Source organism: Bos mutus, chromosome 19, assembly GCF_027580195.1.
Source record: "Bos mutus isolate GX-2022 chromosome 19, NWIPB_WYAK_1.1, whole genome shotgun sequence".
NCBI lineage: Eukaryota > Metazoa > Chordata > Mammalia > Artiodactyla > Bovidae > Bos > Bos mutus.
In genome coordinates, this window is record NC_091635.1 from 17,154,794 (window position 1) to 17,731,509 (window position 576,716).

Consider the following 576,716-nt stretch of genomic DNA (forward strand, 5'->3'; position numbering starts at 1 on the left):
AAATATATTCTTTCTTTCATTTAGGTTGAAACTTCTAATAAATATACTCTAATATACTCATCTGTAACTTGCTTTTTTTTGTTCAACATCAGGCTTTTGAGGTTCATCCTGTTCATGCGTGCAGCTATAGTCCATTCATTTTTACTGCTGTGTAGTACTTTATTCTATGAATAGGGTGTGTGTGCTCAGTCGCTTCAGTTGTGTCTGACTCTTTGCGATCCCATGGACTATAGCACACTAGGCTCCTCTGTCCATGGAGATTCTCCAGGCAAAAATACTGCAGTAGGTTGCCATGCCCCCCTTCCTGAGGATCTTCCTGAGTGAGGATCAAACCCACATCTCCTGTGTCTTCTGTACTGAGCCATAGGGGAAGCCCCTATGAACAGTACACCATAACTTATTTATACATTCTATCATGGATGAACACTTGGTTTGTTTCCCCTAATTTTGCTATTATGCACAGTATAACAATCAATAGTCTTATATGTATCTCCAGCGTGGAGCCCCAAGTAGTCTGGACTCTCCTTCTGTATGTATCTAATATATCTGGCCTATGACTATCTGACATCTTCACTTAGGGCATTCAAGGTGGCTGGGAGGAGACCATTCTAACAAGTCACGCATGTTCTTTGAATGAAAACGGAATCATTACTTTCAAATATTTGATACAGAAAGGTTGATTTAGATTCAGTATCCACTAGCAGCACACAAGAAATCTCAATATAACATTTGTCAACAAAGAAAAGGAAGAGCTGTTAGATTATGTAAATATAATGTCACCTGTTCACTTTCGAATAACTCTAAAAGGCTTTAAATTTTGCATTACTTGCTTGCATGAAGAAACCTTGTCAATGATGACTATCCAGAATGTACAGAGATCATTATTTAAAAGCGTTACACAGGAATTGCGCCCAGCCATTTCAAGCAAAATATCTGATATACAAAATGCAATGCCTACTGAAGCAAGTTCAAGCCTCTTAAAGAAATGACAATTATTTCATGTGAACAATTACACAGATTCAACATCTTCCTTAATACCTTCATAGTGTCCAGCCTCTCAGAGAGCACCCAGTGGTTCTTATGCCCTGGTATTCACATCCTGGTGTGGTTCTCTTTCACGGGGAATAGGGTGAAAGTCTGTAACTAATGGGATTATTGTAGAAATGACAGTGTGGGACCTTCAAAGCGAATCATTAAGAGACACTGGGACTTGTCTTGCTCTCAGATCACCAGGGCTAGGGGAAGGCAGCCAAGGTGTTATGAAGACATTCAAGCATCCAGGGGAGAGCGCCACATGCTGAGAAACTGCAGCCTCCTGCAGAGAGTTAGCACTGACTTGCCAGTCATGGGCATGAGCCATCTTGGAAGTGGTTCCTCCAGCCCCAGTCAAGCTTTCAGATGATGTAGCCCCTGATGTCATCTTGTCTGAAACACTATGAGACATCCTGAGCCAGAACTATCCAGCCAAACTGATCCCATATTCTTGACCCACTATAAACTGTGTGAGATAATACAATAGTCTATGGCTATTTTAAGATGCTACCTTTGGGGGTAATCTGTTACATAGCAACAGATAACTAACACACTTGTAACTTTTACTTTTCATACCATAATTCCACAATAGAAAGACAATGTTGATTGTTTTCAATAAGTCCCATACAGACATCCCCCTCAATCTCTTTCTAAAATGGAGACAATGTAATGTTCAACAGAAAAAAAAAAAAAAAAAACCTGACATCGCCAGTGTCCTGGAGCCTTCACTCTCAGACACTTTTGAGTCATCACCACAGGCTTCTGTGTCTATTATTTTATATACTGGGGCAAAGGGACATAGAGAATGAAGGATAAAATGGGTCATGAAGGGGGAGGGGGAAGCAGGAATTTTGTCTGAAGAGTTTATAAGAACTTAATGGCCCTAAATTCTCTCTACACACAAAGCATGAGCAGGACTCACATCTGGAGTTGCCAAGCATGAAAACAATAAGGATGCCTTTCTATCTGAAAAATTAAAACCCAACTAAACTATGATATGTGTAAGAAGCCCCCAACATTTCTATTTTTCCCTAATGCTTTTTTCAGAAATGTCAACTATCAAATCCATTTTAAAAATTGTTTCAGTGCTTCTGCTTTGTCCATTCACTCCTGGTTGGTCTGCCTACTGTTTAATCCAGCACTGAGAAAACACACTCTACAAACTTAAAGATTCATGGTGTAAAGTGGACACTCTTAATCACAGCACCTTCCAATCAATCATTTTACTTTCCGGCCACTGGCTTTTCCTGAGGGGCTCTTATTAGCCAAGCCTCCTTGAATAAGTGCTTCTTCTGCTAATATTCCTTGGAAGCCCATTATAAATGTTCTTTTTACCCAGAAAGTCTGCATTCTCAGATTGGTGACTAAAGTTAGGCTGGTGGGACAGAGAGGGACTCATTTCAGACCTGCAGGCCTCCAGCTGCACAGGTTGTCCCCTTCCTTGTCCCATTCTCACCTAACAGGCACACAACAGGCCAAGCTCTTTATATCCCGATCATGGAGGACTTGGCAGGTGACAAATGCTAATTTCTGAGGTCAGGGGAGGTGCTTCACATTATATCTTTCTGAAGACAAGATCCAGACATAGACAAGATCCCCATAGGATGGGGAGGCCTTGAAGACACTACATATTTAATAGTGCTTTGCTGCATTTACTGATTGCTGGGACTTGCCTAGAGGTCTGGTGGTTAAGACTGCACGTCCCCCAGTGCAGGGGGACTGGGTTCAATCCCTGGCCAGGGAACTAAGATCCCACATGCTGCACAGTGCAGTAAAAAAAAAATTTTTTTAAAGAACTAACTGCTGCCATACTCACGGAAATTAATGTGATGTCAGAGTTCGAGGCCCCATTTGTCAGATTAAGCACACACTTAAGAAAAGAACAAAGCAGGACAGTAAAACTATTTTACTTTTTCATAATTGGTATTAGAATTCTAAAGCTAAGCTGCCTAATATGACAGCTCCTAGCCACATGTGATTATTTCATTTTAAATTAATTAAAGTTAACTAAAATGAAACATCCAGTTCCCCAGTAACACTGCTGCTGCTGCTAAGTCGCTTCAGTCGTGTCTGACTCTGTGCTACCCCATGGACGGCAGCCCATCAGGCTCCCCCGTCCCTGGGATTCTCCAGGCAAGAACACTGGAGTGGGTTGCCATTTCCTTCTCCACCCCAGTAACACAGCACATTCTAAATGCTCAGTAGCCACACAAGCACTGTTATAAAACATTTCAGTTATCATGGAAAAGCTATAAAAACTTGGCTGAATTCCCTTACATTTGACATTGTTTTACCTTTGCATTACACATTTTGGGAGCAGGTGGGAGAACCATAATACTTTCAGTGACTGAAGACCTCTAAAGAATTTAATGTGACTTTAGCCAGCAGCCTCCTTTACCAGCATTTATACCTTTGATCGCGGCTCCACGTACCTCATCAAAAAGCCATTGCCCTGGACAGTCACAGGCGAGCACCTCGAATCCGCTAGATTAGACTGGAAACCAGCCCCCTCAGATGGTCTCCTAGCAACAGAGACGCGACCCCGCCCCTTCCCTTGCCGAGCCTCTCCTACCTTATTGGCCTTGAGGGGGCGGGACCGGGAGTCAAGTGTCCAATAGGAGGGGAACGGAGGAAGGAGTCCTGGCCGCGTCCCCGTCGCCCGGGAAACCGCGGCATCCTGGTTTGCGCGCGATGCCGAGCGCGGAGGAGCGGGCCTCGCAGGCTGAGGACAACGCGGACGGGGAGCCCGGCGCCGACCCAAGGCTGCGACTCCTGGGGGCCTACGTGGCCCGGAGCCTGCGGCCGCCCGCGGGCGCCTGGGAGCGCTGCGCGGGCTCGGCCGATGCGGGGCAGCTGCTGCACGCCTTCCTGGGACAGGGGGCCGCGGAGGGGCCGCGACCGCTGCTGGTGGTGCGGCCCGGGCCTGGGGGCCTGGCTGTGCGCATGGGACTGGACGCGGGACCCGAGGCCGGCCCGCCTAGGGCTAAGGGGCTTTTTTTCCTGCGCACCAGGCCTGAGCCGCCAGGCCCCCGCAGCCTCCGCGGGGCAGTGCTGTGCGGGGACCTGCCCGCCGCGCCGCTGGAGCATCTGGCCGCGCTCTTCTCAGAGGTGAGAGTAGGCCCACCGCCCCGCGCTGGCGCCGCTGGGGAGGGGGACGGGAGCAGGGGGCGGGGCCGGAGAACCGGGGCGGGGCCTCGACAGCCGATGGGAGCTGAGTTTGAGGAGCCGCGAGTAAAATGAGATGGGCGGGGCGATGTTGGAGGGGCGGAGCTGGCGGGAAACTAGGACCCTGGGCTGAGCTTGAAATGGAAGCTAGGGGAAATCTGAGCCGGGGTCCTGTGGGAGTCTGGACGTCAGGGAGCTTGCTTCATTCCTGGTCTGTATTCAGGCCAAAGTCAAGGGGAGGCTAGAGTCGGAAGAGGGCCTGGATCCTGACCTCTTTTGGAGGCTCTATCTCTGAATCCCCCCTATATAAACTGGCATCGCAAATGATAGGGAATATTAGACCCAGGGGCATCTCCTATGGATGAAGGAAAAGAGTTAAAAAGAAGAGGTGGTTTGGTTTTGATTTTCATTTCATTCATGAACCGGAGGTCAGCCCTGTGCCCAGGTAAGCAGCTGGGACATCCAGTATATGAAATGCCCAGCAGGCATTTGGACGGGTCCGCCTGGAGCACAGGGAAGGAAGAGGTCTAGGGATTGGGTTACGGGGGCTTTGGTGGCACCACAGCAGAAGACTCGAGAGGGCAGGGGTGCCTGGGAAAGACTTTGGGACATTTAGAACTTTCTGGAATGTGAATAAAAACTTTTCTGAAAGTGAAGTGGATGTGCCTCTGGAGGCTTGATCCCCTGTTGTATCATGTTCCCTGTGATAGGTACTGTGGGGAGCACCAAAGAAATATGACAAGATCCCACCTGTGGACGTCATCATATATATCAAGTATTTAAAGCTAGTAGACTTCCCAGGTGACACAGTGGTAAAGAAGCCAACTGCCATTGTAGGAGTTGTGGGTTCAGTCTTGATCAGGACGATCCCCTGGAGAAGGAAATGGCAATCCACTCCAGTATTCTTGCCTAGAAAATCCCATGGACAGAGGAGCCTGCCGGACTGCAGTCCATGGGATGGAAAAGAGTCGGACACAACTGAGCAACTAAGCGCATGCATGCACGAGTATACACACACACACACAAGGTTGGCCTCAGTGCTTGAACTGGGTACTAGAGGCTCTCTGCTACATCAGGTGTTGGGCCTTTGGTTGCTCCATTAGGAAGCTGTGGGGAGCAGGAGTTCCAGAAAAGGGTCACGGATGACCGAGGAACTCAAGGGGACTTGGGGAAACTAGATTGTTCAGTAGATATGGGAGTATTTCAATATTTTCTTAACCCAATGGCTTTATTGCTGTTTGTTTTCTGAACATTATCCATCCCTGTAGGAATCCAAGCTTGGTTCACAACCCTTCTTAAACAGTGATGATGGGAAGAAGTGCATGAAAATGAATTCACCGTTACCAAATGGGAAAGGGAGGAGGGATAAATTAGGAGTTTGGGATTAAGAGATTAACTATATATAAAATAGATAACCACCAGGGACCTAATGTATGGCACATCGAACTATACTCAGTATCTTATAATAACCTATAATGGAGAAGAATCTAAAAAAGAATATATATATATATAGGCTTCCCAGGTGGTGCTAGTGGTAAAGAACCTGCTAGCCAATGCAGGAGACGTCAGAGACCCGGGTTCAATCCCTGGGTCAGAAAGATCCCCTGGAGGAGAGCATGGCAACCCACTCTAGTATTCTTGCCTGGAGAATTCCCATGGACAGGGGAGCCTGGCAGACTACAGTCCATAGTGTCACAGAGTCTGACATGACTGAAGCAACTTAGCATACACACATGCATATATATATATATCTCATTTTGCTGTGTACCAGAACAGAAACTAAAACAATATTGCAAGTCAACTATTCTTCAACAAAAAGAAAAAAAAGAAGATAAACAAAATGCAAAATAGATGAATAGATTTTAAATTTACAGAATAAAAAAGGTTTACTGATATGGAAAAAGAAGTGCTGTTGGGTTCGTATGACAGACAGATGCATGTGGTCTGAGAGCCCTTCGTGTTCACCTCCATTGCTGAACTGGCTCCTGAACAAGGAAATGGATTAGGATAAACAGAGAGCAGGGTAACTTGAACAAAGGTTCAGAGATGGAGCTACACCTAATGTATGTAGAGGACAGCGGGTCATGGCCAAGGAAATGCAGTCCAACCGGAAAAAGTAATTTTAAGATACTTCAGACTCTTAGGGACTTGCCTGGTGGTCCAGTGGTTAAGACACCATGCTTCCAGTGCAGGCAGCATGGGCTCCATCCCTGCTTGGTGAACAAAGATCTCCCATGCCATGTAGCGTGGCCAAAAAGTAAAAAAAAAAATAAAATACTTCAGACTTTTAAATGTTTGAGAATTTTTGTTGGTGAATTGAAAGAGGCTGGAAACAAACAATGTTCATCCGTGAGGTACTGGGTGAACAAATTAAGGTCCATCTATAATTAAAGGGAACGACTGATATGAGACAGCCCTTAATTTTCTCTTTATTGTGAAAACATTAAATTCACTCTCACAACAATTTCCAACCTCTTACCCATCACCGTGCAACAAATCTCCATCACCCACCGATTGTGCATGGCTAAAAATCTCCAATCATGAGTAACTCCCACCTCCCCCACCCTCAACCCCTGGCATTCTATTTTCTGTGTCTGTTAACTCAACCTCTCCAGGTGCCTGACAGAAGTGGAATCAAGTAGTATTTGTCCTTATCTGACTGGCTCATTTCACTCAGCAGACTGTCGTCAAGGAGGTTCATTCTCAAGGTAGCACTGTGATGGACTTGCTTTCCTTTTTAAAGCTGAGTAGTATCCCATTGTATGTATATATATATTTTCTTTATCCCACTAATCCAGGTTTGGACAGTTAGGTTCCTTTCACCTCCTGGCTATTGTGGATAATGCTAAGATTTAAGATAAGTTTTTAAAGGTGCAGAAAGGTATGCTACCATTTCTGCTAAAAAGAAAAGGGAGGGAGGGAAGAAAAAAACTTTATTTAGAGAGTAATCCCTAGGCGGGAGGAAATGGGCAACTCAGGGAGGTACAGGGATAGACTGAAGACTTGATTTCTACTGTAAAGCTTTTGTACTTAAAAAAATTTGCACCATGTAAATGTGTTATCTGTTTTAAAAAATCGAAATAAAATATTTTTAAAAATATCTCAGGCCTTTACTTGAATTTCTCAAAACCTCTCAACAGCAGTCCCTGGGCCACACAACCCACCCCCTCCAGTCCACTTCTTTCACACTCCCCAAAGAGGATCCAGGGCTAATTCAGGATCTTGCTCATCTCAGTCTCCCGAGCCCCTTCTCCCCTCCCAGCTGTCCTGCCCAGTCTCATCTCCACCTTTGGCTATGAGCTCCCCTCTCCTAATACCTTCCCATAAAACTGCACTAAAGCCAAAATGTCCCCAAGCCATAAACTATAACTTTGTTTTTGCCCCATTACACCAATACAAGGTAAAAAACAAATAACATCCAGGAAGCGTTTGGAGAAAGAAGTTAGGGAATATGGTAACCAGCCCTCCTGCTCCCTTTCTTGTTCCTCTCTGTCCCTTTTTTTCACTGCAGCCAGCCAGGTTTCCTTTCCTAGGGCTCTGGAGCTCGGATACTGTGTTGGAAGTTTGCGGTTTGGGAGAGGGAGTGTTACACATCCTTTCCAATCAGGTGTCCAGTCGGGGGGACCTCCATCTGGGTCCTTCCCTTGTCCAGTGCCGGCTAGTGCCAAGTAAAGGAAAACAGGTTCAGCAGAAGTGGGAGAGGTACGGCTCTGACACAGCCCACGTTCTATCCAGGTGGGCAGTGGGGTGTCCCGCACGGCGCACGGTGGACAGCGAGGGCGGGGCTGAGTGGGAGGAGCAGGCATGCGCAGAGTCTCGTGCGTGGTGGACGCATTGTGGGTGGCGGCCCTCGGCCATTTTGGACTTTTCTTGGTTCCAGTAGTTTCTGTACTTTTTTCCCTGGCTATTTCTGAAGATTCTGCCTTAGTTCCTGTTAACTCATTGTTGACTGGGGGATTTTTGAAGAAACTAATGCCCGTGGCCGGCAATTTTATTTCAGCAGGCCAAAAATTAATTCTGTCATTTTCCTAACTCTCTGTGGGTTACTATATTCAGTATAGGCACACGTGTAAAGTCTTCTAATTTTTCATGTTGTCTTCAGTCCACTGTTCTGTAGAAGCAAAGGAGTGTCCTCCAGCACCGTGAGTTTCATTGTTACTTTCAGTATCAGAATCAATCACTTAAGGTTTTTTTGTTGGTCTAATATTCACATCGTGTGAATCAGAACTATATTCTGAAGAACTGCTATTTTCAGAGACACTATTATATATGTCGTTCAGATAGGAAGCGTATATGCATAAAATTCACCGAAAAAATTACTCTTCATTCAAAATTTCGCCATGCGCCACCTTTGAAAATTTCACATTTAGAATATACACAAGATTGGAACAAAGCACTAACGGAGCAAAATGTGAATGATAACGACATTCATAAGTTGTATCATGAACGCTTAATCAATTTTAAGCTCTTAACAAGTCCACTTGGTGATGTTAATTGTATCACTCTCTAAAAACATACTGATAGGTTTTCAGTCAATAACGTTGGGGTAACAAAAGACATGTTAATACGTCTCTAGTCAGTAATGTGTTAAGCAAGTACAGCTGTAGATGAATGGGTTGGGAGCCAGAAAGGGGAGGCTGTAGGTTGGTTTTCTGTAGAAGTGTGGGTCTCCCGTGGTCTCAGCCTGCTATGATTTGGAGCAGGGCTTGCGTTTCCCGCCAGAGCCTGGGCTGGGTGGTGGCAGTGAAAGCCCCAGTGGTCAGTGACAAAGGGCCCTGGCCCTCTGACTTTGCAGAAAAGAATTCCCCAAAGACCGTAAGTAGTGAAGCAAGTAAAGTATTTACTAAGAGGAAAAGAGTACAGTACATGTGGATAGACACACTGATGGACTCAGGGAGAGAGTCACTGAATCACACCCTCGTGGCAGTTTGGAATAACTTTCATGGGATATTTCTTCCAGGTTTCCCTTGGCCAGTCATTTTGATTTGACTGGTTCACTGCCCATATTTGGTTTATCTCAGGATCCTCTCACGTGTGTCCAAGCATCCGTTAGCCAAGATGGATTTTACCAAAAAGGCATGTGGGTAGAACATCCCTAGGCATAACTCCTCTTTGGGCTTGAAGGAGCCTTTTCTGCGCACATGAGGTCTGGGAAGTTGCCTGACTTCTGGAAGAAGAAACATATAATCTGTGCAGGGTCCAGCCTCCTCCCTTAATTGCCCTGCTGTTCTCATCTTGGAGTTTCAGTCCACAGGAAATGAATCTCCAATAGATTTACCCCCACTCCCCCAGGGCAGGGGGTGGGGGGCATCTGCCTTCTGCCTCAGGTCCTTTTCCCCAGACAGGAGCGTGGATTAGGAGTCTGGGGGATCCAGGTTCCAATCCCTTGTTCTGTCAGATTTCTGCAGTGTGATGTGAACTCCCCTCAGTCAGAATCAACACACCTTGCAGGCTTTTCATGAAATTCAAAATAATTTATCAAGATACTTGAAACAGAGTATGTTAGCATCCCCAAATCCAAACTCATACTCCTTGCCACACAGCAGGCTGATAAATCAAGAGAGAAGACACTGGGGCAAGGAATAGTGACTCTATTAGAAAGCTGGCAGTTTGAGATGATGGACTGGCAGAACCCTTTTCCAAGGGAGAATTTAGGCTTCTTTCTACTAAAAGGGGAGGGAGTGTGGCTGTTCATTGCAAATTCTTGGTGCCTGAATCCTTTATTCTTGCAGATGTCCAAGTGGGTCTGGTCACATTGTAAGCCTCCAACTGGACAATTATTATTCTCTGTTCTGCAATTTTTTATTATACCTTGAAAGGTCAGGCTTGGGAGGCAGAGCCTTGTGAACGGACTGTCATGTGTATTTCTGGCTGTGGGCAACTTCCTTTTATTAATACAAAGAGGCAGAGCCAACATGACTAAGACAGGCAAGAGAGTACAAAGATAGAGTAAAAGGAACTGAACCCACGTAGAGTCAGGTTTCTTCTCTGTTACGTTGGGCTTCCCAGGTGGTGCTAGTGGTAAAGAATCCGCCTGCCAGTGCGAGAGAGGCAAGAGATGTGCATTCAGTCCTTGGGTCAGGAAAATCCCCTGAAGAAGGAAATGGCAACCCACTCCAGGATTCTTGCCTAGGAAATCCTCTGTCCAAGGGATTTTCCTCCGTGGGAAAGACTGGTGTCTCAAAGAGTTAGATGTGACTGAAAACAAGTTGTTACATTAGTTGTAGGTTTTCCTTACAAATGACAAGAATTATTGTCACTCTACATCCCACTTAAAAGCTTTCTTACTTCTCTGACCCCTCCTTGTCACCTGCTCTAACCCAAACTCATCTCTTCCCAAGGATTCATCCCTTCTACCTCTGAGCCTGGAGGTGGGACAGGTAACCTTGCTCCTACTTGCTGCTTCTAGATTCAAGTCAAAAAATATCCAGCTTGAAGCTGATGCCATTAGACAAAGCTACCCTCTCCCCCCATTGCTGTGTCATAAACTAATGGCACTGCCTTCATTTCTCCATGATTGGGCTCCCACACACTGTGACTTTCCTCAGCTTTGCTCCTGTATTAACATGTGGCTATATCAATGGATAGCGGGCTTCCCTGGTGGCTCAGTGGTAAGGAATCTGCCTGCCAATGCAGAAGATGAGGGTTTGATCCCTGGTCCAGGAAGAACACCTGGAGAAGGAAATAGCAACCCACTCCAGTATTCTTGCCTGGAAAGTCCCATGGACAGAGGAGCCTGGTGGGCTACAGTCTATGGGTCAAAAGAAGAGTTGGACATGACTTAGCAACTGAGCTCAAGTGTGTGTGCACACACACACACACACACGTACACACACATATTACCCAAATACTGATATAACAAAATATAGTAATAAAGTCTAAACTGGCAATAAAATAAGTAGATAAAATAAATACATAAATAAAATGGCCTCTGAGATCATGCTTACCTGCATTTGTCCTGCTTTTTTTTTTTTTTTTTTTTTGCCTCTTGGCCTTTGTGACAATTTCAGTTGCTTATATTCACCCTGTGATGAGGAAGGGATTCTTGCCCTAGGGTTCTGGACATGGCTGAACACACAACACTGGACAGATGACACTGCTCACAGGTTATTATCAGAGATACAGTCCAGAGGAGGAGGACCCTGTGCCAGGCAGGGCCACATAGGGATTGCATGTGGGAACAGAGTGAACGACCAGGAAGTGTGGGAGACAAGCTTTGTACTCTCCAGAGGGTATGGGGCCCACAGGTTCCTGGAGGAGGATGGGATTGGCTTGGGGGAATATTCTGTTGGCTGGCAAGGAACCGAAGCCCACTCCCCAGGGATGAGAAGCAGATGTGCCTGGTGCCCTTGATAAACAGGGATGTTGGATGAGGGACCTTCTCTGCGGGAGCAGAATGGGTAGGGAAACTTGTGACGACTGGTTATTGCAGCTGCCCCCCACCCCCAATTTTACCAGATGTCAAGGCAGTACATGATGTTTATTTCATAATGTTAGGTATTAGCTGTTAGGTCTTAGCAGACAGGGAGACCTGCAAAAGGTCGTGCATAGCTCTCTCGACCTTTCTCAGAATAGTCTTCCTTTTAAAAAAAAAAAAATTTTGTATTGGGGTATTATAGCTAATTAGGGCTTCCCTGATAGCTCAGTTGGTAAAGAAACCACCTGCAATGCAGGAGACCCCAGTTCCATTCCTGGATCAGGAAAATCCACTGGAGAAGGGAAAGGCTACCCACTCCAGTATTCTTGGACTTCCCTTGTGGCTCAGCTGGTAAAGAAACCTCCTGCAATGGAGGAGACCTGGATTGGGAAGAACTCCTAGAGAAGGGAAAGGCTACCCACTCCAGTATTCTGGCTTAAAGAGTTCCATGGACTGTATAGTCCATGGGGTTGAAAAAAGTCAGGCATGACTGAGCAACTTTCACTTCATAACTGATTAACTGCTGAAGCTTCAATACTCTGACCACCTGATGTGAAGAACCAACTCATTGGAAAAGACCCTGATCCTGGGAAATATTGAAGGAAAAAGGAGAAGGGGGTGGTAGAGGATGAGATGGTTGGATGGCATCACTGACTCAATGGGTGTGAATCTGACCAAACTCTGAGAGCTAGTGAAGGACTGGTTAACAATGCTGTGATAGTTTCAGGTGGACGGCAAAGGGACTCAGCCATACATATACATGTATCCATGCTCCCTCAAGCTCCCCTCCCATCCAGGCTGCCACGTAACATTGAGCAGAGTTCCCTGTGCTGCACAGTAGGTCCTTGTCGGTGGTTATTGTTTAGTTGCTAAGTTGTGTCCAGCTCTTTTGACCCCATGGACTGTAGCCTGCCAGTCTCCTCTATACATAGGATTTCCCAGGCAAGAATACTGTAGTGAGTTGCCATTTCCTTCTCCAGGGGATCTTCCTGATGCAGGGATCAAACCTGTGTCTCCTACTTGGCAGGCAGATTCTTTACCACTGAGCCACCTGGGAAGCCCCCTTGTTGATTATCCCTTCTAAATATAGGAGTGGGTACACATTGATCCCAAACTGCCTAACTTCCCCCGCCCCAGATAGTCCTTCTTTAGGGTTTCAGAAGTTGCCCACCTTTGTTTCCCGTGCACATCTGTTCCAGGTTGTCATCCCTGTCTTGGCCAATGAGAAGAACCACCTAGACTGGCCCCACGTGGTTTGTCAAGATGTCCAGCGGCATGCCTACAGCCTCCAGGGTGACCTTCTGGTTCTCCTTGAGCAAGCGAAGGGAAAAACCCTGCTGCCCCTTCCAGTCGGCTCAGAAAACATGGGCTCTGAGGGTTCTGAAATCGAGGCCACGTAAGTACCGCCAGGCTGGCCATATGGGTCTCGGAGATAGGGGAGATGCCGGTTTATCTGAATGTTTTCTCTACGACTTTTCTGTCCCTGACTCTGCACGTCTCCTTCTTCTCCACACAAGCCCACTGTTGGCCAGCATCCTCAGACTGTGTGTTCCGTGCTGATTACCACCCTCACCAGTACCCCCACCCAAGTCTCTCAAGGCTATCACGGCAACGTGGCCTTCTTTCTGCTCAGAACTATCTGAGAACTGAGAGCAGCCACACTGATTCCAGTGTTTCCCTTATCAGGACCGTGTCTCATCGTTGGCAGAGACCCAGGTCCAGTCTGGGAGACAGCACGCCTCTTCCCAGCATTTACTCAGCACATCATGTCACTGTCCAGACCCTCTACCAGCAGCAGCTGGAGAGTGTTTTCAGATCCTGGGGACATTTTTTTTTTTCCCCAAGTAGAAACAAATCAGCTTTGTCGAAGTTTGAGGTCCTTGCCTTCTGTGACCAGAGAGGCATTAAACCCCATGGCCCTTCTCCTTATAGGAGTGATACCCACTGTCAGCTTCCACTTACCATTCCAGCCCTGAGCTATCTTTGCTTCTGTTCTGTGGGGATTTCCTTTTTTTTTCTTTAGAGTCAGGCTATGTACCTAAAATAATATGTATATTTTTAATTGTCTTCTAGTAAGCATTCTGTATGTTTGTGGCAACAGTCCACTTTCCTTAACGCGTTCAGTCTGCCACATTGCTGGGACTTTGCAAACGTATTGTCTGTTCAGGGCCCATGATTTGATCTGCAGAATGAGTAATGCATGGGATAGAAATATACTTTACAGTGAGTTTTTTCATATTGGAAGTAATTTGCTATGTATATAATTTGAAGCAATCCCAGTTAACTGGAAAACTTATAGGGGCTTCATAAAAATATACAATTTTCGAAATAAACACCTTCAAACGACCCTTCTTCTGTTCCTTCTCTCTTTGAACATAACAACATTCAGTGTGAATGTATAATCATTGTGGTGTTTGTCTCCCTTTGTTCAAATTTGATAATTTCCCAAGAGGCTGGATCGTATTACTGGGAGGTGAGTATCTTCTACCTTTAATATCATCCATAATCACTTGTGCCATATCATTGCTCAGCAAATATGAACTTAATTAAATGAAGCGAAGGTGGATTTCTGGCATGAAAAATGCAAATGACAGATTCTCTGTCACCTGTGTCCTGTGTTCTCGGCATGCCTGTGTGTGTGCTAAGCCACTTCAGTCGTGTCCAACTTTTGCGACGCCATGGACTGTAGCCCTCCAGGCTCCTCTGTCCATGGGAGGCTCCAGGCAAGAATACTGGAGTAGGGTTGCTGTGCCCTCCTCCAGGGGATCTTCCCCACCCGGGGATTGAACCCCTGTCTCTTGCATCTCCTGCATTGGCGGTGGGTTCTTTACCACTAGTGCCATGAACCGCTGTCAGTTCAGACTGTATGAAAAGGCAAACCAGAATGTATTTTTGATTTTTAATCCTTTCCAAACATCCCTAGTTAGTTTATTTTAAAGATGTATGAGGGACAACACATGGGAATTCCATCTTCACTGGAAAAGTGAGGACAATAGTAATGTTCAGACATCTGACAACTTGCCTGATGGAGGAGGAAGTAACCTGTTTCTTCTTGCTGAGGCGGTCAGAACTGAGACCAGATGAGGGACTAGCAGGGAGATGAACCTGGTCCTGGGTAGAGACAAACTCTTTCCCAAGGACAGCTGATCTTCCCAAAGAATGCACTGCCTCATCAAGCAGGGAGCTGGCTGGCATTGGTGGGACTCAAGCGTTGGGGCTTCCCTGGTGGCTCAGATGGTAAAGAATCCACCTGCAGTATGAGAGACCTGCATTAGTCCCTGGGTCCCGAAGATCCTATAGAGAAGGGAATGGCTACTCAATCTAGTATTCTTGCCTGGATAATTCCACGGACAGAGGAGCCTGGCGAGCTACAGCCCATGGGGTCACAAAGAGTCGAACACAACTGAAGTGACATAGCCCATAGAGTTAAGCTCTTCCCTGCATCCCAGGAGACTTGTCTCTTTCGCAGCTTGGATTCTACGGACAAGTCCATCATCTACGCCATTGAGTCTGCAGTGATCCAGTGGAGCCACCAAATCCAGCTGGTGCTCAAGAGAGAGTCTTCGCAGCCGCTCCTCCAGGGGGAGAACCCTACCCCACAGGTGGAGCTGGAGTTCTGGAGGACCAGGTGGGCACAGAAACGCCTCAAGAAACGAGGCATGACCGTTGAACCTTGGCGAGAGTGTCACCTCCCAGTACACAGAAGAGCTGCCTTGACTCAGATGACACTAAGCTGTTGGCTCTAGGGCTGATGAGAGAAGCCTGGGGGTGGGACCGGACTCAGTAGCCACCTCCCCCAGCCCATTTCCACAAACGGCTCCAGCCCCGTTTGTGTCCCATGCCAAGATGCCCCATCCTCTTGCCTGGTTTCCTGACCACTCTGCTGACCTACTGTGGGGCCCTTCTCCAGCAGCCTTTCTCTGACAACACCTCTCTCACCCCACCCAAAACCTCACTGTGAGAGCTAATGACCTCCAGCTGCTGAGCTTCTGAGCTACCAGATGGTCAGCAGTGTTCCCTGCTGTTACCTCCTACAACTGCTCCTTTGAACCTGTGTCCAGACTGAGGCTCTTGCCCTTGCTATTCTGGGAACAGAGGCCCTGGCTCTTTGGACTAGAGCATGGCCTCTGCGGAAGCACCCCAAGGCAGACCTCCTCTCTCCGTCTATCTGAAAGCCAGTCATGGCAGCATGACTGTGTTCCCTGACGTTGTTCTGGACTGATGCTTCTCCTTGTGTTGCAGGTGTGAAGATCTGGAATACATTTATAATCAGCTGAGAATGATAAAGAGGAGGGGCATGGTGGGACTTCTGGATAAGCTTCAGAGCAGCTACTTTCCAGCTTTCCAAGCCATGTTCCGAGACATTGGAGCAGGTGAGGATCCACAAGTATTTTCATACACGGACTCAACTTTCTTATTTAGTGCCGGATTATCTTCCTCTCTGATTTCAGCAGCTTCTAGTCCTCACAGCCCTCCGACCTGAGATGGTTTAGCACATTGGCAAGAATACCAAACCTAGAAACAGGAAAGTAGCCACCCTGTTCTATATTTGCATTTCTAGAGCTCTGAGACCCTGGCAGAGTCACCTAACCTCTCTGAGCTTTTGCGTGTAATGCATACGCTTGCCGCCTGCTTCCCTGGGCTGCTGGGAGAGGATGTAAGTGTGAGTTCTTTGCTGACTGTAAATCATAATCCCTCACCTCTGGAGTTCATGTCCTTCCACCCCCAGCTCCTTGGAAAGTCTCTGTTCCATTTCTACCTCCATTCTGCTTTTTCTTTTCCTACTTGTGTCAGATGGGACTGCAGTTTCCTGGTCATCTGAGCACCAGAAAAGATTGGCCCTTGTCAAAACTGCAAATCCAGCAGAGTCTATACTTAGAAGTAGGTAAATCCTTTCAGGGCTCCCTCTCCCCTCATCAGTGCACTTCACTTCTTTCTCCTCTCAAACCTCCTCCGGGCTCTTGGGTATTGTAGGTTGAAATGTGCTTCTAAAGGTGTTTGCAATTTCATGCTATTTAAGATTAATCTCCGGAGAAGGCTCTGGCACCCCACTCTAGTACTCTTGCCTGGAAAATCCCGTGGATGGGGGAGCCTGGTAGGCTGCAGTTCATGGGGTCGTTAAGAGTCGGACATGACTGAACGACTTCACTTTCACTTTTCACTTTCATGCTTTGGAGAAGGAAATGGCAACCCACTCCAGTGTTCTTGCCTGGAGAATCCCAGGGACGGGGGAGTCTGGTGGGCTGCCGTCTCTGGGGTTGCACAGAGTCGGACACGACTGAAGCAACTTAGCAGCAGCAGCAGCAGCAAGGTTAATCTCAGCAGTGATTCTCAAGTGCTTTTTCTCTATCAGAACTCTTTCTTTAAATGCAACCTCTTGTGTCAATCCAGAATGTAAAACTTGCCAAGGTGTATTTGCTGTGCTAAAGAGGGAGTGTCCTGTGTCCAGAGCCCACTGGTGGAACCCTGTCACACCTTCTCTTCCTTATGGTGTGGGGTTTGGAAACCATGCAGATGAAGGAATAAAAGCACCGGTGGTGGAGTTTCTGACTTGTGCTTTATAACAGAGAATAGCTGGCTTAAGGAGCTGGTCTCTGGGGTCCTTCCGGACCCTAATTTCTCATCCCAGAGGCCCTCTGCCAGCACCTAGAGCTGGCTTAGAATGGGGTTCCTACTGGGGCCCCAGTCTGTTGCTTCTCTGAGAGGTTTTGTGTCTCAGAGCAATCAAATGTTGTTCCCAATTTATACTCCATTTCAAATGAGGTAGTGTCCCCAGAAGTGATCTGTGTACCACTGTTAGTATGAGAGAGAGCTGGGGTAGATGTCTGGGCAGGTGTATTTTATTTTTTATGTTTTAAATTTAATTTAGTTAATTTATTTTTTAAATTGGAAGATAATTTCTTTACAGCGTTGTGTTAGTTTCTGCTGTTCAACATGCATCAGCTGTATGTATACATATATCTCCTCCCTCTTGAGCCTCCCTCCTAACCTCCTCCCCATCACACCCCTCTAGGTCATCACAGAGCACCCAGCTGAGCTCCCTGTGCCGGACAGCAGCTTCCCACTAGCTGTCTGTTTTACACATGGCAGTGGATATATGCCAATGCTACTCTCAATTCATCCCACCTTCTCCCTCCCCCACTGTGTCCACAAATCCATTCTCTGTATCTGCATCTGTATTTCCTGCCCTACAAACAGGTTCATCAATGCCATTTTTCTAGATTCCATTATATATACATTAATATACGATATCTGTTTTTCTTTTTCTGACTTTCATTCTGTATGACAAGCTCTAGGTTCATCCATATTTTAAAATATGCAAAAGGGTAACTCCTTTTTTTGGCATGTGATGAGAGTTTTCCATTTATGGTTTTATAGAGATTTAATGGTTTCGTTTTATATGATTTTATTTAGGTTAAAATTAGAGTCAAATTAGGGAAAGGTATGAGGTAATACTACAGGTTGTAGGCAGTCATGACAACTGTCATAAAGGGGGTATGCCAAGGATGGAAATTTGAGGCTCTGGAATAAAACATGTAATAAAAGCGTATTTATGAATTTATTATTTAGAGCCCCAAGTACATTTTTCACAGTAAAAGATTAATAGAGTACAATCATTCACATTGATTAATAGTAATAAAAGATTTGGTTCCCCAGACCGCCTTCTAAAAGTTTTTTGCAAAAGAATAGATTATGGCAATGGAAAGAAATTAGAAAAAAAAGACAATATCATCATAACTGTTTCAGAGAAATACCACTGTAAAAACAGAAATCCTTGAAATATATAACTCAGTCCACATAATGGAAGAGGAGGCATTTTGATCATAGTTGCCGGGTACAGACTTGGTCAGAAATTTTACTGGGATCTTCAGAGAATAAAAATATTTTAGCTGGCACCTGATTTTCCTCATTTCTAATTTAATTTCAGAGTTGTTGTCCTTATTCTGCAGATAGTATGTGCTTTGCACATACTGTATGTCCTGATCAGGGTAGTTCTTTGGCTCACAGATGGACAGAAGAGAAGGGGAGGAAAAGATACAGTCCTGGATTGGTGGGCACATGGGGAGTAAAGAAGGAGGTTAAAAGAACGTAGAAAAATGTGTGTGAACGAGATTTTCTGAAGTGCAATTGATTGGGCAGCAAAGAACCTTGGGAACAGTAAGGGTACCTTGGAAAGAAAAGACCAGGGGAGTAAAGACCAAGTAGGGAGTTCCTGCCTCTGGCCGCTAGGAGGCAAGGTTGGCACAGTGCGGCCCAGTTGCCAGTCCAGCATATTTGTGGGTAGAAGCGTGTGGAGAAAAGGGCTTCCCAGGTGGTACTAGTGGTAAAGAACCTGTTTACCAATGCAGGAGACATAAGAGACATGGGTTCTATCCCTGGGTCAGGAAGATCCCTTAGAGGAGGTCATGGCAACCTATTCCAGTATTGCCTGGAGAATCCCATGGGCAGAAGAGCCTGGTGTGCTATGGTCCATGGGCTTGCAAAGAGTTGGACACGACTGAAGCTACTTAGCATGTGTATGTGGGGAGAGAAGTAAAGTCCAGAGGTTTTCTGGAGCTGCCATGGAACTGGCTCTCAGGTTCCCATGAGAGCCCATCGCATGCAACCCTTGTCAACACGGACTCCCCAGCACTCAGTGACATCAAGTTAGTAGCTTGAGATCAGACACGGTGGGAAGATTAGGAGTATTTACATCCCAGAAATTGGCAAATGCTAAAGGCTTTTGGGATCAAGGCTTTTGTCCCAGAAGAGCTGTGGTTAAAGATTTACCAGCAAACCACATATATTTCTGTGCAACTGGGGTTTATATTTGAACCTGTTTGGTTTGGTTTTTTTGGCCACATTGCCCGGCCTATGGGATTTTAGTTCCCCAACCAGGGATCAAACCCAGGCACTGCGCAGTGGAAACACAGAGTCCTAACCACTAGGCAACCAGGATATTCCCTATATTTGCATTTTTTAAAAGCTGTTAGCCTAACTCTGTATCTTTCTTCATCTGCCTTGTGAGCCAAGATGACTGCACCCTGGAGTAGATGAGCCAGCCCTCAAGTGTTGAGCTCTTGAAAATCAGGGGAGTGCGTATTTGTATGATTAAAGGAGATTTTTCTTATTAAAAAGTACAACATGAAAAGGAGGCTCCCGTGGTGTGATGCTCTGTTTCTCTTTCCTCAAGGCACAGATGAAAGCCTGAGCATGTGCTCATTGGAATGACTGTTGGATTCTGACACCCCCAACCCTACAGTGGTTCTGATACTTCCATCAAACCCTCCCATTTAAGAATTGCTGTTCTAGTTGATTTACCATGACATCTGTCTTTTAAAAATTGGGTTCACATAGTCCTTCCCACAACTCCATTTGGGGTATAAAGCTTGATATACATCCCAAACCTTGATGTACACACCCCAAACTCCCATGTGTAGTGAGCCCCACAACCATCAAGCCAGGGGTTCAATGTAATAAACTCGGGTATAATCCTGCTTTTGCTCAGCTGGGCAGGGCTGACCAATTAACTGGTAGACTCAAGGCAGGTTATTTAGGTCTTAGTGTTATTGTTTTTTTTTTTTTTAATTTTCAGCAATTTTTATCGGATGGTACAGTGGTTTTATTTACTTATCTATTTATTGGGCTTCTCTGCTAGCTCAAGTGGTAAGGAATCCACCTGCCAATGCAGGAGATGCAGGTTCTATCCCTGGGTCAGGAAGATAGATCCCCTGGAGGAGGAAATGGCAACCCACTCCAGTATTCTTGCTTGGAGAATCTCATGGACAGAGGAACCTGAAGGGCTATAGTTCTTGTGGGGTCCTGCAGAGTCGGACACAACTGAGCATGCAACAAATTACAAAAAATTAGAAAAAGAAATTTATTTGTTATTTTTTGGCTGTACCACACAGCATGCAGGATCATACTTCCCTGACCAGGGATTGAACCCATGCCTCTTTCATCAAAAGTGTGGAGTCTTAATCACAGGACAACCGGAGAAGTTCCTAGGTCCTAATTCCTTTGCTTACAAAGTGGAAATAATGAAGCTACCTCATATGAATTTCTATGAGTTTTTCTATGAGTGGGATGGTGTTTGGTATATTGAAACTGTTTACTAAACAGTGTATATATTTTGAGTTTCTTTTAGGATGAATACAGAGCTTCATCCACATAAAATAACCCAAGACCATGTGCTGTCACACGACAGTGCCAGGTTACCTACCCAGGAAAGAACCAGCCTTCCTAAACACCCGTTTCTGGGTCTTTGCATCCCCTCTAAGTGGCTCTGCAGAATTAGCACCCAGAGCTACGGTTTTCCTCCTTTCCCCTCTCGGCCACCACAGGACGGCAGATGGAAAGTGCTGTTTTTCCTCAGCTTCATTCAGTGGAAATGGCAGGAGGTTTTCCTGGCTTTGAAGACCGGCAGAGCCTTGCCATAATCAGCCTGAGCTATTTCTCTATTCCCTGTGACTTGTCCTCCGTAAGAGCTCAATGAGATTCTTTATTGGCAAATATTTATTAGAGATGTGATCGTGCACGCAACACCTCCTTTGGTATAAGCACTGAGCTAGCCGTCTTTGCTGCCTTCACAAGAACCCTTTACATGAGTGACTGTTCAGCCTGTTGTTGAGATTCAGACAGGATAGTCATGCCTGAGGTCACACATTTGATGTATCAGCATTTGAAGGCAGATCTTTCTGACTCTTAAAACCCCTCCTCTGTCATCCATCCCATATTACCTCAGAGGTAATACCAGCAAACAGTCACCAAGCATTTTCTACACACACAGCACCAGAGGGCCTGGGCTTGGGAGGGCCAGGAGGCCGTCCAGATACAAGAATTCTGTAAGAGAGGCTCCTCAGACCCCTCTCCCAGCTGCCCAGGGCTCTTCTGATTTCAGTGTTTCCTTGCAAGAGCTGGCCAGCCCTCTCTGCTCCCTCAGCCCAGGAAGAGATCACAACCCTTGTTTTCTTATCCTTCATGCCCAGGCCCCAGGGCTCTGCTGGGCGGGTGTGAGCCTCAAGCTGGTACTGTGATGGGTTGTCTCCCGTTCCTTCCAGCTCTGACGGAGGCGCGGGACATCTACACCCACCTGGCGCCACTGCGTCGTCACCTGGAGGACCTCGAGAGCCTGGAGTTTCCTGACGTGAAGCCCCGGCTGCGGCCCCTGCTGCACGTGGTCTGCCTGATCTGGGCCACGTGTGAGTCTTACCGCTGCCCAGGGCGGCTCACAGTGCTGCTGCAAGAGATCTGCAACCTTCTGGTCCAGCAGGTGGGCACCCAGCAGTTCCCAGCCTCACCCCGGGGGCTGGATGGTCCAAGTCACAAGAAGAGTAGAGTGTGCATCTTTTTTTTTTCAGAGCAATAATGAGGGCCCAAAGGGTTCTCCTCTGGTGGCTCAGATGGTAAAGAATCTACCTGCAATGCAGGAGACCCAGGTTCAATCCTTGGATCTGGAAGATCCCCTGGAGAAGGGCATAGCTACCCACTCCAGTATTCTTGCCTGGAGAATTCCATGGACAGAGGAGCCTGGCAGGCTACAGTCCATGGGGTCGCAAAGCATCAGACACGACTGAAGAGACTTAGCAGAGGATTCTCAGACTTGAATTGCTTTATCATCATAGCCAGTAACTCCCAAAACTGTTCTCAGTCCTGCTGGGGTACTTTGGAGGACCTGGGTTTGGGCACAGGGTAGAGATGGTGAATTTCAACCTCCTTAAGGATCTTTATGTATGTATATATGATTTTGTTTATATATTTATCTGGCAGCACTGGGTCTTGGCTGCTGCATTCAGGCTTTTTTCTCTACTTGCAGCAAGGAGGGGCTACTCTCTAGTTGCAGTGCACGGGCTTCTCACTGTGGTGACTTCTCTTGCTGTGGAGCACAGGCTCTAGGGCACGCCGCTTCAATAGTTGCGGCTCCTGGGCTCTAGAGCACAGGCTCAATAGTTGGGATGCACTGACTTAGTTGCTTCTCACCATGTGGCATCTTCCCAGATCAGGGATGGAACCCGTGTTTCCTGCATTGGCAGGTAGATTCTTACCATCTGAGCCACTAGGGGAGCCCAGAAAGCCAGTGAGTCACAACAAAAACCTGGAAAGGATACCTGTCCAGCCCCAGCTGTCCCAAGAGAAGTCTCACTGTGTTTCCTTGTCTCTGACTGGTCACTCGCCATCCCTGAGCCAGTCACTGACCGTGGCTAGAACCCAGGTCCCAGTCCCTCTGTGGGACTACAGAATGGGGTCTGACGTTTCCTGTATTAGGCTTCTGGTAAGTTTTGCATGGGCAGTGGCTCAGTGAAGAGCTGTAGGCTGGGCAGAGTTGAGGACCATCCTGCACCTGCAGCCAGGCTTAGTACCACTCACCTGTCTGCCCTCCAGGCCTCTGTTTATCTCTGCCCAGAAGACCTCCTGAGAGGTGAGGTGGAAGAAAGTCAGAGGAAACTGCATGTGGTCGTGGACACCCTGAGCTTCTTCAAGCAGCTGTTTCAGGACAGAAGGGAGAATCTCCATTCTTACTTCAGAGAGAACCAGGAGGTCCGCGAGTGGGATTTCCAGTCCTCTTTGGTCTTTGTGCGACTGGATGGCTTCCTAGGGCGACTGGGCGTGGTGCAGGTGAGTGTTCTCCTCCCGTCAGGCCCCGCTTCCTTGTAGGAGGGAGCAACCGAGGGATCCAAAAAGTAGCAGCAGTAGCAAAGAATGAAATATCATCATGTGCAGCATCATGAAGGGATCTAGAGAGTGTCATATCGAGTGAAGTAAGTCAGGCAGAGAAGGAGAAGTACCATATGATATCACTTATATGTGGAATCTAAATAAATAATACCAGTGAACTTATTTACTACACAAAAACAGACTCACAGACATAAAAAACAAACATGATTGCCAAAGGGGAAAGAGAGGTGGGGCGGGATAAGTTAGGAGTTTGGGGAGTAACAGTACACACCATTATATGTAAAATAGATAATCAGCAAGGTCCTACTGTATAGCACAAGGAACTATACTCAATATTCTGTAATAACCTATATGGGACAAGAATCTGAAAAGTACATGTGTGTGTATAGAAGCCACCAGGACTTACCTGGTGGCTCAGTTGGTAAAGAATCTGCCTGCAATGCAGGAGACCTAGGTTTGATCCCTGGGTCAGAAAATTCCCCTGGAGAAGAGAATGGCTACCACTCCAGTATTCTTGCCTGGAGAATCCCATGGACAGAGGAAGCTGGTGGGCTACAATCCATGGGTTGCAAAGAATCAGATATGACTGAGCAGCTAAACTACCACTACCATATATGTGTGTATGTATATATATGTGTATGTAGATACGTGTATATATATGTGTGAGTGTGTATATATATATATGCATATATATCTGAATCACTTAGCTGTACACCTGAAACTAACACAACATTGTAAAATAATTTTTAAAATAAAGTGTAGTATTTAAGATTTCAAAAAAAGAAAAAAATGAGGAAGAAACAAATATTTATCAAATTAATTAATTTTTAAGCATAGCTGCCTTTCAAGGTATGTGGAAATCCTATTTTATTCTCTAATGGAAATTAAGTTTTCTCTTATATGTAATTTTCATTACATTTTATGTATGGAGAATGCAGTAAGAGAATTATAGTGTATCTGCAATTCCCAGGCTATGTCATTAGGTCAGCATTTGGCCTTTTCTTTATTTCACGTCTGTCTGCCTAAAGGTAGGATGACCAAATAAAAAGTGAACAAGTGAAAAACAGCAAAGCGCAGAGTAAGAAGAGGTCCGAGACAACAGGGTGATCAGCCTCGCGTTGGCTGGAAGAACCCGTGATTCAGTAACTTTCTTAGAATAGTCATCATGTGATGGTAGTTCTACTAGAAGTTTAGGAAATTCTGATCATAGTCTCAGGAAGGAGTCTCAAGGAATCAATTGACAAATTCAGTTGGTTTTCAAATTACGCATAATCTTCTTGCTAGAGGTCTCATAGGAAATGGCCAGTGAGCTGACCTGGATGCAGCTGGCCATGCCCACAAAGCCACTACCTTGAACTTCTCCACTTTCCCACCATCAAGGTGGCTCCAAAAACTACATGACTAGCATGAGAGCTAAGTTGCTTTAGTTGTGTCTGACTCTGTAACCCTGTGCATGGATGGTAGCCTGCCAGGCTCCTCTGTCCGTGGGATTCTCCAGACAAGAATACTGGAGTGGGTTGCCATTTCCTCCTCTAGGGGATCTTCCCAACCCAGGGATCAAACCCGAGTCTCCTGTGTCTCCTGCGTTGGTATGTGGGTTGTTTACCGCTCGCACCACCGGGGGAGCCCAAGACGAGAACGAATCCCTGTACAAATGAAATACGACTTTTCCTCTTCTCCCCCGGTTGTTTAAAAGTCAATGCAAACATTAGTGTAAGGACCAAGGTAAGAAAACAAGGGCCTTTCTCTTTTGACTGTTTTCCATTTCAGGATTTAGTGTGATTACCACGTGTTTGCATGCTTTGCAGCTCTGTATTCACTGATGAAACTTTGCAGGGAGAGTAGTGGGTATGACAAAACAAAATACATACTTATCCTAAAATTAATTTGGGAGATGCAGGGTCAAATTCAAGATTAGGACAATAGCCAAGGAGACTGAGAAGGAATCAGAAGCCAGGAGACTGAGAAGGAATCAGAAGCATGTTTCTATCCACGATCAGCAGAGATTTTGGGTGAAGAGAAGGGCTGTGTTGAGAGGAGGTAGTGATAATTGCATGGCAGAGACCATGCGATTATGAGGATTAGAGAAGATGAGACGGAATCTCTTCACTTCAGGCCCCAAAGCATAGTTCCAGCACTGCCATGCTTTAGGCACCATGCACCAGGCTCTGAGCTGGGGCCCCGGGGGCAGGACGGTGCCTAGGGTACAGTTTTGCCTGTAAGAAGCCCACGGACCAGAAGACATGAAGAAGGCAGAGATTGATGGAGGAGATCCAGGGATGGGAAGACAATAAAATCTTGAAGCTTCACTGAGGTGTATTAAGTGCCATGATAAAAGCAAAGTGTGTGTGTGTGTTAGTCACTTAGTCATGTCTAGCTCTTTTTGACCCCATGGACTGCAGCCCACCAGGCTCCTCTGTCCATGGGATTCTCCAGGCAAGAATACTGGAGTGGGTTGCCATGCCCTTCTCCAGGGGATCTTCCTGACCCAGGAATCGAACCCAGGTCTTCTGCATGGCAAGCAGATTCTTTACCATCTGAGCCACAGGGAAGCCCAATAAAAGCAAAATTGGTGTGATATTGGGAGCAAGAAAGAGGGGTTCCTAACCCAGAGGGCCTCTGAGAAAGTGGGGAGTACAAGAGGAAATAAATTTAGAAACTGGAGTAGGAATGCTCTGGGGAAACGAAGACTGGTGAAGGTGGGAACAGAGACAGAGAAAATGTATGAGCCAGAAGGCCAGACCCTAGATCTTATGAAAGATGCACCTTAAATCCTTCTCTGGGATCACAGAGAATATAAATAATTGATGCCTAGCTTTTTCCTAAATGCTTTGTTTTGGGTACCATTTCCACTACAGCCCTTGAGGAGCAGCCTCTCTTCCCCTTCTTCTCCATTCCATCCCTCTCCTCTCCAGCACCAACCTGTTCACTCTCTTTTAACTGGAGATGACAGAGACTCTCTCGCTCCTGCCTGCCCCTGGCCACTGTGGGGACCAGGGCAGACAACCGCCTTCACAGTCTCCCTAGCCCCGAGGATGGTCCTCGGAGTGGAAGCCAGGGAGCAACGCTCAGCTCTGCAAGGCTGTTGGGCTGTGGCCTGGGGCCCTGCACACACGTTAATGATGTGACTTTGCATATAGACAGCTATCCTGAAGTTGGGCACCTAATCTGCTGGGTTTATTCAGTAACCACAAGTGGCCCTGGCCACTAGCCTCCCCAGAGTCATTACCCTTGCAAGAATCCACTCTCTGGTTGCTTTTTCCTTCTAAATCAATGCACAGATGCATAAAAAGCAAAAAGCAGTTGCCCCAGTTTAATTAGAAGGTGAGTTGAATGTCACCTGGTCCTGCTCCTGTTCCTCTCGTAAGTTTTCTGTCCCTGGCTCTGGTTCACTTGTCTGCTCTTAGGCCAAATGCCTCCACTTCTTTTGTCCACTCATTTTCCCTCTTCCTCCCTCTTCCCTCTTCCTTTTCTGCTGGTCTCGCTCCCCTTCTCTGTTTTCTTCTTTCTCTTGTTTAGTTTCTCTTAGCTCTGTTCACCCTGTGTTTCCCTGACTCTGCCTTTTCCTGTGGCTGTTCCTTTCCTTCGTCCGGGCATTTCTCCTTCTTTCATCTTTCATCTCCTAAACATTTGCTCAGATATGCCCCCTGGCCCCTGTCTTCCCTGTCTCTTCCCCACTCAGCTCAGTGCAGCAAGACACAGGCTATCGATCGGCTCTGGGCATATTTCACATCGCCCTTTAGTTAACATTCTGTGTATCCCTGTGATCGATGCCTGTTTGAGATGGGGTTAATCTGTTTCTCTCCAGCAAGAATTAGCATGAACCCAGCCTTATTCATCTTGCCGTTCTGTATACTTTGTGGCCCCTAAAACATGGGCAGCTGCAATTAATAAATACATGAAGCCAAGTTAATAAAATGATTTCAGTGCGTTTCCCTCTCTGCCTGCTCACAAGAGTGAGGTTGTTTAGGGCTGGTTTTTAATCTCCATTGTTCTGTTTTCCCTTCTGATTTGCCTGGCCTTTTTTTTTCTCTTCGCTCTTTGAAACAGGAAAGTTTTATTGTGCATATGGATGTTTCTCCTCTTTTGCTATTCAGTCGCTCAGTCATGTCCGACTCTGCGACATGGACTGCATGCGGCACGCCAGGCTTCCCTGTCCTTCACCATGCCCGGAGCTTACTCAAACTCATGTCCATTGAGTCGGTGATGCCATCCAACCATCTCATCCTCTGTCGTCCCCTTCCCCTGCCTTCAATCTCTCCCAGCATCAGGGTCTTTTCCAATGAGTCAACTCTTTGCATCCGGTGGCCAAAGTATTGGAGCTTCAGCTTCAGCATCAGTGCTCTGGGCACCTGCTAAATGAAGGTGAGGGCAGGACTGCTTGGCCAGAGGTCCTGACTTGCTGAGCCATCCTGCAGGTCTGTCTGCAGAGGCATGTGGAGTAATTGCATTCTCTGCAAACCTTGTCCTCCTCCTCCCCTTCCTCCTCCTCACCATCCCCATGATGCAGCTAATCTCTTAGAGAGCCAACCCCTGGGAGGGAAAGGAAGAATAGACCAAGAAAGAATTAACATCTTTCAAGAGCCAATCTCGTGTCAGAGCTGCAGCCTTACAACCTTGGAAAGAGCTGGGTATCAGTACCTCTAACAAATGAGCACCGTTACGTGTGACACAAAAATGAACTTGCCCAGAGTCATAGGCTCAGCAAGGCTTAGCTGGGATTCATACCCCAGGGTACAGGGTTCCAAGCACTGCCTTTCCACCAAACGCAGACATCTCCCAGCAATTATAAAGATCTGTTCCCCTGCCTCCCTCCCTGCCTCCCTCTCTCCCTCCCTTTTGAGAGTCCCACATTGGTTTTGTGGTTTTCTTCTGCCCTGACACACTCTATTCTGTATTTGCACACACTATTTTTACCACATGATTTCTCGGTCTTTTTTTTCCTGAATAAGTCATTTGGGTAAAATTATAATTCCCACTCCACGAAAGGGCCTTACTAAGGAAATCCCGAAAGTATATACAGTCTTTGCAATTTAAAGGAACAGTCAGAAATCAAATGGAAAAGTCTTCCGCTGCCTCTGGATTTGTTTTCCCACCCTGCCTTCCTGCAGTGTGCTTCAGTGTGCACCTGTGCACCCACACACGACACACACCATTCTTACAGACACACACTGCACACACACACACACCACACTACACATGCATACACACACATACACACCACACTCACATACAGACACACTGCTCATAGACACACAACACTACACATACAGACACACACTGCACATAAGCACAGCACACTACACACATACAAACCACACTCACACATGCAGACACACACTGCACATATGCACAGCACACTATACACATACAGACCACACTCACACATGCAGACACACACTGCACATATGCACAGCACACTATACACATACAGACCACACTCACACATGCAGACACACACTGCACATATGCACAGCACACTACACACATACACACCACACTCACACATGCAGACACACTGCTCATAGACACACAACACTACACATACAGACACACTGCACATAAGCACAGCACACTACACACATACACATCACACTCACACATGCAGACACACACTGCACTTGTGCACACAGTACTACCCGCACATTACATGCACCACACACACATTGCGCATACACACCACGCACACATGTGTGCATACACACACTGTGTACACGACGCTGCGGGCAATACGTGCACGCACACACACATACAGTTTGTTGTGCCGTAACATTGCAGATTCTGCAGCTGCCCTGTTTGTGTTTCCACCCCCAGCCTCTCCCCTCCAACAATGCAGTAAGTAAGCAGCTTGGGGAGAACCCCCATCTCTTTCACTATGAAATTGCTGTAAAGCTGTGATTCTCTTAAAGATGGGATGCTTTCCTGCTGAGGCTCCATGCGCAGTGATTAGCAGGCAGTTAGGTAATAAGCTGACCTAATCTACCACATTTCCCTTGCTCTTTCCATGTCTCCAGCCCCTCTGCCAGCTCCTTTCATTCGGTCTAATTGGGCCGCTTCCCTTTCAGCCAGGCCTGAGCGCTCGGTCGCGTAGGAGACCATTAGCTGCATAAGGTCGACCGCCTTCAGAAGGTAAAGAAAACAGTCTTTTTCCCAATGACCTTTTGAGATTCTCGTCTGTGAATGTCTGCTTTGTGTTTGCCCATAATGAATTCTGAAGACATTTCTTTTAAGATGCGTGGCCTTTCCTGAGAACAGGCTTGCTGTTTGTGGGGCCACATCACCCCATTAAAGGTTGCACAGTTTTCAGAAGAATAGGGCCCAATCAATCCAGCCAGCTGCCCAGGACCCCTCGCTCTTTGTGGCTTCCACCTGGAAAGGAGCACCTGAGTATCAGCTACTGTGCACATCTCGTAGCCACCAATCTGATCTAATGACATTGAGGTGATGCTAATTAATTACAGTGCCTACCGTTCATTGAGGGCTTCCCTGGTGGCTCAGATGGTCTGCCCACAATGCAAGAGACCCAGGTTGGATCCCTGGGTTGGGAAAATCCCTTGGAGAAGGAAATGGCAATCCACTCCAGTATTCTTGCCTAGAGAATTGCATGGACAGAGGAGCCTGGCAGACTACAGTCCATGGCATCACAGAGAGTCAGACATGACTGACTACACTTTACTTTTTTTTTTTTCCCACCATTTATTGAGGGCTTCCCAAGTGGCTCAGTAGGTAAAGAATCTTCCTGCAATACAGAAGTCACAGGGGATGCGAGTTCAGTCCCTGGGTAGGAAAGATCCCCTGGAGGAGGAAATGGCAACCCACTTCAGTATTCTTGCCTGGAGGATTCCATGGACAGAGGAGCCTAGTGGGCTACAGTCCATAGGGTCCCAAAGAGTTGGACATGACTGAAGTGACTTAGCGTGTACACACACCATTTATTGAAGTTGTACAAAGGCACTTCCCATGTAACTCTGTAACTCATCTGCAGATCAGGAAAAGGAGGATTAGAAAAATTAAGTGTCTTGCTTTAAGTCACGTAGCTGGTGAACGGTAGAACAGGGCTGTGTGAACCCAGGGATCTGTGCCCCAGCACTCCTCCCATGATGCCCTGTGTCCTACCCCTGACCTTGACATTTTCAGCCTGAATACAGTATCATGGATTTTGTGTGTTTACAGCAGTGATGGATAAAAATGAATATTTTAAAAATTTAATCTAAACCTCTCATGGGTTTAAATGGCCTTTTATCTGTTTTGTGAGGACTTCTAAATAAACAATGGCAAGAGCTCACATTTAAATATTTTAAGAATCAAAGATATAGTCACCACGATTTCTGTAAGTCTGTTTCTACGATTGTGATTCAGCTTCCTGCCTGATGCAGGAATCTTCTTTATGATACCTCCGTGACATGACATCAGACTTTCAAAATCCACCCAGAGGGACTTCCCTGGCAGTCCAGTGATTAAGACTGTGATCTCCCAGTGCAGGGGGCATGGGTTCAGTCCCTGCTTGGGGAACTAAGATCCCACATGCTGCATGCTAAGTCACTTCAGCCGTGTCCAGCTCTGTGCAGCCCTATGGACTGCAGCCCTCCAGGCTCCTCTGTCCATGGGATTCTCCAGGTAAGAATACTGGAGTGGGTTGCCATTTCCTCCTCCAGGGGATCTTCCCAACCCAGGGATCGAACCCACGTCTCTTACATCTACCTGGGTTGTCAGGCAGGTTCTTTACCACTGGTACCACCTGGGAAGCCCCCATGCTTCATGGTGCAGCAGAAGAGAAAAGAGCTGTGAAATCCCCCCAGATATGGGGGGCTTAGCACCTCTCTTAGCAGCCCAGTGTATGGCTGGACCTTTCCAGGCATGAAATGATTGTGTTTCATGGAGTAGAACCACACGAAACTGCCATTTCTTGTAGGTCAATATGGTCAAAAATCAGAAATTTTGTAAGTTCAACCTACAGGTTGACCCCAAATCTTCTGCTTTGTCCTTTTCACTTACTTTCCTTAATTCTGCCCTCACCTCAGGGCCATGCAAGGTTCTGCCTCGCACTTGACCACAGCTCATCAAACGTTCAAAGGCACAGTTTTGCCTTGCTTCCTAATTCTCTGTTCTTGTCTTAATTCTCTTTATTTTATCCAATTGCTCTGAGTCCAATGTTTCTAGAGTCTCTACCACCCTGTCACCTCTCCTGGAGGTCCTGTTGCTAAGTCCAAGGTCAAAGATGATGTCTTCCTTCATTCAACAAGTATTTCTTCAGCATCCAGGACTCTTCCAGGGATGGAAAATACAGTGGGATCTCTAGGGTGTTTACAACCTACTGAGAAAGGTGGATAGGAAATAAACAATATGATGTAATCCAAGATAGTATATTATAATGGCAGAGAGTGATTAAGAGTTCCGAAGAAAAGCTTATGCAGGAGAAGGGCATACAGAGTGTAGGAGAAAAGTAGGGTAAGAGTCTCTTTTATTTGGGGAAGGGGTAAGGAAAGGATTAAGACCTTGAACTGAACCCTAAATAAATGTATTGCCCATCATGTGTTTGTTAAGCAACATAAATATCCATTGTTTCTAGTGACCAGAGTTTCTCCAAAAATAGAATGATTATGTAAGTATTCTTTGGGGGCTTGCCTGGTCTCTCAGTGGTAAAGAACCTGCTTGCCTGCAGGAGATGCAGGTTTGAACCCTGGGTCTGGAAGATCCCCTCAAAAAGGAATTGGCAACCCACTCCAGTATTCTTGCCTGGGAAATCTCATGGACAGAGGAGATTGGCAGGCTACAGTCCATGGTGTCACAGAAGAGTCAGACATGACTTAGTGACTAAACAACAGTATCTATGATTTACCTGTTAGATTGAAAATGAAGCAGCTTTCAGTGACCACCCAGGACTGTGCTTCAAGAATTCTTGAGAAATAAAATATAACAAAATTATCATTTAGTTTTCTGACATAATCAAACACATTGAAATGCATCTGTCTTTTAAAATGGTTAGAAGGTACCTCCTAAAAATTGAAATTAGCATCCACAAACTTATGAAAAATGGGTACCCACATGACATTCCACAGCACAAACACAGTACATTTCTTCTATCAGAATGACTCAAATTACTACTAAAGTCCATTTCATTTGAATCAAGGTGATTGCTATTTCCTCCCTGCATACAAAGTCAAATATGTGTTTAAATAAAGCCTACCCCCTTTCCCCATCTTTGGCAGGATCTCCTGGTTTGGGTATACATCTTCCTTCAGTTGGCTGTTTCTTCCTCCTCCTTTCTCCCAGTTCAGTCCTGGCTCATCAGTTCAGTTCAGTCACTCAGTTGTGCCCAACTCTTTTCGACCCCATGGACTGTAGCATGCCAGGCCTCCCTGTCCATCACTGGAGTCTACCAAAACTCATATCCATTGAATCGGTGATGCCATCCAACCATCTTATCCTCTGTCATCCCCTTCTCCTCCTGCCTTCAGTCTTTCCCAGCATCAGAGTCTTTTCATATGAATCAGTTCTTTATCAGGTGACCAAAGTATTGGAGCTTCAGCATCAGTCCTTCCAATGAACATTCAGGACTGATTTCCTTTAAGATGGACTGGTTGGATCTCCTTGAAGTCCAAGGGACTCTCAGGAGTCTTCTCCAACACTACAGTTCAAAAGCATCAATTCTTCAGTGCTCAGCTTTCTTTTTAGTCCTACTCTCACATCCATACATGACTACTGGAAAAACCATAGCTTTGACTAGATGGACCTTTGTTGTCAAAGTAATGTCTCTACTTTTTAATATGCTGTCTAGGTTGGTCATAGCTTTTCTTCCAAGGAGCAAGCCTCTTTTAATTTCATGGCTGCAGTCACCATCTGCAGTGATTTTGGAGCCTCCCAAAATAAAGTCTGTCACTGTTTCCATTGTTTCCCTATTTATTTGCCATGAAGTGATGGGACCAGATGCCATGGTCTTAGGTTTCTGAATGTTGAGTTTTAAGCCAAATTTTTCACTCTCCTCTTTCACTTTCATCAAGAGGCCCTTTAGTTCTTCGCTTTCTGCCATTAAGTTTGGTATCATCTGCATATCTGAGTTTATTGCCTTTTCTCTGGCAATCTTGATTCCAGCTTGTGCTTCATCCAGCCCAGCGTTTCTCATGATGTACTCAGCCTAGCTGAGCAAAAAGGGGACTTAGACAGCTGTCTATGGCTGTAAGGATGGGTACCCACTTGAAAATGCAGGAAAAGTCAACCACTTCTTAAAATTTCCCAGTGCCTCTGTCTCTGCTGCTGGGCTTGGTGTCTTGGTGAGAAGCAAGAGATGGGCTGCCCTGTTCTATCCTGATGGGTTAGCCCAGAGCAATGGCCAGTGATATGGGCATTCCCTGGAATGACATCAGGACCTGCTGGGTTTCCAGTCTTGGGACACCTTTCCCTCTTCTTGCCGTTTAAATCTCCTCAGGGTGGAGGACTGCCTCCCAGGGATCCCTGTCACATGTTTGCCAAAATGACACGAAGGTACCCCAGTCTCCCTCTTTGCTACTGAAGAGCTAAGCACACAGACTGGAAGGTACAGCAGGAAGCATGCCTTGATTTAGAGACTTTGTGATTTTCAGTGGGTAGTTGTGATAGATCAGTTAGATGCAGAGTTAGATGTGTTCTGAAGGCTCCTATCCTATCAGAAGTGAAGCATCCTCGATGGACTCAAGCAGCATCACCGCCCCTGCCCCTCCACCAGGGCTCTAGGTTGTATTGTCACCTGTCACTTGATCCAGAGCCCTGCTGGGAACTGCCAAGTCAATGGTGACGGTAACACATACTCACTGCCTATTTACTGGGTGCCATCCTGAGCCTACACTGACTTGATTCACTCTCACTGTTGTTATCCCAATACAAAGATGTCAGGTCATCACCCACCAACACCCAGCCGGCCACAGGGTCTACAGTCCCAGGTACGCTCAGCAAGGGGACCCCGCAGATGTCTTTTCTTGGCAGAAGTCGTTGCTGAGAATGTTGGCGCCATCTCTGAGCTTGTCCTTAGGACTACTCAGAGGATCCACTTTCCTGTCAGTTCCTTCCAAGACAGCCGTCATTCTGGAACCACACAACATGGTCCATTTAAAATTGGTTTCTTAAATGGGAATAAAGCCACCGGCCATGTAAATAGTGTTATTATTGTATTTTATTATTTATGAGAGAACACAGAAAGAGGTTGAAGCATGAATTTGGTTTTTGTGTGCGAGTAAATTTTATTTATTGGAATTTTCTCTTTGTTATCACATGTCACCAAGAGTTATTTATATCAGCCCAATCTAATAAAAAGGTTACAAAACTAACCAAGCTTCACATTTTCCTAAGCAACCGCCACCCCCATATAATTTCTAAGCAACCGCCACCCCCATATAATTTCCAGCCCTTCCTGGACCAGTTTGTGCATCATCCACTGTTGTTGTCATCCTCGTTATCTTAATTCCATTGCAAATTGTCTTCACAGGATCTTCTGAAGACAACTTCGGATTTCCACAAACTGGAAAAGCTTGAGTTCAGTGGTATCAGAGGAAGTGCCTTGAGCCAGCAGGCCCAGCAGATGTACACCGAATTTCAAGAGATGTACAGGGTCTTCTCAGACTCTTCCTACGACTGCTTGGATCTCCAGAGCGTGGTAGGGCTTGGAAGGGCTACCTTGCAAGCTTTGTCTCTTTTTCTCAGATGCCTGCAGCCTCTAGCCTGGGTATTTACTTGCATTTCCCCTGTGCGTTTTCTTTGGCTCTGTGGTCCCCATGGTTTTATTGGCAGAGACCACAATTAATTATCTTTTGTGTCAGGAGAGAAGTCAGGGGAGGGAGTTTTCCAACTGCTGACTTCTTCGGAGTGAAGATACCCAGGGTTTCAGAGATGCTGAGATGGAGATGGGGTGATGGTGGAGGCTGCAGCCACTCTGCAGCTCCCAAAGCTTTAAGCTTTGAGCAGCACCTGCTGTGTGAAGGCCAGGCACACCCAGGCAGAATTTCATTAGTGGCCCGCAGAGGGGTAAGTGACGCAGTAGCCCAGTTTTCTGATCAGATTCTAGTTCCCTAGAGAGACCTCAGGATGAGGCAAGGGCCAACATTGCATTTTCCAGGATCAGGACACGGGAGTCCACATCCCACCTGTAGTGCAGGAGAGCTGAGACCAGTGAGTGCAAGACTGCAGGAACCAAAAAAAGCAAAAGGGTCGGTACAGAAACAGGGAATGGAGTTCCCGGGAAGGGAATGGCTGGATTACTGGAAAAGGAATTTTAGAGCATTTGAGGGAAAAGGAAAAAGCAATTAAACATCTGCTCTGAGCACCCTCCACTGTCTGCGTTCGTGCTCAGTCATCACTTGTGTCTGACTGTGGTCCCGTGCACTGTAGCCCACGAGGTTCCTCTGTCCTTGGAATTCTCCAGGCAAGAATACTGGAGTGGGTTGCCGTTTTCTCCTCCAGTGGACCTTCCTGACCAAGGACGGAACCCGCATCTCCTGCATTGGCAGGTGGATTCTTTACCACTGAACCACCTGGGAGCCCCCTTCCATTGTCTAGGGGGATCTTAGCTGGCCAAACCCAGGAAATGGAATTTAAAGTTCCATTTAGTTTAAAGTAGAAAAAAAGTTGGCTTACAAAGCAGGATCTATACTGTATGTTTTCTACCATGTGATAAAACAATACAAAACAAAATCCTGTACATAGAGAAGTGTGCTCCAGTGTTAGTATGGTTGGGTTTGGGAAGTAGAGAAATACTACTGTGTTTTCCCACTTTTCTTTATCTTTTCATAAAAGTATGCATAGCTATTGTAAAGCAATAATAGATAATAATTTCACAAATTAGAGATGTTTCTCTGAAAATCAATGTTCTCTGAAAATTGCTACATTCGAAGAAAGAGCATGCTCTGTGTTGCTGAATAAAATACAGTTAATTGGGACAGGCTTATACTAAAAAAAAAAAAAATTCTTTGTTGATCTGAAATTTAAATTTAACGGGCGTCCTGTAATTTTATTTGCTAAATTTGGCAACCATGGGGACAATGGCTAGCTGCTGTCTTAAGCAATTAAGTGTAGTTAGAAGAAATAGTGTATAGTTGTTAAATTAGCTTACTTTTCTCCTAATAGCCATATCAATTTGTTTACACTGAAAAGAACAGGATTTTCACTTGAGGGAGGAAGGGAAGTCGGGGGTAGTGATGAAGTAGCCCCATTGTTGGGGCTGTTGCTGCCAAGGTGGCTTTCAGGGTGGCCTGAGCTGGTGCCGCAGGTGAGAGAGAAGGGGCTGCAGGAGCTGGAAGTGGGGACACAGAAGAGAGGGACAGGGGGCTAGCCTCACCTCCGACTCTTTACCATTTTGCCTCGAGTGACTCAGACAGTAAAGAATCCACCTGCAATGCAGGAGATGTGGGTTCAATTGATCCCTGGGTCGGGAAGATCCCCTGGAGAAGGGAATGGCTAACCCACTCTGGTATTCTTTCCTGGAGAATTCCGTGAACAGAGGAGCCTGGAAGACTACAGTCCATGGGGGTCACAAAGGGTCGGACACAACTGAGTGACTAGCACACGCTAATACTAGAGAATCTAGGAGAAAAATGCTTAAATAATAGGGCAGCTATTAAATATCCCTATTTAATAGGGATAAACACTGAGGCACACCATAGTGAACTATAGAAAATCAAAATATATCCTTGGTGTGACAGATTAATAGGAAAAAGCATTCCGGGATTGTCCTTCAGAAAATCATGTTTTCTTATGTCCATTTGCTGTCTCTTCAGGAATTTGAAAATGACATCTCTGACTTTAATCAGAGAGTAGAAGACCTTGACAGGAGGCTGGGGACTGTCTTTATTCAGGCCTTCGATGACGCCCCTGGCTTGGAGCATGCCTTCAAGGTTTGTACGGGAGAGGGAAATACCCCCTCCTTCCCCACCAGTGCTGCACTCTCCCTGCCCTCTCAGACAGGGATAAGCATACACTTCCAGCTGTTTTGTTCCTGCAGAGAGGAATTGTTGCTGTTGGTCTAGTAGAAGCAGTACTGTGTGTGTCCCAGGGTGAGGGAGCCTGGAGCCTGCAAAACTGGTCTTCTCAAGTTGACAGCTCAGGCTTTTCTGCAAACTTGATGATATAAAAATACCTTGTAATTTAATTTCTTCTTGATTGCTGTCTTTGGGCCTTACCTATAACCTGGGTGCCTATTAAAAGTGAAGAAGTCTGCTGTGGTCACCAGGGCTGTTTTGACGGCTGCTATCAGGTCAATTCAGGCTGGAGCAAACCACTGAAGCATGAGTAACTAGAATAAGATAATGTGGACCCTTGCCCTGTGTTGCCCAGATCAGATGGTTTAGGAATGTGCAGGAAGAAGTTCAGGATGATGAGTAGATAAATGACTACAGAAATGAGCAGTCTAGGTCCTGAGACCTGAAAGCTTAGGGAGACAGAGCAGGGTTTCCATAAACTATGAAGAAACTTACTCTGTAAAGCCTGAAGGATTAGAACAAGGACTAATCAGGTTACAAGGAGGCAGAGTTTGGCTCAAAAGAAGAAACAGATCTCTGCTAATGCTATTTAAAGATGGAATAAACTTCCTTGAGAGGTAGTTAAGTTTTCAGGTGCTGAACATGTCCAAACATAGACTGGATAACTGATGGGACAGTCATCAGATCAGATCAGATCAGTCGCTCAGTTGTGTCCGACTCTTTGCGACCCCATGAATCGCAGCACACCAGGCCTCCCTGTCCATCACCAACTCCCGGAGTTCACTCAGACTCACGTCCATCGAGTCAGTGATGCCATCCAGCCATCTCATTCTCTGTCGTCCCCTTCTCCTCCTGCCCCCAATCCCTCCCAGCATCAGAGTCTTTTCCAATGAGTCAAATCTTCATCATAGAAGAGGCTTAAACCCAAGATAGTGAGTCCATGATGTTCTAGAACACTGGATACATGTATATTTAATTCACTCAAGAATATACATATGTATTACATACCTGCTACTCCATAACTCACATAGGAAGCATTTTAGATAATTTCAAGAGAAGGGCTTATATGAAATAATAATAATAATATTTGCCATTATGTCATAATCATTACTCCCATGGACTTCCCATTTAGTGTTAGTGGTAAAGAACCCGCCTGCCAATGCAGGAAATGTAAGAGACACAGGTTCAATCCCTGGGTCAGGAAGATACCTTGGAGGAGGGCATGGCAACCCATTCCAACATTCTTGCCTGGAGAATCCCATGGACGGAGGAGCCTGGTGGGCTATGGTCCATAGGGTCGCAGAGAGTTACACACGACTGAAGTGACTTAGCGCTAATTGGGCTAATTGGGTTGTTACCACTCAGGTAACTGGTGATTCCGGAACCCCATTTCTACCTTGAGGATGTCCAGCTCCATCTCTTTGGTAAATCCCTGTGCACCATGAATTTCAAGATGTCTTCAAGGGTCTCGCATATACTCTCAAGTTGCTCTGTCTTTGACATCATCTTTGTCTACAGTCTGCCTTAAAAATGTCCTCTGCCCAGGAAGGTGCTTTCGGGATCTTATTGTTGCTGTCCTGATGATCCCCACCATGGCAGCATTTCTGTTTATGCCAAGGGCATGTTTCTCTGGGTTCCCCAAACTCCAGTCCTTGCCCATCGTGATGGAGCAAGATTCTGGGCAGAAACAGAGAAAAGCCTTTCCGACTTTGCATACCCTTTACTACCAGGTCCTGAAGCAGCACTGCTCACACCCTGAGTCTCAAAGGACTCTCACAGAAGCAGACCCTTTTTCTTTGGGCTCTGACTCCTCTTCTCAACAAACTCCCCGCCCAGCCTATGGACCTTGTAGGAGAACTGTAGCCATTCAGTCCCTTCTGCCTGCTTGGTTTTTCTCTTTGGAGTCATCTCACCAACAAGAAACCAAAGCCCTTCCTTCCTCCTTTAGTCCAGACAAGAGCTCCTGTGTTCATAGCTTCATGCAAAGAAGTGTGTTTTCGGGTTGTGTAGGGACTGAGAGATCCCCTGAGTCCAGATACCCCGTTACTGCTGTAAGACCATCTGACCACTAGGTGTGCCTCAGTGGATGTGACCTGAAGCAGTATGTCAGGGTCAGAGAACCCGAGCTGGACGGTGCAGGCTGGCTGCAGTGGTCCCTCAGCCCACCCCTCCCAACAGGATGTTTGAGCCAGAACTCGGTGAAAACTGCTTGCTTATGCCTCCATGGAGGGAGAGCTCTTTTCTGCTGTCTCCTGGGATTTGGGTGATTTGGGGTTGGAAAACAGGGTGGTCCTAGAAGTCATGTATTGTTGTATCCTAAACACAACTGAACTCATCCACTTTGCCCTGACCTTGTCTCAGGGCAGCATCACAATCAGAGAAACAGTCTAGCAACCAGGAGAAGACGAAAAACACTTCAGCATTTTGATCCCGCTGTTCCCACCAAGGGGGCAGGGCAGTCATGATGCACAGAAAACATCTTCAGAGTGTCCTCGAAACCACTGCCTTCTGGGGGCAACTGCTCTCTGAAACTCTTTTCTTGCCCCTACTCTCAAATTTTAGCCCTCCTAATTCTCCCCAACAGCCAGCACACTTAGCTTCTTGTTTCTTCTCCATCATCACCCTCCATCTCTGCATCGGGTCTTTATGATGTATGTCAGCTTACTCTTTCTGACACCTTTAATTTTCTCTTTGTGTTACCCTCTACCCAGCTTCTCACAACACAAGAGGAGGGTCCAGTAGGTCATTCAGCACACAGGGATCCCTCCTTCAGAAACAAAGGTGAGATGGACAGGCTATGAATATCTGCCAATTCTTTTTTTTTTCTTCTGCTGATTCTTAATTGTCCATCCATGACCCTCTTACCTTGGAGGACAGACGTATGAAGGAAAAAACTGGGCTAGAGGATTAATGTAACGATGGAAAGGTGGGGTCTGTGACATTTCCCCATCTTCCTCTGCCTCTTTTGCAGCTGCTGGACATAGCAGGAAGCCTCCTGGAGAGACCAGTGGTAGCACAGGATGCCTCTGAAAGATACCTGGTGCTCATCCGCATGTTTAGCGAGGATCTGGATGCTGTGAGGCTGATCCACAGTCAGCGTGTCCAGGAGGAGGCAGAGCATGGTAAGCTTGCTGCCAGGAGACTTGGATGGGGGCGTCTATTAGCAGAAAGGGCACAGGTCCTCTGGTTACACGTCTGCTGTGGCTCTAGGACATTCTCCAAAAGCACAATCTTCTTGCATGAAGATCCAGACCATCTCGCGCGATAGTTGAGCTCACTGAACTGTGCATTTCCCCGTGTCTGGGGCAGGTTTGGCAGACTTCACCCAGACCGGTGAAGTCCTGACTGCTGCCTCTGGTCAGTGGAAACCTCAGCGTAATATATAAGCTGAACCTCGATCCATGCCGCCACACTGATTAATCTTCAACATACCTCAATTCCATGGTATATTTGCACATGTTTGAGAAACGGTTCTCATCCCTTTCAGTGCCGTACCAACCATGCTTTCGGAGGGAGGAGCCATCAGGAGTCTGACAGTGGGCAATTACACACCTAGGTGTGGCATCTTTGCTGTTATTGCAATTCTTAGATGCCCTGCCTTGTCTGTTTGAAAGTCAACCAGTTCAGTTCAGCTTTGCAAACATTTCTTAAGGCCATGCTATATGCAAGGTCCATTTGTGGGCACTGCATGCAGAGGCCGACCAGGATAAGGGAGAGAACAATTAATCCTAAAAGGTGGTTCTTCAAGGAACACAATTGGCATAAATGGAGTTATAAAGAACTGTAGCAAGGGACTTGCCTGGCAATGCAGTGGTTAAAACTGTGTCCTTCCACTGCAGGGGACATGAGTTCAATCTCAGGTGTGGGAACTAAGATCCCACGTGCCAAGGGGCACAGCCAAAAAAAGAAAAAGAAAAACAACAAGAAAAAAAGATAAGGTAGCAAAACAGGATGAATTGGGCTGGGAGGTGGGAGGAGAGTTAATGGAGATGGTGGCCTTGTGCTGGACCCTGAAAGATGGGGAGATGGACAGCCAGAGAGAAGAGGCCATGCCTTGGAAGCAAAGGCATGACAGGATGTGGAAGGTGACTAGTCGGACCTGCCTGTAGCCAATCGAGGTGTATACAGGGAGATCAGGTCAGCCATTGAGTTTGGGACCAGGTCATGAAGTTCTCTGAACACCCTATTAGGGAATCCAGAATTCATTATTCAGGCAATTGGAAATTTTCAGAAGTTTTAAATGCTGGAGTAACAGGACCACTCTTTCTATAAACAGGTTTCACAGTAAGGTCATTAAGGATGGAGTTCCCCGAGGAAGTCATCCAGAAATTCTGTTGGCCTCAGCTTTACATGGGGCTATCCCCAGAACGTTTGGGACCATCCCTATGGTGTATGGGACCACCTTCATGATACAGGGGTTGTTCGTGGGCAGAGCAGGGCTCAGGGCGAGAGCCACGCTTCAGTCTGCTGTGCCCTGTCCCCAGGGTTCTCCTCCGTGCACAAGAACATGCCCACTGTGGCCGGGGGCCTCCGCTGGGCACAGGAGCTGAGGCAGCGCATCCAGGGTCCCTTCGACAACTTTAGACGCGTGACACACCCGTGAGTACCCTGTTCCTGAAACGCAGGTTCATTTCACACTTCCGCTATCTCTCTGAATTTCGAGCATCATAGCAGCTCGACTCACTTCCTTGAGGCACAAAGATCATCTTCTTTCCTTCCCAACAATCAGCCAGTGTCTTAGTCCATTAAGAAATACCATAGATGGGGGGGAGGGGGTGGAGCTTATAAACATCAGCAATCTCACTTTCTCAGTTCTGAAGGCTGGGGAGTCCATGGTCCAGGTCCCAGCAGATTCGGTGTCTGTTCAGGAGGACCTGCTTCCTGACTCACAGATGGCCGTCTTCCCACTGTGTCCTCAGACTTGGCAGGAGGGACTCAAGAGCTGTCTGAATTCTCCTCATACAGGCACTCATCCCATTTGTGAGGGATTTGCCCTGTGACCTAATCTCCTCCCAAAGGCCTCCCTTAGGCTTCAACATTTGAATGTGGGGAGGACACAAACATTCAGTTCATAGCAGCCAGGTAGCTACTGGCCAAGGGCTTCCCTGGTGGGTCAGTGATAAAGAATCCACCTGCACCACGGGAGATGTGGGTTCAGTCCTGGGTCAGGAGGATTACCTGGAGAAGGAAATGGCAGCCCACTCCAGTATTCTTGACTGGGAAATCCCATGGGCAGAGGAGCCTGGCAGGCTACAGTCCATGGGGTCACAAAGAGTCAGACAGGACTTAGCGACTAAATGACAATAAACAAACCAGGCTGGGGTCTGAAGGGAGCCTCCACAACACCATCTAATGCCAAGGAGAAACAATGCAATGTGAGAAATCTCCCAACTGTTGGAAAGAAGCCGAAAGCCTGGAGGTCCCTGTAGATTCTACTTCACTTCATGGTGAGGAGTCCAAACCACTTTCAGTAGCCAGTTCATAAATATATTACAGAGTATACACACAAATGTGAGTTCATGATCAAAACAAATGGGAATTTTGTCTCACAAGTGTGAGACACCCAGCTTTAGAACCAGCAAGTATTCCTCTTTTTTTTCAAACTCAATACTAGTCAAGCCATCGTGCCTGTGGCTCACATCTGCCCACTGGGAGATGCATCTACTTCATCTACACTGTCTGAGGGAGCGCTTCATTTTGCAGACGGAGACACTGAGGCAGATAGAAATGAGGTGACCTGCCTGGAGTCCAGAAAGAACAAAGACAGAAATGGAACAGGCATCTGGGACTCAGGGGTCCTTGCCCAGAGCTCTCCCCGGGGGCTCCCTCAGCCACAGGGAGCTCCAGAGTCCAGCTGAGCCCCCATCTTCTCCAATATGCTCCCCGCTCTGAGGTGGGAGGGAGAAGATATGAGAATGGCCAGGGAGGGTGGCAGGGCTTTGTCTGGGAATGTGTCCTGAGGGAGCTGTCCTGGTCTAGTTCGCTGGGGCAGACTCCGAGGCGTGTGTGCAGGAGTTAACAGGGATGCTTTAGGGACCAGTGTCTGGGGCAGGGTGTCAGGGGGATACGAGGAGAGGCGGGAACCAGGCAGAGGAGGAGTTGAGCTGTAGCACAGCTGCAGGCAGGCTTCAGCCTGCCCAGTGGGGAAGTCTGTACAGTTGCCTGGCCTTTGTCCCCCTACATCAGCTGGTAATTGGAAGTGGCTGTGGGGTGTGAGGGGGTGTGGCCCTGGGAGAGGAGGCAGTTCTGTCTGGTCGGCTGAGACTGTTCCCAAAGAGGGAGGTGTCATCAGCATCCCGAATTCTTGGTGAAGGGAGATTGGGGGTGGCGGGTGGTCCCCATGAGGGCATCTGAGTGGCACCCCACCATATCCTCCATGCCTCCCATGAAAATATCCACTTATTTTAATCATGAACTCACATTTGTGTATATACTCTGTCATATGTTTATGAACTCGTTTGTCAACTCTTCACCATGAAGTAAAGCAGAATCTACAGGGAGTTTGATGCGCTTATTTCTGTGGCTTCTCCAGCCTGCTAGGGGAGTCACAGGGGCTGAGGTGTGAGAAGCCACTCTCGCCTCTAAACTTGTTCCTTTTATTTTTTCTAAATTGGTGGCTTTACACTGCTGTGTCAGGTTCTGCTGTATAGCACAGTAAATCAGCTATGGATATCCATATATCCCCCTTTTTTAGAAAATTTCCTTCCCGTTTCCCATACAGAGCACTGAGTAAGGTTCCCTGTGCTACACGGTAGGTTCTCACAAGTTCTCTATTTTATACACAGTATCAATAGTGTATGTATGTCAATCCCGACTTCCCAACTCATCACACCACCACCCCTGCCCCCTTGGTATCCATACGTTTGTTCTCTATATCTGTGTCTCTATTTCTGCTTTGCAAATAAGGTTATCTTTACTATTTTTCTAGATTGTGCATATGTGCATTAGTATTCAATATTTTTCTCTTCCTGACTTCATTCACTCTGGGTGACAGTCTGTAGGTCCCTCCACATCTCTGCAAATGACTCCATTTCGTTCCTTTTTATGGCTGAGTAATATTCCATTGTGTCTTTGTACTACATCTTCTTCATCTGTTCTGTTGATGGACATTTAAGTTTCTTCCACGTCCTGGCTATTGTAAATAGTGTTGCAATAAACAATGGGGTGAATATATCTTTTTTTGAATTATAGTTTTCTCTGGGTATATGCCCAGTAGTGGGATTGCTGGGTCATATGTAGCTTCATTCTTTTTCAGGTAGAAACTGAGATCTGGGGTCAGGAGACTTGTGGAAACCCCAGGGCTCGTGAGGGGAGGGCTGGTCCGAACCCACCCCCTGTTCCTCGCTGCCCTGCAGACGCCTCTGCTCCTTCACCAGGAAAGGGAATCGAGTGACTGGGAAAAAAGCCAGGAAATCCAGTGCTTTCTCTGCAGGCATGAGGGCATTTATCGAAGCTCAGGGGAGCTTGTGAAGAAATCCTATGTTGGCTTAAAGAGCAAATGGGTTTTAAAGAATCTTTGCAATAAGCTGCCTCGTTTTGCCAGCAGAACAAACAAGATCCTCCAACACAGTTCGTGTGAAGGTTTCTGAAAATTATGGACACTTCAGCTTTCCTCGGAGCTGGACTCTCTTTTTGTGTTGTAAAGAAGCGTCAGAACCAGGGAGCAGGTGTGGGTAATAATAGCACCTCTGTGGTCCTCAGTGGACCTGGAGAAGCTTCTGAGCGTGTGTCTGCCCATGTGAGCATACGAGTGTATGCACGTGTGTGTCTGTGCGCATGTATGTGTGTGGTGTGTGCTCAAGTTTGGGGATGCAGGAGGTGGAAGGGGCCCTCATAGAACATGGCAGGGCTTCCCTGGTGGCCAGTGGTAAAGAATCTGCCTGCCAATGCAGGAGACACAGGTTCGATACCTTGTCCAGGAAGATCCCACGTGCCTCCGAGCAGCTAAAGCCTCTGCACCACAGCTGTTGAGCCTGTGCTCTAGAGCCTGCGAGCCACAGCTGCCGAAGCCCACGTGCCCTAGAGTCTGTGCTCCGCAACAGGAGAAGCCACTGCAAGGAGAAGCCTGTGCGCTGCAACTAGAGAAAGCCCGTGCAAAGCAACGAAGATCCAGTGCAACCGAAAATAAATAAATAAGTTAATAAAATAAAGAACTCACAAATCACCTGCGCTCACCACCGCCCCCCCCCAAAAAAAACCATGGCAATGAGTAATGAGCAGAATTTCCCATTACATGTCCTAGATGGATTTCAGAGAACAGAAAATAAGTATATATTCAGTTATGTGTATAACAATGCTTAAATATGTGGGGATGTGTATATAAATAGTTTTTTATATATGCATTGTTATATGCATATACACATACAGGTATATAATGTTATATAGTTTTTGTTATAATGTATAATGTATAATGTTATATACAATTTTGTTCTTAAATTCAGGAAACTGCAGCACCTAGAATTTTTCTTTCGTGTCTCAGTGTCCTGTTAAGTTTTTGAAGGACTTCATTTTCCCGGGGCACGACTGACTGGCCAGCCAGGGCAAGGGGGCTGGTGGAGCCCTGGAGGAGAGGGGCTGTCCTGTCCCCTGACCGCTGCCTGTACTGGGGGAAGCACACCTGCCCTCTAGTGGCCAATGGAGGATGTTCAGGAGGAAAAGCGGCAGGCTCATTCAGGGGCCTTTGCCTTTGGAAACTGGACCAGAAGGCTAGTCAATCTCTACTTTACAGGCTGGCTGCAGTTGGTCACTCAGATCATTATTTCAACTTCTAACTCGATGTCATTTTTTTCTCCCTCTTTTGTACGGGTAGTTGCATGGAATCTGCCGAAGCAACGCGTATGATACAAAAATATGAAGACACGCTTTCATTGCTGGAAAAGTAAGCCGCTTCTGCGGTTGCATCTTTTTGTAAACTGAAGCCCCCTCCCAACACCCGTACCCCTCTTCCCCCCGCCCCCCGCCCCGCTCTACCATGCCCCGTGCAGTCCCGAGTGTGTCCATGTTCCCCAGCAGCAGTGAAGCGTCACTCCATGTTTTATGTTATAATCACGATACCTGTGAATACAGTTCTTCTGGGTCGCAAACACCAGGTCTCTGGGGGGACGCGGCTCTAGTCTAGAAACAGCTGCTTTTCCAGTGTAGTTTCGAGGGGAGTGAGTTTCCTAACTCGGCAGAACTAGAGGTGCAGTGCTCCCCGTGTCTCCCCGAGATCAGGGTCCCAGGAAGTCAGTCGCTGCTCACTAAGCAGAAGGTGACAGTTGGCACTGCACGAAGAGACAGTAGGTTAGAAAAAAATACTGCCCGAGTCCTTTTATGGAGGAAGTACAAGAATGAAGCTTTTACATGGGCTCACAATTGTCTGGTCTCTTGAGGGGACAGGGTCCAGATACAACCCACGTCTTGCTGCTTCTCTCTGATGCTGGCTCATCTCCTGATTCAGGAGAGGAGGGCTGCAGACATGACAGTTATGATTATAGTTGTGGTCACACTTAGCATTGTGGAGACTTAGCGTTAGCTGGGCCATCCCCACCTACCAGGTCACCCACGTTCTGTCCCTTCGACTTCCTGAATTCTAGCTTCCAATCTGCCCCCTCCTCTGTGTCCCCACCCCCTACATCTTCAGCAAAGACCAGAGCGTTTTGGGCCCGAGCTGCTGCAGCAGCTCCTCCGAGCCTCCCTGCTCTGAACCTGTCCCTCAGTGCCCACGTCGTCATCGGATCCCCTGTCCCCACACCCCGTGTCCCCACACGCACCCATCTGGGAAGCCTCTCAGTACCTCCATCATCTCCTTAATGTGAAATGAGAAGTGCTCCCTGGGGACGTCCCTGGTGGTCCAGTGGCTGGGACTCCACACTCCCAATGCAGGGAGCCCCAGTCCCATCTCTAGTCCGGAAACTAGATCCCCCATGCCAAAACCAAGAGTTCATATGCCTCAACTAAAGATCCTGCATGCCACAACTAAGACTTGGTGCAGCCCAGTAAATGTTTAACAAGAAGGCAGAAGTGCTCGCTGATGTAGCCTCCCTCTCCCGTCCTGGCCCTCGCCCGCTCCTCCCTCTGACCTACCGTCTACTCACTGTCCCCAGCACACAGCACACAGCCTGCTGCTCCTGCTGTGAACACTCACTCCCCCATCGCTGCCCAGCCACCATTCATCCTCTGAGACTCAGCAGACCGTCACTTTGGCCCCTCCTGTGTGAGGCCCTCCCCAGCATCCTCTTTATCACCCCTACCCACTCACCTTCTTCTGCCACTTGAAGCCTGCTGCCCTGTATACTCCCTGTGTCCTCCATTGACCTGGGGTTGTAGCACTAGCTACATTTGTCGTGGGGTATTTATTCATCATTTCCCCTCCCAAGCCCAATACATCAGTGTGAAATGACTGAATAGTGCATGTCCATGAGCTATGTGAAGATTAGTATCAGAGGAAACCTTACTCAATAACTTCTTCCAATGTTTCCTAAGTCTAATGGCCACTTCCCTTATCCCCCCAAGGTCACATGGAGCCTCTCTTTCCACTCTCCCATGATTTAAGTTATGCCACCTTTAGAAACAAGGGGTTACATGTAGAAGCTGCCGTGCCTGGCCGAGTCAATGACTCTGACTTCATAACGTACTCAAATGTTTTACAAATTAGCATCTTCAATTCATGAGACGTACATCTTAAAAGATAGATATAGAGAGGTTGGCGTCCCTGGTGGTTCAGTGGTAAAGAATCCTCCTGCCAATGCAGGAAATGCTGGAGATGCAGGTTTGATCCCTGGGCCAGGAAGATCTCCTGGAGAAGGGCATGGCAACCCACTCCAGTATTCTTGCCTGGAGGTGGGCTGTAGTCCATGGGGTCACGAAAGAGTAGGACATGGCTTAGTGACTAAACAGCAATGATAGAGATGCTATTTTATGTATACATCTATCTATGTAGATATATCTTCATTTAATCATTGCCAGATGTTGGGAAGCTGGGAGGGTGCGTGTGAGGTGCCCATTGTCTCTGATCTCACAGGTATGAAACAAGACTTTATGGGGACTGGTGTCAAACAGTAGCAGAGAAGTCCCAGTACAACCTTTCACGGCCACTTCTGAGACGTGACCCGGAGACAAAGCAGATCACTGTCAACTTTAGTCCACAGGTAAGTCGATGGAAGGAACTTCCTTTTGGTCTCTAAGAGTTGCATTTTTGACTCTGCTGATTTCAAAGGCCAACAGGCTGGCTTTTTATAAGAATATGCAAAAGGTGGTCCAAAGAACTTGCACCCTGCATTTCATTTTTGGGAGGAGTGAATCCTAGGGTGTAGTGTTTTCTTAAGATGTCTACTCTTCATGTTTTCCTCCAGGGTCCCCCAGTGAATTTGCTCTGATGTCACACAACAGAAAGTACTGCAAAATACCACTGATCTTTTGGTATCAGAGTCAACTGGGCCCACCTTATCTTTTATTTTGTGGTTGTACATTTGAAACGGCCCTCTCTACTGCCACATTATATAAACAGTCTACGCTTTTATTCTTTTATTTTTTTTCATTTTTTACATTTAAAATTTTAATATCTATCTTGAGCTTATTTCAGTATAAACTAGGAGGCTGAGGTCATTTCCCGGCTAAAGGATGAGCCTTTGTCTCAGTGTTGTCAGGACAGCAATGAGAGCTGACCCAGAACCACTGGAAGGAGAACTGGGAGCTCAGGAGTCTTGATATGGAGGTGGGGCTGGGGCTGGGGGGAATCTGGCTAGCTCTGTGTTTTGTCATCTGTCCTTATATGTATCAATCCTCAATCAACTCCGAGATAACACAATAAATTAGCAAGGGATGAAGAATGGGATGTCTGGAAACCCTGCCGGAGGCCTCTGTCTTTTGCACGGGACCACATCAGCTTGGCTTTTCCCTTCTGCACTTCCCACTAAACTCAATGCCTCCCCTAAAGAAGTTCAGAGAGGCCTGTGTGACATCTATTTCCTGACCCCCTAGTATATTAAACCTTTAGAATAAGGCTTCCCTGGTGGCTCAGATGGTCAAGAATTCACCTGCAATGTGGGAGACCCAAGTTTGATCTCTGGGTCAGGAAGATCCCCTGGAGTAGGAAATGGCAAACCCACTCCAGTATTCTTCCCTGGAGAATTCCATGGACAGAAGAGCCTGGTGGGCTACAATCCGTGGGGTCGCAAAACAGTCAGATGTGACTGAGCAGCCCTCGCTTTCACTTTAGTATATTAAAGCACAAAGCATGCCAGGAAGGAGTTACAGAAACTAAGGGATATTTCCAATAATTATATTTCACAACTAAAGTTGTAAAACGTGCACCTCCTCTCAACTCTGCCAGTGTCTGTGACCTTGTGGGGAGGGGGCAGATGGTCTTCATGCATGTGGGTGATCCTAGTCCTTCCCCTGACCACCCCCCAGCCCCCAACCCCCGCCACAGAGCATGGCTCCGCAACCAGGGACCGACTGTTCTCATCATGGAAAGTGATAATTGCTCAGTTGAGTCCGACTGTTTGCAACCCATGGGACTATAGCCCACCAGGCTCCTCTGTCCATGGGATTCTCCAGGCAAGAATACTGAAGTGGGTTGCCATGCCCTTCTCCAGGAGATCTTCCTGGCTCAAGCATCAAACCCAGTTCTCATGCATTGCAGGCAGATTCTTTACTGTTGGAGCCACCGTGGAAGCCCCTGTTTTCATCATCCACATGCCCAAAAGCATCAAGCTAGAGCCCTCCTTGGCTATGGCTGGCGTCTTCTTTCTCAGGTTTTCCTCTTCTTACTCTTTGTAATTTACAGATTCGGTAAGTCTTAGTGCTTCCTGATCATCTTCCTCTTGCCTAATACTCAATTTTCCCTTGCAGAGAAGATTTAAGGAACTAGTAGAAGTAAAAAAGAGACCCAGAAGGCCCTCTGGGGTTTCCCGGTCCTGACCTATGTTGCTGCTATTCGATACCACTGAACCGCAGGAACTCATGTCGACTCTTTCCTCCAGCTGGTCTCCGTGCTGAAAGAAATGAGTTATCTTCAACCCCAGCAAATGACGCACATCCCCGAGACAGCAGCAGCCATGTTCTCCTCCAGAGAGTTCTACCGGCAGCTCGTGGCTAATTTGGAGTTGACGGCAACTTGGTACAACAAGGTTATGAAAACTCTGCTCGAGGTGGAATTTCCATTAGTTCAGGAAGAGCTGCAAGATATCGATCTTTGCCTGAGAGCTGCAGAGGAGACTCTGAACTGGAAGACAGAAGGTAATAGGCCTCCACCAGGAGTCTGGGGAAAAGGCTGAGAGTCAAGATTCTAATAAAGTTGGTAGAACCTCAGTTTGCTCCCTGGTTAACCTGATTCGGGTTTGAAGCATGGCTCCGTGCTCTCGGATATGCATCCAAAGCAGAGAGGACATGGAGGAATGGTGTCCCTCTTCTGCCTCCTCTGTGTGGCTAGGAGGTTTGGACATCTTTGCTACCACAGTCTGGGGAGTTTGCGTGAACTCACCCGTAGTCTCCAGCATATACCAGGCACTCCATGGGGGAGGAATTACACTGTATTAGGTGGCACAGTGATAAAGAATCAGCCTGCCAATGCAGGAGATGCAAGACATGTGGGTTTGATCTCTGGGTCAGGAAGACTCCCCTGGAGAAGAAAATGGCAACCTACTCCAGTATTCTTGGGAAAATCCTGGGAAATCCCAGGGACAGAGGAACCTGCCGGGCTACAGTCCATGGAGTCACAAAAGAGTCGGACTTGATTGAGCGACTGAGTGCAACAAAGTACACATCATTGTAACCCTCTTTCTCTCTCTCTCTCTTTTTTTTTCCAAGTAGTAGAATTCTGGGTGATTTATTTTTTTCTTCTTTCTACTTTCATTACTTTTTCTTAGAAAGTGAAAGTGAAAGTCACTCAGTCGTGTCCGACTCTTTGCAACCCCATGGAATTCTCCAGGCCAGAATACTGGAGTGGGTGGCCTTTCCCTTCTCAAGGGGATCTTCCCAACCCAGGGATCGAACCCAGGTCTCCCACATTGCAGGTAGATTCTTTACCAACTGAGCCACAAGGAAAGCCCAAGGGAAGACTTTTTCTTAACTGGACCATAAGTATCTTAAATAAGGGAACTATGCACTTACTTTTCTTATATCCTCCAGTTCAATTCCATAAACTTTCATTGACTGATTAATACATGCAGAGTTCCATGTGCAGGACTGTGGGGGAGACTATGATCTGTGAGTTATAGGGGAACACCACCCCACCCTCAAAGAACATGTAACCAGGGTTAGCGTCAGGGGTGGCTTAATGATATTAACTAGGATGGGAAAAGCTCTGATGATAACAAACTAGCCTGTTCAGAAAAGTCTTATAAAACCCACAAGTATGAAATCCCTATCTTTCAGAGCAATCACACCTTTTGCTCTGCCACTATAAGCTATTTCAATTAATGCTGTTTCTTTTGGGGAGCAGGTATTTGGGATTATGTCATTCAGATCACCAATAGTATTCATGATCTCGAACAAAGAATTCAGAAAACTAAAGACAATGTGGAAGAGATTCAGAGCATCATGAAAACATGGATGTCACCAATGTTTAAGAGAAAAGATGGGAAAAAGGAATGCCTTCTCTCTATGGATGATCAGCATGATCGAGTGGAAAAATATTACTGTCACATCAAAGAATCTGGCCTGAAGATCCATGCCCTTGTGCAGGTAATAACTCGCCTCTCAGGCACACATCCCACCAGTCCAGGAAAAGTGCCAAGGAGAGTGTTTGGGTGCTAGAAGTGATTTGGGAATTAGAACAACCAGTAGATGCTGTGTCTTCTGCAGTCATTGATAGAAGTTAAAACTGATAGCAAAAGAGCTAAAACTAATGGATGGAGAGAGTGCCAAGTCACATTCTGGTATCAGTGTGTCAGTGTTAAAACTATCTTAATAGTGACACCGCTTAGTTGCCACATACCTTAACATCACACACAAAACCCCAACAGGTAGAAGGAGATGCCAAGTGCAGAATCCTAAATCATCTACTGCACTAACCACCCCGAACTCATCCCCACAACGTAGTGTGGCCCTCCGGCATTGTCTTCATGACCTAGCCCTACTGAGCCTGGAGAGACACGAGATGCACTCGATAAAGAGAAGGACAAACGCAGAGCACTGCTCTTCCCCGGTGGCTCAGAGGTGAAGAACCCAGCTGCCGATGCAGGAGACAGAGGTTCCATCCCTGGGTCAGGAAGAGCCCCTGGAGGAGGAAATAGCAACCCACTCCAGTGTTCGTGCCTGGGAAATTCCTTGGACCGAGGAGCCTGGTGGGCTACAGTCCACGGGGTCACAAAAGTGTCGGACATGACTTGGCAACTGAGCGTGCAGTAAGGCTTCATGCAGTAAGGCTCTGCCCTGCATTGTGAGCAGGGAATCCTTGTGTCTTATCACCCAAAATGGACAAAGGAAAAGAGCTGTAAGTCATAAATGGCCACCAGCTCCAGTCAGTCCTGCTGAGGCGGTGGGGCAGTTCTCATGCACAGTCAGTAGTGAATCACAGTTGTTATCTTTGGGTTTTCTGTGGTTTTTGAAGACCAATCAAATGTTGTACTTTTGACCTTTTATATTTTCTTTGTCTGTTTTCTAGTTTACTAATCTATTCTTTATCATTTCTTTCTTTCTAGTCGATTTGGAACTACTTGCTCAATCCTTCTTTTCTAGCCTATGAGAGTAGAAACTTAAGCATATTGATTCCAAGCCTGTCTTCCTTTCTAATACAAACTTTTGACGATATAAATTTCCTTCATACTACTTCTTCAGTTGCATTCCCCAAATTTGTTCTGCCTCATTCTCATTTCAATTTTAAACTGTTTTTCTTGTGATTTGTTCTTTAACTCAGTGGTCACTTAGGAGTATATTGTTTAATTTCCACGTATTTGGAACTTCCCTGGATAGGTTAGGCTTCCCAGGTGGTTCAGTGGTAAAGAATTGGCCTGCAATGCAGGAGATGCAGGTTTGATCTCTGGGTCAGGAAGATCCCCTGGAGAATGAAATGGCAACCCGCTCCAGTATTCTTGCCTGGGAAATCCCATGGACAGAGGAAGCTGGTGGGCTACAGTCCATGGGGTCTCGAAGAGTCAGAGACAATTCAGCGATTAAATCACCTCCACCACCTGGGTTCAGTTCACATCATTGAGCGACTGCTCAGTCTTGTCTCACTCTTTGCGACCCCATGGACTGCAGCACGCTGGGCTTCCCTGTCTATCACCAACTGCCGGAGCTTACTCAAACTCATATTCATTGAGTCGGTAGTGCCATCCAACCATCTCATTCTCTGCGTCCCCTTCTTCTCCTGCCTTCAATCTTTCTCAACATCAGGGTCTTTTCAAATGAGTCAGTTCTTTGCATCAGGTGACCAAATTATTGGAGTTTCAGCTTCAGCATTAGTCCTTCCAATGAATATTCAGAACTGATCTCCTTTAGGATGGACTGGTTGGATCTCCTTGCAATCCAAGGGACTCTGAAGAGTCTTCTCCAACACCGCAGTTCAAAAACATCAATTCTTCTGCGCTCAGCTTTCTTTATAGTCCAACTCTCACATCCATTGACCATTGGAAAAACCATAGCTTTGACCAGATGGACCTTTGTCGGCAAAGTAACGTCTCTGCTTTTTAATATGCTGTCTAGGTTGGAAGTGATTTTGGAGCCCCCAGAAATAAAGTCTCACTGTTTCCTTTGTTTCCCCATCTATTTGCCATGAAGTGATGGGACCAGATGCCATGATCTTAGTTTTCTGAATGTTGAGTTTTAAGCTAACTTTTTCAGTCTCCTCTTTCACTTTCATCAAGAGGCTCTTTAGTTCTTCGCTTTCTGCCACAAGTTTGGGTCATCTGCATATCTGAGGTTATTGATATTTTTCCCAGCAATCTTGATTCCAGCTTGTGCTTCATCCAGTGCAGCATTTCTCATGATGTACTCTGCATGTAAGTTAAATAAGCAGGGTGACAATATACAGCCTTGACGTACTCCTTTCCCAATTTGGAACCAGTCTGTTGTTCCATGGCCAGTTTTAACTGTAGCTTCTTGACCTGCATACAGATTTCTCAGGAGGCAGGTCAGGTGGTCTGTTATTCCCATCTCTTTAGAATTTTCCACAGTTTGTTGTGATCCACACAGTTAAAGTCTTTGGCATAGTCAATAAAGCAGAAGTCGATGTTTTTCTAGAACTCTTTCTCTTTTTCAATGATCCAATGGATGTTGGCAATTTGGTCTCTGGTTCCTCTGCCTTTTCTAAATCCAGTTTGAACATCTGGAAGTTCACTGTTCACATACTGTTGTAGCATGGCTTAGAGAATTTTGAGCATTACTTTGCTCAAAGTAAGCTACCACCTGGGTAGCTTAATGAAATTGATACTGTGTAATTCCATTGTGGGCAGAGGAAATAAACAGCACACATGGGAACCTGGCAACAATTCAAACTGCCCAGCCATCTTTTGTAGTGTTGCTGTATATATGCATGTGTGTGTATAAGATATACCCCACAATAGAATATTATGATTTTGTTTTAAACTGTTAAATTTCAGTTATTAGGAATTCATCAATTCTTGTTTTATGATTTAGACTATAGTCTATCTTGGGCTTCCCTGATGGCTCAGACAGTGAAAAGTCTACCTACAATGCGGGAGACTGAGGTTTGATCCCTGGGTTGGGAAGATCCCTTGGAGAAGGGAATTGCTACCCACTCCAGTATTCTTACCTGGAGAATTCTTTGGACAGAGGACTCTGGCAGGCTTCAGTCCATGGGGTCACAGAGAGTCAGACAACTGAAAAAGTAACACTTTCACTTTTCTTCATGGTCTATCTTACTGGATGTTCCTTATGCAATGGACAATATGTTTATTCTTTAAATGTTGGGTGTAGTGTTCTATAAGCTATCAGCTAGTTCAAAGTGGTCGATAGTATTGTTCAGATCATCTGTGTGACTCCTCAGGTTTTTTCTCTGTTTGTTCTACCAATTACTGAAGCTAGAATGAATAATGAATGGGCAAAGAGTCGGACATGACTGAAGTGACCTGTCACAGCACACAGCACACATGGGAACCTGGCATCAATTTAAACTGCCCAGCCATCTTTTGTAGTGTTGCTGTGTATGTGCATGTGTGTGTATAAGATATACCCCACAATAGAATATTATGATTTTGTGTTTTAAAAACTTTTGGGGAAAATCTTTATAGTGTTTTGTATTTACCCACATAGTCACCATTTCCAGGCTTGTTTTCCACTTCTGCAGAATTGAGTTAACATCTATGGTCATTTCTCTTGGGCTCAAAGAACTTCCTTTAGTATTTCTTGCAGTTCAGATATGCTGATGACACGATCTCTCAGTTTTTGTTTATCTGAAAGTGTCCTTCTTTCACCTTTGTTTTTCAAGAAGAGTTTCACTGAATATAATATTCTGTGTAGACAATTCTATTTTCCTTTCGGAAGTCATTTCATAATCTTCTATCCTTCAAACTTTATGAGGAGAAGCCAGCAAAATGTATATCTTTGTCCCTTTATATGTAATGTATTGCTTTTCTCAGGTTACTTTCAATAGATTCTAAATGGATTTTTTTAAAATAAATTCTTTGTGTTTTTTTTTTTTTTTCATTTAACCATGATGTGCAGAAATAAGTTTTCTTTGTATTCAGGCTGCTTGAAGTTTGTGATATTTTTATCTGTTTTTCACCAAGTTTGACAAGTTTTTAATCAAATTATAACATTCTCATCTACTAATTCCAACATCTATTTTATTTTCTGAGTCTTTTTTAATGTGAAAGAAGTTTATTTTTTTCTCATAAAATAAGTCTAAGAAATAAACATCCCAGGATTGGTATGACAGTTATTTTCTAAGTCTGTTTTTACTGATTATTTTCTCTCTTGGTTAAATGTCACATTTTCCTGCTTCTCAGCATGTCTAGTAATTTTTTATTATGTTCTAGACATGTTGGATGCCACTTTGTAATCTGGGTGTTATATTTCCCTTAAAGAATTGGTGGTTTTGTTTCAGTAGGCAGTTAGCTCACTAGTGGTCAGCTTGATCCTGTTGAAGCCTTATTTTAAGCTTCCTTGGGGAAAATCTAAAGAAGCCTTACTCTAGAATAGAGCTCTAATCCTAAAGCATTGCATTTCTGGGGTCTCAACTGAAGTCCTGGGTTATCTGTTATCTTTTCATTATTTCTGATAAAACACTAACATTTTCCAGCACTATATGACCTTCACAAACCCATTCAACTTAGAGTCTCCAGTAACTGTTCTCTGCCTAGCCTTGCAGAATCTTGCCCTAAATACATACAGCTTAATGCTCAGTCAGAGACCCAAGAGGACTCAGCAGCCTCAGCAAATCCCAATTTCTGTCTTTTTCTGTCCAGCAGGAAGGGTGCTCTAATTGACATCCACTTCTCTATGCCATGCTTTGGAAAGTGCCTCCAGGTAGAAAGTCAAGTGATTGTGAGGCTCACCTTGAATTTTCCTTTCTCTTAGAGATCATATCCCAATACTATTATCCAGTTACCCAAATAATTATTTCTTGTATCCAGTTCTATAGTTGTTTGTAGCAGAAGGTAAAGTCTGAGCTCATTCTTCTGTCTTAGCTAGTATCAGAAACTTGAGCTATTTCTTCCTGGTTTGTAGAAAATTCCAACATGTTTGCTCCTTGTACCATAGTAGACTTGATGTAGGAAGGTACAGTTAGCCATCTTGATATGGTGACAGTAGAAAAGATATAGAACAGCTCTACAAGGCAGTTATAACAACTATGAGTTTTTAACTGTAGAAGCAAACAGACGTGAGCATGTTAGTAAGACCTAAGAACAAGCCTGCATTGTCACTGTGCTGTCATTTGCAGATGATGGACTCCCACTAAATCTTTAAACTTCTTAGGAAGCAAAGGGGTAGGTAATGCATTTTAGAAAATTTTAGAGTTTTGACATTTAAAAGCAGAAAAATGAGATTTACAATCTGGCAGTGTTTCCTAAAGGGGTAAGTGTGAGTCACCTAGAAAATTTACTTTTGCAAAGTGGTAGCCACTTTCTTTGAAGATATAAGATAAATGGAAAGTTGCTGTAAAAAAGGCTGAATAATGAAAATGATGGTGAGTAAATGGGACACTTAGACTTGCCATACTGCCAGGTCGGAGACTGTACCATGTAAAAAGAAGGAGAGAGAGCCTGTGTGTTTGTTTCTGTGTGTGCGTTTTCCAAGTCACTCAGTATGATAAAAGTTTTTACTTAAATGCCAACAATACTCTCCAACTCATTTCTCTATTTATTTTATTGAAGTATGATTGATTTACAATGTGGTAGTTTCTGCTTATAGCAGGGTGATGCAGTTATATGTACACATTCTATTTCATACTCTTTTCCATTATGGTTTATTACAGGATACTAAGTTCCCTGTGCTGTACAGTAGGACCTGTTGCTCATCCATCCTGTATGTAGTAGTTTGCACCTGCTAACCCTGAACTCCAATTCATCCTTCCCCACCCACTGCCCCTTGGCACACACACATCTCTTCTCTGTGTCTGTGAGTCTGTTTCTGTTTGGTAGATAAGTTCGTTTGTGTCATGTTTTAGGTTCCACATACAAGTGATATCATATGGTATTTGTCTTTCTCTTTCTGACTTATTTCACTTAGTATGATAATCTCTAGGCTCATCCATGTTGCTGCAAATGGCATGATTTCATTCTTTTTTATGACTGAGTAGTATTCCATTATAAATATGCACCACATCTTCTTTATCTATTCATCTATCAATGGACATGTAGGTTGCTTCCTGTCTTGGCTATTGTGAATAGTGGCCCTATGAACATCGAGGTGCCTGGATCATTTCGAATTAGAGCTTTGTCTGGATATATACCCAGGGTGGGATTCACTCCAGTTTATTTCTCCTTAGAAAGAAATATTTCTCCTTTTCTAGGAAATGCTTTACTTGCTTGAACCTAGATTTCTTATGTCTTGAACTGTAATGCTCTTTACCTTTAGTATTCATTCTTCTGCCCACCCTGCCTTCTGCTCTGATGCAGTTTCCTCTGCAATGTCAGTCAGCATCTATGAGGCACGCGCTGCATCCGTCAGCATCCCTCCTGAGAAGCTGGCCTGACCCCATCCTCCTTTCTCAGGGAGAGGTTGCAACATCATATTACCATCATGGATTAACTTTGTGTTCCTTTCAAGCAAGGGTTACACGCATTAGATAGGAATGGATCTGATACACATATACAGGCATCTCTCATTTCATTGTGCTTAGCTTTATTGTGCTTCACAGATACTGCATTTTTTTTTTCAATTGATGGTTTATTGCAACCTTGCAATGAGAAAAGTCTAGCCACGCAATTTTTCTCTTGTCAAATTTTTGGCAATTCTTACAATATTTCAAACTTTTTCATTATCATCATACTTTGTATCTGTGATCTTAGATACTATTGTGAAAAGATAATGATTTCCTGAAGGCTCAGGTGATAGGTAGCATTTTTTAGCAATAAAGTATTTTTAATTAAGATATGAATATTCTTTTGTAGACATAATATTGCACACTTAATAGACTAAAGTATAGTGTAAACATAACTGGGAAACCAAAAACTTTGTGTGACTGACTTTATTGCAATATTGGCTTTATTACAGTGGACTGGAGCCAAACCTGCAGTATAGCCAAGGCCTGCCTATAATAGAAGACTCTTCACAACAGGGCAGTTTTTCTCTGTGTGTTGTCTTCATTCCCATTCATGATGATAAGAGCAGTCCTTGCATATTATTAAACATGGTTTATATCTGCTCTTCTTTATTTTGTAGGAAAACCTGGGTCTTTTTTCAGCAGATTCAACTTCTGATATCTGGAAAATGTATGTTAACTACATTGATGATATGTTGCTGGATGGATTCTTCCTTGCCATTGAGTGTTCCCTCAAGTACCTCCTGGAAAATACTGGTATTTAGTGGCTTATGGATGTGGGTTATTACTGGGAAGATAACAGCCATAGCATCTGTTGAGTTACAGTGAAGTGCCATTGAGTGCTCGGTGACTTTTCCCAAAAGGTGTGAACACTTTGTGAAGTGTACACAGTAAAATAGAAAAGGCATTGTGTCTCTGTAATTGTTCAAAGGTAAAACACTTCTCCCTCTCCAAAACCCAGATGACAAACCAGGCTCTAACACAGTGAAACCCGTAGCCAGGGTGAAAACGTAAAAGCCAATTTACTCTAGGGACCTCCCTGGAAGTCAGTAGCTAACACTTTGCACTTCCAGCATTGGGGGGCATGGGTTTGATCCCTGGTTGGGGAACTGAGACCCACACACCTTATGGCATGGCCAAAATAAATAAATAAATTTCATGGTTTAAGCCAAATGTACTCTATCTCTGTGGCCTTTTGAGAACACAGGGAGTTTGTAGCAGCTGGCTTATGTAGAAGAAACAGATGTTTTTCTGTGTAAAAAAAAAGAGAGACAAGAAGCTGGGGATGAGATAGCTTTCAGAAGGGAAAGGTATATTAAGGAGGCAGCGGGCATTCTTTGAAGCTGTTAAAAGATAGCTAAGGGCTTCAAATTTATGGTTGATACACAGGGCCAAAGATTTTATAGTAAAGGCTAACCTTGGTTAGTAAATGATGGGATGGAAAGGGGAGAAGAGTTCAAAAATAAAGTTGAATTAAACCTTTCACATTCTGGTAGATTCTGACATGCTCAGCAAGACTGAAGGAAGAGGTGAGGATGAGGCAAGATGAGAGCTTAAGGCACTGAGTAGAACCCAAGTTAAATGCAGAGTTAGAATAGGTGGGCTGAGACCAGATCTGGGTATCCAGCCCCTGTAAGAAGCTGATGATGCAGAGAGGAGCAAGGCCAGCGCTGGGGTAACTCCACCCCATGGTCCTGGTAGGTGAAGTGACTGAGGTCAGAGGCAAGGTCTCTGCTTTCACAGTACAAGGAGACACAGAAGCAGGAAATGGGCTCAGGCCTAGTCAACAAGGTGGGAGATCACCTTCTAGAACCTCGGGCAGTGAACACAGGTGCCGAGACTGGGGAGCTGGTTCCTAGGGACCAGTGTCAATGGTGCTCATCTTAGTGAACTGACCCAACCTCGTCTGATAGTGGAGCTCGGAGACTCGCCACTCAGCTCTCCTCTAGAAGTTCCAGGAAGATGCTGCAGCCACACTTGAGTGCAGGCACTGCACGGGGGACTTGCCCCGGGTCAGTGTCTGTCCAGCCTTCCGGATCTGGGCTGTCTGATGTGTCACGTGTCCTCCTCTCATGGGAAGGAGAGCCAGGGAGCAAGAGGGTGAGGACAGGGGATGGTAGCCAAAGTCATCTTCCCTCCATGGAAGTAGGAGGAAGGGAACCCACGCCCTCCACAATGTATTGGCAGTTAAGGGGCAGGAGCTGGCCTTAGTAGCCACCTGAGCTATGGTTGAAATGAAAAGGCGCTGGTTATCAAGGGGAGGTGAAGGAGCCTGAAGAGAACGGCATCTAAGAGGAAAGCCACCGTGACCCTTCACCATAGCCCAGCTGGACAACTTCAGTCACCTGGTCCACCTTATTGTCTCCACCTCTCACAGTACCAGTACCATTTCCATGGCTTGGTCTGGTTTCCCAGCCACCTCTCAGAATCCAGACCTTGCCTGAGTTAACTGCTACCCACTCCGTCTGGAAACATTCTTCCTCTTCTCAACTCTTAAAGAGATTCACTTGTGCCAAGGATGTGGAACCACCAGGCCATCCAGTTTGCACGGTAATTGTGTTGGTATTGCATCTGACATAGGGATTATGGTTTCCTGTGGAGTTTCCCAGGTGGCGCTAGTGGTCAAGAACCCGCTTGCCAAGCAGGAGACGTAACAGATGTGGGTTCAATCCCTGGATCAGGAAGATCCCCTGGAGGAGGGCGTGGCAACCCACTCCGGTATTCTTGCCTGGAGAATCCCGTGGACAGAGCAGCCTGGTGGGCTACAGTTCATAGGGTGACAAAGAGATACAGCTGAAGCGACTCAGCACACACAGGCCTCGCCTTCTGCAAAGGTCCAAACTCTGTGGACTGTATTTCTCTCTAAATAGATCTACTTCTTGAGAAGAGGGAGGCTCATGAGGGAGGGGAGATATAATTATATATAATTTATATATATATATATAATTATGACTGATTTGTGTTGTTGTACGGCAGAAGCCAACACAGCATTGTAAAATGATTATCCTCCAATTAAAAAATTAAAGAAATAAATCCACTTCTTACCTAAAATATATATGTATAAGAAAATAAGTGGTTATTAATAAGAGTCTAAGCATTTATCTTGTACTTGGAACATCTTATTCCATATTATATTTTGATTTAAATTTAGCAAGGCAGTTTAGTCTAGCAAGTAATCAGGAATTTGTTAATTATTTATACTGTTTTTAAAAATTTTATCACTACAGGACTACAGAATTAAAACAAGTCCTGTTTTTACAGAAAAGGAGCAGATGGGGAGGGATTGTGACTGCCCTTTTTTTCCAAGCCTACACGACCTTGGACAAGCACACCCTTGTTCCCCTAGTGGCTGCCGATGGAGTTGCCTGGTTTGTGCTCAGGATGATGTCCTCCGCTTCCAAGAAACTGGCTTTGCAAAACCAACACCTTCTCAACCAGAGGCCGTATTGCCCCACGGGAAGCTTTGAGAATGTGGAAGCATTCTGACTTGGGTTGATCAGTCACAGGACGCGCTCTCTAAGGACAAGGAGAGTAAATGCCCTGCCATGCTCTGATGCCGGAGCTCCAGTATTTTAGCCACCTGATGTGAAGAGCCAACTCATTGGAAAAGACCTTGATGTGGGAAAGATCGAGAGCAGGAGGAGAAGGGGACGACAGAGGATGAGATGGTTGGATGGCATCGTCGACTCAGTGAACATGAATTTGAGCAAACTTCAGGAGACAGTAGAGGACAGGGGAGCCTGGGGTGCTGCAGTCCATGGGGTCACAGAGTGGGACACGACTGAGCAACTGAACAACAGCAGCAGTTCCAGGACAGCCACGCACAGGGAACTGGCCTGTTCAGAATGCCAGCGGTCCGTCCCTGTGTTGATCAACGCTGCAGGACTGCCACCTTCACCTTTACTGGGGTTTTAGCAAAGTTTATATTTCTATTTGCTCAGACCGGAACAGCAGCTCTAAAGGGAAGAAACGCTCGGAGTGCTTTCAAATCAGTGTTGCATTTTTGCCACTTACCCACTGTTTCCTGTTTGTTTTCTTTGTATTTCAGAAGGTAAGGCAGGACTCACCCCGATATTTGAAGCCCAGCTGAGCTTAGCCATCCCAGAACTGGTTTTCCATCCGTCACTGGAGCGTGGCGTGAAGGGCGGCTTCTACGACCTGGTGGAGGGTCTCGTCACCAGCATCTTCAGCATGGCGTCCTTGGTGCCCCGGCTTTCTCCTGAGAGTGGCTCTCCCCACTATCAGGTACTGGCTCTGCGTGCATCTCCCCCGCCCTCCCACCAGCCTGGAGGCCCCTGTGAAATGCTAATGTTACCCATCCACTGCCATCTTGCTCCCCCAGGGGGACTTGGAGGCCAGGGCTGACCTGTCGGGCCTGCGGGCCGAACTGATGGGGCGGGTGCAGGCCATGATGGCCCTCTGTGGCGACTACCGCAGCACCCTCAGCCAGTACTCCTGCCTCTACACGGAGGACCGGAAGGAGGCTCTGGGCCAGTTTCTGTTGTACGGTCGCGTGCTCACAGCCGAGGAGGTGGAAGCCCACGCCGAGGACGGCATCCCAGAGAATCCTCCCCTCCTGCATCAGTTCAGGGCACAGATCGACTCCTACGAGAAGCTCCATGACGATGTGTGCAAGCTGGAGCCTGTCCGGGTCTTTGACAGCTGGATGAAGATCGATGTGCGGCCCTTTAAAGCATCTCTGCTAAATATAATAAAAAAGTGGAGCCTCATGTTCAAACAGCATCTCGTGGACCATGTCACTCACAGGTAACAGGGTCCTTCTAGCTTTCCTTCCAGCTTCCTGGGCTGTCGGGAACACCATGTTTTCAATCGATTTGACATTTCCCCCCATAGGTTCACTGGTTAAATGAGAAGTTAGAACAGCTAGATGGAGGTTCCAAGCTTTTGGACACCAGCAGTAACTTTAGTCCTGTCCTCTCGTTTGTCCATCAGACCTGGCCTCTTCCTGTTTTGTTTTCTCTCCGGCGCCCAGTGTCCAAAAGGCGCTCAGTACACAGTAAATACTGTTCGAGACAATAATAGCCGGTCAACCCTCCCTGCGCAACTCTGGCTGCGAAATCTCTTTAAGCCTGAGAAGCAGAGGGTGTCTAATGGGCCTCTTAGATTTTATTTCTCCCATTTACTCCTTGTCTTAGATTATCCAGCTGTGCAGCATGGAAGTCCCTAAACCTACAGGCCCCTGATGCAATTTTTTTTCCTTATAATTTTATTTATTTATGGCAGTGCTGGGTCTTCATTGCTGTACGGGGTTTTTCTCTAGTTGCAGAGAGTGGGGGCTGCTCTCTGGCTGCATATGAGGGCTTCTCACTGCAGTGGCTTCTCTTGTTGCAGACCATGGGCTCTAGGGTGTGCAGGCATTAGTAGCTTTGGCTCTGGGGCTTGGTACATCTGGGTGATGAGCTGCTTCACCCCATGCAGGGTGGGGTGGGCACACGGAGAGGGATCCAGCCAGTGATGGTTTAGGTCGAACCCCATCAGAGAGCCCCTGTAATTGCCCAGGTAGACACCATCAGGGTTGAGCATGGGTGTGACCTTGAAGACCAGGTGCTCCCACAGAACATGAGCAATAGAGTGCTGGCTTATGAGGAAGTCAGTGATCCCCTGACAGACAAATGAAGAGGGTGTTTCTCCTGGGTGGACTTGTCCTGTGATGAATACTACCTTCTGCTCCCTCCCAAACATTGTCCTTCTCGGAACTCTGGCTGTGCAGCTGACTGGATCTGAAACTCTGCCTGTTCCCCCGTGGACTTGGACCCTCTCCCAACTCCACCAGCCCAGCACTAGACTCTCAAAGCCTACCGCTGGAGCTAAAGGTAGATGAGATAACACTTGCCCTTCAGTGTGGCCTCCAGACTCTTCCACCCCGTTCTCTCTCAAAATCACCATCTCCACTGAGTTCTTCCAGACGGTACTGACTGCCACCTGTCTCGGCTGCAGTCACTGGCCAAGCTCTTAGTCATGCCTCCCCTTCGTTGTCCGGCTCAGTCTCCCTCTCCCATCCTTCTGCTGATAATCATGCTCAGTGACTCAGCATCCACAGGGTGTCTTCATCACACCTGCCTCTTGTTTTCTCGACCTCTCTCTCCAATGCCTTTCCCTCCCCACCCTTCTGTTCTGTGCTGTGCTCTCGGTGGAGTGGAGGGAAAGGTGAGCAAATTCATGCTTCCCCTTCAAACTCTCAGGATGAAGCGTTCTGTCCCCTGACCACCACCTGGTGTCTTTCCAGCTCTCCTACTTGGCAGCGCTGCTGTGCAGAGTTCTTCAGACCCATCAGTGTTCCCAATCCAGTGTTCCCGACACTTGATCAGGACAGCTCAGTGTTTATCACCCGTGCTCCCCAGCCCTGTCCCACCTTGTAAAACCCCGACTGTCTGAACTCAGCACTCCACGTCTGTACCCGAGCAATTCATCCTGATGAAGGAAAAACACGCCAGTATTCTGACCAATCTCAGGTTAAATTTATGAACATAAACTTCAAGCAAGCCCTGAACATTTTCACGTATGCTTCCTCACTCCTCCAGATGCTTTTTTTCCTCTCTTGCCTTAAACCTCAAATATCTTTTCTGCCCTTTTAGCCTCGCCTCTCATTTCCCTGGAAAATGAGAACCAATCACCAGAGATCTAACTCAGCTTTTCACCAATAAATCTACCAACCTACCTGCATTTGAAGCCGTACGTTCAACTACCTCTTCTTTTACAGTGAATGAGCTGCTTTTCGAACTGTAGCCTCCTCCTTATCTACTTGAAGACTGACCTCCTTAAACACTGCCTTCATTCATTCTCCCCATCATGCAAATATATTGTCTTATCTGGCCTCTTAAAAAAAAAAAAAGAAGAAAGAAAGGAACACAGTCCCAGGAGTGCTCCGCTATGGCACCCTTTCTGTGCACCCTACTTCACAGCACAGTTCCTCAAAAGGTGTCTCTATACTTGATCCCTGAACTCTTTTTGTCTTCCGTCCTCTCTCTTCAAGAAGTTTTATTATAAAATGTAATATACATAAGATTTAGAGAAAAATATTAAACAAATACTCAGATTTTCCTTATCCAGTGAAGAAACAGGACATTAGCTATATTTTAATATTCCCTTATGGAAGGACTTGTATGCACTGCTGTATTTAAAATGGATAACCAGCAAGGACCTACTGTGTAGGAACTCTGCTCAGTGTTATGTGGCAGCCTGGATGGGAGGGGAGTTTGAGGAAGAATGGATACATGTATACGTGCAGCTGAGCCCCTTTGTTGTTCACTGAAGCGATCACAGCATTATCAGTTGACTATAGTGTGTGTTAGTCGCTCGGTCGCGTCCGACTATTTGTGACCCCATGGACTGTAGCCTGTCAGGCTCCTCTGTCCATGGGATTCTACAGGCAAGAATACTGGAGTGGGTTGCCATTTCCTATGCTCCAATACAAAATTAAAAGTATTAAAAAAAATAAAAATTAAGTTTTAAACAGTGTGAAAAATAAAATTCCCTTATGGACTCTTCCCTGATTAAATCCCTCTTCCTCCCTGCCAGTTGTTAGCCCTGCCCTAAATGTAACCTAATTTTTTTTTCATGACACATATATGCATATATATGTATATATATTTGTACACACAGACACACATATATTGAGATTTGCATTTTAAGGCTATAAAAATGAAACAATGTTGTATGACTGTATATCTCTCTGTGTCCTGTCTCTCTCACTCAGCCTTGATGCTTGAGATTCATCCATGTTGAGAGCGTAGCAGTAGTTCCTTCATTTTCACGGCTACAGAGTATCGCATCATCTGAATATGCCACAGTTTATCTATCCATGCAGTGGTTGACATGGCTGGTTCAGATGGTTTCATTGCAACAGGATTGCGATGAGTTCTCGTCTACAGATATCGCAGTGTACTCAAGCCAACATCCCTCTAGGGTGTGTGCCTGAGAGTGGAATTGCCGGGTCAATGCGTGTGATGCCCACTTCTGCCAGGTGCCTCAGCCATGTGTGAAGGTGCCTGCAGCCCCACACCCTTGGCACCTTTTGATACAAACTGTTTAGTGCTGGCCCTTCTGGTGGGAGCTTAGTGGTATCTCATAGTGATAAATATCTTACATTACTCTATGAATAAAGTAGCTCATCTTTCTGTGTTTTGGGATGAGTCATTATGTTTCCTCTTTGGTTATTCATAGCTCTTGACCATTTTTTATTGGACTATATCTTTTCCTTTTTCATATTTGGAAGTAAAACATATTTTAATTCTTTGGTAGTTGTATACATCGCAGATTTAGTCTCCCATTTTGCAGCCTGTCTTCCCTCTGCATTTATGGTATATTTTGACGAAGGGTTCATTTTTATGTAACCAGATGTGTTCATCTTTTCCCATGTTGTCATCTTTTCTCTTGTTAAATCAACCCTTTCTTGTCCTGAGATCCTAGTGATACTCTCCTGTGCTGCTGCTGCTGCTAAGTCGCTTCAGTCGTGTCCGACTCTGTGCAACCCCATAGACGGCAGCTCACCAGGCTCCCCAGCCCCTGGGATTCTCCAGGCAAGAACACTGGAGTGGGTTGCCATTTCCTTCTCCAATGCATGAAAGTGAAAGTGAAGTCACTCGGACTCTTCGCAACCCTATGGACTACAGCCTACCAGGCTCCTCCGTCCATGGGATTTTCCAGGCAAGAGTACTGGAGTGGGGGTGCATCGCCTTCTCCGATACTCTCCTATATCCTTACCTAAAAGTTTTACTTTTTGTGTTAAGTAGCTCTTTGTCTGTCCCTGCCTTAATATGAAACTGTCCTAATTATCATAGCTCTGTAATAAATCTTAGCTTCTCAGGTGGCTCAGTGGCAAAGAATCTGCCTGCCAATGCAGGAGATTCGGGTTTGATCCCTGGGTCAGGAAGATCCCCTGGAGAAGGAAATGGTAACCCACTCCAGTATTCTTGACTGGGAAATCCCATGGATGGAGGAGCCTGGAAGGCTATATAGTCCATGGGGTGGAAAAGAGTCAGATACCACTTAGCGACTGAACTACAACAATAAATCTTGACATCTGGCAGTGGAGTCCCCACCTTTTTCAGTTCATTAGGGATGTCTCAACTTGGCCCTTACTATTTTACATACATTAAAAATCAGTTTGTAGAAGAAAAGGTTCCATTGAGATTTTGATTATATTTGCTGTGACTGTAGATCATTTTGAGTAGAATTTTCTTCTTTATAGTACTGAGTATTCCTAAGAACGTATTATCTCACCATTTATCTTCTTTAATGTCTCTCAATGAAATCTTATAATCATTACCTTTAAAAGTATTTTCACATCTTAAGATTTATTCCTTAATATTTTATTTTTTGTTTCCTAGTATAAATCATATTTTCCACAGAAATGAATTGATTTTTGTATATTGATTTTGTATCAAGCAGCTCTACTAAGTAGCTTGTTACTTCTAATAATGTTTGTGTGTACTTTTCAGGATTTGCCGTGTACATAATCATCATCTACAAATTTATGGAAATTTTATTTTTTCCTTCCCTTTTGTTTTTAATGTATTTATCACTATTTATCTGATCACCCTGATTAGGATTGTCAGTATAATATCGGATAAAGTGATAATAAGTCCTTGTCTTGTTCCTGTTCTTAAAGGGGATGCTTTCAACATTTCATTACATGGTATAATATTCTGTGAGTTTTTTTTATGGATTCTCTTTATCTGATTAAAGATGTAAACTTATAGTCCTAATTTGTTAAGAAGATTTAGCATAAATGGTTGTAACATTTTCTCGAGTGCCTTTTCTAACTCCATTAACATAATTCTGTTTTTTTTCCCTCAATATGTTAAAGTTGTGAATATATTTTTTGGTTTCTAATACTGAACCAATCTATCGTTACTAAGATAAGCCAAACACAACATATTGTCTTTTTCAATATATCCATTGGTTGGTTTTGTTTGCAGATATTTTATATAGCACTGACATGTCTGTGTTTGCTGAAACTGGCTTTCAGTTTTTCCTTTCTGTATTGTCTTTGATCTTGCTCCATGGTTTTGCTAGCTTCCTAAAATGTGTTAGGAAGTAATCCTTCTTGTTTATTCTCTGTAAGAGTTGGTGTAAGATTGAAATTCGCTGATCCTTGAAAGTTTGATTTAAATCTCCTAGTGAACCATCTGGCTTGGTGTTTTCTTTGTGGCAGGATTGTTACCTGTAATTTTTCTAATGTTTATAGAAATATTAAGTTCTATTCCTAAGTCATATTTTTCTAGGGTTGTATCCATTTCATGTAAATCTTCATATTATTGTCATGAAATTTGTATTATTCTCTTACCTGTTTATGTATTAGGGATGCTCCTCTTTAGATTTCTATTCATTTCTATTGTGCTTTCTGGCTTCTTAATTAATCTTCCAAGTGATTTACAAAGAGTTACCTAATGAACCCATTGATCTTACTTATTATAATTTGATTTTTATTTTGATAAGTTTTTCTTATGTGTTTATTATTTCCTTCTACTTTCTTTGGGTTTATTTTCTGTCCTTTGACTAACTTAAGATGTGTGCTTTGCTTATTCATCTTGAGTCTTCATCTTTTTTCATATAACACTTAAAGTTATAAATTCCCTTCTAAGTACAATTTTATCTACATCTCACAGGTCTTAGTTATGTAGATTTTCTTTATAATAAAGCTCTAAACATTTTTAGTATCCATTAAGATGTGCTTATACTTTTTTAATCTTAAAACATGGATTCTTCTAGTTACATTTCTGTTATTAATTTCTAACAATTTCATTGCAGTCAGATAAAGTGATATACTTAATAGAAAGCTTCTGAAATTTGTTGAATTTGGTTAGTTTTTATCAATATTCTGTGTACGTTTTAAAAGAATATGTATTCTAGAACTGTTGGGTATAATGTTCCGTGCATGCTTATTGGATCAAACTTGTTCTCTTCAAATCCACTACAAACTCACTGCCATTTTTTTGGTCTGGTTAATTTATCAATTACTGAGATAACTGTTAAAAATCTCCACTTTGATGGTAGAGTGTCAACTGCTTGTACTTCTGCCTCTTTGTGTCTCATTTATTTTATGTTATATGATCACACAGAGCTTGACTTTTTTATCTTCCTGAAAATTGAATATTTTTAGCCACACATTAAAAATCTTTTATCACTAGCTATATTTCTTGTGTTAAAGTGTGTTTTGTCTTGGGTATTAATAAAAGGAAACCAGTTTCCTTTGAATGACATTTGCCTGGTGTCTCTTACCTTACCCTCTGGCTTTCGATCTTTCTGTGCCTTTGTATTAGAGGAGATCTTCATAATTGGCGTGGAACTGAATGTTTTATCTACCTTAATATCTTTCTTTTAACTGGAGGGTTTTCCTCATTAATGTCTATTATGCTGTATTTGAATTCATTTGTACCATTTTATTGTGAGCTTTTGTTCTTTTTATTTTTCTTTCTTGCCTGCTTTTGGATTGAATTTTTTTTCATGTTTTCTTTTCTTTTTCCTTTTTTCCTATTCCATTTTCCCCCTTCTGCTAATTTGGATGTTGTGCTATCTAAGTCTTCTGTTCCAATAGTTAACCATAGCTATTCGTAAAAATATTCTTAAAAGAAATAAACTAATCAGTACCGTTACTCTTTTCACAACCAATACAAGGACTTCAGAATAGCTTGATCTCTCCTGTTTATCCATCAAATTATATCCTATAATTCTAAGTAATTTCAGTTGTACTCTATTACTTATCTAAATTCCACAAATTATACTTTATTTTTATACACTCACTGTTTATTTAAATTTACCAACATCTTTGCTCATTCCATCTTCCTACATTACTGACTTGCTCTCTGAAGTACAGCCATCAGAAGGCTCATTAAAAGGTTCTTTTGGTGAAACTCTCATTCTTTCTTTGTCTGAAAATGCATGTATTTTGCCTTCATTCTTTAAAAAAAAATCAATTTGTGGGAGAGAGAATTCTAGGATAACATATTTTCTGTAAATTTATTGAAAATATTATTCCATTGTGTCCTGGGTTCATTTTTGGTCTTGAATGGTCAGCCACCAGCCTAGACTTTTTTTTTTTAGTAAAATTCTGTCTTTGCTCTTCAGCTAATTTAAATATTTTCTTTTTCATTTTTGGTAATCTGCAGTTTCATACTGAAGTACTTATGCAGGGTTTTTAAAAAATATTAATTTCACCTTGAGTTGGTTGGGCTTCCTTGGTATTATATTCGGTGTCTTTCATTAATTCTAGGAAATTCTCAGTCAGGATCTCTTCAAAGATTGCTTCTTGCCCATTCTCTCTATTAATATCCGTTTGGCCTTCTTATTGCACTTTTAAATATCCCCCATGTCTTTGAACAATTTTCAAAGTTTTCATTTTTTTTTTGTCTTTCTTCACTGCAGTTGAATAACTTCCCCACTTTTTTCAAACAGCAGTCTGATTCTCTCTTTTAGTTTTGTCTGAATCTCCTGTTTAATCCATTCATTGAGCTTTAAATTTTCATTATACTTACCGGTTTAGATCTTATATTTGGTTATTTTGCAGTTTTGCTTACTCATTTTAATACCCTCTCATTCTTTGCTCAAATTCATTTTTAAAAATTATTCATTTTTCAAGTTTCAGAATACATTTACTAGATTCGTGGTAAGGAGTCTACCTGCCAATGCAGGAGATGCAAGAGACATGGGTTTGATCCCTGGGTTGGAAAGATACCCTGGAGTAGGAAATGGCAACCCACTTCAGTATTCTTGCCTGGAGAAACCCCATGGCCAGAGGAGACTAGTGGGCTACAGTCAATAGGGTTGCAAGGAGTCAGTCTATGACTTATTGATTAAACAACAACAAGATCTTAAGATAACTTTTGATTTGTCAATGAATAATGGTTTGTTTCTTCTTGCCATAGATCAGAGTTAACATAAAAGCCTATGTAAAATTATGTGCTTCTTTCTCCTGTAATTGTCCACTAACATAACATGATGTGATCATTTTTGCATTGCTAGAACACATATTAAAAGCTTCTCTTCATGAAATAATGCCATCATAGGCCATAATTTTCATGTTATCTGCTTCAGTAAGTTTTGTCACTTCTTGAATCCATCAATCAATACAAAGGTCCACATGTTATCTCAGATTCTGGGCATATTTGAAAAGCCACTGAAATTGTTTCCATTCCTGACCCTGAGACAATGCTGAATTTATGCTTGAACTTAAAAGGCAGGTTGGGGCTGGGGTAAGGGTATGGTGACCTGTGGAGAATGTAAGAGTTTATCTAGGCTTCTGAAGGGCAATTCCTAAAGAAATCATTTCTGTACTGACTGATACATTATGCTTAAAAGGAAGAAATTGTTTTTCTTGGTCAATCTAGAATAGATACCTGAGAAATAGGAGGAAAAGCACTTGTTCCTGGTACGTGGGTGAGAAACAATAAAGCAATCACCTAAATAAGAACTCTTTTGTCCTTTGACATATCAAATGTCACTATTTATATTATGCACCCGAATTGCAATATCTAAAATCTTCAGAGGTTTAATACAGCCGTTTCTGCTGGTTCCCACTCATGGTGACCTCTTTCCTTGGGCATAATGTAGCTTTCAGTTATAAAATCATGTTCCTTGGAGCTTTGTCCTTTGAGGACTGGATTCTTGCTTCATTCCTCCAGAAAGGATGTTCGTTTTTTAATTAAATCATGAGTCCCATCTAACTTTCACAATAACCAGTGAGAAAGAAGTGATCTTTCTAATCTTACAGATAAAGAATCTGAGGCTCAGAGATATTAAATGACTTGGCCACACATCTAGTAAGTGTCAAAATCAAACCCAAGTATGTATGATCCTATAGGCCATACTATTTATTTTCCACTTTTTAAAAAAAAACTTCAGATTCACAAAATAATTTGTAATACATTCGCTGTGAGATTATTTCACTTTGAAATGATTTCACTCTGAAATAATTTCAGACTTACCAAAAAAGCTGTAAAAGCAGTACAAAGACTTCTCTTTTAGCTTCACTCTACTTTCCAAAGATGTTACCTCGGTAACATCCAAGGTAACCATAGTATAGTCATTAACACTAGGAAGTTAGTATTGATGTAGAAGGTGTAACTAGTTTGCAGTTATTCGCATTTCACCAGTTGTCGCAATAATTCTCCTTGTCTCCTGCGTCTCCTCCATCATGGAAGGCTCAGTCTTTGTCCTCTGTGACCTTGACACAACTGAAGAGGGTTGTATCTCATCATCAGGCTATGGAGAGCTTTCCATAATAATAGCTATTATGTTGGGGAAATATAAATTCTTTTGAGGAGTGGAAGGGGAATGGCCACTCACATTCTGTTTGTTCTCCATAGCTTGGCCGACCTTGAAGCATTTATTAAAAACAGCGAGAATGGCTTGCTCAAGAAAGTCGAAAAAGGAGATTTCCAAGGACTGGTTGAGATCATGGGGCACCTGGTGGCTCTTAAAGAACGACAGAGCAGCACCGATGATATGTTTGAGCCTTTAAAGCAAACGATTGAATTGCTGAAGACCTATGGACAAGAATTGCCAGAAACAGTGTTTGAGCAGCTGAAGGTCAGTGCAAAGTCTATGTTTTCTAATAAAGGAAATAGAGGGAAAGTTTGGGGATTTCAAAGTGAGATGAACACGGTGAAGTCAATGAAAAACAGGGCTTATGAGAACTCAAGATCCATGTTTTGGAAGTAAATGTGTACCACTTTCTTAACACTCACTAAATATGAAACACTTTAACACTGGAGAAATATGCGAAAACTGATGTGGATGAAGTGTGTGTGGTCTTTTTCCAGAGTTAGGGATGAGCCAAATTTTGATTCAGAGAGGGGGAAAAAAAGGAGGTTTGAGGAATGTTATGATGATCTAAGAGGAAATGTGGGGCATACAAGAAAATAACCAGGCACTGCTGGAAAATACAGAAGAGGGTAAGGCTTCCTGAGGCTTCCTGGGTGACTCAGGAGTAAAGGATCTGCCTGCAGTGCAGGAGATGCAGGTTCGCTCCCTGGGTCAGGAAGATCCCCTGGAGGAGGAAATGGCAACTCCCTCCCCCTCCAGTATTCTTGCCTGGGAAAGCCCGTGGAAAGAGGAGCCTAGTGGGCTGCAGTCCACGGGCTCGCAAAGAGGCAGACGTGACTCGGCAACTAAACAACAACAACTAAGTTTACTGAGGAGAAGTCGAGAGCGAGGAGGATTGTGCTGGGTCAGAAGCAGGTGACCGTCGGGAGAGCGGGCAGCCGGGGAGCCCCGTCAAGGAAGGGGGCCGTTGTAGACGACGGCAAAGAGTGCTACCACGTTTGTGGGCCAGAGACTAAGATGTCTGAACGTGTCCAGCCTCGGTCTGACCACGCCGGGTCTCCTTGGCAGGAGCTGCCCGAGAAGTGGAACAACATTAAAAAGACGGCGGTTACCGTGAGGCAGCAGGTGGCCCCCCTGCAGGCAAATGAAGTGACCCTCCTGCGCCAGCGGTGCACGGCCTTCGAGGCGGAGCAGCAGGCCTTCTGGGAGCGATTCCGTAGAGAAGCGCCCTTCAGGTATGGACCCAGGTCGCCACCACGGCCCCCTGTCCTGGAAACGCAGCAGCATCTTAAGTCACGGGTGACCTCCCCATGGAGCCTGTGTATTTTCTTAACAGAAGACTGGTTACTCTTCCTCCCTCCCGTTTAGGTCCGCTGGTTAGACCCGGTGCTCATGTTCACAGAGTCCTGTTGTGGCCCGTGTGGGATGAACAAAGGCTGTACAAATACTTAAAAAAATATATCTAGAAGCTTCTATGTCTCCAGGTCTATAAAGGGATTGTGTGTGGTAAAATTACTCATCTTTTACTAAACTGTTAGTATTCTGATTTCTCCCAGACTCCTATTCACTGAGGGAATTTGAAAATAATTTGGGGGGACTTAGGTAGTGGTCCAGTGGTTAAGACTCCACACTTTCAATGCAAGAGGGGTGGGTTCAATCCGTGATCAGGGAATTAAGATCCCACATGCTGCACAGTGCGGCCAAAAAAAAAAGAATTTAAAAATAATTTTGGAAGGCATTTCAGTAGCCTAACGGCAGGATGCAAGGTGACAGATTTACTTTAAGGTGTCCTTTCTCTGCTTAGCAGTTAGTGCTCAGACTGCCCCCTGCTGTGGTCAGGGATCTTTACATAAACAAAGAAGGGGTGGGGTAGACACCGCAACACCATTCACCATTCACGTGGGCCCGCGTGCACACACACAGTCCTTCTTTCAGGGGCTCCCTCCCCTTGTAGGGAAGCCTACAGGGTCTGCTTCTGGTCTGCTGCTCAGCGTCAGACGCTCCAGCCAGGGGCCAGTTCTGGTGGCCCTGTGTCTACTGACAGGCCAGCTGAAGCGGACCCTCTCCCCTCAGTCCAGCTCCGGAGTTTGCTTTCTGTTTCCCCAGCTGGGCTTCCTGCTGCATCTCCTCTCTGTAGTTTTGTGTAGACATGCCTGGAAGTCTCCAGACTGAAACACGCCATGTGTAAGGAACCAGGAAGCTTTTTATTTTCAGATTACTTACAGAAATATGACCTTAGGTGATAAAGTGACCAATGAAGCAAGGAAGGAAAATCCCACAACTTTATCAGGAGTTAAGGCGACATAATGGTTAAGCACACGGACCCTGGATTTAGCAAGCCCTCTTAGCAAGCCCACTACTCACTTGCTGTGTCAGGGAAGTCACTTACTCCAGGGCTGTCACTCCGTGCTGTGTGTCCTCATCTGTAAAGTGGGGGTATTAATAGTATCCACCTCGGAAAGCTGTTGATAGGATTAAGTAACACATCTTCACAAGCTTTTAGCACAAGACCCAGCACCCTGGTAACCAGCCATCTTGGTTTACCTGGCCCTGTTTTTGGTTTTGGCACCAAAAGTCATACATCTAGGGAAGCCCCTCTGTGTCAGGCAGACTGAGACCCTTGGTCACCCTACCTGGCACACAGTAAGGGCCTAACTTTTTATTATTCATCATCAAACATATATGAAGCAGCTGGCCTCCAAAGCATCATACTTGGGGCTAGACAGAATGAGATGAGTGTGTCAAGAGACAGGGAAAGGGACTTCTCTGGCGGTCCAGTGGTTAAGACTCCATGCTTCCAGTGCAGGGAGCATGGGTTTGATCCCTGGTCAGGGGACTAAGATCCCACATGCTTTGCGGCCAAAAAATTTTTTAAAATTAAAAAAAAAAAAATGAAGTACAGAACTTGAAAAGCCTCATACAGATTTATTTTTAAAAAAGAAGACAAGAGAAAGGAAAAATGCATAAACTGTATTTAGGCTAAATGTACAACATACCACTCTAAAGCATTAAAACCACCTGGGAGATTTTAAAACTTCCACTGTCCAGCCTCTCCTGCAGACCAACTAAATCAGACACTGGGGATTAGACCGGGCATCAGTAGTTTTTAATGTTCCCTAGGTGACTCTGATGTGCAGCCAAGTTAGAGACAGCCACCCTAAGGGAAGAAACTGGGCCCCTTTTAAGCAATCACACCAGGGCGCATAACTCCAGATGACTCTGCATCCCTTTAGATTCACAGCAGTCCACAAGCTTTTTGGCACCGGGGACCGATTTCTTGGAAGACAGTTTTTCCGCAGACCGGAGCTGGGGAGAATGGTTTCGGGATGGTTCAAGCACATTACCTGTATTACTTTATTTCCAATCTAATGCCATCAGTGACCTGGTAAGAGGTACTAGTCCCCAGTCTGGATGTTGGGGACCCCTGCTTTTAGAATAAGCACCTTGGGAGCTATGCCCTTGTTCCGAAGAAGCATCTATTGTGCAAAAACATTTGTGGAACTCCTTTGGGGACTATTCCTTCCAATTCTGAAGCACATCCCTTTGACTCTCCTTTGGATGTGCAATTGAGCACAGGATCAAAGCTGGTAAGGCAGGCGGGATGTGAAGCTGGGTATTTCTGGGCAGTGCTGACAGTATCCACACTAGGGCAGCAGCCGTGAAGGTAATGACACTGATATCTTTACATCATCTGTCTCTTTTTAAAAAAATTTCAAGAAAGGAATTCCAAATATGTGTGGTGAGATATCTTTCCAAACAGGCTCCCAAGACTGCCTGAACAGAGCAGCACTCTTTTTGCTGCTGTGTTTCTGTGTGTCTGTCGGAAACCTTGATCTCCCCTTCCTAGTTATATCACACTTGTGTATTGATCAGCTCTTGTTTTTTTTTAATGTGATAGCTGCTTTGGTTTTTCTTTCTTTGCATTTGTATCTGTCTGCTGGCTATGAGGATATTACTACCCTTAACCGAGTCTTTCAAATTCACATTTTTTTTTAAATTGGAGGACAGTTGTGTTACAATATTGTGTTGGCTTCTGCCATACAACAGCATGAATCAGCCCCAAGTACACATATGGCCCCTTCCTCCTGAACCTTCCCCCACCCCCAACCCCATCCCACCCTCTAGATTGTCACAGAGCACTGAGTTGAGCTCCAGGTGCTGTACAGCAGCTCCCACTGGCTATCTATATTATACATGGTGATGTATGTACGTCAGTGCTACTCTCTCAGGTCATCCCACCCTCTCCTTCCCCTGCTGTGTCCAAAGTCTGTTCTGTATGTCTGCATCCCTACTCCTGCCCTGCAAATAGGTTAGTGAGTACCATTTTTTCTAGATTCCGTTTATATGTGTTAATATACAAAATTTGTTTTTCTCTTTCTGACTTCCATCACTCTGTATAACAGACTCTAGGTTTATCCACCTCACTAGAATTGATTCAAATACATTCCTTTTTATGGCTCAGTAATATTCCATTATATATCTGTGTGTATATATATATGCCACAATATCTTTATCCATTCATCTGCTGGTGGACATCTAGGTTGCTTCCATGTCCTGGCTATTGTAAATGGTGCTGCTATGAATATTGGGATACATGTGTCTTTTTTAATTATGGTTGTTTGTTTTTCTGGTATTGAGCTGCATAAGCTGCTTGTATACCAAATTCACATCTGTTAATTTAACATGCAGATGAATCTTTGCAAGAGACTTCTTTGAAAAGAACTGCTCAGAGCAGTGCAGAAAGTCAAACATGACTGCAATCTTGATGTATTCCTCTTCTTGTCAAGAAGCCTATCAAGACCAGAGCAGAATCATGGATTTATTACTGAGGGCAATCTTTGTGGGTGTCAACACATGGGTTTACTTCTTAAGTTTCGTGTGCACGAATGTGTGTGTTTAAAGTGTTTTAGACGTGTGTGGCAAATGAGTTCTGGTTCCTTTGCCTTCAGATCACTCACAAAATTCTAAAATGCATCTTGCTGAAGGCAGGTCTCACTTCCTGATTAGATTACAGGAGAAACTCACGTTGATCTTGTCTTTGGGAAGAAAAGGAAAAGTGTGGGTCTTTATGGGTACAGGATGAAGTCAGGTCCCTAGGGGTGAAGTTCTTTCTCCGTGTTTAAGTTGAGTTTTTCTTCCTCCTTCTATTCTTAACTTGAAGCTATGTCAGCATATTCCTAGCTGAGCTCTCTCAGTAATCAGCTAGATCACTGTAGCCAGATTCAAGCACTTCTCACGACTCTTGAAATTGGAGACTCATTCTCCACGGTTGAGTGACAGGGATGCTCCAGGCTTCTAGCAGCTCTCTTGTTCAGACTTCCTGGCTTTAAGAAATGGTACCATGTCATCCAGTTGGCATACCCATATCAAGACCAGGATAATCCAGGTCTTGATAAAAGAATTTGCTCCCTCTGAGCTCCAGCTCATTGGAGACCTTCAGTGTTTCTAGCTGGCCAGTCCCCAGATTCTATGAATGGTGGGAAGGACTGTCTTGAAGACACTCTCCCATTGGGTGCTGCATGACAAGCAGCAAATCAAGGCTTTCCAGACAGTGTAGCAAATCTGCCTTCATCTTGCTCTTGAAGGGTCTCCCATCCCTTCAAAAGCTGAAGGAAAGGGCAGTATTAATCACTGAATCTCACAGGGATGTATCAGTATCCTCAGACACATCATTAATTCAGTTTGACCCTGTTCTTGCAGTTGATCTGACTCACTCACATGGTTCAGGCTTCCATAGAGCAGAAGAGATGTGTTCTCAGCATGAAGTCAGCAAAAAATAACATGTGCTAGGATATTCAGATAATATGGATTCCCTGATCTCAAGGACTGACAGACTCAGGGTCAGTTTCAAAAATGAGTAACTGAGGACTTCCCTGGTAGTTCAGTGCATAAGACTCTGTGCTTCCAAGGCAGGGGATGCAGGTTCCGTCCCTGGATGAGGAACTAGGATCCCACGTGCTGGAAGGTGCAGGCAAAAAGAAATTAATAATAAGGCATGTCCATTGGGCCCAACTTTGATGCCCACTGGGAAGGCAGTTCACAAACTCCACAGAAGCTGGTGCTTCAGCCAATGGGCAAAGGAGAATTAGCCATTTGGAAAAAGAGAAGTGGAAGTGATGGTATTCCAGGCAAGGGAAGCAGAACATGGAGAGAGACAGGGGGATGAAAACATAACACACAGCTGGAGGACTGCACATGTGTGTGAGTGGAATGCAGGATGCGGGAGGTGAGGAGGGAGAGGTCCAGATGACCAGGCTTAGACCATGAATGAGCACTGCGGAGTCCAGGCCTGAGAACAGCGTCATGTAGACACTACTCTTGTGACTGCAGAGAACCAAGCGGATCAAGGTAGACTCAAGGCAGGGGCTCCATGGCGATGGGGGGCAGAGTGATTGCAACAGCCCAGGTGAGAAGCAGGAGGCCTGAACTGAAGCCATTGCGGTGAGCATGGAGAGAGGAGGATGGATGTGAGGGACCCTCAGGAGGGAGAATCAGGAGGATTTAGTGAATTATGGGAGCTGGAAGAATCGTCACTCAGTGGTGTCCGACTCTTTGCAACCCCATGGACTGTGACCTGTCAGGCTCTTATGTCTATGGAATTCTCCAGGCAAGAATACTGGAGTGGGTAGCCATTCCCTTCTCCAGGGGTTCTTCCCAATGCAGGGATCAAACCTGGGTCTCTTGCATTGCAGATTCTTTTACTGTCTGATCCACCAGGGACAGATCCAAGCGTAATTCTCTGTCTTCTGTCTGGACCAGTAAGTGAAAGGGCGTATGTTTTGCTGCCCCTAAGATGGGACCATGGGATGGGAAAGGTCACCAGGTCAGAAGGAACAGGCCGAGTTACAATACCCTTAGGGTTTCAAGCACAGGTGTGTCACTGCTCCTTATATGTGCAGTTAGGGGCCTGAGGTTGATGGTTTGCCAGCTGCTCACGTCCCAAGAAATCATTTAAGTCACTTATTCCTCTTTCTGTCTGTGCCCACATCTAGGGCAGGCCCAAATCCTCTTTTCCAAGATCACACACATGAGCACCCTATTTCCATTTCTCTTAATTATAGCTTTGCTCATCCAGACTTTCTAGGCATTTCTCTTTTAGATTAAAATACTTGTGCATTATTATTTCAATTTCAAAGACTAACTACACCCTTTTCCCTCCTATTACTTTCTTGTTCTCACATTGTATTGTTCCCCCAGGCTTTGGAGAAGTGCTTCAAGTTTATTAGGTGCATTAATCAGGTCTGTGAATATCCTGACAGTTTGCACCAGAACTTTGAAATGGGAAGCGGGCTATTTGCTCCCCTGTCTGGAGGTTCCTTTCACTACTTAGGTCAAATTAACTTTTATATGCGCTCAGCTATAGGGAATGAATGTCAGCAGATTCAAACCATAAACAAAAATTATGCCACAGGGCAAATGAAGTTTGGAATAGGTTTGACAAATGATCACCTCTTACAAATATTTGAGGATCCAATATTGATTCAAGGATGTTCGTAGGCACTGTGGAAAGAAACATTAGGAAGATCATTTATTATCTTCTGTGCCTACCCCCCGACACTCTGATAACTCCTGTCTTACCTACTATTTCTGAACCATACTCTGTTAATAAATTAAACAGAATGTGGGCTCTTAGAATCTGTCTGATATATACTAACACCAAGAAGCCAAGTTCACTTTCCACATTCACTCTAGTCAAGATAAAAGGTAGAACCAACACGTTCCAACAGTTAGTCTTCCAAAGAATGTGCGGAAGGAACCTTCATGCTGGGTAACCTTTCCTGATGGCTCACTTGCCGTGAGGATGTTACCTTCCTTTCCTTCTAATTCTTTCTCCACTGCTCTCATAGAGGAGAAAGCTCCTTGGTGATACAGACAGAGGGCCCTCTTCAACTCTGAGAACTCCAGGCCCTTCTGAAGCCCTCGCTGGCTGGACAACAGTGAAGACACACGATGGTATTCAGTCTTAAGATGAAAATCCACCACCAGAGCATGCCAGCCAAAACTATTTAGATGGAACAAGCAGGAATCAAACATAGCAAGCATCAAAGTTAATCTGACACTAATTTAATGGTATGCATAACTGTTATTGTGTTGCATGGCAATTAGGCTTAAGTGGTGAGCAGTTCAGGTAAATGACTTTAATTAGGATTACTTTCCATCCGTCAAGTCAAATATTTCCAGAGACAGTTGAGAGAAGAGGCAGTTCAAGGAAAGGTTCTTGCACGTCATCATCTTCCCACCAAACAACACACGCACACACTCACACACACACTCACACACACACAATTGCAAGAAATGGCCAATTCTCTAGTCATTCCTTTTCCCTGTCAACTTCTTTATATTGGACTCCACAATTCCTTATTCTACTTTTAGAGAAAGATGGTGTTCACACTTAAGTCATGGTATCCCCAATATCTGGGGCTTCTCAGGTGGCACTAGTGGTAAAGAACCTGCCTGCCAATGCAGGTGATAAAAGAGATGCAGTTTCGAACCCTTGGTTGGGAAGATCCCCTGGAGGAGGGCATGGCAACCCACTCCAGTATTCTTGCCTGGAGAATCCCATGGACCGAGGAGCCTGGCTGGCTACAGTCCATGGGGTTGTGTGGAGTCAGGCACAACTGAAGTGTCTTAGCATGCACATATGCATCCCCAATATCTAGCTACCCCTCAAGCACACAGAAACAGGAAGACCTAAGACTGGTGATGAGAAGAAAGGAGGGAGGCTAGGGAAAAAAAACAAGAGGCTCCTTGAAGGTTGTTCTGGGTGCTCCTGACCCACATGGGAACCTGTGAATGAGCAGTTCCTACATCAGAGAAGAGGTTCTGCCAGAAATGTGGGTTGAAGGGGCCAGAACATAAAGGGGGTTCATGGGGTGAGGACCAGGAGCAGCAGTGGGAGTCCTGAACATGGGGAAAAGAAGAGGAAGGATGAACTTGAACGTAAAGTTTGATGTAGTGTTTACAGGAGTCAAGTGCAGAGCCAGAGGTCACTGCAGGACACAAGAGGAGACGAGGCCACTTGAAGGAGGAACTTGAGAGACGTGGGGCCTGACGGGAAGCACACAGTTCGGGAAAGCCATGCAGCGCAGGCCTGTGGTCAGGACTTTGTGCTCCTGCTTCAGGGTCCCTCTCAGTGGTTCTCCCACCCAGAGGCACTGCTTCCTGAAGGTGATGCAGGCCATTAGCGTGAACCTCACCACAGAGAAGGAAGCCAGCCCAGGGAATCTGAAAAATGCTGGTACCTGCTATTTACAATAGCCAGGACATGGAAGCAACCTAGACATCCATCAACAGATGAATGGATAAAGAAGCTATGGTACATATAAGTGTTATTCACTCAGTCATGTCTGACTCTTTGTGAACCCACGGACTGTAGCCTGCCAGGCTCTTCTATCCATGGAATTCTCCAGGCAAGAATACTGGAGTGGGTAGCTGTTCCCTTCTCCTGGGGATCTTCCTGACCCAGGGATCAAACCCATGCCTCTTGTGCCTCCTGCTTTGCAGGCAGATTCTTCACCACCTGAGCCCCCAGGGAAGCCCCAATGGAATAATACTCAGCCGTAAAAAGGAATGCATTTGAATCAGTTCTGGTGAGGTCAGTGAACATAGACCCTGTTATACAAAGTGGAATAAGTCAGAAAGAGAAAAACAGATATTGTATATCAACGCATATATATGGAATCTAGGAAAATGGTGCTGATGAACCTATTTGCAAGGCAGGAATAGAGACTCAGAGAGAATAGATTGATGGACACAGCCAGGGAAGGAGAGGGTGGGATGAACTGAGGGAGTAGCATTGAAATACATACATTAACTGTGTGTAAAACAGATGCCTCCTGGTGTGACCTTTGCCTTCACAGCCTCTGCAGTAACAGGACAATGCTCTTTTGTGTCAAGTGGGCTGGACACCAACAAGTGAAACAGAGTCTAAAGGGGGCTCAAACCAAGGGTTATTCCCCCACTGGACCTAGGGAGGTGAGGAGTATTTTTATTACCCTCTCGGATGTAGAGGGCTTCTCTGATGGTTCAGTGGGTAAAGGATCTGCCTGCAATGCAGGAGACACGGGAGATGCAGGTTCAGTCCCTGATTCCCTGGAGTAGGAAAGGGCAACCCACTCTGGTATTCTTGCCTGAAAAATCCCGTCGACAGAGGAGCCTGGTGGGCTGCAGTCCAAAGCGTTGCAAAGCCTCGGACACGACTGAGCACACATGGGTGTAGAATACATCCAGACAGGACGTTCCTCTTGAGTCCTCCTTCCTCCTGCTGGTTACGCTCATCCTGCTCCGACCTACCTGCCTATCTTTCCTGCACAAGCTTTGCTGAAAGTCCCTGCTCTTTGCTAAAACACTGAGGATTTAAAGGTTCGAGCTGCTGTGGCTCTGGTGATTCTAGGAGATGGTCCCTGAGTTCTCCACTGATAAAGGGGAAACATTCTGTCTTGTCTTGCAGGTTTGATAGCATTGACCCTCACCAGACGCTGGATGCCTGGCACTTGGAGACCCAGCAGATGGAGTCCACCATGGCCTCCATTTCCGCGTCCGCCAGCTTGTTTGAAGTCACCGTCCCTGACTATAAGCAGCTGCGGCAGTGCAGGAAGGAGGCGTGCCGGCTGAAGGAGCTCTGGGACACGATTGGGTTGGTGACCTCCAGCATTCATGCCTGGGAGGCCACCAGGTGGAAGGATATCGACGTGGAGGCCATGGACTTGGAGTGCAAAAGGTTTGCCAGGAACATCCGGAACCTCGACAAGGAGGTCAGGGCCTGGGAGGCCTTCACAGGCCTGGAGAGCACCGTGCTGGACACCCTGACCTCCCTGAGGGCCGTGGCCGAGCTGCAGAACCCAGCCATCCGGGAGCGGCACTGGAGGCAGCTGATGCAGGCCACGGGCGTGACCTTCACCATGGATGAGGGCACCACCCTGGCCCACCTCCTGCAGCTGCAGCTGCACCACTTTGAGGACGAGGTCCGGGGCATTGTGGACAGAGCTGTGAAAGAGCTGAGCATGGAGAAGGTGCTGAAGGAGCTGCAGACCACCTGGGCTGGCATGGAATTCCAGTACGAGCCCCACCCACGGACCTGTGTGCCCCTGCTGCAGTCCGACGAGGACCTCATCGAGGTTCTGGAGGATAACCAGGTCCAGCTTCAGAACCTGATGGTGTCCAAGCACATTGCCTTCTTCCTGGAGGACGTGTCGGGCTGGCAGAAGAAGCTGTCCACCGCCGATGCCGTCATCTCCATCTGGTATGACGTGCAGCGCACATGGTCTCACCTAGAAAGCATATTCATCGGATCTGAAGATATCCGGGCTCAGCTGCCCCAGGTACCTGCTACAGAAACCCTGCTCCCTCTGTTCCCAACTCCCAGTCGAGGGACAGTCCCCCAGCCCCTGCATCCTCTACACCATTCCTTATCTGCCTCCCTGCCTTGGCTTCACCCAGGGGCATCTCCAACAATCATAGACCTTTCAAAACACCAAAAGCCAGGCATAGGAAAAGAGAGAAGGTAAAACGCCTGCCAGTCAGCTTGTTCTTGGGCTTCCCTGGTGGCTCAGTGGTAAAGAACCCGCCAGCCAAAGCAGGAGTCCCAGGAGATCTGGCTTCAATCCCTGGGTTGGGAAGATCCCCTGGAGGAGGAAATGGCAACCCACTCCAGTATTCTCACCTGGGAAATCCCATGGACAGAGAAGACTGGTGGGCTACAGTCCATGGGGTCTCAGAGTGGGACTCGACTTAGCAACTAAACAACAACAAACAGTTTGTTCTTAGATGGGTAGGAAAAAGAAAGGAGAACCTGGTTTAAAAAACAAAAGAAGTGTACCAGAGAAAGGAGGTCAGAAACAGGAGCTGCTCTTGTGTTGCTCTACACGTAATGACGGTGCGGGTACCGACTGGGAAGCCAGCATCATTTCCAGGCAAGCTGAGTTCCTGCTCTGCAGCAAGTATTCTGTAAACCTCCGGCCTGTGCCAGCAGGCTCAAACACTAGTCTTCAGCTAAGTGCTAAATGAGGAATTTCTCTAAGATATGCATTCTTCTCATTACTACCGTTCTAATTTGTTTGCCCCTTCTAATTGTCCTAATTAACGTACCCCCTCTCTCAGTGGACTCTAATTCATTTTAAAAAAGCATTTTAAAAAAGATGTTTGCAGACTTATTCCGTATCCCACTCCAGTATTCTGGCCTGGAAAATCCCATGGACAGAGGAGCCTGATGGGCTACAGTCCATGGGGTCGCAAAGAGTCAGACACGACTGAGCGAATAACGCTTCTATATCCCTCAGCACAGTGAGTTCTTTGCTTGCAAATTAGTTTGATTCCAAAATGTCACATGTTATCCAGACCTTGTTTCAGAGTTAAAGCACATTCTATCAAATCATTTTTCCAGCTCATCCCACAAAAACACATTTAGTATAATGATGCAGATTAAAGTTTGTACATCTGCAATGAAAAATAATAAAATAATTCCACTAAAGCTACTGTCATGAAACAAAATCAAATAAGCCAGATTTTATTCGTCTCCAACGCTAATGATTGAAGAAGGGCAGGTTTGATGAGAAGCAGGGGAGAATGTAGGTGGAGACTTTTGCAGGCATTTTAAAAGAGGCATTTGAGAATTTACAATAAAAAATAATAAATAATTCATATCATTAACTCCTCAGGTTTATGTGTAAAATGTGTAAATACATTTGTCTTCTTTGTAGTGACAATATGGTAACATAGACAACTCTGAAATACAACAAATCATCATGTTACACCCTAACTAGTAAATATTTTCATTCACTCTGAATATTTTCCACCTTTTGTTCACATATATACATGTTTTTACACAATTGCTCTCAGGGTAATTACAATTTTCCAGTCAGTTCTTTGCATTTCAAACATTTATGTCAGATATTTCTGATGCGTGTGCATGCTCAGTCCCTCAGTAATGTTCTGACTGTTTGTGACCCTATAGACTGTAGCCCGCCAGGTTGCTTTGTCCATGGGGTTCTCCAGGCAAGAATACCGGAGTGGATTGCCATTTCCTACTCCAGGGAATGTTCTTGAACCAGGGGTTGAATCCGTGTCTCTTATGTCAATTGCATTGGCAGATAGATTCTTCACCAGGAGTCACCTGGGAAGTCCCTTATCTCTGACCCTTCCTTTCTATTTGTTTATCTTATTTTTGGCTGTGCTGCGCCTTCACTGCTTTGCTTGTGCTTCCTCCAGTTGTGGTGCACAGGTCTCTCATTGTGGTGGCTTCTCTGGTTGCACACTATGGGCTCTAGGCATTTGGGCTCACAGGCTTGGTTGCCCCGAGGCACGTGGAATCTTCCTGGACCAGGGTTGAAACCCGTGTCCCCTGCAATGGCAGGCAGACTCCTATCCCACTGTACCACCAGGGAAATCTTCTGATGAGTCTATAATCTTAATAATTTTTCATTTTTGACTGGTGAAAGATACCTCACTTAAGGAATCGTAATTTGAGTCTTGATAGGAGAGAGGCATGGGTCACAGAGGTCCCAGCAGACTGGGGCCAGCAGCCCAGGCTTGAGTCCACCCTCTCAAGGACCTGAGGGAAGTTACTTGAACTCTCGGTGCCCTGGTTTTCTCATCTGTAAATTGAGACTAAGCCCAGTCCCTACATCCAGAAGTTCATTAAAGCTGAATGTTCAGCACATACCACTATGATTGTTGTTATGTAATCATAACCACACAAGCTCTCACCAGGTATCAGGTGTTGGGGTGAGGTGCTTTGCATTTAGTATTGTCTCAGTCATTTCAACAACACTGTGAGAGTGTGTGTATTTGGGGAAAATGATAATATTTAATTACTTTTGACATCACGGGCTTTCCCAGTGACTCAGATGGTCAAGTGTCCACCTGCCAATGCAGGAGACGTGAGTTTGATCCCTGAGTCAAGAAGATCCCTTGGAGAAGGGAATGGCTACCCATGCCAGTATTCTTGCCTGGAGGGTGCCTTGGACATAGAAACCTGGCAGGCCACAGTCCTTGGGGTCACAGAGATTTGGACATGACTGAGAAACTGATACTTTCACTTTCACTTTGACATCATAATAGCACCTTTGCTGCCAAAATGCTTACTTTGGTTATAGAAATTTTGCTTGGGCCCAGAAAGCACATAGGATCCACCATCTGCCTGACTTAGGAATTATGTAGTTTATGCCAACAATTCTCAAAGTGTGGTCTGATGACTTCTGGCAAGGGGTCCCTGAGACCTTTCCAGGGGATCCTCAAGGTCAAAGCTATATTAATAATAATACTAAAATGGCATTTGCTGTTTTCACTTGTTCTTCTATTAGCACACAGTGGAATTTTCCAGAGGCTACATGGTGTGATATCACAACACACTGGATGCAGAAGCTGGGAAGAGAATCTGTCTATCTTCTAAGTCAGGCATTAAAGAGATTTGGAAAAAAAAAAAAAAAATGCAATGATGCCACTTTTTCCTCTAAGTTATATTGTTTTGGAAAATATACTTATTTTGAATTAAAATATGTGTTATATTAACATAATGTGCTTATTACTGTAATTTTAAATGAATTGACAAATATTTTTTAACGTTTCTCAACTTTAGCTTCTAATGTAGAATATGCATTGATAGATATAATATTACCGAATAAATGAAAGCTCTTTGCACTCCCCAGTAAGTTTTACAAACATAAAGGGATTTTAAGACCAAAATGTGTGAGAACCACTGATTCAATCTAAAGGTATTTCCTCCTTTGGGCCTAATCTCTGTGTTATACAACCTAGGAGCGGTTTTCAAAAGCAGGCTTGGTACATGAGGGTAGCTTCTTGGAGTTGAAAGGAGTGGGGGTTAATTTTTTCCACACTTTAATTTGCAGGATTCTAAAAGATTTGAAGGCATCGACATAGACTTTAAAGAGTTAGCTTATGATGCTCGGAAAACGCCAAATGTAGTGGAAGCCACCAACAAGCCAGGTCTTTACGAAAAGCTGGAAGATATTCAGAGCAGGTGATGGCCGGTGTGCAGTTGCCTTTGTAATGGAGAGGCTTTGTCTCTCTTCGTCTCTCAAGTCCTTACCTTAGTTAACTGCCCGAGTGAGAGAGTGAACATGTGTATCTGGTCGGGTACCTTGATTTGCCTGTGTGCTTGGGTAATATGGGATATTGTTAGAGGTGTTTATTCTGATTGAAATGTACTAGTAGGGGTATACGCACATGCCCACAGATGTCCCATGTATACATCACTCCTGAGGGTAATCCACAAGTCACACTCGTTTGCATTTAGGTAACAGCCACATGCCTCTGGATCCTGGCAAACCTAACAAGGAAATTCTGTGTGCCCTCAGGCTGTGCCTGTGTGAGAAGGCCCTGGTGGAGTACCTGGACACCAAAAGGCTTGCCTTCCCCAGGTTTTACTTCCTCTCCTCTTCTGATCTTCTAGACATTCTTTCCAATGGCACAGCCCCTCAACAGGTAAGCAGGGAAGTGCTTGTAGAAAGTCAGAAGGATTGAGATGCTCCAGCAGGAGAGTTTCAAGTTCCCCATTATGCCCCATTAAGCAATGTATCCATTTGACCTATGTTGCCATCAGCACGGTCCCTAAGCTCATCTCTGGCTACCTGCTTTTTTTTTTTCCCCTTAAACCTTTCTAGGTAGCCCAGTTTCTTTCCAGTTGGATCTCTGTAGAGATTTGATTTTGATCTGTAGAGATCAAATTTTGATCTGTAGAGATCAAAATTTAAATTAAATTTTTGAAAATTTCTGTATGCTTGGATGCTTGCTTTATCTTTCTCTAACACATGATGAGGTTTTTGTTCCCTTTCTAAAAACTGGGGCTTTCACTATCTTGGAAATGTTTTCTTTCAGTATACTTTTGCATAATATTTCTTTTTTTTCTTAGTTTTTTTTTTTATGTGGACCATTTTAAAAGTCTTTATTGAATTTGTTATGATATCGCTTCTGTTTTACGTTTTGGTTTCTTGGCCATGAGGCATGTGGGATCTCAGCTCCCTGACCAGGGGTTGAACCCATACCACCTGCATTGGAAGGTAAAGTCTTAACCACTGGACCGCCTGAGGAGTCTCTACATGGTATTTCTATCCCGGTTATGTGGATAATTTTTTCCCTCTGATTCATCATATTTCCGTAGGTTGAGATTATTATCTTCATCTGTTCATACATTTTTGTACATACTTATACACTTCTTTCTCTCTCAGTCCTCTTCCTTGGCATTCTTCCATGTCCCTCAGATTTATCCACGTCCCTCAGATTTATCCACCATATTTAAGTTGTGTGTTTTTATTTGGTCCTTTTGTGTTGCTAACACTGTTAAAAACTACACTGTACCATTTATTTTCTTTATTTTTCTACCTCTACCAATTCTTCTTATCTTCTACCTCAAATTTTATAGAGTTCATGTTTCTTTCATTTAATTGAAAGCAAAACAAGGTGATATTTTTTCAACACTACTTCTGTTTCCTGTATTAAGCTTCTAATATATACAGATGCTTTTATTCTATTTCTTGAGTCTGGCTTTCTCCTTCTTTTAAGTTGTGGGATAATTTCACGGGTCTTGTGTTAATTGTTTGTTCTTGTATAAAGAAAAGTCTTTCTCTATCATTTGTTCCAAGTCCCTGGGTGGGGTCTCCTCCAGCACCTTCAGTTTACTTCAATACTCTTAGAATTTCTCCCGCCATCTCATAAGTGAGAGAGCTCATTGCCGTAAACGTAAGGGTTAAAACTCACAGTTTTCAGGAGGCCCCTGTATTTCAAAAAAGCTCTACCTGAGGCAGCTTCCTGTTTGTCATTTCTTCTCCACCTGCTGTTCTTCTCACTGCAGGACCACAGTATGGTTCTGTCTGGCACCCTCCTAGGATTACTGCCCAAGGCATCACTGCCTCCGTATCATGAGATGCCATGCTTGGGAGAAGCTCTGGCACAACCAGGCTTTCTGCCTGGTGTGAGTTTGCTGGCCCTTGATGTGGACCCTCCAGAGGCTGGTCTCCTGCCTCAAAGTGGTTCCTACATCTGAGTGACTTCTTCCACAGGCCATGGTCACCACTGCCCTTGATCCTCCAGATTTAGGCATGTTAGCAGCAGCAGCAGCATTCATCTGTAGACTCTCCTGTGCCTACCCTCCTGCAGCACAGTAGTGTTTTCTTAGGAAGAGGGCTTATGAATTAGTTATTGCTCCAGTCTGTTCCCATCCGTAGTAGATTAGGCAGAAATTACTCAAACCTTTGTGGCTTTGTTGGTTTGTAGTTAACGCGTGTTGCCCACTAGATCTATATTCCCTTTTATCCAGTCCAGCTAAATTCCATCTTCACATCTTCATCATTCCCTAGCTTCCTTCTAAACGTTTGGTACCCAACACTTTAATGGTTGTCACAGGGTAGCCCTTTAAGCAATACAATAATAATAAGTAGCTTCTAAGCAATAATCATAAGTGACTTCCTGGACATGCTCTCCACTTATAGGTTCAACGCCACCTTTCCAAACTCTTTGACAATATGGCCAAGATGCAGTTCCAACTGGACGCCAGTGAGAAGCCAACCAAGACCAGCCTTGGCATGTACAGCAAGGAAGGAGAATATGTGGCCTTCAGCGAGCCCTGTGACTGCAGTGGGCAGGTAACGCATGCCTTGCTCTCTCAAGTGTCTGCAGTCAAGCATCAGCCTTCAGAATGGCGATTGTGACCTTGGACCAGAACTGCTGTCTGTGCCTGGGGCCTGCCCAGTCCTCTGACTTGAACCGACATCAGAGCAGCTTCCAGCGCCCACTTTCCTCTCCCTGGGAAGGACACATGTCAATACCTGTATATCTTCCTCACTCAAAGTCCTGTGCAGAGAGCAATAAAATGCACATAAACAACTCCCTGAGTCAACAAGAAAAGGGTTTGGAAATGATTAGCGGCACCAGGAGACTTTAACATGACAAGCCCTGGGGCACCCCACTGGGGAATCTGGGTCACTGACACCTTCCCCGGGAGAAAATGTCCTTTGAAATCAACCATAAACCTGAGCGTTCACTTCTCTGTACACATACACCTCCTGCAGCCCTACCCTGTGGAGAGCCCACTGCCACCCTGCTCCAGAAGCTCCACATCTCCCCGGCACAGTTCAGGAAACACACAACACGACACCCTTCTCTTCTGAACCCCCCGACCCGTCTTTCACCATCTTCACTAAAGTAGACAAGTCTTTGTTCATTATCCTACTGCATTTTCCTCCTCTGCTTCTTTTTTCTCTTCTCTTTCTTTCCCTTCCATTTTCTCTGTGCTGTTCTCAGTCATGTCCCACTCTTCGCAACCCCAAGGACTGCAGCCCACCAGGCTTCTCTGTCCATGGGATTTCCCAGGTAAGAATACTGGAGTGGGTTGCCATTTCCTACTCCAGGGGATCTTCCTGACCCAGGGATCCAGCTCAAGCCTTTTGAGTCTCCTGCATTGGCAGGTCGGAGAAAGCAATGGCACCCTACTCCAGTACTCTTGCCTGGAAAATCCCATGGACGGAGGAGCCTGGTGGGCTGCAGTCCATGGGGTCACTAAGAGTCAGACACGACTAAGTGACTTCACTTTCACTTTTCACTTTCATGCATTGGAGAAGGAAATGGCAACCCACTCCATTGTTCTTGCCTGGAGAATCCCAGGGACAGGGGAGCCTGGTGGACTGCCATCTATGGGGTCACACAGAGTCGGACACAACTGAAGCGACTTAGCAGCAGCAGCAGCATTGGCAGGTGTACTCTTTACCATTAGTGCCACCTGGGAAGCCCCCGTTATCCTAAATATCCAAAGAAACATGGTCCCTGGGGTGCTAATCCAGTCCAGAGTAAAGCCTGGAGAAAAGATCTTCTTCAGAGTTCCACCTTCATCCAAATCCAAATAAAAAATCTCATTTTTATGAAAGGGACATTGGGGTTTGAGTCAAACCTTGGGTGTTCTTTCTGTAGACTCAGAAAGCATTTAGTTGGAAAATATAATCCATATGTACCGTGGACAAGGTCATGAGAATCCACTGACTTATTTACACCCCTGGGTCAGGAAGATCCCTTGTAGTAGGAAATGGCAACCCACTCCAGTTTTCTTGCTTGGGAAATCCCATGGACAGAGGAGCCTGGTGGGCTGCAGTCTTTGGGGTTATAGTCAGACAGTTCTGAGCATGCAAGCACAATCCAGATGAAGATTTCCCCCTAATCTCTGGTCAGTAGTCTTGTCTTCCCTAAACCTGCTCCTCTGCTCTGTGGGTCCCAGTGGGCACACCGCCCCCTCCCCCGTTGTTAATTGAGCTTCGGTCTCAACTACCATTGCCCTGCATTGCACAAACGAACAGTTTCTCTGTGCCTTCGGGCAACCATGTGGGGTTGCACATCTTGCCTGGGCTCATCTTCTTCAGTGCCTCTGTCTGAGTGGAAGAAAACGTGTGTCACTGAGCACATCTTCTTAGGAGCCCCAAGTCTAACCCCAAGCTCTTCTTCCAGGTAGAAATATGGCTGAACCACGTGCTGGCTCACATGAAGGCCACGGTGAGGCACGAGATGACAGAAGGTATAACCGCCTACGAAGAAAAGCCCAGGGAACAGTGGCTCTTTGACTACCCAGCTCAGGTATCCTCTGATCCATCCTCAGGCGCTCTCCTCCTCCATGGCCTCTGTCGGCCTCCTGGGGCTGCCAGGCTCACCCATGCTTCAGGGTCAGGAGAGGCTGGTCAGGAAGGGGTCAGCAGGAGGGACCAGGGAATTGTTAGCCACAATGCAATTCAGCGGTTACCTCGGGGCATTAAGGGTTGTCCATTTGACTCCATTAGCTGCATACAGCAGGGAGAAAACAGACAATTTAACTCACTGAGCCAGCTCTCTTTGTATATGCCAAGCTCCCTGCTGAGCACAGGAGACACCAGCAGGAAACAAGACAATGTAATCCCACTCTGATGGAGTTTACAGACTGGCGTGGAAGTCAGCCACCTAAAGATGAGACCTGGTGTGATGGTAAAGGAAAGTCGGGGTCCTCTGGGAGCTGGTTAATGGAGTCTGGGGATGACCCTCCTGAAGACATGATTCTAGGCTGAGGTTTGAAATAGGAGTTGGCAGGTGAAAGATAGAGGGAAGAGCACCCAAGTGTGGGAAAGAATGTGGACAAAGGCTCAGATGCAAGCAAGAGTCAATGTGTTCGAGGCATGAGTAACAGGTGGAGGGAGCAAGGGGCAGCAGATGGATTCAGGGGAGGAAACTGGGACACAGTTCTTATAGACCATGCATGGGAGTGATGTGATTCCAAGATATATCTAAGTCCTGTCCCAGGATCTCAGGAGGGTAATAAAAGAAAGAGGGGGAGCTAATGAGGTTACTTTTTAATGACCTTGGCTGCAATACACCACCCCTCCCTTCCCTGTTAATGTCTAGTATTGGGCTGGCCGAGAAGTTCCTTTGGGTTTTTCTGTAACATCCTACAGAAAAACCCAAACAAACTCTTTGGCCAACCCAATACTACTGCTGGTACATTTGGGGGTTACAGATATCTGGTGGTGATTGAAGCCATAGGAGTTAGGTAAGAGTGTGTAGACCAAGCTGAGGCTGCAGATCAAACCCACGAGCATCATCCAAAGGCTGCATAGGCAGAGAAACCAGGGCAGCAGAATGAGGAACAGTCCCTTTTCTGATGGAAGGAATACCTGGGAATGGCAATCACGGAAACTAAAACAGAAGGCGTTGATAGCAGGTAAGAGGTCAGTTATGCCACACACGTCTAAGAGGTCAAGCCAAGTAAAGAGGCTAAGGAACATCCATGACCATGGTGAGGCCATCTCAGTGAAGTGGTAGTGAAGAGATCACACTGCCGGTAGTTGAGAAGGGAGGAGAAGGCGGGAAATGTTGACAGTGAGTGTAGACAGAGCAGAGAAATAAGCCAGTGCTGCAGAAGGAAAGGAGCCTCCCAGGTGGCGCTAGTGGTAAAGAACCCACCTGCCAATGCAGGAGACATGAGTTCACTCCCTGGTCGGGAGGATCCCCTGGAGAAGGAGATGACAGCCCACTCCAGTATTCTTGCCTGGGAAATCCCACGGACAGAGGAACCTGGTGGGCTACAGGAGTCGCAAGTACAATTGCACATCACGTTCAGACCATTCTGACAAGATTACACTGCAGGAGGAACCTCTAAAAAAATCCAAACATGTCTAAATCCAAAGGCAAAAAGGAACAGGTAAATTCAAGAATAGAGCTTTTTACTACAACAGAATTCTCTGCTCCACGAAGTGAATAATTCCCACCAGGATTCCTTGTTTGCCTGAATCAGAATTTTGAGGCAAGAAAATGTGTTTCTTCCTGCATTCTGACAGATTCATCTAGAGCAGTGTCTCCTGAGCCAAGTGGGACCACAGAGGATCCATGTCTCTAAATTCTTCACCATGCAGAATCGAAATTATGCATTTTCCGTATTAAATCTTCTGTTTCTCAGCAAGCAGAAGAAAGGTTCATTTAAATCACTTTTTCCATTTATTTATTTTGAATCTCTGAAGAATACAAATCAAAGTGTTGTTGTTGTTTGGTTGCTCAGTCATGTCCAACTCTCTGCGACCCGATGGACCATAAGCCCACCAGGGTCCTTTGTCCATGGGATTTTTTAGGCAAGAACACTGGAGTGGATTGCCATTTCCTTCTCCAACAAATCAAAGTGACCACACTGAATTTCAGTGTCATCCTTCCTGAGCTGTGAAGAGTGGACCTTTTAAAGTTAGAGACACAGATGTAAGAATGGACATGTGGACACAGGGCAGGAAGGGGAGAGTGGGATGAATGGGGAGATGGGATTGCCATGGATACACTACCATGTGTGAAATAGGTAGCTAGTGGGAAGCTGCTGAATAGCACACGGAGCTCAGCCCTGTGCCCTGTGATGACCAAGATGGGTGGGACGTGGGGTCCAAGATGGAGGAGACATATGTATACATATAAACTGATGAATCACTTCGTTGTACAGCAGAGACCAACATGTGTTGTAAAGTAATCAGACTCCAATTTAAAGAAAGAGCAGGCTTTTCAAAGTTAAAAATTTGAAGAGATTTTTAAAGATATAGTGTAAGTACTATGGTCAAGAAAAAAATCTGCCACACATAATCAGCAGTGGCTCACTCAGCTAGAATACTCACTCAACTGTAAGGGTTTCCAGAAGAACAGAGCAAAGACTATCATTGAGATGTCCAATCAAGACTTTGTTATCCTCCCAGGCACAGGAAAGGTGCTGTGGCCTGAGAAGCAAAAACAGAAAGGTCAGTGTAGCAATTTCTAAAAGCTACTAACATTGACCTGAATGAGCCTTTAGCTGTTCTGAACCACATGGTGCATTTTTCAAGAGCAGAAAGGACTCTCCCCACTTGTGTTGTACCCACTTTTTATCTCCGAGGACTTAGAAGCACATGTTCAAGGGAACAGTGCTGGTGGAAGAGGGAGGGAAGGGATGTCCATCACCCACACAATTATATTCTCAGCCCCTGCTGTGTGACAGTGGGCTGGTTTGAGGGACAGTCCTGGTAATGGCTTTCCTAAGCAACTCTTGGTGCCATAGGTGGCTCTGACCTGCACCCAGATCTGGTGGACCACAGAGGTGGGCATGGCATTTGCAAGGCTGGAGGAAGGCTATGAGAATGCCATGAAGGACTATTACAAGAAGCAAGTGGCCCAGCTCAAAACCCTCATCACCATGCTCATTGGCCAGCTCTCCAAGGGGGACCGGCAGAAGATCATGACCATATGCACCATCGATGTCCATGCCCGGGACGTGGTGGCCAAGATGATTGCTCAGAAGGTGAGTCCCGGACTCTCAAGAGTACCACTCTTTGTGGGTAGCTATACCACAAGTATTGGGATTTGGGAGAAGCTCACATGTGGCCAAAACACAGGGCCTCCAAACTCTGCCCCAGTCGGGGATCTGGGAGAAGATCAAGGTGGCTGCTCCTACCTTAAAAACCCCAGCAAAACAGCATCATCCAAGTGGCTCGTGCTTTCTGTGCCATACCAGGCAGTGTGCTGCTCTCCTGAATTGTGCACAACACCTGAGCCCTGTGAATTCTGCAGCCATGGGGCCACCTCCTACCTGTTGAATCTTGTGATTTACCAACCTACTCTGCCACTCCCTCTCTAGGTAGATAACGCCCAGGCCTTCCTCTGGCTGTCCCAGCTAAGGCACCGATGGGATGACGAGGCCAAACACTGCTTCGCCAACATCTGTGATGCCCAGTTTCTATACTCCTATGAGTACCTGGGAAATACCCCTCGCCTGGTGATCACGCCCTTGACAGACAGGTGAGCACTAGCATCAGCCACTGACACAGGAGCCTTCTGCTGTCTGGCTCTCACCATCCACGGTCACTTGCCATTTGTCCGCAAGGCTGCAGGGCGAGGGCCAGACTTAACCCAACAGTTGTAACATAAACTGAAATGGCATAGGACAGAAGCCTGATCAGAGCAAACCCCAGAGCAAATCAGTGAGCCACGTTTGTTTGTTTTTAATTTATTTATTTGGCTGTCTTGGGTCTTAGTTGTGGCATGCAGGATCTCTCATTGTGGTGCACAGATTCTCTAGTTTTGGCACACAGGCTCTGGAGCACATGGGTTCAGTGGTTACGCCAGGCGGACCAATAGTCACTGGAAATGCAGAGATCACTAAAACTTAAACTCCAGTTTTGTTGAGGGAAATAAGACACATGTAGATAAAACTTTCAGAAGTATAAGGGGAAGGATTTCCCCGGTGGTCAAGTGGTTGGAACTCTGTGCTGTCAATGAAGGGGGCTCAGGTTTGACCCCTGATTGGGGAACTATGATGTTGCATGTTGCACTGCACGACCAAGAAAAACAAAAGTTTAAAAAAATCATGCTGAAGAAATGATGCTTTTGAACTGTGGTGTTGGAGAAGACTCTTGAGGATCCCTTGGACAGCAAAGTGATCAAATCAGTCAATCCTGAAGGAAATCAGTCCTGAATATTCATTTTAGGGACTGATGCCTCAGCTGAAGCTTTAATACTCTGCCACCTGATGATAAGAACTGACTCACTGGAAAAGACCCCAACGCTGGGAAAGATTGAAGGCGGGAGGAGAAGGGGATGACAGAGGATGAGATGGTTGGATGGCATCACTGACTCGATGGACATGAATTTAAACAAACTCAGGAAAACAGTGAAGGACAGGGAAGCCCGGCGTGCTGCAGTCCATGGGGTCACAAAGAGTTGGACGTGACTGAGCAACTGAACTTACTAAAATAAATAGCACAGGGAAATGTGCAAGGTCATAGTACAGAATAGGGCACGGAGCCACTCACTACAGACTTCCAAGTAAGTGACCTCTGAGCACAGAGGATCTCAGCCACTGCAGGAAGAAGAGGACCAGGAACACTCCAAGGAACACAGTATCTGATTTGGACCCTGAGGGGTGCGTAGGACTCTAGTAGGATTTCAGTTGGTTTTAGGATGACAGACAGGCTATCCATGAAATTGTACAGAAAGCTGTGCGTGTGTCACCTTTTCAATTGAAAAGGTACACTGTTGTTGTTCAGTCTCTCAGTCGTGTCTGACTCATTGTGACCCCAAGGACTGCAGCATGACAGGCTCCCCTGTCCTCCCCCATTCCCCGCAGTTTGCTCAAATTCATGTCCATTGAGTTGGTGATGCTATCTAACCAGCTCATCTTCTGTCACCCCCTTCTCCTTTTGCCATGAGTTGGATCTATAGCATCCATTAATTGTTAAAGTGGTCTGGGATGCCCCAAAGTTGAAGAGCTACGGATTAGCATTCCGGTTGGAATTTTGTGGGCAAAGATGTGGATGTGGGAAAATTTAAAGCATGTTCTTGGAAGAGGGACTTTGGGGGAAGTAGTCAGGAATGAGCCTGGTAAGATAGGAAAGAGTCTAACTGTGAAATGTGAAAATCATATTCTTTATCCAGTAAGGAGTGATCAACTATTGAAACTTTTTCATCAGAGGAGTAAAAAAGGATGAAAACTTGTAAAGATTCATCTGACAAAAGAATGTGGGCAAAGGACAGAAAGGACAGGGAGATAAGGTCATGATCCGTGTCAGAAATGGTATATTAATTCTGCAGAGATTTCTATAAATTCTGTTAAATGCTGGTGCCCTTTCCCCTTATAATTCCACTGAACATTAAATCTCTTCTTCTGCAAAAAGACCTGTGTATGTGAGTGACTGGCTCACCCAGAATAAGCAACCCGTAGGTAATGAAGACACGGTCGTAAATTGTGATGGTTAAAGTGGCCAAATAGAATCCGAGCCATCTTCTACTTAATTTTCTCTCTGCCTATTTTAAGTATTATCACCTGTATTCTGGCTAAATCCTCAGATATATTTCCAAATAACAATTAGTGAAATTGTAATCACTCTGCTCGCAGAACGAATAGGGGTGTGGGAACTTCAAAGTCACTGGAGGTCCCAGCATCATCCATAGAGGAAGACCTCCTGGTCCCTCTCCCCCCATGCTTTTCATTTTTGTAATTCATCTTCCACCCAGAGTCCCGCTCAAACCACTCATTTGTTTACTCTTGCATCTCTCTGTTTCATGGGAGCTTGTAGAGGTCACATCACTGTCTCCAGCTGCTCCCCACTACATTTAGACTAAAATATGAATTCCTTTTGGAACATCGTAATTCCTGCCAACCACCCTGAGGCCTCACAGCCTGCAGTCCAGCCACACTGGCCTCTTCTGTGTTCCTCGATCCCTTTAAGTTCATTTCAAGGTACAACCTTGAATATGTGTGGTCCCTTCTGTCTGGACTGCTCTTCCCCATGCTTTCTGCTCCGCTGTCGTCCTCTCATCCTTTCTTGTTCTGCTCTTCACTCTGAGAAGACCTTCCATGACCACTCTTTCTAAAAGACAACCTCTCCCACCTCTCAAACACAGACACACACACACACACACATACCCGTACACACACAAATAACATTAAGGATCCCCCCATTTATCCTCTCCCTAAGAGCTTCCCTACCTGCCATGCAGGAGACCCGGTTTGATTCCTGGGTCGGGAAGGTCCACTGGAGAAGGGATAGACTACCCACTCCAGTATTCTTGGGCTTCCCTTGTGGCTCAGCTGGTGAAGAATCCGCCTGCAGTGCAGCAGACCTGGGTTTGATCCCTAGGTTGGGAAGATCCCCTGGAGAAGGGAACGGCTACCCACTCCAGTGTTCTGGCCTGGAGAATTCCATGGACTGCATAGTGCATGGGGTCACAAAGAGTCAGACACTACTGAATGACTTTCACTTTCACTTTTCAGCATCTCCCACATTCTGAAATGAACTTACCTTCTGGCTTCTTGGCAACAGTACCCTTTGGAATGTAAACTTTTTCCTCTCAGAGATCTTTGTCTGTCTCATCTGTTGCTATTTTTACCAATATCTAGTAGATATTGAAGAGAAGGCGATGGCACCCCACTCCAGTACTCTTGCCTGGAAAATCCCATGGATGGAGGAGCCTGGTAGGCTGCAGTCCGTGGGGTCGCTAAGAGTCGGACACGACTGAGCGACTTCACTTTCACTTTTTACTTTCATGCATTGGAGAAGGAAATGGCAACCCACTCCAGTGTTCTTGCCTGGAGAATCCCAGGGATGGGGGAGCCTGGTGGGCTGCCGTCTATGGGGTCGCACAGAGTCGAACATGACTGAAGCAACTTAGCAGCAGCAGCAGCAGTAAATGAATGATAGTTCATTGTTGAAAACCCAGGCTGTAAGAATGACAGAATTGGGAAGAGGGGATTGACTCAAAGGAGGGGTCCACATGGGACTCCGTCTATGCCTTGGCTCCCAAAGAAGAAGCAGGTCCTATGCTCTCTCCTGCTCTCAGCTGGGCACCCACTCTGCTCCCTGCCCCAGCTGAAGACAGAAGGCAGACAGCGTCAGTTCAGGGGGAGAGGCAGATTTCTCTGTAGCTAGAACAGTAAAGGCAGCAGCAACTCTGAGGGTTCGGGTGTCTCAGGGGTTTTACTAGGGCTTCACTGGATCACAATCAGTTGGAGGGGCTCATTCGCTGTGGGTACAGGGAAAAGCTTTCCCACCTGGAGTTTCATTCACAGGGGACCCTCTCACATGTCTTTGCCTTTGTGGTGATTCTCAGCAAGACACCTGTTCTAAACAGGAAGGGCATCCGGAAGGGTGTTCTCTCTGACAGTGAGGTTTTTTTTGCCTGCCTTGGACTATGAGCTAATAGTTTGGGAATTTATATCACTCAGAGCAGAGAAATGAAGCTATTATATGTTTGAGCAACTTGATTAATGTCTGTCTCTAGCTTTGGACTCTATGTTCCACAAAAGCATTGACTTTGATTGGCTCACTGCTCCATAGTGCCCCAGGACTCAACATCATGTCCAGCAAATAACAGGCATTTGAGAAATATTCCTTGTGTAAAAGCAGTGAAATGATTTCTGAGACCTGGGTTGACGCATTCAGCTTCCCATACCAGAGTATTTCCTTCCTCTCCCCTGGCACATCAGACGTTATTCCAAGTAATAAAAAGTACACGACTTTCCTTTTTCCTGGGTCTTCACACCTGCCCATGAGTTGAAGGCGATGATTGCCTCTTTTGGAGTTAGAGATCTCTAGTACTCTAATGCTGAAGGAAATGGCAACCCACTCCAGTGTTCTTGCCTGGAGAATCCCAGGGACAGGGGAGCCTGGTGGGTTGCTGTCTATGGGGTCGCACAGCGACACGACTGAAGCGACTTAGCACAGCAGCAGTAGCAGTACTCTAATGCTGAATACCTCCTAGAGGGACGGGGTAAAGTTTGGACAATGAATTATTACCAAAATAGGCATTATTACCTCTCCTATGGAAGAATGCAAATAGGAACTTGATTTGCTGCAAAGATCAGTGAATACTGTACAGAGCTTGACCTTGTTCTGCACATGAGATGCTCTTCTACTGTGGAGTGCATACTTATACGGCAAATTCTATTTTCTCATTGACTTCCATTATTATCTCAAGAAATGTCTTGGCCAGAAAAAAAAAAAAATTGGCTTCCACCCAGAAAATCACATTTTAAAGAGCATTGAGTTTTTGCTGGTGTACTGCTTAAGTACATTTAATTCTCTCCTGCCAGAGGAATTAATCAAATGGACAATTGATCTGCACAGCCTCTGCACATTCATTAAAGGCACAACCACATTACTGTATGTCCGACTGATTATGCCTGTTTCTTCGGAACGTCCCACTGCCTGGATGGGACCAGAATGTATAAGTAGGTACAATGGCTCAGCCACTGTCCCAGGACTTGAACACAATGCTAAGTTGAAGGGCTAAATGGAGATCCTTTTTTATGCTGAACAAAAGCTGTTCTCCTAGGTTGCCTCTTCATCTTTGGAGGATCTCCCCCCGCTTCACTCCCCTTCCCTCACCTTCACACACAGCCCCCTACTGGAAGGATTGTCTTAGTCAACTGCTTATCCATTTGCAGAACCTCTTAATTTCTTAGGCACTAAGGCAAGTGGGTGAGATATAATTGATGCAAGAGTCTGAGGGTGATTTTCTGAATAGGCCACAATTACCAAAGTCATGGTCTTCCCAGATTGCACTAGTGGTAAAGAATCCATCTGCCAATGCAGGAGAAGCAAGAGACACAGTTTCCATCCCTGGGTCAGGAAGATCCCCTGGAGAAGGAAATGGCAACCCACTCCAGTATTCTTGCCTGGAAAATTCCATGGACAGAAGAACCTGGCAGGCTACAGTCCATAGGGTTGCAAAGAGTCAGACACGACTGAGCACACACACCCATAGCAAAATGATACCCTCTGTTTTCAAGTTTTTATTGAAACATAGTTGATTTACAGTGTAATATTAGTTTTGGGTATACAGCATAGTGATTCAATGTTTTTATAGATGATACTCCATTTAAAGTTATTGTAAAATATTGGGGGTGGGGTGGGAGGGAGGCTTAAGAGAGAGGGGATATATATACACATATAGCCGATTCATTTTGTTGTACAGCAGAAACTAACACAACGTTGTAAAGCAATTAGACTCCCATAAAGTAAATAAATAAATGTACTGTGGTTAGTCCCGCATTGCAGGCAGACTCTTTACCATCTGAGCCACCAGGGAAGCCCAAATAAATAAATACATTTTAAAAAAGTTGTTATGCAATATTGGTTCTATTCCCTTTGCTGTACATCACATCCTTGTATCTTATTTATTTTGTACATACCAGAGAGACACGTCTTAATCCCCTTCCACTATATTATTCCTCTCTTCAACCCTCTTCCCACTGATATCTGCTAGTTTGTTGTGTGTATCTGTCTGTTTTGTTATATTCATTCACTTTATTTTTTTGGATTCTACATAGAAGTGAAAATGTACAGTATTTGTCTTTCTCTGTTTGACTTAACTTCACTTAGCATTATACCCTCCAGTGCCATCCATGCTGTTGCAAATGGCAAAATTTCATTCTTTTGAAAACCTCTGCACCATGAAGGAAACCATCAGCAAAATGAAAAGACAGTGTACTGAGTGGGAAAAGATACTTCTAACCATCACCCTGTTCAAAGCTTTGAGTCTATCAAATTGCCTCAGCCTATCTGTTCTTCCTCTGTTTCCTCATTATGTTAACCCATCTATATGCTGTACTCTTTAAGGACTGCAGCTGTATTGCCAGTTGTAATATTTTTATAGCAAGGTATTATCTATTTGCATTTTCCTTTTTTTTTAAGCTCTTCCTTTCTTCTTTCAAATGAGCTTTAATCATTTTGTCAAGTCCCAAAATATAAATGATTAGGGTTTTAATTGGTGAGCCTTAAAACCTTCAAATTAATTTTGAAAAAATGGCCTCACATATTTACAACATGTGCTCTCTTTCTCTTTGTTCATACCTTTGTTAGGGGAAGCACACTGACGGAAACTGCCCACCCTGGCTAGGTACCATAGTAACCATTTGCATGAGTTGTTTTATGACAGGAAGTCCTGGCAAGGAACACAGAACTAATAAGCTACCACCAACCAAAAGTGTCCGGGAAAGGTCAAAAAGAGACACCACATGTCTGACCACCTCCCAGAATCCTCCTCACTGGCCTCCGTCTTGGCTGAACAAGGTGAGCACCACCAGGAAGGAACTCTGAGTGAGAATGACTGGCTAAGGACAACCCGGAAACTAATCCCATCACCATAAAACCCAAGGTTGTGAGTTGTGGCAGAGCAGTTCTCCTGGGTTCCCTCACCCTACTGCTCTCCACCTGGGTGCCCTTTCCCAATAAAATCTCTTGCTTTGTCAGCACATGTGTCTCCTCAGACAATTCATTTCCGAGTATTAGACAAGAGCCCAGTTTCGGGCCTGGAAGGGGTCCCCCTTCCTGCAACACCTTCAGCTGTGTTTCTTAGAAAAGTTTATAAATATCTTCGTATAGATTTGAGTGTTTCTTATGGTTACCTCTGCTGCTGCTGCTGCTGCTGCTGCTGTGTATCATTACCTCTAGGGAGTTTTAAATTTTTTATTCCTATATAAGGTTTTTTTTATTATATATATGTATATATAATGAAATATATATATTTAAAACAACTTATTGAGCTTTATTTTATGTCAAAAATTTTGCCCACCCAAGTGTATAATTCAATGATTGTTAGTAACTTTATCAAGTACTGTAAACATCACCATAAATCAATTGCAACATTTTTATGCTCCTCAATAAGATCCCTCATGGCCATTTATAGTTAATCCTCATTCCCACCCACAGTCCTGTGCAGTCACTAATCTATTTCTATCTCTATAAATTTGCCTATTTTGTACATTTCTTATAAATGGAATCTTACAGTGTGTTGTCTCTTGTGTCTGGCTTGTTTCATTTTATGTGATGTTTGGGGGTTTTTCCTTATAAAATATGTGTCAGTAATTTGTTACTTATTATCTCTGAACAATAATCCATTTTACAGATAATGACATATTTTGCCTATCCAGTTATCTTAGGTAATTTTTAGTTTGGGGCCATTACAAACAGTGTTTCTGTGAACATTTGCTTGCAAGTTTTTGCATGGACATATGTTTTAATTTCTCTTGGGTTAATACCTAGGAGAGGCGTTGTTGGGTGGTATGGCAGTTTTATGTTTAACTTTTTGATAAATTATTTTCTGAACTAACTTGATTGTCTTATATCCCCACCAGCAATGTGTGAGGCTTCCCATTTCTCCACATCCTTGACAACATTTATTATTATGTCTTATTATTGTAGCCATTCTAGTGGATGTGAAGTAGGATCTCATTTGAGTTTTAATTTGTATTTCTGTAATAATGATATTGAGCATATTTTCATGTGCTCATTGGCCATTTGTATATATTCTTTGGCATAATTTCTGTTCATATCTTTTGTCTATTGTTTGAGCTGTTTGTACTCTTACTAAGTTCTCAGACTTTTTTGTATATTCTGGATATATTGCATATGTGTTTGCAAGCATTTTATCCCAGCCTGTTGCTTATCTTTTCATTTTCTTCATGGCATCTTTTGAAGTGCAAATGTTGTTAATTTTGATGAATGAAATTAAGCAAAGATGTCTTAGTTATAACAGCAAAAGTATAGTCCATAAAAGAAAAACCTGAAAAACAGAATCTCATCAAAATTCAGTTGTGTATAGGAAAAAGTTGGTCTTTGTAAATTTATCTCCTATTCTACCCATCTACTGCCTTGCAGTAAAAATTCTTTAAAATTTTCCACCAAGGACCTCAGTCCTACAACTAGTAAAGCTTAATTCGGCCAAGAATTCAAAGGAGACTGGAAGCAGGTTCTTCCCCAAGAGGGTCCAGATAAGAGTCCAGTCAACTGGTTCCTTGATTTTGACCCTGTGAGACCATCAGTAGAGGAGCCACCTGGATTCCTATGTATAGAAATGAGATTATAAATGGGTGTTTTTTAAAAAGCCTCTTTGTGTGTGTGTATAGCAATAGGAAATGAATAAAATCAGCTGTGATTTCACCAACTCTAAGATTAGCCAAACCACATGGCTAGAATAGCCTCAAATCTATTCATAGCTGAAATCAAGATATAGCACCTTTGATAGTTTCTTTAATCTGCCATTTGAATGACTGTATCAAAAAAAAAAAAAAGGGAAAGCTACCTTTCCTGTATTTATTATCTTAACAGATAATACCTTGAAAGTGGATCAGCTTTCTACTTTCCAAGGCAATATCTTATCTCTTATCTCATCTTGTCCTCACAAGAGCCTGGTGGGTCAGATAAAAACAAAGCCGGTAGACATCACTTGCCCGAAGAAAGTAAAACCGACTTTAGCTCAGTACTAGGAAGGCCTTTCAAACAATTAGAACCAACCCACGGTGGAAGGGGCCAGCTTCTAAAATAATAAACCATGTCTTACTGGAAGACAAAGCTGCATGACAGTATTTGAAGGGTTTAATGGGACACAGAGTGGCATGGTTAAAGAGCCAAGCCTCTGAGATCTCTTCTAACATTAAAAATCTGTCTTCCAGATAAGCAATCAAACTAAATTAATGCATATTCATGTTGGGGTTAGTCAGTGATTCCTTGCCATTTTCATAATTGCAGTTGTTTTATTTTTGTTTATTTTTAAAGTTTGTTTTTCAACTGTGGACCATTTTTAAAGTCTTTATTGAATTTCTTACAATATCACTTCTGGTCTTTTTATGTTTCGGTGTTTTGGCCAAGAAACATGTAGGATCTCAACTCCCTGACCAGGGAACAAACTCACACCTTCTTGCTTTGAAAGGCAAAGTCTTAATCTACTGGACCACCAGGGAAGTCTCTGCAGTTGTTTTTGAGGCAGCAGATCTATCTAAATTCCTTTGTGCAAAGAAAATCCTGTATGATAGACCCCCAATGACACATTTTTTCAAAGGCACCAAAGTTTATTAACCTGGGTGGATTTCACAAAGGCTTTGTAGTAGAGGCAAGCTTTGAAGTTAGTATGTCTGACTCCTGAGTCCTTGCCTCGAACCACAACAGCGTGACCTACCCTCTCAGTAGGAAACAGGAGCAGATTGAAGCAGCGACTTAGACATTTAAAGAGATGGACAGTCTAATGAGACTGCAGACAGAATCTTGGAGGAGGAGTGTGTGTCCCAAAGAATAGGACATCCTGCTGGCTCAGTGGCCCAACTGTAATGCCAGTGCCCCCAACCCCTCCCAACACATACAGAGGAGAGGAATACTCTTTCCTTTCTTTGTGTTTTCCTCATGGCCCAAGCTAAAGGCCCACTGCCCCTGCCTTGGTTACTAGAACTCCTTAGACAGCCCACCTTCCCTCCCTTAACCTCAGTCTCTTTGCGTTGTGCGTGCCTGCTCAGTCATGTCCGACTCTTTGTGACCCCACAGACTGCAGCCCACCAGGTTCCTCTGTCCATGGGATTCTCCAGGCAAGAATACTGGAGTGGGTTGCCATTTCCTCCTCTAGGGGAATCTTCCCTACCCAGGGATCAAACCCATGTCTCCTATGTTTCCTGCATTGGTAGGTGGATTCTTTACCACTGAGCCATCTGGGAAACCCACAAATCTCAATCTATCCATCTGTGATTTAAGGGGTTTGGATTAGTTGATCTCAGAAATTCCTTCCAGCTCCAGAGTTCCTGTTATTATGGGCAATTATATATATAATTGCCCATAATATATATGAGCAATTGCATATATATATATATATATATATATATACATGCTGCTGCTAAGTTGCGTCAGTCGTGTCCAACTCTGTGCGACCCCATAGATGGCAGCCCACCAGGCTCCCCCGTCCCTGGGATTCTCCAGGCAAGAACACTGGAGTGGGTTGCCATTTCCTTCTCCAATGCATGAAAGTGAAAAGTGAAAGTGAAGTCACTCAGTTGTGTCCCATTGCCTTCTCTGATATATATATACACACATACACACACACATGTATGTATGTATTTTGGCATTTCCCCCCAAGTGCTTCTTCTAGAGATACTCAGAAGCTCAGTAGATGCTCAAAAGGAGATTGACACCCAGATCTGAGTATTTCTTTTGGGAGATTCTTGAGTTTCCTTGAGAATTCTGTTTTTGTGGAACCTTGTTCTTCTGGGCTCTCAGATTCCTTGAGAGCTTTGCTGCTGCAGCGAGATGAGGTCTGAGTTGCCCCCTAGCTGAGAAGAAGAGGCAGCCGTGGGACAGTAAAAGGTTGGGAGAGTTGGCTGGGGGCCAGGATTCCCCTGTCCAGGCAGTTGCCTTTCATCGTGGGGATACTCAGGGCTACAGCAGGCCCTCAAAGGTCTGGGTGAAGCCTCAGGAAGAAGCCTGAGACTGGCGAGATGGAAGGCCTTGGGGTCAGTGTGGAGGCAGAGCTCAGCCTGAGAGCACAGGTTTGGTTAAGGCTGCACATAGAACTCTGAGGATGTAGCTATCAGTGTTGGAGAGAAGCGTTGCCAAGTGATCACAGTGACTGAGGAAGGTGAGGTGGGACCTAGCTTTTCACCTTAACCCTGACTTGCCTTCCCTTGTGGCTCAGTAAAGAATCTGCCTGCAGTGCAGGAGGCTTGGGTTGGACCCCTGGGTCGGGAAGATTCCCTGGAGGGGAGAGCATGGCAACCCACTCCAGTACTCTTACCTGGAGAATCCCATGGGCAGAGGAGCCTGGCAGGCCACAGTCCATGGGGTCACAACGGGTCAGATATGACTCAGAAATGAACACTTTCACTTTCTGACTCACCTCACCTTCTGGCCCACCTCACAGATCAGGAGCTGTAGGGCTTCCCCCAAGGCTCAGTGGTAAAAAAAAATCTGCAGTGCTGAGGACATGAGCTCGACTCCTGGGTCGGGAAGATCCTCTGGAGAAAGAAATGACAACCCACTCCTGTATTCTTGCCTGGGGAATCCCGTGGACAGAGGAACCTGGAGGGCTACGGTCTATGAATTCACAAAGAGTTGGATGTGACTTGGTGACTAAACAACAACAGAATAACAACGTGATTCAGTTGCATGAGCCCAGGTCCCCAGGGGTTAAAGGCAGCCCGCCCATCCCCTCCTCACCCCATTACACAGGAGAACTCCAGGTAGAATAGCAATTCTGCATATTCTCTCCACCTGGGCAGACTGCCTTCCTGGGTTTCTTTGTCAAAGGCTGAAGTAGCTATGGGAATTTCACACTGAATTAAAGGAGAATTCAGGAACTTCAAAGCTTTTCAAAGCAATTTTGGTGGCAGTGGAGGTGCAGTCACCATCTGGTGAGAAAAGTGTTAAGTCAGAGATTCTGGTCAACTCTAGCATCAGATTCAGAACCAAAGAGTTCATTTCAGAGACACCCCTTTCCTCAGACAGCCCCACCCCCCATCTACACTGCAGGTTGAGAGCTTCTGTATTGATTTTCTAGGTATTAAAAAAGCCAATGCCACAGTTTTAAAAGCTCTGTTGAGATACAATTTACATGTCTTAAAGTAAGACACCCATTACAAGTGTACAAATCAATGACTTCTAGTGAATTCTTAGACTTGTGCAGCCGAGATCACAATTTAGCTTTAGAATATTGCTGCCACCCTGTTTGCAATCAGAGCTCACTCCCATCACCCTCCCTAGGCAGCCCCTGATGTGCTATCTCTGTGTCTTGTAGACATTTCGTAAATGGAATAGTATGGGATCTTTTGCATCTGACTTCCTTCATTTTAATGTTTTTAAGGTTCATGCATGTTGTATGTGTCAGTACTTGATTCCACTACTTTGTTAAATAGCATTCCATTGTGCAGATATATTGCATTTTGTTTATCCATTCATGGTTGATGGACACCTGAGTTATTTCCAGTTTCTTATTGTTACAAATATTGCTGCTTTGAACATTCCTGTGTAAGTCTTTGCAGGATCTTTTAGTTTGGGCATTTGAACTCTTAGGTGCAGCATGTGGGATCTAGCTCCCTGACCAGGGATGGAACTCGGGCGCCCTGCTTTGGGAGCATGGAGTCTTAGCCACTGGACCACCAGGGAATTCCCTTGTCATTAACTCTTGAGTCAGCTCTTTGAGGCTCAGGGGAGACCTGGGAGACTAAAGCAAAAGCCATTTATCTTAAAGGACAGGGACACAGGGACTTGTATGCACACGGTAGAAGGGACAAAGGATTGTTCGGGATCTCTTTATTAAGGCACGAAGTCCATTCATGAGGACTTCACCTTCATGACCTAATCATCTCCTGAAAACCCTGCCTCCTAATACCACAATCTTTGGGGAGTTAAGATATGGTCTCAACATATGGATTTAGCAGAGACACTAACATTCAGACCATAGTGCTAAGCAAGTGAGAATACCTCTTCACAAATGAACTTAAGAGTACTTGGGGTGGGGCAGTGGGAAGGACGGTGAGAAGTGAGCTAGAGAAATAAGCGAGGGGAAGGTCAAGACAGTCAGGAAGGTGCCATTTAGAAACCTCCTCCCACAGCACAGAGGGGAGCAGACTGGTGGGGTCTGGGCTTTCCTTTACAGAAGCTGTGTCAAGCCTCTTGTGGCCTTGAACCTCAGTCCTGTCTCACTAGGACCAACCTCCTCCACCTTTCTGTGTTTGGCAGGTGTTACATCACCCTCACCCAGGCCCTGCACCTGACCATGAGCGGGGCTCCAGCAGGACCTGCAGGCACAGGCAAGACAGAGACCACCAAGGACCTGGGCCGGGCTCTGGGCGTCATGGTCTACGTGTTTAACTGCTCCGAGCAGATGGATTACAAGGTACAGGCCCAGCCTTGGAGGGGCTGGGGCTAGGTGGTGGCCCAAACCATTGATCAGTTTTATCCATGCCGCTCTGGCCAAGCTCAGAGACGCAGACCAGGAGGTCTCTGCTTCTCCACAGGAGACATGGGGACCCTTGGCCCTGGGAGCTGAGTGACCTCCTGTTAAACCTCACCACCGTGGAATCCACTTCCTCTAATGAGCTCTGCAGCCACAGATGGGTGACTTACCCTCTGGGACCTTCCTTCCATCATTTGTAAAATGAGGAAGCTGAACATATGTCCAAAGGCCTAAATTCACTACTTGACCCAGAAGCACAGAAAGGCTCATAAGTGGTTGATATGAAAGTCTTCACTTAAAAGCCATAGATGTGCTCTTCTGTAAAAGTGGGCATTTTTCCAGAATTTCTCAAGGGCACAATACTCTACAAGGGCAGATTTGGCTTCTGAAGACAGACTAGAGTAACCTCTATTCTTTTTTTTTTTTAATTTTTGGCTGCACTGGGTCTTAGTTGCAGCACGCGGGCTTTTCTTGCTGTGGTTGCATGCAGCGTGTGGGATCTTAGTTCCCTGACTAGAGATGGAGCTCGCGTCCCCTGCACTGGAAAGCAGAATCTTAACCCCTGGACCACCAGGGAAGTCACAGTAACCTCTGTTCTTAGCAAGAGATACATAAAAGACAAGAGCAAGGCTAATATTCTTCATTCAGGCACGCTTCATTTTTACATTATTTTAATATCAAATATATCCCAGGTGCTGTGTCATAAAGAAAGGCAAGGGAAACAAGACAACAGTTAGGTCACCTCTTAGCAACATTCTGCTTACAGCTAGACCTTATATAGATTCTTTGTTATAAAAGCATAATAATAGGTTATCTCACTGTCTCATTTTTTTTTCATTGTGTGTATTTTTGTAGACTGCCATAAGTCCCTTTTGAAAATAGGATGGCATTTAAATAAATTTAGGGCAGAAAAAGAAAATAATTACATTAAATAGATCAAATATTTATAGGTATAAATGATGTGATACGTTGATTGCAAAATAAATTCAATTTTAAAATAGTTTTAGAGACTGAAAGATAGCACTTGCAGTTACCCCATACAGAACTCTTTAAATGAGATTGATCTGCTGCAACTTTAATCATTTCTCTTGTATATAAAATTTTGCTGCACAGAGTTGCAGAATCCTGTAGCACCATGTTTTCTCACAGAAAGCAGACAAAATGAGGATTCAGGCCCAAAATAGCTGTGCTCCCATAGTCTATGCACTAAATTTTAATATGGTTGCTTTTATTGATGAACTCATAAAGATAACATTTCTCTTTAAGCCAGGCTGGAAGAAGAAATATTTTTCCCCCTTTAAAGAAACAAGCTAAGCTTTAGGAATAAACTTTCTAGATTCTTCTAGAGTTAAGCAATGGCAGCAGTTCTGAGATAAACATACTCTCCGAAGAGGAACATTCTGGAGGACACACTTATTTAGATATGGAAGACCTTGGATATTGACTGAAGAAGGAAAGGCATATTTCTTAAAGTCACACCTAACATGGGAAACAGGAAGAGATGAGTTGGCTCCATGGTCCTAGGTCACTAAGGTCATTTTACTCAATCCTTTCAAAACTTGATTACTGAACTCTGACCCCACCAATTCCTCTAAGAGTACGGGATGAAAGGACGAGTCTGCCCTCAATTTGTTTGAACCATGAGAAAGTTCAGCCATGTGTGTCTAGTCCAGACACAGATCAGAGCAAGAACAGTAAGTATAGCTGTAGTGGGACACAGCAAAGGTAAGGTGACCACTTCCTGGACACCAGACATCCTTTGTAACCAAGCAGCCTCACTAAGCAGAGTCAAACCCCCTCTTCCCTTTCTTGTTCAGCTATTCAGATAGAGGAATGGAGTGATGGGCAGATGGATAAATGGAGATGGAGTGATAGATGCTTGATTGATCAATAAATAAATGATAGAGAGATTAGTGCTTCCCAGCTGGCACTACTGGTAAAGAACCCACCTGCCAATGCAGAGATGTAAGAGACGTGGGTTCCATCCCTGGTAGGGAAGATCCCTGGAGGAGGTCATGCAACACACTCCAGTATGCTTGCTTGGAGAATCCCGTGGACAGAGAAGCCTGGCAGGCTACAGTCCATGGAGTCGCAAAGAGTTGGACATAACTGAAGTGACTTAGCATGCATGCAGAGAGATATATAGATTAGATGTATGCAATAGTTGTTGTTCAGTTGCTGGTCATGTCCGACTCTTTGCGACCCCATCGACTGCAGCACGCCAGGCTTCCCTGTCCTTCACCATCTCCTGGAGTTTGCTCAAACTCATGTCCATTGAGTCAACAATGCCATCCAGCCATCTCATCCTCTGTTGTCCCCTTCTCCTCCTGCCTTCAATCTTTCCCAGCATCAGAGTCTTTTCCAATGAGTTGGCTCTTCCCATAAGATGGCCAAAGTATTGGAGCTTCAGCTTCAACATCAGTCCTTCCAATGAATACTAAAGATTGATTTTTTTTTAGGATTGACCAGTTTCTAACCAGTGGTCTTTAAGGAACCTGGAGTTCTATAATAAAGGGGATAGAAAATTATCAATACTTAGACATGTAATGGTAAGCCTAGCACGGATGGTAATTTAATCTCTGTACATCTCTTTGCAGTCTTGCGGCAACATCTACAAGGGCCTTGCTCAGACTGGTGCCTGGGGCTGTTTTGATGAGTTTAATCGAATCTCTGTGGAGGTCTTGTCAGTGGTGGCGGTGCAGGTACGGGGGCAAAAGTTGATGGGAACATGTGGTCTTCATGCCAAGCACTGAGGACTTCTGCATCCTCTTGATTTCACCCTCTCCTCACCCTTCCCCCTGTTGCATTTCTTCTATCCGCTTAAATCAGGCATGGGTGCAGCACACGGTATCCACAGGGCCCTACCAATACATTTACTGGCCTTGATTCTCCATTTCCTTTTCTGTAAAATGGGAAGAAAGAACATCCATGCACCTGTTTCTTGGGGATGAGGAAAGGCTCAGCAAGATGGCAGAGCCCAGCTCCTTAGAAAAGGCACGGAACTGTCTGTCATGAATACTCAGACCTGTGGTGGCCCAACGCAGCACCTAGTACTAGAGGTTACCAACAGGCTGTCTCCATGTGTCCCTGCAAGGAGTCAGGGGACAAAAGGGGAGCAGTGAGAGACAGATAGACCAAAGTCAGCAGAGGGTTTGCCTTGGGCTCCAGAGATTATATGACCAAGTTCCACATATAGCTGGGATTGTGAAAGAAGCAGGTTCTTGTAGAGTTAGCCAGACAAGGCGGGGAGAAGTGGTTATGTGTGTCGGCTCTGAAACCACACTGCCAGTGTTCACTTCTTGTCCTGCCACTTAATAGCCATGTGCCCTTGGGCAAGTCAATATCTCAAACTCCACATCTGTAAAGGGAGTTAATAATAGTACCTACTCGATCTGGTTGTAATAATTATGGAATGAGTTAACTTAAAGCCCTACACATAGTGGGCACACAATAAATGTCAGTCTCTGACATGATGGTGATGGTGGTGATAGTCATGGTGATAATGGTGGTTGTGGTCATGGTGATGATGATGGTGATGGTGGTGATGATGGTGATGGTGGTGGCGATGATAAGGGTGATGATGGATGATAGTGGTGATGCTGCTGCTGATGATAATGGTGATGATGGTGGTGGTGGCGGTCGAGGTGATGGTGGTGACAATAAGGGTGGTGACGACCATGGTGGTGGTGGTGATGGTGGAGTGGTGGTGATGATGATTACTCTCATTATTACTTGAACCCTGAAGGAAATGGGTTGAAGAAAGTAGAAGGTTGGAACACACAGGACAGGGAAGAAGGGTCTACTCCCTAGTCTCTCTGGTCTCCTCTACACCCTTCACTCCTTCTCAGCTGGCCCAGGTCCGGCTGCCTTAGCAAACTTAGCATCCTAACTAATGAGGCAGTGCCCAGCAGCCACTGTCCCCAGTGTAGAACAGACAGATACTGAATTTGCCTAATTTTGAAACTGCCCAACACAAGGGCAGTAATGAGGTCTCCAAGATCAGTTGCCTTTTGCTTCTGGAGTTAAATGAAATCAATTCAGCCTGGAATTCCCTGATGCTTTCACATTCTCATCCAGGAATATATCTAAGGACACATTCTCAAGAAAGTGGTCTGACAACCACCTGGGCAAAAGCTGAGTTGCTACTGTTTAAAATCATAGACCCCAGAGGGGAAAATTGCACTGTGTTCACGCCGAAATCCAGGTTGGCATGTTGGTGCAGGAGCCACAGCAGCTGTGACAGTTCCCCCGCCCTCCCCTCTCCTCCTCTCCGCCTCTCACATGTCCATGTCCCTCTTCCCAGTAACTTCTACAAAAGTGAGCATGCCTCAGTGTCCTCATGGGTGGAAATTTTCATTTCTCTGTCAGATTGGTTAAGCAGAATTACGTATCCAACTGGGAAAGGTAAAGCAATTCCAAGAACAATTATTTTTTAAACATATAAGATACTACTTTCCTTTTTTCTGGAATTTTGCCACTACTGTTGCAATCAGCTCCCAAGGCTTTGGGTTATATGGGCCAGCCATTACCCTGCGCCTCCAGCCTGGGTCCCCTCCATGCTCCCTGATCAGATTCAAGCCCTGACTGTGTGCTGGGCTGTGGCTGGAAGCGGTTAGACACAGCAGAGCAGCTAGCAGGGGCTCTAGAACCCAGCACAGCAGTGTTTCAAAAATTAACGCTGAACAAATAGATGCTAGTGTCTCAGAGCTAGGGGAGCTCCCATGAAACACCGTTTATAGAGGAGCCTGCTACTGCTGCTAAGTCGCTTCAGTCGTGTCCGACTCTGTGCGACCCCATAGACAGCAGCCCACCAGGTTCCCCCGTCTCTGGGATTCTCCAGGCAAGAACACTGGAGTGGGCCTAAGGTCTAAAGTAAAAACACAGAAACATTTTTTAAAATGTAAAATGTGATGAATGGGTTGCATTTCCCAAAGAAAGCAGACTTCAATCTGCCCCTACAGAGAGAAGCATGGAGTGAGCCAGGCAGGGTTTTTGATTTTGATTTTTTAATTTTGTATTGGGGTATAGCTGGTTCACATTGTTGTGATAGTTTCACCCCACATCCCTCACTGGGCAATGAGGGCGGTGAGGGGCCCCAGGGCAGAGTGGTGCTGTGAGCGCCATGGGAACCAGCAGAGTCTGGGCTGTTGGGCCAGCGTGCCGGGCTCTGGAGGCCACCTCGGCCAGGATGCATGGACATTCTGTGCATGGAGAAGAAGTTTCAGTCTCAAGCTAATTGCTGTAAGCTCAGCAATTCTGTCATTAGATCTTCACTTGGGAAAGAAGCTGAATCCCAGTTGTGGAACCGCTGGGTGTTCTGGCAGAAACCGCCCTTCTGGACACTAACATCCTCACCTGTGGGGGATGGTCCGCTTCCTCCAGCCCCTCTTCCTGTCTCTGTCTCTGTCTGTCTGTGTGTCTGTCTCTCTGGTCCAGCTGTCTCTCTCTTTCATAAGTGTTCCAGTTCTGATTCTCTCTCCGCCTCTCCTCTGTCTCTGTCTCTGTCTTGTTTATGATCCAGCTGTTCCTCTCTCCTGTCTTATACACACTCCAGTTATTTCACTCTGAGCCTCTTTCTCTCTCTCTCTCTCCTTTGTTTCTGATCAGCTCTGTTTCTCTCCCTCTGCTTCTCCCTCTGGTATATGGCCCAGCTCTCTGTCTCTCTGTTATTTATAGTCCAACTCTTCCCCTCTCCTTCTCTCTTATATACACTCCAGCTGTTTTGCTCTCTGTCTCTCTCTTTCGCACACATATTCAGACACACATCCCTGCAGCCCAACCTCCACAGAACCCTTGACTGTTCTAAACACCTGAGCACAGCTCATACACATGAGGTTCACTCAAAACCTTTCACTGGCCCCGACTTCCCAGTTCTGCAGATGTCCTAGGGCCTGGCTGGACAAGAGAGGCCCTTTTGCCTTCCCTCCTTCTGCTGCTGATCATTTTCGCACACATTTTCCCAAAGCAGCAGGTGTGGAAATAAATAGGTGAATTTCATTTCTGTCTCTGCTTCACTGCTCTAAGAATGATCTAGAATCTACATCTGACCAGGTCAAGCTTCAGCGTAAATCCCCTCTGGCTCCAGACCACATTTAAGAAAAACTCTAATCTCTTTAGAAAGACATGACTGGCCCCTGGGCATCTGGCCCAGCCTCCCTTTCCACTGTGGCTCTTTCCTCTCCTCACCAGACACTCCAGCCCTGCTGGACTCACCTGTGCTTTCCAGGTCTGTTGTAGAAATGTAGATGGGGGAGGAGCTGAGAGAGTTAAGACCAGATAAGGGCCACACTGCAGCGATGGAGGACAGGTTAACAGTTTCCATGTTAGTTGCTGTTGTTGAGCATTTTTGTGTGTGTGCTAAACTCCTTGTGGACTTTATTTCACTTATTCCTTAGAGCAAGCCTGGGCAGTAGGTCCTGGTGTTCCTTCTTTCCATCTTGTAGTAGCTGAGAGCCCAGGCTCCAGAATCCACAGATCTGGATTCTGATGCAGATACCAGCACTGAGCAGCTGTGGAGGGCTCAGCAAACTACTCCCCTTTCGGTGCATCCAATTCTTTACAGAGAAAGAGGATGATGATAGTAAAGAGCTCCCCTCAAAGGATGCTGGTGGGGATCCCACGACTTAATCCAAAACTGTGCTCAGGACAGCAGTCAGTATGGGGGGAGGGAACCAGTGTTCAGAGCTGTCCATCTCCAACCTTTTAGGCACCACGTGATAGGCATGGGCATGGGGCTAGGGGCAGCCAGATCCTTTAGACACGCACTCAGTGCCCATTAGTAAAGGGTCCAGGGCTCAGGCCTTAGGCCTGTCCTTCAGTGTGACCCTGGGATCCCAGCCTTAGCCACCATCCGACCCCTGGAACACAGAGGGGGCGTTTTCCCATGACTTGTTCACCAGGTAAAAAGCATTCAAGATGCAATTCGAGACAAGAAGCAGCGGTTCAACTTCCTTGGAGAGGAGATTAGCTTGAACCCATCTGTGGGCATCTTCATCACCATGAACCCAGGCTACGCTGGTCGTACAGAGCTGCCCGAAAACCTCAAGGCTCTGTTCAGGTGAGCATTCACTCTGCCCTGGGCATACAAGGACCCCAGAGACAAGCTTCTTTATTCTTTCCACTGAAAACATATGACATATATGCTAGAAGAAATGTAGAACATATATTAAAAAGTAGATTATATAAAACACATTTAATGCCATCAGCAGTACAATGATTTTTTTGCCGAATTGTGTTCTGTTCTTCTTTACAGGCATAGAATTTATGCATTTGTAGTGTATGTTTGTGGTCTACACACAGTTTGGCATTGTTCTTTAATTTCATAGTTTGTCACAATCCTATCATAAATAGTTTCTTCTTCTGTTAAATATTCTTAAGAAATCTCATTTCATGACTGTGTTTTATTCTATCAAGTGCATGGTCCGCAATATAGCTAGCAAGTCCCCTGTAGTTAAACGTTAAGACTGTTTCTGACATTTAAAATAAATTTATTCATCATGGTAAAATATACATAAGTAGTTTTTTTGTATGCATGATTATTTTCTTTGGCTAGGTTCCCAGAAATGGAATCACTGAGTTAACAGGGAGAAACATTTTTAAGGCTCTCGACACACATTGCCAAGTTGCTTTCCACAAACAGTAGTGCCGAGTGACACTCCTGGAAATGATGCATGGTTGTTGTTCAGTCGCTCAGTCGTGTCCAACTCTTTGCAACCCCACGGACTGCAGCGTGCCAAGCTTCTCTGTCCTCCGCTATCTCCGGGAGTTTGCTCAAATCCATGTCCATTGAATCAGTGATGCCGTCCAACCATCTCACATTCTGCTGCCCTCTCCTCATTTTGCCTTCAGTCTTTCCCAGCATCAGGGTCTTTTCTAATGAGTTAGTTCTTCCCATCAGGTGACCAAAGTACTGGAATTTCAACTTCAGCATCAATCCTTCCAATGAATATTCAGGACTGATTTCCTTTAGGATTGACTGGTTGGATCTCCTTGCAGTCCAAGGGACTCTCAAGAGTGTTTTCCTGCACCACAGTTCAAAAGCATCAGTTCTTCACCAATCACTCTTCTTTATGGTCCAACTCTCACATACATACGTGACTACAAAAAACCAGAGCTTTGACCATACAGACCCTTGTCAGCAAAGTCAAGTCTCTCCTTTTTCATACACCATCTAGGTTTGTCGTAGCTTTCCTTATAGAGAAATGCAATAAAGACACATAACTACTCTAAGCTCCTATTACATACCTCATAATTTTAAAATTAAGTAATTGTAGGGGCTTCTCTGGACTTCCCAGGTGGCATTAATGGTAAAGAACCCCCACCAATGCAGGAGATGTAAGAAACATGGGTTTGATCCCTGAGTCAAGAAGATCCCCTGGAAGGGGGTATGACAACCCACTCCAGTGTTCTTGCCTGGAGAATCTCATGGACAGAGGAGCCTGACAGGCCACAGTCCATAGTGTTGCAGAGTCGGATGCAACTGAAGCGACCAAGCACAGCACAGCGCAGGGACTTGTCCAGCAGTCCAGTGGTTGAGACTTCGCCTTCTAATGCAGTAGGTGGGATTCAATCCCTGGTCAGGGAGCTGAGATTCCATGTGCCTCATGGCCAAAAAACCAAAGCATAAAACAGAAGCAATGTTGTAACAAATTCAATACAGACTTTAAAAAAAAGAAAAGAAATACAAGGGAAAGATATTCTTTAAAAATGAAATAACCATAAAATAAAATGTTACTAGAAGTAGAAGGAAAAGTCACAGTAAGTTCTTATATACAGATAAAAATTCCCTTCGGTATTCTATTTCTCATTTTGTGGCAAGGTGGGGTTAACAGGTACTGACTTCAGCTCTTGGCATTGGGCGTTGGCATTTGTATGCAAATAAGTGTAGAATAATCTCTGAGGGTCTGGACTTGGAGAAGACAAGTTTCAGGATGAAAACTAGACAGATTAGAGAGACTCGGTTCCTCAACAGTAGCCCCAAATCTGTGATAACTTGGGGCTAATTACTAACCTGTAATCTGCTAATTACTCAGGCTTCACTAATCTGTGCCTTGTGTAAGGCACACTAAACTTAGCTTTAAGACTTGAGTCATAGCTCCAACTCTGTTCCCATCTGATCACATCATCCATCACCTTGAGTGGGCAAGTCCACTCCCTGTTTACCCTTATTAATTCATTTTAACATTGAAAATCTTCGATGAAATCATTGGCAAGGTCTCAGTTTCCACCCTCACACATGCCTTCATCTATGATCTCAGCCAGTGTCTCTTGTCTCACAAGCTCCTGTCCAGGCGTGGCTGGGGACCCAGTCAGCCCTATGTCTCCCTCTCACAGGCCTTGTGCAATGGTTGTCCCGGACTTTGAGTTGATCTGTGAAATCATGCTGGTGGCCGAAGGATTCATCGAGGCACGGTTATTAGCCAGGAAGTTCATCACCCTTTACCAGCTGTGCAAAGAGCTTCTCTCTAAACAGGTAACCCTCCCTGGTTACACCAGGTGACCACTCAAGTGTGATATTCCCAGCTCTGGATAGATTCTGGAGCTGGGGTATTAGGGAGACATAGCACCTTCTCATAATAGATTCTTTACTGTCTGAGCCACTTATCAGACTTCCCTCTATGGGCTTCCCTCATAGCTCAGTTGGTAAAGAATCCGCCTGCAATGCAGGAGACCCCAGTTCAATTCCTGGGTCGGGAAGATCTGCTGGCAAAGGGATAGGCTACCCACTCCAGTATTCTTGGGCTTTCCTTGTGGCTCAGCTGGTAAAGAATCCGCCTGCAATACGGGAGACCTGGGTTTGATCCCTGGTTTGGGAAGGATCCCCTGGATAAGGGAAAGGCTGCCCACTCCAGGATTCTGGCCTGGAGAATTCCATGGACTATACAGTCCATGGGGTTGCAAAGAGTCAGACGCGACTGAGGGACTTTCAGTTTTTCAGTTTCATAGTAGATAGTCACTGTGCCTATCTAAGCATATTCAAAGCTCTGCAGACTTCTATAATAAAGATACTTCTATAAATAAACTATAACAAGGAAACTTCTGTAATAAAGATACATGTTTATTATCTTAGCTAAGATAATAAAGATACATGTTTTTTATTAACTAAAAATTTAGCTTAGCTTAGCCCAGCATTTAAAAAATAAACCTGTTTGGCCGTAGCGCTCCATTTTTAATACAATGCTTAGTAACACCTCGTAGACTACCAGTGTCCCATAAGAAACATTGCATGGCCAGTGAAAGCCCTTGGAGGGAGCGGTCTCTGCCTGAAGGAACATGAAGAAAACTGGGGAGAGAGAGTCAGACATCAAATGGCACCCCAGTGCTCTTTGTTTCTGGCCCTTAAATGTGGCTTCTTTCCAGGCCAGACCAGGAACTAGGAACCCAGAATCTTCATCTGCTATGTCGTAGATCTTTTCTTTTGCCCCCAACCTTGACCTCCCAAGCGACCTAGTAGTGACATGATATCTCATTCTGCTGACACGAGCCTGAGCCTGTGGGTCCCGAGTTCCAGCATCTCTAGTCTCAGCAGCCCCCTTCCCCCAGGATCACTACGACTGGGGCCTGAGGGCCATCAAGTCTGTGCTGGTGGTGGCTGGATCCCTGAAGCGAGGAGACCCTGACCGGCCTGAGGACCAAGTCCTGATGCGCTCGCTGCGAGATTTCAACGTCCCCAAGATCGTGACTGACGACATGCCAGTGTTCCTGGGCCTGATCGGGGACCTGTTCCCTGCCCTGGATGTCCCTCGGAGGAGAGATCTCCACTTCGAAGCTCTGGTTAGGAAGGCGGTGATGGAGCTGAAACTCCAGGCTGAGGACAACTTTGTTCTCAAGGTACATGGGGTTTTTCCTCCCTCTCGAGATTTGTCTCTTAATTCTTTTCTTTGACAATGGGTTACACTTCGTCCTTAACCCAAAGGGCTGCTCTCAATGTACAGATATTCATCGACTTTGCAAAAACTCAGTTGACTTCACTAGCTCTTTACAGGGGCTTCCCTGGTGGCTCAGGGGTAAAGAATCTGCCTACAATGCAAGAGATGCGGGTTTGATCCCTGGGTCAGGAAGATCCCCTGAAAGAGGAAATAGAAATTCTCTCCAACATTCTTGCCTGGGAAATCCCCTGGACAGAGGAGCCTGGCGGACTACAGTCCATGGGATCTCAAAGAGTCGGACGTGACTGAGCAACTAAACAACAGCAACAGCTCTTTAGAGGGACACCCACAGTGTGGAATGTGTCATAGGAATGCAAGAGAGGGACAGAGCCCCTACCATCGGGGGTTCACATTCTCACAGAGGAATGAGACACAGGCTCTGTTATATCGTGTTCCTTTCCCGTGAATTACTTCATGCACCATAATAACATTGATGCATCTCAGAAACGTTACTTTCTGCAAAAGTATTCAGCAAAAATAACACTTAGGGCAAAGAAGGCTTCCCTGGTGGCTCAGATGGTAAAGAATTTGCCTGCAGTGCAGGAGGCCCAGGTTTGATCCCTGGATCGGGAAGAACCCCTGGAGAAGGGAGTGGCTGCCCAGTCCAGTATTCTTGCCTGGAGAATCCCATGGACAGAAGGGCCTGCAGGGCTACGTCCACGGGCTCCAGGGTCATAAAGAGTTGGACACGACTGAGTGACTACCACTTTCACTCAAAATGTACAGAGTATTGTACCCAAAGCCCTAAAAACTCAGCAATGTGTTATTTCATCAAAAAGCTCTGGTTTGAGAAGGCATCCTGCAGTCTTTTAAAAGCGATAATATTAACTTGGGAAGAAAAGGAATAGTCCCATGGAAGTGTGAAAACTGGGAAGGAGATATAACAGTAAATTTCTGGAAAGATGGAGAGAGGATGGAAGAAGACTGACAAATCAAGCAGAGCAGAGGGGGTTGCAGGTGTAGAAAGGGCTCAGGGGACGAGGAGCCAGGAGGCCTCCAGTCTGCCAAGCAGAACCTCGGAGCAGCTCTGGGCTCAGAGCAGGTAGTGAAGGAGGGCAGGGAATGAGGAAGAGAAGTGAAAACAGCCAGGAGGGGGGAACGTTAAGACACATCATAATGGGATTTCAGAAATCAAGGGTCAAGAGGTAAAAATGAAGGTTTTGTGGCTGGGTGATGGATTGAGGTGTACAGGTGACCCACGAAGGAATGAAATTCAGGATGATGTCAGAACCTCTCACCAACAATATCAGATAGTACTGGACAAGGAAACCATTCCTTCAGATTCTGAGCGGAAACGATCTCAAAACTCCATTATGTGCCAGATTATCAGATATTTTCAAGGAGTTACAGATTTTATTAATATTACACAGGCATCCTATTCGATTAAGCTATTTGAGAACATACTACAACAAAACATGGATGAAAAACAAATGTCATGGGATTCAAAAATTCAAGAATCAAATAAGGGAAGTCTTTGAATTATCGCTGTCAGCAGACCTAGAAAGCAGTTAACCCAAATCAAGGCATTTCCATGGTCTCTAAGGAAAAGGACCTCAAAAGTAGACAAGGCATATAAATGGGAAAGAGAATCACTGAAGAGCTTCAGGCAGTCATCTACCTGGTATGTGTGTGTGTTGAGGGATGAGAGACAAAATTAGAAGCTGATTTGGGCCAGATTGCAACAGGGCCTTGTAAACCAGTGTAAGGATTTGGGATTTCATCACTGAAACTTAGGAGAACCACTGAAAGGACAACCTGATGACAGTGACAGGATCACATTTTCATTCCAGTAAGCATACAAGAGTGTAAAAAGGTGAGCCTGAAGGCAAACTACATCAAGAGTGATGATGCCTCCCATGTGACCACTGTCCCCCAAGGAGCTCCTTGACACCAGCCTCATCAAGTCATCTGGTCAACCACATCATGCTCTGTCACACCACAAGCCTTTGTGCTGTTTCCTCTGCCTGGAATATCCTTCCCATTCATCTTCTTGGCAAACTCCTACCCACCCTTGAAGCCCCAGTTCAAATGCCCCATCCCCTGTGAAGCCTTTCATATTCCCTTTATCTATATAAAATCTACTGTTTCTTTCTATCTGTTGCCATAATGTCCATGTTCACGGGGTTCTCATGGCAAGAATACTGCAGTGTGTTGCCATTCCCTCTTCCAGGGGTGGGCTGATGCTTTCAAATTGTAGTGCTAGAGAAGACTCTTGACAGTCCCTTGGACAGCAAGGAGATCAACCAGTCAATCCTAAAGGAAATCAACCCTGAATATTCATTGGAAAGACTGATGCTGAAGCTCCAATACTTAGGCCACCTAATGTGAAAAGCCAACTCATTGGAAAAGATCCTGATGCTGGGAAAGATTGAAGGCAGGAGGAGAAGAGGGAGGCAGAAGACGAGCTGGTTGGATGGCATCACCAATGCAAAGGATGTGAATTTGGGCAAGCTCCAGGAGATGGTGAGGGACAGGGAAGCCTGGTGTGCTGCAGTTCTTGGGGTTGCAAAAAGTCAGACGTGACTTGGCTACTGAACAGCAACAACAGTCTCTTTTCACAGCATTTAGTAAATACATCAGCTGTAGCAGTTATGCCCTTCTTGCATGTGTGCATGTACTCAGTTATGTTGGACTCTTTGCAACCCGTAGACTGCAGCCCACCAGGCTCTTCTGTCCATGGGATTCTCCAGGCAAGAATGTTGGAGTGGGTTGCCATTTTCTCCTCCAAGGGATCTTCCTGACACAGGGATTGAACCCACATCTCAATTATCTCCTTACATTATAGCAGTTTGTCAATATGACTTGCTTCTCTATCAGACTATGAGATCAGGGAGGGCTGGAGAGTCATCTCTGAATCTCTCTCACCAGACACACTCTCTAGCACTTAGTGGTTACTAATAATTACTCACATGATGAATAAGTGAATAAACGAATCATGTTGCCCCACATTTAGGACCCCATTTTATCCTGGGGGGAGTAACCCTTCCTGTGTTGACCTCAGGTCTCACTTCAGGCATCAGACGGGCTCACAGGGGAGTGGTGGGGATGTGGGTGAGTGACAAGCGGTCCCTCTGGCCGGATTCTGTGTCTCCCAGGTGGTCCAGCTGGAGGAGCTCTTGGCAGTGCGGCACTCCGTGTTCGTGGTGGGCAGTGCAGGAACTGGCAAGTCGCAGGTGCTGAGGTCCTTGCACAAGACCTACCAGATCATGAAACGCCGCCCTGTCTGGACTGACCTCAACCCCAAAGCGGTCACCAACGATGAGCTCTTTGGCATCATCAATCCAGCCACACGAGAATGGAAGGACGGTAAGGGCAGGATGCTTCTGTCTTAGCTACTTGGGCTGATGAGAAGGCAGTGGGGAGGGTGCGGAGGAGGGAAAGCCGAGCTGATCAGTTTGGGGTGGGAGGAGGTGAAAAGAATCAAAGAAACTGATTTTGGCTTGGAGAGGAGCATCATCCATTGGGGTATTTTCTGTCCTTGGGGATTTTTCAGCTCATAGAGAGAATAAACCAGGCAGGCCTTCTCAGCTGCAGTTCCGTGATTGTGGACTGCAAGTCATGGGGTTCCCACATTGCCTGGCAGAGGGTGTGACATGGGTCAGGCAGGGAAGCCCACCTCTCATTCCCAAAGGAGCAGGCAGTCTAGCGTCCCACAGAGGGTACCTCCCTGTCAGTACCACCCCAGGAGTGATGGGGAGGCTGCTACAGAAGACTCATCTCAGAAGCATCCTGGGACCACAGGAAGATGTGTATAGGATGGGGCGTCCCAGGTGGCTCCGTGATAAAGAATCCGCCTGCACTGCAGGAGGCATGGGTTCAATCCTTGTGTCGGGAAAATCATCTGAAAAAGGAAATGGCAGCCCACTCCAGTATTCTCGCCTGGAGTGCCCCATGGACAGAGGAGCCTTGCTGGCTGCAGTCCATGGGGTCGCAAAGAGTGGGACAGGACTTAGCGACTGAGCACATATGCATGTGTGCAAGTGTATAGGATAATACAAACACTGCTCCCTTTTATATGAGATCTTGAACATCCATGGATTTTTAGTGTCTGCAAGAGTTCCTGGAGCCAAGGAGCTGGTCCCTTCTACAGTGATTCAGATTGTCCCAAACCCATGCTCACTTGGGGCTGACCCCAGCGTCGCCTTCTGAGAATTGAAAATTGTGACAGGTGTTGAAAGGGTATCCTGTCACTGGGAGAGAGCAGAAAAGAAAATGGAGAAAACTCTCCACAAGCTGATCAGATCTCTTTCCAAAAGCAGTGTGGCTTCCTGAATGTGGTCATCTCAGGTCCCGCCTAACATCCCAGTGACTACATCAGGGTATACTGCCTGTTGTTGTTGTTCACTGGCTCAGTTGTGTCCGACTCTTTGCAACCCCATGGACTATATAGCACGCCAGGCTTCCTGTCCTTCACTATCTCCCAGAGTTTGCTCAAACTCTTGTCCATTGAGTCAATGATGCCATCCAACTGTCTCATCCTCTGTCGCCCCCTTCTCCTCCTGCTCTCAATCTTTCCCAGAATCAGGGTCTTTTCCAATGAGTCAGCTCTTTGCTTCAGGTGACCAAAGTATTATAGCTTCAGCTTCAGCATCAGTCCTTCCAATGAGTATTCAGGGTTGATTTATTTTAGGATCGACTGGTTTTATCTCCTTGATGGCCAAAGGACTCTTAAGAGTCTTCTCCAGCACCACAATTCGAAAGCATCGAATCTTTGGCACTCAGCTTTCTTTATAGTCCAACTCTCACATCCATATTTAACTACTGGAAAGACCATAACTTTGACTATACAGACCTGTGTCAGCAAAGTGATATGCCTGGATTCCTCTAATTTAGGGTCTTCCATCAGAGGCCTTGAAAAATGGGACTTAATGAGTAGCCTCTCTAATTTTTATTTCACTATTAATGAGGCTTAGCATCTTTTCCTTCTTAGCGGTCTTAGTAATTGGCTCTTTTGTAATTTTATTCCTCCTTATTATATTCTTATCAGTGTATAAGGTTTTTTTTAATACATCAAAGACATTAAACTTTTATCTGTTATATGCACCAATAATGGTTTTGATCTGTCTTCCATTTGCCTACAGATACTTCATGACATGTTTACCATGTACTTTATAAAAGGAAATTATGTCTGTCTAGTCTTTTTAGCATCTGGGATTCCTATTTAGTTTATGACTCTAATTTTAGAGCATAATATCATAAATTTGGACTTAAAGATTCTTTTCACATTAACATTTTTTACTCATCTGAAGTTTATTTTGGGGCTTATCTGGGCTTCCCAGGTGGCACAGCGGTAAAGAACCCACTTGCCAATGCAGGAGATGCAGGTTTGACCCCTGGGTCAGGAAGATCCCCTGGAATAGGAAATGGCAACCTACTCTAGTATTCTTGCCTGGAAAATCCCACAGACAGAGGAGTCTGGTGGGCTACAGTCCATGGGGCTGCACATAGTCAGACCCGAATGATCACAAAGTATGAGGTGAGGTAGAGAATCAGCTTTATTTCCTCCCAGATGGATAATTGACTGTGAAATCTCCATTTATTAAGTAAAGTATCCTTTATCTCTGAATCTAAATTCCAGCTTTTCACATGTGCAGTTTTCCTTTGGTATCCCTGGGATATTGGTTCCAGGAACTCCTGCAGACACTAAAATCCACAGATGCTCAAGATCTCATATAAAATGGAGTAGTATTTGCTTTATCCTATACATATTCCTCCTGTAAACTTTAAATTATCTCTAGACTATTTATAACACCTGACACAATGTAAATGCTGTGTAAATAGTTGCAAAAACAGTGTAAATGCTGTGTAAATAGTTGCTGCTGCTGCTAAGTCGCTTCAGTCATGTCCGACTCTGTGCGACCCCATGGACTGCAGCCTACCAGGCTTCTCCGTCCCTGGGATTCTCTAGGTAAGAACACTGGAGTGGGTTGCCATTACTATTGTTGCTAGAATATGCATGTTGCTAGACTATGCTAGAAATAGTTGCTAGAGTATGGCAAATTCAAGTTTTGGTTTGGGGAAATTTCTAGAATTGTTTTTTTTTTCCCGAATATTTTCAATCTATGGCTGGTTGAATGCACAGACTTGAAATTCGCATATTGAAAGGGAAAATTGTATTGACATCTGATTCTGGGTTTTCTATTCTGTTCCATCACCTATATCTAATCCTGTACTAATGTCATTCTATCTTAATTATTATCATTTTCTATCATTTTCCTGTCTGATGAGGTAAATCCCTCCTTAATACTTTTCTGTAATTTCTTTGCTAGTCTTAGATACTTCTTCCATCTTAAATTTAAGCTCACATAATATAATTCAAATTTTAAAATGTGAGAATTTTAAAGTTTTATTAAATATACTCATTAAATATGGAGAAATATACAAAAGTTTATAATAATCATAAATCTATGTTCCCTAAACAAGAGATCTTCCAAGTAAATGGAATATAACTTTTCAAAAATTTTAAGAATTTGATAAAAATAGAAATACAGTGGTTTATATTAATACTTGGAGAAGGCAATGGCAACCCACTCCAGTACTCTTGCCTGGAAAATCCCATGGATGGGGGAGCCTGGTAGGTTGCAGTCAACGGGGTCACTAAGAGTCGGACACGACTGAGCGACTTCACTTTCACTTTCACGCATTGGAGAAGGAAATGGCAACCCACTCCAGTGTTCTTGCCTGGAGAATCCCAGGGACAGCAGAGCCTGGTGGGCTGCTGTCTATAGGGTCGCACAGAGTCGGACACGATTGAAGCAACTTAGCAGCAGCAGCAGCAGCATATTAATACATATTTTTCAATATTAGAAAGATTCAATAGACAGAAAAATAAGTATAGGAAAAAAAGAATTAGGAAATGCATCATCAAACACAATGTAACACAAAGATATAGAACTTTGCATCTTGTAAATAGAAAATATTCCTTTCTTGATAGGTTCGTGGAACATTTCCAAAAATTTAAAGTTTAGCTGGGCACAGAAGAAATTGTAATAAATTCAAAAGTATCCATTTTTCAGGCCACTTTGTTGGATACTAATATAATAGAATTAGAAACAAATAGCAAGAAAATGACCAAAAATAATTTTATTACTTGCTGTCAAGAAATACCGAGCTCCTGGATTAATGGGAAAATTTAATTGTAATCCTTCTTGGAAGCAAAATAAAGAATGTTTATACAGAGACCTCTAGGACACATCTAAAGCCAATAATGAAAATTTCTAAACTCTCATTATTACAGAAGATAGGCCAGAAAAAAAGGAAATCAGTATCCATTTTAATAAATTATTCAAAAAGTAATAAACTAAACCTGAAGAAAGATGGGAAGAAACTAATGCAAATAAAAGCTGAAATTAGTGGGAAGGAACAAAAAAGTATAGGAAGGATAAATAAATATAAATATCGGTTCTTTGTAAAGACCGATAAGTCCATTGTGAGCATGATTAATGGGGGTAAGAGAGAGTAAAAGTAGACAAGATAAGGAGTTAGAAAGAAGATATAACAGTAGATATAGACAAGATTAAAAGAGACACAATTAGATCATACATATTTGAAAAACTGAAATAGATGATTCCCTAACCAAATATAATTTTAACAAAATTTACTCAATGAGAAGTAGAAAAAGTAAACTAATGAAATGAAAAGTTTTTAAATAGTAGCTGAGTTAAGAAAAGATAATTCCAAAATCATAAAAAGCACACCTCTTATTTCATTTTGTGAAGCCAAAACAATTTTGATACCAACTTTTGTGCAGAACCAAAAAGAATAGCCCAACTTCCATTAAAATTAAGAATAAACCAAAGAGATCTATTACCAACATTATTATTCTGTTTTGCCTGTGGAAGTCTAGAAAATGCAGTTAAAACAATAAAATGGAATCCGTGGTATAAACTGGAAGAAAAAGACAATTATTAGTTTGGTGATTGTACAGCTTTATATCTAGAAAATTCAAGACATTATTGAAAAATCATTAGAATCAGTAAGAAAAAGCATTAAAGATAACTCAGTATAAAGTGAAGTACACCAAAACTGAAAATACAGGGGAAAAAATTCCATTCACAATAACAATAAAAACAAATGCTTAGGAATACCTTTAGCCAAAGAGATACATTGAAAATGCTGTAAAAATTTATTAAGGAACATAAAACAATATTTGAACAAATGAAAAGACATACCATATTATTGACTGGGAAGGCTTAGTATTATAAAAAATCAATTCGATCCAAATTAAGATATAAATTTCATGTAATGCCAACTAAAATCACATCAGGCCTCCTCTCAAAGCCTGGGTTTGGCAAGATTTTCCTGGCCGCAGTTTCAAAGAATGAAACTTACCTAAGAAGGTTTCATGTAATTCCATCATGTCGCAGTTGCCTGTTGAAATGATTTGCTCAGTCCCTTGTCACTTTAAAACCTTGGACCATTTCCTTCTCCAGGGGATCTTCCTGACCCAGGGATTGAACCTGTGGCTCCTGCATTGACAGGTGGATTCTTTACCATTGGGCCACCAGGTAGAAGGGGATAAATATATGTAATTATAGTTGATTTGCATTGTAGTATGACAGAAACCAACACAACATTGTAAAGCAATTTTTCTCCAATGAAAAAGAAAACAAACTGGGACCATCATGTTTTCTTCTAGTTTTGTTGATGTCATTGTTGCTTTTGCTGATGACATCTGTTGTTGTCATTCTCATAAAAATTCAGATTGGAGCACAGAAAGAGCAGAACCTTGGGCATGATCAGATTTTTGGTAGAGTAGGAGAAAAGCCCAGTTCTGACCTGAATTTCCCGTGTACACCTCCTTCTGAAGGTTGTAGCTGATAGGGAAAGTTTGTGTTAAGAGAAAGAAGATTGATGGTGACCTGGAAATGGAGACATCTGTGGTTCCTCTTAGGACTGTTGTCTTCTATCATGTTGAGACATCTGTGGTTCCTCTTAGGACTGTTCTCTTCTATCATGCGGGAGCTTGCCAACATCACCCATGATGGGCCCAAATGGATTTTACTGGATGGTGACATTGACCCGATGTGGATCGAGTCTCTGAACACTGTCATGGATGATAACAAGGTACCAAGGGGGAAGAGGAGCCCCATGTCATCCCCAATCATGAGTGAAACCAGCTCCCCAGGCACATTTGAAAGCCTGGATTGCACAGTAGGGCTGGCTCTGAGTAAGGAATTATTACTGGTGTCTTTTAAAATTTGGGGTGGCGCTTTATTGAGATAGAGTCAACATATAACATTGTTATAATTGATATAAAACATTGTGTACATTTAAGGTATACAACCTGATGATTTGAAATACTTGTATATTGCAAAATGATTACCACAATAAGGTTAGTTGACAATTCCATCACCTCCCATAATTACCTTTGTGTGTGCCTGGTGAGAACTTCTAATATCTATTCTTTTTAAATTTTCTTAAATTGAAGTACAGTATAGAAATTCCTTAAAAAAAAAAAAAACTAGAAGTAGAACTACCCTATGACCCAACAATCCCACTACTGGGCATATACCCTGAGAAAACCATAATTGAAAGAGATGCATATACACCAGTGTTCACTGCAGCACTTTTTACAATAGCTGGGACCTGGAAGCAATCTAGATGTCCACTGACAAGATGAAAGGAAACAGAAACTGTGATACATATATGCAATGGAATATTACTTGGCTATAAAAAAGAATGCATTTGAGTCAGTCCTAATGAGGTAGATGGACCTAGAGCCTATTACACAGAGTAAAGTAAGTCAGAAAGAGAAAGACAAATATCGTATATTAACTCATGCATATGAAATCTAGAAAGATGGTACTAAGATCTATTCTTTCAGCAGCTTTCAAGTACACAGTACAATATTGTTAACTACAGTCACCATGTCTTACATTACTTATTCATCTTATAACTGGGATGTTTATAATTGCCCACCCAATACTCCCATCCCTGGCAACCACCAGTTTACTCTCTGAGTTGTTGTTTTTTTTAAGATTCCATAAATAAGTGAGATTATCTATTGTTTGCCTTTCTCTGTCTGACATTTCATGTGCCATAATGCTCTCCAGGCCATCCATGCTGTCACAGACAACAGGATTTCCTTCTTCTTATGGCTGAATAGCGTTCCATTCTGTGTGTGTGTGTGTGGCATCTTCTTTATCCATTCATCCACTGACAGACACGTAGGTTGCTTCCACCTCTTGGCTGTTGTAAATAGCACTCCGGTGAGGACAGGATGCAGATAACTCTTCAAGATCCTGATTTCAGCTACCCGTAAATGGCAACCCACTCCAGTATTCTTGCCTGGAAAATCCCATGGACAGAGGAGCCTGGCAGGCCACAGTCCATGGGGTCGCAGGAGTTGGACACGACTGAGTGACTTTCACTCTCACTTCATCTTTAACAGGTGTCTCAGAACTGATTCATCCCATACAATAACTTACAGTTATCTTAGAGCCATGCCATCACTCCCGTGTTTTTAGCATTGTTGTAATTTCCTTTAGAATCTTCCACATGTAGATCAATTCAGTATTTAGAGCTGCAAAGAATCTTAAATCATTTATTCAAATCTTTTTTCTAAAAGGGATTTTTGTTTGTTTATAAATAAAGGAAACTGATGATCAGAAACATTCTGAGCCTGTCAAGTGTCCTCAGTGGTGGTCAATCTTTATTTTATTTTTTTATAAACATTGAAAACTGACTGCCAATAAAGAGGCTGTAAAGTTGGGAGCACTTAACTTGTTTGGAAAGCACACCCAGATTAGAGGTTTTACGGTGGCTTGAACATGTACGGAACATACTCTTCCAGAGGGAGCCCTTTAAAAGAAACAGTAGTTACATGAAACCTGAGCTCTTTTCCTTTAATTATCAATTTTTTTTAATATGGTCTGTTGTTGTTATTGTTCATTCACTAAGTCATGTGTGACTCTTTGAGACCCCATGAACCGGAGTATGCCAGGCTTCCCTGTCCTTCACTATCTCCTAGAGCTTGCTCAAACTCATGTCCATTGAGTCAGTGATGCCATCTGACCATCTCATCCTCTGTCACCTCCTTCTCCTCCTGCCCTCAATCTTTCCCAGGATCAGGGTATTCTCCAATGAGTAGGCTCTTCACCGGAGAAGGCAATGGCACCCCACTCCAGTACTCTTGCCTGGAAAATCCCATGGACGGAGGAGCCTGGTAGGCTGCAGTCCATGGGGTTGCTAGGAGTCGGACACGACTGAGTGACTTCACTTTCACTTTTCACTTTCACGCATTGGAGAAGGAAATGGCAACCCACTCCAGTGTTCTTGTCTGGAGAATCCCAGGGACAGGGGAGCCTGGTGGGCTGCCGTCTCTGGGGTCGCACAGAGTCGGACACAACTGAAGCGACTTAGCAGCAGCAGCAGCAGGCTTTTCACATCAGGTGGCCAAAGTACTGGAGTTTCAGCTTCAGCATCAGTCCTTCCAATGAATATTCAGAACTGATTTCCTTTAGAATTGACTGGTTTGATCTCCTTGCTGTCCAAGGGACTCTCAAGAGTCTTCTCCAGCACCTCAGTTCAAAAGCATCAATATGGTCCAGTTCATTCAAATCACTGACATCACTTAAACTTTTCAGACAGCTTATTTCCTGACTCAGTACACAGGGATGGTGATCAAGAAGCTACCGAAGGAGAGACAGAGGACTTTGTAGAAACTTTCAAAGATACTTATAATTGTAATGCCTATCAGGAATAAAAGCCAAACTCCCCTGAGCTGGTCTCACACCCTAACTCCTCCCTGCCTGCTGCACCCCTCCCCCGTGTCCAGGTGCTGACCCTGGCAAGCAACGAGAGGATCCCTCTGAATCCCACCATGAGGCTTCTCTTTGAGATCAGCCACCTGCACACGGCCACGCCAGCCACTGTCTCCAGAGCAGGTATGGACCACGAGAGGGAACAGCCGCATGCCTACTCAGCTGAAAACAGGTGCCTCTAGTGATACCTGTTTCGCTGGCTCTGACCAAAGCTCCAAGCAGGAGTCAGACATTGACCATCCAAAACTCTGGCCTAATCCTCAGCCCTAATCCATACCCATGAAAGTGAGCCAGTGCTCTACAGCTGGGATCATGTGAGTTTCTCAATTCAGAAATGTTTACAGTGACAGAAAGAGGAATAGCCCCTGAGCTGGACAACTGCTGTCTTCTGCACAGAAATGCCTCGAATTAGGCTACTTTCAGGCCAGTTCTAGCTTCCATGGAGGCTAGTGAAGATGATTGAGCATTACAAGTTCTCACTATATCTTGATGCAAAATGACTTTATACCTAAACTTTCCTGGTTAGGACATGGACTTGTCCTTTTGACGGGCTTCTCTGGTGGCTCAGTGATAAAGATTCTGCTTGCCAATGCAGGAGACATGGGTTTGATCCTTGGATCAGGAAGATCCATTGGAGGAGGAAATGGCAACCCACTGCAGTATTCTTGTCTGGAGAATGCCATGGACAGAGGAGCTTGGCAGGATACAGTCCATGGGGTCACAAAAGAGCCAGACACGACTGAGCAACTAAACAATATCCTTTTGGGGGCCACCATGAATGTGCACACTTCCTCACCATGACAAGTATTGCTGATCAATCACAGTCTTCTTTCCTCCTGAGCCTGGATTTGGCCTCAGGATCCTTCTCAACACTGCTGTCCATCAGCAATTATCAGGGCATCAGAGCTGACCCCAATAGCAAACCCTCTCAGATCTCAGCCAGATCTCTGTTATTTTCTTTTTCAAGATTTTTTTTTTTTTTTGCTGTGGACCATTTTTAAAGTCTTTATTGAATTTGTTACAATATTGCTTCTGTTTTATGTTTCGGCTTTTTGGCCACAAGACATATAGGATCTTAGTTCCCCGACCAGGGATCGAACCTGCACCCCTGCACTGGAAGACAAAGTCTCAATCACTGGACTCCCAGGGAAGCCCCTCTGTTCTTTTCAAGGCCAGTCTTCTGTACATTTTTTTTAACAGAGAAAATAACTCTGGGGTGAAGAATATCCTGAGCTCTATGAACATGTCACTAAGCTATATTCTCTGTGCTCTCAGGGATCCTGTACATTAACCCGGCAGACCTGGGCTGGAATCCTCCTGTGAGCAGCTGGATCGACAGGAGAGAGATCCAGACAGAGAGAGCCAACCTAACCATCCTATTTGACAAGTACCTTCCGACCTGCTTAGATGCACTCAGAACAAGGTAGGCCAAGCAGTGAAGAAGGCGAAGAATTAAAGCAGCAACAAAGAGCCTGTTGGCTCATACCTGGTGTCCTGCTGATGTTCTATCCTGTCCCCAAAGTCAGACATCCCCAGGCAGTCCCCTCCAGGTGTGGCAGATGGCAGAGGGAACATACATTAGGATGGAGTTGAGATGCCTGTTGTCAGTCCAGGCAGGAAGAGAGGGGAGTGAAGAGAGGGAGATTTACAGAGCCTTCTGTGAGTGCTCTGCAGGTGTTTCTGGAGGAAATGCAAGTTGTAGTTGTTGTTCAGTTGCTAAGTCATGTCCGATTCTTTGCAACCCCGTGGACTGTAGCCCACCAGGCTTCTCTGTCCATGGGATTTCCCAAACAAGAATAGAGTGGGTAGCCATGCCCTCCTCCAGGGGATCTTCCCAACCCAGGAATCGAACCCATCTCTCCTGCATTGGCAGACAGGTTCTTTAACCCTGATCCATCTGGGAACCTAGATGGCTTGCTTATCAGCCACCCTGCGCCTCTATAATACCAAAGCTTTTGCTGCTACAAAGCTGCATGGAGTTGTCGGATCCACAGACACCAGCAAATTTCCATAGTCGTCCAACAGCACCACTAGGATGGAATAGTCCAGTGTTTTAGAACATATCTGGATCTCTCTTTCTTCAGATTTAAGAAAATAATTCCAGTCCCAGAGCAGAGCACAGTTCAGATGCTGTGCCACCTTCTTGAGTGTCTGCTGACCGAGGAGGACATCCCCTCAGACTGCCCCAAAGACACCTACGAGCTTTACTTTGTGTTTGCTGCCATCTGGGCTTTTGGTGGAGCACTGGTCCAGGACCAGGTAAGAGGGTGTGTGCTGAGGCTAACACCCACGCTAGCCAGCCGAGATTTGGTAGACGGAACAGCTAAATGTCAGAATTAACATGGGGGCATCAAACCATTTAGTTATGTCTCCCTGATCCTGCTGAAGACGTCAGCCCCCTTAGGAGAGCTTCCTGTAGTGAGACAGATGAGACTGAGCTGCGTTTTGTTGCTTTTTGATTCAGTGAATGTGTCCCTAATTTCTTGGACAGTTGTTGATTGAATTTGAAAAACTAGAGGTGTGAATACCTTACTTAGAAAGATGTGTGTTTTAGGTGGGATGGTGCTGTGCTGTAGAGGCTTGAGTAGGAGGATTCCCTTCCTAAAAACCTTCTAGAACAAGCATGCACCACTCTATACCAACCATCACATCTTCATCAGCCCTGAAACACAGAGCTGTCCATAGAAGGCTTCTGCTGTTGTTCAGTTGCTATGTCATTTTTGACTCTTGATGACTCCATGGACTGCAGGAGGACACTATGCCCCCCTGTCCTCCACTATCTCCAGGAGTTTGCTCAAATTCATGTCCATTGAGTCAATGATGCCATCCAACCATCTCATCATCTGTCACTTACTTGGCTTCCTGCCCTCAATCTTTCCCAGCATCATGGTCTTCTCCAGTGAGTGGACTCTTCCCATCAGGTGGCCAAAATATTGGAGCTTCAGCTTCAACATCAGTCCTTCCAGTGAATATTCAGGGTTGATTTCCTTTAGGATTGACTAGTTTGGTCTCCCTGCAGTCCAAGAGACTCTCAAGAGTCTTATCCAGAACCACAGTTTGAAGGCATCAACTCTTCATTACTCAGCCTTCTTTGTGGAAGAAGAACCATAGAAAGTTAGACCAAAGGTTAATCGACATCGAGTAGAAAAATGAAGTAGTATTTATCTCATGGTGTTTACTGCTGTGGTTTAAGGCTGTTTGGCATCCTGTCCTCTAAGCTTTGTGTATTCTCAGCCTTTTACTTTACTGCTAAGTCGCTTCAGTCGTGTCCGACTCTGTGTGACCCCATAGACAGCGGCCCACCAGGCTCCCCTGTCCCTGGGATCCTCCAGGCAAGAACACTGGAGTAGGTTGCCATTTCCTTCTCCAATGCATGAAAAGGAAAAATGAAAATGAAGTCGCTCAGTCGTGTTGGACTCTTGGCGACCCCATGGTCTGCAGGCTACCAGGCTCCTCCGTCCATGGGATTTTCCAGGCAAGAGTACTGGAGTGGGGTACCATTGCCTTCTCCAGTTTTCTCCAAATAAAAGGTACTTTACTTGGAAACAACGTAATTGAGGTTAGGCAGACCAGTCTTTTACAACTGACTCTAGCTACCAGGGTAGCTTAGCAGTAAAGAATGCTATGCTATGCTATGCTATGCTATGCTATGCTAAGTCACTTCAGTCGTGTCCGACTCTGTGTGACCCCATAGATGGTAGCCTACCAGGCTCCCCCGTCCCTGGGATTCTCCAGGCAAGAACACTGGAGTGGGTTGCCATTTCCTTCTCCAATGCATGAAAGTGAAAAGTGAAAGTGAAGTCACCTAGTCGTGTCCGACTCTTAGCGACCCCATGGTCTGAAGCCTACCAGGCTCCTCGGTCCATGAGATTTTCCAGGCAAGAGTACTGCAGTGGGATGCCATTGCCTTCTCCGGCAGTAAAGAATACACCTGCCAATTCTGGAGACATGAGATTGGCCTCTGGGCTGGGAGGATCCCCTGGAGAAGGAAATGGCTATCCACTCCGGTATTCTTGGCTGGAGAATTCCATGGACAGAGGAGCCTGGTGGGCTACAGTGGCGGGGTCGCAAAGAGTCAGACATGACTTAGTGACTGAGCATGCAGCAGCTACCAGGCAACATCATGTAGAGGCTGAGAATGTGGACTGTGGATTTGAATTCTAACTCTGCTACTTGTTACCTGGGAACCTGGACAAGTAATTTAACATCTCTCTACCTTAATCTCATTACTGGTACAAAGAGCTAGAAAAGTTGCCCAAGTGTCTTTATCCTGATCCCCAAAGCTTTGGGTACAAGGCAGTGAAAGCGACAGTAGTGGTGCCCATTTCCCAGGACAGAAGTAAGGGTTAAACGGAGGGGTGCTGTTCTAACCGTCCACGTGTAAAACTCCTACAGTACTGCTTACTATTAATGTTCTCCTACTTAGGGCTTCCCGGGTGGTGCTAGTGGTAACCGCCTGTCAGTGCAGGAGGCTCATGAGACACGGGTTTGATCCCTGGGTCAGGAAGATCCCCTGGAAGAGAGCACAGCAACCACTCTAGTACTGTTGCCTGGAGAATCCCATGGATAGAGAAGCCTGGCAGGCTACAATCCGTAGGGTTGTAGAGAGTCAGACGTGATTGAAGCGACTTAGCACGCGTGCACCGTAAATATTCAATTTTATAGTAAGTATCTGATGCTTTTCTCACAACAGGGGATTAAGCCAAGCTGCAGTTTCTGGAAAGTTATGATTTACTCTTTCTGGTCTGGGTTGATTATGGGCTCTTCCAAAGAAAAAGGTAGGGGCTTCCCTGGTGACACAGTGGGTAAAAATCCACCTGCCAAGGCAGGGGACTTGGGTTCGATTCCTGATGCAGAAAGATCCCGACCAACCCCCTACACCATGACTACTGAGTCTGTATTCAGCGCCCGCGCGCGGCAACCACTGAGCCCACGTTCCTGGAGCCCACGCTCTGCAACAAGAGAAGGCACCACAATGAGAAGCCCGCACACCAGAACTAAAGAGTAACTCCCACTCACCACAACTAGAGAAAAGCCCACGTGCAGCAACGAAGACCCAGCACAGCCACAATTAAAGAAATAAATAACTTTTAAAAGATGCAGCCCCTGACGTTTCAGCTACTGAAATGTCAGCAACCACTGCTGGTTTCCTCTCTTACACTGGTGCCGAGCAGGCTGTGAGGTATCAGGATAAAGACACGTGGTCAATTTTTTCTGTCTCCATGTAGAAAAATTTAAATCCACTCAGCTCTTTTTAAAAGCGAAAGAGAAAGCCTCCCTCCAGGCGTCCCGGGCTCTGAAGCACTTGGAGCTGTTGGCGGCCGTGCTGGCCCTGGTGGGTGGAGGGGGGCAGAGCACACGGGAGAAAGCTTTCAGCAGCAGGGACTGTCCGAGACCCCCTCACAGCCTGCATTCAAGCCAAACACGAAATAGCGCTGTAAATAGAAAAGTATGAAGGTAGCCAGAGTATTCACATCAGGAACACCCATGGTGCTTATATTGAAAAAGCTGTTATTAACGAAAAGCAGAATATAATACAAGCCCAGCCCATACCTGGGTAGACATTCCAATAAAAAGAGGGAGTGGGCAGGTGGATCCTGGCTAAATACTTTGCAGCAATCACAGGAAATTCTCTCTCAGAAGCAAATGCTTCTCAGCACGCTCTTGGGCACCTGGGTTCAACTCCCGATTCTTCTCTTTAAAAATAAATAAATAAATGAACTTTTTATTTTATATTGGAGTACAGCTAATTAACAATGTTGTGATAGTTTCAGGCTGAGCAAAGGGACTCAGCCATACATACACATGTACCCATTCTCCCCCAAACTCCCCTCCCATCCAGTCTGCCCCATAACACTGAGCACAGTTCTCTGTGCTATACAGTAGGCCCTTGTGGGTTATCCATCTTAAATATAGCAGTGTGGACATGTCCATTCCAAACTCCCTAACTGTCCCTTCCCCCGCCACCATTCTTTCCCTGACTCCCAATTCTGCCATCTGCTGCTAGGATGTAACCGTTGGGCTTTTGCTTTTTCATGCATAAAATAGGAGTAATTTTCAGTAGCCAGGCTGACTTAGAGCATCATGAAGATCAAACGAGGTGATTCCGTGTTTCCAAACTCAGCTCCATTGCACCACACTGTATGTCAGCCCTCCTGTTGTCCAGTTCAAAGGGCAGGAAGAGGACCAGAGACTTGTCGGAATCTAAAGGAGCTGGAGTTCAAAAGGAGCCCCTTCACTGAGGTCGCTCAAAGAGCAGAGACACTCAAAGAGTCAAACTGAGAAAAGGCCGCTGGATGGCCCAGCAGAGGTGACCTTGTCTTTCTAGCGTCTAGTCAGAGTAGAAGGTTAGGTGCAGTGCCAGGCTTCAGGAAGCCAGACAGAGCAGTCCAGGGAATGGCTTGGCTGAGAAACTGACCGGGTAGCTCAAAGTGGAATTGAGAGTGAGGAAAGAGGGTCCCCCACCAACCTCCTTCTTTCTAGAGTTGGTCTGTGTCTTGGGTTCTCCATATAAACCTAAAATCTGGTTTTCATTAGGAAGCCAAAGGTCTTTAAGAATTTTTTTATTCCAAGGTAGACAACTGTTACGTTTCCATGAATAAACACTGTCAGCCAGAAAACAGTTGCTGTCAGGTAAGACATTTTTTAAGCTTTGTTTTGTATTTTCTTTTCATTTAGTTTTCATTGGGAATGGTTTTTCAGTAGCACTCTTAGTTCTGCTTAGGTGTTTTAGGGGGAAGCCCTCTTTTCCATAGTGTGATTCCATTTAAGAGGTTGTCTAAAAATGTTTTTTAATTCATAGAAAGATTTTAATATCTGAGAGTACTCAAACTAAGGATGTAAAATTCCTGTGTGTGCGTGTGTTACTTGCTCAGTCGTGTCTGATTCTGTGACCTCATGGACTGCAGCTTGCCAGGATCTTCTGTCCATGGGATTCTGCAGGCAAGAATACTGGAGTGGATAGCCATTCTCTTCTCCAGGGGATCTTCTCAACCCAGGGACCAAACCTGGGTCTCCCTCATTGCAGGCAGATTTTTTACCATCTGAGCCACAGCGGAAGCTCATAAACTTCCCATATCTTCCTATTATGGTGAAAAAGCACAGAAAGCACAACCCTTGAAATCATATAACATTGGTTATTTCTATTTTTTGCACCTATTTTAAATTCTGTTAGTGTATTTAAGTAAGTAAGTGTTAGTCACTCAGTCGTGCCCGACTCTTTGCAACCCCATGGACTGCAGCCCACCAGGCTCCTGTGTCCGTGAGATTTTCCAGGCAAGAATACTGGAGTGGGTTGCCATTTCCTTCTCCAGGGTATCTTCCCAACCCAGGGATTGAACCCAGGTCTCCTGTACTGCGGGCAGATTCTTTACTGACTGAGCTAGTGTATTTACTTCATTGTAAATATTCTTGAGGGTACCTTTGCATTTTGCTTTTGACCTTGGATCTACAATTTGGATGTCAACAACTTCCCTAAAAAGCACCAGTATGTTAAGTTCTGATGTCATGATCCCGATCTGGGTTATTCATCTTTAATCTCGTTTTCAGTATCTGTTCAGCAGTATTTTTAATAAAGAATTACAGAGGAAAAAAAGAATTTCATCCAAGGGTCAAACATTGGGATTTGTTGCCCCTAACATTTCTTATTGCAGAGGACAGATATTAGGAAGATATTTTGTCCCTTTAATCTGAATTCACATCAGAATAAGAAGAGCAAACAAACCTGTCCTTAGAGCCTATTTCCATTCTCTTTTTAAGGTGCAAGAATTCAATCCTATTTACCAAGTAGGCAGCAAGTTCAGTTCACTTCAGTTCAGACCCTCAGTCGTGTCCGACTCTTTGCGACCCCATGAATCACAGCACGCCAGGCCTCCCTGTCCATGACCAACTCCCGGAGTTCACTCAGACTCATGTCCATCGAGTCAGTGATGCCACCCAGCCATCTCATCCTCTGTCGTCCCCTTCTCCTCCTGCCCCCATTCCTTCCTAGCATCAGTCTTTTCCAGTGAGTCAACTCTTTGCATGAGGTGGCCAAAGTACTGCAGTTTCAGCTTCAGCATCATTCCCTTCAAAGAAATCCCAGGGCTGATCTCCTTCAGAATGGACTGGTTGGATCTCCTTGCAGTCCAAGGGACTCTCAAGAGTCTTCTCCAACACCACAGTTCAAAAGCATCAATTCTTCAGCCCTCAGCCTTCTTCACAGTCCAACTCTCATCCATACATGACCACAGGAAAAACCAAAGCCTTGACTAGACGGACCTTTGTTGGCAAAGTAATGTCTCTGCTTTTGAATATGCTATCTAGGTTAGTCATAACTTTCCTTCCAAGGAGTAAACATCTTTTAATTTCATGGCTGCAGTCACCATCTGCAGTGATTTTGGAGCCCCAAAAAATAAAGTCTGACACTGTTTCCACTGTTTCCCCATCTATTTGCCATGAAGTGATGGAACCGGATGCCATGATCTTCATTTTCTGAATGTTGAACTTTAAGCCAACTTTTTCACTCTCCACTTTCACTTTCATCAAGAGGCTTTTGAGTTCCTCTTCAAAAGGTGGAAGATGACACCACCTCTTCATAAGGGTGGTGTCATCTGCATATCTTAGGTTATTGATATTTCTCCTGGCAATCTTGATTCCAGCTTGTGTTTCTTCCAGTCCAGCGTTTCTTATGACGTACTCTGCATATAAGTTAAATAAGCAGGGTGATAATATACAGCCTTGACGTACTACTTTTCCGATTTGGAACCAGTCTGTTGTTCCATGTCCAGTTCTAACTGTTGCTTCCTGACCTGCATATAGGTTTCTCAAGAGGCAGGTCAAGTGGTCTGGTATTCCCATCTCTTTCAGAATTTTCCACAGTTTATTGTGATCCACACAGTCAAAGGCTTTGGCATAGTCAATAAAGCAGAAATAGATGTTTTTCTGGAACTCTCTTGCTTTTTCCATGATCCAGTGGATGTTGGCAATTTGATCTCTGGTTCCTCTGCCTTTTCTAAAACCAGCTTGAACATCTGAAGTTCACAGTTCACGTATTGCTGAAGCCTGGCTTGGAGAATTTTGAGCATTACTTTGCTAGCATGTGAGATGAGTGCAATTGTGTGGTAGTTTGAGCATTCTTTGGCATTGCCTTTCTTTGGGATTGGAATGAAAACTGACCTTTTCCAGTCCTGTGGCCACTGCTGAGTTTTCCAAATTTGCTGGCATATTGAGTGCAGCACTTTCACAACATCATCTTTCAGGATTTGAAATAGCTCAACTGGAATTCCATCACCTCCACTAGCTTTGTTTGTAGTGATGCTGTCTAAGGCCCACTTGACTTCACATTCCAGGATGTCTGGCTCTAGGTGAGTGATCACACCATCGTGATTATCTGGGTCGTGAAGATCTTTTTTGTACAGTTCTTCTGTGTATTCTTGCCACCTGTTCTTAATATCTTCTGCTTCTGTTAGGTCCATACCATTTCTGTCCTTTATTGAGCCTATCTTTGCATGAAATGTCCCCTTGGAATCTCTAATTTTCTTGAAGAGATCTCTAGTCTTTCCCATTCTGTTGTTTTCCTCTATTTCTTTGCATTGATCGCTGAGGAAGGCTTTCTTATCTCTTCTTGCTATTCTTTGGAACTCTGCATTCAGATGCTTATATCTTTCCTTTTCTCCTTTGCTTTTCGCTTTTCTTCTTTTCACAGCTATTTGTAAGGCCTCCCCAGACAGCCATTTTGCTTTTTTACATTTCTTTTCCATGGGGATGGTCTTGATCCCTGTCTCCTATACAGTGTCACGAACCTCATTCCATAGTTCATCAGGCACTCTATCTATCAGATCTAGGCCCTTAAATCTATTTCTCACTTCCACTGTATAATCATAAGGGATTTGATTTAGGTCATACCTGAATGGTCTAGTGGTTTTCCCTACTTTCTTCAATTTAAGTCTGAATTTGGCAATAAGGAGTTCATGATCTAAGCCACAGTCAGCTCCTGGTCTTGTTTTGGTTGACTGTATAGAGCTTCTCCATCTTTGGCTGCAAAGAATATAATCAATCTGATTTCAGTGTTGACCATCTGGTGATGTCCATGTGTAGAGTCTTCTCTTGTATTGTTGGAAGAGGGTGTTTGCTATGACCAGTGCATTTTCTTGGCAAAACTCTATTAGTCTTTGCCCTGCTTCGTTCCATATTCCAAGGCCAAATTTGCCTGTTACTCCAGGTGTTTCTTGAGTTCCTACTTTTACATTCCAGTCCCCTATAATGAAAAGGACATCTTTTTTGGGTGTTAGTTCTAAAAGGTCTTGTAGGTCTTCATAGAACCGTTCAACTTCAGCTTCTTCAGCGTTACTGGTTGGGGCATAGACTTGGATTACTGTGATATTGAATGGTTTGCCTTGGAAATGAACAGAGATCATTCTGTCGTTTTTGAGATTGCATCCAAGTACTGCATTTTGTACTCTTTTGTTGACCATGATGGCTACTCCCATTTCTTCTGAGGGATTCCTGCCCACAGTAGTGGATATAATGGCCATCTAAGTTAAATTCACCCATTCCAGTCCATTTCAGTTCGCTGATTCCTAGAATGTCGACATTCACTCTTGCCATCTCTTGTTTGACCACTTCCAATTTGCCTTGATTCGTGGACCTGACATTCCAGGTTCCTATGCAATATTGCTCTTTACAGCATGGGACCTTGCTTCTATCACCAGTCACATCCAACTGGGTATTCTTTTTGCTTTGGCTCCATCCCTTCATTCTTTGTGGAGTTATTTCTCCACTGATCTCCAGTAGCATATTGGGCCCCTACTGACCTGGGGAGTTCCTCTTTCAGTATCCTATCATTTTGCCTTTTCATAGGGTTCATGGGGTTCTCAAGGCAAGAATACTGAAGTGGTTTGCCATTCCCTTCTCCAGTGCACCACATTCTGTCAGATCTCTCCACCATGACCCTCCCGTCTTGGGTTGCCCCACAGGCATGGCTTAGTTTCATTGAGTTAGACAAGGGTGTGGTCCTAGTGTGATTAGATTGACTAGTTTTCTGTGAGTATGGTTTCAGTGTGTCTGCCCTCTGATGTCCTCTTGCAACACGTACCATCTTACTTGGGTTTCTCTTACTTTGGGCGTGGGGTATCTCTTCATGGCTGCTCCAGCAAAGCGCAGCCCCTGCTCCTTACCTTGGACGAGGGGTATCTCCTCACCGCCACCCTTCCTGACCTTGAACGTGGGATAGTGCCTCTAGGCCCCCCTGCGCCCACGCAGCCACAGCAAAGTCAGTGCCATTTCTTCCAAGTTCAGATTCATTGTCGTGCACCCAGCTCCCTGGTCTGTCCTGCTCTGCAGAAAACATTTCCTAAATTGCCCATTCTGAACCTCCTGAGGACTTTTCCTAGGTCTGTGTGTTCAAAGCGTGGGTTGGCTCCCCAGGAGGGGAGCCAGTAGCAGTGGGCGTCTGTGTGTACCTGTGTGGGGTATGCTGTGGGCGGCGTGGGTGTTACGTTTCGGTCTGAAAGAAATAGCCTTGAGTCCTCAGGTGCTCAGCCCTGTCTTAGGGGCTCATGCTCTAATATGGGTGCATGTAAATACCGTGTCTCTGTCTATTCCTTCTGTCAGAAAGGCCTGTATAGCTTGTCTCCAATGCCCCTAGATTTGACGATTTTTGCTCTGAAAGGAAATTCAGAAATACTCTTTTCTAGAACCCTCATTTTATAGATGAGGAAACTGCGGCATGAAAAGGCGTGACTTGCTGCTGGATATGTACTCCACTCCCCGCTGAGATTCTTATCGCTGTTTCTTCCTGTGCTCCCCAGGTGTCTACAGTCACATTTTATTTTTTAAAGATTTTTTTTTAACGTTGATCATTTATAAAGTCTTTATTGAAGGTGTTACCATATTGTTTCTGTTTTATACTTGGAGTTTTTTGGCTAAGAGGTGTGTGGGGTCTTAGCTGCAGGACCAAGGGTCAAACCCACACCCCCTGTATTGAAAGGTGACGTCTGAACCACTGGACCACCAGGGAAGTCCAACAGGCACCATTTTATTCCTTCCGTCCCCGACTGCCGTCCTGGACATGGCTCAGAGTCTCGGGAGTCTAGGGGGATGTGGTGGATCGGTCTCTGAAAGTTCCTGGCTGCACTTGCCCTTCTTGGGGTTTCAGGATCCCTCTCTCCTCTGTGTTCGTACACCTCCTTCCCTCCCTCCCCTCCACCTGCCAGGGCTCTGAGATGCACCAGGCCGGGGTGACCCAGCCCCGTGGTCAAGCAGGTGCACACATATGCACTCCAGAGCAGCCCCCGCTTAGCTGGGCCTTGTCCGGGCTGGTCTCGGGGGACAAGGAGGAGCCGGCTGTGCTCCCGGCCCTGACCTTCTGCCTGATGCAGGGCAGCCTCTCCAGGCTTCTCGTGCTCTGCTGAGCCTTGACTCCTGACTTGCTTTGTTTGGGCAGCTCGTGGACCACCGGGCAGAGTTCAGCAAATGGTGGCTCAGTGAGTTCAAGACCATCAAGTTTCCCTCCCAAGGAACCATCTTTGACTATTACATAGACCCAGAGACCAAGAAATTCGAGCCTTGGTCCAGGCTCATCCCGCAGTTTGAATTTGACCCTGAGACACCTCTGCAGGTGAGTGTGGCTGAGTGGCAACCAGGGATATGTAATGTCCCCAGAATCTGCGGTGGCTCTCGTGGCGCCCCTAACGGATTCCCAAAAGGTTTGACCTCATTAAGAATTAGCTCCTTTTCTTTTCAGAGGAAATTAGAGGTTCAGTATAGTGATGCATGTGTGCATGCTGAGTTACTTCAGTCCGACTCTTTGCGACCCTATGGACTATAGCCTGCTAGACTCCTCTGACTATGGGGATTGTCCAGGCAAGCATACTGGAGTGGGTTGCCATGCCCTTCTCCAGGGGATCTTCCTGACCCAGGGATCGAACCTGTATCTCTTATGTCTCCTTCATTGCAGGCAGGTTCTTTACTGCTGAACCACCTGGGAAGCCCTCAGCATAGTCATAAGATCTCCCCAAGCCTAGCTATCTTAATTAGCAGGCCCCCCTGCAGGCATGCTGAGACAAGGCAAGTCGGGGTTGACCAGGCAGAAGGCTTTAAAATGCAATCCAGAGGCCGCAGGGAGGCAAACATCGCTAATAGAGGGGGATGGGCGTGCCCTCTAACCACAGCATGAGTTACCGGGAGGGTCTCTGTGGGTAACGGGGGCCCTCCTGCCTGCAGTAGTGAGCCCCCCAACCCCAGCTCGATTCCCTCTCCTGAAATGCCCCAGGGTGCTCTGACAGCATGTGAGTCTCCCACTAGCCCGCAGTTCGCTCCTCCTGTCTCCCGCCACACCCGCCCTGTCTCCCCCGACCCCAGGCCTGCCTGGTGCACACCAGTGAGACCATATGCCTCTGCTACTTCCTGGAGCGGCTCCTGGCGCGGCGGCGGCCTGTCATGCTGGTGGGAACTGCGGGCACTGGCAAGTCGGTGCTGGTGGGGGCGAAGCTGGCCAGCCTGGACCCTGAGGCGTACCTGGTGAAAAACGTGCCCTTCAACTACTACACCACATCAGCCATGCTGCAGGGTGAGTGTCAACACCTCAATAACCAAGTGAATCGGCCTGCTCCTCACTGCTTACAAAGTCAGGTACTCACTCACCAACGAGGGAAGAGACATGGGCCTTTAATCAAAGTGCCAGCAATCTGGGGAGACGGTGGATTCAGTGTCTCCCAAAAACTACTTCCCAAGACTGCTCCATGGTTAAAACGTTTGAACAGAAACAAGTCATCTCAGTTAATCACTGAGATGAGGATGGCGGAGGTCAGAGTCATGGCCATCTCCCCACTGCATGCAGGCTTGTCAGCTCCAGAGATCTTCTAGACCAGGGTCTAATGCCTGATGATCTGAGGTGGAACTGATGTAATAATAATAGAAATAAAGTGCACAGTACATGTAACACGCTTGAATCATCCCGAAACCATCCCTCATCCCTCAGTCTGTGGAAAAATCGTCTTCCAGACCGGTTCCTGGTGCCAAAAAGGTTGAGGACCGCTGCTCTAAATGTCATCTTGTTCACACAGTTTGATTTGTTTGCAAGATGACTGAAGAGGAGTCTTGGGAGAGGTCTGGTCATCTGTTAATTCGGTTCAGTTCAGTCTCTCGGTCATGTCTGACTCTTTGCGACCCCATGGACGGCAGCACGCCAGGCTTCCCTGTCCTTCACCAACTCCCGGACTTTGCTCAAACTCATGTCCATCGAGTCAGTGATGCCATCCCACCATCTCTTCTTCTGTTGTCCCCTTCTCCTCCTGCCTTCAATCTTTCCCAGCATCAGGGTCTTTTGCAATGAGCCAGTTCTTTGCATCCTTTGGCCAAAGTATTGGAGCTTCAGCCTCAGCATCAGTCCTTCCAATGAATATTCAGGGTAGATTTCCTTTAAGATTGACTGGTTTGATATTGCAGTCCAAGGGGCTCTCAAGAGTCTTCTCTAACACCACAGTTCAAAAGCATCAATTTTCGGCACTCAGCTTTCTTTATGGTCCAATTCTCACATCCGTACCTGACTACAGGAAAAACCATAGCTTTGACAATATGGACCTTTATCGGCAAAGTAATGTCTCTGCTTTTTAATATGCTAAGTTGGTCATAGCTTTTCTTCCAAGGAGCAATCAATCTATTAATTGCTTATTTGCCATTTCAGGCAAGTAGAGCATGGGGGTGCCTGGTTTAAAAAGTGAGTTACAGTATGTGTTTGTGTGTGAGTTGCTCATCATGTCCAACTCTTTGTGACCCCATGGACTGTAGTGCTCCAGGCTAGTTACACTATAGCTTCGCTAAAGAGACAAGAAAAGGGGCTTCCTGCTGAGGGCGATTTCCTGCAAGGAGCTGCTCTCATAAAGGGCCCAGGGGCATGGAGCGGGGGACCTGATGTCCTCCACTCTGAGCTTTAACGGAATTCAGGCACCTCCCCGGCTGACTCCCCTCCCACTCCTCTCTTGCCTGTCCCCTCCCCTATCTGTCCCTCTCTCCAGCACCTTAGCAAGGCTCCCCTTTCCCATCCTTTCTCCCGAAGTGCCTCCCTGGCTGCTGAACTCCTCCAGGGCAGGAGTTCCACACAGAGCAGGTCAGTGCCTCGATGACAAAGAAAACAGAAAACCCACTGAAAGATTTCCACGAGCTTACAGACTCCTGGCACCAGAAGGGTCTCTAGAGGTCATTTCATGCACCCCTCACACCTTATACGTGGGGGAGCTGAGGCTCCGGTTCAAGTATGTGGCTGCCTAAGGTCACCATGATGCAACAAGGCTGGTGTGGCCCTCCAGCCTGCTGAGCACGAAGAGTGTGCGTGTCACAGGCATTTACGGGCTGGGCTCCCGAGCAGACGGGGGCCTCAGGGATCCCAAGGGTCACTTCATGTGCCTCCCCCACCCCAGCCACTTTCTCCTTGACCTTCACTGATTGTTAAGTCTCCTTTTGTTTAGAAACACTCCTCACATTGACCCTAGAAGCAGCCTCCTTTTGAAGAAGTGCTGAAGCCAGTCTCCCCACAAGAGGAGGGTAGTAGCCGGGCTGGGGAGAAACCCCCCTCTCACTCCTCACACTGGAACAGCCTCGCCTCACCCTCTGGAGTCTTAGCCACTGGATCACCAGGGAAGTCCCCAAATCATTTAATCTTGTACAAACCTGTGAAGTAAGTCCTTTTATCATCCCCATGTCATAGATGAGAAAAACCAAGGCACAGGGAAGTTAAATAAGCTCCTTGAGGCTACACAGTGAGTGGGTGGAACCAGGGTTTGAATCCAGAGAGTCTGACTTCACTGCCTGTGCCCTTAAGCCACTAGGCTATACCTCCTCCCCTGAAAATAAAATGCTTTGGAAATTGAAATAAATATTTGATAATATTACTCTTAACACTAGCGACACTATTTGAGTCTAGAAAGATTATTTTCTAGAATCCTATTGTAATGATTCTATAACGTAAAAAGTACTTTGACTAGAGAGTAAACATTCATTGCCAAGAAAAAAGAGATGAGTTTCATATCCTTGATTCTGAAAAATGCCAGATTCCCTTACTTGAAAATTCCCATCCATCACTTTAGTCACAGTCCAAACAAGTTTGTTCATTTGGCTTCTTAGCTGAAAACATTTCAGAAGTAACAAAATGGCAAGAGGAAGGGTGCTTAGCAATTATAAAAGTTGGAACAAGAAAGCTGGTATCCAAGGGGAAATAGAAAACGGTAAAAAGGAGATGCAGGAACCCACAGGGTGGCTTCTCTGACATCAGACAAGAAGCAAATTGCCCCCCCACAGCAAGAGTCCATGTCTCTGTTCTGGTTTTGGCCATGGGGCATGCAGGATCTTAATTCTCTGACCAGAGATCGAACCCATGCCCACTGCAGGGTAAGCACGGAATCTTAACCACTGGACCTCCAGGGTTGCCCTCCATCACTCTTTCTGAAGCCCAGCATTTTTACTGCGGTTTGTGGTTAAGACCCTATGGAATTATGTTTAATGTGATGTGGTACAGTCTGCTTTAAAAGGCAGGCAGTAAACCCAGACAGATGTGCAGAATGAGTGTTTATAAGGTAATGAATGTAATGATGGCAAAAGACAGGAAATAGCCCAGTTATCCATATGATAGAATGCTAAGCGTTATTACAAAGAATGAGGACATTCTGTATGAATTAAGCTGGCTCCATTTCCAAAATCTTTGTCAAGTGAGAAAAGCACAATACAGAACAGTGTGTATAGTATGCTCCAAATTATGTCTTGTTTAAAAAGAGACATACAAAACGTTGCATACACATACACTTGCACATCTATGCTTATACATCCTAAGAATATCTCCGGAGGGACACGCGAGTAACAGCATTTGCCCTTGGCAAGGGGAACTGGATGCTAAGAGTGGGGATGGAGAATGACTCAAACTTTTTTAAAATTATGAAATATTTCGAGCATTCGGAAAAGTACAGACAAGAGTATAACAGATGCCCGTGTACCCACCACCCAGACTTCACAGATGTTAACATTTCTGTCATCTTGCCATGGATCTTAGCATTTTAAGTACAGCTAACACACCACCCCTCCCCCAGCCCTTCCCCCATCATGCCCTTGGAGACCAGACTAGGACCACTACAGCTGATGTGCCGTCATTCCCAAGGTACGCTTTTGATATATGTATGTAGCCATGAAATACACGATGTTTTTGCGTGTATTTAAATTTTAAGTATGTATCATATTATAACTTCCTTTGGTAACTTGCTTTTCTCATCCTTGTCTGTTTTAATGTGTGTGGAGTGCTTCTTCACTGGTTTTCACTGCTGCATAGAATTCCCTTGTGTGACTAAATCACAGCTCATTTACCCATTCTCCTACTAAAATGCAACATAATTTTTCAACATTTTCCATTTATAAAATTTTTTTTTAGTTATAATTGACATATAATACATGGTATGGATTAAAGCACATGATCCAATAAGTTTTTAAATATTTACCCACCATGAAACCATCACTATGATTGAAATAATGTACACATTCATCACCTCGAGAGTCCCTCACCTCCCTGGTAATCCCTCCCACCCTCCCAGCCGAGCCCCCCCCCAACCCTGCTCTATGTCTAAGGCAACCACTGATCTGTTTCTGTCACTACAGGTTAGTTTGCAATTTCTAGAATTTTATATAATGGAATTGTCATACAATAGCCCTCCTTTTTTTCTGTCTGGCTCCTTTCACCCAGCTTGATTTTGAGATTTACCCATGTTGTTGAGGGCACGACAGTTCATTCTTTTCATTCCTGAATAGCAAGACAAAATATGTAAAACACTCAGAATGATTCCTAGCATACAATAAGTGCTCAGTAAATGGAAGCTGTTATTCTAACAATATTAAAATCCTTCTCAAATTTAAGTTATAAATACTATACAAAAATCCCAGAGCTGCAACTGCCAAAACAAAAGGAGCATGAGCAAACCCCTTTTGCTTGAAGAAAAGACGTTTAGCATAAGCTGTGCTAAAGCAAAAATAATGTTTTTGGAAAAAATGTTCCAGCTTACAAATGGGCAATAACTTCACCCAACAGGTCAATTCACTGAGGTCTCCAGAGGAGTGTTTTACAGCTCACTCATCCTGCTAGTCCATCGGATGCCATTTTTCTCAAATCAGATGTTCTTTTATAGAGAAGGCAGCTGCTTGATATTCCCTGCATCTTTCCTCTCTTATCACTTCCAGCTCTGGGGTCTCCATTGAGTACTTTTCTAAACAGATTCAAAACTCCTTCAAATGCAAACAGGGCTTGTGTTTCAAGGCATTCATATTGCTTATCAGTGTGGATAGCACATGCTTCATTTGAAGTTTTTACTATGCCAAGCCCCTGTATTATCAGTAATGCTTTTGACTTCAAGCAGCAGACAGCGTATTAAAAAGCAGAGACATCAGTCTGCCTACAATGGTCCATATAGTCAAAACTATGCTTTTTTAGTAGTCATGTGGATATGAGAGTTGGACCATAAAGAAGGCTGAGTGCCCAAGAATTGATGCTTTCATCTTGTGCTGGGGAAGACCCTTGAAAGTCTCAATGCTGCTGCTGCTAAGTCGTTCAGTTCTGTCCGACTCTGTGCAACCCCATAGACGGCAGCCCACCAGGCTTCCCCGTCCTTGGGATTCTCCAGGCAAGAACACTGGCGTGGGTTGCCATTTCCTTCTCTAGTGCATGAAAGTGAAAAGTGAAAGTGAAGTCGCTCAGTCCTGTCCGACTCTGTGCGACCCCATGGAATGTAGCCCACCAGGCTCCTCCATCCATGGGATTTTCCAGGCAAGAGTACTGGAGTGGGGTGCCATTGCCTTCTCCGGTTCAATGCTATTGAGGCTATAATATCTATTATTCTCTTACATGCTCCCTCAGGGTAGCGGAGTCTCTGCTGCTCCAGCCATCACATCCACATTCCAAATGGAAAAAAAAAAAAAAAAAGATAAAGGTAAGAGTTAGTGCCCTTGTCAGGAAACGATAGCTCTCCAGGAATCCCACTGATTTATGTGTCTGTTCAAAATTGTGTCACATGGCCAGGCTAGCTGGAACACAACTAAGGAGAAGGAAGACGGAAATGATGTCCATCACGGATCTGATGACAGTCTCTCTTTTTACAGAATGAGAAAATGAGGCTTAGAGGTCATAAGTGACTTCCCTCAAAGCTGCATAGTGATTTAATAGCCAAGCTGTCTTATTTCATTGAGCTACTGTGTCCATCCACTTTGATTAAGTCGTGCGTCTACATTTCCATAAGAGAATGCCAACTTTGCTTCCACTTGTCTAATATCTGGAGCACATGGGTGTCTCTGCCTTTGACAGTAAGTGAAAGAGGCGCTTCACTTGTTCAGTGAAACTCTCAGGCTTAACCTGACCACTTGCTGCACCAATCGCAGGTTAATAACCCTGGCATCTTGGCTAAGGAGGTGGATCTGTGTCCCTCCAGCTGCTCTGAACACCACAGACCCAGGCCCACTACTTCCTTTCCCTTCACTGAGTTATCATCTAATGATCCACTCTTGGATGTTGTTGAAGGTTAGGATGATCAAAGATAATTTAAATGTTTAAAAAATACCTGCTGTAAAAACCTAGGCTGAAGACCATGCCCATTTTGCAGCCCGATACACCTTTTATAAGTTTCCAGGATACATGCCTTTTAGAATTGAGTGCCTAAAATTTGTTTTCCTACGAAAGTAGAGATGGGTTTGTATCAGTGATCTGGGATGGCATGGCTACTGTAATTAAACACAGATTGAGTTCTAAGCTTTCAAAAAGCCAGTTCATAAAGGACAATGTGGCCATTCTTATTTCATTACAGTAACTATATCACCCATGATTAGTGGCTCAAATAAGTTTCTTCTACTATATAGTTTGGAATCTCTTTTAATCTTTTTCAGTTGGCCTGTTTTATGTCTATTGAAATAGCTTAAGTCTTTTCTCATTCATTTTGGAAATACAAGTGATTTTTAAGAACTAAAGGAATTTGCAATGACCCATCACCAGGACAGTTGAGAAAGGGAAAAAGAGGAGTAAAGAACTGGGTCATGGCATTGATGGGGTTATATTTGCAGTGCAGTGAGAGTGAGCCAAAGCAATGCTCATCACAGTCCCAAATTCTGACATCCAACTGCGACTTGAAGTATTAGCTCAACAAATATTTGAGTGTGTAATTACACTAATTAGATGGGAGCTCGGGTGTCTGAGTCTTTGTGTAAAACAAATCCATCACCTGTTCATTAAAAGTTAAATCTGGACAAGACCTTGAAAGATCTGATCAAGCTCTCAACCTCAAAGGAGCGCTACATTATCAGATAGATAGCTTTCAGCACTTGCCTGAATATCTTCCAAAAAGGAGATGCTGTGCTGTCCTTAGTGTCTCAGTTGTGTCCAACTCTTTGCAATCCCATGGACTGTAGCCTGCCAGGCTCCTCTGTCCATGGGGATTCTCCAAGCAAGAATACTGGAGTGGGTTGCCGTGCCCTTCTCCAGGGGATCTTCCCAACCCAGGGGTCGAACCCAGTTCTCTTGCATTGCAGGCAGATTCTTTAACATCTGAGCCACCAGGGAAGTGCAAGAATGGATGGGCTACTTAAATGGGTAGCCTAGCCTTTCTCCAGGGGATCTACCTGACCCAGGAATCAAACCAGGGTCTCCCACATTGCAAGTGAATTCTTTACCAGCTGAGCCACCAGGGAAGTCCAAAAGGAGATGACACAGAATTAAATCATCAAAGACTTACCTTCTAGTAGACAAGATGCTCTACTTCAAATGGGGATTCAAAACATAAAGAAATTGAAAACAACACGTTTAAGACTATAGGGAAATCATCCCATAAATTTTAGCACCTCCAAATTATGGAATGCAATGCAGCAATTAAAAATCATGTTCTAGTAGGCTAGGTATTATCATATAAAAAGGTTTATAATATATGAAATGAAAAACAACATACACAGGCAGAATATACAGTATAATTCTTATTTTGTAAAGGAAAAAAACCTAACAGAGGAAATACACTAGAGTGAAATAGAACAAAATATTGAAAGTTATGCTTACTGCTAGGTGATAGAATTATGGGCAATTTTCATTTTCATCATTATGATTCTCTATGCTTTCCAATCTTTATATAATGAGTATGTATTATTTTATAATCATGCAAAACATGTTTTTCTTTGAAAGAAAAAATGAAGAGCCCTTACAATATAACTAAAATGTCTTAACATGTGAAAATTTGGATAATACTAAGGAAAAAGAGTTCAAACACAGAAACACAAATCAGGCCAATGCAAAGTGAAGACATGATTAATTATTAACCATCTCTGTCAAAAAACTTGGTCAGGCAGCGTGTTAACTAAACCAGGGGTTTTTGAAGGACAGGAGCCAGGTCGTAGTAACGTTTCAGAAGCAGTGTGCTATGGTGGGTACATAAGTTTCCATAGTCAAGCAGAGCTGGGTTAGAATCCTGACTTTGTCCTCAGTAGCTGGATGACCTTGAATAAAGTCCCTTTATTTCCCTAAAGCTCAGTTTTCTCTTTTGTTGAGAGATTTTTTTTTTTGTGAGATGTTTTTAAAGGTGATAATAATACATGCTAGGGCTGCTCTGAAGGCTCAGTGATATGGTGCATGTCACTTCCTCCATACAGACCCAGGTCCCTAGTGATGCCCAGCAAATGAATGACTGCAGGGCTCTGGTGCTCAGAGCCTGGAGGAATCCTGGGATGAGTGAGAAGGGCTCACAAGGTCTCTCTTCCCCAGCCATGTGAAAGAAGCATCGGGATCAGTATCAAGAGCCCTGGGTTCTAATTCCAGCATCGCATTTAGCCTGTGTCAGCCTCTGATTCTTTAGTTACAAAGAGGATATGATAAACCTTTCTTTACTTATTCATGGAGTTTGCCATCATATTAAGCCATGTATTCATTCATTCTTTAATCAGTTTTTGAATACCTTCCTTCGTGATAAATAATATCCTAGGTGCTGGGGTCATGACAATGAGGAAAAAAGAGAAAGATTCCTGGCCTTTTAGAGTTTATAATGTGGAGGCACTGAGATAATAAACAAGATGAATAAGTAAGATATACAGGATATTAAGTGGTAATAAGTGTTAATGGAGGAAAACGAAGTCAGGGCCAGAAATAGGAGGTTGCCGGGGGTGGGGGGGGTGCTTTAATTTGTGCTCAAGTGCTAGGGAAGGGCTTCCTAAAAAGATGGCATTTGAGTAAGTAAATGCCTGATGTAAGTGAGGGAGCAAACTTCTGGCATTTAGGAGAAAAGATTGCAGACAAAGGAAGCAGCCAGAGCAAAGACACCATGGCCATGGGTGACTAGTGAGCCAGAAACAGGATGGTTGGAGCAGAGGGAGTGAAGGCAGGAGCAGTGGGAGAGAAAAACCAACATGGGAGGTTTGCCCACGTAACCAGACAGGCTTTTGCTCCAAGTGAGATGGGACGCCACTGGGGGGTTTAAGCATGGGACTGGCACAGTGTGATTTACATCTTACAAGGATACCTCTGCCTGCTGTCTTGAGAACAGCGTAGGAATCTAAGGGCAAAAGCAGGAAGATCATTTGGGAGGATGTCATGGACACCAGGTGTGAGAATGAGTGGACAAGGATGGTAGCAGTGTTGTTGTTCAGCCACTCAGTTGTGTCTGACTCTTTGTGACCCCATGGACTATAGCAGGCCAGGCTTCCCTGTCCTTCACCATCTCCTGGAGCTTGCTCCAACTCATGTCCATTGAGTCACTGATACCATCCAACCATCTCATCCTCTGTCACCCCCTTCTCCTCCTGCTCTCAATCTTTCCCAGCATCATGGTCTTTTCCATGAGTCAGCTCTTTCCATCAGGTGGCCAAAGGATTGAACTTCAGCTTCAGCATCAGTCCTTCCAATGAATATTCAGGATTGATTTCCTTTAGGATTGACTTGTTTGATCTCCTTGCAGTCCTAAGGACTCTCAAGAGTCTTGTCCAGCATCACAGTTCAAAAGCATCAATTCTTTGGCACTCAGCCTTCTTTATGGTCCAACTCTCTCATCCATACAATACTGGAAAAACCATAGCTTCGACTATACTGACCTTTGTAAGCAAAGTGATGTTTCTGCTTTTGAATGCTCTGTCTAGGTTTGTCATAGCTTTCCTTCCAAGGAGCAGATGTCTTATGTAAACCCACTTCTGTTCTTCCAGTTCTGCCTGGAAGCAGAACTCACTACTGTTTCATTCTAGATAAGACTTGGAGCAGAGGTCAGCCAAGAAGGGATCCAGTGTGTGTGCCTTTTCTGGGGAGGCCTCTCTTTTCTTAATCATCATTTTGAGATAATCTGATGTATTCCAAGCCCACTTCTTCCTAACTGACATGCTTTTCTCCTCAACCATCCTCAAGTAGCATAAAAAGCGTAATCAACCCAAATTACAGGGTCTGCTTAATTCCAGGAGTTGATTTGAATATCATTGCTTCAGGAGGAGGAGAAACAAGTCTTCCTAAGGAGAGAATTTCCTATTAGAAGGACTGTTCACAAAAGCGTGTCCTTGGCAGCCCATTAATTATATTTCATTTTGACAGATCTCGTATATAGTTGTTATGTCTTAAGGGGGGTAGGAAGGTGTTGGGTGATTAATTGGTCGATAGTATATGTTAATTGCATGCTAATTAAATTTAAATTTAATTCCTATTTGGAACACTTAATTTAACTCAGGACCAGAAAATTAGAATATTCAAGCTTTTTTAAAGGAACATGTCTTTCTATCTGTCACCTTCATATGTCTGTTGACACTTCCTCCTTGTTTACAAACTTGTTTTTCGAGAAAAGGGATGAGACGGTTCTTAGAGCCTCTAGCTGTAATAGTATTGGTTCTTGCAGTACATAAATATCTAATTGGTTTATTGAAAAAATATATATATATATACCCTGTTCTTAGATTTGCTCTGAACAAGTTCTTTCAGGCTGGGAAAATGTACTCTTTGATTCCTTCCCTCTGGCTGGATAATTGAAGATGCAGCTCCAGGACAGAGTCTGTACTTAGTTTCTAGAAAAGCACTGAGATGCTCTGCTACCCCAAGGCAGGGGGCAGGGCATCCATGACACTGGGGGCTTCTGGGAAATTCCCTGGGGCTGTTGTTTCTTCTCTCCCTCAGGGAAAACCCCAGGAGGGGAACACTCTGAGAACACTGTTGACAAAATATCCAGGATTTCCTCTTTTACAGTCCAGGGGTGGAAGGGGAACCACATCCTTCCTCTCCTCCTCTGTCCTAGGTAGAGAAGGTGTGTGTATGTGTGTGTGTGCACGCGTGTGTGCTAAGTCACTTTAGTCATGTCCAACTCTTTGTGACCCCATGGACTATAGCCCCCCAGGCTCCTCTGTCCATGGGGTTTCCCAGGCAAGAATACTGGAGTGAACTGCATGCCCTCTTCCACGGGAGGCCACACAGGTGCCACTTGGGAAGTCCACTTAGGATCTGGTTGTTTGCAGATTTCCTTGAGGGTAGAGTACTAGGCCTTGGGACTTCTGTTTTTAGCCTGCAAAGAAAGCCGTGGACCTCAAGTATGGTAGAAGGAACATGGGTTTTGAAGTTTAACTGATTTGGATCTGTACCCTGGCACTACCTTAGACAAGTTAATTCATTCTTCTGAGTCTCAGTTCTGTCATCTGTGAAAGGGGTGATGGTTCTAATCTTACTGCACTGTTTTAAGGCTTGGTGAGACCATAAATGTCTGTGCAAACCTAACACGTGCACAGTCAGATGGCCAAGGCCTGGGCGCTGCTGTCGCCACCCCTGGCTGGTCATCACCCGCCTCCCCTCTGGTCCCGTGGAGCTGCCTGCCCCTGGATGCAGCTCTCGCGTGCACACTGCACTGTGGCTCATCCTTGACACTGGACTGTCTTAGAACTGGCCTCTGAGCTTTGACCCTCCTTCCCTCACTAACTGGCTCTCTCCTCAGCTGTCCTGGAGAAGCCTCTGGAAAAGAAAGCCGGCAGAAACTACGGTCCCCCAGGCAACAAGAAGCTCGTCTATTTCATTGACGACATGAACATGCCCGAGGTGGACGCCTACGGGACTGTGCAGCCTCACACGGTCCTCAGGCAGCACCTGGACTATGGCCACTGGTAAGCGAGCACACGGAGGGACTCGGCTGGGCGGGGGACAGGTCCAAGGCCGGTTCGTCCTGCTGGAGCTGCAGATCTGAGCTCAGCTCTGGCACCAGAGAAGGCGCTGGTCAGAGAAGCTACGGAGCTCTTATTTAAGGGAAAATGCCTATTCTTTCTTTACCACTTATCTCTAAAGTTACCTTCTTCAAGCTTCCAAAGCATGATTAACCAAGACCCCCCTACCCTCCCACCCACACCCCGGACCTCCCGCTGTGGTTCTGTCGCACTGAGCAGGGCCTTTGATGAGAATACCTAACATATGCCTTAAATCAGTTAATTAATTAAAAATTTTTTTTAATTGGAGGATAATTGCTTTACCATATTGTGTTGGTTTCTGCCATACATCAACATGAATCAGCCATAGATATACATATGTCTCCTTCGTCTTGAACCTCCCTCCCACCTCCCACCCCATCATACCCCTCTAGGTTGTCACAGAGCATCTGATTTGAGCTCTCTGCATCATGCAGCAAATTCCCACTGGCTATTTTATACACAGCAGTGTGTATGTTTCCCTGCTGCTCTCTCACTTTGCCCCACCCTCTCTTTCACCCACTGTGTCCATAAGTCTATTCTCTATATCAGCCTTTGTCTCTCAGAGCATCTCACAAGCTCCATTGTTATCTCCTCCAAGTGTATCATTTTTAATGGCAAAAGGTCTAAACTTACCAGAGAGAAAAAAAAAAAAAGTCGGTGATTTGAGGCAACTCTGGCTTACCATCCTACCTCACACTGAATCCAGTAAGACCTTCCTGGAAATTCTACTGCATGGCCTTCATATGGTCACCTTTCCGCTCCCAGAAATACCCGCTTCATGCTTCTCCTCTCTCTCCAAGCTTGCCACCCAGCCTCCGTGGATGACCACGCTCACTACCTGCATCTCTAACTTCCACGTCTATACAACTTACCTGCCTCCCTGTGCCTCCCCCCACCACATCTTCCCTGAGGCTTAACCACCCACCAGCATCTTTGCATCTATTCTTTCCGCCTCAGAAATCTCACTTCACCTGTTAATCCCTCCTGATCACTTCCTTCACATCAATATTTAAATTTGCATGAATTTACCTAGTGATAGTGAAAGTCGCTGAGTCATGTCCGACTCTTTGCGGCCCCATGGACTATACAGTTCATGAAATTCTCCAGGCCAGAATACTGGAGTGGGTAGCCTTTCCTTTCTCCAGGGGATCTTCCCAACCCAGGGATCGAACCCAGGTCTCCCTCGTTGCAGGTGGATTCTTTACCAGCTGAGCCACCAGGGAAGCCCAAGAATACTGGAGAGGGTAGCCTATCCCTTTTCCAGAGGATCTACCCGGCCCAGGAATAGAACCGGAGTCTCTTGCATTGCAGGCGGATTCTTTACCAACTAAGCTATCTGTGTTCAAAAATACCATTTTCTGACTGCTGCTCTGTCTCCCTCTGTGTTACTAGATTCTCTCCCCAGTTTCCAGTTCCCCATCTCCCACTCACTCCTCCAGCCACAGTGATTAGGTTTCTGTCTCCCCCACTTTACTGTTCTTACTCAAACAGCTGTATCTTTACTGTGACGTCCTGCAGACCCCATTGGGTCACCATCTTTCTTCTTCTCCGTACACACTTGATGTGGTTGCCTGCTCTGTCCTGGAAGTCCTGGCTTTCTAGGTACCATGCAGCCTTGATTTCCTCCTACCTGTTTGACCATCTCTGTGGTCTCTCCTTCCTGTTCTACTTCCACAGACATGGTATCCCTTAGGGATTTGTCCTCAGCTCTTTTATCTTCTCAGTTTCTACCAGTGGGTCTAATATTTTTTTAACCTCTCAAACACATGAGTGATTGGGCACATCCCAGCTCAGCTTCACAACACGCTCCCCTGCCTGAGCCCTCTCTCACCTGTGGCTTCTGATTGTCCCAGGTATGATCGAAACAAACTGTCCCTGAAGGAGGTCATGAACGTCCAGTATGTTTCCTGCATGAACCCCACCGCGGGCAGCTTCACCATCAACCCCCGGCTTCAGGTATGGGGGGAACTGTGACCTTGAAGTCCTAAACATCACCTTCCAGACCAGATGTTACTGGTCTCTGTGGGAAAATTGGCTCTCCACCCATCCAGCCTCTTTACATGGTAAATCATACAGGATGTGGACTTGCGTTTCCAGGAAGACAAAAAAACGCCTCAACCCAGACCCCCTGAAGCTTTGTTTTCTTTTTTTTATAATTAACGTTCATTGGAGCATAGTCGATTTGCAGTGTTGTGTTTCTGCTGTACAGCAAAGTGAATCAGTTATATGTGTATATACACACACACACACACACACACACACATACACCCATCCTTTTTAAAATTCTTTTCCCATATAGGTCATTACAGAGTATTGAGTAGATTTCCCTGTGCTATACAGTAGGTTCTTATTATCTGCTTTATATATTGGAGTGTGTGTATGTCAGTCCCAGTCTTCCAATTTATACCTCCCTCCCGTTCCCCCTCGGTAACCATGAGTTTGTTTTCTACATCTGTGACTCTTATTTCTGTTTTGTAAATAAGTTCGTTTGTACCACTTTTTAAAGAAGCTTTTCGAGCCAGATGGAATCATAGGGTTAGTCTAATTCAACTTGGCCTTCAGAATGAGAGAACGTCAGAGGGGTGAATGACCCTGCCAAGGTCACATGCATTCTCAGTATCACGATCAGATTTGGACCCGGAGTCCAGGTTCCCTTCTCTTTCTGCTATGCCACACTGACATCTTTGACCAGAGGTCCAAAGCCCTTCATTCATTCTAGGCTCAACTAAGTTTGGGTTTAATGTGAGAAGTGTGGCCAGAATGTAGAATTCAAAGCCCTTCTAAGAATTCTTGACCACCGTATCCAAATCCAGAAGAGGTGATTTCTGTTCTTTGACCACAGAGGGTAACTCGTGGCCTCCTCCCTGTGGCTCTATTTTCCCGAGCAGCGTCACTTCAGCGTGCTCACCCTCTCCTTCCCGGGAGCAGACGCCCTGTCCTCCATCTACAGCGCCATCCTGACTCAGCACCTCAAGCTGGGGAGCTTCCCGGCAGCGCTGCACAAGAGCGTCCCCCAGCTGCTCCATCTGGCCCTCACCTTCCACCAGAAAATCGCCACCACGTTCCTTTCCACAGCGATCAAATTCCACTACATCTTCAACCTCAGGGACTTCGCCAACATTTTCCAGGTGAGTCCGACCTCTCCGAGACACCTTTGGAGGCTTGACAATGACCCTGTTCCCTCCATCCTTGGCCAAACTCTTTGACGAAGGCAGGGTTCTTATGGGGTGATGAACATATAAGTATACAGAGTACCGTGGGATCTGTGTGGGTCTATTCAAGAGAACAGAGTTCCGGGGCTTCCCTGGTGACTCAGTGGTAAAGAAGCCACCTACCAATGCAGGAGACACATCGATCCCTGGTCTGGGAAGATCCCACATGCCTCAGAGCAGCTAAGCCCATGCACCACAACTGTTGAGCCCAGGTGCCACAGCTACTGAAGGCTGAGTGCCCTACAGCCTGTGCTCCAAAGCCCAAGCACCTCTACTAGAGAGTAGCCTCTACTCTCTGCAACTAAAGAAAAAGCCCTTGTAGTGACCAACACCCAGCACAGCCAACATTTTTTAAAATATAGAATTCTATTAGTCGATCGAGTTACTTCTCAGTAAGCCGGATGCATTTTTTGAGTTGGTTCCTTCAAGCTGAATGTGGCTCAGCATTTCAAAGATAATGTTATATAATGATTTCAGCCTAGGAAAAGAGAGTGGCACGGAAGAAAGATAAAAATATTTTGCACGCCCTGTTGGTCCACCCATCTTTCTTGAGTTGCAAGAGAACGTCCCCCAAACCATGCAGGAGGGCTCTGCCTCCTATAGAAGCCATGTGGTGCTACTCCTAAGACACCATCCTCCAGCCTCTGGGGTGCCTCAGTCCTAAAAACTCTGGGTTATTTCCCAGGTCAAAACCATTTCAAAATAGTGATGCTCTTCTAACTAGGGATGGCCTGTGTCTGCCTGGTGCTTCCAATCGCTCGGCTCCTCACTATCGAAACCTCCAGAGGGCAGTGCAGCAAACCCGGCCCCTTCTTCCCCTTGCTCAGGTAACCCGTCCTCACATCATGGGTCCATAACCCTCCCATCCTGGAGGAGAATCTGCAGAAACTACTCAGAGGGACCCCTCTCCAGGACAGCTCTGAGCCATTTTTGAGGGAAAGTGCCTTTTATACCAAGCAGAGGCCACACCTGTAGGGAAATGTCAACTTGACCAGGGAGCAAGGCTTGACCCTCCATGGGGAGCACATTGATAATTACCCAGGGTGAAGAGCCGACTCATTGGAAAAGACCCTGATGCTGGAAAGGACTGAAGGCAGAAGGAGCAGTGGGTGGCAGAGGATAAGATGGTCAGATAGCATCACCAACTCAATGGACATGAATTTGAGCAAACTCCAGGAGACAGTGGAGGACAGGAGAGCCTGGTGGGTTATAGTCTACGAGGTTGCAAAGAGATGGACGTGACTTAGTGACTGAGCAATGGCAACACTCAGGGCACTACCTGTGCAGGTAGGACTCTGGGAAACCTCAGACTAGCAAAAGTCCAGGCACTGAGGCCATAGGGCTTGCGGGTTCCGTGGTCGTAAGGAGCAGAAACCCACTGAACATTAGTTCAGTGATCTGAGAGCAGCGTTCCCAAAAGGCTCACCCAGAGGGTGGACCACTGAGCCCCACAGCCAGGCCAAGTCTCTGAGAGCACATGTGACCTGACCCAGGATGGCGCTCCTGGGTCAGGTGCCTCCAAACATTCACTTATTAACTTATAAATGAGGAAACAGGCCCACAGAGCTTACACTGATTTGCCTAAGAGCACACAGCCAGCCAGGGAAGGAACTGGACTAGAACCTAGGTCTTCAGGTCCCCCTTCCAATATGCCATTCTGTCCTCATCCATCCTTTTGATGAAACAGCCTAAGACAGTTAAGGCAACAAGAAGGACCCAGCCCCGTGTCCCTCAGACCTGGACAGTGGCAATGTCTGTGCATCTCCACCCTCACCTCCCATTTATCAAGTATTCATTGAGAAAGACTTTTAAAAATTTTATTTATGTATGTATTTATTTTTGGCTGCTCTGGGTCTTCATGGCTGCACTCGGGCTTCCTCTAGTGGTGGCAAGCGGGGGCTACTCTCTGGTTGCGGCACACAGGCTTCTTGTTGCGGTGGCTTCTCTTGTTGCTGAGCACAGGCTCTGAGCACAGGCTCAGTTGTTGTGGTGCACAGGCTTAGTTGCCCCATAGCACAGGGGGTCTTCCTGGACCAAGGATTGAACTTGTGTCTTCTGCTTTGGCAGGTGGATTCTTAACCACTGGACTACCAGGGAAGGCACTTTTTTATTTTTTAATCACACCAGCCATCTCTTAAATCTCACTGGAGTGGGATGAGACACAGGTGTCACCGTCTGCATTTTCCAAATGAACAAAAAGGAGTTAAGTCGTTAGATCAAATTCCCACTGCTCATAGTGGCAGAATGAAAGGGAAAAGAGGCATCAGGTCTCCCTCACACGATGCCCTGAGCCGGCTCCTGCCTGGACAGCAGCTTGTCACTTGTGCAACCTGAAATTCATACTCACGACAGCCCTTTGGGATACACATTATTATCCCAATTTAACAGAGGCTGGGAGACGTTGCCAGCTCATAGATGACAGCGTGAATGCTCGGGGAGGTAGAAGAGTATGCACGGTGTCGGTGGAATAACAAGTAGGTGGGAGCAGGCCTTGTAGGTGTCACCAAGCCACAAGATCGGGGAGGGAACTTTGAGATCAGAGAGGATCTTTGTAAAAGGTCCAGCTTCAGTCTGTAATAAAGCTGGCATTTATTGAGCCAGTCCTATGCCCTCTGCATCTGTTAGCTGATGATTTAATCCTCAAGACAACCATTTCAGGTACAACACTGATCACTTCCAATTTGGAAATGACAAAACTGTGTCACAGACAAGTCAGTAGCTCGAGTATGTTCGCATAACTGCCAAGCAGAAGCCTCGTACCCCAGATGAGTGGGGAGGTCAGCTCTCTTGTGTGGGGATTCAGGCTGCCAAGGTGTCCTGAGGAAGGAGGGTCCCAGTCCAGCCTGTGTTAGCTCCTCCCTAGTCAGGGAGGAACTAGGAGGAGAGGTATGGTGTGGGGCTAAGTCTGGTTCTTTTCCAGACTCAGCCAGCCTGCGTAGCAACCCCCGGGTCTGTGTCCCAGCCCGACCTCTGCAGCCTGCCAGCTGTCAGCTCCCAGCCCCAAATGTGGGAAGTGCACCCCCACTGGAGAACCTGCCTCCGTCCATCGACACAGCCCCTCACCCTCCTCCTCCAGAACAGAATTTTGAGCCCACAGCTTGGCTACAGCCTCCCCCTCCCTCCCCTTTCCCAGCCTGCTTGCCTAAAGGCCTGACAGGAGAGCTGTAAGGAGGGTTGAATGCCCGCAAGGAGACAGGTGCTGTCTGGAGAACACGCCAGTTTTCCTCCATCCAGCTTGATCCAAGCTTCCATCATTCAGCCCTTCTCTGCGCTTCACTCACTCTGTCCAGGATCCGGACATCGGGACAGAACTTGATCGTGCTCTGAGCAGAAATCATTAAGCATTCCCATCTCAGTGCTACACAAAACTGTCTGAGTTGGTGCAAAGTTTGCCCTTGACACACTCTCATCGACTCAGCCCTTAATTGTCAGTCAGCCTGAGCATCTGGCTGTAATGGGGCTTGTAAACTTCAGCTGATGGCTCTCCTCACTCCCAGGGTCAGCACTGGTGGTGGGGCTCCTTCTCCGCTGTCCACACCTCACACAGGGCTGGTACCCAGGAAATCCAGGAAGCAGGCAGGGGCCAAACAGACCCACTGAGATTTCTGTCTTTCTCTAAAATAAACTTTTTTAAAAGTCTCACATCCAAGCCGAAAAGCGCCAAAGTCATGAACACACGTCTCAGTTAATTGTCACAAAATCATCACAGCTACATAACCATAACTCAAGTCAAGAACTACTTTCCCAATAAATACATTTTTTAAAAAAGAAGTACATTGCCAGCATCCCTGAAACCCCTTGTTTTTCTTTCTTCTATTCACTCTTTAAAAAAAAAATGAAGCTTTTCTTTTCATTGTACTTCCCTATTTATTTGGCTGCATTGGGTCTTTGTTGCTGCGTGCAGGCTTTCTCTAGTTGAAGTGCCGCGACTTCCCATTGTGGTGGCTTCTCTTGTTGTGGTTCGTGAGCTCCAAGTTGCACGGGCTTCAGTAGTTGTGGCTCCTGAACTCTAGAGCATGGGGTCTGTAGTTGTGGCAAACCAGCTTAGTTGACCCGTGGCATGTGGGCTCTTCCCAGACCAGAGACAGAACCTGTGACTCCTGCTTTGGCAGATGGATTCTTAACCACTGGGCCACCAGGGAAGTCCTCCACTCACTCCTTCTTCTCCTCTCAGAGCTCAAGTACTGTCTGGACTTCTAGCCCCATATGTTATTTCAGCCTGTTTTGGGACTTTATATGCAAATTGTATGGAAAATACGCTTGTGTACTTTTGTTCAATATTATGTTTGCACCTATATACACAATCATGCCATTGGTAAAAATGAATCATAGTAACAATTCCTTTCTTTCTGACCCTTAAGTCTTCCCATTGCTTTTTCTTACCTGCCGCCTCAAGGAAGAGACATAGTGAGAGTGGCCTTGCACAGCATTCCTAATTTTAAGGGCAAGTGTTTACAATAGTTGGCTGTTAAGTGTGATGCTTACTATAGATTTTCATGGATGCTCTTTACCAGTTTAAGAAAATTTCTTTCCGTTTATAGTTTACTAAGAGTTTTTTTTTATCATGAATATATGTTGAAACTTAAATGATTTTTCTATATCTGTTGAAATCACTGTATCTATCTTTTTCTCTTTTTTTTTTGTGGAAATGGGATAAATTACATTGATTATTTTTTAGTAATCAACCCAACTGAGTTGTTAACATGGTGAACTTACTTTATTTTCTGGATTCCATTCATTATTTTTTCTCTATAATGTTTGCACCTATATTAATATGATTTTCTTATCATTTTTCTTTCTTCCAGTGTTCTAAGGCTATGAAGTCCTCATAAAATGCATTGGGAACCGTTTCCTCTATTTCTACTCTCAGGAAGATTTTTTAAGACACTGTATTGTACCTTCATTAAATGTCAGAAGAGTTTAGTGATGAAACCATCTGGAGTTTTTCTGTGAAAGATTTTCCATTATAAATTCCATTTTTTAAATACAAATTAGGCAATTCACATTTTCTCCTTCTTTTTGCATCAGTTGTGGTCAGATGTCAGTGTCATCAGCTTCTAATTTATTAGCATAAAATTGTTTACAGTATCCTGTTGTTATCTTTTAAGTATCTGTTTTGTCTGACATGTGCTCCTTTTTTTTTGTTCTGGCTATTGATTATGTGTACCTTCTCTGTTTTTCTCTTTTTATCTTCAATCAGCCCTGCTAGAGAGTAGGGCTAATTGTGCTAGTCTTTTCCAAAGAAACTGAAAAAGAGACGTGTGTCAATATTATGTGTTTGATTTTATTGGTTATCTCTATTTGATACATTTTTGTATACAAATTTATTAAAATTTGCTCTTTTCTTTATAATCTCTTTCTTCCTACTTACTCTAGGATCGAGATGAGTTTGTTCTTGTTCTTCTATCTTCTTGACATGGCTACTTAGATCATTAATCGTCAGCCTTTCACCTCTTGTTATGACCCGATCTTCATGCCATGCAGGTGAATCTGAGCATCATTCTGTCTGTAGCGAAAGTGTTAGTTGCTCAGTTGTGTCTTGACTCTGTGACCCCATGGACTGTAGTCCACCAGGCTCCTCTGTCCATGCATTTCTTCAGGCAAGAATACTGGAGTGAGTAGCCATTCCCTTCTCCAGGGGAGTCTTCCCAACCCAGGGATCGAACCCAAGTTTCCCTCGTTGCAGGCAGATTCTTTATTATCTGAGCCACCGGGGAAGCCCATTCTGTCTGTAATGACGTACAATTAAAGGACTCCTTTTCTTGTAAGATAAGACAGAAGTCAGTGAGGGCAAAGAAGGCATCGATGAGCTTTAAGTTATAGGATTTGAAATTGTCAAGAGGCTCTGACCTCAGTGGTGTCCATTTTTCCATAAAGGAGGTTGGAGCACTGGCTAATAGTAACAGGGAAGTGATGGACATTTGAAAAGAATAGTAAATATTTAGAATGATCCCTGAGGTGTATAGGAAGGAGAACTTACTAGAGGTGAATAACTAGATTGCTGACCTGTAAAAGTTAGCTATGTTCCTTCCAGCCCTCTGTTGTCCTTCTGATTTGAATTAACAGTCATCACCCAGATTAGCTTTCAAAATGGCACTTGTAGAGTTGAAATACAGCCAAGAAGCCACCTCACCCATTTCTGTGGTGATCTGGAAAGTAGTGGTTGAAATTCCAGGATCTCAGGTCAGGCAGACCTGGCTTCAAAGCTGTGTGGTTTTGAACTAAGGCCACTTATTACCCTATACCGTAGAGCACGCTTGCTTTCTTTCTGAATCTCACCCTTCACCTTATGCTGAATAACTATTGTAAAAATTACTTTGTAGGTTCATCACTGTGGTTAAGTGAGCTTTGTCTGGCAGAACATCTAGTTCAGTGCCTATTGCATAACTGGCTTCCATCAGTAGTAACTGTTGAAGTTTTAAGTTGCTATTCATGTTATTTTTTTTTGCTGTTTATTCTCCTTACAGGGTATTCTCTTCTCCTCCGTGGAATGTGTCAAGTCCACACAGGACCTAGTAAATCTCTATCTGCACGAATCGAATCGGGTTTATCGGGATAAGATGGTGGAAGAGAAGGACCTTGATCTTTTTGATAAGATCCAGGTAGACGTGGTCAAGAAAATTTTTGATGTGAGTATTGCCCTGTGAATTTCTGCTTACATCTGAAAAAGAATGGTGATTATGCAAGGATCACCAAAATGATAAAAATCCAGCCCTTAAATTGAAGAAAATCATATTTAGATAAAGAAAGTCTGTCCTTAGTGTGACAAAGTGGAAAATTCTGGGGCAAGAAGAGATACAAATTAACCATAGAATCTCGGTCTTGTGAGGTCTGTGAAGACCATCTGACCGTATCCTTGTCCTTTCCCCAAATTGGTCATCCCAGCTGACACACCAGCATCCTTGGAAATTCAGAGTCTCGTCTCTGCAGAGCCAGCCACTTTGGAACTGCTATTGGCTGGAAATTTGGAACAAGTCTGAAACTTGGAACATTTGGAACAACTCTAGAGACTGAAGATTTATTTGAATAGTGATTTAAAATTTATTTCCTGGGTTATGCCCCTGCTGTTGAACAGCATGCTGATCACCCTCTTCCCAAGTGAGTCCTCCAGTCTGAACCTTAGAAGGAAAGAGTGGCAGGTGGGAACAATTGCTCAAGCTGACATAAACTCCTCCTGATGCATTAGAAAGCCTGTTCTTTCTTGGACTCACTTTCATAACAATCTCCACCTCTCAAAATCTCAAGTATTTGGGTTTTGATAAGTAAACAATTCCTTTCTGGATTTAAAAAAGAATAGCTGTCCCTTTGAAACTTCAAGAATGGCTTGGTAGTGAGGAGACAAAGACCCCCTGTCTTTTAAGTCAGGTGAGTGGTACTGGGTATTTTATTTTCTTATGCATAATAAGGTTTGTCTCCACTCTGTGTGGAACCAGACCCAAGAGTCGGTCAGGAGGGTCCTTGCCCCTGTGTCTCATCACCAGGACCTCGGAGAGACTGTGGAGCAGACCCAAAGCCTGAACGTGTATTGCCATTTTGCACACGGTATCGGGGAGCCCAAGTACATGCCTGTCCAGTCGTGGGAACTTCTGACCCAGACGCTGGTGGAGGCCCTGGAGAGCCACAACGAAGTCAACACGGTGATGGACCTGGTGCTCTTCGAGGACGCCGTGCGCCATGTGTAAGCGTGCTTCTCTCCTTGCCTTTCTTCAGCTGTCTCCCCTTCCCAGTGTCAGGTCTCACTGGGGCATTTGAGGACACCTAGATAAAATCGGGAAAGCAGTGACTGCTTCTGCCGTGAAGGTCGAGATGGCAGCCGGTAGAGCAGCTTCTGCCACTGACCTTGGGGGGCAGTGTCGTGTTAGACTCTGGAGGAACAGGATTTGTGCACATGGTTGCCATTCACAATCCTGGTCCTGACCACAGTGACACCAGGGGAGAATGGGAGGTCATCAAATAAGGCAGCAGAAGGGCTGAGGACCTGTATTCCCAACCCACCCTAGTCCAGTGAGATCGAAAGTTTTAAGTGCACACGTTTCAAAAATTAACTGTCCTTTTAAGTCTTGCTCCTGTCAAGTGAATGGGCTTCCCAGGTGGCTCAGTGGTAAAGAATCACCTGCCAATGCAGGAGACACAGGCTCCATCCCTGGGTTGAGAAGATCCCCTGGAGAAGGAAATGCAACCCACTCCAGTATCCTTGCCTGGGAAATTCCATGAACAGAGGAGCCTGGTGGGCTACAGTCCGTGGGGTCACAAAGAATCAGACATGACTTAGTGACTGAGCATGCCCTAAGCACACAGGCTATCAAGTGAACCATGGAGAATGGTCTCCAAACCTCCCAGACAGTATGTACTGACACCTGAGCTGCATTTACCACCCTTCCTGCCTTCTACAATCACTCCACCCTGCCCCCCTGCTGCCCAGGGTCTCCAACAGCAAAATCCACTTGGTCTTCCACTTCCGAATTCTTACTGAAACCTAACTGATCCCTGGGTTAAGGAAAGTGTGTTTTTTCTTCCCCCTTCTATATGCCCCAGGGCCTAGAAAGAGGTAGGGACCCTCCTTCTCCCCTCATTCCATGCCGGTGACATTTCTCTGCACCAAACAATATAGTGAGAAGCACAGGTAACTAAGCTTACGGGCACCACTGCACACAGCGCCCAGGATGGAGTCTGTACAGACTTTCCCAGGAACCCACAGGCCCGGCTGAGAGCCAGGCCCCAATTCAGGTCCTCATCCTGCCACTGACGGGTAGTAGTACTGTGCAAAGGACACAACTGCCCCAAGCCTCGGTTTGCTCCTCCAGAAAGTAAGGATTTTTGAGGGTCCTGCCTGTCGAGGGCTTTACGCTGCATTAGAGTCCCTGAGATTAGAGTCTTTGTCTTTTTGATGTTGTTTTCTTTCCGTCAAAGCACCTTTTCTCTCCTACCAACTTCCTTCACCATTCCAGCACATTCTCATTCTGCTTCTTTGGAAAGCTTTGCACTAGATTGTTCCTCCTGCTTTTGGCATAATCTTTGTCTTTTTCTTTGTTCGTTTGCTCCAATGTATGTTTTTCTGCCTCCTCCTCTTCCTCTTAGAATCACTTCATGTTTATTAACAAAAAAAAGGAAATTCTCTCATGCCCCTTCTTTTGTACATCTTATTGGTTCTCTCTCTCTCTCTCTCTCTCTCTCTCTCTCTCTCTCTCTCTCTCGTGTGTGTGTGTGTGTGTGTGTGTGTGTCCAGTCTTCAATAAGCCAGTTTCCTCCAGCTGTGCTGCGGTACATCTTCAGCTTTTGTTTTTAATCTCCCAGAAGCTCAGTAATGGGCTTAACTCAGACTGCCTTGGTTTTCTAGCCCAGGCACCCTTTAGAATATTGATCTTCCTTTCAGACTTTGTGATTTAAATGCAGAGTCCTTTGCCCTCATCAGAGGTTGTTAATGAATCCCCCAGCTGGCGTCCGATGCTGACAGTTGCAGACTTCACCATTCTTCTTTGAAAGCTTCAGCTCTAATGATGCATTTCCATTTAGCTATAGAATAGCATGGACCATGCTGAACTGACTTCAGGCCTTCCAGAATAGAGCTGGGTGTTGGGCGGCCCACAGAACCTACTTGAGTTTTTCCTTCCCCTTGCCTGCCTCTCTCCTCATCAGTTCATCCCTTGTTGCTGTTCAGTTGCTCAGTTGTGTCCGACTGTTTGTGACCCCATGGACTGCAGCACTCCAGGCCTCCCTGTCCATCACCGTCATCCTGAGTTTGTTCAAATTCATGTCCATAGAGTCAGTGATGCCATCCAACCATGGCATCGTCCATGGTTGTCATCCCCTTCTCCTCCTGCCCTCAGTCTTTCCCAGCATCAAGGTCTTTTCCAATGAGCTGGCCCTTTGCATCAGGCGGCCAAAGTATTAGAGCCTCAGCATCAGTCCTTCTAATGAATATTCAGCATAGATTTCCTTTAAGATTGACTGGTTTAATCTCCTTACTGTCTTAAGAGTCTCTCAAGAGTCTTTTCCAGCATCACAGTTTGAAAGCATCGATTCTTCGAAGCTCAGTCTTCTTTAAGGTCCAACTCTCACATCCATACATAACTTCTGGAAAAACCATGGCTTTGACTATGCAGACCTTCATTGGCAAAGTGATGTCTCTGCTTTTGAATATGCTGTCTAGGTTTGTCATATCTTTTCTTCCAAGGAGCAAGCGTCTTTTAATTTCATAGCTGCAATCACCATCTGCAGTGATTTTGGAACCCAAGAAAATGAAGTCTGTCACTGTTTCCATTTTTCACCATCTATTTACCATGAAGTGATGGGATCAGATGCCATGATCTTTGTTTTTTGAATGTTGAGTTTTAAGCCAGCTTTTTCACTCTCCTCTTTCACCTTCATCAGTTCATCCCCGCACTCCGCCCCTCTTTTTTTGAATCTGAAGAGAGGGCCTGGACATTTTTGCACCACCATCTCTCCTTTTGTCACCGTAGGCAACCCTTTCTCATATAGACACAAAGCAGATGATTCCTTGCAACTTCTTCACCCCCAAATGTGATGCTTAGGATAAGGTCTTGGGTGTTCTGCTTCAATTTAACAAAAACTTCTTGAATCCCTTCAATGCGCTAGCACCATAGAGAAAGTAAGCTGAGAATACACACTCTTCAGATGTCTAGAAACTCTGGTTTAATAACGGATCTGGAGAAGTATACATCTGTCTGATACAAGACAGAATATCAAAACTGAGTAATTATAAATGCAAAAGTAAAATCATAAAATGAGCTAAAGTAGGTCAGTGAAAATCTCCTGAATATTTGTTGTATTGTGTGCTCAGTCATGCCCAGCTCTTTGCAACCCCATGGACTGCAGCATGTGAGGCTCTTCTGTCCGTGTGTGTGTGTGTGTCCAGTCTTCAGTAAGCCAGACTCCTCCAGCTGTACTGTGGTACATCTTCAGCTTTCGTTTACTTGCCTGCAATTTTCCAGGCAAGAATAGTGGAATGGATTGCCATTTCCTTCTCTAGGGGATCTTCCCGATCCAGGGATTGAACTCCAGTCTCTTTCCTCTTCTGCACTGGCACACAGATTCTTTACCACTGGGGCACCTGGAAAGAATATTTAGGGGAATAAAATGTCACTAGATAAATTTAGTGACATACGACCTGTTCACAGTGGCTGCATCACTGTGCTATCCATCCCCAAATATATGGGCTTAACTTCCAAATTCAACTCATACAATCTGACATATTCTTATGCTCCAATATAGTAGACTCAACTTTTGACTACTTCTACCTAAGAAGAAATTAGTGCCACCATAATGGGGTGGTGGAGAAGGCAATGGCACCCCACTCCAGTACTCTTGCCTGGAAAATCCCACGGATGGAGGAGCCTGGTGGGCTGCAGTCCATGGGGTCGATAAGAGTCGGACACGACTGAGCGACTTCACTTTCACTTTTCACTTTCATGCATTGGAGAAGGAAATGGCAACCCACTCCAGTGTTCTTGCCTGGAGAATCCCAGGGACGGGGGAGCCTGGTGGGCTGCCGTCTATGGGGTCGCACAGAGTTGGACACGACTGAAGCAACTTAGCAGCAGCAGCAGCATAATGGGGTGGGGGAGTGCAGTTTTTCAGCATTTATCAAAAGCCGTGAAAACTGTCTCACTAGGAATTCATCCTGTGGACATAATTAGAGATATAACCCCAGGCCCTTCCTGTTGCCATCACAAACCCCTCCTGGCTGCCTTGGGCTCTTCCTCCACCACCTGTGCTTCACCAGAGGCTTTGGCTTAAAGCAGAGTAGGGAGACTTTAGTCCACTCGGGCCAGAGGCGAGGCCAAGCTTGGGGACCATTGTCAACTACAAATTGGCGCTTGCCAAGGGCATTTGCTCTCTGCCTTTGCAGAGATTGAACCCTGTTCTGCTACAACTGTGGACCTTCAACACCCCCTGAAGAGAGTCCAGGTTGGAGAGTGAGGCACTCTGTGCTCCAGGAAACTGGTGGAACAGGTCTTTAGATAAATATTTTCAGAAACTGATTTCATGATCCCAATCCTTGCATCACCTCATATCTAGAAAAGCACTGAATCCCTTCACGGTGACATCAGCTCCTCAAGACTAGCAGAAAACCTTGGATTGCTCTGAACTCCCTCTTTACCAAAATCTTATCTAGCGATCTTTCCCCACGACCTCTTTGGAGCAGCCTCTCAGAGGTCTCTGCACCGCTGTCTCCTGAGCTGCAGTCCTCATTTTGCCCCAAATAAAACTTAACTTGCAACTCTCACCTTGTGCATCTTTTCTTAGTTGACCTCTTAACTGAGTCTTCCCAAGCTCAGCCCAGGATGTGCCTGCAAGGGTTCCAGGTCCCCCCAGACCATTCCACCTGCTCCTGACGGAGGGGAATCTGATCGAAGCCCTGTGTCTCTGCTTCTCTCTCAGCTGCCACATTAATCGCATCCTGGAGTCCCCCCGGGGAAATGCTCTGCTAGTCGGCGTTGGGGGGAGTGGCAAGCAGAGCCTGACCCGGCTGGCGGCTTTTGTCAGCTCCATGGACATATTCCAGATCACGTTGCGGAGAGGCTACCAGATCCCGGACTTCAAGGTAGGAGGGTCGGCGGCTGCAGGAGGAGACCTAGCCTCTCCCGAGCTGCCCAGCTCCCTGTCACCCTGCGTTAGCTCTTCAGCTCCCTCTCCCAGAATCTCCTCTTCACAGTCTGTCCACCTTCTTCTTAGACTCTGGGCTGGTGGCTGGAGGGGCTCATTAGACCCTGCCTGAGAACCTGGCCTTCCCAAGCTCTGTATCTGGGAGACCTCCGCTGCTTTAGTGACATCTGTAGAGCCTCAGCTCTCACCCAAATAGGAAGCACATCTATTAATACATCAAAGTCAACAACAACAAATTTTCTACCAAATGATTGTGTGTGCATATGTATGAGTGTGTTTGTGTGTTCCCCCATGTACATATATTTTTTACAATACAAGTCTTTTCCTGGAGCTAGTCATAAAAAACACAAAACTCTGCTATCATAAGATATAGTCATCTACCCAGGCCTGGAGGCCCAAGTACGTGGTGACTCTTCTGTCAGAACTAAGAGCGTTTGCTTTCCTCCTGGGGCAAGTCATTCACTTGTGTGATGATATAAGTTAACACAGGTGAACAGGGGACCATCCTTGTCTTTGGAAAGCTCATGTCTCTTTGCACAAGGCAGGAGTCCTAGAAACTCGTTCAGGAGCCACGGTGGTTGTGTGAATTAAAGATCACCACTGTTTTTTCTACTTTTCCATCTATGGGATCAAGGCCTGGGAATGAGGCATATTTTTCTGCCTGTGAGTTCAAAGTCACACTCCTCCTTCCCTCCCATTGCCGTCTTTCCTTATTTCCTGTGAGAACAGACAAGAAAATGGTCCCATTCCTAAAAAGTGGGTGGGGGTCTCTTTTCAAGGAGGCCCTCTTCTCAGAGATCTCTGCCGTGGTTTCTGCAGGCGGACCTGGCAGGCTTGTGCCTGAAAGCCGGGGTCAAGAACCTCAGCACCGTGTTTCTCATGACCGATGCCCAAGTGGCTGACGAGAAGTTCCTCGTGTTCATCAACGACCTCTTGGCATCTGGTAAGAGACTCTTTGTACTTGAATATCTCTAATGAATTCCTGCTGGAGTCAGAGACATTCCCAGGTGGAGGCTTGGTTCAAGGTCAGAAGAGCAGGGCCACAGAAATGAGGGAGAAAACCAATACAGGGGAGACTTGATTCATGAAGGTCCTTCGAGGACTGGTGCTGGGCCTGCTGGCTTTCACTGTCCTTACACTCCAAACAGACAGTATTCTTGGGGCTTCCTTAGGTGGGACCGGATATGACAATAGGAAGAAGAGCAGCTGAAGGGCCGGCTGACCTGCTGAGTCCAGAGAGAAGGTGGTGTTCCCTCCTACACCCAAGACAGAGGAGATGGAACGTGTGCAGTATTTCAGGGAGGTTAGGTGTTAGCTGCAAGATACACAGAAAATGTGCACCCACAAAACTTAGACAATAGGGCAAGGTTAGGTTGCCAGTTTAATTAACCAAGGACTCAGAACTTGATGCAAACAAAGTAGAAGCAAAACAGACAGAGGATGGTTTTCTTAGATTACAAAGAACTTGACAAAGGCTGTCTCAATGTCCCTGTGACAATGTGAATGCAAAATAGGACTTCACTGGGAAGTTCAATTCTTTTTTTTTTTTTTTTGGAAGTTCAATTCTTGATACTTTGCTGTCCTTATTTCTTTAGGGATTCAGGACTTATGTCAGCCATTCAAGAAAAAAAAATGTTTATGTATACATATATATGTATCTATAAACATATACTAATATATAAAAATATATGTATATATGCATACACAAGATATATATATATGTGTGTATCTATATATTTAAGGACTTCTGTAGTCTAGTAAGAATCTGCCTTACAAAGCAAGGGATATAGGTTCAATCCCTGGTTGGGAGCTAAGATCGCACATGCCTTGGAGCAATTGATGGCAACTAAGTCCAGATGCAGCCAAATAAACAAATATTAAATGTTAGGGAAAAAAATTTAAGGTATATGTATTTATATATGCATACCCAAGAAGATAAGACAATATAGTACAAAAATTATGCATTTTCAGAAATTTGGGGGGAGATGTATATATTTATATTAATTAAAAAGAGAATATTATTTCTTGACTCAGTCCAAATTTCACATCTACAAAGCCACCTCTTCATCTGGGCTGATAAAATAGTCTGTGCACAGGTGTTCTGAACACAATTTCTGCCTCCAGATTTCCAGCGTTTCAGAAAACCTGTTTCTCCCCACCTCTGACTAAATCTTCCTTAGTCTGTAATGTCCAAGGACCAAGATCACAGTGTGATTCTCCAAAGTCTGTTCCATGTCATATAAAATACCTTTCAGGATGGCTCCTCCCATGCGGTCTCTAGGAACTTCACAGCTTCACAATCGTTGACTGCTTCGCATTTTGTTCCCTTGTACCCAGGGCCGTTTTACTGTCACTTCCACGATGAGCCCCTGTCCCTGGTTTGGACCATGCACTAGCAGGCTCTGTGAGAAGACTTTGGCTTCTCCCTGACGAGGACCAGAGTCCCAGGTTCCTTGCTGTGCTGGTTCCAACCATTACACCGACTCCACATTCTCATTTCTTTCCCAACCTGCCTAATTCAAATTACCTTTCAGTCCAGGAATTTGCTTATTAACTCTTACACCTTTCCTCCCCCAATCCAATAAGTGGTTCTTTTCTCTTTTTTATAATTTATTTTATTTATTTTTAGCTGTGCTGGGTCTTTGTTGCTGCTCGGGTTTTTCTCTAGTTGCAGTGCACAGGTTTCTCCTTGTGATGCGTCTCTTGCTGTGAAGCACGGACTCTAGGGCTCTGGGCTTCAATAGTTGCAGCATGTGGGCTCAATAGCTGTGGCTCCCAGGCTCTAGAGCATAGGTTCAATAGTTATGGTGCATGGGCTTAGTTGCTCCCAGGCATGTGGGATCTTCCCAGACCAGGGATCGAACCTGTGTCTCCTGCATTGGCAGGCAGATTCTTTACCACAGAACTACCAGAGAAAGTGAAAGGGAAAGTCACTCAGCCGTGTCTGATTCTGTGCAACCCCATGGACTGTATCAGTTCAGTTCAGTTGCTCAGTCGTGTCTGACTCTTTGCAACCCCACGAACTGCATTCTGCCAGGCCTCTCTGTCCATCACCAACTACCAGAGTTTACCCAAACTCATGTCCTTTGAGTCGGTGATGCCCCAACCATCTCATCCTCTGTCGTCCTCTTCTCCTCCTGCCCTCAATCTTACCCAGCATCAGGGTCTTTTCAAAGGAGTCAGCTCTTTGCATCAGGTGGCCAAAGTACTGGAGTTTCAGCTTCAACATCAGTCCTTCCAATGAACACCCAGGATTAATCTCCTTTAGGATGGACTGGTTGGATCTCCTTGAAGTCCAAGGGACTCTCAAGAGTCTTCTCCAGCACCACAGTTCAAAAGCATCAATTCTTCAGTGCTCAGCTGTGTTTATAGTCCAACTCTCACATCCATACATGACCACTGGAAAAACCATAGCCTTGACTAGATGGACCTTTGTTGACAAAGTGATGTCTCTGCTCTTTAATATGCTATCTAGGTTGGTCATAACTTTCCTTCCAAGGAGTAAGTGTCTTTTAATTTCATGGCTGCAATCACCATCTGTAGTGATTTTGGAGCCCGCCAAAATAAAGTCAGCCACTCTTGCCACTGTTTCCCCATCTATTTGCCATGAAGTGATGGGACCAGATGCCATGATCTTCGTTTTCTGAATGTTGAGCTTTAAGCCAACTTTTTCACTCTCCTCTTTCACTTTCATCAAGAGGCTCTTTAGTTCTTCTTCACTTTCTGCCATAAGGGTGGTGTTATCTGCATATCTGAGGTTACTAATGTTTCTCCCGGCAATGTTGATTCCAGCTTGTGCTTCCTCCAGCCCAGTGTTTCTTATGATGTACTCTGCATATAAGTTAAATAAGCAGGATAACAATATACAGCCTTGACATACTCCTTTTCCTATTTGGAACCAGTCCGTTGTTCCATATCCAGTTCTAACTGTTGCTTCCTGACCTGCATACAGGTTTCTCAAGAGACAGGTCAGGTGATCTGGTATTCCCATCTCTTTCAGAATTTTCCACAGTTTATTGTGAGCCACACAGTCAAAGGCTTTGGCAGAGTCAATAAAGCAGAAATAGATGTTTTTCTGGAACTCTCTTGCTTTTTTGATGATTCAGCAGATGTTGGCAATTTGATCTCTGATTCCTCTGCCTTTTCTAAAACCAGCTTGAACATCTGGAAATTCACAGTTCATGTATTGCTGAAGCCTGGCTTGGAGAATTTTGAGCATTACATTACTAGTGTGTGAGATGAGTGCAATTGTGTGGTAGTTTGAACATACTTTGGCATTGCCTTTCTTTGGGATTGGAATGAAAACTGCCCTTTTCCAGTCCTGTGGCCACTGCTGAGTTTTCCAAATTTGCTGACATATTGAGTACAGCACTCTTGCAGCATCATCTTTTAGGATTTGAAATAGCTCAACTGGAATTCCATCACCTCCACTAGCTTTGTTAGTCCATGGAATTCTCCAAACTAGAATACTAGAGTGGGTAGCCTTTCCCTTCTCCAGGGGATCTTCCAGTTAGGTCTCCCACATTGCAGGCAGATTCTTTACCAGCTGAGCCACAAGGGAAACCCAAGAATACTGGAATCGGTAGCCTATCCCTTCTCCAGTGGATCTTCCTGGCCCTGGAATCAAACTGGGGTCTCCTGCATAGCAGGCGCATTCTTTACCAACTGAACTATGAGGGAAGCCCTTGAAGCCCTGTCCTTTTCTTAAATACTGTCTTCTTAACATCCCACCACCTTCTACAATAGTACTTCAGCTCCAACACTGCCTCACCTTTTATTATTTTACCAAATAATGAGATACGGGTCTAACTGCCCTTCCACCCTGAAGCTGTGCCCTAAAGTCTAATTTCTAAAACGATCAAAAAGGTTGAATTGTGCTTCTCAAGACTTACAGCTTTGAAGATGCCAGGCAAGTTGCAGACTCACTCTGTATCTCATTTGGCTCCAGTCCAGCCGGGTCACCTTCTCCTATAATAACGTCTGAGACAGGAGACTTTTACTAATTGAAATTTTATTCCTCAATGAAATATTTTTAATTTTGCATTTGGAAGACAACTTGGTTCAAGTCAAATGAATTTCTGAAACCCTGCCCAGTGAAAACTTACTGCAGTCAATCTGCTCCAAAGTCATGGAATTTCAAGCTCATATTTCTTTTGTATGGCTTTTAGACAAAAACAGGATTTGCATTAAAGATGTCTATATGGAGATACAGTGAAAAGTAATACTTTTCTAATCTTCCTCCCTTTTTTCTTACTGTTTTGACAGGGAGAATTGAGCATATCTGAGTTGTAATTTTCCCTGTCAGATAATTTCTGACTAGAAATTAGCTTACTGCCAATCCAGGCAGAGTTACAGAGGTTCCTCAGGGCCTTGTCATCCCCTTAGTTTTTAGTTTTATGGGATTGTGCAGCCACTCCATTCTTGGATAACACAGTGCCTGTGTGTACATGCTCAGTCATCAAGTAGTGTCTGACTTTTTGTGACCCTATGGACTGTAGCCCACCGGACTCCTCTGTCCATGGGATTTGTCCAGTAAGGATACTGAAGTGGGTTGCCATTTCCTAATCCAGGGTATCTTTCCGACCCAGGGATCAAACCCAAGTCTTCTGCATCTCTGCCCTGGCAGGTGGGTTCTTCATCACTGAGCCACCTGGGAAGCCCAGATAGCATAGTGTTGTTTCTCAGTCGTTCAGTCGTGTCCAGCTGTTTGCAACCCCGTGGACCGCAGCACGCCAGGCGTCCCTGTCCTTCACCATCTCCTGGAGCTTGCTCAAACTCACGTCCCTTGAGTCATAATGCCATCCAACCGTCTCATCCTCTGCCGTCCCCCTTCTCTTCCTGCCTTCGATCTTTCCCAGCATCAAGGTCTTTTCTAATGAGTCAGCTCTTCACATCAGGTGGCCAACGTATTGGCGCTTCAGCTTCAACATCAGTCCTTCAAATGAATACTCAGGATTGATTTCCTATAGGATTGACTGGTTTGGTCTCCTTGCTGTATCTCAAGCAAGGGACTCTCAAGGGACTTGAAACTCTAAAGAGGGACTCTCAAGAGTCTTCTCCAACACCACAGTTCAAAAGCATCAATTTTTCACCACTCAGCCTTCTTTATGGTCTAACTCTCACATCCATACATGACTACTGGAAAAGCCATAGCTTTGACAATACAGACCATTGTGGGCAAACTAATACCTCTGCTTTTTAATATGCTGTCTAGGTTTGTCATAGCTTTTCTTCCAAAAGATAACAAGTAGAGGCAAGGAAACTACTAGAAAACTATGCATTGGGCTATCTTGTCATCAGCTCATCTCTCTCTAGTTATCTATAAATCCTGTTAGACTGAGGATAAGGTACAGTGAGTGAATTCCACTGATTTAACACTCCAGTGATTCATCTTCTTCAGTGACTTAAAGTGGGCTCAGTGGGCTATCTGCTTTCCTCCCACACTTCTTTAGCTCACTCTTTCATCCCTTGAATTCCTGACACCATTTCCAAGATCAAACTGTATTTTTAATTCAGCACTTGATTGGTAAACCCCACTTCTGACACTAGCCAAACATTTCAGAACCCATCATTACGCCACTTGCATCTCAGATTGGTTGCAGACTGACAGTAAGAAATCCTATGCTCAAAGTTAAAGTTTAAATCAAATTTCTGATTCAATTAGCAAAAGCCATATAATTGTATAAGAAGCAGGGTGGCGACACAAATCCGACTGAATGAAGCCTTTCAGTTTCTTTCTTTGGCTGCCAGAGTCCTTAACGGGGCTCTTGAAGCTGCTGGTGAAACGATGCGTGAAATATTGGCCCTTGCCGAATCTGAAAAGTTCAATTCCTACTATGTCCTTGTTGTCCTATATAATAATTCCTGAATAATGTACATGGACCATCAAATCCAGATATTTTAAAAGTCTACAAAATTTGTTCTCTCTTGGCCCTTGAACCAAACTCAGCATCAGCAAAGCCCCTGCTGCTGCTGCTAAGTCACTTCAGGTGTGTCCGACTCTGTGTGACCCTATAGATGGCAGCCCACCAGGCTCCTCCGTCCATGGGATTCTCCAGGCAAGAACACCGGAGTGGGTTGCCATTTCCTTCTCCAATGCATGAAAGTGAAAAGTGAAAGGGAAGTCACTCAGTCGTGTCTGACTCTTCTTGACCCCATGGACTGCAGCCCACCAGGCTCCTCCATCCATGAGACTCTCCAGGCAAGAGTACTGGAGTAGAGTGCCATTGCCTCCTCCACAGCAAGGCCCCATCTTAATCTAAATGGAGAAAATAGAATCTTTTCCTGGCTTTTTGGGAGCGTACCTCTGCCTCCAGGTTCCAGCAGTCCAGAAAGCCCATTCTACTGCAGCCCCAGCTGAGAGACCTGGTCTGCACCAGGTGTGGTGTCTTTTCCTCTCCTCACTTTCCCAGATTTCGGACTTCATTTTACTTCAGGATCTTGTTTTGGAATTTTCCTTTTGCTTTTCAAAAGGTTTAATTGTTCACTCAAAAATTAATGCTCCTCTTCCGTGGCTCAAATTAAATCACTTTGCATCTACTCACATATTCAAAAATCATTTTTTAAGCGTCCATGTTCTAGTCAGTAGCCCCTATGTGGTCTATTGAAATAGTTTATGAACAATTGAGTCCCCTCTCTTGCAAAGCCACGTGCCTCTTCATCCCTGTCCTTTGTACATGTGGGCCAAATCTCCTCTTGGAATATATTGAGTAGGTCAAAAAGTTAGTTTGGGTATTTCTGTAATATCATATGCAAAACCCAAATGAACTTTTTGGCCAACCTATTAAAACATGAAGAGATTCCCCTGGTCTTCCGGGTGGTCTAGGATTAGATGCCGGGTTGATGCATTAGTGATCTGCACACATCCCATGAGAATGTGGAGTCTGGAGGTTTTTGTAATGATATTGGCATTGAGTTCTTCTTCTCCCATGAGCAGTTGGAACTGGATTTCCTGATGGACCATCTGTGTTTTATACAAATCGTATTTGACCCAATTTCCCTGGAAGGAACAAAGACAAAGTATAGGGCAAAAGAGAAGCTGTCAAACACGCACCAGGTCTTCTAAACATCCTTTCTGCTCTCAGTGGATCTATTTATAAGGTACATCCACCCCATAAGCCATGGAAATCTAAACCAGCACCTGGTTGGCTCCAGCTGCCAAACAAAAATGCCCAAAGGATAATGCAAAAAGATGCTTGAGTAACCAACCTGTCTTTAATTCATGTAGTACTAAATCCTCATACACATTGAGACCAGGTCTCTGTGCATTCTCCTACATTACTATATTCTCCCTCACCACCTGTACCCAACAGGTAAGCAGTTGCCACCAATTTCAACCTCTGTTTCTGAATCCATCCTTCTCTGTCATGGCTACCACTGGTTTTTTTCATCTCTTTCTTCAACAAATGCCGACACATCTTTTTCTTTTTAATTTATTTTATTGAAGTATAGCTGGGCTTCCCTGGTGGCTCTATGGTAAAGAATCTGCCTGCCAATGCAGGGGATCCTTCCTGGGTTGGGAAGATGCCCTGGAGGGAGAAAGGGCTACCCACTCCAGTATTCTTGCCTGGGAAACCCCACGGACAGAGGAGCCTGGCAGGCTACAGTCCACGGGGTCTCAAAAAAGTCAGACACGAGTTACCAACTCAACAACAAACAACAGAATAGTTGATTTACGATGTTGTGTTAGTAACCACTGTACAGCGGTAATTAGCGATCTAGATATATATACATTTTTTCATATATATATATATTATATTCTTCCATTATCATTAATCACAGGATACTGAATACAGTTCTCTGTGCTACACAGTGAGTGTGTGTGTGCATGCTCAGTCATGTCTGACTCTTTGCAACCCCATGAACTGTAGCCCACTAGGCTCCTCTATCCCTGCATTTTTCCTGCTAGAATATTGGAGTGGGTTGCCATTTTCTCTTCCTGACCCGGGGATTGAACCAGTGTCTCCTGCACCTCCTGCAGTGGCAGGCAGTTTCTTTACCACTGAGCCACCTGGGAATCGCCTGTGCTATACAACAGGACCTTATTTATCCATCCTATATATAAAAGCTTACATTGAAGACACTTCTTAACTCACCTCCCTTCATCCCAGGGAGCTCCACTACAATTCATTCTCCTTGCTGCTTCCAAAAAGGTCTGTTTAAACCATAATTCCTTCATTAATTCCTAAGTGAATGCAGGATAAGCTGTCTTGTACAGAAAGGCAAAACAAAACAAATCTGCCTTTGACCTGCTTCCTTCCTTCCTTGCTGGCTTACCTGCCCCTTATAATGTAGCAGTTCCTACCTCCTTGAAATAACATACTCTACTGTACCCTGACATCCTTACTGACCCACACTGTTCCTTTTGAACCTCGTGCCCTTCTCCTTCTTTGTCTAGATTAACTTCTACCCATAGTACAAGACTTACCTTGGGCGTTCTAATATCTCTCTGGGAAATCTTCACTAATCCACTGTCACCTCGAGGACGAGAAACACCCTTGTGTGTTTCCCTGGCCCTCGGTGCTTGCACACACCACCGCTGTATTGCACCGACATTGCAAACTTATGAAAGGCAGAGACTGTGATGTCTGCTATTGGTGCATTTTTTGTTATGAAATAATCCAGAGATACAAAATATAAGGATTAAATACTTACCACTCAACTTAGGAAGTAAAAGATGGCTGGTGTAATTATAACCCTCTGTAAAGATTGTTATTGTCATCATTTATATTGTCAGTTCTGAACAGAACTCCTGGCCCATGATTAGCATTCAAGGGGTATTTGTTGAACGACAGTGTATAATATGAGAAGGATGGTGTGCCGTGTTATGTATGACTTTTTATTTTTTGGCTCTGCTAAATTTTAGTTGTCCTGTAGCATGTAGAATCTTAGTTCCCCATCCAACATGTCTTCTGCATTGGAAGCACAGATTCTTAACCACTGGACCACCAGGGAAATCCCTAGGTATTATTTTTGGACATGTGCTTTGAGAAAGTTTCCAGCCACGTAGAACAGAGGGCCAAGGGTCCTGAGACAGTCACCACACCCCCTATTTTTTCTCTCTTGAAACCAGGGAAATGTTTTGAAAAATATTATTCCTGGGTGGGGTCAAAGACCTTAAGCCAGTGCAAAGTTGACTGGTTCACAGAGAATAACCCTCAGCTTTGCCCTTTTTTTATCACCAAGCTCCAGACAAGATCCATCTTAAACTATCAGGATCTCCTCCCCCCAGAGCAGTTGTGGGCTCTCTAGACCACACAAAAATGATGATGAGTCTGACTTGCAAAATATCAGGACATGTTAATGACCGCATGGAGCCTTTCTGCACTTGGCGGCAGAAATAAGGCTTCCCAACTTTAGGTCTCAGGAGGAAACTTTTCAAATATTTAAATAGCCTCTGCCTCTGTTGACATCACAAAATCCCCTCTGGCAGTTCAGTCTCCTGCTTTCAGCATGACTACCTACATCGCACAGTAAGTGACAGGAATGTTGTCAGGAGAAATTGGAGGAACAAGCCTGAAAACGCAAACTTTGCTCCCAATTCAGAGGTGCTCGATTCCATCTGGTGCTCTTCTTAAGGGATTTTGGGAATCACGTGACAATGGCCTGAGTGTTTTCAATATTTTGGCACTTAAAGGTATCACAGAATACAAATGAACTTAATCTCCGAAACAAAACCAGACCCACAGACATAGAGAACAGACTGGCTGTCAGGGGGGAGGCAAGGGGAGGGATGGACTAGGAATTTGGAATTAGCAGATGGAAACTATTATACACAGAATCGATAACAAGATCCTACTGTACAGCGCAGAGAACCATATTCAATATCCTGAAATAAGCCATAATTGAAGAGAATATGAAAAAGAAAGTATGTATATATATAGCTGAACACTTTGCTATACAACAGAAACTAACACAGCATTGTGAATCAACTACAGGTCAATAAAATAAATTTTTAAAAAAACGTATCACATAAACCTGGGTGAGCCTTAGAGAAACACGTTTTCTATAAAGGGTCAGAAGGTTAACATTTTCAGCTTTGCAGACCACATGGCCTCTGTCACAAATACTCGGCTCTGTCATTGTAGTGGGAAAATAGCCATAGACAATATATGAATGAAGGAGTATGGCTGTGACCAATAAAACTTTATTTATGGACAGTAAAATTTGAACATCATGTAATTTTCATGTCATTAAACATTATTATTTTAATTTTATCAACCATTAAAAATTGTAAAAACCAGGCCCAGCTTGAGGGCAGAGACAGAGGGTCAGATCTGGCCTATAAATCATAGTTTACCGCCTCAATACCCAACGTGAAGGGCTTTCCTAATGGCTCAGTGGCTAAGAATCCACCTTGCAATGCAGGGGACACAGGTTTGATCCCTGCTCAGGGAAGATCCCACATGCTGAAGGGTAGCTAAGCCCATGCACCACAGCTACTGCAGCCCATGCACCTAGAGCTCCACAGCAAGAGAAGCCACTGCAGTGAGAAGCCTGGGCACTGAAACTGGAGAGGAGCCCCTGCTCCCTGTACCTAGAGAAAGCCCGTGCGCTGCAGTGAAGACCCAGCATAGCCAAAAATAAATAACTTTTTAAAATACGCAGCATGTTATCCACAAAACACCAAAGGACATAAATTTTACCTATGTTAAATAATAGAAAGGTGAAGAATGCACACCAAAGGGAATCCAAGTTCTCACTGGAGGACTATATAACACATTTACAGATAAGAAAATGCAGACTCTCAGAGGAACAAAGGAGAAAGAAATCCAGACCACTGCAGGCAGTCAGCCCCGAAAGTAGGAGTACACTCACATCGTTTCCATTGAAGTATTTCTCTTTTTAAAACTTTCCTGGGCTCCTCAGCTCTCGCACGTGTGTGCTCGGTCCCTTCAGTTGTATCCAATCCTTTGAGACCCCATGGACTGTAGCCTACCAGGCTCCTCCGTCCGTGGGATTCTCCAGGCAAGAATGGTGGAATGAGTTGCCATGTCCTCCTCCAGGGGATCTTCCTGACCCAGGGATCGAACCTGAGTCTCTTAATGTCTCCTGTATCGCACATCTTGGGAAGTCCCCTTAACTCCCAACACATGCAAAGTATCATTTCATTTCTCTAGCAGTTTTCTCTCACCCCATATTTTTATCAAATCAGGCTGAAATGGATTATTCCACTAATAAGACCTCGATTTTGACAAGTTATAGCACTGGTTATTTTATATGCATGCTATGAAATATCTTAATGAATGGAAATTAAATCAAATTTGTCCAATTAAGGGAAGAAAGTAAATGATCATTTTCATGATAATTTTTTTTTTCATTTTTCCCATTTAAATAATTAAGCTTAATTAGTATAAACTACTACCCAACTCCTGGCTGGATTCGTGTTGTCAGACTCTAAAGACCAGAAATTTGTTAAAAAGTTGGCATGAGTTCCCTCCAGATACATCAGTTCAAGGAAGTGCAGCTGCATCGGTGGCAAATATTCATAATTTCCATCACTTAGAGAGGCTTCCCTGGTGACTCTTTGGTAAAGAATCCCCCTGTTCCCCTGCCGATTCAGGAGACAGTAAGAGACACGGGTTTGATCCCTGGTCTGGGAAGATCCCCTGGAGAAGGAAATGGAAATCCCACTCCAGTATTCTTGCCTGGGAAATCCCATGGACTGAGGCGCCTGGTGGGCTACAGTCCCTGGGGTTGTAGAGTCTGACAGGACTTAGCAATTCAACAACAGCGGGGAACTAGAGTCCTACATGCTCGGAGGTGAGGCTGAGAAAAGTAAAAAAAAAAAAAAAAAATTGCCAGCTGCCCTCCAGTGTAGTTGTACAAATTTACTTTCCACACAGATAGCTGTTTCTTCCCAACCTCGCGGAAAGTTGGTTCATCTGACACACCAGTTTTTGCCCGGGAGTATGAAGTGGAATCTCAGTCTTGTCCTTTCACTTCCCACGTGTGACACTGGAGCATCTTTTCAAGTATCTATTGGCCATTCATCTTGTTCCTTGCCTTTTTATGTAGTGTGCTCTTTGGGGCTTTCTTTTTCTCATGGATTTGTGGGAGGCCTCTGTATTTTCTGGATACCTTTGTTCATTATACAGTTGGTAAATATCTTTTCGAAGTCTGCTCCTGACCTTTGTCATGCTGATTTAGTTTTAAATGTTGCAAAACAGTCTTTTTATGTTTCATGCTTTTCGTACTGCTTCAGAAATCGCATCCTAGCCAACACCATAAAAATAATCTTTTGTGTTTCATCTTTAAAATACTACTACTTCATATTCATGTCTTTAATCCACCCAGCATGTATTTTTGCACAGTATTCTAATTTTATTTTTTGTTATTAGTATTGAGTTATCCTAACATGCTTATGGATCTGCTCATCCATTTTCAGCATACTGATTTTGAATATAAATTTCCTGTTTACATCTGGGTCCATTTCTAAGTGATTCACTCACAGTTCTATTTATTTACCCAAGAACCAATTTCACGTTTTTAACTAACATTACTTTGCTGCTGCTTCAGTCGTGTCTGACTCTGTATGACCCCATGAACTGTAGCCTGCCAGGCTTCTCTGTCCATGGGATTCTCTAGGCAGTAGGACTAGAGTGGGTTGCCATGGCCTCCTCCAGGACATCTTCCCAACCCAGGGATCAAACCTGGGTCTCCTGCGTTGCAGGCAGTCTTTACTGCTGAGTCACCAGGGAAGGCCTAACATAGCTTTATAAGGAAACAATTTCTGATAGAACAAATAAATCCCTCCATCCTGTTCTTCACAACTATCTTTGCTGCTCTTTACCCTTTGCTCTTCCATATAAATTTTAGAATATGATTGTCAGGATGATAAGAAACCCATTTATTTATTTTGGAATTGCATCTTTATGATATTGGTAATACTGAGTCATCCACTCATTAACACTACGTTTGTTTTGGGTTTTATTTATGCCCTTGAGTAGTATGTTACAGTTTTCACATCAAGATTTTGCATACTTTATTTATTATTGCCTGTCTTATGATTGTTGTTGGTATTCTAAAGTAACTTTTAAAATAACTTTTTTATATGCTAAAGCACAGAAGTGCCGTTTTATTTCCAATGTTGATTTTGTATCCAGCAAGCTTTTGTTTAACACACTAATGAGTTCTGTTATGTGTATATTCTCTTCGATTTTCTATATGGAAACTTATATTTTGATGATAATAGCTTTATTGTTTCCTTAACTATCTGTATACAGTTTATTTGTTTTCCTTGACCTTTAGCCTTTGATGTTCAGTTGCTCAGTCGTGTCCTACTCTTTGTGATCCCAGGGACTGCAGCATGCCAGGCTTCCCTGTCCTTCACCATGTCAAACTCATGTCCATTGAATCCATGATGCCATCCAACCATCTCATCCTCTATCACCTCCTTCTCCTCTTGCCCTCAATCTTTCCCAGCATCAGGGTCTTTTCTAATGAGTCAGCTCTTCGCATCAGGTAGCCAAAGTATTGGAGTTTCAGTTTCAGCATCAGTCCTTCCAATGAATATTCAGGATTGATTTCCTCTAGGATGGACTGGCTGGATCTCCTTGCAGTCCAAGGGGCTCTCAAGAGTCTTCTCCAACACCACAGTTCAAAAGCATCAATTCTTCAGCATTCAGCCTTCTTTATGGTCCAACTCTCACATCCAGAGATGACTACTGGAAAAACCATAGCTTTGGCTATATGGACCTTTGTGGGCAAAGTAAGGTCTCTGTTTTTTAATATGCTGTCTAAGTTTGTCATAGCTTTTCTTCCAAGGGCAAGCGTCTTTTCATTTCATGACTACAGTCCCCATTTGCAGTGATTTTGGAGCCCAAGAAGACAAAACCTAGGACCTTTGTATAATGTTGATTAGAAAACATGAATAGCTTAGAAAACAAGACAAGTCATGCTTGTCTTGTTTTCTCTTTTTTTAAACTATCTACTTTATAGGACTATAGTGAGAATTTATTTATTTATTTACTGCACTGAATGGCGTGTGGAATCTTAGTTCTCTGACCAGGGATCAAGCCTGGGCTTGATCTTTGCAATCACAGAGTGTTAATCACTGGACTACCAGGAAGTCCTCCTTGTCTTGTTCTTGATTCAAAAAAATATATTTTAGTATTTCTCTAGTAGACAGATGTGATGTTTGCTTTGGTTCTGCTATAGATACCTATGATCCAGTTAAAAGAAATTTCATTTATTTATAGTTTGCTAACAAACTAAGTTTTCAGAAATTTTGTGCAACTTTTTTGATGATTGTATTATTTTACTTCTTTAATCCATTAATGCAGTAAATTTTTCTCACAGATTTTTCTTAACCATCCTGGCATTTCAAAGATAAACATTTCTAATTGATTGAAATTCTAATTGAAACAATTCTAATTGCATTTCTAATTGATCATCATACATTTATCTTTATATATTAAGTTCAGATTCTTTAAAAATATTTGTCCATTATATACTGCCTCACTAATAACACTAGTTTATCTACTTTTCAGAACTTAGCCAACCCGGTAAAAAAAAAATAACAATAATAATAATAATTAGGCATCTGTGCTCCGACTCTTCCTAGGAGAGATCCCAGATCTCTACTCTGACGATGAGGTTGAAAACATCATAAGCAACGTGAGAAATGAGGTCAAGAGCCAAGGTCTGGTTGACAATAGAGAAAATTGCTGGAAGTTTTTCATAGAGCGAGTCCGACGGCAGCTGAAGGTACGAGGGTCTGCTGCTCAGGGTGCAGAGGACAAGAGATGACTCCCAGGAGCCTCTGTGGACATGTTGGACTCAGCAGTCCTTATTGGCCACCTTGGGAGTGGGGGGATGGGGATGCAGTTCCCTCTGATCCCAAGCACCTGTGTGAGGATGCCCTTCTCACCTGCTGCTTCCCAGCATTCCTTTTTGCTAAATAATTTTAGATTGGAGTGTAATTGCTTTCCAATGTTAGTTCCTGCTGTACAATGAAGTGAACCAACTGTATGTATACATATACCTCTCCCTTCTTGAGCGTCCCTCCCACTCCACCCCCCATTGCAGCCCTCGATCATCACAGAGCACAGAGCTGAGCTCCCTGTGCTAGACAGCAGCTTCCTCCAGCTCTCCGTTTTATGCATGGTGTGGATATGTATCAGTGCTACTCTCCCGTTCTGTCGCCTCCTCTCCTTCCCCTGCTGGCTCCATGTGTCCATTCTCTATGTCTGCATCTCTCTTCCTGCCCAGCACACAGGCTCCTCAGTACCATTTTTTTAGATTCCACATATATGCTTTAATACACAATATTTGTTTTTCTCTTTCTGACTTACTTCACTCTGAATGACAGACTCTAGTAGGTCCACCCACATCACTATAAATGACTCAATTTCCTTTTTTATGGCTGAGCAACGTCCCATTGTATATGTGTACCGCATCTTCTTTATCCATTCATCTGTTGATGGATGTCTAGGTTGCTTCCATGTCCTGGTTATTATAAATATTGCTTCAGTGAATATTGGAGTGCATGTGTCTTTTTCAATTACAGTTTGCTCAGGTTATGTACCCAGGAATGGGGATTGCTGAGTCCCAATATTCCTAATCCCTTGGCTAGAAAGGCTGGCTGAGAGTTTACAGATATTGTCTCTGTTGATATAGCTCCTAATGTCCTGGGAAATAAACAATCCAAGGCTGTGTGGATATCTCTCTAAGTACCTTCTGGGTTCTCCCCATCTTTCTGCCTTCTCAGGTGACTCTCTGCTTCTCCCCAGTGGGGCCCAACCTGAGGGTCCGCAGCAGGAAGTTCCCCGCCATCGTGAACTGCACGGCCATCGTCTGGTTCCACGAGTGGCCAAAACAGGCCCTGGAGTCTGTCAGCCTCCGCTTCCTGCAGAACACGGAAGGCGTTGAGGTGAGAGGGCAGAGGAGACACCCCTCATGCTCCTCTCCATCTCAGGGAGTGAGGGGTCCCCCATCTGGCCCATTGAGCCAAGTGGGCAGTCTCCTGCCATCAGCATGGCCAGGTGACCTCTTTATTCCCTGCCATTTGATTCTAGGCCACAGTCAAGCCATCAGTTAGTGAGTTCATGGCTTTCGTCCACACAAGTGTCAACCACACCTCCCAGTCCTATCTGAGCAACGAGCAGCGCTACAACTACACAACGCCCAAATCATTCCTAGAGTTCATCAGACTCTACCAGAGCCTGCTGCGCAGGAACGGGAGGGAGCTCAGGTCCAAGATGGAGCGGCTGGAGAACGGGTTGCTGAAGCTCCACAGCACCTCTGCCCAGGTAAGCAGCGTCCTTCCAGTCCTCCTGTCCACAGTGGGCTTGGAGGGAAGGAAGGGCAGCCCCTTCCCAGAGGACGGAGACCACAGTCACGCTCTGAAGACCACACACGGTTCTCCAGAGGCTCCAGTGTCACCAGAACAGTGCCTGTGGTGCCCGAAAAGCTTTATCAAAAGTCCAAGCTCTTGTTCTGTGTGCTAAGTCTCTTCAGTTGTGTCTGACTCTTTGCGACCCTATGGACTGTAGCCTGCCAGGCTCCTCTGTCCATGGGATTCTCCAGGCAAGAATCCTGGAGTGAGTAGCTTGCTGTACCCTCCTCCAGGGGATCTTCCTGACCCAGGGAGCAAACCTGCGTCCCTTATGTTTCCTGCATTGGCAAGCAGGTTCTGTACCACTAGCACCACGTGGGAAGCCCCAAACTCTGGTTCAACTCATCCAAAAGAATCTGGTCTAGGAACACAAAGGCAGAACACGTACACACACTGAGGAGCAAAGAGAACGAAGAAGCAGTTTGTTCAGGGCAGAAGCAGAAGCTACACACTCAAATAAGAGTTCAGGCATGCTCAGAGTGAGGGGTACACCGCAGGGTTTGTTGATCCCCCTTTTATTTTTAACCCTTTGACTAAGTGGGGTCTCTCTGATTAGGGGTGGAACAGTCGTTGGGGGAAGGTCGAGGAGTGGCCTGGATTGCACCAGGTGGCATCAGCTACCATGGTCCTGTCCATTCATCTCCTGAAGTCACTATGCCTGCATTCAAAGAGATGCTTTCCCTTCACTTCTACGTACTAGTCAAGCACCACACATAGAAGGTCGTACAGGGTCATCAGCAACCTGTGTGTGTTTTTATTGGAATATAATTGCTTTACAATGTCATGTTAGTTCTTGCTGTACAATGATGTGAATCAGCTGTATGTATACATATACCTCCTCCTTCTTGAACTTCCCTCCCACTCCAGCCCCCATCCCAGCCCTCAGATCATCAGGGGGCACCGAACTGAGCCCCCTGTGCTAGACAGCAGCTTCCCACTAGCTATCTGTTTCACACGTGGTAGTGGTTACACGTCAATGCTACTCTCTCAATTCGTCCCAGACTCTCCTGTGTCCCCCACTGTGTCCACAAATTCATCCCCTACTGAGTCCACAAATCCATTCTCCATGTCTGCTTCTTTATTCTTGTCCTACATTTTTATTTGCATGTGTTCCACAGTTTTCAGGAGAATGCAATGGCACCCCACTCCAGTACTCTTGCCTGGAAAATCCCATGGACGGAGAAGCCTGGTAGGCTGCAGTCCATGGGGTCGCTGAGGGTCGGACATGACTGAGCGACTTCACTTTCACTTTTCACTTTCATGCATTGGAGAAGGAAATGGCAACCCACTCCAGTGTTCTTGCCTGGAGAATCCCAGGGACCAGGGAAACCTGATGGGCTGCCGTCTATGGGGTCACACAGAGTCGGACACGACTGAAGTGACTTAGCAGCAGCCACAGTTTTCATGGTCGATTTCCTTGCTCAGATGCTCCAAGGTTTCTGTTTTAGATGCCACTTCTCCAAGCATCATGGCCTCATTAAAAGCAAAACAAAGAGGTGACGTTGTTGTTGTTCAGTCGCTAGGCTGTGCCCGACTCTTTGTGACCCCATGGACCGCAGCACACCAGGCTTCCCTGTCCTTCACTATCTCCCGGAGTTTGCTCAAACTCATGTCCACTGAGTCAGTGATGCCATCCAACCATCTCATCCTCTGCCATCCCCTTCTCCTCCTGCCCTCAATCTTTCCCAGCATCAGGGTCTTTTCCAATGAGCTGGTTCTTCACATCAGGTCACCAAAGTGTTGGAGTTTCAGCTTCAGCATCAGTCCTTCCAGTGAGTATTCAGGGTTGATTTCCTTTGGGATTGACTGGTTTGATCTCCTTGCAGCCCGAGGGACTCTCAAGAGTCTTCTCCAGGTGACACTGACTCTGCCTAAATGCCTGGTCCTGTCTTTCCTGCCTCACCATGAGCCCGGGCTGAGCTCGCTCTTGGTGGAAGTACACACCCTCAGCTTCAGTTTGGGAGGTTCCCTCTCACAGATACCAAAATCCCTGGAAATACTCCCTTTTTTTCTTTATCACATGTTCGTTTTCCTCTACTTTCTTTTAGTCTCCTACCCACAGTCTCTTCATCTTCAAAAATCCAAACAGTTGAATGGCTGGGAGCAGTGGTTGCAGGGTTGGGCCAGTTTTCTTTGATTTCTTGCATCTTACGATGTTCTCTATCAAAGAGCCTTTGGAACCGAATTCCTTAAACAAACCCTGTCTCATGTCATGCGTGTTCCTCTACGATCCTAAGTGGTTACACCTCGGAAGAAGGCCCCTGTCATCCTGTCCTTGTTTTATTTTTCTACTTACTCTTCCAAATGGAACAAGTCCATTTCAGTTACTTTACTGTTGGAGAACTGTGGACGACTCGGGCACCTCCTCTGCCCTGCTCATACCCATCAGATACTGCTGGGCCCTTGATGGCCCTTCTTTGTTCTCTGTTTACCAGCAGCAGACCCAGCCTCTCATTAAGGTGGTGGAATTTCACGCATTTGCACAATTAAACTAGCATTGTAATCAATTTAATTCTTGAGCATGGCATGTTTCTGCAGATTTCTGAGTCTTTCATTTACTGTCATTTTTTTTAGAACTCTGCCTTCAGAATAGCTCTGTTGAACTTCCTCCTGACTTGTCCTTTTTCTCCACTTTTTTTTTTCTTTACTTAATTTTTTTTTAACTTTTTTAATTTTTATTTTTAAATTTGTACTTATTTATCTATTTATTTTTGGTTGCACTGGGTCTTCACTGCTGTGCACAGGCTTTCTCTAATTGTGATGCACGGGCTTCTCACTGCCATGGCTTCTCTTGTTGCAGAGCGAGGGCTCCAGAGCTCAGGCTCAGTAGTTGTGTCGCACGGGCTTAGTTGCTCTAAGGCACATGAGATCTTCTCAGACCAGGGATCAAACCTGTGTCCCCTGCATTTTCAGGTGGATTCTTAACCACTGAGCCACCAGGGAAGCCCTCCACTTCACTTTCTCGATTCATATACACAATACATCTAAAGGATTGCAGTTTATTCAGTGGGATGCAGTCAGCCCTTGCAATCTATACACACAGGATTTTTCCGCTCAGGAAGTTTTCCTCCTGTGATGAGGTTTCGCTCATCTGGTCGGGCCTTTCCTGCAGGAGCAGTGATGAAGTGGATGGGTTCTTTGCACTTCATGTCTATTGGCTTCTCCCTCATTGCTTTCCTTCCCTTTGGCCTTTTCCTCTACATTCTAGGAAGTTTATCCTCAATGATACTAATCTAATTGTGGGCAATATTGCTTCTGCTTCTTACGCCTCCAGTGAAGACTTTAATTATGCTACTACATTTTCAGTATCCCCACAGACCTTCCTCATCTCATCCTTTCCCCTTTCTAACATTGCTTTTGTATTTCAGCCTATTTTTCTGCAACCGTCTATCACAGGAACCATTCTACTGAGGATGCCAAACAGCTTTCTTGATGTCTTCTCTAAATCCAGTCATGGGTCGTTTTTCAGTTGCATTGTTCCTCTTAGTCTTCTAGATACTATTCCTTCCCTTGTTCTGTATTTACGTGAAGACCTTCTTACCCCTTTGTTTACCTCCAGGCATGATGAGATCTATTCAAACTCAGTGTTTGTCAACAAATGGTATGTGACAATTATCTGCGATGCTACTCTTTTTCTACTATGTTCTTGTAACCAAAACTCCTTCTTAGAGCTACAGTTCAAAGCAGCTTGAGGTACACAGTGTCCCCAGCAGCTTACTTGGTCATACCTTTGTTGCAGTAAGGTAGTGTCTTCTCACCCCAGTTACTTTGTTATTCTCTCCATCTCAGAGCCTCTAGAAAACAGAGTAAGATAGACTCCCAGAATGCAGTACTACCAGATTTGTTTCACCATGTCTCACCTCTTCCTCTTCCTGTCTCCCCCCGCCCCACCTACAGTGCCCTCAGAACATCCTGTATCCCCACTCACCCCTGTTCTGCAAAACACCCATCTCTCCTCTGGGAATTGCTGATCATCCTACACAGAAGACCGTTGCTGGGGAACCATCAATGGGACGTTCACAGAGCAGCACCCAGTGTTCTGTCTTGTACCAACCCTGGGTGTCTGAGCAGACGATAAAGACAGTCTGTTCTCCTGCTTTAAGCAGTCTCTTTAATATGAAGAGGCCTGATTATACCATTAGGTGAATCCAGCTCTCTCTGCCCACCATCAGTGGGGAGTCCTCCCATGTCCTGGCATCCTCCCATGTCCTCCCCTGTCTGTTCTTCTCCTTCTATTTTCTCTGCTTCAATGAATAATATGTCTATCTACCCAGTTACCTAGCCCAGAAACTGCAGTGTTATTTTATACACCTCCTCTTCCCTCACTGCCCACATTTAAGCCTTAACAGCTTCTGCAGATTTTCCAAGTACCTCTCAGGGGCATGCCTTTCACTGTGTCCCCTATTTAGACACGTCTTACCTGGATTATTTCAATAAACTGAACCTTCAGGTGTCTTACCCACCCCAAACCCACTTCACCCACATCCTCTCGTTTCAGCCAAAGTCTTCAAAGTCACCCCCGACCCTGCTCACGTCTCTCTTTCTCTCACTATCCACATCTGGCGCATCAGAAAATCACAGTTGGCTCTAGCTGCAGAGATGCCCAGAATGCCGTTGCCTTGCACCTCTTGCTACCACCCTGCTCTGAGCCACTGACACCTTTTCTCCTGGGCAGCCACGATACCCTTTCACTAGTTTGTCTGCTTCCCTCTAATAGTCTGTCATCAGCTGAGCAGCCAGAGTGATCGATTTATTTATTTGTTTATTTTTGGCTGCATTGGGTCTTCGTTGCTGCATGCGAGCTTTTTCTAGTTTCAGTGAGTAGAGGCGACTCTCTAGTTGGGGTGCTTGGCCCCTCATTGTGGTGTCTTCTCTTATCATGGAACACGGGCTCTTGGGCGAGCTTTCTCTAGTTGAAGTGAGTAGGGGCGACTCTCTAGTTGGGGTGCTTGGCCCCTCACTGCGGTGTCTTCTCTCATCGTGGGACACGGGCTCTCGGGCATGCAGGCTCGGTAGCTGCAGCTCCTAGGCTCTAGAATGCATGCTCATTAGTTGTGGCACCTTGGCTTAGCTGCCCTGCGGCATGTGGAATCTTCCTAGACCAGGGATCGAACCCGTGTCACCTGCATTAGCAGACAGATTCTCAGCCACTGGACCACCAAGGAAGTCCCAGCGCGATCAATTTAAAGCATAGATATGTCACTTTTTTGCTCCACAGCCTGAAGTAGCCCCTACTTCCCTCTTTACACTGAGTCTCCTTCCCAGCCCTGTCCTGTTAACTCTTCAGATCTCATCTCCTACTGCCCCGTCCCCGAGGCATGCCCCCTTAAACCTCGCTGCATCTCTGTCCTTTCCTCAGACATTCCAGGCCGTGGCACCAGCTGTTCCCCTCCCTGGAATGTTCTTCCCTCTAACATCCCCAAGGCTTCGTCTCTCATCTGCTTCAGTTCTTTATTTCAATGTCACCTTCTCAAGGAGTCCTACCCTATGATCTCATTTAAAATTGCAGCCCCCACACCATTCCTGAGCCCCTTATTCTGCTCTACTGTACCTTTCCCCCATAGGATTTACCCAAACGGCAACCCACTCCAGTATCTTGCCTGGGAAATCCCATGGACGCAGAAGCCTGGTGGGTTAGAGTCCATGGGGTCGCAAATAAACAGACACAACTTAGCGACTAAACAACAACAAACATGTTCCATGGGCTTCCCTGGTGGCTCAGTGGTAAAGAATCTCCCCGCCAATGCAAGAGACACAGATTTAATCCCTGGGTCAGGAAGATCCCCTGGAAAAGGAAATGGCAGGATTCTTACCTGGGAAATTATGGAAAGAGGAGCCTGGCAGGCTGCAGTCTATGGGGTCACAAAGAGTCGGATACAACTTAGTGACTAAACAACGGCAACAACATATTATATGATTTACTTATGTTTATATTTTGCTGTCTGTCTCCACCTGTTGGATTCAAGCTCTATAAGAAAAGGGATCCTTGTCTGTTTTGTTTGCTGATGTATTCCAAGCACCTAAAACAGTGCCTGGATGGAGCAGGTACTCAGTAAATATTTGTTTAATGAATTAATAGCATTCTACCTAGTCTCCCTAACTGCATTCTGGCAGCACTCTATACCAGCACTACCCAATAGAAATAGCCTGCAAGTCATAGTCACAAACCTAAATTTTCTAGGGAATTCCCTGGTGGTCCAGTGGTTAAGACTCAGTGCTTTCACTGTTGTGGGCCCAGGGTCCAACTCCTGGTTGGGGAACTAAGATCCCACAAGCTGTGCAATACAGCCCCCCAAAGAAGTCCAAATTTGAATTTTCTAGTAGCTGCATCAAAAAAAGTATAAAAGAAGTGGATTTTATTTTATTTTAATCATATATTTAATAGTATATAATATCACATAATTTAATAGCATTTTATTTAACCCAGTATATTCAAAATATTATCATTTTAACATGTAATCAATGTAAGAAAAATGTTGTTTAAAAAAATTGCTCATAAAATATTTTCCCCTTTTTTTCTATAAGGCTTTAAAAGTTCATGTATACAATTACACTTACAGGGCATCTCAGTTGAGACAAGCCATGTTTTAAATGCTTTCTGCCTGGAATGCTGCAAGAATACAGTCAGAGAGACTAAGCAGAGAGACCAAGTAGAATGTTATATTTTAAAGTACGTTTTAAGTGGTTATTAACCACGTGTGGCTGGTGGCTGCCAAACTAGGCAGCACAGCTTCAGACCAACCTGTGTCCTGCTCTTAGAAGGACTAACAGCAGTATTTCACGATGTGTGCAAGAGAAGTGATCATCTTTGTTCAGACCTCAAGTCTGAGTATTCACTTGAGTAAGCCTTAATGATCTTAGACATGGCCATTCAGATTCTCTAAACTTTTCTAGAACTTTTAAAATTGCTTATAACTCCATTCTCTTCTTCCTCTTTTTGATCACACTGCACCCTGAAGTCCAACAGCACTATTTGAAGTTCTCCCCAAATATCTCTCTCTCTCTCCATGGCTTGTTCACATCTCTGTGTCTTCACATATGTCCCTACCTTGTCAACTTATCAGTGTCAGGACCTAAAAAAGTTTCCTACCCGCCTGCCCACAAGCCCTCTCTAAGCTCTGAGCAGTGTACCTTCCCTTCTCTATGTCCCTTGAATTTTTCATCCTTTTTAAAAAAATTGAAGTATGGTTGATTTACACTGTCATGAATTCATTCTTACGTTTCTTCTCTTGCATACACGTGAAATACTGCTATTAGTCCATCAAGGGTAGAAATCAAGATTTATTGGCACAGAGTAGGTGATCTATAAATGAATAGCTAGGTAGATGATAGATAAGTAGATTGATAGATAGGCAAATGAATGAACAGGTTCAAAAATCACCTACAAACAGAGAGGGGATGGCGAATGGGTCTTTTGAATGGAATGATCTGAGGTGCCTAACTCTGATATAAACCCTTCATCTGGAACTATTCCTTTGATAGAAAAGGACTGAAGTATATCTCACCATAACCTTGGTAAAAGAATGATGACTTTAATTATTAATATATTCTGTAGTATCTTCTGCTTGATTATCACAGCTTTTGGTGCACATAATCTGGTAGGAGTAAGCTAAATGGATCTCACAGCTTGGACTCAGGCAGATTTCCAGATTTGCTTAGCAGTTACTTCCCAGGTGACTCAGGGGAAAGAACCCACCTGCCAATGTAGGAGACAGTTCAACCCCTGGATCAGGAAGATCCCCTGGAGAAGGAAATTGCAACCAATTCCAGTACTCTTGCCTGAAAAGCCCCTTGGACAGAGGAACCTGGTGGACTACAGTCCATGCGGTTGCAAAGAATCAGACACAGCTTAATGACTCAACAGCAACGAGTAGTATTAGAAGTAGTAGTAATGACAATAATTAACAATTGGGTGGTAACCTAAAGTTAAACAGACTTTAGACTTGTAATTTCATGCTTTGACTCAGCTAGTCAGAATATAACTTTTTTTTTCAGTAGCTGAATTTAACTTGGCCCTGGATCCATCTTTTTTCCTTTAAGAGTAGAAACCTCTTAACCTTGCATTTCAGGTTGAGTTGGTCATATCATGTTAAAAACTCAGTCTTTGGAGGGCAGTCAGTTCCCTGTCTTGACACAATCAGAGCCCCCCGCCCTGCCTGGGGTCTCACTCCTCTCACTAACAACCTCAATTCTGTGTTTAACTCAGGTGCGATCACGAGAAAAAGGGACTGTTGGATTTAATCCACAAATCTATCTACCTGGAAACCTTTATTTTTTTAAAATATTTTATTTAACTTTTTATTTTATATTACAGTATACCTGATTAACAATGTGTGATAGTTTTAGGTGAACAGTAAAGAGACTCAGCCAGTTGCCAGCATGAAGGATAGGGGAAAGGATAGTTAGGGAGTTTCGGATGGTCTTGTACACCCAGCTATATTTAAAATGGGTAACCTACAAGGACCTACTGTGTAGCATAGGGAACTCTGCTCGGTGTTATGTGGCAGCCTGGATGAGAGGGGAGTTTGGGGGAGAATGAATACATGTATATGTATAACTTGGAAACTTTTAAATTCAATTTATCCTGGGGTTTAAAATAACCTCAATAACTGTCACCTGGAGTTGACAGTTAACATTTATGATGATGTATTTGTCAAGACGTTTTTGTTTGCAAGTGAAAAAGAAAACTAACTCAAATTCACCCAATGAAAAGAAAAAAAGTGGAAAGTGAAGGAGGGGAGGGAGGGAGAATAGGAAAGAAAATTTTGAGATTACATTAGATGTTTATCAGAACCCTTTTGATGGCAACTAACCAAAATCCAACTGAAGTTGATTAGACGAAACAAAAAGGAGTGGATGAATTCATATCCCTGAAAAGCGAGGGATAGGGTTTAACATGGATAGGACTGGAGTTAGATGTTCACCAGATGTCCTTGTTCAGGCAGGCAATCCCCATGGCTCTGAAACCTCAGACAAGTATTCTGTCTGTTTTACTCCTTATTTATTGTATTTTTTGGCTGCTCTGGGTGTTTGTTGCTGCTCTCAGGCTTCTCTAGTTGTGGTGGGCTGGCTTAGTTTCTCAGAGGCATGTGGGGTCTTAGTTCCCTGACCAGGGATCGAACCCTTGTCCCCTGCATTGGAAGGTGGATTCTTAACCACTGGACTGTCAGGGAAGTCCTTGCTTTCCTTCTTTTCCAGTATTTTCAGCCCAGTTCCTGGGCTGGCTCTGAGAGAGCTTTTTAAGGCTTTGGTTCGCCCATATTGAGCCAATCTATAATGTGGACCCTTTCATTGGCCAAGCCAGGATCCATGACAACCATCAAAGTCAGCCCCACCCAAAATACAAGGACTTAAAAGGCAAGGTCTCTAAAAGAAAACCAAGTTGTGTTACCAGAACATAGTTTTTATATTATTATTAGTTGTTATATAATTATTATTGTTAGGCAGGCAAACCTAACAGATGTCTACTCTAGACAGAAAACATCTGTATCTAAGAGGAAAGCCTGCTTGAAGTCCAATTTCACATCAGAAACTGTTGGAAGTTTTGACTTCATCCCTGGCTCTAGGATTGGATTTGTAACGTAGGCATAGGTCTCAGAGACATTTGGTCTTGAGTATCTTTCAGGTATGGACCCATGACCTCAAGTGACTGACTCAGGCATACTGATACTAATTCTAAGATTCTTTTCTTCCTTTAGTTTCTGTGGTTGGAGGTATGAGGATATAATCCCAAGTTCTTGGCCATCACCTTGCCATCCTGACGGGAGTCACTGACTAAAAGTATATTCACTTTAAAGTACAATGATGTTGAGAGACATGGTGTCGTCTGTGTTCTAGGATGAAGCTGTATCTGAAGCCAGTATAGCCCCAGAATTAAGTTATGTAAATCATTAAATCTTAATTTTGATAAAAAATAGAAAGTGTTTGGTGACTCCATGGATTCCGAGTCAAGAAGGAAGCTATCTCTAGGCCTCCAACTTTCGATGGAGTGTTATTTGTGACTGATTATTCTGGATTCCTTCTCCACCTTCTGGAGCTCTGGGGACCTCTCTGTGAACCTCTCTGAATCATGTGCCTGGACCTTGAAGAAGGGAGGGTCTCCCACCACCATCTTACCCTTGCTGGACTCAGTCAGCGTCCCCCCACCTCCAAGAGTCAGCATCGATGGTCGATACTCGTGGGGAGAGGGTCTCATCAGTGTTGGTAACACCTCCCCTCTTGATCTTCCTATCCAAGTGTGGGAGTGTCTAGGTGACAAGAAACCCAGAGTGCAGCCTGAATGCTATGAATAAGGGGGAAAGGGAAGAGAAAATATTTAAGTCACTTACTTCAATGTCCTGTTCTACTGAAGAAGAGCCATCAGATGACCTTGAGTTCTGCCTTGTTGGTAGCCTACATCTGATGAGCTTCCCAGGTGGCTCGGTGGTAAAGAACCTGCCTGCCAGTGCAGGAGACACAGGAGACATGGGTTCAATCCCTGGATCAGGAAGATCCCCTGGAATAGGAAATGGCTACCCACTCCAGTATTCTTGCCTGGGAAACCCCACGGACAGAGGAGCCTGGTGGGCTTCAGTCAGTGGGGTCGCAAAGAGCTGGACGCGACTGAGTGACTGAGCAGCTACAGCCTACTTCTTTCTGGCTGGCTGGCCCCTCGTGTCACTCCGTGTCACAGCTTAAGAGTTATAAAGCTTCTATCCACAGCACTGGTGATTACTTACCCGGGGCCTGAGGTCATAAGGCAAATCTGCAAGCCATAAAACAAACAACAATAACAACAACAAAAAAGACCCACTTCAATTTTCTCAAATCTCTCAAGATTTGGAAAGGAACACAAAGTTACTGGTGTGTTTGCTGACTGGAGTGATTATGTGGTTCAATCATTTTGATTTACAATTGCATCTTTGTCCTTGTAGAAATTACTCTGCAGCTGAACAATGGGAGAGGGAAAGGGATTAACCTTCCAACACAAGAATACAGGACCCGTTCTAGGGAGCAGGCCTCCATCTGAGGTTAAGCAAAGTCTCCGATTTCTATGAATACACAAAATTAAAGCACATTCTTTTTTTCTTCTGCCTTCATTTTCTTTTCTTTTGATCTGCCATGAAAAGGGAATTATCAGCAACGTCTAAGCCCCCGTTTTATATTTGCAGCACTTGAATCTGTTTGACATGTTCCAGGAGCTCTGAAGTAATCTTTGGTGGTTGCATAAAATAGACTTCAGAAAAATGAGAGACAAGGGGTCATCCTGGAATGTAAAGTTTATCCGCCATATTGCAAATACAATTGACTTTTTTTTTTTTTTTTACTTTCCAGAAATAAACAGATCTGAGTCTTCTCTTTGCATACGAACAGGCCTTGAGTTAGGCCAGTGATTCTCAAACCTAGGTGGGCATCAGATTCACCCAGAGGACCTATTAAAACACAGATTGCAGGGCCCCACCACCAGAATTTCTAATTCAGTAGGTCCAGAGTGGACCAGAGAACTTGATCCCTTTTTTTCCAAGATTTTATTTATTTATTTATTGGCTGTGCTGGGTCTTCACTGCTGCATGTGGGCTTTCTCTAGCTGCAGTGAGCAGGCTTCTCATCGTGGTAGCTCCTCTTGTTGCAGAGCACAGGCTCCAGGGCACGTGGGCCTCAGTAGTTGCAGCACATGGGCTCTGTGGTTGCGGCACACAGGTTTAGTGGCTCCGAGCATGTGGGCTTCTCCTGGATCAGGGATGGGACCCGTGTCCCGTGCTGTGACAGGTGGGTTCTTTACCACTGGACCACTGGGGAAGCCCCAAACTTTGCATTTCCCAGGTGGTGCTGATGCTGGGTACCACCTCCTGGGATCTGAGGACCACATTCTGAGAACCATCACCCCCTACTGAGCACATAGAAAGCCATTCACCTCTTCCCAGCTGACTGGGAACATAGGATTCCTAGGAGCCAGAGTTCCCACCACTCCAACATCGTCCCCAGATGCACATGGACATAGAGGTGGGCGGAGAACGCAGCTGGTCTGGACCATCGGAATCCATGCTGTTGCACTTCAACCTGGTCATCTACTTCTTGAAAGGACTGTGGGAATAGATGAAGTCCAACTAAAGGAGGACGAGCAAAGGCTCTTTATTCAGAGCTCACTCTAGCAGGGCAGTCAGCCACCATCATTTGCGCTTTGGTAGAGACAGTAACAGGTCTCCCTGGTGGCTCAGCAGTGAAGACTCTGCCTGACAATGCAGGAGACACAAGTTCAGTCCCTGGGTTGGGAAGATCCCCTGGAGAAGGAAATGGCAACCCACTCCAGTATTCTTGCCTGGGAAATCTCATGGACCGAGGAGCCTGGCAAGCTACAGTCCATGGGGTCACAAAGAGTCAGACACGATTTAGCGACTGAGCAACAATAACAAGAGACACAAAAGCAGGCAGAGGAATGGGAAAGCTAAATAGTTGGAAGAAAAGCATTCCCAGATGGAGGCTGTCGGCCATTGGGAGGCAGAGGAGGGCAGATCAGAAGCTGGGCATCTTGTTTAGGGGTGGGTGTTTGAATTTCTCTCATTTCTGGTCCTTCATTGGGATAAAATTAAGAAAGTTGTCAGTTATTAATCAAGTCCTGGCCATTTTGAACTGATTCTTATAGAGGTTATTGCCTGTCTTCATGGACTGTTACTTAGACAGTAGACTTGTTGCCAAACCAAGGTCCAGTCGCTGGCTGCTCAAAAGCCAGTAAAGAGGTCAGGTTGATGGAAAGGAAAATCTGCTAAATTTGGATGCTAGAAGCTGGTGGGGAGAGCGGATATATGTCCAAAGGCTGACTCCCCTACCCGGTAAGTCAGTGGGCAAGAGGTTTTGTAGACTGAGGAAGAGGGCTACATGCAGAAACAGCACAGCTCTGACAGTCAACTTGAAATTGGTCATCATTATTAGGTATTCAATTCCAAGGTCAGTTCATTCCCATTTCCTTGAGGCCAGTTCTCAGAATTATGGCAGCTTACGTCATGGCTACAGTCTGGTCGTTATATAGTTGACTTCTTCACCTGGTAGGGGTTTCTGTATCTACACAGGATATGGCTCAGAATATTATCTATAGCCCTTGAGGAGGAACCAAATGTTCTTGAATATGTTTAATGACTACGTTATTATTATTTGGTTTCCCTCAGCTGTTTTCCTTTGTTCGTGCATGTTCTCACTTCTCTGATTGAATCTATTTTTGGCTAGTTTTTCCACCAACAAGAGGCAGGCTGAGGACATTGCAGGGGCAAGGACACAGGGTCCTGTTCCATTTCAGTCTGACTTGTGGCAGGCTGGCTTTCTCAGCTGGTTGCTGTAGATAATGGGCTGGTCTCCTGGGCAGGTTGTTGTAGGTTCTAGGTCAGAGTTCTGCTTTTATGGTCTGGCCACTGTCTGTTCATATATTCCATCTTACATGATACCCAGTGGACACTCACTTTTTATAGTTTGCTAAATCCTCAGTGCATTCCAGACTGGCCAAATTCAATTAAAGGATAATTGTTGCTTATTAAAGCCCTACTATGTGCAAAGTGTTATATTAGGCCTGTGAGGTTTTTACAAGACACAGACACCAACGTCAGTGAGAAGCCAGCTGTGTCATTTAGGCATCAAGGAGAAAGAAAGTTCACAGCCTCCGTTGCTTAGAATCTCCCACCACATTTGCTGCAGAGGAGAGAGGAAGAGGGTGGCCAGGGCACCTTTCCTTTCCCAGGTCAGGGAGCTTGGTCCCAGCTGAGAGCTCAGCTTTGCACCTTTGCATCAGGAGCTGGTGTTCTTCCCTGCCCTGCAGGGTCAGACCCCACCATGGTTCCATCGGAAAAAACCTGCCACTTTTCTGCTGCAGGTGGATGAGCTGAAAGCCAAGCTGGCCACCCAGGAAGTGGAGCTGAGGCAGAAGAATGAAGATGCCGACAAGCTGATTCAGGTGGTGGGTGTGGAGTCGGACAAGGTGAGCAGAGAGAAAGCCATTGCCGATGAGGAGGAGCAGAAGGTGGCCCTCATCATGCTGGAGGTGCAGCAGAAGCAAAAGGACTGTGAAGAAGACCTGGCCAAGGCAGAGCCAGCGCTCACAGCAGCCCAGGCGGCCCTCAACACCCTCAACAAGGTAGGAGGAACGTGTGTGTGCTGGCTTATCCCTCTGGGGAGGAGCAGCCTCTCCTCCGACCCAAAGGCAGCCCACCACGCTGGCGTTCCGAGGGACACAAGGGCACAGTCCAGAGGGCTGGGCTGGGACCAGCTGCCACTGGCTTATTCATTGAGCAGGCAGACGTTTACCTACGCTGAATATATGTCAGGATGCACAGGCTGCCAGCGAAATCCCAGAGGTGTGAGTCCCGAACTTATCGGGACAGGAGGGGCCAACTGTCCAGCCTCCTCACTTCACTGATGAGAAAGCCAGAGCCCAGAGTCACAGACCTCAATGTTGAACTCACATCTTCAAAATGCAAGCCCAGAGACCTTATGGCTATGCAGTCCATGGTCATTTTACTTCTTCTGTGCTATAGGACACATAGGCCTCTTACGGGCTTCCCTGGTGGCTCAGGTGGTAAAGAATCTGCCTCTAATGCAGGAGAGCTGGGTTCAAACCTTGAGTCAAAGCTTCCCAGTTGGCGCTAGTGGTAAAGAACCCACCCCAATGCAAGACATGTAAGAGACTTCAGTTTGATCCCTGGATTGGGAAGATCTCCTGGAGCATGGCAACCCACTCCAGTATTCTTACCTGGAGAATCCCATGGACAGAGGAGCCTGGCAGGCTACAGTCCATGGGGTAGAACAGAGTTGGACATGACTAAAGCGACTTAGCACGCACATGCATGCAGGCCTTGTAAGGCCCTATGAAAATGTTTAAGATATGAGACTAAAGTAAGATGTCTCCAAAGTAAGAGAAAAAAATCTATGAAATCAAACTTGGCAAGTCCTCAGTTGTTGACAACATGTAACTGTGTGTCAACTAAATTCAGCTCATACACATGACCTTTTACTGGAACAAGCGTGGCTCTTGAGATGTGTTCATTGGGAGCTTTATTTTGGCTCCCTTTAAAGATACTCTGTGTGTTGAGAGGTGCCTGTGGGTAGTACTTCTTCCTTTTATAGTTTTCACACTAACTTTCTTTCCCATTTGGATGCCCGGGGCTGAGAGACTGAGGGAGGAAGATGGAAAGCAGGGCAGACAGACTCAGGTCATCAGGAATTGGTATCACAGAGGAAAGCTGATGTTTACTTGGAAGCTCACATCATCTCTTTGCAGACCCTCCACCGGTTCCTCTTTCTGCTGAGAGTCTAGATACTCACTTGCCCCTTCACAGGGGCCATTTGGTCAAGGTCTCAGAGAGCCCATGCCAGGTGGGCCATGCCAGCAGCTCACCTCTGCTCCACAGGAAACACCTGTGCCTCTTTCTTCCAGATGGAATCTGAGAGTGTTGGCCACCCATGTAGGAAACACCCCCCAAGTTCCACTGCCAGGGGACTAGCCTGCCATTTGCACCCTGTAGATTTCTATAAGTTAGAACCCCAGTCCAGTGTCATTCAAGTTGCATTTAAGCTCTCTCAGTGGTCTCCTGGTGACCACTGAGTCACCAGGGAAGCCCTAGCTGCAACATTGAACTCTTAATTGCAGCGTTTGGGATCTAGGCCCCTGATCAGGAACCGAACCCAGGTTCCCCTGCTTTGGGAGTGTGGAGTCTTAGCCACTGGACCACCAGGAAAGTCCCTCTGAAGCTTTCCTTTATGGATTCTGTGTAACCAATGCACACCTTGCTTTGGAAGGTAGCATCCCTTGGCTTAGGTCCTCAGCACATCTGAGACTAACTGAGGACACTGGAAAATCCTGTGATGTATAGTTATGTATAAATTGTATTAAATGTGAGATATGAGTGCATTTTGGTGTTTTTATGATGTGTGGTGGGAGGTCCCTAAAAGGAAGGACCTATAAAATCCTTAAGTGGGCCTCTACCTCACATTCATAGAAAACACAAGATTTCTCCAGGAAAATTTTAGAAATTATGGATAGACTGGGGAGTGGAGGTGTAACCCGATTATGCCACCACTTCTCAGCCTGAAAGCTTTTCTTTCTTCTTGAAGGTCTTTCTATTTTCACTGGAGGAAAATTGCTCTACAGTGTTGTATTGGTTTCTGCCAGACAACAATGCGAATCACTTCTTGCCAAGAAGATGAACGTCTTTCATAAGATTTTTTGACACAGATTATATGTTCTAAGATGAGCTGAGTCCAAATTCTGGCTGGACTATTTACTGTGTGTGACCCTAGGAATGACTTTATGGTCTTTGAGTCTCTGTTTCCTCACCTGTAAAGAAGAGGTGGTAGTAATATAGTCCCCATCAGGCTGTGAAGGACAGCGAAGCCTGGCGTGCTGCAGTCCATGGGGCCGCAAAGAGTCGGACGTGACTGAGCAACTGGACAGCAACAACAGGTTGTTGTAAGGATTCAGTTAGATAACGCATGAAAAGTATTAATAGCTAACAGATGGCAGCCACTCAGTTTGCTGTAGTCGACGATGTCTTTATAACAGTGTTATCTCTTCTGTTTCCACAGGCTGAAAACAGTGAAAACCCCTGAATACTCTTGGTTAATTTTATGGCTGATTAGTTAGGTGACCTTTGCTGGTAGAAATGAACACATAGAGGTGTAACTCATGAAAGTGACGGGATCGGATTGAGAAAAAAGCACTGGGTTTGAGTACTAGATACCTCTGCCACAAAGAAAGTGAAACTCATGTTTCTAAAGGAATGAAGTTTTCTTAATAATTTTATTTGTTTGTTTATTTTAGTCCATGCCGGGTCTTCATTTCTTCTCAGGCTTCTCTAGTAGTGGTAGGCAGGTTTCTCACTGCGGTGACTTCTCTTGTTGCGGAGCACAGGCTCTAGGGCAGGCAGACTCAGTAGCTGTGGTTCCTGGGCTCTAGAGCACAGGCTCAGTTGCTGGGGCTCATGGGCTTAGCTGCTCCCCAACATGTGGGATCTTCCTGGATTAGGGACTGAACCCATCTCCTTCATTGACAGGCGGGTTTCTTACCACTGAGCCACCAGCAAAGCCCATGAAAATCATTTTTAATGAATGCCTACTATGTATGGTAGCTCAATGGTAAAGAATCCACCTGCCAATGTAGGAGATGAGGATTCTGTCCCTGGGTCAGGAAGATCCCCTGGAGGAGAAAATGGCAACTTGCTCCAGTATTCTTGCCTGGACAATCCCATGGACAGAAGAGCCTGGCCAGCTGCAGTCCATGGGGTCACATGGACTGCAGCTTAGAGCTAGACACAACTCAGCGAACTAACCCACAAACACTGTGTGCCAGAGAACAGGACAGGTACTGTCTTCAAACGAGCTGCGGAGCCTCACGCGCCAGCCACTGAACTTCTTCATCTCTCACAATGGCATGTGATGTTATCTTAGCTTCAAGTGTACAACATAACGATTCGGTATATACAAATATATGGTGAAGTGATCACCACACTAGGTCTGGTTAGCATGTATCACCGTGCATAGTTGCAATTTTTTCTCGTGTTTTGTTTGCTCTTCTTTTAAGATTTACTCTCTTAGCAACTTTCAAATATACAACACAGTTAGCTATACACTACATCCCCAGGACTTATTTATTTTAAACCTGGAAGTTTGTACCTTTTGAACCACCTTCACCCATTTCTCCCAGCCCCCACCCCCTGCTCAGAGAAGTAGAATGGATCAGATTGTACCACACAGAACAGGGGAGATGTTTCTTCACGAACACAGGGACCCCTTGAGTATCCTCAAATTTTTTCGCATCCACAGGACTCTGGTATTTAAGGACCGCATTCCTATTTTCTCATCATTTTCAAAGTTAACAATGAAGCTTTAGTTAATACATAAAGAACACCTGTAAATCAGAGCCTAGTAGTAAGTCCCTGTACATTTTAAGTCTCTGCTTTGGCAGTTTTATCTCACTTTTATAGCTAAACTGAAGCAAATCCAGTATAGCTTTTCCTGCCCTAGTTGAAGAATGGTTTTGCTTACAATTTCATGGCTTCTTTTTTTTCTCCTTGCAGAGTTACTTGAAATTTTCTATTTATTTCCTATGCGTTTTATCCAGTAAACTTACTTTTTATTATACAAATAACATATAATGGCATTTTTATCATTACAATAATTCAGAGAGTACAGAATGTACAGGATGAAACATAAAGTCACCCTTCTTTCCACTCCACCCCCAGTCCTCTCCTAAAACAGCACTCCTGGAAAAGCTTGAGCTGTATCTCATCCAGCAATTTTTCTATGTATTTATATCTGTGCAAATACACATATGAAATACAGTAGGTCTTCCCTGGTGGCTCAGACAGTAAAGAATTCACCTGCAATACAGGAGACCCAAGTTCAGTCCCTGGGTCGGGAAGATCTCCTGGAGAAGGGAATGGCAACCCTCTCCAGTATTCTTGCCTAGAGAATTCCACGGGACAGAGGAACCTGGTGGGCTGCAGTCCAGTGGGTCACAAAGAGTCGGGCATGACTGAGGGACTAACACCTAGGGCTTCCCTGGAGGCTCAGACTGCAGTGCAGGAGATTTGTGTTTAAAGCATGATATATTTTATATGCACTGCATTATATGTTTATATACATATAAAATATATCATATTTTAAATACAAATAGATAATGACAACTTACTCTTCCTCATGAAACAAGACTGTGTCACGCCAATACATACATTGAAACCATATTCATTTAATGCTTTGTAGTAGTATTCCAGGCTATAACGTACTCTATTTCTTTTAGCTATTTACTCTTGAGTGTCTAATTAGTTTCTTTTTTCTCTAATACAAATATTCTTGTACATACATCTTTACTCCACATGTTCACATATTTCTCTGGGCCAAATAAGAAATCCACTTGTTTGAGAGAATAACATGGCAGGTTGAATCATACCTCCTCCACCCCTCAAAATACCCACGTCCTAACCTCTGGAACCTGTGGATTTTACTTCATATGGTGACTCGGTGGGCGTGGTTAAATCAAGGATCTCACAGTGGGGAGATGATGCTGGACTATCCAGTGAAAGTGAGAGTGTTAGTCGCTCAGTCATGTCCACCTCTTTTTGACTCCATGGACTATAGCCCACCAGGCTCTTCTGTCCGTGCAATTCTAGAGCAAGAATACTGGAGTGGGTTGCAGTTCCTTTCTCCAGGGGATCTTCCCCATTCAGGGGTCAAACCCGGGTCTCCTGCATTGCAGGCAGATTCTTAACCATCTGAGCCACCAGGGAAGCCCCAGCTGGGTCCTAAATGTCATCACAAGGATCCAAAGAAGAGGGAGACAGGAAGATCGGAAGAAGGCAGCATGATGGTGGGAGCAGAGCGGGCAGACACAGCTGATATGATGTGGAACCTTGAGCCAAGGAGTGAGGCTGGCTCTGGAAACTGGGAACAGAAAGGGTCAGACTCGCTGCTCCAGCCTCCAGAAAGAACCAGCCTCTCCAACATCTTCGGCTTAGGAATCCTGACCTCCAAAATAGGAAGACTGTACGTTCACGTTGAGTCACTGTGTTTATGGTAATTTCTTACAGAAGCAATGTGTGTGCTCAGTTGCTTTAGTCCTATCTGACTCTTTGCAACCCCAGGGACTGTAGCCCACCAGTCTCCTCTGTCAATGGGAGTCTCTAGACAAGAACACTGGAGTGGGTTACCATGCCCTCTTCCACGGGATCTTCCTAACCCAGCGATTGAGCCCCTGTCTCTTATGTCTCTTGGATTAGCAGGTGGGTTCTTTGCCACTAGCGCCACTTGGGAAGCCCCACAGAAGCAATAGGAAGCTCTAACAATAATTCTCTTTTTTATATAAGTAATGCTTAATTTCTATCCAAAATAGCTACTCTTCTTTATAGTTGTAAGCACTGCTTTCCCCCACATCCTTGCCAGTCTTAAGTATTTTCAATCATTCTAATTTTTCTCATTAAGAACACAAGAATTTTTTCATTTAAAAAATTTGTGAATGGTTAGATTCCAATACTTAGATTACTTCCTTCATTATTTGCTCAAATTCTTTGTCCATTTTCTGATGAGATAATTTCCCTTTTCTGTATTGATTTATAGGGTTTTTAAGATAAATTTTTACTATATATCTTGCTTTATATGTTGTAAATATTTTCTTCCTGTCATTTGACTTGTAACTTAATATTTACAAGTTATTTATAAAAGGTATATTTTATAATTAAATGATTTTGAGAATTCTAGGGTTACAGAGTTTAACAGACTTCTTTCCTACAGGACTTTTTAAGACCTTTATTATATGACAAGCTTGATACTGAAAGTGATAGAGATAGCACAAGAAAATAAAACCTCAAATTATACAAATTTATGAGTAGTGATTTAAGATATCCATATAAAATGCTGGTAAATCAAGCCTAGCAATTTATTCAAACAACAGTATGCTGCCGACCAAAGTTTTGCCTATGCAAGGCTACTCCTGTAAATATACCCAACCATTGATCAAAGGATAATAGCTTTGGGGGACTTCCTTGTGGTCCAATGGTTAAGACTTCACTTTCCAATTCAGGAAGTGTGAGTTCGATCCCTGGTCTGGGAGCTAAGATCCCAAATGCCTTGAGACCAAAAAACCAAAACATAAAACAGAAGCAATGTTGTAACAAATTCAGTAAAAACTTTTAAAATGGTCCACATTAAAAAAAAAAAGGCAAAAAATTCTGTAGTTAGAGAAATGTCAAAAATGATACCTAACACAATTCAACATCCTTTCCTATTAAAACTCTCAGTATAGTAGGAACAAAAGGATATTTGGATAATTTGCTAGCACATAGCAATCAATTCCTGTCCAAGAATGAAACATCCCGTCTAACGGTCGAGCATTAGCAGAATTCCCATTAGCAAAGAAAAAGCACAATAATGACCCCCTCTGCTTCTATTATAAAACAATTGCCCTAAAGTTTCTAGCCAATGCAATGATAAATGAAAAATGGTAATTGTGCAAATGTTGTAAAGTAGCAGACAAATGTGTTATTATTCATAGATGTCATAAAAATATAATAAAACAAATAAAAGGGGAGGGTTAAGGGCCCATTACAAAATTTAATAGCTTTCCTAATATCAGCAGTAGCCAGTTAGAAAATATAATATTTTCAAGATAGCAATCAAAACTCTCAGTATAAGTAAACATAAATAAATTTATTGAAACTATGTGAAGAAAACTGCACATCTTTGTTGAGTAGTGTAAAATAAGATATGAACAGGGAAATAGATGTACCAAGTTTGTGTAAGGCAAGATTTAATATTTTAAGGATGTCACTATTCCTCAAATACTTTATACATTAAATCCAAGTCTAATTTGACTCTTATTTGGGGCTTACTTATTTCTAATTTCATTAAAAGTTCATATCATTTAAGCAGCTATTAAAAATTTAATAACCTAAATACTTAACAATATGGAGTTGGCTAAATTATGGCTCATCTAAATGAGAGAAAATTGCACATACTTTATCTAAAATCATATTTTGCAAAAATAATTCATATCATGAAAGAGTTTAAGATACAATTTTCAGTGAAAGCCAGATTCAAAAAAATGGTGTCAACAGTGATTGTATATGTATATGTATGTACATATATGTGTGCATGTGTGTGTGTTAAGTCAATTCAGTTGTGTCTGACTCTTTGTGAACCTATGGACTGTAGCCCACCAGGCTGCCCTGGCCATGGGATTTTCCAGGCAAGGATACTGGAGTGGGTCGCCGTGCCCTCCTTCTTTACCACTAGCGCCACCTGGGAAGCCTACATATATGTATATGTGTATATAAACGAATCAGCCAGACATGCATCACATTCATATATATTCACACTACATTCACTCATTATCTTTCTTTTCTGTGCCTCTTTGATAGTTTGTTAAGCATATATAATGAAACGTACCAGGACAGTGTTTATCTCTGGGTAGTAAAATGATGAGTGAGTCTGGTTTTCATCTTCATCTTTGCTAAATATTTCACAACAAATATGTATTCTTTTACTAGAAGGACTAAATTATGTAATCTTATAAACCAGTGAACAATGAGAAAGAAACTGTAAAAGAACTAGAAAAGTTACTATAAGGTCACATCATCTTAATACGTATGAAAGACCCTTCTTACCATAAAAACGAAGGATGATAGCATGATGTCATCTGGAAAAGGATTATTCAGTTTGGCTGTAGGAAAGCTGAATTTCTACCTGTCACCGAATATCTTAAATTTTTTTAATTAAAAAAAGAGTATTCTCGTGTGTGTGTGTGAAGAGGTCTTATAAATCGTGCTGGAACTGGCGTTTGTGCCTGCCCTCTCCCCACTCATTTACTCTCTGCCCTTCCCCCTCCTGAAACATCAGGTTCTCTAAGTGGTCCTCCCAGAACCCCCTCCCTGGCCAAAGTGATACCATCAGTCTTCAAGAATCCACTAGCCTAGTAGCCCTGTTTTTTGCTTTTTTTCAGAGCACTTCTCACTCTCTAACATACCAAAGATTGACCCTTTTGTGTCTGTCCCTCCCATCTGCGTGAGCAAAAGGACTGACTTTTTTATTTACCACTACATCCCCCCTTTGCCAAATGAACAACTGTGCAGACACGTTTATTCACTCAGCGGAGACTCCCTGACTGCCCTCCATGCCAGACACTGTTCAAGGTGCCCGTGATGCCTCCATGAACAAAGATTCTGCCTCTATGAAGATTCTGTTTAGCTCTGGGCAGGGGCGAGAGACAATGAGCATCATGAAAAAGCACTGTATACAATGTGTGTGTGTGTATACATATATGTATATATTTACATTTAGATATTCAAAACACTAAGATCATGGCATCCAGCCTCCCATCACTTCATGGCAAATAGATGGGGAAAAAATGGAAACAGTGACAGACTTTATTTTCTTGGGCTCCAAAATCACTGTGGATGGCGACTGCAGCCATGAAATCAAAAGACACTTGCTCCTGTGCTCTGCCACAAGAGAAGCTACCACAACGAGAGGCCTGTACAACCACAACTAGAGAAAAACCCATGTAGCAACAAAGGCCCAGAATTTCCCAATAAAATATATATATATATATATATAATTTTTTAAAAGTTAGAAGGAATTACATTGAAACAGTAACAATGATATATCTAGGTTATAGAATTAAATTTCATCTGTATCCATTTTTATCTTTTCTTAATTCAGTACATTGAACATACATGCTCAACTTGAATGATATTAAAATCGCGTGGGTTTTGTTTCTGATTGTATGTTCCCTCTGTGTCCTCTCTGGCTCAGGGGAGGCCACTAGGACAGGTGTCCAAGCACAGCTGCCGCACCTGCGCTGCCGTTCATTCCTGTCCATTATAGACAACACTCTCATGACTCAACGTGCAAACCGGGGCAAGAATAAATGGAGCACCTTCCTAGGTGCTTCCATGAGGTCCTAGAAATAATCCCCCTCCTGTTTTGATTTCCAGGCCTGAGAATACCCCCAAATTAATTTGGCACAAGGATCTAATCTTTGAAATAAAGATTTTCCCTGTTCACAAAATCAGCCTTGAAATCAAGTGCTTTTGAGATTACATGTTCCTCACTGTCGGTCACAACAAACCTTAAATCAACTTTATATGCATTTCTGACCAAATTTCACTTGCAGATTTACTGCTCCCAACCTACAGATGAAAACACTAAGGCCTGAGAAGTTCGAGTGGCTTTTCAAGGTCAAGCCTTTCAGCCATATCTTTCTAGAGCAAGTGAAACTTGTAGCAAAACTCCAACCCCTGTCTAGGCAGAGGCAGTAACAGCACATGCCGTGCCTGGCTTTCTGTCTGTGTTATTTCTTGGCAGAAAATACCACTTTGCTATCAGGACGGTCAGCTGTAGTTAGAACAAGCTCATGGAACAAAGCAGTTTAATTAAAGAAAAAAATATATAGTTGGGTTACACTGCCATTCTCTTCAATCCAAGATGGAAATTAATTTATAATAACCTTATCTTTTATTCATGGCACTCTGCCTGTTTCAGAGCGTGTTGGCATCCTTATACATTTCAGTTAAACGTGAAATAATTGTGTGTTTTTGATGGGCTGCAGGTCAAAGTGCTGAGAGAACCTCGCTGAGTCTCGACTAACCATTTGGAGCAGTCTGGAACCACTGGGGAGTTTTTGGTTCCCTTCTGATGAATCATGATATTTAAAATTCCGAGGGCACCTAAAGGCTTCGAAATGGCCCTCTCAGTTCACTCTGAGCCAGCCTCCATGAGTGGTCGGTGACAAAGAGAGCCCACGCGTTTTCCTCTGACAATGTGCCTCTCTCTTGCAGACCAATCTGACCGAGCTGAAGTCCTTTGGTTCCCCGCCGCCGGCGGTGAGCAATGTCAGCGCAGCGGTGATGGTGCTCATAGCCCCCAGGGGCAAGGTGCCCAAGGATCGCAGCTGGAAGGCCGCCAAGGTCACCATGGCCAAGGTGGACAGTTTCCTGGACTCCCTCGTCCACTTTGATAAGGAGAACATTCACGAGAACTGCCTCAAGGCCATCAGGCCATATCTGCAGGACCCCGAGTTCAATCCGGAGTTTGTGGCCACCAAGTCTTATGCAGCCGCAGGCCTCTGTTCTTGGGTCATAAACATCGTGAAGTTTCACGAGGTGTTCTGTGATGTGGAACCCAAGCGCCAAGCACTGAGCAGGGCTACCTCGGACCTCGCTGCTGCCCAGGAGAAGCTGGCGGCCGTTAAAGCCAAGATTGCTGTAAGTGACCCCCACCTGAAGCAAACAGCCCTCTCCCCCAGGCCCCAGCGCCTCGGACCTGACTTTTAAAGAAAACCAAATTGTTATGTAAAATCTTAATTTTTCAATAGAGGAAACTTTTAAGTTTTCTTTCTCAAATACCGTGTAGTCCAAACAAGATAGACCCACCGGGCCATGGGTTTAAGCTTTGGTCCTAAAAGGTTTTTTTCCATTTCCTCCAAAGAAAGAAAAGATGACAGACGGATACGTATAATAAATGAATGGTATTATCCATGGAACCAGCTGCTATCTTATTAGCCACAGGTGAATCTAATATTTTTGCACATCTGATAGTTAAGAACATAAGGTCAGAAAAGGGAGATTCTTTAACTTATGTTATTGAAGTATAGTTGATTTACAATGTTGTTATTTTCTGCTGTGTAAAGAGATTCAATTACACACACACACATATATATTCTTTCCATTATGGTTTGTCACAGGTTATTGACTATAGTTCCCTGTGCTGTGCAGTAGGACCTTATTACTTATCCATCCTATAGATGATAGTTTGCATCTGCTAATCCCAAAACTCCCAGTCCATCCCTCCCCCACCTCTTCCCCCTTGGCAACCACAAGTCTGTTCTCCTGTTTGTGAGCCTGTTTTGTAAATAAGTTAAAAAATGGGAGACCCCTTTTCCTCTCTGAGACATAGTTTTTCCCCACCTTTCCCCACCTCGTGCATCAGGATCTTCCATTCTGCCCACTGTCCGCCCCCTCGCTCTGATTGCTGTGGACATGTGGGTCTGTGGGACGTGTTATGCCGCCTGCACTGCCTTATAGAAGTCTGTAAGAGCAGACTAGCATGTTGTGGTTTGGGGTGGGGGTGGTCCCTTGGCCATAAATATATCATTATTAGCCTCTTATTGATATTTTTGTTGTATGTCCCTCACCCAGGATTGGGGGATGGAGGTGACCTTGGATTCACCCCTATTTGAGACAGATTCCCCTTGAACTTCACCTTTGCCATCAAAATGACATGTGTTCACGTTCAGTCTTGTCTGATGCTTCACGACCCCATGGACTGTAGCCCGCTAGGCTTCTCTGTCCATGGGACGCTCCAGGCAAGAATACTGGAGTAGGTTGCCATTTCCTCCTCCAGGGGATCTTCCCAAGCTAGGAATTAAACCTGCATCTCCTGCATCAGCAGGCAGATTCTTTAACACTGCGCCACCTGGGAAGCCATTACAATGGGTATTGCCAACATGAGAGGTGGAAATCAGAATCCTGCGGAATGACACGGCAGCTAAAACCCCTTCCAATCCACGCTGCACTGTTCACCGGTGGGTGACATATAGAAAGGGCTTTCAAGTGCCCAAACTTCAGCTTCCTGACATAAAATGGACACAGTAATAGCTCCAAAATCACTGCAGATGGTGACTGCAGCCATGAAATTAAAAGACATTTACTCCTTGGAAAAAAAGTTATGACCAACCTAGATAGCATATTGAAAAGCAGAGACATTACTTTGCCAACAAAGGTCCATCTAGTCAAGGCTATGGTTTTTCCAGTGGTCATGTATGGATGTGAGAGTTGGACTGTGAAGAAAGCTGAGTGCCAAAGAATTGATGCTTTTGAACTGTGGTGTTGGAGAAGACTCTTGAGAGTCCCTTGGACTGCAAGGACATCCAACCAGTCCATTCTGAAGGAGATCAGGCCTGGGTGTTCTTTGGAAGAATGATGCTAAAGCTGAAACTCCAGTACTTTGGCCACCTCATGCGAAGAGTTGACTCATTGGAAAAGACTCTGATGCTGGGAGGGATTGGGGGCAGGAGGAGAAGGGGACGACAGAGGATGAGATGGCTGGATGACATCAGCAACTCGATGGACGTGAGTCTGAGTGAACTCCAGGAGTTGGTGATGGACAGGGAGGCCTGGCATGCTGCAATTCATGGGGTGGCAAAGAGTCGGACACGACTGAGTGACTGAACTGAACTGAACTGAATAGCCCCCACTTTGTGAGTTTGCCGTGAGGATCAAAGGAGAGAAGCAGGTAGAACAGAAGCCCAGAGCGCAGCCCACAGGAACACAGGGAGCTGCTGCCACCACCAGGGTTCCTGTGACTCCTGACCCCTGCATTACCTCCACCTGCTTCTCCATCAGCTGCAAGTGTCATCATGTCTGTGTTCACGCCCTGGTCACCACCAAGGTCAAGCTCAAGCCGAAACTTTCCCTGGATCTTTCATTTCTACATGTGCGTTCTAGGCAGATAAAATTCTTACTGCACATTTCTCATGATGATAAAAAGGGTTTTACAAATTATGAAAAGCAAGATTGCAGACATGCTTCATGCTTCAAGTTTCACAGCATTATTGATCCATAGATTAAATTCCTCAGCTAAAGACCCCAGTTCAAAGATCCTTGCAACCAGACTGTCTATAAAAAAGAGATGCTTTGGCAAAGCAAAGAATCTCCCAGTATGTTTGCTTTATAAAACCCGGATATTCACGGGCCAGATTACTGATAATCAACCTCCCAACGGCCCTCTTGAAAGAACAGCAAGAGCAAAACACTCTACCACCCTGTTGACTGCTTCTAGGGGGGAAAAGACCTTCTGATCATTTTCATATTTTTCAGTCGCTCTCAGAAAAGTGTTATAGGAACTACATTTTCAAAGCTCTCCCTCTCTTACTCAAGTTATTTTAACGAAAGGAACATTTGGTGCGAAGGGAATGTTTTCAAAATGTTTATACCTATTCAGTTAGCCAACACGCACATGATGGGCTCATTCAACCTGTGAAAGCAATCAGAATATTTTTAAAATACTTGGCTACCTTAGGAAGGCACTTCTCTTCTGCCAAAATATTTTTTGAAATTAAAAAGATGCCTTCTCGCTTTGAACAACCTCCTCTCCATCCTTGCTCATCCACATGCCTATCAACATAGGCATGACACTCACCTACTAATAACAGGAGGGTGGACTGATACCCATTGCACATATGGACGCCCACCCAGGCAGGAAAGTGCCTCCCTCTGTGTCACTGAGGCCACAGCCAGCCCTCTCCAGTTGCATCCCCCTTCACCAAGAAGAGGATGCCTGTTTTTAGGATTTTAGCATAATTCCAAGTAAAGAATTTTTTAATCAGAGTATAGTTTCTTTATAATGTTGTATTTGTTTCTGCTGTACCAAGAATTTTATACTCATGATGCATAAAGCAAAAAAAAAAAAAAAGGCATCTTTCAGAACACATTCTACAAGGTAATTTCAATTTGATTATATATATAATTAAAATCCCTGGAGGAGGAAATTGCAACCCACTCCAGTATTCTTGCCTGGAGAATCCCATGGACAGGGGAGCCTGGCAGGCTACAGTTCATGCGGTTGCGAAGAGTCAGACACAAATTAGCAACTACACAGATAATTAAAATACACACCAATATGAATAGTGGTGGTTATCTCCAAGTAGTAGATTTTGGATGGTTTTTTTTTTTATCTGTATTTTCTTTTTTTCTGTCACAAACACATATGAACTTGGCAGATTAAAAAAATAATAGCAGTAAAAACAAGGAAGGCATCTTCACCAGGCATTTACTCACTCATTAAGTAAAATAACAGAGAGCAGAGAAGAGCTTCGAGTGAGTAATGACAGTCTCCTGACCTTTTCATTCTTTTGTCTGTTTCTACTGATTGTTGAGCCATAAAGAAAGCTGAGTGCCAAAGAATTGATGCTTTTGAACTGTGGTGTTGGAGAAGACTCTCGAGAGTTCCTTGGATTGCAAGGAGATCAGACCAGTCCATCCTAAAGGAAATCAGTCCTAAATATTCATTGGAAGGACTGATGCTGAAGCTGAAGCTCCAATATTTTGGCCAGCTAATGCTCATTGGAAGAACTGACTCGTTGGAAAAGACCTGATGCTGGGAAAGATTGAAGGCAGGAGGAGAAGGGGATGAGAGAATGAGATGGTTGGATGGCATCACCGACTCAATGGACATGAGTCTGAGTAAGCTTGAGGAGACAATGGAGGACAGGGAAGCCTGGAGTGCTGCAGTCCATGGGGTTACCAAGAGTTGGACATGACTGAGCAACTGAACTGAACTGAACTGAGCTGAACTGATTGTTGATGCCACTCAGAGCTTGCAACCCAATGGCTTAAATGTCTTTTATCTGTCCTGCACGTACTGCTTGGAAATGATTTAACTGGTGGCCAGTATTTAAAACTAAAAAACCTGATTTCTGGCCAGTCTTATAACAATCACAAGATTCCTGAATATCACTGACTGACTCTGGCCTTAAGCAGTGGCTTCCCACTCGAGCAGGCAGTTTTGCTGCATTTTGTCACAGTCCCCACCGGCCCCTATTTCTTTTAACATTAGACTCATCTGGCTAGTTTGCGCCGTCTTCCTGTTCTGCGCATCTGAATTTCTGAGCCCTGTCTAAGTGCTGTGCCGCATCCATTTGTCATGTATCTTCTTTAGACAGTTGACTTTCTGCTCCAGGAGGCTGGACAACAATCATCTCCTATCTCATTACAGTGACTCTGTTTCGCCGACGTGACCTCAATTCCTTGTTCAATCACATAGAGGCCGCTTCCTTGGAGCTCTCGTGTTCAAGATGGAGTTAGTGCCCTTGCCTTTAGCTCACCCGCCTCCCTCCTACCTCCCACTTCCCTTATCATTACTTATCGTTATTTGGTTTTTGAATCACCAACACTGAAAATCCCTACATTGTAACCAAATCAGTTGTCCCAGGCGCTCCCCATTGACTGATACAAAAAACTGAAAGGACAGTAAATTATATTTATATTCTATGAATCTCTCTATATTGTTCATAGCAGATCAAAGTACAATTACATTTCCTTTTTAAAATACCTTTCCCCCTGGAATTTCTACTTTCTCCTTTTCTCTCTCTCTTTCAATTAGTTCCTTTGGGGAAAAAAAAAAAAAAAAAAAACCTCTCTAGGTACTTCCCTGGTGGTCAGTGGTTAAGACTTCACTTTCCAACGCAGAGTGTACAGGTTCAATTCCTGGTCAGAGAGCTAAGATCTCACATGCCTTGTGGCCAAAAAAAAAAAAAAACAACATTTTTTTTAAAAGAAATATGGTAACAAATTGAATAAAGAATTTTAAAAAATGGTTCACATTTTAAAAATCTTAAAAAAAAAAAATTAAATCTCCATCCACTCCAGTGTTCTACTGAGCCTGCCTTTGTTCCCAAGACCTTTCTCTCTTGTTTCCAACTCAAAGCTCTAGTGATGAAGAGTAATCACATTCATTGCTCTCTCGGGCTCACTCCAAAGACTTCTGGTCCCCATGGCTTCTTTCTTGATTTCTTCTCTTGTTTTGCTTTGGCTCATTCTTAAATAACTTTTTCAGAAATGTTACATAAGAGATAAATTATCTAATATTCTGGTCTGGACATATCTTTTTGTTTCTAAACTGAATTGACAGTTTCACTGAGTTTTAAATTCTGATGCTAATATTTTCCTCTTAGAACACTGAGTGCTTTATCTTTTGGTCTGGTGAGAAGTCTGATGAACAGTCAGGGTCCCATTCCTTTGTGGGTGCACTGTGTTTCTGCCTTTCTGGAAGTCTTTCGATTTTTTTTTCTTTATTCTTGGTGTCTGAAATGTTACATTGATGTACTTAGCTGTCATTCTTTTTTTATTCTTTGTGCTTGGCCTGTAGAGACTTATTTTCTTCGGTTCCACAAGATGCTTTGTAGTTTCTCTTCTGTTTCTTTTTTAACCTTATTTCCTGGAATGCATATTGATTAGATATCAGAACTTCTCAAAGTAAAAGAAAGTGAAAGTCGCTTCAGTTGTGTCCAGCTCTGCGACCCCGTGGACTGTAGCCCACCAGACTCCTCTGTCCATGGATTCTTCAGGCAAGAATACTGGAATGAGTAGCCATTCCCTTCTGCAGGGAATCTTCCCAACCCAAGGATAAAACTCAGATCAAATCTGCATTACAGGCAGATTCTTAACAGTCTGAGCCACCAGGGAAGCCCATCGAAACTTCTGACGGGTCCTCTACTTTCTTTTATTTTTTTTCACTTTATATTTTCTTACACTGTCTAGATTTCCTCCAGTTCATGTTTTAATCCTTCCCTTGAATTTATTCCCTTGTGGCTCAATCGGTAAAGAGTCTGGCTGCAATGTGGGAGACCCAGGTTCAGTCCCTGGGTTGGGAAGATCCCCTGGAGAAGGAAAGGGCAACCCATTCCAGTATTCCTGCCTGGAGAATTCCATGGACCGAGGAGCTTGGCAGGCTACAGTTCATGGGGTCACAAAGAGTCAGACATGACTGAACGACTTTCACTCATGATCATGTTGGAGAAGTCTTGGGAAGAAGAGGAGGCAGAAGAATGTGGCCAGCCTGCCACCGTTAACTGGATGCCTCACCACCTCCTGGTTAAGCTGCTTGGCTGTATAAGTCTGGCTCTTCATTTCTTCCTCTTGTGACTTGGTGATGATGGACAGAGCAGCCTGAAGCCCTACTGTGACACAGATGTGAGACTTATCTGGAGGTGTCTTCTGTGCAACTAGGTGGCTTTGCAGATGCAAACAGGTGTGGTAGGGGCAACAAAGACTGTGCACTTACATTCTAAATTCTTAATGCATTTAGAAAAACTGAGAACCATGTCTTTTAAAAAAATGTTCCTCTATTTTGGGATAATTGGAGAGAATGGAGGAGGTTAGGTGAAGTTGTCTTATACTCCTGAGACCTTGAAACAAGGAGAGGACCCAGGTTGCAGACCAACTCCAACCTGCAAACCAACTGCAGCAGACAGTCTGGCTCCTCCCTGCACCCCCACCCCCAATCCTGGGATCCTTCTGTCCATTTCCAGGCCTCCCCAGGCTCCAGTGAGCTTTTGCTTCTAAAAGCAAAGCAGCGCTTTCACTTTCTTTCTCAGAGTACTGGAACCCATTTTCCCCAGTACAGAGAGAGACAGAATTTAAGTCTCTCTCTCCTGGTCCATTGCCTGGATCAAGAAAATCCCTTGGAGAACCCACTCCAGTATTCTTGCCTGGAAAAGTCCATAGACAGAGGAGTCTGGTGGGCTGCAGTCCCTGGGGTCACAAAGAGTCAGACACAACTTAGCAACTAACATTTCATTTCATTTCTCCTGGTCCATCACCCCCTCCTGCTCCTGGACCATTGACTGGGTGAGGGACGTGAAAGTTGGGTTCTCTGTCTTGGATCAGGACCCTTTGGACTCCCACGGGGATCTGCCTGAGAGCCCCCCAGCTTGCCTCCCTTCCCTTCCCTGCCCATTTCCCCAGTCCCTCACAGCTTCTTCCAGGGAGCACAGGGCTTCTTTAAAAATGCCCTGCACGTGGACCCTTATCTCTGAAGCACTGGAATTACTGACAGACCTTGCATTCCTTCCTCAACAGCACCTTAATGAGAACCTGGCCAAACTCACAGCTAAGTTTGAGAAAGCAACAACCGACAAACTCAAATGTCAGCAAGAAGCTGAAGCGACCGCAGGCACCATCTCCCTTGCAAACCGCCTGGTAAGTGTGAACCTCCAGGGACGGGGTGGGGGAAGAAGGGGGATTTAATTACACAAGCTGAGCTTGTTGGTGCCTCAGAGGTACATAGTAGATGAACACAGCTGAGCCCCACTTTGACAAGAGTGGCAAGAAATATTAAAATGCTCCAGGCTGTAGAGGCTGACTCCTGGGGAAAGTATGAATGCATACCCTGATCTAGTCAAAGGAGATTTCCTACAGGGATGGTTGGGAGGAAGGGGTGTGGGATCCATCAGGCAGCTTTCAAGAGGCATGACATGCTTACCTGTACCTGCAACGGCTATGGGAATCATTGAAGACAAAACTAGCCTTTGATAGGCAAACCCAGGCATTCTTCCCTGTGGGGCGTTTGATAACAAGGGTGTGGACAGGATGAGGCGCTGAGACAGAAGCAGAAAGGAGCCAGACAGCTGACTCGGAGCATGGCCACCCATGACCTTGGTCTGTCCAGCAGGGTAGTCACCTACATGGCCACTCAGGGCTCCAAGAGCAAGTGTCCCAAGGACAGAAAGTAGAAGGTCCCATTCTCTTAAGGCCTGGGACCAAAAGCCAGCACAGCATCCTTCCTTGCATTCTACTAGTCAAAGCAGTGTCAGATCCGGGGAGAGGGACCACAGGCCCCAGCCCCTGACAAGAAGAGAATCACAGGATTTGTAGCCATTTTCATCCCCTGTGGCTTACATTTCTCATCATGAATCATCAGCTCAGAGCCTGCAAAGCAGTGCCCACTGGACATGATATCTCTTTATGGAGGGCCCTTACAGCACCTCCCTCACCAGTGAAAGGAAGTGGAATCAATCCCTTTTCATACACGTTTATTCCAGCCACCATTTATGTATATAACAAAGCCAGGTTTCCCAGTTCAGGAACAGTTGAGTCATAACCATCACTGAACCAGCCGCACTCCAGTGATGGGAGGTGAAACCTCAGGTGTGTCTGAGCCCTTGTGTGTTGAACCTGCTGCTGCACAGCTCTGAGACCCCCAACTTCACTGAATGGTGGGGTGTAGAGGCAGCTCCTCCACAGACGAGCGGGAGGCAGTCAGGACCTCTCTGCCGGCCTGTCATCTGTTCACTCCCCTGCCTGGTTCCCAGAATTTCCCTTGGCCTCTCTCTGCCTGGTTGGAGACTTTTCTGCATTGGTTCTCACAGGAGGTGAGGTGGGGCTCTGCTCTAGGACTCAGGACAGATGGTCTCTGAAGCCCCCCCACTTCCACTGACCTTGGGGTTCTGACAAGATGCTGGGACTTTCTGATCTTTATCTGTGTGATCTAAGACGGGGTGAGGATGGGCAGGTGGGGTAAATCCCTCAAGTCTGTCAGCTGTGATATCCTTGGATGTCATCTTTCGAGGAAGAAAAGGCGACCAGTCATCACACCAGAGCACAGAGGGCTTCCCGGGTGACTCAAGCGGTAAAGAATCTGCCTGCAACGCAGGGAATCTGGATTCGATCCCTGGGTCAGGAAGATCCCCTGGAGAAGGAAATGGCAATCCACTCCAGTATTCTTGCTGGAGAATCCCATGGACAGAGGAGCCTGCTGGGCTACAGTCCATGGGGTTGCAAAGAGTCAGACACGACTGAACATGCATGCATGTGCATAGCATAGAAGCCAAGCTTCACCAAACAGCTCGCCTCACAGTCCTCCCATAGGGAGACCGTCTCTCCTCCAGAGAGGGTGCCTCTGACGTGGGCCGGCAGAGTCAGGCCCTGCTCTGCAGTCTTGGGACTTTGCTTCTGTGTATCTGTGGCTTAATGACCATGCCCATCCTGGCCTCTGTGAGTGATTTATAGTGCAATTGATTTTCTTTGATTTTCGTATCTTCAGTATTTGAAGAGAAGGGAGAGGTGCATGATTTTATGCTATGTTTTGAGTACCAGACATGACCCCAAGTGATGATCACACACAGTCACACTAAGTTCTCTTCATGGCCCTTCGAGGCAGGCATGTTCATCTCTATGCCTATCGAGGGCAGAGCCCTGAAGGCTGCATTCAGACCCTGTCTCTCCACAGCCCAGCAGGTTCAGGGCAGAGAACAGGGGCTCATTTGCTGCAGTGCTTGCTGCGGCCGGTGCAAACCCGCATTGATCACAAGGGCCACACAGATGATGTCCCGAGTCCCCTGCTGGGAAACGTGTGCTGTGCATTCTCCGTGGCTGAATCGTGGCCTGTGGTATGACGTGCCTTCTCCCCCTCTCTGCTCTTCCAAATGGCAGGTGGGAGGCCTGGCCTCTGAAAACGTGAGATGGGCAGAAGCTGTGCAGAACCTCAAGCAACAGGAAAGGAAATTATGTGGAGACATTTTACTCACTGCAGCTTCCATCTCGTACCTGGGCTTCTTTACAAAGCGGTACCGCCAGAGCCTCCTGGACGCGGCGTGGAGGCCCTACCTGAGGCAGCTGCAGGTGTGTCTGGCCCACGTCACTCGTGAGCTCACGTGACAGTAGCAATACAAATCTTCTAGTCCCTTCCTGCGTTCTTCCTCCCGTCACCTCCAGAGCATCCCCTAGTGACCTCCGGGATCCAGGACGGAGACCTGGGCACCCATGTCCTTCCACACTTCCATGTACCGCCATGCACTGCCCTCCAGGTCACCTGGGGACAGCGCCTGTCCTCCTTCTGGGGTCTGCGTGGGAACTCTGGCCCACCACCTCCATGCTGTCTCCTGACTGTTCTCAAAACTGTTAAACCCACGAGGCACCAAACACATCCTGTATTTCCCTCCAACCTTCCTGCTCTTGTGCCAAACTTAATAGCAGCAGTGGAGGGCACACCTCCTTCCCCAAATGCTGCCCCCCTGGTTACTGTGCCCCGAGCACCACGTCTGTGTCTGTGACCCACAGACACCCCTATGAAGGCAGTTCATCGGCTTTGGTCAAACGTCCTCAGCTCTCAGTGTGAGTAGGTGGCTCACACTGACATGACCTGATAGGGAAATGCCAGTTTCCAACCGAAGAGGACTCAGGGTGTGTTGCCCCTCGACACTCTCACAGCACTCATGGTCCTCAACCCACAAGTACTTGCCGAGTCTTCATCCTGTCCTACATGCCACTGGCGGGAGGCACAGAAGACAGTCCGTACCAGGGTGTCGGCGGGACAGCCTTAGTCCTGCAGTCAAGACGAGAGTCATAAGAAGCAGCTGCCTGAGAGTTAGCACAGAAGAATCACCACGTACAGTTAGGGTTGTGTTCCAGAATGCATTTATAGGTGTCTCCTTGGAACACAAAGCCCAGACCGTCTAGTGATGGTTGGCTTCTCAGGTCAGCTCATAAAATCCCACCCACCTGCTAATTTGCTGAACAGTAGTTTAAAAACTCTTACAGTGCATTTCCCTGGTGGTCCAGTCGTTAAGACTCTGCGCTTCCAAGGCAGGGGGCACAGGTTTGATCCCTTGTTGGGGAACTAAAATCCCACATGCCACATGGCACAGCCAAAAAATTGTTTAAATTTTTTTTTAATTAAAAAAAAAAACAGTTACAGTACTGGGAAATAAAAAATTAAGCTGTTATTTATTCACTTTGAACACTTGTGGAAAGGAAATCGTTGAAAGGACAACCATTAGCTGAACAGATGAAGGCAAGGAGCGCAATAGCAGGTTAATGAGGCGTTTTCTGGCTCTGCTTTGGGGACTCAAGTATTTTTGTGCCATGGACCCTTTTGGCAGTCTGATAAAACCGATGCATTCCTTCTCATAGTAATGTTTTGTAGTATGTAAAATGGAATGAATACGATTACAAAGGAAAACGATTCTATTGAAATACATTTCTGATGCCAGGATAAGAACCTCCAGTGTCTGGTTTTCCCTTTGAGATCTGCTCGAAGGTATAGAATTGGCCGTTCGTACTCTTAGCAGATATAATTAAAGGGAAAGGAGAGGCTTTCCTGAGATAACTGGGAGGACAAACTGCAGAGAAGAGAAGGATGGAGAGGTTAATATTAATAACAGGGCACACGTGTGAACCTCAAGAGTGTTCTGAAGCCAACACAAAAGGTCACACGTATTGCATGATTCCATTTATGTGAAACCTCCAGAATAGGCAAATCCACACAGACAGAGAGCAGATTAGAGGTTGTAAGACCTGGGGGTAGCCGGGAATGGGGAGTGACTGCTCGTAGAGGTGCGGTTTCCTTTTGGGGTGAAGAAAATGTTTTGGAAAGAGACAGAGCTGAGAGTTGCACAGCACTGTGAAAGACTAAATGCCGTTGATTTGTGCACTCTGAAATGGCTAAGGAATGTGACATTTACCCCAATTAAAAAAAAAAAGTTTCTAATGAAAATGATTATTCTGAGAAGAATTAAATGAGCTGAAAGAGGTAAGCAGAAGAAAAGGTAGGGTTCCCAACAGGGACAGTGGACAGGTTTGTGGGATGAGGTCCTGCAAGCAGCCTTGTGTTGAGGGGGTTGGTCTGCAGCAGGAGAAAGGAGAGGGTCTGCAGTCCTTTGCGAGCTGGGCATTGGCAGCAAGTGGTGATGCCAGTGAGAGGAGAGGGTGATCGGTGTGTGCTGGTGTGGGGACTGGGACGTGAAGCATAGAAATGCAACAGGAAATGACTCTGCTAACACGGGTAAGGAGGATGGAGACTGCTGTTAACATGCAAATGATACTTGGTTGCTCAGTCCTATCTGACTCTTTGCAACCCCATGGACTACAGCCTGCCAGGCTCCTCTGTCCATGAGATTATCCTGGTAAGAATACTGGAGTGGGTTGCCATTTCCTCCTCCAGGGGAATCTTTCTGACCCAGGGATCAAACTTGCATCTCCTATGGCTCCTGCACTGGCAGGCAGATTCTGTACCACTGAACCGAATCCACCTGCAATGCAGGAGACAAAGAACACTCAGGTTTGATCCCTAGGTTGGGAAGATTCCCCTGGAAGAGGAAATGGCAACTCACTCCAGTATTCTTGCCTGAAAAATCCCTTGGACAAAGGAACCTGGTGGGCTAGTCCGAAGGGTTGCAAAGAGTCAGACATGACTGAGCAAACACACTTGGATTTGATCTGATTGATCTATGGTAGTCATTTGACTTAGAAAATATACCGAAGAACCTAGGATGACAAGGGTGGGATTTCTGCTGCTGTTCATCCCTCAAGAGAAAAGACTATCAGGACGCTGAGGAAACATGCTCCGCAATCACACAGCCAGGAAAACTCTCCTCAGGGGGATTTTGGTCTTGCTTTTTAGAGGAGTTCTGTCTTTTGAGTGAGCTGTGCCCCACCCCCTGCTTCCGTTCTGAGCGCCTGTGCCCTTTCTTTCCCACCAGGTTCCAATCCCGGTGACCCCCACCCTGGACCCGCTACGGATGCTGATGGATGATGCCGACGTGGCCACCTGGCAGAATGAGGGCCTCCCTGCAGACCGCATGTCCACGGAGAATGCCGCCATCCTCCTCAGCTGCGAGCGCTGGCCGCTCATGGTGGACCCTCAGCTACAAGGCATCAAATGGATCAAGAACAAGTATGGTGAGGACCTCCGGGTCACCCAGATCGGCCAGAAGGGGTAGGTGTCTGCACACAGAAGTTCCCACTTTGCCAACTACGCAGAAGGGAAAAGTGTCATGAGCGGGTTTTAAATCACCGAAGATTGTTTCTACCCGGCTGGTCCCCCCAGGAGTTTTCTCCTGATTGTCCTCTCAATTTAAGAAACATCTCAGCAAGAGATGCTTGGGTGCCGAGTCTCTACTTTTCTTTCTTTTTATTTTTGTTTTTATTGGAGTACAGCTAGTTTACAATGTTGAGTTAGTTTTAGGTGTATAGCAAAAGGAAACAGTTATGTCGTTGTTGTTTACTTGATAAGTCGTGTCTGACTCTTTGTGACCCCATGGTCTATAGCCCTCCAGGCTCCTCTGACCATGGGATTTCCCAGGCAATAATCCTGGAGCGGTTTGCCATTTCCTTCTCTAGGGGATCTTCCTGATCCAGGGATCAAACTCGAGTCCCTGCATTGGTAGGTAGATTCTTTACCACTGAGTCACCAGGGAAGCCTGAATGAGTTTACTTATTTGAAGTTACCCAAATAAATAAACAAGCCCTATAATTCATCATTTTTTCCAGCACTCTCAACTTTTGGTCTGTGATATCCTTTAAGACTTCCTTCTGCATATCCATATTCAAATTATAGAAAATATTTTATTATCAACTAATGTAAATCCCTCCTGTTATTCTTCATCATCATTTATTTCTTAAACCATTCTTATTATATTCTTTTAGATTAACTTTAAGATTTTTGGTCAAGGTTTAAAAAATTATATTGTTATTTATTGTGTGAATTGAATCACATCAAACTTGTAAATCTATTTAGGTGAAATATTTTTTTATGTGCTTATTAAACTCTGCATAACATTGAAAAATTAAAAATAGCCTCAGTTCAGTTCGGTTCAGTCGCTCAGTCATGTCCGACTCTTTTCGACCCCATGAATTTCAGCACGCCAGGCCTCCCTGTCCACCACCAACTCCCAGAGTTCACTCAGACTCACATCCATCAAGTCGGTGATGCCATCCAGCCATCTCATCCTCTGTTGTCCCCTTTTCCTCCTGCCTCCAATCCCTCCCAGCCTCAGAGTCTTTTCCAATAAGTCAACTCTTTGCATGAGGTGGCCAAAGTACTGGAGTTTCAGCTTTAACATCATTCCTTCCAAAGAACACCCAGGAAAAATAGCCTAGCTTTTGGTAATTGATTGTTAAGTAAATTAAGGTGTATCAATACATTCTAATACCCAGTCACATAAATATTGTTATAGAAGAATATTTAATGACATGGGAAAATATTTACAATACATTTGATGTACCAAACTCAGGTTGTAAATTAAATGAGCCGCAGGGATAAAACAATAAATAAACATAAATACAAATGTAGACATAAATAAAAATATGAATAATATAAAATAAATAGAAATAGTAATAATAAACTTGAAAATATCATATATCCAGACATGAACATTCAACATCAGAATGTAAATGACACAAGGATTACAGTTAATTTCATGTTCTTTTTTGCATTTTGTTACTTTTCCCAAAAACATATCAGATCACATAAATACCTTTTTTTTAGCTTATCATAATATAGCTTTATTCACAAAACAAAATGGTAAGTTAGGCATACAAGAATCATATCTCTCAACTGAATAAGAACCCAGAAAACAATATTTCTGGAGGACAATGTAATGGTATGTGTCAAAAGTCTTCAAAATGTTTACCCCTTGACCCAACAGATTCTTTTATATGAATTTATCATAAGGAAAGATCAAACAAATGAACACAGATAAATTTTCATGATCTTTAGTGCAGAGCTATTTGGCAATAATCCAAATTTCCCAGAAAAAGGAAATAATTCCATTTTTTAAATTGGAAGATAATTGCTTCACAGTGTTGTGTTGGTTTCTGCCATACAACCACATGAATCAGCCATAAATATACATATGTCCCACTCTTGAACCTTCCTCCCAGCCCTCATCCCATCCCACCCGCCTAGGTTATCACAGAGCATCTGGTTGAGTTCCCTGTGTTATACAGCACCTTCCCGCTGGCTATCTATTTTACGTATGGTAATGTAAATGTTTCAGTGCTGCTCTGTCAATTCCTCCCACCCGCCCCTTCCCCCACTGCATCCACAAGTCTGTCCTATACCTCTCCATCTCTATTCCTGCCCTGCAAATTAGTTCATCAGTACCGTTTTTCTCAAGTCCATATATATGCATTAATATATGATATTAGTTTTTTCTCTCTCTGACTTGCTTCACTCAGTGTAACAGGCTCTTGGTTCATCCACCTCATTAGAACTGACACAAATGTGTTCCTTTTTATGGCTGAGTAATATTCCACTGTATAGATGTACCACAACTTCTTTATCTATTCATCTCTCGATGGGCAAGATCACATAAATGTCATTTTAAATAAAGAAACATGTGCGCCTGAAGTCATCCCAGAGAGCTGTGCCTCCAAGATGACGCCTGTGTTCCAGAGGCCACAGCCGCCTTGTTAAATTGCCTCAAATCCACAGCTTGCCACACTCTCACCTGCCCAACTCTCTCCTCAGCTACCTTCAGACGGTAGAGCGTGCTGTGGAAGCCGGGGACATGGTGCTGATTGAAAATCTGGAAGAGTCCATCGATCCTGTGCTAGGACCCCTGCTGGGGAGAGAAGTCATTAAGAAAGGACGGTGAGACCCAGCTGTCCTGCGGGCCTTCCAAGGGGCTGGTCGGTGGCCGCTGTAGAACCATGCACAGACCTGCTCTCCATAGAGCCTCCTCTCCCAGCTAGCTAGCTCTCCCAAAGCACCTCCTCATTCTTCCAAAAGAGGGACACCTAACTACCCTCCTGTCCTAGAGAAAGTTTCCTGAGGAACTTCCATCAGCCAACTCACTGGCCTGCTTCCCAACAACCACAGCACACTCCTCTGGAGGAACTTGAGGGAACATGATGGAAAAGCAGGCTGACTCTTTTTTTATATATAAATGTATTTATTTTTATATTTTGGCTGTGCTGGGTCTTGCTTGCTGCTTGAGCTTTCTCCAGTTGAAGTGAACGGGGGCTACTCTCTGCTCGTGCAGGCTTCTCACTGCGGGGGCTTCTCTTGCTGTAGAACATGGGCTCTAGGGCTTGCAGGCTTCAGGGGTTGCAGCTCCTGGGCTCAAGAAGTGAACGGGGGCTACTCTCTGCTCATGCAGGCTTCTCACTGCGGGGGCTTTTCTTGCTGTAGAACACGGACTCTAGGGCTTACAGGCTTCAGGGGCTGCAGCTCCTGGGCTCAAGAGCACAGGCTCTAGAGTTGTGGCTCACAGGCTCAGTTGCTCCACGGCATGTGGGATCTTCCTGGATCAGGGATTAAACCCATGTCTCCTGCATTGGCAGGCTGATCCTTTACCACTGAGCCACCAGGGAAGCCCCAGGCTGAATTTTAACCACAAGGATTTCATCTAAGCCAGCTGTCTGAGTTCTGAGAACTCAAGTCTTTGTCGATTCGATGAGTACCTGTTGCTTTGGGTGCCAGTAGTTGATCAGGGCTTAGTAAGGGTCTAGGAGAAGGGGGAGGAAGAGAGAGACAGGGAAGGGCTACAGGCACTTAGGAGAGGGGATGAGAGTTATCGGGAAGGACTGGTTGGACCCACTGTTCAGACCTTAAGCCACCTTTGCATGTCCTTGTTTAGTCACTAAGTCACGTCCTACTCTTTGCGACCCCATGGGCCGTAACCTGCCAGGCTCCTCTGTCCACGGAATTTCCCAGGCAAGAATACTGGAATGGGTTGCCATTTCCTTCTCCAGGGGATCTTCCAGACCCGGGGATCAAACCCACGTCTCCTGCATTAGCAGGCAGATTCTTTACCACAGAGCCACCAGGGAAGAACCCTTGCATGTCCTTAGGAGGCACTTAATTACTTAACTAAGCATTTTCTCCCATAGAAGTAATGTTCCACCAATCACGAGACAATGTAAGCTCTACTGCTAGCCCGCAAGTCACCTTTGTGCAAACTCTTAAGGTGCCCCTTCCTGCAAGTGCTTTACTGCCATCTGCTGGAAGCATTTTATAATGCGCTCCCATGTACGTGCACCACTAAGTGGATAGCTCTCCCTCCAGCCTTACCTGAAAAAATAAACATGATGGCCATGGGGAGAAGGTCTGTCAGCCTCCACCCTATTCCCTGTGTGAAAGCTCAGTCTAGACATGCCCGTCCATCTGAGTATGGCAATATCATTTGCTGCTGCTGCTGCTAAGTCGCTTCAGTCATGTCCGACTCTGTACGACCCCATAGACGGCAGCCCACCAGGCTCCCCCGTCCCTGGGATTCTCCAGGCAAGAATACTGGAGTGGGTTGCCATTTCCTTCTCCAATGCATGAAAGTGAAAAGTGAAAGTGAAGTCGCTCAGTCGTGTCCGACTCTTCGAGACCCCATGGACTGCAGCCTACCAGGCTCCTCCGTCCATGGGATTTTCCAGGCAAGAGTACTGGAGTGGGGTGCCATTGCCTTCTCCGATCATTTGCTAAGACCTTGCAAAAAATCCCACGTGGATTCTGTCCCTAACCAAAGCTCCCAGGAAGGCACCCACCTTCACACGAGCCTCTTTGTTCCAGGTTCATTAAAATCGGAGACAAAGAGTGTGAGTATAACCCCAGGTTCCGGCTCATCCTTCACACCAAGCTGGCCAACCCTCACTACCAACCGGAGCTGCAAGCTCAGGCCACCCTGATCAATTTCACCGTGACCAGGGAAGGCCTGGAGGACCAGCTGCTGGCCGCAGTGGTCAGCATGGAGAGACCCGATCTGGAGCAGCTGAAGGTACGTGAGGTGCCCACCCAGCAAAGGAGGGAGGAGGAAGATGCTCTGCCACCCGACTCTGCCATGCGCCCTCCTCTGGGTGTGGGGGTGGGGGGGTGTTCCTTCAGAAATTGAGCCATGTGGTTCTTCTGGAGCTCGGAGGAGCGCCCACCCAGCAAGGGAGGGAGGAGGGAGACGCTCTGCCACCCGACTCTGCCGTGCACCCTCCTCTGGGTGTGGGGGTAGGGGTTGTTCCTTCAGAAGTTGAGCCGTGTGGTTCTTCTGGAGCTCAGAGGAGCACCAACACCATGTTCCTAGAACAACATCATGTTCCTGAAACAACACCAGTTCCCTGGAACATCCCTTGGGAAGCAGAAGGTAGAGCAGGCTGAAGACCAGGAAGCGGAAGGCAGCTGGGAGAAAACCGCAGTCCCGTCCAAGACACTTTTGAACCTCTCATCACAAGTGTTCATGTGTCTATGTCCAGAACTAAATGGGATTCATTCCTGCAGGGGCAATAGAAATAGATTCAGCCATGTTAGGGGAACATCTCAGCTTGAGCTGCCATCACAAAATACCAGAGGCTGAGTGGCTGGGACAACAGATATTTATTTTGTCACAGTCTGGAAGCTGGAAGACAGTGTTCAGGGTCCAGTTTCTGGCGATACCTCTCTTCCTGGCTTGTAGGTGGCTGCCGTCTCACTGTGCATTCACAGACCTCTTCCTTGTGTCCACACAGAGAGAGCAAGCTCTCTGGTGTCTCTGCTTATAAGGGCAATGATCCCACCACAGGGACCCCATCCTCCTGACTTCATTTAACCTTACTTACCTCCTTCTCTAGTTACACCCATCTCCAATACAGTCGTGTGGTGGTAGAGGGGCAGGGGCTTAGGGCTTCAACATATGAATTGGGAGGGAACACAGTTTTGTGTAGAGCGAGTACTGTCCTTTTTCCCATCACCTTAGATATGACTGGATTGTCATAGCAGGGGAATATTAGAGAGCCAGGGGGCTGATTTAAATTGGGAAGTTCAGAAAAAGATTCTATAAGCAGGTGCATAAGCCTTTGGCATGGAGCACTCCCAGAAGAGTCAAGAGTGAATCCTGGTTATAAGGCCAGATTGAGGCATGTGGGTTTTCTTTAAGCTTTTTACTTTGCATTGAAGTATAACTGATGAGGGCTTCCTTGGTGGCTCAGATGATAAAGAATGTGCCTGCAATGCAGGGAACCCAGGTTCAAACCCTGGGTCAGAAAGATCCCTTAGAGAAAGGAATAGTAACCCACTCCAATATTCTTGCCTGGAGAATCCCATGAACAGAGGAGCCTGGCAGGCTACAGTCCACTGGGTCACCAAGAGTCAGACATGACTGAGCAACCAACACTTTTACTTTTCACAAAGGAGAGCTATTCCTTTTGAGGACAGTAGAGTTATGACAGAGAAGTAAAACTTGACCCCATCCTCTAGCTATTCCCTAAAATAACTTCCATTTAATGACTAGACCATGTCCCAGCATTCTGCTAAGCCTTGCACAGCACTGCTATGTGTAGGGCCAGGTTTAACCCAGCTAAGGTTACTGTGAAAGGGGAATTCAGCCCAAGATCACATGATTAGTAACTGCTGCAGTTGGGGTTCAAGTCCTCAGCTGATTTGACGTGGTCGTGGTCCTGAGCACTCCTCTGTTCCACCTCCAGTTTGCTAAGGGCAGGGGCCCCATAACCCTCTGTCTATTCAGACCTACCGGAGAACAGGATGCTCTGGGCTCCTGTACCTGACTCTCCCTTATGTGATACTGCAGTCAGAGCTCACAAAGCAGCAGAATGGGTTCAAAATCACCCTCAAAACATTGGAAGACAACCTGCTGTCTCGCCTCTCCTCGGCCTCCGGGAACTTCCTGGGAGAAACGGCCCTGGTGGAGAACCTTGAGATCACCAAGCAGACTGCCGCGGAAGTTGAGAAAAAGGTAAGACCCGGCAGCCTGGGCTGGGGTGGGTGGGGGCGGGCAGAGGCCCTCCTCCTTGTCCCTGAGTCCACTGTACAGGGACAAATGTCAGAGTAAGAGATGGCTGATCCATCTTCCTGAGATTCTCCTGGAAAGTAGAGCTCGGCAGGATTCCTGAAATGAGCACCTCACTGCCTGCATGACAGAGCCCTCACTCCCTATAAAATGCTGTTGACAACTCTACTCTGCAGAAGTTTGACCGGCACTTAGATCTGTGCAGGAAATAGTGGCTCAAACTGAGTACCTTAGTGAGTCCATGGAGTTGCCCTGAAGCTAAGGAATCACGCTGGTATACAAGTACATGGCTGCACCCCCAGAAAACCCACAACCTGCAAAAACCTCACAAGTCTGATTTCAATGAGAAACTTTCAGTGATGTCCCAGTAAACTGAGCTCTCAAAAAAAAAATTTTTTTTTAAATTATCATCCTGCAAAATTACTTAGCATATGTTTCCTTCCTTTAAGGGCGTGGAAAGGAAAGTGGAAATTAAGGAAACCCTTCCTGATGGTCTCTATGTGTGTGTGTGTGTGTATGTGTTAATCCCTCAGTCATGTCCAACTCTTTGTGATGCAAGGATTGCAGTCCGCCAGGCTCCTCGGTCCATGAGATTTCCCAGGCAAGAACTGGAGTGGGTAGCCATTCCCTTTTGCAGGGCATCTTCCCAACCCAGGGATCGAACCCAGGTCTCCTGCATTGCAGGCAAATATTCTTTACCATCTGAGTCACCAGGGAAGCCCAACAGTCTCTATACAGTCTGTGAAACCATGAGTCAAGCTCCTCTGCTGAGAGTGAGGGTGTGGTGTTGAGATAGGGGGCCTGGGGAGAGGAGTGAAGGTTTTCAATAGCTGTTGGGGGAGGCAGGAATGAAAGGGACACAGGTTAGTGGATAGCATGAAGCACCCAGGGACATGAAAAATATCAGTCAGTGAAAACACCAATCTGAGCAACTATGTGATTTCTATTCAGTTCCACTCTGTTCTGAGAATCTTTGTCTTTTAACTACTAGTTTAACCAAGTTTTACATTTTTAAACATTACTGATACAATTGGATTTCTTTCTGCTATCTTGATTTATACTTTCTATTAACAATCCTTTTGTTTATTTTTTCTTTCTTGATTTTTCTTTATCCTCCTCTTTTGTCCATTGCTAGTTTTAAAGTTATTTACTGTTTATTTTACTGATTAATCTTAATTTTTCATCAATATATGAAAAATGTATTTCATTTCATATGTGACTTAACAATATATATATTGACTTAACAGTCTGAAATTAAGCACTATATCTAGCCTCTTTCAAAACATGATAAGGATACTAGAAACTTTGATTATTCTTTTCCATCTTCCGTTATTGTTTTATAGCATTTCGCTTCTACCTTGCTTTCATCTGCTACTTCCAAACTGGTCATGTTTTTTATAGTCTTTGTTATTTAAATTGACTGTACATTTAAGAAATTCTTGCATCTCACTCACTTCTTTTGGGTTCAATTTTCTTCTAATCAAAGAAAATAATTACTTGTTCAAGGGCCTGTGGATAGTAAGTTTTCTTTGACATTGACTGCTTCTTCAAAGTAAAACCTCTGGTCTTTAATCAACTTTGGAAAATTCCTAACCATTATAGCTCAAACATTGCTTCTCCCCTGTTCTGTCTGTTCTCTACTTATTTCTGTTACATACCTTTTGAATCTTTTTATTTTATCTGCCAGGTCTAAGAACTTCTTTTACATATTTTCCAACTTTCTTTCTCTCTGAGCTGCTTTTTAAACGGTTTCCTCAGATTTATTTGTTAGTTTGCTTATTCTCTTTCAACTCAAGTTCATTATTTAACCAGTGTACTGAGTTTCCTATTTAAATAGCTGTATTCTTGTCTTTGGAAGTTCTATTTAGTTCTTTTTCAGATAATGTCTGTTCTTTTTTATAATGTTCTGATTTTATACGTTCTTTTATCTCTACTGCTTTTAAACAGAATTAGTTAATGAGGTAGGTAGGTAGTCACTCAGTCGTGTCCAACTCTTTGTGACCCCATGGACTGTAGCCCACCAGGCTCCTCTGTCCATGAGATTCTCCAGGTAAGAGTACTGGCGGAGGTTACCATGTCCTTCTCCGGGGATCTTCCAGACCCAGGTATCGAACTCACATCTTCCACATTGCAGGCAGATTCTTTACCATCTGAGCCACTAGTGAAGCCCTAGTTAATCGTAGATCAATCATCTTCAGCTCTTGGGATGCTAATCCTTCTGTGAATTTTGAGAGGGCGTTCTTCTAATTATCCCGATAGGTAACACTTCCTCTTGAGCTTTGTAGTTGTTTATTGTGAGCTCATCTTCAGTAGGGTTTGTTTTTTCCTGTGGGCTTTGCATGAATTCTCAGCAGTTTCACTCTATCCTGGAGTATAAGGCAGGTTGTACTGAGGTTATATTTAATAGGATATTCTTACAGAATTCCTCTCTGATGTTTAGGTCTCTTCTTATTTTTACCTCTGATAAGAAATTTTCTGAAAATAGACCTTTCCATTGAAAGAGATCATCTCTGTGAATTTACATGTTCATAAAAGTAAGGAGCACAGAAAACTGTGGACGTCTGTGATGGTCCAGTGGCTAAGAACCTGCCTAGCAATGCAGGGGAAACAGGTTCCATCGTGGTCCTGGCGCCTGTGCTCTGCAGCAAGAGAAGCCCCGCAGTGCAAAGTCCCCGAACCACAGCTAGACAGAAGCCTCCACTCGCCACAGCTAGAGAAAGCAGCTAAGACCCAGCGCAGCCAAGGATTAATTAACTAACTAATCAATTACGAACAGCTGTCTGTGTAACAAAGAAAACAGAAAATTCGATTATGCTGCTTTTACTGGAGTCCTACTGCCTGGCTTACTTTTCAAGCTAGATATACTGATGTGTGTGCATGTGTGTGTATGTGTGTGCACCTCCCACTTGTCCCCAGCTGGAGGGGCTGACACGCTCACCTTTGAAGCACTAGGAGTGTGTCCTCTCTTCCTCACTCGAGCTCAGTTAGGGAAAATCACAGCAGCTTTCTGCCCTCCCTTGTTCCCCTCATCCGCATCCACCCACCCCACCCACAGGCACAAGGTGCTGACCCAGAGCGGCCACATTGATTCTCAGGGAGCCCTGGCCGGTTCGAACAACGGACCGCTCTTGATTTTTCTAACAGGTGCAGGAGGCCAAGGTGACTGAGGTGAGAATCAACGAGGCTCGGGAGCACTACCGGCCGGCCGCCGCCCGGGCCTCTCTGCTCTACTTCATCATGAACGACCTCGGCAGGATCCACCCCATGTACCAGTTTTCTCTCAAGGTGACTTAGCCCTGGAGCCCTCTGCACAGTCATAGCACAGCAGCGTGACATGCCCCGTGTGGCTCTGCACAAGGGCTTGTCCGTGGGCTTCATTAGCCATGGCAAGTCTTTCAGACCAGATCCAGGAGAGCAGCGACTTGGCCTTACAGGCCTCGTCTCTCTAATTGGGTCTTTCATGACTCATTGGTTATTTGGCTGAAACAGAGGGAGAGGCCGTGGCAGGTCCCAGCCTCGTTCGCTCAGCGAGTACTTACGATCCAGCCAGCACTCTGCTTCCTGACCGTGTGGAAGAGGAAACATCGGCAGGGAGCCCTGCCCCAGAGAGCTTCACAGCTAATAGGGCTGATCAAATGTGCGCCTCACTTGTATCTGTTAAAACCAAAGCAGGCCATACTAATAGTCCAACTTTAAATTAGTGTCCCTATTACCCTAATGGGCTTCCGAGGTGGTGCAGGGGTAAAGAATCCACCCGCTGGTGCCAGAGACACAAGAGATGTGGGTTCAATCCCTGGGCCAAGAAGATACAGAGGAGAGCATGGCAACCCACTCTAGTATCCTTGCCTGGAGAATCCCATGGACAGAGAAGCCTGGTGGGCTACAGTCCAGGGTGTTCACAAAGAGTCAGACAACTGAGCACACACACACAATTACCCTAATATCCTCAAAGCTACTGCTTTGTGGTTGCTGACATATTTCTAAAATCAAAGATGTTAGCAGATTGTAAGTGCTAACTAAGCTTATCTTACTCATGAAATAATAAAGACCTATAAATTTTAAGTACATCTCTGAAAGTATATCTTTCTCCCATAAGGAGTTCTCCAAAAGACCACAGCTGCAGAGTCTGTATGGGGCTCTGAACAACTTTTCTGGTTTAATCCAACAGAGAGGACACTCATATTCAGGGTGCACACCTCATCCAGCTGCCCCCTGAAAGCCAAGGTGTGGGGATGAAGCTGAGCCACTGAGAAGGAAGAAGGCTTCCACGCCTGGAACTCACTAGGCTGGAAATGGCGTTTCATCCTGCCCCTATTCCCTCCCCTCAGCTCAGAGTCTCTGTAATATTGTATGTTTTTAAAAGAAATCCAATACTTGACATTATATTCAGGTCAAAGCCCCACTTGAAAGAAATATAAAGGATTTAAAAAACAGTATAGAAGTTAATGTGATAAGCCTAGTATCAGTGATACTAATCACCTCCCTAGTTTTGAGAATAGTTGAAATCTATTGCAGTGACTTTTCCTGAAAAAGGGAAATTAGATGAAGCCCATGAAAATATGTGTTCCAAAAAAAAACCAAACAAGAAGACTGGAAATCTGCCTAGCCAAAAATTGAAAAGACCCAATAATATCTTAATTTTCATTTTCTTTAAAGATTCATCTTTGACTTTGTTTTCTTTAATGATTATTCTCTTTATTATTCATTCTTTAATGATACATTCATTCCTATTATCAATTTTTATAAGTAGTCTATATCTAAGTTTAAAATGATAGAAAATTGATTCATATGATCAGTATGAAAATGGATTTATATTATACCCGTAATGTACAATTTGGAAGCTGTAACCGAAGCAGGCTATGCTCTCACAGTTGCAGAAAGTGTACATAAGAAAAAAGCACATGTAAGAGGGCTCATCAAATGATGTGGAGTTACTAGAAAGAAAAACCAAGAACAGCTGATATTCTGATCATTATTACCAAAAGGAAAAGTAATTAATTAAAAATATTCTGAGTACCTGTTATGTACACAGGTCTCTTTTAGAGAGCAAAGTTGTACCAGATGTTCATTCTACCATTGGGAATTTTATAATCCAAAGGATAGAATCACCCAAACTGGTTACTGTTCATTGTGTTCAGTTTCCAACAAAACTTATTAGATTTAATTTAATTATTTTGGTCACTGGACCTAAACAGTAGGCTCTTCACTGTATGCTTCATAGCTTGGCCCTCTTTGTGACACAATAGTAATTTATACGAGCAACTAAGACTGGAGTTTTCCTGTTGCCACTGGCCTTCCTTGGCAGGTTATGCTGGGAAGATAGTTCTATGATTGGTGAATTATAATACTCACCAGAGGTAGGGCCACTAGTTACATACAGAGAGCTGTGTAAGCTACCAGTGTCCTATCTCCTGCCCCCAGGCCTTCAGCATCGTCTTCCAGAAGGCTGTGGAGAAGGCGGCTCCTGGTGAGAACCTCAAGGAACGGGTGGCCAACCTAATAGACAGCATCACCTTCTCTGTGTGCCAGTACACCACCCGGGGGCTCTTCGAGTGTGATAAGCTGACCTACCTTGCCCAGCTCACCTTTCAGGTAAAACAGGATTGAAGACATTTCCAGAAAACAGGTCAATTTATATGCCCAACCAGCAGATATAAAGAAACTTTTTTCTTTAAAAAAAATTTAATATTTATCTATTTATTTAGCTGCTCCAGGTCTTAGTTGTAGCATGTGGGATCTAGTTCCCTGACTAGGGATTGAACCAGAGCCCCCTGCGTTGGGAGCTCAGAGTCTTCCCACTGAATACCAAAGAAACTTGCTTTTTTTAACGTCAGTTCCCATAGTTTGTGAAGATTATTGAGCTCTAAGCAGAGGCATCAGACAAGAAAATCCAGCATGATGCACGCAGGCCATCCACTCCATTGTCCCACTCATGGCAGACATGCTTAATCAACCGTTATACTTTTTTGTGGTGATGCTGGATGAGGAAGATCCTCCTCCACAGGGCCCTCCAGCAGCCACTACCAATCAGTCCAAACTAGCCCTGAGGATGAAACTGGATGGCCATACCAAAGACTGGATACTTCCTGAGAGGCAGTAAGAACTTAAAGTATCCCTCATTATTTATGTACCTTCAAGGTTGCAGGTAGCACTAGCAGAAAAGAATCCGCCTGCCAATGCAGGAACCATAGGAGACGCTGGTTCAATCCCTAGGTGGGGAAGATCCCCTGGAGGAGGAAATTGGAGAACACTCCAGTATTCTTGACTGGAGAATCCCATGGACAGAGAAGCCTGACAGGTTACGTCCAGGGGGCCGCAAAGAGTCGGGCACAAGTGAAGCAACCTAGCACACAGCACAAGGTTGCAAGTTTAATGTCCAAACCTTCCCCCAGAATAAGAAACTGCAAATGTCCTATAGCTGCAACCTTGGTCTTAGAGAAGTCCTTAAGAACTGGTTCTCAAGGGCTCGGAAGCATCAGGGCTTCCAGGGTTAATAAGAAACCATTGCATTCTTCTTATTCTCAACATCAAAAAACCATGGAAATTGATTTCCTTGAACCTAACTCTCTAGGGACTTCCTGGGTGGCTCAGTGGTAAAAAGAATCTACCTGCCAATGCAAGAACTTCAAGAGACACAGGTTCGACTCCTGGTTGGGAAGATCCTCTGGAGGAGGACATGGCAATCCACTCCAGTATGCTTGCCTGGAAAATCCCATGGACAGAAGAGCCTGACAGACTACTGTGCATGGGTTTGCAAAGAGTCCGACATGACTGAGCGAGCATGCATGCATGCACCTAACTCTCTAACCATTTTAGAACTGGGATTTTTCCCGATTATAAATTAGAAGCACAGACCAGACTATCCTGTAGGACTCCACCAGTTCTGAAAGTCAGCTATTCTAAAATCACTTCTGCTCAGACTCCGTTTGCACATTCTGAAGTCTGAATCCACAGAGGAGCATTAGCATGGCTTGTCCCTCTCCCCCTGTGTGTTCCCCTCCCCGGCCGGATAACAGCTTGGCCACGTCAGAGAGAACATGAGCCCCACCCCAACGAATTTTCCTCCTGCTGCTCATTTCCCCGAAAGCCCAAGGAGCTTCTGCTTCTGGCTTTCACTCTACTCCCCTCATAAATATTTCAACCTCGTTTTACAAGGGCTGCTTCACCTCATCTGTGATTTCTAGCCCGTTTTTTCCTTCAAGACTTTTCCTCGAACTAATCAAATTATTTTTTTCTCTGTGAGTATTCCCATCTGTAACTTCTCAGCGGAGAACACCATTTGAAGGGGGAAGAACAATCTCCTGAGCGCCTCTCAGCATGAGCTGTTAGTTCTAACCCAGTCAAATGCTTTGCCCTCCCTGCACACACAGCACTAATTCCCTACCAAGCTTCTGCAGTTTCCACTGCCCCCTCCCTGGGAAGCCTGTCTAAATCTCATGCTCAGCTTCTCCAAAACCCAATTCAAAACCACTTACAGAAAGTTCAGTCAAATGCATCTCCCTACCCTGCTTCCTAGCCACTCCCCTGTTCTGGGTCCCTCTTAGCAGTATTTTTTTTTTTTTTAATTTATTTTTTGGCTGCGTCACGTCCTAGCTGTGGCATGCAGGATCCTTCGTTACTCTGCATGGGCTCTCCAGCTGTGGCATGTGGGCTTCTGTCTAGTTGTCTGGAAGCATGTGGGATCCTAGTCCCCTGACCAGGGATGGGATGGACCCTGCGCCCCTGCATTGGAAGATGGGTTCTTAACCACTGGACCACCAGGGAAGTCCCCTGTTAGCATCACTCATTCACACATGCACTTCTGTTTTGCATACGTTCATCCGTTACTTTGACCCTCTCCTCAAATCATGTCATTCGTCCGTGTCATCTTCTCTGTGAGATTGCAGGAATGCACTTCATGGCATTTAGGACTGATCCATCAATTTCTTGTTTGCCAAGACATACGTCATTCACTGTGTGTGCTTTAGTCACACTGGTGTTTGGGGTGAAGTCAGATGCACCCAGAGGTGATCAGCACAGATAAAGACTTTCTTCCCCTCCACCGGATTTCAACAACCAAAACAGAGGAGTGAATCTCAGGTTAGAAGTAGCACTAGTTACACTGGCGGCAACTCCGAGGGGCTCCAGGACCCACGACTGCCACCAGGTAACAAAACACAGCGCCGGGACTTCCCTGGTGGAAGTTCCACTGACTGGGACTCTGGGCTCCCAATGTAGGGGACGCAGGTTTGATCCCTGCTCAGGGGACTAGACCCTAGAGTAGGAAGTGGCAACCCACTCCGGTACTCTTGCCTGGAAAATCCCATCCACAGAGGAGCCTGGTGGGCTACAGTCCATGAGGGGTGGCAAAGAGTCAGACATGACTGAGCGTCTGAGCCCAGGGAACTAGGTAGGTCCCACGTGCTGCAGCTAAAGATCCCATGTGCCACAACCAAGACCCAGTGCAGCCAATAAATGAATAAGAACACTGTCCTTCCACATCGCAGATCCTCCTCATGAACCAGGAAGTGCGTGCGGCCGAGCTGGACTTCCTGCTTCGATCTCCAGCACAGACAGGAGTCACCAGTCCAGTTGAGTTCCTCTCCCCTCAGGCCTGGGGTGGCATCAAGGTTGGTACCAGCCCCTCGGGAAAAAAAAATCCACCTTGTCCTCTCCTGGACTGCTGTTCTGATGGTTATCCCTAGGAAACCAGTAGGGCTGTCTTTGAGGGTTTCACCCTGAGCTGTATTGGGGGCTTCCCTGGTGGCTCAGTGGTAAAGAATCTGCCTGTCAATGTAGGAGACATGGGTTCGATCTCTGGGTGGGAAAGATCCCCTAGAGAAGGAAATGGCAACCTACTCCAGTGTTCTTGCTTAGACAATTCCATGGACAGAGGAGCCTGGCAGTCTACGGCCCATGGTATCCCAAGACAGTCAGACATGACTCAGAGACTAAACAACAGCAACGTGAGCTGTGTTAGACGTCGGTGGGTCCCTCTGCTGGCACCCCTCCGGCAGAGCTCCCCCTTCCCGGGCCTGCTGCAAGGGCTCTGCTGAGAAGGAGCAGGCGCGTGCTCATGCGTGGGCTCTGCCTCTGGGATGTCGGGGAACAGAAGGAACCCGCAAGTGTCTTTGACTCAGCTGAGCAGCTTTCCTCCTGCCGGTGCTCAGGGCCAGCTCCTCTGTGAGACCCAGGCTGGTATGGAGATGCTGTGTCCATGGAGGGGGCAGATACCAGGGTGCTGCCAGCTGTCCATCTCCACGTGAGTCCTAACAGCCACATTCCAGCCTGGGATTCTAGTGGTTAATAACAGCTCACGTTTACTAAGCACCTTAGAAGTACATTGTTGTTGCCTTTCAGTCACTAAGTCATGTCCGACTCTTTGCAACCCCGTGGACTGCGGCACGCCAGGCCTCCCTGTCCTTCACACTCTCCTGACGTTTGCTCAGACTCATGTCCATTGAGTCGGTGATGCCATCTAACCGTCTCATCCTCTGCTGCCCTCTTCTCCTTTTGCCTTCAATCTTTCCCAGCAGAAATGCTTTCCCTTATGTTATTCTCATGTTTTCCTGGGCAAGAGGTACTGTTTGTGCTCATTTAACATGTAAAGAAACTGAGGTCACTCATTTTATAAGTAGCAAACCCAAGAATTGAGAATCGAATTCTGGTCTGATGGCAAAGCCCATTTTCCCCTTCCATGTTATTCAGCTTAGTTTCATTGGGATTCAGTGAACATTGAAAAGATCACAAGCGATGAGCTCAGTCCAGTAGGGCCCACGCCTGCATTCACACGGGCTGGCGCAGTGCCGAGTGGTAAGCGTGTACTGGGTGAACATCAGCCCCAGAGTCCAGACTCTCTCTCCACGTGAGTGGCGGTTGGGTCCCCACCTGGAGGAGCCCCACAGTGGGTGCTGGAGCTGTGCGAGGACCAGCACCTACCAGCACAAAGTGAATCCTATTTATGACCTTCCTGTGTTTTTTGTTTTTGTTTTGTTTTTTGCTTTTAAAGATTTTTTTTTTTTGATGTGGGCCATTTTTTTAAAGCCTTTATTGAATTTGTTACAATCTTGCTTCTGTTTTATGTTTTTTGGCCACTAGACATATGGGATCTTAGCTCCCCCAGCAGGGATTGCATCCACACTCCCAGCATTCGAAGGTGAAGTCTTAAGCCTCGGACGCCCAGGGAAGCCCCTCTGACCTTCCGTTTGCCCCCTCTCCCACGTGTTTCATAGCACAAAGAAGCCTGAGTCTGAAGCGATGTGATTGGCTCTCTCTCTGTTTATATTTTTTTTTACTAAAAGTGTTTTGAGACAGTGATTCACGTGCAATTATGTGAAATAGATTCTTTGCACCGCATCCCCTCAGCAGTCACATCTGGCTTTTCTGCAGCACAATGTCACACCCAGGAAGCTGACACGGATACAGTCCATTCTATTCTGACTGCTCCTGGTTTTCATGCACGTGTGTGTCTAGTTTTATCACACGTGAAGATTCATGTAATCAGCACCACAGTCAAGATCTAGAAAACTCCTACTGGTGTGTAGGTCGCTTGTTATAGAAACAGCTTCCTCCCTCCCGCAACCTAATTCCTGGCAACCACTAATCTGTTCTCCATTTGTATAATTCTGTCATCTCAAGGATGTTATATAAATGGAATTATACAGTATGCAACCTTTGGGGACTGGCTTGATCACTCAGCCCAACTCCCTTGAGATCCATCCAAGTTGATTTACTTTAGAACAAAAGCCCAGCACATAATCATTTATATGCATGCTGTCCTCTTCAAAGGAGTCATCTTGCGAAATGCTGCCGTGGCCCGAAATGTTTTTCTAACTTTTCTCAGAATCTGCAGCTCTTCTTTTAGTCATCTTTAGAGCTATGTCTAAATCAAAAGCCATCAAACATTTCCTGCAGAGGGCCATACAGCAAATATCTAGGCTTTGAGGGTCACACTGTGTCGCAACTATTCAACTCTGCCAAAGTCATACACCATAGGTAAGCAAATGGAAGTGGCTGCGTTCCAATAAAACTTTATTTACAAACACAGCTGGTGGGCCAGACTGTCCCTGCAGGCCTCAGTTTTCTTATCCCTGATCTAAATAATAAAGGTGTGATTTGATTTTTATATATTAACTTCATTTGAAATTCTGAATCCAATCTGGCAAGTAAGAAGGGGAAGACTATGTTGGGAAGGAAAACAGGGGAACTCCATTCACAACAGCAACCAAACCACAAAGTCACAAAATGCCTAAGAATAATTATAATGTGTCGAGCATATGTGTGGGAAATCAGCTTTTCTAGGCCACATAAGATATGAATAGACAAAACCTAGAGTAGTGCTGTGAAAAAGAAATAGAAAGCATGCCACGTGTGTCATCTAAATTTTTCTAGTAGCCACATTAAAAATGCAAAAATAATGTAAAATGAAATCAACAAAAATAAATTTAATAATATATTTCCTTAACCCATACAACCAAAATATTATCCTTTTAATATGTAATTGTTACAAAAATTATGAATGAGATATTTTACATTTTTGAAGTAAGTCTGAATCCCAGTGTATATTTTTTTGCACTTATAATACATCTCAATTCAGATACTAAATCTTCATCAGAAATACTTGGCTTGAATTTAGATTTTATAAAATTTAGAGTTACAGCAGTTGATTCATATACCCAAGTTATTTCAAATGTACTCAAAAGTTCTCCAAAAGTTCCAGCTTCTAAATTTAAATTTTAAAATAATTAAAATGAACAAAAAGAATGTGTTAAATTTGTAAAAAAAAAAAAAACAAACTAGATCCTATGCAGAAAAAAATCCACTATACCAGAAAAGAATAAATGCATTAAAATTTTTAAAATAAATATATACAATTAAAAGCAAATAAAAACCCTCTTCTTCAGTCATACTGGCCACATTTTGTTTGCTCAGTATTCAAACGTGGCGAGTGGTGTCCTTGTTGGAAGTACAGGTCACGGAGCTCAAAAATAACGGCTCGGAGTCTGACGCCCTTATGGGAAATGAATTCTGGAGAGCAGTTCTGAATACGCTCATTTGCTCATTTGCTGACCTGGGCCAATAATGGAGGTAGACCAGCTGACGCAGGCTCTGAAGTCAGGCGTTCCTGGGTTCAGTTTCAGGTTTGAGCTTGTGACCTCTGACAGGTTATCTTTGTTTTCTTATCTGTTATGTGACACACATAGATGTTCAGTAACTGGAAGCTGATTATCGTTATTGTATTTGTTTCTTAGAACATCCATAACAAAGTGCCATAAGCTGGGTGGCTTAAAAACACAGACGTTTATTCCCCCAGAGTTCTGGAGGTTAGGCATCTGAAATTAAGGCGTTGACAGGTCCTGCTCCCTCCAAAGGCTCAAGGAGAGCATCCTTCTTTGCCTCTTCCAGCTTCTGGGAGCCCCAGGCATTCCTTGGTTTGTGGCAGGATGGTTCCAGTCTCTGCCTCCATCTCTACGGTCCTTACATGACCATCTTCCCTCTGTGTCTTTGCATCTCTTCTCTTCTTATAAGAATGTCAGTCATATTGGCCACCCTCCTGACCTCATCTTTACTGGATGAGGTCACATTCACAAATCTGAGAGGTTAGGTTTTCAACCTATCTTTTTAGGGGACACAATTCACCTTATTGCAATTATGATTATTAATTACCCAGCTCTCAGGTATATATGGGCTTCCCTGGTGGCTCAGTGGTAAAGAACCTACCGCCAATGCAGGATACGTGGGTTGGAAAGATCCCCTAGAGAAGGAAATGTCAACTCACTCCAGTATTCTTGCCTGGGAAATGCCATGGACAGAGGAGCCTGGCAGGCTACAATCCCCGGGACCACAAAAGTCAGACATGGCTTAGTGACTAAACAACAGCAAGGTGTGTATGTGCTGTGGTTGACATGGGTTGTGCCCAATAGAATTGTCCATCGAAGGAAAACCTTTGAGGACCTGTGAGTTGCCCAGCTGAGTCCAGTCCAGTTGCCTTTTCCTTTGTAATCCCACAAAGCCTTCTGCAGCACAAGCCACAAAGAATAACTGATTCGAGAGCACTCCACACTGTGTTCATCGTACATCCCTCCCCTCAAAAGCCTCTGCAATTTACTTCCATTCCTCTTTTGTCTGGTCTGCTTTGCTTTTCTTCACTTTGCTTTTCAGTTTCGTTTTGCGAGCTAAGCTCATCTGGCTGTTCAAAGGCTTCTGCAAATGAGTGAAGCTTTCTCTCTTTCTCTCTCTCTCCAAGTTTTGTTACGGGAGCCACCACGTCCAGCCCCTTCCAGATCCAGCCCAGTGCAGGATGCGGGCTGGTGACGCACAATGCCCTGTGCAGCCTCTGATGGATGCTCTTTTTAAGTGTTCAGTTGGATTTTAGCCCAAAGAAACAAAAGAAGTAGAATTGAATAGGACATGATTAAACAAATAATTTTTAAGCGTCCTATCTGATGAGGAAGATGCATTTCCTTGATTCCCCAGAAGGCCTAATAAACAGGTGATGAATGAAATCTGTGATCAAATACTGCTTTTATCAGTAACTTCTGTAAGGAGTTTCAAGGTCTCATCCAAAGCTGAACTTCCAGGTAACAGATGATAATGTTATCATCTCCATCAGAAGACCTCATTCGCGCCACCCAGCTTTGTAAGCCTCGAAAAGGCCCCTCCTTTCCAGATGCCAATTTAGCACAGTTGTACTTTGGTACCCAGTCCAACGTAATTAGGTTAATTAGTCATTTCCATTTAGCTTATTAGAAGGCTAGAAATCCCTTTCCCTCATTTGGAAGATTAAACATTGCAATTGTGTTCAACCCAGAGCTTCAGGAAAGCGTGTTTCAGACCCAGCCACGCCAGCTGGGAGCCCTGATCACCCTGTAATGTCCTCAGTTTTGTGGTGACTCCAGAGGAGGGTAATGGGCCTGCAGGAGGGTTAATGGGGACACAAGCTGGGAAGAGGGGGGGAAAGTGGCCGCCTGAAGCAGGATGGAAGTTTGGTCCTCGGCACAGACAGAGCTAAGCACCACATCTGCAGCTTTGCTCAGCCTGCCAAGGGCCCTCCCAACAGCCGCCCAGATGTCCAACTTTTTTAATGCAGTGCTTCCTAAGTGCCAGGCAGCCTGCAAAGCCTGAGGCTACAGAGATGGCTCAGAATGTTCTTGCCCAACAGGGAACTCTCAGTCTTGTGGGAGTCACAGACAAGCAGACCAGCAACTGCAATCTGATAACATAGGAGCCCCCCAAAAGCACAAAGAGGGTCTTTACAGTCTTCTGAGCACCCATAGGTACATTAGAGCATGAGCTAGGCAGACGATGATTACATGGCCTCATTTTCCAAATGAGAAAATCAAAGCCCACAAAGGTTTAAGAACAGGCTCTGAGTCAAAAGAGGCTCGTAAGAAGTGGCACTGGGACCAGAGCTCTCGTCTTCTGGTGCCCTCGACCACCGTCATACACTCCACTCCCTGCTCCCCCGTCCATCCCCCACACTACCCCCTCCCCCACTATCCCCCAAACCGCCCCTCCTCTACCACGCACCATGCTCCTCCTCCCCCTCCACTCCCCACACCCCCTCTCCCCTGCCACCCCACTCCAGTCCAGGTCATGTCTCAGCACCACAGGTGTGCCCCCTGCTCTGAGTGATCAGAGTGAAGTTGGGAAGCCATAGAGCCCAGGTGATAGGGCACTTTAGACAGGACACATGTTCGTCCACTCAGGAGAAGAGCCTGGGCAAGCCCAGCTCGAGTGTATGTGTCCTTCTCCAGCCTGACCTTCCCCTTGTCGCCTGTCACCCCTCCACTGCAGTCACGTGGCCTCTGCCATACCCTCCCTGCTTCAGACATGGGCTCCGTGGATCCTTCCCCATGAAATGCCCTTCCCTTCTCTCCACCTCTCTCTTTGCCCAACAGAATTCTACATCCCTACTAAGCCCTCCTCATCTCTGTTTAGCTTAGGATTGTAAGCACCTTGAAGGTACGTGTATAATCGCCTTTGTATTCCCAAGTACTTGGCATGTAGCAGACATCTCATAAATACCAAAGAATGAATGAAAGACTTCACATAATGAGAATGAGTGGGTTCCTTAAAGTTCACAGCACTGTGGTAGGTGCCCTGGACCCAGTGTAGCTTTTCATCTCATTGGAGAGATGGAAGCCACAGGGAGAGTTGAGTGATGTGCAAAGGTTGCAGGTAGGCGACTGAGTCAGTGAGGTTCACCTGGGCACTCTGAAGAAACAGGATGGAGCCCCACCCAAAATGCAGCTCCCATGTCCAGACTGACGATGCCTCGTGCATACCCAGAAGGCATGAAAGACGTTGTTGCTCATATAATGAGACTTTCTGGGCAGAGTAGGGGAGTTCCTAAGTAGCGTGAAAATGGCTTGGGAGAAGCAAGAAAGGTGGTGTCTTGGGCTTTTTGTGGTTGTTGGGAGTGGGGCAAAGGCTTGCATGATACAACTTCCCTTTACCCAAAGGAAGAAGCACCCAGACTACCTACCAGGTTGCCTGGTGGAACAGAGAGGAAGAGGGAGAGATAAGGCTTAAAAGTGACCAGCAGTCACACATCCGTAAAATGAGTCAGTCTTTATAAAATATATGGGTTCTGTGAGTAGTCCTGAGTGGTCCACAAAGGGGAGTGGAGGGCTGTGTGTTCCAGGTTAGAGAAGGTGGGTGTGAGTGGCTGACTTGGGACTGGACTTGAGCAATTTGTTAGCAATTGGTAAAGGCTTCCCTAGTGGCTCAGACAGTACAGAATCTGCCTGCAAAGCAGGAGACCCAGGTTCAATCCCTGGGTCAGGAAGATCCCCTGGAGAAGGGAATGGCAACCCACTCCAGTATTCTTGCCTGTAACCCACCAGGCTCCTCTGTCCATGGGGTCTCAAAGAGTCAGACATGACTGAGTGACTAACACTTTTTAACAACTTGTAGAACCTTGATAAATAATTATGCCCAACACAAGAAAGGAAAGGAGTAGAATTTGTGGAGGAGAGGACTGCTCCCGTGATGCAAGAAGTGTGAACCAGACATCAATCTGGGAGAGCGCCTGGCACATTTCCAGGGTTAAGTCAAATGTGGGTGGACAGAGGGGGAAGGACGTGGGCTGGGTGGTTAACTGGATGGATTGGAGGGAAGCCCTAAAGGAAGAGATTTGATTCATGTATTTGGACTTAACCCTTATGAAAGCAAGAGACACGTGGAAATTTTAGAGTAGAGTTGGCATTAACACAAAGTTAATGATCCTAGATCCTAGAGACATCTTGAGGGATGGAATTGACAGGTGTTGCTGGCAGCATGAGAATGGGATTGAAAGGGAGGTGTCAGAGACTTCAGTACCAGAGCTGTGATCAGAAAACTCACAGCAGCCTCTTGTCCCTCTTCCCGTGCGGTACCCCCTGGGAGGTGCTCTCAGTCCCACTGCTGATTACTTCCCAAATGCTTTGTTTGCTAAACCTTACATATCCCTGGGGCTTTTGATGGAGGTGAGTTGATCAAAATCCTTCCTCTCCCTTGTGCTGGGGGGAAGATTTGAGACTCCAGAAAAGGAGGAGAGATGAGACAGAATTGTGTCTATAAGACCATCCTGCTCCCCTACCCCCAGCGACGGTGCAAATGACAGCTTTCAGGAGAAACTGCATCCAGAGCCAGGTTCCCTGACCTTTTCCAGGCACTTTCATCAATGGAAGAATTCTGTAATCTGGATCGGGACATTGAGGGATCCACCAAAAGCTGGAAGAAGTTCGTGGAATCAGAATGTCCTGAGAAGGAAAAATTCCCCCAGGAGTGGAAGCACAAGACAGCCCTGCAGCGCCTCTGCATGATAAGAGTCCTGCGGCCGGACCGGATGACCTATGCCCTGCGGTAGGGATGGGTGGCCACAGGGAGGCCAGGGGTGGTGAGGAGGCCAGGGGTGGTGAGTAGGCCAGGGGCAGCAGGGAAGGCAGGGCGAGTGTGGCCAGGCCAGCAGGGCTGAGCCCAAAGCCACAAGTTTATCATGACAGAAGCCTTTGTGCCAACGTCCAGAATCCCACAAGGCCCATTGCTCTGTGTTCTTAAACACATGTATTGTCAACACATGTATTGTCAGCAACATGTATTGACAATATATTGCAGTATTGCCTTAAAATCTAAATGACCCGTTTGGGAAGAGGTGCTCATTGACATCTCAGTGGTAAAGAATCTTCCTGCTAGTGCAGGAGATGTGACTTCGATCCCTGGGTTGAGAAGATGCGCTGGTGGAAAGGAATGGTAACACACTCCAGTATTCTTGCCTGAAAAAAAATCCCATGGAGAGAGAAGCCTGGCGTGCTACAGGGCTGCAAAGAGTCGGACACAACTGAGCAACTAAACATATACACACAGGCGTGGAAGAGCTCAGGGATCTAACGTGTGCAGGGTTTAGCTGCTTTCTGAGGACGCTGCTCCTGGCAGTCTTCTGATGGGCAGTGGTGATGTAACAGGACCTCTAGGTTCCATAGAGGAGTCAGCGGTGGCCTGGATGGATGGGGATCCAGAAGGAGCCCTGATCTAGGTGAGCGGGTGCACAGCTAGCAACGTGGGTTGTGAGTGTCGACTTAGTGAGCAGTGTTGGTGTTGCTCCCAGCTCCAAGCCGTGACCCTGAGTGCATCTTTCCACTTCCACAGACCTCTGTTGCTCATATGTTATCATTCTGTGACTGATGTACACCCATAGACCTTTTTTTTTGTCCCCTGGCAGAGATTTTATTGAGGAGAAGTTAGGAAGCAAGTATGTGGTGGGAAGAGCACTGGACTTTGCAGCCTCTTTTGAAGAATCAGGACCAGCCGCTCCCATGTTCTTCATCCTGTCTCCAGGGGTGGACCCACTGAAGGATGTGGAAAGTCAAGGTATGCAAACCGCACCGTGGAGCCAAGGTTGCACTGGCCCCATGCACTGTTGCTCTGCCTCTGTCAGCTTCCGTTTTCCTGATTCAAGGCTCATTTTGCAATGCTTGATATTTGCTAAGCATACAGAGATCTGGGTCATTACTGAACCGACCCCAGGGGGTCACCACCAACTGGAGGACTGTTCTGGGGTATAAGGTAGCAGATTCATGAGGAGACTTTGTCTCACCACCCTCCCTGCCAGCCATTCCCCTGCTTGTAGTTGGAGCAGTGATTCTGAAATACAGGTACAATCCTTTCACAGCTCCTATTGCGTTCACGATAAAGTCCAAACTCCTTAACTTGACTTATAGGGAGCTTCACGCTCCAGTCTCTCCCTGTCTCTCCAGCCTAGTTTCCATTAATCGTTTCCTGTTTCTTCTGTAGCAAATGATCACAAACTTAGAGGCTTAAGGTAACACTATTATTTTACAGTTCTGGAGGTCAAGAATCATAAATGGGGCTTACTGTCTACCTCATTCCCTCATAAGGACACCTACAATCAGGCCCACTCAGACAACCCAGGGTCATCTCCCCATCTGGAGGTCCTTAATCACATCTGTAGAGTCTCTTTCGCCGTAAAGTCACATCTATTCACCAGTTCCGGGACTTAGGACATGGACATCTTTGGGAGCTCCTTATTCTGCCTGTATTTCCCTACTGCCCTCTTTCTCACTCAACACAGAAGCCATTCCATTCTCCTGAATAGTCTGTTTCTCCTCTGGCCTCCCTTCACCAGGCTACCTTTTACTCATCCTTTAAATACCCATTTCATTGTCACCACCTCCAGGAAGCCCTACTGGACTTCCAGGGTGCTTGGTATCCCACCCCCCATGTACTCTTAGAACACCCTTCTATCTGTATGTCACACTGTAATCGTCCAATGACTATGGTGTCTTTATGTGAGAATGAGAGCTCCCTAGGGATAAATGTCCTTTTCAGCATAGTATTCAAGTTCCTAGTTCTTCTCATATGATAGGTACTCAGTAAGTAAATGAAAGGGTGACAAATAAATGACTAATCAAAACAATTAAACTAACAAAATTGCAGCATGTTGCCAAGTTAAATCAAGACTTGATGGGTTTTTATACAGTCCAGTCTTTATAGGTAAGAATACAGACCGAGTACTACACCTCCACAAGCAACCTGTTATTCCATATGTAATGAAAGGAATAGGCTTTCCTGGTGGCTCAGTGGTAAAGAATCCACCTACCAATGTAGGAGACATGGATTCAATCCCTGGGTCAGGAAGATTACCTGGAGAAGGAAATGGCAGCCCACTCCAGTATTCTTGCCTGGGCAATCCCATGGACAGAAGAACCTGGAGGGCTGCAGTCCATGGAGTCGCAAGAAGAGTGTGACATGACTTAGGAGACTAAACAACAGCAACAATGAGAGGAACATGTACCATATACCTGGTGTTTGGCTCCGAAGAGTAGATACCTGTTTAAGGGAGAGAATCATCTTATTCACTAACTTAATGTATGTTTTTGTAATCTCCCAGAAGTTCAAGTAACGTATTTTTTAAATACTGATAACAAAGAACTTGGAAAAGCAACAGTTCTCAGTCCAGCCCTCCCCACACCCAGTGTCCTTTCCCAGACCTTGGGCTTTTGCCTGTTTCTGAACTTATTCCTTCTTATAATTTCTTCTCTATTTCCTGTTAGTGATTTACATCACTCCTTCTGAATTTATCAAGTTTCAGTATCTACTTATCCTGTGATATGAAAAATAAGAACTTAGCTCCCGTTACTGACAATCAATTGGCTTCATCCTAATTTTGCTAGCATAGGTCATCAGAAAAAAATCATGGGAAGTAAAATTTCTGAATCTTTGGGTAACTAAAAAGACTTCATTTTGGCCCACATACTCATTTGATGAGTTCTGCTAGGTCCAAAATGATTTTTGACTCAGAATGTGTCCACAATGCTCGATTGTCCTCAGGAACTCAGTTTTATTCCTATGAGACCATATGCTAGTAAGGTGTTATTCTTCCCTTGTTTCTTTTTTTCTAAGTATTTAATTTTTGGCCACATGGCATATGGGATCTTAGTTCCCTGACCAGGGATTGAACGCACGTCTCCTGCATTGGAAGCTTGGTGTCTTAGCCACTGGACCACAGGGAAGTCCCCTGCCCTTGTTTCTTTGTTGGTGACCTGTTTTTATTCCCTGGAAACTCTCAAGTCCTCTCTCTACCTTATGTTGTGACATTTCATGAGGTGAGTGAGGTGCAGGCCTTTTTCACTCACCTGCTCAGCACTCAGCCTGCTGTTTTTTCATGTGGGAGAGCCATACTTCTCTTTCCTCTGGAAATCTTGCTCTGTCATTTTTTTGTAACTGTCACCACGATTCACCAAGTTGCTCGTGTTAGAAACCTGAGAATCGGTCACCCTGGACACCTCCTCCCACCCATCACTCTTGGTCCTACTGATTCTACCTCCTGAATGTGTTTCAGATGGGTTTAATTGTTTCATTGTGCCTCCCTCCTCTGAGTCACCAAACTATCTCCTGGACTATCCCAAGAGCCTATTAACATCCCTCTTCTCCTCCTCCACCTGCATTCTTTTGCCACTCACAACCAAACTCATCTTGCTAAATCTCAGATCGGATTATAATGCACTTCTACTAAAACCTCTCTAGTGGCTCCCCACTGTTCTAAAGGTAAGATCCAATACCACTCACATGGTCTCTGTGACCTGCAAGCCCCAGTCTTTCTGTCCAGCTTTGGATCTTTTGTCGTTGTTTAATTGCTCTGCTGCTGCTGCTACTAAGTCGCTTCAGTCATGTCCAACTCTGTGTGACCCATAGATGGCAGCCTACCAGGCTTCCCGTCCCTGGGATTCTCCAGGCAAGAACACTGGAGTGGGTTGCCATTTCCTTCTCCAATGCGTGAAAGTGAAAAGTGAAAGTGAAGTCGCTCAGTTGTGTCCGACTCTATCGACCCCATGGACTGCAGCCTACCAGGCTCCTCCGTCCATGGGATTTTCTAGGCAAAAGTACTGGAGTGGGGTGCCATTGCCTTCTCCGTTTAATTGCTCAGTCATATCCAACTCTTCTTTTGACCCATAGACTGTAGCCCACCAGGCACCTCTGTCCATGGGATTTCCCAGGCAAGAATACTGAAGTGGATTGCCATTTCCTTCTCCAGGGCATCTTCCCAACCCATGAATTGAGCCCACATCTCCTGCATTGGCAGGTGGATTCTTTACCACTGAGCCACCAGGGAAGCCCTCAGCCTCAGATCTTAACTTTCCCCAAACGCACACTAATACTCCAGCCACATGGCTCTCTTAGGGCCATCACCTCATGAGCTCTCCCGGCCCAGGGCATTTTCACGATCCATCCCTTTTATCTGAAATACTTCTCCCCAGTTCTTTGGTCCAGTGCCTGCCCGTCCTTCATGGATCATCTTCTCCCGAACTTCTCCCTGCAAGACTGTCTGGGTCTCCCTTACACATGTATTTGCTTCAGAGTGTTTAATGCAGCCCTTTTGAATGTGTGTTATGTATTTGTTTGGCTGTGCTGGGCCTTTGCTGCGACGTGTGGGCCCTGCATTGCTGTGTGCGGGCGTTCTCAAGTGGCAGCGAGCAGGGGCTACTCCCTAGTAGTGGACTGTGGGCTTCTCGAGGCAGTGGCTTCTCTTCTTGCAGAGCACAGGCTCTAGGGTGCACAGGCTTAGTTGCCCTGCATGGAGGCTCTTAGTTCCTGGACCAGGGATCGAACCCAAGTCACCTGCATTGGCAGGTGGATTCTTAACCACTGGACCACCAAGGAAATCCCGATACAATTCTAATTAAACCTTTCTTTTATCATTTTAACTTACATTTGCCTACCTACTTTTCACTAAGACCCTGGAGATCAGGGAACACAACATCTTGCTTAGGATTTTATCTGTGTCTTAAAGTCTAAGTAGCACAGAGCGGGGCTCAGTAAATATCAGTCGAATGAATTAGCAAACGAATGAATGCACATAAAAGAACTGTTGTCATTGCTAAGTTGTTCCTGACTTTCAGTTTTTTTTTGATAGAGTTCTGTATTCTTCTGTCCCGTGGGGGTTTTATTCCTTTCATATTAACAAATCGAGCCTCCTCATTTTTAGTCAATGTTTTCCTTTCTGGAAGCTTTCATATACCCTGTTTATGAGCAATTTCCTCCTGTTCTTTGCCAAGTGACCTCCAACTATTTCATCATGTAGATTGAAGCTTTCTGTTATTCCAGGCAAGCTGACCCGTCCCTGAACCATATTGGTTATTTGTCTCTGAATATATCATCTCAACCCTGCCCTTGGTTTAATCTTAACGCACATTTCCTTAGCAGAGGCAGTATTGCCGCTCATCAGCTAGCAATTACCTACGCACCTGTGCCACTTTCTGGATGGCTTGACTTGTTTTCTCATGCACCCATTTAGAACATACACTCTGGGTTCATCATGCACTCCCCATCTTGGGTCTAATCATTTTGTCTGATGGACTCCTATTCTCAGGTTTGGAATCCACATGACTGACTCAAACACTTTCCCCTGTGTCTGCCAGGCCTCTGCTTATAAAGGAAACTCACCATCTGCAGTTGGGCAGAATCTGTGCATCATACCATCCACTGCTTTACTCTACGTAGCCTCTTAGAAAGCCTGGGATCCTTCCCTGCCTTTGAGTGTGTGATCCATGCTCTTAACTCCTCCATGTCTCTAACCCTTTGTTTCATCGTGGCAGGTATTATTTATTTATTTGGCTGTGGTGGGTCTTCATGGCTTTTCTTTAGTTGTGACAAGCAGGGGCTACTCTCTAGCGGGGCTTCTCATTGCGGGGCTTCTCTTGTTGCAGAATGTCGGCTCTAGGGGGTGTGGGCTTCAGTAGTTGCGGCTCGAAGGCTCTAGAGCACAGCGCTCGTAGTTGTGACACATGGGCTTAGCTGTCCCTGCAGCATGTGAGATCTTTCCAGATCAGGGATTGAACCCGTGTCTCCTGTATTGGCAGGTAGATTCTTTCTTTACCACTGAGCCACCAGGGAAGCCCCATGGCAGTTCTTAACATTGGGCTAGGTTTTAACACCCTGAAAGTCAGATGAGAGATTTTATTTCCCCCATTCTCACTCCAGCCCTTCTCCCAAAATGCATGAACCCACAGGCAAACAAAATTCTCTGTATGATCGTGGGAGTTCTCTAAGCTTCCAAAGCTCATCTGTTGACACTCGATTAAGAATGTGTGCTTTTCTGAGAATCTGAAAAATAAAAGATACATGTATAACTGAATCACTTTGCTGTACACCTGAAACTGACACAACATTGTAAACCAACTATGCTCCAATAGAAGATAAAAATGTTTAATTAAATAAATTAAAAACAAAGAATCTGTGCTTTTCTGACACTTGTGTCTCCTCCACGATTTTCCATCCTTAATAGAGGAGGAGGAGGAAGAGGAAATTCCATCCACTTTCCTTGGCCTCTGTTTTAACATGAACCTGCCACCACTCACTCATACCGCATTCCTTCTTGCCTTCACAGATCAGTCCTTTAACACTCGTTTACTTTTACCCTCCTGTCTCTGTTTTCTCATCATGTCTCTTCATTCTATCTATTTTTGGCCACACCGTGCACAGTGCAAGATCTTGGTTCCCTGAGTAGGGGTAGAACCCAAGCCCCCTGCAGTGGGAGCACGAAGTCTTAACCACTGGACTGCCAGGGAGGTCCCTCCTCTCTCTTCTCATCACCTTCTTCCTGAACGAGCCACACTTGCTTATTGGCACCATTGTTTTTGCTTTTGGTTCATCTAAAAGCAATCACGCATTGTTTCCCATCACCCCTATTACGTTCCCCCTAGGGTTGCTGTGAGGATAAACATGAAATCTCAGGTGTGAAAAGGCTTTGAAACACTAAGACTACATTAGCATCATACGGCACTCTGATGACAATGATGATGTTCCTGTTCTTTGAGGCAGCTCAGTTTGCTTTTCCTTTACACCCTTTCCTCGCGTTCTTTCACAGCACAGCGTCCGCCCGGGCCCTCCCCTTTCCACCCTCACAAGGCATCGTCTCTGGTCCTTCTTTCACTTGACTCGTACATGATGTTGCCTGGTCTCCGTCCTCCTTTGTCCAGTTATCTGGCACTGACACGATGAATCCTGACATCTCCATTTATCTACCACCTTGGTCTTCCACCACCTCCTCTTTCTCTTTCCAATGTGCTGGTCAGAACAACGGGCTCATTTAGATTTTTGTCAGCCTGCTACTAGGGGTGTTCAAAGAAATGGTTTTCAATTCAGTGTCTTTGCAGCTAGATTATCAACACTTTGATTACAGTCTCTTTTTCGCTGCTCCCGACGCCGTTCTCTTTTTCTTAAGCACCAGTTGAAGTTGGCCAGGTTGGAGCATGTCCAGTCTCTACAGAGCAGCTTCAAGATCAGCAGAGTGTTGTTTCTGTGTGGAAAGGCAGTCCTCTCTCTGTTCTTATACTAGGGGAGTGCGGGGCATCTCTTCCATTGGGGGGGCTATGGACGGGAATGGAACAGGGATGTGGGCAGTGTCAGATACAACGGCAGTAATAGAAGGTGTTCTACCAGATGGCAGATCTTGCAGTAGAGAGTGGAGCCAAGTGCTGAGCATAAGAAGTGGGGAGCTCCATTAGAAGTTTATTTATTTATTTTTAAATTCTTAAAAAAAAAGCTTTCTTTTTTTTTACATGTATTTATTTATTTACTTTGCCACACAATGCAACATGCAGGATCTTAATTCCCCAACCAGGGATTGAACCCTCAGCTGCTACAGTGGAAGCGTGGAGTCTTAACCACTGGGCTGCCAGGGAAGTCCCCCTTCACCACCCTTAGGAAGCTTAAAGGCAGAGGGGAGTGGGCAGTGTAGCAAAGCCTCCTGAGATTGAGAAGTGTCAACTTGCTGTGGCCCCAGTTCACCCGGTGTGTTACTTTTCTCTTGTATTAGTGCTCAGGTTTGTGCAGGATTGCGTGTGTATGTGTTTAGTCTCTCAGTTCAGTTCAGTCCACTAGTCATGTCCAGCTCTTTGTGACCCCATGGACTGTAGCATGCCAGTCTTCCATGCCCATCACCAACTCCCGGAGCTTGCTCAAACTAATGTCCATCGAATCAGTGACACCATCCAACCATCTCATCCTCAGTCATCCCCTTCTCCTCCTGCCTTCAATCTTTCCCAGAATCAGGATCTTTTCTAAGAAATCAGTTCTTCACATCAGATTGCCAAAATATTGGAGCTTCAGCTTCAGCATCAGTCCTTCCAGTGAGTATACAGGACTGATTTCCTTTAATATTGCCTGGTCTGATCTCCTTGCAGTCCAAGGGACTCTCAGGAGTCTTCTCCAACACCATAGTTCAAAAGCGTCAATTGCTCAGTCGTGTCCAACTCTCTAAAACCTCATGAACTGTAGCCGGCCAGGGTTACGGTTTCACAAAAGTTGGGTGATGCAGATGTAGAATGGACAAGACTTAAGAGTCTTATAAGATCATGGTTCAAATGAAGGGTTATTGGATCCGTATTAAAAATAACAGGGAGGTAAAGAAGAAGGTTAGGTTAAACAGAGGAGCCAACACACTGGGTGTTTTATTAATGTGGAATCATATGAGCAGGGAGCAGGGAGTAATAAATTGAACAGTCTGGGGCCTCCCTGGTGGTCCACTGGTTAAGGATCCGCCTGCCAGTGCAGGGGACACAGGCTTGATCCCTAGTCTGGGTTTCCACATGCTGAGGAGCAACTACTGAGCAACCACTAAGCAACTACCCTCGTGCCACAACTACTGAGCCCGCATGCCTACATCCTGTGCTCTGCAACAAGAAAAGCCACCCCAGTGAGAAGCGAGAACACCACCACAAAGACCCAGCACGGCTAAAAGCAAACAAATAAATAAATATTTTAAAATAATTTTTTTAAAAGATTAAACAATCTGACGAGCAGGACATTATCATTGTGAATAAGTATGAAAGAATAATATATGAGACACAGGATCATTCCTAATGATAAAGTCCTTGGTGCAGCCTCTGAAAGTGGGTAGCAGAAATGGAATGAAGTTCTTTGAAGACGAGGAAACATGGGGCTGGGTGTCGACCGAGTCATCCACAGTGACAGCAAAGTTCACCAAGTTAATGATGAAGCAAGAAAAGAGGGAAGATTTTAAACCAAGTTCCAAAGCCTTAATAAAAGTGACTCTCTCTGGGAAGTTGATAGAAGGCATAAAACATACAAGTTAGTAGGTAATATAACCAATGCATGTGCTTTAGAAGAGAAAGGGTTTTTCTACAAGAGTGGAGAAAAAATAGTCTGCAAGTTCTAAGAGAAGGCTAGAAAAATGTTCACCTTCCTCCCAGCCCTGGGGCTGTGCGGAGCGAGGGACAGGGACACAAAAGTTGTCATGTCCTCAAAGAGACTGGCGTTCGAGGAAACACAGCTGCCAGGATGGTCAAGGAGGTTTTCAGTGGGACTTGGCTCGTGGTGACGCCACCATAAGGCGCACTGGAAGGAAGATCAGAAAGGGAAAGATGAGGCAAAGGTGAGGAGTGGGGAGGGGAGGGCTGGAAGTCATAGCACACAGTATTCAAAGTAATCTAAACCTAAGTCCTTTTTACCCCTTATCCTTTGTGAATAAAGAAACGAAATAGGCTCTTTTGTGAGCAGAAATGTCACCGAGACTATCTAACAGTCCAGCACCCTTATCCTAGTATTTTCTGTGGAATCCACTGTTTATATTCCCAGCTCTAAAGCTGACATCAAATCCATTGCCAGCTAAGATTTGTAGAGTTTAATAAGGGTGTTTCTTGGGTTCATCTCTGCTGAATCTGTAATAACCATTCCTCAGTACAAAAAGTCATCATATGGCTTTGTCCTATACAGTTTAATAAAACTCCATATTTTTTTTTAGTGCTTTAAAGACGCTTCCAATATTGACAGTGTTCTTTAAAATTTCTTGCAGAAATATCAAATTGCATCTTCAGTTTTAGTTCCCCTGAGACTAAATTTAAGTACAGACTTTTATTCTTTTTTTTTTTTTTAATTTCTCCTCCTCTCTCTCATGTTCCTTACCTTCTGAGAAAAATTGCCCAACAACTCCTTCATGGTATTGCACACTTTTGTGATCCTTTGTCTAAAGAAAACTGTATACTTTCTCTAAACTTTATTGGATTGGTGAATAGCTAGTATTCAGGCAGAATTGGTGTCCTTTAGTAAGGTTATTTCTTTGTGTGAAGTCTTTCTCAGGTTTGCAGAGCAACTCTTTTTCATTGATCTTCATGTTTTTAATTGTGATATAATTGACATAGAATATTGTGTAAGCTTCAGATGTACACCATGTTTTGCAACATGATTATCACCGCAGCATTAGCTAACACCTCTGTCACATTACATAATTATTATTTATTTTTCCATTGCTTTTTTTAAAATCAGAGGATAATTGCTTTACAATGCTGTGTTGGTTTCTGCCGTACAACAGTGAGAATCAGCCATAAGAATACATGTATCTCCTCCCTCCTGAGCCTCCCTCACCTCCCCCATCCCACCCCTCCAGGTCATCATAGCACTGACATATATATACTACCATGTACAAAATAGATAGCTAGTGGGGAGTTGCTGTATAGCAAGGGAGCTCAGCTTGGTGCAGAGCAACTCTTGAGCATTCGCCTTGCGCCAGTGACACGGTTGTGACATGTGTGTTCACGTGGCTGTTCCCTTACACCACTCCTAACACTGAGATGCACAACATTCACACCCACACAGCCAGGCCCTTCCTTGGCATGCCTCTCTTCACCCAATTCACGCAAGATGACGACAGTAAATGTTCTATGTGGTGGGAATAACAAGGAGGAGGTTCCTATGGAGTAAAGTACAGGAAGCTAAAACCACCTGAGTCCTGCCCCTTGGGGCCACACCTCCCAGTAGGTGTCCAGGGAAAATACATATTATTATTAATATATATCAGGGGATCAAGCAAGCTAGACCCAGCCATACCCACACACTTGCAACTCTCTGAGCCTTTTCACTCTAGGACAGTGGCCCAATGCCTGGTCTTGGAGTGGAGGCTGCACAAAATGGAGGGGCATGTCTGTCCACTCTTGGGGGTGTTAACTGAAAAAAAAATAGTACAATGTAAGAGTTGTGAGTTGAGTTTCATTTGGGGCACAGTGAGGCCTAGAGCCTGGGACACAGCCTCGCAGAGAGCTCTGAGGAGCTGCTCCAAAGAGGTGAGGGAAGGAGGTCGGTGTCTTATATGTTTTAGTGAAGGCTGTACATGCAGCCGAGCACACGGTTGGCCAAGGCTGGATGCTGGTCACGAGGAGTGATGTCTCCATTAATGATTTCAGTGCTTTTCCAGATATGAGGAGATTCAAGAATTCGGGCTCATAAAATCTCCTGAAAATATCTAACTATGTGAACGTCTGTTCTGCCAGTTTTTCCCAGAGCACAGAGCATACCATTCCTGATCTCCACCCTGAACTCCTTTCAGGGAGTTTGGAAGGTCAGGAGCTACAGTGGCCTTGTAGAAGCAGATGGCAACTGCCAGTATTTAGTTGGCAGGGATTCAGTGAAGAGCGCGGGGAGAGGTTGCTTTGTCTCGACAAGCGTGCTGCTTTTTATTTGGGAACAAAAAGTTGGAAGACGTAGCAACCCCACCCTGGGAAGGAAAAGGGTCTGTGCATGAGGTTGGGGTGTATGGCTCCTGGCCGCTGGCGATGGGGGTGCTGTGTAGGGGTGAACACTCAGTGACATGAGAGGTGCTAATGACCACTCCATGCTCCTTTCAGGCAAGAAACTCGGATATACCTTCAACAACCGGAACTTCCACAACGTGTCTTTGGGGCAAGGACAGGAGGTTGTGGCTGAGGCTGTGCTGGACCTGGCTGCCAAGAAAGGCCACTGGGTTATTTTGCAGGTACGCCCACTCTGCGCTGATGGGGCCCATTCTTGACCCATCCCTGTGTGGACCTCCGAGCCACCCTTCCTTCCACACCCTCCTCCCCTGACTTCCTAATCTTCTCAGGATGCTGGCTTTCAGCTGGACTTTTCCAGCTGCTGATCTCTTCCCATGCCTTCCACAGAACTCTTTTCTGTTCCGCCTTTCCTCTGGGTCACATGGTCCATGTTCTCCATCACATTCATGACTAGAATGCCACACGTGCAACCAGAACTCCGCCTCTTCATTGAGAGCTCATGTTGGCATCTAGAGTCTGGAACACCTACTGTTGAGGTTCACTAAACACAGGAAGTAAAGGCTGCCCTTCTTCTGTCATGGCCTGTCCTCATTCCTGTTCTTGCAACTTGCATGGATGCTGAGGCTGTGGCAGAGCGAGCGGCAGACCTTCTCTCCTCCCGTAGCACCCTGTAGCCACCTCTGTGAGCGCATCCACGGCTCTGTAGGAACAGTCCACCATATATATGCCTGTGTCCTCCACTGCATTTTTTTAGAGAAAGAGACATCCCCATCTACCTTTGGCACCCAGCACACTACTTCCCTCAGATGCTGGCTCAGATGGTAAAGAATCTGCTTGCAATGCAGGAGACCCAAGTTCAGTCCCTGGGTCGGGAAGATCCCCTGGAGGAGGGCATGGTAACCCACTCCAGTATTCTTGCCTGGAGACTTCCAGGGACATAGGAGCCTGGCAGGCTACAATCCATGGGGTCGCAAAGAGTCAGACACGACTGAGAGACTAATACTTTCCCTCCTTTCACACTACCGTGAACACAGTAGACACTCAACCAGAGCCTGTTGGGTAAAAGAATCAGTGAAGAAAGCAACGGAGGAAAGAATCAAATGGAAAAGCCAGTCCCTCCCCTCCCATTTGACTTTGATTACCCAGAACTTCCTCTCTCCTGATGACTCAGTGAACACTTCATGCTGTTGGGTCCTCATTATCTCACTGTTTGTTTGAGCCTAGCAGCAGAAGGACCTGTTGTTCCCTAGGACTCCTTTTCCAGAAACAGGGGGACCTTAAGGAGGAAAGAGAATGACAGCAGGGTCCCTGCCTCCTCCCACTGGATCAGCTCAGTGATGGGAGGGTGTGACCTCCCCAGTTGTCTCAGGCTCATCTGTCAAAGCGGCCCCGTTCTAGCCACTGGGTTTTCCCTGATGGCTCAGATGGTATAGAATCCATCTTTACCTGCAATGCAGGAGACCCAGGTTTGATCCCTGGGTCAGGAAGACTCACTGGAGGAGGGCATGGCAACCCACTCCAGTATTCTTGCCTGGAGAATCCCCATGGACAGAGAAGCCTGGCAGGCTACAGTCCATGGGGTCACAAAGAGTCGGACACAACTGAGCAACTAACTTTTTCACTTCACTTCACCCTGGGCACTAACACCTTCAGGAACCCAGCCCCCTCCAGAGACAACAAGCCGTACCTATCTGCTACCCTGGACTGTCACATCTTGTCCCAATGTGGTTTCTGAGAGATCTCCAAGATCAAACTCAGAAGCTGGGATTCCTGATGCAACGGCAGAGTTTCTCACTGGGGAGTGGCGGTGCTGCCCAGCTCACGGAGCCCCGGCTCTCTAGTCAGCCACCAACCTCTCTGCTCCGATAGAGTGATGACAATGGAATTCTTTCCTCTAATAAATTTTCATCTTAGCATCCACTCCTAACTCCTGCATAGCATTTCACAGTATACAAAGCCCTCTCAAATCCATTACCTTTGGTTATTTGCAGCAACTCTGGGAAATAAGTATGGCATGTATTACCGTTATTTCTCTTTTCATAGAAGAGAAAGTAGACCAGATGGCTGTGGCCTCAGCACTGTGTCCTGTGCTGACCTGTGTATTTAAGGTTCTGCAAGCAGCCTTCCTCAAATATTTATCAAGGAGCTCTTATCTGTCCATCATAATGAAACATATTGCAATGAAGCAAAGTGACTATCCTTGCTAGAGTGAAAAGTGCATGCTGCAAGGTGGTGCTAAGAAATTAATGTCGTTTCACATAGACAGACTGACAGATAGGAATCTCAGGGAGGAGGAGACAGGCTCAAAGACCGGAGGGGCTTGGGCATAGACGAGGAACCTTCCCTCTATGAGATCTGCAATGTCCCAGTGTGTTTTAGGAAGATAAGTTTGACAACAATTAGCAGAATGATTTGGAGAGGGAGGAGGAGGAAGGAGAGCTAGCTAGAAGTTTAAATGAATGCTTTTCAAGCCTGAACATGCAGACAAATCACTGGAAGATCTTATTAAAATGCACGAATTCAGTAAGTCTGAGTCAGCATTTCTAACTGGCTTCCAGGTAGTGGTAACATCACTGGTCCACGGGCCCCACATTTGAGTGTCAGAGGTTCAAAAAAATCTGGGTGTCAGACTGTGGGGATCTGAAGTTGGAGGGTAACCATGCATGAGGCACTTCAAGTGTGACCCCCCAGACCGGGAGCAGCAGCATCACCTAAGGACTTGTTAGAAGTGTAAGCACTCAGGCCCCTCCATGGATCAGCCGCTCTGAGGTGGGGCCCAAGGACCTTTGTTTCAACAAGTCATCCAAACAAGGGGATTCCGAAGCCTCAAGGTCAAGCTTGAGATCCTTAGGACATGGAAGGATAGTTTGAATGGCAGGAAAAAGGGGTCCTCATTACTGAGAACCCCAAGAGTCTTGCTAGGATGTGATTTGTTTGAAGCAAAGGCCAGGTACCGCCCTCTACCCTGATCCTCCTTCCTGATCACCATTTAAGCAGAGGTTTGCATGGGGCGGGGGGCTCCTTCCTTCCCACCAGAATATCCACCTGGTGGCCAAGTGGCTCGGCACCCTGGAGGAGAAGCTGGAGGAGCATAGTGAGAACAGCCACGCAGAGTTCAGGGTCTTCATGAGTGCGGAGCCCGCACCCTCCCCTGGGAGCCACATCATCCCCCAGGGCCTCCTGGAGAATGCCATCAAGATCACCAGCGAGCCACCCACGGGCATGCACGCCAACCTGCACAAGGCCCTGGACAACTTCACTCAGGTAGGGCCCTGGAGGGAGGGGAGCAGGACACTTCGCCTCGCAAAGAGCAGACCCCCACCCCCACCCAGGGCAGGAGGAAAACACACTCTCTTGCAGGAGTCAGTGGCAGGGCATGCCCTGCTCGCCTGCCCTGAGGGTCCTGAGCAGAGACAGGGAAGGGGCGGCAGCTGCTTCAGTGGTATAGCTCCTAATTATTAAGATAATAGAACTATGCCTCGGTAGGTTTAGTATCATCTTGTCAGCCTCCCCAGGGGCCCTTGTCTTTGGGCTTACCCCGTGCAAGCTCAACGTCCAGTCTTAGTTATCGAGCAGTTGGGAAGTATATCCCAAGAGATGCTGGCTTGTCCTGGTTCTGCTGTGGAAGGATACACAACAGTTGACATTTGGGACTTTACCAGCCTCTGCAGTAGGTCATTTGGAGGAACAGGGACAGATTCAGGAGTCTCTTCATTGCTCACAAGAGTGTCAGTTGCTCCATTCTGCATTTGCAAATGCTTGGAAACAGTGGCCCGCTTAATACCCTCTAGGATTTGCTTTGTTCCTCCAGAGCCTTATTTTCACTGTTTATGGGACAAATCGCAGAACTGGGGTCTTTTCATTCCCTCTTCCCTGACCGCTGTGCTGTTTGGAGATGATCATTTCATTCTGACTTTCATTTGAGCGAACCCGCTGTCAACTAGCTTCACAAGTGTGGCTTCTCATCTTTGTGCTTAAAGGCATTTTTCAGCAGGACTCGATTTTCCACGTGTGTCAGAGGTAACAAAGGAAGCTCCTTACACGTCCGCAGAGAAAAGCTCTGTCCAAAAAGCCATTATTATAATAAGTTCCTGTTTGCACGAGGCAGTGACTTTGTTTCCTGTACCATCTCTGACCTTTCACATCCATATCTTCATGGCAAGCGTGGTGCCCAATCAAGGGACCAGAGAGAGAAACTGTGTCACGGGTTCACTGGGGAAAAAATCAGACCTACCAGCAGCTTAATCTCTGCGGTCTCCTCTGCTTCCCTTCATTGCTGTAAGCAAAGTCTAAGGTCCACCTCCTAGAAGAAATGCCAGGACTGACTGAACCCAATCTAGTCGTGTGAGCTTTGTAAGTGCCTCTCGGGCTTTAGCAGCAGCATCTTGCTCCTTCCTAACAGAGGAGCTCACTCAGAGGACACATTTCCTTCCAAAGAATCCAGGGTTCGCGTCCTAACAGCCATTCACAATGCAAGTTTCTCCCTCCCCACTCATCCCCATGCCCATTAACATCTAAGAACAGTTCCACCGACTTCCTCTGGATTCTCTCTTGCTTCTTTTCTTCCATCTTCCCATCTTTCATCCTCTCTTCATGAGTCAGACCATTTCCCCTGCCTTCTGCGCTGCAGCCAGGCCCCTCGGGGGTCTTGCATCTGCAGCCACGTGTCCGTTAGGATGTAAAGGGCAGGGCACCCCTCTGTGTCTTGTGGCTCCAATTCCCACCGCCCTCTGCTTCAGCAGTTCCCGCAGCAGATGAGCCGTGGGGTCGTCAGTCACACAGGCAGTAATTACACCTACTGAGACTCCATGATGGTCAAGGAAACATGACAGGAAGGAGGGGAGTCAGAGATGATGCTGTGGGTGTCCCCACCCACATCCCAGTGCCGAGTGCTGTCAACAGGACAAATGTAACACTTCTGTGGCCCCCTACCCTTTTCTCTTTGGCTACACTTGGGAACGTCGTTAGCATGTCCGTGTGTGCAAACTGCAACTGTAACCAAGCTCTGTTATAGGCTGAATCTAAACTAAAGCCCAGCCCCTTGGCAAGGTCCTCTCAAACCGGACTCCATGCCTGTCTGCAGCGCAACCCACAGTCCTGCTGCCACCCGAGTCTCCGCACCCCCGCGCCGCCTGCCCCGCGTCACAGCTGCTCTGCTCTGACGCTGGGCATCATCTCCTTCCAGGACACCCTGGAGATGTGTTCCCGGGAGACGGAGTTTAAGAGCATCCTCTTTGCGCTTTGTTACTTTCACGCTGTGGTGGCAGAAAGACGGAAGTTTGGGCCCCAGGGGTGGAATCGCTCCTACCCCTTCAACACCGGGGACCTCACCATCTCTGTGAACGTGCTCTACAACTTCCTGGAGGCCAACCCCAAGGTAGGCAGGTCGGGAGGGCGCCTCTGAGAAAGATGATGGGGCATCAGCATGGGGAGATGGGGTGTGCTCACTGGCGCAGGTCTACAGCCCCCCAGGGGGCATGAGGAAGTGCTGGTTTACTGCAGGGTCAACCCCAAGAGCAGCGTGAGGCCGAGGAGGAAGTACCATGAAGGGAGAGGGGTGTGGTAAGAGTAGTGAGAAAGCTCAGGAAACCAAACTGTTAACAGTGACTCACACTTGGTGTCAGTCAGTCCCATGGGTGTCTGTCCCAGCCCCCTTGTGTACTCCCAGCATTGCTGGGGGTGGTGATTGGCAGAAAGAGACCCACTCTTATATGCTACAAGCTCCCAATTTAATTCACCAAAGACGGAGACCTTCTTGTGGTGATGCACGCAGCTCCTCGCATAAGCACCATCTTAAGCACGGTCTTGCTGAAGTTGAAGAAGCCAAATGCTTCCTTCTTCCTTCACCTCGCCTCCTTTGTCCCTCCTGATGGCTTCATTTTATGAGACACTGACACCGATGATCCACGCTCTTCAGTTTAGGGAAGACCAAACAGCCTCTGCAAGGCCTCTCCCTCTTTCTCTGGGGACAGTGAATCAGGCCCAGAAGCAATGCTCTGGCTCTGGCTCCAGGGTCCTGGGAAGTCCACCACAGAACACACCATCCCTTCACCTGCCTCGAGGACCCAGGCTTCCAAGTGGCTTTCCTGCCTAACGCTAACATTCATGAACTCGTGTGCTGTATTTCACTCACTCTGAACTTTCCAAGGAGACGATTAATCGATAAGCTAACTAATGGCAGCGAATGAGAAAAGTACCCACGTCTTTGCTCTCCTCTACTTGAGCTTGGCAGGTTTAAAGGACCCGTAGGTAGAGCCTGACTTTACTGCCACAGTTAATGACGGTGAACGAGGGCAGGCGTGTGTGCAAGAGTGCCTGTGTCTTACCTTTTCTCATCCTTTGATCTAACTCTTCCCTCGTTTAATGAGCTCCCAGAGGTGCTCGCTCCCAGAGGTGCTCGACCTTGCTGGGTACCAGGGAAACACGGATGAATAAGACACTGCTCCTGGGACTTCCCTGGTGGTCCGGTGGTTAAGACTCCATGCTTCCAATGCAGGGGGGTACGGGTTCAATCCTTGGTCAGGGAACTAAGATCCCATGTGCAGTGCAGTTCAGTCAAAAAGATTTTTTTAAAAAGACGTTGCTCCTAATCTCCAGACCCACCACATCCTGTGGCTCACATCTGGTCGGCCTGAGGCCGGCGTGCAGGGCTTCCTCCCTTCCTGTCTCAGGTCCCCTACGATGACCTGCGGTACCTCTTCGGTGAGATCATGTACGGGGGCCACATCACCGATGACTGGGACCGGAGACTCTGCAGAACCTACCTGGAGGAGTTCATCAAACCAGAGATGCTAGAGGGAGAGCTGGCCCTGGCCCCAGGGTTCCCACTGCCCGGCAACATGGACTACAATGCCTACCACCAGGTAGGGACCTGGGTCTCCCTTCTGTGCAGCCCAGGAGGACTGGAGACACCTGGGCAGGGCCAGGGGAGGACGGCTGAAAAAGACGAGCTCACACGCAGCGTGGCTCTCAGCCTGCTCAATTTGAGGGCTCCTAGAGGACTTCTAGCCTCCAATTAATGACAAAATTGAACTTTCAGAGATCTTTTTATTCTTGACGTTCGGTTCAATAATTCTATTTGTTGCTCTTTTCTACAAACAACATCTCGGGCATTTACTTGATTGTTTTCATTCAGGATATTGACAAAACCATTAGGAGCAAAAATTCAGGTAAGAACTTAGCCAACTTTAAGTTTCTATTAGTGGTTCAGAATACCTTCAGAGGGACATGGTCTTGTGGAGCAGACCACTCACCCTCCTGTTCTCAGAGGCACGTACACACACACCGAGAGAACATTCTCATGGAGCTTTTGCATACTGTCACTGGAGGTTTTCATTTTACTGTTCAGTTCAGTTCAGCTGCTCAGTTGCGTCCGACTCTTTGCGATTCCCATGGACTGCAGCACGCCAGGCTTCTCTGTCCAACACCAACTCTTGGAGATCAAGTCGGTGATGCCATCCAACCATCTCATACCCTGTCATCCCCTTCTCCTCCTGCCTTCAATCTTCCCCAGCGTCAGGTCATTTTACTTTTACTTCAGTTATTTTTAAGGTGTGCATCTTTGCCTATTTAGCCCACCATGAAAATGTATTAAAAGGCAATTAGAACAAACAAAAAAAAAACTCGTTTGTTGCTTGACTTTTAAGATTCCTAAAAGAACTCTTGAATAACAAACTTAAGGGAAACAGTGGTCATAGGAACGTTAACTACAAGCTTTACGCATATTTTTAATTTCTAAAGTTTAAGAATATGTCATAAAAGTCACTCAATCCAGAAAACTAAGTCTATAAGAAGAAATTAAAAACAATAAGACTAAAAAAAAAAAAAAATAAGACTCTTGAAAGTAAATCAAGGGAATTTTTAAAATAAACACGTTGAAACCTTTAGCCAAGAAAGTTGTGCAAGAGCATCCCCTACTGTCGGTCGATGGAACAACTTGACCAGAGGCTGGAGAAGGTGTTGGAGGATACGGTGGTTTGCAGGCTTCCCTCTCTATAATCTGTCAGCTAATAGACGGTTATAGGGCACCTACCAAGAGTCCAGGAGCATGTACCGGGTGCTGGAAGAAATGCGAAAATAAACACGCGGATTTGCCTTTAAGTAATGAGCCATCTGTCACTTAGACTCTGCTCTGTTGCTGTTGCGTGCTCAGTCACGTCTGACTCTTGCGACCCCATGGACCACAGCCCACCAGGCTCCTCTGTCCATGGGATTTCCCAGGCAAGAATACTGGAGTGGATTGCCATGTCCTTTGATCCCGACCCAGGGATCACACCCGAGTCTCCTGGATTGCAGGCAGATTCTTTACCAACCACTGAGCCACCTAGGAAGTACCACTTTGCTCTAGATGGGCCCTGCTCTGACCCACTGACTGCCCTGCAGAGGACGGGTCAGGTGAGAGAGGGGAGATACGTCTGGCTGGTTTTCAAGTGAGCTTGCCCTTGACTTTCAGTACATCGATGCCCAGCTGCCCCCAGAGTCGCCCTACCTCTACGGCCTCCACCCGAATGCTGAGATTGGCTTCCTGACCCAAACATCGGAGAAGCTCTTTCGCACAGTGCTGGAGCTGCAGCCCTGGGACAGCCAGGCTGGAGAAGGAGCAGGGGCCGTGAGAGAAGAAAAGGTATGTGGAAGGCTTGCCCTAGATATTCTGGGGGCCTAGTACTGCCCAGGGCGGCGCTTCTCCCGTGGGCCTCGATGGGATGCACGGTGCAGACCGCAGGGCGCACATCTTCCGCTTCCATGAACGGTCCAGCATTCCTCTCCTAGGGCCCCGACCCGTCAGGTGACCTGATGGGCCCTCAAGTTACCTAACAGGAGGTACCCACTTTCGGTGTGTCGGTGCTTTGCCCATCCACCCCAAAAAAGTGAAAGTCGTGTCCAACTCTTTGTGACCCCATGGACTGTAGCCCTCCAGGCTCCTCTGTCCAGGGGATTCTCCAGGCAAGAATACTGGAGTGGGTTGCCATTTCCTTCTCCAGGGGATCTTCCCAACCCAGGGATCAAACCTCGGTCTCCTGCATTGCAGGCAGATTCTGTACCAACTGAACCACTAACCCCAAGGCAGATTTTATTCCCATTTGTCAACCCAAGTGAAGAAAAGGCAGGGCCGAACAGCTGTGGTTTGGGGACCTTGAAAAGGACCTCGTGGTTCCTTGGCAAACTAAGCAATGATGGGTGGGGAGCTGTTCTTAAACACCCCACCCTCACTCGGCCAACTAGATGCTGGTGAACTCACTCGTGTTTCAGATGAAAATGTGGTCTCTCTGTATGAATGACAGTCCCAGAGCCTCCTAACATACAAGTAAGTGCTGCTAAGCACAGCACTTTCTGAAACTAAAGGAAGATGGAGGAGAATTCTTGGGCAGAAGAGCAGAGGAGAGTGTGGAGTGGGTTTAAGGTGACCAGAGGCAACCTGGGAGCTCTGTCCCTGATGAGGGCTGAGCAGAGGGCAGGAAAGGAAGAAGCTAAAGTGAAACTTGCCTGTGATGCTTCTCAGGACGAGGCAGCTCAGTTTCCAAAGGTCGCATCTCCTTCACCCCGCCTCCCCTCTGCAGTCCTGCCTGGTTTCCCTTAGTTAGAGATTCTCTGGTACTTGGAAGATTATGGATTAAGAAACCCGGAGCTATCAAACATTTTGGCTCCAAAGACTGATTTCAGGAAAACAAACTGACTGATAGTAAAGGAGCTGGATGTTTGTTTAAAGGTATAGAGTGATGTCATTAAAATGACTCAAATGTTAATACGCCTCGGAATGAGCTGGGGAGCTTCGGATAGGTTCTCAGGTCTAGGGTGACGCCCAGGAATGTGCAGCCTTGCAATGGTGATGCTGGTGAACCTACTTGGAGAAAGCTGCTCTAAATCCCGCAACTCAGCCTGTTTGACCTTTTGATGCATAGGGTATAACTCGAGAAGCAAAGGAAGATAGGAAAGCTTATGTGGCTCAAAACTCAAACCACCCACCTAGTATCAAAAATGTTCCTAGCTTCACCACAAGAAAGAGTAGCCTCCACTCACTGCAACTGGGGAAAGCCTGAATGCAGGAACACAAAAAGACCCAGCACAGCCAAAATATAAATAAATAACATCAATTAATTAATTTTTAAAAGTTCCTAGCTTTTTTAAAAATAAAAAGACTGAAACTATATAGAGTTGGACTGTGAAGAAGGCTGAGCGCCGAAGAATTGATGCTTTTGAACTGTGGTGTTGGAGAAGACTCTTGAGAGTCCCTTGGACTGCAAGGAGATCCAACCAGTCCATTCTGAAGGAGATCGGCCCTGGGATTTCTTTGGAAGGAATGATGCTAAAGCTGAAACTCCAGTACTTTGACACCTCATGCGAAGAGTTGACTCATTGGAAAAGACTCTGATGCTGGGAGGGATTGGGGGCAAGAGGAGATGGGGACGACAGAGGGTGAGATGGCTGGATGGCATCACTGACTCGATGGACGTGAGTCTCGGTGAACTCCGGGAGTTGGTGATGGACAGAGAGGCCTGGCGTGCTGCGATTCATGGGGTCACAAAGAGTCGGACACGACTGAGCGACTGATCTGATCTGATCTGATATAAGTAATAGGCTTAGGGTTCTTCGGGCAGCGTTCAAATAAGTTTCTAGTTCTTGTCATTTCCTTATCTCCTTCTTCTAACCACTTCAAGAAACAGTGTGTGTGTGTGTGTGTGTGTGTGTGTGACAGAGATGAATGAACTATGATCACTTGCCAAACTAGAAGAACCCTTTTGCAACACAGCTATCAGGAAGTGTGCAGATTTTTACTAATACACAGAGTTCTAATCTATGGAAGGAAAAGAAGGAGAGAGAAGAGAGAAAGGGGGAAAAGGACACAAAAGAAATTCACGTGATAATACAAAGGGCCAATAAAAATCATAAAATATTCTCAACATCACTTGTAACTAAATGAAGTTAAGTGAAATACGTTTCACACGATGGTAAAAAAGTTTTTTTTCCGTATTAGGAGATCCAGTGGTGACAGTAAGAGGACAGGCACGCTTGTGTCTGTTATACAGGTTTACATTACAAAACAATTTGACAATAGCCACTAAAGTTCTAAATGTTCATGTGTGTTTCTCATAGTTCTATTCCTTGGATTTCAACAAGTGGAAACACTCAAAAGGGCACAGATTTTATGATAGGTATCTTTATCGCAGAGTTGTTTATAGTAGTAGAAATGATAAACAAGTAAACCAAATATCCATCAGCAGAGAAATGACTCAATAAATTATTTTGGCACATGCCAAAACAGTGAAACAATATATACTATTAAAAAAAAACAAGGAAAATCCATATGTACTAACAAGGGAACGTATTCAAGATCTATTCCCAGGTGAAAAAAGCAAGCTGAGGGACTTTCCTGATGCCCAGGGGTTAAAATTCTGATCTTCCACTGCAGGGGGCTGGGATTGATCCCCAGTAGGGAAACGAACAGCCTGTAGGCCATGAAGAGCAGTCAGAAGAAAACAAAAACAACAGGCTGAAAAAGCTATGTGTGTTATGATTCCACTAGTGATTGATAGAGAAAGAAGTGGAGAGGGGGGAGAGGAAGGGATAGAGGAAAGAAGTGAGGCAGGAAGGAAGGTGTGACGGACATGCAAAAAAGGAGATGGGTGGGTGGATGGTGGATGATGGATGGGTGGACGGACAGACGGACAGACGGACAGACGGATGGGGGTGATGGGTAGAGTTATATGCATTGAAGAACACCTGCAGAAATTATAAACAGATAATTCACGGTGGGTTTTCTTTCCCCCTTTCAGGGAAGAGGCAAATTTGGTGGAGAATTTTGCTTTTAGTATCAGATTAAATATTTAGATTAAATATGTAGCGTTTAGATTTTCACGATAAGCATTTGTTATCAGAGGCATTTGCTTGCAGAAATGAGGTAGACCACACCCCTGGGCACCCCCTGCTCCCATCTGAAGGGTGCGCTTTATGTCTGTGGATCCGCTCCCTCCTCAGGCTGGCTCTCCAAATCCTCCACCACCTGATCAGTGACAGAGAGAACTCTGTGTCCCCACCTTCACTGTGTTTTGAAACAGTTAACTCCAGATTGTCCTTTCCTTTCTTTGTGAGTAATGTCCAAACGGCAGCTCGCTGATACAGGGCTGTTTCTCCCAATTCAGCTCCGCAGACAGAGGTGTGATGTAGTTTTAGCCATTTGTCTTCTGGTCCAGCGGCAGCTTCCAGGTACCATTAAAATTCTATCCCAGTTTTCGCTGTGACAGCACCAGAGACCCATCTGTGACACGGCAATGAGTTTTTAACTTTCTTTTTTCTAACATCAGCTCTTTTCCTAGAGAACGCGTTGTATGTTAACAACACAAGGCAAAGTGAATATTAATAATCTTGTCCATATATAGAGTTCTTTCTAGCTTTCAGATGCTGCCACATTCATCAGATCTCTTTTGGTTTTGGTCTCTTCACCAGCCCCGGGAGTTGGTGGGGGAGAAAGACACTGTGGTAATTTTTATAGATGGGAAAATGGAGGCCTAAATGACTTGCTTAAATTCACACGGGTAATACACAACAGCACTCGTTAACTCAGTCAGGGTTCTTTGGTTGTGAAGAACAGAGACCAATTTGGCTGAAACAGGCAAGAAATAGCTCGTATCGAAGGAATCCACCCAAGAAAGAACAGAAACCACAGTGACTCCGGGTCCCTCAGGGAAGAATGGTGGACCATCCTTTCAGAGAGCTTCCCTCCACTTTCTGCACCTGAATCCTGGCTTGAGGTTCAATTCTCACACTCCTGGAAAACATCATCTGATTGGCCCACTTGAGTCATGGGAGGGCTGGGCATGGACCGTGCACCCAAACAGCGGGGAAAAGGTAATTTCACCAGAGGAGACGCGGCCCTGTTACAAGAAGAGGGGGATGAGATGAAGGAGCCAGAACAGAGTCCACCACACACGTCCACCCGCTCGCCTGACTCTGGGCTGGCACTGGCTCCCTGGCCCCTTCTCTTTACCCCCCAGTGCCCCCCTCTCTGCCCCTGCCACCCACACGTTCTATTAAACCTGCACTTTCTCATTTTTCTTTGTCTGCTGACAGAGCTCCTAAATGGCAGACTCAGCCTCCCAGTGTGTGTGTGAGTCGCTCTGTCGTGTCTGACTCTTTGGTGACCCCATGGACTTGTAGCCCATCAGGCTCCTCTGTCCATGGGATTCTCCAGGCGAGAACCCCGGAGTGGGTTGCCACATCCTCCTTCAAGGGAGAAGCTGGAGCCTCGTCCTAACCATGTATTTCCCCTTCTGGGGCAGGTCAAGGCGGTCCTGGAGGAAATACTGGAGCGGGTGACAGATGAGTTTAACCTCCCAGAGCTGATGGCCAGGGCGGAGGAGCGCACCCCCTACGTGGCCGTGATCCTCCAGGAGTGCGAGCGGATGAACGTGCTCACCAGACAGATGCAGCGCTCCTTGCGGGAGCTGGACCTTGGACTAAAGGTGGGTGAAGCCAGGCTGGGGACGGGGCTCTGGGGAGCTGGAGCATAGCAGTCACAGCAGCCTCACCACCCAGGAAGGTGCCCCTCCTAGAAACGGAGTGTGGCCCTTCCACAGGGGTGGGTGAGACAGGCTCGGGCCGAAACTGGGCAGGTGGACTGAGCTGTGACTGGCAAGCTACCCAGAGCCCACACGCTCTGAGCTCCAGGCAGAAGAGAAATCGACACCCAGTGTCTTCTGCTGACGTGGCTGGCATTGCTTTCCCAGGAGGTAGAAGTGTGTGTGCTGCTGCATCGAAACACAGGGTCCAGACACCCTGGACCACCTCCCCGCTCTACTGCATCCTCAGCATGTGACTTCAGAGTGACTTAAGCCTCACCCCGTCCCAGTTCCTTTACCTGTAAAACAGGGCGAGTGGTCCTGCCTCGGGGGGCTTTGGGAAGGATTCAATAAATCTATTTGCATGGGTTTCCCAGTGGGTCAGTGGTAAGGAATCTACCTGCCAATGCAGGAGATGCGGATTCCATCCCTGGGTAGGCAGATCCCCTGGAGGAGGGCATGGCAACCCAGTCCAGTATTCTCGCCTGGAGAATCCCCATGGACAGAGGAGCCTGGCGGGCAAAGAGTCAAACATGACGGAGTGACTAAATGATAACAACGTAGAATGTTGTAGAATAATGCCTTCATGTGGCAAGCACCCAGAAGTGTAAGTACACACAAATGAGTTCCATTCCAAGAGCGCATTTATAAGTCCACTTGGCTCAGAAACCCAACAAAGTTAGCCTAGGTACCCAACTAACACAAACGGCTATATAGCACTGTACTGTAATAGGTTTATAATACTTTTCACACCAATAATGCATAAAAACAAACACAAAAAATAAAACATTCTTAATCTTACATCACAATACCTTGAAAAGTACAGTTGTCCAGCACAACAGCTGGCACACAGGGCTGGTATCAAGTGAACAGGCAGGAAAAGTTACTGATGGAGGAGGGAGAGGAGGAAGGAGATGGTAGACCTGAAGGGTTGTCAGCAACAGGCGACGGAGGGCAAGCTGTAATGTCACTCATGCCTGACGTGATAGATGCCTGACACTGGCATCTTTGAAAGTTCACAATTTGAAGGTTCGTATGTAGGGGACTTACTGTATTATTACTGCCCCATCAGGGGAGGTCCTTCATTGGAAGGACTGATGCTGAAGCTGAAGCCCCAATACTTTGGCCACCTGATGTGAAGAACCGACTCATAGGAAAAGACCCTGATACTGGGAAAAATTGAGGGCAGGAGGAGAAGGGGGCAACAGGAGTAGATGGTTGAATGGCATTGCCAACTCAATGGACATGAGTTTGAGCAAACTCTGGGAGATAGTGAAGGACAGGGAAACTTGGCTTGCTGCAGTCCACAGGGCCGCAAGGGGTCAGACGTGACTTAGCAACTGAACAACAACAGTGATCAGAGGAAAGGAAAGAATTTTAATCTTTTGCAACCTCATGGTTATGTGAAGCGTCCAGGATGCTACCCGAGCTCTGAGCAATGAGAGAATCCCTTATTTATACCACCAGTTATTAAGCACATCTACTTCATTCACCATCAGAAAATTCCATCAAGTGCCCAGCACAAAGCCTAATGGAAAAGCCCTGCTAAAACCATTCAGCTGGACAACAGGCAAGTGGGAGGGCCTGCTGCCATTTAGGAGCTGAGGGAGGCAGCTGCTGTCAGTCTACAATGGCACACTTATTAAAAGAGTTGTATCTCCAGGCAGAGGGAAAGGATGGACCCAGTTTCATAGCTGGTGGCAGAAGCTCAGTCCAGCCCTGAACATCCAGGGCTGTGATATGCTGCTGCCCTCACATCTGGCTCTTGGAGTTACATGACCACCGTCAGGCATGCAGAGGACACAGCCCTGAGCGACTTCACATGTAGTCACATAGAAACTGTGAAGTAGGCTGAGAAACCTGAGTGAGTTGGGTTTTTTTAATCTGTTAATTTGCCTTCTGCCCCAATATGGACAGATGGAAATAAGGAGAAAAGAGGGATGGGAAGAGATGCTGAAGATTGATGTCGCTCCATAATGTTTTAAAATTATACACCTGCTTGCATCCTGTATCAAAGGAAATACAGAATTTCATAGAACAACATCAAATGTAAATAAGGACCTTGGCTGTCATTTTATGTGGCTCGGTTCCTCAGATACGCAGGTTGATATTAGTAATTATCTTGAGTTGGTTTGTTGCAGTCTTAGTTTATTGAATCCATGCAGTTTGGCGCAGTCTGTTTACCCATCCAGCTTCCAATTCATTCTCTCATTTTTCTTCCAAGAGCTTTTGCTGGGGTTTGGTGTCATGAATTTCAGCGCATGCCTAGGTGAGGATGAAGGGGGTGGGGAGGGAGCTGCTCTTTTCTTCCAGTCTAGCTTGAGAAGGCTGGTAGATGGGCAGCCTCGGCTCTCACTTCTGCCCGGAGGAGGCAGTGGAGACTGATGGGAGCCTTCCTCTTCAGACAGACAGTCTGGCGGGAAAAGAAACATAGAATATGATCACAGTACCAGGCACGACTGATTGCAATGAGGTGGGAGGAAAAGGGAAGAGACAAGTATGGGGGAGGAGAAGTGGCATCCAGGGGGCTTTGGAGGAAGGGTAGAATTATGACAGCTGATGATAAGAAGAATCTGCTGAGTAGCCTTAAGCCTGTTCTAAGAGTTAACTTGCTTTGGCTGGAGCAGAGAGTCCACTCAGATGAGTATGAGTGATATGGTAAACTTCAAAAGGAAGAAAAGAGCAACTCCTTTGCTACCCAAAAGGTACTAGCTGAACTGAGAGGCACAGCACTCAAACCTCTGAGAACTGTGGGAACCCCACAGCACACAGCACGCAGAAGTAACCCTCTGTGCGAGGTCTGCCATCCACAGCCATGAATTCCACAAAGAGGAATTCAGGAAAGAGTCAGACATCTGGCTCTTAGCCTTTCACAACGAAGAGCCAGGTCCTGTGAGTATACTAGAGCTGATTGGCCAATGGTACTGACTCATATTAACCAAACGCACGAAAGCCTGATGTACGAAACTGTCAGCTGTCACTTTATTCCTTTACAGTCAACTAGGTTATAACTTTCAAAGGATCTACTGATGGCAACTTGCCCAGAAAATCTCTGCCTATGTAAGAAAACTACAGGACAAGCTAAATGCTTATGCACTGTCCAGGATGGTGGGCTTCTCTGGTGGCTCAGATGGTAAAGAATCCACTTTCCAATGCATGAGACCCAGGTTCGGTTCCTGGGCTGGGAAGATCCCCTGGAGATGGGAATGGCAACCCACTCTTCTTGCCTGGAGAATCCCCATGGACAGAGGAGTCTGGCAGGCTACAGTCCATGGGGTCCCAAAGAATCTGACATGATTGAGCAACCAAGTACACACATTCAGGATGGTAGCCACGAATGGCAGGTGAGCGCTTGAAATGTCCACACTGAGATGTGCTGTGTCAGTCAAATGCCAGATTTCAGAGAGACAGGGCCAAAAAGGGGAAATACCCTATTCATAATTTTTATGTTGATTGTATATTAGACTATTTGACATTTTATACATATCACATTAAGTAACATGTTATGAAAATTAAATTCACCTCTTTTAAATTTTCTAAAATGGCTACCAGAAAATGTAAAATTACACACATGCAATATTTTGAATTTTTAAAATATTGATTTTTTTACTGATTTGGCTGCATCCAGTCTTGTTGCAGCACACAGGACCTCTGTTGCCTCATGCAGGCTTAGTGGCTCCGAGGCACGTGGGATCTTAGTTCCCCAAGCAGGGATCGAAACTGTATCCCCTGCTTTGCCAGGCAGATTCTAAACCACTGGACCATGAGGCAAGTCCCAATTTTGTGAATTTTAAATGTAAAATTACACATTCACAACTTGTGTTACATTTCATTTCAGTCATGCTCTCTTAGATGGAGCCCTGGCCAGTCCAGTGTCTGGGACTGGGAGCTGTTTTTTTATTATTCAGATATTTAAACATGTGAAAGATATTCAGACTTAAAGCCCAGCTCGACGACTTGAGGGACTGCTCTGGCACTTTACTTTCGTCCATTGTATGTTGACTTAATAGTTCAGCTCTTGCTCTGGCCATTTAGTGACTGATGATAACCACCACGCAGGCAGCTTCCCTGGCCCACATGCCTGCTAGAGTGCATGGATGGACCAGCTGCTGTCATCCACAGTTTGGGCACCAGACTGGCCGGGGTGGAACCCACATAATTCCCTGTCTTCCCTCCGCATCTCATCACCCCCTGCATCTCATACGAATGACAGCTGGTTGCAAAGACCATCTTCGTAGGGAAGGAAGGGAGGACCAAGGCTGACCTTCAGGTCAGGGGGCAGCCTGTAGCCCCTGGAGAAGGGCATTTTGGGGCATTGCTGTGAGCCTGTGAGCCCAGAGCACCAGCCACTTCCCACCCCAAGAAGGGACCTTTTCTGGCCATCCAGAGTCCTTCAGTTTGGACTGGAACCTGTGAATCTGCACTCTCCACAAGCTTCCTCATTTAAAGCGATGAAGGCTTAGAGGGAAAATCATGTTTTTATTTGTGTTGTTATTCAGTCATGTCCAACTCTTTGTGACCCCATGGACTGCAGCATGCTAGGCTTCCCTGTCCTTCTCTATCTCCCAGGGTTTGCTCAAATTCATGTCCATTGAGTTGGTGATGCCATGCAATCATCTCATCCTCTGTTGTCCCCTTCTTCTCCTGATATCAAAGAAAGACTGAAAACATTTATTTATAGGGACAAAAAAAAGTGCTTAAGGCCCCATACAGGTGGCCCTTGTACCTGTGATAAAGTACCCCCCAGTCTTCAGTTCTCCCCGGTTTCCCTGCAGTGTAGACAAGGAACAGGCCAAGCACAGGACCCAAAGTGATGTCTTTTTAAGGATTTAGTGTTTTCTTTGTACATTTTCTTACTTGACATGTGAGCAAATAAGCATTTAATTTAATGTAGTGTTTTCTTTGTACATTTTCTTTCTTGACATGTGAGCAAATAAGCATTTAATCTGTGTTCCACACGACCCAGGCAGGAGGAGTTTGAGGATGTCGGGGTGAGCAGATGGAAGCAGATTTCTCTATGTGGGTAGCTGGAATCTTCACGAAAGGCTTCCTTACCCACCATTTGGCCCCAGAGACTTCCTGTGTGCACCCATCCCTGCCCCCAACCCCCACCTCTACCAATCTGGCCATGCCTGAGGAGACGAATCTTCTTTGTACACCTTTCAGGAAGTGCTGTCCCAGGGTCTGTAGGTTTATTCCTCTTCTTCTAAGAAAGGGATTTGAGTTACACTGCGCTAATTTAGTGTAGGGCTGTCTGGGTTCTTCTCGACCCCTCCTCTGAAAATGAGTTGTTTCTACTTCCACTCGAGGTCGTGGGCAAATCTGAGTTCAGAACCCTAACCACCAGATGAATGGCTTCTTCTTTTCCTAAATTGTTCCTCTTTCACTCTCAAACGAGCAGAACCTAAGAGATGACACCTTCCTTAAGGCTCCATCACTTGCACATTCAATTAGTAAATGCGAACTCGCTGTCAGAATAACTTACAAGCAGATGTGAGAAATTTTTAAGGAAGCCAAGATACACATTTTGTGCTTCCCTGCTGTCAAAACGACCTTAGATTTCTGAAGAGTGTTAAAAATTAAGTATTGCGTACATATTTTGTATTATGACTTTATTTTTTAGAGCAGTTTTAGGTTCACAGCAAAATGGAACAGAAGGTACAGAGCGTTCCCATTTACTCCTCCCCCCACGCCCACCCCCCACCATGCACAGCCTCCCCACCATCAGCATCCCCACCAGAGTGGTCTGTTAGCTACAGCTAAATCCACACTTCCATCACAAGCCTCAGAGTCACCTGTGGTTTTACTTAGGATTCACTCTTGGTGTTGTACATTCTATGGATTTGGACAGCTGGATAATGACATGGGGGCTTCCCATGGTAACTGGTGGCTCAGTGGTAAATCCACCTGCCAATGCAGGAGACACAGGAGATGCAGGTTCGATCCCTGTGTCTGGAAGATGCCCTGGAGGAGGAAAGGGCAACCCACTCCCGTATTCTTGCCTGGGAAATCCCATGGACAAAGGAGCCTGGCGGGCTACAGTCCTCGGGGTCGCAAAGAGTTGGACATGACTTAGCAACTAAACAACAACATAATGACATGAGCCACCATTACAGTGTCTTACAGAAGAGTCTCACTGCCCTAATATTGCATTTATTTTATTCTTAAGCACATGACTTCTTCTTACAACACATATCAGAGAAATGAAGGTTTACAGGACCTCAGTTTTCAGAAGTGGCACATCTCTGTGTAAGACATGGTCACACAGAGCTAAGGGGTTGAATTGACTAGAGGAGATAACCAGGCAACAGAGGACTTCTCCGTACCCACAGATGACAGTGGCCGGCAGAGTCTAGGGCTCCGTCTGAGTTCATCTCTTCCAGTCTGTCTGCCACAGCCCTCAGACGTGCCAAAGGACTGGGACATTTTCATCCTAGTTTTCCCAGTGGTGCTGACCCAGTTTTGTTAGGTCATGCTATAGGATGAACCCAGGGTGGGAGACCTTACCTTCCCATCGACTCACGACAGCATTCACAAGTACAACATACTTCCACAGATGCAGCCAGACTCAAGAGAACCCACAGCACTGTGGTGGAGAAGCAAATGTATTTGCTGTATTATTTATAAAAGCACTCTATGTCAGTGTATTGGCCGTTGAAAACTTAAAATTTTTATTTTAAAAGGAAAATTTAATACATCCTATATCTTTTTTTAAGTCTATTGGACTTTATTTTTTTTTAATGAATCCTTGTTTGTCTATGTATTTTTTTATGCACAGTTTAACAAGCATGTACTCTTATATGTCCATAAACAGGTTTTATTAAAACTGCAACACACAGGATTTTTAACACAACCCTGACAAAAACATACACAGTACAGTTTAATTAGCAACAGAAAACTAGGCCTTTCTGTTTAGAACAGTGCTGTCCAATAGAACTCTCTGTGATGATGGGAAGATTCCATGTCTGTGCTAATCAGGGCACATGTGACTGCTGAGGACATGAACTGCCACGAAGGAACTGATATTTAATTTTATAGTTCTAAGTCATGCACACATACTCAGTCACTAAGTCTTTTCCAAGTCTTTGTGACCCCATGGACTGTAGCCACCAGGCTCCTCTGTCCATGGGACTTTCTAGGCAGGAATACTGGATGGGTTGCCATTTCCTCCTCCAGGGGATCTTTCTGACCCAGGAATCAAACCCACATCTCCTACATGGGCAGGAGGATTCTTTACACTGAGTCACCTGGGAAGCCTCAATTTTAAGTCACTTTTGCTTAAATAGCTTCATAATACTGATGGTCATCATATCAGACATGGAAGGCCTTGTTGGGTACTCTGTTTCCTGTGCAGAAACCACTGAAGTAGAGATGACATCTTCAAGAAACTGTAGATCCTTGGCATAACTAAGGTTACAAAGTTTAAAGACGGTTTTCAATGTTAATCCTCCGTCACAAATTTCATCCAACAATTGCAAGAGGATCCCTAAAAGTTGGCTATGTCTCTAATAGCTTGGTTTCTGAAGGAAATTCTTGATTTGGGGGAATATAGATCCTCCTGGCTTTGGCTTCTTTCATTTCATGGGAGGAGCTCACTGGGACACCCAGGTAGACCCTGGGTGGGGGGGGGCAAAGTGCATCATCTGTAGGCTGATCACACACACACTGCCCCCTGCCCTCTGGCTGTTTGTCTTCAGGGAGACCTGACCATGACCAGCGACATGGAGAGCTTGCAGAATGCCCTGTACCTGGACACGGTGCCAGAGTCCTGGGCCAGCAGAGGCTGCTGCAGAGGCTGGAGGAGAACAGAGGAGCCCAGACTTTAGGCTCGGGTGGAATCAGTATGGGCTTCCCTGGTGGTTCAGTGCTAAAGAATCTGCCTGCCAATGCAGGAGACACAGGTTTGATCTGGGTCTGGAAGATCCTCTGGAGAAGGAAACGGCAACCCACTCCAGTATTCTTGACTGGAAAATTCCATGGACAGAGGATCCTGGAAGCCTGCAGTCCATGGGGTCACAAAGAGTCGAACTCAAGTGAGCAACTGAATCAGTGTGGAACCCACAGGTAGTTTTAGGTCCAGAGTGAACCTAAACTACCGTCAATGGATAGGAGTAGACTCTGATGTCACTGGAGCAGGGAAAGTTTTAAAGGACTAGCCTCTATGAGACAAACCTACAAATCAAGTGCTAGAGAGGGACCATGGTTGGGTCCCCCACCTCTGCAGTCATCTCCTGTCTTCCCCAGCATCCCCAAGGCCAGCTGTTTCCAGGGACCTGCCACCCCTCACCTTTTCCCCTCTGGCTGTTTGTCTTCAGGGAGAGCTGACCATGACCAGTGACATGGAGAGCTTGCAGAATGCCCTGTACCTGGACACGGTGCCAGAGTCCTGGGCCAGACGAGCCTACCCTACCACGGCAGGCCTGGCAGCCTGGTTTATGGACCTGCTTAACCGGATCAAGGAGCTGGAGGCCTGGACAGGAGACTTTGCCATGCCCTCGACTGTGTGGCTGACGGGCTTCTTCAACCCCCAGTCCTTCCTGACGGCCATCATGCAGTCCACGGCCCGCCGGAACGAGTGGCCCCTGGACCAGATGGCCCTGCAGTGTGACGTGACGAAGAAGAACAGGGAGGAGTTCAGGAGTGCCCCCCGGGAAGGGGCCTATGTGCGTGGCCTATTCATGGAAGGCGCTCGCTGGGACACCCAGGTAGACCCGGGTTGGGGGTGGAGGGGCAAAGGGCATCAGCTGTAGGCTGATTACACACATCACCCCCTCCCGTAAAGTCCAGTTGCTAAAAGGGGTGCTCTGGAGTCTTCTGTCCTGGATAACCTCTCCTTGAGGCTGTCAGCTCATTTCCCTGCAGCCACAGTCTGAAAGCATCAGTTCTTCGGCACTCAGCCTTCTTTATGGTCCAACTCTCACATCCATATGTGACTACTGGAGGAACCATAGCTTTGACTGTATGGACCTGTGTTGGCAAAGTAATGTCTGTTTTTTAATGCACCGTCAAGGTTTGTCATAGCTTTTCTTCCAAAGAACAAGCATCTTTTAATTTCATGGCTGCAGTCACCATCCGCAGTGATTTTGGAGTCCAAGAAAATAAAGTGTATCACCGTTTCCATTATTCCCCCATCTATTTGCCATGAAGTGATGGGACCAGATGCCATGATCTTAGTTTTTTGAATGCTGAGTTTTAAGTCAGCTTTTTCACTCTCTTCTTTCACCTTCATCAAGAGACTCTTTAGTTCCTCATTGCTTTCTGCCATTAGGTGTCATCTTCATATCTGATGTTATTATTGATATTTCTCTCAGTAATCTTGACTCCAGCTTGTGCTTCATTCAGTCGCATTTTGCATGATGTAATCAGCGTATAAGTTAAATAAGAGGGTGACAATATAGAGCTTTGACATACTCCTTTCCCAACTCTGAATAAGACTGTTGTTCTATGTCCAGTTCTAATTGTTGCTTCTTGACCTGCATACAGGTTTTGCAGGAAGCAAGTACGGTGATCTTATGATATTGCTATCTCTTTAAGAATTTTCCACAATTTGTTGTGATCTGAAGGACTTCCCTGGTGGCTCAGACAGTAAAGCGTCTGTCTACAATGTGGGAGAACCAGGTTCGATCCCTGGGTTGGGGAAGATCCCCTGGAGAAGGAAACGGCAGCCCACTCCAGTACTATTGCCTGGAAAACCCCATGGATGGAGGAGCCTGGTAGGCTACAGTCCATGGGATCGCAAAGAGTCAGACACGACTGAGCGACTCCACACAGTCAAAGGCTTTAGTGTAGTCAATGAAGCAGAAGTGGATGTTTTTCTGGAATTCCTTTGCTTTTTCTATGATCCAATTCTGCTGCTGCTGCTGCTGCTGCTAAGTCGCTTCAGTCGTGTCCGACTCTGTGCGACCCCTGAGACGGCAGCCCAACAGGCTCCCCCGTCCCTGGGATTCTCCAGGCAAGAATACTGGAGTGGGTTGCCATTTCCTTCACCAATGCATGAAAGTGAAAAGTGAAAGTGAAGTCGCTTCAGTCGTGTCCAACTCTTCAAGACCCCATCAACTGCAGCCTACCAGGCTCTTCCGTCCATGGGATTTTCCAGGCAAGAGCACTGGAGTGGGGTGCCATTGCCTTCTCCGCTATGATCCAATGGGTGTTAGCAATTTGATCTCTGGCTCCTATGCCTTTTCTAAATCCAGCTTGTACACCTGGAAGTTCTCAGTTCACATACTATTGAAGCCTCGCTTGAAGGATTTTAAGCATTACCTTGCTAGCGTGTGAAATGAGCATAACTGTGTGGTAGTTGAACATTCTTTGGCTTTGCCCTTCTTTGGGATTGGAATGAAAACTGACCTTTTCCAGTCCAACAGACTACCTCCCATTTTTTCACTACCTTGTTTCTGAATAATAATAAAACCAAAAATAACACCTCAAAGTCTATATCCCAGAAAGTGTTGAGCAAAAAGGGAAGGGTAGGATGTCCAAAGTTCCTCTCCTCCATAAAACAAGGGCATTGGCAAAAAAAAAAAAAATGTATGTATTAGATATACCAAGTTCTGTCATCAGCATAACGGGTTCAGGGTCACCTAGACAAAGGCGAGGGATCTGTGAATCTCTCTGGATGATCATCTCCCCAAAGTGTGTTCGGAAGACCCTAGCGATGTGGGAGATGGATAGGTTGCAAGAAAAGGGTCCTGTGGTCAAAGTAAGTTTGGGAAACACTGGGATAAATAAGTGAAACTTTTTTCTTTACTGCCAGGTCTTCTTGTCTTCAGTGTGCATGGTAAAGCTTCAAGTACAGTGTATGGTAATACCGGTAGGCTCTGTGTCTTGCTAACCTGAAGTCCCTAGCACCTAGCATGACATCTGGCAAATAGCTGCATTCAGCATGCTTACTAAATGAATGATAAAATAAAACAGAGATTCAAGCCCTAAAGAGATTCACTTACATATGACATATGACCACTTTGGGAACTCTGCTTCGAGAAGATATTCAGGCTGAAAACAAGTAGAAATATGTTGTGCACCTGCTCCATTGCATGGGCTTCCCCGGTGGCTCAGTGGTAAAGAACCCGCCTGCTAATGCAGGAGACATAGGAGACAAGGGTTGGATCCCTGGGTCGGGAAGATCCCCTGGAGGAGGACGTGGCAATGCACTCCAGTATTCTTGCCTGGAGAATCGCATGGACAGAGGAGCCTGGTGGGTTACAGTCCATAGCGTTGCACAGAGTTGGACACAACTGAAGTGACTTAGCATACACCAGTGCATGCCACCTTGGGTTGTTGAGAAAACCCTGCAAGGGGATGGGCCCTGGGGCAGCCTGGCCATCCCAGTCTCTCTCTCCTGGATCTCCCAACAGGAGCGAGGCTGCCTGTCCAGGCTCAGGGCCTGACCTGAGAGGTGCTCTCTCGAATCCTTGTCCTCAGGCTGGGATCATCACCGAGGGGAAGCTGAAGGAGCTGACACCCGCCCTGCCTGTGATGTTCATCAGGGCCGTCCCTGCGGAGAAGCAGGACTGCCGCAGCGTCTACCCCTGTCCTGTGTACAAGACCCGTCAGCGGGGCCCCACCTACGTGTGGACTTTCCAGCTGAAGACTAAGGAGAAGCCATCCAAGTGGGTTCTGGCCGGAGTCGCCTTGCTTCTGCAGGTTTAGCTTTCTGCAGAACCCCCGAGGAAGCAAAGTTGGGCTGGAGGCTGCCCAGAGGGACGGACCAGTGGGTGAGGGCTAAGATCACAGCCATAGAGAAAGATAAGAAATGGACAGTCACAGTTCTGAAGAGCTCCTTTGGGGAACTCGAGAGAAGTGCCTAAAGTGAGGTTGAGCTGGAGGAGTCTGGACCTAGGAATTAGGGTAGAAGAGTTTCCTAACACTGGCCCTTTCCTAATAAAGTGATTTGCTCTTCAACTGTGTTTGGCCCAGGCTCTGAGTGTTGCAGGGTCAGAAGTTATTGTGACAAGCCCGAGAGAAAGAAGCCGCAGATCCCTGAGCCCTGACATTGTTACATGACCCCACATCCAGTGCCCTGGTTTCCGGCTAGTCCGTGGGCCAGCGGCCGAGGCTCACCTGTGAGGCAGAGTCTGTATTTTAACAAGTACCGCAGGTGATCTATATGCATGTTACTCTGGATCAGGGGGTCACCAGACTTCTTCTGTTAAGGATCAGAGAGCAAATATTTTAGGCTTTGCAGGGCATATTGTTTTTGCACAACTGCTTAGCTCTGCCACTGTAACCCCAAAGGAGCCACAGACATACATACATAAGTGGATGTGGCCACATTTCTTTAGAACTTTATTTACACAAACGGGCAGTCAGCCATGTTTTGCTGACCGTTGCTCTGGAGGATAAGGGAGGTATGCGTGCAATATTTGGGCTTCCCTGGTGGCTCAGAGGTAAAGAATCCCCCGGTCAATGCAGGAGACGCAGGTTCAATCCCTAGGTCGGGAAGATCCCCTGGAGAAGGAAATGGAAACCCACTCCAGTATTCTTGCCTGGAGAATTACAGGGACAAAGGAGCCTGGCAGGCTACAGTCCATGGGGTAGTGAAGAGTCGGATATGACTTAGTGACTGAACAACAACAAATACGCAATACCTATCTTCAGTTAGGCCCCACATGCCTTTATCAAGTGTTTATCTAACATCTACTTCTTGCTGGGGACAAAGCCACAAACAAGGTAGGTTGCTTCCTTGTCTGTCATCTTTCAGATCATTTAAGAGGGGCCCAAGGAGAAACCTTTCATCTACAGCTCACGTACAATTTTCCTTGATTTTCCTATGGAACACATTCTCGCTGGATGCCCAACAAAATCTATGGTTTCCATGAGTTGTAAAGCTCCCTTTGTGGGGCTTGTTTGTTGTCTGGGCAGGCTCCCTGTTCCTTCTAGGATCTTTATTCCCACGTATCCTTGGAGAAACATTTTTTAATTAATTGCCACTTAGCAAAGTGTTTCTTAATCTTGAGCAGGTATCAGAATCCCCTGGAGGACTCGTTAAAACAAAGTTTTATGGGCATCCTTCAGCGTTTGACTTGGTAAGTCTAAGAAACTGCTGATGCTGCAGGTCCTGGGACCGCACTTTGAGAGCTGCTTACTCCAAATGTAAAATCCCACCCTCCTGCAAACCTCTGCTATGAGAGGACAGAATCTAACGCCGACTCCACCGTGATCTCCCTGCTTTCTGCCTTGTGGTCTCCACACCCTCAAAAGAGGGCCCTCCCTCCTCATCTTTGTGCCAAAAGGGAGGTGATACATTCCTCCAGAATCCAGGGATTCCAATTTAAGAGTCATCTCTTGTGCGTCAACCAGAAAAGCACTTTCTGCTCTTTGCTTACAGTTTACAGTTTCTTGCCTAGAGTTCTTGTTTCCAGGGAGTCAGCTCTGTCCTCATCAGCGTCATCCTGCCTGCCCCTCACTGGGAACAGTACGGTAAGAGCAGGCAGAGGAGAACCAAGATGGAAGGGGAGTGGTCTCGCTGAACCAGAGCAGGACACCCTGGGTCACGCCACTTTCGGGACAAGGACAAGTGTACAGGTTAGATGTGTATGTTAACAAACCTGAGCTGTTGAGTCGCTAAGTCACGTCTGACTCTTTGTGACCCCACAGACTGTAGCCTACCAGGCTCCTCCGTCCAAGGGATTTTCCAGGCAAGAATACTGGAGTAGGTTGCCATTTCCTCCTCCAGAGGATTCTCCCCACCCAGGGATCAAACCCAGTCTCCGGCATTGGCAAGCGGGTTCTTTATTGCTGAGCCGCCAGGGATCTAGACACTCTATAAATTGAATTGATGCTATTGATTTCTTCCTAACACATACAGACTAAATGAGATAAGGAAGATAATTTTACAGCCCAGGACACTTTGGCAAAAATGATGGACAGCCTAAGGGAGACACTGGGAGAAAGAGGAGAAACTGGAAGCCGTAGAGCAGGTGGGAGGCAGGCCTGGGAGGAGGACACCGGGATGCCTGGCAGTGGCCAGGCTCTGACCCGGGCACCAGGCTGCCATGTTCTTGTCACTGTCCCTCCAATGGTAAACTTGGGGCGGTTGTTCGAGCTAATCTGGGAGCTCGAGCACCACTGAGGGTTTGTGAGTTCCAGTCAGCACACGGTGGACGCTGCACACACAGACAAGACGGGGAATGACCACCAAGTTTATTGAAAGTTAGCTTTGCACCCGTACAACAGAAACCACATGTGAGCCCACTGGCCTCTTTGCTCCCCCTTCTGGAACAGAAAACCTGCTCTAGGACCACAGTTCTGAGGGCAGATCCAGTGAAACTCTTTCCAGAGAACATTCCTAAAACGGGGCCTCCAAGTGACACATCTTTCCCGAGGGGTCCGGAAGGACAGACGAGTGGAAAGAGGAAGACTTCTCTTTCTCCTGACGCAGAAGCAAGAAAGTCAGCCCGCGTGAGATCCAACTCAGAGGCCGAGCTCTCCTCCTCGTCTAAAGCCGTGTTCTGGTCTCTGCTCTGCAGTCCATGGAAGACTGAGAGGGCAGGGATGCTTCCTAAGGGACGCAGTTCCTTGGGATGGAGCCAAGTCTTCTTGAACGGACCGGGGAACAGAACGGGGCTCAGAGAGCCCGGCTACGGGCGGGGCTTCTTTCCCAGGTGGGATCTCTGATGCTTGTCGAGGCTCGAGCTCCAGCTGAAGCTCTTGCCGCAGCGGGTGCACTTGTAGGGCTTCTCACCTGTGTGCACCCTCTGGTGCCGGTTGAAGTTGGACCTCTGGATGAAGCTCTTCTCACACACGGGGCACTTGTAGGGCTTCTCACCCGTGTGGATTTTCTTGTGGTAGCGCAGCCCCGAGAAGTCGCTGAAGCCCTTCCCACAGTAGTCGCACTTGCAGGGCTTCTCCCCCGTGTGGATCCGCTGGTGCTTCATGAAGCTGGAGCTCCGCAGGAAGGCCTTTTGGCAGGTGGGGCACTGGAAGTACGTCTCCCGGCTGTGAGTTCTTTGGTGGAAAACCAGCTGCGAGTTCCGGTAGAAGGTCTTGCCACACTCCCTGCAGGTGGGGAGTCTCTGGGCCATGGGGGCCCTTGGCTGCCCCCGCAGCGCGGCCTCTCTCTTCTCCTCAGGCCATGGTGCGGGCGAATCCCCGGGAAGCGGGGGCAGCAGGTGCGGGCCTGGCTGCTTCCTGGAATTCCTCTCCTGGGGGCAGAGCTGACCCCCTGTCCCTTCGCCCCGCAGGTTCCCCTGGGCCTCTGAGAGGTCCTCTCCTTCTCCAAAGGGTCTTGGCTCGTCCTCACTGAAGAGGCCGCTCAGGGGAGCCTGAGGGGGAGGCTCTCCCAATGCCGGAGGGTCCTGGGCCCTGTAGTTCTCCAAGTTCAGGTTCTCTTTGTCATTCTCCCCTCTGTCCCCTAGAATGAGAAAGAAGATGCAGAATAGCTCAGTCAGCGGTCCGCCCTGCTTGCCAACCTGTGTGTCAGAGAAAGGGTCAGCACAAGACATAACGGTTTCTCTTTAGCAAGAAGAAGGAAAATGCTGTCAGACCTGAGCACCCGGCACTCGCTTCACATGCGTCCGGCTGTGACTCAGCTCTGGAAAGGAGGAGAACGCGTGACAGTGGAGGATGGCTCCTAGAGGCCGCAGCGGCCTCCTTGGAAAAGCAGCAGCCAGCTTCCGAAGCCCAGGAGAAACAAGTCTAATATAGGAGAACGCTACGCTAACGAGTATTGGTTTTTATCGGATTATATAAAAAGGATAAATGTGATCATGAAAAAATAATTTGAAAAGCATATGAAAGAAAACAAAATCACCCTTAATCATAGCACCCAGAGGCAACTACTGTGAGTGTACATTTCCTTCCAGTCTTTCATTTAAACATGTATGTCGGGAAGATACCCTGTTGAGGGGCATGGCAACCCGCTCCAGTATTCTTGCCTGGAGAATCCTCATGGACAGAGGAGACTGGAGGGCTACAGTCCATGGGGTTGCACAGTCAGACACAACTGAAGGGACTCAGCATGCACACACGCACGTACACGTGTCTGTTTTTCGCTGACACGACCAGGACCATACCGTATAAATAGTTCTCTACCTGGCTCTGTAGCCTTTCAATGGTAAAGGGTGGTGTTTATCAATTTCACACGGGTCCTCCCTTCCACAAATCACCTCAAAGTTCATGTCATGTCCCTGGAGCTGTGATGCTCAGAGAAGCTGCCATGTGGAAGTCTGCACCCTTGGTCTGTGCAAGCATCCAGCTTCATTGGTGCTTCACTAACTTCATTAACTCACAAAACAGTTACACTTTGTTTTTCTGATAACTTGGGGTTTGGTTATTACTACTCAGGGACCCATGTGGTAAAGATCTTTATGTGGGTGGTAGAATTTATCTTCAACTTTTATAAATGACTTTATTCCTATAGACCTGAAGGAGCTGTCTGCCCTTCTCTCTGCTATGTCAGTGTCTTTGGAGCTGTTTGCCCTTCTCTCTCCTATGTCTTTCACATTATCGGCTAGAGACCCAGGAATCTGCTGGAGCGCCAGACCAGAGCTTGTTAATTCAGAGCCTTAGAACTTGTTCCTCTTGGAAAGCCAAGGTACTCTCTCTTGTCTTTGAAGAAGCCTTTATAGGTATCATTTTAAAGAGCTGAATAACGGCTCACCATGGAGATATGATAATAAACACAGTAGACTAAAAGAAGATAATTTAAGACTTCTCCTACTGTGGGAATCTAAGTTGTTTGTTTTATTTGGCTACTGTAAATAATGACGTGAGAAGCTTTTTTCTTCACAAATTCTGCCCACATTTCTGATCAGTACCTTAAAGTTTCCTCAAAATACAACTACTGTGTCAACAGGCATGAATGGTGTTATTAAGGCTGCTGACACCGACTGGCAGATCAACTTCCAGCACGACGGTGCCATCCTCAGGTCTAAGAGGCTGGGCAGAGAGGAGGCAAGGTTTCAGTGCCTATTGACTGTCTTAAGAATCTGCTGCTCAGACTGGTGGGAAACGGCTTCTTGTTGGTATAAATGTTAATTCTTTAGTTATTAAAGGATCAATTTTTTTCACATTTATGAGTTACTTTTCATACTCCAAGACTGCTGTCCATTATTTTTAAACTGGGAAAGTCACTTTTCTCTTATCAACTTGCACTCACTCTTTCTATTTTAAGAAAAATAGTCACTTGCCTGTCATGTCCATGAAAAGTTTTTCACCAGTTTAGTCATTATTATTTTGTTTGGGTTTGTGTGCTCTGTGGCTCAGTCGTGTCTGACTCTCTGCAACCCCATGGACTACAGCCTGCCAGGCTCCTCTGTCCATGGGATTTTCCAGGCAAGGATACTGCAGCAGGTTGCCATTTCCTCCTCCAGGGGATCTCTCTGACCCAGAGATCGAACCTGAGTCTCCTGCACTGAAGGCGGATTCTTTACTGCTGAGCCATCGGGAGTGGGGAGAAGCCCCTTGTTTGGAGTTATTTTTATGTGCAGAAGTTGTGGTTTCTTTCTTTTTAAATATAGTCCAGTCTGTTAACCATTTACCTAGTGATTTTTTTCCTGTCACTTTTATACTTATAAAAATCATCCCCAGCTTGACATGAGTCAAATATTTACCCATTTTCTTCCCTATTACTATTATTTTATTTTCATATTTGATGTCTTTTCCATCTGCTTCCAACTTGTTTTGGTAGACGACACACACAAAGTTGAAGTAGATTACTCTTCCCGGAGTGTTTTCTCCTGATTCTGCTCAGAGAAGAGTGACTCATCCTGTGGACTTGCATTGCTTCTTCCTTCCTCAGTCCCTTACAGACCAGCGTCTGGTCCCCAGCCCCCTCTTCAGTTCCACCGGCTTGTATTCTATCAGCATGACACTATGTGAATGAGTTTACCTTCCAGAAATGACGCACTCTGAATATTTACAACCCAACACTGATGAAACACTCTTTCAAACCTTTGTACTATTCTTGCAGTATTCTTCCCGATAAGTGCTTAAGAATCACTTTTCCAAATACAGTTGACTCTCGAACGATGTGGGGGTTGGGGTGACCACCCCAGTGCAGTGAAAATCCAAGTGTAACTTTACAGTCAGCCCTCTGTATCCAAGTTCTCCACCTATGACTTCAACCAAACGTGGACTGTGTACAAACTTATTGAAAAAACTCTTGAGAATAAGCACTCCCACACAGTCCAAACCCTTACTATTCAAGGGCCAACTGTATGTGTATAATTTTCATCCTTTGAAATTGTGATTAGAGGTATGAGTGTAAGACTTTTTCAAGCTCACTTCCCTGCTGACCTACTTTTCCTGTGAGCTCTTCTTCCACGTGGTCAAACAGAAGAACATATCCACTCTCTGGGGCTTGTGTCCCCTGCTCTCAGCCCAGGTTAGGCTTCCCTGGTGGCTCAGTGGAAAAGAATCTGCTTGCCACTGCAGGAGATGCAGGTTCCATCCCTGTGTTGGGAAGATCCCCTGGAGAAGGAAATGGCACCCCACTCCAGTATTCTTACCTGGAGAATCCCATGGACAGAGGAGCCTGGCGAGCTGCACCCCATGGGGTTGCAGAGTCAGACACAACTTAGAGACTAAACAACCACCGAATCTAGGTCTGGCAGGCTGTTAATTCTGGTAACCTTTGGGGCCAGACCACTCCTTTCCTGTCTTGTTATTACTGCCTCGTCCCTGCACACCTGGACTTCTATGTCAGTGGCCCCCAGGACTCTCCTCCTTGGGGGGTACCCTCCCAGCCTGTCCTGCAGGTGGCTGCTTCCTAAGTCTCTCTCCCCACAGATCCTCTCTCAAGAACCTATGATGGTGTTTCTTTGCCTTATCAAGGCAGGCTGGCTTTATACCCTCTCCACAGTCTGGTTCAAGGTAACATCTAACAAGACTGTTGTTAGAAAATGAGATGAAAGGGTGTGCATGTGTGTGTAGGTAGGTAGGTAGGTAGGTAGGTTTGACAGTCGATTTTATGTAACTGTAGTGTTTTTAAAAGAATTCAGAAGGCAAAGGGTGACTGCTGTTTTACAACAGATCAAGTTCATATTTCTTTGTACCAACCTTAAAATACATGATTGATATGAAGTATTTGTTGTTGCTGCTGTGTAATGAAACTTGGGGTGCATAGAAAGTAGCTGAAACACGTTTTTCTGCTTGGTGTCTTGTTTATTTTGTTTGGAGTTGGTGAGTTACCATTTACCATAACCAGAGTCAAAAAAAAAGTCTAGTTACTCTGGACCTTCTCCTTAGGAAGGATAACAGTAATCTGTTAGATGATCTTTTTTTTTTTAATAATAGAACTCAATCCATATCTGATTTGCTCTCAGCCTGTACAATCTTAATTCTGAGAAAGGAAGCCATCACAACAGGCTGGAGTGAGGCAGCATATCAGATTCAGGGTCCTTTGTCCATAATTAAACATCTGTCAACAACCTGACAGCCAGACAGGAGACCCAACCTCAGTATTCAACCTGGACTGACCAGGTCATGGCTAGTTATGACTGATGTAATAGAAACCAAGTCCTAACCTCTCCCCCACCACCTCCAATTTAATGACTGGGGGTCAGAAATGGCCCCCGTCCAGAAATGGACAGGTCACTCACCTATGCAGGTGGGTCTTGGGATCTTCTCATTGGCTTGCAGGTGTGGCCCTGCCAGCTCTACCCCATACCCAGCTGGATCAGTCAGGTCAGGCCTGGCACTGGAAATGCCTGGAACAGAGAGGAGATCAGTGGGCCTGGATGAACGGGGAGGACTGGGGACCAGGCTGTGCTGTTCAAAGGAGGGCCATGCGTGGACAGGGAACTGAGAGGCTCTGGATACCACTGAGGAGCCCGTCTTGGAGGGACACGGGGAACCTCGAAGACACCAGCACCCCCGGGATGGCCAGATGACGGCAAAGGCCACAAAAAGAAGGCTCTGGGCAGGAGGGGTCAGACCACCTGGCAGGCTGGTGCGCGGGTCGTGACTGGGACCCCACCCATGGTTGGCTGGGCACAGTCGGCCACAGCCGAGCCCTGTTGTAACTCAACACCTGCAAGCTACGAAACAGTGAGAAGGTGACTAGATCTGCCGCTCACTGTCACCATCTAACTGAGGGCACCCTGGCACCCACTTCACAAAGGAGAGGAGCCACCGTGGGGCCAGGTGCACGCAGCGTGTTCAATACATGGGAGCTGACACTGTAGCCCGGCCCCTCCAACTCCCCAGCGCCCGGCTGTGTCTCCAAGGGTTTCCGTCACCCGGAAAGCACTGAGCAGAGTGGCCAGTCAGTCCACCAGGCTGACCCACCTGCACCTCCTGAGACCATCTTCCCGTAGGTCTCCAGCATGAGATCCCAGTACTGCTCCTTCTGGGTAGAATCCAGGTGCCTCCACTGCTCCTAGAGAAGAACACAAGGCCTGAGTCCAGGGGAGGGTCCCGAACCATCCCTCCCTGCCTGTGCAGGGCTGAGGAGAAAGGAATGGCCTTAGGGTCCTGGCCATCAGAAGGTCTGAGAAACCACAGGAGGTGGTTCCAGACGGAGTCAACAGGCCCGGCCTCTGTACTTCTTGCCATGGAGCGGAAACATGTAGGTTTTAGGTCCCGTGTTCTCTTTTAAGTTGCCTGTTTGGGGAAGCCCTTTCTCCACTCGGCTTGTGTTTAACTCTCAGTGCTCATCGGAGAGATCTTTGGGCAGAAGAAGGAGCCTGAAATTCCCAAGACGTCATTGATGTCTGGAAATTCAGGAGGGAAAGGAAAGTTTTAAAATGTAGTTCTGATTAGCAGATATTAAGCTTAAAAAAAGAGAAGAAAAGGAGGAGTTAAATGTTTTCGGGTGGAAGAAACTGCAAAGGTGAAAAGTGACCTCTATATGTTTAACTATTGATCATAACATTTTAAATATGGACTTTAATTTAAAATTTTATAAAGTAGGAATTTTTTACTTTGTTGATCTTCTGTGAGTGAAGTTACCTTAACAACCGTCTGGAAATAACCAGCTTGAGCAAACCCTGCTGAATGCAGGAGTCCTTGGTCCTTCCGGTCAGAACACACAGACCCCCTCTTCAGCACTGGCAGTAATACCCGCGAGGCGGCCTGGCCCCCCAGACACACGGGCACCAAAAGAGTAGCCACCAAGATGCCGAAGACATCCACCAAAACCCTCTGGGGCAACAATCGACCCTTTCAAAGCCCAGAAAAGAGTCTCTGAACAGCGTACCTCCAACCTTAAAGCCACAGACTTACTCGAGGACTGCTAGAAGCCAGCGGTGCTTGAATGAAACCCTTGACTTAAGAGACAAGACGCCAACTACAGTCCTCCCCCTCCCTCTCATTTTCACAAGAGCAGAAAAAAATCTAACTTTCTGCTCTGGGAAGTATGAGATTTGATGGGGAAATAATCTGGATTTCATGTGGAAACAGCACCACCTTGTGGGTTTGTGGGGCACTGCCACAACTGACTCGCACAGAGACGTGTGGACTGCGTTCCCCTCTGGAGGTCTGAACACAGGGAACGGGCGCCACGCATCCCCGAGTCTGGGAGCCTCTGTCTCTGACTCAGTCACACGTCTGACACGTGGACCTCACACCCTGCCACTGTTCTTGAGGTTCCCAAATCAGGGAAGACATTAGAAGACGTGATTCCTTACATTTAAACATTCCCTTCAGATATAAAAGACTTTGTTGAACATCGAGGGCCTTCGGATAAAAACAGGTGTTGTTAGTTTAGGGAGGGGCACCGGGACTGGGTCGGGACGGTCTGTCAGGGCTGAGCTGCTGTTAATCAGGCATCAGCTATATAGGAAATTTATTTATACTATATATTTATACAGGGCTTCCCAGGCAGTGCACCGTGGTAAAGAATCCACCTGCCAATGCAGGAGACACAAGTTTGATCCCTGGGTTGGGAAGATCCCCTGGAGGAGGACATGGCAACCCACTCCAGAATTCTTGCCTGGAGAGTCCCATGGACAGAGGAGCCTCGCGGGCTACATTGTACGGGGTCACAGAGTCAGACATGACTGAGAACACACCACATATTTATTTATATACATACATACATATACACACACACACACACACACACACACATATATGGTGCTGCTGGTGAGCATTAAGAATCTCTGGACCTTGAGCTATCCAGAACAGGTCATGGCTAATGTCCGTATGTAAGTACCACAGAGCTAACAGCTAACCCCACTAGCTGAAGTGTGTTAATATGCACACCTTTCACAGGGATACCCTGTATTTACTGCAGAAGCAACAAGAGGCCTCCAAGTCTGCTTGAGATCCTTGGCAGAATACCCAGTTCTTTCCCCGCAAGCAGCCTCCTGCCTAACAGTCTGGTTCCTGAGTACCCTGAAAGCAGGAAGAAGGGTACTCTTGAGTCACTGAAAAAGGTATATCCCCCTGCCCACTCCCCACCCCCTACCCCAAGTACAATGCGAAGCTGGGACTCTGGTTTCTAGATCTGTGGGCCTGGAGAGCTGAAGCTCAGACCTGGCTTCACACCACGTTCAACACACATAGCCTTCCTCACGTTCACTCTAAAGGACCCCACAAGGAGAGTCCTGAGAAGAGGAGTTCTCTAGAAGTTTGGAACAATGCTTTGACTAAAGTCTACAGACACTTGAAAAACTTCATTTTTATCAAATGCAACTTTTCAGAGTCGCTCTCCACATAATCAAAATAGATCTGTTTCTGAGACTTCTGTTTGTGGCCAGGATGGAGTGAGAGGGGCTGGGTTTACCTTCCTGCTGAAGCCCTGAGGGCAAGGTTCTGGGGTCAAGAAGCAGGGGACCCCACTCACCTGAGATGCTGTGTGGAGAAGGGAGGCTCTGAAGTCCTGGTCCCTGACAGGCATTTGCTCGGGCTGGGCAGGCAGCTGGGCAGACAGCTGGGTGGCGGCCGCTGCTGAAGACAGAGACAGAATACTGAGCATCCTGATGTCCTTCTTGACCGCTCACAGAGGGCACAGGGATAAACCTCCCCACCGAGAACCCGCACTTGTCCCACCATCCGCAAGCTCAGACCCACATTTACCTCCCTAACCAACTCTGGCTCCTCCAACCTTCCCGACAGCTGCCCCCAACATCTCCTCCCACCTTCCTCAGACCCCAGATCCGAAAGGCCTGGCCCTGTCATAAAGTGGCTTACATTGCAGACTTTGAATCCCCCGTTGCAGTTGATTCCTGTAGGTGCACCCTGCTTCCCACATATCCAGACACACCCCAATTGGAGCGGCCTATGGGGTCAGTTCCCTCTTGGCCTGCTGATCACAGTCCCCCGGTTTCTCCAGGAGGCAGCACACCCCACCACCAGGAACCGCCCCTCACCTAGACCTTGCTCCATGTCAGACTCCTCTTTCACCACACAGCTCAGTGGCTCCCCGGGCCCGGGGGCTGTGTTCTGGAGCCCAAGCTTCTGAGGTTCTTCAGCAGGAGACCCTGCGTCCCCCGCTGGGCAGCTCGCGGGCTCCGCCTTCTCTGAGAAGACTTCCTGTCCCAGAACTTGGATGCTGATCTAGAGACAACACAGTGCTGATTACTGAAAGACCCAGAGTGAGGGTTTCTGAAAAACACAGAGCTACCCTTCCAGAACGCATCCTAAGGCAGGCCTTAGGGACACGGGGCAGGGAAAGAAAAGGCCAGCACTTATTTCTGGTCCAGCAGGAACTGGGCAGGGAAGCACCCTGAGGGCAGCTGGAGGATGAGGCCAGAGGGAGACCTGGGACCCCTTCAGACAGGCCGCTGGGGCTGTGTTTCTACTGGACAGCCTCCACCAATTAAGACGCAGGTGTCTTTGGGACAACTCCCCAAACACTCCAAAGATGGGATGGGAGGGGAGACTTTATCTTCAATCCCTAATGGCCGAAAAGCATAGTGTCACAGGGAGACCTAGGATCAGGTGTGGCGTGGGGATATACAGAGGAGGTATAATGAGAAACACGCTGAGGAGATATAATGAGTCTTCGTCCCAGGCTCCTGGCACAGAGCTCTGAAACCCCTGGGATGTCCTGAAGGACAGGAGTGCCAGGAGCCACTTTTGTGGTTCAGACGAGCCCCTCCCAACCGTCCCTGAGTTAGATCATGATAGGATAACTCTTGGTGGCCCTGGATAGCTTCATGATGGAGGCCCGTTGTCAGGGGAACTAACCTGGTGACTGGAGGGCCAGAACATTCAGCCCCGCCCCTCAACCTCTAGGGCACAGAGAGGGGCTGGAGCTCTTCAACCACTAATGGCCAATGATCAATCTGTCATGCCTGAGTAACAAGAACACCATGCTGCTGCTGCTGCTAAGTCGCTTCAGTCGTGTCCAACTCTGTGCGACACCAGAGACGGCAGCCCACCAGGCTCCCCCGTCCCTGGGATTCTCCAGGCAAGAACACTGGAGTGGGTAGCCATTTCCTTCTCCAATGCATGAAAGTGAAAAGTCAAAGTAAAGTCGCTCAGTCGTGTCCGACTCCCAGCGACCCCATGGACTGCAGCCCACCAGGCTCCTCCGTCCATGGGATTTTCCAGGCAAGAGTACTGGAGTGGGGTGCCATCGCCTTTTCCCTAGTAACTCCTAAACTGTGGGGTTCAGGGAGCTTCCAACCTGGTGAACACATACAAGGGTCAGGAGGATGGAGTGCCCAGAGGAGGGCATGGAAGCTCTGTGTATCCCCCATGTCTTCTATTTGGCTGGTCCTCAATCATAGCCTTTAGAACAAACTGGAAAATGGAAGCAAAGTGTTTCCCTGAGATCTGAGTCATCCTAGCAAGTTATCAAACCTGAGGAAGGGGCCATGGGAACCTCCCAATCTGTAGCCAGCTGGCCGGAAGTCTGAGTGAACCCTGCAGCTTGTGACTGGTGGCTGAAATGGGGGAAGTCTTACAGGACCAGCCCTTATCCTCTGGGTTGAGAAAAACAGACTGCTGCTATCATAACTGAACTCAATAGGAGGACACCTAGTTGAGATCAGAGACTCGGAGAATTGGTTGTTGGTGTGAAAAACCCCACATATTCAGTGCCAGAAAAAAAGATAACCCCTGGGACTTCCCTGGTGGTTCCATGGTTAACCACTTCCCTGGTGGTGCCAAGGCAGGGGACACAGGTTCGACCCCTGGTCCAGAAAGATCCCACATGCTGTGGGGCAACAAAGCCTGTGCATCACAACTACTGAGCCCGCACACCCTAGAGCCGATGCTCTGCAACAAGAGCAACCACTGCAACGAGAAGCCCATGCACTGCAATGAGAGTAGCCCCCACCACGAGAGTAGCCCCCGCCACGAGAGTAGCCCCCACCACTAGAGAGTATCCCCCGCCACGAGAGTAGCCCCCGCCACTAGAGAGTAGCCCCCGCCACGAGAGTAGCCCCCGCCACTAGAGAGTAGCCCCTGCCACTAGAGAGTAGCCCCCACCACAAGAGTAGCCCCCGCCACTAGAGAGTAGCCCCTGCCACTAGAGAGTAGCCCCGCCACTAGAGAGTAGCCCCCGCCACTAGAGAGTAGCCCCTGCCACGAGAGTAGCCCCGCCACTAGAGAGTAGCCCCTGCCACTAGAGAGTAGCCCCACCACAAGAGTAGCCCCGCCACTAGAGAGTGGCCCCTGCCACTAGAGAGTAGCCCGCCACTAGAGAGTAGCCCCGCCACTAGAGAGTAGCCCCTGCCACTAGAGAGTAGCCCCACCACAAGAGTAGCCCCCGCCACTAGAGAGTAGCCCCCGCCACGAGAGTAGCCCCCGCCACTAGAGAGTAGCCCCTGCCACGAGAGTAGCCTCCACAACTAGAGTAACTCTGCAACTAGACAGTAGCTCCCGCAACTAGAGAAAGCCTGCACGTGGCAACAAAGACCCAGCACAACCAAAAGTAAGTAAATGATTAAAAAAAAAAAAGACACACCCCTGCTAAGACCCCAGAGGACCTGGTGCTTCCCTCACACATCACAGCACTCTCTGCTCACCCACTGCCACAGCCTCTGGGGGTCTCCCTTCAAGCTCTCCACGAGGGTCACGGCCTCCTCCCCGCTGCCTGGACACTGCTTCCGCACCCACGTCTGGATCTCCCCAGGCAGAATGCTCAGGAACTGTTCCAGCATCAGCATCTCCAGGATCTGCTCCTTGGTGTGAACCTCTGGCTGCAGCCACTGGAAACAGAGCTTCCGAAGCTGTTGGAGGGTTTCATGGGGCCCGGACATCACCTGGTAAGGAAACTGCCTGAAGAGCTGGCGTGCGGTCTCGGGGCTGGAGGGCTCCCCTCGGGGGGTGGCATCTGGGCCAGGGAACAGGAGCTCCTTGGCCTTGGCCGGTGGTGGCAGCAGGACAGGAGCCTGCCCCAACTCCACGGGCATCATCTGGCGTGGCGAGTCCTTTTAGGGGACGTGCTTCTGGGACGGAGCTGTCCCCAGGAGAGCCAGGTCTTCTCAGAGCCTCTCACAGGGACCCTGGAGGGGCAGCGAGAGCAACATTACATGGGCTAGGGGGATGCACTTTCACAAAAGAACAGAACCACCTGTCCTGCCTGAGAGGTGAGGGAGGGAGTCGTGGGTCTTCTGAAATCAATGGATGCACTATTTTACTTTGAAATATGGTAAACTTGAAGCTGCAAAGCAAACTACTAGAACCATAGCTAGACTGTCACCACAACTCTGACCATTTTTAGTGTTCTCTCTTGGTCTTCAAATGGCCAGACCAAGAAGAAGAATGAAATGCACCACGTGAAGCATGTCCACTAGGTTTCCAGGTAAATAGCTCTTCTCCACAACACTCTGATATCTGCACCCATAGGTCTGCAGACCAAAATAGAGAGCCGAACAGAGACACTGATGGCCTAGGATTAAAGACTAAGGTTGAAAAGACTGTGTGTGTGCATGCATGCTGAGTTGTGTCTGACTCTTTGCAACCCCATGGACTGTACTCAACAAGGGTTCTCTGTCCATGGAATTTTCAGGCAAGACTACTGGAGTGGTTTGGGCTGCCATTTCCTTCGTCAGGGCATCTTCCTGACCCAAGGATCAAACCCATGTCTCTTGCATTGGCAGGTGGATTCTTTACCACTGTGCCACCTGGAAGCCCAAGGTTGAAATGACTAGATGCTTCCAAAATAAATAAGAAGTTGAAGAGAACTTTTTCCCCAAAAGGTGCAATGAAAGTTCTAACTGACCTCTTTTGAGTGCCATGTTGACAACTGGGAATTTATGAAAAATCTGTCATACTAAAATTTTCAACCCTAAACTGAAAAAAGTCTTAGAATAAATACTGACTACCACAAAAACATTCCTACAGACATGAAGCAAGTTTTATGGTGAGTGGTATCAAAATTCAGAAGGCAGGAACTAAGACAAGGAAAAGAGAATTAGGAAATGACGAAGTTAATATTAAGATGTTTCAAAAGGAGCATGCAATATTTCTAGATAGCTTTCTTGCATGTAATCCTAATATTGGATTATTGGGTCTATATTAAAATATTATAAAGGAGCTGGAGGTCATCATTTCTCCATAACATGAACCATAACAACCAAAAAAACACCCAGTCAATTGGGTGCCAGGGTTAATGAGAGATCAGTACAACACTCTAGCTTTTGATGGCTGCTTTGTCCTTGAGGGGGCTTCCCTGATAGCTCAGTTGGTAAAGAATCTGCCTGAAATGCATTAGATTCCTGGGAAGGAAGATCCCCTGGAGAAGGGATAGGCTACCCACTCCAGTATTCCTGGGCTTCCCTTGTGGTTCTGCTGGTAAAGAATCTGCCTGCAATGCAGGAGACCTAGGTTTGATCCCTGGGTTGGGAAGATCCCCTGGAGAAGGGAAAGGCTACCCACTACAGTATTCTGGCCTGGAGAATTCCATGGACTGTATAGTCTATGGGATCACATAGAGTTGGACATGACTGACCAACTCTCACTTTCAATTTTTTCACTTTTGTCCTTGAGGTGTAAGAGCAATGTCTTTATCCCCATGACTTCACCTAAACAGTTCACTCTATATCACAACATCATTTAAAAATAAAACAAGCAGGAGATTGCTTCAAGATGGTGGAGTAGAAGGCCACGTGCTCACCTCCTCCTGTGAGAGTGCCAAAATCATAGCTAACTGTTGAACAATCATTGACAGGAGGACACTGGAAAAAAAGGTACCCCATGTCCAAAGACAAAGGAGAAGCCACAACAAGAGGGCAGACGGACGCAATCAAGAAAAAATCAAATCTCATACTTGCTGGATGGGCAACCCACAAACTGGAAAACAATTATACCACAGAGGTTCTCCCACTGTTGGGAAGGTTCTGAACCCCAACTCAGGCTTCACAATCTGGGAATTTGGCAAAGGGACTAAGAATCCCCAGGGAATCTGATGTTGAAGGCCAGCAGGATTCGATTGCAGGACTTCCACAGGACTGGGGGAAACGAAGACTCCACTCTTGGATGGCACAAAATCTTATGTGTACCAAGACCCAGGGAAAAGGAACACTGACCCCACAGGAGATGGAACACTGACCCTATGGAGACCGAACCAGACCTGCCTGCTAGTGTTGGACTGTCCCCTGCAGAGGTTCAGGTCAGCAGGGACTCACCATAGGGACGGGGACACTGGCAGCAGCAGTCCTGGGAGAGGCACCTTGGCATGAGCCCTCTTGGTGTTTGCCAATAGCCCTACCATCAGTTCAGTTCAGTTGCACAGTCATGTCTGACTCTGAGACCCCATGGACTGCAGCACACACCAGGCTTCCCTGTCCATCACCAACTCCCAGAGTTTAGTCAAACTTATGACCATTGAGTCAGTGATACCATCCAACCATCTCATCCTCTGTTGTCCCCTTCTCCTCCTGCCTTCAATCTTTCCCAGCATCAAGGTCTTTTCAAATGAATCAGTTCTTCGCATCAGGCAGCCAAAGTACTGGAGTTTCAATTTCAACATCAGTCCTTCCAATGAATATTCAAGACTGATTTCCTTTAGGATGGACTGGTTGGATCTCCTTGCTGTCCAAGGGACTCTCAAGAGTCTTCTCCAGCACCACAGTTCAAAAGCATCAATTCTTCGGCGCTCAGCTTACTTTCTAGTCCAACTCTCACATCCATACATGACTACTGGAAAAACCATAGCTTTCACTAGATGGACCTTTGCTGGCAAAGGTCTCTGCTTTTTAATATGCTATCTAGGCTGGTCTACCACAGAGCCTATAGATTCCAGGGCTGGGTAGCCTCAGGCCAAAGAACTAACAGGGAGGGAGCATAGTCCCACCCATTAGCAGATAATTGGATTACAGTTTTACTGAGCAAGGCCCTGTCAGAGCAAGACCTAGTTTTTCCCCAGTTCCTCCCATCTGGAAGCTTACACACTCTTAGCCTCATCTACCAGAGGGCAGAGAGCAGAAGCAAGAACAACTACATTCCTGCAGTCTCAAGAACAAAAAGCACAATCACAGAAAGTTAATCAAAATGAAAAGGCACAGGATTATGTCACAGATGAAGGAACAAGATAAAATCCCCAGAAAAACAACTAAATGAAGTGGAGATAGGCAACCTACCAGAAAAAGAATTCAGAATAATGATAGTGAGGATAATCCAGGATCTCAAAAAAAAAAAAAAAAAAAAAAAAATGGAGGCACAGATTAAGATGACATAAAAAGGTTTAACAAAGATTCAGAAGAACTAAACCAGAAAAAGAAAGCAAAAATTTTTTGAGGGGATAAAATAGAAAGGTAAGAAGATTACGTTTCTTGTGTGGACCCCACTAACTGTCCTTTGTGCTTACAAAGAGACCCATGTATCGGGCTGGTCAGAGAGTTTATTTGGGTTTTTCCATAACATCTTACAGAAAAACCTGAACAAACTTTTGGCCTACTTGATATTTCATTCATATATTCATCCAGCACCCAGAGGGCTACAGCAACATGTGCTCAATAATTCAGGAATTCTATTTCTTTTCATGGCAGCCTACCCACTGTAAACAACAACACTACTGGAGAAAGCCTAAGAGGCCACTGTTTTCAGGCACTGAACAACAGGTAGGCAAGAAAGGAATCCCTGAGAGAAGAAAAGCTCATGAGGAGGGTCCCATGGTCATCATAGCTGTCTGCAAAGGAATGATTTCCAAAGCCCAGTGCAGGACGCTGGAGCTCAAGCAGAGACCAGGGGCTACTGAAGCGGCTAGAATCATAAAGAGCAGGGCAGTGGGGAGGAGGAAGCTGTGGCAATGGAGGCAGACAGTTGTGGAGGGAGGGGGGGTTTCCTTGTGATGAATCTTGGCCAAGGGTTGGACTGCACTCAGCATGGTGGAACTATCCAAGGTTCAACAGGGAGCAGTTGCTACCATGTTAAAAGAGCAAATGAGGGATACAGAAGGCCAACCAATGATGAGAGACATTTACATTTCTGACCCCAAAAGTAGAGAAACATTCAACGCATCCTGAGTTATCTGAAAGGTCATATTAGGAGTAAGGACCATGCTTGAGAGTAAGACCTACCTACTCTAAACATGCCCCCAAAAACCTAAAAATATGCTTCAACAATATCCACCAAGGAGGCCCAGTCTGTTGGTCTATTCTGATCCAGTTACAAGAATTAGAGGGAATTCCTTGGCAGTCCAGTGGTTAGGATTCCATGCTTTCACTGCCAACAGCCCAGGTTCAATTCTTGATTAGAGAACTAAGATCCCACAAGCCATGCAGAACAGCCAAAGAAGAAAAGAATTTGGGAGACACCTTGGGTTTTCAAAAAATCTACCCTAAAACCAAGCTGGTTATTGTTCAGTCACTAAGTCACGTCTGACTCTTTGTGATCCCACGGACTATAGCATGCCAGGCTTCCCTGTCCTTCATTATCTCCTGGAATTTTCTCAAATTCATGTCCATTGAGTCGGTGATGTTATCTAGCCATCTCATCCTCTGCTGCCCCCTTCTCCTTTTGCCTTTAATCTTTCCCAGCATCAGAGTCTTTTTCAATAAGACAGTTCTTCGCATCAGTGGCCAAAGTATTGGAGCTTCAGCATTAACACTTCCAATGAATATTTAGGGTTGATTTTCTTTAAGACTGACTGGTTTGATCTCCTTGGAAAGGTATGGCAAACCTAGACAGAGTATTCAAAAGCAAAGACATCACTTTGCCAACAAAGGTCTATATAGTCAAAGCTATGGTTTTTCTAGTAGTCAGGTATGAATGTGAGAGTTGGACCATAAAGAAAGTCGAGCACTGAAAAATTGATGCTTTTGTATTGTGGTGCTGGAGAAGACTCTTAAGAGTCCCTTGGATTGCAAGGAGATAAAAATCAAACTAACACAACCCAAAGGTGATCAGTCAGTAATTGAACTGCCTGCTAGAAGAAAAATCAACACTCTTCAGAAGAAGATAACAGAATCCTTAGTATCTACAATGTGCCATCCATAATATCCATGATACGATCCAAAATCAAGGGGAAAGAAGTCAAGAGAATCCAGGCCCTGATGGCCTCAGGACTTAAAAACAATATAATTTTAATGATAGAAGAGATAGTGACTTTCCACAGAGAACTAGAAATCATAAAGAGAAACAAATGCAAATTCTAGAAAATGAACTGTCAACCCAGAATTCCACATCCAACAAAAACACCTTCCAAAGAAAGAATTAAAAAAGACATCTATCAGATAAAAAAAGCCATGAAAATTTTCCCCCAATGATGCATACTGCAAGAAACGCTAAAGGACATTCTTCCAGTTAAAGGAAAACTCACATCTACAGAGAGGAATGAAGTGAAGTTGCTCAGTCGTGTCCAACTCTTTGCGACTCCATAGACTGTAGCCTACCAGGCTCCTCTGTCCATGGGATTTTCCAGGCAGCAGTACTGGAGTGGATTGCCATTTCCTTCTCCAAGGAGTCTTCCCAACCCAGGGCTCGAACCCGGGTCTACCGCATTGTAGACAGACGCTTTACCATCTGAGCTACAGAGAGGAATGAAAATCTCCAAAAATGGTAAGCACATGGTGAATAAATGTAAGATACTATGCTTCTATTTCTTCTAACTTCCTTAAAAGAATCAACTGACTGTTAAGGCAAAAATAGCACTAGTATAAGTAGAACATAAGATAAGTATAAGTGAAATATATAAATACAGCACAAAGAAGGGGGTAAATGGAATTAATCTGTTATTAGGTTATTACATTTATGAGGTGCTAATGCAGAAACAGAAAATTGAAAGGAAGAAGTAATGTCAGGTGAGGTGACAGATGGGAAATGTAAAGGTGTTAAGTGAGGGGTAGGAAATAAGAAATGTGAGTTATAAAGTGGAACAATATTAAAGCACACTCTGATAAGTTAACCTTTGATAATTGAAGGATGCATAATGCTAGCTGTAAAAGTATTATACAAAGAGGTATAGCTAAAAAAACAAGAGACAAACAATGAAAAGCAGTCAGTAATATACAGGAAAGAATCAAGAGAAGAATAAAAAGCAGAAAGATCAAGTGCAAAAAAAGACAATATGACAGCCTAACACCCAACCAATCAATAATTACATTAAATGTAAATGGACGAAACACTAGAATTATAAGGTACAGATTGCCAGATTTAAAAAAAGCAAGACCCAACTATATGCAATCTACAAGAGACATTTTATATTTAAAGACACAGATAGTTTGGAAATAAAATGGAGGAGAAAAGACATTCCATGCAAACAGCAAGCACATGAAAGCTGGTATAGTTACATTAGTATCTAACCAAGAAACTTCATGACAAAGAGAAAAGGAGGGACATTTTATTATGATAATTGGGTTAAACCACCTAGAACACAAAGCACCCTAAAAGTGTAGGCACCTAATATCAAGTCTAAATGGAGAACTCCTCAATCATCATTGGAGATTTTAACACTGTTCTCTCAGTAACTGATAGAAAAATAGACAAAACAAAACAAACAAACAAACAAACAAAAATATATATATATGAGTAAGGAAATAGATATCTACTACTGTGGGCAAGAATCCCTTAGAACAAATGGAGCAGCCATCATAGTCAACAAGAGTCCGAAATGCAGTACTTGGATGCAATCTCAAAAACAACAGAATGATCTCTGTTCGTTTCCAAGGCAAACCATTCAATATCACAGTAATCCAAGTCTATGCCCCAACCAGTAACACTGAAGAAGCTAAAGATGAACGGTTCTATGAAGACCTGCAAACCCTTCTAGAACTAACACCCCCAAAAGATGTCCTTTTCATTATAGGGGACTTGAATGCAAAAGTAGGAAGGCAAGAGATACCTGGAGTAACAGGCACATTTGGCTTTGGAGTACTGTATGAAGCAGGGAAAAGGCTAATAGAGTTTTGCCAAGAGAACACACAGGTCATAGCAAACACCCTCTTCAAACAACAGAAGAGAAGACTCTACACATGGACATCACCAGATGGTCAATACCAAAATCAGATTGATTATATTCTTTGCGGCCAAAGATGGACAAGCTCTACAAAGTCAGCAAAATCAGGACCGGGAGCTGATTGTGGCTCAGATCATGAACTCCTTATTGCCACATACAGACTTAAATTGAAGAAAGTAGGGAAAACCACTAGACCATTCAGGTATGACCTAAATCAAATCCCTTACGACTATACAGTAGAAGTGACAAATAGATTCAAGGGATTAGATCTGATAGAGTGCCTGAAGAACTATGGATGGAGGTTCATGACACTGTACAGGAGGCAGTGATCAAGACCATCCCCAAGAAAAGGAAATGCAAAAAGGCAAAATGGCTGTCTGAGGAGGCCTTACAAATAGCTGGGAAAAGAAGAGAAGCGAAAGGCAAAGGAGAAAAGGAAAGATATATCTATTTGAATGTACAGATCCAAAAAATAGCACAGAGAGATAAGAAAGCCTTCCTCAGTGATCAGTGCAAAGAAATAGAGGAAAACAACAGAATGGGAACGACTAGACATCTCTTCAAGAAAATTAGAGATACTAAGGGAACATTTCATGCAAAGATGGGCTCAATAAAGGACAGAAATGGTACAGACCTAACAGAAGCAGAAGATATTAAGAAGAGGTGGCAAGAATACACAGAAGAACTATACAAAAAAAGTTCTTCACCACTAAGATAATCACGATGGTGTGATCACTCACCTAGAGCCAGATATCCTGGAATGCAAAGTCAAGTGGGCCTTAGGAAGCATCATGACGAACAAAGCTAGTTGAGGTGATGGAATTCCAGTTGAGCTATTTCAAATCCTGAAAGATGATGCTGTGAAAGTGCTGCATTCAATATGCCAGCAAGTTTGGAAAACTCAGTAATGGCCACAGGACTGGAAAAGGTCAGTTTTCATTCCAATCCAGAAGAAAGGCAATGCCGAAGAATGTTCAAACTACTGCACAATTGCACTCATCTCAAACGCTAGCAAAGTAATGCTCAAAATTCTCCAAGCCAGGCTTCAACAGTACATAAACCATGAACTTCCATATTTTCAAGCTGGATTTAGAAAAGTCAGAGGAACCAGAGATCAAATTGCCAACATCCGCTGGATCATTGAAAAAGCAAGAGAGTTTCAGGAAAACACCTACTTCTGCTTTATTGACTATGCCAAAGCCTTTGACTGTGTGGATCACAACAATCTGTGGAAAATCCTGAAAGAGATGGGAATACCAGACCACCTGACCTGCCTCTTGAGAAATATGTATGCAGATCAAGAAGCAACAGTTAAACCTGAACATGGAACAGACTGGTTCCAAATAGGAAAAGGAGTACGTCAAGGCTGTATATTGTCACCCTGCTTATTTAACTTATATGCAGAGTACATCATGAGAAACGCTGGACTGGATGAAGCACAAGTTGGAATCAAGATTGCTGGGAGAAATATCAATAACCTTAGATATGCAGATGACACCACACTTGTGGCAGAAAGTGAAGAACTAAAGAGCCTCTTGATGAAAGTGAAAGAGGAGAGTGAAAAAGTTGGCTTAAAGTTCAACATTCAGAAAACGAAGATCATGGCATCTGGTCCCATCACTCATGGCAAATAGATGGGGAAACAATGGAAACAGTGACAGACTTTATTTTGGGGGCCTCCAAATTTACTGTAGATAGTGACTGCAGGCATGAAATTAAAAGACGCTTGCTCCTTGGAAGAAAAGTTATGACCAACCTAGACAGCATATTAAACAGTAGAGACATAACTTTGCCAACAAAGGTCCGTCTAGTGAAAGCTATGGTTTTTCCAGTAGTCATGTATGGATATGAGAGTTAGACTGGAAAGAAAGCTAAGCACCAAAGAATTTGATGCTTTTGAACTGTGGTGTTGGAGAAGACTCTTGAGATTCCCTTGGACTGCAAGGAGATCCAACCAGTCCATCCTAAAGGAAATCAGTCCTCAATATTCATTGGAAGGACTGATGTTGAAGTTGAAACTCCAATACTTTGGCCACCTGATGTGAAGAACTGACTCATTTGAAAAGACCCTGATGCTGGGAAAGACTGAAGGCAGGAGGAGAAGGGGACGACAGAGGATGAGATAGTTGGATGGATGGCATCACCGATTCAATGGACATGAGTTTGAGTAAGCTAGGGGAGTTGGTGATGGACAGGGAGGCCTGGCGTGCTGCAGTCCATGGGGTTTCAAAGAGTTGGATGCGACTGAGCGACTGAACTGAACTGAAGGAAATAGAAAATCTAAATAACACTGTGACCCAAGTTGATACAACCATCATTTAAAACAACAACTGCAGAGTACACATTCATTTCAAATGCATAGGAAGCCCTCATGAAAACAGAATATGTGTATAATTATGTTTCAAAACACTAGAATCTTAAAGTATAGATTCTCTGATCACAGAGTAATTAACTAGAAAACAGTAAGATACCTAGAATATCCTAATATATGGGAATATTAAATAACCTACTGTCAAAGAAAAAAACCAGATAGGAAATTAAAACATTTTTTTCATATTGACCGATAATGAAAACACAACATATTAAAATTTGTAGGAAATGGCTAAAGGCTGCTTAGAGAGAATTAAACAGCTTTAAGTAAATATGTTAGGTTGGGAACTAAGTGAATTGCAAAAGGCTTAATCTGCAGGGCTTAATGCAAAGCCAGAGGAGGAGATACTTTTACAAAAAGGATTAGAGTTAACTTTTCCAGGAATGTCTTTTATAAACAAATTATTATTAGTGGAAGTACTTTGTCTCATAATTAAACAACTGCTGAGTGAATTTTACAACTTAATTCAGACGCTGAGAAAAATAAACTCTATTGAAAATAAACAAACATGTTAAAACTTTTAAATATATATGCATCCTTCACTAGCTAGATATGGCTCCTGAATTTCAAATAGCAAGTCGCAAGATTTTAGATAGCAAGAGACTGATCTGTGGACTTATTCATATTTACTTAGTTCCTGAATTAAGATAGCCATTTAGATAACACCTAGGGAAAGCGACTTTCAGGGAAAACTGTCTCATAAAATATTTAACTCTGATTTCAGCTATTATACTTTCACATAATGGTAGGGGAAATGCCTCAAGTATTCATAATTACTTTATGGGCTTCCCTGGTGTTTCACATGGTAAAGAATCCACCTGTAATGTGGGAGACATAGGTTCGATCCCTAGGTTGGGAAGATTCCCTGGAGGAGGGCATGGCAACCCACTTCAGTATTCTTGCCTGGAGAATCCCCATGGACAGAGGAGCCTGGCCAGTTACCGTCCATGGGGTCACAAAGAGTCAGATACCACTGAGCAAGTTAAGCACAGCACACACATAAATGGCTCATAGGTTGGTACTGCAAATACTTTATGAGACTCTACTCCTATTAGTTTTGAAAAAAAAAAAAAGTAAAGTTCTCCCAAATGTATAGTTGTTATACTTATTAAAGCTATAACAAATTAGAATGCACTTTTAAATGAACATCTAGGTACACAGATACTTATCCATTCACATATGAGCAGCCATTCGCAGAGCACAAAGATGGTCTCCTTAAACTTCAGTCAAGCTTCTGAGTCATCTTTTTGAGTAGGGCTGGCCCTTGGACTCTGTCCTTGGCCCTTCTAGTCTAGTTTAGCAAGAATCTTTCTGACTCCAGTTTAGGGAAAATCCCCTACTTTTGAAATTTGATCAAATTTAACATCCTTTGACCATCCTTGGTATCTGACCAAATTCCCTATGGCCCTGACCTGCCTTCAGCAAAGCCGGTCAAGTTAGTTTAGCCAGAATGACCCCCTTAAGCCAGACGTTTCCTGTTAGTAATTTTCCATCCACTGACCCCACCCCACCCCTTGACTATAAATCTCGACTTGTTCTTGTTGTATTCAGTCTGTCCCTCCCATACCTCAAAACCCCATGGGAGTCCCCCTGAATACTGTCCACCTTATTGCTTTTAAGGAGTGTCTGAGTAACTTTTTTCTCTATCAAGTTCCATGTTAGGCACGGTTCCAGCAGATCCTCAGAAATGGGCTTCCCTGGAGGCTCAGCAGTAAAGAACATGTCTGCCAATAACGGACAACGCAGGTTCCATCACTGGGTGGGAGGAGATCCCCTGGAGAAGGAAATGGCAATACACCCCAAGTATTTTTGCCTGGAAAATTCCATGGACAGGGGATACTGGCAGGCTGCAGCCCATGGGGTTACGAAGAGTCGGACACGACTTAGCGATTAATCAACAACCCTCACAAATACCCAGCAAGGCGAGTATTACACTGTACAGGTCTGAAATCTCTGAGGCTCACCGAGGCGGCCAAATTCAAACCCAGGAAGCTCTAACCGCCTGTGCCTTTGGGAGGAGAGCGGCAAACCTTTGGTAACTTGAGTGGGGGAGGGGCGGAGCGGGCGGGCTTAGGAGCTGTCACAAACAGCTGGAGGGGAGGAGGAGCTACAGGCACTGAGGCCAGGGAGGGGATCCGGCCCTGCCAGGCGCCGGGCAGCGCTGCCCACTGCGCCCTCCACCCTCTGCCCAAGACGCCGACCGCACCCAGGAGCCAGGCTGCGGACATCAGCCCATACGGGTTCCCTCTTCCCGAGGCTCACTTCCAGCCTTCTAGGGGAGGCAGGAGAGAGGCCCCTTCTCGTCCCAGGCCAGAGACGTGGCTGGAGAGTCCGGCGGGGCCCACAGGCTCGGGGGCGCTGGCCCGGTCGGGGTACCTTGCCTCCACTCACAGCCTCGCTGCCCCTCCCCCCACACTCGCGGCGTCCCGCGCGCGTCCAACGGCCGGACGCCGCTCCCGGAGGCCCGTCCGAGTCCGGCGCGCACGCGAGCGGCGCCATGCCCGGCCCCGTGCTGCGGCGTCCAGGCCACTCCAGCCCGCGTGCGCTCACCTCGGCCCGCGGCGCCGGCTTCGGGCGCACTTCCGGGAAACGGACGGCTGTGGGCGACTCTGGGTCCAACGTTGGGGGGCACCGGGGCGGGGCGGGGGCGGGGCTGATGCCCAGGCTCTGATTGGCTGTCCGGATAGCCCCGCCCCACTCGCGCCTCTGAGGCCGCTGTGCGTCACGCAGCGGGCGGTTCTCTCATTCATTTGAGCTCCGTGCGGTCGCTCAGTCCTTACCTGGACTTTTAGTGAACCCCAGGTCTGGATCGGGCACTGGGCCAAGCAGTGCGACGGATGCAGAGGTCGCTCTCGTGTCTTTCCCAAACCCTTCGGCCCCTAACCCGGCTCTTAACCGCAGTCTCTCCTCCTTGTTGTCCTCACCTCACTTAGAACTCCCAGGGGCGTTTGATTTGCCCTGACCTTTCTCTGTCAGGCTTCTCCAGCTCTCACTGACTCTGCGTTTCCTCGGCTCTCTTCTTCCACTGTTCCCCTTTCAGTGTTGCAGTTCTCTTCCCATCTCGTCTTGTCTGTCTGCCCCCGCCTCCCCACCCCACCCGCATTCTCACTCCTTCGAGATGATGTCTTCCTTGCCTCCTCCCTCCCCTTCTTCCCTTTCCACTTGACAATAATCTCCAAGTCCTAGGATTTTACCGCCTTGTTCATCTCTCCGACACCTTTCCCCTCTCCATCCTCTACCCCTACCTCCTTCCAAGTCATTTCTAACTAGGATAACAACTGTCCATTTCCAGGTCATCCTGCACTCTACCACTCAGTCATCCTGTGTGTTTTTTTAGGTCCCAGGGCCTGAGCGAAATCCACTGTGTGAAAACTACTATTTCAGCTTAACCCATGTGGGAGTTTCTGAAATTGACTTGTATAACAATGCTGTTTTTTCACTTCCTGGGCAGAGCGTGGTAGCAATTTGTCGGAGACATGTAGAGTGACACTTGCCTAGGGTGTTACTCCGAACGTCAAGGTGCTTTGCTTTTAAGAAAGTCAAGAGGTGAGCTGGTTTGGAAAGTGAGGATGATGGATTTCTATCATCAACATGTTAGTTTTTAGCTGATCAACATCCAAGGAATATAACAGTAATTTGGAAGCTTTAGTTGGGTCACAGAGCCCTCTTGAATCTGATGGAAGGTATAAATCCATTCCCAAGGAAAATATACATACATCTCTACACAGAAAATTTTGCACACAAATTCAGGGAGTTCACAGAACCCTGAAGTACATTCTAGGAACTCATGAATTTCAGGTTGAAAACTCTTACTCTGGTAATTGGTTCTTGATAAGGAAGTGACACTTGGCAGTTTAATAATTTCTTTATAAACTGGCAACTTGCTCCTTGTGATATAGGATCATATTCCTGCCCAAAGTTTTGGCAGCTAACTAGGTCAGTTAGTTTGTTGAAGTATGAGTTAAGAAACAATTATTTATTATTATGCTTAAAACTATTGATTATTAATTGTGTATTGTAATGCTTCTCCTTAGACCACTGCCGAAAGCATCATCTTGGCAGTTTGTTAAAAAACTGTATTTCCAGGCTCCACTTCTCAAGAGCATCTGATCAGAGAAGGCAATAAATCTGGCTTAATGTGCCCTCTCTATGAGTCTGATGTGTAGCCACATCTCAGAAACCCTGGTTTAGAACGGTGGTCACTACACTTCTTAGATCAAACACTCTTCACCAGTAAAACTATTTTGAGGTTAGACAGCCACTAGTTGTATATGTGTTTATTAGTAAGTAACATACATGTATTATTTTGCCTACATATTCTATATAATAAAACATGTGAATATAACAGTCAAGAAAGACAGATATAAGAATGAAGAAGTAATATTTCAAAATATTTATTTTACTTATTGAATAAAGTTCCCATTTAAAATGAGATTTGATAGGCCTCATTATGTGAGCAAATCTTGGTTTAATACTCTAGTTACACAGAGATTTTTTGCAGGTCTGGTTCTAACTTTAGTTAGTTGTGTTTTTTTTTCCCCAGAACTTAGTTTTAATGGTTTTCATAAATGAAATAAAGAAACGTTACAAACCTTCCAAATAGAAAAAGTACATCATTGGCAGAACATGTTCATTTTTCAATGCCATCTGCTAACTAAGCAATTTTTGATGAAATGTGGCTACTAAGCAACTCCGTAAAGTACCTGGTAAGATACTGTATGACGTTACACATCACTGAAAATCACCTTCGTGCTCTGGATAGGATTTCAACCACACAGCCTGAATTTCACTGAATGCCAGGGTCTCGACGTCATCAAGAGTCTCTGTAACGTCAATCTATCTTTTGTTGATGCCAGGAAAAGAACTCCTGCCTTTAGGTACAGATCTGGAAAGCTTCTGAACTGTATAGATTATTTTTTTGTGGGTCTTTTCAATTTTATTGAAATATAGTTGATTTACAACATTGTGTTAATTTCTGCTGTACAGCAAAGTGGTTGCTATACATACACATACATTCTTTCTCATATTCTTTTCCATTCTGGTTTATCACAGGATGTTGGACATAGTGCCTTGTGCTGTAACAGTAGGACTTTGTTAATCCATCCGATATATACTAGTGGGCATCTGCTAATCCCAGACTCCCAATCCATCCCTCCCCAACCTTCCTCCCCCTTGGCAACCACAGGTTTGTTCCCTATGTCTGGGAGTCTGTTTCTGTTTCATAGATGTGTTGATTTGTGCTGGATTTTAGATTCCGCATGTTAGTGATAGCATGAGGTATTTGTTCTCTTTCTGACTTAGTTTGCTTGTATGATGCAGAGATGATTCTTTATCCCATTAACTGACCAGGGGCCCTTTAAAGCTTGGAAGGTTCTAGCTGGTTAGCAATTTTGGAGAGATTGACCAAGAGGCCTCAGACCCCCTCAAACATTCTACCATCCAGAACTCTCCTTCTTTGGTCTTTTAGGTGCCTCACCTTAACCCTCGTTACTGACTTCCACTTTCCACATGGTCACTTCTGACCCCGATGGGCCTCCTTCAGTTCAGGTTGCTTGATCCCTTGATGAGCTGATGACCCTGCCAGCTTTGGACAGCCAGTCCCTGCCCTTGTTGAATCTGTGACATTTCACTCTTCTTGATGGCCAGGGTTCCTGAAAACACATCATCATGGAGCAGTGAGAGGCCCATCTGTCCCTGCTGTTGGATGCGAGGGAGGCTGGACCACTGCCCAAGCCAAGCTTCTGTCTGCACTGGGGTTTTCAGATTGAACTTTCCTGTCTCTAACGGAAGCTTCCAGGAGCATGTGGTGACTCTTGAAGGGCTTGAGATCAATAAAAGAAGCAAGCGATTCTTCCTCTAGGGAGCCAGCAAGATGGATGAGTCATCTGTCACTGCTAATTAGAATGAGGGGTCTGAACATCAGGGAACACACGGAGAGAAAAGGGTTGGGATGAACCAGACATTGGGGTTTAAAAGAAAACACACAAAAAGCTACTTTCCAGAGTGCAGTCTATTCATGATGTGGTGTTAGGAGAACACACAGAAAATTAATTGGCAGTAGTAGTCTATTTTAGGAAGACTTGGAGGGCCATTAAAGAGAGATTCAGGCTGCCCATGGAGAGGTGCAAAAGAAGTAGCACATAACCAAAGGCATAGAGCATAACCTCATCTTGGAAGAAGTGTGGTCACCAAGAATCAGGCGTAGAGTGTATTCATTAAAGCTTGCATGATTTTACCCATGATCCCTTCTTGCCTCTTATGCTGCTATGGATCCTCCAAACCAGGAGCTGGAAGCATGTATTTCATTTGGCCAGCACAAGTTTTGAAATTCTCATTTTGAATACAAATGCCTTTTACATTCTTTTTTTACTCTAAGTGACATCATTTGGAGCTGATGAAGCAATGATGTGGGTCCCCCCGAGGTCCCTGGAGCATCCTGTCCATCACCAGATGCTATCCATCTCTGTGTCGTCATACACTGCTGAGCTTTTAAGATCATGTCTCCTTGATCCAGCATGCCTGGGAGGGAAAGAAACAAGAAGTCCTTTAATTTTGCTTCCTGAAAACAACCGAACTATACCAAACTGTCTAAAAATAGATTCTTGAATTCTAACACACAGACTCATGAGATGGTAGGGAAAAAAGACTTGCTAAAATATGGTTTATATATGTAACATCAGGAGAGAGTAGTTTGTTGTTGTTCACTTGTTGTGCCCAACTCTTTGAGACCCTATGGACTGCAGCACGCCAGGTTCTTCTGTCCTCCGCTATTTCCTGGAGTTTGCTCAAATTCATGTCCATTGAGTTGGTGATACTAAGCATCTAACCATCTCATCCTCTGTTGTCCCCTTCTCCTTTGGCCTTCAGTCTTTCTCAGCATCGGGGTCTTTTCAGTGAGTCGGCTCTTCACATCAGGTGGCCAAAGTATTGGAGCTCTAGCTTCAGTGTCAGTCCTTCCAACGAACATTCAGGGTTGATTCCCTTTAGGATTGAAATGATTGAAAGACTATTCCCTTTTATTTGACTGCACTTGTGGCTTGGATTTAATAAGGCATAAAACACCAAAAACAGTGTGAGAGCTCTAGAGTAGTACCTGTCAAGAATAGGTTACAATCACCAGAGAGAAATGGGAGGGTGGCTTAACAAAACCTTTTTTTCAGACTTGAAGTGAACCAATAAAGACTGTTAAGTAGAGATGTTCTATCAAAAATTTTACTCTATTGATCTAGTAAGAAATGTTCACTGGATAAATTCTTACAGGATTTATCATCTGTGTACCTTGAAATTCATTGCTATTCAAGTAGCATCTGAGCAGAGAACAGAAACTTGGTACCTTTGTTTTCTGTTCAACAGGGTGAAAAAAAGAAACATTCTGTGTAAGTAAAATAGAACATGTAAGGAAAAAGACATGTCTCTATAAGACAGACTTTTCAGACTTAATTTGTTTCTGATTAATTTTTAAATGAAGCTGCTTACAAGAATATAAACATACAGTAATATTTTGTTACTTATAAAAGAATGCTTATTACAATAACAAAAGGACAGCTATCATTCTCAATTTAGCTACATATTACTTTTCATTTAGATATTACATTCATAATATTCACAATTCATAAGCTACCAAAGGTTTATTATCAGTAGACTTTCTCCAAATCCTGTTGCCCAGCAACTTACATGGAGAAAGGAAAGATGAATAAAACAGATAAGAAGTGTTAAAATTCTAGTTCTTTATGAAATTTTAGCTCTTTATAACACATTTTGATGCAGTATTATGTGAAAGTCTTACAACTCAAAATTGATATTGGAATGTACCTATGTTTTATGATCTATCAGCGGCCATCTTTATCTAAGAGCTAAGACAAGATCAGGGAGAGAATGATTTTCAATAAATGAACTTCAATAAATGAGTTCAGGTAAAGGCAACCTTTCTTCAAACTAATGGGAGCTTGTGTCTATATGTACATGCTGCTGCTGCTGCTGCTAAGTCACTTCAGTCGTGTCTGACTCTGTGCGACCCCATAGACGGCAGCCCACCAGGCTCCGCTGTCCCTGGGATTCTCCAGGCAAGAACACTGGAGTGGGTTGCCATTTCCTTCTCCAATGCATGAAAGTGAAAGTGAAGTCGCTCAGTCGTGTTCGACTCTTTGCAACCCCATGGACTGCAGCCTACCAGGCTCCTCCATCCATGGGATTTTCCAGGCAAGAGTACTGGAGTGGGGTGCCATTGCCTTCCCCGCTATAGGTACATGGGGCCTTTTTGTTTGTCCATTCTGTATATACTAGTTTGCACCTGCTAATTGATTGCTCCCTCACCCTCTTTCCACTTTGGTAACCATAAATGTTTATGTCTGTGAGTCTATTTCTGTCTTGTAAATAAGTTTATTTGTATCAGTTTATATTCCACAATATACTTACTCTTTTAATTCAACTTTCTTGAATGAATTTCCTAGTTTGAATGTTTTCCTCTAGGTTTATTTGTCACATATTTTTCTTATTCAAGTTCATTAAACTGTATGAGGTCAATGTTTTTCTTAAGTTTCTATTAGAGAAATATGTATAATCGGAAAAGGGGGCTAGTAATGCTTTACATACGACTGTAAGTATTATCAGTGGTGCACAGCAAAGAACAGGGGAGAGATGCTTGTGGTACTTATCGGGGTGGGGGATGAGAAGTCCTCCAAGCCATTTCTTGGTACCATTCAAGACCCAAGGAATTGCAAGTGAAAAAAATGAGATAACATACACAGCAGTGACATTTAGACCACAGGGACTGGTTGTGAAACCTACTGGCAGGTACTGGAATACAGTGTTAGAAAATTACTCAAATAGAACTGTTTGGTGTCAGTAACCCTTCATCTGGAGTCTGATGATGACATTTGGATTGTGTGCCAGGAAACTAGGAGGCTGTTGATGCCTTTCCCATGTATGTTAAAGAGGCCAAGTCAATGGAAATGCAAAATTAGCGCAAGGGTGGAGGTGGGACGGGATCCCTATTTTTTTTTTCCATTAGCATTTTTTGCTAATCGTTGGCAAGTTTTGTTGATGTTTTGAAAGATGAATTTCATTTGATTTTTGATACGAACCTCTCGAGTACTAAAATATAAACCTCAAAGAAAAGAAAGCCATCTTCGAATCTGTACCCCCAAGAAGAGAGTTTAGGGAGCTTCAGCGTGTCCTCTTCTCTGCCCTTTGTTGCTTCTCTTCCCATCAGCACCATGCCAAGGATGCCAATAGAGTATTTAGCCTTCACTCTGGGCTAAACAGCCTGGATGGGGGACTTTCCATCTAGCTTCTGATTAGGATTTCCCAGGACTTACGAGAGCAAGCTGGTATACTGATTCCCAGATGGGAATTTGGCAGTGTTTATAGTGACCTGGAATTGGAGATACTGCTCCGTCTGCCAGGCCCTTGGAGGAGAGTTCTGGAGGGCTGGAAATGTGAGGCTCTCCACTTAGGCACACCCACCTGCTCTCACCTTCTATTTGCCTTCACTTAACTTTCCCTACAGAGAAGGCAATGGCACCCCACTCCAGTACTCTTGCCTGGAAAATCCCATGGACCGAGGAACCTGGTAGGCTGTAGTCCATGGAGTCCCGAAGAGTCGGACACCACTGAGAGACTTCACTTTCACTTTTCACTTTCATGCATTGGAGAAGGAAATGGCAACCCACTCCAGTGTTCTTGCCTGGAGAATCCCAGGGACGGGGGAGCCTGGTGGGCTGCTGTCTATGGGGTCGCACAGAGTTGGACACGACTGAGGTGACTTAGCAGCAGCAGCAGCAACTTTCCCTATGCCCTATCTCTGGGGTTTCCCAGGTGGCTCGGTGGTAAAGAATCTGCCTGCCAGTGCAGGAGACGAAGGTTCAATCCCAGAGTCAGGAAGATCCCCTGGAGGAGGAAATAGCAATCCATTCCAATATTCTTGCCTGGGGAATCCTATTGATAGGGAAGCCTGGCAGGCTACAGTCCATGATGTCGCAGAGTTGGAGACAACTGGATAACTAAACCACAAGCCCTATCTGTACCCACTGTGTGCAATCAAGATGATGGCTGAGGGTGGTTTTCAGAGCAAGAAGGCAGGTTTCTGTTGATGGGGGACGGATTACCAATATGCTAGGAGGAAGTTCCAGCACAGATAAGGTCTGCTGGAAGGATGTCCTGGTACAGATTGCTCAATACTTCCAAAGGGCAGGAATCATCTGGCTCCATGGTTCAGATTACCTGGTATGTTGTATAGCTGGTCATTCTATGTATAGGCAAGACATACCTCTGCCCAGAGATCCATACCTTACCATCCCAATTACATTTCTGTTGGTCCACAAGCCCCTAGTCTCATAAGGGACTTTTTCTTTCTTTCTTTTTAGCTGCTACCTTCCTAAAATCAGTCTGTGCCAAGCATTGGAAGAAACCTGATTTTGTTCTATGAGGTTACCATCTTATATAATTCATATATAAATTACATATTTCTATAGCTGGTCTTATAAGGTGTAGAGGACGTGAGGGAGAGAACCCAGTGTGTATTTAGGGGAACGTGGTGATGTGTGAGCTCAGTTGCTCAGTTGTACCTGACTCTGCGACCCTGTGGACTTGAGCCCGCCAGACTCCTCTGTCCATGGGATTTTCCAGCAAAGAATCCTGGAGTAGGTTGCCATTTCCTCCTCCAGGCGATCTTCCCAAGCCAGGAACTGACCTCTTGTCTCTTGTGTCTCCTGCATTGACAGGCAGATTCTTTACCACTGAGCCACCTGGGAAGCCAGATGGTGATACAGATGATGAGGTGGTGCTAGTGATAAAGAACCTGCCTGCCAGTGCAGCAGACTTGAGAGACATGGGTTCCATCTCTGGGTCGGGAAGATCTCCTGGAGAAGGAAATGGCAACCCACTCCAGTATTCTTGCCTGGGAAATCCCATGGACAGAGGAGCCTGGCAGACTACAGTCCTTGGGATCACAAAGAATCAGACAGGATTGAGCGCACACACACATTTTGGGAGGTCAGGAAACTTGGGTGCTGAAGGTACTGCTTTCAAATTTAATGTGCATGCAGATCACCTGGGGATATTATTAAAATATAGATTGTGATTTGATCTTGGGGTGGGTCCATTGGTAGTACTTTCAGTAGCATTCTCTAGGATCTTCCTTGGCAGTGTAGAGGGTTGGGGTGACAGGCAGGGTCTAACAGGAGCTCCATAGCTCAAGTCAACTCCCCTCTGGAAGTGCCATGTCAGAGACTGGACAAGAAGCACGACCTCCGTGACCCGGTTTCAGTTTTAAGATACTGATTTTAAATTCTGAGATTTCAACAACAGGCTTCTTGAACTTTCGGGGTCACAAACCTCTATGGGAATGATAAAAACTATGTACCCTTTTATCCCCCAGATGCACACACTCTCAGACCGCTGTAGGCCCCTCAGCGGGCCAGCAGCCCCTGATCAGGACCTCTGCCGGTCTCTTGGGCCGGGCACTGGCGACCTGAGCGGCTCTGCGGTTCGGCATCTGGTGCGGCTCGGCGTCAGGCGCGGGCGGAGGCGTGCCAGGGGGCGTGCCCGGAGGCGGGGCCAAGGCGGCGCTGGCCACGCCCCTCGGCCGTGCGAGAGGCCGAGCTTGCTGCATTGCAGCCGCCGCGGCGCCGCTCGGCTCCTCACTCCCAACAATGGCGGCTCCGAGCCCCAGCGGCGGCGGCGGCGGCGGCGGCTCCGGGGGCGGCAGCGGCACCCCGGGCCCCGCGGGGTCCCCGGCGCCCGGCCACCCGGCCGTCAGCAGCATGCAGGGTAAGGAAGGCGGCGGCGCCGAGACCCCGGCCCCTCCGGCTCTGCCGTCCGCGTCGTCGCGGCCTGTCTCCGCGCTGCGGACGCCCCCGGACCCGGCTGAGGAAGCGGTCGCGCCGCCCGCGCCGGCCAGCCTCCCTCCTCCCCGGCCTTCCCGGGCTCGGCCTGGCTCCCGGCGGCGGGCCGCGGCCTCCACCCGCGCCCGCGCGGCCCGGGCTCCCCCCTCCGCCGGCCGCCGGGCCCACCTAGAGTCCGACCCGCCCCCGCGGCCGCCCCGCCGCGGCCCCGCTTACCTGGCGCGCCCCGCCCGCCTTTCCGGGAACGCGCGGCCGGGCGGCGGCTGGAGGCGCCCGGGCCTGGCCTGCGGTCCCGGCCGCTGAGGGCGGCGGCGGCGCCCCGGCCCTCTCCCCGCCGCCGTGGGGCCCGCGCAGGGCCATCTTGGTCCCGCGGGCGCCGCCGAGCCCGGCAGGCGCGCTGACCTTTGCGCTTCGCGCGGGCCCTCTGGACCCTCGGTTTGCAAACTTTTGCAGGGTTTCCGCGCGCCGGGCTGGGCGGGGGGTGACTCCGGCCTGTGCCACCTGTGAGAGGTAACGAGACAGCCCTTGGCCCGGGAGCGGCGATTTGTTTCGGGCCGGGGGTTTCTGTGCTAGCGTTGCATGCGGACCAAATAAAACTGGGAATTGGGTTTAAAGGGGGAGATCCGGGACCTCGAAAGGCTGGGGTCAAGAGTGGGTCTGCGTGGGGACTGCGCACCTGGAGCTGCCCTCCTCATCAGTGACTTGCCCCACCGGCGGTGGAACGCCTGTGAGCTCTCTGTAGCCCTTGACTGGCGGTGTTGTTAAAGATACTAGGCCCCAGCCCATCAGGGACCGTTTCCTTGAGTTTACTGGGGAATTTTGAGCAGTCACATTATTTTCAAAAATAGGGAATCTCGGAAATCTCCTGACAACTTTCGCAAACTACTTGCCTTCTTCAATAGCTAACAGAATCAGCGGGGTTACCCTTCATGGTCAGTGTGGCCATGGTTACTCTTTGATGAACATTTACCTAAAGGGCTCTAAGATCTGTCTTAGGCCGTGTGTCTAGTTAGCTTTGATATTTATTGAGTCTTTCGGGTTTATGCGAGTGTGCTTCAGGAAGCGGAGACGGGGATTTTTGTCATTTTTACCTCCCTGTCCCCCTCCACCTGGGATATGGGTAAGGAACAGAGAGGACACTTTCTGTGCAGGTCCTCAGATGATTAATTGGAATTGAATTAGTTCCTGGATGCCACTGTGTTGTACAGTATACAGATGAATACAGGATGCATTTCCTGATCTTTCCATTGGTGGTGGTGAAATGAAACAGTAAAATGACAACTTAAGATTGTATTGCATATCCAAAACGAGTGACTTAATGAGCTTATAAATATGCAAGTTTGGGGGGTGCTGAGGGTAGGGAGGCTGATAGTTTGAAAAGCTGTAGACATTTATTTTCCAAAAAATATTAATTGAGCATCTGTTTAGTGCCAGGCATAGTGCTCCAGCTCATAGTGCTCTTTATAGGAAAGAGTGAATCAGAAAGCCTCATTCTTGATGGAGCTTATTCTTCAGGTAGGATTGGGGAGGGAAGACTGTGCAGATAAATAAGAAAAATTGCTAATTGAGAAAAGGGTAATGAAAGTAACAGGCTGGGGTAGAATTTGATTGGGGAGGGGGCAGTCTGCTTTGATAAGGTGGTCTTAGAGGACCTGTCTGGTAAGATGATTCTTGTGATGAAGAGGGTTCTAGGCAAAGGGAACCATACATGTGAAGATTCCAAAGAGTGGAAAAGAGCCTGAAGTATTCTAGGAACTCAGAGAAAGGCGTCATGGTTAGGGGTTACTCTGATGCTCTCCATTCTCCTCCTCCCAGCCCCTGGGTTTTTATACTCAGTCAGCTGACCTTTCTAATATGCAGTTTTGTTGTTGTTTAGTCATTCAGTTGTGTCTGACTCTTTGCAACCCCATGAACTGTAGCCGGCCAGGCTTCTCTGTCCATGGGATTTCCCATGCAAGATCCTGGAGTGGGTTGCCATTTTCCTTCTCCAGGGGATCTTCCCAACCCAGGGATTGAACCCGAGTCTCCTGCAGTGCAAGCAGATTCTTTACTGCTGAGCCACTGGGGAAGCCCCTAGTAAGCAGAACCCAGTTTAAAAGGGAGAGGGAGGACTTTAAGACTTCTCTTTGAACTCCTGATGAATTTTCTTTTGTCACTGCTGTGTGTAGCCTTGATTGATTCAGGAACCTGTTGGTTATATCTTCTTGAACCAATCTCGATTACTCAGAATGAAGAGAAGCACTTGAAGCTCTCAGGATGTTCTCGTGCAACCCGGGTTACAAACCATGGGCTTAAGCAGCTGGGTAGGATCTTCATTTATCTTGTGATGTTAGAGCCTCACCTTCCCTCCTTCACCTACCAGATCTTTGGCTTTAGGTCAAACTTGTGATCCTTGGTTGTTTGGTAAATGCCACTCCCTTCCCCTCCCACCCCCAAACATGGTCAGTTGCCACCCCAAAGTACTGTCTCTCTGGAGTTGTTAATGACTGTGCTCATTCCAGTAATGGGGTTCAGTTGAGGGGCCACATGGAATATACATCATCTAACAGACGTCGCGGTCGATCTGTGTGATGAGCATTGTGCTGGACACTGGATCACTCTGCACACTTTTTTATGGTCTGAGGTTTGTGACCCAGGAGTGGTCTCAGTTGAGAATTACTGTTTTTTAATATAATACTTGAGTTAAGCCAGAGCTCTGGAGTCCTGGATTTGAATCTCTTCATCAGGATTTACGAATTCTGTGATCTTGGGCAAGATACTTAACCTTTCCAAGTGTCAGTCTCTCCATTGGAAAGTAGGAATACAGATTACTTTACAGGAACTTCTAGAATGCAGATACAGCGTGGGCCTGACATACTGTTAAGTATGTGATCAATACATATTAGGCATATCAATGATATTAGGCATTATCATTGTTAATAGCAACAATGCTCTTACTTATTATGGTCTAATTAATTGTCTCTTTCATTATTAGCAGATGAGTTCCTAACCCCTCATCGTGGAGTTTCTTTAGCTTCATTATCATTGGGTTCTACCCTTTTCTGTGAACTGTTTATTTCCATTTTTCATTATTGAGCATTTCTGTTTAGAATGTTCTCGATGAGTATTCTTCCTGAGTTCAGGTAACTGCTCTGCCATGTACAAGCTCTGTGACCTTGGCAAAATTACTGACCTTTTCTGAACTCATCTGTTTCTCATTTGTTATAGTAGGGATAATACTTACAGGCCTGTTGTGAGAATCACATTATTAGATTAATGCTTATGAAAGTGCTTTGAAAATTATAAAATCTCTACATGTACATAAAGGGCCTTCCCAGGTGGCACTAGTGGTAAAGAACCCGTCTGCCAGTGCAGGAGGCTAAGAGACCCAGGTTCTATCCCTGGGTCGGGAAGATCCCCTGGAAAAGGGCATGACAACCCACTCCAGTATTCTTGCCTGGAGAATCCCATGGACAGAGGAGGCTGGTGGCCCATAGGGTCGTAAAGAGCTGGACACGATTGAAGCGACTTAGCATGCACGCACACATACGTATGTAAGGATTGTTATTAAACATGGTTTGTTAAATGCTTTAGTTAGTAGCCCCTTAAAAATTAATACATTTTAAAAAACGAGAAATTTATTATGGAAAACTTAAAGCAGGGAAAAATAAAACATCTTAAACTTTACTTGGGTAGCTGAGAAATGTCAGTTTTTAAAAATGGTTAGAATAGTTAGAATCTGTAAGTGTGTGTGAAAAACAGAGACATCTGTAAAGTACTTGTTACAGGAAATGGTTATAAATTATATGTTATAGGTGCCTCTGATTCTGTTAATGTGCTTATCTAGGCAATTTTTCTTTTTTTGAGTCTCTTATAACATGTATAACATGTATAATACATGTATAACATATATGTTTGTATAACAGAAAACTTATAGACTAGCCCATTCCTTACCCATTTACCCTCAGCTGAACATTTTACAAATGTCAATTTAAGTAAAAAGATAACTTGATTCTGCTTTTAAAAAATATACAAAATAACGCACAGCATAGCAACCATAGTTAATAATATTGTATTGCATATTTGAAAGTTGCTTATAGAGTAGATCTTAAAAGTTCTCATCACAGGAAAGTTTTTTTATGTATGATGATGAATGTTAATTTGACTTATTGTGTGGTGATCATTTCTCAATTTGTACAAACATCAAATCTAGTTGTATACTGGAAATTAATAGAACGTTATGTCAATTATACCTCGTTAAAAATTTTACAGAAAGAAAACACAAACACACACACAAAACTTACAAGTGTAATGAAACATATCTGTTGAGGAAAAGTGAAAATTTGAATCAGTATACTTTTTTCTCCCAGTAATATTTGCATATACAAAATTAGTATGAAATGCCCTAATTGTGATTCTATTTGACCGTCTTTCTGTCTTTACCATTTACCAGAGGAGTGTGCCTTAATCCTAATTTAAAAACACTGAATGGTGCACAGGGATAAGGTTCCAGACTTTGGAGTGGCTTGCCTTTCCTAGTGTGTTGGAACACACTTTCTCTCACCGTTTATTTGACATGACCTGAAAAATAAAACTCAGCTCAGGAAATTGGTGCCCCCTCAAAGCACGTGATGTGTTTCTCTATGTTCCTTAAAAAGGAGAGTAACCCTAGTATTAAATTTAAGAAAGTAGAAAAACATAATGCTCTCAAGATACTTATTTTCTCACGTTTTCCTTAATGTCCCTTATCAGACTGTATATTGACACTTGTTTAAAGTGATGTATTAGAGAACCCTGTATTTTAAGTCATATTTCTTTTTTTGTAAATTTCTCTTTTCCTGTTCTGTTTCTGTTACCTGATTTGAGAAGCTTGAATTGACTTGGGCCCATAGAGTTTTTCTTATTTTTAGGGGTCTGGAAATCAGATCAACTCCGTTGCACATAATTCAGATGGAGATCTGGACAGCCCACGTGATACAATCTGAGGAAGTATAATTCAGATTTAAAGTTAAGAAGGAAAACTAATAGTTATCACAGCTCTTTTTCCACCGTCTTTACTTAAGTTGATGCTCATAAGCTCTCTTTAAGGGTAGATGGGCATGGTCCCCTTTCTTAGATAAGGGAACAGACATTTAAACTGAGGGATTTGCCCTGGTGAAAGTGGGTTTTAATCGACCTGGCGACAGGCAGCCTTTGTTCTTCTTTCCTAGGCTTCCTAGCATGAGGTGAGATGGTATTTCAGCGCTTAGTTATAAAATCGGAGTCAGTGAGGTAGTCACCAGCCACAGGGAGGAAAGGAACTGGGCATATGGGGACTGACAAGATCCTGAATGTTAATTGTGAGTGACTAGTTCTGAATGATGCAGATAACCTGGAGTTACTCTATTAAGGTGGGTTCCTTTGCAGTTTGAGAGAGGTGAAGTCAGGAAAACTCAAGGAAGTAACCCAGCAGGAAATCTGTGGAACTCTGTCTAAGTACATTGAAAATACAAGGTCTGGATAGGCTTAGATAGGTGCTTAGATGTTAGAGCCGCCATGGTGTACTGTGAGTGACTTTACAGTTGAAGGCATGCGCCAGAATTCTGAGGTTGGAGTTGTAAGGAGACCCACTGCTGGCGTCTTCCACTGTGTAGAAGGAGGGTTTGGGCGCTTGGTCTGTGGCCTGACCCAGGAAGCAGGCAGCTGTGATTTTCTTTATGTCAGGTTGGCTTCGTACTGTAGTCATCATCCCTTTTCAGCATTTCTAGAATCCAGGGTGTCCGGAAACCATAAGGTGCTCCTGAGGAGGTGGGCAACTACTTAGACCCCTGCCCACCCCCCACCCCATTGTACCCCGCCCAGATGAAGAGAAGGGGGATGGTTGCTGTGCCCCACGAGGGCCATTTGACAAGCAGCTTTACATGTGGGCATGCTGCTTCAAATTCTGAGATCTCTTGATGTTATTGTTAATCGTATATATAAATGAGGAAACTGGGCTCAAGTGAGATGACTTGTTTGAGTTTCACAGTTGGAACTAGAACCTGGGTGTGACATTCTTCATTTTGTTTTCTACTTTCTTAAACACCGTTATGCCTTTGGTTTTAATGTACACTCACACACATCCTAAGCAGCCTTTTAAAGTGTTGCAGACAAGCTCACTTTATCTGGTAAGTACAGTAAATTGTAGGTTTCCAGTTATGGCCAGTTAAGGGCTTCTCAGGATTGGGGCTAGAGGTTGAGAATGAGGGGAACATGCGGGAGAAGCCTGCTGAGAAAAAGGAGAGGAAACCCCCTCCTCCACCTTTATTTCTTTTGTGGGCTTGCTAGCATCCTGCCCTGTGTAACTCTGTGTTTTATCATTGGATGTCTGAGATTTGGTGAAAAGAAACTTGGTTGGGGCCAGATAAAATGAAAAAGACTCAGATTTGAAGCAGGAGATCAAGTAAAACTAAGGCCCCGGGTACAGATACTAAGTGAAAGAGTGCAGCACCTAAGATTTTGAAAATTTAACCTGTTACTAGCAGTGGGTTCAGCTGCTATGCACTACTCTCGGAGATGCAGGGCTCAGAGTATGTGCATGGAAAGACAGAATTTAGACGTAATTTGTGAGCAAGTGAGACCTCAAAAATTGAATATATGTGAATGAATATTAATGGGATAATTACAACAATCACAAATTTGCTTAAGTTGAGGATATTGGAAGTTTTCCTCCCCATTTCTTTCTCACCATCTTTCTCTTCTTTTACAAGGTTGGTGGTGGCTCCCTTGGCCCCGCCCTGCCCTTTGAACATTATAAACTTTCCCTCATCTGTACTGTACTGTTAGCACCAGTTCTCTGACCTTGGTGGGTTCTTCTCCTTATTTATATAATCTTTCTCTATATAGGTTCTCTCTCTCTACATATGTGTGTGTGTGTGTAAGTGTTGTATATGTATACACGTATGTGTGTATGTGTAGTCTTAGAGGTCTAGAAAGATGTACTAATAACTTTTTATCTGACTTCATCGGTAAGATGGCATGGAATTTCAAGGAAAAGGCAAGTCGTTCTGTTCCAGTTTCTCTAGCCCATGCTTGCCCATGAACCCCAGGTCAGTTAGCAGATCTTTTCTGAATGAAGAATAATGCAGACAGGGAAGTAGGTATGAGTCCTTAGAGTCTGTTCACCTGGTCACTTAATCCATAACTAGGTTAGTCTGTCCCCACTCCAGTACTCTTGCCTGGAAAATCCCATGGATGGGGGAGCCTTGTGGGCTGCAGTCCATGGGGTTGCGAAGAGTCGGACACGACTGAGCGACTTCACTTGCACTTTTCACTTTCATGCATTGGAGAAGGAAATGGCAACCCACTCCGGTGTTCTTGCCTGGAGAATCCCAGGGACGGGGGAGCCTGGTGGGCTGCCGTCTTTGGGGTCGCACAGAGTCGGACACGACTGAAGCGACTTAGCAGCAGCAGCAGCAGGTTAGTCTGTAGTTTTGCTTCGAGAATTCTACCACCTCTGTTTTTAGTTACATGCATGGGTTCTGTACTGATTATAGAACTTCCAAGTTTTGAGAACTTTTTAGTATTTAAAAGGCTTAACTTCTAATGTGTTCGGAGAGTAATTGGTGACATTTCTAACATTCCCAGTTACATATGCCTTAAATTTTTTCCTATTGAAGGCAATGGCACCCCACTCCAGTACTCTTGCCTGGAGAATCCCATGGATGGAGGAGCCTGGAGGGCTGCAGTCCATGGGGTTGCTGAGGGTTGGACACGACTAAGCGACTTCACTTTCTCTTTTCACTTTCATGCATTGGAGAAGGAAATGGCAACCCACTCCAGTGTTCTTGCCTGGAGAATCCCAGGGACGGGGGAGCCTGGTGGGCTGCCGTCTATGAGGTTGCACAGAGTCAGACACGACTGAAGTGACTTAGCATATAGCATATACTTTTACCCTGTGACTTATTTTTAATACAACCATACAGATCCTTCTCATTCTTCTTCACATACCTTTCAGATTTATTTTTCCTGCTCCTTTCCCCATTCATATTGCTGTTCAGTTCACCTCTTCTCTCCCCTTTTATTTTTGCTACCTAGTAGCAACTACTGACTGTATTTAGAGCTAACAAGAGAATAGTAACTATCAAATTGTTTCAGTGTTTTACCAGCTTCCTCTCCAGTCTGCAGGTGAATTTCCCCCTCCCTCTTCCAGTGGTAAGGGTGGGAGACGGGCCTCTGAGCTCCTCCGTGTTCCTTTTCCACAGTTGCTTCCAGAACGCCAGCTGCCAGCTCCCATTCCTCCTGACTTGTGCCTGGTGGGATGTTGGCTGGCTTTTAGTTGCTTAGGTTCATAACACCCACAGAATCCCTCCCCCCCCCCCAAGAGTGTTTCTAGACTTTTAAGATGTGTGGCGGAGAAGGCAATGACACCCCACTCCAGTGTTCTTGCCTGGAGAATCCCATGGATGGAGGAACCTGGTGGGCTGCAGTCTAAGAGTCGGACATGACTGAGCGACTTTCCTTTCACTTTTCACTTTCATGCATTGGAGAAGGGAATGGCAACCCACTCCAGTGTTGTTGCCTAGAGAATCCCAGGGACGGGGGAGCCTGTTGGGCTTCCGTATATGGGGTTGCACAGAGTTGGACATGACTGAAGCGACTTAGCAGCAGCGGCAGCAGCAAGATGTGTGGGCTTCAGTAGTTATGGCATGCGGCCCTAAAGTACACGGGGCTCAGTAATTATGGTGCATGGGCTTAGTTGCTCTAGAGCATGTGGGGTCTTCCTGGACCAGGGATCAAACCCATGTCTCCTGCATTGGCAGGCCGTCTCCTATCCACTGTGCTATCAGGGAAGTCCTATAACTTAAAATCCTAAGAATTTTGATAGCTGGATAGGAGAGATAATCCTTTTTTTTTTTGTCCTGGCTCTTTTTCCTACAAATTTTGATTGAATTTGTATAAATACATTTGAGCAAAACTCATTCTAAATTTGATTTCTCCATTTTGTTCCCCAAAGCAATAAAAAACAGAGGTATAGGTAGACCACCAAGAAAACTGGAAACTCACCCAGTAGACTGAGGGCAGATTAATACATATTCATTTGTATTTTGGAAGGCTTTTGTTTTGAACAGCTCATTTGACGGGGTGCATTTTACAGAATTACATCTATCTATATAAATGTATGTGGGGGGAGTCCCTGGTGGCTCAGAGGTTAAAGCGTCTGCCTGCAATGGGGGAGATTCGGGTTCGATCCCTGAGCTGGGAAGATCCCCTGGAGAAGGAAATGGCAACCCACTCCAGTATTCTTGCCTGGAGAATCCCATGGAGGGAAGAGCCTAGTAGGCTACAATCCATGGGGTCGCAAAGAGTCCGACATGACTGAGCTAACTCACTTTCACTTTCACTTTCAAATGTATGTGGAAGGTATAACCAGACCTAATTGAATTTGGAAATATGTTCATGTGTCTAAGGAGAATTTACAGGTTTTCTTCCTATAGCTCCTATAGTGCCACTTATCATTTCTAGGGACATGGTCTTTTTTCAGGCCTACTTTAGAGAATTTCAGCACCTCTTTAGTAGTTCACTGTCTTATCATTTGATGTTAGCTCATTGGCACAATGTTCTATGCATGTTTAGCTTTTACAGTTTATCGACTACCAAAGCTTTTGAATCAGGGGTAGTAATCAAATAGTTTCGAGTTTGTAATTTGAGTTAATAAAATGTGATATGTTCTGAACTTGTAGATTGAAAAAATCGACAAAACTGTCTTAAAAGTTACTATTAACTTCTAAGGGCTAATAGCTATTCTTTTTATTGAATAGATGCGAAAAGTAAGGGTAAAGACAATGTAACTCTTATAATTTGAACTTGATTTCAGTTCCATATATTTATAAAAGTACATCTACGTCAGAAAGAGCTGAGTTTTTAAAGAAAGCCCATGTGTTACAGTTATCTCTGTGATGGTGGAGGTTATGTGCTTTGAACTGTTCTTGATTGTAATATAAAAATGCAATGTCATGTTCTAATTTTGGTTTGTTTGATTTACAGTAAATGAACTGGAACTTATCTCTTTTACTTTAGGCTTTCAGATAAACTTCTGTGAAAAGGCACAAAGTAAGCTACAAGTTTTATGATATTATGCTACTTACTTTTTTCATACCCATCTTGGTATTGGGAATGTGTCCACTATTGTTTCAACTAACCAACCATAGCAGTTTTACTTTGAAAGAGCTTCCATTTTTCATTAGTTTCCCAAATTAAAAAAAAAAAAAATCTGTGTTATATTCTTGATTGTAAATTGTTCTTGCTTTCACTTGGATTGACCTAGGAGAAACATATGTAGGTGTTCAAATGTATGTAAGTATAGGAAGAGAGATATAGATATAGACATAGACAGATATACTAGATTTAGAAAGATACACATTCATAGTATATAGTTGTATAGAAAGATGTATATAGATATTTGGACTTAGCCAATTTAAATCACAAGTTGAAGAAAGTTCACTTTTACGATTGGAGTGCAAAAAAGTATATAGTATAACTGTACTCTGAGACTTCATGCTTTACAGTTGACTTATTTTAAAGCATGCATTTAATGAATTTTAAATTTTTTTCTTTAAAAACAAAGCTTTTTTTCTTTCTCCTTTCCACTCCCCTCAAAATAGACCAGGGTTGTATATTAGAGCGCCAGTCTTCATAGACTACAGAATAGGTTTTCTATAGGAAAGCAAAATTTCTAAAGCTAAAACAAATAAACTTTAAACTTAAATGTCATTTGTATAAAATGCAATATAAAAAAGTCCCAATTCAAGAAGACTGTTCTTTAGTTACCACAAATATATCCCAAAATACAATATGTTCATCTTCTGCTTATTGTTTCATAGAGTGGAGAAGAATAACAATCGTGCTTTTTTTTTACTTTTTGGCTATGCCATTTGCCAGGATATCAGTTCCCTAATTGAAGTTCCTGGATTGAACCCAGGACCTGGCAGTGAAAGTATGGGCAACTGGGCAACCAGGGAACTCCATGACCACTTTTTTATATACACTATTCTCTTTCCTCCAGCTTTATGAGACATAATTGATACATGTCACTGTGTGAGTTTAAGGTACATGCATGGTGGTCTGATACTCTTACATGTTATGAAATGATTACCACAGTAGGGTTAGTTCACACCTCCATCACCTCACTTAACTAAGAGTGAGGACCTTTAACATTTACTCTCTTAGCAGCTTTCAAGTATATAATACTGTGTTGCTAGCTATAGTCACAATGCTGGACATTTTAGATCCTCTGATATGTATCATTTTTAAGCTAGTTCAAACGAAATAGTTTAACCTGGAGAAAACATTTCTGCTGTTTTAAAACTTTCTGATGGAAGTGAGTGAGTGAAAGTCATTCAGCCATGTCCAAATCTTTGTGACCCCGTGGACCATACAGTCCATGGAATTCTCCAGGCCAGAATACTGGAGTGGGTAGCCTTTCCCTTCTCCAGGGGATCTTCCCAACCCAGGAATTGAACCCAGGTCTCCCACATTGTGGGCATATTCTTTACTAGCTGGAGTGGATAGCCTAACCTTTCCCAGTGGATCTTCCCAACCCAGGAATTGAACTGGGTTCTCCTGCATTGCAGGGGGATTCTTTACCAACTGAGCTATCAGGGAAGTCAATGGAAGCAACATACTTAATTTCCATTGGTTGAACATTATGACTTCCTTGGAAAAGTAGTTAACAAAAATTTATTTCTTGAGTGGTTTTCCCGTGATATAAATCTATAATGAGTAATAGAATATGCTAGACCCTAGGATAAATATTTTTTAATTGGTCCATATTGTCATCCTTGTCTTACCTTAAACTAAAAATGGTACATGATTTCCTGCTTATAGGGAACCTACACATATGATACATACCTCCATGTAATGAAGTTACAGCTTCTAATTTATGCTAAGTTTTAAATGTATATGACACATTTATTGCGACAGTTTTTATATTTTAACATAAAACATTGTTCTGATATTTAATGTAATTTAAAAATGTTTATGTATGGACATAAAATCTAACTTAAGAAAAATGTTGCCATTTAAAACATTTAGAATTGCATTTACACGGTTGTTTTTTTCTCTTAGTCCTTTGGTGGACTGTAGAGAATAGTCCACAATACGAGAAATACTGATTGTTTTAAGTTTAAATCATGTATACAGCGACTGTAAATCTCTTTGGGTAAGATGCCTTCAGACTGTCTAAATGGTGCGGTGCTGTCTCTTTCCGTTTGCTGTGGAAATACCAGGTTTGAGGTGTTGCATGCTTTACTGTAGCAACAGAACCCAACTGGGAAGTGTGTACATGCCCACCTTTGGTTGCTTTCACCACTTCTTCACACTGACTGGGCTCTCCCTTTTTATTTCTCCATCTTTGTTTGGGAGGTCTCCTTTCAGTTTTCTGGCTTTTGAAATTCCCCAGAGGCTTGGTGGTAAAGAATCCACCTTGCAGTGCAGGAACCATAGGAGCCCCGGTTCGATCCCTGGATCGGGAAAATCCACTGGAGAAGGAAGTGGCAACCCACTCCAGTATTCTGCCTGAGAAATCCCATGGACAGAGGAGCCTGGTGGGCTATAGTCCATGGGGTCACAAAGAGTCAGACATGACTGAAATGACATTAGCATGCACGCATGCACAGTTTTGTGTATTCATTCACAGAGCACATGTTGGACACTGAGGTTCCATCCAGTGATGGAGATTATTGGGGCAGAAGTGAATAGAACAGGTCCCTGCCCCTGGCAGGCTCTTCTTAGTGCAGTGAAGCTGCTGTGTCCCGGGCACCTTTGCTCCCACTGTTCTGTCAGGAGAGAGAACCAGCATGAGGGCTGCTGTTGGAGACTACGGCTCAGAGGTCCTACAGTGGCCAGTCCTGCCGTGGCGTCAGGCAGAGCCGTCTGTGCGGGCTTAGACCTCAGAGGATGTCTCGAGGAAAGGGAGGGTGGGAGCTGGGATGGTGGCGCGGAGGCCAGTTCTAAGTTGACGGCTCTTGTTTTTGTACAGTTGGTACCTGTGTTTTAGGGTAAGTTTTCAGTTGTTGACATCTGTTAACGCTTTTACCCAAGACTGGTCCTGTGATCTGCGTAACTTAAAATTTATAAGTGCAGTTTGGTAATGTTTGCAGAGAATCAGTCTTTCAGTTTGCTCTGGAACATAGCCATTAACTGTATGTTAAAAGTAGCCACTCATTTCTTTGCAAATGAAGGGCTTGAAATCACCAAAGCAGCACTTTCTTACTTATTAGGGTATACTCTAGTGCCAGAATCTCCAGTTTGATTCTGAAGGTGTTTCAAATGATCAGAAAAACTATAATTTAATTCATTAAAAATAATTATATAGCAGACAGTAGTTGGAGGAGGGAATGGAGTACAGAGAACACAAGTACATTTTGTTAAAAGTCCACTAAGTGTGAATGCTGCTTCAGTATTCAATTCTCCATCACAGATCAGAAAGACTTATTGTAAGATGGTTCTGGTGACTAATGGAAGCTCTGAAGGATTCATTTTTCCCCATTGTTTGACTTACACATAGTTTTTGTTTTTTTTATATTGCTAGATCACTATTCCAGTAGTTTATTACAATTGCCTGTTAAAAGTTAGTGAAGTTTTATTGGTGATGTGTGTGTAGGTTTATAATACACACACATACACACGTGTGAGATTGCATATTTAATTTTGGAACCAGATTTTTATAGAAATTCAATAAAAATCCACATTATACCTCATGATCTTTGATCAATTATAGTTTCTGCCTTCATTTGGTTTTTTGAAATATATATAAGAATATATATTATCTTATTTATCTTAAGACAAATAAAGTTATCATTTGAGACAACAGTGTTAATATTTCTTTTTAACACTGTTGGATTATTGAATTTTTCTAAAGTCTGAATGTAAGACTACATCAGGGGAAAATACTTTTTTCCGATGTAGAGCTCCTACATTTAGAAGGTTGATTAGTTCATCATTTATCGTTTGGAGATAATGATTTTGTACTTGTAGATATGTTTATGTGATTTATGAGCAAGTTTGATATCTCAGTGACTGTAATGAGCTAACTTGTAAACATACTTCTTTAAAATATAATTTGCCTTGCTTTATAAAACCAGTTTTTCTTTGGATGGGAGGGAGCAGGAGATTTGCTCGAAACAAAGCTTTTGAGATATGGTTTTGTTGAGTGTTAAATTTACCTCCATGAGTCTGCATCTTGATTTTTTATTTCTATGAGAATTTTAAGACCCCAGGGCATAGGGATTTTCCTCATAAAACACCTAATGGAATCCTGTGCCAATCAAAGCGAGAGCAGTTGGGAATCTGGCAGATAATCTCACACAGGAGCGCTCTAGCTCTTTCCCCACCACGCGCTGCAGTGTGTTCTCAGCCACGTCTGGAGAATTCTTGGCAGCTGAAGACAACTCCCGGGAGCGCTGAGCGTCTGTACCTTTGCCTTTTGTACTTTCCGTAGCTCTGAAAAGATTCAGTGGCTTTAAAAAATTGTTTTCCCTGAAAATGTTTGCATAGCAACAAGGTGTTTATTTAGAAAACTTCATGTTCCAGAGCTGATTGTTATCCTTGAAGTCAGTAGTAGAAACTACATTACTATTGATTGCTTTGATTAACACTGCACAGCTAAGTATTTGGGGGGAAATGGCGATATCCTAATGACAGATTTTCCTTTCATTGTGAAACTATTCTTTTGAATAAGTACCCTGGATTGTTTTAAAATTGGTAATAATAAGAATGAGCCAATGAAGAGGAGAAAGGATGTTTTGCGAGTCTTCCTAGAAGTTTGAGGAAGTCGTTTGTGAGTTTACTGACTTGGTAAGTTCTGTGAAAGATGATGTTTCCCTCAGGAGGCTGTTTGACTCTGCCGGAGGTGGAGTGTAGAAAACAGGTGAGCAAGCAGTACAGGGAGGGGCAAGCCCTCCCGCATTTAGAACTAAGGGCTTAGAACACTTGGTGACTAAACTTCTAATATCCCACCTTATGTAGCAGAAGTCTATACTCACGACTAAAATTTTATTGCTTGAAATTTATTAAACTCAACCATTCTAAGAAACAGAATGACCACATTTGCTATGATTGGAGGTTAAGATGGGTTATTTAAATTTACATATATGCTGAAGTCAGTTGAAAAATGAGACTTTTGTAGGATTTGCCACAAGTCCTTAGGACTAAACATCTATTCTATTCATCACTATCTTTGTGGACCCTGATAAACTGTCAAGAGAAAGCCCTTCTGCTTAGAAACTATTTTTATACTAATTGAAGCCCATGAATTGTAGTCTTGGCAGAGTCAACTTCTCATGTTCCCTGTAAACCAATTACCATTCCAAGGGGAATGTTACCTAATTATCTCTGGTCTTGGGAGTGATGGGAATATTAATTCTTCCTGAAAATGGTTTTGTTGCTAGAAGAAGAAAGGTTTCAAATACCTATTACACCTTAAAAATCATTTGGAGAAGCTTACTGTGTGTTTTTGAATGAGAAAAAAATGGGTGGTTCTCCCACACTGCAGGAAGTCACACTGCAGGAAGTCTCCCTTCATCTTCCAGTCCAGCTTTACTCTGAGCAATGAGAGGATATTCGACAAGACTTTGGTGAGAAGTTTCCAGAAAGTATTCCCAACTAATTCGCCAATTAATCAAAGTGACTTTCAATTTAGTGTATAAATTAAGGGTGATGGTTTTTAAACCAGGTGCAGTAAATACTTGAATTCTTACTGCATAACTTTGAGTGCTTTGAAAATCCAGACCCAAGTGTCTAGATGAAAAGATATTCCAGAGGAAATTTGCAGGGGCCATGTTGGTGTTCATCTTTCATTAGGTAGAATTCAGTGAATATTACTCAGAAATGAAAATGAAGTGTATACATATTTACTCCTCTTTAGAGAACCTCTTAAAAAGGTTAAGTAAACAGAGGCACGGTGTAACATTTAATAAATATGTATATGCCAGTAGTGGTGAGAGCCACCGCTGTCTTTAAAGATGGATTAAATCTTGAGCCTACTCTGAAGAAGCTTATGTTCTTTAAGAAATTGCACATGTAGAGGCAGACCACGTGGTAGAAGTAAATAACAACAATAGGTAACTCACTTAGTGCTTGCCAAACCCTGTTCTAAGCTTTTTATTTCTTACCTAATCTTCTCTATCACTTTAAAATTATTTACGTTATTAACGCTGTTTCTTCCAATAACCTTTTGAAGTAGGCACATAGATGAGACTGAAGCCCAAAAAAGTGAAGGGCATTTTCCAGTCATGCAGCTACAGAGTGGCCGATGTGTGACGCTGGCCTGGTCACAGGTTACGTGCTGTAAACCGTAGCATTTTATTGATTCTTGAAAGAAGCAGTGTGCACTCATAGGAATGATGCTTTAAACCAGATGGGTTTTGAGGGGTCTTCAGTTGAAAATGGTCGTGAGATCTGGACTTATATAACTTTTGATTTTTCTTTTTGTCCCCAGAGAGTTTCAAAATGTTATCTATAAAGGCTGACTAAACATTAAGTGGAGAGATTCCTTCTTGCGGCTCTGAATGAAGGGACAGAAGGGATCTACCACTAGGGAAGAAATGGTTAATGAAAACTCTAAATTCTGACCTAGACAGATGCAGAGAACGGAGTGCTTTGGGTGGGATTGTGAGGCGACTTGTTTGCAGAACAGCTGACAGAGATGAGTAGGTCAGGAGACTGGACCTCTTCCACCACAGTGGTGGTGCAGCCATGTGCTGCTTGAAGACAGACTTGTGCACAGGCTCTCGAAAACCAGTTGATGCTTTTAGCAAAAGATTTATGCTCCTCCTACATTCTTGTAATGAGAGGTGGGAGAAAGAACATTAATTGTTAAAAAACTTTTGATGATAGATGTTTTCCAACTTAGAATAGTATGATAAACCCCATGCACCTATTACATAGCATCACTGATTACAAACTTATGGCCAACTTTACCGTATTTGTTGTACTTCCTTCTGCTAAAACACTGTCAAGCAAGTTCTAATTATCGTTAGTTCATCCACAGATGTGTCAGTCACACATCTTCTAAGTGATAAGGGTTAGACAATGGCTTATCACACTGTTAAGTAAACAAAACAGTATTATCAGACAGCCGCTCAGTGTTCAGATTTCCTCAAATGTCCTACAGGTGCCTTATTCACAGTTGATTTGTTCCAAATTGAGCTCTCAACAAGGTCCACACTGCATTTGGTTGATATGTCTCTTAAATTTCCTTCAAGCAGCTCCATCTTCTCTTCTTTTTTCTCACCACTTATTCATTGAAAAACTTGGGTCGTGTGTTTTGTAGCATTTTGTACACTTTGGGTTTGACTGATTACATCCCTTTAGTAATTAGTGTCTCACATGTTCCTCCTTGCCTGCATTTCCTGTTACTTGATAGTTAGCTACAGAAGCTTTGATCCTGTAGAGCTTCAGGTTTGGGACAGGAACACTTGATAGGTGGTGCTGTGTGCTTTTTGTTGCATCACACCAGGAGGCAAGTGATTTCTGGTTGCAGCTCTCCTTAGGACTGATCGGCGGGTTTCGGTGCTGGCAGTGTGATTGTGTGGAATAAACTTCCCCATCAGCCTTTCAGCTGATGCTTCTGGCCGCCGTCAGTGGTTTTCATCTAGACTAATTCTTTCATTTGGGACTGGTTAACTTGCATTTCTAAACATTTGTGGTTTTCTGCAAATAGTTGCTGTCTTCAACCAACAAACAGTTTGTGTTTGGGGCATATTGTCGAATGCATGTTACTGCAGTGATCATGTATGACTTAACTGCACCAGTGCTGCTGGCTGTGAGGTACATGTGTATATACGCACACGCACGTACACAAGCCCTAATTGCACTTGTCTATACTCCAAGAGAATTAGACCTGGACATCTGTCTCTTCTTCTTACCCTGGAACATGACTTAATCTGTTTCCTAACCGGAGTTCTTTTCAACTTTTTTTTAAAGATCTCTCAATCTCTATAGGTAATAAAAAGCCATGTCAAATAATAATTCTTGTCTTTTTTTTTTTTGGTGAAGTTGAGGAACCAGTGGGCATGTGAGACCAGTTCTGCCAAATTAAGATCAGTCCCAAACAGATGCCAGCTTTGCTCATTAATTGATATTCAGCACTTAAGAGTGCTCAGCTCCTCCAGGCATTCCCTTCCCAGGACTTGGGAACCAGGATTAGTCATCCAGAGTCAGTTTGGTGAGAATAGAAGGAAATAGGAGTTCTCATCCAAGATATTAAAAAAAAAAAAACCGCAATAGACATCAACACCCTGTGTTCCAGTTGGCAGTCACCTTCTCAGTGACTGGTTTATGCTTGTTCAACACGTGTCGTTATTCACCTTTCATTAAAATGACAGTTTCTTAAGTGGCTTTTACCTGTCACTGTCCCTGTTCAGTCACCCATCTTGTAACTACAGGATGAATGTCTCCCTGTGGTGATGGTCTGATACGGCTTTGACCTTGCACAGTGGTGAATAACAAACCCGAGAAACCTCCATCAGATGTCTAGGGTAATGCAGCGCTGAAATAGAAAAAGTTGGTTGAGTGTATAAAAGATGATCACAAATCTTGCAACTGAAGCCAGTTAAAAATGCCAGTTGTTTTTTTTTTAAGCCGGAGGATGGTGACTAATGCTTGTGTCATGAAGTTCTGTCAGTTAGGTGCACTTCTTTAGTTAAAGTTTGCTGGCTAATTTTTTTTAGAGAACCTACCTAACTTCTAGCTATGCTTCGTTTGATTAATGTGAACCAAAGAAGCAACAAATTAGATCTATCAGGAAGTACGGACAGAGCCCCCAATCGAGACGTCTGAGTGAAGCTATTTGTCGTAAGGGTGTTAAATCAAAATTTGAGCTTGGATTATTCATTTATTCAAGAAATATTTGAGTCCCTGTGATATGCAGGTGCTATTATAAAAAGTCACCGGAGTGCTAAATCTAATTTCCAGTGGTCAGAAGTCATCCATATGAGTATGTAGGTTCTGAGCGTGAAAATGCTTTTGTTCAGATGTTGACCATGTCCCCGAAGAAGCAAGGGGTTGTTATATAATAAATGAGGTATGCTCTTGAGGACTAGTTTAACATTATATGTTGTAGGCCTTTTGGCCCCTCCTCTAACTATGGATGATATTTTAGAATTGGAGAAACTATCCTTGAAATATAGCGTCCCTTCTGCTTTAGGTGGCACAAGCTGAAGGCTTGCTCACAGGTTTGGGTAGCATAAAAATATCAATTTATAAATACTGGTGAAAATAAGGAAAGATTTACTTCTTGACGTTAACTTCTTTTGCCTTTAGTAAATCTTAATATTCCTCACTTTTCACTGTTTCGCATTTTGACACTGAGGTATTTTCTGACCCTACACAGTCTTCCAGCATCAACTGTGCAACTCAGTTCTGACACTGTCTGCCTGGGGTTAGCATCACATCTCACAGGTGAAAGGGTTCAGCCCCATAAAGTGGCCCTGACTTCAGATCCAGCTGCAAATGGGGTGCCCAGGCTGCACACATTTCTCCCTGGCTGACTGCATGTCACAGGGTTCCCTTAGCACCTCCCCGCCCCCCCCTCCCCCGCCAGGGTTCACTTGTTTGCTAGAACAGCTCACAGAACTCAGAAGAACACTTCACTTATATTCACCAATTTATTATAAACGTGTGTAAGTCAGGAAGAGCCAAATACCAGAGGCTAGGGCAAGGGATGGAGAGAGAGAAGGGCATAGCTTCCCTGCCTTCTCTGGGTGCATCATCCTTCTATCTCTTCTGTCTGTTTGCCAACCAGGAAGCTCAGAGCTAATTTTAGGGAGTTTTTATGAAACTTTCATTGCAAAGGTATAGACTGATTAAATCGTTGACCTTTGGGAATTGAACTCAGTCTCCACACCCTCTCCCTTCTTTGGTGGTTGGTGGGTGGGGCTGAAAGTTATCACCCTCTGATCACTTGACTGGTTTTTCTGGCCACCAGCACCCCCCATCCTGAAGTTCTGTACGCCCTCCCCACCCTCCACCTAATTAGCATAAACCCTGATGTAGTGGAAGAAGGCTTGTCATGAATAATAAAAGATGTTTATTACTTAGGAAATTCCAAGGGTTGTAGGAGCTCTGTCCTAGGAGCCTCAGACAAATATCACGTGCATTTTTTTTTTTTTTTAGTTATTGATACATCACAGATAATGTCTGTAGCAAAACCTCATGCATACAGCAGACACACAGCTTTGAATCAGTACAGTTTCTAGACAGGCTAATCTGGAGTTAACCTGGAAGGAAGAGTGGGTACCTACCCACTGTCTCTTTGGCCATTGGATAGTTGATTTTCTGTTGTGAAAAGGATCAAGATGTCCTGTCTGAGGACTGAGTGGTACCTCCAGTGTGATGCTAAATTGTCTGTAAAAGAAACAGCTTCCTTTATCCTAATCTACTTGCTAATTTAGAGGATTAGTTGAGAAAAGTTAATTATTTATGACTGTGTGGGAATCCTTATTGGTATTTTAGGCTGATAAGGAGAGAAATTAGATGAAGAAATTAACACAATGACAAAAATCTGGCTTTGTTGCATGAGAGTCCCTTGAACTGCAAGGAAATCAAACCAGTCAATCCTAAAGGAAATCAGTCCCGAATATTCATCGGAAGGACTGATACTGAAGCTCCAATACTTTGGCCACCTGATGCAAAGAAATGACTCATTTCTTTGCATCAAAATGATGCTGGAAAAGATTGAAGACAGGAGGAGAAGGGGATGACAGCATGAGATGATTGGATGGTATCACCAACTTGATGGACATGAGTTTGAACAAGCTCTGGGAGTTGGTGATGGACAGGGAAGCCTTGCAAAGAGGCAGACACAACTGAGCAACTGAACTGAACTGATAATGGTATTATTCTAAGTAAACTCTGTAAGGAGAAGTCAGATCTGGTTTTTTTAGGAGCTGCCCAGTCGAGTTCCTGCTGTTGGCTGAAATGGTCACCTCCTTAGCCTTGTGTCCTGGAACCACTCACTGGAGCTCTAGGTCAGTGGCACTTGCTTTGCCTTCATTGTGTCATGCACATGTTCTTTTCTTAGCACTGTGGTGCATATAAAAAAAGGTGTGAAGCACTGATTGGAAAAATACTGACTGTATTATTAGAAAATATGGTGAATGTGCTTGTTTCATTTATAGGTGGTGGGAAGTTAAAATGGTGATGGTAGGATGTTGTGGGTTTGCCACACAAGAAAAATAAATGTGATATAAGACCAGAGGGCACTTTGTTACCTGTTAGAGCTCAAGCATACCGTTGTGAGAACACCTGCACCTCTGCCTCCACGGTAAGGCTGGTGGAAGCTTCTGCGTGGCCTCAAGGTGTTGGAAACTGAAACAAGCCCTGTGACTCTCTTTGGCACAGTTTTCCTAAGTTTGCATATTATGTGACTTGTCCCACTAGAAGGAGGGCCACTGTGGATGGTTTTCCAGAAATCCTAACAGATTGGCGCATGCTGAGACAGTAACTTCAGACTTTGGGAAACCTGAGGGGTCTAATGGGGAGGCCTGCCCATCTCAGGAGAAGGGAGCTGTCTAACCATCAGCGTAGAAAGTTTTGTTGGAGTTGATCAACACGGCGTTTATGTCTCACTTGTCTCCATGGGGCCCCTGTTGGTATGTTCACACGTTTGAGGCTTGAGAGCAAAATGCCCTGTGGATTTGGCTGAGTTTGGGGGGTTACGTGGATTTCAAGTGTTCTGCTGCCTGGACAAGGTGCTGGGAGCCGTTACTGACTGGTGTGCCGTGAATGTTCCCCTCCCTGACCAGGGTTCTCAGCGTGTGTGGCCACCGAGCTTCTGTGTGGAGGGAAGTAGGGTAGGTGTGTCGTGGGCTAGGCCTTTTGTACGGGGACCGTGAAGGACGAAGGTATAACGGAGATGCTCAGTAAGCTGGAGACACGTGAGGGACTCAGAATTCTCAGCGCGTCTGTCTGCCTCTCCCTCCGCGCTGGGACTCTGTCTGCCACCACTCTGCATCCATTTGGAACCTTCACAGCTGGAATTCCCACTGTTAGGGTCCCATGGTGGCTGTGCTTGCACTGCCATTGGAGCAGGGCATTGTGGAGGGAGGGAATTGCCTTGGATAGCGATTCCTGTTTTCTTGGAGATTAAAATATTGTTAATTTAGCTGATTCCCAATCATTGGACCACCAGGGAAGTCTGCATACTTATATTTTTAAGGCCTTTTTTTTTTTTTTTTTCTAACGTGTTCTCTCGGCCTCAGCAAGGTTAGTTTTAGAGAATAGATCGGTCGCTTTTAGAAAGTTCTGGTGTCAGGAGCAAGGAAGTTATAATTAAAATAGAAAAGAAAAGAAAAAAAAAACCCTTAGTGTAGAAAAACTGAAACAGAAAAGCAGAAAAAAATTTAAAAATCACTGATGATTTTAGCACTATGAATTAATTAACAGTGATGTTCTGGAGAGTGTGTATATAAATTATATACACATGTGCTTTAGTAAAATGATAGTTTATTAGACACATTACACACTGCCTGATTAAAAGGGGAAAAAAAAGCCCTTAAACTATTAACGTTAGTTCTAATGTTAGTAGTCTTTTGTGGTGTGTTTTCTTGGTGGTAGTGTGGTATTCCCAATGTGGGTGTGCCATATTTTTTATAACTCATCTAACACAAATATCTCTGCTTTGGATAACTTTCTTTGTTTAGTCTTTAACTTCCTAAAGGACGGACACTTAGGGATGGAGTTATTGGCTTAGCCATCAGGACACTTTGAGGTGTTCTGTAGGTATCACCCTCTAGAAACTGGGCCAGTTAACATTCATTCACAGCAGCGCATCGTTTGTTCTTTTGTTTGTCCGTGTTCGTCTGCTGACTGAAGAAGTGTTGAGGATTTATGTGTCTGGTGTAATTCTTGGGCCACTGAGGCACATGAGAAGTAGTTTCTGCACTGCTGGAGCTGAGGTGGGTAATGGACACCACCTGACTACACACAGCTGTGAAGGTGCAGCTGTGGTAAAGTCCCTTGGGGACCGCTGCCTATCATACCTTCATGAACTTTGATATTAGGGCTCTCTATTTATGTGTGGTATTTAAGGCAAAAATTGAATTTTATTTTTTAAATTAAAAAAATTGAATTTTATTTTTGGATGACTAGAAGAATTTGAAATTTTTTTTCATGTTAATGGCTTATTTCTATTCTATTTGTATTCTTTCTTTTGTTAATTACCCATTCATGCCGTTTGTGTATTTTCTAATGGGGATATTTGCTGTCATTGATTGGTAAGGCCCTTATACCCTCTCCTGGTGTGTCATTGCAGAAGGTAGTGGCTTCAACTGAGGCGCTGCAGTTCAGACAGAGGGCTTCCCTCTTTGCCTCTCAGTGACTCTGGGGTCCTCATAGCAGAACTTGGGTATGTGGAGGTCCAAAGCCAAGATTCTGTCTGCATGGTGGTGTGGACAGGCTTCTCAGGTCCTGCAAATTTTAGTAGAGCCTGGACATTTATGCTGTACTGGTGATCCTGGGAGGGTCTTCCTGAACTGGCTGGCTTCCTGGGTATTTTTGAGGAGTTTGGACTAATCAGGATTTGGCCAGTTTAGTTGGAGGAGTTGCATTTGTTTGCTGGTTATTGACATCCCGTCTGTGTTAGTCCTTATCACAGCAGTTCCGACACGTAAGGGACAGTTTGTAATCTTGGTTTTACAGATGTGTGGATTACTAGACCACAGAAATATCCCTCTTTTTATCTTCATCAGTATTTCATTGATGCTCACTTAATATCTAGCAAAAGTACTTTTCTTCCCTATCCCTCCCACCACAGCCCCTTTTAATTTTGGCAGGATACCAAAGGCAGTCGTCTTTGTGGGTGGGTCAGTGCTTTGTCCTTTTGTCCCCTCGCCTGGCAGACTGGCTTGCATATAAGTGTGACATTTCTGCACCTCTGGCTACATAACTTCTTTCATTGGACTTCCCTCAAATCCATCTTACACACACAAGTGTTAAAATGTGATGAAGGGGCTGTTGGTTTCTTAAACTCAGCACAGTCCAGTTTCCAGAATACTTACGTAAATGGGTGAGTGACAGTGTTTTGTTTTATTGATGAGAGCTCAGAGTTCTAAGTGAGATCTTATTAATTTTTGGATGTTGCTTACCCTTATGTACCAAATTCTGGAAGAGGAGGAAGCAATGTAATGTTAGCTGATAGTGGCTCGTTTAATGATTGGAATGCCTGGGACTGTGAGCCTAGAATGGACAAAGTTGCCCATTTCTCCTGATTCCAAGTCAATGTCCTTCCTCTCTTACTCTTTTGAGTTCATGATATAAGAGAGAGCACTTGTCACGGTAGTAATGGAGGCAGAAAAGGGCATGAAAGTAAACTCTGCCACTTTATTTCCTCATTTCTGAAGTTGTTTGAGGTTGCATAGTTGCAATTGTCTTCCTCTTTTCCGGTGATTACAGATAACTTGAAAAATTACTCTGGATATTCTGTTTTGCAAATGACGTTACTCGGAGCCAAGGGAGAAATGAGAATTTAAGGCAGTTCTTTTCCCCCACCCTTGGTGGGGTGCTCTGAACACTTGTAGATCAGTCGCTAGTATTCCTGGAGGTATGATAGGAGTGCTCTGTTGTAGTTAAGGTTCCCACCTACTCTTGGCCATGGTTCTGGGGAGTCCCCTGTGGTGGCAGGGTGCTTCCTCCAGAGAGACTGATCTGATCACCTTTCCATCATTTCTGCCAGCTCCTCTGGCATGTGAATAGTGGCTTAAAACAGCAACTGTTTAATTCTTCATGATTATGTTTGTTATTCACACGTCTGTGTTCAGCTCGTTGGTCTGCTGGGGCTGCTTCAGCTTAGCTGGACTGGCCGGGCCTTCAGGCCTCCCGCTCCATGTGCTCCTTCATCGTCCAGGAAGCTTGACTGACCTGCTTTCCATTTAGACTCAGGAACTCTGCAGGAGGGTGAGAGTGGAACCGGCAAGGGCACATCCCAGGCCTGCCTGGAGTCAGGAGGGGGACACAGATTCCACCTGCGATGGCAGGAGCAGCCGAGTCACGTTGCAGAGAGGCATGGACACGGAGCTGTGGTTCATTGGTGGCTATTTCTGTAACAGTCTACTGCAGAAACCACAGATCTGAAAGCTGAAAGATGTCTTCCTTTCAGCCTCAATATTCAGAGTTGTTCTGTGGTCGGAATTAGAGCAAAAGATACTCCTGGGCCGTAGTGAGTATGGATATGCTTGGACAGGTCCTCTTGCTTCAGAATCGCTGTTCTGATTATTCTTGAAGATCCCATGCTTGGGAATGCTCCTCCCATGAGAACTGTGAGGAAGAAATTGTAGAGTGATGATACCGGAAAGGTTGTATAAATGTCACTGGCATCCTCTTAAGGCAGAACTTTGAAACCAGAATTTCAAGGGTGACGCAGAAAGGTTGACCCCTCTGTCCTTGGAGTGGCTGAGTAGGGCTTGAGGCTGCTGAACCACCTCGGCCAGCTTCGGGGCCAGCTGTGGTTCTCATTTTCTCCCTGCATTAAACAGATGTCCTCATTGTCATATAAATTGTGGCATGAAAAAAGTCAGACAGCCTTGCCCTAAAGGACACAGCAGCGCTCTGGGAATATGACTGGATGAAGACACATACTGTTTTCCTTATCAGTCAGGGTTTCTGGGTGCAAACAGTAGAAACTGATTCCAGCTGATTTAACCCACGCTTTTTGTTGTCTGGGTCTGTCCCTGTCAGATTTATTCCAAGATCAGTAAACATGTGAACCTATTTTCTATATCAGGCACTGAACTTGGGTTTCAGGTATACAAAGACAGTCTTCTCTATGGGAAACTCCTTCCATATAAATAAGGTGTTTGACCTGCCTTGTTTCTATCCTACTGCAGATAAAGGGGGAGGGTCTGTTTATTTCTGTTGATTGGTTAGGAATTTATTATTTGGTGACAGTCTTACCAAAGGGAGGATTATAATCACAAATTTGTAGTCTTTCTTGATAGTGACTTTAAATTACTTGTAAAGCTATTTTAATCCCTGTTAGCTTCTAAAAATCTCCACTAGCCATCTATAGTATCCTTATACTCTTTTCTGCCTGTTGCAGGCAATAGAAAAAAAAAATCCATATTGATCCAATATCCTGTTTGTTTGTAGTTTTGTCAAAATATCTGAATACATGGTGACAGGTTGCCTTTAGGGTTTAGTTTTTTGGGGCCCTTGAGAAAGAGAGGTAAAGACAAAAAAGATCAGAACTAAGAAAGGTTCTTACTTAGAGAATGAATATAGAGGAAGAGATGCTTAAACAAGCAAACAAAAAGGCTCATGCCTACATTCAGAAATAGCCCTTAAAGTATTATAGAAGCTGCCTCTTTCTACCTTACCGTCCACCTCACCTTTGATGGCCTTTCTGGGGTGTTCATTGTCCTCTTAAATGTGGGGTGCACTGCTGAGAATGGGTCATGTAACTCAATCTCAGACTCTGAGTCATTGCTGGTTATAGATACTTTGAACTTTTATAGAACTCTTTAGTGTATTTTGTTGGTGAAAGATCAAAATATATACTTGGACTGTTTTTAAGGTAGCTGCAGATGTTTCTGAAGTCGAGTGTGTTTAAATCTCATTTATGTAAGTTAAGTCACATTCTGTTCCTTGTGTGCATGTTCATTTATATAGTAAATGTCCTTTAAGGACCCTAATTTATTTTTGTTTAATGTGAATGCAGTGTGAAAAGGAATCTGTGTGTGTGTATGGTTGTGTGTGTATTATATAAAAATATTTATTTTCAAAAGAGCAGTTTGAGTAAGTTTTAATTATAGTCACATGTTTTATTTGCCTACAAAGGTTAGCTACTGTCCTGTCAAGTTGGGCTTTTGCAGAGAGGGCCAGTTTGAGTGTCTGTCTTTGGACAGTTTTCACAGTGATTCTGTGTTCTGTTATTGTCCTTAGCATTTAATCTTTTATCACTTTTTCACCCTGCAGAGAATATGGGTGATGTACCAGTCAGTTTCAAACACACACACGACAGGTGGTGTTCAGCCTTTGATTTGGGGAGCTTGTAAGCATTGAGCTAATTCAAATTTATGATCACACAGGTTCTTAATTTGCCATATAAGGTGTCATTCATAGATGCCAGTATTTTGGGGGCCACCTTTTCTGCCCACTACCATCTGCCTCTGGTCCCTATGTAATTACATCTGTCCCACATGCAAAATACATTCGGCCTCCTCAACAGTTCCCAGAAGTCTTGGCTCATTACCAAATCAGCTCAAGTCCAGACCTTGTTTAGACATCAGCTAAATCAGCTCACCAGTCCCAAATCTCGTCATTGGAAGCATCTCAGTCAGGTATGGGTGAGGCTCTGGAGTATGATCCATCATGACACCAGCTTCTTCTCCATCTGTGAACCTGGTAACTAGACGATGAATTATCTGCTTCCAAAAAATGTACAGTGGTAGGTTAGGCAGTGGATAACCATTAGGGAGATTTTCATTCAAAAAGGGAGAAAACTGAAGGCAGAAAGGAGTGAACAGGCAGTCACAAATAATTTCAGAATCTAGCAGGGCCTGCGAATGGTCCTCCACCTTTAAACCTTCCTTAAAGACAGTTTGCAGGACATGAAAGAACTTACTCATTTAAAGCTGCTGCTTGTTTGCTGCTGAACCTCTTCCCAAAGGTTTTTCTTCTACCAGTACTATATTTTGCTAGTGATTCTTTTACCTAGTCATCTGATCACCATATTATCATTAAAAGGATAAATATATGTGTACAAAAATAAAACCTCTAAACTTTTCAGTTTCACGTGAACAAAAGTTTTAACTGTTTTTGGTGTCACTAAGTACCTTTCATAATTTTTTCTCAGTTTTGTGTAACTTTTCATACCCTTGCCATTTTTTGTATTTTTTCTTGATTTGTGGGATGTTATATGTAGTTATATATAGATAGTTTTTGATTTTATATGGCAAGAATTTTCCAAGTCTTTATTTAACTTTTTAAAGTTTTGTTTTTGCATATTTAATACCTTTTGCATGTATAGTTTGAATATCCCTTCTCTACTTGCGATCAAATTAAAAATTATTATTACCTTTTTTTAAAAAGGCACCCAATAGGACAACTTCTGTGGAAAATTCACATTGTACTCTGCTTATTTCTGACAGTGGGCTCCTTAGGAATCACTGTTATCCTGTATCAAGGCATGTCCCTGGGAGCCGCTCCTGGAGCCCCATAGGAGCCCCGTGCTCCTGCCCTGTGGTCCTGTCCTGCCAGCGTGGTGCTCTCAGCCTTCCAGTCTCCTCAAAGCCCTGGGCCGAGTGGGTTGAGCCCTCTGACCCCTCTTCTGAATCCACTGAGGCAGGAAGGGGTTTGGATGGGAGAGATGTTGTTGGAATAGGTAGATCTGTGTATGATACATTGTGAAAAATGAATGTTGTAAAATGTATCCTTAATGTGTACATGCAACCAAGATGTACTAAAAATGAGGAAAAACCCAACTCTGTTACAAAATTTCCATATAGTAAACCCCTACACTAATGATTTTGTAAGATTTATTGACATAGGAAGAAAATGCATCTGTGACTAAAGCATGTTGCAAATCAGTACTGTGGCCTGACTTTGATTGTAGAGGGAAAAAGATATCTGTGTAGAAAATAGTCTGCAATAGACAACGGTTATTTTGGGATAATTGGACTTTTAAGTGTATATACAAGTTTTTAAAACCCTATATACTTATAGGTGTATATATAATATTACATATTTTTGTTTATCTTTTCTGAATTTTCTGGCTTTTCTGTAAAGGACTTTTTAAAAAGAAATATAACATAAAACATTGATAATTTCTCTCTTCCCAAGCCAAATAAATTGCCCCAGAGAAATGATGGTTTGGCTTGCCCGTGTTATTAGCTTGAAATTGACTGTTCCATGATGTTTTTAGCATCATGGTTGTGAAATGCTTTATATTCTTCACTCAGTTGTTCATATTGCATTTGAGGGGAAATGATTTTTATTAAACTAAAGAATTAAACCATAACACTGGAAAGGTACTGATATTTTAGTATTTTTCAATATATCTGCCGAGGAGAATGATTTTTATAGTGGTATTTTTACATGCAAAAGCCTTAGCACCTCTGAACAATATAAACTGAAAGCACTGAGTGCTGTTTTCTGTTCTTTTGGAGACAGTGAGTGATTTGTGGTTAGTAACAACGTTGGATCATTTTTATTTACTTTTTCTTAATTCTGAGAAATTCTTGGCCACCTCTCAAAATATTACATTAACTATATGTTAAAGCAGAATTTCCTTCGTCTTGGTGTGAATTTCTTATGCCCTCAGAATCCTACCTGTTTTATAGTACTTGAAACTTTTACTTTTTATTTGTTATTTCTTAGGTAAACGCAAAGCACTGAAGTTGAATTTTGCAAATCCACCTTTCAAATCTACAGCAAGGTTTACTCTGAATCCCAATCCTGCAGGAGTTCAAAACCCACACATGTGAGTATTCCTGGTAATCAAATAAAAGGCTCAACTCAAGCAAAGGTTTTAAAGTTATTGTTATTTTATCAATTTTTGCAAGTCAAGGGGTTGTTGTTTCTCCTATTTTATGGGCCATTTGAAATATTGCTATTTGGACTTAGAAAAGCTGTTGATCCTATAGTCTGAAGTAGGCAAACACAATTTTCCTTTCTAAAGTTTTACTTGAAGAAAAGAGCTGAAGATTCAGATACTTTTATACTGTTTTAATTTCTCTCACTGAACACTGAGAGTATTGTTAATACCCCTCCTTCTGGATTTCCAGTTGAGTTGTGAGTAGTATTCAGAAGGGTGGAGACGTGCACAAATCACCCCCACTCACAGGTGACAAAGCTGACTCCCATTCTGAACATACCTAGTGCCCGTCGGATTTCCGTGTCATAGTAAGTGGAAAGAGTATGTGCATGTCAATGTGCAGGTGTTAGTGATTCTTTAAAAACTGAAAAATAGAAATGACATTATCTTAATAGCACTTCACTGAAAAGTATTAAAAATATATTGGTTAATGTAAAACATTCTTATTACAATAATATTTTACAGAAACCTTTGAATCGAAGTGAAGTGATGTGTTAAATAATAGTGGCTTCTCCTCAAACCTGGCAGGAACATGAAGGGTCAGAGCCAGCAGATTTACATTTCTACTCATGTCCAGAAAGAAAAAAATTTCACCTATTTCTAGTATTGAGAACTATAAAGCAAGTGGTGGAGGACACAGTTAAAAAAGCTGTCAGATCCATTAGTTTATAGCTTTGTAATAATTCCTCAACACTTTGCATTCAGACTTTATTAGACTACAGATAACGTTTATTCTTTCCAAAGAGGCGCGTTTATTGCTGTTTTCTTTTGAAATTGGGCATGCACAGTCACATTGGTAGAAGAGTGTCTTGCAGTAGGGATGCTGAAATATTTTTAAAGCATCAGTGTCTAGAAGGAAGGAATATATGTATGTGTATGCTCTTAGGCTTACACCTGTTACCTTAAGGGAAATGAAAGGTATTTTAAATGAAAACTGAGTAGCAGTTTATTTGGCTGGGCGTGGTGTCTGTCAGCTTTATTAGACTACTTCATTAGACTGCTGTTCCCAATGAGGTTTCTTGTCAGAGCTCAACCTTTTTACCTTCTCCGAAACATATTGAGGAAGGAAATTCTTAGTATTGCCTAATTAGTCCAAGCTCCAGCAGCAAGGAAACACTCAAAAGAACCTCCTTCCTCTTTTCCTAGAATTTCTAGTGAAAGCTAGTACAAAGCTAATTCCTGAACAAAGTCCATTTCTGTTACCTTGGTTGCTAATTGAACCTCATGTTTGACATCTGAGAAAGAAAAGATATGTAGTAATCGCCGAACTTGACAAATCTTTCTTTCATTTTTTTTTTTTTTAAAGCCCCCTTGGACAAAGAGAAAGACAACCTGATTTGCATTTAGAACTTAGAAAAACATTCCCATATCTGTACTCTCTTCTCTCACGACTTCTTCATGTCTAGGGGAATTCATGGACAATTTTTTTTTTTAAACAGTAAACAGTATGAAAGTAAACGTTCTTCCAAAATTTAAGTCAATCAGGTCCCTCCTTCCCCTCGGCCCTTTCTCTTTTTTAAACCTACTACTTCATAGTAGTCCTGTAACCAGCTAGGTTTCTTTCTTGTCTCTTCTCAGCAGGTGTTAAAAGTTAGAGAGGACACAGTAATAGACATTTTTACTTTGTGGTAGACTCTTTGGAACTTGATTCTGGTATGTACACGATTTAGACCCTGCCGTTGAGTTTTGTTATTGGCACTGGTCTGTACCTGGATTGGGAATAGGCAACTACCAAAATTGATACTCGTCAAAGACAGTTCTTCGCTGCTTAGTGGACTGGCATATCTCCTACCTCCCACCCACCTCCATGGGGCTCCTTCTGTGTCATCTCAGGGCTCATCACTGTTCAGGATAAGTTTGCAATTAGAAAATACAACTTGCAGTATGTAGGGGCTTTGAAAAAGATGTTTAGCTGCTCAGTCGTGTGTGACTCTTGGTGAGTCCATGGACGGTGGCCCACCAGGCTCCTCTGTTCCTGGGGTTTTCCAGGCAAGAATACTGGAGTAGGTTGCCATTTCCTCCTCCAGGGGATCTTCCCCACCTAGGGAAGATAGCACCTCTGTGCCAAAATGTTTCCTTCTCCTAAAATATCCTTGCATTCAGTGTTGTTTGTTTTTAACTTTAGTTGTAGATATAAATATAAACTTTAAAAATGAGCTTAGAGCACGATTAGATGAAACGTGAGCAGCTAATGAAGTTAAGCTTCATCCCAGGCACGAGTTTCAGGCCCTTTTTGGCGTTGTGTGGGTGCAGGATTCTGTGGAAGATTGAAAAAAACAAGACAGTGGCCTTACTTTCTGAGAAATAGCGATTTAAATAAAATTTCAAGAAGACAGCGATTCGAGAAGTAAGGCATGGGGTAGTACAGATCAAGTGTCAAATGAGTGGTGCAGGAGGGGCAAGAGCACTTCCAGATAAACAACCTGGAGAATGTCACGGAGGACCAAGGTTTGAACTGGGTTTTGAAAGCCCCGTGGAGGAGCTCAGGTGGAGAAAAGGGGGAGAAGGGCATTCTGGTGAGTGTCGGTGCACGATCCATTTGAGGGAGCCATGCTAGGTCCGTTTCACTGTAGCGGAGGTGCTACTTGCAGATGACATATTCCTCTCTCGCTTTGTGCACTATGTCCTTATTGTTGGTGTTCTACAGTTATATCAGAGTATGCTTAGGTTTGGGTCACCTTCTGTGTACTGGATGAATGGTTTTAGTCTGAAGATTCTTGTTCTCTGTTTCCGAGTTCCTGCTGCTTTTCTTTTGAAGATTCTTTCATGTTTCTCCTGTTCTCTCCTCCTGAAATGTGTGTTATTTCGTTTCTCTAAATTTGTATTCTGAATTCATATCCCTGAATTCCCCGCGTGTTTGACTTTTCTATTTTTTAATCTTTGTTTTCTTGCTTTATATCCCAGGAGATTTAAAAATTTTTCTGGCCCTTCTATAGAATGTTCTGTTTTGGCAATTGACTTTTATGTCTAAGAGTTGATTCTGGCTTTTTTCTTGGTATTTTATTCTTAATTTATGGATGTAAAATCTGAAATTTAAAAATTCTCTTCGGTTCTCTAGGTAATCTGTTTCCTCAAGGGACACTGTTTCTTTTGTCTTTCTCTTTCATGTTAGCTTTTTTCCACATGTCTAGTAATTCTTGCTTGTCCATTGATAGTTAAGGATGAGGAACTTAGAAAGCTTATTGGAGGCTCTGATCATAGACGGTCAGCTGGTGGGCTTGCCTTGACTTTTCTGTGAGTGGTTTGAGTACTGGTTGTTAGGCCAGGAATATTCTAGATGCCATACTGAAGAGGCCAACATTTGCCCTCTTAGGCTTTGTTTTTTTCCAGATAGTATTTTTATTTTCCTTAGAGACATGTTCTCTTTTCATTTGGGGTTGAATGTGGGGGGACAGGAGATGCTGGGTAAACCTTTCTTTTAGAAAGAGTTTTAATCAGCTCTTGAGTTTCTGGGCCTTCTTCCTGCCCAGCTGTGGTTCCTTTCTAAGGTCATGTTGGAAGCACTACCTGCCTCTTGTCTTTGCTCTGTGCTCCTCTCTTACCATGTGTTGTGGCTGGCGATTTTCTATATTTCATTTTTTTTAAAAAACTCTTATTATGGAAAGCTGTAAATATATCCAAAACTGGAATATGGTAGATGAATCTTTATGTATTTATCAATCAGCTTTAGCAGTTAATATGGCCACTATTATTCCTTTGCCCTCCCTAGTTTTAACCAAACCTCAGACATGTTATTCCATCTACAAATATTTTAGGATGTGTTTCTAAGAGATAAGGACTGCTTTTAAAAAACACAATTATAATATTATCATTTTAATATCAAATAAGTGATTACTTCATCACTTTTTTTTTCCCAGGAGTTTGAAGCAGGAGCTTAACAAGGTTTTGTACTGCTCTTGGCTGGTACGTTTTTGAAACTGTAGAGTCCCTTCTCTTGGAATTCGCTAGTTTTGCTTTGTCTACATATTTCGGTGTGCTTCAAGGTATTCAGAAATTTGACTAAATCTCTGTTTCTTTATTTCCTTTTGTTTTTTTAAGTCATTCTTTTCTTGTGTGTCCTTAAAGAATAAGACCACCTGAACAAGAAACCTTGGCTTTTATTTATCATTGGTTAAAATTATAGTATTTCCGACATACACACACAAAAAATGAGTGGTATAGTAGAGATTCTTGTACCTACAGCCTAGATATAACACATCTTTAACATTTTGCCCTTTGGCTCTTTAAATGAAAGATTAAGCTGTAAAATTACAGAGTACATAGGAAAATGAAAGGAAAAAATGTGTATCTGTCTTCCTTTACATTTCTATCAGGATTGGATCATACTCAGCACCGTACATGTTTCTGATACCCCAAGGGTGGTTTTACGAATGTGGCAGATGTATGCTGAAGTCATATTCTATATATAAAATTTGACAGGAACAGAAGTAGGTGCTCCACTGCCGTGGCCTGTGCTTTCATTGCGTCACATCTGAGTGACGTGTGAGTGCTCTCAGTGCTCCACTGCTGTGGCCTGTGCTTTCATTGCGTCACATCTGAGTGACGTGTGAGTGCTCTCAGCGTGCTGAATCATTTGGAGTGCACCACATACCATTGTGATTCTAAAAAAACAGCCCTTTTATCTTCACAGCATAGCAGGATTGTAAAGAAGAAACACTAACGGAAAAGCTAATGTTGGAAATAAATAATGATGAGTAAAGATACATTTGGGGGTTTAAGCTAAACATTTTGAAACCATATGTTGTAAATTTAGGGGGCTCTTTTTCTGTTGAGACCAAGAAGATCTCTAGGATCTGATTTATCTTTGTTACATTGGAACAGAAAAAGGCTCACTTGTGCCCTGGAACATCTAGGAAGTAATTTTAAAAGAAGTTTTGAAGTCACCAGTTAATCACTAGTGTTAATTCCATGCTGTGCCTACTTAATAGAGCTGCATCTTAGAATGTAATTATAAATGACGTAGGCTCTTATTCCTGGTTAAATTGTGGGAGCTTTATCTTCTCAACTTATTCTTTATGTTCTCAACTTACTATCTTGGGTCAACCTTTTCATTAATGTGGGAGTCCTGGTTTCTGCCTCAGCATCGTCGTGGTCTCTGTGACCGTGTGTCACTCAACTCTGATCTCAGTTCAGGCACTGAATTAGGGTAATGACTTACATTATTTTATATGGTGAATGGCAGGGAACAGGGGAGAGAAAATGAATAGGAATCAAGCCAATTTCGTGCTCTTTTCTTGAAGTAAAAATCTCCCGCACGAGCCTGACAGGCTGTTTGTGGAGGTGGGAGAGACGTCTGTGGCGGTGTCCACCTTTGTTCCCCAGCGTAGTCCCAGGACATCAGCGTGAGCATAGAAGCGCTTTTCTCCATTTGAAGTGTTTAGTCACACTCATTTGGAATCACAGTCATTTGGAATCTCTACGTTTCTGTGGTGGGGCTCTTTTACATGATGGCAGAAATATTTATAGGTACAAATCAGTGCATGTTCAGTCGCTAAGTTGTGTCTGACTCTTTGTGACCCCATGGACTGTAGCCCACCAGGCTCCTCCTCTGTCCATGGGATTTCCCAGGCTGGAATACCAGAGTAAGTTGCCATTTCCTTCCAGGGGATCTTCCCAACCTAGGGATCGAACCTGCATCTCCTGCCTTGCAGGTGGATTCTTTTTTTTTTTTTTAATGTATTTATTTATTTTAGTTGGAGGCTAATTACAATATGTGGTGGTTTTTGCCATACATTGACATGAATCAGCCATGGGTGTACATGTGTCCCCTCTGTCCCAAACCTCCCGCCCCATCCCATCCCTCTAGGTTGTCCCAGTGCACCTTGGGCTTTGAGTGCCCTGCTTCATGCATTGAACTTGGACTGGCAATCTGTTTCACATATGGTAATATACATGTTTCAATGCTATTCTCTCAAATCATCTCCCCCTCGCCTTCTGCCACAGAGTCCAAAAGTCTGTTCTTTACATCTGTGTCTCTTTTGCTGTCTTGCATGTAGGGTCGCCATTACCATCTTTCTAGATTCCATATATATGTGTTAATATACTGTATTGGTGTTTTTCTTTCTGACTTAATCCACTCTGTATAATAGACTCCAGTTTCATCCACCTCACTAGAACTGATTCAAATGCGTGTTTTTAAATAGCTGAGTAATATTCCATTGCTGTGATGTGCCACAACTTTTTTATCCGCTCGTCTGCTAAGGGTCGTCTAGGTTGCTTCTGTGTCCTAGCTATCGTAAACAGTGTGCAGGTGGGGTCTTCACCACTGGTGCCCCCTGGGAAGCCCATGCCCCTCGGTGCTTCATCGTGTCCAGTGCTCCATACCTCTACGGACTGTAGCCCGCCAGGCTCCTCTGTCTGTGGAATTTTCCAGGCAAGAATACTCCCAGTTAAAAAATGCTAAATGTGTCAAAATCTGTGGGGTAATTACTTATTTTTGGCTGGCTTAGATTTACTGCAGCAAACTTCATTTTTCTTACTGTAGCAAAATATGGGTCACATAAAATTGAGCATCCTAACCATTTCTTAGTGTACAGTTTAGTAGCATTAAGTGCACTCGTGTTGTTGTGTATCCGTCACCACCATTCATCTCCAGAGCTCTTTTATTTTCTCAGACTGTAACGCTGTGTCCATTGAACACTGACGCCCCATTCCTCTTTCTTCTGCTCTCTGATAGTTACCATTTTAATTTTATTCTCTGTTTCTTTGAATCTGATCACTGTAGATACCTCATATGAGTGGAATTATACAATATTTGTTCTTTTCTGTCTGGCTTATTTCACTTGACATAATGTCATTATACTCCATCTGTGTTGATACGTGTCAGAATTTTCCTCTGAGGGCTGAATGATATTTATTATATGTATATATAACATTTTGTTTTCCATTATCCATCGATGGCATTTTGGTGTTGCTGACTTTGTGGTGAGCAGTGCTACCGTGTGAGGTAATCTTTCACAGCGTTTGTTGTGGTACATCTCACAGTTCAGAGGGGTCTGATCTCGTCCTCCGTCCCCCACTCCACCTCAGCCGCGGTTCCCCTGGCGGTTGTGGTGCCTGGAGGGTCGTGCTGCCAGGCGTGACTGAGCTGGTCCTCTGTTCCTCTCCACCCTAGAGAGTCACTCGTGTAATCTTAAGCCGGAGGTTTATAGCTGAGGCATTGGATGTTAATTCTGGAATATTTTTTTAAAGAAACAAATATGATAAATGCTGTTGATTTGCCTGTCTCCTGAAAATGAATTTCATTTTGGTGTTTAGTTTGGTGTTCCCACTAACTAAACTAAATCCCTGGTGGTTCATATGGTAAAGAATCTGCCTGCAATGCAAGAGACCCGAGTTTGATCCCTGGGAGAACGAAATGGCAATCCACTCCAGTATTCTTACCTGGGAAGTCCTATGGACAAGAGGAGCTTGGCGGGCTTCAGTCCAAGGGGTCACAAAGGGTTGAACACAACTGAGTGACTAACACTTTCTTGGTGCTCCCACAGCATGGGAGGCTGTGGCAGGTTAGAAGCAGGTGAATGACAGAATCTGACTTATGTTCTGCGGTGATGATTCTGGCTGCTGTGTGGAGTGTGTTGGAGAGAGGCTAGAACAGACTTAGAGAGACCCAGTAAGACTGCACTGGTGTAGCGGAGATGTAATGGGTGGTCATGATGTTAGGTGGATGGCAGGGGAGGTACAGGAAAATGGACAGATTCTAGAGATTGGGGGAGGTAGCATTCATTAATGAAATTGGTAATAATTCGAACGTGGGTTGTGAAGAGGGGAAGGCTTTCATGGTGACTTCCAGAATTCTGGCTTGAATGACAGGTTCAGTGGCTGTTCCTGGGATGAGGACCATTGGGTCTGGAGCTTTAGGGATGAGGGAGCACAGACAAGCAGGAGTTCAGCTTGAGGTATGTTAAGTGTGAGCTGCCTGAGAAAGCTCCCAGTGGAGATCCCAAGGAGGTAAACATGGCACACACTCTGGTGTTGAGACTGAAAGTGTGGTACTGAGAGGGAAGGGTGCAGGTCGGGGGTGGAAAGCGGGGAGCTGCCGCCAGTGGATGAGACCGTCGGTCCAGGGCTGGACCCTGAAGAAACGTGGCGTTCAGAGGTTGGACAGGAGGAGCAACAGGCTGAGATCGGAAAGACCCTTGAGAGGCAGGAATTACATCTGTAAAGTGTGATGTTCTCGGAACGGAGCATCGTTTCTGGGGGTGGGGGTGGGAGTGGGGGTGGGGGATCTGCCGAGCCTAGTGTTCTGAGGGTACTGGGAGCGCTGTTTCTACTGGTGAAGACTCCTGAGGTGCACTTTTAACTTATCCTGCTTGGGGGATGGGGTATTAGCTGCCAGTGGAGATTGGAGCCCAAATGGGGAAAGGATCTTATGAAAATTTGTAACCTGCTGGTTTAGGGCAGCCTTCCTACCCTTTCCTGTAAAGAGCAGAGCCCAGAAAAGCCATTCCAGTAATAAGCCTTAAGTACAGCCGACAGTGATCAGCTCTTAGGGTATGTGCAGCAAGATGTAAATGTGAACGTCTGTTGCATTCTATTACTCTCTTCCTTTGTGACTAAAAACAAAGTACTTCTACTTCATAAATCACTACTTCAAAATGCTGCAGACTTGTACAGTCAGTACTTTCTGTTCACTGAATATGAATATCAGAATTTGAATGTTTATCTTTGGATTGTTTGAGCGATTCTTCTAGAAATCTTTCCTTTTTCAGCTTTTCCTTTTGCCTCATCTTGGATCTTAGCAAAGATACTCATTTTGTTAGTAGTGCCAGGAAGCAGGCAGTTTCCATGGCAACCGACAGATTGCGTTTACTGTGGAAATTTCCTGAATTAACAGAGCTGCATTGCAGAAGGATGCATAAAGCAGTGTTCATCTAGAGATCCTAAGAACATGGACACAGAAGAACAGTTGCAGTGCGGTGCAGGGTATGTGTTCCGTTTGTTTTCCTGTCTGAGGACGCTTACGCATTCTATCTATTTATATGCTGAGGAGAGAGTGAAACAGCTTGAGGCATTTTAGTGTGTGCTTGCTAAAATCAAGGAAGCTCTGGGAAGGAGGTGGAAGGGATAATTTGGGAAGAAAGAAATGTTTGACAGCATCCGGAGGAAGTCAGGGTAACAGTAAATGAAGTAGAAGAACATGATAATGAAATAAGAGGAGAAAACACATTTCCAGCTGATTAGATAATAAAGGGGTCTTATGAGAGGTAGCTGTGGACACAAGAAGATACTTATTTATCAGGGGAAAACGAGCAGGCCTTGGCAGGCTCGGGGAGTCACACTTTCCCATGCAAGCAGGAGGCCGCTGCTGAGGTAACGACTGCCGCTGGAGACCCTGCCACTGTGAGGGCACCCGAGCCGGGTGGCATGTGCGGCCTCGTGCCCTCACCACCCTGCACAGGGAGAAAGGGGGGAGCCACAGAGGGGTCTCTCCCAGGGCATCTGGGCAGGCTTTTCCAGAAAAAGCAGGAAGTGTATCTCAAGATTAATTCCTGGAAATAAAACTATAGGATCTGGGTAGATAATTGAAATTTCTTCTCCTCCAGAGCATAATTGTAAATTTGAAAGAGAAGCGATGTGAGAAATGAATGGATAGGACTCAGATCATTTCAATGATGAGTGATACTTAGCCGACTGGATGTCATTTAGATTACGCAGTCAGCAGACTGCAGCCCGTGGGCCAGGTGTGGCCTGCTGCTGTGTTTTTGAAAATCAAGTTTAATTGGGATGTAGCCATACCCATGTAGTCATATGTTTGCCGCAGACACTTGTGTAGATGGCAAAGCATGACGTATTTATTGTCTGTCCCTTGACAGAAGAAGTTTGGCGGCTTGTGATTCAGACAGCATGTGGGATTCCTAGGGCTGCCGGAACAAATTACCACAGACTTGGTGGCTTCAAGCAACAGGAAGGTGTCCTCTCAGGTTCGGGAGGCCAAAATCTGAAGTCTTGGTGCTGGTGGGGCTGTGCCTCATCCAAAGGCTCCAGAGCCCGCCACCCTCCCCCCCCCACTCCCAGTCCTGTTTCCAGCTCTGGGAGCTCCTGGCATTCCTCGGGTTTTGGTTGCACAATTCCAGTTGCCGCCTTCCAGACCTCCCTGTGCCTCTCTGTGTGTCTCTGTTTTCTCCTTTTCCGTCTCTTATAAGGACACTCATCCTTACATTTAGAGTCCTCCCTACTCCAGGACAGTCTTCTCTTGAGACCATTTTCCTACTTACACGTGTAAAGATACAGTCATCTTCTGAGGTTGCAGGGGGGACATGTCTTCTCTTGGAGCCGTGATTGAGCCCACTGCACGTGGTGTTGCAGAGCTGAGCTTTGGCTTCTTGGACCACGTGCTGCGTTACGAAAAGCCAGTTCCTGGCAAGTTTCCTTGGGAAACCTATGAGGCAGATACTCTGAAGTAGACTTGTTGACCTGCTGGAGAGGACATTAAACTAACTTTTCAAGGACAGGACACACAGGCGCAGTTGCAGTCACAGCACACGGCCTCTGTGATGCAGACAGAAGCAGCTGGGTGGAGGTGGTCCTGGAATATTCACAGGAGAAGTGCTAAAACATTCCTGGGAAACCACGAGCATCATCTGCTGTTAAACATCACCATCCGTCTCTCCTCAACTGCCACCCCCTAGGAAACAGCAGAGTGAATCTGGAAATGTATTGAGAGGTGGTTGGAACCAAAATAAGAACCAGCGTTTTGAGAGATTAGACTAGATTGTGACAATGGGAAGTGTGTACATGATTTAAAATAAGTAAATTTCATACACGAGCAAGTGAACAGAACCATTAGTTGGAGGCTTGACTCTGGTTGGAGAGCCTCTGTGTTGTCAAGAGAGCATATAGACTGTTGGCCTGGGCAGGTGAGGCCAGTGATGTCTCCTTTACCTTCTGAACGCATTTATGAGCCGTGGTCGTGATGGTGGATTTCTGTCCCTTGGAAGCCTCAGTCAGCGTGTTTGGGTCTATTTGGAAATGTTTCAGCCGTGACACCTGCCTGTAGTGAAGAATCAAATGTAGACAGGGGATTCTAGTGAGAGTGGTGGAGCTGCAGAGAAAACTCCCTTTGCTCTGTGATCTCAGGGACCCCCGCCTAGTGCCTGCATCCTCACCTGTGTACCTGAAAATGAGCCCCTGGTATAGACTTGATGGACATAATCACAGAATTAAGCAGAACTAAGCAACGATGGTTAGAAGTGGATCCAAATTAGGGTTCACCAAGAATAAGCAATACAAGCCAGCCTACTATGTGGGTGTGTCTTGGTCTCACCATATGTGGGCACAGAGGAGGAGCACTCAGCCCGTTCCAGGGCTCTCAGGCACAGTTTCCTGAAGGACGAGACTAGATGAAGCTCGTATTTTCTTTCTAATGGGATTCTGTTAGTGTGTGACTCTGGATCTTGAGTACCAAACTGAGAAGTTAGGAAGCAGTAGGAATGGGAGTTCTCTTTTCTTCTTCCTTTCACGAGATATTTTATGTGTTAAGTGCCAACCATGGTGAATTGTATGCTTTAGAGAAGAATTCAAACCCACTACAATGACTTTAACTTTTAATGTTTCTATTGGCACCTAGAGTATACATAAGGAAATAGAATGAGATAAGGTTTAAAGCGCATAAGTTGTGATTAAGCTGGTTGATCATAGTTTACACAAGCTAACAATTTAACACTCCAAGGTTCAAAAATATACTAGGTTTCAGTAGATATATAAAATACATGCTAAATGTGTCTGCTAATAAAATTTATTTCTATAAAATCTTTTTTCTCACTGGCTTATTTGGATAAACGCTCCCCCCAAATATTAAAAGCTTGAGAATATAGTTTCATAGTTATGTGTTTAAAAGACAGTTCACACAGTAGTAGTGTCAAACATTAGCTATAGGTTAGGAATGAAAGTGGTTCAGACTCTTGGTTCATATTTGTTTGAGGAACTAAAATTCTGATTTTGTAAAAGTAATTTCATATTTGTAGTACAAAATGATATGTGAGTAGCAGCCACCTGCTAAAACATTTAAAAAAAAAGGTGAAAATATGAAACATAGAAAATTAGGACAACTTAATGCTAAATGCTATGTCTGATCACGAATAACAGTAACAGGGTAAAGAAAAAAGGTACCCAGGGTTTCTCTTCCAACATTGCTGCAGAGACTGCCTGTGGTAGGGGACCCCCCCTGAGCCTCTGGTCTCAAATGCAGAGAGCATCTTCAGTCCCTTTTCTGTCCCGCCCCCTCTTGGTAACCACAGAAAGTAACTGGGGAGGGGTGGGAGGAGGAGGAGACATGGATGCTGACCTGTTCTGCTAGGTAGTGTGTCATTCTGAGATGTGTTGCAGGTGGATGCAGGGAAGGGTTGGAGCAGCAGATGGACTGGGAGATGTAGTTTGTTCGTGCTGCTGTCAGTCGAGAGCACAGTGCTGGAGAACAAGGAGACTGGGGGTGGTCCATTTGCCTTGGGAGCAGCCAGTGTTCTGATTGGTGATGCGCTGAGCCCTGGATGCCTCAGCTGTGTGCTTTCAACTATAGACATGTGACAGGCACACCCCTTTCACACAGAGTGGGGTCCAGGGAAGCCAGTCTGTCTGTCTCCCTCTCAACAGTTTTATCAAGGGGTAATGGACACAGAATAATCTGCATGTATGTCAAGTGTACGTTTGCTAAGTTTTGCTGTGTGCGCCCATGAAGGCGTCACCACAAGCAAGAAGGCAGACATGTTCATCATCCCCAAAGTTTCCTCCTGCCCCCTTATGGTTTTTACATCTAGACATTTGATTTGGTTCTTCTCTCCATTCTTTAGTTTCTTGAACACATGGAATGCAGTCATAAGCACTGTTTCATTGTGCTTATCTGCTCATTCTTGCCTCTCTGTCATCTCTGGGTCACTTTGAGTTGATTGCTTTTTCTCCTTGAGATGGTTCCTAGTATCTTGCTTCTTTGCATCCTTGATTTTATATTGCGTGGCAGATATGGAGTGCTGGCTATTTTTATATCTTACGTATTTTTGAGCTTTCTTCTTTGGTTAAGTTACTCAGAAATACTTGGATCCTTTTGGGTCTCCCTCTTTAGCTTTGGTAGGCGAGACCGGATCCTTCCGTGTGCTTTCTTGAATTCCCCATGAATATGGAGTTTTCTACTTTGCAGGCGGGGATTGTTGTATTAGCTTGGGTATCCTTCCCTGTAATGCTTTTGGGTAGCTCTTTCCTCAGGCTTATGTAGGTTCCTCATAAGCTTGTGCTGATCAAGGGACCCCTCCTGCGTGTCTCTGGGGTTCTTCTGTGCAGCTCTCTTATCCAGCACTCTGCCTTGAGAACCCAGTCTCCCCAGGTGCCCAGACCCAACACCTTCACGTGAGGGTCTGCCTGCATCTGCCCTCCCTGTGTTGCAGTCTGTGCAGCCTTCTCTAGGCAGTAAGTTGGGGTGCTGTAGGGCTCACCTCGTGTATTTCCTGCTTCTCAGTGCTCACTGCCCTTTGCTGCCTGCTGTCCAGGGTTTTCAAGACATTTCCATATATTGTCTGATTTTTTAGTTGTCAGTCTGTCTCCTGACGCTCCATAGTACCCTGAACACAAGTTTCATAAGACACTCTTTGTGAGATGGGAGGAGAGGTATGGAATTAGGGAATCATATATTCAATGCTTTGAGAAAGAGCATCTCTGAATATGATATTGCACAGCATTCAAAATCACTTCCCACATGGATGATTAGCATTTGTAATTAAGTAGAAGAAATCATGGCACTTCTTAAAAAGGATTGGAAAGTATTGAGGAGAGAACAAATTTGGATAAATAGGCAACTGAATTACTGAAAAGGGTGATAGATGAGAAAAAAAAAGACAGTGCTAGGAAACTGAAAATGCAGTGGTGGAGTGAAATCCATATGCATGTGGAAGTGAACTTAGATGGTACTGCAGGATGCAAAAGGATGTGGTGGGAATGATTAATTCTAAAATGCCCCAGTTACTGCATTTTTTGCATGTATAATTTCTTAAATGTAGTAGGAAGGTAAACAGCACCCTGGAGAAATATGTGTAGTACAGAACAAAGAGTTGATAAGGATGTTAACAGAAAAGGAAGTTTTTAGCAGAAGCAGTGGACTTCCCAGGTGGTACTTGTGGTAAAGAACCTACCTGCCGGTGCAGGAGATGTAAGAGACGAGGGTTTGATCGTGGGTCAGGAAAATCCCCTGGAGGAGGGCATGGCAGTCCACTCCAGTATTCTTGCCTGCAGAATCCCATGGACAGAGGACCCTGGAGGGCTACAGCCCATGGGGTTGCAAAGAGCTGGACACTGTCGAAGTGACTTAGTACAGCATAGCAGAAGCAGCAACAACAAAACAAACACTGGTGTGGGAGAGCTCTGCTTAAGGGGATGTTATCTCAGGTGGTTAACCAAAGAAGAAGCAATTGTTTACCGAATAGCTGAGAACATCCGACTCTAAGAGTAATAGATCAAAATGCCTCTTACGAGTGATCTAGTCACTGTTCAGGTTGGCCTGAAAAGGTGCGTGGGCCTGGCCCAGGGGGCTCCTGCCCCTGGTCCTGCGTGGTCAGTGCAGACAGACTCCTAGGCAGTGAGATGCAGCCACGTGGCTCTTGTAGTTGCACTCATGTCAGCAGTGCGTTCAGTGACATCTGTAAAGCAGGAAGTGTGACAGGTCACTGTGTAATAGTATAGGAAAATGCGAAAGGTGTACACTGAATTGTTCATAGTGCTTTTCTCCCCTTATGATCGATTTCCTTTCTTAAATTTCTCTTCTGCCTGTGTAGCTGCAGGAGAGATTCAGATTGGGTAATCCGGTTGGAAGAAGGGATTCAGGTGCTTGTCCTGCTGCTGAATTTGCACAGCAAAGCCCTGTATGTAATAGACGTGGCGGTGGTGGGGGGTGGGGCTAGAGCCATCCGAGGTCACTTTGGCTGTGCCGTTCTGTGTCTTTAAAAAACAAGCCCACCCTCCTGTGTACAAAGCCGCAGGCAGCTTTATTAGACACATTAGATAGAAATAAAACTTTTCTCTGTGCCCAGTCTGATTATGTTCTGGAACATCATGTCACAGTTGTTTGACTTTTTAGGTATCAGTAGGATTTCAGAAACTCATAGATTAGTCTGGGTCAAAGAAGGGACAGAAATTAAAATACACTAGTGATGATTCAGTATTAATGGACAAGTTGCTCATTTCTGTCCCAAAGAACAATTATCAGAGAAAGTACTCAGCCATTCAGATGGCTGACAGGCACTTGAAAAGATGCTCAGTATCACTAATTACAGGAGAAACACAAACCCAAACTATAATGATGTATCACCAACCTGTCAGAATGGCCATCATCAAAAAGTGTACAAGTAGTAAATGCTGGAGAGGGTGTGGAGAAAAGGGAATTCTCGTACAATGTTGGTGGGAATGTAAATCGGTGTCGCCACCGTGGAAAACAGTATGGTGATTCCTTAAAAAACTAAAAAAGCTACCATATGATCTATCAGTCCCACTCCTGGGTATATATCTGGAGGAAAAGACCCTCTCTTTTGAGAAGATATGTGCACCCTAGGGTTCATAGCAGCACTATTTACAATAACCAAGACATGGAACCAACCCAGGTGCCCATTAACAGGTTGGCTTACTCAGCCATGACAGAGAATAAACAACTGTGATTTGCGGAGCCATGAATGAACATAGAGAATATTATACTTAGTAAAGTAAGTCAGACAGAGAAGGGTAAATATACACATGTGTGGAATCTAAAGACATAATACGGATGAATCTATTTACAAAACAGAAACAGAGTCACGTAGAAAACAGATGTATGGTGCTGACTCCTCCCGCCTTGGGGATGGCATCACGTAGCATGTGTCCCTGTGATTTTCACAGCTCTTTTCCTGTCTAACCGAGGAAGTGGATCTCTGGGTAAAAATCACGTTCTCCTGTTCATCTTTTTCTTTCAGCAGCTTTATTGAGGAGGTATCACCCATACACCATACAACTCCCCCATTTAAGCTGTATGATTCTATCGCTTTGAGTATATTCAGAGTTGTACATCTATCACCTTACTCAAAATTTGTGAATGTTTTCATTAGCCCGAGAAGATAACCCACATCCCTTATCTGTCAGTCTGTTCACTTTCAAAAAGAAAAAAAGGAGCTTATCCAGAAGCCATACAACAGGTCTACAGTAAGCTGAACTGTTTGCAGAGATACTTATAATTCTAAAATTTGATCTTTGTGGCAGTGTTATAACTGTTGTTTTTGTGTGACTTTATGTAGCAATGAAATATTCATTTCATTTCTCAAGAATGCTAATGGTAAATGTTATGTGATACAGTGTAATCATGAGTGATAGCCTTTGCTGTATTCTGTTGGCTGGAAACAAGCCACGGGTCCCCTCTGTGTTCAAAGAGAGGTGCTTACATAGAGATGTGGATACTAGGAAAGTGGAGGTCACAGGCACCACTTTAGAGCCTGTCTGCCATGACCCTCAGCAGTAGGCCAGTGCTGACTATTTCACCAGTGATTAAACTGAGCCATAGAGATTTTCTTGTCAGTGGTCATAGAACAGTAGTCATTATATATGAAACTTCTTTATGTTAGAATATTTCCTGGCTTAATCTCTCTACCTACTTCAATGGAAAAGTAGGTAGAGACCCACTTGCTTAGATCTGATTCCATCTTAGGCAGTTCAAGCTTCACACCTGAATGGTCACTTATGCCACTGGTTTCTGGGCTTCCTGTGACTCAGGATGCTAGGTATACATAGTACTGATGAAAGTGTTTTGTAAACTGAAAAGAACTTGTATGGATGAAAGCTGGTACTGTGACTTATTAAAGTTATGGTTTGAGAATCTGACATTTGGAATGTTGGTTTACTAAGTTTTTATTTAGACAAAGTGTATTAACTTTTTAACTATAACCTTGACTCAGATGTTACTGATACTGGTATAAATGATTATTCTCGGAGAGTGATTTTAAAATTCTAAGTACATGAGAAGCTTAAAAGTAACTATAAAAAACAGTCGTGCTAATCTGAGAAAACTTCCTAAATTTTGGAAGAAGAAATAGGTAACTGATCATGTTCTTGCTTGTATCACGAGATCAAGTTTTAAAAGTTTCTGATCATTTAATATGAAATGGAAAAACTGTAGATAATAGTCAGTGGAGTCTTTTTCTTTATGTCTGCTGCACTCTTTGATACAGTTCATTCCTACACATGGGTGTGTATGCAAGAGAGAAACCGAAAAACACGATTGATGTAACATTTTTCATTGGATTTGGTGTTTTACGAAGTATGGTTAGAAGTTAATATTTGATCTCTGGCTCACATTTTGGAGGTGCTTTTTTTATTTAATGAAAATCTGTAACAAGTGAGTTCTTCTGTCCATGAAGCTTTTTTTCCCCATCCATTGCTCTATCTGCTCATCAAGGACTGAGAGGCTCATGTGTCAGTGTTCCTCTTGGAGCCAGCTGGCTAGCTGTTTAACTGTTCTCCCTCCACAGCATGGCGTTAACAGGAGCAGGGCAGTACCCTGAGGTGCTAGCTCCCAAACTTTGCTGGCATCACCTGGGTATCTTAAAATACCCTGTTTTCTGACCTCTGTGCCCACATATTCTGATTTGATAGCCATATGATGATGCCTGGGCATTGGGAGTGAATACATATCCCCAGGTGCTTCTGATGGATGGCAGAGTTTGTGAACATCTAGCTGTACTAAGGACCGAGGACCTGGAATAATCCATGTTGGGTCAAGCAGCATAAGAGATTTTTGAAAATGAGGTTCGTAGCACCTGGGATTCTGCATTTGATAATGCAGTTTTCAAAGTCTGGAAAAGACCTTGTATTTGGAAATGAAACTGTGTGCAGTAGGAGTTTCTCCCACAGATGGAAGTCTGGCTTATGAGTCCCATTAAAGCTGTTGGTCAGCTCCCTGAGTTTAGGCCTGTCTTAACTCAGTGTGTGAGAAACCAAAATGGCACTAGCAGATGAACAAAGAAATCCCAGAAACTCAGACTGTTTTATAGTAACTAATGACGAAAGAAATTTTCCCATGCATTAATCAGTGCTAGCTAAAAAAGAAAAAATAAAGTCAAAACCTATTTAAAATGTGGAAAAATTGCTTCCTAATATCTTAACAGAGAGAGACTGAGAACACACAGCATTGAGTCGTCAGGAAAACTGAAGATCTCCCCTGAGCAGCACTGGGATTTCACTGCAGAGGATTTGAAAGACCTTGGAGAGATTGGACGAGGAGCTTACGGTTCTGTCAACAAAATGGTCCACAAACCCAGTGGGCAAATAATGGCAGTTAAAGTAGGTGATGCCCGCGATTATTCTGGGTACTCTAATCCGTGAGGCGTGGTGTCTGGGCGTGGCAGTGCCACTGTTCTGTCCCTGCTGTCCTGGTTACACGTGGGGCTCACACAACTCTTCCTCCCAGTTCTTCTGCGCGCGGTGTTCTTAACTGCTAGCATGTTTTCTCTCCTCTGGAAACATGAATTGTGACCTGTGCATGTTCCTTGCACCCCTGGCATGATGCATTAACGTGTTTTGAACTCCAGGCCCTTCCGCTGCCAAGGTGAGTTCCGGTCGGGCGGCCACACCCCGGGGACCTGGGCGGTGCTGCGGGGCGCCAGGCGGGAGCCGGACGAGGAGGCTGCGCTCTGGGTTGGGCGGGGTGCGGGGCTAGGGCTAACAGCAGGCTCACTGACGGTTTCCCGGAAACCACGCACATGCTGTTGCCACTAACCTCAACCTTACTCGGTCCTGACCGGCTCGGCTGCTCTGTGTGTATGTCGTCTCCACTCCGTAGGCCCCGCGCCCAGGGCGTGCTGACACGCGTCCTCTGTGATGGTGCTGTTGCGTCTGTCAGTACTGTGACTGTCTTGAGTGGCCACACGTGCAGATCGGCCCGCACACCGTACCTGGCAGGCTGACGTTGGCACCTGGGAGGAGCCAATAGTTTCCACCTGACTCCCCATGTCCGTGTAGTTTGTTCATCTGTTCATTCAGATGTTTAACTGAATGTTCCCTCTCTGTAAGATATTTCAGGAAAATTGATGATGGCTGGGGGCAATTTAAAATGAAAAAGGGAAACATGAGATAAGGCCACACTCTCATCGGACTTAAAATTCTTATGGGAACAAATACTTTCCCAGTCTGTAAGAACTGAGAATGGATTTGCAGACAGACTAAGCGAATCATCTTCCTGTTAGCCCCCTGATTTGAGAGGTTATCAAAATGACTTGATGAGAGGAGTTGCCTGTTTCCTGCTTGACTTTTGGGAGTGGATTTGTGTCACATTAACCTAAAAACGCTTCCTGTATTGAAGTTTATTGTGAGTGAGGTGTTTCTCTTTTAGCCTCCATCACTGTTGAGCAGTTTTCTTTGCTGGTTTTGTAAAACTAATGAAAAATTGATGGTGGGATGAAATTGTAGGATTCTCCCTATGGAGCCTAACCTGTTTTTGGCCGTATTTCTTTTACAATGTGGTGAGAACTATAGACTTTTTCTTGGGAAGATGCTTACATATAAACATTTTGCATGTAACCACAGACCTGTCAACATGCACAGTCTGGAACCTCTGCTTTGGATTATCTGTTGAATTAAATGTTGTTTTCCTTGGAATGTAAAATAACTTCTCTTTATGCTGTGCACTGTAGTGTGAGTGGAAAGAAAGTCATTTTATTTAGATTGCTCTGCACAAGCATTGCATTGTTCTTATGTACTGTCCGTGCATGACACTCACTTTTACATGGCAGAGGTTGAAGGAAAAACTGTCCTGTAAACTGAAGTTCTAGACTTTTCTCCCAGATGCCAGGGAAGGTACTTTTAATAATTATGTCCTGCTTTTTTCAGTCTGTGCTTCACTCTGTTGATCAGCAGCATGATCTGTTTTGGTAATATGGATAGACGGTAGCCATGGTTAATGCGTTTTAAAGGTGCACAAAGAAGTTCCTTCATTTTGATGTTGAAGATTTTCATTTTAATTTGCTGACATTTGCAACTGTATAATGCTTACTCACGTCTTGGAAGAATTTAAGAGTGAAAATTGGAAACTGTCTGCCGTCTGTCATCTGACTGAGAAACGCTTCTCAGGCGGTCTCGGGACCTGCAGATGGACGCCTGTCACATCTGCACTCACCAGCTGACACTGTCTCTCTATCACCTTGAATTCTCGAGCAAGCATGATAATTTAGCATGGGGGCTGCTGGGAGGACAACTTAAAAAGAAGGAAAAAGTGAGACGTGGCCACACTCTCGTTGAACTGGATAATGTGCCATTCCAGTCAGGGTATTGATCGAGTATAACGATTGGAATCTGTGAATTCGAATAATGATGGCAGAGTAAGTGTTCGTGCATTCATGTAGTTAAAAAGTGACACCCGTTTGATGACTGATACATGGCCATACCTGCACATTTTAAATGTGTTGTTGTTGGTCTCTTTGAAAATACTTAGCTTTTCCTCACACCTGAGAGAGTCTATGCGCTCTTCATTTCGGCTCACAGACCAGATCGACAGTACAGATACACAGAGGCATTGTGTGATTAAGGATTTAGGTGTGACTGTTCACATGGACAGCTCTATTCCTGATCAAGCGCTGGGTTTAGCTCTGAGATATGGAGATTTAAAGGAACTGTGAGACAGCGGTTCACACTAGGGAAATGAGATGGCCACTTGAAGTAACTCCACACTGTCATCTGACGCACTTTGGGAATGTATTGCCACAGGGTCTTTTAGAGGTCAGGAAGGACGTCCTCTGACACTGGCCCTTTGGGCTTGGATCGGCATCCTCTGCAATAACATTTCATGCCCCAATGTATGGTGGAATAACCACTGGACGAACACATGAGACACGCAGTCACCATCCTCTGGGAGGGAAGTAGGTGTGTGCTTAGCTCTCTGGCAGGGCTGATTGTCCGGGGAAGGAGCCCAGGGTTCAGACCAAACAATTGAGGAAGCAGTCAGGGTTAGAGAAATTCAGATCTGGGAGAAACCCCTAGCGGAGTTAGTCCCAGATGATCAGAATCTGATCCAGGCAAATCCAGGGACACTGGAGGGAAGAATCAAGAAGAGCTGTCTGTGGCTGGAGTAAGGATGGACGACTAACTAGGATTGCCACCCAATGGCCGGAGGAGCGACCTCATGCAGGCCTGGACCACTGCTGCCCTGTTGGTAGGTCCAGATTGACTTCTTGAAGGAGCTTGCCCGGTTCTTGTTTGTAGGGAGAGTAGGAAAGAATGAAAATGGAAGGGAGGGGGAATAAAAGAGAGTGAAGATGGAAGGCAGTGGGGTTAACAGGGGCGTCAGGTTCTCATCTCAATGGAGAATGGACCTGATCTGACCGTTGGGTGGGGTAGGGAGGTGTAAGGATTGTCATTGTTAAGATGAGCTTTGAGTCTTCTAATTGAGAAGTTATCTGGGTTGATCAGGAAAACAGACCGGCTCTTTGAAATTTGCTGCATAGGCCACACCAAGTTAGTGATGTGACCGTACATACATTGAAGGGTTTCAGGTGTTTTCCATTTCTTGGTTATCTGCCTGACTTGTTCCTTCTACCCTCAGTGTTTTTCTCTACTCTTCCAACTTTCCTGTTGCATTGGTTTAATTGTTCCTGATCCTGAGCTGGTAACCTGATCTTGATTCCTGCATTCTTGCCTCTCCTTGGTATTTAGATCTTGACGCCAGTGTCCCTGACCTAGAATTGAGACCTAGGTTAACCCGATGGCTGCTGGGAAGGGCCAGAGCCTCCACGTGCGGTGTCAGCACCCACAGCCCTGCCCTCCCTGGCCCACGTGATCTCCTCACTTGCAGGCCTCCTGTGTGGACAGGGCTGCTGTGGGAGGAGGTGGGGGTCTGCAGAGCAGGGCTGAGTTTCATTTCCCTGCCACTGCGGGTAGTTTTGTTGATTCTCAAAGGCCCACAGTGCTAGTATTTGATTATCCAGATCACCTGTGGGATGCAGAAGCCATGGCTATCTTTTTTTGAATTGAGACTGAATTCCAGTGTCTTAAGGTCTCATATGGCTAGATCAGGGGGCTTATTAGGAAGACCAAATGGATAGCCCCATATGATTTCATGTTGCTAATGTTGCTTGAGTGTTGTGAGTGAAACATGTCGTGGAGCACTTCCGGGGAGGGTGGATCCCAAGGAAGTGGCAGGGCTGTGCCCCCCGCCCCCCAGTCCCTGGTGCTGTGGTGCTAGAACTCCTCGTGTGCATGGTTTCTTTTGTTGTTGCTCCCAGTGTTTTGCTGACTGTGGGTTCTTTCTGTTGACACAATTGTATGTAAACCCCAGCAAATACAGTAGACCACATTAGTGCTCTTCTGGTTGTCGTGATGGAGCGGAGTTGTGATGTGTTTGTGCTCTTCTGGTTGGTGTGTGTTGTGATGCCTATCCGTGTCAGAAGCCCCTGGGGTGACAGCTCTGAGGAACCTTTGGTGTCCAAGTGGGATGGTTTAGAAATGGTCGCTCTAGGTGAATCTAATCAGCCCTTCAGTGTTTCTGAGGACTCTGGATACCTAGTTTCTGAAAGCCTTTGTCTTCACTTGACTGACCCGACTGAATTGTGATGTAGGACTGTATCCCAGCTTGTATGTAATAGTTATTTGGAGAAGCGCCTGTCTTACCGCACCTCTCTCTTAAGTGAGAGAGGTTTGATAACACCTCTGCACATTTTCTGCCATTCTTTGTTGTCTCACAACCATGCCTCTGAAACTGTGTATCAGATTTCTCTCTTGTCTCACTGTATTGTCATGGCTCCCAAAGTGGTGATCTGTCATTTATGATCTTCAGGCCATTACGTACTTCAGTGCTGAGGTTAACAGTGTGCTCTTTACATGTGGGTGCTGTCATTAGTGAAGGGGAAGATGATACCACACTTGTCAAGACATATCAAGCTTGTCTTCAGAGCAGCTCGTCCCATGGTGAGGTAGCACGTGTTTTTGGAACTGATCTCACAAGTTGTCTGATGATGCACAGCAGAAATACGTAGAAGGAATTCAGTATCCTCAGTGAGAAGAAGGGCAGGTCCTGCTGTTAATTTGATCAAGATACATTTGAAAGTTCATTAAATAGATTATAAGGACTTGGATGGGCTTCCCAGGTGGCGCTAGTGGTAAAGAACCCACGTGGCTATGCGGGAGATGGAAGACGCCTGTTCATTTCCTAGGTGGGGAAGGACTTGGATGGTTTTGCAATTAAGAATTGGTATTCTTTCTTCCTGCCTTAGTAAAAGTGTGTGTTTTCATAATTTAAAACAAATGATTCAACACACACAATTTGTTATTCTTTGGCATTAAAGGCAGTTTTGCATTTGTGATCAGCATTACATTTACTTTTTTTGTTTTCCCTTTTTTAAAAATGGTTTGTTTTGGCTAATGTTGCCATCTTCTTTGACCTTATTAGTGACAGTATTGTGAGGTATCAGGGACATTTTTGTGTGTGATCTGTTTAATAGACTGTAGCAGCGAAGGCTGAGATTCTTGCTGCCTCTGTGGGGCAGAGAATCTTTGTTTTGAAATGAGGAAACTAAGAATGCCTAGGATTTCCTGCAGCTCAGAGGAAAAGGGCAGCCCACGGATGCTCTGCAGTGGTTTCTGGGGTTTCTGCCTTTGCATCTGAAGTGAATTCTAGACGTTGCTGCTGGGAAAGCAGCCTATTTCTTTGTAAGGAGCCAATGTTTGTAAGAATCCAGGGGGCCTTGGGGATCTGAATGTGATCCTTGCTCCCCTAGCCCCCACCTCACTAACTGAGGTTGATCTGAAGTCAGCCACTGAGTGGCAGGGGAGTCTCCTTTGTGTTTTATTCTTAGATACTAACCTTAGGAGGAGTGTTTGGCAGGGAAAGCGTCATGAACAAGGTTGCATGTCTGGCATAGCAGTGCTCGTGTTTGTGGAAAGTGGACACTTTGAAAATACGTTTATTACAATTACATTGATTAAGAAGTCCTTGTCCTCTTCATTGTTAGATTTTCAATGAAATGCTGTCAAACCATCACTCTGTCCCTCTTTAGTTTCTGTGGAGGAGTCTGCCCGAGATCCCGTGCCTCGTGCCGTGTGGGGCCTCAGTTCCCCGACCAGGCGCTGGACCTGCACACCCTGCAGTGGACGCGCAGAGTCGCGTCCGCTGGACCACCAGGGAAGTCGCGCCTTATCTAACTTTAAGGTTTTGATCAGTAAATGAAAATTTCTTGTAACTTGAGGCATTTATCAGCACATTGGATTTCTAAACATTCAAATTATAAGAGAATTTAGGTTGGCTTCACCTCTGCTTGCATTTCCAGCGTCCTCGTGAAGGGACAGCTTTATAAGGGGAGGGAAGTTTGTTCTCCCTGACATGCTCCACTTACTTATTTCAAATGGGAGAAATCTTTTCCATACACATTGCTTTGATGTTCATTTAGAAAAACTTTCCTGGTAGGGACTTTTATTACTAAGTATTCTGTCACATGACTCACTGATTATTTAAGTGTTCTCCAACGTGAATCACTTACTGAATTATGAACTAAAATCATTAATTGGAAGCTACTGCTGTTGTGGGAGATGTATGCTTATAGTTAATCCCCTCTTTGAGTCCTTTTGAATTAGTTTATTAATTGCTCACATATAACAAATGTTGCCGTGCGACCGTAAAGCTTCAGTATAACTGAGAGCTAGCTGCTCTTGGTCAGTCTCAAAGAATTGGGATATAATAGCAGTCGCTCCCTTTGCTCTGCCCATCACTTGGACGAGATGTTCAGAAAGCGTGCAGAGGTTCTGCTCCTGGACAAGTGTCCAGGAGCAGAATCTGTTTCATGTTTGAGCAGCAGGCTCTCCAGCAGCCACAGGTTCTCTTCTACGCTGGCAGTAGTGCTCAAGAATATTTTACAGATGAATAGGTTTTCCTCCCATGCTCACAATCTCAAATTATAGCTGTGCCAGGAGTTTTGTCTCCAGTTTGGTTAGTAATAATCTTGTGTATCAGTCAGATACTGGGGCTTCAGTTAGGCCTGCAGTTCAGTAGTAACATGTATCCTTTCTGCAACAGCAGCAGCGTTTTTAGAAATTGGTCCTCAAGAGCCAAATATTGATGATAACTACTAAGGTTTATTGTAAATTTAGAAAGCCATCTAACCAGTGTATGGAAAGAAAAAACAAACTAGCAAGGAGGGCATCTTTTAAAACAGTGTTTTGTAAGTGTGTGTATTAGTATGTTTACACTTGTAAATATAGAAAAGTAGAAAAAAATAGTGAAAGTGAAAAAAAAATCTTTAAATCTGTTAATAGTGACAATTCTTCAGTAGATCAAAATCTTTCCCAACCAGAGGGTCATTTGCTTTTTCTTTCCTATTTGTTTCTAACTATCGGAGAAGGCAATGGCACCCCACTCCAATACTCTTGCCTGGAAAATCCCATGGACGGAGGACCCTGGTGGGCCCCAGTCTGTGGGGTAGCTAAGAGTTGGACATGACTGAGCGATTTCACTTTCACTTTTCACTTTTATGCACTGGAGAAGGAAATGGCAACCCACTCCAGTGGTCTTGCCTGGAGAATCCCAGGGACGGTGGAGCCTGGTGGGCTGCCGTCTATGGGGTCGCACAGAGTCAGACACGACTGACGCGACTTAGCAGTAGCATTAGTTCTTTGTCCTTTAAATTTAGAAACATAGGATTGTTAAATGTTTTTTAAAAGAATTACTTTCCCAAATTAGTATTTCCACAGCTACACTTTTAAAGTAAAGTGTAAAGTGTTAGTTGCTCAGTTGTGTCCCTACTCTTTGCGACCCCATGGACTGTAGCCTGCCAGGCTCCTCCGTCTATGGCATTTTCCAGACAAGAATACTGGAGTGGTTGCTATTTCCTTCCCCAGGGGATCTTCCCAATCCAGGGATTGAACCCTGGTCTCCCGCATTGCAGGAGACCACCTGAGCTACCAGGAAAGTCACACTTTTAAAAGTTATATTTTTAAAACAGGAGTTAATATAATTTAAATGTTTATAAAAATTATCAGTGTTTTGAACAAATATAAATTACATTTCTGGACTAATTTGACTTTTCAAAAATATCTCTTTTGAGCAGACATTATGCCAGTGTTGATATAAAAGCAAGAATATTATTCTCCAAATTATGAAGATACACAAATGGAGGTGGGGGTGCGGAGTTGCTTAATTTTAAAAGTGTCAGTGTTACTTGTTTTTATGTTTCATTCTTTCTCTTTCTTTCTTATTTATCTGGGCAGGACATTCAGTGTAAGAGTTTAAAATCAGTATATACAAGATGAATTTTAATTTGTAAATTTTATTTGGTATGAGGTACTGTAGCTAGCAAGCAGGCTATAGATTTTAAGTTATAAAATAAAATTTGTTTGTATTTGGAATATATAGAGTTCTTCATTTAGTGTGGAAAAATGAAAATGAGAGACCGACTTCTTTTCCTTATATACCTGCTTATTGTCTTGTCATGTGAAATACATCTTGTATACTCTGTGCCTCTGGCTTCTCTTCTGTAAAATGCACTCAAGAATTGTAATTGACTGCCTTCATCCCTTTCGAGAGCGAGGACACGTGCCTTGAAGTCTTTGGAAGACTAACTGCCACCTTTTGTATTTTTGTATACTAACTTGCCTTGTAAGTATGTGCTGTGTATTGTTCACAGTGGCGTGGTGTGACATTGTAAACTTTTTTATGAGAACAGCAGCTGTTTGCATGCCTCCACGTGAACCTCTAACTTTGTTACTGTTTCACACTTTCTGAACCTGTTTCTTTGCTGTCAGTAGTGGGAACTGCCCTCTGAACATCTCCGTGTTCAGCACGGGTCCTGGGTGGGCAACGGGAGGCGGGGTCCTGGTCTTCTGTGGCTGTCTGCTGGTGTTGTGCAGAGACGGTACCGAGGGGGCGTGGGGATGGAGAGGGACTCGTCACCTGAGGGGCAGACAGACAGCCTTCTGCTTCCTCACTGCCAGGTTTGCTTCCACACGTTATGTGCCCTGCAGTCTGAGTCATGGGTTGGAGGGTCAGGTAGAACTTTGTTTCTAACATACAGAAAGTGTGGTCAAGGGGGAATGCCAGTATAGGGTTTGGGAGACTCTGGTTGTAGCCTGGTGGCTGGTTCTCCCTTTGACCTGTTCTGGGCTGTTTTCCACGTGTAAAGGAGGAGGCGGCTGGGCGTAAGGACACGGGGAGCGAAGGGGGCCGTTCTTGCACTGAAAGCCTCGCTTCCATACCGTTCTGAAATGGTGACTAACAGTATGTAGAGTCCTCAGAACTCCTGAGGATTGTTCCGTGTGAACTGGTTCAAGGCTGGCTCCTCAGGACGTCCTTTGTTTTTACATGTGGGGCTGGTTTTCACTGCCCCACAACTTGGTTGCATTCCTGCCACCGTGATCAGAGAGCACTTGTGGTTAAAAGCCTGGGTCCCTCAAAGCATCCCTAAGGGCCGTACTGTGCAGGTTTTTTTTTCTAAGTGCTATTGTGTTTTTCAGTGATAAATTGTTCTTATAAGGAAGATTATAATTTTTGTGTGTGGTTATTTAGTATTTGTGAAGTTTGCTTGGAAATTTTCAATCTTGCAGAAGTGGCTTTTCTCTAGTTTGTCGTTTTGTGTTTTTGTGATGTCTTTTGTCCGTCTTTTTCAGAGAATCCGGTCGACAGTGGATGAAAAAGAGCAGAAGCAGCTCCTCATGGATTTGGATGTAGTGATGCGGAGCAGTGACTGCCCATACATTGTTCAGTTCTATGGCGCGCTCTTCCGAGAGGTAGGAACAGGCCATGTGGGTCTTAGCTGACCAGTGGACAGCTACTTAGAATAAGTAAGAGAATGGCAGCATTTGATTCTCATCTTCAGTTAAATGCCTTACATTAGTAATATGTTGATTTCTCAACATTTTAGTATATCACTGTGGTAATTTACTCTTAATTTCTGCTGCTCGTGTTCCTTGGGTTGGGGGTGAATTTCATACTTCAGCTAGTTAGTTATTTTTTGACTGTCATTTGTGAATGCCATATTTCCTTCTTCATTTATAAATATTTTCTGTTTTTTAAGAACCTGGCACATCAACTGGCTTCTAAATATGTTACTGTTTTTAGATCTATCTCTTTTGTCCTTGAGCTCCCTCAGTACCCCCCAATCCCCTTTTTAAACCTTTATTCATTTCCATCATCACATGTATCTGCCTTTAGCACAAGCATTTATTTGTGTCCACCCACAATCCTGAGTAAAATCCGTCAGACAGGGAAATTAACAGCTATGGTAGAAATCCTTTCATTTTATTCCATTTTCTAGATTTTTATATAGAAACTAGAGCTTCAATTTCTTGGTTTCAGGATCATGTTTCTCTTTTGGCCTCTGCCTATTCTGTGTCCTGATGTAGGTTATCACTTCTGCCTCCAGCTCTCAGCATACTTACTGGCTTCTGGTCACCTTGCTACCTAAAGCAGGAAGTGAGTCAGGAAGTAGAGCTGGAGCTATCAGTGAATACATGTGGTGTCCTGGACAGTTGTCACACGCTTGTGATGTTCATTTAGAAGAATGGGACTTGAGCTGAACTCTTAAGCATTTTAAATACTCATTCTCATTTTGAAAATGTTAGGACGAGCCGGTACCGGCGGGTTTGTTATGAACTGGTGAGAAAAAAATGTGTCCCACCCCTTCTCCTTTTTGGGTCTGGGTCACACAGAATATAGTCTTGGTTTTGTTATTGTTATTGACTTAAAAAGTACTATGTTGTAAGACTGAACTGAATGTTACACTAAATAGAAGTATGTACTAATGGAAATATGAACTCTTACAATTAGAGAAGACCTTAGAGGTTCGACAGTTAATTCTTCGCTAGTCCTGAAGTTTTTATGCATTTTTCTGTACTCTTGATAGATGATGATAGTAACTGGTAGCATTCTCCTTCATGATACTGCCATCCCTTTGTTGAATCACTAAGTTAATCACTAAATAGTTCTTTCCAGACTTCCTTAGCTGCTTCTCCTACCCTTGTACTTTTGACCTGAGTGTTCATTTTTATGACCTGGTCTGTTGAATTTGTTCACTTTCTTCCCCATTTCACATAGTGTTACATCAGTCACATCGGCACACATAGTCCAGTATACAGACGCAGAGCTGCACCCTGCACTGAAGTGTTATACACTGGCATTCTGTTTGCAAGATGATGAATCTGGAACTTTGTTCATGTTGCACAGGTTATATAAGCGGCAGTGACATTGGCTGAATTTAGCCACCTCCTCCCTTTCTGACCCTACCTCTGTCATATCTTTTCCCTTTCCTTCCCCCCATCTCCCCACTGCCCCCAACACACACACACACACACACACGTTTTCAGTGTAACTATGGAAGTAAAATTGACAGTTGGCTGCACTGTGGGATTATCACCATAGTCAGGATAGTGAATGCACCCGTCTCTCCTCAGCTTCCTTGTGGCCCATAAGTAATGCACACTCCTCTCTACTCCACTGTCCTCAGGCAACTGCAGGTCTGCTTTCTGCCATGTGAATTGATTTGCATTTTCTGCATTTTTGTGTAAATGGAACCATACAGCGTGTACCACTCTTTAGTTTGTTGTCTTTCACTCAGCATAATTGTTAATATTTTGCAGTTCAGTTTCTTTCAGAGAGTTCTATTCAGGTTATCTGTTTCTTCTTGAGTGATACTTGGTTGTTCGATTATATTTTCAGAAATCTGTGCCTTTTATCTAACCTGTCAAGTTAGTCGGTATAAAGTTATTCATAACAGCTCTATGCTATCATTGTTATACCTGGGGAATCTTTAGTGGTGTTACCTCCCTCTCTCTCTCACTCCTGATATGGTTTGTATCTAATTTATTTTTTCCTGATTAACCTGGCTAGACGTTTTGCCTCATTTATTAGATGTATTCCCAGCTGTTTTTTCCTTTCCAAATGAGCGGTGTCTTTTTAACCATTTCATTTTCTAGGTGCTTCCAGTTGGTATATAAAAATTATGTTATTGGTTTTGTCTGGATATTGTCTCTGAAACCCTTATCTTGATCTTAGTAGCTAAATTTCGCTAACCTCCACCTTCCTGTTCAGTAAATCCACATTCAGTAATTTTTATTTTTGTGTTTCAATTGTGTGGTCATCCTGTGTTTTGCTTGAACATGGAAGTAATGTTGCTGTCAGTGCCTTTTGAGGCAGCTCTGACTATTCCTCTTTTTTTTTTTTTTTTTTTGTAAACGCAGCTCATTGCTGCTGTCCCCAGTTATGGCTCAAAGGAACTGCCAGGAGAAAAAACATTTCCATTAGTTATGTGCCCTAGAAACTACGAGGATTTCTCCCTCATTCCATGATCGCTCTTTGTCTTTTGGTTGCTTTTATGTTTTCCATCCTTTCCCCCTTTCCCCTCATTATCTTAACTCTTATTTTTAGCCCCTGCTGGGCACTTTACTTTGTGCTTTACATAAGTTAACTCATTTGATCTTCATTAGAGTCCACTGAGGATGGGGCTATCCCATTTCATAGATGTGGAGTTGATGGGGCCCAAGCTGATGCAAGTAGAAAGTGGGAGAGCCTGAATGAGTACATCAGGCCTTCACACTCTTAACAGTGATTTTCCCACTTTACTGTTACTGCAGTTAAGCTCCCTCCTCACTGTTTTTCTAAGTAGGTGGGTTAAATGTATTTTTTCTCTAATTAAGAAATTCTTGTAAATCTGTTGAAATGGTGTCTTTAGATAAAAATAAATTCGTGTGTGTGTGTTAGGTTAATAGTGTTAGTCTCTTGTGAAGGCTGAAGAGCACTGAAAGGAGAAAGAGATCTCAAGAGGAAGGTTTGGAATAACTGGAAGTGCAGGTTCCCTGTGTCAGATACGCTTTACAAGGTGTGGAGCTGCGTGACTGTGGTAGCAGACGGTTCTGTTTTAAGAGTGAGATTGTTCATCGCAGCAGTCATGACCGCGTGTGCACTCTCTGCATGTAAATGAGGTGTCCTGCACTGTAGGTGTTGTTAGGAGAGCGGAGTTAAGTCAACTGGATTCTGTTTACGGCTGTGTCACTGTTTAGCAGTGTCGTTCCGAACAAGCCGCTTTACTTCAGCAGGCGTTGATCTCTCAAATAATCCGGGCCAAGTGTTGGGGTGGGAGGTCTGTACGAGAAAATCTCTGAAGATACATCTGGATCCAAAAATTAGTAACCACACGCAGAATTTTGTAAAGGTAGTTTTTGCCATCATCCCAGTATCTCTTTGCATTCTCCAGGTGCGTTGTAGTCCTTGTTTACATGTGCACACAGCTGGCAGCGCTGTAAACATGGTGTTTGCTCACAGTCGTGTTTGCTCATGTACGCCTAGTGAGCTGTATGGCTTTCAAAATAATTGTATTTAATCCTTTTAATAATGTACCACTTTTTCTTGTGAGATCGTTCAGAGGTTTCTAGTTTGTTTTTGTTTCTTTTTTCCTTTTATAATTTATGAACTATTTAAGTTAGGTCTCTAGTCAGGGAGTGAGCCTATCAAAGAGTATAGGCACTTTAATTTCTCTTGTTTTATGGTCAAATTGCATTCAGGCTGGTTTAAAACACCCTATAGCGCTGCCAGTAGGTTTTGAATGGTTTGGTGTGGTTATAGCCAGCATTTGTTCATTTAAGGCGTATTTATTGAGCCCTTGTCCTGGTGGACTATGTGTTCCAATAGGAAAGATGAGTGAGAAACATAAGCAGAGAAGAATGGTATTTTATATTAGAAGATGGGGAGCACTCTACGAGTAGAGCAGGTAACGGGATGTGAGGAGGATGACTTGCCTGGGAATCAGGCATCTTCAGCCTTGGCCACTGAGAAGGTAGTGTTTGAGCGAGGACTTTAGGCATTGGGTTCGCTTTATGTATATTTTTTTCTTTCTTTTTTATGAATTTGAGAAGCTGACATAATATCTCAAGATTACTGTAATCTGTTTACTTTCTTAGTGAGAACAGTTTCCCACATATTTTCTATTTTTATATTTAATTTTGGCAAAGTTTGAAAATTTCATGAAAATCCAAAGGTTTTCTATGTAAGACTGTGCCTGTCCTTAAAATTAAGAGTGGAGAAAATTGGGCAACTAAATTTGTGTTTGAACATGAGAATATTCAGTCCAGGGCTTTAATAAGGAACAAAAATTACCACTCATTTAAAGTTAAAAAAAAATTCTTCTCCCTTTGTATTTCTGTTTTAAGTGAAGGAAAGGTGTGCTTAATGTTAAGCTGTGTAAGAGTGACTTGTGTCTGTTATTTTGTAGGGTGACTGTTGGATCTGCATGGAACTCATGTCTACCTCGTTTGATAAGTTTTACAAATATGTATATAGTGTATTAGATGATGTTATTCCAGAAGAAATTTTAGGCAAAATCACTTTAGCAGTAAGTACCTGGTTTTCAAATTGTTCGGGCTATATATACTTGCATAAAGATGCTGCTGGAGTTATGAATGTCCTTCACAGAATGTTATTGACCTTCCTGGAAAATCATTTGTAAAAGGAAAAGAGACAAAGTCTCTTCTGTGGGGTCATTAACAAAATAAGTCATGAGAACAATTTTCAAAGTACCGATCTACAGATACTTTTCATTGTTGAAAAGTACATATTGAAGTCGTACATTTCAATAGTAAATACTGCAGTGTTCTTGTCATTAAAATCGTAGTGAGCCATAATAGATTGTGCTGTAAATAAGGCTAGAAAAAAGCAATTTTCTGTTCCTCTTTCCCTTGTTACTTTAACTATTTTTAAATAGGTTATATTATTACAGTTCTCCTTAAATTAATTAGAATTGCAGCAGTTTCCCTGAAGTTCTTTAAGTGAAACTCTTAGCCCAAGTCTATTTTCTTTTGCTTTAAGATTTGGGCTGTTCTGTCTAAACTAAAATTGTTGACCAGCAATTTCAGTTACCAACATTACTACTAATTTGATAAAATAACTTTTACCATAGTTCAAAAAAAAGAAAAGAAGTACTGTTTTGCTTATGTATTTATAGTTTTGAAAGTGAATTCACGACCATTTTCTTTCTTGTTCTTGTAGCTAACAAAGGTCATTCACAATTTTTCCATAAAAAGTAAAACATTTTTAATAGGGTATAATTAATAAGATTTCTTAGAAACCCCTGAGAATCTGAATTAATGGTGACCTGGGTTAGTGGATGTGTAAACTAAACTTTATAGGAGACTGTAAGATAGGTTTTCTGGTTTCATGTAATCTCCTCTTTCTTCCCTGCCTCCTCCACATCCAGTATGGTCTGCTGTTAATTGTCAGTTTATATGTTTAATCACTAAAGGTTAATGTTGCAGTATATAGATAGCCTCTGAACTGTTTTTTAGTTGTAAGAAATGTGTGTGTATAATTGGGCTTTAAAAAGTCAGATTAAACCTAGTCATTATAATATTAAGATTCATAGATCCCATGTTAATATTTTAATTTATTTATCTGAATTAATGGTTAATTTAAATGTTTTATGAGCTAAATGTTAAGATATATACCCTTTCATATAATTTTATAAAAAGAAGCTGTCTAGTATAAACAACCTTATACTAGAAACTTGTTCATTATTCAGACAGGTATATGAAGTTTTATGTTGTTCAATTTAGTCATCTCTCCAATATACCAAACCAAGCTTTATTTTGGAGCTTGGTGCTATTCATAATTACTATAATAGAATAACAGTAGAATAATAATAGCTTATGGTTATTGAGTGTTTATTTGTGTCAGGCCAAGATCTCATGACATTTTATGTTCATAGCAACTCTCAGTGGTAAATAGTGTAACCCCCTTTTTGCAGATGACAGATCTAAAGCGTGAAGAGTTTAAGTACTTAATTTGCTGTGAAATTCATACATTTGTAAGTGTAAATGATTTAAGTCCAGGCAGCCAGACCCTAGAATGCAGCTGTTAAGCGCTCTATAACAGGATGATCTAGAAACTGGAAAACATAAAATGATTTTATCTTATATTACAATATATGTAGTATGTACTAATAAATCATTTATTACATATTTGCCTGTGTTTCTAGACCTGGTGATCATCTTTTATATTAAGCACAACATTCAAGATTACTTTGTGTTAAATCCCTCTTGCTAGTTAAAAGCCCCTTGAACAAGCCTGGCTGTGTGAAACATTTGAGCTTGTGTTTCGCTCTTCTAACCCTTGATGGCTTGATGGCAGTGGAGACTTGACCTTCCTAATGGTTGGCTAGTTTGCCACTTCTCTTTTAGTCTGAGACTGTAGAAATTTTAATTCAAGTCTGTTTCCTCTAATCCTTGAGAAATCTTTGATTTCTTGATCATGAGCAGTGATCAAACAGTAGGATAAATTCTGGCTCTGCAAACATAACTTTGCAGGTTCCATATCCAGTGAGGGTGAGTGAGTGTGAGAGTTTGGAAAAACGTGCTAAACAGGAACCATGACTATGGGATCCTTTTGAATTAAATATATTAATATCTATTCTTGAAAAGTTCGATGGTATGAGAAAGATTTTACAGCTTTTTAATGACTCATTTTAAAATTGGTAAGTTACCTGTTTTTTAGCTGTCAGAGAAGAGTATATAAAGAAAGCTAAGTTTTCACATCTAAAATCATAATTTAGCATCTTCAGTTAACATAGAACAGGGACAGGATATTGAAATACTCAGCTTAAAAGAAGCTGAGACCTACCTGAGCTGTAACTTTATGACCAACTGCTATGCTGTTTGGTTAGAAGGAAACTGATGGCTTGTCCTGTCTTTCTCTGTTTTTTCTCCCTAGACTGTGAAAGCACTAAACCACTTAAAAGAAAACTTGAAAATCATTCACAGAGGTGGGTATGACTGTAGCAGCCTTTTTACCAACTAGGGTCAGTTAGCTTTTTTGCTGTGATTAGAGTGCTTTTGATTACAAGTAATAGAAAAGCCCATTAACTGGCTTAAAGTTCAAAGAAACTCATTATCTGTCATAGTGAGTCCAAAGGCAGGGTGGCTCCAAGTGCAGTGGTTGGGCTGAAGCTCTCTCCGTTTGGCTCTGCTCTCCTTAATGTGTCGGCTCCATTCTCGGGAGTAACAGCTGAAGCAGGGCCTGTGTAACATCCGGACGTGTCGGCTCCTTGAAGAAGCAGCTTTCTCTCCTCATGTGGCTGTCTTAGGAGCAGAGAAATCTTCCTTATGTCTCTCTAGTATCTTCTCTTGTCTCATTCACCCGAGTTTCCTCATGCCCTCACCTAAATGAGTCCCTCGTGAGAAGCATTAGTCTACCCTGATAAGCTCAGGCCAGTCAGGACTCAGTGCTTGGAGGTATGGGTGGACCTACACTGGAGGCTGGAGATCCCAGTAAAGCCGAAGTCCCCAGAGTAAGGACGGCCTGGTTAGGAGCGGATGCTTGATAAGCAGTCAGCTGTGTCAGTGACAGTAAGCACTCTTCTCTGGAGTTTTTGGTAGATCACCTTCTGAGTTATAGACAGATACTTTTGTATTCTATATTTATTTTTATCCTTACTTTTTATTCATAGAGCCATGACAGTGACAATGAAATGGATTGAAAGATTGAGAAAGGTGCAGAGAATTAGTGAGTGAGGGGGAGAATTGGCCAACTAGCTGGTTTGCACCAACTGGCCGAATTAGTTGACGGTCAGTGAGGAGAAGGTGGTAACCTAGGGGCCATTGTGGCCAAATTGTGTAAAATCTGGTGAAACAAATGAAAAGGACTTAGCTTTCCCATGTGTGCAGAAAAGTGCACTCACTGTGTAATAGGTATTTTCCTTTCCACAACCCTGTTAGGAATTGTTGCTTATATTTTGTAGACAAGGGGATCATGGGTGCTAAGTGAGAGTTCAAAAGCTTACTCTAGGTAGAGTTGTGAATATCAGACCTAGGGCTCAAACCTTTGCTTTTCTGACCCCAGAGCTTGTGGTCTGATGAATGTACTGGGTTGGATACTCTTCTTAGTTAGATAAAGCTCTACTTAAACAAAATTGTGGGTTTAAAATTTGTGTACTTTGCATTTAGTTGTATCATCTTTGACATGTATTTTAAAGTAGCTTGGGCTTCCCTGGTAGCTCAGATGGTAAAGAATCCACCTGCAGTGCAGGAGACCTGGGTTTGATTCCTGGGTTGAGAAGATTGCCTGGAGAAGGGAACGGCAACCCACGCCAGTATTCTGGCCTGGAGAATTACATGGACTGTATAGTCCTTGGGCTCACAAAGAGTCGGACACGACTGTGCAACTTTCACTCACTCGCACTCATAAAGTAGCTTAGTATTGTGCATGTTATGACTGTTTAGTAATGAATCTGAAACAAGTAAATGAATATGTCTCTTGATGAGAACAAAGAAAACTTTATAGAATGCCTAAATTTAATATAAGGCATTTTTTAAATAATGCGTTTTTAGCATTCAGAAAATTTTATCATCTTCTTATCTATCTGAATTTTACGGACTTGATCACTTATGTTTCCTAACATTTTTCCAACATTTTTCCTTGGACTTCTTCAAAATATAGCTCATTTGATTAATTACTTGAACGTTGAATGACATCTGTGTCTTGCAGATATCAAACCTTCCAATATTCTTCTGGATAGAAGTGGAAATATTAAACTCTGTGACTTTGGCATCAGTGGACAGCTCGTGGACTCGATCGCTAAGACAAGAGATGCTGGCTGTAGGCCCTACATGGCAGTAAGTGCAAGTCCAAGCCTTCTTGCCTGACAGTCATTGCACAGAGAGCCTGTGCCCTTTGGTGCTGTACTTGCAAGGAATCCGCTTTAGTCACGCAGTTTCACTATACTAGAGTATTTGCCTCTTCCATGAAGACCAAACTCAGTTCTAACTTTGCTATGAAACTTGTCAAAATTTTCCCAGTGAACTCCTGCTTCATGGTCTTACTCTGTTCTTCTTGCCTGGCACTTAGCATATATGGTCTTTTCTGATTATTGTTTTTTCATTATATTCTAGTTAGTTCTCCAAAGGCCTCTTTGTGTTTCTAGACCAACCCTCCCCGCATGTTGTCTCGACTGTAGGAGGTGATACTGTAGTAGAAACATGGGTAATGTAAGTGGTGCTATTTCCAGTTAGAGGAGAATGGGAATACAGGTTCCTCCCAGAACTCAGTATATCTCATAGAGTCTTTAGGGGTGGAGGAAGCTCACTGACACTTACAAGGGTGAAGGCCTCAGGGGTTTCCCAACCTGGAGCATCACAGTACCTGCTGATACATAGGGAAGCTGCTTACACTGATAGGTTTATTTTATAACCAGCTAAAATACTCATAGCTTTTTTCTTAATAGGTTTCAGATGGTACTCAAGATACCATTCTGTAATAATTTTTGCCTTTGCTTTCTTCATATTTATTGATCTTTTTCATATCTATCCCTCTACCTACCTATAATCATATATATGTGTGTGTGTGTATATATATATATATATTTTTTTTACTTGTGTTTATTTTTCTCGCTTTGCCTAGAATTAGATCATTTTTGATTGACAGTGGTGATAGTTGGATTCATCTGTTGCTTGACTTGAAGGCAAATGTCTTTTTCTGGTTTACTAAGTATATGTGCGTATCTGTGAGTGAGAATGTGTGTGTGTATGAGAGAGAGATAAGAAAGAATCAGGAAGGGCTGTTAGATTTTATTAAACGCCTTTTTGGCATCATTCAGTATATGATGAAATGTTTCTGTGTAGCTGTTGACATGACACATCACAGTCACGTATATTTCCAGTGGTTGAACCATGCTGGCATTCCAGAGGTGATCCCTACATGGTTCATAGTTGATATGCTTAATATGTTTTTACATGTGCCATGTTAGTATTTATGATTGCTACACAAAAACGTTTGAGATTGGTTTATAGTATACATTGTAAAGATATTAGATGGGTTATGCTAGTTTTAAAAATCAAATTGGGAAAATTCTTTTCTCTTTATTCATACATTAAAGTATTGATCATCTAGTGATCAAAGACATAACTTTGACCTCCTTGAGCTCAGAAAATTTTCCCCAGAACTCAGAACCATTGTGCTAGTGTAGTTTTCTGTTCTTTGAGGCTGAACTCCATCTTGGCCAGGTGTCTTTGGGAAAGATAGCTAATTATATGAAAACTGAAGTTTTACTGTTTCCTTAGCATCACACATGTGTGGGTGCATGTGCATGTGTATACATACGCGTGCTTTGCTTTTCTTATTGTTTTAAGTGTCAGAGCTGTTTACTGAAGTGTTTTAAGTACCAAGTATGTGGTAGTTTAGAGTCTGTCCAGTCTCTGTAAATACTCCTCCCTTCGAAAGGTGGTGACTAAGTGCAGCGTTGAGTGTGGACTGAACTCAGTGGCTTACTTCTCATGAACTGCGTGTGGCAGCAGTGAACACATCCTTCTGAGGACAGGTCATAAAGAGGCAGGTGGCTTCTTTTCTGTTTTCTTTCTTGGATAGCTACTTGCGGGGAGCCCAGCTGCCATGTTGTAAAGACTTTCAACAAGCAGCATTACAGAGACACTCATGTGCTGAGGAGCAGGGACTCCCTGCGGTAACTGTGTGTAAGCTTAGTGATGCGTCTTCCAGCCCCGGGGAGGCCGACAGCCCAGGCTGACTGCTTGACTGAAGCCTCATGAGAGACCCTGAGTCAGAACCCCTATCACAAACACACGCTGATGCCTGACTCACAGAAACCTGAAATAATAAATGTCTGTTGGTTTCAACTATTAAGTTTTTAGGTGCTTTGTTACACGAATAGCTAACTAGTACAAAGTGATTCATGTTAATCTTCTTGCTTATTCCTTGCTTTTTTTAGCATGTACGTTCCTGCCTTTTGGCACATATTAAAATTCTTTTTTTTAGCATAATAAATGATCAGTTAAAAAAAGAAATATTGGAAAAGGTCTGTTCTGTGTTACTAATTACATTTGTTCAGCATTTTTTGCCTCTTTAAAAAAAATTGAGTTCAAAATTTGATAACATTGTGATTGTCAATTTCTCCTTATTCCTTGGTTTTTATTTTATGTACTTCAATACTGAGTAACTTGAGTTGTATATTTATTATAAATTATATGTTTTAGGTATAAAATTGTTTTATCTATTACTTTTTTGCTGTTTGGTTCGTGTTACAGACCCTATTCTCTAAGTTGATATTTTCGTATTGAGTTGTTGTTCAGTCACCAAGTCATGTCCTCCTCTTTGCGACCCCATGGGCTGCAGCACACCAGGCTTTTCTGTCCCTCATCATCTCCTGGAGTTTGCCCAGATGTGTTGGTTTTAAAAAGCTTTTTGTTTTTCAAACCCATACTTCCTACTTAGTTTTAGGATACAGGATCTTTAATTCGTTTCATGGATCTGAAGTGTCTTCTCCTCTCAAAGAACACTTTTCAAAATTTTAAAAATATTACACATACAAATAAAGAATGAACATGTATCAAGAATGTATTTAACTCATTCATGAGAAAACTGGACAGGCAATTTGGTGAAACTGGCTCAAAGAATGTTTGCATAATTCAGTATTTACAGTCACTAAAGAAAGAATATTGGAATGAAATGTCTAATGAAAATATAAAATTGCCAGTTATCTCCAGGTCAATGAAATAACTTTTGGGGGTTGTTGAACAGAAACATGTGCATCCCTACCTAACAAAATCTGCAGGTTATTTTGTAACTTAAGGGTCTTGGCCCTAATGAAACAAGTATACTTTCACTGATTACTTCATTTTATTTTATATAGTTCATATATATATGAACTATATATATATTTTATATAGTTCATATATAGTTTATATATATATATCATTGTCATTTTATTTTATATAGTTCAAAATATTTTAAAAGCTTTTTCTTGAGACTTCTGTGATCTATGTGTTGTTATTTAGAAGTGTGTTGTTTAATCTCCAAATATTTGGGGATTTTTCAGGTTTTCTTTCTGTTAATTGATTTCTAATATAATCACTTTGTGGTCTGAGAACATGCCTTGCATGATTTGTGTTTTTTAACATAAAGTGTGTTTTATGTTTTAACATAAACTAACATAGTTTATGTTAGTGAATGTTCCATGTGAGTAGGAGAAGAATGTGTATTCTGCTGTTGTTGGATGGAGTATTTTCTTTCTTGATTGACTATCTGGGATTATTATGTAATATGTATGTTATCAGGTAAATACATATATTTACAACTAAAAGTAAAAGTGAAAAGCTTCCAGTGAATATTTATGCGACATAGTACTCTGTCCAAAACAGAATGCATAGGTTTCCAAACTAACTGTTGCCGACAGGCAGAGAACATTACACAGTGACTATTGTGCTTCCCTGGACATTTCTTTCAACAGCAGTTACTGTCAGTCTTAGTTAAGGCTCTATTGTCAGCTCTGTGCTACTGAAACCCTCTCTCTCTTTTATTCTCCATCCCTGACACTCTTTGTGGATAATGGTCCCTTATTTCAAGAAAATGTGAAGATGCTCCCTTCATAGAAATTACTAACAATGACTTTTGCTGGTTTTATGATAGGATCACATACTGTACTACTGGCAGTGCCTTAATTTGGGTAACAGTTAGACTAGTTGGACAAATATCTTTATTTGATAGAAATACAAATTTAACTTTATGGTGAAGAGTGAGTAGAGCAATTATAATAAATTTGGCTTGTATTTGCTTTTGTGTCTCAAATATATTGTAGTGTGTCCTTATTCACTGAAGCAAAGAGGGATAAGATCCAAAGACTTACTCTTTCCCACCCCCCACGCCCCACTTCTTTTTACCATTATTGACTACTAATCTGGCCCCACTGTAATTCTTTGTTTTTTCCTTTTCTTCCCCTTTCTCCCTTCGTCTGTTCTCAACTTCGGTTTTGTAAACCCTTGTGAACCCTTAGGGGGGAGAGGTAGCCTTGTCTCCCCTTTATGGAGGAAGCCCCTGAGTTGGGTCCTCCCTTGTTGTTTGTTTTCAGTGTAATGTTGACGTCCTCTTCCTCCCTGTGTGTCCCTGGGCATGGGTTCCTCGAGGACTGTGCTGGCCTTCTGGCTGCCTACTCAGCCCTGCTTCCCTTACCTGCGCCTGGGGTGTGTGCGTCGTGAATGACGTGGCTTCTCGTTGTGTTTCAGCCTGAAAGAATAGACCCAAGTGCGTCACGCCAAGGCTACGATGTCCGCTCTGATGTTTGGAGTCTGGGGATCACATTGGTAAGTTCACGTTGACTCTGCCTTGTTGTGCGGGTATGACGAGAAATTTAGAAATGAAAGAAAAGTTAACCAGTCTCCCACCACTCTTAAGAACACATCCTGTGTCTTCCAGTCTTTGATTTTTATATTGCTGTTTCTTCCTGTCCCCCACCCCTCACCCCATGGCTGCAATTGCAGAGACTATATTTTCTAATTGTTGAGAACAAGTTTTTACTTTAAAAATCAAGCTAGAGTTGATTGTTTCCCTCATGGCTCTGTGAAGCTCCTGGGGCTCTTTAATGCAGTCCCTCTGGATCTCTTGGCCACAGATACTCGGAGTCAGAACTACGCTCAGAGCAGGAGCAGGAGGCCGGCTCACCCGGCCTTAGAACAACCAAGAAAGAACTGTCTCACTTCTGGGCTATATTGAAATTTCGGTTCTATTTTAAAAATATATTTATTTGCTGATTTCCCTATACCAAGATTTGTTTTGAAGTCTCAGAATTATTTTCTTGTGCGTGCTGTTTTACCAGGGCTGAGGGGCATTTTTCTGACTTGAGACGGAGCAGCTTCTTCCACATTGGATGTTAATTTTCTATCACTCAGGGTGGGGGAGGTTACTATATCCTTTTTGGTAGGCAGCCCAGAACTTATCCTGCCATCTCCCCGCCATCTTCTTAAGACCCCAGAGCACCAAGACCACAGGTTCAGGGCAGGAGAGTCTTCCTGGAGCTTGTTAAGCAGTCTCCATTTGTTCACCAGCACTGTATGTACTAAGATCCTCTTGCTGAGGCCCACACACCCTGTGAGCTGTCCTTGGTGAGTCATGGCACCACACCTACTGAACTGTCTGTCTAGAGACGTGCAGGCTGACAGCTCAGCTCTGCGCAAGACTCCATCCGGCTTCCCTTGTGACCAAACATGGGGGACACCTCCAGGAGTCTTTTCTCAGCATGAAGCTGCTGACGAAAAGGATTCCTTCCCAGTTACTCAGAAGAAAACACGGAACTTGGGACTCTCTTAGGTCTGGTGACTGGAGCAAGACTTGTAGTTTCCAACTGAGACAGCTATTTGCATAGAAGGATGCAAACAGCTGTCCATTGCATAGAATAAGGATATTCAGTATTCAGAAAAATTCATCAGTGTCCAAGCCAGTTATGCTTAGAAAGCAAGTTTTTACTTTACCGTAAAGGTAAAATTTTTGTCTGTGAAAAGTTTTAACATAGGAATTTTTTTTTTTTTGGCAGTTTCCTTTAATACATCTGGCTAAACTTTGTTTAAAAGCAAGGCATTCAGTACTTATAATTGCTTTATAATTTACTTTTCATAGGCATTATTCTCATAATTGTGTAAAAAGGATGAGATGAAATTAACTTCTGAGATCTGAAGTCTTTCACCTTATAACATGCATCCTGCTCTTTCCTTCTCTTATTAAAACCTGTTCTCAGAAATGAATCGAATGCAGTTATTCCCATTGTTATGAATGGTTAGTGAGGTTTGCTTCTTCCCAAGCATTTGTATTTTCATCAACAAGAAACCACAGGTGAAGGAGTGGATTTCTGTGTGCCTGTGTGCGTGCCCGCCAGCCTGGTTCCCGAGGCCCTGTGTAGAGCGGACAGTGCCCAGCTAGGGGAGCATTTTTTGGGGAAGAAGGCTTTCCTCGGCGGCTCCCTTTTGGAGGGTGGCTTTATGTCTGCTTGATCGCCTTGCTTTCATGGTGGAAACTAGTACTTTTGACATTCAACTGGACCGACAGAATCAAATCTCAGCCGAGGAAGCTCTGTCTTAGATAGCGCACCCTCTCACGTGCTGTCTCTGATGAGCTTGGGGCCATCTCCGCATATCAGTCACCTGTCAGTGCACATAAAATGGGGTTCATTTAGGCCACGCTGCAGATTTAAACCTAGTTCTTAGGAAAAGCACACAATTTCTGGGTTTCCATTACCCTCCAAACAGAGTGGAAATGAGAACACAGTTCACAAATGTATATGACCTGGGGCAGGTGAGGACTTGCCATCCTGATTTCTAAATATCACTTCCACTTGCCTGTAGACATTCTGAAAGCTCGTACCTCAACCTCGCCTTGATTTGATTCAAGCCTTTTTCAGGAGTGTCAGGAGTTTTAGAATTGTAATGTGAAGTAACAAATAATGTCCAGCGTATTTTGTTTTTCCTCTGTGTTTTCTTTAGTACGAATTGGCCACTGGCCGCTTTCCTTATCCAAAGTGGAATAGTGTATTTGATCAACTAACACAAGTCGTGAAAGGGGATCCGCCACAGCTGAGTAACTCTGAGGAAAGGGAGTTCTCCCCAAGTTTCATCAACTTTGTCAACTTGTGGTGAGTATTTGACTTATGAATACTCAAAACCATGTGGTGAAAGGGCGGTGAGGTAATTACTTCCTCTTAGCAATGTTGGTACTTTTTACTGGGGAAGGAGGGCTTATTTGTATCCCTGTGTCCTCTGAGCTGGGACTCTGGTCACTGTGGCTACACGGAAGGTCCCAGCGAGCCTGGTGGGGCGTCACTCTTACTCTGCTACTCAGGCGCCAAGGAAGAGCAGATGTGGGTGGTGGAGCAGCTGCCGCCTCCAGATTTCGAGTACCTTGTACAAGAGATACAGCCTCCCTGAGACTCACCCTCTTACTCTGGTGTGGTTCTCACAGTGAACTTGTACCAGAATCCCGTGGACACTTTGACCAAGTTAAGATCCTACCAGGTCAGACTTTCAGGAGTGGGTCTCTGTGGTGACATAAACACATAACATAGTCGGGTCAGGCCCAGAGCTCGACTGGTAGAACCATACATTGGCTCAGGGAGATCTTATGCCAAGGAACGCATGAACCCCATGCCTGATGTTTCTCTGTGTTCATCTTTTAATGTGTGGGTGGGTGTGTGTGTGTGTATGGCACGTAAGGATAAATACATACTGATGTGGCAAGAGTACCGTTGTGCCTTGTACTATTTCAATCTATATTTTAAATAAAACCTGTTTTGTTATCATTTGAATGTTTTTGATAATTATTCTGTTTATCTGACTTGATTTAGAAGTAAGATACATTTGTGAGCAAAGAGCTAGAGTGTTTTGTATATTCTTCTTTTCATTCTTGAAAATGCTTTTCTTTTTCTCAGTTTTTTCTTTCTGGGAATGCTGCTTCTCTCTATTCTTTTTAGATCCTCTAAGACTTTAACATTTCGTGGTCCAGATTGCTGAAGTTTTTCTGTCTTTTATGTTTGGCAGCTTGGCTGCTTTGTGACTTTGTATCTGAAGGAAAAAAAAAAAACCTGACCTATTGTGATGCTTTTGCTTGTGAAAATAAAAATACTCGAGTAACTGTGTCTCCATTTTAATGCTGTTAATTTCTGTGTTATTTTAGCCTTACGAAGGATGAATCCAAAAGGCCAAAGTATAAAGAACTCCTGGTGAGTCTGAGCCTTTGGGCTGGGAGGTGTTTCCTCACACTTGACCTCTCCGGGACGCAGGCTCACTGAGCAAGCCGCTGGCCCTGCTGCTTGACCTTACTGAGCGTTTTTAAAGATGTTTAAAAACAAGGAGATTTGGAAGGACAAAAGTTGTGTCTGATTTTCCTACTAATTTACTAGCTGGATTCTGATGGGAAATTTTGGCTTCAGCACGTTATAAAAACTACCCCCAAGGAACTTTAACCTTCGCTTTCAGGAGCTATTTCCCAGCCTGTGTGTGCGACAAAGACGCGTCTGTAACCATTTTTGTGTTCATATTGCCTTGACTAAAAGCTCTCGTGCAAATTTACGTCCCATGGCCCGTTCCCGCTTCTTTGAAAGTTCTCACCCTTCTGTAGAACTGGGGCTTTTTAAGCAGTACCAGATCTGGCCTTGGCCCTGGGAATGAAGAAAGTACTGTGACCTAATAATGTGGGAGTATTTTAGGAAAAAACCCACTTGTCACTCTTAGCGTCTAGCTTTCCAAGGGTATTAGGTGAAACTCTGGTCCACCCCAGCACTGACTAAGCTTACTGAGTCCGTGTACTTAGCAAAGCTATGGAGAAAAACATCGCTGGGGTTGGAGGACGAAGAAGGGGGCTTGGGAGGCAGATACGCAGCCATGGCATTTGGAAAGTGCAGGCACAAGCACACAGGAGGAGGAGCTGCTGCTGAGCCTCTTTCAGAGTTGGGGGGAGGGTCAGAGGATCACAGCGGAGACTTTGCCGTAAGGTCCCTCTGCTGTTCACGGGGACGTCCTGCATCCAGGAGGAATGGCAGCTGGGGCTCATGCAGTGCTTCTGGGCTCTTGGAGGGCAGTAGAGGCTCCAGCTCTGATCTGTGCTGAAAAACACAGGGAGGGGCCCTGATATGCAGATAAGCTTCCAGACCCCACAGCCAGGAGTGTGGGGTATACCAGCACCATACCAACACAGCCACACCAACACCGTGTATGGTATCTCACTAACCTGTGTGTGGGGAGCCCAGCCTGGCTTGCCTCCCTGCAGGCCTTCACAGCTCCACCTGGCTGGATCCTGCAGAGCTGGATCTCTGCAGGAACAGTTCCTCCGAGCTCTGATGTGAATCTTGATCACATGTCTTTTCTTGTCTTCCATCCTCTTGCAGAAACACCCCTTTATTTTGATGTATGAGGAGCGCGCCGTCGAGGTCGCATGCTACGTGTGTAAAATCCTGGATCAAATGCCAGCCACCCCGAGCTCCCCCATGTATGTCGATTGATGTCGCTGCTACGTCAGACTCTAGACAAAGGGCTGAGAGGAAGCAAGACGTACAGAACCTTCACCCCTACCACAGTGTTTTTATTGCTCGCCAGACACCATGCACACCACGACTGGTGTTTGTTTCCATCCCGTCTGTATACTCCCGCCACCCCGAACGCGCATCCCCGTGCGACCCGAGCACCCGCGCAGCGTCAGTGCCGGTCAGAGACCTCGCCTGCTCTCCCGTGAACGTGGATGTCAGTACGATCAGCTTGCTGACTGTGATAAGACCACATTGTAAACTCATTTCTAGACTTGAAGCCTGGAGACGCAGCTGCTGGAAGGGTGTTTCGTCAGGCTTCCGAATGCTGGATGGATGCGGTGGTGGCCACGCTGTGTCTGAATGCAGGCTCTGGGCTGGAGCGCGAGGTAGGCACGGCCGGCGACACACCTTGCCTTCGGAGCTGGGAGACGGAGGAGGGGTAGACTTTCTTCACCAAGTGCAATAGGTTGACTGATTGGACCTTCTGTTGTTTGACAGTCACTGTCCACGCTTGGGATCCATGTGCTCAGCCAAATTCCCTGTTTGAAATATCACGTTAAATTAGAGCACGTTTATCTTTACCAAAAACCGTGCTGCGTTCAGAGAGGAGAACGTGAAAATGCCGAGACGGGACAGAACGTGTTCTTTTCTCCCCGCCACCCCAGTCCTCTGCCCTCCATCGGGGGGAGACTCAGGAGTCTGCCACGCGTCAGAGAAGGTGCTGATTCTCAGAATTCGGTGTGCTGCCAATTGGATGTTCCACCTGCCACAAACCACCCGGGCTGAGAAGGGAAGAATACGGAGGGCAAAGTTTACAGATGTTTTTAATCCTAGAATCCTGTCTGGAACAACTCGTAGCAGCTATGTATTTCCCCTGGTCCCAAGCCTGATGCTCTGGCCACCATAACTCACTGACGGGGAGAAGTAGCTGGTAGCAATGTGCCTTGACTGATCAGATAAAGATGTCTTTCAGGCAGCGAAAGACCAGATCTCAGCTGTGTGACATGCCTGGTCCAGGTCTGCAGCTTCTGCGTCTCTTTCCCCACCTGTGTGGTCTGTTGCCCCTACGTGACTCTTGCTTGATCCAGTATCTCACCTTTTTCCCTATAACAGAAACCTTTATGATTACCAGGGATGTTCCTTACCAAGAATTTGTACAGCCCCCAGTGTATCCCATGATCTCAAGTTTAAAAGGCTGAGAAGGTGGGGCCCAGCTGATGTGGCAGGTGATGGAAGAACATCTCTTCTAGAGATAACACTTGACCAGAGGAGGATTTCTTTTACATGAGTTCCTCACCTACAAGATTCTAGCAGGTCACCACATTTCTTACGATTGGAATTAGACAAAAACAACCCTAAAACCAAAAAACCCCAAAGAGCCCCAGAATAGTTCTAGGAGGCCGTTGAAATTTGCATCTTCTGCTGTCCTTCCTCCCTTCCCCACGAGCCGGTCTCCATGGTCTCCCTCCGCCCCCTGCCGCCCTGCGTAGGTGTGACGGTCAAGTCTGTCCAGCGGCGCCGTGAGCAGCTCACGCCCACTGGAGCGTAAAGCGGCAGAGGTCTGAGACGCGGCAGATGCCGTGATGGAACCAAACAGCGGTGGGTGTCGCTGTGTCTCCTCCCAGGTGACAGTCACGGACACTTCTCAACAACAAAGGGAGGATGGTGCTGTTTACAGTTACATCCTGTCAATTTCTGAATTCACCAGTGGTTTCTCGCTTTGGTCCACTCGCCTGATCTTCCTGTTTTCTCTGCCGTGGCATCGAAACCCCAGATTTCCCAGCCTCGGAGGGGAAGCCCTGCAGCGCCTGCCCCTGACCATGCCAAGCCATCGCCCCCCATCCCCACGGCTCCCGGGGACTCAGGAGGACTCCAGATCTCCGTGGTCACCCTTCTGTCTGGCTCCGCGTGGGGTCACTTTGCCATATGCAGATGGAGAGGAACACAGTGCTGACCGTCCAGGAGCTGATCTGACTGTTCTCTCATGTGGATGACCACATAAAAAAGGCAATTTTAGTGTATTAATCATAGATTATTATAAACTATAAACTCAAGGGCAAGGAGTTTATTACAGTGTATCTTTATGAAAACAAAAGGGTGTGCAGTGTTCACACACTGTAACAATAGTGTAAGAACTGTACATTGTGAGCTCTGGTTATTTCTCTCCTGTACCACAGAAGCATATTGTATAAAAACTGTCGGAAAGCTGATGTGAAGGGCTATTGCCTTATTTGTCTGTAAAAAGTGCAGCTCAGTCACATGACTGCTTCCTGGAGCTTGGGAATAGTTTATCCTGTATTCTTGTTTGAATTCTCCCTCTATTTAAGATGTATCCATGGAATCGAAGTGTCGATGTAATAGTTCTCTCCTCTTGCCTGCAGGTCAGTTGTAATAAATCTAGGATGTGATGATGACTTTGTAATTCGATTTTCTGAAGTCAGACCCTGAGAGGGGAAAATCAAGTAAATTCCATTAAATTATCTGTGCATTTCGCATTGGGAAAAATTCTCTTGTTCTGCAAGTGTTTATGGCTTCTTTCTCTTTTTCCCCGCTTCTCGTGGTTGCCTTCTCTCCGCTTATTCTTCTTGCAAGAAAGCTCTGCTTTCTGTTGGAGCAGGCGTGATGGGGTCTTTCCAGATTGATTTCTTTGTTGGTCTCCCCGACCTTCCCCACAGTGGCAAAGAACCCACCTGCAGTATTGGAGACACAGGAGATACAGGTTCAATCCCTGGGCTGGGAAGATCCCCTCAAGGAGGAAATGTCAGCTCCATTCCAGAGTTCTTGCCTGGAGAATCCCATGGACAGAGGAGCCTGGCGGGCTACAGTCCGTGCGGTCTCAAAGAGTCGGATGTGACTGAGCACAGGAGGACCTGCCCCAGCTCTCTGCTGCTGACAGCTGAGGGTGCTTGACCCTACGTCTTGGTGGAGAGACAGCTTGTAAGAAGCCGGCCTGCCTTGGCCTGACGTCTGACCACCAGGCACTTGGTCTGCTCCTGGCACTGTGACTGCCAGGTGGAGGTGAGAGGTCAGCTCAGATGTAGCCACCCACTGTTTCCTGAAAGACGGGGGTAGGGAGATTGGGGGGTGGAAGCCCCACAGAAGTCAGACCTGGGGGGCTTGTGGGTGGAGGACATGGGAGTGAGTGGAAAGCCATGGAGGCCTGGGAACTAGAAGAACCTGGGGCACCCACCCCAGACTGACCTGTCATGCTTCCACCTGTCCCTCGTTGTTGACATCCTGACTCACTGAGCATAGACTAAGCCAGCGCCTTACCCTTCTCCTGCGCCCACTGCCAGCCTGGTCTCAGATGCAGGAGATGCCATTACAGGAGCGGTTGTGGTGAGTAATCAAGCGCTGGCATGGCTAGAGGAATCCTGGCCCTCCAGCCAAGCCTTAGCTTCTGGGACAGAGACCCCATAGAGTTGCCAGGTCCTGGCTGAGCACCAGCTCTGTGCAAGACAGAGCATCGTAGATGGACCTTGCACACCACACTTTGTGGACACTACCTGTGTTTGCTGATCTTATCTGATCGTAACTGTAGCCTTCCAGAGTCAGGTGGCAGAGGCCCTTTTTAGAGGTTAGAGGAAAACCAGGCTCAGAGCTCTGACAACAGAGGGTGGAGAGTTGAGATTCATCTCCAAGGCTGTAGCACTTACTCTGAGAAATTACGTTGATTAATACTGCTATTGAGGAAATGTTGAGCACTGGGAGAGTGAGCCATGCCTGGGGAGCGCTCTGCTCACAAGCCTTACCACTGCCTGCTGTGCTGCCTTGAAGTCCGAGGTTCTGGGGCCTCAGTGGGGCTTAGTGGGCACCGTAAAGGCAGTTGTGGAGAAGGGAGTTTCTTGGAACTAACCAGAGGACTCAGAGCTGATTCTCAAGCATAACGTGAGAAGCCTTGTGATGATGTAACATGGCCCCGTCACTGTGGCAGGACATGGACTTGACGTGGCTCTTTTAGTATTAAAATGCCCTTTCTTTTCTCAGTTCTATCCATCTTAGATGCAGGAGGATAGTTTAGGGGTGCATGAAGGCTTGAAAGCACCCGGACACTGGCTGCTGGTCTTGGAGGCCCAGACGGGGCTTGTGTCCCAGCTCTTGGCCAGAGCTCTTATGTTCCAGTTACATGCATACCATCGGTGCTTGATATCTGAGAGGTAAGGGGTAGAGAACCCAACACCGTTGGTCTTGAACTTGTCTCTCTTAAATACCTCGTTAAGTGGCTTGAGGGCAAAGGCAGTCAGTGGTGACGCCCTTCTGAGGGTCCTTGTGAGGTGTCCTGAACAGTTGGTGTTAATGTGGTGTAAGGAGTTCCTCTAGTCTGAAGCATCAGTTTCCATTACCTCCTAGGGATTTGCTGAAGGCTAAAGTGACGTATTGTTTGGTCTTCCCTGTCTTCCAGGTAAATGGATATCTAGGAATTGTCATCTCAAACCTTGAAACCATTATATAGGTCAATAGTTCAATATCCTCAATAACAAATCTTTCCTGGTGCTATGCCAAAGTGTGTTCATATTTCTTGAATGTAAAATGTGATCCTGCTCTCTAAAATTGTCACCCCATGTATAGCATAAAGTGTAAAGTTAAAACTGAGTCATTCCAGTGCGCAGTGAGTCAGATTTCCATCTGCATTTGAAATTTCTCTCTACCTACACATTTTGCTGAAGAACCATGAAAGAGGACCTCCAGTTTTTCACAGCACTACCCACGGATTTAATGTGAAGACAACTCTCTGAGGTAGAAAGTTGCCTCAGTCCTACTCACTGGACACCAGTCTGAAATAGTTAGATAATTTGCTTAAGGTCATAATTATGTAGGGAATTGTACATCATGCCACAGATGGACTTTTTTTTTGGTACATGAAAAATTTATTTTAAGCTTGCTTTATAAAGGATACAGTGTGCATGCATGCGTGCGTGCTAAGTTGCTTCAGTGGTATCCAACTCTTTGCAACACCGTGGCTGTAGCCCACCAGGCTCCTCTGTTCATGGGATTCTCTAGGTAAGAATACTGCAATGGGTTTCCATTCCCTCCTCCAGGGCATCTTCCTGACCCAGGGATGGAACTTGTATCTCTGCGGCTCCTGCAACGCAGGTGGATTCTTTACCACTGAGCCACCAGTGAAGCCCTGAAGTTGGGGCATGGCTATATAAAATTGAAAATAGAAATCTGTTACCCAGTTAGCAAGCAGGTTCCATGATGCTTGTCTCTTAAGACCCGATTTTGAAGTCTTGGTGGCAATTCTCATAACACCAAGAACACATTTGACGTTTTTATATAAATAAGGATGCACCGAGTTCTGTGTTCAAAGATGGACTTTTATCTCTTAAGTGATTTTAAGCAGGGAAGTGACCTGATCTGATTGGTCCTTTCCAAAAATCATCTCAGTGACTGGGTAGGCTGGAATGGAAGTGGTGGAGCTGAAGGACAATCGAGGAACTTGGACTATTCTGCACAAAAATTGGGGGGCGGTGAAGTAGTGGAATGGAGTGGATTTAAGAGTGAGCTTGGGTGGGATGAGCTGACTGGCTCCTGATGAGGGGTAGAAGCATGTGGGCGGCCTGGAGGAAAGTTGTCTTCTGGCTTGAGAGATTCAGGTTGCTGTACAGAATCTGTGCCATATTCACAGCCTTCCGTGGTTTGCTGAACCTGTTCTGCTCTGTCATGCCTTCTTGGTGCCTAAACCGGCCCCTCCATGTGGAATTCCTTTCTTCACTTGTCTTTTGAAAACACCTGCTCATTCTTTAAGACCTGGGTTAAATGTCACACCCTCTGGGAAGCCGTTCCCAACTCTGTCCTCTGAGCTCTAATCACGTTTCTTTTTAAACACAGCCCTATGCAACAGTTAATCGTGTTTCGTGAATTGTCTCTCTCCTTCCTTGTCTGTGAGTTGAGTCGGCCTCAGACGTCTTGGTGGCCCAGTGGTAGAGTCAGTTTAGCGGAGCTACAGTGATAGTCCTTTTCAGTTAAAAAGGACTTGTAGGCCTGACGTTTTCACACCTGACAGCAGCATCTCATCCTGTTGAGCGTAACTGATTGTTTTCCCAAAACCATGCCAAATAAATTGGATTTACATAACCACTGGGTATTTCTGCTAAAAGCAAGGAGGTGAACGCGGACTGTGGTCGTGGAACCACACACTCAGTAGTGAGTAACCCAATTTTAGGTCCTGTGTAAATAGAAGTAGTCAGCTGTCATTAACAAAGTACTGGTGACTTCTGTCTTTGACCGGACATTAGCTTGGATACTGTTAACAGTACTCCTAACTGGAGTAACTACCCTGGTAATCACAAAACTATTTTCAAATGCTTTCCCCCAAGTTGACACAAAAGTAAGGAATCTCTGAAGCACCCTCACCCCCAGCCCCCATAAATAGAAGCAGCAGGAACTCTTGATTCCAACCTTTTTTCTGTTTCTAGAAAGTAAATCCATTTTCAAAGAATGGAGAGTTGTTTCACTTGAGAACAGAAAGTGTTAAGAACTTGCCAGGAGCAACTTTTGTTCCTGAGAGTGTGCGGGAACAATGTGAGGACAGGTAAGTCTTCTTTGCTGAGTTTTGAAGCTTGGGCTTTTGTATTTAAAAGTATGCGGGGTTCAGGGCTCAGGAAGGAAGGCATGGCACCAGTGCTCCAGCAAGGCTGAGACCTTGAAGGGCTTTGTACGAAATTAGGTGGACAAAGATCTGCCAAGTGGTGGGAAAAGAAATGGAAACATTCTTGTCTTCATCCTGGCACTGGATGCAGGAAAATTTTCAAGATCTCCAAGAAGCCATAACCACAAGTCAACTTCCATGTGGGTTCATGGTCTGAATTCCCGCTGTGGTCCCAGAACCCCAAGCAAAAGGTTTAAATTAAACAGACCTGGTTTAGTATCATCCCCAGGTGATTGGCAGAGGCCAGAAGTAATTGTCTCTGGTGGAAGTCTTCAACTCAGGTTCAAAGAATTACCACAGGTAAGGCTCAAAGGAAAATGACTAGTTCACAGTCAAAAATGTACGGCTGTTGGATGGGAGGGGAGTTTGGGGAGAATGGATACTTGTATATGTATGGCTGGTCCCCTTGCTCTCCACCTAAAGCTGTCACAGCATTGTTAATCAGCTATACTCCAATATAAAAAAGCTTAACATCTCAACAGACCTATATAACAAGTGAAATAAATCACAAACACAAGCAACATGCTAAATGAGAACCATCAGAGACCATAAGCAGTGCGAACTACTTGAGTTTATCAAAGAATATAAAATAAATGTTTAACATGTTAAAGAAATCAAGTGGGAAGATTGAACATATGAGTCTGGAAATAAGAGACTATCAGTGCTATTAAGAAGTAAAAAAAATGAAATAAAATTTGTTGAACTGAACAATATAGTCATCGTCTGTCAGCTGCTAAGTTGCGTCCCGCTCTTTGCGACCCCGCGGACTGCAGCATGCCAGGCTTCCCTGTCCATCACCAACTCCCGGAGCTTGCTCAAACTCATGTCCATTGAGCATGCTGCCATCCAACCATCTCATCCTCAATACAGAGACTGAGCTAGCAGAGCAAGCGGTGCAGTGGGACTGCTCTTCATCCTCCCCAACTCCACACCCAGAATCTCTTCTCCTTTCCTTCCTTTTAGCCCTAAAAACATGAGTTTTACTGGGCATGTGGTGGCCTAGCTAGTGAGTATTTTCCTCCTTACTATATTTAGATGATTGGCTATTACTATTTTTGGGGTCACACCTTGTGGCATGTGGGATCTTAGTTCCCCAACCAGGGATTGAACTCATGCCACCTGCAATGGAAGGTGGAGTCTTAACCACTGGACCACCAAGGAAGGCCCTAGATAATTGGTTATTAACTAACAGGAATATAATGAAAACTCTTGTGAAAATAAAACTCATAACTAGCAATAACCTGTATCTAACCTCACCTTGAAAGAAAAGTTATGACCAACCTAGACAGCATATTCAAAAGCAGAGACATTACTTTGCCAACTAAGGTCCTTCTAGTCAAGGCTATGGTTTTTCCTGTGGTCATGTATGGATGTGAGAGTTGGACTGTGAAGAAGGCTGAGCGCTGAAGAATTGATGCTTTTGAACTGTGGCATTGGAGAAGACTCCTGAGAGTCCCTTGGACTGCAAGGAGATCCAACCAGTCCATTCTGAAGGAGATCAGCCCTGGGATTTCTTTGGAGGGAATGATGCTAAAGCTGAAGCTCCAATACTTTGGCCACCTCATGCGAAGAGTTGACTCATTGGAAAAGACTCCGATGCTGGGAGGGATTGGGGGCAAGAGGAGAAGGGGACGACAGAGGATGAGATGGCTGGATGGCATCACTGACTCGATGGACATAAGTTTGAGTGAACTCCGGGAGTTGGTGATGGACAGGGAGGCCTGGCATGCTGCGATTCATGGGGTGGCAAAGAGTCGGACACGACTGAGCTACTGAACTGAACCTCACCTCACAGTTACTATCACATTTCCCTGCCTTCCCTGACAACATAATCCTTCTCTTGAAGTCCCATGTTGGTTGGTCACTTGCTTTCTTTTCTTTGTCTTCCCTGCTTCCCTCTCCTCCTTTCCTTCCCCTTCTTCCCTTCCTTCCATAGATAGATAGAGCATATTTCTGAGTTTAGGCCTTATATCAAAACTTCATGCTGTTTATACTATTTGGGGATTTTTCCTCCTAATATCTGTATTGCTGTTTGATTGCTGTGTAATATTCCATTGCATTAAAAAAAAAAAAAACATTTTCCCATTCGTGGGCATTTTGTTTATTTCCAGATTTTTCTCAGGTGAACAGTACCACTGTGAATATTCTTGTCCTTGTGTCCTGCTTCACAAGGGCTAGAATTTCCTTTGGACCCATGCTGGAGTCAAATTGCTAGATCGTAAAGCATGCATTGAATGTTCAATTTTGAGAGATAATACCAAACTGTTTTCCAAGTAACTGCACTAATTTACTCTCTACATCTTCTCCAGCATTTGATATTTCAGACTAAGTTTTTTTTCCAATAGAAGAAGTTTAAAAGGTGACCTTGATATGACAGTCGCTAATGATGAGATGCCTGTAGACACATTTATTCGCCAGATGTGTTTCCTCATTCATGTCTCTGCTCATTTTCTCATTGGGTTACTTATTTTTAGTTATTGTCATTTCTATATTATCGATCCAAATTGCTCCTGGGTGTGTATACTGAAAATACCTTTTCTTGGTAACTTATTTTTTTCACTTTTTAAAAGGTATCTTGATGAACAAATGTTACGAACATCAGTTATTCAGACGGACATCAGTATTTTATAATTCATGGTTTTTGCATCTTATTTGAAAGACTAAGATTTTAATCACAAGGTTTAACTCTGCATCTTATACTAAGAGTTTTAAAGTTTTACTTCAGACGTTCAAGTTCTGAACTCATTCGGAATTGATTTTTGTAAATGGTGTGGGATAGAAATATAATTTCACCTTTTCCTTGTGACGATCATGGCCTTTTCAGCTGGGAGGGGATCCTAGCCATCAGGGTTCATGTTGCAGGAGGGGAGCCCACCTGTCTTGATCACACTCACCTGGGACTTGGCCCAGGTGGCTGTGGGCAGCATGGGAAATTCGTTCAAGTCCTACTCTTTGTTGAAGAAAGCCATCTAACTGGGGACCAGGGAAGAGGGACCCTGTGGCCCTGGCTGCAGCATTGTGCCCTGGAGTCTCTCCTTTGTTGAACTGTGTTGAGGGAGGGGGTGGTGAACTGGTTTTGGTTCAAATACCACGACTCACTTTTCTTGCTGAATTTTTGTAGGTTTTCCTGATTAGATGTTTCTGTGTTCTTTGCCTTTAAGACTATTTGCAGAGGCTTAAGATAGAAAAGTGGAGAAGGCAATGGCACCCCACTCCAGTACTCTTGCCTGGAAAATCCCATGGACGGAGGAGCCTGGTAGGCTGCAGTCCATGGGGTCACTAAGAGTCGGACACCACTGAGCAACTTCACTTTCACTTTTCACTTTTATGCACTGGAGAAGGAAATGGCAACCCACTCCAGCGTTCTTGCCTGGAGAATCCCAGGGACGGGGGAGCCTGGTGGGCTGCCGTCTCTGGGGTCGCACAGAGTCAGACACGACTGAAGCGACTTAGCAGCAGCAGCAAGATAGAAAAGAAAATAATTTTCACTAGTTTTGTTAGGGAGGGGTCATTGGAGCCCCTCTTGATGTTATGCCAGGTGTTGATCTCTTCTCTGATTTTAGAATAATCTCATCAAGTTCTTTGAAACTTCTGTTTGCATTCTTACTGAATTGCAGTGAATGCATACATTAGTCCTCAGGTCAATGCTGCTGCTGCTAAGTCGCTTCAGTCATGTTTGACTCTGTGTGACCCCATAGATGGCAGCCCACCAGGCTCCCCCGTCCCTGGGATTCTCCAGGCAAGAACACTGGAGTGGGTTGCCATTTCCTTCTCCAATGACTGAACAACAAAAAGCAAGTTGCATTTGTTCCATCGACCACCTGGGGGAGCCAGATAGCTGAAAACAAGCAAGTTACCAGCAAGTTAAGCAGAGGTTCTCTCTGAGAGCAAGAGTTGAGGCTCCTCTAGTTTCAGGCTCTTATTTTCACATTTCGGGAAACAGAGGCTCAGAAGAAATGATTTGCTCACTGTTATGCAAGTAACTGGTAACTAAAGATGAGATGCTTTTTACTTACCAGGTCATTAACAAGTCACTTGAAAAAAACCAACTTTAGTCACAACCCTACTAAGTTCTGAGCATGGCTAAGTCTGTTCAGAGTTGAAAATCACCCCACCCTTCTCCATTTCTCAGCTGATAGCTTTCCTGGGTCGGGAAGATGCCCTGGAGGAGGGATAGACTACCCACTCCAGTATTCTCGGGCTTCTCTTGTGGTCAGCTGGTAAAGAATCGCCTGCAATGTGGGAAACCTGGGTTCAATCCCTGTGTTGGGAAGATCCCCTGGAGAAGGGAAATGCTTCCCACTACAGTATTCTGGCCTGGAGAATTCCATGGACTGTATAGTCCACGGGGTCACAAACAATTGGACACAACTGAGCGAATTCCACTTTTACTTTCATCATAAACATGATATGTCTTTCCATTTGTTTAAATCTTTAATATGTCAATAAAATCATGTTTTCTAGAGGTCTGCACGTTTTAGATTATTACTAGGTAGTTGAGATTATCTGGTATGATTATAATGTGATCTACTGTTTAAATATATTTTTATTTGTATATAGAAATTAATTATGTATGGGCTTTATATGTGGCTTAGTGGTAAAGAACCTGTCTGCCAATGCAGAAGATGTGGGTCCAATCCCTGGGTCAGGAAAATCCCCTGGAGAAGGAAATGGCAACCCACTCCAGTATTCTTGCCTGGAGAATTCCATGGAGAGAGAAGCCTGGCAGGCTACAGTCCATGGGGTCTCATGGACATGACTGAGCACAGAAATTAATTGAATTTTGATGTATTAATCCTACACCCATCACATTGCTGAACTCCCCCCTTTTTCCCTCTGATCATTGGCCTATAGTTTGTTTTGAGTTTTCTGTTTAACTGGTTATAACATCTCCAGATAATGAATACTTCCTTCTTTTTTTCCTTAAACCTTAATTTCACTTTTATTATCTTATTATACTGGTTATAACCTCAAATCCCACAGTAAACAGAATGGGGATACCAGGCATGTTTGTCTTATTCCTTACTGTAATGGAAATGGAGCTAACATTTCCCCGCTTAGCATGACCTTTGCCCTGTTTTGTTTGTTGTTTTGGTAGATATTCTTTCACAAGTGAGAAAGTTTCCTTTTATCTAGAATTATGAAGAGTTTATTTTGGTTAGTAAATGAGGTTAAAGTTTATCAGATGATGTGTATGCATTTGCTGAGATCAATATTGATTTTTCTTTTTTTCCCAAGCTGTAAACTTTTTATTTTATATTGGGGTATAGCCGATTAACAATGTTGTGGTTGTTTCAGAGTATATGATTTTTCTTATTTAATCTGTTACTGTGGTGAATTACTTATGGATTTTTCTAATATTCAACCACCCTTTAAGTGAAAGTCGCTCAGTCGTGTCTGACTCTTTGCGACCCCATGGACAGTACAGTCCATGGAATTCTCTAGGCCAGAATACTGGAGTAGGTAGTCTTTCCCTTCTCCAGGGGATCTTCCCAAACCAGGGATCGAACCCTTTAAACCATTATTTAACCACCCTTTAAACAATTATTTAGTTACAAGAATAACCACAGTTGTATGTAAAATTTTCACATCCATAATCCAGTGGTACAAACCTGTAGTCTTCAACTTTCTTCCAAGATTTTTCCCTCTGCTGCTGCTATTTCCTCTTCCCCCTCCCCTCCCCCCTCCTCCTCATCTTTCTTCTTCATTGAGTTATGATTGCCTGATAGAATGAATTGGGGAGTTTTCCCTCTCTTTTCTCAGACTGCCTGGGTTTGGATCCTGGATCATCACTTACTGTTGCCACGTTGAGTCCTGTGTCTTGGTTTCATAGTATGGGAGCTCAAAATACAGGAAATAACTGCCTCCTAGTGTTTTGGTGAAAATGTTAATGAGAAAATGCATCCAAAATGGTAATCACGGGTTGACTGGGGCTGTTCCAAATCGGGAAAGGAGGGCGTCAAGGCTGTATATTGTCACCCTGCTTGTTTAACTTGTATGCAGAGTACATCATGAGAAGTGCTAGGCTGGATAAAGCACAAGCTGGAATCAGGATTACCAGGAGAAATATCAATAGCCTCAGATATGCAGATGATACCACCCTTATGGCAAAAAGCAAAGAGGAACTAAAGAGCCTTTTGATGAAAGTGAAAGAGGAGACTGAAAAAACTGGCTTAAAACTGTACATTCATAAAACGAAGCTCATGGCATCGGGTCCTGTCACTTCATGACAAATAGATGGAGAAACAATGGAAACAGTGACAGATTTTATTTTCTTGGGCTCCAAAATCACTGCAGATGGTGACTGCAGCCTTGAAATTAAAAGAAGCTTGCTCCTTGGAAGGAAAGCTATGACAAACCCAGACAGCATATTAAAGTGTTACTTTGCCAAAAAATGGTCTGTATAGTCAAAGCTATGGTTTTTCCAGTAGTCATGTATGGGTGTGAGAGTTGGACCATAAAGAAGGCTGAACGCAGACGAATTGATACATTTGAACTGTGTTGTTGGAGAAGACTCTTGAGAATCCTTAGGACTTCAAGGAGATCAAGCCAATCAATCCTAAAGGAAATAAATCCTGAATATTCATGGAAGGACTGATGCTGAAGCTGAAGCTCCAATACTTTGGCCACCTGATGCAAAGAGCCGACTCATTTAGAAAAGACCCTGATGCTGGGAAAGGTTGAAGGCAGGAGAAGGGGACGACAGAGGACGAGATGATTGGATGGCATCACTGACTCAATGGACATGAGTTTGAGCAAGCTCTGGGAGATGGTGAAGGACAGGGAAGCGTGGCGAGCTGCAGTCCACTAGGTTGCAAAGGGTCAGACACGACTGAGTGTCTCAACAAAATGCAAGTTGCATTCATTCCATCAACCACTTGGGGGAGCCAGATAGCTGAAAAACAAACAGTTCCCAGCAAATTAAGAAGAGGTTGTCTCAGACTGAGAGCTAGAGTGGAGGCTCCTCTAGTTTCAGGCTCCCATTTTCGCATTTTGGGAAACAGAGGCTCAGAGAAACGAAATGATTTGCTCACTGTTGTGCAAGTAACTGGTAATCTAAAGATTGAGAGTCTTTTTACTTACCAGCTCATTAACGAATCAGTTGAAAAAAATCAACTTTAGTCACAAGCCTACTAAGTTCCGAGCATGGCTAAGTCTGTGTAGAGTTGAAAGTCACCTCACCCTCCTCCATTTCTCAGCTGATGAATTCATGTTGTACTTCTCATTTCATTAAGATCTGTGCTTACAGAGGAGTAGGTTACCAGATATTGTTGAATACATCTCATGCCCTGATATCCACAGGTCTTACAGCATACAGACAATCGGCACTGTGAAAAAGAAACATACTGACACACAAGAATAAGGACACGCGCGCGCACACACACACACACACACACTCTTGGCGAGCTCACCCAGTTTCCAAGCTTTAAGTATGCCCTGTAAGTGGATAAATCTCAACTTTATATTTCCACCTAGATCATCCTCCTGGACTTCAGGCTCATTTATCTAACTTCTTACACAACATTTCCACTTGGGAGCCTGTGAGGCATCTCGTGTTCTTGTTTAAAACTGAGCTCCTAATCTCCTCCTGTCCTGTTCCTCCAACAGACTTAGTTCAGGGCAACCGCATTCTTCCGTTAGCTCAACCAACCTTCCTGTTGCCTTTAAACCTGTTCTCTCATTCTCCACACTGAACTCACCAGCAAGTGTGTTGGCCGTGCCCTTCAGGATAAATCCAGAATCCGACCACCTCTTCCTGCTTCTGCAGCTCCCGTCGTGGCTCGTGCCACCATCATCTCCTCTCTGGCCATCGCCAGGGCTCCTCCCTGATCCCCCGCTTCTGTTCTTCTGTAGCTTACTCTCTGCAGAGTGGCAGAGGGCTGCTGTTACAGATCTCAGTAGTGTCACTCAGTCCCCGGCTCAGGAACCTCCCCTGTGTCCCACCTCACCACCCTTCCGGGGTGTCTCCATATGCCTCTGACTGTGTCTCCTGCTTGTTCCCCACTCAGCCTCTCAGCTTGGCCGCGTGGACCTCTTCACTGTCCACTGACTATTCCAGGAAGCTCCCACTCAGCCTCTGTGTCCGTGACCTGCCACGCTCTTACCCCAGATGCCTACAGAGCTCCCTCACCTCCCTTCCTATCTGTACCCACATCACCCTTCGCCACTCTTTCCACAACTGCAGCACCCCACCCCACTTCCTTTCCTTCTCCCATGACATGTAATCCCCCAGATTCTACCTATTCCACTTATTTTGCTCAGGGTCTGTCTCCCTCCTGGGGAACGGTAGCTCCACGCGGGCAGTGCTTCCTGTTGTTTATTTCCAGCACAGAGCAATGCTTAGCGCATTGTTGGAATGAAAGGCACAGACTTCAGAAGCTAGGCTGTGTGAGGCAAAGGGCGCTAGGATAGGAATAAAGTGATTTTTACCTGCTTATCCCTGAGGTTACTGAATCCCTTTTGCTGAGGCCAGTTGCTCTGTCTTTGATCTTACATATGAGGGTGCGAGGGTCCTTTTTGTTGTTGTTGTTCTAAAATGTCAATGGAATGAGTTAAGACCCTGCAAACGTTGATGAACTGCACTCAGACCCTGCAGGGCCTCTGGTTGTTATGAGGCAGGAGGCAGTGCTTCCTGGCTGGAAAGTCACTGGCTATGAGACAGTAAGACGTGACGAAGCCAACAGTGACCCTTTGTGCAGGAAGTGTTGAGACGGTGAAAGGCAGGTCAGACAGCGGCAGAAGGGTCCTTGAGGGGTGTGATGGGAAGGACATCTAAAAAGATAGGTCGAGGCCTGTTTGCAGAGATTTGTCTCCAGGTCAAAATCCAAACTCCTTAGTCTTGAATTCTGTGGGTGAGGCATGACTGATTTTGAGCAAGAGAAGACCCAAATGGTCTAGAAAGATTCGTCTATCCAGGATGGATTAGAGGGAGGTGATTCTGAGTCAGGAGGTCATTAAAGATTTTTAATCTCAGATGGTGATGGCGTGGACTCTCAGAGGAGCAGCAGGAATAGACTTGGAAGAACAAGGGAACATCAGGAAAAGACTTGGAACTAAACAGCTGCGACTAAAGGAAAGGGAAAAGAGAAAATTCACTAAGATATGTAGACAAAGAAAGGAGGAAAGGAAGGCCAGAGAGGAAGCTAAATTGTGGAGGAAGATGAGCATTGCAGGGTCTGTCTTAGTGACTCCAGGGGAACTTCAACCACAAACTTTTCTCTCTCACAGTTCTGGAGGCTGGAAAGTCCAGGGTCAAGCCGACTCGTTGCCATGGCCACCTTCTCTCTGTGTCCTCACGCAGAGATCTATGTCGTCTCCTCTTCCACCAATCCCACCAGGGGGCACCACCCTCACAACCTCATTAACCCTCATCATTCCCAAAGGCCACCTCCAAATTCTCTCCCACTGGGGATGAGAGTTTCAACACATGGGTCTTGGGTGGACACCAACATCAGTCCACAGCATGGATGCTCAGCACTCACTAGGTGAGGAGGGTCAGGGTTGAGGTCCCTTTCTGGGTGTTCAGGAGCAAAGGACGGAAGTTTGAGAGAAGATCCTTGTCCACATAGGGAGATCTGTGATTATTTGAAGGCAAGAAGGAAGAAACCAGGACAGCGAGGAGAAGATCAAATATGCCAGGTAAGGAGCAAGATGGAGAGGCGGTTCTTTCCAAGGAGAGAGGTCTCTAGCTTGCTGAGGCCAGAGGGAATCTTGGCAGGCTGGAGAAAGAGAAAATATTTGAAGGTAGAGATAAGGAAACCGGAAGGAGCTTACTGCTCATGATGCTTCTAGGGAAGAAGGAAGCACAGTTCTCTGGCAAGGGCGGGATAAGATGCAGAAGAGGGATCAAGGCTTGCTGAGGAGGGTGTGGAACCTGGCACTTGGATCCCACGGACCCATCCATCCGTTGATCTTACCATCTTCTCACTGTTCCTCACTCCTTTCCTGTTCTTGCTTCCTTTAGAGCCTGCTTAAAATCCATGGCCAGTCACCGAAATCATCGTCTTTCCCCTCTTCACTGTCCATGTGGTTTCTGAACCATAACCCTGATATAATATCACTCTTTACCCCACCCAGGTCTTGACCCGTTCTGCACCCACACGAGCTTATGTGATACAGCAATCCTGTGTGCAATAAAAAATGTGCTTACCCTTTCTGCAGACCAGGATGCAAAGTCTGTGGGTGATGTCCACTCTTCTTGATGTCATGTATCTTAAATAATGTGATGTCAAGTGAGTTGTTATTAATATATGTATATTAGATGATAAGGAGAGAAGAGAACAAAAATAGTTGATACATATACATAGACATATTCATAACAATAAGGAAGATGGATGTGAGAGTTGGACTATAAAGAAAGCTGAGCGCCAAAGAATTGATGCTTTTGAACTGTGATGTTGGAGAAAAATCTTCAGAGTCCCTTGGACTGCAAGGAGATCCAACCAGTCAGTCCTAAAGGAAATCAAACCTGAATATTCACTGGAAGGACTGATGCTGAAGCTGAAACTCCAATACTTTGGCCGCCCGTTGCAAAGAAATGACTCATTGGAAAAGACCCTGATGCTGGGAAAGATTGAACCAGGAGGAGACGGGGATAACAGATGATGAGTTGGTTGGATGGCATCACTGACGTGAATTTGAGCGAGCTCCGGGAGTTGGTGATAGACAGGGAAGCCTGGCATGCTGCAGTCCATGGGGTCACAAAGAGTGGGACACGACTGAGCGACTGAATGACTGAACTGAAGGAAGATGCGCTCCATAACAATGATAGTTCTCATAACAATTGTAGTCCTCACGTCCTGAGATTGTAGCTGATATCTATAATACCTTCTCCCACTATTCTTATTTCCCCCTGGTGGCTCAGACGGTAAAGAATCTGCCTGCAATGCGGGAGACCTGGGTTTGATCGCTGGGTTGGTAAAATCCCCTGGAGAAGGGAATGGCAACCCACTCGGTATTCTTGCCTGGGAAGTGGCATGGACAGAGGAATCTGGCAGGCTACAGTCCATGAGGTTGCAAAAGCGTCAGACGCGACTTAGCGACTAAACAACAACAACAATTTATGTTAACCATTTCTTCTATCGGTTTTGTATGTCTTGTATTTTTCCAGGAATTTACCCATTTCATCTAAATTATTTAAGTTTTGGGTCTGTGGTTGCTCAGATTATTCACTTACAATCCTTTTAATTTTGGTAACATCATTAGTGATACTGCTTCTTTTAGTTCTGATTTTTATTCAAGTCTTTTCTCCTTCATGCTTGGTCAGTCTAGTCAAAGATTTATCAATTTTGTCAGACTTTCAGAGGGCCAGCTTTCAGTTTTATTGATAGTCTCTGTGGTTTTTCTACTCGCTTCTCTTCCTCAGAGTCCCCAGCACAGTTCTCTCAGTGGCATTGACCACTGGAGCCTGAGCTGTTGGCAGATAGCCCTTTGCCAGCAGGTAGGATCCGTTGGTTCTTTTTCCTGCTTAACATGAACCTGGGGGATTAACAGCATTGAAATCACCTATGAGTCTATTAGACCCACAGGCTCTTGGGACCCCATCCCGGTGTCCTGATCCTAAATCACAACCTGTATGTTAACAGCATCCTCAGGGAACCGTTTGCACATTCAGGTTTGAGAAGCACTGTGTCTGATACCTTCATCTTGCAGGTGAGAAAATAAAGGGCTTGAGAGGCAACATACCCCCCAGAAGGGGGTTCTTGTAGGAACACTAAGAGATGACGGGGAGGGTGGGGAGGGAGAGGAAAGGGAATACAAGAGGGCAGGAGATGAGAAAACATGAACCAAGAGCTGGGATGTGGGGAACTGTCAGCGGGCAGGAGGGCCTCGCTCATCTAAGGCCAACTGGGGGACGTCTTAGCCATGAGAGTACAAGGCATCTCTGTGTTCTCGGTGTCAGGCTTGAACGTGCCTGTCAGAAAGCACACCCAGGTTTCCGGAGACCCCCAGTTCTTCTGACGGTGAAAGTCACTGTTAGAAAAAAAAAAAAAAACAGAAAATGGAAACATCTGTTACGGGCTCTCGATATGCCCAGGTGTCAGAGTCCTGGGCCCAGCTGTCCCCCCACAGGCCTGCTCCCTGGACCTCCCGCAGGCCACCGGCCGCCGCCCTGGGCCCTTCAGACCTGCTGCCATAAATCTGCAGTGACCCTCCCCTGCCTGCACGCCCAGCTCCTCTCCAGGGCCATCAGAGGTTATTTATGGCAGCCCACAGCATTCTCTGTAAGGTTTCAGCCCCAGATGCAGGAGACGCATGTTCTATTTCTGTTTGACATCCCATGTCAGGAGTGAGCCCTGGACGAGGTGAAAGTAATTCCGCATTATATACAGAGGGTGAAGTTATGTGGTGATGTATCAACACCGAGCCCTGGAAGTCCTTGGAAATCAGGAGAGTATAATTTTAGAATGAACGTAATGAAAACGTTAAAAGAAGATCCATTTTTCTCCTCTACCTCTAAGCTGGGCTAACAGATAACTGGGAGAATTTTCCAAGGGTGGATGAATGCCTCCTGCTGGAGTTGTTCCCAGGAGAAGGCCATTGAGCTGGGAGATGGGGCCTCCCTTGCACCAGCCCTGACCTCTCTGGGGTTCAAGACCAGAACTTCTTGCTGTCTCTCAGACGTCTTCCCAAGAATGCCCTGCCAACAGCAACTCAAACCCAACCCATCTGAAACAAAACTCCTGACTTTGCTTCCAAGTGCCTCCTCCTCCTCTAGTCCACAGCTAGGTTATAGGACCATTTAGTTCCCTCTTACCCAAACTCCAAGAAGTTTCCTCTTTGACTTTTCCTGGTCCCCAGCTCCTCCTGTCTGGGAGTTGGCTTGTTGTTCAGTTGCTAACTCCTGTCTGACTCTTTGTGAGCCCCTGGACTGCAGCATGCTAGACTTCCCTGTCCTCCACCATCTCCCAGAGTTTGTTCTAACTCATGTCCATTGAGTCAGTGATGCCATCCAACCACCTCATCCTCTGCCCTTAGGGGTGCAAATCTAACACCCCCTCTCTAGTGGAGTCCTCATGCCTTCCCAGGCAGACCCCCCAGGCAGTGCCTAAGTGCTCCCCTAGACGCACACTCTGTCCCGCCGTGGGTGGACACATCTTCCTCTTTGGGTTGAGAGTTACAGCTTCTCATATTTAGACAGAGGCACCATGTAGGAAGGTGGAAGTTTCCTGACACACTCCACACACGCAGTCCTCCCAGCTCCAGATGGTCCCAAGACATCACATGTTTGTTACCTGACTCCCCCTGTAGAGGCTTGATATGGGAACCTAGTTCTAAACTACACATTTTCAAATTCTTTTTTTTTTTAGAAAGAAAATGCTTTTAGAAAGCAAGTGTTGCTTTAGTTGAAGGCAGAGAGAAAAGCCAGGAGCCCCCTAGACCCTTGTGTCCACAGTGGGAGCCTTGGTGCTCTGCAGGGCACACACTGAAAGGCCCTGCCCCAGCCCCTGGTGGTCTGTCTACACTCTGATCTGGCAGCACCTGCTGATTCTAGCCTGATCACCTGTAACCACAAGCAGCAACAATCAGGCCTCCAGACCTGCCCACATCCCCCCACCCCAGCCCCATCCGGCCCGTGACACTCTCTTTCCTCTGCCTTGTGTGATCACAGCCCTGTGTGTCTGGAGCCCCACAGCTGATGAAGTCAGCGAGGGACTTGCAGGGGATACTTCTGCAGGACGCTCCACTGCTTTTTGTGTTTCCTCCAGCATTTTACAGAATTGTTGGCTTTCTTGGGGCCCTCAATCCCCAATATAATGAATTTTAAACAAATCAGGCAAAAATGAATCAAATACTCAATTGATTCACTCAATTCCCTCATGAGGAAGTGTTTGTAAAACAGTCCCCATCCTCTTGTTTGCTAAATATTTGTGATTCTTCTCACCTAACAGTAGTGAGCACACGGATGCAGAATGTGAGCTTGGAGAGTAAGAAAATGGCCTTCTCTTGCACTTAAGATGTGTTGAGACATACACCCCCACACACACCCTCCACGAAGCCCTGCCTTTGGTTTGTGTTCAGACAGTGGGTATTGGTTTGCTCTGTACTTCAGCTCTGCCTCATCTTCCTAAAGGAAGTCATAAGAGGACAGATGACTCTTTTGCTGCATCCCACATCACATGTGCCCAGGGGTCCTTCTCATTCTCATCTTCCTCCCAGTTTGGCCTAGAGGCTGTGGGAGTGCACACTTGTCTGACCACTCTGGAAAACAGTTCACAAGTTCCTTATGAACATTCTCCTACCCTACGAACAGGGCTACCCAGGTGGCGCTGCTGATGAAGAACATGCCCGACGCAGCTTTGATCCCTGGGTCAGGAAGATCCCCTGGAGGAGGGCATGGCAGCCCACTCCAGTATTCTTGCATGGAGAATCCCATGGGCAGAGGAGCCTGGTGGGTACAGTACGTGGGGTCACAGAGTCGGACGCGACTGAGCATGTGTACACATGGGATTGGAGTGGGTGAGAGGGTTTGCCTGCAGGGGCGGCCTGGCCGCTGGGCTCTGGGGTTTTCTGCGCCCTCCTGAGGCGGCTGTGTTTGGCACTGACCATCGACGGAACTCATTTTCAGCAGGTTTAACTGTGGCGGGCCTGTCCTGTTCTTCAGTAGCAACGAAGCAGCAGGCTGATAGAGGTGTGTGTGCATGCGTGTGTGTCTAATGCTAAGTTGCTTCAGTTGTGTCTGACTCTGTATGACCCCAAGGACTGTAGTATGTCTAATAAAGCTTTTATTTTACAGCAGTTTCAGATTTACAGAAAAGCTTCAGAAATAGTGCAGAGGGTTCCCATGTACCCCACATCCAGTGACCCCTTCCAGTAACCTCTGACCTCCATGGGGTGTATTTGTTATAATCAATGAGCTGAGGTGAGAAAACTGTAGGGAGTGCGATTGTGAGCAGGGCCTCGGCAGGCAGGGTGAAGACCGAGCACCCCAGGAGAAGGCATGGTATGTGGAGAGCCAGGGAGTGGGCCTGAGTGGGGTGAGCTCAGGGGACAGGGGGAGCCCAGCGGGGCTGGGTGTAGGCTGACGGGGGAGGCTTTTCATGCAATAGGCGATTGTTCCGGGCACACAGGTGTGGCTCTTTTCCAAAGGGCTCTAACCCACATCCCCGACTTCTTCTTCGTCTCTTCTCTGACGTGGGGAAGGAGATGCCCTTTGCTGGACCCACCCTGAGAATGTGCTCTGTATCGCTTCTCGGCCTTTTGGCTAAGATCAAGTGTAGAATGTGCTCTGCTGGAGCTTTCCTGCACGTACGTACTCTGGTCTCACTTGTCTCCGTAATCAGGAACCCAATCTATTTCTCTTAACACAGAGGTCTGTGGGATTTATGCGGTTAATAAAGGATGCAGCTTTTACACTTAATAGAAATCACAAAGTCCCCCAGATGCACCATCCTACCACGTTATATTACAGTTGCTAAAAATACCCCACGACCACGGGTGAGCTCAGAGCAACAGATAGCCCACAGACTAATTTCATCCTTGGCAGAAGGCCACGCAGCCTCCAGACAGGATCAGAATCAAGCTGGGGGCTGCTAAATATAGAAATATAAATTTGGGTTTGTTTGGAATCATTTGAAAACTGAAAGAACACATAAGGCCGTGATCAAGGCTGGTAGCATCTTCCAAAGGCAGAGCTCACCTTAGTGTCGGTTGGTCCTGCACCCCCAGCCCCATTCTCGGCCCCTCAGTGGAAATATGAGGCAGTCTCTGGGTCTGAAGTCGTAGCAGACTCTTGAAGCAGCCTGGGCTGGATATAGACGCAATACCGTCATCTACTCCCAGGGGCTGCGCTGAGGCCCCGGAGGCCGACTGACTTCAGAGGTGACTTCACGCTCCTTGGAGACCCCGGGCTCTCTGATCTCATGTGTCTGCCCCTTTCCTGTCTAGACGGAGGACGAGGGTCTATCACTTCCCCTTGAAGTTTCACCCAGCACCGGGGTCCCACTGGGCAGGACTGACTGGGAAAAGGGGAGAAGGAAAAGAGCTTCCTTGCAAGCATCCTGTCCTGCATGTCCCTCTTGTTCAGTGTTTATGGTGAGAAGGTTCCTCAGAGCACAAACACACCTGCCCAGAGGAGCTTTGGGTAGGTGGCAATGCAGGTGAAAGATGACCAGATCAGGGGAGGAGAGTGGGGGGCTCACTCGTGGTCCTGTTTGGGCACCCCCTCTAGATCCATCCCTGAGGGAGTCAGCACCATCAAGTTAAAGGGCTCTGGAGAACATGCTAGGACAGCCGGCCAGTTTAACTGGCCCAGAGTTTCCCAAGTGCCTTCAGGCCCCACACACATCTGTCCTCTGGCTGCCACCCTCACCTCCTCGGGACCACTCTCCTTGCCCATGTGCTTCTCTCACTCCAGCCCTTTGTCCTTCAGTTCAGTTCAGTTCAGTTGCTCAGTCGTGTCCGACTCTTTGCCACCCCATGAATCGCAGCACGCCAGGCCTCCCTGTCCATCACCAACTCCGGGAGTTCACTCAGACTCACGTCCATCGAGTCGGTGATGCCATCCAGCCATCTCATCCTCTGTCGTCCCCTTCTCCTCCTGCCCCCAATCCCTCCCAGCATCAGAGTCTTTTCCAATGACTCAACTCTTCGAACGAGGTGGCCAAAGTACTGGAGTTTCAGCTTTAGCATCTTTCTTTCCAAAGAAATCCCAGGGCTGATTGATCTCCTTCAGAATGGACTGGTTGGATCTCCTTGCAGTCCAAGAGACTCTCAAGAGTCTTCTCCAACACCACAGTTCAAAAGCATCAATTCTTCAGCGCTCAGCCTTCTTCACAGTCCAACTCTCACATCCATACATGACCACAGGAAAAAACATAGCCTTGACTAGACGGACCTTTGTTGGCAAAGTAATGTCTCTGCTTTTGAATATGCTATCTAGGTTGGTCATAACTTTCCTTCCAAGGAGTAAACATCTTTTAATTTCATGGCTGTAGTCACCATCTGCAGTGATTTTGGAGCCCAAAAAAGTAAAGTCTGACACTGTTTCCACTGTTTCCCCATCTATTTCCCATGAAGTGATGGGACTGGATGCCATGATCTTCTTTTTCTGAATGTTGAGCTTTAAGCCAACTTTTTCACTCTCCACTTTCACTTTCATCAAGAGGGTTTTTAGTTCCTCTTCACTTTCTGCCATAAGGGTGGTGTCATCTGCATATCTGAGGTTATTGATATTGCTTCTGGCAATCTTGATTCCAGCTTGTGTTTCTTCCAGTCCAGCGTTTCTCATGATGTACTCTGCATATAAGTTAAATAAGCAGGGTGACAATATACAGCCTTGACGTACTCCTTTTCCTATTTGGAACCAGTCTGTTGTTCCATGTCCAGTTCTAACTGTTGCTTCCTGACCTGCATACAGATTTCTCAAGAGGCAGGTCAGGTGGTCTGGTATTTCCATCTCTTTCAGAATTTTCCACAGTTTATTGTGATCCACACAGTCAAAGGCTTTGGCATAGTCAATAAAGCAGAAATAGATGTTTTCCTGGAACTCTCTTACTTTTTCCATGACCCAGCGGATGCTGGCAATTTAGATACCCCCAATCCTGCATCTCTGGACCTTTGCCTTCTGCCCCCTTGGAAGCTGTTCCATCTGGTGCCTTTACAGCCTTCCTCTTTTCACTTAGAGGTCAGTTCAAATGTCACCTACTCTGAGAAGCTTTCCTGAAGCAATTCCACAACTGCTCTTTTAAATTTAATACCATCTCCCTGCTTTGTCTCCTTTGATTTAACTCATTACTACCTATTATAGATCACATCACACCATATTATATCTTTGTTGTTATCTATTTTCCCCATGACTCAAAGCTGAAAAGCAACTCAGAAGAGCTGGCCTCCCAACATGTGGGAGATTGTAGAAACACCACCATCAATTAATGGAGCATGGATGTTCATTTTTATGCACAAGAAAACAACCCAGTCTTATGTGTAACTAAGCCTAAAAGAATGCCTCATAATAAGTATGACAACCATTCTCAAAAAGAATGCATAAGAAGGCATAGCGTCAAAATTCCATGGGCAGAAATTGGTATTTCTTTGAATCAAGACTGCCGTGAGAAATATCAGCAGCTTCAGATATGCAGATGATGCCGTTCTAATGGCAGAAAGTGAAGAGAAACTAAAGAGCCTCTTGATGAGGGTGAAAGAGGAGAGTGGAAAAGCTTGCTTAAAGCTCAACATTCAAAAAACTAAGATCATGGCATCCGGTCTCATCACTTCAGGGCAAACACAAGGGGAAAATGTGGAAGCAGTGACAGAGTTTATTTTCTTGGGCTCTAAAATCACTGCAGATGGTGACTGCAGCCATGAAATTAAAAGATGCTTGCTCTTTGGAAGGAAAGCTATGAGAAACCTAGACAGTGTATTGAAAAGCAGAGACATCACTTTGCCGACAAAGGTCCATATAGTCAAAGCTGTGGTTTTTCCAGTAGTCATGTATGAATGTGAGAGTTGCACCATAAAGAAGGTTGAGCGCTGAAAAACTGATGCTTTCGAACTGTGGTGCTGGAGAAGGCCACATTTTGAGAGTCCCTTGGACTGCAGGGAGATCAAACCAGTCAATCATAAAGGAAATCAACCCTAAATATTCATTGGAAGGGCTGATGCTGAAGCTCCCACACTTTGGTCACTGATGTGAAGAGCCGACTCATTGGAAAAGACTCTGATGCTGGGAAAGACTGAAGGCAAAAGAAGAAAGGGGGCAACAGAGAATGAGATGGTCAGATAACATCACCGAATCAATGGACATAAATTTGACAAGCTCCAGGAGACAGTGAAGGACAGAGGAGCCTGGTGTGTTGCAGTCCATGGGGTTGTGAAGAGTCAAACACAACTGAGCAACTGAACAACAGAGTTATAGAAAAGAATCCAGAATCAGTGAGATCTTGGATTTGATGGAGTACGACGAGTACAGCGAGTGTGAAAGTCTGAGAGTGGAGCAGCACCAGGTGATGGGGACAAGTGGTGGGGGCACTGGGGTCTTGGGGGGAGGGCTGGGGGTCCCGCAGGAGCAGAAGTCACTCAGGAAGGGACCGCTCCTCCCAGCTGGGCTCCTCTCTGCAATGTCACTGCACTGTCATCGTAACAGCCCTCGGGGCCACTTAAGTGTAAGAATTACTTTGCTACCGACATTGAGAAAAAACACATGGCAGATAGACCCAATTCCCGCTCTCCAAATTACCCCAAATAAACAGAAGAATGTTTGAGGCCCCCGAGGGATATATAGGGAAGAGAAAAAGGCAAGTGCGAGCTAACAGCTGTGGCTGGGGAGGTGGGGGAGCCGTCTGCCCAGACGTTGCTGCATTCTCTCTCCAGGTCAAGCAGAAACTGCAAGCAGTAAATGCAACTGTCCCAATTTGTTTTCTCATGAAAATGTCAGCTTGAGCTCTTGAAGGAATCCTTTTCTTATGGCCCAAGCAAAGAAACCTTTTTTTATTGTGTGGCCCCTCAGGACAGAAGAGGCTTTTTGATCCTGTTCCATGTTTCCAGATTGCTGGTATCCTTCAGATTGGCTTACCCAGGGGGCTGATATAAATTTTCAGGTGGAGAAGCGCGATGCTGACACATTTGTTTGGTTTAAGCCAGAGCTGTCTCCAGGGCCCAGGAGGGATGGGCTTCTTGGCTTCCCCTCCGCCTGCCCCCCAGGTGAGACCCATGGCCGCAAATGGCCCTTTCTTGGCAAGACAGTTTAATGGCATGGGGCATGAAAGGGATATGGCTGCATAATTCTTGTTAATAAATGTCTTATTTAGTTACCTCATGTTAATTATTCACTAAGCAGAGGCAGTTGTGACTTGGAGCTCTGGTTTGAATGCTCCTTGAGCTTTTTCTTTCTCCCTTCCCTCCCCCTTCCTCCCCCTCCCCACCCCTCTGAACAGCTCTTCTCCAAAGAAGAGAGCTGTTGTCTGGCTCCAGAGAGAACCAGCAGCTATTACAGCTGGACAGGATGTCAGAGATCACAGAGTCGGGTGATTTCCAAACCACTTTGAGGAGTCTGAGGGTTTTCATGCTCAGCCTCTGGGATGGGATGGCATGGCTTGGTGGGCAAGGCCCCTGCCTCTCTGGTTCAACTCCTGTGCCCTGATCCCAGTTCCCTTTGCACGTGTGCAATTTCAGGAGCAGGTTTTGTAAGGAGAAAAAGATTGGAATCCTGGAAAGGTCTAAAAACCACTGATGCAAATCAGGCCTCTCATCTACAGGTGAGGATGCTGAAGTCCAGAGAGGTAGAGTGACTTTACTGGGTTGCACAGCTTCTTAGTAAGGGAGTCTGGACTAGGAGGCCTGTCCTCTCCCTGTTGCATGGCTTGGGATGGAGAGAGGAACCCAGAGAAGAGAGAAAAGGTGGGAAGGAGGAAGGTGGTCGAATGTCCCTGTCTCTCTTCTGGCATGCAGAGCAAGATGGCTTCTTGAAACACCTCTCTGGCTACAGGCAGTGATGTCTTAGTGCGCTTGCTGAGAACAACAGTGCAAAAGTGGCCTGCCTCTGGGATCTGTCTAATTACTGGGTGAACACAGGCAGTGCCTGCTCTTGAGGCTGCAGGGTTTGTGGTGTCAGACCTGAGCTGGCTGCCAGTTTCACTGTGAATGAAGTTCTCTATTTAAAAACAAATGTATTGTTATTTTGGGGGTGGATTTCTGGGAAATATTTATGAAAATGGACACCAATTTTACTATATTTACTATTAGAATGAATTTAGTCTTTGAGATGGAGTTATATTTAGGTTCTGTTGACTTAGGGTAAGTTTTACAGTAAAAAATTAGACATAAATAAAAATGTTCAGTATATTTTTGAAATCATTGCCTTTGTTACTCTTATTAAAACAAAACAGAATTTTCAAGAGTTAATAGAATTCTGTGGTTAGAGACTCTGGAAACTCACCTCTGCTCCTTGATAGCTGTGTGTGTTAAGTCACTTCAGTCATGTCTGACTCTTTGCAACCCCATGGACTGTAGCCTGCCAGGCTCCTCTTTCCATGGGATTTTCCAGGCAAGAATACTGGAGTGGGTTGGCATTTCTTTCTCCAGGGGATCTTCCTGACCCAGGGATTCGGCCCGGCTCTCTTACATGTACTGGGATATGGGTTCTTTTTTGGGAAACCTCCAGATAGCTGTGTGACGTTGGGCAAATCACTTAACCTCTCTGAGCCTTGAACATCCCTCTCTGTAAAATAGTGATAACAATAACTTCCCTTGTGCGCACTGACTGTGTTAATACATAAAGTCTTTACAACAGCACCCAGTGGGATTCGCTGTGCTTCATGAATCTCTCAACAATTTTAGAAGACTCCTGGTCTATATTGTTTTAAATATTGTCTCTTCCCCATTCCACTGGGCCTTTTCCAAGACTCGTAGCATGCCTTTTATGTTTCCATTTCTTTGTCTTTACAAGGTCTTCTGGATAATGTCTTTGGTTCCATCCTTCAGCTCACTGAGATTCTGATGTACTCCATCCAATATGCTTTGTAACCCATTCGTGATGGAGACCACTAGCTGTATGCAATAAATCATTCTCTCCTTCTTTTGTGTTAATAGGACTGTGGTTGGACACCTGCCTCCTCAGCTCTGCGGCATTTCCCAGACAGCTTTGCAGTTGTGTGGCTGGGTCACTAAGCTGCATTCAGTTGATGCCAGTGGATGTGGTGTGGACAAGGGGCACGTCTCTTCCACAGCCTGTTTCCTCTTTGTAAGACAAAAAGTGTGTAAAGCTCCCCGGTCCATAAACTCATGACTTACAATGGGATTAGTTAAAAAATGGAGGGAAAAGCATTTTGACCCTTTATAGCAATTCAGCCTTGTCACAATACCTAAGCATGTAATCATTTTTCAAGTCGTTCGTTTTTGGGGGGAGGAGATATTTTATAGAAGTAATAGTTTAAAAAGGATTGGAAGAAAAAACGATTCTGTTATCTGTGCCCATGACCAGATGATGTTAACGTCTTAGGGGATGGATGAGAAGCAAGATGGAGGGGACCTGTGACCCTGAATAACTGCATGGAGCAGAGCTGCCTCCCAACATGGAATGCTCAACTCAGTCTATGACATCAGAGCAAAATGCACCCTCCTTTCTTTCAATGGATTGAATTATTGTCAGATCTCTTCCTGTGGCTGTTGAGCCTTACCCAGTGCATGTCCACGTTTTTCATTCTAGTGAGTCTACATTTGACTTCTGGAAATTATATTTCGTTCTTTTTTCAAATCTCTTTGGTTGTTGTTGTTTTTTTTTTAAATAGGTTCTCATTCCTTGATCATGTTTGAAAGCCTCTGTTGTCTTTTAATCTTTCAACATTTGCTGAAATAAAGTCTTCAGCATCAAGATACAGCAGATACAAACTTTCAGACAGAGGTGAAATATCACCAGATGCAGATACTCATCAGGAATTTCTAAGAACTTGTTCTGCAACACTTAGATCCTTTCAACTACTTAAAAAAATTATTTATTTATATTTGGCTGTGCAGGGGCTTTCTGTAGTTGCAGCAGGTGGGGCTACTCGAGTAGTGATGCTCAGGCTTCTCACCGTGGTGGCTTCTCTCGTCGTGGAGCGCAGGCTCTAGGGCAAGTGGACTCAGTAGCCGTGGCTCTCAGGCTCCAGAGCGTGGGCTTAGTAGTTGTGACGCACAGGCTTAGTTGCCTTACAGCACGTGGAATCTTCTCTGTGGCACATGGACTCTTTCCCATGGATTAAACCCACGTCTCCTGCATCGGCAGGCAGATTCTTAACCACTGGACCACCAGAGAAGTCCTTTCAACTACTTCAAGAATAGAAAAGGATTCAGAGAGATGGTGAGAAAAGGTTTCTATGACAAAGAGCTCTTTAGAAAAATCAATATTGAAGGCTCCATTTTCTGTTCACACCAGAGAGGATCCTGCATCAAAATCAGTGGCGAGCGGAACAAAGGCCACCTGTGGGGACAGTGGATGTCTGGGTAGACTTTGGCTAATCCGTGTAAACATTGGTTGAAGATCTCTTTGTTTCTCTCTCCTTGAACTGGCTGAGATTGAACATCATCAAAACAGTCAGTATTTGTTTTCTGGGGCTTCCATAAAAAAGCACAACAAACTGGTACCTTAAAACCTCAGAAATTTGTTGCTTCATAGTTCTGGAGGCTGAAAGTCCAAATTCAAGGTGTCAGCAGAGCCACATGCCCCCTGAAGGCTCTAAAGGCAGATTTTCTTTGTTTCTTCCAGCTTCTTGGAGCCCCCAAATGTTCCTTGACTTATGGCAACAGGACTCCAATTTCTGCCTCCCTGTCTTCAGGTTCCTTGGTGTCTGGGTCTTCATGTGTTTCTCCTCTGTGCGTGTGTCTGTGTCTAGATTTCCTCTTCTACAAGGATCCCAGTCATGCTGGATTAGGGGCCCACCCACTCTCTACAGTGTTGACTAACCTGCTTAAGTGAAGTTGCTCAGTCGTGTCCGACTCTTCTCAACCCCATGGACTGCAGCCCACCAGGCTCCCCCATGGGATTTTCCAGGCAAGAGTACTGGAGTGGGTTGCCATTTCCTTCTCCAGGGGATCTTCCTGACTCAGGGATTGAACCCAGGTCTCCTGCATTGTAGGCGGACGGTTTACCCTCTAAGCCACCAGGGAAGTCCAAACTACGTATGTCTGCAGCAACCCTGTTTCCAAGTAGAGTCACGTCTGATGCTGGGAGTTAAGGCTTCAGCATATCTTTCGAAGACACAATTCCACCCATAGCAGAGAGGAAAAGTAGAGGGGGTGGAGGATGAGAATTCCACAAGAAGGATGAAAAGTCCATCATCTTGGTTCTGCTTCCCATAACCCCTGCTTCTCCTCTGCTTGGCTGGTCCAGTTCCCTAGTGACTCAATGAAGTTTCAGTGTAAACTTTCTCCTTCAGAAACTCCTGACCCTCCCACCTCCTGCCTGATTCTTGTGCCCCATTGCTGCAGACTGGCTTTCCTCCCTCATCTGCCCCCCATCATGCCCCTGGTCTCCCTACCCAGTTTCTGCTCACCTTCCTTGCTCAGCCGGACATGCAGACACAGTCACAGCCCTGACCCTCCTTCCCCTCCTGCAGCGTACAGACCTTTTCCTCTCGGGCTGTGTTCCCAGCACACAGTGAGCCTCCCAGCTCCAGCAGCCTTGCCCCAGAGTCCCCTCCCTCCCTGACCTCCCCGATCAAACCATCTGCTGGACGCCAAGCCCTGGCCATCTGCTGGAGAACCGCTTCCGCATCTCAGAGCTTAGCATCCCGAGTGAGGGAGTTCTCACCGTAGACCTTGAGATGGTCGATATTTTTCCTTCAGGGCTGGTGTGGCATGATACACATTTATCAACACAGAGGACCAGGGCTTTTAAAGGGGGAGAACAGAGCTGGAGAAACAATGTTAGGAAATGTGTGTGTGAACGAGCCTCAGCAGAGAACCAGAGTTCAAACAAAATTCACATTTTCATTTTTCTCTCCTAAACCTGTGAGCCAGTCTGAATTTTTCCTTTTTTCATCTGAACACATTGTCCAGATATATCGTGACCCATCCCTCTCTTGAAGGAATGTAGCCAACAGCTCCTTCCTCCCTGTAAAGCAATTCTCTGAATCAAAACCAACTTAAAAAAAAAAAAAATGATTCACAGTTGAAAGAACCATTTTCAGGTGCTACAAAAAAGCCATTCAGACACGAGACTGTCCTTCTTATCTGCCCTAAGGAAGCTGTGGTTTAAAATTTTGGAAAAGTTCTTGGACAATTCTACACCATGGTAGGGACATCCGGATGCATGTGTGTGTGCTAAGTCGCGTCAGTCGTGTCTGACTCTGCGACCCCATGGACTGTAGCCCGCCAGGCTCCTCTGTCCATGGGATTCTCCAGACAAGAATACTGGAGTGGGTTGCCATGCCCTCCTCCAGGGGATCTTCCCTGACCCAGGGATCAAACCTCTTATGTCTCCTGCACTGGCAGGCGGGTTCTTTATCGCTGAGCCTCTGGGAAGCCCAGGGACTTCCAGATAAGGAAGGCCATTCAAAGTAGAGTTTTGTAACAGTGTTTTCAATCTGTAACAGAAATCTCCTAGAAAACTGATTCTTTGCTTGAAACAAATTATACAATATGAGACAATATATGTGTGCCTTGGAGAAGGGCATGGCAGCCTACTCCAGTATTCTTCCCATGGACAGAGGAGCCTGGTGGGCTACAGTCCACGGGGTCACAGCGTCAGACACAACTGCGCGACTAAGCACAGCTCGGCACAGCACATGTGTATGCCTAGATTAATGTTTTGGCTTGAAACATATGGCCAGTGTGGATCCAGGGGCAGGTTGGTAGCTGGGAAGGGGTGGGGTTGACTGGTTCTGCAGGGGTTTGTCGCTTGGGCATTTAGCATCCCTCTGTCTCCCTCTTCCCCCCAATGGCAGCCGGATGTCCCTCTGGGAAGCCTCCCACCGGCATGGCCTGTCTACCCCACATTTTGTTTGGTGCTCCAGGGCTAGCCCTGTGTGGAGTAAGCCGGCCCAGGACACGCCATCTCCCTTGCTTCAGCTTGTTGGCCCACAGTGCTCCTTTGTCCATGGGGACTGGTACCAAGGGCTCAGGGGGTATGAAAATCAGTCCCTTTATGGGATGCAACTCTCATCTGTGGCTGTGAATGAGGAAGCACAGAGCCCCCGTTCCTGCTGCCAGCAGCCACTTTACCATTAGGATGGAAGTACATCTGAGGATAAACTTGATCTGGGCAAAAATGAAAAAATAAATGCAGGGGATCTTGTAGGGGGAGTGGGAGTAGAGAGGAACAGGCAGTACACATAACCAAATCAGCGCAGATGCACACAAATAAATTAACCAGGCTCATGCGATGGGTCCACGCCTGTGACTGGATGGGCAGAGAAGCCTGTACCACAGGCCTACCATGAAGGCCTGAGCTAAACAAGAGGCATTTCATGCTGTTGGGGGAATTTCCCATGTGCCTTTGCAGCAGACTTCAGCATCAAATACATACAGGCCAATTTCTTGATTGTGACCCGAGGTCCTGTCTGATCCCTCACAGCCCTCCTGGTCTCAGTACCAAAATCCCGTGCAGTGTCTTGTTCCCTTCTGTGGACAGACTTTTCAGCTTTTGCAGTTTACCACAGAGGAGCATTTGCACAAAAGACAGAAAGGCCCCTGCCTCACACTTAGATGGTGTGAGCTGGAAAAGAGGGAAAGACACATCCATCTCACAGCTTCTGCTCGCAGGCCTGCCAAGGAATGTGGTCTGGATGGCAGACTTTCCACGGCTGTGTGCGGGGCTGGGGGGCAGTGGTGATGCTGTGATGGCCCCACCCCACCTGCTGTCGTTACACCATGGGGAAGGCCTGGTCTTCACAAGAAGGTCAAGGAACCCTGGAGAAAAATGATGGATGAAGGCAAGGATGGTGAGAGAAATATGAAAAGAATCAAGACTATTTCTCCTGGAGAAAAGGAGCAGAAAAGGAGACAACTCCCATAGTAGCCAGACTGGGAGACCTTGCCTTCCCTGTTTGCTTATCAGGAAAATGAAGCGGATAAACTGTCATCCACACAGTGGTTTTCAGCCCCAAGCTCTGTGATCCTGGGACTAATGTCCACACGTATGAAAATATTTATGCACAAGGTGGTGGCTGCGTTCCTGACTCCATTGCAACAGAAGAAAGAAAAAAAAAAGTGAGACCGCAGGCCAAATTTCTTGACCTTGAGAGTTGTTGCAATAGTGGAAGCAAATGGAGTTTTAAAATCCCAATTCCCAGAAATATATCAGAAAACGATACCTTGTTATTTTTCTGGGATGGAATAATCCCAAGAATCCACTCCCTGAAAGTGTGAATTTGAATTGCCTGGAGGTTAATAGGCTAAAATGTAAATACAGTGTCCTAAGTTCATAAAAAAATTTCTTGCACAGTAACAGGAAGGTCTGAGATGATATCTCTTAACACATTTGCTGTGCATTTTAAAAGCATTGAGGCTGTGAATCCCTCTTAAAAGGGGGTGTCCTCCAAGCTGGGCAAGTGGGGTTTATGATGCTGAGATGAGCAAAGATGAAGATTGGGGAGCATTAGAGTTTCTTTCTTTTACTAAAACAATGCTCTGAGTTTAAAGGGTGTGGGAAAGAGTTAATGACCCTCAAGATGTCCAAGTCCTAATCCCAGGGGTGTGTGAATATTTCAAAGAGATTCTGTAGGGCTTCCCAGGTGGCGCTGGTGGTAAAGAACCTGCCTACCAATGCAGGAGACGTAAGAGTCACGGGTTTGATCCCTAGATTGGGAAGATCTCCTGGAGGCGGGCATGGCAACCCATTCCAGTATTCTTGCCTGGAGAATCTTATGCACAGAGGCTACAGTCCATGGGGTCCCAAACAGTCAGACATGACTGAAGTTAGTTCACACATATGCACACAAAGAGATTCTGCAGAGGAGTCTCAGATGAGAAGTTTGTCCTGGGTCACTCAGATGGACCTGGTATAATCCCAGGGGTCCTTAAAAGATGAAAGAGAGTGGCAAGAGGGTCAGAAAAGGAGACATGAGGATGGAAACAGAGGTTGGAGGGGTGTAACTGCTGGAAGGGGCATAAGCTGAGGATTCAGGAGTCCCTGGACCTGGAAAGGACAAACAAATAGATTCTCCCTTAGAGCTGCTGGAGGCAGTGTGATCCCCTGACGCTTCTCTTGGCCCAGGAAAACCCATTCTGGACTGCTGACCTCCAAATGTATGTAAGATAATACTTCTTGGCCGTCTTAAGCCACTGAGTGTGTAATAATTTGTTATAGCAGCCAGAGGAAACTCATACAAGAAAGAAACCATGATGGCTTGATGTAAGAAAACAAAATGGAAAAAAAAAAATGCTTAAGAAAAGGAGCAAGAGAGGCAAGATAGAAGGAACTGGAGACAAGGAGCCGGGCCTGTGAGGGGGAAGGGCTGGGCATTGGAGGCTGCTCTGTCCTGGGTGCCTGAGGCGGGGAGGACACAGGTACAGGGCAGTGTGGTGAAGGGAGCGGGAGGGTGCTGAGCCCAAAGACAGCCAGGCCATCTTCTGCCTCCCTATCTCAGCCTATGTTCCTGGAGAGCAGAGCTGAGCCAGGTGTCAGTGTGAGCGGTTAAGCTGAGAGTGAAGGATGGGAGCGAGACAGGATCAAACAGAGGAGTGGGAGGTGAGCTGGGATGCAGTACTGAGGCTGTTACCAGCAGAGAGCCCACTGCCCGAGTCCTGACTAGGGCACCAGCTCCTGAGGAAAGAGCTTTATTGTAGGTCAACTATAGGCAAGGAGTCAGGAAGCAGGGCTTGAATCCATTTCCAGATCCAGGGTTTGGGATGAAATCTAAGGGACTGGGGGAAATTTCAAACTTGGAAGTGAAGTCAGGCGTTAGAATCGTTTCACCTGGCATCATTAATCAAGATGCTTTAAGACTTGCATGTTCTCCAAGGGGTGTGTGTGTGTGTGTACACTCAGTCATGGCCAACTCTTTTGTGACTGCATGGACAGTAATCCTCCAGGCTCCTCTGCCCATGGGATCCTCCAGGTAAGAACACTGGAGTGGGTTGGCATGCCCTCTTCCAGGGATGGAACCCACATCTCCTGCATTGTAGACAGATTCTTTATTGCAGAGCCACCTGGGAAGTGGGCCCAAGGGTCCCTAAGCAGCCTAATCAGGAAGACGGATCAGCTGGGTCTAATTTGGGCTGAACCAGTTAGGACTGGATAGGACCACTGGCCTTTCCACTGGCCACACGCAAGTGTCTGGTGTCTGTGCAGGAAGAGTCTCACCCCTACAGACAATCAGCTTTCCCCATGCCTCCCAGGGCATGCCCCCTTAAATACCGCTGTCCCTGGCCTAAAGATTTACTGAGCATGGCCTCACCAATTAGAACAAGACCCAGTTTCCCCATCAGGAAGCTTCTGTAGGCCTTTTATCCTCCATCAGAGGGCAGACAGACTGAAAACCACAATCACAGAAAACTAACCAATCTCATCACATGGACCACAGCCTTGTCTAACTCAATGAAACTTGGAGCCATGCTGGGTAGGGACTGGTCATGGTGAAGAGTTCTGATAAAACGTGGTCTACTGAAGAAGGGAATGGCAAACCACTTCAGTATTCTTGCCTTGAGAACCCCAAGAACAGTATGAAAAGGCAAAAAGATAGGACACTGAACAATGAACTCCCCAGGTTGGTATGTGCCCAATATGCTAATGGAGATCAGTGGAGAAATAACTCCAGAAAGAATGAAGAGATGGAGCCAAAGCAAAAACAACACCCAGTTGTGGATGTGACTGGTGATGGAAGTAAAGTCTGATGCTGTAAAGAGCAATATCACATAGGAACCTGGAATGTTAGGTCCATGATCAAGGCAAATTGAAAGTGGTCAAACAGGAGGTGGCAAGAGTGAACGTCGACATTTTAGGAATCAGTGAGTTAAAATGGACTGGAATGGGTGAATTTAACTCAGATGACCATCATATCTACTACTGTGGGCAAGAATCCCTTAGAAGAAATGGAGTAGTCATCATAGTCAACAAAAGAGTCTGAAATGCAGCACTTGGATGCAATCTCAAAAATGACAGACTGATCTCTGTTTCCAAGTGAAACCATTCAATATCACAGTAATCTAAGGCTATGCCCTGACCCGTAATGCTAAAGAAGCTGAAGTTGAATGGTTCTATGAAGACCTACAAGACCTTCTAAAACTAAACCCCCCCAAAAATGTCCTTTTCATTATAGAGGACTGGAATGCAAAAGTAGGAAGTCAAGAAATACCTGGCGTAACAGGCAAATTTGGCCTTGGAGTACAGAATGAAGCAGGGAAAAGGCTAATAGAGTTTTGCCAAGAGAACACATTGATCTTAGCAAACACCCTCTTTCAACAACACAAGAGATGACTCTACACATGGACATCATCAGATGGTCAACACGAAATCAGATTGATTGTATTCTTTGCAGCCAAAGATGGAGAAGCTCTATACAGTCAGCAAAAATAAGACCAGGAGCTGACTGTGGCTCATATCATGAACTCCTTATTGCCAAATTCAGACTTAAATTGAAGAAAGTAGGGGAAACCACTAGACCATTCAGGTATGACCTAAATCAAATCCCTTACAACTATACAGTGGAAATGACGAATAGATTCAAGGGATTAGATCTGATAGAGTGCCTGAAGAACTATGGATGGAGGTTCATGACATTGTACAGGAGGCAGTGATCAAGACCATCCCCAAGAAAAAGAAAAGCAAAAAGGCAAAATGGTTGTCTGAGGAGGCCTTACAAAAAGCTGGGAAAAGAAGAGAAGAGAAAGGCAAAGGAGAAAAGGAAAGATATACCCATTCGAATGCAGAGTTTCCAAGAATAGCACAGAGAGATAAGAAAGCCTTCCTCAGTGATCAGTGCAAAGAAATAGAGGAAAATAATAGAATGGGAAAGACTAGAGATCTCTTCAAGAAAATTAGAGATACCAGGGAATATTTCATGCAAAGATGGGCTCAATAAAGGACAAAATGGAATGGACCTAACAGAAGCAAAAAATATTAAGAAGTGGTGCTAAGAATACACAGAAGAACTGTACGGAAAAGATCTTCATGACCCAGATAATCACAATGGTGTGATCACTCACCTAGAGCCAGACATCCTGCAATGTGAAGTCAAGTGGGCCTTAGAAAGCATCACTACGAACAAAGCTAGTGGAGGTGATGGAATTTCAGTTGAGCTCTTTCAAATCCTGGAAGATGATGCTGTGAAAGTGCTGCTCTCAATATGCCAGCAAGTTTGGAAAACTCAGCACAGGACTGGAAAAGGTCAGTTTTCATTCCAATCCCAAAGAAAGGCAATGCCAAAGAATGTTCAAACTACTGCACAATTTCACTCATCTTACACACTCGCAAAGTAATGCTCAAAATTCTCCAAGTCAGGCTTCAACAGTATGTGAACCATGAACTTCCAGATGTTCAAACTGGATTTAGAAAAGGCAGAGGAACTAGACATCAAATTGCCAACATCTGTTGGATCATCGAAAAGCAAGAGATTTCCAGGAAAAAAAATGTCTACTTGTGCTTTATTGAATATGCCAATGCCTTTGACTGTATGGATCACAACAAACTGTGGAAAATTCTTCAAGAGATGGAAATACCAGACCACCTGATCTGCCTCCTGAGAAATATGTATGCAGGTCAAGAAGCAACAGTTAGAACTGGACACAGAACAACAGACTGGTTCCAAATTGGGAAAAGAGTACATCAAGGCTGTGTATTGTCATCCTGCTTATTTAACTTGTATGCAGAGTACATCATGAGAGACGCTGGGCTGGATGAAGCACAAGCTGGAATCAAGATTGCCAGGAGAAATATCAATACCCTCAGATATGCGGATGACACCACCCTTATGGCAGAAAGCAAAGAAGAACTAAAAAACCTCTTGATGAAAGTGAAAGAGGAGAGTAAAAAGCTGGCTTAAAACTCACCATTCAGAAAACTAAGATCATGGCATCCGGTCCTATCACTTCATGGCAAATATATGGGGAAACAATGGAAACAGTGACAGACTTTATTTTTGGGGCTCCAAAATCACTGCAGATGGTGACTGCTGCCATGAAATTAAAAGATGCTTGCTCTGTGGAAGAAAAGCTATGACCAACCTAGACAGCATATTGAAAAGCAGAGATATTACTTTGGCAACAAAGGTCCATCTAGTCAAGGCTATGGTTTTTCCTGTGGTCATGTATGGATATGAGAGCTGGACTATAAAGAAAGCTGAGCACTGAAGAATTGATGCTTTTGAACTATGGTGTTAGAGAAGACTCTTGAGAGTCTCTTGGACTGCAAGGAGATCCAACCAGTCTATCCTAAAGGAAGTCAATCCTGATTTCATTGAAATTCCATTTCATCCCAATTCATTGGAAGGACTGATGCTGAAGCTGAAACTCCAATACTTTGGCCACCTCATACGAAGAACTGACTCATTTGAAAAGACCCTGATGCTGGGGAACATTGAAGGCGGGAGGAAAAGGGGATGACAGAGGATTAGATGGTTGGATGGTATCACTGATTCATTGGAAATGAGTTTGAGTAAACTCTGGGAGTTGGTGATGAACAGGGAGCCTGGGATGCTACAGTCCGTGGGGTCTCAAAGAGTCGGACATGAATGAGTAACTGAACTGAACTGTCCCTGGTGTTCTAGAAAGTCAGTTTCAAGTCTGTTCTGACCATGTGCTGGGCTGCTTTGCGAATAAAACCCTCTTTGCTGCAAACCTGGGTGTCTCAGCATTAGGTTTGTTGCATGTTAGGAGAGCGAAGCTGGTTCAGAAGCTAATGGGCCGGCCTGGAATCGGTCCACAGACACTACTCGAGCTGCTGGAAGCTGAATTTCCATCTAGAAGGATTCTTCACTTCACAAAAGGCAGTGGTGGCAATGCTTCTACTTGCTTCAGTTCTAGGGATGGAGGGTTCTTGGCTCTGTGGTGTCCTGGAGATGCAGGTTTCTGTCTTGTACAGGAGTGGTGCTGTCTCTGTAACGTCTAATAACCCAAGTCTTAATTACAGCAACAAGCTGTTGAAGGAGACAAAACCAGTTGAAGCTGGTGCTGTTTCAAGGGGGCCACCGACTCACCATCCTGACCAGGGCAGTGGCAGCAGCTGTGCTGCAGGGGCCCTGCTTTCAGCCCGAGCAGCCTCTGCAGGCCCTTCTACTCCATAGGCTTATTCTTATTAACCAGCTGCTCCTTCCACCTGCATCTCACTGTTGGTGACTGTTCTTCTGTCAAACCATCAGATGGACAGCTGACCTGAGAATCTGAGTGCTGCATGGAGACCAAAGGCCATTTGGAGGGAGGTCTCCCCCGACTTGGTCATAGAGCACCAGGAGACGGAGAGGAATGGCACCAGGAGGTAGGTGGACTCTAATGCCCTTCCAGCTTCTGGGTGCTGGCGCTCAGTGTGCTGAGGCCAGGGTCTGGGTATTGCCACTCAGTGTTGCCTCCACGGGCACCTGCGTCCCCCCCCATGCTTACCCTGTGTCCCCCGGCTCTGTTCTTCCTGGGTTCTTGTACAACTCGAGCGACGGGAATGCCATTGGCTTCACGTGCTCACCAGCGTTACGGGAACAGCCCTGGTCACACTTCAAATTCGGATCCTAGAAGCCCACGTGGACACCCTGCCCCTTCTCACACACTGTGGCGTTTTTGAATCTTCATCCTGGTTCATGCATTCCATTCACTCTTTTCCGTGTAATAACCCATCCTCTGATTCATGATGGGTGTTACCTGGAGGGGGTGCCTTGCCCCTGTGACTTGCGTTCCTAGTTCAGTGATGCTTGATCTGGGAGGGGTCTTTCTCTAATCCTGTTTCATTTGTGAGATCTCCTGGCATTTTATAAACATATGCCCATGAGCAGGAAGGTCCCCTGGTGGGTGCGGGGACTTCAGCTCCTGGGCGGTAGGATCTTGCTCAGACTCTTCTGTGTCCTTCTTGCATCACTGGTATCAGGACCCAGCGTGGCCACTTCTCACTTGGTCAGAGTGTGAAAGCCACCCAACCCCAGCCCGTGGGGTTCCCCAGGAACCCTGGTCAGGCACCCACTGGGCCTCCTGCCCCCTCGCTCGCTCATGGTACCCTCCGTCTTATCTACTACTTGGGTTGGCTGGCTTCTTGCCCTGTGTGGTCACTTGCCTAGTAGATGCCAGTCTCTGTGTGTGTCCTGTCCTCCAGACACACCTCATCCAGCAGGGGGTTAGCAGAGATGCAAGGGGAGGGGTGGCGGTGTGGAGCCCAGCACTAGAATCTGAACAGCTGGGGTGGGTGTTGTGGCTTTGCTACATTCTAAACTTCTTTCCACATCTTGGATGTGGAGAGAGGACCTGGCCAACCTCGCAACTGCATTGCAACAGTTGTGAGAATCTAAATCTGCATTGTACTCAGAATACTAGGTGTTCCTGGCAGCCCAGGAGGCAGTGAGAGAATGTTCCTAACACTTTGTTCTAGCAGCTTTGAGCCGCCAGGAAGAGAAGGGAAACCTGCAGAAGCACAGGCTTGAGCTGGTGGAAGAGGATGGGAGGCAGTGGTGGAGACCCTGCCCCGTCCTCCCAGCGTTGGCAGGCAGAGTGCCTGCTGTGTGGTCTGGCCCTGGGCCTGGTTCCTCCCCCGCTGCCCAGAGCAGGCCGCCTGTGAGGCTTGAGGGCACTCAGAGGGAATGTAGCCTCCTCTCCTAACCGCCTTCCTCCTCTCTTCACGTAGAACATCATTTCCGCAGTAGTGGAAGCAACTCCATCTTAGCTGTATGCATCTGGATTTCTGTGTCCAGAAAAAGAGAGCGGATGCTTGGACCTCAGTGACCTTCCAGGCTCTACACCCATCAAAGGTGCAAACTGTGCCGGGGCTGCTTCTGAAGATTCAGGGTGGCCGTGCCTGGTAGCCCAGAACATGCTCAGAGGAGCATGATGGAAGAATCATGTGCTCTCAGGATGTGGGCCTCCACCTGCTGCTGGTCCCAGCTCAGACAGTTGGCAGCAGGCAGGACTGGGACAGAGGTCCTTGTTTCCTGCTGGCCATTCGGGGTGTTTTCTGGCTTCTATTTGACCGAGAACACAAGGAGACAAGTGTCTGTCCCATTTTTAAAGCCAGGATAGAGCACAGTGACAGAAACACGACAGGGTTTCTGTGTCCCAAAGATTAGGGCTTCCAGGTAAAGTACAGAAAATTTAACTTGCATTTCACATCATTGTTGAATGAATGTTTGGTGTAAGTGTATTTCAAGTATGTGTTTAAGATAGACTTTTGGGCTTCCCTGGTGGCTCAGACAGTAAAGAATCCACCTGCAATGCAGGAGACCTGGGTTTGATCCCTGGGTCAGAAAGATCTCCTGGAGAGGGGAATGGCCACTCACTCCAGTATTCTTGCCTGGAGAATCCCATAGACAGAGGAGCCTGGTGGTCTACAGTACGTGGGGTCACAAAGAGTCAGACCGAGAGACTAACAATTTTCACCTTTTTTGATGCTAAGCATTTACTGCTTATCCGAAATTCCAGTGGAATGGCATGTCCTACGCTTACATTTTGCTAAATCTGGCAACCCCACCAAAGAAGAAATTCACATTGAAAATGTTTATCAGACTGAATTATGGCTGTGCAGCCCTGTCCTGGGTCTGCACTTAGAGGCAGAGTCTGCGCCTTTTCTGGGAGTTCTTAGGACCACGGCTACATCTGGAGCAGTGCCAAACCTCCATGTGAGACCAGAGCATTTCAGTCACTTGTCCACAGTCCTGATGTTCACAGCCGGTAGACAAAATACTGAGATGTTTGGCAGGGCCGCCCGGCTGTCCCCTGGAAGTCTGGCATCTCACAGCCTCAGCTTTCCAGCTCGCCCTGTGCTGGGACAGCGTCTTCCCCTCAGTTCTCTGATCTGTGAGGCCCCTGCCCCCACCCCGACCCTCACATCCTCTCCCACCAGACCTGGGACACACTACTAGACTCTTCAAGGATGCAGCCGATGTCTGGACGCGCTTTGCATTCTGTTCGTTTCTTGGCCCTGGGCTCCCATGGACGTACAGTTGTTTTACTTCAGTCTGCTGATAAAGCTCAGGCTTCTCCAGACTTCTACTTAGTCTCTGTGATGTAGGAAGCCCAGAAAGAAACTCATGTTTTTTGTTTTTTTTTTGTTCTCCCTCAGAGCACAATGAACTGACATAAATCCTGTCCGTGTACTAACACTCTGACCCCAGTAAGAAGATGGATGAGAACAGTGATTTCAAACAGCACGGGAAGCCCTGAGCAGGTTAGCGCTTCTTCTGGGAAAAAGGCATTCATTGTTTCAACTGTTCATTCAACCAACTTCACTGCCCCCTGTACAGGCAGCGGTGGGATGCAGAAGCTGGGGACGTGGGCTCTGAGGCCGGTCGCCTGGATCCTGTTCTCAGCCCTGTGACCGTGCATTAGTAGTATACCTGTGCAAGGTTAGTGGGCGCCGTTTCTCCTGTGAAATAGGATTAATGGCATGCAGTCGTTGTGAGGATTAAACGAGAATTCATGGACCTGCTTAAGGACGATGTCTGACATTTAGTAAGTACTTAACAATGTTAGCTGTTACAGCAGACACATAGCCGCTGTACAGATACTTGGATCTTGGAAAGGGCAGGCTCTCGTCTGTAGAGGTAAGATTCAGAGTTATTGCTTGGCAGAACCTGGTTCTGAGTTATGATATAGGAGACCCGTCCTGGGCCTCATAACCATGACCACCTCATTCTCTTTGGCTGGCTGGTGGTCTAGGAATGGCCCTGATGCAGAGTTCTGGCCAAAGAGATACAAATGGGTACCTTCTTGCTGATACTCCCGGAAAATCTTGCTTTCCTGATTTAAAACCAAACAACAACAAAAACCAGAAGACCTTTTGGCCTGGAACACATTTATGATGCTTGGAGGTAGAGCAGCCATTTTATGACTCTGAGGTCACAGAATGAAGACAAAAGCTGTTGTGCTAAAGGTGATTTTTTTTTTTTAAAGAACCCAGTTCTTTAAGGGTATATTTAAGTAACTCCATCAGATTACCTACCCCCAAACTTCTTACCAAATGAGAAAAATTAACATGTATTTTTCAAAGCCACTGTAACCAAATTACCACTTGTAGCTAAATGGATTTTTTTTCATTGATACAGCCAAATTAAGACATGCAGTCTCTTTATTCAGTGAAGTCATAGCCAAACAAAGGGAAAAACCATGCATGACGAAACAAACTAGCAAAGTGCTTTGTGCACACAGGAAAGGAAGAGCTCATGGGTGATGGGGGCGTCTTATTTGATTATAAAGAGTTCTGACCTTGTAAGGTAGACTCCTGATGCCACTGCATGGACCTCTCACCATCACCTGGTTCTCAGGACACCTTTCTAGAAAAAGGAGAAGTCCCCACCTAAGTACAGTTGCCATCCTGGGCCTTGCATCTAACCTCTGAAATGGGAGCAGTCTCAGGGGACCGAGCCCTTCACCTGTGGGGTCTGTGCTGACCCTGGGGAGTTAGGGTCAGAGTTGAATTAACGATCAACAATTGGTGTCTGGAGACTTGGGTGGGGGGATTTGGTTTGGGAAAATCCCCATGCATTTGCTGTCAGAAGTGTTGTGAGAAGAGAAAAGGAAATACAAGTTTTTGGGATTGTTGTTGTTTTGGTTGTTGCCCTTGCTAGGAGAGCTGTGTGTGTTGGCTTGAGTTAAAGGTGGAGGACAAAATGATGGCGAGAGAGGAAAGGGACAGGCTGGAGACTGAAGACCTCACGGAAGGCCTCCTGGAGACAGGTGTGCGTGAAGAAACTGGCCAGACACAGGGAGGAGTCGGGAGAGAGCGGAGCGGCTGATGGAGCGACAGCTTTGTGTGTGGCATGGGGTTCAGAACTGGCCTGCCCAGTACCAGGAAGACCCCTGAGTCCCTGAAACAGGAACACGATGATGGGGGAAGAGTTATTTGCCAGATGTGGGCATAGCATTGACTAAAGTATCAAGCAGTCAAAAGATTTGCAGTCATGGAAAAAAGAATCTTCAAAAATCTTCAGAGGCGTAATGGGCCACTTAAAGTATCTGAGTCAGTCGGGGCTCCAGTTTGCTGTCTTGTAATAAGTTCTTATCAAGTTTCTGCTGCAGATAACTGAAAAGCGTAAGCCTCGCTGGGGTAACGTCTTAGCTACATAACTGATTTTTCTCACTCAACCAGGAAGTGGTCTCTGTGTCTTAGAGACAAGCTCCATGCTCCTTTTGATGTTAGATGTTGCCTCGCTACATTGTAAGAGCTTGATGTTGCCTTGATACATTGGCGTGTCTCTAGTAAAAGCGAATCAACTCAAATGGAAAAGTTAGGCAGTACCGCAGTTTGTGTAAGAGTTTTTAAGTCTTTAAGAGTTAAGTGGGTGTCCTGCATGGATTTAGAGCTTTATGTGTGTTAGTCCTTCAGTCTTGTCTGACTGTTTGTGATCCCATGGACCATAGCCCTCCAGGCTCCTCTGTGGAATCCTCCAGGCAAAATTACTGGAGTGGGCAACCATTCCCTTTTTGAGGGGATCTTCCAGACCCAGGGATCGAACCCAGGTCTCCTGCATTGCAGGCAGATTCTTTACCATCTGAGCCAAATTAAATCGATTCTAAGAAAGTCTGATGAGGTTGATGCTGCTGCTACTGCTGCTGCTAAGTCGCTTCAGTCGTGTCTGACTCTATGCGACCCCATAGACAGCAGCCCACCAGGCTCCCCCGTCCCTGGGGTTCTCCAGGCAAGAACACTAGAGTGGGTTGCCATTTCCTTCTCCAATGCATGAAAGTGAAAAGTGAAAGTGAAGTCGCTCAGTCGTGTCCGACTCTTAGCGACCCCATGGACTGTAGCCTACCAGGCTCCTAAATCCATGGGATTTTCCAGGCAAGAGTACTGGAGTAGGTTGCCATTGCCTTCTCCGGATGAGGTTGATACCAGCCCCATTTAACAGATGAGGAAGCTGAGGCTCAAAGAGGTTTGGAATCACAGGTTAGGGTGTATCACAGGGCTGTTAAATCCATGCCACAGAACCTATGATCTTCACTACACTGTGCTGCTTCTCTGTTTTTACAGGAAACTGCCAAGAACTAGGACAGAGTCCCCAGGGCATGTGACAGCCACTTCATAGTCTGGATGCTTCCCCGGGGATTAAAGAGAACACTGCATAGAAAAATATCCCCCTGCCTCCACCATCCTGCTCTTTCTGGGGCAGCACTGGGCTTCAACCGTGAGTTTGTGAAGTGACCTGGGGGCCATGTGGAGTGAACAGAGAGCCAGGCTGTGTGGACCCTCTAAGAAAAACCGTGTAACCTTCGTGAAACAAACAAACAACTGGGGGAAAGGCACAGATCCCAAAGGGATGTTGCATAACATTTACGAGCATTTTCTCAAACAATAAAAAGGTCTAACTAGTTCTTAAGCTTTTTGCAAGTGAATGTAAATTACATCTCCAAGTACTGTTGAATATCGAATTTGACATTCAAATAATCTCTGAAACGTTTAGAGTCAGTGGGGGATTGTTTTATGAGAGAGAAGAGAGGGAAATGGCTTGTGGGTTTGGAGGGGAGGGATGGGTACTGTTCACTGCAGGGGACCTTCCTGGCAAAGGATCCTGAAGGGTTCTGTTAATACAGCGAGTGGCTTTGTCTGAAACCTACACCTTCCAGGCAGGGTGACGAGTTTTTCGTTACCCCTTAAAAAAAACTGGATGGAAAGATGATCCAGAGTGTTTTATATATGTATATATGGTCAGAGAACAAAGCAAGGTGGGGTTAGGGCTTCTGACCCAAAGTCAGGCTGAAAAGATTCCAACCCTTCAGAATCTGTAAATTCACCAGTAGCGTGGAATCTTCTTTTTCTTCCCAAGGGACAGTGGAGCAGATGAATGCTGGTTCTCTCTGTTTAGATTACAATTACCCAAGGGCCTCCTTTCTCTGTGGCTGGAAAGTCTATCTCAGATAGCACTGAGGTCTCCTGATCAGGACCTCAGGGCCTTCTAATGCCTTCAAAGGCCTTGCTTAGGGCAAGAGCACTGCAAGGTCTCTCTGGATTTTGGTCTACTCCTGTTTTAAGGTGCTTGTTACAAAAATTAATGTGGCCCCTCGATGTTTGATGGTTTTGCCTGCTTTTTGACGTGAAAATCTTTGCTGAAACTGGCACTTTAGTGTATATAATTTCCCCAAACTGTACACCTGTACAACCTATTTATAGTAAGGTTGCGTTGCTTCAAATACTCAGGTTATGTACTGCTTCTGATTATTGGTCTGAGGATAATAAGCTGTGTTTAAAAAAAATTTTTTTTTCTTAAAAGGGAAAAATTCACAACTAACCCAAACATAAAAAAAATAGCTGTCTATTTTTATGTAACTTGAGAATTAGTGAAGTATCTAGTAAGAGGAAAAAAATCAGTTCAGAGGAGAAGTCAAAGAACATTATGTGTAAGTAAGCAATCAGAAATACTAACGTTTTCTAATAGATACAAAACTGGTCATTATCCACAGGGCAATTAATCAAGTGCATCACTTTTTAAAATTTTTTGTAAGATTTTTTTTTTGAGGATCATTTTTAAGGTCTTTATTGAATTTATTACAATTTTGCTTCAGCTTTATGCTTGGTTTTCTGGCCAAGAGGAATGTGGGATCTTAGTTCCCCCACCAGGGATCAAACTAGTACCTCCTGAACTGGAAAGTCTTAACCACTGGACCACCAAGGAAATCCCGATCAAGTGTATCTTTAGCAGGCAAAATTAATGTGTATTTCTAAGTTCAAGAATCCTCCACATTACTCTCCTCAGCTTACAGAGTGGTAACATAGCTCAGAGATCTTTGTAGAATCCAGTCACCCGGAAGGCTGTGTGCACATTCAGTTGTGTCTGACTCTTTGTTACCCCGTGGACTATAGCCCACCAGGCTCCTCTGTCCATGGGATTCTCCAGGCAAGAATACTGGAGTGAGTTGCCATTTCCTTCTCCAGGAGATCTTCCTGACCCAGAGATGAAAGCCATATCTCCTGCATTGGCAGGTGGATTCTTTACCACTGAGCCATCTGGGAAACTCCTGGAAGGGTGTACTTAGTATTTAATGGAAAAGACATTTATGAAACTTTTTTGCTCATTTCCAAGCCTTCTAACATTTTTTCCTGATGGCTAAATATCTGTGCTGAGTCAAAATGTGAGTTTCAGGCAGGAATTGAGCAGCTGGGTAATTCCTGATGCCTGAAGATGTGCTGGGAAAAAAAAAAAAAAAAAAATTGGTTTTAATTAAAGGGATCAGATGACTGGCGGAGAGGAGGAAGTGGGTTAAATGAAAGGGCTTCTGCCATCACGTGTGTGTGAGGAAACTCCAGGCTGATGATACCTGGGGAATAGTATGAGGAGCGTTTGGGGAATAACAGAGGGGTTAGAGCGTCGCAGTCCTTGGTCTGGGGCCAAGTAAGATGTCAGTTTTGGTAGGGGAGCGCCAGAAATCCTGTTCTTTCATAGAGCGAGCTGTTTGGGCTGTGTCTTGACGTAAATCTGTGGAGGAAGAAAAAAGAAAACCCTCTACAGAGATGGTTGGGTGTTTGGTTCCTAAATCAGAGTCTGATTTGGGTCCGATTTCCCTGAGTTTTCATCTTTTGACAGGGGAACCCCTACTGCTGTCGCCCTCTTGGCCTCTCGAGGTGTCTAGAGCATCACTCCCCCATTTCCACCTTTTAAGTCATGGGTCAGAGTTTCTCGGAGCAGAGACACACCTCTGATCTCATGACCAGCTAAGTCACAGCCTGCAGAAAACGTCTTTGCTCTAAATCTCTCCTGCCTACTCATATAGTCATAAAACATTTTCCCCTGTAGCTTTTAATCTGGGAATTTCAGATCTGCACACAGAGTTCCTGTGTGCCCCTCATGCAGTGTTTGGCATTACTATGGCAAATCGGTCCAAATTCAGAAGCATTACTATTCACTAAACTCCAGACTTCCTTTTGATTTCAACTCTGTTTTCTATTCAAGTTCTTGCTATCTAGGAGCCCATGCAGGGTACCATGTTGCATTCAGCTGGCAGGTTCCTGTGCTCTGTGATCACTTTGGTCTGTCGTTCCTAGTGCTCAACAACCTTGTCGGTTCCTGGACAGTGCAGGCTGAGTATCCTATACAGTTTCTCCCAATCAGGGTTTGTCTGGTCTTCTCATGATTTGAGTGGGCTTACGGGTTTTCCTGCGCCCTGCTCGTGGGCACATCATGTGAAGGGCACACAGCATAGCTGGTGGTGTGAAATTTCGTCTCTTGTTTGAGGTGTGTTTGCCGGTGACTCAGCTGCACAGTTGCTGTTTTTTCCTTTTCACTTCTCTTCTTTGTAATTAAATCACTAAGTGAGTTCTCACTTCTTTCTCCATTCTCTGGTGTGGATTAGACAATTCTTTTTTTTTTCTGTGAAAGTTCTAAAATATCCACTTATAACACTTTCTGGGCTTAGTCTTTTTGGAGATAAATTTTAAAGACTTTCAATCAAGATGTCCTTGGTTCTGAGTCTATTGAGGTCTCCTACATTTTCTAATGTCAGATTTTTTTTTGCGATTAAAGTAAAACGAGCCATTGCATTGTGATCTTAAACTTCACTGGATACTGTTTTGTCTAGCATCCTCTCCTTTTGTACACTTGATACCTTTCCTTCTGACTAATACAGACGTGCATTTTCTTTCCTTGAGTCGGCATGCTATTTATGTTGCTTAATTTACAAAGGAAATCCTTGGTAGGGCACTTTGGATTTGTGACTCCTAACACGGGAAAGCCCAGGAATGAGAATTCGTAAAATTTGTTTCTTGAAATAGCGAGCCAGAGACTCCAGCGGAGCGCAGGGAGAGCGCCTTGCTGGGCCGTCAGGGGAGGGCTGAGATGACGGTGAGCCACGAGCGAGTGCCCAAGACTGTTTGTCCTCGCTTCTCTTAGCCCTCTTCTGGGCAGGGATTCTAGCTGGGGGAGGAGAAAGGAGCACAGCGCTCTGGGGAGAGAGCAGAAGATGCTTCCTACCCCTCCCTGTGTTTCCCCCTAACCATCACATGGGGCCTGGTCATGCCATCTACGAGAGGCCTCTTGCCAGCTTGAGAACCAGCGCCCTTCTGCCCGACCACCCTGCTGGGAGTGGGGATTTGGGGATATTTGGGGCAGGAGAAATCACAGACTGTACGTGTAAGGCGAGCGCAGAGGAAAAGAGAGCAAGCTGGGCAGTCAGGCAGAGAAAGATTTATTATAGGAAGAAAGAAAGAAAGTGACTGGCTGTGGAGAAAAACCAGTGCCCTCCCTTTACAACCAACCCTTCTTATAGCCTATTGATGGGAAATTGTGCCCCGAAAGGTGGGGGCCTTAGTTTATCTTTACCCCATAGCTGGGGTCTTGTGGTCACGTAGTCGACGGGGTCTCATGGTCAGGTGGTCACGTAGTCTTGAGAAATTGGCACCAGCAAGGAAAAACAGGATATTGTCTTAAGGAAAAACAGGATGCCCACCAGGGCAGTGTGGCCACTGTAACTTCATCCCTTGTTTGTCAGGTCACCACAATGGGTCCTATTTTAACTATACCCCTGTGAGCCCCTTGTGAACCCTAACAGTACAGTCTGCGTGGGACCTCAGCTCAAAGCTGGTTCACTGTCTCCTCGTTTCAAGGCTGTAAAAATGGAGGTGAAGCTGGCAAGACAAATTTCAGAAGCATAGAGACAATCAGCGATGACACCAGGGCTCTGAGTTCACATTTCTTTCCTTTCCCCTCCCCTCTCCCCGACTGACTTTGGACCAGGCAGACCTAGAGGCCATTCAGATAGTCAGTTTAGCTGTGCTAATTCTGGGCAGGCGGGGGTCGGAGGGGAGTGCATAGCCAGGGGTGTCTGCACTCTTCATGGTGGGTATGTGGTCACCGTGGGACCTGTCCTGGTCAGACTGTCATCAGGAGGGTGGCCTGAGACTCCCCCTTTGGATCTGCACTTTGCAAATCCCCCTTGGAAAACAAAAGCATATTCGGAGGTGCTGCTGTATCTCTCCGATCTACTTCTCAAGTAATCCTGAACTTCTAGCTTGAGGCTGAGGCCGGGCTCCTTGCCAGTTTGTATACACGCTGTCCATCCACAGGGGAGACACCAGAACTCGGGCTGCGTGGAGATTCCCTCTTTCGGCTGCTTGCTCAGGCTGTGTATCTTGAAGCGGGATCCACATTCCTGGCAGGTCAGCAGGGAGTCGTGTTTGACGTTGGTGGAAAAGGGCCGTTCTCGGATCCAGGACCTCTCTGCTTATATCTGTCTGCACTCCTGGGGAACAGGCTCTGACGGGGCAGAAGCCAAGTGTTGGAGGGTGTGTTTGGCTCCATCTCAGAGGATGATGGAGTCCAGTAGGCTGATGCCCAGCTCGGAAAGTTCCCTTCCCTCTATTTGTGCAGAACACATCCAGAGCTGCCTATGGGTCAGTGGTCTGTGTGGTACCCATCCGAAGTCACTGTTCATAAGAAGGCTTCCTGTGGGAAATGCACAAACAGCTGGCCTGGGATGACAAGAGTTCAGCACAAGGAAGATCGTCTGTTCCCTTCCCGACCTCTAGGACCTGGAGCTTGTTGATTTGTTCTTACCACATTCCAGCTGTCTGTGAAGTCACGTGGTAGTGTAACAGATCTCAGACCAAGTTCTGGGCTCCTGGCATGAAGCCCAAACCAGATCTGGCTTTTCCTTTCAGCACCGGTGGCTTTGATTCCTGATGGCCCATGTGGGGTCATCTTAAATGTCTGTTCATGAGGCAGGTAAACTGATTGCCTCTGGGGAAGCATTCGGTCAATACAGATGCACACCTGGAGGAAATCTACAAAGGTTAAAAAGACACACTCTTGTGAATGTGTGCTCTGTAAAATCTATTCCCAGTGATCCTTTAGCTTTCTTAAGTGATGTTCCCACATCCTTTTCTAGCTCTGGCTGACATGAGCTGACTGACGGGATTCATTGCTGGGGCCCTGGGTGAGCAAGTTGTGGGCAGAGGCTACACTGCATAAAATTAGTCCCAGTCCTCTAGTGACATGTGTGCAGACTCTAATGGGGTAAGGGAAGCACAGGGGACTTAAGCCAATGCTCCCCCCGACACATCTTTGGTGTGTCAGACAAGCTGTACCAATCAAATGGGCTCTAAATACCACCCTCCTCCTATGCCCAGCAGCTCCATGTACCAGATCAGATCATGTGACTTCTGTGGCTTCCAAAAGACATGAGCAAGACGGTGGGGCAGGGCAGGTACAGACCACAGAAAATGTCAGAGAAGTGAGTGTTTTTCTTAGGCTTAGAGTCAGCTGAGCTCTGAGGATGTTTCCATACCAGAGGACCTTATCCATGGCTGACTTATTCAACCAATATGTAAACAGAAAGAAAAAAATGTCAAGGTCATAAAAGTTCTTTTTTCCCCTGACTCTGATAAGCTCTTATCTATAGGCATATATTTTTGTGCTTCTCATTAAGTGTAAGTTCAAATCTTCAGAGACACATTTTCACGCTGCTATCTTCAAGTCCTTTATCTCTTTATGAGTTTGCAGATAAAAGACCCAAGCATGTGTAAAATCTTCCAAACTGAGGTGAACTAGATCCGTACTCTCTATTCAGAATTCTGTCACATCTGTCATTCTAATTTAAAAATGCAGCTATGAGAGAGACCTCAGAGAAGAGTATTAAAGGTAGCCTTTTCTTTTTTTTGTCATTTATTTTGACTTAACTTTGGCTTAAGGTGTGTGTGTGTGTGTGTGTTGTGGTTTCTGCCATAATCAGCATGGATCAGCCATAGGCATACACATGTCCCCTTATTCTTCAGTCTCCCTCTCACCCCTCCAGGTTGTCCCAGAGCACCGGCTTTGAGTTCCCTGCATCATAACAACAGACTCCGACTGGCTTTTTGTTTTACTTATGTTTTTTTTAAAAAAAAGTTAATAATTTAGAATTTTTAGAAAGAATAAAATTTAAAAAGATAGCCACCCATGAATTTCCCGTCCAGATTTGAATACTTTTTAACAATACTAGAGTATGTGTGTGTACATATAGACACACACATATACCAATGAAATTTATAAAATGGGATCACTTAAAATAGTCTCTTTAAAGTCATATTTTTACATACTTTATTGTAAACTTTTTCTTTTTTTCCTACCGTGAGATTGTAATGGGTAAATATCATTCCATCCTACAGATAAACCGTAGCTTATTTAGTGAGTGCCCTCCTGTTGGAGACCTAGGTTGTTCCTATGCTGGGCTGTCACTGGGAATCCTGCGGACCCATAATGACAGTCACTGTGCTGTTTGCATGTTATCCTAGTTATTTCCTTAAGATAAATTCCTGGAAGTAGGGTCAATGGACAAAAATGTATGTAAAAATCCTAATACCCATAACTGTGTTGCCTGCAAGGGGTATAGATTTATCTTCCCACAACCAGTCTGTTGCGGGGAAGGGGGGGGCTACTTTCTGTTTCTACTTGATGATAACTGGTAAATTAAGGTTTTGCTAATTTTTCTAAATAATACTAGATCATTGTTTTTATTTATTGGGCTGCACCCAGTCTTAGTTACAGCATGTGGGATCTTTTCTAGTTGTGGCTTGTGAGATCTAATTCCCTGACCAGGGGTAGAGCCTGGGCCCCCTGCACTGGGAGCATGGAGTCTTAGCCACTGGACCACCAGGGGAAGTCCCTGTAAGTTGGAGGTGAGGGGCCATGAAGGAGAAACAGGAGGTGAGCCCCGTGACTGCCCTGAGGAGTGCCTGCAGGTGTAGGTGCAGCCCAGGGTGGGGAGCCAGGGGCTGGGGAGTCAGAGAGGGGAAGGGAGGGACACCCTGGGTGCGTATCACAGGAGAGGACAGAACCGCACAGAGAGAAGGTTCCAGTGGGTCCGCTTGGCTCTCGAGTCGGGGCTGAACATTTCTCACGTGTGAAGAAATGTCCCTCCCCGAAGCTGAAGAAGGAACCCCCTCTAAGGATTAAGGACATGGTCAGTGCCTATGTTGGGGAGATCCTGGGTGGAGATGTTAAGGGAGGAACAGCAAAACCAGGGCCTGGAGAGGAAGTGTGTTGTCCTGGGGGTGCTTTCAAAGGTTGATTTTTTTTTTTTTTAATTGGAATATAGCATATCCAGAGAAGTGTGGGCAAATCATAGTGGGTTTACTGAATTTTCACTCACGCACTCGGGTAAACCAGACCAAGAAATGGCTCTCTGAAGCTCTTTTGTTGTTGTTGTGGCCCCCAGTCATTAACGCACCCACCCCCCGCCCCGCCCCACCCCCCGCTGACCCCTCGTCCCCTCACCTAGACACTTCCAGTTTTCTCTGCAGGCGGCCGCTGCCGCTTCTCAGGTCAGCTCTGAGTGGCAGTTACGAGCTCCGGGTGGCTGGCAGAGGCCCAGAGGCTGACGTTCTCGGGGTGCCCCTGGAATTCTTCGGAACACCCTGTGGGGCCTCCCCACTGCCCGATTCCCTGACATGGGCATCCTGGCTCCGGCCCGCTGTCCGTTCTCCGTCAGCCCCGTTAGCAAGGCCCGCCCGGCTGGCAGGCAGCCCTCTTGGTGGGGTACCGGAAAGATGGCTCGAGCCCAGCTGCATTCCAGTGTCCGCTGGGCCCATGGGAAACTCTTGGGTCCTGGTCAGGCCCACGGCAGCCAATCCCCTCTTGCTTGAGCCCCTGTTCTCTCTTCTCCCATTCACATAGACACAAGTTTGTTAAGGATAGAGATCTCCCACTGGAGAAGGAGGACCAGTCTGCTTCCCGTGAGAGTTTATCAGGGTCCTCTCCCCTCACTGGACTCTGGAGACGAGACAGGAAAAGTGACTTGTTCAGCACAAGGCTGGTGGCAGCGCATAGCTACAGCTCTGCTCTCTTCTTGTCTGAAGAGAGTGTGGTATGGGGTGTCTGGGGAGCACAGCCAGAGTTTTAAAGGTATCTAGATTTGTTATAATCCCACGTGCTGAGACATGCAGACACAGACATGCCCATCCAGAAGTCAAGTGTTTATTAGCCTCTCAGCTCCCTAGAAACAGGAGGCTCAGAAGACAGGGCCACATGGGGGGCACCAGGGTCAGCCAGGGGAGGTCACGCAGAGGAGGAAGGGTGGGTGTGCAGCAGGCAAGAGCCTTTCCTGGGGTTTCTTCAGGAAGGAACAGGCAGGGCGGGCCAAACCAGCTTATGTGTTGCTGGTTTGTATGATTCCAGTAGATTGTGGGGTGCAGGGGCTGTCCCAGTTGTCTGGTACCCAGCCCTGGGTGATTAGGGCGGGTGGACAGTAATCCAGAGTGTGAGATGTAGAAGAAGCAGTTGCCAGTGTGGCCTCTGGGTTGGCTGGTTTGCATTTGAATGGTTTTCTCAGGGACCAGTGACTCCCCCATCTCTAGGAACTAAGTCCCTTCAGGGTCAGCAAGAGCCCACTGCTGTCAAAGTGTCAGAACACAGAGAATGAAGGACATGGTTCACACAGCAGAAATACTGGCTATTTCCTAGTAAGCTTTGTAGGAGGTTTCTGGTTATTTTCAGTGCTTCTTAGAATGTATGGTACTTCAGTCCTCATCGATCCCAGCTCTGGGTCCTGGCTGTCAATTCTGAGGCAACAGGAAATAACCTAACATCCTGCTACATCAAGTAGTTGTCGCTTATGATTATCTAACATCCCTCTTAGAAATGAATTGGAAATTAAAGCAGCATAGGCTGAAATGAACTCCACGTGTGATGGGGGCTCTACGTCTGCATTCCTTGGTCCCTAGCACCAAACCCTGAGTGCCTGATTGAGACAGAAAGGAGGATACGGAGGGACTTGTGCAAAAGGAAGGGCTTCTGAACGGGCACAGGCCTACACCAGGGTCCTCTGCATCCAGGAGTCAGATTCTAATGAGGGGACTCCCCGCCAGAGGCTGCGGGACTTTGACATCACAAGCCTGCCCCATGGAGGAGAAGGGGGTGGTTCCTGGTACTCTTGCTTCTAAAACAAGAGGTTGTGACTTCTGCCTTAACAAACAGGGCAAAAACAAAACCCGTTCACCACAGGGAGACAGGGGAGTGCGAAGAACACAGATGTGACTTCAGAAGGGCCATCTTTGAGTCTCTCTCTGATTATTTTGGTCATGGTTTCTATAGACTGCTGTGTTCTCAGCTGCAGAGGGCGACAATAGCCTTCATCAGATGGTGGCAACAAGTCACCGAAAATGCTACAAATATGACAAGCCCCTACATTATTGTATGGCATGAGGACAAGCTAGGTCCCGCCTTCTGTGCCACGTCTCCACGGCCCTGTACGTGGTGGGTCTCGGCCTCTGTGTGTCAAGGACCTCCTTATGAAGACGCTTGCCCAGGTGGCAGTGAAGCATAAAACCTTCACATGTCCTGGAGACGAGCCTGCATGCTCTAATCTAATACGTTTTTAGGCCCTGCATCCCCCAGTGGAGTTGAGTCTGTGATACAATCGTGGACACCTGTCCCCCTGACTCTCCTGTGAAGGACCTTGTATGTCTCTCAAGATGGACAGGAACTGACTCCAGAGGGCTCTCTGCCTGTGGGATGCATGCCAGACAGATCTTATCTGACCCACTGCCGCCCCGTGCTCAGCCCTCAGCGGCTCCAGGGTCCCTGCTGACAGTCTTCCAACGTGTCTAGCTGATGTGCCAGAAGCTATTGAAAACCCTCAGCCTGCACCGTGCCAGCAGCGCCCTTTCAAGTCCTGAAACCCAGGCCTGTTCTGGGAGGACAAGGGCCTGAGATGCCTCTTTTCTCCTGCAGGAGACCTGGAGGTGGGGGTAACGGAACCCTCCTGGGTCCAGAGGAAGCCTTGGGCGTCCCTTTTCTCCCCTGCTCACAGATGGAGTGGTGTGTGTAGCAGATTTCTAGCTTCACCCTGAGCTGTGTGCTCTGCTGGAATGGGAGCCTTGATATGAGGGGCTGAGAGCCTCTGAGAACACTGATCCTGATGAGCAGAGGCTCAGACACTCACTCTGTTGTCTGAATAGATGCCCAGCTGTGGGGAGTGGGGGGTGGTTCTGAGCGCAGAGCATGGTCCTTGTATTAATCTCCCAGCCCCGCATCGTCATGGTCGGGATGTGATAAACCCCAGTGACTTAAAATCACAAGCACGTAAGCTTGCCTGCTCAGTTGTGTCCAACTGTTTGCAACCAAGGCACAGCATAAATGACATTGCTTTGCTGTCAGTGTGAAACGGAATAAGGAGGATGGTGAGGAGAGGTTGGTTTGGTGACCTTTGGCACCTGATAGCCTGTCCCTCACGTTTGTGTCCTGACACACCTGTTGTATTAATTCTCCTGGTTTTTTGGGTCAGGAGGTCAGGCAGGCAGGGCATGGTTGCGCTGCTCTGTGATCCAAGCAGACTGTGTCTATCCAGCACCCCATGGGCATTGACCCAACACTTCCCTGGTCCAGGGTGGCTTCTCCGCACACGTGGCACACTGCCAGGGAGGCTGGGTGCTCCGGGCTGGCCGTGTATTGGCTTCTCCGGGGGTTCTTGCCAGCAGATGGCTCAGGGCACCAGGGGCCCTGCTGCAGTGGCATGACCTTCATGTCATTTCCTGGGCAGAGCAGTTGTGGGCCAGGTGGATTCATGGATGGGGAGAGGAAGTGACCCAGACCTGTTGAGGACGTGGGCCGGAGGACTTATGAGCATTTCCATCACGCCTTCTCCTCCTCCTCCAGGGAATTCAGGGCATCTCCTGCCTCACGTGGTCGCTGGGGAAAGCAGTGGCCATGGCTCGCCCGGCGTCGCCAGTGCCCTAGTGAGGCAGCCTGTCTGGGTGTGACCTGGGGGTGGAGGTGCCGACCCTGTGTGTGCTGTCCCCTCACTGAGAGGGAGAAGGTGGCCCCGGCAGGCATAGCTGACTGCACTTGACTGTATCCCCTGGAACTAGGTGACACACGAGACCCGTGTGTCCGCCCCCCGGTTGTCTATTGATGGAAAACTTGATGACGTGTGTCAAAGAGGCACCCCCACCCCCAGGGGGTCCCTTCACAGCCTGTCCCTCGGAAGGCAGTGAAGCTGTGCAGGTGGAGCTCCTGACCCCCATCTACCTCCAGGATGACAGCACTTAAATGTCATGAGTCCCCCGGGGGGGCTGGCTGGGGTCTCACAGAACTTGGTCCTTGATGCTCTGCAGAGCTGTGGCATCACTTCCCCTGGCCTCACAGATGAGGAGATGGGGGCCAGCAGTCCTCAGGGATGGGCCCGGCTCATGGGGGACAGCAGACCTGAGCTCTGGGCGGTCTGATCCCAGATGGTCCCCTCCCAGAAGCCCCGCCTTCAGGAGCCCCTCGAGGGACTCACATCCCCTGGCACTTCCTCCTCTGCCAGGAGGCCTGGAGCCAGGGTCAGGGAGCCTGGTTATGACCACCACCTTGCTCAGGGAAGAGCTCAGTGGGCTCCTGCAGGACAGAGCTCATTCGGGGTGCTTCCTTCCCATTGGCGTGCCCACTGGGTTCCAGCTGCTCTGGCCCCTGGAGGTCACCGGGGAGAAGGTGGGTGGAGGGCCTTTGGTTCCGAGGCTTTCCTGTTACCTGAAGCAACCTCGCTTACGTCCTCCCGTTGGTGGACTCCAACGGTGGAAGCAAGATGGACTTTTCTGGCTTTTGCCAGAGCCTGTGATGGCAGCGGTGCTGCTGTGGGAATTGTTGGCAGAGGGACCTCCAGGCTCCATCTGGTCTGCCTGTTGTCTTTGCCTCAGAGGCTCCATCCTTGCCTCCTTCTGGGGAGCACGCCCGGTTGTCGGCAATTGGCATCTGCTGGGAAGGAAAGGCAGTCATGGATGGGCCAGCAAGAGCAGTGGTCTTCTCCACTTCCTTAAACTGTCAGCTTTGTGATGACCTATCTATTGCCATTTTTCAGTCATGGTTATGGTCTCGATCTATGTAAAGAAGTCACTTAAAATGTGCTGTCTGTTCAGGGCTTAGTGTCTTTCAGAAATCAATTCTGAGGAATTCTACCGGAGGCAAGTTTGAACTCAGACTGTTGTCTGGCTATTTGAATCAAATGCTAGTGATTATCACACTTTTCTCTTTCTGAAATTGCTTGATATTACCTTGAAAACGATATCTATAGTCTTAAACTATTTTGATAAAGACTTAAATTTTTTGCTATTCAGAAGTAGACAATCCTCAGTTTGTATGTTTATTGAAGAGGGGACCCACGAATCTCAGGCACAGATTGGGTTAATTTTAACATGAGGATGGCATTTACCACTTGGTGGCAGTGTACCCCAATGACAAGACCTTGTCAAAGAGAATACTGGGCTCTGCTAAGTGCTAAAACTACAAACCAGAAGTTATGAAGTGACAGTAACAACCCATATCTGGATTCTATTTTAGTGACAGAGCTTCTGGTTCAGCACTGTATACTTAAATGCTTTCTAAAGTCACCCTCTTTGGGAATGTCACTGTTCCCCTGATGAATATGTCTTAATTTTCCTTTACTTACAGCTAGAGAATACAGATGTAAAGATCTTGTGAAGAAAAGCCAGGAAATTAATGACTGGTGTTATTTTTTTTTCATTGTAAAAATTAAGTTTCATTAAGAATGTTTTAAATATTTAAGATAAAGTGTTTGTGTATGACTAGACTGATAGGCCCGTTCCTTACGTATAGATTTTATAAGTCAGCGAGGAGGTCCGTGTAAAGTTTTCTGTTTGCCTAGAAAGTAATTCCAAAACAATTCTGGAAGGAACCAGGGGTGCTTCTGTCTCTGGGAAAATCTAAACCCGCAGGACATCAACTGAGGGTGTCCTCTGGAGGGGCGGTTTGGTAGGATGTGGGAGGAAAAGGGGTGATTTTTCATCCTTGTATGTGCTGCCATAGTCACGTACCTAAGTTTGTAACCGGCAAAGACGAAGCTGTGTTTTGCATCTGAAGGGAGTGTTGGAGATACTGAGAATCCGGAAGACCAATGGCCCCGGGACTGAAGCAGGCTTGGGGGACACACTGGGCCCCTGGGCAGAGTGCGTGAATCGCGTCCCCAGCGGACACGTGCTGCAGCAGAGGCGGGCAGAGCTGCTGCTCTGCACCTTTCATTGCAAAGCTCACTTCCGAGCCAGAGTTAGTGGGGACATGGGAAGCGACGGTTATCTCAGTTGTGCAGGGTCCCCTAGGGCCTGGCTTCTTTGCCAGGGACGAAGAAGGAGGGCACATGACTGCACGCTGCTTGGATGTGCTCTCAAGAAACACTCTGGGTGGCTTTATGATTCAGACTTACTTACCATTTTGTATAATTTAGATATATTGTATATACTATATTTTATTGAAAATTTATTTCTAATTAGGAGGCTACCCTTATGTGGGCAAAGGTGGGATCTTGTGAAGATAACATTTCCTCAGACCGTGCTGTAGTGCCTACGAGACCAGATTGGAGTTTCATGTTGTTCAGAGTTTGAATCCTCCTGGCTAATGCATCTGGCATTGAAAAATGGAACAATAGACAACACAAACTACAACCTTTAGGGAGCCTCTGGTGGTGTGACCAGACTCTTAGGGTCGTATTACACAGTCCTTTCACTTAGACCTTCCAACACCTGTATGTAACAATGATGACAATCTCTGTTGTAAAGATGAATAATTCAAGTCTCAGAAGGTAAACGACTTGGTTAATTAAGTTCAGACAGCTAGTTGCGTGTAGAACTGGGACTCAAATCCTAGTTTCTGATCTATGTGATGTCCCGATTCAGTCTTGGGAAAAAGTGAGGCCTGACTCCCTCAAGGGATGGAGGGAGCCCTGGAGGCCTTGGGGACCTGGGTGGGATCTTCTCCTTGAGTGAGGAAGGGGCAGGCTCCTGATATGAACAGTCTTCCACACTCTCCCCTGGGTACCTTTTCCCCCGTTCTTTCCTCCTATCTTCCCTCCATGCAGGCCATCCCCATCAGCTACCCAGGCTTCCCCAGGTTCCCAGGCATGCTGCCTTCTCTTGTACTTTTCTTCCTTCCCAGAATGTGCTTCTCCCTCACCTTTCACCTGCTGGACCTCCCCTGACCCTGGACATCAAGTCAAGATACTCAAATGTATGCTCACCTGTGGCCTTTTCTGCTCTTACTGATCCAAAATGATTTTTTTTTCCTGAACCCATTTTTTTCAAAAAAAATAATGGCAAAACACACAGAACATAAAATTTAAATTTATTTTTAAATGTGCACGTAAGTGGCACTGACCACCCCGCAACTTCAGAACTCTCTTCATTTTGCAAAACTGAAACTCTGTCCATGCTAAATAGCTCTCAATTCCCTCTGCCCCCTCCCCACCCCTGTCTCTCAGCATACTGCTTTCTGTCTCCATGAATTTGACCAATTATACCTCATAAGTGGCATCATACAGTACTTATTTTTCAGGGACTGGCTTATTTCACTCAGATTCATTAGTGTTGTGGCACATGTCAGAGTGTCCCTCCTTTTTCATGGTGAATAATATTCCATTTAACTCAGATGACCATTATATCTAATACTGTGGGCAAGAATCCCTTAGAAGAAATGGAGTAGCCATCATAGTCAACAAGAGAGTCTGAAATGCAATACTTGGGTGAAATCTCAAAAATGACAGAATGATCTTGGTTCATTTCCAAGGCAAACCATTCACTATCACTGTAATCCAAGTCTATGCCCTAACCAGTAACGCTGAAGTTGAATGGTTCTATGAAGACCTACAAGACCTTTTAGAACTAACATCCCCAAAAAGATGTCCTTTTCATTACAGGGAACTGGAATGCAAAAGTAGGAAGTCAAGAAACACCTGGAGTAGCAGGCATATTTGACCTTGGAGTACAGAAAGAAACAGGGCAAAGGCTAATAGAGTTTTGCCAAGAGAATGCACTGGTCATAGCAAACACCCTACTCCAACATCACAAGAGAAGACTCTACACATGGACATCACCAGATGGTCAACACCAAAATCAGATTGCTTATATTCTTTGCAGCCAAAGATGGAGAAGCTCTATAAAGTCAGCAAAAATAAGACCAGGAGCTGACTGTGGCTCAGATCATGAACTCCTTATTGCCAAATTCAGACTTAAAGAAAGAAGGGAAAACCACTAGACTATTCAGGCATGAACTAAATCAAATCCCTTATGATTATACAGTAGAAGTGAGAAATAGATTTAAGGGCCTAGATCTGATAGATAGAGTGCCTGATGAACTATGGACAGAGGTTTGTGACATTGTATAGGAGGCAGGGATGAAGACCATCCCCAAGAAAAAGAAGTGCAAAAAAGCAAAATGGCTGTCTGCAGAGGCCTTACAAATAGCTGTGATAAGAAAAGAAGTAAAAGGCAAAGGAGAAAAGGAAAGATATACCCATTTGAATGCAGAGATCCAAAGAATAGCATGGAGAGATAAGAAAGCCTTCCTCAGTGATCAATAAAAAGAAATAGAGGAAAACAATAGAATGGGAAAGACTAAAGATCTCTTCAAGAAAATTAGAGATACCAAGGGAACATTTCATGCAAAGATGGGCTCAGTAAAGGACAGAAATGGAATGAACCTAACAGAAGCAGAAGATTTTAAGAAGAGGTGCCAAGAATACACAGAAGAGCTGTACAAAAAAGATCTTCACGACCCAGATAATCACGATGGTGTGGTCACTCACCTAGAGCCAGACATCCTGGAATGCGAAGTCAAGTGGGCCTTAGGAAGCATCAAGATGATGGTGTGAAAGTGCTGCACTCAATATGCCAGCAAATTTGGAAAGCTCAGCAGTGGCCACAGGACTGGAAAAGGTCAGTTTTCATTCCAATCCCAAAGAAAGGCAATGCCAAAGAATGCTCAAAGTACTGCACAATTGCACTCATCTCACATGCTAGTAAAGTAAAGCTCAAAATTCTCCAAGCCAGGCTTCAACAATATGTGAACTGTGAAATTCCAGATGTTCAAGCTGGTTTTAGAAAAGGCAGAGGAACCAGAGATCAAATTGCCAACGTCTGCTGGATCATCAAAAAAGCAAGAGAGTACCAGAAAAACATCTATTTCTGCTTTATTGATTGTGCCAAAGCCTTTGATTGTGTGGATCACAATAAACTATGGGAAATTCTTAAAGAGATGGGAATACCAGACCACCTGACCTGCCTCCTGAGAAATTTATATGCAGGTCAGGAAGCAACAGTTAGAACTGGACATGAAACAACAGACTGATTCCAAATAGGAAAAGGAGTACGTCAAGACTGTATATTGTCACCCTGCTTATTTAACTTTTATGCAGAGTACATCATGAGAAATGCTGGGCTGGATGAAGCACAAGCTGGAATCAAGATTGCTGGGAGAAATATCAATAACCTCAGATATGCAGATGACACCACTCTTATGGCAGAAAGTGTGGGAGAACTAATGAGCCTCTTGATGAAAGTGAAAGAGGAGAGTGAAAAAGTTGGCTTAAAACTCAACATTCAGAAACTAAGATCATTGCATCTGGTCCCATCACTTCATGGGAAATAGATGGGGAAACAGTGTCAGACTTTATTTTGGGGGGCTTCAAAATCACTGCATATGGTGACTGCAGCCATGAAATTAAAAGACGCTTACTCCTTGGCAGGTAAGTTATGACCAACCTAGAGAGCATATTAAAAAGCAGAGACATTACTTTGCCAACAAAGTTCCATCTAGTCAAGGCTATGCTTTTTCCAGTAGTCATGTATGGATGTGAGAGTCGGACTATGAAGAAAGCTGAGCACCAAAAAATTGATGCTTTTGAAGTATAGTGTTGGAGAAGACTCTTGAGAGTCCCTTGGACTGCAAGGAGATAACAACCAGTCCATCCTAAAGGAGATCAGTCCTGCGTGTTCATTGGAAGAACTGATGTTGAAGCTGAAACTCCAATATTTGGCTACCTGATGCGAAGAGCTGACTCACTGGAAAAGACCCTGATGCTGGGAAATATTGAAGGTGGGAGAAGAAAGGGAAAACAGAGGATGAAATGGTTGGATCGCAACACCGGCTCAGTGGACATGAGTTTAGGTAAACTCCGCGAGTTGGTGATGAACAGGGAGACCTGCAGTCCATGCAGTAACAAAGGGTCAGACACGACTGAGCGACTGAACTGAACTGCGCTGAATATTCCATGGTATGGATCCACAACACTTTGTTTCTCTGTTCATCTGTTGATAGCTACACTTGAGTTGCTTCCAGTTCTGGGCTGTTATAACTAACGCTGCTGTAGAACCAACTTGTTTCTGCTTTGTTGGATAGATATGTCTTCTCCTGGAGGCAGCATCAGGCAGCCAAGGATATGGGATTGGAGCTTAAGACATGGAGAGGGAGGGATGGCTTCTCTCCAGGGTCCAGGGACTGGGTCCTCCCTCCCTGGGACCCTTCACCCTCCTCATGATGAGTGTGGATGACCCGACTGTCCTCAGGCCTGGGCTACTGTTTTTCCCACTTCAGAGGAGTGAGACTCAGCCACATCCCTTTGGGACTGGAGGCTTCTTGTTAAAGCACTTGAAGTGACGCAGGACTTTGGAACAATATTCTAGTACAAGAGATGCGTCTGGAGGCTGCGCTGGGATTTGTGGTGGAGCTGAACCTCAGTGATAAACTATGAGAAGCAGAAAGATGGGTTCTGAGACAAGTACAGGAGACAGCAGTCGTCAAAACATCCCCCCTCCCCCAAGGGAATACCAAAGTCAGGATATAATTTGCTTTTTCTGAGATGGTCAGGTGATCTGTTCCCTCTTACCTTTTCTGTTCTTGTGTTCACTTATCAAAGCCTTGTAAGGGATCTATTCTGTACTGCAGAAGGTGGATATTTAAACATGCAGAGATTTCATACCTCACAGATCCCATTATTTAGAAAGACCAAGGTGGCACAGAGGAAAATGGTGACCAAAGCAGACGGGATTGAGTCCAAGATACTCGAAATCAGTGACCTCAGTACACCTTATGGGGAGAAGTCTTTAGTCCCAGATGCAATCTGGGAGAGCTGCTTGGAGGAGGGAGCACATTTTGGTTGGGTTCCTTGGAATGCCTCTCTGAGTCCGTACTGGTATATTTCCTCATTAGGGACACTTGGATTTCTCAGCTAGGGAAAGAAAAAAAAGATGGTTGATTCCACAAATTAACTGCTGGGATTTGGCCGTTGATATTTGTTGTCTTGACATGAAAGTTTGAGACTTTCTGAGGCCTTTTAGTTTTTTAAAAAAACATTTATTTTATTTATTTGGCTACACCAGGTCTTAGTTTCAGCATGTGGGATCTCATTCCCTGACCAGTTATGGAACCTGGGCCCCTTGCATGGGGAGCATGGAGTCTTAGCCACTGGACCACCAGGGAAGTCACTGAATCCTTTCAGTTTTAAGATTTGATTTTTCCAGAGTTTTCAGAGTAGGAACTGAGCTGCAAGCTTGCAGTACAGTTGAAAAGAAACAGGTATGGAAAAAAGGCTTACACATTTCTCCTTTTCTCTGTCAGGTTTATATCAAAGCATTTTCTTTTCCCCAGATCCCCATCTTTGACCCTTAATCCTGTAATCTTAAGGGAATTTGAGAAACTAAAGGACTGGTGCTCCAGCAAAGATGTGACCAGAGAGTTTGCCAGCAGAACTAAACTTTTATGAAAAGCAGGATAGGAGTGAGAAAAAGATGTTAATGGGTGGGCAGTGGAGGACAGTTTGGTCAGGTAAAGATTCAACAGGAATGTAAAGGAGGCTCGCAGGATGACCTGGGACATCAAAATAAGAGCACTCTTGAGCTGTATTTTTCATACAATAAGGAAATGGTTGGTCTAGTCTGAAAGCCCAAAAACAGTTGAGGCCTGACAGCTTGGGGAAGAATCCTCAGGTCAGTTATAAGAAGTTGAGACTGGGGTGGATGGTAAAGTACAAGAAAGCTTCTGTCACTAAACACAGTTCTCTTATCACAACAGAGCAGCAGTCTCAGGTCAGCTCTTCAGGCGAAGTAGAGTGTCAAATCTCGCTGAAGAAATGTATTCATCTCCTTATTCTTTCATTCATTCAAATAGCATTGAGCACACCCTAGGCAGTAGGCACTTCTCCAGACTCTGGGGACGTAGTGGTGAATATATATGTATGTATATCCCGGGCTTCCCAGGTGGCGCTAGTGGAAGGGAAACTGCCTGTTAATTCAGGAGACATAAGAGACGTGGGTTCAATCCATGGGTTGGGAAGATCCCCTGGAGAAGGCAATGGCTGCCCACTCCAGTATTCTTGCCTGGAGAATCCCACAGACAGAGGAGCCTGGTGGGCTACAGTCCATGGGGTCGGAAAGAGTCGGACAGGACTGAAGTGACTTGGCATGCATTCATGTATATGTCAGAAAATATAGCCCCTTCTCTGAAGAAATAATTTTTGATGAAGGCAGTCAATAAACAAACAAAAATATCAGATAGCCGTGTGGTCTAGAGAAAAAGAAATAAATCTGGGGAAGGGGATAATATTAGTTTCCTTTGAAGAGCCAGTGGGATCATGGGTAGAGTGGACACAGGCCGTGAGGGCAGAGGGTGCCGGGAGGATGCTGTTTAGGCTTCTGGTGCTGAGAGGATGAAGCTGCTGCTTGTTGAAGTGGAGAAGAATAGGTTTTGCTGACATAGAAATGAGAGTTTGATTTAAGACATGTTAAGCTGGAGAGGATCTTTGGTGTCCAGGTAGAGAGGCAGGAGTCTAGAGTTCAGGAATAGAGTGTCAGCTGCAGATGGTTTAGGAAGCAACATTCAGAAAACGAAGATCATGGCGTCTGGTCCCATCACTTCATGGGAAATAGAAGGGGAAACAGTGGAAACAGTGTCAGACTTTATTTTGGGAGGGCTCTAAAATCACTGCAGATGGTGACTGCAGCCATGAAATTAAAAGACGCTTACTCCTTGGAAGAAAAGTTATGACCAACCTAGATAGCATATTGAAAAGCAGAGATATTACTTTGCCAACTAAGGTCCATCTAGTGAATGCTATGCTTTTTCCAGTGGTCGTGTATGGATGTGAGAGTTGGACTGTGAAGAAAGCTGAGTGCCGAAGAATTGATGCTTTTGAACTGTGGTGTTGGAGAAGACTCTTGAGAGTCCCTTGGACTGCAAGGAAATGCAACCAGTCCATTCTGAAGGAGATCAGCCCTGGGATTTCTTTGGAAGGAATCATGTTAAAGCTGAAGCTCCAATACTTTGGCCACCTCATGCGAAGAGTTGACTCATTGGAAAAGACTCTGATGCTGGGAGGGATTGGGGCAGGAGGAGAAGAGGACGACAGAGGATGAGATGGCTGGATGGCATCACTGACTCGATGGATGTGAGTCTGAGTGAACTCCGGGAACTGGTGATGGAGAGGGAGGCCTGGCGTGCTGCGATTCATGGGGTCGCAAAGGGTCGGACATGACTGAGTGACTGAACTGAACTGAACTGAACTGATTTGGGATTTAATCAGCCAGCCAGAGGAGAGTTTCCAGGATGGGGCCCTTGGGTCCTCCAGCATTTAGAGGCTGGAAGGGTGAAACATAACCAAAGGAGGAGGTCAAAGGGCATGGCCAGTGGGGTAGGAGGACATGAAAAGTAGAGAGAGTGGGCATGGGGTGGGGGGATCTGTGTCAAGTACAGCAGGCTCTGAGAACTGATCATGGGATGTGACTTTCACAGGTGCATGACCTTCATTGCAGGATTATGAACCAGGGGTCAGAACCAGGTGGCCATGGGTTCAAGAGGGCCTGGGAGAGCAACTGTCCAAACTTGGTGTCCCCGACTCCTTCAGGAATTTACCTTTTCAAGAAAAGCAGAAAAATTCCAGTAACTAAACGTGAAAGTGACAGTGAAAGCGAAAGTGGCTCAGTTGTGTCCAACTCTTTGCGACCCTGTGGGCTATACAGGCTATATCCTCTAGGCCAGAATGCTGGAATGGGTAGCCTTTCCCTTCTCCAGGGGATCTTCCCAACCCAGGAAGCAAGCCGGAGTCTCCTGCACGAAGTTGGGGTCAAAGAAGGGATCTTCTTTTCAAGGTGGGAGATAATGTAGCATTGTATATCCTGATAGAGACGATATAAGAGGGATGGAAAAATGGATGATGGGGAGTGATGGCAGGGTTGTTGAAGTGATAGCTCTGAACAGGTAAGAACTTGTGGGATCCAGGGTCAAATGGAAGAATGAGCTTTATCCAGGAGAACAGATAATTAATCCATAAAAATAGGAAGGTGCCAGGAAAGGTTTGAATGGGCACAGATATACCCATGAGCTTGGTAAGTGGGGTGGTAAGAATGCACAAAAGGGTTTGTCTTCTGTTTTTGGTTTTGGTTTCTTCTATGTTGTCAGAAAAAGTAGAAGCAAGGGCACTAGCAGAGGGGATGTGAATGATTTGAAGGCAGAGGTGATGATGTTGCCCAGAATGAAGCGATTAGGGCAACATGGCAGATGGCCGAGTGCACCCACTTGGGATGGGTGGCCATTCGTTTGTTTTGTTTTTTAATTTTAATTGGAGTAGAGTTGCTTTACAATGGTGTGTTGGTTTCTGCTGTTCAATAGTGTGAATCAGCCGTCAGTGCACAGGTATCCCCTCTCTCTTGTGGCCATTCATTTAAAGTGACTGGTCCTCATGGTCAGATGTTTTCCTCTGGCCATGTTCAGATGCACAGGTTAAGGCTCAGGAGGGGACGAGGGCACTAAAGGAGGGAGAGGAGAGGAGTCAAGGTAACAGGTGAGGAAGTGGTCATGATGGACTCTGGGTTCTAAACTTAGTGAGACGGGGAAGTGAGGATGAGAAGAATGAGGATGGAGGGAGCTTGCTGGACGGACGGATGGAGGTCCTGGAGGGGTTGGCAGGATTGTTAGTGTCCAGACAGCTGCAAGGCATGAGCTTGGGACAGCAAGGGGCAGTCATGACTGACTCATTAGGGAGAAGCGATTAGGGCTGGGGGCTGGTGGGCACTGTTAAAGGAAGAACCGGATCACCAGGATCATCCACATACGGATGATAACCAAGAACGATGCAGGAGTGTTAATGAAGAGAATTAAGAACTAAGTCTTCAAGGAACTAAGGGAAGTCTTCTAGAAGTCTGCTGACAGCTGAGACATAGAGGGCTGCCCAGTGGTGAGACTGAGGGTGCTGGGGCAGAGGGCAGAGAGGGACCAGCTGTGAGGAGCAGGAAGCACAGACCCCATCTGCAGGTCCTTGGCCTGAGGTGTGTGAAGGAGAAGGTGCTAAACACCCAGGAGGTCTTGAGGGAGAGCTGTGTCCTCAGGGGAAGCCAGGTTTTACTTACAGCATACAGTGTTGGATGAGGGTAGGGAGATGGGGCTGTGCCAGGTGATGTCCAGAGAAGTGTGAGGAGTAGGGGCTGGAGAACCCTGGCTTCCTGAGGTGCCCAATTTCAGCCAGGAGATGGTCCATGGTGCCTTCCAAGGCCTATAGGGGGAGTAAGGCCTTTGGAACAACATGGGGCCATGTTGGGCTGGCCTTGGCCAGGAGCCCGGGGGAGGGGGGAGTCCCTGGGCCCCCATCTTCACTCTGTTTCTGGTACTTTGCAGCCTGGAGGGACAATGTTATAGCTTGAACTCTGGGACCCTCCTTCCTGGCTGTGTTAGGGCCACAAAAGGGGGTTGCCATCACGTTCTCAAGTCATGCAGATAAGACACGGAGCAGCCTCCTTTTTGGAAGTTGCTTTAAAATGAGACTTGTTGAAAGTAACAGTTGGCTGGATCCGGAGGTGGGCTCGCAAGCCTGAAACATCATGTTTGAGGTTTAGTTATTGTCCTTAGTGAACAGACCTCCAGATTCTGTTCGTTCTCTAAATAGATTCTAATTGTCCAAATAGATTCACATTTGGTTTCACGATTGGAAGATAAAAGATCACTTCTCCCTAATGATAAACAAAAGAATGTTTTCTCAACTGAAAAAAAAGGTTAAACTGCTATTCATCATGTTTTGTCTTCAAACCTTTGATAAAAGAAACTTTGGTTTTTACCATTTATAGCGATTAAAAAAGGTAGAGTTTTGGGTTCAGTAAATATAGTTTATGAAAGCAATTTCAACACACATATGTGACCTGAACAGAAAAAAAATGTAAGAACCAAAGTCCGCTCCATAGAAGGGCTGAAATATCTCTTCTTGGGTTTTTCTTCTTTTTCTGAAGTGATTTCAGGGAGAGAGCCACTACTTAATTTTATACTAACACAGGAAAGAGATTCTGAGAAGATCATTTATTAAATAGGCGGTTTAGGGTGGGAAGCATTTAGGGTGATATCTAGGAACTAAGGGCTTCCCTGGTGGCTCAGATGGTAAAGAATCTGCCTGCAATGCGGGAGACCTGGGTTTGACCCCTGGGTTGGGAAGATCCCCTGGAGAAGCGAATGGCTACCCACTCTAGTATTCTTGCCTGGAAAATGCCATGGACAGAGGAGCCTGGAGGGCTACAGTCCATGGGGTCACCATTACATCGCAAAGAGTCAGACGTGACTGAGCGACTAACACGCTGGGAATTAAATGGAGGGAGTAATGAGCAGAATTTGAGTAGAGAGATGGAAATAGGAAGTATTTTATTGAGCCTTTTATAGACAGTGTTTAGATTTACTTAAAAAATTGTATTGGAGTATCATTGCTTTACAGTGTATTAGTTTTTACTGTACAGCAAAGTGAATCAGCTATATGTATGTGTGTGTGTGTGTGTGTGTGTGCATTCAGTCGCTCAGTTGTGCCTAACTCTTTGCAACCCTATAGACTGTAGCCTGCCAGCCTCCTCTGTCTGTGGGATTTTATAAGCAAGAATTCTGCAGTGGGTAGCCATTTCCTCCTCCAGGGGATCTTCCTGACCCAGGATCAAAAATGTAAACAACAGAGGGTCATTTGATGTGAAGAAACTCAGCTAAGAAAAAACTACTGTAGAAGGAATGAAGCCTCTGGGGTCACAGCATAAATATTCAGTACTGCTCTGTGTGGGGGTGGTCTCATGACTCAGGGCACATTTCCACAGGGGAAGTGAACAATGGAGCACCACGAGGGAGCATCTGCCCATGTCTTCAGAAGTCTATGCTCACTCCCTGGATGACATCTCAGGGTATTACTAAATACTCCCTTTATACTTCTGACTTCTGCACTTCTATCTCCAGCCTGGATCACTCCTCTTCAGTGTGTGTGCGTACATGTGTGCGTGTGGGTAACTCAGTTGTGTCCCATCCTTTGCAACCCCATGGACTGTAGCCTGCCAGGCTCCCCTGTCCACGGGATTTCCCAGGCAAGAATTTTGGAGTGAGTTGTCACTTCCTATTCCAGGGGATCTTCCTGACCTAGGAACTGAACCCATATCTCTTTTGTCTCCTGCCTTGGCAGGCAGATTCTTTACCACTGTGACACCTGAGAAGCCCCTCTTCACTCTGGATGGCCCTCAACTCCTGATTTCCTTCCAGATAGCTTTACTGAGGTGTGTAGTGAGAATCTCAAATATGACTCATGGGGCAGCTAGCCTCCAAGATGGCCTCAAGGATCTAAGCTCCTGCCCCTCTCACTTGGCCCTGTGAACGACCCCGATCAGAACCACCCAAGTTAGTGGGGATCAGACACTGAGACGGTGAAGTCGGGCTGTTTAATCTACAAAGTTTTGGGGTCATTTATTACACAGCAATGGAAAATAGATAAAATCCAAAACAAACTCCCAATCTTCCCCAGAGTTCTTCCTGCATTCTTTCCTGTTGCTGTTAATGATAACCCTGTCCTTTCAAAAAAGCTCAGACCAGAAATACTGGCATCATCTTTGAATGATGAGATGGAGTCTTCCCTATGTTTCTCAAATCCCACATCCAGTTTTACACCAAATCCCTGTTGGCTCTATCTTTATACTCTATGCATAATCTGACTACGTACCACCTCTACCAGTCCTATTGTGGTCTAATGGCTTAGACTCTAAACCACTATCCTTTCTTGACTGGATTATGGCACAGCTCCTTTTGGTTTCTTTAATTCTGACCTTGTCCAATTTGTACATTCACAATAAAGCATCCAGAGTTATCTTAACAATATAGATCAGATTATGTCTTTCCTCTGATTAAATCTCTCTGAAGGCTTCCAATCTCACTTAAGACAAAAGCCACCGTCCTTTCAGGGGCTCTGATATCTGTTACTTGTCCTTCCTCTGATCTCACCTTGTACCTTCCCTCTGGCTCTCTTTCCTCTAGCCACACTGGTACCATTATTTTTACTCCCAACAGGGAAGGAGCAATTCTGTCTTAGACTTTATACTTATGGTCCCCTTTGCCAGGAATCATCTTCTTTTTGATAACCGCGGGGTCTTTTTTCTTGTTCTACATTATACAAGTCTCCCTGGGGACAATTCTATTTAAAATTGTAGCCTCCATCCCTGCCCTCCACCTTTCCTGCTTTTTTTTTTTTTTTTTTTTCTTAGCTTTATCACCCTCTGATCCTGTACTTCAGATATTGTGTATCTTGTGTCTCTCCCTCCACTAGAAGGCAAGCCCTGGGGAGCTTTGTCTCTTCTGTGCACGGATGTATTTCAAGTCCCAGGAGCAGTGCCTGGTTCCTGCTATAGCTTTATTGTGCTTTGCGGATAATCTCATATTTTACATATTGAAGGTTTGTGGCAATCCTGTGTTGAGCAAGTCTGTCACTGCTATTTTTCCAACACCATTTGCACACTTTGGTCTCTGTGTCATCTTTTGGTAATCCTTGCCATGTTTCAAGCATTTTCATTATTATATCTGTTATGGTGATCTGTGATCAGTGATCTTTAATATTAGCAGTATGACTTGCTGAATGTTCAGTTGATGGTTAGCCTTTTTTAGCAGTATCTTAAAATTAAGGTATACTCATTGTTTTTCTAGACATAATGCTACTTTTTTGCACACTTATTTGACTACAGTATAGTGTAAACATCACTTTTATGTGCACTGGGAAACCAAAAAATTCATATGACTCATTGTAGTATTCAGCTTATTGTGCTGATCTAGAACCAAACACACAGTGTCTCCAAAACATGTCTATAGGCCCTCAAATATTTTTTGAAAAAGTAAACACTATAAACAGAAAGTAATATCATACTGTTTGTAAAAGAGGAAAATCTAAAAGATCCTAATGTACTTTAAAAATTATTAAAAGTGAAAGGAGAAGCATGAAAAAAGGTACTGTTTAAATCACTCAGACTTGAAAAAGAATTGAATATCACTTCCAGAAATGATAACAACAGCAACTAAAATGTAAAAAGACCATAAGGAATTAGAGTTAGAAGACAGATCTGAGGAAGCCACTCAGAATGGGGCACAGAGATAGGATGAGATTAAAATCATGAAGAAAGAAATTGAAACCTGGAATGAGAAGGTCTGGCGTAGGTGCCGAATAGAAGTTTCACCAGCAGAAAGCAGTGACAGTGTGGGAGAGGAGATAATTAACAAGACCATGGCAGAAAATTCTCCATATTTGAAACAAAACATAAACCTTTAGCGGAGAAGGCAATGGCACCCCACTCCAGTACTCTTGCCTGGCAAATCCCATGGACGGAGGAGCCTGGAAGGCTGCAGTCCATGGGGTTGCTAAGAGTCAGACACTGAGCAACTTCACTTTTACTCTTTACTTTCACGCATTGGAGAAGGAAATGGCAACCCACTCCAGTGTTCTTGCCTGGAGAATCCCAGGGACGGGGGAGCCTGGTGGGCTGCCGTCTAAGGGGTCACACAGAGTCGGACACGACTGAAGTGACTTAGCAGCAGCAGCACCATAAACCTTTAGACTAAAATAATAGAGTCCCAAGCAGGACTGTAATCTATATCTAGACACACTGAGGTAAAACTATAAGATATTGGGAAGGGAAAAATTTCAAATATAGCGACAGAATAAAAGAGTGCTCACAACTGTGAGGCTGACAGCAGGTTCTTCATAAGTAATATTATTTGTCAGGATACAATGTAAATATGCTGTCAGTCAGCTAATGGAAACAACCATTATCCTAGAAATCTATACCCAGCTAAAAGTATCATTCAACAATGGGGTGGGGGGAATAAGAGCATTTTCAGCTCTTTAGCAAAGAAGCTTTGCTGAAATAACTACTGAAGTATGTACATCAGGAAGGAGAAAATTGAATACAGATGTTTGAAGAAGGTTGGAGTTACATTGCTATGAAACAAATTTTCTCATAGTGCTAAACATTGACTTACAAACAAGAGGAGAGGATTACAAACAGGGAGAAATTAAAATACTGAAACAATAAAGTGGCAGATGGGAGAAGGGAGATCAGAATTGAATGGTTCTAAGACCTGATGGTGATAGATTTTGATTGACTTTGTTGTTTTTTTTCAAGGTGTCAAGTATGCATAAACATAGATTAAAATGTATAATTTTCAAGCTGGCAAAGGGGCAGAGGAGAATGAAGAAAACATTACCCATTTAATAGAAGTCAGACAAGGAGAAAAATGGTCAAAAATTGAGGAGAAAAACCTGAACCAGGAAAGTACTAAAGAGAGGAAATTTGATTAGTGGTGTTATCAGATAAAATTAATTTGAAAGCAAATAGCATTGGTGTAGATGAAGATTATATGAGTGAAAAGCGAAAAAATTCACAGGTAAGGTACAAAGCTAGTCTAATAACCTAGATTCAAATATATAAGGAAACAATGGACAGAACTTCAAAGAAAAATTAACAAATTTGCAACGATGGTAAGAGATGTTAACATATCTGTACCAAAACTAATGAAAGAAGACAAAATATTAGTCAGGCTGTACTAGATACGAGCAACATGATTAACAAAGGTGACTTAATGCTTCAGTCATGATTAACAAGGATGACTTAATGTCAAAGTGCATGTTCTTGGATACAAACCTCCCGCCACTTTTTAAAAAGTACATATTTACTGACTATAAACACCACATAATTGATATCATATAAAATATATTCCTTGGGAGGGAGGTTCAAGAGGAAGGGAACATGTATATACCTGTGGCTGATTCATGTTGATGTGTGGCAGAAACCAACACAATATTGTAAAGCAATTATTTCCCAATTGAAAAATAAATACAAGAATATATTCCTTAATCACAATGTACATTTTTAAAGTAAAGATGAAAATCTCCTATTCTTTGGAAGTGAAATAAATATACTTACAAGAAGTAGTTAAAGATAAAATTGTATTGGAAATTGTGAAATAATCAGAACCTCTTCATAATCATTGCAATATGTGCCAAAAGGTGAGGATCAGATTTATATAATAGAAAAAACAAAAGATTGAAAAGTAAGTGAATGAATTATTCAAGCCATAAGGTTAGCAAGAGAAAACCAGAAAAAGAAATTATATGTAGAAGAAATAGATGACAAAAAGTAAGAAAAAAAAAAGTGAAAAAAGTGAAAAAAGCAATGCATATTCAGTAAAAGAGCACAACACAAAGAAGAAATTAAGTCACCCACCCATTTCATTATGCACAGGTGCTCCCTGTTAATATATTGGTGCAGATCTTTCCAGTTTTTTATGAAGTGATGGAACCCATGCCAGAGCTATGTTTTACTTACAGAAAGTTTGGGTTTTCTGAGCAGGGAAATGTTTGGAAGTGGTGATGGAGAGAAAGTAAGCTTTCTATTTTGGGGTTTTGATACAAATGGATTTAGGAGGAAAATGCCAACTTGAGACAGTGGTGATGATACCTATCGTTAAGGACTCTGTTGTGCAAGGAAGAGGCCAAGGTTTTCTGAAAGGAGACTGGGGACACGTGAGAGCTTCCTGGTCAAAAACCTGGAGCTGAGAGGTAACGTTGAGAGGGCTGTGGAACAGGGGGCTGGGTGGTAAAGTGGGAGCCAAGGTCTAGTGATGCTGGTTTCTTCTGACTTGGCCACCTGGAAGGGACTGGTCCCCAGGCAGGTAGGCGTGACCAGACTGTTCCTGTTGTGTGGTCTGGCAGAGAGCTGGTGAGTGGTCAGTTTGAGTTGTGGTCTTTAAACTTAACAAGACGGTGAGGGGCCTTGTGGGGAGGGGGTTGGGGGAGGGGAGGCAGCCCCTGACTACTTCTGCCGTTAGATTATCCACGTCTTCTGTCAGTGTCTTCTTCTAATTTCTTGTCTACTGAGGGTAGCAGGTTTTTCAGCTTTACTATGAACTACCTTCTTCTGCTGATTCCAGGCTTAGGGGTGCAAGGAAAAGGTTGCAGCCTGAGCCTGGTATGCCGTCTAGATCTAGGCGGAGCTTCCATTTTGACTTTATTTTCCAGTGGCAATGGGGTTCAAGTTCTCTCTGCTTGCTCCTTTAAAAGGCAAGTCTTTCCAGGGTTCACAGTAACCAATGAAAGCTTTCTAAAATGAACAAGGCAGGCCAGGATACAAGAAACCTCTAATGAAGGGAGATCAAAGACATTGTGTTCTGTTTGTCCCCTGCCCACTCCCCGTTCCCCCCCACCCCCAAGTACTCTGTGCTTCATCCCCAAAGAAACCTGCAGAACAGGCTTATTTTTTCCTGAAAACCTAATGCGTTCACTGTGGCCTCAGGAGGAGTCTGCACACATGCCACTGCCTTTGATCAAAAGTCCATTCCTGTAACTCAGATGACTCAGGCAGAATATGCCTGTGCCATTTTACAGGTGACGGTAAACTCAGCGTCTTCCACATGCCTCTCCTCCTGGCAGACTTCTGGCTGCACTGTAAGCCTTGGACCGAGACAGAAGAGTGGACTCTGGTTATCAAAGCTTCGTCTAAATAAGCTGGGACCGTGCTGTAGCTGTCTTGGCTTTAGAGCTAGGTATATGGGCAGTCTGCCTTGGAGGCTCTCCAAAGTGGAGATGGTTACTGAAGTATTAAAAGAAAAAAAAAAACCTCCTTATAAGGAAGATTCACCTCGAGGAAGGCCCCGGCATCGACTCAGCCACTAGCACGAGAGGGGCGCTCCAGGGCGTCAGAGCCAAAGAGGATTCTCCTGCCCTCAAGCAAAGGCCAGGCCTGGTTTTTATAGGCCAGACATAAATCTGAGAAAGTATTCACAAAATAGACAGAGTCTATCTGCAAAGCTTAGAAAACAACTTTTATAGGTTCATTCTTAGAAAATCAATAGGAGGTTATTTACAGAAGTGGCTTATGTGGGGAATGACGTTCTGTCACCTCGTCTGGCCCCATCCAGTTCATTCAGCAAAACAGGACTGTTCATCTGGGGCTTCCGACACGCTCGGAGCCTGCTTTACGGTGTCACTGCCAGAGGACAGGGGAGCCTCTGTGAAAAGTTCATTAGTGGGTCTCAAAGCTCAGAGCTGATGTTCCTACCCTGCCCCACCCCCCATTTACAGTCTGCGAGGATTCCCACTTGGTGTTCCAGCCTCCATGAAGGCCGGGAGAGCTGGAGTGAACCAGGAGTCCTGTGCTGATAGTGCCTCTAATGCTTGTCCTGCCAAGCCTGCCAATTCCAATAGGTGAGGACGCTGACGCCCAGAGAGGGCTCTCTCCTTTCCACAAACATCACTACATACAGAGCATGATGCTGGGCCCTCTGTGGGATGCAGAAACACAGGGGCCAGTGTCCTCGTCCTCAGGGAGTGTTTCTGATGAAGGAAATGACACAAGTATACAAATAATTAGTATGAAACTAGTCAATCCTAAAGGCAGTCAACCCTGAGTATTCACTGGAAGGATTGATGCTGAAGCTGAAGCTCCAATACTCTGGACACCTGATGCGAAGAGCTGACTTATTGGAAAAGACCCTGATGCTGGGAAAGATAGAGGGCAGGAGGAGAAGCTGGTGACAGAGGATGAGATGGTTGGATGGCATCACCAGTTCAGTGGACTTGAGTTGAGGAAACTCAGGGAGAGAGTCAAAGACAGGGAAGCCTGGCGTGTTGCAGTCCATGGGGTCACAAAGAGTCAGATATAACTGAGCAACTGAACAGCAACAAGAAGGATGAAAGCCATAAATAAATGCATCCTATGGGGGTTTGTGTATTTAGAAGGAAATCAGCCCTTTTTTGGGGGGGGGGACGGGGAATGGGAGAGCAAACTGGTGATTGTTATGAAGTATCAGTCAGATATGATCAGATCAGATCAGTCGCTCAGTCATGTCTGACTCTTTGCGACCCCATGAATCTCAGCACGCCAGGCCTCCCTGTCCATCACCAATTCCTGGAGTTCACTCAGACTCACATCCATCGAGTTAGTGAGCCTATCCAGCCATCTCATCTTTGGTCGTTCCCTTCTCCTCTTGCCCCCAATCCCTCCCAGCATCAGAGTCTTTTCCAATGAGTCAACTCTTCGCATGAGGTGGCCAAAGTACTGGAGTTTCAGCCTTAGCATCATTCCTTCCAAAGAAATCCCAGGGCTGATCTCCTTCAGAATGGACTGGTTGGATCTCCTTGCAGTCCAAGGGACTCTCAAGAGTCTTCTCCAACACCACAGTTTAAAAGCATCAATTTTTCGGTGCTCAGCCTTCTTCACAGTCCAACTCTCACATCCATACATGACCACAGGAAAAACCATAGCCTTGGCTAGATAAACCTTTGTTGGCAAAGTAATGTCTCTGCTTTTGAATATGCTATCTAGGTTGGTCATAACTTTCCTTCCAAGGAGTAAGTGTCTTTTAATTTCATGGCTGCAGTCACCATCTGCAGTGATCTTGGAGCCCAGAAAAATAAAGTCAGACACTGTTTCCACTGTTTCCCCGTCTATTACCCAAGAAGTGATAGGACAGGATGCCATGATCTTTGTTTTCTGAATGTTGAGCTTTAAGCCAACTTTTTCACTCTCCACTTTCACTTTCATCAAGAGGCCTTTTAGTTCCTCTTCATTTTCTGCCGTAAGGCTGGTGTCATCTGCATATCTGAGGTTATTGATGTTCCTCCCGGCAATCTTGATTCCAGCTTGTGTTTCTTCCAGCCCAGCGTTTCTCATGAACTCATACTCTGCATATAAGTTAAATAAGCAGGGTGACAATATACAGCCTTGACGTACTCCTTTTCCTATTTGGAACCAGTCTGTTGTTCCATGTCCAGTTCTAACTGTTGCTTCCTGACCTGCATACCGATTTCTCAAGAGGCAGGTCAGGTGGTCTGGTATTCCCATCTCTTTCAGAATTTCCCATAGTTTATTGTGATCCACACAGTCAAAGGCTTTGGCAGTCAATAAAGCAGAAATAGGTGTTTTTCTGGAACTCTCTTGCTTTTTCCATGATCCAGCGGATGTTGCCTATTTGATCTCTGGTTCCTATGCCTTTTCTAAAACCAGCTTGAACATCAGGAAGTTCACGGTTCACATATTGCTGAAGCCTGGCTTGGAGAATTTTGAGCATTACTTTACTAGCGTGTGAGATGAGTGCAATTGTGCGGTAGCTTGAGCATTCTTTGGCATTGCCTTTCTTTGGGATTGAAATGAAAACTGACCTTTTCCAGTCCTGTAGCCACTGCTGAGTTTTTCAAATTTGCTGGCATATTGAGTGCAGCACTTTCACAGCATCATCTTTCAGGATTTGGAATAGCTCAACTGGAATTCCATCACCTCCACTAGCTTTGTTCATAGTGTTGCTTTCCAAGGCCGGCTTGACTTCACATTCCAGGATGTCTGGCTGGAGGTCAGTGATCACACCATCGTGATTATCTGGTTCGTGGAGATCTTTTTTGTACAGTTCTTCTGTGTACTCTTGCCATCTCTTCTTAATATCTTCTGCTTCTGTTAGGTCCATACCATTTCTGTCCTTTATCGAGCCCATCTTTGCATGAAATGTTCCCTTGGTATCTCTAATTTTCTTGAAGAGATCTCTTGTCTTTCCCATTCTGTTGCTTTCCTCTATTTCTTTGCATTGATCGCTGAAGAAGGCTTTCTTATCTCTTCTTGCTATTCTTTGGAACTCTGCATTCAGATGTTTATATCTTTCCTTTTCTCCTTTGCTTTTTGCTTCTCTTCTTTTCACAGCTATTTGTAAGGCCTCCCCAGACAGCCATTTTGCTTTTTTGCATTTCTTTTCCATGGGGATGGTCTTGATCCCTGTCTCCTGTACAATGTCATGAACCTCATTCCATAGTTCATCAGGCACTCTATCTATCAGATCTAGGCCCTTAAATCTATTTCTCACTTCCACTGTATAATCATAAGGGATTTGATTTAGGTCATACCTGAATGGTCTAGTGGTTTTCCCTACTTTCTTCAATTTAAGTCTGAATTTGGCAATAAGGAGTTCATGGTCTGAGCCACAGTCAGCTCCTGGTCTTGTTTTTGCTGACTGTATAGAGCTTCTCCATCTTTGGCTGCAAAGAATATAATCAATCTGATTTTGGTTTTGACCATCTGGTGATGTCCACGTATAGAGTCTTCTCTTGTGTTGTTGGAAGAGGGTGTTTGTTATGACCAGTGCATTTTTTTGGCAAAACTCTATTAGTCTTTGCCCTGCTTCATTCCGTATTCCAAGGCCAAATTTGCCTGTTACTCCAGGTGTTTCTTGACTTCTACTTTTGCATTCCAGTCCCCTATCATGAAAAGGACATCTTTTTTGGGTGTTAGTTCTAAAAGGTCTTGTAGGTCTTCATAGAACCGTTCAACTTCAGCTTCTTCAGTGTTACTGGTTGGGGCATAGACTTGGATTACTGTGATATTGAATGGTTTGCCTTGGAAACAAACAGAGATCATTCTGTCATTTTTGAGATTGCATCCAAGTACTGCATTTCAGACTCTTTTGTTGACCATGATGGCTACGCCATTTCTTCTGAGGGATTTCTGCCCGCAGTAGTAGATATAATGGTCATCTGAGTTAAATTCACCCATTCCAGGCCATTTCAGTTCGCTGATTCCTAGAATGTCGACATTCACTCTTGCCATCTCTTGTTTGACCACTTCCAATTTGCCTTGATTCATGGACCTGACATTCCAGGTTCCTATGCAATGTTGCTCTTTACAGCATTGGACTTTGCTTCTATCACCAGTCACATCCACAGCTGAGTACTGTTTTTGCTTTGGCTCCATCCCTTTATTCTTTCTGGAGTTATTTCTCCACTGATCTCCAGTAGCATATTGGGCCCCTACTGACCTGGGGAGTTCCTCTTTCAGTATCCTATCATTTTGCCTTTTCATACTGTTCATGGGGTTCTCAAGGCAAGAATACTGAAGTGGTTTGCCATTCCCTTCTCCAGTGGACCACATTCTGTCAGATCTCTCCACCATGACCCGCCCATCTTGGGTTGCCCCACGGGCATGGCTTAGTTTCATTGAGTTAGACAAGGCTGTGGTCCTAGTGTGATTAGATTGACTAGTTTTCTGTGAGTATGGTTTCAATAGTTGGTACTTAAGGGCAGTCTAGGTGAATGGGGAGGAATTTAGCTCTGTTGGCATGGTAGCTAAGAGTAAACATACTGGCATGGGAAATCCTGGTATGAAAAGGAAACACTAGGAGGTTGATGAGTCAGAGAGGAAAGGACAATAGGGAAAGCATAAGAAGAAAGGCTGGAGGGACAAGTGCGGCTCAGTGACAGCCCCCTAAGGGCTGGAGTGGGCAGTGCGGCTCGGTTAGGGGCAGTGCTGGCCACCAGGGCTTTTCCTGGGGCAGGGGTGGGTGAGATGGGAACAGCAAGAACAAGAGGGTGACCAGAAACTCATCCTCTCCCAGAATTCAAGGGAGAAAAGATTCAAAAGTGGACTATGGCTCAGGGTGACCAGTGCTTCCAAGAGGACAGGAGTGATGGAAAACATTGGGGTAGGAGCCCAATTTCAGGGGTTTGGCAAGGAGTGATTGATATGCGTGCAGAGACAGCACACGGGAAATTCTGATGAGTAGTTTGCTAGTAAGAAAAGAAAAACTCTGGAGGTAGTGTGTGTGGGGAAGCAGTCTGCAGGGGATGCTCTGAGAGGATGAGGAAAGCAGCAGTTGTGAAGGGTCGGGCTGGCTGGACCCACTGAGCATGGGTCTTGGGATTCTGAATGTTCTTCGTCCACATGATTGATGGGGGATGTTTCCTAGAATCAAAAAACCTGAAGGTGCAGTTTCATCTGATGTCGTCACTAACCATGTGGGGCTTTAGAACTTGACCCAAGTTCTAAGGGTTGATGACCAGTTTGGAAGGCCAGGGTTGATGAGCAGATTGGAAGGCCAAGGTGGGTTCCCCGGTGGAGATCACGCATCGCCTGGGGACCCTGAGGTCACGCCCGAGGCTGGCAAGTACCCATGGGGCTCTGCTGAACACAGAGAGCAGCCATTCGGATTATCTGCGGATCAGATCAAAGGAGATATTACACTGACGTATTTCCCCCTTAACTCAAGCATTTGGCAAACATCTCATTCTTTTTAGAGAAGATTTTGATTTTTGTAGAATTAAGACTTTTTTTTTTTTCCCCAAGCATATTTCTCTCCGTTTTCAAAAGGTTGGGTCCTTGTGGGAAATTTAATCCACATGTTTATGATTCATTTCAACTCCACTCCTTTCAAATTTATCTTTGGAGCCTGAGTTGGTACTTGAGAAGCCTTTTAAAGTTCAGGACTTTGAGAACCAGCTAGTTATTTTGCTAGCTGTGTCTTAAACACATATCAAAAATTGTCTTAAGAGCAAACCCCAGAGTTTGGAGGGTCATGTGAATATAGCAAGTGCCCAGCTCTCAGCAGTGTATCTGCAACAGCTTACCTGTAAGCAAGGATGCCGAAGCTTGAAGGGGTGGTGGAGAAGGGGGCATCTGTGTGTCTAGGGGCAGCATCTGGGGGGCTCCAAATGGTCCCAGAGAGGCCCGGGAAGCATCATGGCATCTCTGTCCACTGGGGTTGCCCTGCTTCTTTTTATAGCTTCTCAAAGCATAGATCTTTGAGCTGCCGGAACATTCCAGATCACCTCCGGGACTATTTTCACTCCGTCATCTTGTAGCTAAAAATGGAAGTTCCAAAAGGTTCAGTGTCTTATTCAAGATTTTGCACGCTTTTGTTTTAGAACTTCTGCAAGCTTTCACCTCATCTATTTTATTCCAAGAAGAATATTTGATGGGAGTCAAGGTCACTCTGGGCTTCCCAGGTGGCTCAGTGGTAAAGAATCCACCTGCCAGTGCAGGAGATGCAGGGGACTTGGGTTCAATTCCTGGGTAGGGAAGATCTCCTGGAGGAGGAAATGGCAACCCACTCCAGTATTCTTGCCTGGGAAATCCCACGGACAGAGGAGCCTGGCGGGTTACAGTCCATGGGGTCGCAAAGAGTCGGACTCAACCGAGCACAACACACAGCAGGGTCACTCTTCAAAGACTCAGAGTCGGGACTGGGAGGGTGGTGGTGACAGTCTGGAGGGTGAAGAAGGAGGTTGCACGCTTACTTCCACAGCGAGTGCCTTCTTTGAGTTTGTCCCTTTGAAATTGTCTGCTTGGGGTTGTTTCTCCTCTTGGGAAGAGGAGCGTGCAAGAGGACTCAGGAGGAACAGGCTTTTAAAGCCGTAAACCAGAAGGGTGTCCTATGGGGAGGGTGGAATACTCTGAGGTTACCCTGCACCCAGATGACTGCAGCGTTCAGATGGACACACGTTCCTTCTCAAGAACACTTGCGTTTATTAGATAAGTCAATGGGTGACCATTCTAAGTATGTTGGGTCCACACAGCCACTGCAGGGGAAATCTATTGAACTTGGACCCAAACTCTGGCCCAGATCAGCTCCACTCGGCTGTTTAGTTTGGTTGTAAAAAATGTGGGAAATAGATGCATATCAGCAAAGGTCTTGGTCTTTGTTCAGCAAGGAAACTTGTGGTGAAATTTATGAAGGTTTTTATCAGAGTGAGGTCAACAGAACATAGTCACACACATGCCATTTAAAACAGCGTTTGTTTTATAAGTGATTATAAAAGTACTATATGTTTGTGGTGGAAAACTTGAAAAATGCCAAAAGTATAAAGAAGAAAAGATAAATTACTTATAATTCCACTACTTAGAGATAACCAACGTTAACATTAAACATTTGCGCGTTTCCTGTCTTTTGGGTGGGTTTATAGACTTGTGTGTCCAAAATATACTATTTTCAGATGTTGTGCACTGTCAAAAGGAGAAAAAGATGTTGCATGAGCACCTAAAGACCAGAAGCTGTGGTTCTGGTGGGTCTCCAGATCTGGAATGAGGTCCACAGCATTTGCAGGACCCACAGCAGCTGAAGTTCACGGCTGTTCCTTCTCCACACTTGGTTCCCGTTTCTGCCTTTTCACTTTTCTTCCCACAACTAACTAGCAATCTCAATTTTCCCCTTCTCAGTTTTTAACCTTCTGGCTTCTTCTCACACGTGGTTTCTCATTTCTTATGTTTTGGCTCACGCACAGCCCGCTTCTACCTCCTGGCCTCAACTGCTCACATACCACTTGTGTGACATTTTCCAGCTCAAACTCGTCAGAGAGAAGCTGATTTATTCCATTAGTGACTCTTATCTCTGTCGAGCACAGCTGGGCACCTGGGCTTTGCCATAAATTGCTGGGCAGCCGGGTTGGTTACCTCTCCCCTCTGGTCGGGTGTGGCTAGATGAGATTCAGGTAACATCTAGGAAATAATAGGGAAGACAGTGAACATCATGCCGCATTCTGCTGCTCTGTTATTCTCTAATAAACACTGTTAATATTTTCATGAACTTTTTCCTTTCAGTCATTTTTATGTGACACGTGCATGGGTATGTGTACGCCATTTTTACTTTTTTAATATTTATTTTAAATTGAAGGATGATCGCTTTACAATATTGGTTTGAGAAAGGATTTATTTTAAAAATTTGGGCAGAAGCTGCTGGTCTGGGATGGGTGGATGTGAACGCAGGCAGGCTTGGGGAGGAGGCAGGCTGGGGGCAGAAATGTGACCATGTGCCATTTTTTAGCCAAGCATTATATTATGAACATTTTCTTACATTTTACCTCTGTTTTCTAAAACCTGATTTGTTGTTGTGTACAGGGTTCACTTTTTGGGCATGAAAGTGAAAGTGGCTCAGTTGTGTCTGACTCTTTGTGACCCCGTGGACTATACAGTCCATGGAATTCTCCAGGCCAGAAAACTGGAGTGCGTAGCCTTTCCCTTCTCCAGGGGATCTTCCCAACCCAGGGATCGAACCCAGGTCTCCCACTTTGCAGGCGGATTCTTTACCAACTGAGCTTCCAGTTTATTTCACAATTTCAGCATCACTGGGCACTTCTTGGGGTCTGCAGTGTGGGGAGGGAGGGACTCTGCTCCTCAGCGTCCTTTCAGTGGAAGTGATGTTTTGCTAGGTGGCCCCAAATTGCCAGATACTTACCATTGACTCTTCAGATGAATGATTTAGTTTCATGAAAATAATGAAGACACTCGGGTTTATCTTTTTCTTTCCAGTTTATTTCCATAGATCCTATGGAATTAATTTTGATGAATGGCGTAAGGACGGAATTGAACCTTAACATTTTTCCCCTAAAATTTTCACATATTGTCCCAGAATCATCTGACCTCTATCCATTCTTTCTCAACTCATTAGGAAGTTAAGAATGTAATTTTCTTGGTTCTCAGATGCAATTGATTGTAAGATTCACCTTTGACTTAGAAACCATAGCCATTTAAAATTCTCGAGTCACATCCTGATACCAGAAATATTAAGAATTTTCAAAAATTTTTTTAAGAACCACAATCGAGAAATGTGGTACCAAACTGTCCTACTCATTTAGCCATTCCTGAGCTTTCTATCCTCTTGGACTGACCATTTTGCAGCATGTTATTTTAATAGTGATGAATTAAAGTTTCTTTTGATATCTGGAAATTTATTATTTTTAATCTAATCTTGTCCTTCTGTTTTTCTATGTGATCTTCAAAATGAGTTCCTCCCATCCTATCACCATTCTTCAGCCTTGCATTAAATGTGTAATAAATGTGAAATAGCTTATATTAATAATATCAATACTTGATTTTTGATATTATAATGAATAATTGTAATAATTATTTACATTTTGTTGTTATTTGCATAAATATACATTTCCCTCATGGTTTGCTCTAGTTTTCCAATTGTGTATTAATTGAGTATTGAGTGTATTTTTAATATTGTATCTGAATAAATTTAATAAAAATTTAATTTAATAAAAATGCTTTAATATTGTATCTGAATAAATTTAATAAAAATTTAATTTAATAAAAATGCTTTAGTGTTTAATTATTCCCAATGATGGCTAATGGTCTGAGGTAGGTGATTTTCTGTCTTGTTAACGAGATACACCAGTTTTTTCAAGAGTTTTAATTAGGATTAAATGTTAATATGCCTTTGCATCTCTCAAGGACTTACTATGGTTTCTTTGTTTTTAACTTGGTAAGTAGATTTTTAAGCCTTTGGCCAAGGTTTAATTTTTCTGTAAACTTGACTTTGCTTTTGGGTGTCATATTAGTGAATGTTTAACATCTGTATTTTTTTTTAATTTAAATGTATTTGTTTTTAATTGGAGGATAATTGCTTTACAGGATTGTATTGGTTTCTGCCATGTATCAACATGAATCAGCCATAGGTACAAGTAACATCTGTTATCTTTATTCATAAGGGAGGTTTAGTCTATAGCTTTCTTGGCTTTTCATTTTCTTTTTTCCCTCTTTTAAAAAAACTCCAGAGTAGAGGGTTTACTCAGACTCTTTCCTTTACAGCACGTTTTTGTCATTCTTCGGTGCTGGACACCATCATGTATTTGTTTGTTTGCTTTTTTCTTCCCATCTGTCCCCGTGCCCCACTGTCATACCCTGCTCCCTTCCAGCTCTCCCACCCCACCCACGTACACAACTATTTTAACGTTTTAAATGTGCATTTGTTTATGTGACTGGGTCCTTTAACAATGTGTCTTATAGTCATAGAGTATGCATTGTTACTATTTTACAGATCTCACACTTCATTTAGACTAAGCCCTGTGTATTCAGGACGCACCCTCATTGTTTCTGCTGCACAGTACTCCGTGGGTGTGTCCGCATATGTGATTTCTCTGACTTTTCAGATGTGGTATCCATGGTTATGCCAGCTCCATTAATAAAAACTGAAGGCATGCTGTGTTTTAGTTTTTAGTATTTTGGCAAAGTGTAACCTGTGTGAAATACTTATTCCTTGAAAGTTTGAAAAACATCATCCATAAAGCCTAATTGTACCTGGTGTCATTTAGGGAATAGTTGTTATACGCGCACACACACACACACACACTCAACTCTCTTCCATCACTATGAGTCTGTTTTTGGCTTCTTATTGGGAAATTTTTATACTGCAAGTATTTTTTGAGAAAATCACTACTGTTCAAATCTAACAACAAAATATTTCTTATAAATTACAGTCTTTTATAATTATGGTTATATTGCTTTTCATACTCTTGATGGTTTTTGTATTTGTGTCTTTGCTCTTTTTGCAATTTCTGCTCCTTTCTGATCTAGAAGTAAAATATGCCTGTTTAATAAGAGGACTTGGATGAGTTTCTTTTTGTGCCTTAACCTTGTCCAGAACTTGTTCTGCTTCATTTTTTTTTAAAGAAACAAAGTTCTTTATCAATTTAAATGTTTTCTAAATAAATTTTAAAAAATAATTTTATATTTATCTATTTCTCTTACCTGCATTTTAAAGATTGATTTTCTTGATCTCTTTCAGGTTAATGAATCAGATACTCGGTTCACACAGTCAGTCTTGTTTATTATAACGCCATTAGTTTTCCCCAGTATATCTTTGGCCATAGCCCTGACATTTTACATGTTCTGTTCTTTTTGTCATCGCTTAAAAAAAATACTCTGTACTTGTAGCTTTGGTTTTTTCTTTGTCTTGAGTTATTTAAGAGAGTCTAACATTTCTAGTGTTTTTTAAAAAAAATTCCTGTGTTATGAATTTCTGGGTTTATTACAGTGTGGTTGGAGAATGTGAGAATGCAGTCTGTCTTGTTTCCACTTTTTGAAAACTAGCAGGATTTTCCTTGTGGCCTAATATATGATCAATTTTTGTTAATGTTCCATGCCCATTTGGAAAGAATACATGCGATCTGAACATTTCTGAGGCTTGTGTATATCTATTAAATCAAACACATGACGTAGCATGTTTTTACCCTCCCCACCCCCCCACATATGTGTGCCTGTATCTGGTCTACTAGGCCTGACAGTCTGAACACATATATTAATGACTTTCCCTGTAACTTTGGTTTTGTCAGCGTCTCCTTGGGTTTCCAACCATTTTTGCTCTATTTCATCAGTAGAATCAGGTGTCTTCCAACATTTCTTTAGCTGCGTTCTATAGGGTGCTGCAAAGAACAGGTATGTTACAAAACAAAGCATAGCTTACTTTTTATTAAGTCTGGTTTGATTGGTATTATATTAGGGGAAATTTAGACCATACTCCAACACTGGAGCTGGTCATCGTCATTATGTGAATTTTCAGGTTGTCCTACATTTTTGCTTCTTTAATCCTTCAGCATACATCCACTCAGACATCTTCTGTGTATCTCCATTCATCTAAAATTATGTGCAACCCTCCCTGTGGGTGGGTTCTTCTGTCCCACCCCAAAGAAATCACGTTCTGCCCTGTGACTTGCTTTGCCCAATGGCTGTGACCTGAAGTGATGTACATCACATCAAAGCATCATGCTTTAAGGTCACTGCTTTTGTGTGTGTGTGTGATTTAAAAAAAAAAAATTATTTTGTAATGGGTGGAAGACTGCTTTACAGTGTTGGTTTCTTCTGTACAAGAATGCAAATCAGCCGTAATTATACACATACCACCTCCGTCTTGAGCGTCCCTCCGCTCCCCCCATCTTATCCCTCTTGGTCATCACAGACTGCCAGACTGGGCTCCCTGTGTTCTATAGCAACTTCTCACCAGCTATCTATTTCACACATGGCGGTGTATATATGTCGATGCTGCTTTCTCCATTCTTCCCACCCTCTCCTTCCCCTGGTGTGTCCACAAGTCCATGGTCTGTGTCTCCATTCCTTCCCTACAAATAGGCTCATCTATACCATTTGTATAGATTTCATACATATGTGTGAATATACTATATTTGTTTTTCTCTTTCTGACTTCACTCTGTAAACAGACTCTATATTCATCCACCTCACTAGAACTGACTCACATTCACTCTTTTTTATGGCCAAGTAATATTTCATTGTGTTTGTGTTCCACATCTTTATCCATTCATCTGTTAATGGACATCCAGGTTTCTTCCATGTCCTAGCTATTGTAAATAGTGCTGCTATGAACATTGGGGTACGTGTGTCTTTTTCAGTTATGGATTTCTCAAGGTATATGCCCAGTAGTGGGATTGTTGGGTCATATGATAGTTTTATTCCTAGTTTTTTAAGGAATCTCCATACTGTTCTCCACAGTGGCTGTATCAATTAACATTCCCATGAACAGTGTGAAAGGGTTCCCTCTTCTCCACATCCTTTCCATTTATTGTTTGTTTATAGATTTTTTTTTTTTTGATGCTGGTCAGACCGATGAGAGGTGATACCTCATTGTAGTTTTGATTTGCATTTCTCTACTAATTAGTGATGTTGAACATCTTTTCATGTGTTTATTGGCCATCTGTATGTCTTCTTTGGAGAAGGGTCTGTTTAGATCTTTTGCCTATTTTTTGATTGAGCTGTTTGTTTTTCTGACTAAGAGCCACTGCTTAATGTGACATTGTTCTGTTTTCTGTAGGTGCAGATGGGGGTGTGGGCTCACTCAGAGTCCTAGAATGGGGTCAGCAGGGAGCATCCCATCCCACTCACATGAAGGGGAGTGGGAGTGGGAGACCCACCTTTGTGTTGTAGCCCTCGAGACTTTGGGTTTGTTTGTTAACACAGCAGACATAGTGATGACTGACTGCTGGGTACTGTGTCCATCAGGACCTGTTTTATCCTTCGAGGTCAAAGATCTGAAATGGATAAAGCTCCTTCTCTTGTGACCCCCTTTGCAGCTTCTTGGGAAGTTGAAAATGTCTGTAAGGAGTGTCACTAACTACATTTATATAGGTCTCAGCAATATTTGACTGTTTTCTTCAGATAGAATCTGTGCATTTCTTGCTAGGGTTCTCCAAAGTACTCTGCATCTTTTTCCTGTGGATGTAACCTTTCCCATTGTGTTGTCTGAGCACATGTGGTGTGTGGGCAGTCTACAGATTTTGTATCTATATGTAGTCAGTTCAGTTCAGTCACTCAGTCCTTTCCAATTCTTTGCAACCCCATGGACTATGGCATGCCGGGCTTCCCTGTCCATCACCAACTCTCAGAGCTTGCTCAAATTCATGTCCATCAAGTCAGTGATGCCATCCAACCATCTCATCCTCTGTCATCCCCTTCTCCTCCTGCCTTCAATCTTTCCCAGCATTAGGGTCTTTTCCAATGAGTCAGTTCTTCGCATCAGGTGGCCAAAGCATTGGATTATCCAAGCATTTTATTAAGCTTTCACATTCAAGCAGTTACATAGCTTTTCATTGCAGTTTCTAGGTATATAATCATATTTCTATTAATAAAATTGCTTTTTTACAATGATTACAACTAATTTCTATTTATAGCTCATTTAATTGACCAAGTTTTCATAAAAATGTTAAGTAATAATGGTGGTAGCAAACGTTTTTGGAGAAGGCAATGGCAACCCACTCCAGTACTCTTGCCTGGAAAATTCCATGGACAGAGGAGCCTGGTAGGTCGCTAAGAGTCCATGGGGTCGCACAGAGTCGGACACGACTGAGCAACTTCACTTTCACTTTTCACTTTCATGCATTGGAGAAGGAAATGGCAACCCACTCCAGTGTTCTTGCCTGGAGAATCCCAGGGATGGGGGAGCCTAGTGGGCTGCCGTCTATGGGGTCGCACAGAGTTGGACACGACTGAAGCAACTTAGCAGCTGCAACAAATGTTTTTGCTTTCGTTTTTTATTCTAGTAGGAAAGTGTCCAGCATTTGACTCTTTGGAGATGACTTACCTGTTTGAGTGCCTTGTTGAGAAGATCATTTTCTGTTCCTCGTTTTCTTTGAGTTTTTTTCCTAATCGCATGTTGCGTTTTTGTAAGTGCCTTTGTAGTGTCTACTGAGATGATTGCATGCCTATCTTTGTTAATTGTTTTCCTAATATTAAAATACTTCAGCATTCCTTGACAACCCAGTTGGTCATGATGGGTGATCTTTTAATATACACTTTCATTCAACTGGCTGCTATTTAAAAAAATTTTTTTTGAGTTGGTATGTTATATTTTCATTTTTATTCAGTTCAAGAAATTTTCTTTCCTTTTCTCTTTTTTCTGGCCATGAGACATGTGGGATCTTAGTTCCCCAAGCAGGGATCAAACCCGTACCCTCTGCTGTGGAAGAGCAGTCTTAACCATTGTACTTCCAGGGAAGTCCCCAACTGGCTGCTATTTTATTAAGCATTTTGGAATTTGTATTCATAATTGATTTGGTTTATTGTTCATCTTTTGTGGGTGCTATCTTTGTGAAGCTTAGTTCTTTTTTATGGGTGCTATCTTTTTGAGGTTTTGGTATCAAGATGATTCTTACTTGCAGTAGACAATTTAAAATTTATTTATTTATTTATTACTATTCAGGAATAGTTTACATTGCATAGGGATTATCTGTTCCTTGACAGTTTTAGCTGACTTGATATAAAACTGTCTGGGTGAGCTTCTCTTGAGGAGGTAATACTTGAATAACTTCTTCAACTTATTCAAAGGGCTCAGATTTCATATCAGGTTTGGTACTTCTTAAGTCAACTCTGCAGGGACTCCTTCAGACGAGGACTGGGTTCAGACCTGGGTCCATCACGTGATGAGGGGTGGGGTGGTTCCCTCACCTGCTCAGACTAGATCTTCAGTTGAATTCTGCCTCTAGAATTGAGTTTTCTTGGAATGAAAATTTCCTAAGTACTTTCAACTTCAAAAATAAAACGACCAGTTACCTTACTAGAAAAATGGGTTTGTTTGGAAATAACCAGAGTAATTGCAATTCAGGAAAGGCAAGCGATGGTGGACCATCAGCAAATAAGGGAGGGGAGGCTGCTTTTATAGAGAAAGGGGGGAGGATAGGCTTTTCTAAATTAAAGTTCATTGGAGGAAAGTAAGAGTTCAAAGTGGCAACGGTGTCTCATTGACTGAGCTTCTGTGTTTTCTATTTGCTGGGCAAGAAAATGGAAGTAGAAGCATCTTCTTGTTGGAGCTGCAAGACACCTCTCTTTCCATGTGGGGTAACTGACAGCAAGTGGGGCCCTCCTAATGACGTAATGGTAATACAGTTACCTCTAGAAAGGCCCTGTGTCCACTCAGGCCACATTCTCAGTCCTCACTGTGGGTATAGACTCCAACGTGCCCTTTGGGGAAACACAGTTCAACCCAAAACAGTGAGTAAGGCTGCCCGTGGAAGTAGAATCAGAGGGTGTCCCTATGTCACAGGGACGGATGTCATCCATGTCACACAGCAAGCACCAGCAGGTCGGGCACCGATGGTCTTTCTTAATCCCCTTCATCGGCCATCTTAGTAGGCAGTTTTCTCAAATTCAGTTCACAGACTGTTCAATATTCCTAGTATGACATTTTGGGGGAATCTGGGGCTCCAGCATCTTTGTTTTTTTTTTTGTCTTTAACAGTGTTTTTCTGGAACAAGGAGAGGGGCTACTTCAGGCCCTGCTAGGTTAGAAGCCAGAAGTTGTTCATGCGATGTCGTCCTGTGTCCAGGTTCTATTTTTCTGCCTTGTCCTTCTGCCTGGTCTGAGGAGCTGGTGGTCACAGCAGACCACACGTCTGAGCACCTCTGCCTCAGGAATTGGAAGAGGCAGGGAGCAGCCCAGGGAGAGTATCCATTACACACAGCACGGAGGCAGAGACTTTTGTGGGAGACCACTGTGGGCTTCCAGAGCTTTCCTGCACACTCAGGTGTCACTGTGTGGTTTCTGCAGGTCCCTGGCTGTCTCTCATGCTCACAGCTCCATCGTCTTCTGGAGTCCTGCAGCTTGTAAAGCAGCTCTTTTGGCCCTAGGCATCCAGTAATCATATTTGACTCTCACTTCGCCTCCCCCCTTGCTGGCTAAATAATGTGACATTTCAGATTTGGACTCTTCAAGTTCAGCCTACATTTTTGGCTTTGACTAATTGTATCGAGGTCTTCTGGGATGCTCGTCGGTTTCCAGAGTGCCCCCATATGATCTCATCTTCTCATAATAAGTGGCTTTTCTGCTCATTTTTTCACAGCGATAACCCACAGAAGTTACTGGAGGCGCAGGGGCGACTTGGCTGTTGTCACACGGATGGTGGAGGAGCCAACACCGCAGTTTAGGTCCCACTCTCCCCGGCTCCCTTCCACAAGGTCACCCTGCTCCCTGCTGCCTCACAGCCTGGCCAGCTCTCAGCCCTCACTGGAGATCTCAGAGTACTGCCACCTCCTCCCCGGAGCCTTCCCAGGTTCAACTGAGGGGAGGAACTGACAGCTTTCCATTTACTGCTGGGTTGTGCAGATCAGGGTCTGGGAAAGTCTTGCCTCCACGGCCAGCTCTTGCTGGCCTAAGAATGGTTTTCACATTTTTAAAGGGCTGTTTAAAGAAGAAGAAAAAGAAAAGGCTGTGTGACAGAGACCCGTGCATGGTCTGCACAGTCTCAACTATTTACTCTCTGACCCTTTACAGGAAAAGTCTGCACGCCCCTGGTCTGGGTATCTGTCTCCCTTTATCCACTTAAAAACTTCACTCACCCTCCATCTGTTTTTCTGACACCCAGGTTTGTCATCTCTTTACTTAATTTTTTAAACATGGATCTGAGATGGTTCTTTGGAATATTAGAAGCTGCTGCTTGCTATTCCCTGGGATTTTCTTTTCTCTTTTGGGCACTGAGCAACAGGCACCATGTGTTATAACCTGTCCCTTGCAGTTTATTTGGGAAGAGAGGAGCTTGGCATCAAATGTATGTTGGTATCACATGGGCAGTGAATAGTATGTACAGTCAGTACTGACTTGAGTTAGTCAGGAGGAGGGTCCTTCAGGACTAGACAGGAAGCCTCGTGAGGCCAGGGAGCTGCTCTCAGCATCAACCACAGGTGCCTGAACTGAACTTGGAAAGAAATGAGGATGATCTTGGGTAGGAAATGGGGCTTTTGCTGAGATTTGAAGAAGGGGGTAGGAGTGGAATAAATAGGAAAAGAGACAGTGCTTTCTTGGCAGGTAGGCTCATTTGTAAGGGGATAACCTAGCGTATATCTTCAAAGCATCCACTATCGGTGAGATGAACTAATGACTGCGGTGTGTGTGTGTGCTCAGTTGTGTCTGACTCTTTGTGACCCCATAGACTGTAGCCCAGCAGGCTCCTCTGTCCATGGAATTTTCCAGGCAAGAATACTGGAGTGGGGTGCCATTTCCTTCTCCAGGGGATATCCCCAACCCAGGGATCAAATCGGCATCTCCTGTGTCTCCTGCATTGGCAGGCAGATTCTTTACTCACTGAGCCACCTGAGAAGCCCAACAGTTGGTTTAATTAATTTATAATAGACTTTATTTTTAGAGAAGTGTTAAGTTCACAGTGAAACAGAGCGGAGTAGACAAATTATGCATTTGGACAAATGCATAATCACGTATATCACCATTAGGGTATCATACATGACTTGCTTAATCTTTTTAAATTGAAATATAATTGATTTACAATGTGGTGTTAGTTTCAGGTGTATAGCAAAGTGATTCAATTATATGTGTGCTCTTTTTCAGATTCTTTTCCATTAAGGTTATTACAAGGTACTGAATGTAGTTCTCTGTGCTATACAATAGGTCACTGTTTACCTGTTATATATATATATATAGTGTGTGTGTGTGTTAGTCACTTAGTCGTGTCTGACTCTTTGTGACCCCATGGACTATAGCCCATCAGGTACCTCTGTCTATGTGAGTCTCCAGGCAAGACTACTGGAGTGGGTAGTCATTCCTTTCTCCAAGAGATCTTCCCTATCCAAGGATCAAACCCAGGTCTGCATTGCAGGCAGATTCTTGACCATCTGAGCCATCAGGGAAGCCCTTTATTTATACTAGTGTGTATCTAATAATCCCAAACTCCTAATTTATCCCTCTCCCTTTTCCTTCAAGAAAATTAGAGATACCAAGGGAATATTTTATGCAAAGATGGGCACAATAAAGGACAGAAATTGTATGGACCTCACAGAAGCAGAAGATATTAAGAGCAGGTGGCAAGAATACACAGAACTATACAAAAAAGATCTTCATGACCCAGATAACCACAATGCTGTGATCACTTACCTAGAGCCAGACATCCTGGAATGTGAAGTCAAGTGGGCCTTAGAAAGCATCACTACGAACAAAGCTAGTGGAGGTGATGGAATTCCAGTTGAGCTATTTCAAATCCTGAACGATGATGCTGTGAAAGTGCTGCACTCAATATGCCAGCAAATTTGGAAAACTCAGCAGTGGCCACAGGACTGGAAAAAGTCAGTTTTCATTCCAATCCCAAAGAAAGGCAATGCCAAAGAATGCTCAAAGTACTGCACAATTGCACTCATCTCACATGCTAGTAAAGTAATACTCAAAATTCTCCAAGCCAGGCTTCAACAGTACATGAACTGTGAGCTTCCAGATGTTCAAGCTGGATTTCAAAAAGGCAGAGGAATCAGAGATCAAATTGCTAACATCCGCTGGATCATTGAAAAAGCGAGAGTGTTCCAGAAAAACACCTGCTTCTGTTTTATTGACTATGCCAAAGCCTTTGACTGTGTGCATCACAACAAACTGTGGAAGATTCTTAGAGATGGGAGTACTAGACCACCTGACCTGCCTCTTGAGAAACCTATATGCAGATCAGGAAGCAACAGTTAGAACTGGACATGGAACAACAGGCTGATTCCAAATAGGAAAAGGAGTATGTCAAGGCTGTATATTGTCACCCTGCTTATTTAACTTATATGCAGAGTACATTATGCAAAATATCAGGCTGGATGAAGCACAAGCTGGAATCAAGATTGCTGGGAGAAATATCAATAACCTAAGAAATGCAGATGACACCACCCTTATGGCAGAAAGCGAAGAAGAACTAAAGAGCCTCTTGATGAAAGTGAAAGAGGAGAGTGAAAAAGTTGGCTTAAAATTCAACATTCAGAAAACTAAGATTATGGCATCTGGTCTCATCATTTCATGTCAAATAGATGGGGAAACAGTGGAAACAGTGAGAGCCTTTATTTTCTTGGGCTTCAAAATCACTGCAGATAGTGACTGCAGCCATGAAATTAAAAGACGCTTACTCCTTGGAAGGAAAGTTATGACCAATCTAGACAGAATATTAAAAAGCAGACATTATTTTGCCAACATAGGTCTGTCTAGTCAAAACTATGGTTTTTCCAGTACTCATGTATGGATGTTAGAGTTGGACTATAAAGAAAGCTGAGCCCTGAATAATTGATGCTTTTGAACTGTGGTGTTGGAGAAGACTCTTGAGAGTCCCTTGGACTGCAAGGAGATCCAACCAGTCCATCCTAAAAGAAATCAGTCCTGAATATTCATTGGAAGGACTGATGCTGAAGCTGAAACTCCAATACTTCGGCCACCTGACATGAAGAACTGACTCATTGGAAAAGACCCTGATGCTGGGAAAGATTGAAGGAAGGAGGAGAAGGGGATGACAGAGGATGAGATGGTTGGGTAGCATCACCCACTCAGTGGACATGAGTTTGAGTAAACTCTGGGAGTTGGTGATGGTCAGGGAGGCCTGGCGAGCTGCAGTCATGGGGTTGCAAAGAGTTGGACATGACTGCATGACTGAACTGAACTGAACTTTTCCTTTTGGAAATGGTAAATTCATTTTCTGTGAGTCCTTTTGTCTTTTGTAAATTAAGTTTAGGGCTTCCCAGGCAGTAAAAATGGAGAAGGAAATGGCAACCCACTTCCAGTGTTCTTGCCTGGAGAATCCCAGGGATGGGGGAGCCTGGTGGGCTGCTGTCTATGGGGTTGTACAGAGTCAGACACGACTGAAGCGACTTAGCAGCAGCAGCAGCAGGCAATAAAGAACCCACTTGCTAATGCAGGAGATGTAAAAGACGCATGTTCATTCCCTCGGTCGGGAAGATCCCCTGGAGGAGGGCATGGCAACCCACTACAATGTTCTTGCCTGGAGAATCCCATGGACAGAAGAGCCTGGCAGGCTACAGTCCATGTGGTGGCCAAGAGTTGGACATAACTGAAGTGATTTATCAAACAAATAAGTTTATCTGTATCTCCTTTTTAGATTCCACATATAAGTGATATCATATGATAATTGTCTTTCTCCTTCTGCCTGACTTCACTTATTGTCTCTAGGTTCATGTATGTTGCTTCAAATGCTGTTATTTCATTCTTTCTAATGGCTGAGCAATATTCCATTTTGTATATATATATACCACATCTTCTTTATCCACTTCTCAAACATTTATGTTTTGACTGTTGTAAATAATGTTGTTATGAACACTGGGGTACATGTATCTTTTGAGTTTGCTTTTGTCTCTTCTGGATATATGCCAGGCATGGGATCACTAAATTGTTTGGTAGCTCTTAATTTCTGATCCAGCAAGCAACAGCAACTCTAAGGTTGGTGACTTTGATGTGTTCTCTGGGCATCCCCACTGCTTGGCACCAAGCATAACAGGGGCCATGTGGCCCTCTGAAAGGAGTGACAGTCTTTAAGACTGCGAACGCAGACTAGGGCTGAGGGTGGGGAGTCTTACCACTGGCCAGGGGAGTCTTCACTGGCCAAGCCAAGAACCTTGAAATCATTCCTGCCGGTAGCCCAGGGGTCCGCAGACCGCACCCTGAGGGCCAACTCATTGAAGACTCAACCTAGGCCACCTTAACCTCCAGCTGCAGAGCCCAGTGGCTGAGATAGGAAGCGTGTGCGATCCTTTGGCCCATGAAGCCTAAAACATTTACTATCTACCTCCTGTAAAGATAAGTTTGCCACCCTGTGCTGAACAGTATGGGGGAAATCTGATAATGCTTTTGTGAAGATGTTGTGGGCACCATCAGGCACAACAGTTCTGCCAGTGTCCCCAAGCCCCAGTGCCCGTCCACCCAGAGACCTCCCCGGGCACCCTGTGCCAGCCAAGGATGCTCCCAGCCACGTTGTTCTCAGCAAATACCACGAGCCTTGGTTGGGTGTGAACTGCTCCTGTGCCTCTTGAGCACTGCCTAACTTTACTTTTCAGGGAGAGAGAGCTAGCAAATGATTTCCTGGGGAATTCCCCAGCCTCCTCTGTTGCTCGTAACTCTCTTATCTTCTGAAGGTTGACAGTTTATGAAATGGTTGCTTCAGCCAAAGTTGCATAACAGAGAATGACATTCGCCTCTCTGCTCGCCTCTGTCTTCGAGCAGCTGAGGAATATGGTGTTTTGGAACTTGAATCTTCATGTTTAGCACACATTCTGACTTTCTCCAATTTTATCCATCAGTTGTCATGCAAGCAGCCTAGAGGGAGATTTCCTGGTTGTTCACTAGGCACTTTTGAAACTCTTGAGAATTTTCAGCCCAAAGGTGCAGTTCAAACAATGCTCCAGGGAGTAGAGGTGCTCAGAAGCACAGGCGACAGCCTGGACTTGCATTTGGCATCTGAAGTGGGCACGGGGGCAGTTTTGTGGGACTGAATCCTGCATCTGTAGAATCTGAGTTATCTCCATCCAAGGAGATCGAGTCAGCATCGAGTTGAATTAACACACCCAGCTGGTGTTGAAGAACTACTTAATGTAGACAGTGGAATTGGTGACCAGAATTGTGGATAAAGACCCAGGCTGTATAAATGCGAAGTCACTTCAGTCATGTCTGACTCTTTGCGACCCCATGGACTGTAGCCCACTAGGCTCCTTAATTTTATGTGTATGTCACATTTTTCCATCTGGGAATTTGATGCCAAAAACTTGGTCTCTGTGCACCGGTGCTGAAGTGAATCTTGGAGACAGAGTTTTAGGTAGAGTAGGGGAGAATAGCTGTATTGCTTTGCCAGGCAAAGGGGACACAGTGGGCTCATCGCCCTCAAAGCTGCATGTCCTCACCTGGGGGGATTTGTGATTGATTTTTAGCAGTGGTTCAAGGGCGCAGTTATGATGAGGATCAGGGTGGATGCAGGGACTGCAGCCTTTGATCTGGCCTCACGCCATCTCCTGATGAACTGCGGTTCTCAAGGTTATCAAGCCTCTCTCTGGAATGAAGAGCACTTCATCTGGCAGTTCACATCTTCCACTGATTGGGGCTCCGTTCCGCAGAAGAGCTCAGAGGCGCTGTTATGCGTATCTCTTGAAGGGGAACCAAGACTCTGCCCCAGGTGGTCGACTCACTTCTCTAGACCTCCGTTTTCTCATCTGCAAAATGGTAACATGTACCTAGATTGTGACTGAAACAATGGGGGAGCCAGAAGGCCAAATCTACCCCCTAACCACCTCATCTGGACCTTTCCTTAAACATTTAACAACAGGGGGGAAACCAGTATGGTTTTCCTGAAAACGTGGTTTGTTAGCGTCTCTCTAAAAACAGTAAAACCATGTCTGCACACCAGTTCCACAAAGCCACGGTGCGCCCACGCGGGGTGGTGGTTGCCCACCTGAGATGGAAAACTCATCAGTTCACTACAGTGCTCCCCGTTCCCTAAAGTCGGCTGTTTTCAGTGGCCAGTTGTCACTGAGCCAGCATGGTTGTTGTCTCCTGTGGTTAGAAAAACACACTGCCCATGTGTTTGTGAAAAGTGGGAGGACAGAAGGTGGATGAAGAGGGCTGTGTGATTCGAGGGAAATGGCAGAGGTTATATGGAGAGAGACCCAGGTGGGAGGACAGAAGGTGGATGAAGAGGGCTGTGTGATTCGAGGGAAATGGCAGAGGTTATATGGAGAGAGACCCAGGGAGAGAGCTTCGTGGTGCTTCACCTGAGCGGGAAGCCAGTTGAAAGCGATACCTGACATCCAGGGGCTGGGATCTGGCCCTCAGGCTGGCGCGGAGCAGGAAACTGTCTCTTCCAGCTGTTGTGAGCCCGCGTCACTGTCATTGAGACACGGCGGGTCAGGCTACACCCAGGAGAGGAAGCCCTGCTCTCAGGAGAGACTTCTCTGTGCCCACAAAGACTGCCTGGAAAGGCTTGCGGCCTCTGATTTCCATACGGCTTCTGGCACATTGTTTTACTCAAAAGGAGAAAAGGAAACAACGCAGTGCCTTCCAACCCTAAACACAACGAGCTGGCAGCGGGAGAGGCGGTTAAGTCACTCCAGTAACATGCCAGGCTGAGAATAACAACATCTGTTCCTGCGGGCAGTTAGCAGAGGATTAAAAACAAAGAAGAAACCTTAGCTTTGAATGCAGCTAGATATACTGACTGGTGACTTGTAACTCCTGTTGGGCAGCTGGATGTCCCAAATGGCGGGCTTGGGGCTTGTTGCATGGGGTTAGGGTGCTGTGGCAGTAATGGGTGAGTTGGAGGAAAACGGCTCCCAACTTCTGTGATTTATAATTTGGGCACAGAGACACTCACATTGCACTCAAATGCAACACGGGCTGGCTTTCCTGACATGAGCATCAGACCTTGAAAGGCTCTTGCTTTCTGTAGGAGAGATTCTCTTAAATAAATACCCCTGCAGATTTTCGCCAGCCTTTGCTTTAGGCTTCAACGCAGCTCTGTTATTGTCGTTAAGTTGCTAAGTCCTGTCGACTCTTTGTGACCTAGTGAACTGCAGCCCACCAGCCTCCTCTGTCCATGGGATTTCCCAAGCAAGATTACTGGAGTGGGTTGCCATTTTCTTCTCCAGTGGATCTTCCCAACCCAGGGATCGAACCCATGTCTCCTGCATTGACAGGTGGATTTTATTTTTTTAACTGCTGAGCCATCAACACAGCAGACGGTTCTAAAACTCCCCTTTTCTGATGCCCTCAATTCTTCTAGGACCCTCAAGAGAAGTCCTCAGTAGGGTGTTAATCGTTAGCACTGAATCCCCTCAAATTATAGAGCAGGACTTCTTCCTTCCAAGAAAATCAGACTTACAGAAGGGATAAGGTTGTTAGTATGAAGTCTGTCCTGGACCACTCCCCTGCTCCCCCGCCCCCCATAGCTTACAAGATGAGTTCAGGTCCCTTAAATGTGCACCTAAGTAAGCATGTCAGCACCCAGGCTTTGCCCACTATCTCCTCCCAAGTCCTAGCATCTGTTTCTTTCACAGGTGGACTTTGCTCCACCTGGCTCACCCTCACCTGGAGCCATCTCTCCCCAGCTGCCGGCTCCACCCTCAGAATCCCTCAAGTGCTTTTCCTGTGTCCTTCCATGCGCCGGGCACTGGCATCTGTCAGGGCACTTAATACGCTGCTGCGTAGACAGTAAACTCCTTCCCCATCTCCCTGCACTAAATGCTACTTAGCGCTTAATTAAATAAACGCAGTCATTTATTCGGCATTTATTGGTTTGCTTGGCTCCTGGTATTTGTCTTATGGGACATGTAACAAAGAACCAGGCTTCGTCTCCATCCTCTGTGGGCAGGGGAGAAGAGCAGTGTCCCCACGCTGCTACGGTGTAGCGAGCATCCTGTTACCAGATACAGTGGGCTCCATAAACCTGCTTACCTGGCTGGTGAAGAAGCTTCACCAATTTCTTCTGCGTCATTTCCTTTCCCTTTCTTCGGTTTGCTGTAAAATGAGGGAACTTTAAACTGTGAAAGCCTGAGTCTCAATCTTTCAAACCTGAGATAACTGGAGCAGATTTCTGCCCGTTTGTCTACTTCAGGTGGAAAAATGTGTTTCTTCTGTGGACAGTTGGGTCTGGGGTCTAAATTCAAATGATTCAGTTTAACAGTGTGTTTTCTGGTGTTAAGCAAGCCTGGATTTGAACTGTGGCTCTAAGACTAGTTAATTAAATGACTTAATCTCTCTGAGCCTCAGTTTTCTCACTTGTAAAATGGGGATAATCCTGTACATGTTACAGGGTTGTTTCTGTAATTAAGTAAGAAAGCCAATCTGTAGTGTAGTGCTTAGCACATGGGTAGTGTTTAATAAATGTTAGCTTTCCAGCCATTATTGTGGCCCCTCACCCTTCCGCTGGATCTAAAACAATGGCTAACTCCTATTACTAGTACTGTCCTACTGAAATACTTTAGCGTGACTCTTGTGATGGGTAAGAGCAAGTTATTTAACCCAGTAGTTCTGGTTAATTAGCCTGTAATATAACCAGAATCAATTCTTGGTTTGTCTAATTAATGTGAACAGTTAGAGGTAATTTTAAAGATTGATGAAATCAGTGATATTGAAGCTATACAGTCAACAAGAAACAGTGCAATAGTCCACCAACCTTGCATGAAGAAGGTAGAAGAAGCCAACCAACCCCGAAGTCTGAGCTGGAGCCCACCAGCCACACCCCTCCTCTTTTCCCCCTGGCTCAGCTGTCCATAGGACCCACAGACACCCTTCCATCCTCTTGCAAGGAAGCCTGTCCTGCCAGGGGCTGGTGGGGGCACCACCGACTGCCTCTCACCAGCTCCAGATGTCTTATTTTGCCATTTATGCTGCTTATTAAGGAACTTCTTGAATTTGGTCTCTGATGTGGTTAGAACTGGTAGCAAGTTTCTAATCAACACAGCAGGAAGATTATCTTGTCCATCTCCAACCACAAGGATCTGACATCAGTGGGATACCAAACCAGCTTAAGTGTTTCTCTTTACTCATCTCCTCCATTCTTTGTTAATTTCTTTTCAACTTTGTACTTTTGCCCCTCACCTCCCTTAAGTATCAGGTCAGAACTTAGCTTATAGAAGTTTTCTTTTTTTCCCCCATAACCAGTAAAGTTTCATGCTGATGGAAGGTTCACTACACGGACTTATGGAAGTATTATAGATGACTTCCTGACTTTAAGATAAATAATATTTACATGTATTTTCCTGATGAAAATAATGAGACTCTGCATTGTTTAAAAATCCTTCCATCATAATTGAAATACGATTTCAATTCTTACAAGATTTATAGATTTCTCCCTGCCAGTAGAATCTGACCACTTTTTAAAAACTATACTGGATGGATGAATCGTAACTTCAGTGTACTTTTCTATCTCAAACAGGTAAATAAATATTATGGGATAATAGAAATGTAACAAGTAACCATTGCAGTTAACATAGAGTTTCACAGGACGGCTTTTTGTAAACAAACTACTGAATTTTACGATGACAAGACACAGAATAGCTATAAATGTGGCAAGAAAAGAACCTTCAAAGAAACTGGCTTAATGTTTAAATTCTTCATAAGTTCGAGGTAAACATCTTGCAAATATCTTCTAGCCATCCCATCATCTACATAACAGGATGAAATGGCTTGGTGCATTGTTCTCTAAGCCTCTTGCCAACAGCTCAACTTTTCTCAGTCTTCTGGTATTATGGACTTGGTGGCCTTTGGCATCCATTTTAATTGGTGCTAAGTTAAAAGATTTGCACTGCAAAACTTTTCTTTCTGTATTTTGCAAAGTGCAGTTTCACAAAACTGCTTCCTGTTGACCTCTCCCTCCTCCTTCCCAGCATATCCCATATTATCCACCTTTCACAGCTGGGGTGGCTGAGGTTCAGTGAAGCTGGGTGCCCTGCCAGATAGAACACCGCCAATACTTACTTGCACTCTAATTTCCCCCGGTACCAATGACATACTAGTCACAGCCTTCCAAGGACCAGAGGCCATGCACAGACCTCCAGCTTCTCTCTCTGAATTCCATACCTCTCCAGTCTACCTTGCCAAAGTAATGAAATGGAGAAGGATTCGCTGCTAGTTGGAAATTTCCACCAAAAGCTAGGATCCACTGACATCCTATCCCAGGGGAACCATATAAATGCCATAAAGTGCAGGAAAACATACATATTAAAAATATGAACGGGTACAGTAATTTACCTGCAAGATCAAGGCATCTCCTGAAAGACTATTAGTTAATTTCAAGGGGACCCTGACGAGTAAATACCGTGATGGTGCTGTGAAACTCCAGGAGGCAGTTCTTAAGGCTCTTATTTTATGACCTGCCCACTCTTCTCATTTCTACTGAAACTTCTCCATTTGGAAGCATCCTGTTCCCCTGCTCCTTATGTTTCTGAGGCCTGCTGTTCTAATTTCTTTGCCTTTGATGGCTAGCAAGCGGGCTTTGTTTTCCAAGAGTCTTGTATTTTTTGATCTTCATCACAGATTCTTCCAGGGCTCCTATACCATGTTTTAAAATAGCTTCTCAGGATTCCTGGGGGTTATTAACTTACAGTGTGACGGTTCACTTACCCTGCAACCCTTGTGCCTACACATTTCTTTTTCATGGTTCTATTTTTAAACATTAAATAACTATGTGATGAACGTCTTTCCTATAGTATCCTATTCCATGGAGGCTGTAGACATGGCAAGTGGAAAAGGGAATGGAGTGGAGTAATTGAGCTTAAAATGAGAAAATGAGTTAGCTTTTTTTGTGTGTGGTTTAAAAAACAAAAAAATATAACATTTACCATTTTAACCACTGTTAAGGTTACAGGTCCATGGCTTTAAGTTCGTTCACATTATTGTGCAACCATCACCACCATTCATCTCCAGATTAACTATGTTTTAAGGTGTCCTAGCCCCTGAGACAGTTAGGTGGCTGAATTGGTGAAAATGCTTGAATTTGTCAGCTCAGAGACTGCCATAACACAGGACCATACATTGGGTGACCTGAACTACAGAAGTGTACTTCTCACCCACTAGAGGCTGGGAAGTCCAAGGTCAAGATGCTAGGAAGGTGGTTTTCATTCGGAGCCCTCTCCTCTTGGCTTGTAGGCAGCTGTCCTCTCACAGTGAATCCGCATGACCTCTTGTCGGGGGGATGGAGAGACAAGCTCTGGTGTCTCTCTTTGTAAGGGCACTGATACCCTCACAAGGGCCCCATCACCATACTATACGGGGATTTAAGATATTTTTAAAATATCCAGAAAAAATAATTCCCCAAAGCAACATTTGAACTCGCCCCATGCTACAATCATTTGCATTGTATTTACATAATATTGGGTTTGTAAGTAATCTAGAGATGACTTAACATATACAGAGAAATGTACATGGGCTCTATGAAAAAACCACAGCCATTTTATATAAGGGGCTTGATTTCTCAGATTGCATTTCAATGTGGGCTATTCTATGGTCAGTGTTTATGAGAACTTACAAATTGTCTAGTGGTTTGTAGATAATGAAATTGGATATATGTAAATTAGGTCTATCTTAGCTTTTTATCCCTATTGTTATGTTACCCACAGCCTTAGTAATTTTCGTTTCACCTACTATTTCCTGAACTGACAGAGCTAAAGTAAAATTTCCTTTTACTAATGTAGTTTTCCTTTTACTCCTGGTAGTTCTGCTTTATGATTTTGATGCTCTCTTATTTGATAGTTATTAATTACTGGAAGAGCTTATTGGGTATATTTTTTATAAATGTGGCCTTACTTATCTTGTTTAATACTTTTTGTCCAAAATTCAAGCTTCAGTTCAGTTCAGTTGCTCAGTCGTGTCCGACTCTTTGTGACCCCATGAATCGCAACACGCCAGGCCTCCCTGTCCATCACCAACTCCCGGAGTTCACCCAGACTCACGTCTATGGAGTCAGTGATGCCATCCAGCCATCTCATCCTCTGTCATCCCCTTCTCCTCCTGCCCCCAATCCCTCCCAGCATCAGAGTCTTTTCCAATGAGTCAACTCTTCACATGAGGTGGCCAAAGTACTGGAGTTTCAGCTTTCGCATCATTCCTTCCAAAGAAATCCCAGGGCTGATCTCCTTCAGAATGGACTGGTTGGATCTCCTTGCAGTCCAAGGGACTCTCAAGAGTCTTCTCCAACACCACAGTTCAAAAGCATCAATTCTTCGGCGCTCAGCCTTCTTCCCAGTCCAACTCTCACATCCATACATGACCACAGGAAAAAACATAGCCTTAACTAGACGAACCTTTGTTGGCAAAGTAATGTCTCTGCTTTTGAATATGCTGTCTAGGTTGGTCATAACTTTCCTTCCAAGGAGTAAGGGTCTTTTAAATTCATGGCTGCAGTCACCATCTGCAGTGATTTTGGAGCCGCCAAAAAATAAAGTCTGACACTGTTTCCACTGTTTCCCCATCTATTTCCCATGAAGTGATGGGACCAGATGCCATGATCTTCGTTTTCTGAATGTTGAGCTTTAAGCCAACTTTTTCACTCTCCTCTTTCACTTTCATTAAGAGGCTTTTTAGTTCCTCTTCACTTTCTGCCATAAGGCTGGTATCATCTGCATATCTGAGGTTATTGATATTTCTCCTGGCAATCTTGATTCCATCTTGTGTTTCTTCCAGCCCAGTGTTTCTCATAATGTACTCTGCATATAAGTGAAATAAACAGGGTGACAATATACAGCCTTGACGTACTCCTTTTCCTATTTGGAACCAGTCTGTTGTTCCATGTCCAGTTCTAACTGTTGCTTCCTGACCTGCATACAAATTTCTCAAGAGGCAGGTCAGGTGGTCTGGTATTCCCATCTCTTTCAGAATTTTCCACAGTTTATTATGATCCACACAGTCAAAGGCTTTGGCATAGTCAATAAGGCAGAAATAGATGGTTTTCTGGAACTCTCTTGCTTTTTCCATGATCCAGCAGATGTTGGCAATTTGATCTCTGGTTCCTTTGCCTTTTCTAAAACCAGCTTGAACATCAGGAAGTTCACGGTTCACATATTGCTGAAGCCTGGCTTGGAGAATTTTGAGCATTACTTTACTAGCGTGTGAGATGAGTGCAATTGTGCGGTAGTTTGAGCATTCTTTGGCATTGCCTTTTTTGGGATTGGAATGAAAACTGACCTTTTCCAGTCCTGTGGCCACTGCTGAGTTTTCCAAATTTGCTGGCATATTGAGTGCGGCACTTTCACAGCATCATCTTTCAGGATTTGGAATAGCTCAACTGGAATTCCATCACCTCCACTAGCTTTGTTCGTAGTGATGCTTTCTAAGGCCCACTTGACTTCACATTCCAGAATGTCTGGCTCTAGGTCAGTGATCACACCATCGTGATTATCTGGGTCATGAAGATCTTTTTTGTACAGTTCTTCTGTGTATTCTTCCCACCTCTTCTTAATATCTTCTGCTTCTGTTAGGTCCATACCATTTCTGTCCTTTATCGAGCCCATCTTTGCATGAAATGTTCCCTTGGTATCTCTAATTTTCTTGAAGAGATCTCTAGTCTTTCCCATTCTGTTGTTTTCCTCTCTTTCTTTGCATTGATTGCTGAAGAAGGCTTTCTTATCTCTTCTTGCTATTCTTTGGAACTCTGCATTCAGATGCTTATATCTTTCCTTTTCTCCTTTGCTTTTCACTTCTCTTCTTTTCACAGCTATTTGTAAGGCCTCCCCAGACAGCCATTTTGCTTTTTTGCATTTCTTTTCCATGGGGATGGTCTTGATCCCTGTCTCCTGTACAATGTCATGAATCTCAGTCCATAGTTCATCAGGCACTCTATCTATCAGATCTAGTCCCTTAAATCTGTTTCTTACTTCCACTGCATAATCATAAGGGATTTGAATTAGGTCATGCCTGAATGATCTAGTGGTTTTCCCCATGTTCTTCAATTTCAGTCTGAATTTGGCTATAAGGAGTTCATGATCTGAGCCACAGTTAGCTCCTGGTCTTGTTTTTGCTGACTGTATAGAGCTTCTCCATCTTTGGCTGCAAAGAATATAATCAATCTGATTTTGATGTTGACCATCTGGTGATGTCCATGTGTAGAGTCTTCTCTTATGCTGTTGAAAGAGGGTGTTTGTTATGACCAGTGCATTTTCTTGGCAAAACTCTATTAGTCTTTGCCCTGCTTCATTCCATATTCCAAGGCCAAATTTGCCTGTCACTCCAGGTGTTTCTTGACTTCCTACTTCTGCATTCCAGTCCCCTATAATGTAAAGGACATCTTTTTTGGGTGTTCATTTGAAAATTATTTTGTGTATGTTGCCTGATAGCATTTGCCCATCTTTTATTTTCAACCATTCTTAATCATTTTCTTCTAAGTCTGATTCTTGTATACAGTAGAGAATATAACTGAATTTGCTCTTTCCTCAGTATTTCTTTTTTTAATTTCTTCTCTTTCCTGTGTAGTTGGATAATTGGAGTAAAAATATTCCTTCAGAAACTCTTGATACAGATCTGGATCATGCTTCCAAATCTCTGTTGTATTTGAACTGCAGAATACATATTGTGTGAGGCTGTGTTGTACTTACATTATGAAGAAGCAGACACACACATGCACCTTCATACACACCCATGTAGCCAATGTGATTGGAGCAGAGTTTGAAGAAGATTTGTATTTACCTGATTCATTTAAATTTGTTACTTTCCTTTTCAGTTTTATAGAAAGAGGACCACAGCTCTCAACATTAAATTTTTGCAAGTGAACAATGTTTGGGGACATAAAGAAGACTTTTCACAGGATTTTTCCATAGACCTAACGTAAAGGCTAGGCAGCCACGTATCTTACTTTCACTGAAACGTTGACTCAGGCATGTTCTGAAAGCTCAGATTGATTGCTAATTGGTGCCTAACAGTGGACTTTATGATTATAAATTGAAAAGACAGGAGCCTGTTATATTATACCTGATGTATTCTAGTTGACTGATAGTCAAAGAGGTGTAAAATGGGAGAGGAATAGTGATGAGTGTCCGTAACAGAGAGAGAGAAAAACTCCTTGGGAGAGAGTACTTCTTTCAGAATACTATCTTGCGTTCTAAAAATTTTTGCACATGTTTGTATGTGTTCCTTCTGAAAATTCAGATTCACATTTTTGTTTTTAGAACTTAACTTTATATGTTTAATTCATTATTTCTTTAGTCAAAAGCTTTTGACTCCTGTTTATGATGATGGTATTTATAGTGATAATTGATATATTTTCCCTTCATCCTATTTTCCTTTTATTTCCTCTAACACTCCATTGTAGCTGATTATATTATTTTTCTTAGTTCTTCCAAAAGTTACCTGTATAATTTAAATATATTTCTTATACCTTAATTGTTGTTTATCAGCTACAGGTGGTAGAGCTCTGTATTCACTGCTCTGTCCTCAAGTCTTGCATTTGCTAAATAATTGCTTATTGGTAACCTGTACTTTTTTCTCAGCTAAGAGTCATATTCATGACCTTGCCCAGTTCTTTCTGTTGATTAGAGTACATTTTTCCATGTATTACATTTGTTAAAATTATTTTCCTAGTTTATTTTTTGTAACTTGTGATATACAGAAGTTTAAATATTTTTATAATGTTGTCATATTATTACTATATTTCAAAGTTTCTTTTTTTAATTTTCTGCCCAGTCTTCCCCAGTTTGAGATCAGATGAATGCTCTTTTTTTCTGGCTGCTTTAAGGTTTACACATGACTCTACCTTTTCTGGAATTTATTTAGGATATTTTTTGATTTTAGAACTCTACATTTTCTATTTTGTTTTATTACTTGAGAAACACTTTCTTAGAGGTACCTCTGATGGTAATGTGAAGAGATATATGCTTGATTTTTTTCATTTTATATTTTCCAAACCATCTATGACTAAACAATTCAATTTCTGCATTAAGAAAAATAAAGAATCACCAGGTTATGACAATACTGTAGGACAGATTAAAGAAAACATTATACTAGATTCATCTAGTAAAATTTTGAAATTTTCTGCTGAAAATTTAAAACACGGGTTGTACATTGGAAATTCATCTAGAAATGATCTCAACATTTACTGAAATAGAGTGAAAATAAATTAGAGTCCAAATTCAGCCCAGCAACCCTCACATATGGTTTTAAGCTAATTAAATATTTTTTTGACAACTGAACTGAAACTAAGGAGCTAATTAATGATTGTACTCATAGATCATCCTACTATGGGTTTAATCAGCATTTGGTTTGCCTTAGCTCTGAGATGGACTAAAATAAATCACTCTCTTTTGACCAAGTGTTATAACAAAGTGAGGCTCGTTTCATTTAATGCTGTCACTCATTGTCATAAACTTATCATCACTTAAAACATCTGTCAAAGTTGTCTTATAAAATTGTCTTCAGGGCTGAAAATATACGCCTTTTTTTTTTTTTTTTTTTTTTTACCATTCTCAGTACACTTTGAGGGAGGATGTAATTTTTGTCAATCATCCAAAGAAATTTGGATTAAAGTTTGGGGAATACATTTGTTGGATCTGCTGGATTAATTTAACAACAAAAAAAAAGACTATTGTGTTGTATCACTCATAATAGTATATTTAGCCTTGAGGAATACAAAAAGTAGGTATGGTGGCTGAAACTAATGACCTTTTGTTTATGATGCATTGAAAAGTCCCTGGCTGCTGGCCTGGGTTTCAGTTGCTCCCTGACACCAGGACCGGCATTGCTCTGACTGTTTCGGTCGATCTCTCCTGACTGCTGCCCAGGGTTACAAGGTGGCCAATGTGTCTTTAGGCCCCACGTCTATGTGCAAGGCTGAAAGCAAGGGAAAATGCAAGAGCCATGCTTGGGTCTTACTCACTGATCGGGAAAACCAATCATTGCTCCGATGTCACTGGTCAGAACTTGCTTGCACTGCCATCCCACCAGCAAGAGCCCTGGGAGAGCAGGGGGCAAGTGTGCCATGATCAGCTCAGACCATCGTCACCCATAACCCAGATAGACGTTTCTGAAACAAAATAGGGGTTCTGATGACAGGGACAAAATGCTCATGGGAAGGCCACCAACTGTGTCTGCCACACACATGAATGGTGGTAGGTGGTCTGTGAGGAAAGGTGCAAAAAGAGTCACACAGTAAACAGTGGCAGCCTTTTTAGGACCTTTGAAGAATGCCTCAATTTGGTCATATATGCTCTGGTACTTTGTGAAAGAACTAATAGCTGTGCCTTTATTCACTTTTCGATTATTAGTATTTTGATCTTTGTTCTCAAGTTATGTTTTTCCTTAAGATAAGGACAATGTTTTTTATGTTACTGTGGATGGAGAACTCTGTATCTTGTAGGCATGAAGGACATGCCTATGTAATGATTAAATGGAAATCAGTGTAATTCCATGTATATTATTCACAGGGTGCAGCTGACCTTGCTTGGTACCTTACACATTCATGGGTGACTACAGATGCCGCGTGTTTGCTGGGATAGCTATGGGATAGCTGGATAGCCAGCTATAAAGAATGCCAGGATGCTCTTAGCTATCAAGTCTGGCTAAAGGAGTCTCTGGATTAATCACAAAACCTTGGCAGTTATAGAAACATCAGAAATACTCAAAAGTGAACCTTACTGGTGCTTTTGACTAAATAGACGGAATCAAGAACTGAAAGTACAGCAGTCAGGATCCTTCAGCTTTATTGGGATAAGGTGATGTGCAATGTTCCTGATTTTGTGTCTGCATAGCGTTAAGGTTCAGAGCATGTGGACCCCAGGGAGTGAAGCAGAGAAGTGAAGGAACGTGTCTATTACTAGTGCTAGAAAAATGACGTTTGCGGTTGGGCAGTGTGGGCGTGCGTATTGGAAGTTCCTGAGTTGGGTTAAGTGCTGAGAAAAAGTAAAGATGACAGCTGACCCAACCCAAACTGCTTTAGTGAAAAGCGAACGCGTTGACTCACAGAGTTGATCAGTCCAGGTGCAGTGGAGGTGCCAGGGTTGTCAGTAGACTTGGTGTCTCTTCATCTCACTTGCTTCCGTTTTCCATCCCTTATGGGTTCGTTTTCCTCCTACGTTGTCCTAGGGGAAAAGTGTCCTCTCCGATCATGTTATCGCATTCTTTGAGCTTGATGGTCTAGGAGGAAAAGAAAGAGCTTTCTCACCAAACAGTGAAGCAAAAGCTTAGAGCCTGGATCATTGAACTGAGGCAGGGTCACGTCGTGTCTTCACACCAATCCCAGGGGTCAGGAGTTGTGACTCATTGGCTGGTTCAGATCGGCCAGTGTCCACCCAGACCCCAGGATGCTCAGCTAGCCCACGCACTCCCTTCCCTGGGAATCATCTCGCATACCCATGGCTACACACTGTGTCCTGCGTGGCACGGAGAACAGCGGGTATCAAAGGTGTCCCCGGGGCCATCAGCACCCACCTGGGGACTAGTGGAAAAGAAAATTCTGAGGCCCTTCCCCAGACGTCCCAAAGCAGAAAATCTAGGGATGGGACCCCATCTGTGCTTTCACAAACCCTCCAGTTTTGGTGCCTATTAAAGTTTGGGAACCACTGGCTTAGAGAAACGTACTCCTTCTGAGAAAGAGGCCTGGTTGGAGGGAGAATATATTTTCATAGCAATGAGGGCGGTTTAGCCAAAGGTCAAGTTAGATGAACTTGGAGACTCTATCAAATGCCAGAAAGAGAGAGAGGAGAAAAATAACTGTAAGAGGGATCACTGTGGGCTGTCTGAACATGGCTATTTTGACCCTGGAAAAATGCACATACATTTTTGTTCCCTTAGCACACATTCTGCCGTCCAGTAATAATGCATTGTAAACAGACCCTATTAAAACAAACAGTTCTCTCTGGATCTTTTTTTTTTTTTTCAATATTTTCTCTAAATAGTTATTTGGTAATACACATTTTTCTGTTTTGTGAAGTCCCTAAATAGCAGAGATCTCACTTGAAGGAGCCAACTCGGGCCTCTTAGTGCCAGAACGTTCATGAAGTTTTCGTTTTACTAAATAAAGAACTGGAGTGAATGTCACCCCCATGGTGGTACTGGGCCCTCAACCCAGTAGGAAAACGAGGGGCTCTGAGTTCCCTTCCCCTTCTCAGACTGAGCTGATCTTAGACTGAATGGCTCCAGGGGGGTGGGGGGGGGAGTCCCATCCTCTGGTTTTCTGTTTCTTTAGGCTGCCCTTGCTGGTGCCTTCGGTCCCAAAATCAGACCCTCACTTTTAAAATCAGCTGTTGTTGCATTCATGCATGGCTCACGCCCAGTAGAATCCTCTCAGATAGAAAGTGTCTCAATGCAACGCTTACTGGGAAAGATGAACATTGGAAAAACAGCCCGAGGGACGTGAAAGTGGCCATTTTCTGCTTCTGACTATGTTACTTGAAGTCAAAATTGGTTCGCAGCTTGGACGACTTGTTCTTCAAATTCACCCCTATGGTAGCTCTCACCAGCTCAGAATCCAGGGTTTGTATCCACCTCTCAACCTTCTGCCTCTCAGAAAAGGGACACCAGACTCCCTTACAGCCCGAGGGCTTTGGCATTCCAGCTTCATAGGTGTATGGTCTTGGAAATAGAAGGGACTTTGGCAATTGATCGTTTATCCATTGGTTTCCTTTAAGGCAAACTGTGTGTTTGAATGTCACGTGATGGATTAGGATTCCAATTGTGTGTGTGTGGGGGAGGTGGTAGGGGCCTTCCTCACACATGGTGTGGGCAGAGCTGGGGGCTGTGTTACCTTCTGTGGCCTCAGAGCACCCCTCAAAGGACATTCTGTACCATTAGAACTGCCCCATCTCCCTGACCGCAACCCCCACCCAAGGCCAGCCAGAAGCAGCACTGTGCAGGGGTTAGCTCAGGGCTCAGCACCTGGGCTAGGGAGACGGACTGCAGGTGCTCAAGTCTCTGCCGGGCACCTGCTGGCTGTGTTCTCTGGACAGGTAACTTAACTTCTCTGGTCTCGGTTGTGAAATGAGGACCATAATAACATGAGAGGATTGAAGTGAGTGTAAAAGGAATGAACAGGCATAAAGAGAACTAAAACTGCTTAGACTCAGGCCCGGTACCTGAGGAACACTCAGTGTGAGAATCCCTTGTCTGTCCCTCACCTCGGCCTCCCACTCTGCCTTAGAAACTTGATGCATGCTGCCCTTCTGCATGGAGGTCATCTCTAGGACCGTGGCTTTAGCCGCTCATCCTCTGGTAGCTAAACCTCAGTATAGAATCTTGGGTTTAAAAGAAGGTCAACAATTATATTTCGAGTTAAATTGAAGCTCCTTCACCCCATCCTAACGTATTTGGCAAATTCCAGAAAAATGGGCCTCACTGATCCTTTCTTTCACCTGGGGGTCAAGTTCTGCAACTTAATCTGCTGCAAGATCGCTGCCAGGATTTGAGTCTCTGAATTCCTTTGGAGAAATCATTCTTTCCACCCCACAAGGCTGCTCACCACTCACAGGCTCTCTCCTTTCTTCTGTCTTCCCAGGGTCTCCAGTCCCAGGCTTGCCAATAGGAGTCCCACCCCACTGAAAAATACAACTGACCAATTCCTCTCTGGGGTCATCTGATGACATGCTTTTTCCTGCATGGTACCAGGGCCTATAATTTGGTAACCCAGAGAAATGTCAGGCCCAGGATGAAAGAATGTGGAGTGGGAAAATAGCCTTTGAGTTCTTGGTGTCATGATAACGTAAGTCTTACATCACCCTCTATTGTCTCTTTATGACTCTCTGACCTTGTCCATGCTCTTGCGTCTCCTGCACTGGTAGGTGGATTCTTTACCACCATACCACCTGGAAATGGGTGGCCTAAAACAATAAGAATGGATCATCTCACAGTTGGGCTTCTTAGGTGTTAGTGGTGAAGAACCTGCCTGGCAGTGCTGGAGATGTTAGAGACACGGGTTCAATCCCTGGGTTGGGATCCTTGGAGGACAGCAGGGAAACCCACTCCAGTATTCTTGCCTGGAGAATTCCATGGACACAGGAGCCTGGCAGGCTATAGTCCACAGGGTCGTACAGAGTCAGACATGGCTGAAGTGACTTAGTATGCACACATCTCACAATTCTGGAAGTCAGAAGCCTGAAATCAAGATGTCAACAAGACCGTGCTCATAAAAGCTCTGGAAGAGGGTCTGTTCCACACCTTTTTCTTAGCTCATGGTTTTGCCAGCCATCTTGGTGTTCTTTTGTGCCAATACCATATTGTTTTAATTACTGTAGCTTTATAACACACATTGACCTCTGAGAGTGTAAGTCCTCCAGCTCTGTTCTTCTTCAAGATTGTCATGGTCTTTGGCATTAGAATCACTCTGTTTATTTACACACACACACCCACCCATCCACCCACCCACACTCCCCTGCTAGGATGTTGAACAAACTATTGAATCTTTAGCTCAGTCTGGAGAGACTATATAGATTTAATCTCTAATATTGGGCCTTTAAATTCATGAACATAAATTTTATTATATAGACTGTCTTTAATTTCTCTCAATGTTTTAGTTTTCTGGGTAGCTTTTTGCATCTTTTATTTGGTTTATCCTCAGGCGTTGGATGTATTTTTGGCGCTGTTGTATTAAAACCACATTTAATGTTTACTTTTCTCATTGCCAGTGAATAGAAATGCAGTGTAACTTTGCATACTGAATTTGTATCTAGTGACCTTTCTAAGTTCACTTACTGATTTTAATGATGTAGCTAGAGATTTGGGGGGATTTTCTCTACATACAATACTGCCAGCTGTGGATTATGACAATATTCCTTCCCTTTAAATCTTTGTAATTTTATTTTGTTTTGCGATACTGGCTAGTATCTTTAGCACAGTGTTGAATAGAAATGGTGCATGTGGGCATCATTGTTCCTGATAAAAGGGGAAAAGCTTTAAATATTAAGTACTATGATTGATGTAGATTCTTCTGTAGATACCTTTGGCAGAATTAAGAAAAATTACATCTACTCCCAGTTTACTGTGTTTTATCAGTGACTGGATACTGAGGCTTGTTACATGCTTTTTTGGTATCTCTTCAGATGATCAAATGATTTTTGAAAATTCTGTTGATTGGATTTTGAAATGTTAGACCAATTCTCTGTTCCTGGAGCAAGCCCAGTTTGACTGTGATGGATTGTTTTTATATTGCTGAATTTGATGTGCTACCCTTTGTTTAGAACTTGGGCAATTTTGCTCATGAGAGTTCTTGGCCTACAATTTCCTTACTTGTAATTTCCTTGCCAAGTTTTGGTAATAAGATTATATTGGCCTCATAAAATAAGTTGGGAAGTATTCCCTTTTCTTTTTCCTAGCCTCTAGAAGTTGTGTTTAAAATTGTTAGTTCTTCCTTACGCATTCAGTGGATCTTGACACTGAAGCTCTCTGAGATGGAAGTTTTCTTGGTGGAGAGGTTTTAAATTATGAATTCAACTTTAAAAAATATAAGTTTATTTAGATTATGCCAGTTTATAGATTGTGTTTTTCTAGGAATGTGTCTTGCCTGAAATTTCACATGTATTTATGTAAAGTTCAAACATATACTTTTGCTGTTACTTTATTATCTGTAGGATCTGTAGTAATACCTCCCTTTTGAGGTCCAATACTGGGAATTTATACCTTTTCTTTTCTTAATCAGTTGTATTTGTTAAATTGCATCTTTGTCAGTTGTTTTAGTTTTTTCAAAGAGACAGTTTTTAACTTCGACTTTATTACATTTACTTTGGTTTCATCAATTTTTCTCTTCTGGTCATAATTTTTTTCTTTTTATTCTCTTGGTTTGATCTGCTTTTTATCCCTATACCCTTGAGACAGATACTTACACCAAGGTTTTAGCCTTTTTCTCTCCTAATACATGTATTTAAAGGTGCAACTTCCCTGCAAGTATGGTAAAACTGAAAGTGTTAGTTGCTTGGTCATATCCACTCTTTGTGACCCCATGGACTGTAGCTTGCCAGGCTCCTCTATCCATAAAATTCTCTAAGCAAGAATACTGGAATGGGTAACCATTCCCTTTTCAAGGGATCTTCCTGACCCAGGGATTGAAACCAGATCTCCCACACTGTGGGCATTCTTTACCATCTGAGCTACCAGGGAAAGCCCAGTAGTAGCCTAAAGTTTTAATATGCTGTGTTTTCACAATCATCTACTAAACATGCTTTATATTTCCCTTCTTATTCCTTCTTTGACCCATTAGCTATTAGTGTTGCCTAATTTCTAAGGATTTGAGGATATTTTGTGTCTTGTAAATTGATTTCTAGAGTAATTTCTGTGAACTCAGAGAATATATTCTGCATGGCTTCAGATTTTTGGAACTTACTGAAACTTTATAAGGTAGTTTATATTACATGGATTAACTTTATAATGTTCCATGTGAACTGGAAATATCTATTCTGCAAAATCTTTTAATAAATCAGGTTAGGTTTGTGCAAATCTTCTATATTTTACCTCACATTCTGTCTGCCTGTTTTATCAGTTACCAAAAGAAATGTATTCAAATCTCCCATTTGATTGTGGATTTTTAATTTTTCTTTTCTTGATTTCTGCAGTGTATCAGCACAGTCATGGAAAACTTTAAAATATATTCCTGTTGGATGAGTCTCTCAACATTGAGTTCGTTTTTAAAAATTTTATTTATTTTTAATTGAAGGATAATTGCTTTATTGTATTGTGTTGATTTCCACCAAACATCAACATGAATCAGCCATAGGTTGACCTTTGGGGTTTTAAGCAGGAGGTGTCAGAAAAGTTACCACAGGGATATCTGGATTGTGGTGGCCAAGTGTTCGTAGTTATGTTGCTTTTTGATCCTTGGATGTCGGCTCTTCCTATAATTTTGAAGCAGAATTCACCAAAATCGAGTTCTTGAAAAGATGTGTTTTTCAGTCTTCCATCACAGTAGAAGTATTTATATTTTCCAAATTTCTCTTTAGTTGTTTTTTTTTTTTTTTTAACATTTTATATTAGAGATGTGGATCTGTGGTTTCTATTAATGGAGACAAATAACGGCTTTCTCAATATTCCCTGAAGTGAGAAATAACAGGCTGATGGGAGAAGAGCTGTCCCAGACTTATGTGGAACTGTGAGACCAGAGAAGGTGTTTCTGAAACTCAGTCTTGGACTTTGTCATGTCCTGTTTGGCTTTGATTTATTTTTTTAAATTGTAGTTGATTTGCAGTGTGTTAGTTTCAGGCATAAAGCAAAATGATTCAATTATGCATTACACACATATATTCTTTTTCATATATTTTCCATTATAAGTAATTATAAGATATTGAGTATAGTTCCATGTACTGTATAGTAGGCTCTTGTTGTTTATTTTATATATAGTAGTGTGTGTGTATTAATCCCAAACTCCTAATTGATCCCTCCCACTTCTACCCTTTGGTTAAGCTTCCCAGGTGGCTCAGTGGTAAAGAATCTACATGCCAATGCAGGAGACTGGGTTTGATTCCTGGGTCAGGAAGATCCCCTGGAGAAGGAAACGGCAACCCACTCCAGTATTCTTGCCTGGGAAATCCCATGGACAGAGGAGACTGGCAGGCTGCAGTCCATGGGGTCACAAGAGAGTTAGACACAACTTAGCTACTAAAACAGCAGTGACCACCAGATAGTTCTATGTCTGTGAGTCTGCTTCTGTTTTGTAAATAAGTTGTTGGTATCATTTTTCAGATTCCACATTTAAGTGATGTCATATGATATTTGTCTTTCTCTGACTGACTTCACTTAGTAGGATAATCTCTAGGTCCGTCCATATTGCTGCGAATGCCATTCTTTTTTGTGGCTGAGTAATAGTCCATTAATCATATTACATCTTCTTTATCCATTCCTGTCAATGGACATTTAGGTTGCTTCCATGGTTTGGTTATTGTGAATAGTGCTTCTGTGGATATTGGGGTGCATATATCTTTTCAAATGAGAGTTTTGTCCAGATTCATGCCCAAAAGTGGGACTGCAGGATCATATGGCAACTCTTTTTTTGTTTTTTGAGGAACCTCCACGCTGTTCTCCATAGTGGCTATAGCAATTTACATTCCTAGCAACAGTGAAGAATTCCTTTTTCAAGTTTGAGTTTGGTTTGTTTGGAGGGCTGTTTTGGATCTCATGTTCTTTACATGCATCTGTGCATGAAGATGGATTCTCCTTGTATAGAATCATAGTTATTAGTTGGGAGTTTTTGAAGTTGAAGATATCATTTCTGGTGGCAGTTCAGAGCTAAGTCTGCACACGCCTTCCCCTCCTGGTGTCTGAAAGAGACCGGCTGCCTTTTCTGCAGAATGAGTGTTAGGATTGCATTTCCCTAAATAGTGATTAACTTTAGATTTTTTGTTTCAAAATTACTACAGCATTGCTTCCCAAAGTATTTTGTAGGTGCTCTCAATATGGTTAACATGTGCTGTGCTGTGCTTAGTCGCTCAGTCGTGTCCAACTCTTTGTGACCCCATGGACTATAGCCCATCAGATTCCTCTATCCAAGGGATTCTCCAGGCAAGAATACTGGAGTGAGTTGCCATTTCTTCTCCAGGGAATCTTCCCAACCCAGGGATCGAACCCAGGTCTCCCGCATTGTAGGCGGACTCTTTACCATCTGACCCACCAGGGAAGTCACATGGTTAGCATACTTAATATGTTAAATAGCAAAGCTGTGGGATGTGCAGTGATAAGGGAGAGTTCCTGGGTGAAAGAGCAAAGTTAAACAACCAGGTTTATTTACTGGGTTATTTCTTAGACGAGAGTGTGTCTTTACACTACACATTGTTGCTCTCCAAGACAGGAATGAAGGCAGCATTTTTCAAGTGAATCTGAACTCTGCGGACCCTTAGCTTTCTTCCCAGTTCAAAGGAACTTCACATTTAAAAAAGACAAAAACCACAGGTTTGATGCTGTGCTTGGGAGAAGCAGGGTCGTGGGGTAATGTTGGGGTTGTGGGGGATGATGTGGTGAGGAAGTGTTGGACAAGACAGCCCCAGAGGAGAAGATACATCTCTTTTCTTTTCACTCATAGTCATTTTCAGTGTTATTATGCTAAGAAATGCTTTTCTTGTTTGTGTGGGGTGTTTGTTGTTGTTGCTGTTCTGACGTTAAGCCCTTAGGGGAAACATTTCTATAGAAACTAGGCAGTCAGCCAAACCAAATGCTCACAACTCCTCCATCTTCACTTGGGAATTAAGCATAAGGGATGGAAGGAAGGCAGCATTGGCAGTAACACCCCTGGGGGAAATCCCTTTGCCTGAGAATAGATATCCTTTGACTTTGAATTCACCTGGGAGCGTGGCTTTCTGGTGGTACCTGGCGTGTGGGGCTTGGAGTGATCCTGAGCAATCCTGAGTCCAGACAAACCTCTCCTCCAAGGATGAATTCAAAAGACAAATCATACGGGATCATGCCTGTTCCCTTATTCGAGAGCAGCCGTAAGAGGAAAAAGCAGTTGCAATGAGTCAGCCCTGGGGGCAAGGGAGATAGTGGTTATTTAATTATGTAATCAATCAGTGTCTTAAAACATGCTTTGATGAAGTCTTCCCTTATGAGATCACAACATCTATGAGTTGCTAAATGTTTATCACTGGTGCTGTGTGTGTCTGTGTGTGTGTATGGCTGGAAATGGGGCAATTATGCCCCTCTATTTAGTCCCCTTAATTCTGGCACAGAATAACAGCTCCTTGTGGCTGTCGGAGATGATAGTGACAAAGGTCAGAGGGAATTGGGCATCCAATTTGGCAATGGTGATGTAGCCAACTATTTAAGATGAATTGGAATTAAAGGGAAAAAAAGAACAGTTGGCGTTATCGGGGAGAGAAATCAGACGCCAACAGACAGCAAACCTCCCCAGAGCCGGCCATCTCTGTCACTCTGAGCAGAGCTTCTCCAGTGAACTTGGGTGGCGATGGTGGGGGCAGCGGGCAGGCTGTTATGTTCCTTGACTCTTCCAGAGAAATTTCATAAATAGTTTGCGCAGTGTGTCAATCTGGGCATCTGGGAAGCATCACGCGTTCTTGGCATCGAAGCTCCCGGTGACATCCATCCGTTGCCTCTCCCCGAAGGAGAAGGGCTCGAGTTCCTCTATTTAGAGTGCTGGATATTTTGGTGTCTGTTATTTAGAACGTGGGGATCTCTCTTCAAGCCGAGCTTATTTTTGTCCCCAAATAATCGAAGCCAGGCTCCCTCTGGGAGGTGGCATGTTGGTGGCTGGAGAGCTCATGTAGAACCTACTGCCCCTGTACAAATCTGGTCATCATCATGCTGGTGAAGGAGCGGGAGTCTGGATGGAAGCTACTGGAGAGGAGTCTAGCCTGATAATTTTGATCATATCTAAGGCAATGCTGGGAATGCAAGTCCACTTTCTCTGGGATACACAACATAAAACTGTGGGTCCTTTGACAATGTTTTGGCTCAATTTTTGGCAAGGGAGGTGACAAATTAGGCACTGAGGTAAGTTACCGTCAGTTTTTAATCCTAGCACTAAACCTAGTTTCTATCTGAGCACCGGGTGGTGGTGTGATTTTTGGCAGAACTTCAACCCTCTTTATGATAGTTGGTTTTGTCCTTTCCTGCTGCACACACGTAGGAGAGGGCCTACTGCAGAAGTTGTGAGACAGATCTTGAAAAGCTAAAGACCCTAAGACTGACTTCCTCCCTTCCTCTTCCATCTGCTGCTCGTCATCACCACCACTTCCTAAACTGCCTTATTTCCAGTCCCATTAACTTCTTGTACCCATCATTCATCTGATATGCCATTATTGTCAGTGTTGAAACAAGTAATTTGATCATGACATCATTCTAAGGAAACTTTTAACTGGAGCTCAGTGTCTTTGCAGCCCTGTGCCCAAGGTCTTTATCAAGGGGGACCCGATTCCTCCCTGATTTCAGCACCCAGTGCTACCCGAGACTGTGAACCCTTGCCTGCTTGTGCTCAGGGATGAGTTACCTCTGTACCATTGTTCTCGTGCCCGCTTCCGCCCACCACAGAAATGCTTTTCCTTCCTCTCCTTACATATAAATGCTACTCAGCCTTCACGATGTAGCGGAGATGTTACCTTCTTCACCCAGAAGCATCGTCTTCCTCTTCTCTCTTTCCAGCATTTAATCTGTTCTTTCATCAGGTCACATCACATTTTTCTCAGTGAAAAGTGAAAGTGTTAGCCACTCAGTCGTGTCTGACTCTTTTGCGACTCCATGGACTGTAGCCTACCAGGCTGCTCTGTCCATGGGATTCTCCAGGTAAGAATACTGGAGTGGGTTGCCATCCCCACCTCCAGGGGATCTTCCTGACCCAGGGATCAAACTCAAGTCTCCTGCACTGCAGGCAGATTCTTTACTGTCTATATAGTTTAAAATACATATTTTATCTTTACTGAGTTAGACCCTCTTGAGAGCCAAGGTCATATGACTGAACTTTAGACAGGCCATGCCTAGTCCAGTACAGTGGCAAGTGGTGCTTTGTGTCTTAACTTGACTCCACAATCCTTTCTCAGAGATCATTCTGTAAATTTCTGGTGTTTCACTTTACTAATTTGTCAGGGACATCACAATGGCTCTGTATTATTCTTACAAAAAAGTATTCTGCTGGGGTTAGTCTTTCTGCATATAGAGGGCAGGAATGGGACAGGCCTGATGAACGATGCATCGTTTGAGTCCCCTTCATATGGAGCAGTAGGAAACCGTCCCGTTGCCATGCCAACAGCCTCCATCCCCCACCAGCAGTCCTTGCACGTGTCCGGGGCTCTCCAAAGTGCTGTCAGTCATTTCTATCTCATTGACTCTTCTCCTTCAGGAAGGTGGGGTAGGCAGAATAGTCAGATCAATTTGGATGGATGGTGAGGGAGAAAAGGTCGCTGAAGAGCCAGAATGATGTGGGTGGAGCTGCATAGCTTGGTGGTGGTAAAGTGAGGGAAGGATCTAAAAATTTCTTAATCTCATTCCATAGATTTCTACTAGACCAGACAGCGATTTTCAAACTATAATCATTTATTACCTTCTTCCACAATTAAAAGAAAAAAAGCTCGTCTGTGTATACTGATGCCTTGGTTTATATAATATTTTTTGTTTAAATCCATCATGTTTTAAACTTAAAAATGTTGATTTCCAAGGAGTTTTCAGTTTATTGCCATAAATGGAAGGCTAGTATTATCACTTGCCATAAATAGAAGGTCACCTTAAAAAGAAGTATCATTGCCATAAAACTATGTTATTAAATTCTGAGCCATCAAACAGCAAGGGCTGATAAGGAGCCAAGAGTGAGCCGAGAGTGAGCAGAAAGTGGGGAACAAGAAACCTCAAGTAAGAGAGAACCGTAGTGAGCTAGGAGAACACGGCGAAGCCGTCGATATGTGACTTCGGGAGTGAAAGAAGCAGTGTTTGATGGGAGCCAAGTCCCCTCAGTGATGGGGTGTATATGGTGTGTTATAGAAACTAAATCTTCTTGGTCTGGAAGCCCCTTCCAAAGCCCAAAGCCCAGTTGACATATCACTTCCCACGAAGTCTGACATGAGTGCTGTCTGGATTCCAGAGAAATTTTTCTTTCTCTTCATTTCTCTTTGGATACTTACACTTGCTATGTGCTCAGATGATCAGTTGTGCCCGACTCTCTGTGACCCCATGGACTTGTAGCCCACCGGGCTCCTCTGTCCATGGGATTCTCCCGGCAAGAATACTGGAATGGGGTTGTTAGGCTATTGCTTAAGGCAATTTTAATGAGCCTCTATTCTTTGAAAGTAAATGAACCTAAGACAATTGTAAAGATGTTTATTCCTCCTAGATTAATTGCTAAACTTAATGCAAGTCTACTTAAAACAGGAAGGATTTATTATTTTTTTTAAACCTGACAGTGGTTTTAAAGTTTGACGGGGCAATAAAAGGCAAGCTGACCATGAAGATTCAGAAAAAAATGATGGGGCACGCACACTGCCAAACTTTAAAATGGTTTATAGGGATACAGTAAAAAAAAAAAAATGGTTTGAAACTGGTACAAGAATGGACTGACTAGATGAAGAGTAAGACCAGAGTTTGGAATATGGCATTTGCCATCTGTAGGGAGATGTGTCAGGACCTTCAGTAAGCCATTTCAGACAAAACCAGATTAGTCTACACTTCAAACCACATACGAAACCAGCTCCAGACTGATGAAAGAATTAATGCAAAATGAAAGCACAAAGAATTTGCAAAATACAAGAGAATCTGACCCAGGGATGGGGGAATCACCTTCCTGTTCTTCATATGGGGTCAGCTTCATGGGCCTCAGGTCTGGGCCATCCTGAGCTGACCTGGGTCTCCCTATGTCTTCACACCATCTTGCCTCCCTGTGCATCTGTCTCTAAAACCAAATTTCGCTTGTGAAGGACAGCTGTCCTATTGTATTCAGGCCCATGGTCATGACCTTATTTTAACTTGATCTCTGTAGAGACCCAGACTCCGTAGGGTCACGCTCCGAGGCCTGGAGGGTGAGGGGACAGAATTCAGTCCATGACAAGGCTCAGTGTGGCTCCTCCCTCCCCTGCGATGGACTTGATCCCACAGTGATCTTCCCCTTACTCTGAGTTCCTGATTGCGCATCTCAAGTCCCAGGCTGAAGGTTTTATATTCCGTATGGATGGCTTCTCCAGTTGTCGAGGAAACTGCCTGTGTTGCCTCTTTCACTTACCATCTCCTGAAGGTCAGGAGATCTGTGTTTTCCACCTTCTTGGAATTGACTTAATTCTTTCTGCTGAGGAGGTCTTCCCTTGTGGTCTCCGGTCGTTCCGGGGAGACCAGCTCGCAGTCTCAGAAACTTGAAACGGACACCATCAGATCCTCGAATGCGTGGATGGGCGTTGAGGGTGAGGGAAGGGGCAGGGGGTTCCCGGGGGTGCTGGGGCGGCTGGGAATCGGGAGTCCTTTCCCAGCCCCAGTTCCCTCTCGTGCCCCGTGCTTTCCCACCAGGTCTTCATTACACGTCCTGTGGCTCTTCTCTTGGGCTGCTCGTTCCTCAAGGCTGGAAATAGGAAGTCGAGTTTAAATTGAATAAGTGTGGGGGACACGAGGGACCAAAGGCCCTCTGAAGGCTCAGACAAGCTCTGGTTGGAGGAGCCTGTGGTGGGGAAGGAGTGATGGTCCAGAAGACACACATGGGGGTGGGGTGGGGGGACGATGGGGAATGCCTTTTATGTGAATCAAATATTCTCACAAAAAAGGGGTGGGGGAGCAGCCTGGGGGGACTGTCGGCATCCTCAGCTGCTTTCCTTCCCTCCTGTGTTCCCTTCTGAGGTTTTAGCTTTTCTAAAACTCCCTATCATCCCACTGCTTCTCTGCTGGTAAAGCTGGGCATTCTTGTTACCCCCTTTTTGCCTCCCCTACCCCCCGCCAACTTGCTCTCAGGGCCATGGAAGGAACCAGGATCCCTTCCCCTTGCAGATCATAGAATAATACCAGTGACTATAAAAATGACAGCTTATCTTCGTGTGGTATCCCGACAGTTTATGCTGTTCTTTCATTTGCATAATCTTATTGTTGAAATAGATAAGACAGACCTTTTACAAGCAGATCTTTATGAAGGAACCAAGGGGAGGGGAAGAGCTACAACACCTCAAAGCAAATTCACAATGGGCTGATGGAGGACAGGTTTCTTATGCGGGACAATGAAAGTGCGGCCTCCCAGATGCTCGGCCAGACCTGCTCTGGGGCCCCCTCAGCCCTCTTGGGAGAGCTGCACCCTTAAGGAATCTCAGGGTACTTGGCAAGCTCTTTCAGGGGCACTGAAGGCAGGATCAGTGAGGTGTGTCCCCAGGCCTTAAGGACTTGCCGGTGAAAAGAGGGCAAGGTGCAGTACTTCAGGAAACACACTGGACTGGAAATAAAAGAGCAGGATGGGAAAGAACTTAGGTGTCTGGCCAGCAGCTTCATGGTTTCCTGTGAGCTCCCTGAGGCCAAACAAATGTCTCCATGGCTGGTGGTGAGGATGTGATTTCCAGACTGGAATGGCTGCACTGAGTTTATGTTCTGAATCCTCCATGCAAACGAGAAGGCATGGTAACACTTGGCCAGATGGGTCAGTACACACGGGTCCTAAAGGTGTGTGTATGTGTGTTGCCTATCTATCTAACCTCAGATCCATTCCTTGTCACAGGAGCCAATCTCAACCCCAGTGTTGCCAGGGTCCTAGCTTGGCTAACTTCTGGCCGGGGTCACTGAGAGAGTGCCTTGCCCCCAGGAGGCAAAGGGTGGGGGTAGGAGGAACAGGCTGGGGTGTGTCTCCCCGCTTCACCATTTCTGAAGGTTTCTCCAGTAGCCCTTGCATATCTTCCATGGCCTCAGTTGCCATCAGACAGGCCCCCCGTGATTCTAAACTTCTGGAGGTGACCCCAGCCCCTGGGCTCCTGTCTCTTGCCTCCTCCCCAGCTTGGGACCTTCCAGCTTGGGCCCATAGGAGCTTCTTGCTCTTGCTGGTCTTGGAGTTGCACCCCCATCCTCTCAGCTCATTTGTTACCTGGAAAACCAGTCTCCTGCCCGAAAGCCTCTCTGTTGTAAACCTTCCAGAGGGTTTGTTTGCTGGTTAGATCCCAGTGGATAAGCCCTTCTGATAAGAAAGAGCCTGGGCACTGGGCATTGTTTGGGGAGCCGCCTTGGCCAGGCTTCTCTTCGCAAAGCCCAGCACCCTGCAGGGAGCCGCAGGCCCCAAACTGCCTTAAGCCTCTTCTTGGACGGAAGGCTTGGAAAATTGGGCTCTGGGATCTGCTGGACACATGTTTACATGGAGGGCCTGCACAGTCCTACAGATTTCACGGCTCCAAGACGTTAACCGACTTCCAAGTTTTATATGTTGGAATGTTTAAAAAATAAATTTGGCTGCAAGATGAAAAGGCTGGAAATAATTTCCATGTCCTCATTTGTGCGCTTCAGATATTACCAGTGACATTTTGTAAATAGTTTAAACCTTTCTTCACCTTCTATATGTCAAGATAAAAAAGGACATTTGAGATAATAGCTTGTTATTGGCGGGGGTGGGGGCGGCGCGTGGAGCCTCTCTTTGGACCAGGGACTGAGGACCCGCTGATGATGTCCTGTGGTGGTCACTGAACGCTTGGGATGCAGTGTCTTGCAAAGCACATGACAAGGACCTGTGTGAATGTGTGTTCGGTGGTCAGAAGGTTTTTTTCATAACAAAATCATCCTGTACTTTGTCCGCCCTGGCCTCCAGTGCTGTGATTCACGCCCCGCATCTGGGGTCAGAGACTCCCTCTGCTCCCCACCCTGATGCAGAATCCGCACCCAGCTCACTCTCCCTTCCCTCCCTTCTAGGGGCCCATTTCTGCTTCTTTTGTGGCTTGTGGAAGCACATTAGGGATCTTTAACCTCTTTCGGATCATAGGGTCCCTTTGAAAAAGATCTCATAAAATTGTGGAACCCCAGCCCCACCCCTCGCCCCCGAAGGGGACCTCCACTTACCATAGGCACTATTAGCAGATTAGTACTCCTGAAGCTTCTCTCCCTAAAGCGCAGTCCTCTTCTGGGTCACAGGGCTGCGGATCACAGTTTGAGGGACCCTGCCCTGTGTGCTCAGCCTCTTACATCAAAGCTGCTTCTGTCCTCTCACTGAATTGTTTTCTCTTTGAGGCACACACCACTCTCCATTTCATCCTTCCTGATAGGAGCCCTGAATTGAACTCTGTTCCATTTAAGTCCATCTCTAACTTATTTCCACTGTGGTCAGAAAATGTAGCATTTAAATCTTTTCAAATGTAGTGAGGTTTGTTTCATGGTCTATTCTGTGTGCCCTGGAGAATATGATATGTACCTCTGCTGATGTGTGGGGTGATCTACAGGTGTCTGTTGGGTCTGGTACATTTGTCAGTTTGTCTATATCTTTATTGATCTCTTGTCTTGTTGTTCTGTCCATTATCATAGGGGAATACTGAAGTTTCCAACCATTATTGTTGAGTTGTTATTTCTCCCTGCAATTCTGTCAATTTTTGCTTCGTGTATTTTGAGGTTCTGTGGTGTGGTGCATATATTCTTATAATTGTTGTATTTTCCTAACAGATTGCCTCTTTTATCATTACAAAATATCCCTCTTTATCTCTGCTGCTGCTGCTAAGTCGCTTCAGTTGTGTCCGACTCTGTGCAACCCCATAGACGGCAGCCCACCAGGCTCCCCGGTCCCTGGGAGTCTCCAGACAAGAACACTGGAGTGGGTTGCCATTTCCTTCTCCAATGCATGAAAATGAAAAGTGAAAGAGAAGTTGCTCAGTCGTGTCCGACTCTTAGCGACCCCATGGACTTCGGCCTCTGCTGCTGCTGCTGCTAAGTCGCTTCAGTCGTGTCCGACTCTGTGCGACCCCATAGACGGCAGCCCACCAGGCTCCCCCGTCCCTGGGATTCTCCAGGCAAGAACACTGGAGTGGGTTGCCATTTCCTTCTCCAATGCATGAAAGTGAAAAGCGAAAGTGAAGTCGCTCAGTTGTGTCCGACTCCTAAGCGACCCCATGGACTGCAGCCCACCAGGCCCCTCCGTCCATGGGATTTTCCAGGCAAGAGTACTGGAGTGGGTTGCCATTGCCTTCTCCGACAGCCTCTAGTAACATTTAAAAATTTAAACTCTATGTTGTCTGATATTAATATAGCCATTCTGGCTCCTCTATAGTTGCTATTTTCCTGGTATAGCCTTCTAATTTCTTTAATGCTTTTTTAACTGTATAGTTTTAGTTATTTTCTTAATGCTTTCTCTGTGCTGTGCTGTCGCTCAGCCGTGTCTGACTCTTTGTGACCTCATGGACTGTACTCTGCCAGGTTCCTCCGTTCATGGGGATTCTCCAGGCAAGAATATTGGAGTGGGTTGCCATGCCCTCCTCCAGGAGATCTCCACAAACCAGGGATCAAACTTCCATATTGCAGGAAGATTCTTTACTGTCTGAACAACCAGGGAAGCCCAATGGTTGCTCTAGAGTTCACAGTATGCAGCTTCAGTCACCAGAATCTCCTTCCGATTCACACTAACTTAATTTCAGGCAGATGCAGAAACTTGACTGTGTGTCTACTCTCCTCCTTTTTAGTGTCATCATCGATCATGTCTATGTTACAAACTCAATGATGCATCACTGTAATTGGTACTTTATAAAATTTTATCTTTTAAAGAAATGGGGAGAAAAAAAATCAGGAATATATTTATAGAGTTTGTTACATTAACTTTATTTACAATTTCTAATTCTCTTCATTCTTCTTGTGATTTCTAGTTACTCATTCCATTCCATTTGATTTATTCCCTTCCTTCAGCATGAAAAAAAACAAAAAAGAACAACTGTCTTCTTAAACTTTACTCCTGACATTTTCTTTCTTTCTTTTTTTTTTTTTTTTACTCCTGACATTTTCAAAACACTGCTCTACCATGGCTCCTCCAAGTTCTGGCCTCCTTGGAAACCTGTCACCCATTCAACTGACTCCGTTAGGATCCTTGGTGGTGCCTCCTCCAAGGTCAGAATAACGTTGCCCAGTGATTCATGTTCTGGCGTAGTCTTCTTTTGTGCCGTCTTTCCCAGGAACTTCTGATACTGTGTCAGTCATCATTCTAGATGTTTAAACAATGTAGGCACTGTTGCTGCTAAGTCGCTTCAGTCGTGTCCGACTCTTAGCGACCCCATGGACTGCGGCCTTCCAGGCTCCTCCATCCGTGGGATCTTCCAGGCAAGAGTACTGGAGTGGGGTGCCATCGCCTTCTCCGATGTAGGCACTGTACATATCTTTTCGGATCATTAGCGCCTCTTCCTCTCGTTGAAGTCCACTGTATCTGTTTTTTCTTCTTAAGATAGTTTTTCACTAGTTCCCCAGTATTACCTGATGGTCTTAAGTGAACACACCCTTTGTGGTTAACATGCTTTCTTTCCATGGTAAGCCAGTGTGCTCTTCCTGCTGGTCTGTTGACCCTCCTTCCCTTAATATTTTTCATTTCTTCTTTACTAATCCCCAGACTTGAGCCTCTCTGGCTCACTCACAGCAGGCTCTCTAGTGGATATTTGCTGGGTTTGGATGGCCAAGGACTTATCTGCTATAGTTTCATCTGGGAAACTGTCAGGACAGCATACTGTGGAGTGGAGTTGACTCCATCTCAGCTGCAGGGGTGGGCATCACACATAAACATAACTGTACAGAATATCACAGTCCCCTGGCCACAGCGGCATTGATCCAGAGATGGGTACAAGCAAGCTAAAGACAATGTGATGCAAGGAGAACTGTGACGGGACTGTAGGGGAGTCACAGCTCTTTAGAGTGGATGCTCTTTAGAGTGGAATCTGCCGACAGCAGCACCACGAGGAGGGAACCCTTGAGTCTTAGGGCCTTGTTTGAGACTCTTAATCAACCCATACCTAAATCTGGAAAAGTTTTTGTATATCTGTTACAAAACTGAAGAATTCCTTTTTCGTGTGGGCGGAGGGATGTGGTTCTTTCTGTCTTGAGTAGTTTGAACTAGATTTCTGACTTTTGCCATCAAAAGAATTGTAACTGATAGATCCCCTTTCCTTACAGCTGGACATTTTAGGATATCAAGAGCAAGATATCTTGTTGAGTGAAAAGTCTTTTGATTCTCTTAGTAATCTCAAGTCAGACAGCCTTTCTGCCCATCATATGATAGAGAGATGGGCAAAGAACATGATCAAGCAATTCATAAAAGAGGTGGTATATAAAACTGGTGCATGGGAAAGAAAAACCTCGTTGTTCATCGAGAAGTGCAAATTAAACCAAAAGATGCTGTTTTCTTGCATATGAAACTGACAGTCTTGACCAAAGTAATAATTTTCAGTGTCATTGCCAGAAAACTTACAATCCCAATCATTTTTAATGGTGCTGTATATGACTACAACTTTCCTGAAAGCGATTTGGCAATATAAATGTAAAGTCTGAGTATTTTGAATATCCTTTGATCCAGGTATTTCACTTGTGGAAATGATTAAGGTGGTTCACAAAAATAAAAAACTAAACAGTTATTCTTTGAAGCACTGTATTCAAAAGCCAACATTTTAGAACAAAATACCCAAATTACAGAAGATTTTGCCTAGTAATTAGGTAGCAACTTTGTGATGGTGAGAGAATTAATTCTTAGGTAGGTTGATAAGGAGTCCAGGGCCCTTGAGGAGGAGAAAGGGGTCTAGGGTTCTCAAGGAGGAGAAAAGGACAATGTTTTTTTCTACATTGCTGTATCTTAGTCAGTATAACAATGTATCTTGCTTGAGGACATGTTTCTCCTTAACAAGAACCTTCTGACTAATCTTGTTATCTTAAGACTGGGAGTGGGTCTGGTAAGATCTTTCTATTGTTATTTCTAATCTTATTAATTTAAGATATTTGTAGTAGGCATGGGTCTGGTAAAAGTATATAAGGCCTTGATAACACTAGTGAGTGGGGGCACTCTCTGTCCCCTTTCTGATGTTTATGTCAGAAGCTTTCTCTGTCCTCTCTCACTTTAATAAAACTGATACACAAAAGCTCTTGAGTGATTAAGCCTGGTCCCTGGTCCCAAAGCTAAATCTTCCTTGGAGGTCATGAATCTGACATTGTTCACCATAAGCTATCAATGGTATTTAAGTTGGTTAAGAATTGCTGACTTTTAATGGACCTAGGTAGTTCCCTAGGACCAGACTTTTGAACATTATTTTTATTTCATCAAATAAATATTTTTTCACATGCCTACTACAAAAGAAATGAATTCAACCAGGCCTGAGAGCCCCAGAACACAATTCCTATCTTCAAGAAACTCCCAATCCAGTGTTGGATAAACCACCACCACTGATGACATATGTACAACTGTTAGACGCCATAAACCTAAATAATTGGTAGAAAATCACAGAAGAAGAGATTCAGTCTAACAGGTAGAATTTGAGAAAGCTTTATGGAGGAAATGACATTTGAAATAGCTTTGTAGGATGGCATAACCCTAGGAGACCATAAGGCTGGTGGTCTGTCCACACTGGCTTTTATTTTATAGTGAAAGAGGAGATGCGGTGGGAAGTTCTTGACCCTGGCCGAGGCCACCCTTCAGGCCTGGCGACCTGCCCGCTCCCCAGGAGCCCCTTTCTCTCCAGGGAGCGCTGGCCCCAGCAGCTTGCCTGCGGCCCTGAGTGCGGCTGGCTCTGTGCTGTCATTCCTGGGAGCTCAGCTTGTGGTCCGGGTGTGCTTTCCATCAGATTTATCTTTGCAGTGAGGCAGGGGCGAGGGAGATAGAAAACTGGGAAAATTCCCCTTGAGTTCCTTCAAATGAGAGTCTGATGAGATCTCCAAAGAGATTATATGGAAAAATCTTGGCTCTGTCCACGGGTCCCATGTGTGAGCCACAGTCTCTGTGGTACTGTAGGAGAGGCTGATCGTGGCCATGTGGGAAAAATTGCATCTGTTTGTGTCACTCCTCTTGCACTGCCATGCCTTTTTGGATTGAGAACTGTGGCGCTGAGATCGCTGGACCGTGCAAAATACAAGACCGATTGTGGGCTTGCAGTGGCCCAGATTAGAGCATGGAGATGCCCCCAATACCGGATGAGAACAACAGGAAAGATGTGACTCACCAGGTCCCATCTAGGGCGTGCTCACGAGTCCCAGAGGCGTTTGTAGACACCAGTGCAACACTGAGCATGTCCGCATTCCTGACCCTAACTGAAGATCAAACAGAGCGCAGGTGCATTGTCCACGGTCTCGAAAATGGCTTTATGAAGTTGGATCCATCTAAGTGAATCACACATGGAGTTATCGAATTTGGCCTCAGAATCCTAGTTTTGTTGACATACGTAATAATCTTTCTTAGGGGCCAATTTGCATTAACAAAACTTCCTGAGATGGATAGATAAAACTGGACTGACGTCTGTAGGTATGAACGAGAGACAGTACCCCAAGGCCAATCTCACCTTGCTACTTGCTGTTATATCTGCCTGACACACTGCCCCATTTCCCCTCCTGCCCAGCAGTCTTCACACAGATGGTTCCTTCCTGTTATTTCGGTCTCGGGTTCATGGCTCAAGATGCTAATTTCTTAGGATAATTCTGTAAGAAATAAACCAAAACAATGTAGAGTGGCACAAAGCACACTAGAAGGTCAAAATTTTTGGCTCATGTAACAAATGAGGGGCAGGTAGACAGGTCAGACCCTGCTCCACAGAGTCATTCAGAGACCCGGGACAACTGTGGCTCTAACTGAAGATGTAGTTTTCAAGGTCTCCTGAAAATTGTCTTATCCTCCCAAAGTTTTTCTCCAAAGAGAAAAACTGAAGAACATGTAGGAAGTTTGAGGAGTGAAACATGAAAGCATGTCACCTGTGTTCTTGTTAGTTAGTGCAAGGCAGGCTTGTTTCCCAGTATGTGTTAGCAAAGGAGATCAAAAACTTGGATTTTGATCAGCAGTCCCTGCCGTTGTAGTTTTGTTGCAGGAGGTACATTTTTACACAGACTGTGGTATAAACGATGCCCTCAGAGTTGTGTAGCATATACTGTATTTCTAGTGCATAGGACAGAGAGTGGTGATAGAAGTTTGTAGAAGGTGACTGCTGTAACATGGACAAGAGCATCTCAAGTCAACACGGTTAGCATGTGCTTTCTTCATGTGCAGAATTTCAGGAGAAGCCAAATTGTAGCCAGTGGTTTCTTTGGCTGTGGGCAGTTACTGGAGAATTTAATGGAAGCAGGATAAGGTGTTGTGATGCTTCCTTGTGATAGGTAAATTCTTCTTCCCAAACCTGGAAAAGTTGAGTCCCTAAGTCAGGGCACACTTTCAAGCAGATGAGTTTGGAGTGGGGACTGCCCAAACCTGCCACTAACATCCTTATTTTCTACCTAACTCAGAAACTCAATCAGGACATGAGAGCTATGATTTTGGGAGACTGTGCAGAACTCTGCCTCCATGAATTATCTGGTTTGAACCATTAGTTTTTATAGTTGATCTGAGGAGGTCTTGCCCAACCTGTGTTTGTTAGCATTATAAGGTACTTTATCATTTACAATGCGTGTGCTCTTAAAATATACCATCTGATTCTCACAATGCTGGGAGGAAGATGAGACAGCTAGCCTGGCCTCAGCTTTCCAGATCAGCTCAGAGACAGTGTGACTTTCTCCAGTTGACACAGGAAACAGACGCTACTGAGGCCCCCAGTTTTCACCTGTGTCCCCAGCCACTCCATCTCTACCTTCTCTTAACCACCAAATATAGTCTTAAGTTACTCTTTTTCTATTAAAAGAAAATAACCTCACTCCTTGATCCTGCATGCCCTTGACTTTGTAATTATAGGGTTTCTCCCTTCAGGATTCTCTAACACAACACCCTGTGTCCCCCCAATTGCTCCTCAACCCAGGGCGGCTGCTCCTGCCATTGCTTCCTGCCACCTCTGTGTCCCCAGCTCATGAAGTTACTCGAGCTCCTTTTCCTTGACTGTCACCACTGCCTTCTTCTGCAGGCCTGGCCCCTCCATACACAGGAATTCTGGAAAATGACACTTCACACTAGTCCTATCAAAGAAGTTAAAAATATATATGGTGCATTATTAAATATACTTCAGAAAGGAGGGGACTTCAGCTGGGATCAGATGTTCAGGACTTTGCATGTAAGATGGTTGGCAGATATCCTGTGTGACATTTCAAACCTCACTTGTCTTCACTCCTCACATATTTCTGGTATCAAGTGTTGCAGGACACATACATTGTAATGCAACCCTGGTCCCTCATGTTCATTTCACAATGCTGGGCGAGTCAGCACAGTGGACGGTAGGCGTATTCCTAAAACCATTCCTGCACCAGCATAGCAAGCAACAATTCAGCTATTTATGGAAGTGACCGTGGACCCCATAAATAAATCCCACCAAATAAAAATGGAATGCCTCTCTAGCTAAACCTATCTTTAGTATAATTTAAAAGATGCCACCCAGGGTGACCCAGCACCAGGATAAGTATGATAGCAGGGGGTCAGAGTGGAAAAACAGTAGTCACAGTGTATTTTTAATAAAATAGCAGTGGTGTGTACACATGGCCACATTCCCAGCTAGGATGTGGAAGGCACCTCTGTGGGTGATGGTCCCCAAACTTGAGTTTCCTGGTGAGTCTACTTGGTACCGTGTCAGCTAGAAAGAGCAAAGACGGATTTCCCTGGTGGTGCAGTAGATAAGAATCTACTTGCCAGTGCAGGGGACACAGATTCAATCCCTAGTCCGCGAAGATTCCACCTGCCTCAGAGTAACTAAGCCTGTGTGCCACAAGTACTGAGCCCACGCTCTGGGGCCTGTGAGCCACAACTGCTGAGCCCTCAGGCTGCAACTGTTGAAGTCTGAGCACCCTAGAGCCTGTGCTCTGCATGAAGAGAAGCCACTGCAATGAGAAGCCCACACACCACAGCCAAGAGTAGCCTCCACTTGCCACAGCTAGAGAAAGCTGGAGCAAAGCAATGAAGACCCAGCATAGCCAAAAATAAATACAAATAAAATTATTTAAAAAGCAAAGTGACTTAACTGCAAGATTGACTTTTAAGGCCAATGGACCAAAAATTGATTTAATGCCGAGTGAACCCCTTCCTTCAGTTTTGAAAGCCAGAAACACAAAGCAGTCTGCTTGCTCTCACTAAGGCCCTGGGCCAGCATGAGGTCTGTCTGCCCTTGGATCCCTTCCCGGTCATTGGCCTTGGCCTGTTTGCTGCCCCTCATGGAGGGGCTGCCCTCCAGGGCTGCACCTTCCTCCCGGCTCCAGGCTCTGGCTCTCTGGACAGGCAGGTCCTCCAAGGCCCTCAGGTGCCCCCTCCACCACCACGTCCTTGGCCTGTCTAGACACAGCTGGTCCCGGCCTCCTGCTGTGGTTCATCACCACGTGGCTCACCTCCATCACCCAGCAGTCCATTCTCTACTGTCCATTCCCTCTGCTAATGTACTTCAAGTGGGCTTTTTTTTTTTTTCTGCTTAAACTAGTCAGCAGTGAAGAGCCTCTTTCCTAAGAAGCTTGGGAACTGTTCACTTTGGGATGGGAGAAGGTTGCTCTGAGTTGAATGGTTAGAGCACAGGCAGTTATTTAAATGCCATAAAGATTATTACCATGGTGCACTTGCTCTCATAGCCAGAAGCTTCTACAAAGTGAGAAACTCTTTACTATTAAGAGTCATACCTCTGGAAAAAAGTCAGGGGTTGTAAAAGTATAATATAGTAGAATTGTTTTACAAAAATATGAGGACATATGTTTAATTGTTCAGTCACCAAGTCGTCTTCAACTCTTTTGGATCCCATGGACTGCAGCACGCCAGGCCTCCCTGTCCCTCACCATCTCCCAGAGTTTGCTCATATTCCTGTCCCTTGAGTTGATGATGCTGTCCAACCATCTCATCCTCTGCCGTCCTCTTCTCCTTTTGCCTTCAATCTTACCCAGCATCAGGGTCTTTTCCAACGAGCTGTCTGTTTGCATCAGGTAGCCAAAGTATTGGAGAAGGCAATGGTACCCCACTCCAGTACTCTTGCCTGGAAAATCCCATGGATGGAGGAGCCTGGTGGGCTGCAGTCCATGGGGTCACTAAGAGTCGGACACGACTGAGCGACTTCACTTTCACTTTTCACTTTCACGCATTGGAGAAGGAAATGGCAACCCACTCCAGTGTTCTTGCCTGGAGAATCCCAGGGATGGCGGAGCCTGGTGGGCTGCCGTCTATGGGGTTGCACAGAGTCGGACATGACTGAAGTGACTTAGCAGCAGCAGCCAAAGTATTGGAGCTTAATATATGATATAAATAAATATGCATATACATGTATACAATTAAGAGAAAGAATACTAAACATGCCATTTATTCTGTTTAAAAACTATGAACAGTGTGATATTGTGATTTATAATAAGAAATATATATTTGGTCTTTGTCCTGTTTCTGGCACAGAGCACCTAAAACCCTTGGAATTTCTTAGTTGATGGGCGCTCCAAAGATGTATTTGTTAATGAGGTGACTTTTGGATGTCAATGGGGATGGGAGCTGGTGGCCAGGAGAACTGGGCAGTGACTGGAGGCTGGAAGATTCAGCCCCACCCCCGACCTCTAGGGGGAGCAGGGAGAGGAGCTGGAGGTTGAATCCATTGCCAACCTGCAAGGATCATGTCAACAGTGCCTGTGAAAGAAAGCCTCCATAAAAACCTAAAAGGATGGGGTTCTGAGAGCTTCCAGGTTGGTGAAGTTTCTGCGAAAGAGTGGTGCTTCCAGAGAGAAAAATTCGTAACTAACTCCAGTCTTTTAGGATGTAGATTCAGAAATCATAGCAGGTCCTTAGAATGGGGTACCATACTGCCTTTAAAAAATGTTATATTTATTTATATGGGGAAGTTTTAGTTTTATATTAAGTAAAAAGATCATTTAAACCATATATGTGTATCTTTGACATTTAAAAGTACATTAAAAAAAAAAAAAAACCACTAGTAGGACTTATACCACCATGCTTACAATATTTCCTTCTCTCCTCCCCTCAAGACTGGTTTGTCTCCCCTCCGCCAGTGCTGATCCAGGGTCACCTCAGGTTCATATGGACAACAGAAAAATGGGGACCGAGAGATTCCTCCAGCTTTTTATCATTCCTCCAGCTTTTTAGTCATTTTGGTGGAAATAATTTTAAGGCACAGATTCAGGATCTAAGGTACTTAGAGGGAGGTTGGTTAGGTTCTGTGCATCCAGAGAAGAATTCAACTTCAGTCAAATTAGTCAGGCTATGTGGAGAGGGGGGCTTTCCAGGAGGCTCAGTGGTGAAAGAATCCACCCGCAATACTTCCCATGGAGAGAGGAGCCTGGTGGGCCACAGTCAATGGAGTCACCAAGAATCATACACAGCTGAGTGAGTGAGCATGCATGCATGTAAACAGGAGACCTTGATTATTATTATTTTTAATTCAGATTAATGACACCAGAGAGGAAAAGATTTAAAGGGAATAATTATACCCCCAGATCTTTGTGATGGTTGGACCAGAACTTCTCACAACAGAAAGCACACATGCATCATGTGGAGAGGTGGTTAGAATGCAGATTCTGATTCAGGAGGTCTGGGGAAGCCCGAGTCTGCATGTCCAACCAATGCCCGTGCCATGCTGGCCCACTTTGAGTAGAGACGGTTTTAGACAATTCTGATACCTCTTCTCAACTTGTTTTTAAGTGATTGTCATTTACATCATGTTCCTATGAGAAAACAATGCTTTTTCTGTGTTCTCTTCCTTTCTTCTGGGGTTCTGACCTGATTGCTTCGCCTTCCCAGGAATGAGTGTCCTACCTGAGGCTTGGTCAAATATAGGGTTAATGGCCCCCCAAACGTCGAGAGCAAAGAGAGAATTTAAAAAAAAAATGCATGGAAAAAAAGACTATTTTTTTATCCCAGGCAAATACTTCAGTCAGATAAAACAGAAAATATCTTTATGAAACTATTAATAAATCCCCAAGACATCTCAAATTAAACAATGGCAAGAAATGTTATGTTTGTAGAAATACATAAAATTCATTTGAGGTCAGGACATTTTACGGTGTCAGCCAATAAAGCAGATGGGAGATTCTACTCATTTGAATGAGCCTGGGATAAAGCTGTGTGGCCCTGGACCCCAGAATTGGGAGTTCAGTTCTGGACCAAATAATGGAGGGGCAACTCTGTGGGGGGGTCACCCTTTGGCGTCGATCTGATCAGTTAGCTCTTGAGTCCAGGAAATATTGTAGAATTGGCTGAAAAACTGCGACGCAGAGGCCCAGGTAGCCATGAATTACTTAATGACTCAGAGTGGGGCTTTGCAGACTGATGGAGTCATGTTAGGGTCAATCTAGCTGCTGTAACCAATATTCAAATTGTTCCATAGCTCAAAGGCAGTGTAGGTTTCTCTCTCCCTCCTTTGACAGTTCTAGGCAACTGCTCCCAGGCAATGGTCAGCTCTCCTCCAGGTGGTGATTCAGGGCCTCAGGTTCCTTCCGTCCCATAATCTCCCTCCGGCCTGCCTTTAAGGGAAAGAGAATAGAGGAGGCATAGCTATTTCAGTTTCTTTGTCCCTTATGCAGTCACATGGTTATCAGCCCTTGGCATTGGTGAGAGCCAAACTCGGGGATGTTAATGGCAGGAGGGCTACAGGGCAGTGAGCACTGGCTGTGTGTCAGGAGGCAGAGGAGGAAATTGGTACTTGATCCACAGCTCCATCAGAGTTGATACTTACTGGGTGTGAGCCGATCAGGGCCTGAGCCCCTACCCCTAGAACTCAGACTTGGGATAGAAAGAATGGTTTACACAGTCAGAGGCAGAAACAGCCTCAGGTTCTTCTTGGTAAAAATGTTACGGACAACAAATGGGGTGCGGGAGGCGGGGGTTAAATAATTCTGAGGCCATTCCATTTTTAGATTTAGTTTCAGGATAATTCACTTCCTCTGAGATGGTTGGTAATGAGCAGAGGCCCTCATTACATGGCGATGGGGCTTCTGGCACTGGGATAACTGTGATTCTTATCCTTAAAAAAGAACCCCTGTCAACGTGAAAAGCAGAGAAACGAAGCCCACAGTGGTGCTCCACAAAGAGGCTTCCGATTTCAGCAGGATATATCTCCTTATCTCTTGGGGTGATGGGTGAGGCCCGGTGTGGCTGCAGTGTGGGGGCAAGCTGCCTTTGTCTGCATGAATTACATCTCATTTTAACCCAGGGTGGTGGTGCCACCTGTGTGAGCCTTGACGCAGAAGCATGTCTCTACGTAAAGACATGCTCAAAGCGGTGTTTTAAAAACCTCACACGTTGCTAATCTCACAATTAGATAACAATTCTGTATCCTTTCCCAGCACCAGTCATGGCTTAATATGCCATCACTTATTTTATTTTCAAGCCTCAACCTCCCCCTCACCCAGCAAGCATTCGTTGAGCACTGATTGTATACCAGACACTGTTCCAGCACGGACTTGTAAGCCTTGACCTTCAAGCTCATGTTGGCATCAAAAGATCTAACATTGTTTTGGTTGTATCCTTAGAGCTGCCTCTGTTTTTTCCTCTCTCCCCCTTAACTGTGGGTACATTTTCCCATTACACTGGTAAAAATAAGTCAGAGCAGATATTAATTGGCCTTTAATTACCCTCCCGTGTTCCCTAAGAAATCCTGTGTATTTTCTGTGAGGTATACAAACAGGACACCTAACATTTACAGAGATGATCTCTCTGTGGCGCGGAGGGAAGAGGGGGCTGGGGAATGAACCTCAGCGACAGTGTTTTTCCAATCAAAAGAGAGGAATTTTCAATCAAAACAAAGGGAAAACCTCCATCCCCCGACAGGTAGATTACTAAGTGAAATGAACACACAGCTGCCAGGTTTTTACATTAAACACTTAGTTTCTGTTTAATGTCCTCTTTATCAAGATCGTCATACTTCATCAGACACACTCGGCCGCAGTCAGGGAGTTCCTTAGAAGTGAGGGACTTAGCTCGCGTCTCTCCCAGAACCCGAGATGTTTAAACAACATTTAAACAAAACAAAACCAAACCAAAAACTTAACAAGGATTTTGAAACAGAGATTGATGGTGGCTTCATCCCCGGCTCATTCCTTTGGGGCTCGGCCCCGGGTGGCCAGCCCGTGCTGCCAAAGCCTGCAGTGTGGCCGGCCCCATGGGCCCGGCCCCTCTCCGGACGGCAGCCAGCCCGTCTGAGGACGCTCGGGCACGTGCTCCTTACAGCAGCCCGGAGTCCTCTCCGGTGCTCGTGCCGTCTCTGAAGACGCCAGAGCAACGCTTAGAGCATTACTAGCCATGGGGAGGGGAGAAGGAAATGGCAACTCATTCCAGTATTCTTGCCTAGAGAATCCCGTGGACAGAGAAGCCTGGTGGGCTGCTGTCCATAGGGCCGCACAGAGTCGGACAAGACTGAAGCGACTTAGCATGCATGCATGCACTAGAGAAGGAAATGGCAACCCACTCCAGTATTCTTGCCTGGAGAATCCCAGGGACAGAGGAGCCTGGTGGGCTGCTGTCTATGGGGTCACACAGAGTCGGACACGACTGGAGTGACTTAGCAGCAGCAGCCATGGGGAGAGACCGCTGATACCAGTGACACTCTGTGCAAACGCTTCCAGGAGAAAGGGGCTTCTGGGAAACCCCCAGTTGCAATAGCTTATGTTCTACCATCCACAGGTCTCCTGCAAAGACACTGAAGTTTGCTGGCTAAGAGGCCATAAATAAGTGTCTTAGAGTCGGAGGAAGCCCAGGAGGTCTAAACGAGACCCACTGTGCTGTTCCTTGAGCCTGTTGAGAGCGGTATCAGGCATGAGTGTGGGTCTTGGCGTTCCAGCCTTCGGTCAGCCTCAGACCAACCGACGAGCTCGCTTCCTCTGGTGCCGGGCCCTGGGTGGCTTCGTTCGTTCTTTCTGGACCACAAATCGGCCCCTCTCTTCCAGGTCTCATCTGTCTCTCTGGGGTAGTCTAAATATTGACATAAGGCCTCTCCCTCTCTTGACTGGCCCTTCTTTATCAAGCTTCTCCCTCTCTCTCCCCAGGCCCTGGCTAACGAGCTGGGGAAACTGTCCTCCGTGTCTGATCCATTTCCCAAGTGTTTTCAAGCTGACCTTTGAGCAGTCAGTTGGGTTGTGTCTCAGCACCCTGCAGCAGCCCCGTACCTCTCATGGCCCCATTGTCTTTGACTTAGCATCAAGTTCTCCCTCCTTGCCCTGGCCATCAGAAATACATACTTAGGAAACACCATCCTCTTGGCCTTTGTTCAACAAATACCAACTCCAGCTTCTTTCTGTTTGCTGATTTTCTTGTGCAGCGGGTGCTGAGGGGGAGGACATTATAATTTGGCTACTTCTCCGAGTCCAAAAACAGGGAGCTAAATGTAGTTACATAGATTCGAAGCAGGTTTAACAGGGTCCAGCAGAATGACTTGTTTTGCATAAATTGTGTGTAAGATTTGGAAACCCAGCAGACTAAAGGCTGTTCAAGTTACATTTCTTTCTGTTTACAAAATACCTACTCGATGATGCCTTGAGGGATTTATGCACGAGTCTGGGGCTGAAATGAATTAGAAGGCTGACACCAGGCTCCTTAACAGTGGGGTATTTGGAAAATGAGTTTGCCGCTCTCCCTGCCTTGAAAGAGCTGATAAGCTGAGCTGGAAAGATGGGCTCATAAAACCCAGGGAGCAATGCAAGATGGTGAGGTGCTTTAGCCACTGTTGACTGGAATAACTTCCCAAGAAGGTTGGACTTTAGTTGGACTCTGAGGAGTTTTAAATAGAGTGGAAGGAGTAAGCATTTGGGAAGAGGAGGACAAAGCCCTGGAAATGTTAGTAGATTTGGTAGCACAGGTGAAACCTGGTTTGAGTCAGAGATAGAGGCAGAGGCAGTTGGGGGTTTAGGGGACATGTGGACAGAGAGATAAAACAGAGCCAGATGGTGGAGAGCCCTTGTGACCATAAAGAAGGCTGAGTGATGAAGAATTGAAGCCTTCAAACTGTTGTGCTAGAGGACTCCTGAGAGACCCCTGGACAGCAAGGAGATCATACCAGTCAATCCTAAAGGAGAGCAACCCTGAATGTTCACTGGAAGGACTGATGCTGAAGCTCCAATATTTTGGCTGCCTGATGTGAAGAGTTGTCTCACTGGAAAAGACCCTGGTGCTGGTAAAGATTGAGGGCAAAAGAAGGGGGTAGCAGAAGATGAGATGGTTAGATGGCATCACCAACTCTCAATGGATATGAATCTGAGCAAACTGGGAGATAGTGAAGGACTGAGGAGCATGCTGTGATGCTGTCCCTGGGGTCTCAAAGAGTCAGACATGACTGAGTAACTGGACAACAATTTGTGAACAGAAAAAACTTGTTGTCTGGGTGTCTAGAATTCTTAACCATTTGAGGATATACTCTGACTCCAGGATGAGCACCTAAGAAGAGAAAGATCCTACTTCCTGGCACTTTTTTCAGAGACGTGTCATCACCTTGATCAGCATTTCGTCTGGTCCTTCAAGGTGTTCCTATATTTTGTCTCTGTTTTTCTTTTACTTTTTGCTGAGATGTTCCTTGGTGGTCTGTGTCTTTGAAAGTGTTTTCCTATCCTCCACTCTTCATGTCGGAAGGTAACACTTGAGTTTAGATTTGTGTGTGGTTTTCTCAACTGAAAGCATCATTGGTTCCCTGGAAACACCTGTTCTGTGATGGCCCTGAAATCCCTTTGCTTGAGGGACTCTTAAGCTGTTTTTTCAATTAAGAAAATTCATATAACAAGTCATATAAGGAGAATTCATGTAAGGAATCTTTCTTGCAGATGTATTCCCCTACTGAACCTGAAGTTCATTCATGTACTAACTTCAGGATTATTGAGGATGCAGACTACTGGGTCCTGGGCCTCAAGACACTTTGGGTGAATTTATTAAGTTCTTTGCACATCCCTCTTTCACCTGTAGAATGAGAAGAATAAGTTACTTGGTTGTTTTGTCTTTTTTTAGGATCTAAGCCCTATGGTCTGATGATTTTGTGTAAAAACCCAAATCCAGTTGCTTCAATCTCAGACCTAAAAACCAAGCCCCCTTTCTATCAGGGTGGATGCTCAGGGACAGGGTTTGAATGGGTGGGTCCAGAGGGGCTGCAGGAGGGTTCCTAGCAAGGGTGTGTCTAAACTGGCTTCGCCAATGCCTCAACTTCCACTGTTACATGTGGACAAAGACCAGGAGGGGTCTTCTCAAGACAGAACTTGCAGCACGCCAACAGTCCTCGACTGGAGATTCTCTGGGGTCTCTTTCAGCTCTTCTAAGATCACACTGACAATATACAACCTTGATGTACTCTTTTCCCAATTTGGAACCAGTCTGTTGTTCCATGTCCAGTTCTAACTGTTGCTTCTTGACCTGCATACAGATTTCTCAGGAGGCAGGTCAGGTGGTCTGGTATTCCCATCTCTTGAAGAATTTTCTACAGTTTGTTGTGATCCATACAGTCAAAGGCTTTGACATAGTCAATAAAGCAGATGTTTTTTTGGAACTCTCTTGCTTTTTTGATGGTCCGGCAGATGTTGGCAACTTGATCTCTGGTTCCTCTGCCTTTTTGAAATCCAGCTTGAACATCTTGAAGTTCACGATTCACGTACTGGTGAAGCCTGGCTTGGAGAATTTTGAGCATTAACTTTGCTAGTGTGTAAGATGAGTGCAATTGTGCAGTAGTTTGAACATACTTTGGCATTGCCTTTCTTTGGGATTGAAAACTGACCTTTTCCAGTCCTGTGGCCAATGCTGAGTTTTCCAAATTTGTGGGCATCCTGAGCGCAGCACTTTCATAGCATCATCTTTTAGGATTAGAAATAGCTCAGCTGGAAATCCATCACCTCCACTAGCTTTGTTCATAGTGATGCTTCCCAAGGCCCACTTCCAGAATGTCTGGCTCTAGGTGAATGATCACACTATTGTGGTTATCTGGGTCATAAACGTCTTTTTTGCATAGTTCTTATGTGTATTCTTGCCACCTCTTTTTAATATCTTCTGCTTCTGTTAGGTCCATATCATTTCTGTCCTTTATTGTGCCCATCTTTGCATGAAATGTTCCCTTGATATCACTAATTTTCTTGGAGAGATCTCTAGTTTTTCCCATTATATTGTTTTCCTCTATTTCTTTGCATTGATCACTGAGGAAGGCTTTATTATCTGTCCATGCTATTCTTTGGAACTCTGCATTCAAATAGGTATATCTTTCCTTTTCTCCGTTGCCTTTAGCTTCTCTTCTTTTCTCAGCTATTTGTAAGGCGTCTTCAGACACCCATTTTGCCTTTTTGCATTTCTTTTTCTTGGGGATGGTCTTGATCCCTGCCTCTTGTACAATGTCACAAACCTGCATCCATTGTTCTTCAGGCACTCTGTCAGATCTAATCCCTTGAATCTATTTGTCACTTCCACTGTATAATTTTAAGGAATTTGATTTAGGTCATACCTGAATGGTCTAGGTTTTCCCTTCTTTCTTCAATTTAAGTCTGAATTTGGCAATAAAGAGTTCATGATCTGAGCCACAGTCAGCTCCCAGTCTTGTTTTTGCTGACTGTGTAGAGCTTCTCCATCTTTGGCTGCAAAGAATATAAACAATCTGATTTCAGTGTTGACCATCTGGTGGTGTCCCTGTCTTCTCTTGTGTTGTTGAAAGAAGGCATTTGCTATGACCAGTGCATTCTCTTGGCAAAACTCTGTTAGCCTTTGCCCTGCTTCATTTTGTACTCTAAGACCAAATTTGCCTGTTACTTCAGGTTATCTCTTGACTTCCTACTTTTGCACACCAGTCCCCTATAATGAAAAGGACATCTTTTTTGGGTGTTAGTATTAGAAGGTCTTGTGGGACTTCATAGAACCATTCAATTTCAGCTTCTTCAGCATTACTGGTTGGGGCATAGACTTGGATTACATGATATTGAAAAATTTGTCTTGGACTGCAAGGATATTAAACCTATCAATTCCAAGAAAATCAGTCCTGAATATTCATTGAAAGGACTGACACTGATGCTGAAATGCCAATACTTTGGCTACCTGATGTGAAGAACTGACTCATTGAAAAAGACTCTGATGCTGGGAAAGATTGAAGGCAGGAGGAGAAAGGGACGACAGAGGATGGGATGGTTGGATGGCATCCCCAACTCAATGGACATGAGTTTGAGCAAGCTTCGGGAGTTGGTGATGGACAGGGAAGCCTGGCATGCTGCAGTCCATGGGGTCGCAGAGTTGGACACGACTGAGCAACTGAACTGAACTGAAGATCAGACTTCTCTCAAGTTCATGTTTATATCTTCTCCATCTTACAGGGTCCTGTCAGATCCATCTTTCTCCAGCTTGCTTCTCTCTCATCACCCCATCGTACTTCACTGTATCTTACATGATCAGTCTGACTGAGGGTGTGTATGTGTGTGTGTGGTTTTTTCTTCTTAGTTTCTTGCAGGTTTATCTCTACCCCTCCCCACAAGTTCCCCTTTCCCAACTAAATAGATGAATACACGGTTCTTTAGTTGGGAGTCTGTGCTCCTTAATATTGCCCTAGAACCCACGCTAAACATTTGGTTCCTTTTAGCTGCTTGGTAAATATGCGCTGATTAATTGATTAAGCTCTACAATATCAGGGACAGGAAATGTGTAAAGAAGGACAAACAGACATTTTAAATTCCAGCTATCCTCCATCTGCTGGGTCAGAACTTCATCCTCATGGGTGATTTTGCTTCAGCCAACAGTCTTTTCAACAGCCACACCAAGGCAAGGAAATGCTCGGAAATAGAGAGGGTGCCAAGCCTGGACTCTCTGGACCACCCACTGAGGCTCCAGGGGGAAGGAGAGGAGGCGCTGGAGAGTGATGAAACGGTCCTGAGGATGCAGAGCTGGGACAGATGGACAGAGGACCACAAGGTGACCCAGCCAGGGCAAGAAGGAAGAGAAGAGGCTGCTGTAGGTCTGGGGCAGCAAGAAGTTTACATGGATCAGTTTATATGATTGGATTAATACTGTTTGGCTGAAAAAAATAGTGTAAATAAGATGAATATAAGCCATCTGGTTGGTAGTTGGTGCAAAATGGTCGAACAATAAGTAATGGAGAGACATGTTGAAAACAACCAGAAATGCATTTTAGCTTCAAAAGAGTGCCACAATTCTGCTGTTTAAAATCGGGGGAAATGGGTTAGATTCCTGCCATAGCTATAATCACACAAGAAGCCACAAACTGGACTTAAGCTTCTGGACCCTTCTTGCCATCATGGCCGAGGTTCTCTGAAGTTTCTCAAAGTGGAGAGCAGTTGATAGTGCTTCACGGATGATGCCTGAGTCCCTGCCAACAGTTTTGTGTTGCAATTAATTAAAATTTACAACAGAGTTAATCTGGCAACAGCCATGCATTGAACAATATGGGTAATTGTTGCTGCGTTGGGAAGCTTTTCCCAATGAATGGTGACCAGATCCCATAAATGCCTGGAGATTGTGTTTCTTTACACAGTGAAGCTGAACCTTTACAGATTGTCTCCACTCTGTTAGGGGTCTGTAACCCAGAAACAAAGCCAAGGTTAGCAATTCTCGGTGACACTGAATTAATGCTGTATACACATCGCATGCACATCTGCCTTAAAAGACAGGGTTCTAGTTTGATTCCCTGACAGTGGCTTCTCCTTTCCCCTCCCATGAGAGAAGGCCTCTTTCCATTTCTGAACGTGTTCAATCCCATCAAGGACCACAAGGGCCTTCCGTGGTGGTTCAAGTGCTAAAGAACCCACCTGCCAATTCAGGAGAAGAGTTTTGACCCCTGAGTTGAGAAGATTCCCTGGAGTAGGAAATGGCAACCGCTTCCAGTATTCTTGCCTGGAAAATCCCACGGACAGAGGAGCCTGGCGGGTTACAGTCCATGGGGTCACAGAGTCAGACACTACTGAGCACGCACGCATGCTGTAAGGACCACAAGGGAGACTGACCTCCGAGTCCCACCTGGCTGTGGGCGGAGGAGAACGGAGCCTTGAACTTGGGAAAAGGTCCTGGTCTGGCAGGGAGTGCAGGCAGGTGATCAAAAAAACTTCCCTGCTTCTGGGGTCCTTGCAGGAAGAGCAGAGCCAAAGATGAAGCTGTAACTCTTTCAAGTGTCTTGTGTTTTCCTTACATTTTTTTCTCAATAGTACAAATACATAATTCTTGGAAAAGTTGAAAAAATCAAATGAAGAGAAAAGAGCAAAATAAACGAGATGTGCTTTTGTAGCTCCAAGCAGGAACCACTTTTACCTGTCCTGCGTCTCTCCCTCTGTGTGCACACTGAAAGTTCCCCCCAAGTGGGATGGTCCTGTCCTGTAATCTGCTTTCTCTCTGAGTAGATCATGGACACCTGGCCAACTTATTTCATATCCATTCAAAGCACAATTTTAATAACTGCATCTCCATACTCACTCATTGTATTGTGTGCTTGCTGTATATTGGAGGACTCGTAGGGAGTTGATTTTTAGGAATTCAGTAATGCAGCTCCCATGGGATGGAAGACTGGGTTCCAGGGGTGGGGGCTCTCTGCCCACATGTTGGAAGTGGCTTCAGGCTCTAGGTGGGTTTACGGTCAATCTACCTAACAGATTTGCACAGCACTTTATAGATTCAAGGTACGTTTGCACCCTCATCTGAGATGGTAGGAGAGGTGTCTTAGGCCATCCCTGTCAATGTTGAGGAAATGGTGTCAGAAGCCTACACGTCTTGACCTTGGAGCTCAACCCACTTAAAGCCTCTATTCATAAAGAATACATGGTCCTCAAGCTCAGGTCTTTTGACTCTAAGCCTCCAGTTTTTACATTCTTTCTAAAAAAAAAAAAAAAAAAATCTTTTTGATGAAAGTTTGGGGGTTATCGTGTTCCTAGAAGGGGCTCGCCAAGAGTGGACTCTTATCTAGCACTCAGAAACAACTTGTTCAAGGACACACGTGTAGTGACAAAGCAAATACTCTATTGGGAAAGGGGCACCTGGGTGGAGAGCAGCAGGGTAAGGGAACCCAGGAGATCTGCTCTGGCACGTGGCTCACAGCCTTGGTTTTTATGGTGATGAGGTTAGTTTCTGGGTTGTCTCTGGCCAGTTAGCTTGCTTGGCCCATAGTCTGACTCAGGTTCTTCCTGGAGGTTCACATCTCCTGGCCAAGATGGATTCCAGTGTGAGGATTCTGGGAGGTTGGCAGGACGTATTATGGGCCGGAAGCTCCTCCGTCCTTTTGGCCTCTCCCGAGTTCTCCCAGTTAGTTTTCAGTGGCAGCACTGTGCTCTTCATTGGAAACTCGTGGTGTGAGACAACTCAGGCAAGCAGTTATTACCATGTCTGGCCAAGGCGGGCAGTTTCGGTCAGCAGTACCCTAACAAGTGGATGAAAGGATTAAGCTGAGAAGCCCTATTCTGCCCTGTCCAAACCCTCCAATTCTAGACCTGCGTGCAAATAAGTACAAGCACTCTTCCTCGCGTGCCAGCAGCAGAGGGCCCTGCTTGGCCCACAATGCTAAGCGCTGTCAGCGGCATGACTGACAGCAGCAGACTCCGCCCCTTCCGCCTGAGGACACTTGAGAGCAGCCTGAGACGGCTGCCCCATACGAAGGGCTCTGGTGGTGAGAAAGGAGATTCTTGCCACTTCCTCACAAGCAGACTTGCTAGGAAAAGTCTGGGGACTGCCTGACCCCAGGAAGGTGGGCCGTTGGGCTTTTGTCGTTCCTCCCAGGGCATGGTGACACCATCTGAAATGGCCATATATCTGTGACATTCCACACCACCCAGCCCTTTGGCAGGCTCCCTCTACGGGCTTCTTCTAACTGGTCTGGCACCAAGGGACTGGGAGATTGCAGAGCTGGTACCCGTGTGTGCGTCCAGCGTCTGAGTCAACATTTCAAGGAAGTCAGATGGTGGTTATTTATAAGGCACTGATGTCAGTTGCTCCCTACAAATCACTTATTACCATTTAACTGAAAGCAATGAGCTCATGCCTGCAAAAAGAAAGAAAAAAGCCTTAATGAAATGATGGACCTTTGGGGAGGGAGGGTTTCTCCTGGGGCCAGTTTGTTCTGGAGGGAGGCGGGAGGGAAGAAAAGGGAGGAAAGCCTCTCATTCCCCTTCCAACAAAACTACCATAATCTTATAAAATAGGGGTTTTTAGCTACATTTTCCAGTAAGTCCAGTGACTTCATTTGCATGGGAAGGATTTATGACACAAGTTCACTACCATAGATGTCTCTGACACTGAGTCCTTTGACCCAGCAAGTACTCTTCTTCTGGTGCAAATTGTTTTCTAAGCTTGAACTCTGGTTTTTAAAAGAATAATCCTATTTAAGGGGAGGAATCCTGTTTAAGGAATTGAGTATGATGCAAAGTGAGTTTCATGTGGCCCGAGCTCAAATATTCATGGTTCCTTACAAGTATTTGAGACACAGAAATAATTCTGTCATCTTTTAAATCAAGAAAATGACCTGTCTCAGTTTTCCTGATTGAACTCCCCAAATGACATAACCTGCTTGTGGATTAAAAAAAAATTACTCTGAGATGTTTAATATGGCATCATTCTGAATTGAGTTTTTTCTGAAACACACACACTCAAAATCTACTGTTGCCCAGAAGAAAAAAAAAGCCCGTATAGTTTAATTAAAACGAAACAGTGACAACAAGAACAAAAATAACAGCAGCAACAAAACAAATTCATGAGATTTTCACATCTAGCTGGGGAATTAAGAACTTCAAAAGATGAATAATAGGTAGCACATCCATAATTCAATATTAAGAGACATTAAGATCAATCAGGACAACACTGGCAACTCGGAAGAGAAATTTCTGGAAAGAAATAGTGGACAGTGGAGAAGAGGCACTCAGGGAAGAAGCAGACAAGCTACAGACAAAGTGAGATGCAAAGACTCTACCTTCCCCTTGCTCAGTTGCTTCATTCGTGTCGGACACTTTGTGACCCCGTGGACTGTAGCTCTCCAGGCTGCTCTCTCCATGGGTCTCTCCAGGCAAGAATACTGCCCTCTCCTTCTCCAGGAAATCTTGCCAAGCCAGGGATCAAACTCATGTCTCCTGCGTCTCCTTACATTGGCAGGCAGACTCTTTACTACTGAGCCACCTGGGAAGCCCATTTCCTTTACGTACCTATAGGCAAAGTTTGGTTTTAATAGAGGACAAGGAGTCCCAGTTAATTTTCTCATTTAGATCGTGACAAGGTTTCTGGAATTAAACTGAAAGCTGAGGTCAGTCTAAAGACTGGAGACTTTTTGAACCTCATTTGAGTTGCCCTGAGAATTGTTTATAAAAGCTTCTAGAAGTGGAAAAACCAACAACAACAAAGGGATAGACAGAAAGAGAGCCACATTTTGTTTTTCTAAGCCAGTTATATATATTTCCGAGGGTTCAGTCCTAGACGAATCTGAGGAAAGTATGTGTAATACAGTCACCAAGAGCCAAGTGGCTTTTATTTACCTAAAAAAGAGCCTACTTGAGAATGTAGCTTCCAATAGAGTTCCTATTCTTGTGGTCCAACATTTTTTAACATTCTAAAATTAGCGAGGCAAACCTGATCACTTGATCCCGAGAAGAATTTTATTACCTTCTCAGTGCTTGGAGCACAAGTGCTCTTGGAATGATTGAAATCGAGCTGCAGGCTTTAAAATCTTTCAAAAATCGGGTAAACCCCTTGAGAAAGCACAGGATCTCAGAAGGCAAAGGCAGATGTGGTATAGCCCTCAATTTTCCCTGTTATAAGGACGGAAGAGCTGACAGCTTCCTTGTTTCATCTCTGCCAGCTCTACCGGGTAGAACTTCTGTGAGGGGAGGAAGACTGAAGGCTGTTTTCATTGTCTGGAATTGTGCTGAGCATGTTAGGAACTCAACAGATACGTGCTGTGGTGTGTGTGTGTGAGAGAGAGAGACAAGAGAATGAGACAGAGGAAATAGTGTATTTTCAGTTAAAAATGGTGCAAGCTTGGTTCGAAGAGCAGATTTGAAGGGACCGTAGATGTGGAAAAGCACTTAGGAGGGTTAATCCAGGCAGCCAGATGAGGACATCTAGGAGGAGAGGGTGAAGTCTTGGCAGGAAAGAGATGTGGACCTCAGGGATCCAAGTGAGATTTTGGGGTAACATCAGGAAGGTTGGTAACGGATGGGCTCTGAGAACCAGGGGAGGGAGCGTGTGTGACACGACCTCAAGGAGGGGTAGGGGGCTGCAGCCTTCAGAGGACAGGACCCATTCAGCTCTGGGTTCCCACCGTCCTCTCTCTCCTTCTGTCCCCTCCCCCTCCTCATCCTGCCCCTTCTGACCAGAGACCTGGAGCTGAGCTATCACACAAGACTGTTAGCTGCTCCTCTTGCTGCACGCTATGTGTTTTGAGTCCACTCTCCTTTCAGACACACATCCCACACCCCTCACTGGTGCCCATGGGAGAGAGACCAGTCTCCTAGCTGTTCCTTCATCCTGCTACTCTGAGCCCTCTGTCCCTGATGGCTCTCTCCTCTTTCCTTTCTAAATGTCTTAAATCTGACCACCCACCACCCCTGAGCAGTGTGGACTCTGTGAGTCTCTCTGCTTGGAAACCGTATCATGCTCACCGCCAGACGTTCGTGTCTGGCCATAGTGTTCAGTTCCTTGAGCAAGCGTTTGTTAGGGACCCACCCCACATGCAGAGAATTCCCCTAAATAATGTGAGGGTAGGAGTCCTTACAGAATGTTTTCTGCAGTTTGTCACATTAAGAATGATTCTCCCCCTGACCCCTAATTCTTACTAGTTATGGACGTTAATTTCAATAGTGGTCTTACCACTGCTGAAAAGAAGTATGTGATGCATTTGATTGTTAGATTTCTTAATTGTTTTGTATCCTTTAGCTAAATCAGACTTCATTGAGGAAGTGTGTTCTCTTAACATTCTGAAGAATTTTTGAATGTTTTATTCACTTTGCCTTCTGTATTATATCGACCTATAATTTTTCTTTTCTGCTGGAGTATTTTTTTCCCCAAACAATGGATCAGAACCTTGAACAGTTTATATATTCTTGCAAGTTTGATAGCTCAGACAGTAAAGAATCTGCCCGTAATGTGGGAGATCTGTGTTCAATCCCTGGGTTGGGAAGATCCCCTGGAGAACTGCATGGCAACCCTCTCCAGTTTACTTAGCCTGGAGAATCCTATGGACAGAGGAGCCTGGCAGGCCTTGCTTCACTTTCAACCCCAGTCCTTTTTAGATGGTAAATTCTTTGAAAGCTTTTTCAATCCTTTTGGTCTTTTTGGTTTGTGGGGAGGAAGTTCTTTAGTAATTTTACTTTTTCCATATGATTGTAAATTTCAGCAGATTTAGAAGCCTAATGAATTGATTGGATTGTGGTATTTACTTATATTCTGTATTTGTTGCTGTGTTCTCCCATTTCTTGATTCTAATTTCACTTTCACTTTCTTCAGTCTTCATTTTTCCTGATTAAACTTGTTGGAAATTTGCCTATTTTTTTGTTTATATTCCTCCAAGATTAAGCTTGTTAATTTGTTTATTGCTTTTCTTCTATTTGTATTTTTAAATAAATGCTAATTTTTATCTGCAATAATAAAAGCATTTAGGGGTATTCATTTTCCTTGGAGCATAGCTTCCAGTGCTATACATATTTTGGTATGATGTAGTTTGCTCTTTTCTCTAACTTGCAGCTTCAATTTTGATATCTTATTTCTTTGGCCAAGAGTTATTTAGGAGAATGTTTCTTCATTTCTAAGCAGTGAGGGTTTTTAAGTCATATTTTTAAATTTCCAGTTGTATTGGATTATGATGAGAGACTATACCTTCAAAACTCTGCTTCTTTGAATTTATTGTGCTTTCTTTGTGGCCAAGTATGTAATTGATTTCTGTGAATGGTCCACGGATGTGGGGGAATGTATATATATATTATATTAATATTAACATATTATATATTAATATTAAATATAGATAATATATAATCTTTAAGTACTATTCAACTGTGTTAAAAAAAAAGAAAACTCTTACTTTCTGTACTCCAGAGCTATCTGATTTTGGAAGAGACATTAAAAAGTTCTAGGAGGGTTATTGTTGTTTTTTCTTTTGATCAATGTTTCTTAGAATCTCTAATCATCAGTAGTATATACTTAGGTGCTATGTTTTTATCTAACATGCAGGTTTACCATCATTGTTTCTTCTTCATAAATTGTCTTTTATTATTATACAATGTTCCTCCTCGTTTTGGGCTTTTAACCTTAAGTTCTACCCCATCTGATATTAATATTGTCATCCCTGCTTTCATTTTGTTTGCATTTGCTTGACATCTCTTTGCTCATCCCTTGATTTTCAACATTTCTTTTCCATTTTAAAAAATGTTTCTTATAAACAACATATATCTGGGTTTTGTTTTTTAACTCAGCATGACAGTCTCTGTGATTTAATGGGATAATTCATCGTGCTCACATTCGGTTTAACACATGAAACTTAATTCTTTCCTGTCTAGTTTTTTTTTTTGCTCAGGGATTGTGAAATTTACCCATAGTTACATATAGTGGTTCACTTCCACTGCAGTATAATACCTTGTTGTGTAAATATTCTGTAATTCATTCATCCATTTTATGTTTGATGGACATTTGAGCTGTTTTTAGGTTTTGGCTATTATACACAGTGTCATTTACATTTGTGGCCTTGTTTGTGTGTGTGTGCGCGGAGTGTGTGTTTTTATTTAAATGAATTAGGTAAGTACCTTAACAAGTGAGACTGACAAAATGTATTTGGGAGCAAACTATTGACTCCTGAAGAACATAGCTAGGTGGTGGGGATGAAAATACACAGGTGATTGCTTGCTAGCTTTGAGTTTGGAGTAAAATATGAAGAAAGACCTGGTATTTTCTTTTCTATGTTGGTGTCCATTTGACTCAGCACCACTGTTACAAACCAAGTGTCTATATACATGGATCTCTTTTGGAATCCTCCATTTTGTTTTGCATACTTCTGCTTTCCTATTCTTTCTCAGTATTTCACTGTCTTATTATTGTAGCTTTATAATGAGCCCCATACCTGATAGCGTTCATCCTCCAACTTTGTTCTTCTTTGCTCTTGCCTTGGCTATCGTCATCATTCAGTCGCTCAGTCATGTCTGACTCTTTGGACCCCATGGACTGCAGCACGCCAGGCTTCCTTGTCCATCACCATCTCCTGGAGCTTGCTCAGACTCATGTTCACTGAATCAATGATGCCATCCAACCATCTTATCCTCTGTCATCCCCTTTTCCTCCTGCTTTCAATATTTCCTAGCATCAGGGTCTTTTCTAATGAGTTGACTCTTCACATCAGGTGGCCAAAGTTTTGGAACTTCTGCATCAGTCCTTCTAATGAATATTCAGGATTGATTTCCTTTAGGAATGACTGGTTTGATCTCCTTGCTGTCCAGGGGACTCTCAGGAGTCTTCTCCAACACCACAGTTCAAAAGCATCAATTCTTCATTGTTCAGCCTTCTTTATGGTCCAACTCTCACATCCATATATGACTACTGGAAAATGATAACTTTGACTACATGGACTTTTGTTGGCAAAGTAATGTCTCTGCTTTTTAATACACTGTCTAGGTTTGCCATAGCTTTTCTTGGCTATATTTGGCCTTTTATGTTCTCTTAGGAAGTTTAGAATACGTTTGTTAATTTCCACAAAAACTTGTTCAGATTTGGAGTGAACAATAAATCTGTTCATCACTTTGGGGAAGTTGAAATCTATTTATACCTGAGTCTTCTAATCCATGAACATGGTATATCCATTTATTCCTTACGTTTATTTAGGCCTCAATGTTCTATAGCCTTTTTGTGCAGAGATCTTGACCAGCTTTTTGTAAAACATAAACCTAGATAGCATATTAAATAGCAGAGATATTACTTTGCCAACAAAGGTCCGTCTAGTCAAGGCTATGGTTTTTCCAGTGGTCATGTATGGATGTGAGAGTTGGACTCTGAAGAAAGTTGAGTGCTGAAGAATTGATGATTTAGAACTGTGGTGTTGGAGAAGACTCTTGAGAATCCCATGGACTGCAAGGAGATCCAGCCATTCCATCCTAAAGGAGATCAGTCCTGGGTGTTCATTGGAAGGACTGATGTTGAAGTTGAAAATCCAATACTTTGGCCACCTCATGCGAAGAGTTGACTCATTGGAAAAGACCCTGATGCTGGGAGGGATTGGGGACAGGAGGAGAAGGGGATGACAGAGGATGAGATGGCTGGATGGCATCACCGACTTGATGGACATGAGTCTGGGTGAACTCCGGGAGTTGGTGATGGACGGGGAGGTCTGGCGTGCTGTGGTTCATGGGGTCGCAAAGAGTTGGACTCGATTGAGTGACTGAACTGAACTGAATTCCTAGTTATTTCATTTTTTGTCTTTAATGCTGTTTTCAATATTTTAAATTATTTTCTAATTCTTTCTTGATAATATAGAATGCTTTTGATATTTATAAGTTCAGTTCAGTTCAGTCGCTCAGTCGTGTCCAACTCTGTGCGACCCCATGAATCGCAGCGTGCCAGGCCTCCCTGTCCATCACCAACTCCCGGAGTTTACACAGACTCACGTCCATCGAGTCGGTGATGCCATCCAGCCATCTCATCCTCTGTCATTCCCTTCTCCTCCTGCCCCCAATCCCTCCCAGCATCAGAGTCTTTTCCAATAAGTCAACTCTTCACATGAGGTAGCCAAAGTACTGGAGTTTCAGCTTTAGCATCATTCCTTCCAAAGAAATCCCAGGGCTGATCTCCTTCAGAATGGACTGGTTGGATCTCCTTGCAGTCCAAGGGACTCTCAAGAGTCTTCTCCAACACCACAGTTCAAAAGCATCAATTTTTCGGTGCTCAGCCTTCTTCCCAGTCCAACTCTCACATCCATACATGACCACAGGAAAAACCATAGCCTTGACTAGACAAATCTTTGTTGGCAAAGTAATGTCTCTGCTTTTGAATATGCTGTCTAGGTTGGTCATAACTTTCCTTCCAAGGAGCAAGCGTCTTTCAATTTCATGGCTGCAGTCACCATCTGCAGTGATTTTGGAGCCCCCCAAAATAAAGTCTGACACTGTTTCCACTGTTTCCCCATCTATTTCCCATGTAGTGATGGGACCAGATGCCATGATCTTCGTTTTCTGATAGTTGAACTTTAAGCCAACTTTTTTACTCTCCACTTTCACTTTCATCAAGAGGCTTTTTAGTTCCTCTTCACTTTCTGCCATAAGGGTGGTGTCATCTGCATATATGAGGTTATTTATATTTCTCCAAGCAATCTTGATTCCAGCTTGTGTTTCTACCAGTCCAGCGTTTCTCATGATGTACTCTGTATATAAGTTAAATAAGCAGGGTGACAATATACAGCTTTGACGTACTCCTTTTCCTATTTGGAACCAGTCTGTTGTTCCATGTCCAGTTCTAACTGTTGCTTCCTGACCTGCATACAGATTTCTCAAGAGGCAGGTCAGGTGGTCTGGTATTCCCATCTCTTTCAGAATTTTCCACAGTTTATTGTAATCCACACAGTCAAAGACTTTGGCATAGTCAATAAAGCAGAAATAGATGTTTTTCTGGAATTCTCTTGCTTTTTCCATGATCCAGCGGATGTTGCCTATTTGATCTCTGGTTCCTATGCCTTTTCTAAAACCAGCTTGAACATCTGGAAGTTCACGGTTCACATATTGCTGAAGCCTGGCTTGGAGAATTTTGAGCATTACTTTACTAGCGTGTGAGATGAGTGCAATTGTGCGGTAGCTTGAGCATTCTTTGGCATTGCCTTTCTTTGGGATTGGAATGAAAACTGACCTTTTCCAGTCCTGTGACCACTGCTGAGTTTTCCAAATTTGCTGGCATATTGAGTGCAGCACTTTCACAGCATCATCTTTCAGGATTTGAAAGAGCGCAACTGGAATTCCATCACCTCCACTAGCTTTGTTCATAGTGATGCTTTCTAAGGCCCACTTGACTTCGCATGCCAGGATGTCTGGCTCTAGGTCAGTGATTACACCATCGTGATTATCTTGGTCGTGAAGATCTTTTTTGTACAGTTCTTCTGTGTATTCTTGCCATTTCTTCTTAATATCTTCTGCTTCTGTTAGGTCCATACCATTTCTGTCCTTTATCGAGCCCATCTTTGCATGAAATGTTCCCTTGGTATCTCTAATTTTCTTGAAGAGATCTCTAGTCTTCCCCATTCTGTTGTTTTCCTCTATTTCTTTGCATTGATTGCTAAAGAAGGCTTTCTTATCTCCTCTTGCTGTTCTTTGGAACTGTGCATTCAGATGCTTATATCTTTCCTTTTCTCCTTTGCTTTTCACTTCTCTTCTTTTCACAGCTATTTGTAAGGCCTCCCCAGACAGCCATTTTGCTTTTTTACATTTCTTTTCCACAAGGATGGTCTTGATCCCTGTGTCCTGTACAATGTCATGAACCTCATTCCATAGTTCATCAGGCACTCTATGTATCAGATCTAGGCCCTTAAATCTATTTCTCACTTCCACTGTATAATCATAAGGGGTTTGATTTAAGTCATACCTATATGGTCTAGTGGTTTTCCCTACTTTCTTCAATTTAAGTCTGAATTTGGCAATAAGGAGTTCATGGTCTGAGCCACAGTCAGCTCCTGGTCTTGTTTTTGCTGACTGTATAGAGCTTCTCCATCTTTGGCTGCAAAGAATATAATCAATCTGATTTCGGTGTTGACCATCTGGCGATGTCCATGTATAGAGTCTTCTCTTGTGTTGTTGGAAGAGGGTGTTTGTTATGACCAGTGCATTTTCTTGGCAAACCTCTATTAGCCTTTGCCCTGCTTCATTCCATATTCCAAGGCCAAATTTGCCTGTCACTCCAGGTGTTTCTTGACTTCCTACTTTTGCATTCCAGTCCCCTATCATGAAAAGGACATCTTTTTTGGGTGTTAGTTCTAAAAGGTCTTATAGGTCTTCATAGAACTGTTCAACTTCAGCTTCTTCAGCATTTCTGCTTGGGGCATAGACTTGGATTACTGTGATATTGAATGATTTTCCTTGGAAATGAACAGAGATCATTCTGTCATTTTTGAGACTGCATCCAAGTACTGCATTTCGTACTCTTTTGTTGACCATGATGGCTACTCCATTTCTTCTAAGGGATTCCTTCCTGCAGTAGTAGATATAATGGTCATCTGAGTTAAATTCACCCATTCCAGTCCATTTTAGTTCGCTGATTCCTAGAATGTCAACATTCACTCTTGCCATCTCTTGTTTGACCACTTCCAATTTGCCTTGATTCATGGACCTGACATTCCAGGTTCCTATGCAATATTGCTCTTTACAGCATCGGATCTTGCTTCTATCACCAGTCATATCCACAACTGGGTATTGTTTTTGCTTTGGCTCCATCCCTTCATTCTTTCTGGAGTTATTTCTCCACTGATCTCCAGTAGCATATTGGGCACCTACTGACGTGGGGAGTTCCTCTTTCAGTATCCCATCATTTTGCCTTTTCATACTGTTCATGGGGTTCTCAAGGCAAGAATACTGAAGTGGTTTGCCATTCCCTTCTCCAGTGGACCACATTCTGTCAGATCTCTCCACCATGACCCGTGTATCTTGGGTTGCCCCAGGGGCATGGCTTAGTTTCATTGAGTTAGACAAGGGTGTGGTCCTAGTGTGATTAGATTGACTAGTTTTCTGTGAGTATGGTTTCAGTGTGTCTGCCCTCTGTTGCCCTCTTGCAACACCTACCGTCTTACTTGGGTTTCTTTTACCTTGGGCGTGGGGTATCTCTTCACGGCTACTCCAGCAAAGCGCAGCCCCTGATTCTTATCTTGGACGAGGGGTATCTCCTCACCGCCTCCCTTCCTGACCTTCAACGTGGGATATCTCCTCTAGGCCCTCCTGTGCCCACGCAGCCACAGCTCCTTGGACGTGGGGTTGGTCCTCCCGGCTGCTGCCCCTGGCCTCGGGCCTGGGGTTAAGTTAACCCTGTATCCAGCAATTTTGCTGAAATCAATTTGATTCACATAGTGTACCTGTAGATTTCTTGAGATTGTGTAGGAACAAAAATTACATTGTCTGTGATTCTTTCTAACCTGTGTTGTTTTTGTTTCCTTTCCTTATGGAGCTGGATGAGCTCCTTCACAATATTGCCAGGCAAGCTAGTCTTGTTTTGGATTTCTGGATGAAAGTTTTTACTGTTTCACCATTAAGTATGATGTTTGCTCTGGGCTCTGATAAATACCCTCTATTAGATTAAGAAAGTTCCCTTCTGCCAAGTGTTAGTGACTTTTTTTAATCATGAAAGAGTGTTTAAATTTATTCAATTTTTTCCTGCTTCTCCTGAGATGATCACATAATTTTCTCCTCTATTATGCTAATTTTATGATATACAAGGGTGGAGTTTTGAATGTTAAACAAATTTTGCAGTTCTGAAATAATCTCAACTTGGCCATAATGCATTATTCTTTTTCTGTATCATTGTTTTCCTAATGTTTTATCTAGGATTCTGTATTTTTGTTGAGGAGACATACTGATCTGTAATCTTCCTTTCTGAGCCTGTTCTTATCACTATCAAATTTATGCTGGTATTATAACAGGATTTTTGAAGTTTCACATATTATGAATTATCTGCAAGAATTTGTAATCTATTTCATCTCCATATATTTGAAAATATTAAATGCTGAAGCTGTCTGGTTTCTTCAGGTTTCTCTCCTAGTCGATTTTTAGTTATAGACTCAATTTCTTTAGAAGATATATAACCATTCATATTTTTAATATAGTTTATGACTCTTGAAAGGTTTTGGTTTCACTAGGAATTTCTCACTTTTATCTAAATTTTCATATGTGTTGACATGAGGTTTTCATAGCATTTTTGTATTGTACTTTTAACCTCTTTGTCTTCTGCCTTTATCTAAACTACTTTCAGTCTTCCATTTTCTGTAAATTTAGTTACTCTTTTTCCTAGTCTTTTGTAATGGATCTGTAATTTGTTTTTAGCCTTTATTCTTTCCTGATGTATATATTTCAGACTGTAAATGTCTGTCTTGACATATGTGAACTGGTGCTGGAGAAAAGGAATCATTCAGGAGTTACAGGGAAGGTTCTGCAGAGTTGACATCACTTTAAGTGGCTGTATCTGTCCTGGGTTTTGTTTTATTCAGATTTATTTGATTGGTCTTTCCCAGCCACGACAAAACCTAAAAAAGAAACAATGACTATTAAGTCAAGAATTTTACTGTCACCAAACTGTCGTCTTTGGATTACTGGCTAACAGACAGAGCCCTTGGGGCTTACCATTTTTACGACTGGTAAGTGCTTTCTACTTGGACTGCTGCTTTCTGGGACAGTGGTGGCATTGGGAAACAGAAAAAAAAAAAAAAAGATCCACCAAGTTGAGGCACACTGAAGGAGGAATTGGCAGAGTTGGTTCAACTACTGAAAGAGTATTAAGAAGAGGTTAACAGAGTGTTTTGTTTGCTCAATAAATATTTACCAAGTGACTAATATGTACAGCAAATAGCGTGGGCTGGACATTGTTGGCAGCGGGAGCAGGACAGTGAATGCCCTGGTCAAGGTCACAATCCCGGGCTGGGGGACGGTGACCAACACACACTGGTAAGTCTGATTGTTCAGAAATGCTGAATGTCCTTAGCTGTACTGTTCTAAAAGGTGACCGTGTGAGGATGCTCTCCAGGAAGGGCTGTCTGTGTCCCTGTCATTTCACAGTTTAACTGGGTGACTGAAGGAAAATTATTTAGTGTCTTTATTATTTAATGTGCCCCAGTTTCATCATCTGTAAAATTCTTTCTCTTGCTTTAAATCAAAATGAGAAAATCTCTGTGACTTGCTTACCGTTGGGCCTCCTAGAACCCACATCTGACATGAGTGTCACCAAGGGTTTCTTGTGTTTCTACATCCTGCACCTGCCATCTCTCCATTTCTCTTTTCCTTCCATGGAGCTGAATAATAAAGAACAAGAGAACCATCAGTGTTTTAAGAAAATTTCTGGAAGTGGGATTTTTCCTGTACTTGATTTTATTTTTTCTTTACTTCTTGGCTGTGCCAGGTGGCATAAGGGACCTTATTTCCCCAAACAGGGGTCAAATCTGCATCTTGCTCTTGATTTTAAAATTATGTTTGACTTTTTTAAAGATTCCACATATAAGTGACATCATGCAATATTTGGCTTTCAATGCCTGACTTATCTCACTTAGCATAATGCCCTCAAGTTCCATCCATGCTGCAAATGACAGGATTCTCTTCTTTCTCTTGGCTGAATAATATTACATTGTGATATACACACATATCTTTTTTAATCTAATATATAATATGCTGACTATAGTTGATAATGTTGTTGTTCAGTTACTAAGTCATGTCTGACTCTTTGTGACTCCATGGACTGCAGCACACCCAGGCTTCCCTGTCCTTAACTATCTCCCTGAGTTTGCTCAAACTCCTGTCGTTTGAGTCAGTGATGTCATTCAACCATCTCATCCTCTGTCGTCCCCTTCTCCTTTTCCCTCAGTTTTTCCCAGCATCAGGGTCTTTTCCAGTGAGTCAGCTCTTTTCATCAGGTGGCCAAAGTATTGGAGCTTCAGCATCAGTCCTTCCAATGAATATTCAGGGTTGATTTCTTTTAGGATTGACTGGTTTGATCTCCTTGCTATCCAAGGGATTCTCAAGAGTCTTCTCCCGCACCACAGTTCAAAAGCATCAATTCTTTGGCACTCAGCCTTCTTTATGGTCGAACTCTCAAATCCATATATGACTACTAGAAAAACCACAGCTTTGACTTGTATAATTGAAATTTGCTAAGACAGAAGAACTTACATGTTTTCAATGAACAAACAAAGTAAATATGTGAGGTGAAAAGTATGTTAATTAACTCAATGAATGGGGAGTCTTTTCACTGTGTGTGTGTATATATCTCAAATCATCACAGTGTATACTTTAAATATCATATGATTTTGTCAGTTATACCGTATATATATATATATATATATATATATATATATTTTATATATACATATATGCACAAATTCCCATTTTTAATCTAATACAGAAAAACTTTAAATAAATCTCATGGTAGAGATCAAGTTTAACCAATGTTTTCCAGCTATACAATTGTTTTTATAATACTTTCCATGCTTCCTTTTATAGTTTACCTTTTTTTGCCTGTGGTGTATACTGATTTTAATTTTTACAAAAACTTTTTCTTCCAGTTTTATCGAGATATAGTTGACATTCAGCACTGTGCATGTTTAAGGTGCACAGCATAATGATTTGAACTACACATACCATGATATGGCTACCACAGTTAGTTTAATGGACATTCATCATCTCCTATAGATATAAAATTAAATAGAAACATTTTTTCTTGTGGCAAGCACTCTTTTAACTTTCATATATAACATACAGCAGAGTTAATGATGTTTATCATATTGTACATTACATCCCTAGTGCTTATTTATCTTATAACTGGAAGTTTGTACCTTCTAATCACCTTTACAGGATCCTGCCTATGCCCATCTCTGATAACTACAAATCTGGTCTCTTTTTCTGGGTTTCTTTGATTTGGAGGTATGACACACCTACGACACTGTTAGTTCCTTTTACCCAACACAGTGATTTGACATTTCTGCACACTTCAAACTGATCACCAAGATAAGTCTGGTTACATTATATCACCATGCAAAGATACCACACAGTTATCAACTGTATTCCCCACACTGTGCATTTCATACTGGTGACTCATTTATTCGGCAACAGGAAGTTTGTACCTTTTAATATCTCTCATCTATTTCTTTCTTCCCCCTAGTCTCTTCCCTTCTGACAACAACCTACTTGTTCTCTGTACTGTGGCTCTTTCTGTTTTGTTAGGTCTGTTCATTTGTTTTTTGCAGATTCCACATGTAGGTGAAATTATGTATCTGCCAAACTTATTTCACTTAGCATTATACTCTCTAGATCTGTGTTGTCACAAAGGCAAGATATCATTCTTTTTTATGGCTGAGAAATATTCCAAGTGTGTGTGTGTGTGTGTGACATCGTCTTTATCCATTCATCTATTGGTGAGCACTTGTTTCCATATCTTAAATAATGCCACAATGAACGTAAGGGTGCATATGTTTTTTCTAATAAGTGTCTTTGTTTTCTTCAGATAAATATCCAGGAGTGGCACTGCTAATCACATGGTAGTTCTATTTTTAATTTTTTGAGGAACCTCCATAGTGTTTCCATAGGGGCTACACCGATTTACATTCCCACCGACAATTTAGGAGGGTTCCCTTTCTTCCCAGCCCCCCGCAGCACTTGATATGTGTTGTCTTCTTGCTAATAGCCGTTCTGATGGGTGTGAGGTGAGATCTCACTGTGCTTTTGAATTGAATTTCTCTAATTAGTCCTGTTGATTGTCTTTTCATGTGTCTGTTGACCATCTGTAAGTCTTCCTTGGAAAACGTCTATTCAGTTCTTCTACCCATTTTTTAAACCAGGTTGATCTTTTAATTGTATGAGTTCTCTGTATATTTGGATATTAATCCATATTGTTTAACCTTTTTCAGGGCAGATATGGGACTTAGGGTTAGGGTTATCTTTTTCTGCTGCTAATATATTAGGCTTACCCTCCTGGGTCTGTGGTGGGAACATTTCTTTCGCTGTTTTGTCTCTGTGTGGAGTGTGTGTGCACGTGTGGGTGTAAACCCTGCATGTATATTTTTCCTCTTTACTTTTCGTGTGCTGTGCTGTGCTTAGTTGCTCAGTCATGTCTGACTCTTTGTGACGCCGTGAACTGTAGCCCACGGGGCTCCTCTGTCCATGGGGATTCTCCAGGCAAGAAAACTGGAGTGGGTTGCCATGCCTTCCTCCAGAGGATCTTCCCAACCCAGGGATCAAACCCAGGTCTTTCACATTGCAGGTGGATTCTTCACTGTCTGAGCCACCAGGGAAGCCCAAGAATACTAGAGTGGGTAGCCTATCCCTTCTCCAGGGGATCTTCCTGACCCAGGAATGGAACTAGGGTCTCCTACATTACAGGTGAATTCTTTACCAGCTGAGCTACCAGGGAAGCCCTTTCTTCTTATCAGTTCAGTTCAGTCGCTCAGTTGTGTCCAACGCTTTGTGACCCCATGAATCGCAGCATGCCAGGCCACCCTGTCCATCACCAGCTCCTGGAGTTCACTCAAACTCACGTCCATCGAGTCAGTGATGCCATCCAGCCATCTCATCTTCTGTCATCCCCTTTTCCTCCTGCCCCCAGTCCCTCCCAGCATCAGAGTCTTTTCCAATGAGTCAACTCTTCGCATGAGGTGGCCAAAGTCCTGGAGTTTCAGCTTTAGCATCATTCCTTTCAAAGAACACCCAGGGCTGATCTCCTTTAGAATGGACTGGTTGGGTCTCCTTCCAGTCCAAGGGAGTCTCAAGAGTCTTCTCCAACACCACAGTTCAAAAGCATCAATTCTTCGGTGCTAAGCTTTCTTCACAGTCCAACTCTCACATCCATACATGACCACTGGAAAAACCATAGCCTTGACTAAACGGACCTTTGTTGGCAAAGTAATATCTCTGCTTTTGAATATGCTATCTAGATTGGTCATAACTTTTCTTCCAAGGAGTAAGGGTCTTTTAATTTCATGGCTGCAGTCACCATCTGCAGTGATTTTGGAGCCCCCAAAAATAAAGTCTGACACTGTTTCCACTGTTTCCCCATCTATTTCCCACGAAGTGATGGGACCAGATGCCATGATCTTCGTTTTCTGAATGTTGAGCTTTAAGCCAACTTTTTCACTCTCCTCTTTCATTTTTATCAAGAGTCTTTTTGGTTCCTCTTCACTTTCTGCCATAAGGGTAGTGTCATCTGCATATCTGAGGTTATTGATACTTCTCCTGGCAATCTTGATTCCAGCTTGTCTTTCTTCCAGTCCAGCGTTTCTCATGATGTACTCTGCATATAAGTTAAATAAACAGGGTGACAATATACAGCCTTGACGTACTCCTTTTCCTATTTGGAACCAGTCTGTTGTTCCATGTCCAGTTCTAACTGTTGCTTCCTGACCTGCATATAGATTTCTCAAGAGGCAGGTCAGGTGGTCTGGTATTCCCATCTCTTTCAGAATTTTCCACAGTTTATTGTAATCCACACAGTCAAAGGCTTTGGCATAGTCAATAAAGCAGAAATAGATGTTTTTCTGGAACTCTCTTGCTTTTTCCATGATCCAGCGGATGTTGCCTATTTGATCTCTGGTTCCTATGCCTTTTCTAAAACCATCTTGAACATCTGGAAGTTCATGGTTCACATATTGCTGAAGCCTGGCTTGGAGAATTTTGAGCATTACTTTACTAGCGTGTGAGATGAGTGCAATGGTGAGGTAGTTTGAGCATTCTTTGGCATTGCCTTTCTTTGGGATTGGAATGAAAACTGACCTTTTCCAGTCCTGTGGCCACTGCTGAGTTTTCCAAATTTGCTGGCATATTGAGTGCAGCACTTTCACAGCATCATCTTTCAGGATTTGAAAGAGCTCAACTGGAATTCCATCACCTCCACTGGCTTTTGTTCGTAGTGATGCTTTCTAAGGCCCACTTGACTTCACATTCCAGGATGTCTGGATCGAGGTGAGTGATCACACCTTCATGATTATCTGGGTCATGAAGATCTTTTTTGTACAGTTCTTCTGTGTATTCTTGCCTCTTCTTAATATCTTCTGCTTCTGTTAGGTCCATACCATTTCTGTCCTTTATCGAGCCCATCTTTGCATGAAATGTTCCCTTGGTATCTCTAATTTTCTTGAAGAGATCTCTAGTCTTCCCCATTCTGTTGTTTTCCTCTATTTCTTTGCAATGATTGCTGAGGAAGACTTCCTTATCTCTCCTTGCTATTTTTTGGAACTCTGCATTCAGATGTTTATATCTTTCCTTTTCTCCTTTGCTTTTCGCTTCTCTTCTTTTCACAGCTATTTGTAAGGCCTCCCCAGACAGCCATTTTGCTTTTTTGCATTTCTTTTCCATGGGGATGGTCTTGATCCCTGTCTCCTGTACAATGTCATGAATCTCAGTCCATAGTTCATCAGGCACTCTATCTATCAGATCTAGGCCCTTAAATCTATTTCTCACTTCCACTGTATAATCATAAGCGATTTGATTTAGGTCATACCTGAATGGTCTAGTGGTTTTCCCTACTTTCTTCAATTTAAGTCTGAATTTGGCAATAAGGAGTTCATGGTCTGAGCCACAGTCAGCTCCTGGTCTTGTTTTTGCTGACTGTATAGAGCTTCTCCATCTTTGGCTGCAAAGAATATAATCAATCTGATTTTGGTGTTGACCATCCGGTGATGTCCATGTGTAGAGTCTTCTCTTGTGTTGTTGGAAGAGGGTGTTTGCTATGACCAGTGCGTTCTCTTGGCAAAACTCTATTAGTCTTTGCCCTGCTTCATTCCATATTCCAAAGCCAAATTTGCCTGTTACTCCAGGTGTTTCTTGACTTCCTACTTTTGCATTCCAGTCCCCTATCATGAAAAGGACATCTTTTTTGGGTGTTAGTTCTAAAAGGTCTTGTAGGTCTTCATAGAACCATTCAACTTCAGCTTCTTCAGCGTTACTGGTTGGGGCATAGACTTGGATTACTGTGATATTGAATGGTTTCCCTTGGAAACGAACAGAGATCATTCTGTCGTTTTTGAGATTGCATCCAAGTACTGCATTTCGTATTCTTTTGTTGACCGTGATGGCTACTCCATTTCTTCTAAGGGATTCCTTCCCGCAGTAGTAGATATAATGGTCATCTGAATTAAATTCACCCATTCCAGGCCATTTTAGTTCACTGATTCCTAGAATGTCAACGTTCACTCTTGCCATCTCCTGTTTGACCACTTCCAATTTGCCTTGATTCATGGACCTGACATTCCAGGTTCCTATGCAATATTGCTCTTTGTGTGTGTGTGTGTGTGTGTGTGTAATAAAGTTTTATTAAAGTATAAAGGAGATAGAAAAAGCTTCTGACATAGGCATCAGAAGGGGGCAGAAAGAGGACCTGCTTGCTAGTGTTAACAATGAGGTTATAAACTCCAAAGAATGTCTGGAGGTTGTAAAGACCTCATCAGACCTACTCCCATAATTTACGTTTTAAGATAACACTGTCCTCAGGCAAGATACATCCTTGTAAAGACCAGGTCTACTCTCATAATTAACATTTTAAAATAACAGAAGGTTGAATCCAAAGACTGTCCTTAGGCAGGGTACATTATTGTTATATAATCCTAAGGAATGTGGAGAAAGAAAAAAAGTTTGTCCTTTCTTCTTCCTTGAGAATTCCAGACCCCTCCCTCCTTGGGGACCCCTAGACTCCCTATCAACCTGCCTAGGAACTGACTCTCTCATTCCCCCCTTTTCTTTTAGGAGAATTACGTTGCCTAGGGAAAGGGGCGTCGTTCTCAGTCCATAACTACTTTACAGCATCAGACCTTGCTTCTATCACCAGTCACATCCACAGCTGGGTATTGTTTTTGCTTTGGCTCCATCCCTTCATTCTTTCTGGAGTTATTTCTCCACTGATCTCCAGTAGCATATTGGGCACCTACTGACGTGGGGAGTTCCTCTTTCAGTATCCTATCATTTTGCCTTTTCATACTGTTCATGGGGTTCTCAAGGCAAGAATACTGAAGTGGTTTGCCATTCCCTTCTCCAGTGGACCACATTCTGTCAGATCTCTCCACCATGACCCGTGCATCTTGGGTTGCCCCAGGGGCATGGCTTAGTTTCATTGAGTTAGACAAGGGTGTGGTCCTAGTGTGATTAGATTGACTAGTTTTCTGTGAGTATGGTTTCAGTGTGTCTGCCCTCTGTTGCCCTCTTGCAATACCTACCGTCTTACTTGGGTTCTCTTACCTTGGGCGTGGGGTATCTCTTCACGGCTACTCCAGCAAAGCGCAGCCCCTGCTCCTTACCTTGGATGAGCGGTATCTCCTCACCACCACCCCTTCTGACCTTGAACATGGAGTAGCTCCTCTAGGCCCTCCTGCGCCTGCGCAGCCATGGCTCCTTTGACGTGGGGTTGCTCCTCTCGGCCACCACCCCTGACCTCAGGCGTGGGGTAGCTCCTTACTTCTCATAGGTACACACATATATTTGTATACTTGGAGGTGATGAAAGATCTGAATTTTTCTAGATGTCAGAAACAGTGTGGCTTTGACAGAATTAGAAGGTGTAGTGTTGAGTTCACAGTGAAATCCATTCCCAGTGCACCCAGAGCATTCAGTTGCACAGTCATGCAATTCACAGAGGGACACTGATAGAGGTGGGGAAGCCCTGGAGTGACCTATCATCGGTCACAATGTTGCTTCCTAGCTGTCATAGACCCTGTAGACATCAAACCAGAAAGATCCAGAATTGCTATTAATAGATATCATCACATATTCCAACTTCCCCCCGTGAATTGCCCCAATTTAACAACAAAAAATAAAAATCTTGAAGTATCTCAGGAGGACTCCAGTGTAGGAGGAGGACCATGTTTTTAAAAATGTAACATGGCCAGTTTGTGGTCTTTTTTATTACCCAGAGATTGATCACATGCGCTGTATAATGAAATCTCTGCATCTGTGGGGCACAAGTGTTTTACGTTTCCCACATTTATGGTTTGACATCGGAAACATCTGTGCAGGCCCACTAGGCAACATCTGGAAGACATTTCTGGGCTTTTATGACATGCAGAGTGATCTTTGTTTTGGAACAAGTGTGTGATTTTCCCCAGTAGCTCTTCCTGCTAGTAATGTCCTTCTAATTGGCATTTCGCTGGGGGATTGAAAGAAGCCTGGCTTCCTGACCTTTGCTGGGCGTTAGGAGATGTTTCAGAAGAATCCTCACATGGTCAGGATCCCCCAGAAGGAGAAGATGCTGAGTCATGGATTTAGCTCCCTTCAACCACAACTCATTGATCACAGGGAGCAGGTGGAGAGGAAAAGGGAACTCAGTTACTGGGCCAGGACTTTCCTAGATGTTTTCTCCAAATGAAGGTGTTTATGGTAAAACATTACTTTGGCCACAAAGGTTTGTACAGTCAAAGCTATGGTTTTTTCAATAGTCATGTATAGATGTGAGAGTTGGACCATAAAAGAGGCTGAGTGTTGAAGAATTGATGCTTTCCAACTGTGGTGTTGGCAAAGACTCTTGAGAGTCCCTTGGACTGCAAGGAGATCCAACTAGTGCATCCTAAAGGACATCAACCCTGAATATTCATTGAAAGGACTGATGCCGAAGCTGAAACTCCAATACATTGGTCACCTGATGCCAAGAACTGACTCACTGGAAAAGACTCTGATGCTGGGAAAGATTGAAGGCAGGAGAAGGGGACGACAGAGTATGAGATGGTTGGATGGCATCACTGACTCAAAGGACGTGAGTTTGAGCAAGCTCTGGGAGATGGTGATGGACAGTTAAGCCTGGTGTGCTGCAGTCCATGGAGTCACAAAGAGTCAGACACGACTGAGTGACTTAACAACAACAGTAGCAAAATAAGTATCTTCACCCTCCTCTACTCAGGAAGATACCATCTCAGAGGTTCATTTGTTTAAGATCACCCGACTGATCAGTGATAGGTCTGAGATTTAAATGGATGTTTGTCTAATGTTAGAAAGTGTTGTCTTTGCTTTTAAAGAATGGGCAAGGCAGCTTATTAGGCATCAAATATTTATGGAGGACCTACTCTTGATATGTGTCAGGACCTAGATGTTGAGGATGGATCAACAGACCAAGCAGTCAAATTTCCTGTCTTCGTGGAGCTTGTATTCTAGTGCAGTAGGATGACACTAACCAGTAAGCTGCGTGGTAGGCAGAAGTGGGTGAGTGCTGTGAGGGAAAGACAGATCTCGGTATGGGATTCAGCAGTTTTGTGGAAGTTTGAGTTCCCCACCTCCAGCAGAGTCTGTGGCAACGACTCGAAAGTGGGTAGTTTATTTGCGAGGTGATCCCAGGACACACAATGAGGGAGTGGGGAAAGTGACCCATGGTAAGAAAAAAACCAGTTACCCCCAACTGCTTCTCTCAACTAAGAAAGAAAGAAGCCACATAGAATGCGACCAGACTTGGCCTGTGGCAAAATGGGGGGCTCAGGGCTTCTACCCTTCACTGGTTACGGGCTGCTCCTGTGGAAACGTAACTCCTCTCAACTTCCAGGTTGTGCTTGAGGAGAAGGAGGGGTGCTCTGTGGCTCTAGGGCAGCGACACAGGGGAGGTCCTGGGGCACGCGCTTGGCAGGAGACCCTGGAAGCGCTTCCAAAGTATGCCGAGGTCAAGTGGGTGCCCGGCGTCAGCCTGGTGACCCTGAGTGATGGCCACGGGGCTGAAATTTAAAGTGGGAGGCTCAGTGCTGGCCTCACCATGTAAGTGATATTTAAGTGATGACTTTAAAAAGGTTGAGGGTGAGCCAAGTGGCTATCAAGATAGAAAGAGCATCTGAGGTCCCAGGGGGTGAGGATGTCAGGCTCAGGCAGAGTCGTGGAGGAGGCCTGGAAGGGGAGCGAGCTTGGGTGAGAGGAGTTAAAAGATGAGGTTGAGGTCACAGGGACCCGACCCCACCGGGTTCGTGGATGACTGTAAGGGTTTGTACTTTGGCCATGAGTCACAGGAGGGCCATAAACAGAGGGGTGACCTCACTTGACTTACATTTAAACTTTGTACAACATAGTGACTCAGTTCTTACAGGTTACACTCCATTTATAGTTATTATAAAATACTGACTCTATTTCCTGTGGTATACAATACATCCTTGTAGCTTACCTTATACTGTGCATGCTAAGTCACTTTAGTCATGTCCGATTCTTTGGGACCCCCATGTACTATAGCCCACCAGGCTCCTCTGTCCATGGGATTCTCCAGGCAAGAACACTGGCTGCTGCTGCTGCTAAGTTGCTTCAGTCGTGTCAGACTCTGTACGACCCCGTAGACGGCAGCCCACCAGGCTTCCCCATCCCTGGGATTCTCCAGGCAAGAACACTGGAGTGGGTTGCCATTTCCTCCTGCAGGGGATCTTCTCACTCCAGGGATAGAAACTGAGTCTCCTGCAGCTCCGGCATTGCAGGTAGATTCTTTATCACTAAGCCACCAAGGAAGCCCTTATACTATTTATTTTTGATTATTTCATTTTTATTTTATATTGGAGTATAGTTGATTAATAATGTTGTGTTAGTTGCAGGTGTACAGCCAATATTGTAAACCTGTAATTTATACGGTACATCAACCATACTTCAATAAAAATAAAATGATGAAGATAAAAAAAAAATCCCTCTGTCTGCTGAGATAATAGTCACTGTTAAGAGGGATGATGAGGATGGGTGGGACCAGAGTGGTACAAAAAGTGGAAGGACTCAGGACACACTTTGAAGGCAGAGCATATGGGATTTCCTGGTAGACTGGATGTGAGTTATGAGAGCAAGAGATAATGGAGGATCCTGAGTAATTTGATCTCAGAAACTAGAATAAAAGAGTTACTATTAAGTGAGATGTGAAGGGCAATAGAATGGATTTAATGAGGAAGATCAGGAGTTAGGTTTTGGACACTTTTAGTTTAATGAAGGGCTTCGCTGATAGCTCAGTTGGTAAAGAATCCGTCTGCAGTGATGGAGACCCCTATTGGATTCCTGGGTCGGGAAGATCCAGGAATCTGGAGAAAAGATAGGCTACCCACTCCAGTATTCTTGGGCTTCCCTTGTGGCTCAGCTGGTAAAGTTTAAAGTGAATATTAGACATAAGAAATGTCATGGAGGAAGTTGGACCCAAGACTGGAATTTAGAGGTATAGTTGTGGGAATTTTTAGCATGCCTATTGACTTAGAAGCTATGAGACCCAGTGAGCTCACTGGAGAGGGATGCAGAGGTAGAAGAGAATTGCTACCAGGGCTGAGCCCTGGGCTTTCTAACGTGTGTAAGTTGGGGATAAGAGAAAGTCCACAGATGGGACAAAGAAAGCAGTGTCAGAAGAAGAAGAAATATTTTACTAAGTGAAAAATGCCAGTTACAAAGCAGTGAGTTCAAGAGAATCATTGAAATGATCTCTTTGAATATATGTGTATGAAATACACGTTTCATAAGAGATCTTATGATACACACATCATAAGAAGGGTCTTGCGAGTCCCTTGGGCAGCAAGGAGATCAAACCAGTCAATCCTAGAGGAAATCAACCCTGAATACTCAGTGGAAGGACTGATGCTGAAGCTGCAGCTGCAATCCTCTGGCCACCTAATGTGAAGAGCTGACTTACTGGAAAAGACCCTGATGCTGGGAAAGATTGAGGGCAGGAGGAGAAGGGAGCGACAGGGGATGAGATAGCTGGATGACATCATCGACTCAATGGACATGAGTTTAAGCAAACTCCAGAAAATAGTGAAAGAGAGGGAAGCCTGATGGGCTGCAGTCCACAGAGTTCCACAGAGTTCCACAGAGAATCGAACATGACTCAGAAAGTGAACAACAGCAAGAGATAACCATCGAGATCTCTAAGCGGGTAATTTGGGATGAGGATTATAGGTGGTATACATTTCTTTTTGTTCACATTGGTTGTCTTATTTTTCTACACTGACCATTATTTGCTTTTGTAATGGATAAAGCAGATGGTTCTCCTAATTTGAAGAAAAATGTTTTAAAGTGTCTTTAATCTTCAGCGTAAGAGGAATGGAGGACTCCTGGGGCAGATGGGTGGAATAGCTTGGTGTAACTTTGCTACACACACAATCCATGGGAGCTTGGATTCCAGCCCTGGTTAGCAAATATCTCAAGATGTCAATGGGTGTGTCTGTGTTTCCAAGACTGAGGGCACAGGATCTTTTAAGGATGTATGTTCTATATGGCCTGTCTCAGAACTTGGGCTTCTCTAGTGGCTTAACTGGTAAAGAATCCGCCTGCAATGTGGGAGACTTGTGTTCGATCCCTGGGTTGGGAAGATCCCCTGGAGAAGGGAATGGCTACACACTCCAGTATACAGTCTCATAACTGTAGTTTAGATGCTGAAATGTCTAAATTTACAGGATACTTGAGTGATTTATGGGGACAATGCATTGAATTTTTGAAAATCAAGAAATTTTTAAAAATTTGACCTATATAATCACCATAAATGTAGGTACTTCCATGCTTTTAAAAGACTCAGGACCACTTGAGAGATGCCAAGATTATGCAACAACTTCTTTTTTTTTTTTTCCTGGTCAGGCCGTGTGGCATGTAGGGTCTTAGTTCCCCAGTCTGGGATCAAACCTGCTCACCTTGCATTGGAAGGGCAGAGTCTTTACCATTGGACCACCAGGGAAGTCTCTATGCTGAAACTTTTGACAAAATAATCACATCCACGGACCGCCTTTGTGATTTTTAACATCTGTGCCATCTTTAAGATGACTTAATTTTTGTCATTTAAATAGACTGTAGAAAGGCAAGCACTTTCTTGTCCTGATTCTAAGTAATAACATAGAAGATAAAATTGACTTAATTTACTAGTAATCATTTGTAAATGCATATTAAAATAAGTACATAACCATCAAAATGGAAAACTTTTGTCCATGTGCCTCTGGAAAACCCTTTCCAGAGTCTGTCCCATGTTTTGAGAACACACTGCACTAGGTTGTCAGAATCTCAGAGAACAGTCATTTCTGGGGCTTGAGGGCGTTTCTGCTGAGCTGCAAAGGGAGAGGAAGGTTCTCGGAGGCGTCTGGCCCAGCCTCTTCTGAGGACTGGCAAAACCTGACTTCTGCCAAACATTTAATCGTAAGTTTGTCTTGCAGAACATTAACATATAATATGTTAAATGGGCTTTTATGGATGCGTGGAAGGTGATTACCCCATAGAAAAGCATAAATTTTTATGGACTTTTCTCTCTGGAGCTGCTGTCAGAGACACAACTTATGTGTTTATTTTGGCCGAGGATGATGTACCAGCGCCTAACACCAAGCTGGTGGTCGCTGACGTTTGTTGAATTTAATAGGTTGAAACCTTTGAAGACATTTCCTTTAGTATCCTGGGAATTTCCGAAGGAGAATGTTTCTCCTTTGAAATTGAAAGGGATTCAGAAGCTGCAGTGGTATGACAGCAGGAACAGAGGAAGGGAGCTGATGTGCTGGGGCTGGGCTATCTTGTGGATGCAGGAAGGGCTGTCTAGGAGGTGTCTCATCTCTGTTGGGAAACTTTTGCCTCAGTCCAGAGAACAGGCCGTGGCAGTTCACATGGGCACCTGAACTGTATCGAGCTCCCTCAACCTCTCTCTCAGGTGGAACTCTCAACATGGGGTCTGGGATATGGGAAACCTCTCATGGCTTCTTATTCCGTGGTCCAAACTCTGTCACATGGCATCAATTCAAAAACACCCAGGGTGGGAGAGACCTCTTTTCATTATCATTGTCTAAGCCAGCTCTGCTTGGCCTTCTTCCTTATTGGAACTTGAAGGATACAAAACTAAAGAAGCTAATTTTTTACCATTTTCACACACTTCATCCTCACGCAATATGCCACCCCCAGCACGCTTTTCCGTTTAGAATATAGGAAAGCAAAAAAAAAATAGCTTGTATTTGTATCTCTCTCTCACACACACGTATGTATTGGGTCAAGCCTGTTGAAAGATGGTCATTAGTAGCCTATCTACTCACCATGTTTATACGTGCGTGTGGCAGAACTTGAGTGGGGATTGGATTTGCTCAGATTTTTGTAAGCTGTTAAAATGCCACGTGGGTAGAAGGAATAATGATTATTATCCATCTGCTCCACTGGCCGCTTCCTCTCTCCTCTCTCAGTTGTTTCTCACTACATTCTCCATTTCCACCACTCACCTCTTTAATATTTTGAATTCTGGGCTGTTTTGGCTTATGGCCTTCGCAAGTTCTAGAATATCCTTGCTGGTTGAACCTGGGCTCCTCTGTGACCTGCTTTAATCGGTGGCATGGGTGAGAAATGAAGCTGGTCCATCTCTTCAGCTGTATCTTTAGCAGGCCTAAAATATGGGGGAAAGCCATCCACCGTGTAAGAAGTCCTCAGTCCCCAAGACGTTAACACTGTGAGAAGCCCAAGCTAGCCATGCTGAGCATCTACGTGGAGGATAACTGAGGTTCCCATCTGGCAGGTCCAGCTGCTTCATGGCTGGTACCTGGCACCGCTAACTCAGCCATGGGAGGAGCGCCATCTCGGACATGAATCCTCTTGCTCCACTCGAGCCTCCTCAGTTGATGCCACGTGGAATGCTGATTAGCTGCATGTTAGCCTCCTAAAGTAGCTAAAATAAAGAACCACAAACTAAGAGACTTAAAACAACATACGTTTCTTCTCTTATAGTTCTGGAGGCTAGAAGTCTGGAATCAAGGAGTTGGCAGGGTCCTGCTCGCCCCAGGGCTCTGGGGGAGGTTCCCTCTCTGCCTCTTCCAACTTCTGGTAGCCCCAAGTATTCCTTGGCATTTGGCAGCCTCACGCCACTCCAGGCTTCACAGGGCTGTCTCCCTTCTGCATCTGTGCCCAGAGTTCTGTCTTCATGTAAGGAAACTGTCATTGGAGACGAGTCCACCCTAAGGAACTCGCCTTAACTACATCGCGTCTGCAAAGCCCGAGTTTCGGTCCTGGGGTTAAGACCTCAACCTATTTTCTGGGAGGGGCACTATTTAACTCATTAGAGACTTTCCACATTGTTTTCAGCTCTCACTGCAGAATCATGAGCAAATAAACAGACTGATTGTCGTCTTCAGCCCCTGAGTTGGGATTTCCTTGTCGTGTGGTAGTAACTAAAGGGACCCCTAGGTGCTGTCCCACCATCCCCTGATGTGCACGGCACTTCTTTCTCTCCATCACTGTTTCATCTCCAGACGATTCCCACTAGAGGGAATGTTAATGCCCACAATCCCACTTCTCCTGTTTCTAGTCCCTCCTAATTTTCCTGGCCCCACGCAAATTTATACTGGGGTCATGTCCTTTTCTACTTTTCCAAAGTGGTTATTCCAGTATAACTTCAAAGCCTTCTACAATTTCAGATGCCAGTGTTTTCTCTTCCTGCCCCCCTTTTCTACCTCTCTGGTGGATGTCTGGCCCTACAACAGCAACAGACTTCTGGTGGGCCCCTTCTTCCCTTCATTGGTCCACACCTTCTCCCCGCACCGTCTCCCCTCACTGTAAGGGTTTGGCTCCATCTTGTCACTGGCTTGTGCTGAGCATCAAACAGGTGTGACCTGGACCGCATCATACCTGCAGTGGAATTGGGGGTAGGGAGATAGGAATTGAAGGTGGAGCTGGGTAGTTGATATGGATTTGGGGTGAGGCAGAATGAAATGCTAGAGAAGGAATGAATTATGAGATCAGTCTTGTTATTTCATGTTTTATTCCAACCTAATTTCTCTATCACTCTTACACAGCCCAGATCCTTGCATATAGGGTTGCTATTTTTGAAAATTACCTACCCCTATATTTTTTCATCATTTTTACTTTCTAAAATTGAAGTATAGTTGATTTACAATATTGTGTTAGCTTCAGGTATATAGCAAAGTGATTCTGTTATATGTGTGTGTATAGGTAGTGAGGTGTTTTTCAGATGCTTTTCCTATTAGTTTATTATAAAATATTGAGTATACTTCCCTGTGTTGTTTATTTTTTATGTAGTGTTGTGTATTTGTTAATTCCAAATTCCTACTTTATCCCTCCATCCCCCCTCACCTTTCTCCTTTGGCAGCTGTAAGTTGGTTTTCTATGTCTGTGAGTCTGCTTCTGTCTTGCGGATAAGTTCATTTGTATCTTTTTTTTTTTTTTTTTTTTTCTGCATATGAGCAATATCCTGTATACTTTTCTTTCTCTGTCTGACTTCCTTCGTTCAGTATGATCATCTCTAGGTTCATCCATGTTGCTGCAGATAGCATTATTTCATTCTTTTTTTTTTAAATGACTGATCTCTCCCTACTTTTGTATTTATCTACTTTATCTTCTCTTTCACTACCCCAGTCCAAAACTCACCTCTCTTTCTCCTTCTCTCCCATCACATCATCTCTGAAAGTTAAACCATCTTTCTTCTGCATTGTTAATATTGTTGTGTCACCCCTAACCTACACACATATTCACACAGAGATGGACTCTGGATCCTCCATGGGCTTGTCTGACTTGATGAGCCAAAGTGCTGCTGCTGAAGACATTGAGTCAAGTGGAAGAGAGGTCCAAGATGGTTCCCTTACGTTGCAGGACCAATGGGCATCAGAGAAGTGGGGAGAATGGAGCAAGTATTGGAAGGCAGCTGTCTTCAGTGCAGCTTACTCTACAGCTTCCCATGGATCCAGCTTTTCAGAAGTTGGTATTATGTTCATTGAGCTCAGAATGGATAATTCTCTGATGCAAATGAATAGACAGTTGGACAGACCTTGCAGTACCTTCCCAGTGAATCAAAAGAAAGAACAAGGGTAGAAAGAGAAGCTTAATTTCTAAGAAAATTGTATATCATCCTGTGTGGCTTGTGAAAAGTATCTTTCCCTCAATTACATGTGTGTTATTACACATGCCAGTGATTCTAGTAGACAAATTTGATCACACAGTGACACCAAGACTGTGTTTTAAGGAAAAAGTATCAATGATTCATTTGTTCCTTCATATAGAAAATGCATACTGAGCAACTGTTCAGTATTTAGTGCTGGATGTTTTTGGTTCAGATCGCCCAGAAGACCTGAGTCAAGGATTCCATGCAAGTCTTTTATTATTAAGAACATGCTCCCAGATTCTGGGCTTCTCTGAACCCAGAAGTTTCCTTTGTGTTGTGAAGACGCAGAGAGAGAAACTGACAGAGTCAAGGGCATTCTGTCTGAGCTCTGGTTCTGGTTTTGTCTAGTGGTGGCCTTACATGAGTTCCTTCAAAAGCTTTCCTGAGACTGTTTGGCACAACTAAGTGGTGTAACATCAATTTAACGAATGCCCAGCGAGAGCCTGGAGGCTAAGAACAGGGAGATAAAGTTGCAGAACTTCTTCTGGGAGATTCCCAGCTGTGATAACAAGCTTGAGTCTTGAGTCAGCAAAGCCGCCATGCCCAGCCAAGAGGACGCCAACCAGCGCTGGTGTAAAGTGGAAATAGGATCGCTGGTTAACTCAGGGTTTCACGTGTGCTTTTGTACATAATGGGAATGTGTGCCTCTTGGGCTGAAGGAGACAGCAGTCTAGAATAGAAATAAAAAATGCACTTCTCTCCTGTCCAGCCCCTGCCTCTGCTAAAATGAGTATCAGCAAAGTAACTCAAGATTCCAGTTAGAAAGTCAAGCATCTTTTTCTTCTTTTTTTTTTTTTTAATTTTTTTCAGTTTTATTAAGGTATACTTGACAAATAGAACTTGTATTATTAAGG

At 44.8% G+C, this 576,716-nt stretch overlaps 3 protein-coding genes and 1 long non-coding RNA gene across 15 annotated transcripts; 3 read left to right on the forward strand and 1 right to left on the reverse strand.

Moving 5' to 3' along the window:
• The first annotated feature begins 3,698 nt into the window (after positions 1-3,698).
• On the forward strand, positions 3,699-290,906 carry DNAH9 (dynein axonemal heavy chain 9). 5 transcript variants are annotated; one of them, XM_070389508.1, is made up of 69 exons: positions 3,699-4,140; positions 12,814-13,010; positions 15,084-15,242; positions 15,857-15,987; positions 21,655-21,866; positions 22,976-23,209; positions 34,728-34,895; positions 37,012-37,128; positions 40,184-40,334; positions 41,697-41,811; positions 46,022-46,090; positions 48,215-48,341; positions 50,178-50,433; positions 51,638-51,879; positions 58,984-59,119; positions 62,412-62,608; positions 62,706-63,130; positions 72,691-72,913; positions 73,718-73,884; positions 83,100-83,970; positions 87,496-87,626; positions 87,964-88,090; positions 90,094-90,246; positions 92,096-92,221; positions 95,175-95,414; positions 95,751-95,911; positions 109,108-109,264; positions 111,922-112,026; positions 116,224-116,381; positions 118,658-118,796; positions 119,867-120,154; positions 123,348-123,558; positions 129,191-129,318; positions 132,032-132,140; positions 133,293-133,440; positions 134,102-134,276; positions 144,442-144,615; positions 145,359-145,566; positions 156,938-157,103; positions 159,035-159,137; positions 160,070-160,309; positions 166,861-167,022; positions 167,875-168,071; positions 172,796-172,958; positions 173,840-173,963; positions 188,586-188,728; positions 189,732-189,893; positions 190,039-190,272; positions 204,196-204,456; positions 214,646-215,071; positions 222,446-222,565; positions 224,798-224,986; positions 227,845-228,080; positions 230,616-230,738; positions 232,650-232,854; positions 234,631-234,795; positions 237,994-238,134; positions 240,271-240,441; positions 243,336-243,458; positions 251,483-251,676; positions 252,533-252,681; positions 263,472-263,599; positions 266,415-266,642; positions 268,564-268,755; positions 270,050-270,241; positions 271,831-272,001; positions 276,653-276,835; positions 285,247-285,636; positions 288,353-290,906. In XM_070389508.1, the coding sequence occupies exons 1-69, from the start codon at positions 3,724-3,726 to the stop codon at positions 288,578-288,580; spliced, it is 13,461 nt and encodes a 4,486-aa protein (XP_070245609.1). In that variant the 5' UTR covers positions 3,699-3,723; the 3' UTR covers positions 288,581-290,906. The 5 variants fall into 5 exon arrangements, with proteins under 5 accessions (XP_070245609.1, XP_070245611.1, XP_070245612.1 ...); XM_070389510.1 differs by having other exon boundaries at positions 288,286-288,418; XM_070389511.1 differs by lacking the exon at positions 266,415-266,642.
• A 150-nt stretch (positions 290,907-291,056) lies between these two features.
• On the reverse strand, positions 291,057-315,200 carry ZNF18 (zinc finger protein 18). 6 transcript variants are annotated; one of them, XM_070389514.1, is made up of 8 exons: positions 315,088-315,176; positions 314,143-314,311; positions 302,794-303,273; positions 300,187-300,373; positions 299,661-299,764; positions 297,161-297,251; positions 296,473-296,580; positions 291,057-292,283 (listed from the first exon to the last, which is right to left on the reverse strand). In XM_070389514.1, exons 3-8 carry the CDS (start codon positions 303,181-303,183, stop codon positions 291,511-291,513), a joined length of 1,653 nt encoding a protein of 550 aa, XP_070245615.1. In that variant the 5' UTR covers positions 303,184-303,273; positions 314,143-314,311; positions 315,088-315,176; the 3' UTR covers positions 291,057-291,510. The 6 variants fall into 6 exon arrangements, with proteins under 6 accessions (XP_070245615.1, XP_070245616.1, XP_005887299.3 ...); XM_070389515.1 differs by having other exon boundaries at positions 314,105-314,311; XM_005887237.3 differs by lacking the exon at positions 315,088-315,176 and adding an exon at positions 314,800-315,058.
• Positions 315,201-324,126: 8,926 nt separating this feature from the next.
• MAP2K4 (mitogen-activated protein kinase kinase 4) lies at positions 324,127-400,064 on the forward strand. Of its 2 annotated transcripts, XM_070389518.1 has the most exons (12): positions 324,127-324,306; positions 334,398-334,430; positions 353,691-353,793; positions 372,012-372,186; positions 381,487-381,606; positions 386,082-386,201; positions 388,571-388,622; positions 390,344-390,471; positions 394,867-394,944; positions 397,114-397,262; positions 398,300-398,345; positions 399,510-400,064. In XM_070389518.1, the coding sequence occupies exons 1-12, from the start codon at positions 324,189-324,191 to the stop codon at positions 399,621-399,623; spliced, it is 1,236 nt and encodes a 411-aa protein (XP_070245619.1). In that variant the 5' UTR covers positions 324,127-324,188; the 3' UTR covers positions 399,624-400,064. The 2 variants fall into 2 exon arrangements, with proteins under 2 accessions (XP_070245619.1, XP_070245620.1); XM_070389519.1 differs by lacking the exon at positions 334,398-334,430 and having other exon boundaries at positions 324,131-324,306; positions 399,510-400,063.
• Positions 400,065-425,623: 25,559 nt separating this feature from the next.
• LOC138992010 (uncharacterized) lies at positions 425,624-428,491 on the forward strand. Of its 2 annotated transcripts, none has more exons than XR_011467821.1 (3): positions 425,624-425,940; positions 427,828-427,990; positions 428,219-428,491. It is a non-coding gene; the product is annotated as an uncharacterized lncRNA (long non-coding RNA). The 2 variants fall into 2 exon arrangements; XR_011467822.1 differs by lacking the exon at positions 425,624-425,940 and adding an exon at positions 426,321-426,494.
• The last annotated feature ends 148,225 nt before the right edge of the window (positions 428,492-576,716 follow it).

What these genes read in the sequence shown, in the direction of transcription:
- MAP2K4 (XM_070389518.1), top strand. Translation starts at nt 324,189, where the DNA reads ATGGCGGCTCCGAGCCCCAGCGGCGGCGGCGGCGGCGGCGGCTCCGGG. An exon ending in GGAGTTCAAAACCCACACAT is followed by an intron (nt 353,794 to 372,011) that starts GTGAGTATTCCT and finishes ATATCTTAACAG; the next exon opens with AGAGAGACTGAGAACACACA. An exon ending in GCTGTAGGCCCTACATGGCA is followed by an intron (nt 390,472 to 394,866) that starts GTAAGTGCAAGT and finishes GTTGTGTTTCAG; the next exon opens with CCTGAAAGAATAGACCCAAG.
- DNAH9 (XM_070389508.1), top strand. Translation starts at nt 3,724, where the DNA reads ATGCCGAGCGCGGAGGAGCGGGCCTCGCAGGCTGAGGACAACGCGGAC. An exon ending in AGCCACTGTCTCCAGAGCAG is followed by an intron (nt 132,141 to 133,292) that starts GTATGGACCACG and finishes CTGTGCTCTCAG; the next exon opens with GGATCCTGTACATTAACCCG. An exon ending in ACTACAATGCCTACCACCAG is followed by an intron (nt 270,242 to 271,830) that starts GTAGGGACCTGG and finishes CTTGACTTTCAG; the next exon opens with TACATCGATGCCCAGCTGCC.
- ZNF18 (XM_070389513.1), bottom strand. Translation starts at nt 303,183, where the DNA reads ATGATGCCCGTGGAGTTGGGGCAGGCTCCTGTCCTGCTGCCACCACCG. An exon ending in TGACATGGAGCAAGGTCTAG is followed by an intron (nt 299,765 to 300,186) that starts GTGAGGGGCGGT and finishes CTCTGTCTTCAG; the next exon opens with CAGCGGCCGCCACCCAGCTG. An exon ending in CCCAAGACCCACCTGCATAG is followed by an intron (nt 292,284 to 296,472) that starts GTGAGTGACCTG and finishes TTCTCATTCTAG; the next exon opens with GGGACAGAGGGGAGAATGAC.